Here is a 422006-nt window from a genome sequence, read left to right as displayed (position 1 = left end):
ACTCAGCCTGAGATTTTCACTATTGGCACTCTAGCTGTCTCCCCAGTACTTCTCTCCACTTCATCTTTCTCAGGTCATCAGTATTCCAAGGTGTCCCATTAAGACAAAGCTGGAAGAGGGTGCTTAGGAGCCACACTTAGTACTAACCATGTACAAAAGATTGCTGTAAGAATGTCCTGCTAGGCCATTGAAAGAGTGGTCCAAGGGCTGGGCAGTCCTTCTCAGGATCATCTGAATGAAATAAATGGCACAAGGAATGCCCTTAAACAGTAGTCTTTTACTGCCATCCAAAGGTTAAGGCCAAAACTTTTAAACTCGAGTGCTTACAGTTGAGGCACCCAGATAAGTAGCCTGATTTTTAGAGGTTCTTAAAATTGTGAAGCAGATCCGGCAGTCTAGCTGGACTGCATGCAACACAAGTCAGGAGGGAGAGGGGTTTGCCAAGCTGGCATAAAGCTCAGTCTTTGCACTCTTCTACACCTGGAGATAATGTGTGCAGAGCTAATCCACTGGCATAAGAGCAGCCCAAGGGACTGAAACTGCAGCTGAGGATTTGTATAGCATAGTGACATGCCCCGTTTACTCTGGTCATGTCCTTATACTAGTAGCAAAGGAGGGAATGGAGCAAGACCCTTTACAGCACTGGATATAATCCTTTCAGGGTCAGACACCAACACTCTGACCAGATTCTGTGTGGTGCCACACACTGCATCTGGCTGTGGGGGTTTTATAAACTTGTAATAAACCCCATAGCCAAAGAAATCAAAACACAGACAAAGCTTATTGCTGTAGGCAGCCCAGATTGGTGATATCATAAATTAAAACTGCTGCATTTCTCACTGCTATTAATATATATGAAACAGATCAATACACACTAAAGCTATTTTGTCCCCCGTCCCCATTAGAGTCTCACTTTAAAAACATATGGGGATTAAAAGAAATAACATGCTTAAAGGGAAAGGTTAGTTAATAAGATTTAGGGAAAATCTTCAATGAATATTTTGTCCTACTACAGATGGTTCTGAAATCACCATATGTTTGCAGACAATTAGGGGCAAATTGTACATTGACAACTTACACCTGCTGGGACTTTACCTCTTAGGGCTTGATCCAACTTCCACTAAAGTTGGTGGGTGTTTTTCCGTGGACATCACTAGCAGTTGGATTGGGCCCCTACACAGTACACAGAAAACAGAACAGCAGAGAATCCATTGACTGTGTTTTGCTGCGTGGACTTGAAACTCTTCTATTCCACCACTTCCCTAACCTGTGTGGTTACTGATTGTAAAATATTGTCCATTAAAAATGTCTGTTACAAGAAATTGGATGTATCATTGTTCTTTTAAAAAATAAAGCATTTTAGGGCCTGATCCAAAACCCAGTAAAGTCAGTTAGCATCTTTCTACTGCCTTTAATGGGCTATGGATCAGGCCTTTAGAGCATGTGGCGATCCCATCTAGATGAGCTTTAATATTGTGTTTGCCTGCTATTGTATTTGAAACAAAGCAATGAGCTGCATAAAGGGGGGCGGGGGGAACAACCCACACAGCCTTTAAGAGTTTGAAGCATTTCTGAGATAACATTTTATTCACGTCGCTGCAGTATTTTTCCATCTACCATAGACTTAAAGCCAGCTGTATTCCACCTCTGTTCCCGCAGAAGATACCAGTGGGTTATTTTTACAGCACAGTTAGGAGTCTTAAAAGTAATGCAAACTTTAGGTTTAGCTTATTAACTGAGTTCCAAATACTCCAAGTTAAAAATAAAAGTTATTGGAAAGCCAGAGCCCACTTAGCCATCAGTCTAACTGCAGCCTGCCACTAGCCAATGAATCCAAGATGCTTAGAAGTGAATTCACACAAACACAAACCTTCTTTGCCAAAGAAATTAGGGGTGTTTTGTTTGTTTTGTTTCAGATTATTTCCATCTGGCTGAAAAAACTACCAGTGAGTGACTGTGAGAGGGAATTCAAACTAGATACAATGTGCCAGCTATGTTAACTGATTGCCAAGAACGGACATGGAGCTACTGAAACCAGGTATGCATGGACTCATTCTTACCCTGCCGCTGGGCCTGGGAGGAGGAAATCAACCTGCCCAGTGCTAGGGAATCTGACAGGTTTCTTGCAGGGAATCCTAGCTACTTTTTCTCTTCTGCTGTGCTTTCTCTACTCCAGTATGTGAGAAAGGCCCAGCCCATCTGGAGCAGCAAATGGTGCAATTCACTGGGGGAGAAAGGGGGGTGGGGAGGATTAGAGTGAAAACAGATCCGGCACTGGATTTTGACTATGGAGATCATCTGACTTGAGTTAACAAACCCAATTCAATTTAAGAGAGTGGGAGAGAAAAGTTTTTTCCCCTCCCCCTTCTTTTTTTAAACTTTCTTCTTGTGTCGGTGCTTGGAAGACAAAAGCTCCTCTCTCCTCCCCCCCTACAGTCCTCCTAAACTTCAGCGTGTGTGTGTGTGTGTCGGTGTCTTACGCTGGGATGATGGATGGCAGAAGTGCAGAAACACGCCAGCAGCAGCAGAGGCTCCCGACACTTTTTTAAACTCTCTCCCCTCCAAACTATCATCAATGAGACTCCTCGGAGGAAGAAGGGAAAAGAGCCAAGCTGAAGCCGGGATTTGTGGTGGTGGCGGCGGCCGCAGCAGCAGCAGCTTTTAAAAAAGGCACCAAAGGGAAGGACGTCTGGAAAGTCCCTCCCACGCCCCCCCAAGTTTATGATGGGGGGCTGAATGAGCAGCCCTGCTCCGGAGCAGCTGCTGGCACGGTGAAAACTTCCTGGGTTCTCTCTTTGGGTAAAGTTGATTTTTGATGATTATCCCTTTCTCTTTGGGGTGCCTGTGTTTTGAGAGGGAGAGTGAGGAGGGGGCTGGGAAGTGGGGAAGAAATTTCCCTAAACTGCGCCGGATCATGCTTCCCTAGCAGAGGGGTAGAGTCCCCTGCTGCCCAGTGTTAGGCGCTGCACTTTGCCAGCAGGTAAGTGGCACGGGATCTCTCCTGCGCTGGTTACCGTGCGGTGGAGGGGAGCTTTAGCTCAGCAACTTTGGGCAGCGGGTTTTTGGGCTGTTGTGCTTGGCTCACTTTCCTGCTTGTTTCCATCTCCGAGCTGGGGCGGACTGAGCACGAGGGTGCGGGATCCCGATCGCACCCGGAGCTGAGCCTGAAACTGAGCAGAGTCGTGGTCGTGTTGCGCGGTGTTAATTACACCCCTGCCTGGCCAGACTGGATCCCCGGGGTCGCCTATTGCTGATTCCGCGCGAGATCCCGGCAGTTCCGTGGTGTTTCCCGACCCCTCATCTCCAGCCCGCCGAGGTGTAGATTGCTGGGGGAGACCTTTGCTGCGGGAGGCTCCTTCCTTCCCCCCACCTCCCTTCCCCAAGCTGCTTAGATGGAGCCTGGGGGGAGGGGGAGTGCAGTCCGCTGCTTCCCTGTCCTCCGTCCGTGGATGGAATTGTTGCATGCATCTTACTGTGGGGTGCCCCCACTTCTCTTTTGGGGGTGCAGTGCTGCTGGGACAGTGCTTTCTACTGGGTGTAGTGGGGACCGGTGCTTGAGTGACAGTCACTTCCCTGCAACTTCTGCCCAGGGCTGCACCCAGGCAGTGCCGAGACCTACTTGTTTTCCGGCAGAAGGTAGCTTTGCTCTCCAAAGTGATCAGTGAGCTTACTACTGTATTTTGAGTTGCCCCCCACCCGTCTCTTTCTCCCTCTCCCCCCTCCCCCCGGGAGAAGCAATCTTTCAACAAGTATATTTGCTGAGGAATTTCAAAAATCCACTGCTGCAATTTGATCCCTGTGTGATGAGGAGCGGCTTGGGGAGAGCTGGGCGCCAATCCTATTAAGGATTTAGAGAGCAGAGAGTTTCCCCCTGGATTCAGTGGCTTTAAAACAATCGAGGGGATCGGCTCATCTAGATGCCTTTTCTGCCTCAAGTAATTGCTGTCATTTCCTAGGAAACCTGATTTTTTTTCCAGCCCAGGAGATTAGGATGATTTTTCAATAAATAAAATAAGATACTGTACAGAGTTTGCCTGCAATAGACGCTGTGACTTTCACTCTCACCATGAGGTGTGTGTGTCCAGCCATGGACAGAGTGCCAGCCCAGTTAAAGGATTTTCCAGTTGTACACATACTACTTGATCACAAACTTGGAAAGTGGGATTATTCAAAAAGTTTTGTGGGCCAAGATTAAGTATCTATCCCACAACTCTTTTACAGAAGTCAAAGCTCTATTTTATCTACTGTGTGTATATATTCATGTATGTATACACGTAACATTGCAAAATTTGAAAATGTACTCGTACAGCCCACACCCGCCCAATCTACTAAACCATCTTTTATCACATTGTTGATGGGGAAAAAATAAAATGTTAGTGAACAATGGAAAAAAAATACTAGCCCTGGGCTTGTGATAAAGTACATTTTTAAAGGCTATTATATGTGTATATTTCTTTGCATATGAGTGAGTGTGCACATGTGTGTATATGAATATGAGTGCGTGTGTGTATATATAACCAGTTATATATAACTGAACACAGTCTTAACTATGGAGTTACTACCACATCTCTGTGTGTGTGTGTGTATGTCTAATCTGTTTAGATTTCTCTACATTTGATACAATTAAGCATACACCCTTCTTTACAACAAACATTGAAACAAACATTTTTACTGGGTTATGATGAAGTTTATAGAGTTTAATGACTATAGACAAAAGGAGCAGTTGTAAAAATTTTTTGCAATTGGGGCTCTTGGGATGTACAAGAATTTGAAAGTAAACGTAAACGTTTCACGAGCATGCTGCATAAAATAGCATTTAAACAAATATTGTATTGGCATGCACTGTGGAGCTAGTGCCAAGAAAGTAAAGTAAATAAACCATGAAATCCAAAATATACAGATGTGGAATAGACTGATTTGTTATAAGACTTACTGATTTGATCTGTTTGTTCTAACTACCTTACATTTTTTTAAAAAGATTTTTTTTAGGTTACTAAAACTAATTTGTATAACTTTGCTAGGGGAAAAGCAGAGAATTCTGCCTACATTTTACATTTACCTGGGAAAGGAAACCCTGATAAATTATCTTTTACACTACTTGATTGCTTGAAATGCATGGTTATTATTGTATATAGCATGTACCTTTGTTGAATTGGTTTGATTCAGTTTTTCTGAGCTGTAGATATGGTAATTTGCATTTGGGCTGGAATTCCAAGAAATTTTGAAACCTGTCAAACTTTAATTTTACTAAAAAATCGCATATTGCATGTACTTAAAAATCTGACACATTTTTAAAACATGAAGTAAACTCAACAGGATTTTTTTTAGTGCAATTAGGTTTTTGAAACTTGTCATACTTTGATCAGATGACCTACCCAGAATACCAGAAAGTGCACAATTTAGTAAAGTTGAACTATTATTCTATGGATCCCTGTCTATCCAACCTTGTCTTGTATGTTTGTAAAAGAGCTAATCTTTAAAGAAAGGTGAGGTAAGATTCACTTGATCTTGAATGTTGTTATTATTTAAGTTTGTGACTTTGAAGTGCCCAGAAATGCAACTGCTATTCTTCAAAAAATCCAACAGATTTTGTGGACTATTTCCAACTTCCTTTCAATGTCTCTTTTTTTCAGTGTGTCAAAGGGGATGTATACAGATGGACAAATATTATTTGTATTTGTATTAGCTCATTAATATGAGAAAAAATAGAGAATCGGCTCCAAATTTTCTCTGATAAACTGGAGTTCAAGTTACTTCATGTATAAATGAAAACAAAACTTGACCCTACCTCTCTAGTACATAACCTAGATTTTCATGTCACCTTAAATTTAAAAACAAAAGGAAAGAAAAAACAAAAATGGGTAGTGTTGTTTCTTTCACTGTGAAATTATATAAATGACCACATTTTTAGATGAGATTTGAAAAGCAATTGAAATGTTTATGGTAAAAAACTGGTAGTGTTTTGCTGTTTTCCTTATTCTGGTTACCTTAAACCTGAACCAGGTCTTTTCCTTACAGTGCCTTGCTAATGTCACCAGACAGAAAGAACTACTTACTGTCTGATGGTTTTGGAGTTATGTCTGGGAGACTATCAGTGATTTAAAGATGATTAATTTTTTTCCTGATCCTGATATTTTACTTGGTGTTTTTAAAGCACCTTTCAAACACTTGATTTATTGTTTTGGTACAAGGTAGCACATCAAAATAACAACACCAGGATGATTCTTAATTCTTAACTTTAAAGTAGAAACCCAGTTGACAGCCTCCTTCTATTTTTGGTGGCCTACTGTAAGCCAGTTGTTTGTACTGCAATCTGAAAGATACACAAATACACCATGCTTTTTGTACTCTGAGAAGTGCTCTGTTCACAAGTTTCCAAGTGCGGATTAGTGAAGATAGTGAATTCAGTAAACAGTCACCAAAATCTATATTCATTTGTGCAGCAAACACCTATCCATTGCTTCTCCACAAAGAGGCCACTTAATAATCTGGTGGAGGAGTCTGAGTCAGTGAGTTTTTAAAAGAGGCTACTTTGGAACATTAGATGTGACTATAGCATCAAACTAATTAGTTGCCACTCCAAACCATAGCTTCCAGGGCTTCACAGAAATTTGATATTTGCACTTCCCACTCACAGTTTAGGCAGCTCACTCAATAGCCTGCATTTCTACAGTTGGAGAAGATTGCAAAGCATTGGTTGAAAACTGCACAGCTGCTTTATATACCTGTGTAAGTATTTTAAAGAATTGTAGCAAACATTGGCCAGTATTCAATATCTTACAGCTACTTCTGCTACATTCCCAATACCACCTAAAAATAGATATTCAGTAATTATGAGGGATAATACAACAAAATAAAACCAGCATGAATGATTTCCAGTACAAGAAAATGTGTTGGGAAGCAAGCAGTTATCACACACATACATAAAAGTGTGTGTGTAATATCAAGTAAGAGAGACATAGCATTAGATCATGTAAACAGCTGATCAGGAACAGTTAACTGAAATCCACTGAGAAATCATATGTCTGATCTTCCATACTAAGCTTGATGTGGGAGGGATAAATTATTTAGGCTGCTATTTGTTTGTGTCCACTAGTTTTGGGTGTGCAGTTTGAGACATCTAGGGCCTGATTTTCAGAAGTTCTACGCAGCAAGAACTTCAGTAAAGTTTATGGTTGCTCATCCCCACTGACAATTGGGCCCTAGATGATCTCAAACTGGACACCCAAAATCAGTGGGCATTTTTGAAAATAGAGGCCTTAGTGTCTTGTTCAAAGCCTGATGGTAATCAGTGGGAGCCTTGTCCTGTTGATAAATTTGTTCACATCTCAAATCTTTTTGAGACTGTCACCTTTAAGAAGATTATAAATATCCAGAAAGAATGAAATTAGAATTTAGGTTCCAGAATTTATTATTATTATATTATTTCTTCTACCTTCTAAGCATTTATTCTCATTCGAAAGGAGTTTAACAGCTTCATCCTGACTCCAGGCTTTTCTTTTTGTATCCGCAGGAGAGAAAAAGTTTAATTTTGTGAAATTGCAAGAGTAAGCTTTAAGCTGTCTTTGACATTTAGGTTTAACTTGAATAGGTTAATGTGTGTGTGTTTTTTTTGTTTTTTTTTTTAAGAAAACAAGTTGGTGGGAAGTGTGTTTTAACTGTGAGTACCCGATTTCAGCCATTAGCATAAGAAAAAAAGTTTTAGTGCATTTACTATTGTATTGAATGAAGAGTTCCAACAGTCAGGGAAAAGAAAGTGAAAGGCTGTAAAGAAATGATGGTCTATTCAGATTATTCAGCAGCCCAAAGCTCTGGTCATCTGCCTCTGAAATCTGTGATCGGGATATCACTTTTATCTTCCTGTGCCTTTCTCTTGCCTTTTTCACACGTTCACTTTTGTCAAGGTTTATTGATCACGTTTTCTTCTCTGCAAATCTGTGGAAAATTTAATGAACCAAAAACAACAGTGAAATAAAAGGAACTTTTTATTCATTAGCGCTAGATTGATTTTTTTTCTTTAGCCTGTACCCCCTTGCCTCCCGTGTGTGATTGTGTAACTGTAGTATTTACAGTAGATACAGTTGAAATGACTGCATTAGTAATTCTGTTCCAGGGAAAAGTTTGTTTAATGTGTGTGACCTAATACTAAGTTTAATTCTTTACACCTCTCTCTCTCTCTGTCTCTTTGTTGTTATTGTTACTTTTCTTGAGTTTCAGATTCTTGACTATATTGCTTATAGAGTTAAATATGATAGTGTGTATTCTGGAAAGTATTTACCTTTGCTAGAATGAAACCTGTTTGCTATCTGGTAATTAAACCAAAATTTAAATGATTGCAGATTACTAGTAGTTATTTACAACCCTGATTGTTTTGGTGCCATGATCTTTGTTCATTACACATCTGCTTTACTACTGTGCTGCCCTAGAGCCCTTTGTGATGCAAATGTTTTTGTTAACTTACAAATAGTTTCAGTATCTAGACCATCTCAGGTGACATAGTTAAAGTTCTTCTTTTCTCCCAGCTGCAATGAAAAAGCTCCAATTAAATGTGGCTTCCAGTATAATTAAGTTTTGCTGACATTTTCCATGCAGCAATTTACCTTTATGGAATCTGTTGAACTATGGCTCTTTTTCGATCCTGTCATTGGGGGTGAGGGGGAAATTTAGCAATGCACTTTTTAACATTCATTTTGTTTCTACAGCTTGTAAGTGTAGGAAAATAAATGAAAATGGAGGTGCACATCTCTTAGAGAGATTTCTTTGCTATCTATTGAGACCGTTACTATTGCTTATTAGTCTGAATGAAATACTAAAGTGCAAAACCTAAAAGGAGGAAAATTATAATGTTCTGCAGAATGATCCAAAACATTTCAGTAATATTGCTGTAAGTTGTCATGCTTTGGACCATTACAGCAGTACTGTGTGTAAGTGGTGGGTTAACAGCTGGTGTAGGGCAAATGTCCCTAGATATACCATAATTGTATTATAAATTTTGAGATATCTGTGGTTGCACGTGTTTCATACACTTCAATGATTGTATTCGTTATAGGAATACACTTCTGTGGTTTATGCTTCCACCTGGTCTATTCAAAGGATTTTCTACCCTGCAGCGTGAATTCCATTGAGTAACACTGGGTTCCTACTTAGAAAAAGTAAAAACACTCCTTTCCTCCATGAAAGGTGAATTTTAAGGCTCCAAGACTGCGCTACATGCAAATAAACAATGTGAACCCAGCAAAGCCTTTGCAAGTAACATGCCTTTACCTTACCGCTGTGCAACTAACTAAAACCTGTAGGAATTCAGAGCTCTGTTCGGTTGGGAGCTGCAGTATGTTACCGATTACTCCAATTCCTTTAATGTTGGCAGGACAATTTCCATTTTAAGAATGCTGTGAATAGCTCAGCTGAACAAATAGTTTTGTGGGGGGGGGGGGTGTTGGGTGGTGGGGAGAGGACGTTCCCAATATGATGCTGTAACATTGTACCTTTGTACTTGATTATCACCATCACAATTTTGAATGCTCATTTACTGAGGGTTAAATACAACTTTATTTTTACCCCCAGCTTATAGAGCAAGGAAGTTAAATTATATTGTGAGTGGGTGACCTGAAAGTTATCTATCAATTCCAGTTTTATTAGATATCTAATGATTTTCAGTAGTTTGATGCAGTTATTACTATTAACTGAAAAACCCTTTAAATAGCCAGTCACTTTTTTTCAACTTCAAGAAAAGAAGTATCTTTAGCTAAAATTAGAGTTTATTCTCCCCCCCCCCATTGATCTGTAGGGTCCTATTAGAGCACCCTTTTATCAGCCCTTCTTAAAAGAAAGATCTGTTGATTACTGTGGTGTTAAAAGAGCATCAGTTCCAAAGACCAAGATAGGTCCTTTTCAGAGCAATCCTTAGCAATGCCTCTTTGTGTGGTGGACAATGCAATAAGTCAGACAGGACTTTTTGAGCCACATCTATAAGGAACTGTAAGGGCCACTGAAGTACACTTGTGTTAAGTTGAATTGATTGAAATTTAATGGCTGTTAGTGGCTATGAATGGTAATGATTTTCTAGTATCTTTATCATGCTTGACATTAATAACTGGAGAGTGTGTATGTGTGAAGCCAGTGTGTTATTCATTTTTAAAGATGCTTTCTCCCACTCCTCTTTCCCATAATTTAGTTGTTTTGATGCTTTAAAAAAATCTCAGGCCTCAAAGAGCATGTACATCTTGCCAACATAATTTTGTGCTCATGATTTTTATTTTTTCCAATTCTGACATAAATCAGACTACAATATAACGAGCGTGATGAATTTGTTTTACATGCCCTCATGAATTAATGTTATGCAAATAGAAGCTTTACAGGTACTGTGATTTACTTAATAATTGCAAGTTCTAATATTTAAGCACATTCATTATGTTTGAGTTTTAAAAAAGTACATATTTTAAAATGTGAAATGTGAGATTTGTGTGCATTTGCTGTGTAAGCACATCTTGAGGGCTAAGAAAGAATCAATCATCGTTTGCTTTGGGCATCTTTTTCCTCTAGATGGTACAGAGATATTTCAAACAGAATAATCAAATATTTGTGTACATGGGGGAGAAGGGTATTGGTGAGGAAATGAGGCTTTAAAGTCTATGAAGTAGTAGAAAACTGCAAAAACCAAGTCAATTCAGCCTTTTTTTTTTTTTAGGTCTGCACAATGGGTTTTACTATGCAAAGTAGTCTTTATTTCATTCCTAAATCTGCACTGAGAATCATTCTGGGGGACTGCAGTCTCTAACCGTACATTCAGACAATCTGAAGAATTGGTGAGAGCTATAGGCATTCTGGGTCAAAGGTGAATGTGAATGTGATCGCAGGGTTTTCAGTCTTTGATATCATTTTTAGAATGCTTCCCAAAGGCTAAGGACAAGGGAGAAGAAGTCTGACACACAAATATATCTTGAATCTCTGAAGATAAGAATAGATTTTGACTTTATTTCTCAAAAAATTGAGGTCACTCTGGACTGATGACAGACTGAAAGGCCTTCAGTCAATTTTTTTCAAATAAACAGACATGAGGAACTTCTGTTTGATACATTGTGTGCGTACAGGTACTGACAGTATGTTTAGATTTTGAAGTTTGTGGTCCAGGTGTCAAGGTTTAGAGTAAATGTCTGGTCTTAGTTGCCCAGGTAGTCTGAATCCCATTGAATTAACAAATTCAAAAGTAAGCTTTTCTGAGCAGTATTCAACCATACTGCGTATTTGTCTGTGGATCCTGAAGCTTTTAGTCATGTGACTAGATCCTGAGCAGGATCTGGCTTTCAGCCATTGTTCCCAGGCAAATCCATAGGAGTATTGACAGGACAGCAGGATTTCACCTGATGTGTAGTAGTCTGAAGGACTGTTTATGCTGTTGTGTGTCTCTTTTTAATATATGGGAAAAATTAACCCTGGTTCTCCACTCAAAATAGGAAGTGTTACATGGGATTTGTAAAGTGCCCTTTGCAGAGGGGTGAATTCCCTCCATGTGCACAGTGGTCAAGCTAATCATCTTGTTTTGGGAACCACAGCTTTGGTATTTCCTAACTAGAGCTGATTGAAGAAATTTTGGCAGAACCATATTATGTTAAAATATGCGGTTCCACTTCCCTCAAAATCAAAATGCTTCATGAATTCAGGTTGAGATTGACAGAATTTGTTTTTGGAAAAAAACTGGTTGAAAAAGTCCCAAGGAGTTTAAAAAATGTAACTGAATTAAATTTTTAGCCATATTGTTCTGAAGTGACTTTTTCATTTTGAAATTAAAAAATGAGAATCAAAATGAAATGTTTTGATAGAAGAAATATGCATTTCTCCCCCCTTTCATGGGAAATTTCAAAATTTTTGTTTTCTGCTCTGGTTTGGAATATAACCAAATCTCAAAATCCTTCATGACACAGAACTTCTGTTCTCCTCACAGCTCTATTCCTGAATATTTCTGTATTCTGAGCATTAACATTGCATAAAGTTGAACACGTGAAGTATTTAGCTAAATCAGGGCCATAATCATAAGCATAGTTTGACTTCTATATTTGGTGGGGGGGGGCAGCTCCCATCAGGCCAATGAGGCTGCGGGGTGGGGAGAGGGGCAAATTCTACATCTGTCTGAGGCTTGCAGTTTGGTGGGGCAATGCCCTCAACCTACATCCATGGCTATAATGAATGTATTAGTCTTTCATTTCCTTGTGTGTGCAAGGTTTTTTAAGAAAAGAAAGTGGAGAGAACCTTTGTACACATCTTGGTTCCACTGTCTCAAGGACTCCCTTAAGGCACCACTTTGTTCCTTAGAATATATTCTGATTGCGTCTTCTAGTCAAAGCAAAATTCTTGACACTTGTACATTTACTCCTAGAGCTGTGACGGTGCCAGTCGAGTATTGGAATATGTGATGACATCATTCTGCTAAATTCAGTGCCGCCAATAGTGGGACCAGAATTCCCACTTTTAGACTAGTGGATATTATGTGGTGGTAGGAGGGGTGGGGGTGAGACTGATTCCTGGAGGATTTGGCAGCTTGTAGAAGGAGGATTCTAATGAAAGGAGGGAACATTAGCAGTCAGGAGGGACTTGGGCAGTAATAATAAAATAGGAGCATGCCACTCAAGATTAGTTACCTGTACCTCTCTCTTTTCAGATGATACATGGAGAAGCACAGAAGGTTGTATGGCTTTTCCAACCGGCATCCCTTTCCTCTGGTCTCTCTCAGACTTATGTGCTTAGGATGTAAATATGTAGAGCATATGAAATCTGCGTTGTATGCATAGTCTGATGATCGCATGCTCCAAAAATCACTTTAAGGGAGGGAGAACTGCCAGGGGACAGGATAAAATGGATCTAGTGGCTAAAGCCAATGTGGGTTCCTCTTTTCCTTGTTCTCATATGTACACCCTTCCAGACTGAATGAACTTGCCAGCATCACACAGGCCTGCCCTCCATCCATTGAAGGCAGGCTTAACTTCAGTTCTGTGTGGTTCACTATGTATGGATCTTTTGAATGAGACCTTAAGAATCACAGTCCTGTGTGAATATGAAACGTCCAAGATGCTTTTTGTGAAAGCAGGAGTTTATCCCGGTTGTCTTAATCATTAGTTCCCCTCTCCTACCTAATGTGGTGTTGTGTGTGATTGGCTGCCACCCTAGAGATGACTGCAGTTTAGTGGCCCTGTAATGAATACAGGGCTCTTTTTTCTCTTGTTATATGTTAGATGCTAAGATGCAGGCTGTGTTTCCTGTTAGCGAAACAGCATACCTTCTGGGTGTACTAAATCACCCATCCCTAAGAACAGTTGTGTAACTTACTGTGTAGGCTGGACTGCTGAACCATTGATGCCGAGGTTCAAACAAAGTGCAGTGCTGCAGGTGCTGTTTTATAGGCTGGTTGCTTTAAAATGTCACACCTTTCTGTCTCTACTATTTCACTAGCTAATATGAGCTAATGGAATTTAGGCATCATATGTTCCTCCCTCTTTCCCTGGAGGTTACATGTTTCTAGGCACCCTTGAGCATGAGTTTTAAGGTCACCAGTGGCATTTTTAGGTTACAAAACTGCAGAGTGCCCTGTCTTTGAGCCAGGTAATGAAATGACTAATTAGTTCTTATATCACTGTGGTTATCTTCTCTTTTTCTCTCACTTGGTTCAGTTCTGAAATAACATGAAGCCTGGTAGGGGAAAATGTTTGAGAATTATTTCATTTGAAACTTGCTCTTGGGTCTCCAGATGAGAAGTGCTTTGCACTTACAGTTCGTTTCACGTGTGGTTCTCAAAGCATCAGTCATAATATGTTCTCAAAGTTAAAAATATCACTAATATCAGTATTTGTATAAAATTGTTATAATAATGGTTCAAAACACTTCAGCATACAATGGTAGTATTATGGTTTAGGTTGGGTTATTAATGGAGGATAAGAGCAAAGGTCTCTTTAGTGTAAATATACACCTCTACCCTGATATAACGTGACCCGATATAACACAAATTCTGATATAATGCAGTAAAGCAGTGCTCCTGGGGGGCGGGGCTGCGTGCTCTGGTGGATCAAAGCAAGTTCGATATAACGCGGTTTCACCTATAACACGGTAAGATTTTTTGGCTCCTGAGGACAGCGTTATATTGAGGTAGAGGTGTATATATCTGTGTAAAGGTAGACTGCAATTAAACTGTCCCTTTAAACCTTCAGAACTATACACACTGGACAATGCAGATCTCTGGGTGTATCAAAGCTACATTAATCTATTTTAGTTTTCACTTTTCTCAGGTGTTGCTGGCATCTGCTTGTGACAGATGCTTTGTGATAAAGCGGTCAGGTTAGCATGCCTTTGGAGATACCAACACTCCATGTTGGTACTTGCAGAGTGCTGTATCCAAGTATTCTTTAATTGTCTTATTAAGTAGGGAATTAAGCTCTGCACTTTGACTGTTTTGGTGCCAGTGGCTCTTATTGCAGGCTTTGGCATGGCACCATTCTTCTTCTTCTACTTTTTTTTTTTAAGATCCAGTGTTGTTTTAATTATGTGGAAATTGAGTTGGAGCATAAAATCTGATGAGAACAATGACTAATTTGGTATACGGTATGTAAACTCAGATTTTATGTCCTTCCCTTCAGAATATTATGTGGGGTTTTCAGTTCTAATGCTTGTGATGATTTAAGAAATAAAAAGCAGAAATCCTTACTGTTGCCAGACCACAGGCTCCTTAGTGCCAGACTTAGAGACGAGCTTCACATGTTGTACATTTTAAAAGAGTACCATGTGTTATTCTTTGGCTAGCTCAGCCCCCACCCCCAGCTATATAATCTCTTCCCCAGCCAATCTAACAGATTAGCTTTAATTAAATAAACGTTTCTCTTACCCTGCTCCGTGCTGTCGTGGGACAGTGGCCGTAATTGCAGTATTCTATACCTATCTCCTGATGTGAAGCCATCTGCCCAGTTAAAGGTCTAAACTCACAGAAGAGATTGGAACCTGCCCTAATGTAATGGTGTCTCTTCTGCTTTAAATCATTGCTTGATATTGTTATTTAGTCCTATGTTGTGCATTAGGATCAAAAGCTCACAAGTGGCTAAACATATGTTTAGAACTTTTTCTCAGGGGATGTAACATGTTTCAGTTTATAACTGGGTTAGTTGCAATCCATGAGTCTAAAATGGAGACTCTTTGTCATTGGAATAGTTTTGTTTCTGGAATTATGTTTTTACTTCTTCTTTTCTACTCTCTCTGAACATTTTTTCCCCACCCAATGCTCAAGAAAGGAATAAGACAGACCACGGTGGCTAGGCTTGGGCACAGTGCAGGGAGAATACTGGCATCTTGAGAAAACACCTAGTTATTGTCCATAAGGCTAACCTGGTTATTGTGAAGCCACAAAAAATAAACAAATTAATCTGGAACAGTTGGGTCTTTCCTGACATGAGAGCTGTTCCAAGGGGGTATAGCTTTAAAAAATTATTTGAAACAACCTCCTTTCCATCTTGTACAACTTGCACGAAGGCACAGCTTCTCACTGTAAACCAGGCTTCATTAGGCATTATAGACCAAAGGTCATATTCTGGCCCCTGCCCTGGCCTCTATATGGTATTCTGGCAGCGAATGGGAACTGCAATAGCCCAAGGGAGAATTCTCTCCCCACAGGAGCTGTGTATGACTGGTCCACTCCCCCTTTATGGCCTATGGTTTAGGGGGTGTGCCAGGCACAGGAGGAGGGTGTGTGTGACAGAGTTCACTCATCAGAGTGGTGCCTCCTGCTGGCCGTCTAGGGGATTAGCTCTCTCAGCCAGCACACCCTCTCCTGGTGGTGCCTCTCCCACTGTCTTCTCCGTCTGCAGCCCTGTCTCAACCCAGGAACTGCAGCGTCCTTTTCATGACTCTGCCTCCCAGCTGTGTCACCATCTGTGTTTTCCCCCTTCCGAGCGGAAAGTATGTGTCCAAATAGTCCATACACTTCCCCAGTGGCAAGTGTGTGTATGGGGGGGAACCCGGACCCAAACACTACTCCATGTCCCGACCCAGGGACCCTGTCAATAGCAGCCTCCTGTTGCCTCTCCTTAACTTCTCCACCAGAGCTGCTTCAATTCTCTGGGCCGCTTCCCCATGGCTCCAACACTTTCTTCTCCCGGCCTCCAGCCAGCATGTTCTACCAGCCAGCCAGGAGATCCCACTTGCTCCCCCGGTCCCTGCCAGCAACTGCTCTGTCCAAGGTGCTGCCTCCCTGCAGTCCGCTAGGAACACAGTCCTCTCTCCTTGGGCGCCTGCAGCAATTAACCCTGCTCTGCCCTGCATCCCCTTTTAGGAAGCCCTCTGGGCCCTGATTGGCTGCTCTGTACAACCTCTCTCCATGCACAGCCTCCCTAGGCGGTTTATAACTCCTTCCTTTACAGTGTGGGATGAACTCCCCATCACAAGGTGGTCATAGTGACCTATCACTGTGGATGTTCTGGATTGCTGAGGAAGCCATTGGTAGCCTTGGGAAGGCTACCATAAGTTAGAGCAGCCTTCATAGACTAACTCATGCTAGAGGGCTGTTCCAGTCCATGGCACAGGCAGAATCCAGGTGGTGTAAAGGTGGCTTAAAGTGCTGTTAGGCTTGTGATGGCCACAAGGGAAGTACTTCATCTTTGTTGGTCAAGATTATTTTCATGTCCCATCAGTGGGCAGGGTACCAGCTATTCTTAATGGAAACTACTGTAGATGTCTCTCAAGAAAAGATTGCTTGTAATTGATATATATACTCAGTCTTCCTTTTTCAGAAAAGCTTGATGAGAAAATTGTGGCGGACAACTGTGAGTGAATATGGACTTCTCAGACTTCCTTGATTTTAGTCAGTGAGGTTTTAGGCTCAGGTGTGTCCCCAGAAAATGTGCTGTTAGTGTTGATTGAGTATCAGTTTCTGCAATGAATGAGAATAATGATTCTTTTAATGCTGTCGTCTGCCTTTGATATCCTAGATCATGGAGTATTGTGAGATGTCTGCTGTCCCTAGCAGAAGTGGTTCTGCCTCTTTTTGAGATGTCCCAGAGGACTTCCCTAAACTGCCGTCTATCCCAAGAACTCTTTTATGGTGAAATGCCACAGAGTACTACTGTTTTCTCACCACTGCTGTACAATGTATGGATCAGGTCCCTAGAAGGGTTATAACGACATGAGTTCAGTATAGTAATGATACCTAGCTCTGAATCGCTAACGTGCCTGGTTCACTGGAATGGATGACCCAAGAGCTGCACATGGTTGGGGCTTGCAGGATGGCAAGCTAGCTTAGACTCAACTGGAAACATCTCGTATTATATTTGTTTGCCCAGTCAAGGGAGCATGGCTGCTGTTTGTAACACAGGTTCATAATTTAGGGGTCTTCTTAGATACTTGGCTACTCAAGTAGGAGCTGTGGCCAAGAACTCTTTTTTCTGTCATTGTCTGTATGGCTGTTTCTTTCTAATGTGCACGTTGCTACAATTATTTATTCATGCCTTTTGGCTAGGCTGCACTTCTGTGTTCTACATGGAACTTCCAGGAGCTGATTCTAGTGCAGAATGTTGGTGACCACTTACTAGCAGTGTATCATACAGAGACATAGACTAGTGGTCTTCAGTCTGTACTGGCTGCCTACAAACTTCCGGGTATAGTTTAAGGTATTGATTTTTAATCCAGAAGTCTCTAAATGATTTGGAAATTAAGTACCGAAGATGCATCCCCCTTCCTGTATGATCCCACCACCTTTGTGCTCAGTGGAGATAGCTGAGCTGGATATCCCTGGTTTATAAATGAGTGGCCTTTGATAGCTTATTTGCCATGAAGATTCTTAGAATTCACTTTCCCCTGCCCTCCTTTGATCTGACAGAGCCAAGGTTTGTTCAGATGGGTCCTCTATGAAGCTCATATTTTCTTTTGGGTGTCTTGAGGGACATAGATGTGTGATGGCTCTGGTTGTTGATGGTGAATGGTGATCATTATGCTGACAAGTATTACTGTGGTATTGTATGGGAAGTTCAATAGGTGTTTTTATTCTTTGGTGTGTTTTTTCCTGTCAAGTACTAAAAAGAAAACAAATGGAAGGGTGAAGGATGTGAATATTTGGTTGATTTGAGATTTAAGTCACCTACCTAGATTAAGTTTACGTACCCAGAGTTACCTTTCAACTTCAGAATGTGTTCTGTGGAAACAATATGTAGCAGGATTTCATACAGGATATTGTAATCATTTATATCACATGAGTATTCCAGACCTCCCTTCTGCCATAGGCCAGACAAGTATTGAATTAGCATTTGGATTTTTTCTGTTAATTTTGTAGATCCATGAGTGAATCAGCATTGATACAGCAGGGCAAAGACCAAGATTTGCGATATGTCATTTTATAGATACAACTGAAATGATATAAATGCTTAGATGGTTTCATTTTTCTCTTTTACTTAAAAATTTGGAATGCTTTTTAAAAATACTTTTAACAAAAAAAAAGGAAACTATTGAAGTTCTGAAGTTGTTTCATGGCTAACTGGAAAATAGTGTTTGTGCTCCTATTGGAAGTCAACGATAATAACTTATATTCTGATGCCATCATCATGATCAAGCCCAGTAAATTACTGCCGTATTCCTTCACTCACTATACTTTAAGAATTCATAAATTTGGAGCTACCTATGTAAACCTCAGCTTCTGTGAATTTACATTCAAAATATGCAATGACTGTATGCAGCTGGCATTCCTATCCTGCTCCTAGCACAGCACGCACGGATGCTGGCAAGGGTCCAAACTTACTTTCCTCCTGGGGATTGTCTTTCTGTAAATTTAAATGACAGAGAACACAAACTATCTGCCAGATCTTGCCCCTTTCTTGTCTGTTTCTTGAGTTTCTCCTGTGGGTCCCATTCTATCCCTCTGCCTACTTCATTTTGCTTCAGAGACACAAGCTGGAGCTAATGGGATCCATTTGGTTTGATCACCAGCATGAGCCAGCAGAACATCTCTGTGCAGCAGCCTAGAACTTGACTGGGTTTGGTAACCATATGTTTACCATAATTTTCAAGGACTTTTACTTTGTTGTCCTCCATTCAAACATTGGACACTGTAATAATTAATAACCTTAACATCCATTTAATCTTCTCCTTAATACAAGACTATACCTTCAATGGCCAATCAGAAATAAGTTTATCTAGATGGTTCCTATTGGACTGGTTTCTACATCACTGTAACCGGCTGTTTTAAATGGTTTTAGATGGAGAATGCATAATGGAAGTTAATATTAGAAATAAATAATGTGTTTCACTTTTTTTTAAATGGGTATTGGGGAAAACAGCTGTTCTCTTTGGAAATCCTGTGGGTGGGAAATTGTAAAAAGTTCACATACTGTTGAGGAGGTGGTGATGATGTGCAGTATGTAGTATCTGAAGATGTACTGAGAGACTAGATGACTTGATGAGAGTAATGAGATAATACACTCTTCATCTGTATGTCACTGGTTTGAGACCAATCTCAGAGATCGAAAACTGTTGTAATTTGATGGCTGATTAGTGGCTTCAGTGTAGTCTCCAGTAGAGTGTGGTGTTCAAACACCATCACAACTAACACTAATCATGAACTGTATTATTGGCAGTGAATCTCGATAGAGATAGCTGAAAGGGAATGGAGACTGAACCGCCTCTCAGCCGTGTCTGGGAAGCTGAATTGGGCAAGCTTGCATGGCTGCCTCCCATGCACCTGCCTCTCTTCTGTGGCAAGACAGAGGACTTTGAAATCACTGAGCAATAATATTCCGCAAGTACTGCATGCACACAGCAAATAATTGTTTAAATTGTGGTTTTACATAATACAATAGGACTTTTTATATGCGTGGAAAGGACAGCAATGGCTTTATAAAGAACTACATGTTGGAGAAATGACATCTGTTTACATTGGGTGCTGTACTTTCTGTGACCATCAAGGGTACTTTAAAGGTGAAGTAGTTGGCTTAATATACAGTAGTAACACTAGGTATTGTGTAGATAGAATCCCGGATTCGATCTCTTCCACGATACGTCAGTGGAATTCTTAGGTGAGAGAGGCAGAATTTAAAAATTCTCAGCAATGGCATCTGCTAGACAATTGGAAGGCCTGGTAAAGGAATTCTGAGGTGAGCTTGCTTTAGTTTTGCAGGACAGAGGCATAGAGACAGAGTGGCCTGTGACCTGGGAGCAGTATAATGGGACAAAATAGATCCTTTATTAAGACATGGTTTTCCTAACACAAGGGGATCTACAGAGATTATGAGCATGGGCCAAACATTTCGAAATCGGATTCAAATTGGGAAAAAAACCACACTTGGATGTTTAGGGAAAAACAATTGGAAATAATGAGGAGAAATCAGGGAAACAGTAAATCTGGAAGGGCTCCATGGCTGAGAATGGTGAGGGCACAAGTTCAGTGCTCTATGACCAATGAAGTCTTGGGCTGCATGTCCCGAGGCATCACCTTGTATATCAATGAGGTAAGAGATCCTCTCTACACAACATTAGTTATCACAGCAGGAATATTACATTCAGTTCTGCCTCACCCCATTACAAGAAAGAGATTGACAAATGGGGAAGAGATCAGAAAAAAAAGTAACAAGGGGCTGAGGGATTGACTTATGAGGGAAGATTGAAAGAGCTGAATATGGACAACTTAGCTAAAAGATGACAAATGGGGTGGTTGGAATATAAATCTAAAAATATCTGAAGGGAGTAAACACCAAGGCTGGGAAGAATTATTTAGAGTGATACAATGGTGTGTAAATAGAAGTAATGGGATGAAATTTAAGAGAGGGCAAATTTCAGCTGAATAATGGGAGAATCTTTGTGACAGCGTGATTTATGAGGCCATGGAATGATCCCTGACTGAGAGTGATGGAAGCTCCATTGCTTGGTCTTTTTAACTTGGGGCCAGATCCTGTTTGCTGTGAAGCTAGTGTTTTTCACAACCTTTCAGTGAAACATTCATTTCACCTTTTATAAGTGTAACACACCGATATACAAACTATATACTGAAATCACTTTATCCATCATTGAATGCATCTATCTCTGAGGTGAAAAGCAGCAACTACTAGCAATACAGCACTTGAGGAGAGGATGTGAATAATACCATGCCCAACTGAGTTGGAATTTAGCCAAGACACCCCTGCTCTTACAAAAAGTTACATTGGATCTGTACTAACCACAGTGATCTGGACCTCTCTTTTTACATCTCATACTTCTGCCCATTGGGGCATTCTATTGTTACCATTTTGGGTTTAGTTCAGTTGTGGTCTTTGCAACAAAGAGACATCAAAGTTCTGCTTCAGCTCTGTGTTCAAACCAAGAAATCTTCCACTTTGCTTCAAAGAACTCAGGACAAACAAGCCCTCATTGATGCATATGGTCTGTAGTCTTTTTTACATCTACCATACTGTACCTTAACTTTTTTTTTAGAAACTCCCATTTCTTCTTCTGCTTTTCACTTCACTTGAAATGCAAACCAAGGTCAAAGGATCACTTTCCTACTGGTGAAACATACTGCATTGTCTGCCATTTAAAAATATTCTTTACACTGTCTCCAGAAGGGTTGATTTCTTCACTCTTTAAACCTAAGAATGACTCTCCTAGAATGTCCTCAGCTTTTCCTTATCCTGAAGGTCTAAATTAGAAAATTAGGCAAAATAGCCATGTAAATCAAGTTATAGCATCTTGACTAAAATGGTAGTTTATCTTCAGTACGGGGCGGATGGCAGAGATTCATGTAATTAGAGAAGCGAGTGCAGTTGTAGCATTTAACATATACTGGTAATTCAGCTGTTTCATTGAAGAGAGGGAGGACAGCAAACTTTAAAGCATTGGCTTGCTCAGAGCACAAATTAGACCAGCACTAAAACTGTTGAATAATTTTGTTTTAAAATATGTTGTGTACATCAGTGTGATATACTGTGTTAATATATCTCAGCCGAAGTTGTGAATTATATGCCTTTTGAATCTAAGGGAAGAACTGACAATGAGTATAATCTTTTCTGGCTTCTGAGGCCATTGTTGAAAGTCACAACTGTGTGTCACTGATGGAAATGATGGAGTCTGAATGGCATCAGAGCTATGGAGCTTTGCCCATAATAAAGAACCATGCAGCTGATTCGCTAATATATATATAATGCTCTTGAAAGAATTTAACTTGGTCCTGCTAGTGAAGGCAGGGGACTGGACTCAATAACCTTTCAAGGTCCCTTTCAGTTCTATGAGATAGGTATATCTCCATATATTATTATTATAACTCTAATGAGTAACAAGACACATTCTAATCATACATGGTTGACAAAGAAGATGAGGCTAATGAAGGTGAGGCTTATGTGGTCAAACTGCTGCGTCTGGTGGTCAAGTTGCTATCAGGCATTACTGGAAGTACGTGCAAATTGTCTCAAATAGGTCTTTGATAAAGCCTAATGGTAAGGAACATGCTGATGTAAGTGTGCACATGCATGGATATGTGTCTGTGTAAAAGGGACTTCCCTCAGATCTTCCTCAGGGTGAATCATAGAATCATAGAATATCAGGGTTGGAAGGGACCTCAGGAGGTCATCTAGATCAACCCCCTGCTCAAAGCAGGACCAATTCACAACTAAATCATACCAGCCAGGGCTTTGTCAAGCCTGACCTTAAAAACCTCTAAGGAAGGAGATTCCACCACCTCCCTAGGTAACCTATTCCAGTACTTCACCACTCTCTGAGTGAAAAAGTTTTTCCTAATATCCAACCTAAACCTCCCCCACTGCAACTTGAGACCATTGCTCCTTGTTCTGTCATCAGCTACCACTGAGAACAGTCTAGATCCAATGCCCCTACTTATACAGCCCAAAATGCCATTAGCCTTCTTGGCAACAAGGGCACACTGTTGACTCATATCCAGCTTCTTGTCCACTGTAAACCCTAGGTCCTTTTCTGCAGAACTGCTTCCTAGCCATTTGGTCCCTAATCTGTAACAGTGAATGGGATTCTTCCGTCCTGCATGCAGGACTCTGCACTTGTCCTTGTTGAATCTCATCAGGTTTCTTTTGGCCCAGTCCTCTAATTTGTCTAGGTCCCTCTGTATCCTATCCCTACCCTCCAGCGTATCTACCACTCCTCCCAGTTTAGTGTCATCTGCAAACTTTCTGAGAGTGCAGTCCGTGCCACCCTCCAGATCATTAATGAAGATATTGAACAAAACCGGCCCCAGGACCGACCCTTGGGGCACTCCACTTGAAACTGGCTGCCAACTAGACATGGAGCCGTTGATCACGACCCGTTGAGCCCGATGATCTAGCCAGCTTTCTATCCACCTTATAGTCCAATCATCCAGCCCATACTACTTTAACTTGCTGGCAAGAATACTGTGGGAGGCCATATCAAAAGCTTTGCCAGCAAGTTAAAGAAATATGGGCTGATTAGAAATGGATCTAGACATGTGTACCACCCAGACGCTCCTTGGTGTTGGCTAGGGCCTGTTCTTATTAATTGTAATGATAAATTTTTTAAATATACATATACATTGAGGCATGTCTCCAAAGGATCTGAAAGAGACAAGCCTGGGCTTTAAAAAAAAAAAAATATAGGAGCAGGTTTTTGGCAGCCCTTATTGCATAAGGTGGATCCTGTCAACAAAAGCACCTTTTATTTAATAGTAAGACTAGAACAGCTCTGGCTAGCTGCAGCTTATTCCTACCATTGTCAGTTTCGTCAGGCGAGATAAGCTGTTATCCACATGATAACATCGTGGTTCCTAATCACTTTCATGTACTGTTTTCACAGGGAAAACAAAGCCATTAATATAAAACGCTATGTTTTTTATGGGTCCTCGTGCTTGGTGAATGTTTAGTGGATTCTTTCAAGTCATCCTGAACAGCCATAGAATATAGAACTCACTGGACCTCAAACAGAATTCATGCATTGTGAATTTGCTTTGCACTTCTCCTAGGAAAAGCAGGGTGAGGGACTGGTGATGAGTTATGGAGATTTTCCCCTTCACATTTTCAGTTCATAGCCAGCCCAGTCGTCAGTAATGACTGAAGGTTGTTACTATTTGATGGTTGTTTGCCTGACTTAGTAATACTTTTGCAGCACTTTTCACCCATACCTCTCAAAACCCTTTTAAAAAGGTGGCTAGGCATTATTATCCCCAATTCACAGATGTCTGAGGCATAGAAAAGTGAAATGGAAGGAAAAGATCATGAAGCCAGTCCAAAGGTAGACCTGAGAATATTGTGCCTGGATATCCTGTCTCCCTGCCCTGTGTTCTAACCAACAGACCACTGTTATAGCACTATGTGAATTGAATCTGACTGGTATCAGAGGGGTAGCCGTGTTAGTCTGGATCTGTAAAAGCAGCAAAGAATCCTGTGGCACCTTATAGTGAATCTGACTGATTTGTAATAGGACAGTGTCCATCTTATATGGGCCAATATTACATTAAGGACTGATTGCCTTTCTTGTTGTCAATCTCAGAGGAGAGGACAGGAAAATGAATGGCCATGAGCCCAAGCTACCCACTTAGCCTTTAGAGCTGGAGCCACGGTGTCAGGATCCAGGACATGGGAAGGACAGTGCCCTATCTGTTCTTTTGAAGCACAGAAGAGTTCCAGAGCTATGGATCCAGTATCTTTCACCAGCATAAAATTCCCTTAGAAATGTAAGGGGAATGAAATAATTAACAGCCAGCTAACCTCCCCAGATTAGTCTTTCCTTGTGCTTTCTCACCAATTCCTGCTCCTTCATTATGACCTCTACCTTTAAAATCCTGGAATTAATGAGGTTGAGAGGTGGAGTGGGGACAAATATTAGAGAAACTGAGCATGAGTCTTAAATTTGGTGTGTGTTAAGCCACTGTCTATTCACTGTGGGTCAATTTTGTAACTTATTCATGTTGAGTAGCATTTATTCACTGGGACTACTCGCATGAGTAAGTGCTGCTTGGCATGAGTAAGCACTGAGGAATCAGGCCCCAAAGAAGAGTTCAGACACCGTAGTGTGTTGTGTCCCCAAACTTTCCTGTTTTGAATAAAATTTTTCTAGCTGAGGTTTTGCATCTATGAAGACTGAAGCCAGTTTAAGAAAACTTCATGATGCAAAAATTAAGTTTTCTCTCAGAAGTTGCAGTTTGCCAAAACAACAGTGCGCATTCCAATGGAGTTGCAATTTGGCAGGATCCAAGGATTTCTTTTCTCCCTTTGAACATCTGAAGAAAATGGAAACCTGGCATCTTAGCTGTACATGGTTTTCTACACATCCCCCTCAACAGCTGGGATAAGCTACTCTGCTTTATCACACATTTCCCTTGTTTTATGAATCACCACCTACTCTCTGGCCAGTTAGCATACAATATTCTTCACTCTCTGGAAGCTCTCGTGTTTGGCTAAGGCTAGGAGAAGATTTTAAAGGGACTTCTCAAGGATAATGTGGATCTCAAATTTAGTTGTGTATATATATAGGTATATGGTTAAAGCCATACATGGGGCTCAGTTATGGCTCTTATGAATTTGTCATGTCACGCTGGGGAGGGAAAGAAGCACACAGTCCAAGTGGAGGTACCTGACATTTGTAGGGGCCAAGACCTTTAGATGTTTTGGGTGATCATGAAAAGGGGTACGCTTCAACAGATGTGTCTAGTGATCCCCCTGAGTGCAGCTGTCCTGGTGTGTGTGGGTAGCAAATGCCTAGAAAGCACACCTCTAGGATCAATATTGCTGTGTTTCTAGCCTCCAACGCTGGAAGCCACATTATACCAGACCGTCTATGGCATCACCTAGACATGAGGTAGAAGGCTCTCTTCTTTTCCATAGAGCCATAGTGAGGCAGATTTCAGCTTATCATTAGCAGTGTGCCCTTTTCCTAAAATGCAGATTGCATGTAAATGTCCCAGCAGAGGAATCCAAGATAGTAGTAGGAGAGCAAATCATCCAATCCTTCTGCCCTTAACTGGAGTTTATAAGAAAGCTGGGGTGATAGGCCATTCCTCAGTGGAACAGGGAAAAGAGTCAAAGCACCAGAGATGCTTGAGCTAGTCCCCAACACCCCCCCCCCCGTCAATTTTAGATATCTCTTCTCGCTATACTATAGGACCTCACTAATTCACGCCAATATCTAGAAGACCTGTTACAAATGACTTAGTTTTGTCAATTAGCAAGTCAGCACACGTACATAATGAAAGGAAAAGTCAGACTACTGCATCACCTAATGTATTTTGTTCCTGTGTTTGACAAGTGTAAGGCAGTCTGTAATTATTAGTTATTTCCTTATATAGTAGTAAATGTTGTGTTGTGTACTTTGGAAAACAGAAGTGTCTTAGTAATAGCAGACATCAGCACTGCACGCTATTAAATCTTTGCTAAAAAGTAGGAAAAAACTACTTTGTGTGTGTGTGTGTGTGTGTGTGTGTGTGTGTGTGTGAGAGAGAGAGAGAGAGAGAGAGAGAGAGAATTATGGGCTGTGTGGATCAGTTAAGTGCAAATTAGCAAGGTTCTACTGTACCATCATATCTCTACTCACTATAGAAAGAGTTCAGAAGTTCACTGCTTGGGTGGAAGGAAAAAAAAGGGTTGCACTGACTTATTTGTGCTGTTATTAAGACTGTCTGGAGCTGAATAACCCCTTGTGAACTTGTATCCTCCATCCCAGCTGCAGCTCTTCAACTCCAACAAAGACCAGTCACTAAATCCAGGAAATGAAGTGACATGTGGGTGAGTTAATGACTCCACACTCACACCCTTTCTGCTGTCCTGAGGGGATGTGACTCCTTGAATATCTTGAAACCCTTGCAGTTCACCTGCAAACAAAATGATATATGTATGTGTCTGTGTAAAAATACATCTATTCCTTTCCCATCCAGAGTAAATTGCTCTCTCCATCAAGTTTTTCTAACACATAGCCTTTTAGAAACCACACTCTCTACAAATTTAGCTATATGGAATTTTTATTCTTTTGATACTTACTCTACTTCCGTGCTTGAAAGGGCCTGCTGTATATTTTCCTGACGCCTGTATTTACAGTCATAAATGATGATTGCACACACGTTAAAGGGAAGAAATACCACTTTTGAATAACATTTCACTTGAAAACATTGACATTTACCTGAACCACCACTAGTATATTTCCTCCTTGTTGATTAGTCTGCTTCAAAGACTGCTGGCTTTTTCCTTACCATCCAAATCCTGTGTTAGGTGCTCCTAATGTCCTAATTCGTTATTTATGCTAAAATGGGTGATGGAGTGGTTTGCAGAGAAAGAAGTGGGATTAACTCTGTTTCATGCTTTTTACCAAATATACCTGTCAAGAATTTATAATATTCTACACCAGCAGTTCTCAAACTTTAGCAACCTGAGGACCACTCTGCTCAGCTCTTGCCTACCCTTCTACGCCCCTTCCCTGAGGCCCCGCCCCTGTCCTGCTCCTTCTTGGAGACCCCGCCTCCACTCACTCCATTTCCTCCTCCCTCCATCGCTCACTCTCCTCCACTCTCACTTACTTTCACCAGGCTGGGGCAGAGGGTTGGGGTGCGGAAGGGGTGCAGGCTCTGGGAGGGAGTTTGGGTGTGGGAGAGGGTGTGGGTTGCGGACTCTGGGAGGTAGTTTGAATACAGGAGAGGATGAAGGGTGTGAGCTCTGGGAGGGAGTTTGGGTGTGGGGTTCAGGCTCAGAGCTGGGGTAGAGGGTTGGGGTGTGGGAGGGTATGAGGGATGCAGGCTCCGGCCAGACAGCGCTTACCTCGGGTGGCTCCCAAAAGCAACCGGCACATCCCTCTGGCAGCAGCGCCTAGGTGAGGGGGGGGGTCAGGGGGTCTCCATGGGCCAGAGCCAATGGGAGCTGTGGAGTTGGTGCTCATGGCAGGAGCAGCACGCGGAGACCCCCTGCCCCACCCCCAGGGTCCACAGGGATGTGCCGGCTGCTTCTGGGAGCCGTGCGGAACTAGGGCAGGTAGGAAGCCTGCCTTAGCCCCGCTGTGCTGCTGGACTTTTAGTTCCTGAAAACTCCCAGTTTGGCTTCAGTAGCCTCTGGGAGATAGAGCCTGATTCTGGGAGATGCTGGGAGGGAGGGGGAGGAGTTGATCAGCGAGGCCCGCGGACCCCCTGGAGTACCTTTGGAGATCCCCAGGGGTCTGCGGCCCCAGTTTGAGAAGCGCTGCTCTACACAGTACTAAAACCTAAATATCAAGAAACTGATTCACCTAACGCCACATATCAAGTCAGTAGTAGGCCAAGGACACCTGCCTTCCAGCTCAGTCCATTAGACCCCACCACTTCTGTATGGAGACTATATCCATTAATTTGAGACAGGACACTAGCTTAAAGTGTATAGCAGGAGTTGGCAACCTCTGGCACGCAGGCCAAGGGATGTGCTGGCCACGGCTTCCTGCCTCTCCCATTGGCCTGGAGGGGTGAACCGTGACCAGTGGGAGATGTGATCAGCTGAATCTGCCAGTGCAGCAGGTAAACAAACTGGCCCGGCCTGCCAGGATGCTTACTCTGGCAAGCTGCGTGCCAGAGGTTGCTGACCCCTGGTGTATAGAAAGCAATTTAGCAATCAACAATTTTGTTTTGTAATCAGATGAACTGTTCACATGAAAAAATATATTCAGGAATTTACTGTGTGTGGGTTGGAGGGAAGAGTAAATTGCAATCTGTGAAATTAAGAAACTTCTTCAGCCTTTAAGTTTAGTGATGGGCAAAACCCAGAAGTAAAGATCAGCCAAAACTACAAAATTCCTATCTGGATTATGGTCAGTGGTTGGGCCTGTTGTACAGATAGAGGTATTTTCAAAATTCAGATTCATGTTCAGATTTTCAATCTTTCCAAAGTTCAGGGTTGTTCAGATCCAGGATTTGGTTTGGACCCATATCTTCCAAGAAGGGATTGGTGACATTATTGGTGGCCACTCACCTGGTTTCAGATCCATGCAGTATTTCCAGTTCTCACAATTTTATCCCAAGTCTCATATTGAGACTTTATGTCCTGGATTCATGTTATCTTATGTGAACTTCAGCAGATACTTAAAAAAGTTAAGTTGCTAGCCCTTGTGGTTGCAGAGTAAAGCTTGAAAAATGGCCCAAGTGACCCTAAAGCCTCCAGTACTAGAAGGCAAATACCCAAAATGTATTATTTTAAAATATCTCATGATTTTAAGCCAATCTTATGATTTTGGGGGGCCTGATTCCTGTTTTTTAAGAATTGGAGTTGGGAGTACTATTCATGTACAAATCTGAAACTCAGCCTGGGTTTGTTGATGCATGTGGAATCCAATGCAGAGTTTCAAGGAAACCATAGCAGTAGTTGTTTTCTGCAAATACATGCAAAATTCAGGGTTTTGCTGAAAGTATATGGATTCTACTAACATTTAATTCATCAGTGGGATCATTTAAATATGGAATTCTCTTCACCACGCCCTGCAAACTGCTACATGTACCACAGTTCTTCAAACTATCCAAATTTCCTCCTTTCCACATAAACTGTCCCTTCCCTGAATTGTTGTCCCAAGTCTTTTCTTATTAAGGGTCAGATTCTACCACCCTTACTCACCCTATTCCATAAGAAATTAGTGGGACTATTCAGAGTAAGGAATTCCTCAGTGTACAGGTGGCAGAGTCTAGCCTTTGGATTGTAAACTCTTCAGGGCTCAGAAATGTGCCTTTCTATGTTTGTGAAGCATCATGTTAATGCTGTGCAAACGCTTGTGTGAGCTTTAGGCCTACTGTGGAGGGTTGTGTCCTCCCTAAAACTCAAGCAGATCTATTGAGTGGGCTGTGAGGGGGATGACCCTTTAAAACACAAGTACCTAAGATGATGACAAAGGGATTGAGGTGAATTATTGACATAGTGAATGCCTTAAATGCTTTTTTATATGAAAGTCCCTCCACAAGGTTTGCACTTAAACTTAAAAATGATACTCACAGGTTGAAGAAATAGGTAAAATAAAGCTGGTATAGAGAGATTATAGCTGATTGTTCTCTTGACAAATGCTTTGCCTGTCTCCTGATCTCTGTGCTGCCTGCTGTCTATCTCAAGCTATTTCCTGATGGTTTACCAGTGGAAGGCACAGGAGTCTTATGCTTACCTCCCTGTGGGCTTGATTCTACTCCCTTTGAAGTCAATGGCAAAACTCTCCTGGACTTCAGTTGGGGAAGTATCGAACCCCAAAGGACTTATTGTGAAACTATTGCAAAGCACCAAAGCAGGTTCCAGCCTTTTAAAGGGCCCATTTAAGAAGACACATTAAGCTGGTGTTCCTGACAAGTGATCCAGAACATTGATGGACACCTCCATCCCTTCTTCAGGAACACTAGGCCCAGAGGTTCAGGATAGCGGAAAAATTAGCTTGAAATGCATTAATCCACCATACTGAGATGCAATGTGAATTCCTGGGGGCCAAGACTGGGGAAGCTCCAACTGATAGCTCTACTTTAAAAAGTAGAGAGAGGTTACTAAGTCCACAGGCTCCCAGGAGTAACCCAGATAAAGTGAGGACAAGAAGAGCATCAATAAGAAGGAACCGCTTTGGTGGCATTGGGGCAATGGGAAAAGCAACCTGACAGCACTGAAAGCTAGATCCGGAGAGGAAGAGGCCTCATTGCTGGCACAAAGTGTCCCTGAAACTGGATGTGATTTATTTTTTTAAATTAAGGGATGCAGAGGGATTAGACTTTTATCTAGATCATTAGAACATCCACAGTGATACTAGGTTTAATAATAATATTTTTTAAAGACAGAGTGACACCCTTATGTTTCAGGGCATAAGTCAGCCAGTAACTGATGGAGGTTAGGAAGACATTTTCCCTAAGAATAGATTATTCCATAATTGTCCACTACAAGACTTCTTGTACCTTCCTCTGAAGTATCAGCTACAGAGGTCTGTGGGCCTGATCCAACTCCCTACTGAAGTCAAAGGAAGCCTACCCTTTGATTTTAATAAGAACTGGATCGGGGCCTGTAAGTGACCGGGTACTAGACTAGGTGAACTGTTGTCCTGATCCAGCCTGGCAATTCCAATGTCAAGTGCTAATCATGGTAAAGCATATTGAAAAGAGGCTAGATTTTTTTTCCAGAGAATAAAAGTCCCAAACTTAAGAAGCTGTTTGTTGGGTGAGGTTGTTTAGATAAGACAAATAACAGAACAAAAAATCTTCATGAGATACAAACTCATGAAGTGGGGAGGGATAGCTCAGTGGTTTGAGCATTGGCCTGCTAAACCCAGGGTTGTGAATTCAATGCTTGAGGGAGCCACTTAGGGATCTGGGGCAAAAATCAGTACTTGGTGCTGCTAGTGAAGGCAGGTGGCTGGACTCAATGACCTTTCAACGTCCCTTCCAATTCTGGGAGATAGGTATAGCTCCAATTATAAATAAAAAAATGTTTTGCACTTGCTTTTTTTGACACACAAAGCGGGTCAAATTGTAGCACTGCAAAATCTGCTAAAGTTCATTTTAATCTCTCTCTTTGTAATGAATTAACAAGATTGTTTAAAAAGAAGGAAAAAAGCCCACTGGGTGAAATCTCCCTCCTATCCTACATCAATTTTTTATAACATTAAAAAATTAATTTAAATTGCCACTTTCCTGAAAATGAGGTGTAAATCTTTGATGATTACATTATTTAATTTCCCAACTGGATATGAAATTAAGAAAACTGTAATTGTTTGACCTCTCCTCTCACATCAGGGAGTCTAGGTATTATTTTTACAAGAATGCAACAATGTAAGAGTAATGGTTTCCCTGCAGGGCTGTATTCCCTTCAATATACAATTTAATGAACTAAAATAAACCTCCTCTTCTCGGTGTTTTTGGATGTTATGATGACCTGCACTGGACTTGAGTTTGGGATTTTCTCCTAGTTAAATTATATGATGGATCTCACAACTACTACTTCCTGGTGGATTTCACTTATTTACACAGAGCCATTGACTGAATGGACCGCTAAGGATTCTGAAGGAGCTTTCCCTCTCACTTAGTTTTCAAGATTTTCATCACTGTATATTGCTATCCTGGAGACTCAGCTGCCAAGTGTCCTGCTTTTTGAGTCCTGATCCTTTTGATCCCGCAAATTTTCCAAATAGAGCTTAAACAACTGGACAAGTAGGACTCTTTCTCGTCCTCTCTTTTTCCTTCAGAATCCTTTGTTACTGAAGATAACTGCACATTTGGAATTCTAAAAAAATAATCTTTTTTAGTAAATCCTCCAACTCACCAATTTGTTGAAATAGGATCAAGTGAGAAATTGACTAGGGCTTTAGGTGCAATGGTAATACAAACAATAAATAATAATAATAACAGATGCATCAAGTAGGAAAGTACTCACTATTATGAGTACAGCTTATCACCCAGTGTCATGCAAACAATAAGAGTTCACGATAAGTGATGTCCCAGGGCTATATGACTGATCAGTTATGTACATGGTCATGCAGAATATTTTAGTGTTTTTTTAAACAGCTAGTTTGACACATCTGTCGAGATAAAGTTCAGGGTAAAGGATGCACCAAGTCCAAGGCTTCATGTTGGGAAAATAAAACATAGTGGAGAATTTAGAGGAGACTTTTTGCCTTGAAGTTGCCACTTCCTAAATGCATTTTTAAAGGGTAAGAATGACGGTATAGCTAGTAAAACTAGTGGTGAAGGATACTGCAATGTAAAGTAGAAAAATGGCTCTAAATTCAACCTCATGAGTTCTGCCTGCTTGAGATCCAATGATTTTTCTGACAAACTTGAGGGTAGCTTTGATCGCTTGCCCTGCCTTTATTGCCCAAAGATAAAATTGCAGACTTATGAATGCTCTTAACAGGCTGCTGAAACTGCATGGTTAGCACAAAATGAAGAGGTTGGTAGGGGAGACAATTTGATACTGTCTTGCCCCTTGATAATTCATGGTGAATTTATTATAGAGATTTTACCACCAAAGTGAAAGGGACGCTATTGTTCTGAATGCTATCCTACCTTTCAATACATCTTCTACCATTCCCTGTTGCTTCTAAAAGGATGACTTTTTCAGTCCACTTACATGGCACAAAGTAAACCTAAAGCTGCTGAAGTTTGCCACTGGGGAATTTATGCTACATAGGGGTGAGCAATCTCTGTTGGCATAAAACTCTGCTACCTTCTGCCTCAACTCTGCTGCTGAAAACTTCCTACCTGGCCATAAGGGCAGGATGGAAGCATAGAGTGAGGCTCTGCTATGCACAGATTCTCCACTGGGGTGAGATCTATGATTGGTGCAAGCTGAAGCTGTTCCTACTATAGATAAGCTTGTGCCAGGGCTGGGCAATTGAGAATCAGGTTGCTGCAATCAGCTCTGGGCTGCAGAGCTCTGGCATAATGGAGAATCAATCCTTTTGTATTTGACTGTCCAGACCTAATGTCCTGCCATGGTCATCATCAGAAACGATTGACTTGTGATTAAATTATGTATTTTGCTGCTTTGAAAACAAACAGAAATGTAGACTGGTTTTTACTCTCTGCTTCTGCGGAAAGAACAGGAGTACTTGTGGCACCTTAGAGACTAACAAATTTATTTCAGCATGAGCTTCCCCAGCGTCCATGTTCCCACAGTTACACACAGCAAACTCACAGAATCCAGGGGTAATGTGATTGCACGTGTAATCTCTAAAAAACACACCTGTAGTCATTACTGAGTGATGCTTCCTGCCCTGTCATCTTCACTCCTAGATGAATGAATTGCCAAGATAAATCAGCTTAGTGCTGAACTGAAGTGGTGGTTCATGTTTAGCTTTGGGTCTTGCACAAGTCGTGCAGAAACCTATTTATATTGGGAAGACTAGGGTACGTTGGAGGTTTCAGCTCTTTTGATATTTGATCCATTCACAGCACGCATGTTCTGCCTCAGCTTTATTTTCCCTTACAGAGGCATAGATCTTGCATGAATCACTATGTCTTTGCAGAGACTCAAATGTGCAAAGGTATTTGTGCTGAAATCTCAACAGGCTGTAATTAATCTGTAGACGAAAGGAAATGTTTTCATGACAGCTAAATGAAGACCAAATAATGCGATGTGATGAAAGATATGCTCAGCAGTCTGATTCAGAAGCAGAAGTTTATGTGCATTTTGCTTTAAGGTGAGCTGGAAAGCATTTTACAGAAAAACTACTTTAAGCATCCAAGTCAGTAACAAACTAACAACATATAGATGAAAAATTGCAAATAAATGCATATTAAAAGATAGATATGGTCAGAAAAGTGAGCATAGCATTTAAAAATGATACTTTCTTATTCACCTTATTTGCTTTGTGAAGATCTTTATGGAACAAAAATACATGAAAATTGTATATAAATTGTATATACATATATGGGCATATGTTTTACATATTGGACTTACAAGAACATAGGTTAGTTCAGGCCCTGAACCTACCATCTGAGCTTCAGGGTTTAGTTTTATTAAATTCAAGTGGGAAACATGTAATAACTTAAAATATATTTGTAGATTAACTTCTGGAGAGGTGGTTTCTTTAAGTAGTCCATTTTATGTAGAAGTTGATCATTGCTATAAGGAGCTAAAACTGTAATAGCAGCAAAGAGTCCTGTGGCACCTTATAGACTAACAGACGTTTTGGAGCATGAATACTCACTTTGTCGGATGCTCCAAAACATCTGTTAGTCTGTAAGGTGCCACAGGACTCTTTGCTGCTTTTACAGATCCAGACTAACACGGCTACCCCTCTGATACTTAAAACTGTAATATATTTCTAACTCACGTTTCAGCTTGTTCATCATCAGCTGCGCCTTCGATGCACGTTCTGTCATGTTGTTTCATTTGGAGCTGACACTAAGTTGTTAGCAAGGAGACCTCTGTATAGCCATAGTGGAAGATCAAGCAGCTCCTTTGTTATGGGTGGCTATGGCCATTGGAGTAGCCACCACCGTTTGTAGGTTCCATTTATGTGCAAACTTGCTAACATTAAACATTTCAACGATTGGCACAAAGCCCTTAGCTAACAGCCCAGTTAGGGGCCTGATCCTGCAAAGTGCTGACCAGCTTCAATACCCATTCACTTCATTAGCCCATTGTGAATCCAGGAGGAGATGAATGCCTTTCAGGATCTAGGCCCTACAACTGCAGCTGGTAATATGGAGAAATTAGATCCATAAAACTTGTGTGTATGTGGTTTTTATTGTTTTTTTTCTTCATGTTTTAACCCTAATTTCTGAAATTTGCATAGCGATCAGAAATCAGCTTTGTCTGTGTTTAACCCTAAAACTACATCCCTTGTATATAACTATTATGAAAATGTCCCCTTTCCATATATTGTAATTCACATATGTAATACCTATTAGTGCCATATTACAGTGAGGTTTTATTATTATTATTCTGTTAGCTCCATGTTTACAACAGATTCATCCTTCCAGCTTGGTATTTTTTATCTAGATTTTTTACTGAAGCTGTGCAGAGCCTGTGTAGCTATGGAAGAGCAAGTTGGATTCCATTCTGCCATGTGCATCATCAACAAAATTATTAGATACTGTACATTCACATCTTAATTACTCTTGATGGTCAGAGTAATCTGAAACAACACAGCTTAATTTTCAGATCCCAGACTGATTTAGAGTGTGGCTCTGGCAATTTTGGAAAGGAGGAAATCTTTTTATTTGTACGTTAAAAAAAATTTCACCTGAAAATCATTCTGAAAATAAATATGGAGTCCAACACTGCCATTTTTCAGAGCCCTTTTCTAGTTTCTGTCCATGCTTTAGAACAAAGTATTTGATTTCTAGTTTCTCCTTTATTTACTTGCCAAGATCTGAGTTCAGGATTTTGTACTTTCCATGCAAGATTCATTTACTCCTGACCCACCTATAGCAATGCATCATTCTGCTTTGTGTGCTTGTGATGTTTACTATTTGTTCCACTAAGTATACAGTAATGAATTTGAATCTTGATATTTGAATGGTGGATAAATAGATATTTGAAAAAAAAATCTAATCAAAGATGTAGGCCAAGTTTTTCAAAAGGCACTAGTTATTTTACATGCCTAAATGATTGGGTATCAGACTTGAGACACCTTAAATGACAGATGATAGATGCTCATCACTTTCTGAAATCAAGCTCCTTTAAGATGTCACAGTATTGTTACCAGTTAGTTACAATTGTTACAGTATTACTGATACTGGCCATAATTATTTATCACATTTCAATCAACTGCAGACTATTAGGGAAAATTTTCAAAGGCAGTGTAGTACCCACTTCCATCTGAAAGTCAGTTGGAGTTGGGTAGTAGAGAGCCAACTTGTGCCTTTGAAAATCTCCCCCCTCCCCCTGCCCATGTAATTTGGGAGTCTAGACAGACTTTAGACTTTAATTGGAAAAATTTTCCAGCTTCTCTTTTAAGGAAGGCCATTCCACGATCCATTCAGTTTTAGGTATTTCCTGGGAGTTGACTGAAACTGGTATACTCGAGAGAAAAAACTACAACTTCAGGACACAATAACATGGTGATCACCCTACTCTCCCAATGCTGCAGTGATTAGATGAAAAGATGCATCTGTGATCTCCTCTGTGGAAAGCAGTTTATTGTATTTCTATTTGCAGTTTGGGTGGTTTAAGCAGTCTGATATTACTCAGCTGTTTTGTGAATGAAACAACTCCCTTTGCAACTGATGAGTTATTTGACTGAATAGCAGCTTCCTTGATTCTGTTCTCTTTCTCTCCCAACCCCCTCCATTTCTAGTGCATTTCTTCTGTTAGGCAGCAATATAAGCTCAGGCTGCTTTTTTATTTCCATTAGTTTTACCCTGCTGCGACTGAATCTGTTTCAATTAATTTTAATTGAGATGCACGCTGCTTAAACGGACACAAGACAGCTACAGCTATTGCTAATTAATTTTCTTCCAAAATGACAACATTTAATAATTATATTCCATGTCACTTACATTATTTATACAAGTTTTAACTCGGGGAATTTTTTTTAAAGGCATGTCAGCTGTGAAAGTGCTCGCTATGTTAATCTCCTGTAAGGCAATTGTGATTAAGTCAAAAAGTGATAGGATATAGTTAGTGCACTTAGTAAATTAGCAGATAGCTCTGTAAGTTTCAAGAAAGGTTGAGACATTTATATGAATAGGGAATAGTATTTCTGGTTATACAATACAAATTCTGAGGTCGTTTTATAATAATGCTTTGCACTTCTATGGCATCTTCCATCCAAGGACCTCAAGGCATTTACCAATATGAATGAATAAGCTGAGCACCTCATGAAATAGAAGAGTAGTGTTACCCCTCATTTCAAGCTTTGTGCTGCATGGCACAAGCTGATCAACAACTGGGGGTCAGAAAGAGACACCCATCCTATTAACATTGCTGGTGTCTGTGACTTTAGCCTGGTGTCACACAATTAGGTCCACAAAAGTAGCTTTACTCTGAACCATCCACTATTGGCCACAGTCACACAGGATGCTGGATGAGTTGAACCACTGAACTATTCCAGGGTGGCAATTCCTATATAGCGTACATATGGTGAAGCTGTTTTTCTGGGTACATGAAGTCAATGTGTGGCATAGTGCCCCAACATTCATCCTTATTCGTTGCAGTTCAGGACTGGAGGTTCCATTCTAAGATTTGTCTCCTATGATAATACATAAATTGTAATGGCTTTCGCTGTGGAGATCTTTGAAACATGAACTGGTTGGATCTGCAGCTGTTTGTTTGAGGGTAGTTAATACGTGGGACAAGGCGCTACTTGGGGTAATTATATGACAAGGTGCTGCTTAGGGTAATTGAAATAATTAATTTATATTGACAGCTGTAAAGGTTTGGAAAGATAGCTTCTACAGGAGAGAAAAAATGAACATTTTAAAAGAACCCATTAGCTATCTAGTACTACCAGGTTTTGGCCAGGAGGTATTTTTTGTTAGGGCTTGATTACTCTGAAGAGGAGCTTGATCTGGCAAAACAAGCATGTGTTAACCACTTTCTGGAGACTTCAGCCAAGTATAATCCTCCAAAGCATTCATGGGACTGGCAGTCTCAAAAATATGATCACAAACCTAAGAGGCAGAAAGGAGCTAATAGTCCCTCATTCTTCAAGGCCAGGTTAGAGTCTATTGTGATAAAAGTTGTAACTTATCACTATGTATCTTGGATACTTTTGTGGCTCCTATGACCTCACAAGCTTTGATGTATTTAGTCTCACACCATATCTTTGAGGTAGGGTAGTGTTATTACCCCCATTTTACAGGCAGCTGTAAGGAGTTGTAGACTAGAACTCACATCTGGGGGAGCTTGGAAAGTTGATATTTCTACAGTGCCACCTGGAGACCATGCAGAGACATACTCATGAAGAACTATGGGAGAGTAAGCTCAGCAGGATGTGCTTCCCAAGAAACCCAGAGTGATGGTACCCTGCAGCCCTCTGATTGGCCAAGTCCCCTATTTAACCCCAGGGATAGTCCCAGGAAGTTGTCTGGCAATCACACAGACTTTGGCCTGCTTGATCTTCAGCCTCTGACCCCACTTTCTGCCTCTCAGTTCTAACCTGGTACTGCCTCTGATCTCTGGTCTTTGACCCCAGCCGACTCTAACCCTGGCTCTTGCTTACGGAACCTGGTTCCTCCAGCTCTTGACCATTGCCTCCCATCTCCTAGTGGGCACACCTCAATCCAGCTGTGAGCGCTAGGCCAGACTGCCTATGTCGTGATCCATTACAGTAGGGAACTGAGGCCCAGACAGTCTAAGTGATTTGTTCAAGGTTATAAAGGAAACCTGTGGCAGAGCAGGGATTTGAACTTAAGTATCCCAAATCTTAGCTTAGTAACTAACCACTGGACCATCCAGATATGGAACCAACTCTAAAAAAGGACAAGAAGAAACATGCCACCAAATGGAACAGTAAAAGTTTGACCGAAAGTTTCCCAACTGTAGTATTCAGAATTCCTCTGGATGTTCTGGCTCTGCATTGTGCCTTCTGTGCTTGTTGTGTGATCTTCCAATAATGGGTGAGCTTACATGTCTGTTTTCACTGCTTAGTTATAATGAAGAGAATTAATGGCTTCCTATCAAGTTATAAATTTATTAATTTAAATCCCCTAAAAACATTTTTTCTCTGATTATAAAAATGGACAAGGAAATTAGATTTTTTTTTTTAAATTGCACTCTGCTGTTCACGTGACTATATCTTTCTTGGATGAGACAACAAGAAAATAGAATAGTTGGTTTCATTTATTTCTGCTTGGTTTCTTGGTTTCAGCTTCTTGTTCATTGTTACAGGGCTGTAGTGTTGGGTTCTACTGGAAAAATGTCCTTTGTTTTTCAGTTTAATGGAAAAATTTTGGTCCTTTCTTTTATTGTTTTCCTTGGGGGGTTGGTCTGAATCTCGGTCTCCTTATATCATGATTTTGCCATTAACTTTTATTGGGGCTTGGTGTCTGTTGACAACACAGGGCATTCATGTTCAAGTCTTTTGGGCCAGCATGGAGACAATGTGCTAAGTCCCTGAGGTGGGACAAGAATGTGTCCTGTAGCTCTTTGGTCTCCTTCCCACCACATTGGCCTCCATAGAATCAGAGGGTCACTGCAGTAACTGTCAAGGGAAGTATCCTGGCTGGAACATTCCCCTGCCCCCATAGATATTTTCACTGAGGTGGACGGCAGGCCTTCTACATATTGTAGGTTTGCATCGTCTCTGGGCTAGGTAGGATCTCCCAATAAAGTATGATACTGGTGTTACTAAGGAAATGGCCATGCACTGAATTGCATCTTTAACTGTCATTGGTTCACTGGAGCAATGGCCTTGCAAAGGTGACATACCTGCTACATGGGAAGGTGGTAAAAGCGCTTTATCCAAGTCACATAGTGTAAAATCTCATGGCTCCATTTACATCAGTGGAGCTATGACACTTTCCATCAGCTGAGGATCTGCCCCTTGGGGTTCATGTGACAGCAACAAAACAGTTAACTGATTGTGTATACAACAGACTCTGAAAGCTCCCTCTGTCACATCGGTAAGAGATGCTCAAGCTCACTAACTCTCCTTAAAAATCCCACTGAGAAGTATTGATGAAACCCTGTGCGTGCCTCCTGGTTCCTTTCCTCTGAAGCAGCAGAGGTGCTGTCTGTTTGCCTGGATGTTTTCATTTTAAAAAGAGCCAGGTTTTGAATTACAGTTGTACCAAAGCAAGAGTCCTAATCCAGAAAATGTCTACTCTGCAGTGCTGCTAATGATTTAGAAATGATCACCAAATGGATTCCAGACAAATTTTACTTTAAAAAGAATGTACTGTCCTTGGCTCTGTTATTCCAGGTTTCCAGCTGGGGTAACTCTTTATGGGTGGGCAGTAAATTCCTGAAAATGTGGGATTGCAATAGAAATATTGACAGACCCTTATCTCCAGAACAACGGATGAGGTGAACTGACTCAGTTGTAATGCATGAAGGTGTCAACTAAATGCTCAAGACCCAAAATGTGGAACAAAGTGCAAGAGAAAAATTGTAGTTGACAGGAAATAGAGGTTTGTGGGCAGAAATTGTGAGGTCATCCATATTTGCTCACTCAGTCCCCCATATCTGTGTTTGTATGTGTCCCCCTGTCATAAACAGATAGCTAAGGGTTAATGTCTCTTTCACCTGAAGCACCTGACCAGAGGACCAATCAGGAAACCGGATTTTTTCAACTCTGGGTGGAGGGAAGTTTGTGTCTGAGTCTTTGTTTTCTGTCTGCCTGCTTTCTCTGAGCTTTGGAGAAGTAGTTTCTGCTTTCTACTCTTCTGTTTCTAAGTGTAAGGACAAAGAGATCAGATAGTAAGTTATATGGTTTCTTTTCTTTGGTATTTGCATGAATATAAGTGCTGGAGTGCTTTGATTTGTATTCTTTTTGAATAAGGCTGTTTATTCAATATTCTTTTAAGCAATCGACCCGTATTTTGTCACCTTAATACAGAGAGACCATTTGTATGTATTTTTTCTTTCTTTTTATATAAAGCTTTCTTTTAAGACCTGTTGGAGTTTTCTTTTCTGGGAAATTTCAGGGAAATTGAGTCTGTACTCACCAGGGAATTGGTGGGAGGAAGAAATCAGGGGGAGATCTGTGTGTGTTGGATTTGCTAGCCTGATTTTGCATTCCCTCTGGGTGAAGAGGAAAGTGCTTTTGTTCCCAGGACTGGGAACGGAGAGGGGGAGTCACTCTGTTTGGCTTCACAGAGCTTGTGTCTGTGTATCTCTCCAGGAGCACCTGGAGGGGGGAAGGGAAAAAGGATTATTTCCCTTTGTTGTGAGACTCAAGGGATTTGGGTCTTGGGGTCCCCAGGGAAGGTTTTTCAGGGGGACCAGAGTGCCCCAAAACACTCTAATTTTTTGGGTGGTGGCAGCAAGTACCAGGTCCAAGCTGGTAACTAAGCTTGGAGGTTTTCATGCTAACCCCCATATTTTGGACGCTAAGGTCCAAATCTGGGACTAAAGTTATGACATGGTGTGCAGTGGTGGGATAGAATCCAGAAGCCAGTAGGAATATTATATTTTTCTTTTCTCTGCTAGGGACTTTTTAGCAGAGAGGGTTTGGTTTTCAAAGAAACCAGAGAGAATTTTTTTTTTCTGCTCTCTCTGGCAGTTTGTGGCTTGCATCTTAAGCAAGAAACCATTAAGGTGCTATTAAGAGTCTTTTGTCACACAATAGCACTCCCATTGAGAGTCATTACCAGCACTATATACATGCAAACAAAGTGGTTTTTCCGGTTTACTTAACATTGAAGATTAGCTAAAGGCACTGTTGCTAGGCAGACTTCAGGAGGCAACAGAGAACCTGCAGTTCTGAAGATAAACACCGGAGGGCACCCCAACCCAAGAAAACAGGAACCATGACTTCTAAGGCAAAAATTGAGGCCGAAGAGCAATTCAAAGAAGCTGAACACAGGCGACAACTGGAAATAAAACAAAAAGAGATGGAGATGAAAGAAAGAGAAGAACAAATCAAACAGGCAGCACACAAAAGAAAACTAGAAGAAGAAGAGTTGGCGCACCGAAGGAAACAAGCAGAAGATGAGTTGGCCCACAGAAGGAAGCAAGAAGAAGAAGAGGCGGCCCACCGCCGAGACATGGAAAAACACCAAAAAGAAATGGAAAAACAACAAAAAGAGAATGAAGAGAAGGAAAAACAGAGAAAACATGAACTGGAGTTGGCAAAAGCTGGGCTGCATGTGCCAGCCAACCCTAACAACCCGGCGCCAATTATTGCTCCACAGCACAGGAAATTTCCCACCTACAAGGCAGGTGATGACACCGAGGCCTTCTTGGAAAATTTTGAAAGAGCCTGTCTTGGGTACAGCATCCCCGAAGACCAGTACATGGTAGAATTGAGGTCACAGCTCAGTGGACCTTTAGCAGAGGTGGCAGCTGAAATGCCTAAGCAGCAAATGAATGACTATAAACTTTTTCAAACCAAGGCCAGATACAGAATGGGGATAACCCCAGATCATGCCCGTCGGCGCTTCAGAACCCAAAAGTGGAAACCAGATGTGCCATTTCCCAAACACGCCTACTACGTTGCAAAAAATTATGAGGCCTGGATATCAGGACACAATGTTAAAACCTTGGAAGAACTGCACCTCCTCATACAAATGGAGCAGTTCTTGGATGGTGTTCCTGAAGACATCACACGGTACATACAAGATGGAAAACCCAAAGATCTCGCTGAGGCTGGGGAGATTGGAGCCAAATGGATGGAAGTGGCAGAAAGCAAGAAAGCTACTGTCAAGGGGAACGATTACCCCAGGGGGCACACAGACCATAAACCCTACAACCGAGGCCAGCCAAAGACCCCACATACCACCCAAGTAAAGCCACAAACACCCTACTCTTCCACCTCACCAGTCTCCAGTAACTCACCTCGGCCCAGTGACCCATCAGATGGAAGATGCTTTAAGTGTAATGAACTGGGACATATCAAGGCCAACTGTCCAAAGAACACCATGCGAGTGCAATTCATTACACCACCATCACACCAAAGATCCCCAGGCCCAGATGCCTCTCAAATACCCTTGGAGCGAAGGGAAAATTTGAGAGTGGGCGGAAAGAAGGTTACTGCGTGGAGAGACACGGGGGCACAAGTGTCAGCTATCCACCAATCCTTCGTTGACCCCAAATTCATCAACCCAAAGGCCAAAGTTACAATTTACCCCTTCATGTCACAAGCTGTAGACTTGCCTACAGCTCAACTGCCTGTCCAGTACAAAGGCTGGTCAGGAATGTGGACTTTTGCAGTCTATGACAATTATCCTATCCCCATGCTACTGGGGGAAGACTTGGCCAACCAGGTGAGGCGGGCCAAGAGAGTGGGAATGGTTACACGTAGCCAAACCAGGCAAGCTTCCAGACCCATTCCTGTTCCTGAGCCGTCCACAGAGGCCCCGTCTGTGTTACCAGAGACCCAGACAGAGGTAGTGGACCCGGATTCCATGCCTACCACTCAAATAGCCACAGCATCTCCAGTCCCAGGCCTGGAACTGGAACAGCAACCAGCACCAGCAAGTGCAACCACATCTTCAAACTCAACGCCAGAGGGCGCCAGCGAGCCAAAACTGGCAGAAGCAAAAGACAGCCATACCCAAAAGGCTCAGCCAGAGCCTGAAATACCCTCAGGTGCACCAGCGGAGAGCGGTTCACCAGCAACGGAAACAAACCCCTCATCTACATCGCTTCCAGGGGGACCAAGCCCAAGTCCACAGTCTGAGGAAGAACTGGTGACCCCAGCCTCAAGGGAACAGTTCCAGACTGAGCAGGAAGCAGATGACAGCCTTCAGAAAGCTTGGGCGGCGGCACGGAGCACCCCACCGCCTCTCAGCTCTTCTAATCGATCCCGGTTTGTTATAGACCATGGACTTTTATACAAGGAAATTCTTTCTGGTGGACACCGGGAAGAATGGCAGCCACAAAAACAGTTGGTGGTTCCAACTAAGTACCGGGGGAAGCTCTTAAGCTTAGCCCATGATCATCCCAGTGGCCATGCTGGGGTGAACAGAACCAGAGACAGGTTGGGGAAGTCCTTCCACTGGGAGGGGATGGGCAAGGATGTTGCCAAGTATGTCCGGTCTTGTGAGGTATGCCAAAGAGTGGGTAAGCCTCAAGACCAGGTCAAGGCCCCTCTCCAGCCACTCCCCATAATTGAGGTCCCATTTCAGCGAGTAGCTGTGGATATTCTGGGTCCTTTCCCAAAAAAGACACCCAGAGGAAAGCAGTACGTACTGACTTTAGTGGACTTTGCTACCCGATGGCCGGAAGCAGTAGCTCTAGGCAACACCAGGGCTAACACTGTGTGCCTGGCCCTAACAGACATCTTTGCCAGGGTAGGTTGGCCCTCCGACATCCTTACAGATTCAGGGTCTAATTTCCTGGCAGGAACCATGGAAAAACTGTGGGAAACTCATGGGGTGAATCACTTGGTTGCCACCCCGTACCACCATCAAACCAATGGCCTGGTGGAAAGGTTCAATGGAACTTTGGGGGCCATGATACGAAAATTTATCAACGAATTCTCCAATAATTGGGACCTACTGTTGCAGCAGTTGCTGTTTGCCTACAGGGCTGTACCACATCCCAGTTTAGGGTTTTCACCATTTGAACTTGTGTATGGTCACGAGGTTAAGGGACCATTACAGTTGGTGAAGCAGCAATGGGAGGGGTTTACGCCTTCTCCAGGAACTAACATTCTGGACTTTGTAAGCAACCTACAAAGCCCCACAACTTTAAAAATTTGGACCAAAATGAAGGACTCTAGATTGGAAACTTTGAATGATGTGAGTTTAATTTCTTTAGAAAAGATAAACTTTATTTAACCTCTGTTTCAACCAAGCACTCAGATGTTACAGCAATGAGGGCCATTTAACTAGCTAGATAGGTGATTCAACATTTCTGGTGTATAATTCAAAGTAAAATTTAAGGAACTGGTTAAAGGGGAGACTACAACGGGTCGTACTGAAGGGTGAACTGTCAGGCTGGAAGGAGGTTACTAGTGGAGTTCCTCAAGGATTGGTTCTGGGACCAATCTTATTTAACCTTTTTATTACTGACCTTGGCACAAAAAGCGGAAATGTGCTAATAAAGTTCGCGGATGACACAAAGCTGGGGGGTATTGCTAACACGGAGAAGGACTGGGATATCATACAGGAAGATCTGGACGACCTTGTAAATTGGAGTAATAGTAATAGGATGAAATTTAATAGTGAAAAGTGCAAGGTCATGCACTTAGGGATTAATAATAAGAACTTTAGATATACATTGGGGACGCATCAGTTGGAAGCAACAGAGGAGGAGAAGGACCTTGGGGTATTGGTTGATCGCAGGATGACTATGAGCCGCCAATGTGATATGGCCGTTAAAAAAGCTAATGCGGTTTTAGGATGCATCAGGCGAGGTATTTCCAGCAAAGATAAGGAGGTGTTAGTACCATTATATAAGGCGCTGGTGAGACCCCACCTGGAATACTGTGTGCAGTTCTGGTCTCCCATGTTTAAGAAGGATGAATTCAAACTGGAACAGGTTCAGAGATGGGCTACTAGGATGATCCGAGGAATGGAAAACCTGTCATATGAAAGGAGACTCAAAGAGCTTGGCTTGTTTAGTCTAGCCAAAAGAAGGCTGAGGGAGGATATGCTTGCTCTTTATAAATATATCAGAGGGATTAATATTAGGGAGGGAGAGGAATTATTTAAGCTTAGTACCAATGTAGATACAAGAACAAATGGGTATAAACTGGACACTAGGAAGTTTAGACTTGAAATTAGACGAAGGTTTCTAACCGTTAGAGGAGTGAAGTTCTGGAACAGCCTTCCAAGGGGAGTAGTGGGGGCAAAAGACATATCCGGCTTTAAGTTTAAGCTTGATAAGTTTATGGAAGGGATGGTATGATGGGAGAGCCTAATTTTGGCAATTGATCTTTTGATTATCGCCAGATAGGTATGCCCAGTGGTTGGTGATGGGATGTTGGATGGGATGGGATCTGAGTTACTGCAGAGAATTCTTTTCTGAGTGCTGGCTGGTGAGTCTTGCCCACATGCTCAGGGTTTAGCTGATCGCCATATTTGGGGTCGGGAGGGAATTTTCCTCCAGGGCAGATTGGCAGAGGCCCTGGAGGTTTTTCGCTTTCCCCTGCAGCATGGGGCATGGGTCACTTGCTGGTGGATTCTCTGCAGCTTGAGGTCTTCAAACCACAATTTAAAGACTTCAATAACTCAGGCATAGGTTAGGGGTTTGTTATAGAAGTGGATGGGTAGGGTTCTGTGGCCTGCTTTGTGCATGGGGTCGGACTAGATGATCACATTGGTCCCTTCTGACCCTAGAATCTATGAATCTATGAATCTAAAACCACGCAATGATACCAAGTCTGTGTATGAAGGAGCTGTTTGATGTTATGATGAATGGATACTTTATTGGACGATGTCTCTCTTGTTCAAGAAAAATACAATGTGATGAGCAAGATGTTCAAATGAATACAATTATTGCTACAAACACTGGGACAGTGGATGCAACCCCTGTCCCCTCCCCGCCATGTTCAAGAATACTGTGGGAGACCATATCAAAAGCTTTGCTAAAGTCAAGATATATCACGCCCACTGCTTTCTCCACACCCACAGAGCCAGTTATCTCATTGTAGAAGGCAATCAGGTTGGTCAAGCATGACTTGCCCTTGGTAAATCCTTGTTGACTCTTCCTGATCACCTTCCTCTTCTTCAAGTCGCTTCAGAATGGTTTCCTTGAGGATCTGCTCCATGATTTTTCCAGGGACTGAGTTTGAGGCTGACTGGTCTGTAGTTCCTCGGATTCTCCTTCTTCCCTGTGTTAAAGATGGGCACTATATTTTCCTTTTTCCAATCATCTGGGACCTCCCCCTGATCGCCACGAGTTTTCAGAGATAATGGCCAATGGCTCTGCAGTCACATCCACCAACTCCCTCAGCGCCCTCGGATTCATTAGATCTGGCCCCGTGGACTTTTGCATGCCCAGCTTTTTTAAATAGACTGTAACCTGTTCTTTAACCACTGAGGGCTGCTCACCTTATCCCATATTATGCTGCTCAGTGCAGCAATCTGGGAGCTGACCTTGTCTGAGAAGACCAAGGCAAAAAAAGCATTGAGTACTTCAGCTTTTTCCACATCATCCGTCACTAGGTTGCCTCACCCATTCAGTAAGGGTCCCACACTTTCCTTGACCTTCTTTTTGTTGCTAACATACCTGTAGAAACCCTTCTTGTTACCCTTCACATCCCTTGCTAGCTGAAACTCCAATTGTGCTTTGGCCTTCCTGATTACACCCCTGCATGCTCGAGCAATATTTTTGTATTCCTCCCTAGTCATCTGTCCAAGTTTCCACTTCTTGTAAGCTTCCTTTTTGTGTTTAAGCTCACTAAAGATTTCTCTGTTAAGCCAAGCATGTTGCCTGCCATATTTGCTATTCTTTCTACACATCAGGCTGGTTTGTTCCTGCACTCCCAATAAGGCATCTTTAAAATACAGCCAGCTATCCTGGACTCCTTTCCACCTCATATTAGCCTCCCAGGGGATCCTGCCTACCAGTTCCCTGAGGAAGTCAAAGTCTGCTTTTCTGACATCCAGGGTCCATATTCTTCTGCTCCCTTTTGTCAGGATCCAGGATCCTGACAAAATCCTGACAGTTGTTGAAGCGGAAGATGGAAAGCAGGGTGAACCAAGGGGATGGGGGAAAGGTCACACCATATTTTGTCAATTTTCTCTTGGAAGAAACAGGTCGAGGGAGAAGGTGAGGCAGGAAGAGGGGGGAGGGCTTGCAGAGTAAATGAAAGGTGGCAAACGGCAGCAGGGAATAAGTTTTAGAAGTATAATTGTTTAGCAAGGAAGATGGTGGAACTGAACGAAGAGAGAACACATTTGTATTGGAAGAAATCAGCCATGTGCTTAACTCCCATTGGCTTCAATGAGACTTTAATAAGTGTTTTCCTGATTAGAGATAATTTCTCAGACTATAAGTTCCTCAGAGCAGGAAAGTTTGTCCTTTCTTTAACTCACCTGCACACCAATGGTTCTGTATAAATAAGAAAACAAACTATAGCTGAACTGTCCAGTAACTGATGCTGTTTATTCTATAATTGATTTGAGGAGGGCTAACACATTTTTTCTTTCCCTTATCCGATAACTGAGAACTGAAATTAAAATAGCTATAGTGTACAATAGTAACTCTTTACTAGTTATTTTTTTTATTGTAGTTGTACCCAAACCCCCAATCAGTATCAAAGCCCCTTTAAGCTAAGCAGTATATTTAAACAAACAAACAAACAAACAAACAAAAACGGACAGAGATTTGATCCTTATCTTGAAGAGTTTACACTTATTTTCTTGCCTTAAATTAGATTGTAGCAAAGAATAGAAGGGAATGGAGGAGGGTAATGCTCATGAAAACAACTGGGTTTCAACAGTCTAAATCCTTTCAAGAGGCTGGATTTTGTTAACTGTACTAGTAAATTGATAAATATCATCATTCTGCTATCCCAGTAGTGTCTACTATCCACCTACCCCAAATAGTAGCGCAGCGTGGCTGCTGTTCATCATAGTGTGATGCAGTAGGGACTGTCTGTGTGGGGAGTGGGAGAGCAGGGGAGGGCTTTAGGGGATGGACGATGCCAGGGCCTGTAACCTGAGCTAGGTAAGGGAGGGGAAAGGTCAACACCTTTGCCCGGGAAGGGGGACAAAGGAAGGGAGTGGCTGGAGGGAAGCAGTTTGAGTTTGGGTTTGGGGCTGTGTGGGCGGAATTCAGGGTATCCTAGCTAGGATCCAAGCACCCTGAAAGCCCAGAAGGACTCGGTGGAGGGGTCCTGACTGTGCCTGCAAGCTCTGCTGTAACCTGTGTTCCTGTTGTCCAATAAACCTTCTGTTTTACTGGCTGGCTAAGAGTCACTGTGGGTCCCAGGAAGAGGGGTGCAGGACCGGACTCCCCCACACTCCGTGACACATAGTCTGTTCCTTAATCCCACAAAGTCCTGGCATGACTGTGGCTTCTGAATAATAATTGGGTTACAGCAAGAGAGAATCCACCACTAACTGAATTTCTGAGTTCCTGGCCCAGTTACCACAAAGTACAGTTCTTCCACTTGAATAAGTTAAAATGTCCAGATGTTACATTCTTAAACAGTATGGTTCGTAAACTACTCCGCCCAGCCATGGCAACTTGTTGTCATTTGGTAAAAGCATAGTGGAGAGTTGTTTTTTGTTTATTTGTTTGTTTTTGTTCCAGTGAGTTTTGTGCACAAGAAGATTGCTGTCTTCTCAGCCCTATTGCATTTCATCTGGAGAACAGATCCAGCATGGCCGCTAAAGGAGAAGCTTTCCCACAATGACATCCCACTGTCCCTCAAGTCTGATATGGAAAGATCACCTCTAAGGGTGAAGTTCTTTTTCCTTGGTCTCTCTATTGAGAGATTAAATCAGTGAAGGTGATTTTTTTGTGGTGCTAGCAACTGCCACTAGACCAAGATACCAAGTCAGTTCTTTCATGAGACCAGGCAGCAATCACATAGTAACCATTCCCTTTTGGTGGACAGTTTTCTGTCTCAGTCATCTAATCACTTGTAGCAAAATAGACATAACTACATGGTAAAGGAATGTGTACTCAACAAAAGCACCATTGGCAGAGCATAAACACATTGCAGTTTATCAGCATTCTGGGAGATGTTTATTACTCAAGTCTTACTAAGCTGTTATCACTAACAAAATAGAGAAGTTGAAAGGTAAATGTTTTGGTTATCAGGAGAGAAAGGAAGAGGTTTTCACTGAGAAACCAGAAAGTTTTCAGTCGCTGAAAATGGAAAACTTCGTAGGTTTTCAGTGAAAACTCAGAATTTTTTTACACAGACACAATTCTTTTGTGAAAATGTCTATTTTGTCTAAAAGCCATTTTCTGATGGGGAAAAAAACCCGTCAGTTAGAATTTTTTTGATGAGGTCTAATGGCAATATATCAATTCCAAGCAAAGTTGCTTATCAGGCAATAAACTGCCTGTATTTTCACAGCATATTAACCCAGGTTCTTAAAGCAATGGCATCTTGACTATCTCTGCATGACAGTTCTTTGCATGTTGGAATTTTGTATGGTCAAAATCTCTCATGATTAGACATGTAGAATAGGCTTTGAAAGTACAAGTATGACTTTGTTTTCCTTTTCCACTGCAAACTGCTCTTCCCCCAGCCCCACTATCCTCTTGACTCTTCCGAAGTAGGAAACAAAGACAACTTCTAAAAGAGAAGAGAAAGTTGCATACCGCGGTATGCATGTCTCAGCATGGGCCACGTGCTTAATCTGTGTCACTCTGGGCTTTCTTGTCTGCTCATATGTTTTGATGATGTATTGTTATAGTTTTAACCTAGCATGTGAATGATAATTTCTGTTCAAGGCTCTAAGTCTATGCTGGTGTCTTGCCGCAGCAATTAGCTGACTCAAAAATGTACATGAAATCGGGAAACAGATCCAAGATCCTTTCTTTAAATAGAATTAGAAAACCAAAATAGCTTACAAATAAATAAGTTACAAAATTAAAGTGAATGTAATACTCATGGAAAATACCAAATTGGCATTTTGTATGCTGAATCCACTGAATGGGGACAGTACAGGTTCTTCTAGTACTACCTCCTGTCCACCAATATACCTCAAGCATGACCTGGAAATGGCCAGTTCTAGGAAGAGAGAAAGTAGTTCACTGCCCATGGCACATTTAGTCTTTGGCTTCTGCTGAGACTGCCAACAGGTAGGCCCATTAAGGCTAATTGTGATGGTGATGTATGTGATGCAGTCAACTCATTTGTTATGGGCCTCAAATTGGTAATGACTTCTGATCACTGCCACCAACCCAATCAGCATTTAAACTGTTGGCCTCATCCCATGTAAATTAAATATTGTATCTTCTGTAAGTATGGTAGAACAATTGAGGTTCATTCCTTGTACAACGTCAATCATTCTTCCTTTTCCTTTTCCTTTTTCTCTGACTGGAACCTTATAGATAGTCAGATTGTTTGCATCGTGTGAGCCCTGCCATGCTCTAAACCGTTACAAATAGATGATAAAGTGTACTAGGGGGTTGCATGATCTGTAGTCTCTGTAGTCTGAGCATATTGCACACATCAGGTGCCCCTTGCATCCCTCCATTTCCGGCTCACGAGCATTCCTTATTTTACCCTGACATCCCCCTTGATTTCAGGGACTCCCTGCATCTTCTTCCATCTCCTCTCCTCCCAGGTGCTCTGTGTGTCCCCCTTCCTCCATACCACTGTGCCCCATTTCCCCATTGCAGGGGTCCTTTCCCCCCAATAGCTGCGTGTCTCATTCCCCACTCTGCCACACGCCAAGGGTTCTGTGTGCCCCCACCCACAATCTTTCCTTCTGCTGGATCACTGCCTCCCCACCAGGATCCCTGCTCTCTCCTTCCTGTCTTCCTTCTTCCCTTATCAGTAGTACTCTAACTTCCCCGTTGTTGTGCAACTGTTTACTGAGATGCTGCAACTGCAGCTATCATTCCAGCCATGTGCATACAGACTGACTTCCTGGTGCTTCTCTACTGCAACCTGTGCTGTTCACTCCAAGTATGCTTGCTGGTAATACAAATAAGTAGTTAATAATAATACACTGAGTATCTTCATCTCTCTTTAAAATCAAAGTGAAATGAGGATTCTCAGCAACAAGCTGAATCTAGTCCTGTTTGAGTATTTTGGTCTGGAATAAAGTAAATATGAAGTTCTGAACAGTGTACAGTGGAGTAGGAATAGAGCAGGTCATCTTCAATGTAAGGGCTGGTCTACACTAGGGGAGGAAATCGATCTAAGATATACAACTTCGGCTACGTGAATAGCGTAGCTGAAGTCGAAGTATCTTAGACCGAGTTACCTACCCTCCTCACGGCGTGAGATCGACATCCGCAGCTCCCCCTGTCGACTCCGCTACCGCCGTTCACGTTGGTGGAGTTCCAGAGTCGACAGGAGCTCGTTCGGGGATCGATATATCGCGTCTAGATGAGACGCGATATATCGATCCCCGAGAAATCGATTGCTACCCGCCAATACGGCCGGTAGTGAAGACGTAGCCTAAGGTTCCTTCCTCCTGTAAGGTACATGCAGTAGAGAGTGAGTGCTCTCATATACATTGAAGTCACAGTGAAGACCTTACAAGATGCACATTTGAGTCATTTCCAAGGGCAGAGTAGCTGAAAATGAATTGGCTTGACTGGGAACCTGTCATCCAAAGGACTTCACAAGTGATTAATCATGACTTCTTATTTATGCTGCTGTTACGTTTGACTGATATTTTATTAACATTTTTAGATCTTTAAGTTTGAGTAGTCCATACATTTACTTCTGGCATGTGGAGAGAAATAACTTTATTAATCTGAGGCTGCTGTTGATAGAAGGGGGGTCAAATTCTGCTCTGTTGTAAAGCTGAATGCTTCGCTGAAATAATTGCTATCACAGCTGTGTAACCCAGAACAGAAGACTGAAAAGGATCACAACAACTACTGTATTGAGCCAATGTTCAAACACTTGGCTCAAACTATATTTCATAACTGATTGCAAGCAAAGGGCTTTTTCTGTGTTACATAGACCACTACTAAAGAACAGACTGAAAATATCCCTCTGTTCATACAAATGAAGATCGTACAAGGTGAAACAGGTTTTAATTTTTAAGCTAATTAATTTAATTGTGTATTTCATCATTTTAATCTTGTATAAGAGAATTAGATTTTAAATGAAAGAGAGAATAGAGGTCTATAAATATCTTGAGATCTGTGAAAAAGAAGCAGAGCTGTACCTGAAGGCCTATTTAGGAAGCCTTTTTCCCGATGTTGTGTTGGCAGGTTGGTTCTTGATCTCTCAAATGCCATTCATTGGCCCTACTGTGTTCTTTATGGAACAGACGCATCTCTGAGCTTTATTGTTGTCTGCTGCCTTATCACAGTAAGCCTGAAAATCATAGAAAATTAAGTAGACTTGATAATTAGTTTTCACTGAAAATTTTAGATTCTCTGCATTAGATTCTAGATTCTCTGTATTCTTGTTTTTTTAATGAAAAACCCAGAAATGTTCAAACTTAACCAAAACTTTCCTAATAAAATAAAATAAAGTGGAATCTGATGAGCATCTGTTTATCTGCAGTCTAGCTGGGAGTTAGCTTCAGGCTGGTGGCTAAAAGAAGATTGGTGTTTTGGAAGAGCACTTGTGGCCATTCCTCATTCACTTAACAGGAAAGATTGTTTTATTAGGAAAGTTTTATGGCTTCTGTTTTTGCTCAGAGGCAAATGTGGCTTTGTTGTTTTTAATTCTGTTGGGATTTCTCCCTCTTAATATACAATGCAGCTGTTAAAATAGTTGGGGTTGTCTAGGGCAAATCCCATAGCACTTTCCTTTCGGCTCTCACTTACCTGCCTTTTTAATGCCACTGCAGAATCATATTACAGGGGATATGAACAGTGCTTGGTATTAGTGTCAAAATCAATTACCTAACCCTCTGCCTGTAGAGAAGGCTGCGAACCTAAAAAACAAACAAAGTAATCCATTTTGGATTTCTAATTTTGAGTAATGATTGAGGGTGCAGGTTGGTGTTTGAATAAATGCACAGGGTTTTTCTCTGTATAACTCCTATATGCATGCTCTTTATCTGTAAAAAGTAGGATCCCTGTGAAACCTTTTTTCCTGCCAAATGGCTTGCAGTTAGGATTAATCTGTCCCTGAATTCATGAATTCTGTGTGGCACAGAGCAGTGGAAAAAAGTTTAGCAATGAGCAGAGAGCAAAAGATATATTGCTTAAAAAATATGAATGTAGGTCTCATGAATAGGGTGGGACTGACAGCCCTGGAAAATAGCCTTTATATCTCCTTATACTCAAAAGTATACTACTTTCTGTATCCTCTTCCTTCTGGGGATCTCAAAGCACTTTGCAAACATGACAAAATTAATTCTCAAAGAACTTCAGTGAGGTAGATAAGTATGGTGTCTCCATTTCGCAGATGTGGAAACTGAGGAATAGAGAGGTGAAGTCACAGGAAATCTGGCAGAGCCAAGAAGAGAACCTAGCTATTTGGAGTCTGAGATCTGTGCCTTAACCACAAGGCCATGCTGCCTCCAGAATTCATATTGGATGGTGGTGGGAGTGGAAGCTTTCTTCACACTGCCTGACCACTCAACCCCATCTAAAGGTCAGAGAGTAATTCAGTTGATCTGCCTATTTATTCCCTGGTTATTCTGCTGAGACTGTCAGCAAGGGTGCCAGTTACTGCTTATGTGATGGGGACACCTATTTGGTAGGAAAAATCTGAAACCTACCTACTCACTCACATTGGCTCCTGAATGACTATCAGATGTTCATTACCACCCTGGAGAATTAGTGATCAGGAGGTAAAAGGCCCCATATCCTATTTCCAATTCTCTCAGCCACCCAGTACCCTTAACAAAGCAAAAATAATTATAGACTTATTTCCACTAAATCCCTTAAATCCCATAAGATTAGAATCATTGCATTCTATTTTTTTCTAATCTCGTAGTTGAGAAGGATTTACCTGTTCTAATGCAACCATTTATTATAATCACTTGGTGATTTTTTTTATTCATATTTAACATAAAAACAGAGATTCAAATACCCAGAGCAATAACTGAGGGCCATATTTTCAAAAGCAACCAGTGATTTTGGAGGCCTCCATTTTTGCGGTGCCCAAATTTAGATACCTTTTAAAGAGGCCTGATTTGCAGAGGGTAGGCGCTTAGAGTCAGATTTGTAAGACAGTTAGGTCTCTAACTCCCATTGATTTAAATGGGAGTTAGATGCTTAAATACCTTTACAATTCCGGCCCTTAGCACTTTCTGAAAAGCAGGCTGCTTCACAATGTCTCAGGCTGGGCACCCCACTCCTGAGGCACCCCAAATTACTAGTCACTGTTGAAAATGTAGCCTGAAATGTCTAAATTTTCAAGACACACTGAAGCAGAGAAGCCTAAGAGCAGTAATATTCTTGATTATTAACTTTACTGCATTTCCAGGACACAGAAATATTCTTGTTAGGGAATAATTACCTTATTGATGCCGACTGAGATTACAGAAGCACCAAAGGCATTTATGAGCACAAGTCTCATTGAAAGCCAACAGGACTTGTGCTTCTATAACCCTTAGCTGTTTTTGAAAATTGGCCCTTCTAAACATAATTTTCAATTCCAAGTGCCTAAAATTAGGCCTCTAAATCTTTAGGCACCTAGATGAAAGTTGCCCAAGTCTCTCACATCTTCTGTTGATTTGAGTTGTGGGTACAATACTTTGGAAAAGCAGGCCACTTATTTAGATGCCTAAAATATGGATCTAGATTATTTATTTGAGGCACCCAAGTTGGAAAATGTTGGCCATAATCTTCACATCTACTGTGGAAATGAGTTTCTTTGCAAGAAGAATATTTTTTTTTTTACTAATAATAGTGTTGTGTCACATCCGAAACACAGAGCAGCTTTGCAGCTCTGTGGACACAGTATGCCGTGAGGGGTGAGGAAGAGTCAGGTTTCAAACAGAAGTGGAAAACCTTGAAGGAGGGGCTAAGAAGAAACAGGTGGCAGACTAATAATTTAGCCTCTGATGTTTATTTGCTTAGTGAACAGAAGCCCAGAATGTCAGACATAGGTCAAACACTGCTTCGATTGAGTGTATTTATTTCATACATCATCTGTAACTCAAAGTAATTTCTAGATTAAATTGTTGTAAATCTTGGCCCCAATGAACCTATTCCATGTTTGCCATTGAGCCCTGTGTGTGCGTGGACAGGATTTAAGGGGCCTCGTTAGTGCTGCATAGGTATGTGCACAGTTCAGATGGGATCGGTCAAGCTTATAATTGTATATCACATCATTTCAAATGTTGGCTTCCATTTTTGCATCTGCAATTTGAGTCTGCAAATCTGCAACTTAGCTGTTCTACTGAATTTAACTGCATGTGCATTTTTTTTTGCCAGCAAAACAGTGTCACTCTTACAGAAAAACTCCCAGAAAACACTTTTGAGATAAAACAGTAAGCATCCGCAAAGTTACACCCTGGTACTGCAAACACATTGGCACAGGCTGACATGGACCCTTTAAGAGGGAAGAGGCCAGTGCACCTGTGGTAGTCAGCTGATTCCCCCCACCACTCCAATATGGGCTTAACAGAGGGCACCTGTGACCTAGAGAGCACAGACTGGAGGTGTGAGGAAAAGGGCAGGTGAAAGCTGCCTGAGGGAGACAGTCTGCTGTGAGGCCCTCTCTGGAAGAGGGAGGAATTGGCTAGGACTAGGAGGCCAGAGGTGGGCCTAGGTAGCTAAAAGCCAGTGTTGGGATGCTGAAAAGGGCTGAGTTGTTAGTCTGTGTTTGGGTAGAAGAGTCATGAAGACTAGTCACTCTCAGGTGGCTGGTCTGGAGAGTGGGACTCTGGAATGAGGACAGAGAGGAACAGAGAACCAAGTGCTGGTGGACTCAGGTATGTGACTTGAAAATGATGTTCCTGGAAAGGGGAATGGAAAATCATGGAACTCTTCTAAGTTTTACTGTGGGAATTGGGAGAATAGTTTGTATCATGAGGGTTCTGAAGAGTGTTTCACATGAACATGATAAATTACGCCCAGATGTAGGACTGTATCAGTGAGCGAGGCTGGACTGAGGGGAAACAGGCAGGCACATATGTTGTGCTGTGGCCAGCTGCAAGAGGATTCCACCAGTGCAGTTGCCCTGTAACACACATGCTTAATTGTAAATGTGAGACTAATCTTCTTGACTTCAATGGGGCTACTCAAGTGCTTAAACTCAAGCATGTGCACAAGTATTTGCAGAACTGGGAACTTAAACAGCAAGAGGAAAATGAAAGTAATGTAGAGGGAAGGGAGAAAAGTGCTTTTTTCCCTTGGCGCTTTAAAATAAATGAAGAGTGGAGGAGGCAGAGAAATACAGGACAGCTCTTCCAGAAGGCAGGAACTGCAGAGGAGAAGGCTCTTGCACCAGCACGGGGGACAGAGAGGAGGCTACTGCTAGAGAGTTTGGGAAAATGGTAGAGGGAGAAGAGGACCATGTGTAAAGCTGAAGAGATTGTTTTATTTTTAAAGATAACTACTATGGGTGAGATTCTGCACTGTGGCTCTAATAGAGGCAGCACAGGACTTGCGGCTTTTTTCTATGCTTTACGTAACCTGTCCTCTGAAGCCTTGCTGATTGTTTAGAAACTGATACCAAGGAGTCAGTTCTCTAGATCACTCAAGAGTTTGTTTATTTTTGCTTTCTGCTGATTAAGCAATAAAGATTGCAAAGTCTTGTTGTCTTAGTATTTTGCACTGAACACCACTGACTTTAAAAAATACCATTGCTGTATGCAGTGTTGTTGTAGCCATGTTGGTCCCAGAATATTAGAGAAACGAAGTGGGTGAGGTAATATCTTTTATTGGACCAACTTCTGTTGGTGATAGAGATGAGCTCTCAAGTTTACACAGAGCTGAAGAGCTTGTCTCTCTCACCAACAGAAGTTGGCCCAGTAAAAGTTATTAGCCCATCCCCCTTGTCTCTTTAAAAACATCAGTCAGACTAAATCAGTTTGTTTGGTTTCTCATAATATTACCAATATCAGGGGGAAAATGGTTTATTTATGCTGCTGACTGGGACCTGGTCTACACCTCAAACTTAGATCAACTTAGCCTTGTTGCTCAGGGCTGTGAAAAGTTCCATGTCCTAATCCCACTATCGATACAGCTAGGTTGATGAAAGAATTCTTACCTAGCTACTGGGAGTTGGTTTTATTGCCGCAAGAGAAAAACCCCTTCTGTTGTTATAGTATGTGTCTATACCGCATTGGCATCCCTGAAGCAGCAATTGCAGTGTGGATACCCTGGGTCTTTGCAAAGCCCTTTATTTAGGTCCTGATTCAGAAAGTATTCCAGCCCTTTTCAATGGTTAAGTATGAGGATAACCTTCAACATTTGCTTATGTCCCAATCAGTGACTTCAGTGGGACTTAAGTGAGTATTATCATTAACCATGTTCTTAAGTGCCCTTTCTGAATGAGGGATGCTTCACCGAATGGGGGCCTTAGGCTATGTCTACACTACACACCTTATGGTGGCACAGCAGAACCTCTGCAGCTGTGCTGCTGTAAGGTCTCCTGTGTAGTTGTTGTATGCCAATGGGAGAGAGCTCTCCCACTGGCATAATTAAACCACCCCTAACAAGTGGCAGTAGCTATATTGGCATCTCCCGACGACATAGTGCCGTCCACACCGGTGCTTTTGTTTGTAAAACTTATGTTGGTCAGGGGTGTGTGTTTTCACACCCTGACTGACAAAAATGCTAGTGTAGACAAAGCCTCAGAAAGCAACTCAGTGAAAAAAGTACTGGCAATAAGCCCAACGGAGTCCATGACCGAAGCTCCAAGGTGCTACAATAATACAAATAATAATCATTATAATACAGTAAACTAATCCAAAAGGAGAGAATTTTTTTCTTTAATATTTTTAAAGGTATAAAAACACTAAAATCAAAATTCAATCCTCAAGGTAGCAAGGGGGAAAAAAGAGCTTACATCTGGGTTACAGCTGAGCAAAGGGTAAAATGTATCAGACAAAACAAATGAGAGTTCCTGGAATCTTTATACGGAGAAAAGTTTGCAAGGCATGTGGACTCTTTCTTTAATGAAAGCTGTTCGGGACTCTGTAAATCTTTACGCGCAATGTAAAGTGAAGAAAATTTGAAGTGATGCTGTTACAGTGAAGCTGACTCCAACCCAAAAGTTCTCTCACTCTTTCCCAGAAATTTTTTGGCTATTACAGTTAATTCCTGTAACTGAAGCAGCCCGTGTGTTCCAGCACATTTTTGAGGCTAGATAGTTTACACAAACTACAATTAAAAATGGAAGAGGGATCTTGCTGTGATTTCTCTCAAGACCTGAGTGAAGGGCCAGTAATACGTAGGCACCAAACGGTTTCAGTATCTCCCACCTCCACCTTTCCCAAAGTAGGAACTATATAGACTTGTCTCAAATAAAGCTAGGGAGCCTTCAGCTATATTAATGTGGATGGGGACCAGAAATGAAAGTGTACTGGGGCCTCTAGGGGAAACCCACTTTATGATTGTATTGGATTAGCCTTTCTTTCTCACACAGAACCAGTGTTTTGGAAGGATGGGAGTGGGTGTCTTACAGATATGAATAAAGATACACTTGTGCTTGATACCCAGCACTTTAAACTGCGGCTTAAGTTGCATAATTCAGCACTCCTTGCTCAGGAAAAATTTTTGATTCTCAGATATGACTTTGGGCATGAAATAAGAACCCGAACTGAGCAGAGAAGAATCAATGGAAGTTTTGCCTGAGTGTTGCACAGGGTCTTGAGTACCTATTGTTTTTTATCATTCGAGTGGGTTGAAAAATAGTTTGGGGGCTGGGAGTAATTGAGCACAAAGGTTCACCTCTTTGGATTGACTGTATAATAACCCACAAAATAAAACCCAGTCAAAACTTTTAATTAAAAAAATGGGCCTGATCCTTTGAGGTCCTGTGCCTCTTCAACTCCCATGACATCAATGGGAACTGAGAGCACTCAGCACTTTGCAGAGCCAAGCCCTTTCTGGTTATAATTACAGCAGCCAGGCTGCCAGGGAAAAAAATTTAGATCTTTGTTGTTTTTTTTTTTAATTTGCTTTTGGATTGGGATGATGTATTGGGCTCTCCCTCCTGGGGCTCATTTGGCTTCTTTTGTTCAAGAAGTGACAGAAATGTGTTTTTGGTTTGTGTTCCTTAGGGTTCCTGAGCTGGAATATGCGCATCTAAGATGGAAACTTCCGCTTCAACTGCTGCTGGGAAAAAAGAAGGGAAAGGTGCAGTTCTGGAGGGGAATGGCTTTCCTGAGACGGGGAAGAAACCTGCTTCCTTAGCAGCAGCACAAGGAGGTACTTTATGTTTTCCACACTTTCAAAGCAGCAGGCGTGTTTTTCATTAGACTGTTAGAATTTAATAAGAACGGTGGCATTTGTTCTCATGTGAACGTGCTGAATTCATTGGGGTTCCTGGCCTTGGAAGGTCTCACAGGAACTGTAAGCTGACAACTTGCAGGCTCTGTGTCCTGGTGTAGCATTCAACGGGTTATTGTACCATGATAACCCAGCATGATACATGTCCAAATCAGACTTGGTAGTCAGAAGATAGGAGGACTCCATTCTTGTTAAACTAAATCTGAATTAAACATAATCATTAGAAAATTCAGACAAACAGTCACTGATCCCACTGATGCCTGGTTTCATGTGATATATTCAGCATTTTTTCTAATGCTTAGCCACGTCACTTACTAGGTTTGGTAGAGCTGAGTACATTTTGTGTTATCATTGTAGTAGAAGATCTATATTTCTTACATCTGCTTTGATTTTTTTTTCTAATGAGCTAAAAAGACTACTACCTCATTTCTGGTTGTCACTGCCGATACTCCATTCTAAATTCTGTGCAGGAGGACATACAAGTAAAGAAACTGCTTCTAGTTTCTCAATATTTCTGTTAAATCAGGAATAATCCAGAATTTGATTTCCTTTCCTCCACTTAGTGAAAATGCTAAATGTTTGATCCTGTTGCCATTGAAGTTAAAGGCAAAATTCTCATGGAGTCCAGTGGAAGCAGGATCAGACCTTCAAATGTTGATCATGGAAGCATCGAATTAAGATTGATATGGAATATAAATACCTTGCTCCCTTTTCTGCCCTACTCCCCAGCACAGGGAAGAAAGTGTTAATCAACTCCTTCCCAGATCAAAGGGGCTGAGGAGAAGCCCTGCCACATGGGAAGGCTGCCACTGTCAGTCAGCTGTCAGTTGTTAAAGATGGAGGTAAAAGGAATGAGACCTCTTTGAGTGGGGTCTTCAGCTCAAGGAGAATCTCACTTGTAGCCTGGAGACAAGCTGCCTCCAGGTCCCAATAGGCCTGCAAAGGGCAGCACTTGGACTTATAGAAGCGAATAACCTTTTGGTGTGGTGACAATTTTAAGAGGGCTCTGTTAACTCTAACAAGACTGGGGCTTGGGGTTTTGGTGGGCATTACCATCTAAACATCTCCATGGGATGTGGCAAAATTATCCCCCTGGAAATTATGTCAATATTGTGGTAGGGCCTCATGGTGTCCAGTTCTGTGTTTTCACAGTCAATATTTGGACCCCAAATTAAATGTGGGAACCAACACTAGGAGTGAGCTTCAGAGTTAAGCTCTGTTAAGGAAATTATATAGTGCCTATTAGAAATAAAATCCTTTAAAACAAACCCTGTTGTACTGTATCTCCTTTTTGTCAAGTCAGTTGAACTGCATCTATCTCTGAACGACCTCGTGTATCCCAGCTCTGAACTTCAGTATGGGAAGCTAGCTTTGAGTTTGCTGATGTTTTTTGGTAGTTGGTGCAGAAGAGGAAGGCTAGGGATGGTACATAGGTTGGGTGGACATCCCACTGTTCTTTTTGAGGACAGGGTCAGAAAGGCCTTTCTCAGTAGGGCACAGAGAGACAAATTTAGAAGGGACTCTCCCATTTGGAATGTGACAAGTGGCATCCCCAGCTGTATAAACTTTTTAGGCTTCTTTTTTTCTCTTAAAAATATACCTTATTGCTAGCCAGATTCTACCTCAAAATGATTCCTTCTCCTCCCCTTCCTTAAATACATAGTATTTTCTCTTCTCAAGATGGCAGTAAAATTATTCTATGGGTTTCTCTGATTCCTCAGTCTTGTTTTCAATTCGCAGAACCATGACCCCAGTCCTTTCTAGCACATGTTGTGTGTATCTGTGTTTTGCTCATACATTCTTTCCAAAACTCTGGCTAGGTCTAAGAAACATACTTCCCAAGTACACACAAAGGAAACAGCTCTTGGAACATAAGACATTGGAGCTGTTCACCTATTATATAAATCTTGTCAATAAAGGAAGTGTCTGTTAAAAACCCCAGAAAATCTTTTACCAAGGTACTACTCTGGAGATGAGCCTGAGCTGTGAAATTAGGTTCTGGAGTGAAATCCAAATTTTTGAGTGAGTTTGGATCTAGTTTTCTTGTTAACTTTAACTTTTTACATTTGCAGAATGGAAAATTTGAAGAATTGATTAAATTAGGGACAGAAATTACATGACTCTTGGAAATCTGCCATCAAGAAGTAACTTCTGACCTCTGTTAAACTAGCATAAGGTCATGATTTAGGATTCAAGCATCTGCTTATGACCATCCCTGTTCAGAACAGCAGCTAAACACATTCGTAACTTTGGCACACTCTAAAGTCCCATTCATGTGAATAAGGCTCAGGCATGTGCTAAAGTTCAAAACATCCTTGGATGCTATTCTGAATAGGGATGCTGTCCCAAATTGGGGCCTAAATCTGGAGTAACACCAGATTTACACAGGTGTACTGAGACTAGAATCTGGCCCCAAAACTTGGTGTTCTTGACCCTTTTGGTCTCATATCGGAGACTTGATTCTTTTTATGCATATGACACGTTTCATATTAGTACTGTGCTATCTACTCTGGAATGAATGATTTACAAGCTCAACATTTTTCATCTTATTAAAATGAAGTGGAAAAGGAAGAAGAAGATTGTTTGAAGATGTCAGGAGAAGTGTGATGAAAGCATTGTGTAATGAGATGTAAAGAGCAAAATCTATATCATACTGTGAGGAGAAAAGCTACTAAATTATCTAACATGGCTAGCAGTGAAGTGTACTCCAGATCTGATACTAGCCAATGAAATTTGTAAGAATATGACTGTTTTCTTTTTTGAAGACCTTTCTTTGAAATCTGATTAGAATGAAATTGGGGCTTCTAAAATGGAACAGCTCCCCAAAAGACTGGGGAAGTGTGTGTGTATATATGTGTGTGTGTGTAATATATATTCTTCTTTGAGTGCTTGCTCATATCCATTCCAGTTGGGTGTGCGCGCGCCACGTGCACGTTTGTCGGAAGATTTTTACCCTAGCAATACTCGGTGAGTCAGCTGGGTGCCCCCTGGAGTGGTGCCGCCATGGCACCGGATATATACCCCTGCCGACCCAACCGCCTCTCAGTTCCTTCTTACCACCCGTGTCGGTCGTTGGAACAGTGGAGCGTAGCTTAGCTGATCTCCACCTCCCTAGCTACTTGTAATTTTCTCATTGTTATTGTGTATATAGTTCAAATTTCTATACTTGCAGTTAGTTTATTATTTTCTTTAACATAGTTAGTGTATATAGTTAAGAGGGGTTCGGGGATTAGCCCCTTCCCCTCACCTGGTGCCGAGGCCCATGCCCGGTTCACCAGTTTTCAAACCGTGCTTGGCCTGTCACAAGCCGATGCCTACAGGAGATCCTCACGACTCCTGCCTTAAGTGCCTCGGGGAATCCCATATCGCAGATAAGTGCTGCATTTGCAAGGCCTTCAAGCCGCGGACCAAAAAGAAGCGCGACTTTCATCTCAGACAGCTCCTGATGGAGGCAGCTCTTACTCCTCCACCGTCGGCACCAAGCACCGGACAGTCTGCACGGGGGAGAAGTGCATCTTCAGCACCGAAGTGCACCAGTACCACTAAGGCCCCTTGGCACCAACCGTCGCCGGCCCAGATGTCTGCTCAGCACCGCTCCCTCTCCCCGCGGGTAAAAAAATACCATAAGACTCCTTCGGCTTCCGTGTCCACGCCGCAGTTGGAGCACCCGCCTAAGTGGGACCACCCGGCACCGACAACTGCTGCGGCGCCGACAACTTCAGCACCATCGATTCCGATCCCGCAAGAGCCGTCGAATCCGGTGCCTGACAGCTCCCCGGCACGCGCCGTGGTTGAGCTTACTATTCTTCTTCGAGTGATTGCGCATATCCATTCCAGGTAGGTGTGCGCGCCGCGCGTGCACGTTCGTCGGAAACTTTTTACCCTAGCAACTCCAGTGGGCCGGCAGGTCGCCCCCTGGAGTGGCGCCGCCATGGCGCCTGATATATACCCCTGCCGACCCACCCGCTCCTCAGTTCCTTCTTACCGCCGTGTCGGTCGTTGGAACTGTGGAGCGCGGCTTAGCTGTCCTCCACGTCCCTAGCTCTCCTTGTTGTACTGTTTATAGTTGTAGTTAGTAGTTAAGTGTATTTAGTTAAGTAGTAATATAGTAAATAGTTGTAAATAATACTTGTAAATATTTGTTAGCCGGTTTGGGCCGTAGCCCTTCCAGGCACCCGGCACCGGGCCTATGCCTGGTTCGCCGGGCTTCAAGCAATGCGCGGCCTGTAAGAAGCCGATGCCGACCAGCGATCCCCACGACGCGTGCCTAAAGTGCCTGGGGGAATCGCACATCTTGGACAAGTGCCGCATTTGTAAGGCTTTTAAGCCTAGGACAAAGAAGGAGAGAGACCAGAGGCTGAGGACTCTCCTTATGGAAGCGGCACTCGACCCGGCAGCTTCACAGACCATCACCTCTACACCGGCACCGGACCGCGCCGGCACCGGAAAGACTCCCCGGCACTGACCTTCCCCGGCACCGGGTCCTGAAGTAAGGCCCTCGAAGTCTGTGACTCCATCCAGGCAGACTCGAGTGGAGTGCCCGGCACCTGCCTCAGCCGCGGCGCTACCGACAGGGATCCCGTCGACTCCGGGCCCGGAGGGTCCGTCGAGTCCGGTCCCGCCAAGCTCCCCCATAAGATCTGGGGTTGAGCTATTGGTCCCATCGACGCCAGAGACCTTCGCCTCGGCACGGGACCTAATTGCCCTGACTGAGCCAACTCAGCCTCCACCCCTGGTACCTCCGGTGCGGGTTGTGTCCAGAGGCAAACCGACGATGAGAGTGCCGTCTCGGGACTCACGCTCGCTGTCGAGGTCCCATCATCGTGGTCGCTCCAGATCCCGCCGCCGCTTGCAGTCCTGGCACCGCTCCCCTCGGCGGTACCGGTCGCACTAGCGGCACCAGTCGGCCTCCAGGCAGTCCCGGTCTGGTTCCAGTCACCGATACCGGCACTGGGACTGTAGGAGCCGTTCCCGCCATCGATCAGCTCCCCGGTCGACCTCCCGGCACCAAGCTGGTGGCAGGTCCCGGTCCCGGTCGACCTCCCGGCACCGCATCGGTGGCAGGTCCCGATCCTGATCCCGGCACCGAGTCAGCGGCCGGTACCGGTCCCGATCCCGGCACCAAGTCCAAGACAGACCCCGGTCCCGATCCCGGCACCGGTATGACTCCTGGTACCGGTCCCCGGCACCGAGAACATCTTTGGCGCCAGGACGCGGAGATTCTTACCAGCCGCGGTCGGCCCCTCCATGGCCTTCCAGACAGCTGTCTGTGTCGTTGCAGGCGGACAGTGTTTATGTGCTGGGCACAGACAGGCACGCGGCCCTTTTTCAAGACCCTCCGCAACAGGACCAGGGGCCACAGCAGTGGGGGTTCTGGACACCCTGGGCGTATCACCAAGCCCAGGACCCCCAACAGCTTCCTCCTAGGCCTGCGACGACGGAGCACAGGGCGCCGGAGGCGTCTCTGTCTCGCCCCACCCCCTCCCCGGACGGGGAGGACGGGTCAAAACAACAAGACCCTGAGCTCCCTCCGGAGTCAGAGGCGAGGGCTCAGACAGAACCCCCCCTGGACACTCTCTTGCCAGGGGTCTCCTCATCGTCTTCTCCCGAGGAGGCTGTGGCAGGCACCTCTTCCAATAGCCCTCCTCCACTAGATCTCAGGGCACATCAGGACCTCCTCAGGCACGTAGCGCAGAACTTAAGCCTGCAAGCTGAGGAGGTCTCTGAGATCGAGGATCCCGTCGTCAGCATCCTCTCCTCTGATGCTCCCACCAGGGTCGCCCTGCCCTTTATTCGGACGATCCAGGCCAACGCCAATACGATCTGGCAATCGCCGGCCTCCATCCCCCCTACTGCACGGGGCGTCGAGCGGAAGTACATGACCCCCTCCAAGGGCTATGAGTACCTCCATGTTCACCCGACACCGTGCTTCCTCGTGGTGCAGTCGGTGAACGAGAGGGAGCGTCATGGACAAGAAGCCCCAGCTCCCAAATCCAAGGAGGCCAGGCGTATGGACCTCCTCGGCCGTAAGGTCTATTCAGCGGGGGCCCTTCAGCTCAGGGTTTCCAACCAGCAAGCCCTTCTTAGCCGCTACGCCTTTAACTCTTGGGTGGCAGCGGATAAGTTTAAAGAGCTGTTGCCACAGGAGGCGCGTCAAGAATTTGCGGCAATTCTTGACGAGGGCAAGAAGGTCGCAAGAACCTCGTTGCAGGCCTCTTTGGACGCTGCGGACTCGGCGGCTCGTACCCTCGCCTCGGGGGTGACGATGCGCCGCATCTCCTGGCTTCAGGTTTCTGGCCTTCCACCGGAGCTCCAATACACCATCCAGGACCTCCCGTTCGAAGGCCAGGGCCTGTTCTCGGAGAAGACAGACCCCAGACTGAAAAGTCTGAAGGACAATCGGGTCATTATGCGCTCCCTTGGGATGCACACACCCGGGACACAACGCAGACCCTTCCGGCCGCAACAACAGCAGCAGCGCCGGCCGTACCCCCAGTTCCGCCAGCGGCAGGACTTCAATAGGCGCCGCGGCAGAAATGGCAGGCGCAGACAGTCGGGGAATCAAGGAGGGCAGAACCAAAGCTCCTCTAAAGCCCCACCTGGACCCAAACCTTCGTTTTGAAGGTGCGCCTGAGGGCGTAGTACCAGTTTCCCCCACGGATCCTTCCCCCCCGTTTTCCAACCGCCTTTCGTTTTTCCTCCAGGCATGGACCCAAATAACATCCGACCGCTGGGTCTTACGCATGGTGCAGATGGGATACCGTCTGCAGTTTATGTCTTTTCCTCCCTCCCGCCCCCCACCCTCGTCCCTCTTCAGGGACCCCTCTCACGAGCAATTCCTCTGCCAGGAGGTGCAGACGCTCCTCGACAAAGGAGCCATAGAGGCGGTTCCGGAGAACGAGAAGGGCAAGGGGTTTTATTCCCGCTGCTTTCTGATCCCCAAGGCCAAGGGAGGCCTCAGACCCATCCTCGACCTGCGGGAACTCAACAAATATCTGGTGAAGTTGAAGTTCCGCATGGTATCCCTGGGGACCATTTTCCCATCTCTGGATCCTGGAGACTGGTATGCCGCCCTCGACATGCAGGATGCTTATTTTCATATCCTCATATGGCCACATCACAGACGTTTCCTTCGGTTCGTGGTCGACCGCCATCACTACCAATTCGCGGTCCTCCCGTTTGGCCTCTCTACGGCCCCGAGGGTATTCACCAAATGCATGGCTGTCGTTGTGGCACATCTTCGACGCAGTCGCATTCACGTGTTCCCTTACCTCGACGATTGGCTGATTCGGGGCACGTCAGAGCTGCAGGTCCGCAGCCACGTCCGCAGGATCACTGGCCTGTTTACTACCTTGGGCCTCATGATCAACGTGGACAAGTCCACTCTGCTGCCCTCGCAGAGGGTAGAGTTCATTGGGGCCGTCCTAGACTCCACCTTGGCCAGGGCCCTTCTACCGTTGCCCAGATTCCAGTCGCTGTCGACCATCGTTCTGCACTTGCTGGCGGCCCCCCTGACCTCTATAAGGACATGCCTAACCCTGTTAGGCCACATGGCGGCCTGCACGTTTGTGACAGGGTATGCACGGCTCCGCATGAGGCCCCTCCAATCTTGGCTCATCGCACAATACCGGCCGGCCAGACAGTCGCTAGACACGCTTGTCACAATCCCCCAGGGGGTGTTGGATTCCCTCGGCTGGTGGCTAGACCAGTCCGTCGTGTGTGCGGGGCTCCCATTTCACCCACCCCAGCCCTCGGTGTCCCTAACAACGAATGCCTCAGATCTCGGCTGGGGGGCCCACCTGGGAACCCTGAGGACACAGGGCCTGTGGTCCCCGCAGGAGGTGGATCTACACATCAACATGCGGGAGTTGAGAGCGGTCCGCCTTGCTTGTCAAACGTTCTGTCACCAGCTTCGAGGTCGTTGTGTCGCGGTATTCACTGACAACACGACGACCATGTACTATATCAACAAGCAGGGCGGCACCAGATCCTCTCCCCTGTGTCATGAGGCGATGCAACTCTGGGACTTTTGTATAGCCCACTCCATTCACCTCACGGCTTCCTTCCTCCCCGGAGTACGGAGCACGCTGGCGGACCGCCTGAGCAGATCCTTCCTCTCGCACGAGTGATCCCTCAGCCCGGACGTCGCCCTCTCGATCTTCCAGAGGTGGGGTTGTCCCCGTGTGGACCTCTTCGCGTCCAGGGGGAACAGGAAATGCCAGGCGTTCTGCTCCTTTCAGGGCCGGGAACCCGGGTCTATAGCGGACGCCTTCCTTATTCCGTGGACGACCCACTTGTTCTACGCGTTCCCCCCCGTTCCCACTGGTCCACAAGGTCCTTCTGAAGGTGCGCAGGGACAGGGCCCGCGTGATTATGGTAGCCCCAGCGTGGCTCAGGCAACATTGGTACCCCATGTTGCTGGACCTGGCCATAGCCAACCCAGTTCCCCTGCCCCTTCACCCGGACCTGATCACCCAGGACCACGGTACTCTCTGTTACCCGGACCTCCAGTCGCTGCACCTAGCAGCGTGGCTCCTGCGTGGCTGACCAGATCCGAGTTACGCTGCTCTACCCCGGTACGTGAGGTACTCTTGGGCAGGAGGAAGCCTTCCACCAGAGCTACGTACTTGGCCAAGTGGAAGCGTTTCTGCTGTTGGTGCACGGAGAGGGGTTTCCTCCCTTTGGAAGTTTCGGTCGCCAATAATTTGGACTATATTTGGTCCCTCAAGCAACAGGGCCTGGCGATGTCGTCCCTTCGGGTTCACCTGGCGGCTATTTCCACCTTTCACCCGGGTGGGGATGGCCGCTCCGTTTTCTCTCACCCGATGGTGACTAGATTCCTTAAGGGGCTGGAACGTCTATACCCCAACGTCCGACCCCCTGCCCCTACCTGGGATCTTAACCTGGTTCTGACTCGGCTCATGGGGCCCCCCTTTGAGCCGTTAGCGACTTGCTCCCTGCTCTGTCTTTCTTGGAAGACTGCCTTTCTAGTAGCCGTTACCTCAGCTAGACGGGTGTTGGAACTCCGGGCTCTCACGGTAGATCCCCCGTATACGGTCTTCCGTAAAGATAAGGTGCAGCTGAGACCGCACCCTGCTTTTCTCCCCAAGGTGGTCTCAGCCTTCCATGTCAACCAGGAGATCTTCCTCCCAGTTTTTTTTCCCGAAGCCTCATTCCTCACGCGGGGAGCAACAACTCCACTCGCTTGATGTCCGTCGGGCTCTCGCGTTTTATGTGGAGAGGACCAAACTGTTCTGCAAATCCCCCCAGCTTTTCGTGGCAGTAGCGGACCGCATTAAGGGGCTTCCCATTTCCTCGCAGAGGTTATCCTCATGGGTAACGTCCTGTATCAGGACCTGCTATGACTTGGCTCATGTTCCTACGGGCCGTGTGACTGCGCACTCTACCAGGGCGCAGGCGTCGTCGCTGGCTTTCCTCGCCTGTGTGCCCATCCAGGAGATCTGTCGGGCAGCGACCTGGTCATCGATCCACACCTTTGCTTCCCACTACGCCCTGGTCCAGCAGTCCAGAGAGGACGCAGCCTTCGGATCTGCAGTGCTCCATGCCGCGACTTCTCACTCCGACCCCACTGCCTAGGTATGGCTTGGGATTCACCTAACTGGAATGGATATGAGCAATCACTCGAAGAAGAAAAGACGGTTATTCACCTTTGTAACTGTTGTTCTTCGAGATGTGTTGCTCATATCCATTCCACACTCGCCCTCCTTCCCCACTGTCGGAGTAGCCGGCAAGAAGGAACTGAGGAGCGGGTGGGCCGGCAGGGGTATATATCAGGCGCCATGGCGGCGCCATTCTAGGGGGCGGCCTGCCGGCCCACTGGAGTTGCTAGGGTAAAAAGTTTCCGACGAACGTGCACGCGCGGTGCGCACACCTAACTGGAATGGATATGAGCAACACATCTTGAAGAACAACAGTTACAAAGGTGAGTAACCATCTTTTCCCTCCACGCCTGAGACATTCTCTACAGCAAGGGAACTGATTGCACTGACAGAGTCTGCGCTGCCTCAACCCCCGGCACCGCCGGTGCGGGTTATATAGTCCATAGGCAAGCCTGCCCTACTGAGACCATCCTCCGTCGGCACCGCTGAGAGGCACCGATCATGATCGTGGTCCTGCCGGCGTTCTCAATCCCATTGCTGATCCTGGTCCCGATGCCGCTCGCAGTCCCAGTACCGTTCTCCATCTCGGTACCAGTTGCACTCGCGGCACCGTTCAAGACCCCATTTGCCGGCCCGGTACTCTCGGTACCGATCAAGCTCCCGGCACCGCTCCCAGCACCGCACCTCTCGCAGCTGTTCCCGGCTTCGAGCTTCGAGGTCCCAGTCAACGTCCCAGCACCGTTCCGGTCGCAGGTCCCAGTCTAGTTCCCAGTACCGGTATAGCGCCCGGTACCGCTCTCCGCTGGAGCGTACAGACAGACTACCCAGGGATGGAAACCATTCTCAGGGGTTTTCAGTTCCTCCTTGGCCATCTCGCCATGCATCTATGTCATCCCACACAGACAGTGCTTCCTATGCACACGACCGTGACTTAGATGTCCCCAGCAGTGTCTTCCAAGAGACCCAGGCTCAAGACCAAGGACCTCATCAGTGGTCCTTCTGGACACCTTGGGGATATCACCAAGCCCAAGATGGACCTCCAGTGCCATCACGCTCCGAACCATCGGAGCACTGGGTGCTGGAGGCTACTGTTAGCCGCCCCCCTCCTGCGGCTACGGTGGATGCTCCCATTTGGACACCAGACCCTCAGGTCCCACCGAAGCCGGACGTCACCCAAGTCCACGAGACAACGGAGGACCCGATTGTCCCTGGCCTTTCCTCTTCTCCAGTGAAGCGGTGGCAGGGACATCCTCCTCAGGCCCTCCGCCAATTGACCTAAGGTCACATCAAGACCTCCTGAGAGGGGTGGCCCTGAATATGAACCTTCAGATGGAGGAGGTTCCAGAGATAGAGGACCTGGTGGTAGATATTTTGTTGGCTGACACTCCCACAAGGGTGGCATTACCATTTATTCGGATGATCCAAGCGAAGGCTGATACCATCTGGCAGTCTCCAGCATCTATTCTGCCCACGACTAGGGGAGTTGAGAGGAAGTACATGGTGCCCTCTAAGGGGTACAAGTACCTGTACGTACACCCTGCTCCCTCGTCGTCCAATCAGTTAACAAAAGGGAGCGCCATGGCCAGCAAGCCCCTGCCCCAAAAGCAAAGGAGGCTAGGCGCATGGATTTATTGGGACGTAAAATCTACTCTGCGGGGGGCCTCCAACTCAGGATGGCAAACCAACAAGCCCTGCTTAGCCGCTATAACTATAACACCTGGGCGGCGGTTGAGAAATTCACAGAGCTAGTCCCTCAAGACTCGCTTCAAGAGTTTGCGACCCTTTTGGAGGAAGGAAAGAAGGTGGCAAGAACTTCTCTCCAGGCCTCGTTAGATTTAGGATTCAAGCATCTGCTTATGACCATCCCTGTTTAGAACAGCAGCTAAACACATTCATAACTTTGGCACGCTCTAAAGTCCCATTCATGTGAATAAGGCTCCGCGACCAGAACTCTGGCTTCAGGAATTACCATGAGGCGAATATCATGGCTTCAGGTGTCAGGCCTTCCACCTGAATTGCAGCATACGATACAGGACTTGCCCTTCGAAGGTCAGGGCCTATTTTCGGAAAAGACTGACCCTAGGCTGCAGAGTCTGAAGGACAATAGGGTGATCATGCGCTCGCTTGGGATGCACACGCCACAGACTCAGCACAGACCCTTCTGGCCCCAGCCTCAGCGCCCTTACCCCCCGCCTAGACAGCAGCAGGTCTTCAGCAGGAGGCGTGGCCAAGGCAATCGTAAACAGCAGTCCGGACCTCAAGGGGGTAAGAATCACGGCCCCGCCAAACCACTCGCGGGACCTAAACCAAACTTTTGAAGGCGCGCCCGAGAGCGACGTACCAGTTGTTCAACAGGATCCTTTCCCTCCCTTTTGCAACCACCTCTCCTCTTTCCTCCCTGCATGGACCCAACTAACTTCTGATCGTTGGGTCTTACGCATGGTAGAATTTGGATACCAGCTTCAGTTTATTTTGCCTCCCCCCTCCTACCCCCCATCCTCGTCCCTCTTCAGGGACCTCTCTCACGAGCAAATCCTCTTGCAGGAGGTACGGTCCCTCCTTGCTATGGGAGCTATAGAGGAGGTAGTGGAGGACTTGAGGGGCAAAGGGTTCTACTCCTGCTATTTCCTAATCCCCAAGGTGAAGGGAGGTCTCAGACCAATTCTAGACCTGCGGGGATTCAACAAGTTCTTGATAAAGTTGAAGTTCCGCATGGTATCCCTGGAGACCATCATCCCATCCTTGGATCCCGGAGACTGGTATGCCGCCCTCGATATGAAGGACGCATATTTTCACATTGCCATTTATCCTCCGCACAGACGGTACCTCAGGTTTGTGGTCAACCGTCAACATTTCCAATTTACAGTCCTTCCGTTTGGCCTCTCCACAGCCCCAAGAGTGTTCACAAAGTGTATGGCCGTAGTCGCCACCTCCCTCCGTCGTCGACGCATACACGTCTTCCCGTATCTCGATGATTGGCTCATTCGCAGGGCCTCCGAGACCCAAGTAACGCGGCACTTGGGCATCGTCAAGGATGTATTCATCCAACTAGGCCTGATGATCAGGGCTGATGCAACCATTTAGGCGGACTACGCGGTTGCCTAGGGCACCGAAATTTGAGGGCGACAAAAAGCGCCCTCCAATTTTTTTTTAAATGGTTGAGCAGCCGCTGCTGCTGGGACAGAGAGGGAGTCAAACTTGGATCTCCTCAGTATACCACCCAGGGAGACACAATATAGACAGGATCCTCACGGTTCCCCCGAGACTCCTAGGCTCTCTCGACTGGTGGTTGACGCCCTCCCTGGTGTGTGCAGGGGTGCTGTTCCATCCTCCCCAGCCTTCTACGGCCCTGACGATGGATGCGTCATCTCTCGGTTAGGGTGCTCACCTTGGACATCTTCGCACTCAAGGCCTTTGGTCATCTCAGGAGCTGGCCTTGCACATCAATGTCTGAGAGTTGAGAGCAGTCCACCTTGCATGCCAGACCTTTCAACAGCATCTGCAAGGCCGTTGTGTCTCAGTGTTCACAAACAACACAACGGCCATGTATTACATAAACAAACAGGGGGGGACACGGTCCTCCCCCCTTTGTCAGGAAGCCATTCAACTCTGGGACTTTTTTATAGCCCACTCGAAGGACACTACCAGGTCTATTCTCCCAGGGGTTTGGAACACTCTGGAGGATCGACTCAGCAGATCCTTCCGCTCTCACGAGTGGTCGATCTGTCTGGACATTATTCATTCTGTTTTCCAGAAGTGGGGATTTCCCCGCATAGACCTCTTTGCTTCCCGCGAGAACAGGAAATGCCAGATGTTCTGCTCCTTCCAAGGTCTCTCCCCGGGCTCGATCTCGGACGCTTTCCTGATACCGTGGACGAGCCAATTGCTTTACGCCTTTCCACTGTTCCCGCTGGTTCACAGGGTCCTGTTAAAGCTCCACAGGGATGGAGCTCGCTTGATCATGATCACCCCAGCATGGCCCAGGCTGCACTGGTACACCATGTTGCTCGACCTGTCGATAGCCAGCCCAATTACCCTGCCTCTTCACCCGGACCTCATAACGCAGGACCACGATAGACTTCACCATCCAGACCTGCAGTCCCTTCACCTCACGGCATGGCTCCTGCGTGGTTGAGCCAGTTAGAGTTACGCTGCTCTGCCTCAGTACAATAAATACTCCTGGATAGCAGGAAACCTTCCACTCGGTCTACGTATCTGGCCAAGTGGAAGCATTTTTCCTGTTGGTGCGAAACGCAAAATGTTACTCCCACCGAGGTCTCGATCCCCACCATCCTGGACTACCTCTGGTCTCTCAAATAGCAGGGCCTAGCAGTATCATCATTGAGGGTGCACTTGGTGGCCATTTCTACCTTCCACCCAGGGGAGAGTGGCCGCTCCGTGTTTTTACACCCTATGGTTTCCAGGTTCCTCAAGGGCTTGGAGCACCTATACCCCCAAGCACGCGGTCCTGCCCCTACCTGGGACCTCAACCTGGTCTTAACCAGACTTATGTCTCCACCATTCGAGCCATTAGCAACTTGCTCGCTGCTATACCTGTCCTGGAAGACAGTTTTCCTCGTAGCCATTACATTGGCCAGCCGAGTCTCCCAGCTTCGCACCGTATACTGTGTTTCACAAGGACAAGGTGCAGTTGCGACCACACCCAGCGTTCCTCTCTAAAGTGGTATCAGCCTTCCATATCAATCAGGACATCGTCCTTCCGGTCTTCTTTCTGAAGCCGCGCCCATCACGATGGGAGCAACAATTGCACTCCCTAGATGTCCGTAGGGCACTCGCATTTTATATCAAACGGACGAAGCCCTTTCGTAAATCGCCCCAACTCTTCGTCACAGTGGCAGACCGAATGAAGGGCCTACCTGTCTCCTCCCAGAGGATCTCCTCTTGGGTGACAGCGTGCATCCACACTTGTTATGACTTGGCTAGTGTTCCCTTGAGCCATCTCACCGCACATTCTACCAGGGCTCAGGCTTCATCTGCTGCCTTCCTGGCTCATGTACCAATCCAGGAAATATGTCACGCAGCTACCTGGTCCTCGGTCCACACCTTTGCTTCGCATTATGCTCTGGTTCAACAGTCAAGAGATGATGCAGCCTTTTGCTCAGCAGTTTTGCATTCTGCCACATCTCACTCCGACCCCACCACCTAGGTAAGGCTTGGGAATCACCTAACTGGAATGGATATGAGCAAGCACTCGAAGAAGAAAGGAAGGTTACTCACCTTTGTAACTGTTGTTCTTCTAGATGTGTTGCTCATATCCATTTCAAACCTGCCCTCCTTCCCCACTGGCGGAGTAGCTGGCAAGAAGGAACTGAGGAGCGGACGGGTCGGCAGGGGTATATATCCGGCGCCATGGCGGCGCCACTCCAGGGGGCGCCTAGCTGACCCACCGAGTGTTGCTAGGGTAAAAAATCTTCCAACGAGTGTGCAGGCGGCGTGCGCACACCTAACTGGAATGGATATGAGCAACACATCTCGAAGAACAACAGTTACAAAGGTGAGTAACCATTTTATGTATGTGAAATGAATCAGGATGCTTCAGATATGTTGCAAAAGTAGCTAAGTATAAGGTATGGATTAGCAGTTCATAACTGAAAGGATACACATTGACTTCCTGTGTCTACATAATAATATTAGCACTTGCACAGCAATTTTCATCCTCAAAGCTCTTAATAGACATTAACTCATTATTCAGAGGAATGTAAGGTTGGTGTTTTTTATACTCCCATTTTACAAAAGAGGGAAAATGGAGGCAAGTAGGTTAAATAAGTTGCATAAGGCCATGCCGGCAGGAAGTAGGGGGTGTAGGAGGGTGCATGTGTCAGTGTTAAAGCCAGGCTTAAAATTTGGGAGTTTTTGGCTTCCAAACCTGTGTTGAGGCCACTATATGTCTCATGTCTACATGTCTCAACCAGCATAAACTTGTGATGGTATTGATTACATTATTATTATTGCTATTTTATTTGATGGCTCCTAGGTGCTGAATGGGTTATATTCTTCATATTAGCATGCCCTAAAGTAGCCACAAGGCACTGCTAGCATTGCAACTCAGAACTGTCTTCTCCAGAACCACACAAGCATATTCTATGATACACTTCCTGTTCTTTTGGATTCTACTGAATCACTGTTGTATAGATCAAAGGCTACTGAGCTACGTTTCTCCTATCGTAGCTTTTTAACTTATAGAATCTGCATAGAATCACAAGGGTTTACTTTTAATTAAACCCAATAAAGTGAAGCAATAAACCAAATATATTAACAAACTGATTTAAGAACCCTCATTGCTTTACTGTATTTTTGCAACTTGTCCAGTCTCCATTTCTACTTCTTCTGAATATTTGTCCCAAATGTTGTCTGTGGCCTTAAACAGATTAAGTTATGGCTGTAGAAAGAAAGATTGGCATTGTTGATGCTGTCAGAGTAGAAGAGTTCTTTCATATTAACAATCTGCATCTCATATTTTAGTCTTCTAAAGCTGACACTTTAGAGATTTTCTTTGCCTTTTTTTATAGTAATTCATTGATCAGCTGCTCAGAAATTGACCTTGCAGAAATGACATCAGGGAAGACTCTCCTAATGTTCAGCTTTTTCCATAAATCATTCTGGCAAGGGAGTTAACACCTCTTTGCAATTTCAGTAAGTGTGTGTTTGGTGGGGAGCCCTGGTTATTAATGGTGATATTTACGAGTTATATGCAGCCAGTTTTGCAAAAGTGGTCTGATTTTTTTTTCAGTGCCTGAAATGTGGGGAGCACAACTTAAAACACCCACATTTAGAGAACTCTTCTGCAAAATGTAGTCCATATTGCATTTCGGGGCAAAGGGCAAACTTTGCATGTGGCTTATGGAGTTCCGCTCATGTATCCAAGAGCAGATTTGTCTCTTCGCCTGCAAGGGCACAGGGACTTTTACTATGTGTATGGCCAGTACCTAGCACGGTGGGGCCTATGGAGGCTGTTATAATATAAATAATGTCATTTAAAAAAATGTTGAGATATTGGGGGGAGGGTTTCGCTGCTGACCCTAAACCAAAAATTAAATAAAAGTTCTAGAAAGTGCTAACTGCCTGTTGTTAACGAGTCCCAGGATATAACTTTCCCTCTCTGCCCCTACCCCCCCACCCCCGACACAAACACCAAGTTCCTAAATTGATGGTGTTTATGTCTGAAACACTTTTCTGATGTCTGGCTCTGTCAAGACTAATTTTAACATTTCTAAAGCTGGGTAAAAATACAGCCTCATTACTTTGATGTCAGAGCAAAGTTTACTATTAGTATATTCTGGGGTTTATCATTTTAGTCATGTTTAACACGGCTGCAGCAGGCATGCACTATTAAATCTGGCTTACTTTACATTCCTGTCTGGGATTATTTATTTGGAACAATTTCCTCTCTATCAAAAGACATGGCTAATGCTGAGTTTTAATGCGTTATTTACACACAAAATAACCTATTTACAACTCGGTATCTGCCGGAGGGAGAATGAATGGGGCAGTGCTCTCTCCATTCTGTTCTATCTGAGTTTAACAATCTGGATTGCTAATAGAACCATTTATCATAGGGTGGTAATTTATTTTATGTTAGCTGCACAGGTCTGACTGCCTCTGATCTATGGGAATTCTTTGCATACGAAGTCCAACAAGTCATTTGGTGTAAACATGGGAAAATCAAACTGGAGAACCAGTAGGTAACAGCATGCACTTTTCCCAGTAGGTAACACTTCTTTTAATACTAGAGCCTCAACTGATGAAATTCAGCCCCTCACCCTCGTATATACTAGAAGGGTAGAATGGTGGGCTGCTCTGCTAAGGATCAGTCTGGGACCAAATTTGGTCACTTAATTTGTGGATTGGCAGGATTGCGGACCACTGGAGAAGTAGCACTTTCAGTAGGCAGATGAGAGAGGCAAGAAGCCCTGCCCAGTACTCTGCAGAAATCTTTTCTAAGAAACACAAGAGTGGCATTGGCAAGGAGTCCATGTGCAGCTCATCTTACTCAGTATTGGAGTATGGGAAGTCTCCATTCTGTCCTCCACATGTACATAGAAGTCCCAGAAGACCTCAGTGAAATAAAAAATGGTGTGTGTGTTCCTGAGAATGTAAGAAATTAGAAACAAATGCCCCATTAGGTCATCCACTCTATCCACCCTGCCAGGGTAGGGATCTCCTCTAAAGACTATTCTTCATTCCTTTGTCCAATTTTTCCAGGAAGAGGAATATGAGGCACTGACATGTTCTTGCTCATGCTGCTGTCTATTGATGTGTTGTGAAATGTCTTTAAAACTTTGCAAATGATGCAATTAATCTAACCTCCTGGTTCTGCCGTTCAGGGCAGAAAGTGGCAGCTACTGAAACTGGAGGAATGGAAGAGTCTAGGTACCACAGTAATACCAATAACAGGTGGAAAGATCCATGGTTTTACTTGCCTCCTAAAATGCCAGTTCTGTAAAGTCCTTTAAATAAAAAGGTCTTGTTGTCACCTAATGGCTTAGAGTGGACTCCAGTACCACCATGGCCCCTGTACCCTATTGCTGCTGACATCAGCTGCCAGCCTCCTTGTTTCATGAGTGCCCCCATAGACTTCCTCTTGGGATCGCCAAGGGTTTCAGATACTTGAACGAGGCAGTCTTTGTTCCTAAAATATCATGCTTGTAATTATCTATCTGCTGATTTCACTCCATGTTGCTCACCTGAAGCCCACTGTTTGCGAGGGACTAGAAGCATCCATGGTTAAGATACGTGAGGTCAAACCTCCCACTATCCGATATTATTTTTGCCAGCTATCGTTTGATCAGCAGTTTGTGAACAGTGTGCTGGCAAGCAGTTACGAACCATGCCTACAACTCGTGAAGCTGTTCCCCAGGTGCAAAGTGCTTTAGCTGATACACAAACAAGTCAAGGAGACGAGGAGTGTCTTACAGCCACATTGCCCACAATGCGGCTGTGCATGCTAAGCAGGAATCCTTGTGACCTTGCTAAGCGTCTCTTCTCTTATCATGTCCATTGTTCGTAGCATTTCAGGGTTTAACTAGTAGGCCAAGCAGCACTGGTGGCTTCAACAGCCAGCATTAAAGTTAGATGCATTTCCCTATGGCATGTGTCTGAAAAGAATGTCCTCAAACGCCTTTCATTTTGAAACAGTGTGAGATCTCTCCATGCAGCTAGGCTGTGATGCAGCCTGTCTGGTAGACTGGCTTACTTGTTTCCATTGTGTGAGACACTACAGGTGGGAGGGGCAGGTAGCAGGCAGATGACCTGCCTCAGATGATGGAATACCGTGGCTTTCAGGAAGTCAGCATCAGGCCTGCCAACTCTTTTGTGGAATGGAGGTAATGCTGTCAGTGGAGGAAAAACTTACTGTGGGATACAGAATGGTATCCCTGCAAACCAGGGGATGGCAGTTGCTCAAAGTGAGGAGACTGTATATTTACAGTAGTACAAAAACACAGTTCTACAAAATCAGAATTTTTCTCTTTATTACGAGCATGATCTTGCACTAATGGAGGTTTTCAGGTGCCTTCACTGTGCCAGTCATGTCTAGCTCACTTGCCCAATACTCTGCTTCTCGGACAACTCCCAATCAAAATCTCTAAGCCACCACATTATCCTCCTTCAAGCCCCTCCTCCAAAGTCAATTTTTCTGTAATGCAGTGAGAAATGGCAGCCCAAGGGTAACTGCCGCACAGGTAGCAAGGTTGTGACCACTGCTCCCAATTGATCAAGAATTGACACAAGGTATTTTTCTGACCCATTTTTCCTTGCTACTCACCCTCACTTGTTTGTTTGCTTCCATCTGCCGGTTATGTTTTGTCTTTTAGACTGTAAGCTCTTTGGGGCAAGGACTGTCTTTACAGTAAGTTTGTATAGCACCAAGCACTATGAAACCTTGATTTGGCCACTGCCGTAATATAAATGTTTAAGAATATCCCTTTACTTTTCAGATTTAACTGTAGGATGAAACATAAAACTAAATTTCTGACCAATTCTGTTAAAGATGCCAAGGCACATCGGGATAGAGTCTTAATCCTTAATCCTTTCAGTATCTCAGGCCAATTTAAAACACTTTGATGGGTTTAACTGTAAGTCATTCTTCACATACATGTTTGATATTGTTGCACAGTGGTGCTGGTGCTGTTAATAACAAAGTGCTACCTAAGAGGTGTTTGCATTTGGGTGCTGTGCATATTGTTTCATGGCTTCCAAAGGCTGGCTCCAGCAGGCAACACTACAATCTTATTGTTAGGGCAGTCGGTTAGTCGCAGTTAACTCATGCAATTAACTAAAGAAAAATTAATTGCGATTTAAAAAATTAATAGCAATTAATCACAGTTTTAATTGCACTGTTAAACAATAGAATACCAATTGAAATTTAACTATTTTTCGATTTTCTACATTTTCAAATATATTGATTTCAATTACAACGCAGAATACGAAGTGTACGGTGCTCACTTTATATTATTTTTATTACAAATATTTGGACTGTAAAAATGATAAAATAATAGTATTTTTTCAATTCCCCCACATAATGCAATCTCTTTATTGTGAAAGTTCAACTTACAAATGTAGATTTTTTTTTGTTACATAACTGCACTCAAAAACAAAACAGTGTAAAACTTTAGAGCCCACAAGTCCACTCAGTCCTACTTGTTATTCAGCCAATCGTTAAGAGAAGCAAGTTTGTTAACTTTTACGGGAGATAATGCTGCCCTCTTCTTATTTACAATGTCACCTGAAAGTGAGAACAGGCTTTCCCATGGCACTTTTGTAGCCAGCATTGCAGGGTATTTACTTGCCAGATATGCTAAACATTCGTATGCCTCTCATGCTTCGGCTACCATTCCAGAGGACTTGCTTCCATGGTGATGATGTTCGTTTAAAAAAAAATGCGTTAATTAAATTTTGACTGAACTTCTTGGGGGAGAATAGTATGTTTCCTGCTCTGTTTTAAACACATTCTGCCATGTATTTCATATTATAGCAGTCTTGGATCATGACCCAGCACATGTTGTTCATTTTAAGAACAGTTTCACTCCAGATTTGACAAAATGCATAGAAGGTACCAATGTGAGATTTCTAAAAATAGCTACAGCCCTCGACCCAAGGTTTAAGAATCTGAAGCGCTGTCCAAAATCAGAGAGGGAAGAGGTGTGGAACGTGCTTTCAGCTGTCTTAAAAGAGCAACATTCAGATGTGGAAACTATAGAACCCGAACCACCAGAAAAGAAAATCAGCCTTCTGCTGGTAGCATCTGAATCAGATGATGAAAGTAAACATGCATCGGTCTGGTCTGCTTTGGATTGTTATCAAGCAGAACCTGTCATCAGCATGGATGTATATCTTCTGGAATGATGGCTGAAGATGAAGGTACATATGAAACTTCACAGCATCTGACATGTAAATATCTTGCAACACTGGCTACAAAAGTGCAATGAAAACTCCTGTTCTAACTTTCAGATGACATTGTAAACAAGAAACTGGCAGCATTATCTTCTGCAAATGTAAACAAACTTGTTTGTCTGAGTGACTGGCTGAACAAGAAGTAGGACTGGGTGGATTTGTAGGCTCTAAAGTTTTACGTTGTTTTATTGTTGAATCCAGTTTTTTTTTGTACATAAATCTACATTTGTAAGTTCAACTTTCATGATAAAGTGATTGCACTACAGTACTTACATGAGGTGAATTGAAAAATACTATTTTTGTTTTTTACAGCACAAGTATTTGTAATAAAAAATAAATATAAAGTGAGCACTGTACATTTTGTATTCTATGTTGTAATTGAAATCAATATATTTGAAAATGTAGAAAATATTTAAATAAATGGTATTCTATTATTGTTTAACAGTGCAATTAATCATGATTAATTTTTTTAATCACTTGACAGCCTACTTATTTTTCATAGACCCAATTCAGACCTATACTCTGTTCCTTTCAGCAAATTCTGCTGTCTTGGTATGAGCTGTGTCAGTAATGGCAAACTTCTCCAATTCTAGGTCATTTGTACGCTCATATGAGAACACAGCAGTGGGTAATGTAATGTGGCTGCCCCAGTGCTTTCTTAAAGTGACTTTTTTACACTCTAATCATATCCCTATAGTTGTTAATATCTTGTAGTTGACCCCACCCTCTGTTTGAGTGTTCCAGGATTCTTACAAACATTAATGAATTAAGCCTCACAGTATCACTGTGAGTTAAATAAGTATTGTCACCCTCACTGTATAGATGAAGAAACTGAGGCCTGGAGAGATAAAATCACTGTTGGCAAACTTGGGACTAGAACCTGTCAGCTGGGAAGGAGAGTAGGGAGTCTGAAGGAAGACAGGAATAGGCAGGACTGGCTGCTACTAATACTGTACCCTTCCCCAGAAGCAAATGAGGGAAGCTGGCTACTGATTGTAGATAGTAAGTAAATAACATTCTAGGCTGAGGCCTGATGAAGGGATATAATAAAGTACAGTGGTGGTCAGGAGCAGCTCCAGGCACCAGCGCACCAAATGCATGCCTGGGGCTGCAAGCCACAGGGGGTGGCCTGCCCGTTGCTGTGAGGGTGGCAGTCAGGGTGCCTTCGGCTGCATGCCTGTGGGAAGTCCGCCGGTCCCGCGGTTTTGGCAGCAATTCAGCGGCGGGTACGCCGAAGGCGCGGGACTGGCGGACCTCCCGCAGGTATGCCGCTGAATCCGCGTTACCAGCGGACCTGCTGCAGGCATGCTGCCGAAAGCTGCTGTGCTTGGGGCAGCAAAATACATAGAGCCGCCCCTGGTGGGGGTTAAGATGGTCAGTTACTGAGGTTGGAAAAGACTCTCAGGGGACCACCCTGTGCCACAAACCCTTCTCCAGTGAGGTTCACCGTTGCTTACCATAAAGATGGAACATCTCTCTTTTTAGCATTTAAAAATATTTCATGCCAAATGGTGCAAACAAAGCCCCTTGATGTGCTGAAGAACTCATTTAGCCTTCCTTATAATGAGAGAGGTATAGTAGGAGTATGAGACTGGGAACCAGGAGCTTCTGAGTTCAGATCCCACCTCTAAACTGACTTGTCATCCACCTGGACTCATCAGTCTCACTCTTAATTTCTCCACTGATAAAATGGGCATCATGATGCCTATCTCACAGCTGCTGGGAGGAGTATTTAATATTTTGAAAGTACATTATGGATGAAAAGCACTACATGAATGCTTCCTTTTGTTTTCATGATGCATCACAGGATAGAGAACAACCCTCTACCCACCCCAAAGAAATGCTACAATGTACTTAACTCTGTGCAACTGCCACATGCTCTTTGCTGCATCATAAGGCATGGCACTACTGGGGATTCCTTTCCACCTGTGGGGTTTATATGGCCTCACAACCATTAGTGTGTTTATCCCTGTAACCCATTTGTGAGGTAGGGACAGACTATTATTCCCATTTTTACTGCTGGCAAACTGAGGAACACCATTAGATCCTCAAAGGATCACCATTAGATCCTCAAAGGATATTCAGGTGTCTAATTCCCATTGAAATCAACTGATGGGAGTTAGGTGCCTGAACGCCTTTGATGATTTGGGCCTAAGTGTTTTGCCCAAGATCACACACCGAGTGGCAGAGCAAGGAATGGAGCCTTGGAATCCTAAGATCTGGTTCCTAGATCGCCATCATTCTCCTTTTGTACTGTGATGAAGTAAGGCCTGGCTGTCCTCAAAGAGGTTAAAGTCCATGTTTGATAGCTGATGCAGCCTTCCATGTTTTAAACCTGGCATGAAGTTACTGGGAATAGTAGAACAGCAGCATGACTTTCAACAAACTGCATTAGCTAAAACATTGCACTCCTTGTGAAATCCATTGTTCTAGTAGCTTTTTTCTTTTTATTGCCATAAGGTGAATGTTGTAATGCTCTTTGTCATAGCCAACCAAAACAATATGAAAGCACCACTTGCTGGGTTTGAACAGAAATCTGAACTCCCACCCCAGATATTAAAGTCAAAATACCAAATTATATGCTATGGTATAAATATAGAATCAGTGGAATTACTGTCATGAAATTACTCCAGATTTACTCCAGTATGAGCTCAATATTTTAGCAATCATTTTAAAAAGCCAAGCAATTTAAAGCCACCACTAAATAGAAGGTGAAAAACTAGTAAATTCTAAAGGCTACAAAAGACTCCTAAAATACCCCAAGTGCAGGAAGGCTGTTAATGCAAAAGTAAATAATTACATTAATGCAAGCAAGTGGAGAGGCTAGTTGTGTAAATCACTTTAAAGAGAACAAGCCTTGGATAAAATCCGTTCTTTTATCACACAGATTAAGTCTTCCTTTTGACACTGAATAATTGATAGGGTTTGGTAGAGCATTCCACAGCTGCCTTTGCAGAGCGGTGGGACTGCTCCTGGGGTCAGGCAAGTGGCAGAGAAAAATGTTCTTAAAAACGCCGTGCATCCAATCCAGCACCAAGAAATGGGACTTGTATTCCTGGCACTCCTTAAAGAATGGCTGCAGTGCCTTGAAAAGACAGCCATGCACCTCGGAGGGAAGGAAGACTTTGTCATTGCCTCCTTGTTAAGTTGCAGACCCGGAAATGAGACAGATTGTGCTTTCACAATTGTGGGTGACGGTGAGTGCATTAAGAAAATGGATGGCTTGTGTGAATAGAACAAAGATGGTATATTTCTCCCCATTGCTTGACACTTATCTGATATTTTATTTTAAGACCCCAAGTGGTGTGGTTTAGTGGGTTCTGTGAGCTCTTTTCCTACCTCTGTTTGCCTGTCTTAGGTACTTATCTGGCCCCTATTACAATAGTATCTGAGCCCCTCCGAATCTCCAATGTACTTATCCTTGCACTTCAACACCCGTGCGAGGTAGGGAGGGACATTGTCTCTATTTTACTGGCAGGGAACTGAAGTGCAGAAAGACTAGAGGTGAGATTTTTTTTCAGTGGCAGTTGGAAGCCAAGCTCCTATTGAAAATCAGTGGGAGTTAGGTACCTAACTGCCACTTGTGCCTTTGAAATCTCCCCCTCTGTGAGTTGCCTGAGGTCACACAGGAAGTCTGTGGTGGAGCCGGGAACTGAACCTAGCTCTCCTGAGTACCCTAGCCACTAGACTCCCTACTCCTCAGTCGCTGATGTGCTGTGTAGACTTGGTCAAATCACAACGGTCATTATACGGGTCTCTAAAATGCGGAAAATGTTTCCCCACCTCATAGCAGTGTTGAATATAAACTCTTTACATACCTGCAGCACTCTGAAAATATATAGTGCTATAGAAATGCTAAATATCATCCTTTGTCAGTGTTAGAGCATTATAATGTTCTACAGTAATCAAAATCAATAGCACTTTAATCTATTTTGACTGTAAGCTCTTCTAGGCAGGGACAGTTTTAGCATTTCTTTTTATAGCACCTGGCTAAATGGGGCCCAGCCCCACTTGAGGATCTGTAGGTGCTATTATATTTATATTACGGTAAATTCCATAGCATTGTAGATATGCTTTGCAAACAGTAACTAGGGTGACCAGATGTCCCGATTTTATAGGGACAGTCCCGATTTTTGGGACTTTTTCTTATATAGGCTCCTATTACCCCACCCCGTCCCGATTTTTCACATTTGCTGTCTGGTCACCCTAATAGTAACTGATCATCTTGGCACCCCTGTGAGGCATAAGTAGATATCCTCATTTAACAGCTGAGATTACTGAGTCAGAGAGGTTAAGTGGCCTGACGAAGGCCCCATGTTGAGTTAGTGGCAAAGTGAGGTTTCCCTGCTCCATCCTTTGCTAAATCCGTTAGCGAATACTCCTCCCTCTCCGTAATGGCGCCAGTAAATTAACATCTATTATGATGTTGTGTCAGCATTTTGAACAAATCTACAGATGTACCTGCTCTGAAGAGCTTCTAGTCTAGTCATAGATGTGCATGAGAGTAACCAATGGGGTGGGTGTTGGCATGGCTGGCTCCAGGCACCAGCATTCCAAACTGGTGCTTGGGGCGGCAGTCTGCAAGGGGCGGCAGTCCCTGTTGTTTTGCCCCCAAGCAGTGCGCCGAATTGCCACTGTGGACGGCGGGGACAGTCCATGTGCCCTTAGGGTGGCAGGCACATTTCCATGGTGGTGGCAATTCGGCAGCAACTTCTATGTTTAGCTGTCTGCGGCAACTTCAGCTAAACATAGAAGCTGCTGCCAAATTGCTGCCGCCAGAGAAACGCGTCTGCCGCCCTAAGGGCACACGGACTGCCCCCGCCGTCCACGGCGGCAATTCAGCATGCTGCTTGAGGTGGCGAAAACTGTAAAGCTGGCCCTGGGTGTTGGGGAGAGGAAAGTTGTTTCTGATTTCTGTTCTGACATATCATGGAACTTTTAAGTGTGGCTTTTGCAACAAGAAATTCCCCTAAATTTCTTTTTTTCTGAAAAATGTTTTGGTTTTTTAAAAATTTTTTAAAGATACACTTTGATGTACAGGAAATGAAGATCATGTTCTATAAACACAGTAAAAGTTCTTTGTTGAAAGTACAGTAATTCTTGTCCCATTCCCATGATGGCCAAATTAAAAATGTAACAGGGCAGAACTCAGACTGTCCAATGGCTAGGGCCCTGGGCTGGAAGTCAGGACACTCTTCCTGAGACTTAGCAGCTGTGTGACCTTGAACAAATCACACAGGGTAAGATCCTGTCAATTTTGAGTAGATTCTAAATTTGGCTGAGTGAGTTCTCCATCCTTAACTATGACTACTAAGGCTAAGCCTCAAAGCAAGATTGTTGGTTAACATCTTAGAGTAGAGGAAAAAAGCATGCAGGCTCTAAATTTAAATTAGAAAGCTCACCTAGGTTTGGGATTACACCTCTACCCCGATATAACGCTGTCCTCGGGAGCCAAAAAATCTTACCGCGTTATAGGTGAAACCGCATTATATTGAACTTGCTTTGATCCGCTGGAGCATGCAGCCACGCCTCCAGAGAGCACTGCTTTACCGCTTTATATCTGAATTTGTGTTATATCGGGTTGCGTTATATCAGAGTAGAGGTGTATATAAAAATCATAAGCTTGGGAATTGTTTCAAGGACTCCTGGGTTAACTTTCAAGCAAATCTGATAATGGGTTTGGGTGGAAATCAGGCAAACTTGGTGGATGAGATTGAGCTTTAGTTTGAGCTCTGAACCCAAAAGTAAAATTAAAAAATTACAGGGTTTAAACCCACGTGAACTCAAACCAAAAAGGTTTGCCACAAACCACCCTGAACTGAATCTCTGCATTTCCCACAGGTCTAGTCAAAATGTGTGTTTTTTCCTTTTTCTTTTCTTTTGCCTTCTTTTCTATTCTTTTAGTTTTTTCCTCCTCCAAGAATCAGGAAACTAATGGATTATACTCCATTGATTATACTATCAGCTCTGGGGAAATACAAACAGAGCTTCTCCAAATAAGATATTTATACTTCCTGCCTCTAACACCCAAACTTAAATAAAATAAAATAATAAAAACTAGGAGTTGAGTGTTGGGGTCCATGACACTTCTTCCAGAAAGCCTTGCTCTCGTCTCCCATATGGATTTGCTCCTAACTCTGAAAAGGGTCCAAGAATCGCAGCTCACAGCAGATGCATTTCTAAGTAAACAGTTAAAGTCAATGTTTTGATAATGTTCATTGCACCAATATAAAAGTTCAAATGTCTACGTTTTCCCGAAGACCGTCCAAGAGAGGCTATATAAGCCCATAGCCCTTACCCTCTATGTGCTACTCCAAGGATTAGTCCAGCAAATATTTCATTTAAAGTTTCAACCAGACTATGGATACTTCTGCAGCTAATTAATTGTTGCCAGAGTAGAGTGTCTTAAAGACCTAAGACCATTCTGACTGAATTTGAAGCGTCAAGTTCTGTTTAGATTTTATTCAACTGAGACACTTTGAGAGTGGGAGTGCTTGCTGCTCTGTTACTTCATTCAGGGTTCACCAGTTGTCCTGGCTTTGTTGCTGCTTCTTGTTGTTTTATGAAATAGGGCAACAGTAGCTAGTGAAATTGAGCAATTGAATAATTTTCTGTGTTCTTGCTGGTTTGGATTTCAGTGCTGTATATTCAGTGAACAGTTTATGCCTGGCACTGAAGGGCAGGCACTATTAATCTTTCCTTCATTTCACATGCAAGCAGGAACACATCAAGGTGCCTTGTTCTTAGACTTAAAATTGGCACAGAAGTAAATTTCTTCAGTGTCAGACTGTAATTAGAGTTGATGATGCAATTTCTGAAGCGTTAGCAGCAGCAGCAGGCGAGTGTAACAATATAGAAACAAATAAATGTATAAAGTCATCACCTTTAAGTGTCTGGTTTTAATGAGAGAAATTACTATGTATTCCAGGAAGATTCACCTGCTTTTGAGAAACTGGTTTTGTGAAGGCAGCAAACTGTCCTTGATTAGTCTTATTTTTTTTATCTCTGTTAAGGCCCTGGACTTGAGGGATCTGGTTTCAGTTCCTTTTTCTGACCCAAACTTCCTCTGTGATTTTGGGCAGGTCATTTGATTTCTCTTTTTCAGTTCCTAGTTTGTATAATGAGCATAGAATTTCCTTACCTCAGAGGGATGTATTAAGAGGGTCACTTCATTCATATTTTTGACTTGTCAACATGCCATGGTTAAGGACCTTATAAAACAGATTAGTGTGGTTCAGGCTAATAATGTATAATTCTTATGACACTGGCATTTTTAACATCTGAAGCAAAGTGAATACTTAGGAGGATGTATAGACATGCGTTGTATTCAGGGTGTTTACAGTGCTCCATAAAGTGTAGATTTCTTAGCAGATGATGTCCAGGAAACTCAGCTGGAGAATGTGGGATGTCGTGTTAATAGTTGTGAGAACCTTTCATCTTGAAATCTGAAAAGAACCAAATTTGACTAGTTTAGTGGCTTCATTACATACCTAATATTTGGGCCTGGTTCATCAAATGGTTTACTGAGGTTCTGGACAAATCTGGATGAAGATATAGTTTTGGGTGAAAACCACACAAAGCTCCAGGACTTCAACCCCAAACGAGGCAAAACTTTGTGGTTTCATCTAAGTTCCTAGTTTAGGCACCAAAACTGCTGCCGTAACGTGAGCATGGACTATGGCTACTGCTTTGAGAGAGGGGTGAAAATCGGGGGGCTAAGGCTGGGGATGAAAGTTTGAGCCGGAGCTTTATTCCATCCTTTCTTCCCTTTTAGCCCACTGCATGCCACAACCCAACACTATAATCAACTGGATGGGAGTGAAAGCCACTGTTGTCTCATCTTGTTGAATCTATAGGGCAAGAGAGACATTTTTCTTCAAAGGATAACTGAGGAACTTCCACTGTTTATTACCAAGTTACCCTTAAAAACATCCTTATTGTAAGGTCCTATATTCAAAAGAGAGCTGGGGCAGTGCCTTTTAAAATAGATTTGAACTGGCTGAATGAGTAAAATGTATTTGCATCTCTGTACCTTAGCTTAGTTTATGCAAATCTGCATGTTTCATTTCATTTTAGTACCAGCTAAAGCAGTGTCTCAGCATCTGAGTTAAGAGCCAAGACCAGCAATTGGCCATAGAGCCACTGACATGTGAAACCAGCCAGATTTATATCTGGTCACTAAAAATATATATAGCAAAATGAAAATCCCAGACATTGAGTTCATGTGCGTGGCTCATTGTAAAGAAAAGTAACAGCTGTTATAAGATCACTTAAACTGTTACCTTTGGGACATAAAAGGGATCTTTGAAGACAGTATGTCTTAATTCAGAGATGTTTACTCATAAAAATAAATTGGGATGGGGCGTGGAGAAACACATTTCCTATCAATGTGTTTTTTGACTTTTATGGCAAGTTGTAGCAGGTCTTTGACCTGGGTAGCACTTGAGCTAGGATAGAAATGAGCTTTGCTTGAGTATCAGAAATTTGCCAGAAGGGCCTAGCCTCAATGCAAGTAGACACAGTGCCTCTTGTAAAGATGCTTTTCACTATTTTCTGCCTCACTGTGACCCAAGTAAATTATTTGGGTTTTGGTTTTTTTTTTCGTCTGCAAAGTCTTCCAGTGGTCATGCCCCAGATGCAGGTTTTGTAAAACTTTTGAGTATAGAAATGTTCTCCTAAAGGTGTTTTTTGACAGCTGGTGGATCAGATTGAAACATTCTCCCTGAAACAATGGTGCTCCAAACTGGAGGGTCACCCAGAAATGTTTCACTTGGTCTCCCAGCGGGACACTCACTGCAGCTCTCCACACTTGTAGCAGGTCTTGAGGCTGTCCCTGCGTGAGTCCTGTGGGCAGAGCAGAGGGGACAAGGGCTATTGGAAGCAGGATGAGGCCAGGTAGGCCCCCTAGGGGAGCCCTTGGGCAGGAGCTGGCCGCAGGGCAGTGAGGAGGAGCACTGAGCAGTGAGGTTTGACCCTGCTGCCCCCCACTCCTGAGCAGCACTGCAACCCTGTGCTCCAGGTCACTGCCACTTATTCAGTCATGGCCCTGCCACCCCCCGTCATGACCAAGGGCCCATGGGGTGAAACCTGTGAGTGCAGTGGGGCAGCCAGTGCTGTTCCTCCTAGCTGCTGCCATGGGTCCGGCTCCTGCACAAGTATCTGAACCAGATCAGCTGGACATGAGGTTCCCCCTCCCCCAACGAATTGGGCCTAGGCATGTACTTAGGTTGCCCATGCCTTAATGATACACATCATGTGTAACATGCATACGCCTTCATGCACCACCGATCCAAATGCTAGGATATCATGATAATGCATGAGAACCAGAAAGTGAATTTGGCATTATTCCGATTGGTCTAGTTGAATGAAGTTGGAGAAGGGGCATCAACAAATATCCTCAAACAGTGAAAATGCATAAAAGTCTTGGGCTAAATGTTTAAAGGTTTCAAAAGTGCAAGCGGAGCATTTCAAATCCATGCAGTGTGAAAGTGGTAACTGCTTACATAAGTGCATTTTTATTCATGCATGTTCAGGATTCCCACATACAGCTGATCTGCTTGCAAATTTTGTGGTGAACATTCTGGAGGCCGCTTTGGAAAACTTCTTCCAGGCAATATTAATAATCTGAGGTAAGGGGAATTTTATAAACTGTGGTACCAGAAGTGTGAATGGCACTGTATAAGCATGCAGCAGAGGAAGATATGGTCCTTGCTCCAAAGGCAGGCAAATTACCACCAGACTACGGTTAAGACACACAAAGCCCCAGCAGAACCTCCAATCTCAAAGCAGCACAGAGAGGTTTCTAGAGGTTTAAAATCCTTTACTTTACAATAGCTTTGGCAGATTATAGTCAAAAAATGTTTGTTAAACAATGTCTCTTTTAAGGAGGCTTTACATGAAGATAATGATGGCATGGCACTGAGGTGGGAGTGGGTTCTATGTTTAAAGTTCCATGGAAGGAGGGTAGAGTGCCAGAAGGATATAGAAGGGCTAGAGACCTGGGAGCAAGGCTGAGAGCATAGACTTTAATAGAAGTAGCATTTTTCAAGGCCTTAAAGGTAAGGCTAAGAATCCTGAACCTGATGTGAAAAGTGAGAGGAAGCTAGTGAAGGAATTTATTTGAATAGAGTGATGTAGTCATAGAAGCATGAGAGGAACTGCAGAAGGGAGGAGTAGATGAGATGCAGGGAGGCTAGAGACGACAGTTGTAGTAGTAAAAACTGGATTACCAAAGTGAGGAGGAGGGGCATTGTGGTAGGGATAAAGAGGCAAGAACAGATTGTAGAGATGGTTCCTGCAAGTCCCTAGCTCTGCCTCATTATTTTTCTCCTGTGTAAGGTAAACCACTTGTTTGCCAGTAACAGGGTAAGGCCCTTACACCCTGTCACAGTCAATCCAAAACACAATATTTATCTAGGCAATATTCCTTTAAGCAAATGTCAGGACTGTCCAGTGCTGTTTGCAGTGTTGTTGTAGCTGTGTTTGTCCCAGGATTTGAGAGACACAAGGTATGTGAGGTAATATCTTTTACTGGTCCAACTTCTGTGGATGGAAGGTACAAGCTTCACAGAGTTCTTCAGGTCTGGGGAAGATAACCAGAATGTCTAAGTTAAATATAAGATGGGACAGATTATTAAGCATAAGGAGTTAACATGTGCCATAGGAAACCACTTAAAATTAAGTGTGCATTTGATGCACTGGAGGAGGGACGCCATATGTTTAACCACTCCACACTGGAATCCATACAGGATATCATCAAACAGTTACAACCCATGTTTGATGGGGGCCACATCCTGAAAGAAATATTTCCCAAAGCCTTCTTCTGGCCTTCAAAGAACATTCCCGCCCCCTTGCCTCCCCCTTCCCCTGCAACTTTGCCATGCTCATCATTAGAATCAAGCTCTCCATAATACAGGACACATCAAGTCAAAATGGCGCCAGACCCTGCCAGAACAACAGATGCAAAACCTGCAGACATATCTCCACTGATAGAATGATCAATACCGCTCATAACACATCTTTCAAAATCCATGGATCCTACACATGCCTATCACAACATGTGGTGTACCTCCTCCAGTGCATCAAGTGCCCCAATAACAACTCTATGAGTGAAACAAAACAATCACTACTCGCTTGATTGAACTTTCACAGAAAAATGATAAAAGACAATACCACCCTACAACCCGTGGGTGACCACTTTTCAGAGTGATCATACAGTAACTGACTTCAGTCCTCATCCTCGGAAGAAACTTGCACAATACTTTCCAAAGGCGTGCCTGGGAAATTAAATGTATTACTCTGCTAGACACCAAAAACCATGGGCTCAGCAGCAGAGACAGTGGTTTTATGGCTCATTACAACAATTTGTAATAAAACCTATGGCCTGCTAAACCTTAATTGCCCACTTCATTTTAAGTGATCTCCTGTAGCATGTGTTAACTCCTTATGCTTAACAGTCTGTCCCAACTTGTGTTCAGCTTAGGCACTTTGGTTGCTTCCCTAGACCTGGAGGAGAACTCTGTGAAGCTCGAAAGTTTGTACCTTCCACCAGCAGAAGTTGGTCCAATAAGAGATGTCACCTTACTTTCCTTGTGTCTCTAGGAATGTCCAGGATAAGTTAAGTGGCCTGACATTTATAACACAGGTCACTCACCTGCCTCTATTTCTAGTTGGTTCAGAATGTCTTGGAGTTAGACACTTACCTGTGGAAAAGGCCACATTAAGCAGAAAACAGGCAAGGTTTGCCTTGATACTTACAGTAAATTATGTAAGTAATTATAGATTTGGTGCCTTGGGTCAGCTCAGATCTATATCACCCTGCCCCTCAATGCACTTGATGGAAGAATGGCTTTTGTTTACATTCACCCAGCCAAACATGAAAATGTACCACGTTCTCTTGGGAAGCAGGCTAATCTATGCTGTATGTTACATAAACAGCTTTCTGTTTTAAAAGTACAATATTCAAAGGCTGCAGTGAGTGTGGTGATGGCATACTTAGTCTTTTGTAGTTTGATTGTACTTCATGTTGCTCAACAGTGACCCCTGTGGCTGACTGAGGAGCAGCACTGATGAGACTGATGGCTGGAAAGTTGATGGCTTTTGAGGAGCCCTCCTCAGAACTGGAGGGATCTGGAGCATCTCCTAGCTGGAGGAGGGTTAGGAGGAAGGAAAGGGAGAAGTGTCGGACAATGTTGACTTTTCTTGCTGTTTGTGTATGAGTAGGATTTTTTCCACCATCATTGCTGTTTGTCTGCTGTCTTTGTGAACTTGGCTGCTGCATTAAGGTTAATTACGTTGTTAGCTAAGGTCAGTGGAAATACTGATTCCTGCCTCTGTCATCTGGGGAAGGTACGGGGGAAGGAAGTATTACCAGGACTTCAAAAGCTGTAGATGAGAGATCCATTTCTGTGAGACATTATTATAATCGATTAACATATTTATTGAGGATTAACAACACAGCCCGTACTAATCCATTTGGGTGCAAACACCTGCACTTGGCAACTGAAGCCAGCATCTTCAGCTTCAGTTTGATGACCAAAATGGCTTGAGTGGACATGGGATTTACTTGGTTCAGCAGCTCAGCCAGCTGGAGTGCATCAGTTCCAGGAGATAACGTCAGTGCTGTGATGCGTGTAGAGCAATGAGAAGAGTTTGTGGTACAGGAACAGGGCTGCTGGGGGGGGGGGCAAGAGCCCCCATGAGAGTTTTTCAGGGCCCCTGGAGCAGGGTCCTTCACTCGCTCAGGGGTACCCCAGAGCTTCTTCCGCTCTGGGTCTTCGGCGGCAATTTGGTGGTGGAGGGGTCCTTCCGCTCCGGAATTACCACTGAAGCGGGGGCCCACCACCACCAAAACCCAAGGCACTCTGTATCCTCTGGGCGGCCCTGTGCAGGAATGCTTTAAAAGGGTACTAAATTGTGCATATTCTCTTTCGGTAGGCCATGGCATGACAGGGTGTGTGCAGCGCTTCAGCTTTACCGCTCCTATAGCAGCAGTGGAGAGCCCTTGAGCTCACACAGCTTGTTTTCAGATTTAGTCCAGAGAAAAGACTTCTCTAAAATGCACACCCTCTTACCCCAAAACACCACACCAAACAAAACAACACATCCCCAAGCCCTCCAAGCCTTTGTATAAATAAGGACAGTAAACCTGTCTGAGATCGTGATCAAATTACATGGTCTAAATCTATATAAAAGAATTCGAGCAGGTTCAAGCCAATAATAATGACCTCATTGTTTAAAGACAGCAAGCAATATATAAAGAACGAGAGAGGGATGTGATAGGAGAGGGAAGGGGCGCTCTGGCTGTCAGGAACGGCTTTGGGCTTTCAACATTGATGGGTATAGAAACAATTTGCTGAGGTGGTTAAAGTACATGGTATCAAAATCTGTTTGTGACCATAAGGATTTTAAAAGAGGATGTCATTTGCTTACTCGGTAACTTCTGTGTGGCCTACAAGTGGTTTAAGATGCCTGGCCAAAACCAGATGATCTCGCCTTAAGGAAATTTGAAAAGTATGTACATGTTCCAAAAAGACCAAGATTGAAATGAAATTCTTCCTTCCTGCCATGTTATCTTGCATAATAGTTACTCCAACTACTCTGGCAGTTGTTGGGATGCATTGTTGAAGAGGAAGTAAAGGACACTGTGAGCACTTTATGGTATAAATAGAGCCCAGATGTTATGATTTGAGTTTAAATGAGATGTAGACAGAATAGATTGTTTTTAATGGAAGGACTGAATACCATGTCATATTTTCAGAATTCAGCTGAACACTGAAAATATGTCCAAATTAGGACATGATACTTAGTGTAAGTAAAATAACATAACAAGTGAACTTTCATAATGAGGGGAACTTGCAGATAAAGTTGAAATTTATGATAATGTAGGAGATTTTTGACTTAAGGTTTTGGCTTCTTTTCTGTGCAGCCCAGCCAGGCTGACAAGTTTATAAATCTCTGTGGTATTTGGCTAGCATCAAGAGATCTATGTTGTCCTATTCAAATAATGGTAGCTGCTTTTGCGTCCCATTGTTATTAATTAAGGGTTGGATTAGGGAAATCATTGGGGGCGGACAAGTCTGATCCTTTCAAACCTGGCAGCTAACAGACAGGAAGTGAATTGAAAGGCTGCACTTGCACAGCCTGCTGTGAGTCTCAAAGCCTGAGGGAATCCTGCGACCCAGCAGGGTTTGCACAGGAGCCATCCAGATGCACAGTGCAGTGTGAAAGGGTAACCAGCTGGGAGAGAAGGGGGAAAGGGATAAAAATCTGTTGGTATGAAGGAAGGAATGAGAATCCCAAATCATTAGCAGATTGAGGCACCATCCAGCAGAGACCACTGTGGGCTAAAATGCCGGGAACAAAACCGGAGAATTTAATAGCCTCTTCCTTTTACACAGCGCATTCATCCTGGAATCACTTTACAAACTTAATGATATGCAAATTGCATACACACACCTTCATCAACCACCAATATGCAGTCACCTCTAGCATGAAATGTGATGCAACTGAAGACAGAGTAGGAAACTTAAGTAGAGAGAATTTACTTATCCACCTTAGAATTTGGATAAAACAGAAGAGTTAAAACACCTACCTTAGATGTGATCATTTAAGATCTCATGGTACCTTTGCCAATCAATGTTTTGTTTTTTTATAGAACTGCCTAATGCCCAGTGTGGAGAACTGTGCATTGGCTTGGACAGAATTCCTGTGTCAGCTATTTTAAATGCGACTTGGTAGTCTCTTATCTAAGCATTGTGTTAAATACCTACTGTAACCTGAGCTGAGTTGGCTTACTTTTGGAGATCTGATGGGGGTTACAGAACCAGGTCTGATGGGTCCAGGTGTGACATTGTCCACCTCTTAAAATGGGTCTCCTCCTTCATCCCAAAAGAAGGACGTGTATTTTAAAAAAGGTCCACTGAGTTTACTTTAGAAATCCTATGAGGCATATAAGGTGATAGGATTTCAAAGTTGCAGAGTCAAGAAGATTGCCAGAAATAGCATTTATGATCCCACTGTATTCCTGAAAAAGCTCTGTATATTTCAGACTCGATTGTTTTTGATGTAGTTTTGCCTGTGTGGTCTTTGGTTTGCCATCTAAGCCCCAGACTTAATGAATTCTGCAGGGATGTGCCATGGTAGCTAAAGATCATTTACCTGAATTGCTTTTTAATTTCTGGACTAGGAAGCCACTTGTGCAGCGGTGTAATTACATTATAATTTACAGCAATCCGAACTCTATAAATTTAGTCATATTGGGGGTAGAGACGGAGGGTGAAAAATCCTCTGTCATTAAATTATCTCACTTTCTATAGCTGATGTTCCAAGAACTCCACAGTAAAGCTAGGTGAAAGGGATGATAGAGAGACATTCCTTGGTAAATCCTGTACAGTAAATCAGCAAGTTTGGCCCAGAAATTTCTGCAGTAAAGTAATACTCAGGCATGCTTGTGCAAGAGAATACAGCAGCTAATGCCCAATTCTGGATTTATGTTCGCTGGACTGGACATTAATGAACACTGAATCTTAAGATGTACAAATACCTTCATGGGGAGAAAATACAGGTTATTAAAGGGTCCTCTAATCTAGTCGAGAAAGGCAAACTGGAACCAATGACTAGAAATGAAAGCTAAACAAACTGAGATTAGAAATAAAGTTCAAAAGTTTAACAGTGGGGATGGTTAATCATTGGAACAAGCTCTGAGACAAGTGGTGGATTCTCCATCTCTTGATATCATCAAGTCAAAATTGGATGTCTCTCTGCAAGATATGCGTTACCCAAACAGAAGTTATCCATAGAGGAGTAACTGGGTGAAAGTCTCTGGTTTATATTATACAAGAGGTCAGATTAGATGATTTAATGGTTCCTTCTGTCCTTAAAATCTATTCATCTGTGAACCTACTTATCCATAAAACAGGCATGACACGGGCAATGGCATTACACACTTTCCAACCAAAATCCCTGAAGCCTGTTTAAAGGATTGGACTAACCCCTCTCCATAGAGACAGTTGTTGTACTTTTTGTTGCTCTGCCCCTTCTACCAAGACGGCTAATCAGATGGCCAGCTGTGGTGATGTATTGTGCTGAGGACACCTGTCCCTCTGGTAACTGGAGTGAGAAACACAGGTATCTGTTTTATTTTTAGTGATCCTGCCACATGACAGCACAAATTGAGAATATAAAGGCAAAATTATCTGATTTATTCAAAATTATTCATCCAACTCTTCTGAAAACCAGGTCAATTTTGCATGCTGTCCTCCTGCTACCAGTAGGCATGTTCTGTTATAATGTAACACGCAAATGCTGTTTGAATTGCTGGAAACAGATGCAGAGTTAGCATAGAGGAAGTACACCCAGGGCTTCTGGAGGTCAGCCACTCCCATCTGTGACCCAGTGTTTAATGGGACTCCAAAATCTAACCTGTGCGAGGTTCCAGAAGCTTTAAGGGAGGAAGGATGGTCTGTGGTTAAGGCACTGGTCCCATAATCTTCATACCAGCCACTGGGGCTTCGCTGGATTATGAATTTGGGATTTCTGGTACTGTAAATAAAAATCATCTTGCCAGGTCACCAGGCCATCTGTGCTCTAGGTGAGCCCTAGATAGTAGTGGCTAAGATAGGACCTGCATGATTTGGTAGAATTGACTTAGGACTGTCTACCTTGTGTTTATGGCTTCATGTTCCACTACTGGGCTTTGACACAGTATATGGAGTGCTGAATTGCAGTGAAACTAAGGCGGTTAGAGGTAAATCACGTTACTTTTGTTGAGCTGCGGAGTGCAGCCAGGGCCAACTCTGCAATCTAGGCAGAGCAAGCAGTTGTCTAAGGCAACAAAATGTTTAGTGACCGTGGCATGGGAGGGCTGTGCATTTTTTAGCATGCCTTGGGCAGCCGAAAGCTTAGAGCCAGTACTGCTGCAGTAGATTCAGTATCATTTAAAGGGTCTGTTCCTTATGCAGGTTTTAGTTCTTCTATGTGGGGGGAAATAGGATATGGGCACAGTTAGCCTAAACAGATGTATGTGATTTAAGGGAAATGCCAGTTACATAATCAGTTCAAAGAGGTACAGTTAGACACCTGTAAATCAGAGACAAGTACAAAAGCACACTTCCTGACTTTATTACATTTTTCCTTTGTCTGTTCTTAGGTAGGGCCCACTGTATTCATCTCACAGGATGAAAGTGTGCTTAAGTGTACATTGGCTTTTCTGGATTTCCCCACCTTGCAACTGATGAGATTTTATTTTTCCATTGAACCGCAGAAAAGCTTTTGGAGCTGCACCCGAAAAAGGATATTGTTTGAAAGGAAATCACTTTGTCTCTTGTATTTGAGAAGGATTATGATCCAGCATGAGCTCATTATGGGTTAGGTCGGGATATTTCTGGAAGTGGCAATTAAATACTTTTTTCCATCTCATGTGTCGTAGCATGTGTAGGTTTTCTAAAAGGGAGGGTGCTACCCAAACCAAACCACCTTATAATAGTTCTGTAAGGAAGTGGCTTTTTGTCTTCCAGCCCAATAAATCAAATTAAGTTAAAGTCAAATTAATAACTTTAGCACCTGTTAAAACAATGCCCCTTGAATGTATGAGACTGTTAAAATATAGAAAAATACCCCAATGTCAAAATGAAAATAAGCCACTCAATCCTGCCAACATATCTATATGCTTAGTTTTAAGCATGAGTAATCCCATCAATTTCAGTGCAACTACTCAGTTATTGAATATTAAACGTGTAAGGGTATATCTACACTACCCGCCAGATCGGCGGGCAGCGATCGATCCAGCAGGGATCAATTTATCGTGTCTAGACTAGACACAATAAATTGATCCCCGAGCACTCTCCCATCGACTCCTGTACTCCCAGCGCCGCGAGAGGCACAAGCAGAGTCGGCAGGGGAGCGGCAGTAGTCGACTCACTGCGGTGAAGACACCACAGTAAGTCGATCTAAGTACATTGACTTCAGCTACATTATTCACATAGCTGAAGTTACATAACTTAGCTCGATTCTCCCCCTCCCCCCAGTGTAGACCAGGGCTAAGTGTTTATAGAATCAAGAACCACGTTTTTAGGGCTGTATTGTGTGCTGTAATTTCCTATCTAATTTTTTTCTGGTCATATTAAAACTGTTTCCTCTTTAAAGACCAGATGCTCAGCTGGTGTACACCACATAGCTCCATTGATTTTGATGGAGCTGTGCTGCTTTACACCAACTGAAGAAGAGTCTAATCCATTTTTTTCTGAAGTCCATGGGAATACTCTGGTTAATTTCAGTGGCAGTTGGATCTGGCCATTGAGAAAATGCCTCAGTCTTTAGAAGTTTACCGGTTGCGTTGCTTTCAGCAATCTTGCAAATGTTAGCACCAAAATAGCAACATGCGAGAGCAAAGGTGCCTATATTGAAGAGAGCTATCAGATGGACTGCATTTATTATTACAGATCTTTTTGATGTGTTCTTGCATCATCCCATGAATACTGTAAACCTATCTTTTGTTGAAATTAGTTGGATTTGTTTAGATTGACATTTCGCACTGCTGTAGCTCACTTCAGCCATTTAGCATAAAATTAAATTTGCACTGGATTGCCTGATTTGAGGGGAGCATGAGATATACTAGAAAGATTATTGTCCCATTTTACACTGTGTATTTATATGATATATTGAAAATATCAAATATCACATTAGGTATATGGTGGTGATATGCACATGGCAGTTTGCAAAGACTTGTGATTATTTGTATTTATCATGCTCCTTTCATTGCCTCACCTGTACTCACCCCACTAACCCATCTCCACCAGGATTTAGTGTAACATTTCAAATCTCTCAGTACCTTCAAATAACTGCCATTTAAAAAGAACAAGAAAATCCAGATAAATGTTACCTTTTTTTTCTGTGAATGTGGAATTTCCTCTCAAATTACACTGTTCCAATATTGGTATAGCAATAGTCACTCCTGGATCTAGTTTAAGGTTCAGTGTTTCATGACGTATGCTGGATAGAAATGGGACCTTTATATCACAGATGAGAAGGGGAGACTCGCAGCTTTCTAGGAGTACATACAGAAACTGTGTATTGTCCTGAGAGTTCGCAGAAATGAGATCTTACATTTGTGGTGTTGCTGTGTATGAGAAAAGATAGTTTAAGTAATTTGTAGAGGTTTTCTAACTTTTCCTTTCTTCGCTTTCTATGATTGGACTGATGGTAAGTAAGGCTCCTGGTTTCAGGAAAGAGGATTATGAAAAACAGTGCAGATAAAAAGTTTCTGCAAAGTGAGTGACACACAGAGAACCGTGGTGATCTGATGTGTATGAAGATTTTATCAGTACTCGTTTGAAATAACCTGCATAGCCATTCGGGCTTGCCAGACTCAGTCACTAATATTTGTATATCCCACAACATCCTCTGTTCTCTGCACAGATGACGAAAACCCTGTTGCCTTTTGCTTCTGTTTCTCTCATTAGGATTATTTCTTTGCAAAGGGGTCAAAATCAAAGCTTCCACCTCATTATAAAGTCCATTAAAATGAGCTGAACCTGCCTATGGAATGGGGAACAGGAAGGCATTTGGCTGGGTATATCCCCGCAGGGAGCTAGTGAAAGTTTGAGAGCAATGGATAAAATATTGAACTGCACTAGAGCTTGCCAAAACAAACACTTGGACCATTCCAGAACATGTCCATTTATGTGAACTCTTCCCATGATAGTCTTGGAGTCCTGCAGGTCCCTGTGGGTGGTTGTGGGCAATGATTTGGGGAGAGATTTTTGGTGCTGTTTCTCCCATGTCTCTTCCCTTGCAAGGGGCCCACTGGAAAAAAACCCTCTAATTTGAATGAGCACCTCATTAACATTAGCTCACAAAAGTCTATTATGCTGTACCAAGGGAAAGCCATTGAGCTCTCTACTTTCTCGGACAAGACTGCCGCAGAGATGAGGAGGGGTAAAAACACAGTTATTGATATGCTGCTCCATAAGAAGACTGAAATGTACAGAACCATCTTGATTGTCAATAAACCTTGGAAGGGAGTTGGGACACCTGCAGCTGCATGAAAATTGGGGGTGGGGTCCAGCCAACAGAGAGAATGGAAGAGATTTGTGCCTGATCGAAAATTGGCCTGGCTAATGAGTAGAGAGGGAGAAAGTCATAGGCAAATTTCTGCAGAGAAGTTCTTATGCTCATAGTATAGCTTCTCTCTTTGCTCTCCTTTGGCCAGCAGGCCTTGGGAAAGACAGTATGTCAACAGGTGAAGAGGAAAGCTGGCTGGTGTATGCAATAAACTGCAGAAGACATATCAGACCACTGGATAACTGCAAGTTTAGGTTAATGAGGGTTTAGATCATCCAGGCCCTATTGTATTTGCAAAATTTATTTAGGTTAAAATACATCTCATTGGAGTGATTTATTTAGGACAGGATATATGGAGAGGAGGAGCAAATAAACTGTGGGGTAGTTTGGGGTTTAAAAATCTTTGTCATGATTTTGTTCTGAGGCACTGTTATTTCTGAACCTCACCCCAAAGTCTGGGGAAATGATTCTGATTTTAGCCCAATTAGTATTTATGTCAAAAATGTCAGTCCTAAAAGAAGATGATAAAGTGAAGGGGAAATGTAATAAAAATGAATGGAACAAAGAGTGTTCACTGATTAAAAATGAGGGTTCTAGTCCCATGGGGCCAGGCAGGAATCACTGCATGTCACTTGCCTTTGAAATAAAGGCCTCCAGCCTGCTTAATGTCCAGGTGGGGAATTCCGGTGGCTCACTCTAATCCAGGCAAATCTGAAATCCAACCCTGTTGGGAGGAAACAAAGTGGGAAACAGATTCATCTTGATATCTGCTTTGTGCCTTGGGAAACGATTAAAACCAACTGTTAAACAGCTCCCAATAGAGTTCACAAACCTGTCAGACTCTGCATGACACATTCCTCTCAATTCAGTCTTCACCCCTGGAATAACAGATGGAACTGATCTAGGTAAGCCACAAAGATGTTCCCCCCTCTCCCCAATTGTTGTTAAAATATTATTTTTGTATTTGCAGACCAGTTTGTAATCTGATCATTCTGACTGTGAAAACAGGATATTTCCCCTCTTATCCATCTTTTCTTAAAGAAATAAAAATATGAAAGTTCATGTAATGCTCCTGAAAGTTAGCCGCATTCACATCCTTGGAGACTAATGTCCTGTAACAATAGATCAGATACAGCATTGCAAGCTTCCTGCACTCTCCTGTCAATGTGTCTTAAACCTGATTTGTAGGGATCACTGTCCTAAGTGGGAGGATAATTCAGAATCCATGGCCTGTCGAGTGCTTGGTCTAGAGGACTAATTATATAATAACTTTTAGCAGGGAATATCAGTGATTTACAAAGTGAGGTTGGGAAATCTTATTATTCTCATTTTATAGCAACTTCCAGAGAGGTTGCAATTTACTGAAGTTTTCTTCTTGGCTCTGCTGTTATGAACCCAGGATTCCTGACTCCTAGTCTATTTTTTCCACCGTTGGCTATGCTCCCTCAAGGAAGTCTATTTTCATGAGATTTCTAGCCTGATTTTAAAAAGAAAAGTTAGAATGCCACTTTGACCTTTTGGATGCCTCTCCAAATGAAACCTCAGAATATTTTGAGGTTTCTCTGCTTATATATTTTGTTTAAAAATTGTTAAAGGAATGGGGAAAGAGAATAGCTAAACATTCATTTAATCCTTGTTGTGCTATCTTTATTACTCATATTAATTGCTTATTCTTGTAACTGTTGCATATGGGTGGTAAAACCAGTTGCCCGTTTGAGTGCCAGTTAATTTTATGGGTTAAATTACCAGGAGATTTGTGAAGTTTGAATTATCATTGGGCCTCTGACCACGATACCATAAGGGTAGATTTTCAAAATCACCTAACAGCGTTCTTCTCCCCTATACCTGTTATTCTGAACCACAAATTTATTATTTCAGGTTTTTTAAATAAAAAAGATCCAATAACACAATTTTAACACTTTGCATGATAATTTTTGCCCATTTAGCATTCTATGGCAGGTTAAGTCACTGGATTTGTTTAACTCCATTCTACTCCATCCTATTACTTAAAGGACGATAGTTTTCTTAAACCGGCAATATGAATTAATTCTTCCAAAAAATGCCACCCTGGCTAAACAGCAGAGTAAAAAGGCTTTTAGGGCCAAAAAAATGTTCTTTAAAAATTGGAAGTCAAATGCTAATGAGGAAGAGAGAAAGGAGCATAAACTCTGGCAAGTCAAGTGTAAAAGTATAATAAGGCAGGCCATGAACAAATTTGAAGAGCAACTAGCTAAAGACACACACACACACACACAAAAAGTGAAAACCATTTCAGTATATCAGAAGCAGGAAGCCTGCTAAACACTCAAAGCCACTGGACAATTGAGATGCTAAGGAGCACTCAAGGAGAACAAGGTCATTGTGGAGAAGCTAAATGAATTCTTTGCATTAGTCTTCACTGCAGGGGATGTGTGGGAGATTCCCACATCCACACCATTTTTTAGGTGACAAATCTGAGGAACTGTCCCTGATTGAGTTGTCAATAGAGGAGGTTTTGGAACAAATTATTAATGTAAACAGTAATAAGTCATCAGGATGAGATGGTGTTCACCCAAGAATTCTGAAGGAACTCAAATAGGAAACTGCAGAATTCCTAACAGTGTTTTGTAACCTGTTGCTTAAATCAGCCTCTGTACCAGATGACTGGAGGGTAACTAACTTAATGCCAATTTTTAAAAAAGGTTTCAGAGGCAGTCCTGGCAATTACAGGCTGGTAAGCCTAACTTCAGTACCAGGCAAGTTGGTTGACACTACAGTAAAGAACAGTATTATCAAACACCTAGGTAAACACAATATGTTGGGGAAGAGTCAACACGGCTTTTGTAAAGAGAAATAACACCGTACCAATCTACTTGAATTCTTTGAAAGTGTCAGCAGGCATATGGACAATGGTGGTCTAGTATATCTGGACTTTCAGAAAGCCTTTGGCAAGGTCCCACTCCAAAAGCTCTTAAGTATGGTAAGCAGTCTTAGGATAAGAGTGAAGGTCCCTTCATGGATCGGTAACTGGTTAAAAGATAGGAGACAAAGGGTGGGATTAAATATTTAGTTTTCACAGTGTAGAGGAGTAAATAGCAGGTTCCCCAAATATCTGTAATGGGATCTGTGCTGTTCAACTTAACTCCATAAATGATCTGGAAAGGGAAGTGAACAGTAAGGTGTCAAAATTTGCAGATGATATGAAATTACTCAAGATCGTTGAAGTCCAAAGCTGACTGCAAAGAGTTACAAAAGGATCTCACAAAACTGGGTACCTGTGAGACAAGATGGCAGATGAAACTCAATGTTAACTGCAAAGCAATGCACGTTGGAAAAAATAATCCCAACTATACATACAAAATAATGCCACTCAATAAAGAGATCTTGGAGTCGTCATGGATAGTTGTCTCAAAAAGCTAACAGAAGATAGGAGCCATTAGGAAAGGGATAGATAATAAAACAGAAAATATAATGCCACTATATAAATCCCTGGTGCACCCATACCTTGAATATTTCAGACAGTTCTGGTCACCCATCTTAAAAAAGATATAATATGATTGGAAAAGGTAAAGACAAGGGCAACAAAAATAATTAGGAGAATGAAACAGCTTCCCCCTGGGGAGAGATTAAAAATATAGGGACTATTCATTTTATAAATATGATAGAGACCTATAAAATCGTGAATGGTGTGGAGAAAATAAATAAGAAAGTGTTATCTAGTCCTTCACATAATGGAAGAACTAGGGTTCACCTGATGAAAGTAATAGGCAGCAGGTTTAAAAGAAGCAAAAGGAAATACTGCTTCATACAAGGCACAGTAAGCCTGTGCAACTCATTGGCATGAGATGTTGTGAAAGCCAGAAGTATAACTGGGTTCAAAAAAGAATTAGGCAAGTTCATGGAGTGTAGTTCCATCAATGGCTTTTAGCCAGGATGGTTAGGGCCACAACCCTATGCTTCTGGTGTCCCTAAATCTCCAGCTGACAGCAGATGGGACTTGATGACGGGATGGATCACTCAAAATTTTCCTGTTATGTTCATTCTCCCAGAAGCATCTGGCACTAGCCACTGTCAGAAGACAGGATCCTGGACTAGATGGACCATTGGTCTTACCCAGTGTGACCAGTCTTATGTTCTCCTTTAATTGCAAGCTAGATAGTCACAATTTTTTCCATAACTTAAGTGTAGCTTTTCTGACTTTGTCTTAATGCAAGAATGGGTGAGGGGAAAATACTCGGTTTTACTGGAATCTGTCACTGAGAGATTCAATTGATCTTCTATATTTACAGGTCTCTATATGCTTTTTGTTTGTGTGTGCATGTACTAGGAATGACAACCAATTTCTACTGCGTTCAGTAGTCATAGCTGCAGATGATGTTCCTTTCCATCGATGGGTCTCACCTAGCCAAAAGAGACATTTTGGCATTGGCTGCACTGTTTCTTGCTAAGACCAGAAGTCACTGCTGAGCTTTGAGAAATTTGTATGTCTGCTTCAGACTGAGAAAGTTGATTATAAAGCTTCCTTAGTTTTGCCCATACTAACTGGTGTAACAAAAGCAACCCCAACTTTTGCATTCTCACGGTGTTCAGTAGAAGTGCTGAGAGTGGGGTTTTATTCATGTTATTGCAAAAAGACACTTCAGCATCCCAAATTTAAACCTGTGCCTTTCTGATTCCAAAGGCTGTCCCAAGGAGGTGGCTCCTGCCCAGTTCCCAGAGGGCCGCAGTACATAAAAATCATCCCTGCAATTGGCACCTATTGTGGCACTAACTATAGTGACACTCTCAGTAGAGAAGCCAAGGACCAAATGGGTCATCGAGGTGAAACTTCCCTCTCTCCCATCTGTTTTAGGATAGGGGTATGTTTTTGAGGCAGCTTTGTGTTGCAACAACACATGCTGTACTTCTGTCAATATAACATTGGGGTTTGGTCTCCAAGGCTATCAATTCAGCATCTTTCCTCATAACTGAATTCACATTAGGGTGTGTTTTTAATTGGCAAAAGTAACATTTTCCAGCAGGCTGTTTTTTTCCTCTTTGGGGGATCATCTGATTTTCCTCCTCCCTTTTCCTCTCTGTGCCTTCATCTTTTTCACTCAGGCCTGTAATGCAAGGCCTTCGTGCCGTAGATCAGGCTCAAAGAGGATGTCTGTGGTGACTGCGGGTCTCTCTCTATTTGCAACCTAAGGTCCCTTCCCACAATTTATCCTATCTGCAGAACTCAAAACACCTTCTGTTGTAGAATCTCACTATTGTATTTACAAAGAACTCATTCCCAGCTTCCCCCAGTAGCTAAACTCCAAGACCCCCATTCCACAAAGCTCTTTAGTATGTGCTTATGTCTCATTGAATTAGGTGAAGATTTCTAAGTGTCAGAGACGTGAAGTTCTGGAACAGCCTTCCAAAAGGAGCAGTGGGGGCAAAAACCCTAACTGGCTTCAAGACTGAGTTTGATAAATTTATGGAGGGGATGGTATGATGGGACTGCCTACAATGGCATTTGGCACATCTGCAACTGCCAGTAGCAAAAATCCCCAGTGGCGGGAGACGGGACACTAGATGGCGAGGGCTCTGAGTTACTACAGAGAATTCTTTCCCAGGTGTCTGGCTGGTGGCTCTTGCCCATGTGCTCAGGGTCTAACTGGTAGTCATATTTGGGGTCGGGAAGGAATTTTCTCCTGGGTCAGTTTGGCTGAGACCCTGGGAAATTTTCACCTTCCTCTCAGCATGGGGCATGGGTCACTTGCGGGTTTAAACTAGTGTAAGTGGTGAATTTGCCATGGCTTGAAGTCTTTAATTCATGATTTGAGGACTTCAGTAACTCAACCAGAGGTTAGGGGTCTATTACAGGAGTGGGTGGGTGACGTTCTGTGGTCTGCAATGTGCATTAGGTCAGACAAGATGATCACAATGATCTCATCTGTCCTGACTCTATGAGACTGGAAAGCTAAGCATGTGCATAACCATTTTTTCTGAATCAGGGCCTATATACAGAAATTAGATTATGTTGGACTTATCTACACTGACAGACTGAGAAAAAATAATCCAAATTCAGTTTTAAAGTACATTAGTTAAGTAGCATTAAATGCCTGTGTGGATACTGTTGTTGAGAATTAAAATGGTTTAATATGTTTTAGCTTAATTCACTTTGGAGTGAATTAAAGTAAACAAAATTAAGGCTACTTTAATTCTGAATGAGGATGTTCACACAGGAGGTTTAATGTGGTTTAATTAATCCACTACAAATTTATACCTTTTAGTTAATTTGGTTCATTTTCCTGGATGTCCCTCTATATACAAGACCATAGTGTTGTTTATACATCATGGCTGATTCTGCTCTGTGCATCTCACAGGTTCTATAAGCTTTGCTTGCAGTTTTAAAAAAATCTTTGAGTGGTAGTGGCTCTTTCTCATTGCTTGTGAGGGAGAGTTTTAAACATAGATTATCAGGGTTGGAAGGGACCTTAGGAGGTCATCTAGTCCAGCCTCTGCTCAAAGCAGGACCAATCCCCAACTGCATCCCCAGGTGGCCCCCTCAAGGATTGAACTCACCATCCTGGGATTAGCAGGCCAATGCTCAAACCCTTTTACAAGTGGGTTTGGTAGCCTAATGTACTGTTACTTCCGTATTAAAAGCCCAGTAACCCCATTTGTGCCAGTGTGTTGAGGTGGAAATGGTTTCGGACAAATATTTTAAAAGTAGAGGGCATGATTGCATGTCTGCAAATAGATAGTTTCATGTATTTAAGTAGCAATAAAAATTCCCAGTTTATGCGTGCAACCACAGTGATTGCATGTGCACAAGCAGGCGTTCAGTTATATCTGCATTCTTATTCATGAGCCACAGGCCTTAAGAAAGATGACAGTACCATAGCTGAGCATGTCCTGTAACAACTCTCTTCATGTTGTAAGGCACAGCCGTGTGCCATATTACGCACATGCTGAAGTCATTTTGTTATAGGCATTTGATTTCCATGGGAGATTGTGTGGTAACCAATGCATTTAAAGGTTCCATAGAAATTGTCTTGCATCCACATGGTTTATGTACATGACTCTTCCTATGCTGAGTCTGCCAAGATGGTTGACATTTAGATACATATAGTTAGTACTTTTACAAGGAAAATTCCAGTTGGTTTTCCACCGAGAATTTGTACTGGAAGATTTGCATTATAACTGCAGACATGTGTGACTTGCCAGTTATTCTGTTCATTTATGTATCTTGATGAATAGCAAATTTGTTTTGATAACAGTTACTCTTCTGTTCATTGATTATAAGAGAATGATTGGAAGTGAATGGCTGTGAAGGAGCTTTTACAGTTGCCAACATGAGATCTTTGTATTTTATTTTGTTCGTTTTGAACTGTAATTGTCTCTGAAGCTTCTCCTCCATTAGAACTCCTCTCACTTTGAGAGGATTACTTCCTGCAGCTTTTCCCAACTTTTTAGGAACATTGGACTTGTTATTCTGGTCCAGCTCCTCCAGTAGCCAGTACCAACTGTTTCAGAGAAAGGTGCAAGGAATCCTGCAACATGCAGTTATGGGGCAATCTACATGCATGGAAAACTTCTTCCTAACTCATGATCAGTCAGAGGTTGATCTATGCTCCAAAAGATTAGTGGTTTAATCTTCAAGTTTATTGTATATTGTTTGTTACTGTCTGGTGATTCTCATTATCCATAAAAAATGCACAATTATTTTGTGAATCCTGCTAAGCTCTTGGCCTCAATGAATCCTGTGGCAGTGGGGTCCACTGAGAAAAAGAATCTTCTTTCAAAACAGCAAAGAGAGAGATGTTAAGAGGTGCATTACAGCTGATGATCTCAATCCATAGTTAAGGTTGAAACCAGTGTTCCATTATAGGAACAATTCTCCCTTTTTGTAAGTTAAAAAAATAAAATGGCCTGCTTTTAACATTTCAAGTTGACTGTTATAAGCACGATGTTGTTCCTCTGAAAATATCAGTGGAATGTAGGGAAAATCAGCTCCCTGTTTTCTCTTGCTGTTTACACAACAACATAAATATAAAGAAAGCACACCAGCTATGGTACAGCACAGTCAAAAGAGCATTCTGGGTATCAGTATGCAAAGGAGCATACCATGTGTCCTCCCTTCCATACTTCAGGATTCTTGTATCCAGTTCTTTCACGCCTGGAAGCTTTTGAACCGGAGATGGTTTTAACCCAGGCGAGGTGTGGAACGCTGCATACACATTTCTGCCTCTTATGACTCATCGGGAAAGTAGCAGCTTTGGTCTGGCAGAGGTTGAGCAGGGTGTATGTCGCAGCCCAAACATAATAAAGATCTGGAGGCCATAAGTGGGGAAAACCATCCACAGTCCTAACTTAGCAAGGCACTTAGAAAGAGCTCTTTGCCCCTGGCCACCAGGCCTCCCAAATCTGTTTGTTCCCAGAGTTCAGACATCAGCATTCCTCTGAGAAATGAGCACACCCAGTACATTTTTTAAAATGATCAAATTATTAGCTGTGCCAAGTAGTAAAGTAACTAAAACATAGCATATATCATAGGGAGGGGAGCTTTGAGCAATGGAAAACACCATTTGCTACCACCAACCAACTGTATCTGCAGTCTGAAGCACGGTGACTCTTCCTTTGCTCACTTTTGGCTTCCTCGAGCTGTTGTTTAGTAAGAAATATTTAATTTGAGGAGCTTAAAACTCTAATGCTCTTTCTTTAATTGAGAGAAAGCTTCTTTCACGGTTTTTGTCATTCTTTAGTTTACATAGAAGGCTGCCACTCACCTTGCCTTTCATGGAACAGTCTTGCTATTTTGTGGACCTGTCCCATAATCATCCTGAAAGTTAGCCTAGGAAGAGAAGCCCCTCAGATATTCCATGCATTGTAGTGCGTATGTGACATTGTGTTGGTTTATAGCCATGTGGCATCATGAGGCAACATCAGCTTGCCTTTGCAGCCTCCAGAGTCAAATGGTGTGATAAGGTAACTCAGAGCCATGATACAATTAGTTTGTTCCATGTGGTAAATATATAAAAAGGAGCAAGCCCTAATAATTATGGCCTGCTCTTCTGCCAAGAGTCTGAAATCTCTGTGGATCAATGATTAGCTGAGTAGCATGTGTTCCCTGTGGAGGCAGTATGTGTGTGAATCAGTTTATGCCCCACATATGGTGTTCTTTGGGAAACAAGGAATTTGCCCATTGAATTAATGTTTAAAATGAAATAGTGCTTCTATGGAGTTTGGCACCTTGGGATCTAAGCACTTTACAAGTATTAGCAAAGCCATACAACACCCCGCAAGTTAGGTTAGTATCATCCCCATTACAACAAGTGGGGAAACTGAAGGTCAGAAAGCTTAAGATCACATAGGAAAAGAACCCAGGAGTTCTGAATCACAGTCCCGTCAATAGAATTGGGGCACAGCAGGGAATAGCTTTAAATCAGGCCACTATGACTTTCATCATGATCGCTTGTTTCCCCGAGTTGGCCAACGAACGCTATTGCCCATATGGTAACATTGCAGCAGAGAGTCTTCTTCAGAGGTGGTCCTTATTATAGCTTGGAAAAAAATGCTAAGGATTAAGCCACACAAAGATATCCTCATCACTAAGTCTTTAGATCTTCCGGGGGAAGAAGGGGTGGGAATGAGAGAGAGAAACAGTGGATGTGTTTTGCTGGCTGCCAGCGTTTATAATGATGATTATGATGAATAGCTGAAGGAATGCTGCTAGGATTGTAAACCACTGATCTCTTGTTGCTCATCAGCAGAATTTCAGTGCTCTGATGTTTTTAGTGCTGGGGTGTGTTCCACTCTGATCCAAGTAGTTTAATATAGTTGCAGCCAAGACCCAGCATGGTGGCTTACAACTGCACAGCCTTCTAAGCCCACCTCCCTCCCCCTTTATTTTCTGGGTGGACTGAAAGCTGAGCGCTGGGAGGGAGAGAAGCAGCAGATGTCACCATGCAATGTACATTGTCTATCTTTTATTTATTGTCGATATTTCTAGGGGGCCGGTCTCTGAGCTCTGCTTACAAGTTTGCAACAGTGGTGGATGCCACGTGCCAGTCAGAAGCAGGAAGAAAGAGAAAGAGGGAGCATGAATAATGTAGTGCAGCATATTTATCAGCATTGTCGAGCTGAACCTCAGCTCACACTTAATGGGCAAAAGAAGGGGATTTCGATTTCCCTCTTATAATGTTAAGATTCAGATACTTTCTTTCACAAAATAAGTGAGTCCAAGAGGCACAAACGAAAGAAGTCTTCTGCACAATAATGTAGCTCTTCTTTAGTCCCATGTTATGAGTGTGAGAGTGAAAAAAAAATAGGGCTGGCAAGTGATTAAAAAATTTAAACATAATTAAAAAAATTGCACCAAGGTGAGATTTCTAAAAATAACTACAGCACTTGACCCAAAGTTTAAGAACCTGACGTGCCTTCCAAAATCTGAATGGGATGACGTGTATAGCATGCTTGTAGAAGTCCTAAAAGAGCATCACTTAGATGCGGAAACTGCAGAACTCAAACCACCAAAACAGAAAATCTGCCGTCTGCCAGTGGCATCTGATCCATATGATGAAAATGAACATGTGTTGGTCAACTCTGCTTTCGTTATCGAGCAGAACCTGTCATCACATGGACACGTCCTCTGGAATGGTGGTTGAAGCATGAATGGACATATGAGTCTTTAGCACATCTGGCACATAAATACCTTGCGATGCCAGCTACAACTGTGCCATGGAAATGCCTGTTCTCACTTTCAAGTGACATTGTAAACAAGAAGTGGGCAGCATTATCTCCTGCAAATGTAAATAAACTTGTTTGAGTGATTGACTGAAGTAGGACTGAGTGGACTTGTAGGCCCTAAAGTTTTACATTGTTTTATTTTTGAATGCAGGTTTTTTTGTAAATAATTCTACATTTGTAAGTTCAACTTTCATGATTACCAGACTGCGCTACAGTACTTGTATTAGGTGAATTGAAAAATCCTATTTCTTTTGTGTATCATTTTTACAGTGCAAATATTTGTAAAAAAAAATAAATATGAAGTGAACACTGTACACTTCGTATTCTGTGTTGTAATTGAAATGAATATATTTGAAAATGTAGAAAACATCCAAAAATATTTCAATAAATGGTATTCTATTATTGTTTAACAGTGCAATTAATTTTTTTGAGTTAACTGAAATTGATCGACAGCCCTAAAAAAAAACAACAAAAACCTGAAGAAGAGTAGCCAGGACCAAACACATTGGGAACTTTCTTTCTACATACATCTTCCCAGTGTAATAAGATTAGATTGTGTAAAGGGCACAGTGCCTAGATGCTTCAGAGCATCTTAAACCTTTGTACAATTTTTGACACCTTTTTGATGTAGAACATGGTTTGTAATTATCATGGTAAAAATACTATGCATTAGAAGTCACTTAGAATATGTCTACACAGCAGCTTGGAGCAGCGTCGCTGGGAGTAGCATAGGAAGCAACTTGGGCTAGTCACCAGCATCCATACTTGGTGGTTAGCCTGAGTTGTCACCCAGGCTACACCCCCCCCCTCACACACACACTACCTGGCTATTTTTAGGGCTTCTCTCTGCTTACCAGGGGATTGACATGCGGAGATCAATCCACCAGGGATTGGTTAGCTAAATCGGCCGCCGATCACTCTCTCGTTGACTCTGGTACTCCACCGGAATGAGAAGCATAAGATAAGTTGACAGAAGAGTTTCTCCCATTGAACCAGCGTGGTATAGACACCACAGTAAGTCGACCTAAGGTACGTTGACCCCAGCTATGTTATTCACGTAGCTGGAGTTGTGTAACTTAGGTCGACTTAACCCCGTAGTGTAGATCTGCCCTTAGTGTTCTAGCCCGTGCAGAGCTGGTGCAAGTCTGTCTACCTGTGCTGAGAAGTATGCTTCCAGCTGCAATGTAGGCATACCCTTAGTCAGGACAGCCTGATGGACAGTGTCTGCCCTGATAAAGGTCTGAGCACCAGTCCTGATGTGCCCAGACAGGGAACAGCACTGAGTCATGTAGAAGGCCTCTACATTGCTGCTCCACAACTGAGGGGCTACAATGACTTTTCCAAGTTCCACAGAAACTTTGAAGTTGCTCCTGTCCCTGCAAAGTTTAAGGGTTCTCAGGTGGTCCTCGTGGGGTCAATAACCTCTGTAATGGAACTCAGCAATATTTAGGTTGAGTTTACAGTCTGGGAATAATTCCTGATCTCTAGTTCATCATAGATTTCCAGGTACCATCCGTGGCCTAAATAACCTTTTCTCTATCCATGATTGCTCATTTCTCTCTGATGCTGCCTTTTTGATCTCTAGACTGGGCTATTGACATGTGCTGTATAGGGTGCTACTCTTAAACCATTTGGATGCTGAAGCTGCTGCACAATAAGAGTGCCTGCTTACTTAATGGTGTGCCAAAGAGATCTTATTACATCAACTCTTTGCATGCTGTGCTGGTCTACTGTTCAGTTCCAGATACAATACAAGGTCCTGATACAGAGGAGAGAGAGAGTTTTGTGGTGAAAGCACTGGACTAGGACTCCCTAGAAATATGGCTCCTGATGTGACTTTGTTATGAACTTACTGCGTGGTCTTGGTTAAGTCAGTTAGGTTGAAAATTTTAAAAGCACTCAGCATTGGCCAAACTCTTCTGCCATTGAAATCAACAGTAAAAGTCCCATAGAAGTCAGTGGGATTAGAGTTAGATCAGCACTGAGTGCTTTAACAAATCTTACCCTTGATGTTCTTGTTACTTCATCGGTAAAAGGAGGATAAGGTTTCCCTTCCGCACAGGGGTCTCGAGCCTAAATTCATTCATGCTTATTATGGTGATGAGTGACTTGGTTCAATAGCAACTTATCTGTAAGCTTTTTATGTTTGTTGCTATAAATCTATACAACCTATATGGTCACTTTCCCCATATACAATTGGTTTGTTTCTGCTAACTGTCCTTAGACTTAGATCTAGTGGCTGGAGGCACATGTTCAGTCATAGGCCCTTGGATCAGGAATTCACTTTCATCCACTGGTCCAGTTGAGCTTGCTGATCATCAAGGCACGGTATAGGCCTCATCTACTTACTCCTCTGTATCATTTTACACATCTATATGACTTGGGCCTGCAACTGGTAATTGTGGGAAGTGTGATGACCTTTATTCTAGCATGAATGTTTAGCTGGGTTTTTGTCCCCAGTTTATGTCCGTTCTTTAAATGCATGTGCATGTGCTTAGAGATCATTTGGGAACACTTTTTTTAAGTGTCCAATTAAATCTGAATTGTTATTCAGGATGCATTTTAAGTGCACAGTCTCTCGGTATTGAAGACATTTCCGTGCTTTGTGTGAAAGCTCAAAATTCTTAGATTGGTTAAACAGAGGAGTCTGGGGATTGTAAAGGGCAGTTTAAAAGGTGGACTCAGCATTTTTTACATGCTCAAAAACTTGGTCTTCCCAGTCAAAAAGAAAACCCAGAGGAGATGATATTTCTTTCAGAGTTTTGTATTTAAATGTAAAGGCTTTTTTTCTCAAAATGAATAAAGTAAATATTTTCCAAAAGGCAAACATAACCTCAGTGTAAAATATGCAAGGGGGAGGGAGAAAGATATACTTGACTCTAGCACAATACACTGTTCTTTTTCTCAGTTGTCTGGTTCTGGTGCTGGAATGTTAAATCTGCAGTCTTCGGGTATGTCTACATTGCACTGTAAACCTGGGTTTGCGGGGCCCATATTTGTGGACTCGGTGTATCCAAGCCTGCACTTGAGCATCTGCACTGATTTGTAAACCTGGGTTTACAGTTGCAGGACTCAGGTTTCACAGTCTTGCTAATGTGTCTGGACTGCACTACTCAGACCTCCTGATTCAGATCTGTGGCTTAAGCTGCATCCACATTGCAAAATGACAGGGCTTGGATCCGAGTTAAATGAGACTTGGGTTCACCTCCTAGCTAGGTCTATCATGGGCCCAGGTCCTGACAGCTTACTGACCTGAGTCATAACATTTTTTGTGTGGATAGTAGGGTGGTCTGGGCTTAAACTTGAGTCTGAGTCCAGGCTAACAATGCAGCATAGACCTACCCTCAGCTGGCAGATAGACAACTTTTGTTTGTAAAACTGGCATCATTATCCCATTGTAGGGGTGGGCTGGCCCAAGAGGCGTGGGATGCTGAAAGTCCTGAGTTCCCTGGTGAGTCATCTGTATTTATGTCTTGTTCTCAAGTACCAACATTGTAAGATTCAGTCTCTTATAAATGATGAGACAACTGGTGTGATTTGACCACAGCTGTTTATGCTAATCATAATATCTCACTGTTACCTTTTGCCCCCATCTCTCTGTGTTGTCTCCACTATTGTCTCTTGTCACATAACGTGGTTGTAAGCTTTTTGAAGCAGAAGCCATCTCTTCATTATTTGTGAATGTGTACAGTGGCTCGCACAATGGGGCACTGAGAGTTAACTGAGGCTTTTGGGCCATAACTATAATACCAGTGACTACTATTGGAGGGCACTGAATATTAACACCAGTCATTAAAAGAAGTGAGACTTGAATTTATGATCTCCTAGTTCCCAGCCGAGTGCACATTCCCCTTGTGGAAGGGTGGGGGTGGGGGGGAGAGAAGCAGCAACAGCAGGAAAAGAATTAATTTGGTCTGTGTCCTGAATGGAGTAGTCCTGTGGGGCAAGCTGAAGCAAGATCCTGGGATGGTGCATTCATACAACCAATAGAACATCTGGGGGGTTGGCAGCAAGCCATGAACAAACTGTACTGAGCAAACCACAGATGGGAAATGGGGATTTTTCAGTAGATCATAAGTTGCCCGAATCTGAATGGGTTTTCATGAGGCCAGCAAATGGCACCCCATTGACCCCAGTTCTGTCCTCCTGCCAAAATGTCAAGTTCCTTCTGCAAAACATGGAAGCACTAAGCTCTTTTTAAAGAAAACTGTTGGGAGAATGTTTATAATGGAAAAGGTTAAGCAGTTTATATTCCTGGGTCACTACCACTCTTGTAATAAAGCCATGTGTGAGTCACATGTATAGTAACCATACCATAGATTTTCTCCCCCCACCCTCGCTTACCTTGTGTCTCCCATCTCTCCCCTCCATCCTCTGCTTATCTGTCAGTGATTTTTCTGACCTCATCCTCTGTATAATCTGTTCATTTCTGGTGCAAGAGCCATCTTCAGTGCATATTTCACCATCTGAATCAGCCTTGCTTCTTACCTCTCAACCTTATCAGCGCTCCAGCTCATTCCAAATCTCAGCTGAATGCATTTTCTTTCTCCTCTTGTCTATAACTCTCTCTCCCTTTACTATTATTGATCTAATTGTGTAAAGCGTTTTGGGCTACAGTTTGCATGAAGGATGCTATGCAAAATAAAGTTTGTGTTGTATATATGAAAATGTGATCTGTAATTTGTATTTCCTTTGCCATATAACTCAAGATTATTAAAATAAATAAGAGATGCTGCCTGGTGCTGTGATTAAATATCCCGTAGACGCTGCAATTTGTTTTCATAGGTTCCTTTTGTCAATCCCTCTTTATTACTTCTCCATCTCACTTGGTAACTCAGAATGCTTGACTAGTCACATTGTGAGTATCGTAGCTATGGGTCAGGTTTGTGAAGATAAACAAGGGATTAGCCAGACTGACTCAAATGTCTATGACTCAGAGTGACCAGCAAACTCTCTTAGGAGAGTTCAGTGTATAAAAGATTTGTTTTGAACTTCTGTTGTTGTTTTTTTAATATTCAGAAACTTTGCAATTCTGAATCATATTAGCTCTCAGGGCTCCTTGGGATTTGAAACAACGAATAACTCATTGCTATAACACAGCATAACTCCTTTGTATCCTGTGACATTATTATAACTTGGTGACCCTGTTGGTAGCCCCACCAAGGCCTGCAATCTAAGCTCTTTGTTAATGTAGATTAAAAAGTCATTAAAAATAAAGTTGTATGACTGTAATGAAAAGGTAATTTCCTCCTCCTGCAAGTTAAGCTCTATTAAATCACAGTTACTTTGTCTTGTCCATCCAGTAGTCTCATTATATGCTTGAACACAGAGGAAATGGAGAGAGAGAGCTGGGGAGGTTTATCTGCAGGCCGTCCCAGCATAGAAGATTTCAATAAGATGATGGTTTCTCATTTTTTATTAATGAGCTAGAGCGTAATTCATTAGGGATCTCTGAGATGCACTCGTGGGGGATCTGCATTTGCCAATGAAGGGACTTCTTTCCACCATTCTTGTTTAAATCTAAACAAATTAGCTTGATGGTATTGTTCTTCAATGCCAAATGGGATAGCTGGGTTTGACTGGTCGCACCAGTCTCTCACTGTCTATGCCAGTGCAGCCTGTGAGCACTGCAAATGGGAGGAAGGAATACTTCTTATCGCTCAACAATTAGATCTCTGTTTGATGATTTGAGGACTCCTAAGGGAGTCCTGTCTCATCCTGCTTGGCTGGAAGGATGGTGGTAGAGGAACAAGGGCATGGGTGTGTGTGAGTATATTGTGGGAGAGTATATTGACACTGATGCAGATAACCTTCCTCAACCCCAGGAAGAGAGAATGCACATATTTCTGCTGTGGACGAAGCTCTTACTTATACACTGGCAGCTAGAATACTGTGTATGTGGCTGTGCAATCAGAAGGATCCATCCTTTTTGTTGACTGTGTCTGTTGGGTCTCTGAGATGGTGTAGGGCAGGTGAGCTTACCATTTTAATGAAAAGCCAAACCAAAGCATGAAGTGGACTCTGATGATATACAGTTCCCGCAGTGGGGACATGGGGAGCTCTTGCTTTTCCTGCCACAGTAACCACCCTCTTGTACTTGGCAGGGATACACACAGATAAAATGGCTGTAGCTTACCTTGTGCTGCTCTCCCTCAAAAGTAGCTCAGTGGCTTTCAGGAGTCTCGGTGCTCAGCATAAGACAAACATCCTTGCCCTGCACATGCCTTCTGCTTCCCTCATTCAGCATTTCCTTCCTCTTACCACAAATTTGGTCCTCAGTCCCTCAATGAAAACTCGTAAAGGGTGGAAGGAAATATTTTGTTTAAACCACCACAGTTGAGTTAAATACAGCACTAGAAAGTTAGGCATGGCTGAATCAGCTCTTATAAGGTAAGGACTGACCTGAACTTATGTTCCCAAACTCAACCCCTTTCTTAAGGTTCAGAAAAACTTCACTCACATGTATCTCATTATTGCCACCTCTGTGTTTCTACTCATGGCTGGAACCCAAAGAAGTGAAATAACGTAAGTGAGGCTCTTCTAGTGACATTTTTCAGCAATTTTTGTAGGCCAAAGAAGTTCAACTAAGTATCCAAACTTCTAGATACTTCTGTGCAACTCATCCAATCCTTTTCAGGTTTACCAATTGCTATCAGAAGCAGAACAAATGTCATCTCTGGTGTATTTAGCAACCCAATTGCTATGCCTTTGTTTTGTATGTATTGCACCTCCAAATGTCCAAGGATTTGGTTGTTTGCAGAGATAGGCAGCCATTTTGTGTTAATCTCAAAACAAAGCGTCAGAGAGTCCTGTGCTGTCTCCTGGAGTCCTTCCTCTTGTTCGGCCCTGTTAATTTAATTCAGAATGACCTTTGTTTGAGATTCTCATTGTTCTTTGCGTATGGAAAAGCATAACTTCTGCATATTTGGCAATGGTGCCTTGTGGAAATATACGGTATTTGCCTATGTGCCGCATGCTGATGCATTGACTATAGTGATGATGGTTTCTTTCTGTATGCGCACTCCTTGATTCCAACTTATTTGTCCTCTGTGTCATTTAATGCTTAAACAAGAACAGAGGATTAACCGGATTGGCCCTTTGTGGCTTTTGGCTTTTTGGGATAGTGCTCTGCTTGAGACATAGAATAAATATGAGACTATAAGGAACCACCAAAGTGAGAACAACTGAGAAAATGTTCTGGAGTTTCTTAGTGAGCAGTTAGTTAGTGATGGTATTATTTAAATCTCTGTTTTAAATAAAAGAAGAAGGTTCAACCACTGCATTTATGCTCTGCTGAGAGCATCATTTTAAATTCTGACCAAGGTCACAGTCTTATGATCGGCAGAGGCTAGAACATGGGCTATTTTCCATAGCCAAGTCTATAATTGTACAATGTTGTCTGTATGGTTTAAAGATAAAGGTCGCTGTAGAATCAGATACGCATTTTTAATGCTGTGCTGAAAATAAAAATGTTCTTCTCTTGCTATGAGTGAGCTTCCTTTTCAAACATTCTGCAGGCCTAAAAGTCTCTCTGAATGCAGGGATGTGTGAAGTAGAAACTTAAATGAAAATGGTAGGTGCTGTTTGGTATTCGCTTCATAAAGAAAAAAGATCAAAATGTCCTTGCAACAAAAGCAAGGGCTTGAAAGGGTTAACGCAACAAACAGACCTAAAGGAATATTTTCCCCTTGTAAAATATGCAGCCAGCGTGACAGCAGTATTCCCAGAGTCAAGTTATCCTTTACATTAGTGAATGTTGTTCCTAAAGCTTTAGCTGGGGTCATAAATGATTCATCATAACCACACCTTTGTACACGGTCGTCCACTTGATGTTCAGTCCATACTAATACATCAAGAAGCCTTGGGGATGAGCTATACAGCTCCAGTTCAGTAGTTTTCTCCCGGTAACTATGTGACAGGGTGAAAGGCATTTGAGTAACAAATGGTAAGTTGAAGGAAAAGGTTTCTCTACTACCTCTTAAAGTGTAAATTAGCAATGTATGTTTGTACTTTCTGTGCAACCCAAGTTTGATACAAGCTCTTGACAGTCTGAATCATAAGAAAATGCTAAGGAATTGACAACTGGGTTTGTTCTTTTTGGAAAGGGAGAAAATAGAAGGTGAACTTAAAAAGTTTTGCACTTCTGTTCTAACAACACTTCGCAAACTTTCACTAATGAGGCCTCCTAATACCCTGATGAGGAATGTGAGCAAGAGAGACCCATTTTACAGACTGGCAAACTAAAGCTTCGGGACGTGATGTGCTTCAGTGTCATGCTGAGAGTCAGTACAGAGCTAGTGTTAGAATCCAGCAGTCTTCACTCCCCATTCCTTTGCTCTTACCACTAGACCATGCACAAGGGTGTTGCGAGAGATGATCCACTTAGAAGCCTTTCCCAGCTCAAATGATTCTGTGATCAAGCCAAATTGTTTTGGGAAGGAGGATGGTCCAGTGGTTAGAGCACTAGTTTGGTTCAATTCCTGGGTTCAATTGTGCCTCAAAGATCTTGTGTCACCTTGGAAAAGTTACTTAGTTTCTCTGTGTCTCAGTTTCCATCTGTAAAATGTAGCTAACAACACTTCCTGACCCTTACATGGACATGTAATGAGGATAGATTAAAGATTGTGAGGCACTTGGGTATCATGGTGATGGGAGGACCAGGTAAGTATCATAGATAGATAGAGAGATATAGAGAGATTTATTCTGGTGACAGAATCTAAAGCTAAGGAGAAGAATCTTAAAAACTGGGTAAACCAGGGCATCTTAAATATTTCACTCCTCGGCAACAGGGGAATGAAATGTAGTTCAGTGTCCTGCAACGGCAGTCTATTGACTATCTACCACAGATCAATCTGAGTCAGTGAAACACTCAATGTGCTTTGAAAAAGGCCAGAATTGATGGGAAGCAGGGAAGTGGGCTTAAAGGTCTAGGAAAACAGGCCATGTTAGGCTATATAGTCTCTCTTGGTTTTCAGATGTCTAGAGGTTCTTTATTTTTTACTGACTTGAGCTGAGAACTCTCAAATAGTGAGGAACTGGAGATGAAGTAGAATCACATAAATCTAGAAATAAAAAGTGCATTCTAGGCCATCTTGACCATTTCCATTCAGTCTAGGATTGTTCACTACAGGATGTCGTCTTTAAGTCTTCTTTTAAATGATGAGCTTTTCATCACTCCACTTAGGAGAGTCTTCCACAATCTCAATGTTAGAAATATTATCTCCACCTGATATTTAGCCTGACTCTTCCTATCCATAGTTTCAGAGTCATGCAACCTTGAGGTAACTCCTGTAATGCTGGGAAGCTGAGGACCTGGATTTTAGCACCACAACTCTATATCTCTCCATCTGTTCAGGAATAGTAAACATACTATTGGTTTTACAAGGACAGGTATGGAATGGTCTCCATTGTAGTTGAGTAGAAAGTGCTGCACATAATTGACATAGCTCAGTCTTGAGTGTTTGCTGATTTAAAACAAAAATTATTTCCAACAGGAGAGGTTTTTTCATGCCAGACCAATCACAAACTTTTGAAGCATGAAATGAATTTTACTGGCCCTTGCCAATAAGATTCTTCGCTTGATATTGGTTTTTATGAAGTGGCCATAATCTTTGCAGGTAATGCATGAAAGCTACACTCTGAAGTCTCACCTCACATTCTTCTTCTTGATTTATGGTGTATCGGTGAAAATAGTAAACTGATAGCGATTGCAAAATAGTGATAAATCGTTGCAGGGTGATGGATCTTAAACAGTAGAAAACATTCTTGAGGGGAGAAACTTGGAGCCAGTAAGAGAGCAGTTGGGAGTTCCAGAGGTATTTGAAATAGATACTGAGGAATCCACTAAAACAGAGTAAGAAGGTACTTAGTTTCTATCGAGATTGGACTATTCGGTGCCTCTGAATGAAACAAACCAAGAGGTTTATGATGAATTACGTTTCCACCTCCATAGCAGCAAATCTAATTAGAAGCTGCTAGTGGAAATCAGTCCAAGCCAAACCCCGTTTGGATCTGGATCTGACCTTTTCACCTTATACCTATTTGTAGTAGATTGTATTGTTAGGGTCTGATCCTGCAAACACCAGTGCTTGTGCTTAACTTTAAGCATGCGGGTAGCTGCCTTTAGGGAAAGTGAGGTTGCCTTTATTATGGTTTCTCAACCAGTCGGGTGTCTTTTCAAACTATCTGTATGTCTTGTGTTGGGCTCATTCGGTGATGATATACTGCAGCTCAGATGTGATTTGGGATATTGAATTGCTGGTTGATAGATGGGCAAAAAGAGGAAGAAAATGATCCCAACCTGGAGAGTTTGAAGAAGACCATGATGCTAGTACCAAAGTATTAAAATCCCTGGAAACCAAAATATTGTGTGAACTTTATCGCAATGTGGCCTATCCCAAATGATTTTCCTAGAAAGGTTCCCAGAAACTCTCCCTTTTCTCTTATCTCATAATGGAAACTTTCTTTGGATTTGGTGCTAATCAGACCAACAAGGCAGCTCTGATTGGTGCTAGCTAGCAAAAGGCCTCTTTTGTTCTTGTTAGAGTATCTAACCTCTAAATCTATTTAATACTCTTTCCCTGGTTGTCCATCATTATGACACATGATTTTCCAAAGGATTTACTATTAGTTAGCAGCACAGGGCTCTCTCCCTGGGGTAGCAGCTACTTGCAGTGAAGAAAATGCATGTTCAATGTAGCAATTTGTCTTTTTTTATTTATTTATTATAAGAGTAAATGAGTTATTGTGTGGGACTTCAATATTATTGCAAATTAGGTGCTACAAACCAAGCCGCACACATTTATTATGTTTCCAGGCATATACAGCATGCATAGCAGTTCAAAAATCAGCAGTCATACTATATCTCGGCCCTTTTCTGAGCAGCTACTACTTGTAGGTATTTTCTTAGTGTGACTGTTCCATAACTCTTACTTCAAACGAAAGGAGAAAAAAAAGTTCTGTCACCAAAGTGATTGTTAAAAAGAGGCTTTGATTAGCATCAGGGTGTGCATTATAAAATCATTGAAGAGTTAGCTTTCCAAAATCGTCTGGGATCCATTGCATAATGAATATACCGTGAACAACGGTTGTTGTATATTCATAATATAATAGTGATTTATCAGCTGTTTCCTTTCCCTCACACCATTTTTCTGCTAATGATAGTAACCTTTGAACTTGTCTTAATTATTAATTGTTGCTTTATTCAGAAAAGTATAGAGACCCAAATCCCACCTTTAGCCCTGATTCAGCATGGTACGTAAGCACACCCCTAACTTTAAATCAGAGGGATTACCTCCATGCTTAAAGTTAAGCACATGCTTAATAACCTTGTTGAATCAGGGTCTTTGATATCAGGGCAGAGTGAGGGGCTTTAGAACCTGCCGGTATAGTGGTCAATTTTCTGACTCTGAGGTCAAATTCTTTCCAGAAGAGCACTTCTTGTATGACTTCACCCCAAGATGCTCCACAAATGGATGACTGTGCAAGATTTTCCCTTTTGGGGGGGGTGTGAAATATTACAAGAGCAGCTTGCCAAATTTTGCTGCTTCTGATTCAGAATCAAGCCCTACTCTCTGATGGAGCCTCTATCCGAAACCATGAATCACAGCCTAATATGGATGCAAATGCTGCTTCCTCTGGTACCCCTATGGAAAGGTAAATCTGAGGGGAATTTTCTGTGTAAAACAGCAAAGAAAGATCCGCTCTTTAGGCCATACTGTCTCCTTGGCTCTGTCAGCTTTTACAAAAGACAAATGCATAAAAAGCCACAGCTCTCCTGCATCTCTCCTTTCTCCCCCTCTCTTTTTTTAAAGAAAGCCTATGTGTCATGTTTCATGTAACACTGCATACATTCATCATAGATGACCTGTATCATTTGTACTTCTTGTTGTTTATAGTCTCTTGACATGCATTGTTTTCTCTGGGTTGAAATATAGCACATTAACGAGGTATCTATCTGTTCAGTTGTGTGCAGTCAGCTCATGAAAGATGCCTTGGTAGCACTTGAACTAGTTTGTCAACAGCTAGCATTTTGGCAGAGGCAAGAAAAAAACAAATTCTTAGTTATCGGTGGACTATGAAAATCTGCAGCAGGAAACTTTTGTGAGCATTGCTTTTATATTGTAGGGGGCAGCTATCAGAGCTACGATATGCGTAAGCCAAGCTGCAGTGAAGCAATAACCTCTGTCACTTTTCAGTTCACACATAACCATTTTTGATTTCATTGTCAGTGTTTGTGCCCACTCCTCTCCCCACTCCCTTAACTACAGAGCCCAGTTCATAGCCCTTTGCTGGGAGTGGAATTGAAGTCCACATGGCTAACAGACTGAAAAGGGTAAAACAGCTCTGCAAAATAATGTTGTTTATGTCATATACGTCTACTGACACAAGAGGATACATATGGTAGCACCACATAAAGCGGCTGATATTGAAGTGGCAAGATTGATATATTCAGTAAGAGGAACTTCAGAGAGAGGAGCGGAAAAAAATGAAGGTGCGGGTGGTGACAGCAATTGGAGCCACTAGCATGTGCATTGCTTCACCTAGACCAGATAAAAATAACAAATGTTCTTTAGACCAGAAGGGGGGTGGGGGGGCGAGAGAATGTGTATGAATACAGCTGTAAGAGTCTTCACTCTGCAGTACTGGCAGAGATCTATGCAAATAGTCTGTACTGATTTACTTATGATACATCTGAAACACAGAGTTAGTTATTCATTTGTAAGACACCTTTCTTCAGAACCAGGGATCAGTGTTTGACTAGCAATGGCCACTTGTATATTTTGCTTATAATAAAATGTTACATTTGGTCACTTGAAGTCGCAGTGATATCTGCTGTAATATAGACTCTCTGTTTACCAGGAGTGACAATTATCACCTTCCGGGTCTGCAAAACTGTTGTATAACTTACTTTGCCTTATGGGAGATGATGTTATGGGTGGTCAAAGCAGGACAACTAGGCATCAGAAGTAGAGCTGGGTGAATTTTTTCAAATGTTTTTTTCCAGGAAAAAATGCAGATTCTGCAACACTGAAACATTTTACAAATGTGTATAGATTTCACTGTATTTGACGAAAGTTTAAAAAAAATAGAGAGCTAAAGATTTCATTTTGACATTTTAATAATAATCCTTTTAATTTTTCAGTTCAAAAAATCTTTTTTTCAAAATTTCCTTGACTCTTATTTTTAAAAAATCAAAAACATTTTAGAAAGGCAAAAATCAAAATGAAATATTCCATTTGGCCTCCATATGAAATTTTTGCAACTTTTCAATTTGCTGAAAATTTTGAAAAATTTCTGGTTTTGATCAGACCTAAAACAACTTTTTCCTCCTGATTTTTTGGAATTGCTAGTGAATTAAAATATTGGTTGTTTGCCCAGTTCTAATTAGGATTCTATACCTGGCTTTGCCCCAGACATAGTGTTTGATCTTATACATTTTTGATTGCCATAAAATACTCATTAGTGTTACTGCAGTAAGGACCTGATCCAATGCCCACTGACTTCAATGGAAGGATTCCCACTGACTTCAATGGTCATTGATGCCCCTGTTTGCAACGTTCCTTGTACCAGGTATATGGTGTACAGAGAATACTTAGATCATGTTGTCTAGTTATCTAAGGCAAAACTAGAAAGATTTTAAGGACAAGTTTGGTTAAAAGAAATTTAACCTCTATTTCCTCATTTGTAAAACTTGGCAATAGCACATGTTTACAGAACCCTATGGGGGAACTGTGAGGTTTAAACAATTGTAAAGGACTAGGATGGAAGGTGTAAAATAAATGCAATGTATTATTATTATTACTATGTAACCATAATTAACATAGTTTGTGGGCAAACACATTTGGAATAATAATTTTACTTGCCTGTGAGAGCTTTTCTGAGTAATGGTGGTGAGATTACTGGTACAAGTCTGGAGTCACCTACTGCAATGACTAAACATAAAATATGCATGTTGAAATTCATCTGAATTTGAATAGCAGAGGTGAGGCTAAGTCTCACAAGGGACAGATTGTGATACTCGGTGGGAGTATTTGTATTGACTTATTCCACAAAGTGGTGCCATTGACTTCAGTGTATCATTCAGTGGGAGTTAAAGGTTTCACAATCTGGACCAACTTTTTTTTTTCTTCTTCAGTTTGGAGCTAAACATTCCCAAAGTTGGCATATGAAGTTTTGGTTTGGGCCAAAATGTAGTGGAGAGATTTAACCTCATCATATACAGAAAACTGAAATGGGTGTCAGAGGAGGGGAAGAGAGAGAAAGTTTACTTTGTGAACTCTTTTATCAGGAAGTATGCTACATAAAAATTACTCTGGATAATTTTAAGGCAGCAGAAACTAACAACAAAACCCAACAAAGCACGTTCAAAGACTGAGTCCTAGGGTGAGGTAATGCCTATATTTTTGTACGTCAATCTTCAGTAATTATGGTCTAAAGTTCATTTTATGTTACTGGCTTTTTAGAAGCCAATGCTGCCTGTTAATCTTTGTTTATATTTGCCTGTTGTAATCAAAAGGTTCTGATCTTCAAATTACCTCACTCATACACATAACTTTTAGCCAATAGATCGAGCCAGTCGTTTGTCTGAACATACAGCTGAATCTGTTAGGTGACATTGCAGGGCTTTCTGATTAAAAAAATTGTGTCTGTATGTTCTTAGACGAAAAAGCTGCTGTTAGTGATTTTGTTCCATTTGATGGTTGCTTTATCAGAACTCCGGCAATATAATATGTAGGAGCAGATTCCATCACAAACTCTTCCAGATGTATCTGAATGCTAGATTGTCTTCAAAGGTTTAGTAGTCCATAGATACAGTATTATCTATTTAAGTCATGCTTTTTTAATGCACAAAATAGGAATAAAGGCATCTTGTATGTTCACAAATTTGGCCAATCTAATCTCTTGTTTCAGCTGCTTTTCATTAACAACTTAATGCTTAGCTGTGAAGTAGCTTTTGCGCTGTGGTCTTAAATTTAACTATTGACTGAAATTTAATACTTATAATAAGCTGCAAGGAATGTTACCCTATCATCAGTTTGCTACTATATTCACTTAGTTTTTTTAACAAAGAGAACGATCATTTATTTTGAAATGCTTCATGATTCCACAGAAGCTGCTCAAAATAAACATAGGGGTTTTTTTAACAACAAAGTAATTTCAATTATCATCTTATAGAAATTTGATTCTGTTTATGTGCTCTGCCTATGCATGGGCAGGCAACAGGACATTTATCTGATGGTACCTCTTCAGTTTCAAACTGAATAAACTTTAATATGTGATCAGGTTTCTGCAGAAATATGCAGGATATGTGTGTTAAAGGTACAAACTTAGCTGGAATATTGTTATAAACAGCAGTTTGCATAAGTAGAGTTAAAAGGTTTTTTATAGAGATTAGTAGTATGGCACCAAACTCAGAAGTCCTTACTCAAATATAATTCCTAATGCTCAGTCGTTGTTCATACATTTGTAAAGGCAGAGGGAGTTTTGCATCGTAAAGATTTCAGGATTTGGCCCATCCTGTTTCTTGCTCTGTGATTCTGTTTTCTAGAGATGCTATGAATTAGGAATATGGGGCCTCAAAGCCCATCAAAATTGATGGAAAGACTCCCATTGACTTAACTGAACTATGGATCAGACCCATAGTGGCTGAAGCCTCTTAACCAAACAAGATGAGATTCCCTAACTCTTTCCTCCATGCCCATTGCTGAAGAATATGGGTATGTCTTCACTGAAGAGTTTACCAACACTCTTACTTGATATTGCCAATTACTTCCTCCTATCCACATGCACAAATCTCGTACCTTAGTTTGGTGGTGCTTTCAGTCTGGGCTTTCTGGATTATCCGGTGCTGTAGGCTGGCTAAAACCCATGTGAAGCATTGAGTCAGCCTGATAACCACGCACTTTGCAGTGAGGACCACAGGCTAAATCAGTCAAGTGTTGATAGTCCACCAGTGCCTTCCTGCAATGTCCCTGTGTGTTCAGTAGAGCAGACAAGATCTCCCAAAATTCACTAGGAAAGAATCACAGATCAGATCAGCTTACTATAGCACAAAGAACCATGGGTTATGTCCCCAGAAGTCCTAGCAACACACACGGGAGTGCAACACCAGTGAGGACACAGTAGCCTGGGTATGTCTTTGCAGTGTGGCTGTTCACATTCAGGCTAGGCTGAACCAGTTGCTCACTCAGATGCTGATCACAAGTTAACTCTGAAGTAAGGACATATCTAAGGTCTCATAGTGTAAGTCTACATGGCAAAAAAACAAAACAAAACAAAAAAACCCATGGCAGCAAGTCTCAGAGCCTGGCTTTACAGACTTGGGCTTGCGCTCCAGCGCTGAAAACAGCCAGATAAATAGTAGGGCTGGAGCTTGGACTCTGAAACCTACCCTGTTCCCTGGGTGTCAGAGCCCAAGACCGAATCTCTACACTGCTGTTTAGCACCATGGCACAAGCCCAAGTCTGTGGAGCTAGGCTCTGAGGCTCACTGCTGCAGGAATTTTTTTTTTTGCAGTGTAGGCAAAACCTTAATTACTTTACACTGAGAAGTAAGGGGTGTGGCTAATTTCAGAGCCTTTTTGGACCTTTTAAAGGGCCCCTTCTACCTTACTCAAATCAGCCCTCTGCCTTAACTCTCATTCCAGAAGCATCTTTCATCAAGCTCAGTCTCCCACACAAACAAGAGCCTATCATTCTAATCCCTCTTCTGAAGCCCTAATTAAAACAAAACAAAAACAGAAGGAAAAAAAACACTCTTGTTTCATTTTCTTTCTATGGTTCATTTCTTTGTTTCCTTGTTTCAAGTTCCGTTTCTAACACTGGTTTTTCAGATGTATAGGAAAATTTTACGGTGGTTCTTCTCATATTTCTCTGCAGACATTAATTCTGGGCGGTGACCTAAAACAAAATGAGAGAGAGAGAGAGAGAGAGAGAGCGTCTCCTTAGTTACAGGACAGCTAGTTTGTCTGCATTGAAAAAGAAAGCGACTGACTCTTAAAGAATGCACTGTAATTTGTCTTGTGCGTCTAATCTGTGTAACTCTGAATGGAATCAGGAGTTAGTTCTTATTTTTGCAAACACTTTAAAATGCGGGAAGAAGTTGAACTTAATGTGAAGCTTTGTCAAACCATTTAAATCTCCCTAAGGTGTAAAGTCTCAAAGTCCAGAATGTTGAACAGATTAGACTGAATTTCATATGGGCTTAAGGGAGTTAGGTGTCAAAGTCTCATCAAAGGACCCTGTTCCCATCAGTCCTGCACTCCCCCATCTCCATGACAAGAGCCATCATGGAAGAGTAATGGGATGTGTGGCGAGGGGGGAGGGGGTATGGCCCAAACTGAGCTCCAGCCTTGCCTTCTGAGGGATGCATGCATATGCACATACAAACACACACCTCTACCTACCTGCTTCAGTACTAGGATCTCTTGTGCAAGCTGAAGGCATCACTATTAAAGTCTATGAACCTAGTATGCCAGTTGATCTGAGAATAAAAAATCCTGTATTTAATAAGTACCTATATCATTAGAGATCCAGCTTCTAGTTGCCCTAATGGGTTTGGCCCACCTTGATTAAAAGGCAACATGAAGAATGAGGGGTTAATTTTAATGAGCACCTCAAATCTGCCCTCAACACCAGTCTGTGTACCAGGTGTTTCAAGGTGGGCACCCATAATTGGTGGATGCTCTTGAAATGCCAGCTTGAAGGTTTTGAGTACCAGTACACTCTCTGTTCAACCTATTCTCAAGAGGGCACCAATTTGGAGTGTGGCTTGCCTCAAAGTTGTGCGTCAGTGTGCCAGATAACTTTGCCAATGCACTCCTAGTAATAGAGTATGGTGTGCCACAGCCTATTTTATGTATTGCACACACCCAATCATCAATGGCTTCCTGCTTGGGAACTGTGGTATTGAGGCACGTTAACAACAGCAAATAAGGCATGTAGACACGTTTACACCCATCAAGTCAAGGCCAGGAAAAAATGTTGGGCCAATCTCATAGTGAAAATAGTAGCTTGCCAGTAAGAGATTTTCAGCTCAAGTGCTAGAGTGGCTTCTGAAGAAACCCAGACCAGTAGGCTTATGTTGGCAACCACATCACAGGGAATCTAGCTGACACAGTGACTGGAATCTGGTCCAAAAGAAGGTCAGTTGCTGCTGTTTTCTCCCTGTACCTGTTCTGTTATATATTTGAAGGCTGATGTCCTTTATGGTTATATGTTTATCTCCAGCTTAATGCTTCCAGATGCTATTGACAAGTTAAAATGTTAGTATCAATATCACTATTTATCGTGGAGAGATGAACCTGACCCATTACACTGAAAGTAATTTGAAATCTATATTTGGAATTTTTTATATTGGACAAAACCATCTTGTTATGTCTTAATTCACAGTGTCTTAATGACCCCGTCATTTTGGAATCTTCTGTACCAAAAGGAGCAGAAGCCAAATTTTTTACACTTGCCTTGGAGCTGGCAATACTGCAGCAGTAACAATGTGAGACAAGAGGGCCTGCTTCTGAATTTAAACCAGTTTACCAGTAGTGACGTTCTACTCCCAGTTTATAGCACTGTGCATACAAAATACGGCCAACAATATCTAGCTTGTCCTCAGACGTAGGAATCAGTGGAATGCATGAAAGTGAAGGCTAAGATTGGTGGAAACAGCATAAAGTATTCCCACCATACAGACCAGGAGTGCTTGGGGGCACTCTCATAGTGCTATACAAGTGCACTCTAGCTTCCAGGCCATGTGGCTCTGACAGCATGTGTTCTCCAGAACCTCAGCGTGTGCAGAGGAGACTTGTGAAACAGTAGCCACCTTTATTCTCTCCTTCCTACCCCCCACTCAAGGAAAAAAACATTATTAGGGCCTGATTAGCACAGAACCCATATGCTGCTGTGCCTGTCCTTAACATCCAGGACTGTGTGGCTGCACATATTGAAGTTTGCTCTATAACAAGGTAAGTAATTTCACAAGATAAGTGCCAAGAGGTGTCGCTTTGTTCAGTGCTGTAGGCTGAAAAGTCATAGATTCATAGACTCTAGGACTGGAAGGGACCTCGAGAGGTCATCGAGTCCAGTCCCCTGCCCTCACAGGAGGACCAAATACTGTCTAGACCATTCCTGATAGACATTTATCTAACCTACTCTTAAATGTCTCCAGAGATGGAGATTCTACAACCTCCCTAGGCAATTTATTCCAGTGTTTAACTACCCTGACAGTTAGGAACTTTTTCCTAATGTCCAACCTAAATCTCCCTTGCTGCAGTTTAAGCCCATTGCTTCTTGTTCTATCATTAGAGGCTAAGGTGAACAAGTTTTCTCCCTCCTCCTAATGACACCCTTTTAGATACCTGAAAACTGCTATCATGTCCCTTCTCAGTCTTCTCTTTTCCAGACTAAATAAACCCAATTCTTTCAGCCTTCCTTCATAGGTCATGTTCTCAAGACCTTTAAGCATTCTTGTTGCTCTTCTCTGGACCCTCTCCAATTTCTCCACATCTTTCTTGAAATGCAGTGCCCAAAACTGGACACAATACTCCAGTTGAGGCCTAACCAGCGCAGAGTAGAGCAGAAGAATGACTTCTCGTGTCTTGTTTACAACACACCTGTTAATGCATCCCAGAATCACGTTTGCTTTTTTTGCAACAGTATCACACGGTTGACTCATATTTAGCTTGTGGTCCACTATGACCGCTAGATCTCTTTCTGCCATGCTCCTTCCTAGACAGTCTCTTCCCATTCTGTATGTGTGAAAGTGATTGTTCCTTCCTAAGTGGAGCACTTTGCATTTGTCTTTATTGAACATCCAGTTTACCTCAGACCATTTCTCCAATTTGTCCAGATCATTTTGAATTTTGACCCTGTCCTCCAAAGCAGTTGCAGTCCCTCCCAGTTTGGTATCATCTGCAAACTTAGTAAGCATACTGTCTATGCCAACATCTAAGTTGTTGATGAAGATATTGAACAGATCCAATCCCAAAACAGACCCCTGTGGAACCCCACTTGTTATACCTTTCCAGCAGGATTGGGAGCCATTAATAACTACTCTCTGAGTATGGTTATCCAGCCAGTTATACACCCACCTTATAGTAGCCCCATCTAAATTGTATTTGCCTAGTTTATCGATAAGGATATGCAAGACCGTATCAAATGCCTTACTAAAGTCTAAGTATACCACATCCACCGCTTCTCCCTTATCCACAAGACTCGTTATCCTATCACAGAAAGCTATCAGATTGGTTTGATATGATTTGTTCTTTACAAATCCATGCTGGCTATTCCCTATCACCTTACCACCTTCCAAGTGTTTACAGATGATTTCTTTAATTACTCGCTCCATTATCTTCCTTGGCACAGAAGTTAAACTAACTGGTCTGTAGTTTCCTGGGTTGTTTTTATTTCCCTTTTTATAGATGGGCACTATATTTGCCCTTTTCCAGTCTTCTGGAATCTCTCCCGTCTCCCATGACTTTCCAAAGATAGTAGCTAGAGGCTCAGATACCTCCTCTATTAACTCCTTGAGTATTCTAGGATGCATTTCATCAGGCCCTGGTGACTTGCAGGCATCTAACTTTTCTAAGTGATTTTTAACTTGCTCTTTTTTAATTTTGTCTTCTAAACCTACCCCCTTCCCATAAGCATTCACTATGTTAGACATTCCTTCAGACTTCTCAGTGAAGACCGAAACAAAGAAGTCATTAAGCATCTCTGCCATTTCCAAGTTTCCTGTTACTGTTTCTCCTTCCTCACTGAGCAGTGGGCCTACCCTGTCCTTGGTCTTCCTCTTGCTTCTAATGTATCGATAAAAAGTCTTCTTGTTTCCCTTTATTCCCATAGCTAGTTTGAGCTCATTTTGTGCCTTTGCCTTTCTAATCTTGCCCCTGCATTCCTGTGTTATTTGCCTGTATTCATCCTTTGTAATCTGACCTAGTTTCCATTTTTTATATGACTCCTTTTTATTTTGTAGGTCATGCAAGATCTCATGGTTAAGCCAAGGTGGTCTTTTGCCACATTTTCTATCTTTGCTACCCATCAGAATAGCTTGCTTTTGGGCCCTTAATAGTGTCCCTTTGAAAAACGGCCAACTCTCTTCAGTTGTTTTTCCCCTCAGTCTTGATTCCCATGGGACCTTACCTATCAGCTCTCTGAGCTTACCAAAATCCGCCTTCCTGAAATCCATTGTCTCTATTTTGCTGTACTCCCTTCTACCCTTCCTTAGAATTGCAAACTCTATGATTTCATGATCACTTTCACCCAAGCTTCCTTCTACTTTCAAATTCTCAATGAGTTCCTCCATCCATAGTTACCTCTGACTAAGTTGCTGAAATGCTCAAGAAGAACTCCAAGACAGGGCCGGTGCAACCACTAGGCGAACTAGGTGGCCGCCTAGGGCGCCAAGTGGTTGTGGGCACCAAAAACCACGCTCAGGGAAGGCAGTGGAGTGGAGGTGAGCTGGAGCAGGGGGGCGCAGGGAGGCCTGCCCGCAGCAAGTAATGGGTGGGAGGCGGGGGCGTGCAGGGGAACTGTTCCCCACCCCAACTCACCTCCATTCTGCCTTCTCCCCTTAGCACACCGCCCCCGCTCTAATTCTCCTCCCCTCCGAGACTTGCAGTGCCAAACAGCTGATTGGTGCCACAGGCGGGGGAGGTGGGAGAAGTGGAGTGGCGCCAGCATGCTCAGGGGAGAAGGTGGAGCGGAGGTGAGCTGGGGTAGGGAGCTGCTGCGGGGCGGAGGGGTGCAGGGCTGGGATTTGCTGCAGGGGGGCTCCCCGGGTCTTCCCCCCACCCCACTCCGCCCCAGCCCCACTCTCACTCCCCTGAAGACTGCAGACATGCCTGACCCTGCACTCACTGCATGGTAAATGGAGTGACCCGGCCCCAACGTGGTCCACTCCCCTGGCTCTCAGGCTGGGGGGAGGGGGAAACCACTCCCCAGCACTCGCTGGCAGTGTGGCTGGGAGCCAGGGCAGTGGAGCAGGCTGGGTCTGGGTCACTGCACTTCCTGCAGGAAGTGGGCTGTCCCCCACGGAGGCCTGTGTCCGGCCCAACCTCCCCCCCCAAATGGAGGCCTGGGGGGCTGCATAGGGCACCAAAATAGCTAGGGATGTCCCTGGATCCCTGGGCCAGAAGGGGGGCGCAAGGTGGAAGTTTCACCTATGGCTCGAAATATCCTTGCACTGGTCCTGCTCCGAGACGGCTGGTGGCATTGTTACCAGTGCAGGACCCTGCTGAATCCCATGAGTACTTATGTGCTTGCTTGCTTAGTTTTTTATTTATTACTGGAAGAATTGTGTTACAGCCCTGGCCCATTCTTATATACTATATATCATCTGTAAAATATTTGGAAATGGGAAATAAAAACCATTCATTTGCACGTGCATTCATAATAGTGTTTAGCTGTTACCAATATAGACTTTGACACGTAGTAAAGTAGATCTGATTCCATCCAGCAGAGAGCAGAGCTATACATTCATACTAAGCAGCTCAGACTCTGTGTATCTGGCTTTCTACATAGAATTCCCTTGGAACTGAGATAAATTGTATGTGGCAGGGATTTTTTTGACCAACAGGCTAAAAGAGTCATTTGCAATAGTCCTTATTTAAAGAAACCAAACTTGAATGCATACATCATCAGTGATGGTCCTGTTTTTAAAGATATGAAAATTCACTGGTTTTGAAAGTGGTTTTGTTCATTCAGGTGAAAAGCAATGAGCAGCAATTTCATTGGAGTATAGATGGATTAACCATTTCAAAATAACCCAGGCAACTAAAATATTATTTTATTTATTTGTAATAGGGATTTATTTGAAATAGTTATTTATTTGCATCTAGGCACCCTCATCATAGACCACGACCCCATTGTGCCAAGTTTTGTACAAATCAAGAGGAAAAAAACCTCGTGCCCACGTGATCCATTAAAAGGGATGGAGTAACCTGATATGGCCCCATCTCTTAAGAGGTGCTTCATTTTAATGGGAGTGTTCGTAAAGCAACCTGTCACATCAAGTTTTGCATTTATTTAGATTTTTAACCTCTAATCTCTAGCTGGGCACATCATATGGTCTGAGGATCCCTTCCAGTATTTAAAATACAATGAAGAAATAAACATACAAGTTTAAGTGAGGAAAATAACATCTGAGAAGAGACCAAATATTTTTGGCAGCAGAAACCCCTTGTGCAGATCTGCAGGGAAACCTCTCTTATTGCTTTTAATCACTGTATCTAAATTACATAGCTAGAAACAGACATTTAGGGGCATTTACCCAATGGTACTTTGCAGAATGATCCCCACCAAATTAGATCCATTCAAGCCTAATGCGAAGAGGGCGGTGATGGCCAAGTTTATTTTCTTTTAAACCATGCTCCTTAACTTCACTTTGCTGGGTGCTGGTTTTCAAAAGGGACTTACAATAAATGTGGGCTATATATATATCTTGACTTTAATTCGTTTGCATAGTTCAGCCAGCCTACTGTTTGAGGTTAGCCTTGAGTAAACTTGTACCATTTACTTTGGAGCATTTCAAAGGGAACAAAAACACAAATCATGATGAGGCTAATAAGAAGTTTGGATGTTTAGTTTAAATGTGTACACAGTAATCATTGTCGAGGAAGTCCTTCTCTTTGGGAGTACATTATTATTAAGCAGCATTGCTGTTTGCCTGGTTTTGTCTGGTCCACAATTTGCATTCACTTGATGGATTGCCAGGGTCGAAGGTGCACTACTTGGGAAACACTGAAGTGCCGTCTCAGCAAACTCTGAAGAGGAAGGGAACACTAATACAAGCGTTTGCCCAAACTCCTTGAGTCTTCTTAGGCTTCCTTAGGCTGTGCTAGATCAATATGACAGTTTGCTAAGAAGCTTTGGACATGCATTTACAAACTCTCTCTATTGGCTTACTTGGTGTGTTATTCAGAAGGTAGCTGCTAGCGAAATTCTTCCAGAAGATTTATACATATTTTTTCTTCTGCTAAATGATTCACTTACAAGCATTAAAGCCTTGAAGAGCTGCTCAGTCTTGTTTCCTAACCCCATTACTCTGGCCCTCAACTAACCTGTAGATGAACAAGATTTTTTTTTTTGTAATCTCTTCCATGGTCATGTGTCTTCAGTCCTACTGTCCAGTGAAGTAATCCAAAGGTGATGGTAAAATTATTTTCACACTATGCACAGAGGTAAGTTCTTGTGCTGCCTGTTTCAGAGTGATACAGGGATTGTTTTTTTGCAGTTGTTGTGATTCACTTGATGCTTGTACACCTTTAATAATTTTCAATCTTATGGATTCATGTCATGCCTCATCCTCTGTAGAAAATCATTGCTAAATGTCAGGCAATGGACAGATTTATAAAGCTGATTCTCTTGTGAGCTATAGTTCCTGTAAAATAGGAATAACTTTAATACTATTAAAGTTTCTGGTAAGTGAAAGCTCCTCACCAGCTTTTTCAAGTAGAGAAGTCAAGTCTCTTCCATGCTATCTCTGTTAGGATGTTGTTCTGTTTTCTCATTCATCTCAGCACACTGCACGACTGATTCATTTAGCCTCCTGACGGAGATGGGAGAGGGAATCTGCTGTTCCAACAGTTCTCCTTGCTGATACAGTGGCTGGAAACATGGTGTTGGAGGGTCACGAAGAGCTTAGGTGCCAGGGAAAATGTCTTTGTTTACTGAACACTGGTGGTGTACCTGGTATAAATAAGGACAGTCCTACCCTGAGGAGCTTAAATGGATTCTTTCTTGAACAGGAAACAGTTTGGCCCAGTGACTGGGGTACTGGATAGAGACTTGCAAGGCCTGAGCTTCTATTTCCAGCTCTTGACTGACCTGCTGGGTGACCTTTAGCAAGTCATATCATGTTTCTGTACCTCAGTTTCTCTGTCTGGATAATGATACATATATCCTTTGTAAAGTGCTTTGAGGTAGAATGAATGTTTTGATGTACAGATGAACAATGCTATGTAAGGGTTAGGTACTGTTATTCATTTTCCTCTCTTGGTTTTCACACCTCAACTGCTAGAACAGGGCCTCATCCTCCCTGATTGAACTGACCTCATTATCTCTAGCTTGCTTGCTAGCATATATATACCTGCCCCTGGATATTTCCACCACATGCATCTGAAGAAGTGGGTATTCACCCACGAAAGCTCATGCTCCAAAACGTCTGTTAGTCTATAAGGTGCCACAGGATTCTTTGCTGCTTTTACAGATCCAGACTAACACGGCTACCCCTCTGATACTTATTCATTTGAGAATGCTTCAATTCAGCCACTACGCCCAATACCCCAGTCTTCCCCATATCTTTGAATCTTTGGTTAGAGAGCCCATCTTTATGGGTTGGGTTGTTCCCCCTCCAAACACCCAAACAGATATATGATTCTCTGGACAAGTGATATAAAAAATGTTCTAGGGCATCTTAAACTGTTTCACATTTTATTAGCCCTGCCAAGTTCTAAGCACACTTTGTCTGAATTCAGAGTTGGTGGTTGTGGAATATTACCTTGGCTATAGTGAGTGGATAAAAAATGTTTTATACCCCTTAGGAAAAGGAAAAAAACAAACCTAGTTCCTTCCCTCTGAATGGTGAAAGGAATGAAAAAGTTGGATTAAATCATGTCTGTCTGCCTGTGGTTGAACTAGCAATGAGGCATTTTCAATCAGAGGTCAGGGCTGTGGTCAAATTTCTGCTTCAGTTTTTACTTGCCATAATTTTCCTTGAGACCAGATTGTCTGTAAAACTCCAAAAGGACTTAGACACTCTCTACATCTGACCTTTAAGGGCAAGATTTTTCAGACAGTCCCATTTCATTTGAACCTGCTGCCAGAGCATGCAGGAAGGAAGCGACATATGTTACTCATATAACCCTGTGTGTATTTAGTGTCTGATTGGTGTTTAGTTCTGAAATTCCCCAGTATCAGTCTGCAAAGCTCAAGCTACACCCAGGTGCTTTGCCATTTGGATTTGGGGAAAAGATTTTTTCATACATGAAGCAGACTTTCAGCAGTGGAAAGGGTCAATAATGTTCCCACAGGGAGCTTGGGGAGTGAAGATGTGTTTTCATAATACACTAGAACTCAACCTGTGTATTAGGGTTCAGAACCAAATGAGTGCTTTTCAAAGCTAGAATTTACTCAACTGGATTGATTTCAGTGTCTCTGCTTCTAAAGCTATTAAGGGTCAAATCCTCAGCTGGTGTAAACAGACATAATTTCCAGGGGTGTTATTTGCTATAGGACAAGGGGCGGGCAGTTGCCTCCTGCCACCTCCTTGGTTTGTCCCCCCTGCCCGACTTTTCATAGGTCTCTGTGGTCCATTATGTCTTTCACTTTTTGCCTCCTCTCCCTCAGACTTTTCAAGGTGTAATATAATCACATATAATGTTGTGTATGCTGACACAACTCCCACCCACCTACCTGCACAGCATTTTTCTGAAATGGTACCCCCGACTGCACCACTGACTTTAACAGAGCTATGCTGACGTACCCCAGCTGAGGGTCTGACTTTCAGCATGCAGCCATTGCTGATGGGACAGTCCTACACAACATACTGCAGTAGAGGCCCAAAGTGATATTTAACTCCGTACCATACACTACTTGATTCATAGGCTGCAGCATATAGAGCCATCCAAAAGCTGGATTGCAACAGGCAGCAGAGCTGTGTAAGCGATTTGAAAGCCCTTGCATTACTTACTAGCCTTTAGAGCTGACACTTGATATAAAAATGCCAATCTTGACTTCTTGAAATAACATTAATTAAAAGTAAGTTTTTAATCATTGGGGGAAGAGAAACCAGGAATTACAGTCCCCTGGCTACAGACTTTTGGTGCAAATCCTAGTTTTGACTTTTTGCCTGGGATCGACAAGCCGCAAGAACAGAAACACATTTTAAAAGTTTCTTTCAAAGCAAATGAATGTTAATCATGAGGTTTTGTGATACTGCTTGTTTGGAGGAAATGAAAAGGCAGAGAGAGTCTCTGTACATGGATGTCATTCTGCCTGGTACAATTTTTCTGCTCTTAAAAAATTCCAGTTGAGCATTTGTATCCACTTTTTTTGGAAGCATTCAACTGCCATGAGGATGGCCTCCCTGTTCACATCTCATGGAGGCAGTGCCTGGGATATTCTCTGTAGAGAGTCCTTGACTGCAGAACTCTGGTAGAAGAGGTGAGAATGAGCTTAAGACTGAGTAGCTTTGGACTAATGCCATTGGATCTCCTTGAAAACTGACATACTGAAATAAAGGCAGAATTATGCTTGGGAAGTGGGCTGTTGTTTCTCTCCTCATTGCAAAATCCCAGTTGCTTTCCATTTTGAAATAACCCGCGAGTCGGCATGTCCGCTACAGTACAAAGATCTTGAATTGTTAGCAGATGACAGTACTAAGTAGACTTTCCTTTCAGATACCTGTTACCGCAGCTAGTACAGGATTTCCAAATAATCCGTTGATCCAAGAATGTGTGCGCGCCTTATGGCAATTAACATTCTTTCTGAACACTTTGAATTAAGCGTCTCTATATGTGTCTTGAAGGAAGCCTCTCAGAGCTTGTCCTTTATGGGGGAGGTTATAAGAGATTTCTTATGGCTGAGTTCACCTATAGAAAACAGAATTGTAAGTCTATGTAGATCAAGAAAGAAACTGAATTAGCCAGACCCAGACAAGAATAAGTTAACGGTACTCACTAAGGAGTCTTGAGTGGAATTAGAAAAGAAAAAACTGGCCCCGCTGACAAAAACAAAAGCCAAAAATGTTGAAGAAACCCCCCTAGTCTGATCAGTCCAGTCCAGAGGACTGGGTTGTGGGGAGGGAGCAATGCAGCATTCGCTTGATAGTTTGTCTTTTACTTTCTTGTCTTTATTTGACTCTCTTTTTAGGGGAATGTTTAGCAAAGCTGTTTATTTTGCATAAACCCAAGTAATAACCTGGCCCCGGGTGATAGGAACTGAACAAGGATGACAGCAGTTTGATTTAACGATTAGCCACCTGACCCGATAGCCCCTTTGGAGTCTTAACAGAAGAATAAATTCCCATTCCTTTAAGCATGGGCTGCATGTTAATCACTGTAAGAAAAGCAAAGGGTGACTGCAATAGAGCCATTGTTCACGAGGGTTAAGTCTTGAAAAGGAACTGCCCATCCTGGCCTGCTTTGTGCTGGCTTCATGCTGGCTTTTGGACACTCAAGTTTCTTTACTGCTTCTGTATACCCCAGTGAAATACTAGTTTCCAGTAGGAAGATTTACTTTGAGGTCATTTGTAGAGGGGTTTGCATCCTCTTTAATTATTATTATATAGATTTCAATATACATTTCAGGGGTTACAGTTTAAATCCATTACTTCACTTCCAGTGCAGGATTTTTTTTTATTTTTTTTTAGATTTATTGATGCAGTCCTATGAGGATCCCTGCATTTTCCAAATGTTCACTAAAATAGCTTAGCAAAGTGGAAGGGAATTGTATAGGGGACAACCAATTATGGGACAATCTTGCTGTGTTTTGTTTCACCTGCTACTCCTCCAAAGTGCTGTTATTGTGCTGGGCTATAATATTACAACTGTTGTTTCTTAGCGGCCTAATATTCATGTACTGTTCAGTCTTCTAGCTTGCTAGCACAGGGTGAGACTTGGTAAAAGGGAATTTAAAAATGATTGCAAGGTCAGTGGTTTAAGGACTAATTAGAGTCATTAAAGTTTATTTAGGGGAAAGGTTCAGGTTCCAAGCAGTGATTAGCATTCTCGAAATCACAAATTCACATTGGTTTTAGGGCTCAAGTGAAATGAGTTTTGAGGTCTCTGCTGCCAATAGGTGAAAGAACTGTGAGGTTCACACCTATCTGAGCCAACCCCGTTTTTATTCTACACATTCTGATCAGATCAGAGCCTTATGCTGGAAATATTGCTACAGACTCCCCAGCTCAGCTGAACTGGCAAAGTCAAGAGGTAGCTTTGCTCAGCGTCACACTTGCTTTAATAGATTCTGGTTGACAATTTGATTCAACATTATGAAGAGGCCTATGCCTGCCCTCATTCTCTGCCTACAGGCAAAATTGCAGGCATATTCAGTATTTAGATAACTCTATGGTTGGCAGGCGCAATCAGGCAGTTAGATGTCTACATTGTTACTTGCACCCACAGTTGATTTCAGGAGGCAATATTGCAAGCAGAATATTGTTGTTGTTATTTTTATTATTTGTTTGTTTGTTTGTGGTACCATAGTGCCTCGGAGCCCTAGTCATGGACCTGAATCACATTGTGCTAGGCGCTGTACAAACAGAGAACAAAGAGGCCGTTCTTAAAAAAAAAGAATCTTTGTACACATCGTCTCCAAATTTTTAGCACTTTTCATCACACTTGGCCCTTCTTCAGAATGCAGCGTTTTAGAAGTTGAGATTGAGGTGCTTTGGCAGACGTCATGAGTGTGGGGAAGTCTATATAGCCCTTGCCTACCTGGTGTAGATGTTTTGGTAGCCCCTATTACATAGTATCTGAGCATCTTACAATCTTTAATATTCTTATTCTCAACAACATCCTGGTGAGGTAGGAAGGTCTTTCTGCATTACAGATGGGAAACAGGTACATAAAGAGAAAAGTGATTTGTCTAAGGTCACACAGGAAGTGTGTTGCAGAGCAAGAAGTTGAATCAGGGTTTCCTGAGCCCTCAGTTAGCATTCTAATCACTGGGACCATCCATCTCAGTCTCATGAACACTAGCTATTATAACTATTATGATTCCAAAGAGTTATTAAAACTAACCACATTCATTTACTTGAAGATTAAAATATGTATTAGACATATTTTGTTGGGTCCACAACTTTAGTGCAGGAAAAATAAAACATATGAATACCAGTCGCATGGTGATGAAAGCCAGATAAGTATCTCGACAGAAAAAATAGGTAAAATAACAATAAGGATGTAAAGACGGAGTCAGAAAGCTATAAATATTTAAGTAAAAAGTAGGGACTGTCTCTCCTCACTAGGGATGCTTGGCATGTATAGTGTGTGCTGCTGTTTGAACATTCAGCATTTTTTTTAAAAAAGTCATTAATTGGGTGCCAGAAAATATTATTTCCAAAGTAAATTTAAAACTTTAAAAAGAAACAGACATAGTGAGCCAAACACAGCCCTTGGATATGCATGTGCAGTCTGCACTGATATTTGTGGCCAGATTTCTGCTCTTGAATGTATGTTTGCTTGAATGGCAGCTTCACTCAGAAGACCAGAATTTGAGCCAAGTGAATGTAAGTCTTCACCCATTTGTATGTAGTTAAAAAAATATATAAAAAATCAGGCATGCTAAAATGCTACTTTTTCCTCTTTTTTCTCTCAGAGCAGCATGCACTTTGTGTGCTTTCAAAGTGACACCTCCATGGGAAAACACTGCTGCCTTTTTACTCTGCAGCTCCTCAAGTGTCTCCACCAGACAGTCAAGCCTCTTACTCCCTGCCAGGCAGTCTGATTTTCCCAAAGATCCATGAGATGTCTAAAGAGACCGGCTGCATTGTGAGTGCGTCTGTGCAGCTGGTATTCATTTGTGTTTTACAAGAAAGCCTCTTAGTGGCCAATAGCTTTTGCAGATCTCCGTAATGTAGGAGCTACATCAGGAAGAGAGGTCACATTTTTGGCTCTACTAGTTCACTTCCGTAGTACTACTTAAAACCAGCCCCAACTTTTCTTTCCTATTAGAACCACGCTAGCTACTGCAGTCAGGCAGATTTTCATACTGACATGGACTGTGTGCAATCAAACGCTTCCAGTTAAATAATCTGGTTGAACTGTTCTTACAGTCAAATTCTGTCCTCGCATATAACTCCTAGTGACTGTTGAGGGTAGCTGTGCCCATGTTGGAGAGCAGAATTCTACTCCTAGGCTTTAGAGTCCTCGTGAAGACAGCAGTGTAAAGAGTACTGGTAGTTATAATGCTGGCTGTACAATCACTCCCATGTTGTTGTGCTAGTTGCAGGGAGCCCCTTACACCCGCACTTAGGTGACAGCTGCCATCTTGACCAAAGCACCAAGGATTGAACCAGAAACCTCCAGAGCTAAAAGTTGGAATCTCTACAGCTTGAGCTAAAGAGTCAGCCTGTCAAGCTGAGAACTGTAACAGATCTATATCCTCCGCAGATTGGGCTATCTAAAGCACCCTGACCAGTGGGTTACGCTTTGAAGAGTGACAAGTCACGACCTGCAACCACCCTGAGAAGAGGACATTTTATAGGCTAGTAAAAAGTTTAAGACTGAGGGATATGTACCCCTCATCCCCTTTCTCCTACCAGTGGTAGTATTTCTGAGAAGAAGGGCTTAATGGGGTGGCCTGCTGCATTTCTTTGAGGAAGCAAAAAATGATCAAGTCAGTTCCCTTGAGCTACCTCATGCAGACATATATTTGTATATTGACCAGTGTGTGGCTTTGGTTCTATCTTGTTTAAAGTCTCCTTTTCTCCACCAGTGCTGTGTCTTTTCCCCCCTCAGGCTGTTACTGAGGTGGATCAGATGAACAGGGTGAGTTTAGTGTGTAATTTTGTTTCTCTATTGGCATAAGTTTATTTTTTTAACTGTGGTTTTAAGTCATTGTTTCATTAATTTCCACACCCCCATCTCCCCTAACCAGCTGCATTTTTTATATTAAAAAACAAAAAGTAAAGTATTTTAACTTGTACTCTGCATTGTTGTTAACATCACTGAAGTCAAGTATAATGCCTGGAACTTGTGAAGTACCCAGTAGCCCACAGTGCTTCTGTGCATGGAATTAATGCCTGCTGAGCATCTGTTTTTCTTTATACAGTATTTTGGGTGAGTTATTTCAGAGTAGCAGCCGTGTTAGTCTGTGTCCGCAAAAAGAACAGGAGTACTTGTGGCACTTTAGAGACTAACAAATTGATTTGAGCATAAGCTTTCATGGGCTACAGTCCTCTTAATCGGATGCGTGCAGTGGAAATTCTACTGTATTTTCCTTGCATGCATCCGATGAAGTGGACTGTAGCCCACAAAAGTTTATGCTCAAATCAATTTGTTAGTCTCTAAGGTGCCACAAGTACTCCTGTTCTTTCTGGGTGAGTTATGGCACTCCTGAAAATAAAGGACTAATAACACTGGCTGGAGCCAGGAACACTATTGACAGGCACTCTGCGTGCCTTCCACTTATAGGTTAGCCAATTCACCTCAGTCCTGACCCCTTAGCTCTTCTCTCCTCACAACAGCAGCAGATTCCTGTTCTGAGCAGAGTCTGAAGTCCTACGGAATTGTCTGGAATATATAGACAGCTGTCCAGTGGGAACCCTACAATGGGACCATCAAATTCCTCATTCATTTGTGGCTTGACCAGGATTTGAACATAGGTTTCCATGGGTAAATGACCAGTGCATTAAACAATTATACCACTCTCTCCTGGCGTCTAATTACCCTGAAAAAGCATTCCATATTAATGGATAGTGCAGAATAATTTATTCTCCTCTTCTAAAACTTGATCCCAAATGCAGTGAAGTCAGTGGAGAGACTTCCATTGACTTGAATGGACTTGGACCAGGTCTCTAATGTGCTGTTGGTTACTTTGCCAATTGTCATTACTTATAAGACATTTTGTGAATACCTATTTTCATTCCCAATCAGATCAATCCTAAATAATTTCCCCAACAAGAAAGTGACATCTTTTCAGAATGCTTTATCTATATACCCGTATATTATGTTGATTACCATGAAAAAATAAAGAATGCTGGATTTCACCTACTTTATCTTCAATAATATCATATGGTATCAGTCTGCTTAGTGCTTAACTCTATCCTAATGTGATATCATTTCAGGAGTCTGGCAAAATATTTTATTTGCTTCCTCTGTTAGAGCATGTATGAAGGCTGAAATTATAAGTGAAAAACTCTGCTGCCATGCAATAATTCCAAGGGGTTGTGTTTGTGTTAAGAGTGTTGTATGTGAAAGCATTTCTTTTTGTAAAAAAACCAAAATTAAAAGTTTCTTCATTGAACATGTTCAACATTCTGGGCCTGATTCTCAGCTGGTGTAAATTGGCAGAGCTCCACTGAACATCTGAAGATCTGGTTCTTTATTTATATTAGCTTGTATAACTTCCTTTCCACCAAACACATTTAAAAAAAAAAGTATAATGTTTTTGCCCAGTCTACTTGACAATGTTCCTTTTAACTGAACATTTCCACCAGGAAATCAAAAAAATTCCTACGTTCTCTCACTGCTGTTTGACTTGGCCCTCAAACATCTAAGCAGTCATCAAGAGGGGAGATGATAGGTCCTGGATGAACGTTTTAGCTGCAGGGTCAGAATGTAAATAGAAATATTGTAGAGAAAAAGGCAGCCTAGGTGTTTGAGGTGAAGGAGAGGGAGGAGTCAAAGATGATTCCAAGGTTATGGATCTGATTGACAGAAAGAATGGCGGTGCTGTCAACAGTAACAGAGAATGGGGTCACCAAGGAGAATTTGGGAGGGAAAATAAAGACTTCAGTTATGGCCATGTAAAATGTAAATTGATGGTGAAGTATCCAAGAGATGTCAGAATGAGGAGAGGCCAAGGTGCAGGGTGGACTCAAAGAGGAAAGGTCAGGAATAAGAAGTTAGATTTGTGAGGGATCATTGTAAAGATGGTAGCTTCAGTCATCTGAGATAACACAGAGAAAGGACGTAGAGGTAGAAGAAGCTGGGGATGGAGCCCAATGGGGGATCCTTATGGGAAATGGAGGAGGAGAGGACCTACCAAAATAGATGCTGAGTGAATTAGAGCAGTAGGAGGTGAGTTTGAAAAGGATTGCATTGAGCACATGAAATTGGTTACTCTCCAGAGTAAGAACTACTTGTCTGAGTAAGGGAAGCAAGACTCTGTCCTCTTTACAAACTATTCAGTGGAAAAAGTTCTTGTGGCTGCAAATGGATGTGATCACAAACTCAGGATCTTCTTTCAGATCCAGAACAACAACAGCAACCAAAAAAAAGAGGGAACCCCATTAGAAACCAAGAGAAATTTCCTGCCCCTTCGTTATGTGCCATGCAGGGACACCCAATGTAACTGCAGTAGCAGATCCTCTCCTTGATCCATGTGAGGAGGTTCCACACAGGCTAAACAAACAGTTGTTGTTTGTTTAAGAATTACAATTTAAAGATCTTTGCCAAGTGTCCAGAGAGCAGATGACTGCACTTTCCGTGAGTTTAGCTGATGTGCTGGGGGGACATATTGCGCCAAAAGCCATGCTCCAGTACTGCATGCGGACCCCAAGAAAAATAGCACATTTTGTCACCAAAACACCTATGGCTAAATTCATCTTTAAACAGCAATGGTTTGTTGGAACAGGCTTTCCAAAAGGGGAAGCAAGTTCGTCATGGTTCAGTGGATTATTTGAAATGCATGAAATTTGCATGGAATTTCCTTAATCTGCCTTTACAGGAAAATTCCTTTCCTATTTCCTGAGGGGAAGGATGGATGCCTGTATTGTTAAAGGGAACATTCTTAACTGGGGGATATCATTTATTATAAAAGATCATGGGTCAAAGGTATCTTAACCCAGATCAAGGGCAAGGTCTGTGGGGAGTGCCTGGAGCCAATAGTGATAACTCACAATAGAGAGCCAATTATGTAGCAGACGGTTGACACCGAATCCAAGCAACTACTGCAGCTGGCAAATATACCTAGTTGGGTCATGCACTTTGTGAAAGCCAAGTTATTATAGGTTCACTTAGTTCATATATCTGACCAGTGGTGGCAGGCTAATGGTGTTTCTAGAGGAGCCACCAATTGTTTAATTCCTTTTTGTAGTATACCCTTGAAATCCTTACAGAGATTACAGAATGGTGGAGGGTTGAAGTAGCTGTCTAAGCTCCTACAATGACGCATTTATCAGCTGTCAGAATGGAGTTTGCATACCCGTTACTTCATGCCTTACAGGGTTGTATAATTGATTAAGACTGTTGGATTGTTGTATTAGTGCAAATTACTATTATGCAATACAGATTTTTTCCTGACTCTGAGAACAATTAGTAGCCAGTGTATCCTAGCTGATGATAAAAAAAAACCCACAAAGTGCTTTATATATTCAGAGTACTATTAATTAGAACCTTCTCTCCAAGTATCTCAGAGCATTTTGCAAGCATCGATGAATTCAGTGTTATAAATTCTTGTGAGGCTGGGAAATATTGCCATCCCTAGTTTGCCAATGGGTAATCTGAGATACAGAGTGGTTAAATGACTTATTGGGAGAACGGTGATCAGACTTCAGGAGTTCCTAGTTCCCAATCCCATGTTCAGTCCACCAGACCATGCGGCCACATTGGCAGAAAATAAAGTACCCATTCAGATTAACATTTTGAAGAGTTTACTTGGATTTCGTTTCCTGAATTGAGTAAAACATCTCATCTTAGTTAAGTAGCATCAGTATCTGATGATGGTGTAGCCCAGTGTAATGCCATGTCAGTGTGCTGCCCTGTTGTCATTTGTGAATATTTTGGTCTGTGGGACAGATATTATAGATGGCAACCATATCTTCCATTCAGAATGTTTAAAGTGTACTTATTCCTTTCTTGAAAGCCAGTACTAAAGTATTGATGTATGTTTCATTCCTGTTTTGCTGTTATCGTTGCAAGACTGCAAGTCATGTTAGTTTGCTAAGATCACAATCCGCTGTTTTTTAAAATTGTCCTGGTACAGTAGGAACTCAGCCTTCACAGGGGAGTAAGTAATGAGGGAATTTTGTAAAGTGTTTGATATCTATGGGCTAGTTTTAGTACCAGGCTGTGCTAGGAGGTTTTATAAGCTCTTTCTATGTCATTAAGGCTTATTGCTGCCAAAGACAGAATTGGAAAAGGCTTTTTGCAAGGCTGAACTGTGAGCAGTGAAACTTGCGTTCTGATACAGGACTAGTGCACTTAGCTAATAAAAATATCCTCAAGTGTCAAAACGGTTTCAGTAAATGTGGCTGGAGGTATTAACAGTCGCTTGTGTTAGTCTTTCACTCCCTTCTAGGCTCAGGATGATGGAAGGCTATAAAAATGGTTTTTTGTTCCCCTTAGGAAGGAAGATAGTCTCAGGACTTTTAGTTTTGATGCTTTAGAAACTGCCGTGATCTTCAAAGCACTTCATCACAATTGTTTAATACTCTGTTTGCAGTTGTGCAGACCAGATGCATTCCTAGACACAACCCTTCAATGTCTGTTTAGACTTAAATTGAAGAGGCGCCATTTATAATGGGCATTGCTAAGTAACATTGGTAGGGGGACAGCCTTGTGGTTTAAGTCACATGAGTCAGGTGCAAGGAGACCTAGCTTCTACTCTTGCCTTTGCCTCTGCCTTCCTGTGTGAACTCAGCCAGATCACTTAAGCTTTCTGTGCCATAGATTCTATAAAATGAGAATAATGATTACACTTCCCTACTTTACATGTGGGCCTTGGGAGGCTTCACTCATTATTGGTTGTAAAGCACTTAGATGTAGAGTTGGATAAAAATTTTTGATGAAAGTTTAATTGGCAATACCGAAACATTTCACAGATTTGTCTATTTTGCTGAATTGTTTTGTTAAAAAAACAAAACAAAAAAACCAACTAATTTTAAAAATATCCAAAAAACGCAAAATGTTTAATTTTGACATTTTTGAGGTGAAATGTTTCAATTTTTCAATTCTAAGTGACTTTGTTTCAAACTTTTATTTATTTTTTTTTTAATTTGAAAACATGAAAAACGCGCAATCAAAATGAAACATTTTGTTTAACCCAAAACAAAATTTTTCTGACTTCTCAGTTTTTGAAAAAATTCATTTTTTGTTCAATCCCAAATGATTTTTTCCCCAGTTTTTTTGGAATTCCAGCGAACCAAAGAGTCTTTTCTTCACCCAGCTGTACATTTGAGATTCTATATTATAGATGTAGAAACTTATTATTTTCCTGAAAAAGAGCTACTATTTTAAAACCTAGGCTACATTCTGCCACCTTCACTCATCTTCACTCAGCGAGTAATCCTGTTAAATTCAATTGAATTATTTGTAAAGTACTACTTGGCATAAATAAGGGTGATAGAATTCGACTCATAGCTAATATTTTCAGGTTTGTTTAGGTAAAGCTACTGATTAAGAAATAGGAAAGCCCACTACATCCTAGATGATGAATTTTGGTTTTGACAGTAAAACATTGCTTGGCAACTTAGCAATTAATATTCTTTATTTACTTAGGCATTAGCAGATCACCTCTATACAATCACACACAATCATCTGACTCAGAGGAAATTGCATAAACTGAGCTACCTGTATTTCCCATTTGTGTGTCAGCCACACACTGTTTGTCATGAATGGTGGATAGCAGGAAGCCTGTTATTAAGGGTTGCTGTGAACTACAGATCTCTTCTCTCCACACTGAGGTTGGTAACTGTGTTAAAACAGTTTAATGATAATAATTAGCACATATTGTGTGCTGGCAAAGCTGTGCTTGGAAACATGTTCTGAATATGCTTGTAGTTAGCATAGATATGCTCCTAGTAGAGCCCAGGTAAAAAAGAACTTTGCAGAGAAGACGAAGACTGGAATGGTATGTAGCAACTAGGTAGAACCCACCAATCCAGCAAACTATTGTGCCCACAGACTCATCCCCTGGGAAACTGATAAGTAAGCAGCTGTCACTGGCAAGTGTGTGAGTAACTAAACAAAAGGCAGAACAATGTAATGGACATTTCTCGTTGAACACACTTGTGGTTTCACAAATAATCTAGGAGGAGGTAATATGTTTTATTGGACCAACTTCTGCTGGTGAGAGAGATAAGAAAGACAAGGAGGAGGTGTCAGATACTGGGTTATCTTGCATGTCTGACCCCCTTCACCTTTCTCATGTTTACCTAGCCTAGCTTACCCTCCCATTCACTTGTCAGGACAGTATTTCATCTTCTATGATATTGACCTGTTCTTGGAGAGCAAAGCCAGAGCCGTTGGGATCCCCAGAGTGATCATAGATTGAAAATATTTTCATTTTGGTCAACAATGGCTTTGGCGAATAAGACAATACAAGTGCAAAAAATCTAACTCTCTATATTTTTAAAGACCTTAGTAGCTGTGAGCACATTGCGTTTCATGACCAACGATTTTGCTTCTGTGAGACAATCTCTTTTTTGTCTTACTGTTTTGTGATCTAGATCCTTTTTCTTTTAAATGTGAGCAGGCGTATGTGACTATAAATCAAGCACATTCTGGTATCCTAAAATAAGGGTCTGGAATGACTCCAGGGATTGGTAATAGGCGATCACTGATTCACATATGTTCTAGTTCAGTAGTCAGAGAAAGTTTCCACCATCTGATGAGTGTTCAGTAGTCCATGTGAAGGGAGTGGATGGTCTCAGTCCAGTTGTTAGTCAGCAGGTGTCCACATCCTAAAAATCACTATCACAGTGGGTACTGATTTCCACCTTTGGCAGACTGAACAGGAAAGATTATGACTGAATGGGTCATGGAAATTGAACCTATCATCCTACTTTAGAAAGGAGACCTTTCCAGCTGAGAGATGAATCAGGCGGTGTGAGGAACCTGAGTACCCTGTGTAGATTAAGGGGCTCCATCTCCCAGGACTCTCAGATTGCCTCCATCCACCAGCACTAAAAAATCCCTTATAAATATAAAGAGGTTGTGTGGGGAAAATATATTATCAAGTGGCTCTAAATGGTAGCATTATTGGTTCAGAAGATTAGCTCCTATGTAGGCAATATTTGAGTTATAAAATGTGACAGCTTGAAGCGGTGTAAAGAAAATTCCAGCTTCTCAAAATCACTCTGTAAACAGAATTCAGCACACAACATTTTGTTTAGTTGATCACATCCAGGTGACAGGAAAGGAAGCTCATTTGCAAGCGCCAACATGCCTACCATGTGAAGGTGAGTTAAGTGCCTGGGTTATAACATCACAAGAAGAGCACATAACCTCAGAATTATAACAGGAGTGAGTCACTTGAAGTCGGGAACTTTTCAGCAATTTTTGATGGGAAAAACTGATCTAAAGTCAGCTGCTTGTAAAACCGATGGTTTTTAAATCCTTTACTATATTTCTCCTTTGTGATGTTGTACTTAATAATCACAATAAAGTTGCTATTACTGTAACAACTTTCAGCTGAGGGTCTTAATGTGCTTCAACCCACACTACCCTTGTCAGGTATATCTTCATTTTATAGCTAGAGACGATGAGGCTCAGAAGTTAAGTGACTGAAATACTCATGTTGCAAAGCAAATAGGTGGCAGAATGAGAAGTAGAACTCAGGAATTATCTGCTCTAACTACTAGGCAAACTTCTCATAAAATGCATATATAAAAAATACGTGTGCTGGTCTGTTTTCTATGCATGATTTGAAACTAGAAGAGTATTATAAATAAAATGTAAGGTCCACCATCTTCACTTTTTAAGGATTCATGTAAAATTACCAGGATCTGAAATATCCCAATTTTGGTTTTGTGAAACAAAAATCACAACTTATTTTAACCAATCCTCACTGAAATGAAATGTGTCTGCCCATTTTTAAGGCAAATCAAAGGATCCCCACATCCAGTCTCTCTCTGCTTGTCTGACTGGTTCTCCTCCCATTCCCAGTTTATGCTGGTGACACTACAATGAAGTTAGTGGAAGTTAATATTTTTAAATTGGTGTGGGGTGGGGGGAGGAACCAGACCCAACACCATCTCTGCAGTGGAATGGCTCTCCAAGTGCACTTGTAAAGGTGCTAACATTGCTTTCAACAAATAGTTGAATAGTGAATGAATAAATAAAATCCTTGACAGTCTCTAAAGCATCTGACGAAGTGGGTATTCATCCACGAAAGCTCATGCTCCAATACATCTGTTAGTCTATAAGGTGCCATGGGGCTCTTTGTCACTTTCTAAAACACTGTGTACCATAGGAGGCTTCTGCTATAGAAAATCCTAATCTGGTTTCTATCAATTTGCCTCAGGCAGATACAGATTTGAGAGACTTTTTTTAAGGCAATTGCTTATTTATTCTCCACACTGAAAATAAGCAGCAACTAAAGGATATGCTGCCAAATCTGACAATTACATGATTGAACAAAGTCTTCCATAGTTAAACAGTTTTCTTGAGAACTAATCTCAGGCCCCAGAACATTAAAAAAATCATAGCCCCGAATTAATAAAACCCAACATACTATGTGAAATGCTCAGAGGCTATGGGCCTAATCCAAAGCCCATTTAAGTCAATGGAAAAACTCATTCACTACAATGGTCTGACTCAGGCCCTATGTTTTTCAGCCATCTGTTTATGTGTATTCTTAAGATCTGACATTTTCAAATAACCAAAAAAAAAAAAAAAGGTCATATCTGACTTTCTAAGGCCTTGTCTATGCAAGAAAGTAGTAGTTTAACTTAAAGGTAGGCTTTTAGTGATTTAGTTAAATGAATGCAAGACCCTGTGTAGACCCTTTTATTTGGGTTTGAAACAGGCTTCTTTGGATTTACCTTAAATCTGTTCCTAATTGACTGAACCTAACCCAAGTAAGCTACTCCTGACCCGAAATAGGAATGTCCACACAGTGCTTTGCACTGATTTAATTTAAATTATTTTTTAAAAAGCTTTTGGGGGCGGGGTCTGTCTTTTTATTCTGTTTGTTCGGTGCCTAGTACAATGGAGTCCTGGTCCATGATTCCTAGCCACTACAGTAATATAAATACTAATAATAAATCTCTGCAACTTTCTCATGTAAACAAGGCCTGAGTAACTTTGTCTGCTTTCAGATGCTGTATTACATATATATTTAATTAATATCTACAGTGATATATAAACTATATAAATAATGACTTTTAAAAAAGTCTCGCAAATCAGCATCTGCTTGAGGCAAATTGATAGAAACCAGATTAGGAGCTGAATGCAGGGCCGGCACTACCATTTAGGCAGCCTAGGCAATCGCCTAGGGCACCAGAATAATTGGTGGGCGGCATTTTGCCGGAGGGGGCGGCAGGCAGCTCCGGTGGAGCTGCCGCAGTGATGCCTGCGGAGGGTCCGTTAGTCTGCGGCTCCGGTGGAGCTGCCGCAGTGGTGCCTGCGGACGGTCGGCTCCTCGCGGGGCTCCGGTGGACCGCCCGCAGGGACGACTGCCGCAGCTCCACCGGAGCCGCGGAACACCGGACCCTCCGCAGGCACCACTGCGGCAGCCCCACCGGAGCCGCGGGAGCAGCGCGCGGGGTGGCAAAATTGCTGTCCGCCTAGGGCGCTCAAACCCCTAGCGCCAGTCCTGGCTGGATGGATAGATAGATAGATACATAGAGCATTTGTACCCTTATTGGTTCTTTCATGCTGTTTTCCCCAGTGGCAATAATGTTTTATTACAGGAAAACGATGAAGGAAAAAGTAGGTTAAGCAGATCTAGACATGTTATGGCTTAGTCTGAATTTGTGGCCCAATCCAAAGCCCAGCGAAGTCAGTGAGAGCCTTTCTATTGACTTCAATGGAGTTTGGATCAGGCCCTCCTTTAATACGTTGGGAGTGGTGTGTGTGTCTTGTCATTTTCCTAATTCTTTCCCATTACACATCCTTGTGTGCAAAACTCACCACATTCTCCTAACCATATGTATTTGGATTAAGGGGTAATATGAGCATGTGCTAGGTCAATCTAGAGACAAATGGCAATAAATGGACTCTATTTTATTACAGGAAACAGTTGCATTGAATCAGAAAAAGGGTAGCACGTCTGACCTTTTGTACTGTGGGGATGGTCTGAGGGAGCACTTTGTAATGGTGACAGCAGGGATGGGAATCAGGACTCCTGGTTCTATTGTCATCCCTGCTTGGACTCTGTGTGACCTTAGTCAAATCACTTAACCTTTCTGAGCCCTCTGAAAAGAGTGATTAACAATAATTACAGTGGATATAACTTAAAAAAACAGCAAACTTTAACTTCACTAACATATTTGCAGTATTCTCTAGACTTAGAATGGAAAATGCTAGTTCACTGTAAATGAAAATGAAATAGCCATTACAGCTTGACTTATTTATACATTTATTATTATACGAAGGGGTCCTCTATATGTGATGTGAGGCTTAACTAATGTTTGTAAGCCACTTTGAAATCCTAGGGAAAAATGTGCCACACAAGTGGAGAGTAATATTGCTATTTATTATAGGTGTCCAATATACACCGCCTCCTCCTTGTAATTTTGTCTGTGACCATGTTTCAATGTAAGTTTGAACTTTCAAACTTCATTCTGACTAGCTTATCTTTTTAAATCTTTTTTTTAAAATGGGGAGGGAATCCCAGACGATCTATCCCATGATTTCTCCATCCCCCAGTCATTCATCAGCAAAGCCTTAAAGATAATAAACTTTTTGTTTAAGGCAATTACTTAATCTCGACAAACTCCTGTGTTAAGCAGAGCTATTAACTGAGCAGGCCATAAATCAGTGTGTAGCCAGGTGGGTGATTATTCTGAACTGCAATCACTCTTCAGGACCTTCCAAAGACCTCTTACAGTCTTAAGCACCCTAATTACACAAGCAGCATGCTGACAACAAGCACTTTGCATGAGCTGCAAAGAAAATGTGCTGCAAACTGTACTGGGCCCATTTTTAACACCAGTCAGAAAATTTTCATACCAAGGCAGGATGATGCATGGGGGTTATTAGCAGGCACCAGAAACACAGCTGGGTAAAACAGATAACTTCCCTCCCCTCCTCTGCTCAGACCATACCGACTGTCTTGGGTGTATTTAAAGACTGCCACATGCAGTATCCTCTCAGTCTTTATGGACTTAACAGTTCTTTCTGGTCCTGACCTCACAAAGTACTGGGAGCTCACTTAACTCGCATCTGAAGGCAATTCAGATGCTCAGCACTTCAGAGCAAGAACACACATCAGGGTGGATGAGCTGGTCTCAGTAATGAGTGGGATTTTTGCATTCTCCTATTTATGGATTTATGCTAGGCTTTAGGAAGCAGCATGAAAATGTGAAATCAAATGCACGACTACAAAATAGGGACTAACTGGCTAGGTGGTAGCACTGTTGAAAAAGGATCTGGGGTTACAAATTGAATATGAGTCTACAATGTGATTCAGCTGTGGAAAAAACTTATATTCGGGGGTGTTAACATGAGTGCCATCTGTAAGACATGGGAGGTAGTTGTCCTGCTCTGCTCGGCACTAGTGAGGCCTCAGCTGGAGTATGTGTCCAGTTCTGGGGACTGCACTTTAGGAAAGGTGTGGACAAACTTGAGAGAGTCCAGAGGAGAGCAACAAAAATGATGATAGGTTTAGAAACTCTGAGCTATGAGGAAAGGCTAAAAAAAATGGGCATGTTTAGTCTTGAGAAAAGAAAATTAAGGTGGGGACCTGATAACTGTCTTCAAATATGTTAAGGGCTGTTAAAGAGGATTGTGATCAATTGTTCTCCATGTCCACTGAAGGCAGGACAAGAAGTAATCAGTTTAATCTGCAGCAAAGCAGATTTACATTAGATATTACGAAAAATTTTCTAACTGTAACAGTAGTTAAGATCTGGAATAGGCTTCTAAGGGAGGTTGTGGAATCCCATCATTGGAGGTTTTGAAAAAACAGATTAGACAAATGCCTGTCAGGGATGATCTAGGACTGGTTTACTTGGTACTTGCACAGTGCAGGGGACTGGATTTGATGACTTCTCAAGGTCCTTTCCAGCCCTACATTTTTATGATTCTATAAGCCTTGCTAAGCCCTCCATAAGCAGGTAATTGATTTTAATGTGGCGACACTAGAGAAGTGTGATACAGTGTCATGGCTCGTTACAGAAGGAGTGCTAAACAGAAAGGAAAGATGGTCCAGTGGTGCTGGCTTGGGCACTAGTCACATACTCAGGAGATCTAGGGTCAATTCCCAGCCCTACCATAGGACCTCCCCACCCATGTGACTGTGAAGAAGTCCCTTAATCTCTCTGTGCCTTGGTTCCTCATCTGTGCAATGGGGATAATAGCACTTCCTTACCTCGCAGGGTGTGGGGGGTTGAGGATAAATATAGTAAAGATTATGAGGCACCCAGATGCTGTGGGAATGTGGGCCATATAAGTACCTAAAATAAATATCTCGAGATAGATGAGGCCGGGCATTTAGCTGTCAGCTTTGTTCACACAGTGCTTTTCACAAATGGCTTCAAGCAATGTATCTCCCACTGTGAAATGCACTTCAATGTGAAATCCACAAGGGAAGATGCTGATGTAAGAATTTGTCATGGAGGAGCACAGGCCTATTGATGTTGAAAGCAAATCTCCTTGGCCTGGTTTTTCAGAGGTGCGACACTTCACTTCAGGTGGAACAGTGAGTGCTCAGTCAGGGCTTCTACAATCAGGCCTCTACTGACGTCCATGGAATTAGAATCTGGCCTTCAGAAAAACATAGGAAAGATTCTCTTTATAAGTGAAATAAACTAATATGTATTTTCCCCCTTAAACATTGTTTTCTTGATGGTTTTTGTGATTTTCCTCCTTCTACCATTAACTATAAAACACTGAAAAACCACTTCCATGTAGGCACAAGTTTAACAGCCATCTGGTCCCCTCTGCTTCTTACATTCCAGGACTTTTGCTAGCTGGTTGAAACATTTTTCTCCCTGTTTTCTCACTGCAGCTGTTGGGAGAAAAAGCCCCAAGATCCATCTGGCCCTTCAGTCTTATCGGCCTGTGTGCTTTCTGGACAAAGCTGCAGTGGCCTCTCTTTAATACAACAGCTACATTATGTAACAATGGCTTACTAAAAAAGCACACTTCCTTTATTTGATCATGTCCCCTCTCTCTTTTTAGATTCACTGTTGCAGCTGAGCCACGTGGTCTCAGATCTGAGTGAGTCTTGAGGGCTTTTCTTTTTTTATTCACTCCCCCTCCCATCCCTTTGCCTTCTGGAGGAGTTGGCACAGACTTGTGTTATTAGGACATAAGCCAGCTTATTCTAGTGGAATTTCCTGTCTGATTTTCATTTCCCCCTCATTTTCCCCCCCTCAAAGTGAGACAGAAAAGCTTTTTAATTACACTGCTGTGGGTGAGCCTTTCAGGATATTATTATTCTTATTAAGTACTTCCTGTTGGGATGAGGCACATGAGCAGAAAGTAAAAAGGATCTCTTTGCAGCCAGAGCTTGTGGCCTTATTGTATCTTCATAACTGTCATATTGACAGGGGCCTTTAAATATATTTTGCCATGACAGCCTGGCAATTAAGTGATTTTTCAAGACTCTTAGAACTTGCACCTCAAGATCTGCAAAATTAATGAAGTGTGTTAGGCTGTTTGGTTTGGTTTTCTGTAATTCAGTATTTACAGTTCCCTCAGCGCCAGTGGGGAATTCCTGTTGCATAAACTAGAAGCGACGGTGTGTTCAAGGATCAGGAACAAACAGGTTTCTGTTTGATGGGCAGGTGTGACACAGCAGAGAGCAGTGATGTTGGGCACTAGTTGCTGGAGAGACAGCCTGGTCTAGGCACTTGACTGGATTATACTTCCAGCTCTGCCCCGACCTGTTGAGTGATCCTTGACGTGCCACTTCCTCACCTGTCTGTTTCTCCTCCATCCCTTTTATTGTTGTGTTACTATTGCACCTTGGAGCCCCAGACATGGACCAGGACCGTGGAACAATGCTAGGCACTCTACACACACACGACAAAACGATGGTCCTTGCCCCAGTCTTTTTCTTTCTCTACTTAGATTGTAAACTTTTCAGGGCAGAGACCATTTCTCACTATGTGTTTAAGGTACTATTGGGGACACTATCATAATACAAAGAATACATACATAAATCATCACCTTTTGCTAGCTGACTTTGGGACAAAAGTTTGCCATGGTCATCAAGTTGGCTGCTTCCTGGCTCTTCTCCTTGGAGGGAAAGCACTACAGATGCAGCAGGTGTGCCACAAAGACTTTTATACAAATATACATCTAGGGACATGTATAAGGCATCAGGGTTCTAGTTTTCTTGTCATGCACCTGCACCATGCAGCAGGTGTGCCACAAAGACTGTTAGAGTGTAACAGTAGAGCTGATAGGACAGGACCAGAATAACCACAAGGCAAAGCTGAGAAATAGTGACTCATCTGAAATGAATATTCCAGCGGGTCTAACTGAGTGCAGGGATCATTAACTGACTTCCACATGATGATATAGCAAGAAGGGAGACCTCCTCGGGTGCTCGTCTTCCAACATTGTACAGATCCCTCAGACATTTCTAGTTAGTGAAACTCGATTAAAAATCAGAGGCGCTTTTGCATAGCAGCAGCAGTAAAAAGATGCATTTCTTCCGCAGAGTGACTGGCTTGCTCATGAAAGCTAGAGGCTGAGGGCAATAGCTTATGCTAAACATGTGATGAACAGATGTTTTCCCACACACAGGTGTGATACTACACTCCACCCTGACATTCACTGACTAGTCCAGTCTTCTCTTGAGTCAGCTGGGCCAGAATTATGCCTCCGCTTCATGAGGTACCCAAATGGGGGGTTGGGTAGAGCACACTCGGCTTGTGATCCCTGCCCTTCCACAGGTGGATGACCACAGCACTAACTCTCTGTGTAACCCACGCACTTTGTCTTGCAGCCCAAGTGATTAGGCTATTGTGTGTATACTGGAGCTGGCTATAAAGCAGTTAGGAGAATGGTTACTGCCAATGAAGTTGCTAGAGAGACTTTCCCAATTTTGCTGTAGAAAGTTATCAGAATGCAGGTTCCGGTGAATCTCAGGCAACCCTCTATAGGACCGTCTCACTGATTCACTTGGAACTGTGTGGCAGAACCAGGTTGTGTGTACATTTACTCTTTCATGTTATGCATCCTCCCCGAATGAACAAAAATAATGAGTCCCTTTAAGGTTACCATACAGCCGTAGCCTGGGGAGTCGACTTTGCATTTATCCAGAGCCTTCCACACGTAGATCTCATAGCGCTTAGTGGACCTGACTAAATTAATCCTCCTAAAATTCCTGTGGAATAGGAAAGTATTATTATTAGTGTTGGCTGACAGTTTCCCATTTTAGGACATTGTGGTTTTGACCAAGTAAAATCTTTTTGCACAAAGTGTCTGCTTTCCAAGGAAAATTTTGATTTTTCATCAAGAAACCAAATGATCAAAAACCCAAATATTTCAGCTAAAAATTAAAATATTTCAGTTGAGAGATCATTCCATGGGGCTTCATCAGAGTTGTAGGTTTCTTCATGTGCCCATTTTTTTCTGTTGGTTGGGCTACCCGGCTAAACTACAACTCCACTGTTTGAGTCTGCCAGCAGCATTGATAAATGAAGCTGGCTGCTGGAGCTTGGCCAATAAAACCATGCTGAACCTGTGGCCATGTGTACGCCTGGATGTCCTCCTCACAAGTGAGTATAAATGCCTGTTGCATTGAGACTGGTGCTGTCCGGCTTACTGAAGCTGTTTCCTTCATGATGGCATCGTAGTGTGTTCTCTCTTCCTGGAATGGCTTAATGCACACTACATATGTCTGGCAGTGCTCTGCAGCCTGGTGAATGGCATGTGCTCCTTGTGCCCCTTCCTACCGAGTGTTCTGTGGAATAAATTCATGTTCAGCTCTTGTTGTGCACGTGTATCAGAATGATTGTAAATACACAGAGAAGCAAGTACCAGCAGCCTGAATGTACAGGACTGCAGCATTCTAGTTCCACATACCTTCAGGGATTTGTCTGGGTAAATCAGATAAAAGCAGCCCTCAAACTCCCCAGAGATCCTTTCCTTTGTTCTTCCACCTGATCTGAAACAATAGAACTGTTTCTGTGATGGAATAAACCTGTTTAACCAATCCTCTCAGTCCTGGCTCAGTTTACTACTGCACATAACCAGCCATGTGCTGCTATTGTTCCAAGGAAACTTTACTCCAATATTCTTTAAAGGTGAAGCATCTCATTTTCCACCAAAGATCTGAATCTGACGAAATACTTTATTTTTTGCCTAGAAAGACCTCTGGCAAGGCACCAAATACTGTTCTTATTATGTGGTGGAATGTGCAATATACAATGGGGTATTTTACAATGAGGATGCCCTAGTAATACCATGAGCAATGATGGTTTATAAAATACTATGCATAATAAGCACTACACCAAGAGTAGCATCCAAAGTCTGCATACTGCATAAGCAGAAGCAGAGAGAAGGGGGACTTAATTGTGGATTCAGTAACTCAGCATAAGGTGTCATTACTGTTTTCTGAAAGAAGAAAGGCAAAGAAGCCTGTAAACTTTAAATTGCACTATGATCAAACTGAGGTTTGGATTTTCTTGTCTGGGATTAAGGGAATATTCTCTATTTAGAGGAGGAGGGCTAGGAGTCGTGTTCTTGATTCCATTTCCAGCTCTACCATGTGTATCACTGTGTGATATAGATCCAGATATTTCACCTCTCCGTACCTCAGTTTCCCCCTATGTAAAAGGAGGACAATGAGGATGCTAATCATCATTTTGTAGGGGTGTTGTGGGGACTAGTTTGTTAAATGCTTTTGAAATTCTCTGGTGCAGTGAGCTAAAGAAGTGCAAAATATTTGTCATTATTACTGGTGGTTTACTTTTCAGGTGTCCCATGCCAATCAGAGCATTAGTACCTCCCACTTTACACCTGAAAAGGTTGTTCATATCACTGCCATTCCATTTGTCTGAGGAAACTGGTCTGGATTCCCTTTCAGTAGCCTCTATTGTAATTTCTTAATTGGTTGGAGAGATCATTTCCCTACACCCTTCCTGCTTTCTGCCCACCAGATAAAATGGTGTTTGGAACCAGGATTATACCATCTTTGTAATAACTGGTGTATGTGTGAGAGAGAAAATGAAACTGACCACTGCCCTCTACTTGATGGAAACAGATCTGCTCATATATGTCACATGCACTAGATGACTAAAAGCTAAGGGAGATTCTCCCCTAGAGCAACCAGTAACTTTTAGGAGTGGGACCCACTACGTTGTACCCCTGTTGTTGCTGTGAAGTTTTGAGTGGCCCCAAAGTACAGCAGAGTGAAGTGCTAGTTAGCCCAGTAATTATTAATAATTTTAATCCTGAAGTTCCTCCTTACTTCGAGTCACCTCGTTGAACAGCTAATGAAAATTAGCGAACAATAATTAAATAATACAATATGAAAACCAAACAAAATACTAAGAAGGCAAACAAAAGAAAAACATGCCTGATGCAGCCCTGCTGACGGTCCTGCATGTGGGAGTCATTATGAATATTGACATCATACTGAATATTTAATTAACACATTACTTCTTAAAGTGCTGTTGGAATGTTAACCAAACCTCAGAGGTAGGTAGGTATTATGTCCATTTTACAGATGGGGGAAACTCTCACACACAGAGGTGTTTAAATAACATAATGTAATTCAGCGAATCAGTGGGGGAGCTAGAAATAGAAATTACGGCTCCTGTTTAACATATAGATCATGCTGGCTCATTACAGAAAGGGATATTGTTGCCACTGATTCATCAAAACCCTTGCCTAAAAAGTGGTGCGGTAAAATTTGGGGAGGGAAGACTATTATTCTGCAAGACACGTGCTCATCTCTGGGTTAAAAATGTGCAGACCAGTGTAATTAGCAACCACATAATTATTCCCTTTAAAGTAAGTACACACTTTCTGTGCATGGCATGTTTTGTAAACTGCTCTAAAGATGCTATATTAAGGTTAAGCTCTCAAATGGGAGTTGATGGACTGTTAAGTGACAGCTACTGGTGTGTTTTGTTTCTGCTATTTTTTCTCTCTTCATCCTATATTGATTTGGCTGGTAGCCCGGGGAATGGTTTTCCCTGCAAGGCAGTTAATATTCTGTGTGGTAATACATGACTTCATCTAAGGAGAATCCCATAGCCGTACCAATGTGATCTGCTCTGTCATGTTTCTGTGACCCAATTTTCCCTGTTCTTTGTCTCAGACCTTCTCTGACCCCAACCCTATTATCTCCTTCAATAATTCACTCGGACCATTATTAATGGTGCATTAACTTTGGCTGTGCTTTCAGCAAAGATGTTTTTCTTGTGTTCATTCATTTGCTCAACTCACTTAAACAACGAGATCATTATTCTAGGGACGTCACATAAACACCAAAACATCTCCCTTCAGATACCTACAACCCTTGGGTGCTTTGTAGTGGGGGCGGTATTCCAACCACAATATTTAAACTCCAAGGAAACAAATATCAAAGCAAGTCAAGTAGCCACACACACACATACACAAACACTAAGGGCCAGATTCTGCCACCCTTTAGACACACTGAGTAATAGCTGTCTGTCTCTTTTAGGCACTTCTGTAATAATGGGGATCACATTATCTGACAATCTTTAATGTAATTTATTCTGCAATTAGTCCCATTGATTTCAATGGGACTTTTCACAGAATAAGATACTACTTGGCATGAGTAGTATCTTTAATCCCAAGGGATTAATGTAAAAACTTTATCATTATTTGTCTTTTAAAACCCAAAATGAAATTTACCGTCACTTCAAACTCAGTAATCCTCGACCAGAATCCATTTCTTTCAAATGCTTTGTGTAGATGAGGACTGAATTTAAATGGGATTTTTTTTAATGTAAAAGCAAAGTGAATCTTTTCTCCCATTTAAATGTAGTTTTGCTCCTCTGTTTCCCTTGAGAAGACAATTGACTAAAGGACTCTTAATGTTAATTGTATCACTAATCTTGCTTTGAAAAGAGGCTGAGATTTGTACAGACCAGAGGAAAAGGATCTAGTGGACAGTAAGAAGCACTTTTGCTTTAGAGGTGGGATTGGTTAGAAAGTACATCTGCTGATGCCTCAGAGTTTTATAGACCCCAACAAATGGCTGATAGGGTTGTTTGAAGTCAGCTTTGACTCTTATTTTCTTTTCAAAATCAGCATACCTGAACAAAGAGAGATGGTGCTGCAAACTTCAGCTACAGGCTTAGTGGCAGCCCCACTGCCAAAATGGATTGCCTCCAGAAATACAAAGGTAGCAGCACAGGCACAGTGTAATCATAAACACATGTTCATTTGCTGCTCAGGATTGTTTTGTGGCAGCTGCTTTGAGTTTTTCTGAGTTAGCTGCTTGCACATTCTTTCCTTTGTCAGAGGCAGTTGTGACCCTATGAGGACTGGGCTCTGAGCTCTGTCGGAAGGACAGAACAAGTCGTGCTGGTGGGGGAGTGGCGCTATTTGTGAAAGAAAGCTTAGAATCAAATGAAGTAAAAATTTTAAATGAGCTAAATTGTACTGTAGAATCATGCTTGAAAAATAAGAACATAGCAGTAGGGCTATATTACAGACCACCTGACCAGGATGGTGTTAGTGACTCTGAAATGCTCAGAGATTAAAGAGGCTATTAAAATAAAAAACTCAATAATAATGGGGAATTTCAACTATCCCCATATTGCCTGGGTACATTTCACCTCAGGACGGGATGCAGAGATAAAGTTTCTTGACATCTTAAATGACTGCTTCTTCGAGTACTAGGCCTGGAACGCACAAGAGGAGAAGCAATTCTTGATTTAGTCCTAAGTGGAGCACAGGATCAGTCCAAGAGGTGAATATAGCTGGACCACTTGGTAATAGTGACCATAATATAATTAAATTTAACATCTCTGTGGCAGGGAAAACTCCACAGCGGTCCAACACTGTAGTATTTAATTTCAGCAAGGGGATGTACACAAAAAGGAGGAGGTTAGTGAAACGGTACCTAAAGTAAAATTCCTGCAAGCTGCATGGAAACTTTTTAAAGACACCATAACAGAGGCTCAACCTAAATGTATACCCCAATTTAAAAAACATAGTAAGAGAACCAAAAAAGAGCCACCATTGTTAAACAACAAATTAAAAGAAGCAGTGAGAGGCAAAAAGGCATCCTTTAAAAAGTGGAAGATAAATCCTAATGAGGAAAATAGAAAAGAGCATAAACTCTGGAAAATGAAATGTAAAAATATAATCAGAAAGACCAAAAAAGAATTTGAAGTACAGCTAGCCAAAAACTACAAAAGTAATAGCAATTTTTTTTAAATACATCAGAAGCAGAAGGCCTGCTAAACAACCAGTGGGGCCACTGGACGATTGAGATGCTAAAGGAGCTCTCAAAGACGATAAAGCCAGTGTGGAGAAACTAAATAAATTCTTTGCATCGATCTTCACCTTTGAGGATGTGAGGGAGATTCCCAAACCTGAGCCATTCTTTTTGGGTAACAGATCTGAGGAACTGTCCCAAATTGAGGTGTCATTAGAGGTGGTTTTGGAACAAATTGGTAAACTAAACAGTAATAAATCCCCAGGACCTGATGGTATTCACCCAAGAGTTCTGAAGGAACTCAAATGTGAAATTGCAGGACTACTTACTGTCATCTGTAACCTATCATTTAAATCAGTTTTTGTACCAAATGACAGGACTAGGGTGACACCAATTTTTAAAAAAGGGCTCCAAAGGTGACCCGGGGAACTACAGGCCAGTAAGCCTAACTTCAGTGCCTGGCAAATTGGTTGAAACTATCGTAAAGAGCAAAATTGTCAGACACATAGATGAACATAATTTGTTGGGAAATGTCAACGTGGTTTTTGTAAAGGGAAATCATGCCTCACCAATCTACTAGAATTCTTTGAGGGGGGTCAACAAGCATATGGACAAAGGAGATTCAGTGGATAATGTATATTTAGATTTTCAGAAAGCCTTTGACAAGATCCCTCATCAAAGGCTCTTAAGCAAAATAAGCTGTCATGGGATAAGAGGGAAGGTTCTCTCATGGATTGGTAACTGCTTAAAAGATAGGAAACAAAGGGTAGGAATAAATGGTCAGTTTTTAGAATGGAGAGAGGTTAAGAGTGGTGTCCCCCAGGGACCTGTACTGGGCCCAGTCCTATTTAACATATTCATAAACGATCTGGAAAAAAAGAGTAAACAGTGAGGTGGCAAAATTTGCAGATGATACAAAACTACTCAAGACAGTTAAGTCCCAGGCAGACTGCGAAGAGCTACAAAAGGATTTTTCAAACCTGGGTGACTGGGCAACAAAATGGCAGATGAAATGTAATGTTGATAAATGCAAAGTAATGCACACTGGAAAACATAATCCTAACTATACGTTGTCATAGACAGATAGCTAAGGGTTAATGTCTCTTTCACCTGAAATTTCCCAGTAAAAAAAACTCCAACAGGTCTTAAAAGAAAGCTTTATATAAAAAAGAAAGAAAAATACATACAAATGGTCTCTCTGTATTAAGGTGACAAAATACAGGGTTAATTGCTTAAAAGAAATATGAATAAACAGCCTTATTCAAAAAGAATACAAATCAAAGCACTCCAGCACTTATATTCATGCAAATACCAAAGAAAAGAAACCATATAACTTACTATCTGATCTCTTTGTCCTTACACTTAGAAACAGAAGATTAGAAAGCAGAAACTACTTCTCCAAAGCTCAGAGAAAGCAGGCAGACAGAAAACAAAGACTCAGACACAAACTTCCCTCCACCCAAAGTTGAAAAAATCCGGTTTCCTGATTGGTCCTCTGGTCAGGTGCTTCAGGTGAAAGAGACATTAACCCTTAGCTATCTGTCTATGACATACTCAAGACAGTTAAGTCCCAGGCAGACTGCGAAGAGCTACAAAAGGATTTTTCAAACCTGGGTGACTGGGCAACAAAATGGCAGATGAAATGTAATGTTGATAAATGCAAAGTAATGCACACTGGAAAACATAATCCTAACTATACGTATACAATGATGAGGTCTAAATTAGCTGTTCCCACTCAAGAAAGAGATCTTGGAGTCATTGTGGACAGTTCTCTGAAAACATCCACTCAATGTGCAGGAGCAGTCAAAAAAGTGAACAGAATGTTGGAAATCATCAAGAAAGGGATAGATAATAAGACAGAAAATATCGTATTGCCTCTATATAAATCCATGATACGCCCACATCTTGAATACTGTGTGCAGATGTGTTTGCCCCATCTCAAAAAAGATGTATTGGAATTGGAAAAGATTCAGAAAAGGGCAACAAAAATGATTAGGGGTATGGAATGGCTGCCATATGAGGAGAAATTAATAAGACTGGGACTTTTCAGCTTGGACAAGAGACACCTAAGATGGGATATGGTAGAGATCTATAAAATTATGAGTGGTATAGAGACAGTAAATAAGGAAGTGTTATTTACTATTTCTCATAATACAAGAATAAGGGGCCACCAAGTGAAATTAATAGGTAGCAGGTTTAAAACAAACACACAAAAGTATTTTTTCACACAGCGCACTGTCAACCTCTGGAACTCCTTGCCAGAGGGAGTTGTGAAGGCCAATACTATCACAGGGTTCAAAAGGGAGCTAGACAGATTCATGGAAGATGGCTATTAGCCAGGATGGGCAGGAATGGTGTCCCTTGCCTCTGTTTGCCAGAAGTTGGGATTGGCTGACGGGATGGATCACTTGATGATAACCTGTCTGTTCATTCCCTTTGGGGCACCTGCCATTGGCCACTGTCAGAGGACAGGATACTGGGCTTGCTGAACCTTTGGTCTGACCCAGTATGGCTGTTCTTATGTTCTAACGTCTGTAGATGTTTCTGTCTTTAACCCTCATCAATGCAACATAGTTCTCAGGATTTGAACCCCTTGGGAGCTCCTGTTGCTGTGGGTGAAGGCAGTAGTGGCTAATGTGGAACCCATGCCCTAGATCGCCCACACCCCAATTTAGGGCCTATGCCTGTGAGGTGCTGTGGTCTTCCCTGCCGGCCTTGGTAGCTGCAGTTGCTTATCTTTCAGGGAGTCAGATTGTGCCATTGATTTGTAAGTGAACCCCTCTTGCCCTGCTTTGGTCCTCAACTTTCACTCAGCTGCATCTCAGATAACAATGGCATTTTTCCAGGGATCTGTGGTTTATACTGGATGTAAGTTTTATAACTAGTGTGCTGGTTTATTTGTCACAGCAATGAATTAACAGCCTGGACGTCTCGGTTCTAGTCAGGCGTCTGCCACTAATTTTACTGTGTTACCTTGGGCAAATCACTTAACTTTGCTGTGCCTCTGTTCCTCATCAGTAAAAAAAAAGTATGACAGTATTTGCTTACTTCCCAGAGGTGCTATGCGGCTTAATTCATTAATATTTGCAAAATGCTCTGAGATCCCTTAATAGTAGGTACTTATTGTGTCTAGGTCCGTTACTTAGTTTACCCCTTTTTCTATAAGCCAGCCACTTAAAATGTTACAGTCCCACCGTTTACGTGGTTTCTGAATGTTAACAGGTGACATATGGTGTTAGATTCCCTAAAATAAATTCAGATTTGGAAAAAAGTTCATTTAATAAAACACGAACAATGTTAAAAGAGATTCTTTTTCTTTATCTTGACAACTGCCTCTTTGTTCTACACAGGCTTTTTCCCTTTGATTATAAGAAGTATGATACATTTGCAGAACTGCCACAGCTCACACCTTGAGCTACTTATTCTAGGTGGGAAGTTTGTTTGATGGAGCATCCTCATGGAAGACCACATTATTCTCCTCCACCTTCTGGCCTGAGCGGAATGCATGGGACACCAAAAAACTTTAGTGGGATCCCCACATGCAGACCAGAAGGCATGCACGAAGCTCTAAAAGCTTTTAGTTGTGTGTTATATCACTGTGTTCTCTAGGATCCAAGACTCAGTTGCCATTTTCAGATCAGCGTATTACAAACCGGTTGAGTTTTTCCCCCTTGTTTGTGTTTCTGTTCCTGGAGAGCACTGTCCATTGGTCGATAGTTTTTGTCTTGACCCCTTCAAAACAAATATTTCAAAATTAAATGTCAACGTGAACTGCAAAGCAGAAAAAAAAAACAAAAAAAACCTGAGTCATTTTGGATCTCATCAGCAAAAGAACGTGTGCAGGGTTAAAAAATTGAAACATTAGAACAGTGAGCCAGATCCTCAGCTGGTGTAAACTGGCATCCCTCCATTGATTTCACTGAATCTGTGCTAATTTGGAAAATACGTGAGAAGAACCTATCTTTCAAGTCCTGAGTCTGGGATTCTGATTTTAACCCTAAGAGAGTTGACAACATTATGACAATTGGTCTGGGAATGCTGGAAAACGCTGTTTTACGGGTTTGTTAATTCATCAGCTATTGTGCAAAAAACAGAATCCCAAACATAAGCTTTAGAAGGTTATTTGAAGAACTTCATAGCACTACTGGGGCTAGACTTCTGATCCTCCTGCTCCATACTTCCAGGTTTGTACCAGCTGAGCTGAAGGAAGACTAGCAGAATGGGATCCATGCCACACAGCTATACAATTCTGATTCCATCCAATAGAGGGCAATGGTGACATACATACTGGTTAGCTTATTAACATATTAATATATATTATATATCTGTGGTACAGATCATTGCTAATGTGAGATCTCAAAGAATTATATTCCATTTAAAGGTTCATGTCACCTTTTTCTAGCTATTCTTTTCTGAAGGAAAAATGAGATGGTGTTGGGGGTAATTTAGAAAACTCTTTTTTGCTCATTATGCAAAAAATTTATTCTGCATAAATTTCCCTTGAAGCACATTCTTGTCCTTGGAGATAATCAGTGTCTGCCTCTGTCTCAAAAACTATCTGCCTCTGATACTTGCTCCCTTCCTGGGATTTTCAGCTCAGGGACATCCCCTTTAAACTTGCATCATTTCTTCATCCTTTATTTGATGCTGGAAGGTTGGATGGTCTTTGACTGGGAAGGAGGCAGTGGGCAGCCCATGTCTTGTTAATAACAACTGACCAGATCAGCTCAGGCAAGTGAGGACAGGTAACAAAGACTTTTCCCTAATCAAACCAGGCAACACAGCAGATACATTCCTTTATGAGCAGCAATTGAGTAGGGGTGGCTTTCACTCTGTGCATTGCTAACGTACCCATCTGTTTAGTATCTACATGCTATAAACATACCTAAGAGCAACATCATTTTTGTGTAAGACTCATATGCTCATTGTCCCTCCCTCCTTTTATACCACTTTGATTTTTTTTCCCATTGCCTCAGGTACAGATCTCCCTCTTGCCTCTAGTTCTGAATAGCAAGTGCCAGAGGTTTATCCCTGCTTCAGAGCCATATAGTACTTTAAAGATCCCCCTTTTTTCGCCTTCTGGAATGCACCATATCGTACCAGACAAGCAAGAATTATCAGCCATTTTCCCATGGCAGAGACTTCCCCAGACTCCCCCTGTTAAGGGCTTTGTCCCACCACTGCAGATCACTCAGTTCTGACACCTATCAGTAGGGTTCTAAGTTAAATATACAAAGTCTGCTAGTTATTCATAAATGTTCTGCTATATTGAAGGCTGCAATGATGAGCAGATCCGTCTAAAACAAGGGATTGCCTTGATAAGATAAAAGCTAGCAAATTCATTGTGCCAGTCATCATATTGCACCTCCAGTGGCTGTTTAGAAATGCATCACCATGAGCTCACTTGAAGTAATTGAGTATAATTGTCTTTTTAAATCATGTGTGTGAAAACATTCATCTTTGTAAATGGCATGCGCTGCTGCTACTTCTGTTGCCAGCTCACTGCTCCCTTCAAAAGGGATGGAAATGAGAGGTGGAAGTGGGGAGCGGGCCTGACATTTATGAATTAGTAGTTGATTGCCTATAAAACCATTCATTATTTCAGACCAAGCATCCAGAAGTGAATTAAAGGGAAAGCACTAGCTATTGTAGCTTTTAGGTCTGATGGCCACTCCAGAAAATGTGTGTGGGCAGGAAAAAAAAAAAAAAAAAGAACAGATGTGAAGAACTGGAAAGGAAAATCACCGAAAACAACTGCCCCGCTACCCTTTTTGTCCTCTGGTGAAACCAAACAAGGAAGGTGATGGCGCTAGTAAAGAACTTGAAAGTGAAACTGACTAGTATCTCCAGTGTCTAAATTGATTGAGATGGTTTAAAAAAAAATAAAGCAAAGGTATAAATGCTAAAAAATGATACATGTTTAAATTCCTCTCAACATGAATAAACTGTGGCCTAATTAGAAACAAGGGCAAGGCATTTTTTTTCAGACATTAGTTTTATGTTGACTGTGCCCAAGAAAAAGAGGCAAAGCCTTCCCGAAATCATGAGTGGCAGGGAAGGAATGCTCTTGCAGATAAATTATCTATGCTGCCCTGAGTTCTTCCTCCTTTAGTCAATGGCAGTCATAAGGCAATACATGTAAACCCAGATATTCAACAGAACTCAGCATCCAGCAGCAATTATTGTTCTTATGGGAACTGAGCTCTGTAGCCAATCCTCCCTCTGCAGCCCATGGCAATGCAAATATTTAACCTGTGCGGCATAGGACTGGCTGTGCCGGGCAGCTTCCAAGCTTGACAAAGAAGAGGTTCTGGTGGAACAGTAGTTTCCTGGGAGATCAGGACAGTCTCTGAATGATCAACCCAAGCCCCTGACAGTTGACTGCAGTGGCCATGCTGTGGAAAGGAGAATAGCTGATGTGTAACAAGCCATTAGCTGCATTTTGGATGTGGCTTTTCAGCATTAGCAGGATCGTTCTGCATTTCTGACTTAGAGAAACATTAGATCGTGATGAATCTAAAAAATGATTATTTCTCTCAAGTGACTTTATTTAAAAGACTTAAATTACACTGTTCAAGAGGGTGGGTGAATCTTTCGCCTGCAAAAGAAAATCCTCAAGGATACACATTTATTCTACTTACTTTCTTGGGGGTTTAACAGTTACCCTACTGTGTCCTCACATTAGACAGGCTGCAAAAATGCTCCCACTGTATTGGGCACTGCACGGTGCCAGATCTCCACTCTACCACTGAAAGTAAGTCTGCTGTGGAATCCTGAATACTTTCCACCTCGAGTACCTTAGCTTAACTCCTTTCAGTGTAGTTGGCAGGAAGGTTGTTTTTATGTAGTCTCTCGCCTCTCCTGGCAGCACAGCTGACGTAGTATCCAGATATGCATGTTGTGCTGAGCTCAAGGATTCTAGATTGAAATACAGAGAAGATCATCAGATCCCCTTCCTGATTTGCCAGGGCATAAATATATAGGGATTTTTAATGCAGATTTTCTGTAGCTGAACCTAAAGGACCAGATCCTTAGCTGGTGTAAATCGACAGAGCTCTATTGAAGTCAAAGCTATATTGTTATCGCAGCTGGGACTCTTAAGTCATCCTTACAAAAGAGTGTGGAGTCAATGGAACTGGACAGATTTACACCAGCTGAGAATTTGGGCCAAGTCAGGAAGAATTGTAGGTTTGTTTTGGGATGCTGCTTTCCTGCACAAAACAGAAATGCTGCAGGTGGTGGAAGCAAGTTACAATGGCGTATTTAGTTAAAATGGTGTTTAGAACAATAACCTAATATTTTAAAAGCTCCAGATACACAGAAAATGTGATGAAAAGTGCTATGTCAAAACTGTAGAGTGAGGGTGAGGAAGACTTGTGAAACCTTTAGTTAATCTTTAATCAAGACATTTTGTCTGATTGTAAAAGACACATGCAGTCTGGCCTTTTATTTTTACATTTGATCCCAGCTACAAATGTGGAATGCACCATCATTATAGACCAGATAATATATCCTAGCAAAGGACTACTGTGTGGTACATTTATTGAGACCCTGCTGATTGTATTTCTCTTGACTTCCATAATTTTAGAACAAAGGGACATGGCATAAGTCTGAATAGTCCAGGGTGGTGTGGAGAAATAACTTGATGAATTTTCCGTTTGTCCTACACCTCTCTGAAATATTCGTGCTGTAAACTTGGGGTCAATAATACCTATTAAAGTCTGTGGATTTAATAAGTCAGTGTAAGTGTTCTGTGCCTTCCGAGGCCACTTTATCTTTCCATCAAAGATGAAACATGCTTCTCAAATGAATAAAAAATAGGTCCGCAAATGATGACAAGTGAGAGCAATTTAGGCTCCTTTCACAGAACCTGAGCCATAGACATTTTAGCTGCCTCTGACTGTATACACAGATTGCACTTGTGCAGCTCTTGCTGTTATGCTTTAGGTAAATAGTTCCAACCCAATCCCCACTCTGGATCTACAGACATTCGGGAAAGGTGCTGCTGCCATTCCTGGTGTTGTGGATGGTGCAGATCTGGATTCTGCCAACCTCTGTTGAGTCTCATTTGTGTTAGAAGGCTAGTTTTCCTTGGTGCTTGCTATAATCTCCCTGAGTTCAAAGAGCGCTTAGCTGCTTGTCTTTGTCAAAAACCCTGTTGGAGACCTTTTATGTTGAAGATGTAGAATTTCTCCAAATGACTTTGATTATTTATTCATTCCACTTCTCTGGTGCATGATAGCGCTGATATCATGAAGACCTCATGTCTTTGCATTGCTCATGCTCTGAAATTAATGGAGATTTAGTTCCTTTGAAATTGTTTTAAAAGAGAAGGAAAAGTTTTTGAAGTCTTTTTTTTTCCCCTCAACAGTTCCGCAGCACGTTTTTCCAGCGTTCCATGCTCCCTTGCCAATTGACATGCGTCACCAGGAAGGAAGGTACCATTATGAACCTCACTCCATCCATGCTATTCATGGGTAAGTCTTGCGTCTCTGCTCCCATGTGTTACTAAAACACTTCACTCTAATCTCTTCTGGGTTTGTTTTTGTATTGATGCTAGGATTTGAGTGTGATGTGCAGAACAATGGTTCAACCACAGGGCTGTATAGCAGGGAACTCATCTTCTATTTCCAGAATTGCTGTGTGGCTTTAATCAAGTCAGTTAACCACCTTGTCCACTTTCCCCAGCTCCTGATTGTATTTAGCCAGCTGTCTGGGGTGTGTGAGGTTTAATTAGAGTGTGTGCAGTGCTTTAAGATCCTGGGATGGAAAGCAAAATAATTTCATCATTATTCAGCTGAGGTCGTAGGAACAGGAATGGCCCAATACATTTTTGGGGCGTTTTTCACTCTGTAATATACCTGAGACTTTTCTGACTACACTTGGGCTAAAACCCCTACTTTGGCTCCTCAATCTCTGTGGCCTTATGGTACAACTCCCTCCCTACCTTCACTTTAAAAGTGAACTGAAAGTCTATTTGCCTGCCATATTGAGTCATGAGGCGATTGGCATCACCAGCTATACAAGTATTGCCAAAGGGGCAGCCTCTCAGGTAGCTGTGAGAGGCAGATAAGAGCCAGAGATATGGCTAACTGTGTTTCAGGTTTGATCTCCTGCATCAGTTGCTAAGGCCTGAGTTTTGTGTTTCTCTTCTGAAAATTGACAGCCTAGCTAGGGCATAAAGCAGGATAGGGAGGCGTGTTCCTTACATCACATCAGGTGTTGCAGAGAAAAAGTGGCTCAGTGGTTAGGGGAAGACACTGGAGCCTTTTTAAAAAATTGGCACCACATTTGCTATCCTCCAGTCATCTAGCACAGAGGCTGGTTTAAGCAATAGGTTACATACTACAGTTATAGTTCTGCAGTTTTATGTTTGAGTTCTTTCAGAACACTTGGGTGAATATCATCTGGTCCTGGTGATTTATTACTGTTTAATTTATCAATTTGTTCCAAAACCTCCTCCATTGACACCTCAGTCTGGGACAGGTCCATAGATTTGTCACCTAAGAAGAATGGCTCAGGTTTGGGAATCTCCCTCTCATCCACTGCAGTAAAGACCGAATGCAAATAATTCATTTAGCTTCTCTGCAACAGCCTTGTCTTCCTTGTGTGCTTCCTTGAGTTTCCATGACCCCACTGATTGTGTGGCAGGCTTCCTTCTTCTGATGTACTGAAAAAAATGTTGCTGTTAGCTTTTGTGTCTTTTGCTAGATGTTTTTCATATTCTTTTTTTACCTGCCTAATTATACTTTTACATTTGACTTGCCAGAGTTTGTCCGTTTCTGTTTTCCTCACTAGGATTCGGCTTCCTATTTTTTAAAGATGTCTTTTTGTCTCTAACCATCTCTTTAACTCTGTTTAGGCATGGTGGAATTTTTTCATCCTCTTAGTGTTTTATTTCTTATGTTTGGGGTATACATATAGTTTGAGCCTCTATTCTGATGTTTTTTAAAAGTTTTCATGCAGCTTGCAGGCATTTCACTCTTGTGACTGTTCCTTTTAATTTCCCTTTAACTAGCCTCTATGTTGTGTAGTTCCCCTTTGAGAAGTGGTGGATTTCTTTGGCATTTTCCTCTTACATTATGGTTGTTATTACCAAGCAGTTCAGCTATATTCACCTCTTAGACCAGATCTTGTGCACCACTTGGGACTAAGTCAACAATTGCCTCTCCCCTTGTGGGATCTAGGATTAGCTGCTCCAAGAAGCAGTCATTAATGGTGTCTAAAAATTTAATCTCTGCATCCTCTCCTGAGGTTATGTGTACCCAGTCAATACAAGATAGTTGAAATCCCCCTGTTATTATTGGGTTTTCTGTTCTGGTAGTCTCTCTCTAATCTCCCTGAGTATTTCACATTCACTGTCACCATCCTGGTCAGGTGGTCAGTAGTATATTCCTACTGTTATACTCTTATTACTCAAGCACGGGCAAATAGGCATGTGTTTTGACCTAGATTATATTTGTATATCTGGGTGTCTAATACTAGGGTTGCTACTGACTCCAAGTATTAGTCTCCCTTTTCCACAGGCTTCCCCTTTCTCCAACAGACCACAAGACCACATCTCTTCACCTGGAGCTTCTTGTGAGGGACTGATGTGGCTTCACCTACCAGTCTCCTCTGTCATCATTTTTAGGGTGTGTCCAGTTTCTCCATTTCTCATTCAGGATTATCACTGGGCATCCAGTTATTTTGCTCCCCTTTCCCCCGCTTTTTTAGGGAACAGTTGCTATGTTCATGCCTTCTTAAATCCAGACAAGTTTCTTCATTGCGGTGACCATGCCTGAAAAGCAGCTCAGAACTTGCCAGCTTGTTCTTAGAAGTTGACTACTAATGTGAATAAGAGCTTGACAATATTCTGTTAGTCAGATAATCTCCAGCTGGGTGAGGAGCCCCAAAATGTCTGGTGGTCAGCAAGTTAGATGTTCAGTTTACCCATCCCAGTATGCAAATATACTAGTAATGGCCACATTCCCCAAGAGGAGAACCAGCAGTCACCTGTTAGTATTTAGCGTAAAGAACTATGTGAACAGAACCAGATACTCAATAGCTAAAGCCCTTTTTCATTTAGGATGTTTCAGCTCTTCAACATCCTAACAGTACCCAGCACAGAATAACTTCTTGCATAATATTTAGTGTATTAGAAACATAAAGAGCTTGTCCATAAGTCTCAGAAGAGGAAATTCACTCTCACTTTGAAAATTCCAGCCGCATTCATACCTCTTTTGGAGCTTGCTTTAAAGGGCTACCTCTGGCTGGTGAAGCACCGAAGGTGACCAGCACACCACCTCTATGGAAGGTTCTTTGTGCATAGGTTCACTGGCGAGTACCACATTTTTTAGGAGATAATCCAGACTGGAAAATAAAATGGGGCTCTATTTTATTTGCATGCTTATATACTGCCCCCTGCTAATGGATAGACTCTGAACTGCTCACTCATCTGTGCTAGGCCCTATTGTGCTAACAACTACGAGAGATTTTCCTTTCGCTCGAGTGATAAAGGCCTGTGTTGTGGGGGCAAGAGAATGCGAGTTCTATTCAGGTTGTTACTGTGAAGTTCTAAGTGGCCATGGTGTGCTGCACAGTGTTACTGATGAAATTCCTGCTTGTTTTTCGATTTATTCTGCTTTTTTTCATCTCTTTCTCTCTTACCTGCATGCATCTCAGCCTCAGCTCCTTGTTACCGCTACTCTTAAGTCTCCTTTCTACTGCTTTCCTATCTTTTGCCCTTTTCTTTCCCTTCTCTTACACATCCTCTTCTATGACTCTTCTCCTCTGTCTTCTGCAGAGAATGTTGCATATCACTTATTCTCTTCAGTACGTGACAATAAAAGAAATGTCTGAAGCCAGGACCGTCTAAGGTATTGTGGAGTGGGCTGTTACCCACACCATCCTGAACAACTGCACAGTTGTTATACATGGGTTTGCTTGACTCTGCTGGCATAGTTTAGACTGTAGATATCTATAGTTAGCCTGGTGCTAGGGAAAGACAATATAATTGTTTTTTTTTAAGTAGCATATACATTTTCCCTCTAGAAAAATATCATAAATTCTAGGAAGAAAAATTGAGTTTCTGGGCTTTGGCTTTATGATTAATGTGATCGGAGCTTGACAGAGGTTCCCCAATTCATCAAGACCATATTCTAGCTGTCTACTTTCTTGCCTGTACCAAATGTATCTAATTACATGAACATTGCACAGCAAATTAGATGTAGTCTCATTTGTTGTCAGCCATGGAGTCTTATTATTTGCCTTCTGGTTTGTGTCAAAGGTTTGTTTCCCGATTGCTCAAAGTGACATTGCTATACATTCCTCTTTATCATTGTTTGCATATAAGCTAATGAGAACACCAGTTATTTTATCATAGCTGTCGGGTAGTAATCAGCAGGGTTGTGTCTAGCGGGATGGGACATACAGAACAGTCATATATGCAGGGCTCTTTGTTTGAGACGTAAAATAAAAAGTTGAAGTATAGAAAGACTGAGGAGTAATAAAGGAGCTGTGCATTCACTCTGGATGCCCATTATTCAGGTGCCCAGAAGACTTCCCAGATTTACTTTTGTTGTTGGTATGTCGGCATTTCAGTCATTTCCACTGTAAGAAACATGACAGATACTTTTGAGGGTTTTTTTGGCTTCTTCCTATTTAGTGAACTTCAGTTACATGGACCTGGTTGCATAACAAGACAAGCTCAAGTACCACCTGAGAAAATACTTTGTGTGATCCAAGTTATACCTTTCAGGCCAAAGTAATAGTTAGTTGGTCTTCAGAATATTCAACTTTTCTGTTTCCCCTCCCCTTATTTTTGCTTTGTTACATGATATACCAGCTGTGTCATCTGTGGAAACAGTCACTGTAGGCAGATGGTGCCAGCTGCAACCATGTGGTTTTTGGTACAGTCACGGCAGATGCTTGGATAATCCAGAAAAATCTCACTTTTCGTCACTTTCTGCTCCGAGATTGGCAAATGTCTGACATCCTTAACTAAGTTTCTTCATTCTGTTGTTGTACTGAGATCTCTGCGGCTGCAATGGGAGAACTCATTTTTGCCTTGTTTCACACCAATAAGAACATTGTGGTATCGAGATATCGACTTGGATTCTAATGTCATTGGGTTTATGCTTATATGAAGAAAGGAGAGAGAGGCAAGGGAAAACTTCTATGAAAAGCAGAGGCAATAGGGATGATCAAGTGGAGAAGAAGGTGAAAATAGAGCACAGAGTGAAAAACAAATGGGGAGTGTAAAAAGAGGAGCAGAGCGTGGAAAGAAATTATGCTATTGAAAATAAATGTATTATATATAGTGTATTACATCTAAAACCAACATCAGAATAATATTTAAGGTTGCAAAGTCAAGTACTCAAAAGTTAGGAAATGCCAGATTAGGGTTGCTTGTGCAATCTTAATTCTACTCCCTTGTGCATATTCACTGTGATACTCTCTTTAATTATACAGTCATACTGTTTTTTCCACAACATTTCTATCTCATTCAACACACAAAATGGACTGTGTCCTGGGGATGAATTACGATGATATATGTTCCTTACAGTATTTATTTATTGATTGGAATTTCTCTCTTCACTTTTCATCACAGCTTCCTGTAAGAAGACCACAGACCCAATATTGGTTGAATCAAACTTTCAGACTCCAGTATTCCACTGAGACAAATGACTTCACTTGATGCATTCGAACAGCAGATTGTAAAAAAAAGGGGTTATTGTGTATTTTAGCAAGATTCTTCATATGATTTTATAAAAGTTTACTTCACTAGGGGCCGATTGTGCAATCCTGAATCTTTGTAGTAATCCCATTTGAATGAATGGGACTACTCGTGTCAAGTCTGAAGGATCATGTCCTTAAACAGATAGTAAAATTCCTTCCAGAGAAGCAGCTGATGGTTAGTAGCCCCTTTCTCTCCCCAAGTCTAGGCTTTCTTAGCTACTTTGTTTTTTCAAACAAAAAAACCAAAAAACTCTAACTCAGCTAGAAAGCCTCTGCCAATGCAAGAGCCCTCAGGGCTAACCCTTGTAAGCAGCATGCTTAGGCTTGACTCAGCAAGAGGCTTTTTAATAGTATCTCATAAACAGAGGTTAGATCCCTGTCAGCCACTCTATAGTGTAACAAGCAAGAGAAGCATTGTTTTTGTGTTGGCGTTCTAGTGACTTTTCAGGATGTGGTTCTGACATGATTTATTTATTTTTTTAGGAATTGTTGTTTAGTCACCCAAATTCTGTTGTCCCTTTAAAAAAAAACATAGACTCCCAAGACTAAACTCACTACTGGCGTAAATGTGTGCAATACCATTGGTTTCAGTGATCTGCACCAGACTTGAATTTCCCCCAAAAGATCTTGAGATGGAAAGACTTTTCTAGTCCATCTTCCTGCCAATGCAAAAGTGTTCCCAATTGTCCCTTTCTTAGTGCTTTGTCTGGCTTAATTTTAAATGTCTCATTAGACGGGGCTTCCATAAGTTTCCTGGGAGCTGAGGTTTTCCCGGGTGTTCAACTTACATTTTTCCTACATCTGACCCCAGTTCTCCTAGTTTTACTCTATTCTGTTTCGTTTTCACTATGGTAAACAGTTCTTCTGCCTCCTGGATACTTACATTTTTCTAAAATCAGGTGCAAAATTTCCTAGAAATATCGATATATTTATGGGCAGAGTTGGCAATGTTGCCCACAATTAAGCTTCTTGTTATAAGATCCTGTTTTAAATTGCTTCTAACTTTGCTGAACATTAACCATTAGGGCTGAAATTTTCCATGGTGGGTGTCTGCCTCAGGCTGTTTTGTTTTTTTTTAAGTTTCAGCTACAATGGTTTAGCCACCTGCAAGAACAAGGTCTGGGGAAAATATGTTTTGCCTTGTTACAAAAAATGGTTACAACCATTTCTTGAGAGGTTCTAGTGTTCCATGCTTTGGAGCAGGGACATGAAATTTGGCAGGTGGCTTGGGCCAGGTAGCGTGGAAGAGGGAGCTGCCTGTCTTGAGTGGAGATGGGACAAGAGCTAGCTGAACAGAGGCTGGAGGATGGGGAGTAGATTGTGACAAGGTACTTATAGGGTGACCGGGAGCTGGGGTCGGGAAGACTGAGATCTAGATGACTGAGATGAAGACCCTGGGTAGGGGGAAGGCTGAAACTTGCACAGGGAGCCCAGAGCAGGAAACTGGGACTCTCTGGGCACGCAGATGGACAGGGATGAGGAGTGGGGTGGGGAAACTGGGCTGAGGAGTTAGGAGTGTTGGGGTGCGGGGTAGCACACAATCCACTAAACCCAGAGGCGTTTCTGCCTTGTAAGAGATGGCAGTCCTAATCCCGGCAGGCAGATAAAAAAGGAGAGACTCCTTCGTTAAGGACGTGTCTTTTAGAAATAAGCACACCAGTCAATTTACCTCATAACGTACATGCCAATAAAATGTGTTCATTTTCATATTTACTTTGCTACAGGAGTAGCAAAGCTTTGGCATGTTCTGATTGATGGTACTGTGCTGCTTTGGAGATAGAGAGCGCTCCCTCCGGAGTCAAAGCAAACAGCTGCCCGCAGACACATTTTTGTGTATTTTGCAATTTCATTACTTTGACCAAATGGATACATTGCTCATTTGGAAAGCAGTTTTGACTGATTATATGGAGTTTACTCTATGCCCTTCTTTCTCCCAACCCCCCTCTCACAGATATACATACATGCACTTCTTTTCCTAGACTGGATAACTAAAGAGATCAATAATGGATTATAGAGCCTGTTTCACTCTAGGATGCTGGTTCAAACCTGCCCCAAATCTGTAATTACTAAAAGTTATTACCTTCTGATGGTTCTTTGGTGGCTCCTATGAAGTGATTTGGGGAATATTAATACAGCTCTCAGTGTGAAACAAACATAGGTAGCACTACTTGGTTGCCTTGTCCAATTTCAAGAGGCCAAAGATTAAATGGCCAGGATACTAAATTGTGTCTGTCTTGCTTTGTGCAGTTGGAGAATTGACTTCATCTCTCTGTGCCACCATTTCTCGTTCTCTAAAAGGGGGGTAGGACCTTTCTAATGCTCTTTGAGAGCGAGGATGAAATGTGAGAGATGCTTAGTAAGTGCTGAGTGCTGCTGTAAGACCCTTTCATCTCTAGAAGTGGTCTGTGAGAGCTGGGTTATGGCACATTGCTACCTTCTGTCCGGTGGATCCACAGTAAATGAGCACCCACAATTCCCATCAGCTTCCGTAGCAACATTGTGTGCTCAGAACTTGTGAACAAGAGCTTGGAAACCAGAGCTGGCCTCTCTGGCACCTTTCACCAGCGCTAAAGTTATATGAAATGAAAAAATAAATAAAAAGGAGCAAGAGACGGTGGCAGCTCACGTGATAGCTAGAGAGTTTGTGTAGCTTTTCTGATGGTATAACCAATTCCAGCATGAAAGCAAATCAGCCCCTCTCTTCTGAGGACTATTCACAATGGTGTCATAGTAGTGATTACATAGAAATGGAGTTATACAATGTATTTCCTTAATTTGAGGAGATAATTTCTTTTGACTCTGTGTGTGCTGAGCATCTCATCTCAGTGGAGACTTTCAAAGTAGTCTAGGAGATTTAGACACATTGCACAACAATTTTAATGGAAGATGTCTCTTTCAGTCCCTCAGAGTGCTTTGAACATCTCAGCCATAAACTTTAAATCCAAACAGATTTGAAAGTATGTTGTGTCAGAGTCACTAAACAATAAAGTAAGGTGCAGGCCTTGTAGACTGAATTAATAAACGTACTGGGCCAGATCTGTAGCTGTTGTAAATTGGCTTAGCTCCAGTGAAGTTAGTGGATTTCAACTGGCTTCAAGGGAGCTGTGCCAGTTAACACCAGCTGAGGGTCTGGCTTGTTAAATTGCACGAATTTTTTCTGAAACGTGAACTGCAACTCTTACATATCCAATAGTGATTGGATCAAGTCATACTGATTAGGCTATTCTGCATTGAAAACAGGAGTCTGATCTCAGAGGGCTTTTATTTATATCTCTGGCGTGTGTTCACTGATGACATCACTCCATAACCCACTGCTGCTTTTGAGTAAGTGTCATTCTCGTAGCTTCACGTCAAGAGTTTTAAGTAATAATCCCTTTGCTTACCTCACTTTAATATAGGTTGAAAGTGACTTCATGTTCCACCCTTATCCAGTGCCAAACTTGCTTTAGAAAAAAAAATTGAACTCCATTCCCTCACTGCTTTCCTAGGGGTAAATATTCACAGGATCAGTTCAGACAATAAAATAAAGGATGAGCAACTGTCAAAATGTCCCATCTGTGGACAATGTTATAGGATATTTTCAGCGGTATGGTCCATTCTCTAAACTTTTTAGGATTCCCTCAATAGTCCATTCTCTGCCACTGTTCACATGCTGACCTCATGCTGTCATGGGAGGTGAATAGTTATTACCTCTTGCCATTCACTTCATAACATTTTCACTGTCTTTTCCAGTCTAAATGGGAAGGGATCCCCTGTGCTTCCATTTTTCTTAACTTTAAATCCTCCCTGTAAGACCATATTTCACAACCAACCTAGCTCTTGTAGACTCATGGAAACAAGCTGTTATGATGACCTATTGCAGCACCTGGTGCATCCCAGTGCCGATGCGTCATTGTTCCCTATAAAATGTTCTCCAGTGCTGTGTCCAATCCAGTTTGAAATATCCCAAAGGATGAAGTTCTACCACTTCCCGTACCAGACTTACACAATCGAATGGAGCTCTCCATTAGTTTGTTTTGATAAGTCACCCTACATCTTCTCTTCTCTAATTTCACCCCCTTACTATTAGCAACTCCCTAATGCACCAGCCTAATAAAATTTTGCGCTTCAGACAATTGTAGAATGTTATCATATTCCTCCTGCTCTTAGTAACCAATTAGACCCACTGTAACCTATAACACTTCCTCATAAATCAATTATTTTAACCCCTTCATTTTCATTGGGCTTCTCTGAAATCCTTCTAGCTTGTAGAGAAGACTGGAGAAGACCCATCAGTGGCACTGGTTAGCGATACAGAGAATAAGGTCCTCCCTTTTCCCAGGGCTGGGCATTCTGCCTCCACAGCACTCTTCACCACTGGCCCAGGCAAGCAAACAGTGGGCAGTATTGAGAGACAAAAATGAAGGGCAGGAATGTTGTCTTACGACACAGGAATGAAAATGCAGGATCTTTGATGTCCGTGCAGAGCACAGGTATTTAAAATCTCATCCAAAAGGCCCCCACTCCCACAAAAAAAAAGTGCATAAAAGTCCATTTACCCAGGAAAGATGAAGGATTGAGTCAACTCTACTGGGATTAGAACATGTGGTTTGAGGGATTCTAGGTATTTCAGACCTGATGCTAAGACCACCCAGATGGCTGGGGCAAAAAAAAAAAGCCCCTATTTGACAGAGCTGTGGATCTGGATACCCTGCCTGGAGCTAACTCTACACACGCACTTGCAAAACTCAAAGGGCAGAGCAGGGTGCTATTGTTCTGAAAAGTTGCAAATCTGCAGAAAGCTTCAGGTGGCACACGTTCTTTCAAACATTCTGGATCCCTTAATTTGACTCTGAGTCACAGATGTATGCTTTTCTTCTGTGTGCTCTTTGAAAAACTGTACTTTTATATAATGAGAAGTGCTGGAACAATTTGTAGAGTGGGGGTGCTGAGAGCCGTTGAATCAAATTGTAAATCCTGTATCTGATGGAAACCACTTCAAGCCAGGGGGAGTGGCAGCATCTCCAGCACCCCTAATTCCAGCATCTATATAATTTTATGCTCTGTAGACTTTTTTACAACTTTTCTTTTCTGTTTCTCAGTTGAAATAAGCAAATAACAGAGCTAAACTTTGATATTCAGAAATTAGAGAATGAAAATACTGGACCCTCGCTAGAAGGCGGGATTGGGGATCCATGTGTGGTACCACGTTAACGCGGGGACTGCGTTAAAAGTAATTTAATTTGGGATCCATGGCCGCGACCGCGTTATATGTGAATTCGTGCTATATAGACGCATGTTCTAGTGAGGGTCTGGTGTAATCTGTTGTTTAGGGGTAAAATTTTAAAAGTATCTAAATGATTTAGGAGCCCAAATCCCATTTTCAAAAGTGATATAGGCATTTTCAAAGGTATTAGGTACCTAAAGATACAGATAGGCATTTGGTGGGATTTTTGAAAAGTGCCTAAACAGACTTTCAATGAAATTTAGGCTCCTAAATGCCTAAGCCACTTTGAAAATGGGACTTAGGCTCCTAAATCAGGGGCTTCTGAAAATTTTACCCCAGGTCCTGTTAATAGCACAGGGCCACAGTAATAACATCATGAAGATGAGTTATTCTGTTTTGTCTTGAGTGTTCTTAAGAATCTTCTCCCTGATGGTCCTGGAGGTACTTTAGGTATTCGCAATTTGCAAACCAGATGAAGGACTTGTTAGCTGCTGATTTAATGTCTCATCTGAAAACCTCTAATAAGATCCCACAGAGTAACCACATATCCAAAATTACTGCTGCTAAACGAAGAGCTACAGGACTGTGGTTCATACATAAATAAAATGCGAAAGTTGCAAGTTAATTTCTACTTTAGGGCAATAGTTTAATCCAAATAATGCGTCCTGATTCTCAGAACACCATGATTCAGTACAACTTCATTTTATATATCACCTTTCGTCCCAAAATGCTCTACAGTATTGAACACTTTGAGAGAAGACTCTGTGATATAAATGACAGAAAGCATTCATGTAAAGATACTGGGCAGTAAAAGAATGGAAGTGTTCCATCATCAAACCAATAAATGAAAGGGAGCTTAATTTAAGAGATGTAGGCAAGGGGAAAAAAGAGAAGTCTGAAGAAGAAACTTGAAAAGAGACGGACAGGTGATAAGGCAGAGTGGTGTATAAAGGTTTTCTAGGCAACAAAGCTTAAATCTATCCCTATTCAGGAAAGAACTTAAGCACATGCTTAATTTGAAGTATGTGCTTAAATCCCATTGACATCAACGGGACTTAATCATAGGCTCAAATGCTCTCCTGAATTGAGGCCTTAAAAAAACCCACTACATAGATTTCATTAAATCCCACTTATAGAATTCAGCTGTTAAAACACTAATATTGCATTAATTTGACAGGACAATCTAGACTTTCCAATTGACTTTAGACTTGTTAGGGTGTTGGGTTTTTTGCTGATGTTCCAGGCTTCGGGAATGGCTCTCTTGATTCAAATATAAACTAACAGAGATGGTGTCATAATGACATTCAGCCCAGTCCTGCCGTGCTCAATGGGGGGAAATTCCCAATGAAGTAAATGGGATTCTTGTCCTGAATATTGACTGTGATCATATATGCAGTTAAGAGAGAGAGGAGATTCTCTTGGATCGATTTAGCAATGTAAATAACCTGTTTGAAATAACCAAAGGTTTCTGCATCCCGAGTTAATGGTAGTTGTGTTTATTTAGAACTACTGCCTACCTAATACCTACCAGTGGCATCTCTTCCCTCTTTGTACCCTTGCTGTAGTGAGCAATTCTACTGTAATACCATCTGCCAGATTCTGAGGTCATAAATATAGTACCAGTTCCATGGCTAGGATAGAATAAACTTACTCAGTTCTGATACAAGGCCCACTAAACATAATGAAAGTCTTTCCTTCTGTTGACTTCAATAGTCTTTGGAGCCAGTGTGGTCACACCGCTCATCTACAGAATAGATAGTTGGATAATGGTATTGAACTAGTTTTCAATTATAGTAGAAACAGTGCATCCCTAATATAGATACTTCTACCATCCCTATTACCTATAGTATCTGAGCACCTCTTTTATGTATTTATCCTCATAACATCCTTGTGAAGTAAGGAAGTACTATCATCCCACTTTATAGAAGGGGAACTGAGGCACAGAGAGACTAAATGACTTGCCCAAGGTCACACAGGAAGCCTGTGTTGGAGCAAGGAATTGAACCTTGGACTCCCAGGTCTTTGGCTAACGTCCTAACCACAGGTCTAGCCTTCCTCTCTAAGCTGTATTAATCACTAATCATCTGCACCCTGGCTCCCATAAAGTGTGTGAATTACCATGTGCTAGAGTCTAGGTCAGTGTGAATAATGTCATATTCTCCGTGGGCTGGTACAAAAGAACACTGAATGCATTTCCTAGGGAAAAAGGTCATAGCTCTTACCATATCCCCTCTTCCTAGCTGCTTCCTCAGCCTCCTGCTGAACTATTTCTGTCTATAAGGCAAAGTGGCCGGAGGTGAGAGAAATAACGTGGTGTGCGGATGGGAGGAAAAGAGTCTGCAAAGTTCAGTACAAAGTGTTTAAACATTTAAATAGAAGTTTACTTGCTTCCAAGTTACCCCAATAGCAGTCTCAAAACAAAGAAATCAAAACTTATATTTATATAGCACCTCTCAGGTAAAACAGATCCCAATGCACTTCAGACACTTCAAAAAGAGAGGTCTCATGTCACCCATCACTAAAATCCAGCCATCTCCGGAGTAGAGTACAGTTGCTATTTAACCTCACACAGCAAAATTCTGCTGCAGAATAGATGAGGAAGTGAAGAGTGCCTTACCCAGTGCAAAGGTGGAAATTAGATGGTCAGAATGTAAGAACCTAAAATGGAATTTGGCCAGGGTAGTGTTTTAACAACCCTACTCTTTCACAAGTGACCCAAGGGATCTTTAATGAGCACAAGTACTCAGTACCCCTGTTTTATATCTGATTGGAAAGGTAGCAAAGTTCTCCTTGATAGTATGTTCTAGGGTATTGAGTGCTGAGTCAGTGGGAAAAGTACTACATACTAATTCACCAACGCTACTTCCTGCAACACCCAGGGGTTTTCCTTGGAGGTCTCCTGTTCACGTACTAAGCTTTGACCCCACTTGGCTTGTGAGATCTAACACTGGTATCGCTCCAGACTTCCTATCTTCAATGTCTGGCTTGATTCCACTCAGCATTGAGATGGATACGCTCACAAGAATAAGAGATTCTTCAGCCTGCTTCTTCTGAAAACAGATGACTTGATCCTCACCTAATGCAGGTAGAAGATATCTGAGCTTTTTCTACTTCCCCTCCAGTGCCTGATCTGCTGATGAACCTCTATGTCCCAGTAATCCTGTTTTCTCCTGAGCAAGACTGCACTTGTGTTGAATTACGTGGTGAACTACATAAAGGGCTTATCTGCACACACAAGTTGCACTGATTCGACTAAAGGTTTGATATTACACCAGTTTAATTAAACCAGTGGAACTTTGTGTGGGGACTCTCTGACATCTATTTAAACCTGGTTTATTCCTTGCACTGAGGCACAGAGACTAGCCCAAAGTGACATAGTGAGTACATGACCTGGTATACAAACTCAAGAGTACAGATTTCTGATTGGTTGCTCTAAATAACAGACCACACTCCCTTCCAGAAATCTTGTACTGGATTCAGTAGTTTTCTATCTTTCAGTAGTTTTCAGTCTACTTTGCCAGACTGGCTTTGACTCAGATTCTGGTTATATGATTGGTTTCACTGCTTTGCCTTTCATAAACTCAACCCCAACTCGACCAAGTTTGTGTTTATCAGTTGCTTTTCTCCCAGACAATGCAATGTTGTGGTTCACGCATTTACCAGCCAAATTTTGCAAACTATAAACTTCCACTTCAGGAAGGTATCTATCTTTAAGGGGTGTGTAAAGTCTTTCTTACTTAACAATGTAGGGTCTCAATTTAATTTCCTTCATCTATTATCACCTTCTTTGGGTGAAAATTACACTGAAAAATACTCTCCTTACCTGAAATGCATCAAGGTCTTTGCACTCTCTGATTGCATTAGAGTTCAGCTGTGTGCCTGACTGAGCCTACAGAGACCACCAGCAAAACTCCTCTTGATATACTGGGCCTATAGATTAAAATGAAATGGGAGACCTCTTAATTTGTTTTTAAAGCTGTAGTTAAAAGAAAAGGAAGATGGAAATGCAGATCTGTCTCTACTGAAGTTTCACAAGGGCTTCCTAAAAATGTGCTAATAAAAAATCTGTGCCTACACTAGGATACTCTGTATTTGTTGTTCATTCTTGGCCAGTTATCCCATCATTCTGCTTAGCTTGAATGAGATCATTCGAGCAGGACTTCTGTAAATAAAGTTTGTCTCCCACTAATAAATCCTTTCGACTCTTCTCCTTTTGCTTAGCTTCTCCTCCAAATGCCATCATTGGTCAAGCTTAGTACAGTACCTGTACCTTCTCATGCTTTTTGATATTGGCTAAAAGCAATTTTACAGCAGGCTTGTATAGTTGTGTTGGTCCTTACATCATTCATGAGTATCAAATGTATTGTACAAACTAAGCCAGACTGATTATTTTGCCCTCATATTGTACACTACATTAATGTTTAGGCTGAAATGTGATTCATATAAAGGGATATTGTTAATATAGAAGTTCTGTTCTAAGTTCAATTTCCTGTGCTACTAATAACACTTTAGATTATTTAAACCATGAAAAAGTTAAAAATCCACTTCATTTTGTACAATTTTTGCTATTTGTTTACGTTGGACACTTCACACAACTTTGACAAAGGGTAAAATTTTCACAAACACTTCTTTTCGAGTGACTTAGGCATGTAGAAGCTCAAGTTTCACTGAAAGTCAATGGAACTTGGGAGCTTAAGGGCCTGACTTTCACAGTTTTTTAGGGGCCTAAAGATGCAGAAAGGCGCCTAGTTGGATTTTCAAGAGCGCTTAAGCATGTTAGGGGCCTACCCATTCATTTCAATGGGACTTTTTAAATTGGCCCTAAGGTCCAGATTTTTAAAGGTAAGTTGGTGTTGCTGGGCTCAGCATGCAGCACCTAACTGATTTAGGAGCCTGCATCTCATTTTCAAAAGAAATTGACATGGATTTTTGCTCCTAAGTGCCTAAATCCCTTTTGAAAATGCAATGTGGGCTCCTCAGTCTGTTAGGCATTGCACTGCTGAGTGCAGCAATGACTAAATACCTTTTAAAATCTCAGCCTAAGTGCCTAGGTCACTTTTGGAAATGGTGCATAGGTGCTTAAATTACTTATGCGTTTTTTAAATTTTTATCCAAAAACTAGAATTGCCAGTTTCACAGTTTCTGTTTGTGGATTGTCTGTCTGTTTATCTCTAGGCAACTATATCATGGTAATCACTGAAGTATCTGGTAGCTAATATCCATTGTATCTCATCAGTTCTGCTTTTTGATTCTTGGACACTAACACAATGCTGCTGTGTGTTGCCTTTCCAAAACCACACAGTGATGTTTAAATTAAACTGTTTGCACTGAATTAAGTCAATTACAAATGTCTTCATTAAAATTCAAGTGTGTTTAATATCCTGACTCCCTAATTTTAAATTGGTGGCTTACCTACTTGACTCTGTCTGTCTGTCTCTCTCTCTCTCTCTTTCTCTCAAAAAGTCATTTTTTACCTTATGTTAATAAAATTAATATATCTTCAACTTTCCCCCAAACTGTGATAGATTTCCATCTGCATAGAGAAGATCCCACATGGGTGACTGGCTAGGTCTGGTAATTGGAAATAGTATATGAGTTTTAAATCTCTGTTCAGAGTGTCAGCAGCCACCCAAAATCATTACCTTTGGGATGATGATAATTGGCTTTTATTAAATAAGTTAAGGGCTGGCTCCAGCTCCTCATGGACAAGCACTAACATTACAAAACTCCACCAGTTTGCAGAGAGACCAGGGGCTGAACGGCCCTGGAGACTGAAGTACCCTTAGTCCTCCCTTAGAATAATTACCTCCAGTTATAAATAAATATATGGAGATATACCTATCTGATAGAACTGACAGGGACCCTGAAAGGTCATTGAGTCCAGCCTCCACCCTTCACTAGCAGGGCCAAGTACTGATTTTGCACCATATCCCTAAGTGGCCCCCTCAAGGATTGAACTGACAACCCTGGGTTTAGCAGGCTAATGCTCAAACCACTGAGCCCAAGTTGGGAAAATGGTAGCTTTAAAAGACTGAGTGAGAGTTGGACAAATTGAATTTGCCATCCCTTATCTGCTGTGCTTAGTAATCTGTTTTCCAAAGACTGAGTGGACTGAAGAATGGATTTGGGACACTTGGTACTCGGATGGGGAAGCAGTATAAACAAATCCGAATATTGCCATTACTAAAAGAAGGGAGGACATGGTGCTGATGTGCCTAAGATCACTTTGGAAGGCAAGGAGGTAACGTTTGATCAGCTTCTAGAGTGAATGGTGCTACTCAGTAGACAAGCTACTCCGTGGTCATTGTAGAGGCTGATAGACTGTCTTTGCCATCCAAAAACAAATCATTCTGCAACTAAGAAAATTCTCTCTTTTTTTTTTTTGCATTTGCAAAAACTGGATAAGCATTTTAAAAAAATCTAAGTAGCATTCAATTGAATTAACCACTGTTGACTGTATTGCAGTGTCTTAACAAAGTCCATCTGTATGGTCTCCCTTTGTAGACACAATTTTATAAGTTAATTTCCCTACCAAAACATCAGTGTTTACTTAGTAAGAAATCTGCTCTTTGTCAGCTTAAAACAGTGATTTCTTTATTACCATTCTGTGCAGGGAATGACAGCACAGAGTTGGCACTGGAGCAAGTCTGGTTGAGTCTACAGCGTTGTAATGGAAACAGGGTGAACCCGGGGTCAAGTATAATGGCATTTGTATACAGAAATGTGTCTGCATAAGAAATAGCTGCATGAGATAAGAGAATGGGAGATGAGGCTTGCAGATCTCCCTTTTGACATTGGTGAACTGTTGGTGTGATGGAGGTTTTTATTAATATGTGTATAGTACTGCTGATATTAAAACAGTAGGTTATTTATACATGAACTGCAGCAGTACAAATAAAATATCCAAATACAGCCTGATCTAGTCAACTTCTGACTTCAGTGGGCATTGGATTTTCACTGTAAATTGTGAGTGCTGTGCCTCTGTGGAATATCAGATCCATATTTCTTACTTAAGACATGCATGATGTTTTCTTTTCATTGGGAGGATGGAACAGATATGATCACTGTGTATATGAACATGCAGAATAATACTTATTGGTCAGGAAGGAAGATTTTCAGTGTGGTACACAGGTAATTAGATGCAAAGCACTCTGTGCACCGAGGTTATGGGTGAAACCCTGGCACCACTGAAGTCAGTGGAAGTTTTGCTATTGATTTCAATAAAACCAGGATTTCACCCTATGTCTTAGAGTTTTGTCTCTCAGATGTAGTTGATTCCATTTTACCCACTGTCACTCTCTATACTGTGTTCTAGAGCTGCTCAAAAATGCCAACTGTTTGCATTAACTATTTAATTTTAGGGGGAAAAAAGTATTTTTATTTGTTTTGGGTGTTTTTTTTTTCAATTTCCCATGAATTTTTTCAATGACAGGTCAAAACCTAAAGCTGAACATGTATTTTTCTGTATTTTCCACCCCTTCTTTTCTAGTGGCAAAATAGAAAAGGGAAGAATGGAGTGGAGGTGGAGAGAAATAAATAGGAGTGGAAAATGAAAAGTGAAACATTTTTGTTTTTCTGGTTTTTCAGCCAAAAAAACCCCCAAAAATATTTCCATAGAAACAAAAATTTGTGTTTAGAATAAACTATCATTTTCCATCAAAAGATGTTTTCACTGGGGAAAGCTTTTGCCCAGCTCTCACTATTCACTATATGATTGTTAATGGTGCAGTGTATTTGTAGTGAAGGAGGGGAATGGTTAGATCAACGAACATGCTGAATAGATTCTTACATTGCGTCTTACCTAGCCCTTCAAGGGTCATTAACATTTCCGTTTAGAGGAAAAGAAATATTGATGTGTTTGGTAGTCTCTCCAGCCTTTGCCTGCGCATTACAGCACTTCAAAGTGTTTATATAGGGATGGGAATTGTCATGGCGTGGATGCAAAGAGGGTCTTTGGTCCAACTAAACCTGCCAGTGAAACAATTTAGGGGAACTAGGTATTAAGAATCAATATCTGTATTATACCCTTTGGAGATTACTATATGTTCTGTAGCTGTTTAAAGTGTGTCAAGTAGTGGTACAGTATAATTAATTTCTGCAGAAAACTGTGAGGCTTCAATCAGAACCTCTTGCTAGCTTAGATAGTTACATCTCTCACTGCTGCACATTTTGTGTGTGTGTAAGTAATAAGTAGTTGTATGTCTAACACACTGGCAAAGTGCATTTTGTGTCCATTTCTCTTAATACACAAAGGTTAGATGCTTGCTCCCTGCAGATGAGCGTAGTCCTTTAGTTCTAATGATGACTTTAGAGCTGAAAGTCCCAGGTTCAATCACAGCTGGTGAGCCACACATGGATCATTGCATAAATATGAATAATTTGTATTATTATCATCTATATTGCAGTAGCATCTAGAGACACCAGTCACAAATTGTGGCCCCACTGTGCTACAAAACTTTACACACATGTAACAAAAAGACCTTGGCTCAATGAGCTTACAATCTATAACATATAAATCTATAATATTTAAAACCACATACTATCAAAGTGTGTGTGTTTATGTACATATATATTTGCCTATAACATAAACAGATATTTATATCTGTATGCAGATATACTGTGTATCTTTGTGTGTGCAAATACAGAAAGATTTTATATTATTTCCATTTTGGTTCCTTTTCTCCCCCCTCATTAATCATGATTCAGTGATTTCCTCGTGTTGTTTGCAACTGTATAATACTGCTTAGAAGAGGCATCACAGCTTCTTATGAGCCCAAGTCCAAGGGTTTTGCCCTAGCCCTCTAGAGACAAATAAGACTTAATCACTCTTCTCATGGCAAGATGAGATCCAAGCTTTCCCTCCTCTGGTGTCTGTTAGTTTAGGGATTTAGGGATTCAGATTATGGGAAATGGGCCAGCTCAATAGCAGAAGGAGCATTAGCAGTCACTGTCCTGGAACAAGCATCCACTTTTCATTCATCCCTCAATTTATAGCATATTCCAACCAGTGATTTTGCTGTGGCCTCTTGTGTAACATTTTCTTCCCCAAGTAGTGTCCCTACAGGTGCTCCACTGCAGATGTACATGCACTCCTGTGGCTTTGATTGGAGATTGTCTGTTCAGCCCATGTATGCACCCTTCACATCCTTGTGCCCTAAACAAAAGATATAAAGGGCTGCATGGGGAAAGCGCCCTCAATTCCTTCTCAACCTCCTTTGGCCTGAGACAGAGTGTAGATCTCTTCAACCTAGTTGTTCTGTAGTTCTTCAGTAGTGCAGTTAGTGTTAGTAGTTGGGAATGTTTTTTCCTCCCACTGTATTTTTTATTATTATTTATTTTTCCTCCGTGAAAGGGCTTATTCTGGACTTGGTCTGAGGTATGCCGGGATCCCTGGGTTTTAAGAGAGGGCTCTTTTGCCAGTAAGTGATGGGCATCCTCAGTGCCCCTGTTGTTTATGAGACACCCATAGCCCAGTAAGTGCAAGATTTGTTCATTTTTCAAGGCCAGCTCTTGAAAGAACAGAGATGTCAAATCTAGACTTTTAATGATGGAGCAAGCATTACGACTGGCTTCTGACACAGTACTGAGGACACCCTGTATACAGAGTTTCCATTACCATGAATGCTCCATCTGCCTCAAGTCCATGGTCACTGAGCGTCTCTAGAGATTCAAGCACAAAAGAATCATCTTCAGTGTGTGGGTATTGGTCACCAAAGGCTTCAAGAGAGACAGCTTTTGCGACAGTACCCACAACTCAGAAAGCTGTACCATAGACTCATAGGATTGGAAGGGACCTCGAGAGGTCATCTAGTCCAGTCCCCTGCACTCATGACAGAACTAAGTATTATCTAGACCGTTCCTGACAGATGTTTGTCTAACCTGCTCTTAAAAATCTCCAGTGATGGAGATTCCACAACCTCCCTAGGCAATTTGTTCCAGTGCTTAACCACCCTGCCTGTTAGGAAGTTTTTCCTAATGTCCAACCTAAACCTTCCTTGCTGCAATTTAAGCCCATTGCTTCTTGTCCTATCCTCAGAGGTTAAGAACAACAATTTTCCTCTCCTCCTTGTAACAACCTTTTATGTACTTGAAAACTGTTATCGTGTCCCCCCTCAGTCTTCTCTTTTCCAGACAAAACAAATCCAATTTTTTTCAATCTTCCCTCATTGGTCATGTTTTCTAGTCCTTTAATCATTTTTGTTGCTCTTCTGTGGACTTTTTCCAATTTGTCCACATCCTTTCTAAAATGTGGCACCCAGAACTGGAAACAATACTCCAGTTGAGGCCTCATCAGCACAGAGTAGTATAGAAGAATTACTTCTTGTGTCTTGCTTACAACATTCCTGCTAATACCATCTGAGCCTCTGACCGATAAAAATAGTAAGCACACTAGTTCTCCCATGAAATCTCAATCACAGTCCCACAAGAAGGCTCTGGAGACCTCAGGTCCCAAAGGGAGTTCCTGTGAGGCTTCAAGTGCTCTGGTACCGTGAAGGCTTCTAAAGCATCTTCTAAGAGTCATATGTCTAAACCAGATTTGGTACCAAGGACCTCTTCAGCTTTGGACAGCCAGACCCAGGTTTGTAGAGGTTCTACCTCAGAGGTCTTCATCATCAGACTCTGTTATCCCTTCAGTACCTATACCATCATCAGGTTCTGCATCGGTACTGACAGACTTTGACTCCTGACTCTATCAAGAAAGGGATAGATAATAAGACACAAAATATCATATTGCCTCTATATAAATCCATGTTGCGCCCATACCTTGAATATTGCGTGCAGATGTGGTTGTCTCATCTCAAAAAAGATATATTGGAATTAGAAAAGGTTCAGAAAAGGGCAACAAAAATGATTAGGGCTATAGAATGACTTCTGTATGAGGAGATATTAATAAGACTGGGACTTTTCAGCTTGGAAAAGAGGCGCCTAAGGGGGGATATGATAGAGGTCTATACAATCATAAGTGGTATAGAGAAAGTAAATAAGGAAGTGTTATTTACTCCTCATAATACAAGAAGAAGGGGCCACCAAATGAAATTAATAGGTAGCAGGTTTAAAACAAATACAAGAAAGTGTTTTTTTCACACAACGCACTGTCAGCCTCTGGAACTCCTTGCCAGAGAGTGTTGTGAAGGCCAATACTATAACAGGGTTCAAAAGTGAGCTAGATGAGAAATGGTGTCTCTAGCCTCTGTTTGCCAGAAGCTGGGATTAGGTGACAGGGGATGGATCACTTGATGATAACCTATCTGTTCGTTCCTTTTGGGGCACCCACCATTGGCCACTGTCAGAGGACAGGATACTGGGCTTGATGGACCTTTGGTCTGACTCAGTGTGGCCGTCCTTATGTTCTTATGGTCTTTCTCATACTAGGTGTTTGAATTCTCTACCATCAATACGAAAGGTGACTGCCACCGAAAATCAGCGAACTCCCACCTATATACCACCAGTACTGCAGCAGTAGAGACCTCCTTGTAGATCTAATGTACCTGCATTTCAGGGAGGTATTTAATACAGTTGCACATGGGAAATTGTTGTTATTATTATTATTATTATTATTATTATTATTATTATTATTAAATTGGAGAAGATGGGGATTAATATGAGAATTGAAAGGTGGAAATGCAAGGTCATGCATTTAGGGACTAACAACAAGAATATTTGCTATAAGCTGGCCCTTATTAATTGGAAGCCAGAGAGGAAGAGAGAGACCTGGATGTATTTGTTAATCACAGGATGACTATAAGCTGTCATTGTGATGCAGCCGTTAAAAGGGGCTAATGCAGTCCTAGGATGCACGAGGCGAGATATTTCCAGTAGAGATAGGGGACTATTAGTACCAGTATACAAGGCACTGGTGACAGCATCTGGATGGCTTTGCTGCTTATCATTAGCAAGGCATTGTGAGAAACAGCCCAGGCTGGAGAGTTAAGGAGGCACAGCAGTCCCACAGTCCCAGGCTGCACCGTGAAGATCCTGTTACAGACCGCATCTGGAACACTGTGTGCAATTCTGGTCTCCCATGTTTAAGAAAGATGAATTCCAACTGGAACAGGTGCAGAGAAGGGCTACTAGGATGATCTGAGGAATGGAAAACCTACCTTATGAGAGGAGACTCAGAGCTTGGTTTGTTTAGCCTAACCAAAAGAAGACTCGAGGAACACCTGATTGCTCTCTATAAATACATCAGAGGCAAAAATAGAAGGGAGGGGAGGAGTTATTTAAGTTAAGGATCAATGTGTGGACACGGGAACAAATGGATATAAACTAGTCATCAACAAGTTTAGGCTTGAAATTAGGTGAAGGTTTTTAACCATTAGCAGAGTGAAGTTCTGAAACAGCCTTCCAAGGGTATCAGTGGGGGCAAAACCTTAACTGGCTTCAGGACTGAGCTTGATGGGTTTATGGAGGGGATGGTATGATGGGACTGCCTACAATGGCGTGTAACCCATCAGCAACTGCAAGTAGCAAAAATCCCCAAGGGCTGAAGATGGGACACTAGATGGAAAGCGCTCTGAGTTACTGTGTTCTTTCCTAGATGTCTGCCTGGTGGGTCTTACTCACGTGTTCAGGGTCTAACTGATTGCCATATTTGGGGTAAGGAAGGAATTTTCTCCTGGGTCAGATTGGCAGAGACCCTGGAGCTTTTGCCTTCCTTTGCAGCATGAGGTGTAGGTCACTTGCAGGGTTAAACTAGTGTAAATGATGAATTCTTTGTAACTTGAAGTCCTTATGATTTGAAGACTTCAGTAACTTAGCCAGAGGTTAGGGGTCTATTACAGGAGTAAGAGCATGGGGTTTGGTGGCCTGCAGTGTTCAAGAGGTTATACTAGATGACTTCATGACATTAAAGTCTATGAATCTCCACTGAGCCAGAATCTCTGTTACTTACTGATGATGGTCATCTTGCAATAACAGATCTGCTGGGTCACCATTTATACCTCAGTCACTGAGGCCATCTTACTCACCAACTTCAACGAAACAGGGCGAATAATTATCACCTCCCCTGGAATATTTTGAGGAGGACTCCTTTGACTCTCAAATTTCAGTACACAGTTCTCCTGTTCATTCTAGGAGGGATAATTCATCCATACATACCAACACTGGGAGGGAAAAGTCCTCAACTTCCACCATCTTGGTATGACTCTCAGTAGGTGCCTCCCCCTATGCCGTATGATCCTCCATGGTGGACTTTTTGGGATCCTTGAGCTATCTACCAATAACAATTTAGGTCAGCATCTACCCACTCCAGAAGGGAGTATAGACAGGGCATTCTTTTCAACCTTCCCTCCCACTTCCCAAGAAGAGGAGACTTCAGGACCGGGAGGCAAGGGCTGGCAAAGAGGTGACACCTGTTACTAATATTTCATCATCATCACCTGATGAGGCCATCATGCCTCTATCATCTTCTCTGGCAGATGACTTCAAGATGTTTCAGGAGCTGATGTATTGTTAATACACTTCAAATTCTGTTAGAGAAGGTCCTGGAGTCCCACCCTAAACTTGACATTTAACACAGCTCAGTCTCTGTGCAGCTAGACATCTCTCTCAATGAAGCTTTGCTGGAGCCTACTAAAATCCCCTGCCAGACTCCAACTACCACACTACCTACTTGCAGACATGAGGATAGAAAGTGCTATATCCCACCCAGGGATTCTAATTTTTTTTCTAACCCTATATTGGACTCTTTGGTAGTGGGTACCATCAGTGAATGTGGTAGACACCACAATTCTAAGTCTACCCTTATTCCAAAGACCACAAGAGACTTCACTTCTTTGGTCAAAAGTCCTACTCCTTAGCTGCACTATAGTTTCAAATTGCAAACCACTAGGTGCTTATGGTGAAATACAATTATTTAAACTACAAGTTTCATTATTTTATTGAACACCTTCCAGAGGAGCATCAGGAGCAATTCCAGGCTATCATACAGGAAGGTTATCTTTTGGCAAAAACATCATTACAGGCATCCTTAGATACTGCCAGTAGTGCAGCACAATCCATATCCACTGTCATAATATGATGAGCATCGCCTACGGATGTCAAGTTTCCCTAGGGAGGTACAGAGTACTGTTGAAGACCTTTATTTTGATGGCCACAAACAATTTGCTCAGCCTACCAATGACTCACTTCACACTCTGAAAGACTTGAGGGCCAGGCTCAAATTCCTTGGGATTTATACCTGTGAACAAAAGAAGTCTTAGTAGGTCTCAGACCGCACAAGATTTTGTCCAGCCCATTTTTCTAACTTCTGTAGGCCACCCAAGCGACCGACCAACAGACTAGCTATTCAAAGAAGAAGCCAGTTGTCCACATCTTCCAAGCACCATTTCTGATGGCCTGATTGAGAGTCTGGACCATCCTATTGACAGGAATTTACTGCTACACCATCCTATCCTCCATTTCCCAGTACTGCCTTTGTATACTGCCTTTCCCAATTTCAAGCTGAATCACATTGGACAAATGGGTGTTGGAAGTCATAACATCTGGTTACAGCTTTCATTTCAATTCCATCCCTCCCTATCAGCCCCATTCCCCATCCCTTTTTAGGGACCCATCTCACAATCAATGGCTGGCACAAGACCGCTTTCTTCTATGTTTCGGGGCCATAGAGCCAGTTCCTGTACAACACAGGGAAAAGAGATTCTACTCACAGTACTTTATGGTTCTCAAAAAGAACAGAGGTTGGAGGTCAACACTAGGCCTCAGATGTCTGAACAAATATATGAAACAGTAAACATTGAGCCTTACAGCCACATTTCCCTTCTAGATTCCAGAGACTGGTTTGTGACTCTCAACCTACAAGCTACATACTTTCATATGGCAATCCACCCTTTTCACAGGCGGTTTCTTCAGTTCTTATTCAACTGCAATACCAGGTGCTCCCTTTCAGCCTTTCCTCAGCCCCAAGGGTATTCTCAAAGATTATAGTGGTCATAGCCATGCATCTTAGTTGTCCAGGCATAATAGTCTTCCCTTATCTGGATGATTGGTTGATCAGAGGCAGATCTTATCAGGAAGTATTATTGGTGGTGATATAGGTGACATGGTCCATGTTCCACCACCTAGCCCTCCAATTCAATCTCGAAGTCCATTTTGATACCATTTCAATGTCTAAATTTTATAGGAGCTTTTCTGGATGTCGTGGCAGTCAGGGCTTATCTCTGTTCCAACAGATTTCTCACCCTAAATAATCTCATCTCAAAAATCCAGTGCAATCTCCTCATGCAAGTAAGAAAATAGTCTTCAACTGCTGGGATACATGACATCTTGCATTTTTGTAATTCAATACATCAGGTTACATCTTCAGTGTCTCCAGGGATGGCTTTACATGGTCCAGCTTGTCTGTTCCCCAGTGGGTTCTGCAGTCACTCCACTGGCAGAAGGAACCTGCCAATACCTGTGCAGGAGTCCCATTTATCCAGAATCCACATACTGTCATGATAACATCAGTCACGTCACTTTTGAGATAGGAAGCACAGCTGGGACCTCATACAATTCAGGGCAAATGATCACTGCAAAAACAGTTCCTCCACATCAACCTTCTAGAGCTGAGAGCGGTCAGAAATACTTGCCTTTACTTTCTTCCTCTAATCAGAGCCATGTCAATCAAGGTAAGGACAGTTTGGCTAGCATGTATTGTATCAATTGTCAAGGAGGTACACGTTCTCTCTCTCTCTGCAACAAAACGAAACTCTGGAGTTGGTGCATAGCCAACTAGATAGTCATCTCAGTTTCTTACTTCCCGGTGTTAAGGAGATAACTTCTCCTTAAATTACAAATGGGAGCTGGACCCCGAGGTCCTCAATAGAATATTCTTACTGTGGGGATTCCTAGGGAGTTGATCCTTTTGCTACGCCAGCCAATCTGAATGGCAGCAAATTGCGTGCCAAGGGAGGTCTAGATCCCCAATCTCTAGCAGATGCCTTTATCATTTCCTGGATAGGAGGCCTTCTATAGGTGTATCCATGAATCCCATTGCTTCTAAAAGTTCTCAGCAAGATCAAGGAAAACCAAGACAGAGTCATTTTGATTGCTCCAACTCTGCCAAAACAGATTTGGTATCTTTACCTCATCTGACTCGCCTCTCACCCACCATGGCAGCTTCTGATCAGCTCCCCTCTGTTGTCTCAGGATGGTGGTCAGGCACTTCACCCTAAACTGGAGGTTCTGTGGCTCCAAGCATGGCTCCTCAGTGGTTCTCAGGGTTAGAGACTTCCTGTTCATCAGAAGTGCAACAGGAATTATTAAATAGTAGAAAGGAATCTATAAGACATACTTACTTACCTTCAGAAGTGGAAACATAATCTTGGTGTAATCGTCATCAGCTGTCACCAGCTTGTCCTTCTTTGTCCACAATCTTGGATTACCTGTTGGAATTGAAAAGATCAGGACTTTCTGAGAATTCCATTAAGGTTCACTTAGCAGCCATTACAATTTCCAGTAGAGGATTTTTCAGTCTTCATCCATCCTACCACAGTGAGATTGTTAAGAGGTCTAGTGAATTGCTTCCTGCCAATCAGGCATCCTACTCCAATCTAGGATTTGAGCCTTAATTGCCTTGTGAAACACACCTTTGAGTCACGAGCTACATTCTCCTTGTTACATTCATCTATGAAGACAGCCTTCTTGGTGGTCATCACCTCTTCCCAAAGGGTCAGAAAGCTGGGGCCTCTAATCACAGATCCTCCATTCACAGTGTTTTCTAGAGAAATGGTGTCACATTGACCCCATCCAAAATGTTTACCTATGGTCTCTTCTGAATTTCATATTAGTCAGACTATTCACCTTCCAGTGCTTTCCCCAGCACCTTCCCCAGCACCTTCCAGTGCTTTCATTAAACTAGACAGGAGACTGCTTTTCATGTCCTAGGTGTCAGGTGAGTGTTGGCCTTTTACCTGGATAGAACCAGACCCTTTAGAAAATCTCCTAGGCTTTTTATGTTGATTGCAAAGTGATCACATGACTTGACAATCTCCACACAGAGACTCTGAAGGTGGATCTCTGGGTGTATGAGTTGGCTGATGTTCTCACTCCCCTTAGAGTGACAGCTCATTCTACAAGATTGCAGTCTGTCTGTAGCCTTTGTCAAGACGTACCTGTTGCTGAAATCATTAGAGCCAGAATCTGGGCATCTCTGCATACTTTCTCCAACCATTATGCTTTCGTTCTCACTGCTAGACCAGACGCTACAGTATAATGCAGTTTTCTCTTCAATGCTGAACTCTGCCCCAAAGCTCCCTCCTTTGTAGGTGCATACTGCTCAGGAGTGACCCAAAGTGGACCACCCATAGGGACACTACTCAAAGGAGGAGAGGTTACTCATCCCATGTGGTAACGAGTTCTTTGATGTGTGTCACTGTGGGCACTTTGTTCCCTACTCTCCTTCCCTTCTGCTTCTGAAAATTCTTTGTGGGGCTTTGTGGTGGAGAAGGAACTGAGGGCAGTTCACCCACACAGCCCTCTATATCCTTAGTGAGGGGCATGAGGGTGTGAAGGGCACACATATAGGCTAACCAGTCACTGCTACCACAAATCTCTGATCAAAGGTGCAGAGGTGCATGCACACCTGAAGAGGACACTGACTGGGACACACATCTGGAAGTACTCCAGTTACAGTTGAGTAACCTCTCCTTGCCCTTTCCCTGACACGTTGCTTATAAAGAAAAGTCAAAGCCCTGGGCTTCTTGGACGCACAAGATACCAGGGATGCAGGAGCTTAACTATTTTGTTAACATAAAATTACAGATGTCAGATATAAACTCTTTCAGTTAACATTGCCTGGAGTAATGCTGCTGTCAGCTGATTGTATTACAGTCATGATGAAGAGGAATGGTTCTCTTCTGGTTTCTGGGATATAAATTGGTGCTGTGCCAAGATGAATTTAATATTTAATGAACGAATAAGAATTTTCTTCAGTCTTCCTGTCTCTTCCAGCTCCCCCCACACCATGACTCACAATTTCCACAAACAGGTTAATGAAAGCTCTTTTTGGTTCCTAGATGCTCAGGTACTATGGCAATGGGTGCCATATGAGTACTTGATCATTAAATGTTAAGTCTCATCCCTTCATGTTAATATCCACACCTCTTCAAGATCCAGGAAGAAAAAGCCATCCCAAAATAGTATGTCAAGAAGACACTGTGCTGAAACATTACTGATCAAGAATGGAATTTTTCCCCATGACCAATCTGTTTTCCCAAATGCCATGTTCTCTCTTATAGTCATTAGTAAAAGTATCCCCCTAAATGTGCTAGGGAAAGCTGCCTTCAACTGATCAGACACAGTATGTCATACTCGACATTTCTTTCTAACTTTACCTCCCCCCACCACCAACATCAGAGCTGTCTCAAAATCCTGTCATGTCTTCCTCTGCAACATCTCCAAAATTTATTTTTTCAGTCTGTACCATCAAAATCTTGTCCATTCCATTCCTTAGTCATCTCCTTCCTCATCACCTGCTTTGTTTCCTTGGTTCTCCTGATATTCCCCTGCAAGCCATCCAAAATGCTGCTGGGAAAACCACCATCATTCTCCAGTGCTGTGACCATGTCACTCTCTTTGAACCCCTTGGTTTTCTGCTTGTCTCTGTTGGAATGTAGTTCAGACTTCTGGTCACTCTTAAGCATCTGCATAATGATACTGTCCTTTCTTGTGTTTCCCCCACTCTCCCTCATAAGCGTCTTGCTGAATTGCTCTTATTGGTTCTTTTCCCACTTCTATCTTTATCTTCTTTCATGCCTTTTCTGTCTTTCCATCTCAGCCACGTTCCTTCAAGCCCCTTGTTAGAACTTGCTTCTTCCAGGAACCCTTTCATCATTAGTTTCCCAAGAAACCAACTCTGATACCATGATGTTAAAAATCTTTCTACCATTCCTTAATTCATTCATGTTTTTGATGTTTTTCAATCTTCTCTGTTTATGAGACCTGATGCTGGTCGTTCTTCAGCCCTTGTTACCAAGGGAAAACTTGTGTGAAAAGGTGGGACATGCAGAATATAAATTAGAAGATCATCTAAGTAACATAATTAGGTAAAAAGGATCTATAGAGCTGAAACAGAATGTTTACTCCCTTTGATATGTTTTCATAGCATATGACTGCACAGTGGGCTGTGAGGCTGATTAAGTATAAAACAAAACTAAAAAAATCACCATTATTAAGCTTGAATCAAAGATCTCTCTTTAACATACTAATTTGATTTGGGTTTTAAAGTCCCATATCAACTCTAATTCTTGTCTTTGATGTCTTGCTTATTTGTGTTTTGCGTAACGGAGAGTGACCTTGCTTGTTAAGAGCCTAAATTTTTCTTTGTTTGGCGATAAATAAAATGTGAAATTTTATTAATTGTTTTTATTTTTATCATCTCCACTGAGGGCAAGTTACTGCACAACAGAAAATAAGGCCTAGTCTACACTGTGTGTGTGGGGGGGGATCGATATAAGATATGCAATTTCAACTATGAGAATAGCGTAGCTGAAGTCGACGTATCTTAGATCGAATTAAAATTACTTACTTCGCGTCCTCGCATTCCTCGCGGCACTGGATCGACGGCTGCGGCTCCCCCATCAACTTTGCTTTTGCCTCTCGCACTGCTGGAGTTCAGCAGTCAACGGGAGAGTGATCAGGGATCGATTTATCGCATCTACACTACATGCGATAAATCGATCCCCTGTAGATCGATAGCTACCCACTGATCTGGTGTGTAGTGTAGACGTACCCTAAGTGATTGTGCTCCAAAGAGTTTACAGTCCAAAGGCCCCAATCCTGCACAGAATTACACAGGTCCTTAACTTTACATATTATGAATGATGACATTGACTTCAGTGGGATGAGTCACAGTGTGGAAATTTAAGCACATGCATATTACTGTGTAGGATCAGGGTCTAAACTGGCAAGACAGACATGAGAGCAAAGAAGTATTACTATGTCCATTTTATAAATAGGAAACTGAAACACAGAGACACTAAGGACCTGCTTCTGCTCCTGTTGACATCACTGGCTAAATGTCCAGTGACTCCAGCAGTGCATTATTACGCCTTAAGGGGCAGATTTTTTAAGATAATTAGGTGCCTAAAGATGCAGATAGGGACCTAGTGTGATTTTTTTAAAAGTGCCTGAGAGTCTGACTCCCACTGAAACTGATGGGAGCTAGGCACCTATCTGCAACTTTAGGCACCTAAATGCCTTGGAAAATCTGTCCCTGAGTGACTTGCCCAGGGTCATGCAGGGTGTATCTGAGAACTGAACTCAGATCTCCAGAGTCCTCTTCTAAAGCCGTAACCACAAATCTTGTCTAAGAATTTTTAGATTTTGAGGTCTATAAATGTTAAGGCCAAAAAGAACCACTCTGATCATCTAGTCTGACATCTGTAACTCAGACTATAAAATTCCAGCCAGTAATTTCTACAGTGCTAGGAATTATTTTCCCCTAATACTTAAGACCAATAGCTTGTGGTTGTAATAGATCATATCTTTTAGGAAGAGATCCAATTTTGATTTAAAGACAAGTGGTGAATTTACCACTTCCCATGGTAAGCTGTTCCAATGGGAAATCACCCTCACTGTTAAAAATTCTCTCTGTGTGTGTGCATGTTTTCAATGCACAAACACAAAATTTGAGGGGAGTGAAGAAAAACCCAAACGGTGAAAATCTGTGTGTGAAATTCTGCAGCAAAGCTTTCACCATTTTCACCCAGTTCTGTTGATAACCTCTGTAACTGTCTTTTGAAAGTGGTAAAATTAGTTGCCAATTCCATAGTAATACCTTGCTGCTTATATAATGGTCTTCATCTGTAGATCTCAAAGCACTTTACAAAAGAGGCATCATTATCCCCATTTTACAGATGGGAAAATAGAGGCATAGCGAGATTAAAATGACTTGCCCAAAGTCACATAGCAGGTCAGTGGTAGAGTTGGGAATTAGAACCCATGTCTTCTGAGCTCTAGTCCAGTGGCTTATCTACTGGGCCTCCCTAACAGTCTCTGAGTTGCTAGCCTACAATTTTGCTAGGTGTTGTAAAGCTGAGAACCATATATTCAAGCATTAGGTCATTCTACAGGATAATTTCCAGCTAGTTACATGTGAAATTTGAAGGATTACCAGTCCACCCAATTGACAGGCTCATCCAACGGGAGTTGTTCAAGGCCACAAGACAGCTAATATCCCTCACTCATTCCCTGCAGATATTGAGTTGCACATCAGCTGCTTTTTAAGTTTAAAAATGAAAAAATATTCTCCATAAATGTTCAAATCACACATGAATTTGATGTGAATTGTGTATGTTCCTGATTTGACCTCTCAAACATACCTTATTTTGAGGGATGTCACTCATTGCTGTCCCCAAGTTACTTCATAAATGTGGTGTCTGCTCACTTTGGCTGTTGAAAATGGTTTCACCTTAGAAATAAACAATTATGAAATGCAGGTTCTATCAAGAGTTACTTTCACTGTAGGAATGAGTTTCACAGCAGTTTGTTTCCTGCAGAGTAATTTGTTGGCATTCCTCATTAAGGGTCTCTGTCAAAGACTGTGTTTCACATATGAGCATTTGCAAGTTAAGAGATACGGTATAGAGCACCATCATTGTCTATTGATTTTGTATGGAGTTGTGGGTGTCAGCACTTCTGAAAATCAGGCCAAAGGTGACTGTTTATTTTAGGAAACAAGTTGGTTTTTTTTAACTTTTAACAAAAATGCAATACTTACCATGTACAGTTTCTGTTTCATAACGGCTTGTCTATACCCATTTCTCAGTAGAAAATGTCAACTTTTATAACCCAACAAAACAATCATTTGCAAGTGTCCTTATTCCATTAAGCAACCGGGAACTATTCACCACTTTGTCTTCCACAGAATGAATGCATTTGGAAGCAAAGAATTAATTTAAACTAGTCATGGGACTTTAGCATTGGTTATTTGTCCTCCTGTCAGTGACTTTTATTTAACCTGCTCAGGTTATTTCACAGAAATGCAAGTTCTTTAACTATCACATTATTAATTCAATGTCACTCCAGATTACCTCTTATTAGCATGCATCTGGGATGGTGGGCCAGGCAGGGGAATAGTGTTTGTGAGGAGAGAAACCAACATTCTCCACCACATCTAATCTTGCGGGGGAATTGTTATTACATGCTCACAATGAGAAAGAAATTATGAGGGTTTCCTAGATTTTAAGCCAGGGATGGGAAAGAAGGTCCCAAGTTTTCTTTAGATGAATGCCTCCCTCATTTCCATACTCTTAGACCCTGTTGGAGCACAGAAAATGTTTTAGATCAGCTCTCAATCCAGCCTTAACTCATGGGCAGTGGTGGCAGAGAGGCACTTGCAGAGAGGTTCAGCTTCCAGGAACACCCGAGCTGATTTCATGCAAGACGGACAGGGTGGGCATTGGGAAATGGCTCTACTCCTAGTTCATGGCATAAACAACTCCAGTGGAAGCTGGGCTGCTGCCCAAGCATCCTCTCTGCCAATTTATTTTAAAAAAATTAAAATGAAAGTCGCACTATTTTTTTGCTGCACTTATTTACAAATTAAAATGCCTGAGAACCACTAGTACCGTCTCCAAATTCTGGTGGCCTCAGATACCCTCATCCCAATGGGAATTCACTTCCAAGAAGTAATGCTATTACAGTGCTGATCAGTGGGGCTGCTGTTCCAGCACAAGAGACATAAAGAACACCTTTAACAGCATTGTGTCTAGCAGTAATGCCTAGGGGCATAGCAGTTCACATGCACCGTTGTGAGTAGTGGTGAGAGGAACATCTACTTGCCAACCTCTAAGAGACCTAAATAGGGATGCGTGTCCACTTCACTGAAATACACCGGACTGGGGGAACTTTTTGAAGGAAAGCTTTAAAATATTTTGATGACATAAGACTGGCCATACTGGTCAGACCAATGGTCCATTTAGCCCACAATCCTGTCTTTCAACAGTGGCTAGTGTCAGATGCTTCAGAAGGAATGAAGAGAACCGAGCCATTATCGAATGACATCCAGTCCCAGCAGTCGGAGGTTTAGGGACACCCAGAGGAAAGGGTAGTGTCCCTTACTGTGTTGGCTAATAGCCATTGATGGTCCTATCCTCCATGAACTTACCTAATTCTTTTTTGAACCGGTATACTTTTGGCCTTCACAACATCCCCTGGCAACGATTTCCACAGATTCACTATTTGTTGGGGGAAGAAGTACTTCCTTATGTTTGTTTTGAAACCTGCTGCCCATTTATTTCATTGGGTGAACCCTGGTTCTTGTGTTATGTGAAGGGGTTTCCTTATTCACCCTCTCTACAACATTCATGATTTTATAGACCTCTATCATATCTTCCCTTAGTCATCTCTTTACTAAGATGAACGGTCCCAGTCCTTTTAATCTCTCCTTATATGCAAGTTGTTCCATACCCTTAATATTTTCAGTTGCCCTGTTCTTTACTTTTTCCAAATGAGATGGGGCTATCAGAACTTCATGCAGTGTTTTAAGGTATGGGTGGATTATATTTTTTGTCTTATTATGTATCTCTTTTCTAATAGTTCCTATCATTCAGTTAACTTTTTTCACTGCCACTGAACATTGAGCAGATGGTTTCAGAGACTTTTCCACAATGTCTCCAAAATCTCTTTCTTGAGAGGTGACAGCTCATTTAGAATGCATAATTTTGTATGTATAGTTGGGATTATGTTTTCCAATGTGCATTACTTTGCATTTATCAACATTGAATTTCTTCTGCCTTTTTGTTGCTCAATCACCCTGTTTTATGAGACCTCTTTGTAACTTTTTGCAGTCTTCTTTGGACTTAACTATCTTGAGTAATTTTGCATCATCTGCAAACTTTGCCATCTCACTGTTTACCCCTTTTCCAGAGCATTTATGAATATGTCAAACAGCACAGGTCCCAGTACAGATACTGGATCACTCTTGACCACATACTTGTTGTCACCCTCAAAACATTCTAATAGATTAGTGAGGCATGATTTCCCTTTACAAAAGTCACGTTGACTTGTTCCCAGCACATTGAGTTCATCTCTAAGTCAGATCATTCTGCTTTTTACTACAGTTTCAACCAATGTGCCTGGTACTGAAGTTAGGTTTACCAACCTGTAATTGCCATGATGGCCTTTGGATCCTTTTTTAAAAATCAGCATTACATTAGTTCTTCACCAGTCATGTGGTTCAGAGGCTGATTTAAGGGATAGGTTACATACCACAGTTATAGTTCTTCAATTTCATATTTGATTTCCTTCATAACTCGAGTGAATACCTTCTGGTCCTGGTGACTTATTACTGTTTAATTTATCCATTTGTTCCAAAACCACCTGTACTGACATTTCAATCTGTGACAGGCCTGACCATGCTGAATTGAGATGTTTGGCACATATGGGTTAGGACTGTAAACTACTGAGCCACTGAAAATCCTCCACTCCGTTTTGAAGAGAGTGTTGTCTACTGGCTAGAGAATGGGACTAGGGAGACAGGACACCTCAGTTCTATTATTGGGTCTTTTATTTGCTGTGTTACTTTTGGCAAATTTACCATATTCTCCATTTACCTAGCTGTAAAATGGGAGTTGTACTCCTCACATGCCTCACAAAGGGGTTTGTGCATCCAAGGGTATGGCTACACTGCAGCTTGGAGCAAGTCTCCCGGGCCAGGTAGATAGATTCATGCTAACTTCGCTGGAGCTAACATGCTAAAAATAGCAGTGTAAAAGTTGTTCCTCCAGTGGAGTCTGGGGCTAGCCACCTGAGCTCAAATTCAGGGTGGGTTTCAGAGCCTGAGCTGCAACATCCACATTGCTATTTTTAGCACACTAGCTTAGTTGGAGCTAGCATGAATCTGTCTACCTGGGCTGGGAGGCTCATTACCAGCTGCAGTGAAGACATCCCCTTGGGGGCCAGAACCTCAACTGGTGTAAATCAGTGTAGCTCCACTTAAGTAAAAGGAGAGAAGATGCCAGGTGAGGGTCAGGCCCAAGACTTCTTCTTCGGTACTAAGCAGTTGAAGACCTTCAGATGAAAGGTGCTATAGCAAAGTATTATGTTATTGTTCAGGGGGAGTAGATTTTTCCAAACCTCTTAGGCTCTTTCTATCTGACACTGCTACACAATGAACAAAAACAACAAGGTGTCCTTGTGGCGCCTTAGAGACTAACAAATTTATTTGGGCATAAGCTTTCATGGGCTAGAACCCACTTCATCAGATGCATGGAGTGGAAAATACAGGAGCAGGTATAAATACATGAAAGGATGGGGGTTGCCTTACCAAGTGTGTGGTCAGTCTAATGAGATAAATCAATTAACAGCAGGATACCAAGGGAGGAAAAATAACTTTTGAAGAGGTAATGAGAGTGGCCCATTACAGACAGTTGAGAAGAAGGTGTCAGTAACCGTAGGGAGAAATTAGTATTGGGAAAATTAAGTTTAGGTTTTGTAATGACCCAACCACTCCCAATCTTTATCCAGGCCTAATCTGATGATATCTAGTTTGCAAATTAATTCCAGTTCTTCAGCTTCATGTTGGAGTCTGTTTTTGAAGTTTTGTTGTCATTGAAGAATTGCCACTTTTAGGTCTGTTATTGAGTGACAGGGAGATTGAAGTGCTTTCCTACTGGTTTTTGAATGTTATGATTCCTGATGTCAGATTTGTGTCCATTTATTCTTTTGGTGTAGAGACTGTCAAAGGTTCTTACGGATAGATGGATTTTTCCCCCCCATTTTGGTTGAACGGCCTGACGGAGACTTGATAAAAGCTTTGTGTCCTGCTGAGAGGCCCGTCAGTTGACCATAGGGCCAAAGAAGAGACCCAGTATTGCCATTTAGCATGAGGCCACTGTCCAAATATGGCTCTTACTGACTGTGTGTTTAATGCATTCCTCTGCTTTTGGGTTGTCTGCATATTTCAGATGAATTGACACTGATTTCAACAGACTTATTTACCCTGATTTTGTTTTGCTGCACTGAGGTGGCACAGGTGGTAAGAAGATTAAGCAGCTTTCTTTTCCTTTGATGCAAGTACAATTGGGGAGTTACTGGACCCCTAGGAAACCACCAAAAATTCCTAGTTTCCCACTGATTCTATGTGTCAAGTGTCAACTGTTAATAGATCTTCTTGCTGCTGGTGCTATTCCTACAGTCCTGTCACACGCCAACTGCTGAGCTGCTTCGCCTCCCTGCATCTGTGGAGGAATGTGCATCAGATCCTGAAACAGCAGGGTGGCTTTCAGCGCTGACAAGTAGGTGAGAACAATGCACTGGTGGAGAGAACTATTGACAGCTGTGGAAATAATCTAAGGCTGCAAATAATGTTCTGAGAGGCACTTTTCCTGATGCCATCAATGTTTAAAGAGATCTCCCCCCTTTATCCCTAATCCTGGTCACAGATATTCCTAAGGGATTCTAAAATCGCTGCCCATGAATGCAAGAAATGTTTGCTGTGTCATACCTGCAGATGTCTAACGGTTCCCTTCCATAGACAGCAGATTGTCAGAACAAGGGGAAAATATCTATAACCCCAACACTGCCCTGTGCATTTTTCAAGGTGGTTCCCTCCTAGCTGTCAACAATAATTTGTTGATAACTGATCTGAAGAGAAGTGGGAGTTAGTGGCCTGCGAGCTCGAAAGTTCTCTGACATCAGCTCTGCTGCCAACTCAGTGTCTTGTGTTGGACAAATCAACGGACATTCCCCACCTCAGTTCTCATGTCTGTTTAAAATTTTAAAAAGTGGGGGAGGGGATAACAAATAACCTCTGCTTCCCAGGGGCATTGGGAGGATAAATTGATGAACGCTTATGTGCCTCTTAGAAGATGTAAATCGCTACATAACTGACTGCTAATGATATACGTTGGGATTTTGAAAGGAGCTTCAGGGAAACATTCCCATTTCCAAAGCCTATTTGCAAAGTGCAGCCCCAGCTGTGATGGAAATATACATAGAGTGAAATCTTGGCCCTGTTAAGATGAGTGGCAGTTTTGCGGGTGGCTTCAGTGGATCCTGGATTCTCCCTCAATATGCATGGTCAGGTGTTTTCTTCATGCCGTCCTAGGGTCCAGCAGCAAGAACAATAAAAAATTTTACAACTGTGTTCTAACATCATAGGTCTGTGGGAAAGAGCATTAAGGAAATGTGTGAAGCACTCACAGCTTCTACCTACAACCATCCCTTTTCTCCCTGTTAGGTGATCCAGTCTGGGGGGTTGCATTTGTGGATGTGATGTGTGGGGTGGATGCTGCATGTAATTTTGTTAAGGATGGTGCAGAACTTTCCTGAACATGGAATGAAGTATGAGGAGGAGAGCCAAACAGTTGGGATCATATTGTTTAGAGATGGAAAGTGGAGAGCTGTTTGTTTCAATCTATGCCCATGCCAAAGCTGGATATAGTCCCTGGAGAGAGGACATGGCCTGACCTTGTCGGTCAGATATGAGGTCAAATTTTGACATAGATGGTCACAAGCATCAGTGTCCCTTCAACCTTTAGAACACAGATGGGGAGGCAGCCAGTCTGCAGGTGTGGAAAGGACTAATAACAGGGTAGAAGGACTTTCAGGGATGGGGATACTGGAGCAGGAGAAAAGCACCGAAGGTGACCAGGTTTGGCCCTGTAGTTAAGGAACCATGCTGGAAACCAGGTGACTTGGATCCTGTTCACATCTCTGCCCAGACTCCCTCTCTGACCCTGGGCAGGTTATTTAATCTCCCCGTGCCTAAGTTCACCAGATATAAAAGGGAGCTAATAATACTCCCCCCACACACCTTTTGTCAATCTTGTCTATTTAAATGTAAGCTCTCTGAGGCTGGGACTATCTCTTTATTATGTCTTTTTACAGCACCTAGCACAGTGGGGCACTCTTCTAAACTGAGGCCTTCAGGAGCTTACTAGAATTCAGATAATTAGCAATAATGGAGGGGGAGCAAATGGCTACTGGTGAAATGGGAAAGCAAGTTGTGAAGAGAAGACAGTGACCTGAGGAATGGAGGACCTTATCCCTAATACTCTTAAGGATTAATATTAGTTGGTAGTTGATGATAGTCATGCTACTCTGAGACTTGTCATGGTAAGAGATCAGTATTCCTGAGCTGCTTATTGTAATTATTTGTGTTTCAGTAATACTTAGAGATCCTAACAGAGATTGTAACCTGATTGTGCTAGGTACACTATACACATACATAGTAAGATAAAGTCCCAGTCCCAAAGAACTTAGTCTCAATAGATGAGACAGATAGAGAGCGGGAGTATTGCTATTCTACTTTTAGGCTACGTCTACACTATACACTGCTTTTGGTGGCATGCAGGGTATGTGTAGCTACACACTGCAGTGAAAAGCAAGCTGTGTCCACACTAGTGTGTAGCTACAAGACTGCCGGAGCCTTTCCCTGCTGATGGAGTCTTTACCTGCACCAGGGAAGGGCTGTAGCATTGGGGAGCTGGAGGAGCCTTTTTCGATTGTCTCCCCTCTGCTAGAGTCCTATCTTGTAGAGGGGAAAGTCTCTAGCAGCAAGGGGTTGACTGAGCCTTTTCCCACTGCAGAGTCTTTCTCCACTGCTGGAGTCTTTTCTTGTGATGGGGGAAGGCTCCAGCAGCTAGGAGACAATGGGTCACAACACAGCTAAAAACGGAAGTGTAGAGGAAAAAGCATGGCTTGAGCAAAGAGAGCTGAGTACATGCCCACTCCCTTCAAGCATGTCTGTCTATACTCTACTCACCTAAGCCATGCCTCACTGTCTACACTGCTATTTAAACCCATGCTAGGGGGGCTATTCAAGTACACATGCTACACGCCGCTGAAAGAATCATGCAGTGTAGATCGGAGCCTTACAGATGAGGCGCAGAAAAGCTAAGTAACTTGCCCAAGGTTACAGAGGAAGTCTGTAGAAGAACTGAAAATTGAACCCAGTTCAGTTAGACCTCTGAGTCTATTTCTTTAACCACCAGGCTAACCTTGTGCTCTATTGCTGTTTGCATTTCCATTTGCATGCATTTTGATTGACATCTTGGTCATTTTCTTCCAACTTTACCTTTGTGGCCAGGCTGGAGTTTTCCTCTTCCGAGGAACTCAAAATCTTCTGCACATGGAGAAAAGGAATAGCGAGCCCTGCATATTATTAAATGCATTTTTGATGTCGGCCTCACAGTTTGATCACAGTAGCCTCAGAAGGCTCATAAACCCAGTAATACATAGTTTCAAGCCTGCATCAAAGAAGTTCACAACCCCGTTGGGAGAAGCGCTGAGTATTGATGAAAGAGGGAACTTATTGTATATGTAAGAAAACTCTTTTCATGGCTTATATATTAAGCCAGGCTCCATGGGTTGGGATAGATTGGGGCTGCTTTTAATTTACGTTCCCCGTTGCTTATATTAAGTCTTCATCAGAAGAAAAATTAGTCAGATGTTTTCTTAATGACATCACTTTTGTTAAAAACCTGTTTCATTTTTTCCAGATGAGGCGGTGGAGATTGTTAGAAATTATGTGAAACTAAATCTGGAACAGAGACTTTGATTCACTTTTCTTCCCCACCCACTGAAATAAATTGGTAGATTTCATACACAGTTGACTTATTAGCAGCAACCTCGACTGCTACACAAATCTTAGCTCAAGCTTGGCTGAGCCTTGCAGGCATGCTGCTATGGTAGATGATGTCATGGCTGAAATACAGAGGATGTTAACCAGCCACAGCACACTGTGCTATATACATAGGCTGCACAGTTTGGAACAAGGCAGTTCTGGAAAGTGACTAAGTCACCTACATAATTTTGGTAACAAAATGACATAGTAACAGGTTATGAGGTTGAAATCACTATGTGAGCATAAGTTCATCTTTCAGTACTATAAAATATAATGGGATTGATTCTGCTTTCAGTTATTGCACTGTGGATCAGGAATGATTCCAATAAAATGTGTGTGTGTGTGTGTGTGTGTGTGTGTGTGTGTGTGTGTGTGTGTGTGTGTGTGTGTGTGTGTGTGTGTGTGTGTGTGTGTGTGTTTTGGATACTGATGTACCCTTGTAATGACAGATTTTTGCTGCCTTGTATTTTACACTGGTGAGAGGCAGACGTTATCACTACAGGAGAGTATTTAGAACAATATATATATTAAAAGACATTTTAATGTATTACACATCAGCAAAGAGTGTTCAACCACTTGTAAGATTTACTAATTTATCAGAAAGACAATGACAAACACCCTCATAAATTGCTGAATAAGGCTGTAAAGCTTGTGTTACTATTCTGTGTGGCTTTGTGGATATCCGAGTATTATAAATAAATAAAAAGGCACTTGAACTGTAGACAGTATAGGGTGAAATCTGTATCTTGAGATTCAGGTGGCATGTCTAAGCCACTCAGAGAGCTTCTCTCTTGTGGCTACATACACATGTAGAGAGACCGATATTTGCGTGCACACACAATCGTGGGAATACTTAAATATTCTTATGTAGCATCCTGCATAAAACATGCTACCACTGCCAGTGCTTAGACCAATGCCAGTGAGTTCAGCTTTTGTTCCAGCCACTCTCTTATCTCCTGTCATTCGCCCTCTTACATTCTTTACGCTGATAATTCTGCATTGCCACACTACTCCTTTGTACTCTTTACCCACCAGCAGCTTCCCTCATGCTGCCAAGTCTCTGATCCCATACCTCATAAAATCGTGCTTCACAATCATCCTCAAAACTCATCATCGGACACGTCCATCCCCACCTTTCCACACCAACCCTCATTAGATCTAAATCTAATTTAAAGGTGATCTAACCTGATATAGACCCCTCTCTTTCCTCTTTGTCTGTTGTGACTTCGCCCTGTTTCTTGTATCTGGCTAAAACTGTAAACTACTCAGAACAGGGACTACATTCGTTTTCTCTGCATCCAGTGCTACTCATACCTGTGGCACCATAAATAACACATGTCATCAGTTCCCTCTCCTGGTGCTATAGGCTATTTTTAGCGGAACTCCCTTTGCAGGTTTATGAAGGGGCTGAACACTAGGGCTGAGTCTATGCCCACGTAATACAGATTCTGTGTTTCTCCCCGAGTGATAGGAAGGATGAAGGCTGTATGGTAGATTGCGCATGCATTACTGTCACTGGGTTATTTAATAAGGATTGGAAGATATGATGGACTAAACACCTGAGACCTCACTACACTACATCTTTCACCTTTGCTACTGCTGGTAGAGCTGCTCCAGGGTTGAAATACAGGTCTGATTTTTTTTTTTTTTTAGTGTAGACATGTCCAGATACCTAAACCTGCAGCATTTAGTGAGTCCTTTCTCAGGTCAAATTCTCACTTTAATGGAGACTTTGCCTAAGCAGGGACAGAGGGATTTAGCACTAAGGAGGCTAGAACCAGAACACGCATGACGAAATCTGACCTGAACATTTGCCCTCAAAAACTTAAAACAAACCTTCCAGTACGGTTTGAAAAAGTTTTGATTGACTTCTGCAGGTGAGGTTATTTAGTCAGACTGCAGCTAAGGGACTTGCCCCAGGTCACTAAATTCAGTGGCAGGGTGTGGAATAGAATGCAGGAATTCTGGTTTCCCCTTCCTTGCTTTAATCACTTGGCTATCCTCCCTCCCAAACTTCCTTCACTTCTAGACATTGCAAAGGCAGCAACTGCTAACCCCTGGGAGGTGCAGTTTCCTATCTGAGGCAGTCTCCCAGCAAGATGGGCAGATGAAAGAACTGTCAAAGAGCAAATAGGGATTCAAGGCCTGCTCACAACAGACCAAGAAATGCGGCTCATCCTGTGGCTCACCTTCATGACCATAAATGTGGCGAGTGTCTATAGCTTTTACACCCCTTTCTTGTCTAGCTCCTCTTCCCACAACTTAGATTCACTACTTCTATTGGTTTTAGCAGTTTGTTCCACGCTTTGAGCACAGAAATTCTGCCTGACTTGCTGGCAAGCATATACCTCTCCTGAGCTCCAGCTGACAAAAGGCTCTGTCTCTTTCTCTCTAGTTTTGACAAGTCCATGGTCTCACTATGAGCAGATTGAGAAGAGAACAAAGGAGGTTCCTTTCCTCTCCCCCTTCCTGCAGGGAAGTGGTGACGGACACTTTATCTTTTCTCTCTAAATAAAGTTCATAGCAGAACTTGTAAAGAATAATTCTGCCACCTTGCACTTGCATAGCACCTGTTCTCCAAAGATCTCAGTGCATGTGGCAAAAATTCTTTAAACAGCCTTCACAATATCAATGTGGGGTCAGTACTTGTAGCAAACTGGTGGCCAACTAGGGCATCACGTATGTCACTGTGCTGCATGCTGTGGCCACAGTGAATTTCACAATAATTTTATCTCTGAGCCTTTTGCTCCAAGACCAGCTGAGACAGAGGAGATTCTTCAACCACTATTCGCATCATCAGACATAGACATAGAATAGAGCAATTCTGATTCTCTCCAACAGATGGCAGTGGTACATATATGCACAGTATATATCTATTTTATAGAAGGGCAAACTGAGGCAAACAAATTGAAATGACTTGTCTAGGTTCACACAGTGAGTCAGAGCTGGGAATAGAACCCAGAAGTCCTGTTCTCCAACCATGTGCTCTGGCTTAAAGAAAAAATGCATGAAGAAGTGCTAATGAAATTGAAGCCCAATTCACAGTATGTTTTTCTGTTTCCTTCACAGGCCTCCTACCCTCAGTGGCAGCCCCGTTATCTCCGACATCTCCCTTATTCGACTTTCTCCTCACCCAGCAGGACCTGGTGAATCGCCTTTCAATCCCCCTCACCCGTACATAAACCCCCATATGGAACATTATCTCCGCACCATGCACAGCAGTCCCACTCTCTCCATGATCTCTGCCGCCAGAGGCCTCAGCCCTGCTGATGGTAAGCGCATTGCTGTCCTGACACGGAGTGTGAGGGTTTAAAACTGTAGTTGCACCACAGGCTATCAAGTGGCTGACATGATATGAGTTGTGCAGTTCTTAGATCAACTGTTGTTGAAATATGCCTTCTCCCAGCCATTGACATGGGCTGGCACCCACACTGGCAGTCTCCACAGAGAGGGCAGAAAATGAATGCACATGGCAAAGCTTATGCCTAGAAGTGGTCTTGGGGGGTCAACCTGGTGCTGGAGGAGTTTGCTCTGCTGCTACTTGTGCTGTAGCTATTTTGGAGCTCTAACACTTTTCACCAGCACTCCATTCACTATACCCCAAAGATCTACAGCTGCAAAGGATCTACAGCTGCTCTCTGAAGTGAGGAGCTGTTGTTTTTTCCCTCCTCTGTAACGACACATTTGTTTTGCATCATTGCATTGACAAACCAGAGCGTGAGAAGAGCTGTTACTGTTGGATTCTCTTATAAATATTTTGCTTAAAATTATGTACCCTTTTAATCCAGTCTTTGCTCTTCTGAGCTTCGCTGGCAGTGGGTCCCCACAGGGACCCCGGCAGCCCTGTGTCAGGACCGCAGCTGTGCAAAGTGTTTGTTGTGTCTTTGCTCTTTACACAACACTAAGAATATGAGGAAACATCTTGGACACAGTTGGATTCCAAATAACCACGTTTACTAACTATATACAAACACACAAGGCCTCGCTATGGATATACGATGCTGCTCAGTTGGGTTCTTGTGGTGTCTGCAATAGAAGACAGCAGGCGGGGCTCACTAGGGGACCAAAAAAACTACTTAAAGGGCTACTACCCCGTTCCTATACGCTACAGTGTTTCCACATGGTGCTAGCCTTTCTCATGTGATGGGTGCCCTAGTGTAGGAGGGAGAGGCCACCTGACCCTTCCTTCCTCATTATTTCTGTTCCCTCCTCTCCCTCAACGAGTAATCCCCACAGAATAGTCCTGGCCCAAGTAAAGGGGATGTGAAAACCTGTGCATGGTGCATAGAGTCTAGATCAGGGGTCGGCAACCTTTTGGAAGTGGTGTGCCGAGTCTTTATTTATTCACTCTAATTTAAGGTTCTGCATGCCAGTAATACATTTTAATGTTTTTAGAAGGTCTCTTTCTATAAGTGAATAATATATAATTAAATTATTGTTGTATGTAAAGTAAATAAGGTTTGTAAAATGTTTAAGAAGCTTCATTTAAATTAAAATGCAGAGCCCCCTGGACCGGTGATCAGGACCCGGGCAGTGTGAGTGCCACTGAAAATCAGCTTTCGTGGTGCCTTCGGCACATTCCATAGGTTACCTACCCCCTTGATGCAGCACTGGGTGTAAATAACCCAGACACTTCCAAGCATCAGACTGTATTCAGTACAGTTCCTACCTTCCCCATCTAGGGTAACCAAGTGTTAAAGGGAAAATATTGAGACCGCCGCAGGGGGCGTGCGGGGCGGGGGGCTTTTTTTTTTTTTTACACTCACCCGTCCGGGAGTTCAGCAATTCGGCGGAGAGCCCTTGAGTCACAGACAGCTTCGGCGGTATTTTGGTGGGGGGTAATAAACCTTGCCGCCAAAGACAGAAGCATCTGCCGCCAAAATACCACCAAAGACCATCCGTGACTGAAGGACTCTCAGCCGAATTGACGCCGAAGACAAGGGAACAAAATATCGGGACAAATGGCATCCCGACCGTACTCTGGTCGGGACGCGGGACAAACTCCTCAAAATCGGGACAGTCCTGATTTTATCGGGACGTCCAGTCATCCTATCCCCATCTCAGTGAGCTGAGGCATCACACAGTCTTACGGAGTGATTGATAATGTTAAACGCTGTGTATTTGAGGTAGGAGAGGGGAGGAAATGAAAAATGGGAGGCGCTTCAGTAAAGAACTTCAGAAAACATTGAAATACAGACGTACCCTTTTGAAAGCATAGATAGATATGGAGCCCAATTCTCTACTTATGTAACGCTGGAGCTGCATCAATGTATGGCAGTAGAGAATTTGGCCACTATATCTATATCTTCTTCAGTACAGTGTAGGGTCTCATTTGGTTGCATAGGAGTATCTCCATAAGAAATCAATATAAAAAGTGTGTATGTGAAGTCAAAATTGGACCTTGTACGTATCTACATAGAGAGGAAGGATGGTCCAGTGTTTAGGGTGCTAGGCTGGGACTCAGGACTTCTGGGCTCAGTTTCCTGCTCCGCTGCAGACTTTCTGTGACCTTGGGGAAGTCACTTAGTCTTTCAGTGCTTGAGTTCCCCATATGTAAAATGAGAAGAATAGCACTTTCCTACCTCACTCACATCAGTGCGGTGAGGCTCTATCTATCAAAAGACTGTGAAGTGTTCAGATGCTGCGGTAACTGAGGGCCACTTAAATAGCTTGGATACATACAGGCACATGCATACCTTAAAATGTGGCTCTTCTGTTCCTGTTAATTAGGTTTTGCTCACCCAAGCAAGTGTTAAGATTCCAAACCTCCACTCTCAGCATAGAGCAGAGAGGTTTTAATGCTCATGTATTTTTTTTCCCACCGCCTTGCAAAGTGAGTTTCATTATTTGGCATTTTAAAAGGGGCATTGTGTTGTGGTTTTTTTAGACCATGGTAAATAAGTTAATGGAGAGCTGGTGGGAGGCAGGTTTGAAAAATTACAGCGGGAAGAAAGTGAGTGTAATTGGCTTTGGCAGCCAAAATGGTTTTACACTGCCAGACACTAAACCTAGCTCTCCGCATTAGATCTCGGCTTTAATTTCCTTGCGCTGTGGCTGTTAACTGTACTCTACTTGTCTTTTTCTTTGCTAATAGGCACCAAAGTTGATGCTGACAGCGTTTTTGCTGTGGGCTGGTCAGGCCTTCTAGACCCCTCCCTGCAGTGAATTCTGTTTTCATGTGGAAGGATTATTAGAAGGGGGAATGAGAGATTGTTTATAAATTTGCGGAAATGGAAGAATGCAGAGGCCCCTTTTGTCCACAGAAACACGCCCAAACATACGTCATCAAAGCACCAAACTGAGTTGTAACAAGAGGGCTTGGGGGTTCTGATGCAGACTGTAATATCAGCTCTGGAGTTTTACTTACTGAGAAAACATTTTCCCCATGTTTGTCTCCTTACTCTCTGCCTCTGCAGTGGCTCACGAGCATCTAAAAGAGAGAGGCCTCTTTGGTTTGCCCCCTCCCCCTCCAGGAGCCAACCCTGCCGACTACTATCACCAGATGACACTCATGGCCAGCCATCCGAATCCTTACGGGGACCTGCTGATGCAGAGTGGGGGAGCAGCTAGCACGGCGCATCTTCATGATTACCTCAGCCCTGTAGATGGTGAGTAGGGAATGTGCCTACCCCTCGCTTAGGGGCAGCTCACAGAGGGTTCCTCTGGGGGAATTTAACTCGAGCTTAGAGAATTGTTCTCCACGTGGATGAAAGCAGATCTTATTGTGTGTGGTTTCTCTGTGTTGTTAAAGAACATCAAGGCTGCACTATAATTACTGATTTAAAAAGCTGAGTTTAAAAAGTTTGTCCATATATAAAAAAACAATCATGACCATTTGGAGTGGCACCTTGGCTGCTAAATACGTGGGAGTCAGCATGGTATATAGTGGACTGGCCTGGTCTCTAGTCCCTGCTCTGCCAGTGACCTGCAGCGTGATCTCAGACAAGCCACTTCACCTCTTTGTGCCTCTGTTTCCTTTCCCACCTTGTCTGTCTTTTTTGTTTAGACTGTAAACTTTTGCGGGCAAAGGCTGCCTTTCATTATGTGTTACACAGCGCCGAGTGCAAAGGGACTTTAATCTAGGTTGGAGCCTTTAGGGTCTATGGTAATGTAAAGTCCGAGACAAAAACTAATGTTAAAATGGAATTAAGGTTGAAAGTACATGGTAAAAATCATTACAGGGGTGTTGTAACTGTCCGAAAATCAGACATTCTAAACCCAGAAAATTCAGAGTTAAAGTTACACTGAAAAGAAATAAAATCATGTTAAGGTATGAAAATGTAGCGTGAGCACCTACGGCTCTGCCCTATAGCGAATCTGTCCATGTTATAACCTCATAATTATGGTTCATGCTGTAGTTTCAGATTAGAATACATTGATTTTTAAAAACGAAAGATTTTTTTCCCCTCATGGTGTCTCACTCCATGAAAGACAATGGGGGCTGCACAGGCAGCACTGAGGGCATGATGTGGCCTGTGGAATGTTTGTTAGAAGTGCTGATGCACAAGGAAAGGACCCAGCATGACTCTCTGATCCCATGCTTCTGATTGGCTCATGGATTAGTTCAGGCATTGAAACTGTCTCGATCCGTTACTGCTTTAGAGATTCTACTTTTGACCTTTCAGACTTAAAGACTTTGAGGTTTCATCGCTTTATAATTGACTTCTCTTTGCACTGAGGCTGTAGTGATAAAAGCTAATCTAATTTCTAAATAAAAACTTTGCAGCTGTTTTCTGCCATCAACGATTAGATTCACCAAGGACCAGGATTCTAAGGGTATGTCCACATTGCAATCATCAGGTGTGATTGCAGCTTGTGTAGACATACTCAAGCTAGCTTTAATCTGACCATCTTGGGGACCAATAGCAGTGAAGCTGCAGCATCACAGGCATCAGATGGGCCAGCCATCCAAGTATTTACCCATAGTTCTGGGTGGGCTCGTACAGCCTATGCTGAAGCCCATGCTGTCACGGCTTCACTTTTCAGTAGCCATGTTTAATCTACTTACTCAAGTAGATTAAAGCTAGCTCAGGTATTAGTAGCTGAGCTGAAATCACACCCCATGATTACAGTGTAGCTATACCCTATATGTAAAATCCTGATCTTTTCTCTCTGGTACTGTTCTGCTCTTCCCCACAACCACAGTCCTCAGACCCAAAACTTAGACAGGGTGTTTTGTTAAAAAGCAAAACAAGTGGTCACTAATAATTTCCTCATGGTCTTACCTGTTAAGGGTTGACATCTGTGGGTGCAAGGGGGCACCTCTGAGGCCTGGTTTATCCTGGGGGGGGAGGGGATCGACCTAAGATATGCAACTTCAGCTACGAGAATAGCATAGCTGAAGTCAACGTATCTTAGGTCGACTTACCTCTCGTCCTCACGGCACAGGGTCAACTGCCGCCGCTTCCCCATAACTCCGCTTCTGCCTCTCGCTGCAGTGGAGTACAGGACTTGAAAGCAGAGAAATTGGGGATCGATTTATCGTGTCTAAACTAGACACGATAAATCAGTCCCCGGTAGATCAGTCACTACCCACTGATCTGGCAGGTAGTGTAGACATACCCTCAGTTTTCCTCTGCAGATCTTCTTAGGCTTCAAGGTCTGCATTTATTCCTTGGCCCTCCCTTCCTCATCATTAGAGCATTTCTTGAATTGTGTTTTGTTTCAGTGACTTGCAGCAGCTCACTAAAGTGCTGGATAAACAGCTGGCTAGATAAACAAATATGGAGTTTGTAATACTAACACATATTACTGACTCTCAATGCACCATGGTCCTCGTCCTGTAGGATACTTAGTGTCCGTCTTTTATCTGAAAGTCATCTGGGATTTTCTGTTCTTCAGAAGGGTCTCTTTCTACCAGGCTTCTCCTAGGTAGCTCTGGAATAAATCATTTAACAAGGTCCCTAATTAAATGCAGTCACGTGCATGTCAGTATCGCACAGGAGGGTTGAGTTTTGCCAAGCTCTAAAGACTGTGATTAGCATTATTTTGATCCGTTAGAAAAGCTTTCTTGATCAGTGACTGGAGAGCCCATCTGTAAACTTTTGGATTCCATTAATGGAAACAAAGCTATTAAGCAACAGTGGAAATAAATGATGACTTGAAGTGAAATTCCACAAGGCCGTTTTAAAGAAGAACATGTTAAAAGCAGCAGGCCCACCAAAAATCTGTGGTCCACATGTGGAGTTTTATCCATTAGTCTGGGATTTATTCTCTGATCACGTTCAGACAGTCTGAATTATCTTTCCTCACTCCCTCTTAGCAAAGCCACTAGCAGTATCGGGTCCGGTTGTAAACTACAGCCCTCATTCAACAAAGTACTTCGGAACTTTCCTGAAGTCAGTGGGACTTAAAAACATGCTTAAAATTAAGCCTTTGCTAAACAGGGATGGACTTAACCACATGCTTAATGCTTTACTACATTGGGACCTACGCTCTATAAAAAGGGTTTGGCAATGGCTGTATTACATAGTTCACGTTCTGCTGGCTGTAGCCTGTCTGATAACAGAGGCTTGGTTTCAGAGTTACACATGATGAGGGAAATGCAAGTCACTAAAACCTGGAGTGAAGTGGCTGGTTCTAAACCCATGGTTTGAAAAGCTGAACCCACCACTCTGTTTTTTGTTTAACAGATTATTCCAATCATGTATTTTAAATAAGTGACCATATAAGTATCTAGGCGGATAGTTTAGTAATAAAACAGGATGTTCTTTTGATGCAGGAATATCAATAGCACACATTAAATGCAGACAGGTCACTGGAATAAAATGTTACATTCACAGAGCACCTTTCCTTCCAAAAGATCCCCAGATTGCCTTAAAAACTTTACAAGAATCACTTCACCCTCCCCTGAAGTGCAGCCAACTCTAGGGTGGAGCATAGCAGCTGTTAAACACCACATAGTACAATAGGCCACAATAACACAAAGCTGGTGTGTTAAACTGGAAGAAAAAAAAAAGTTTGGAAATGTACATTTGAAGCAGAAAAGCTCTCCTGCCCTGGATACAGCAACACACCGATCAGGTACTCTGCTGGTGAGGGGAAATCTGAACATTTGCAGGCTCATTTGGAAGTGAGACAGCTGCCTGCGGTAGTTCTTTCATGCACTCTTGTCTGCAGCTTTCTAGTTACTTGAGTTAAATCTTGGGGGTGATTTCTAGATAACTAAGGGCTTTACACTGGCATTTTTCGTCGCCCCAATGTCGCTGCACTGAGGCGCAGCAAGAGTATAGTCATCCTGCACTTGTGTGAACCTGTACTTTCACTGCTGCAGTTTCCCCCAGTTTCAAACCTTTGGTCACCCAGAAGGCCAGTGGCAGAGCTGAGAATAGAACCCAGGTCTGCTGAATAAAGAATGTAATAGTCATGGCTGGATGCAGAGTTTTTCTTTAATGTCATTGCTTTTAATTGCACCTTACTTAAAAATGCGATTTGCCTGTGAGACTCTAAGAAGAGTCGACAACCTTTTTCTCCTGCCCAGAAAAAAATGTGCAAAACAGAGAGAGCCCAATGGCATCCCATATGTGCTTTATCTGGAATCCTCCTGAATTGTGGTTTCTAATGAATCCAATTTATATATGCAGGTTAGGCCTGCTAAACAGTTACCTTGTGCACTGGAAATAGAAGAATGTGGCCTTTCAACAAGGATCATAGAGAAGCATTAGAATTCCTTGAACTGTTACGCCTTATGGGGCCCCAGGGAATGAAAAAGTAAGGATCCCAGGATAGCACCTGGTACCTGAACCAATGTCCAGCATCTGCTGCAGTCAAAGGAAGATGTGTGATGCTGTAACAGAAGGAAAGAAGGGAATAAGGAACCAGTTATCCTGAGACTGTTTGTGGCTAGCTGCTGCTTATTGATAAGGGGATTGTCTTATGTCAAGCACAAACCCCTTTTTATGATAATGTTACTGCCCCTGGATTTAATTTGATAACCTGGGAGGGGGGGATACTTCTGTGCCTGTGAATAGAATTTTTTTATTTAATTTTTTTTTGCGACCAGCCCATTAGAGTGCTGGCTCAATAAGACTATATTATTTTAGGTTTTGGATGAAGAAACACAGAAGAAGCACCAGTTGCGGCTGTGATTTGGAAGGAAGGGAATGTAAAATGTCTGTATATCATGTACATTACGTGGCTGCCTCTGGATAAATTGATTCTTCAACTTCTTTGTCTACCACTTAGATTGCAGCACAAAGTTATCTTTAAAGATGCATTCTGAAGTTCTGGTAGTCAATCACCATGCTTGGAGAGTTCATTTCTAGGGTCAGTTCAGGAAGACAGTTAGATATTCCCAGGCACATTAATATATTAAGGAGTTCACAACTGATCACTATGTGTTTATGTTAAGCTGGGATCTGTTGTTCCCATTTCCAACGCTGCAAAGAGGACTTAAATCCTTCTTTATGAAAATTCCTTCCTGTCCTATCCGTATAATGTCCCCAAACAGTGTGTGTGTGTGTGTAAAATTGTCAGAGTTACGAGATTGAACCTTAAACTGAGACTGAACCTAAAACTTGTCTCTGACATTTCTTTATTGGGACAGTCTACATTTGGGAATACATTTCAGAGTTGTGGATAAAGGAGGAAACTGACATATGTGATAAATTGCAGCACCACATAATAAACTGCCAAAGAAATATTTCCTTCTTTACTTACAAATCTTGAATTTCCTTCCAGAGTTAGATTGGCCCAATGCCCAGGATGGGACAGTATTTAATCCGGTACCAGTGAGAACTTTAAGATCCAGTCTTAGAATGCTGCTAATCTAGAAATGGGATATGTATTCAATTTGGAAAGTGGAGAGTCACTGCTTTCAAGTGGGATACAAAGCACTTGGTTTTAGCCCTTGAAGATCCTGAGACATCTGAGTCTCATGTCATTTTAAAGGCAGTTTGTACATACCAAAAAGCTATTTCAGGTAATTTTTAGTCTTAAATATGTGAATTATATTTATTCTTCTAATCTCTAGAGTTGGGCTCATAATAACTGGGCCTTCTGGCTATATGTGTAGGGGGATATGAAAAGTATACCCAACGAGTTTATGTTAAAACACTCTAAAACATTCTTAAAATAGATTTTTGTACAACATGTGATACAGCCTGGGGGCTGTCTACCAAGGAAAATAGAAAAGAGCATAAACTCTGGAAAGTAACATGTAGAAGTACAGTTAAGAAATAAGAATCTGAAGAACAGCTAGCAAAAGACATAAAAAGTAACAGCAAAAATATCTTAAGACCTTCAGAAGCAGGAAGCCTGCCACACTATCAGTGGAGTCACTGGGTGATTGAGGTGCTAATGGAGCACTCAAGGAAGACAAAGCCATTGCCAAGAATTTTTGCATTTGGTCTTCCCTGCAAAGGATGTGAGGGAGATTCTTACATCTGAACTATTCTTTCTATGGCCACGTCCAGACTAGGGGAGGAAAATCGATCTTAGATACGCAACTTCAGCTACGTGAATAACGTAGCTGAAGTCGAATTTCTAAGATCGAGTTACTCACCCGTCCAGACGGCGCGGGATCGATATCCGCGGCTCTCCGTGTCGATTCCGGAACTCCGTTCGGGTTGATGGAGTTCCGGAATCGATGTAAGCGCGCTCGGGGATCGATACATCGCGTCCAGACTAGACACGATATATCGATCCCCGAGCAATCGATTTTAACCCGCCGATACAGCGGGTTAGTCTGGACGTGGGCTATGTGACAAATCTGAGGAACTGCCTCAGATTGAAGTGTCAGTAGAAGTAGTTTTGGAACAAACTGAAAAGTTAAACATTAATATGTTTCCAGGACCAGGTAGAATTCACCTGAGTGCTGAAGGAACTCAAATAGGATATTGCAGAACTATTAACTGTGGTATGTAAACTATCACTTAAATCAGCCTCTGTACCAGATGACTGGAGGATAGCTAATGTGATGCTGATTTTTAAAAAAGTTTCCAGAGGCCATTCTGGCAATTACAGGCCAGTGAGCCTAACTTCAGTACCGAAAAAATTGGTTGAAAATATAGCAAAGAATAGAATTATCAGACTCATTGATGAACATGATATGTTGGGGAAGTGTCAACATGGCTTTTGTAAAGTGAAATCATGCCTCACCAATCTATTAGAATTCTTTGAGGTATCAAGAAACATGAACAAGGATGATCCAGTGGATATAGTGTACTCAGACTTTCAAAAAGCCTTTGACAAGGTCCCTCACCAAAGGCTTTTAAGCAAAGTAAGTAATCCTGAAAGAAGAAGGAAGGTCCTCCCATGGATCAGTAATTAGTTAAAAGATAGGAAACAAAGGGTAGGAATAAACAGTCTTCACAGTGAAGAGAAATAAATAATGGCATCCCCCAGGGTCTATACTGGGACCAAGGCTATTCAACATATTCATAAATAATCTGGAAAAGGGAGTAAACAGGGAATTTGAAAAGTTTGCAGGTGATACAAAATTACGATAGTTAAGTCCAAGGTAAACTGAGAAGAGTTACAAAGGGATCTTGAAAACTGGGTAACTGGGCAAGAAAATGGTAGATGAAATTCAATGTTGATAAATGCAAAATAATGCACATTGGAAAACATAATCCCAACTATACATACAAAATAATGGGGTCTAAATTAGCTATTACCACTGAAGAAAAAGATTTTGGAGTCATTGTGGATAAGTCTCTGAAAACATCCACTCAATGTACAGTGGCAGTCAAAAAAGTTAACAGAATGTTAGGAACTATTAGAAAAGGGATAAATAATAAGATAGAAAATATCATAATCCCAGTATATAAAACCATGGGACACCCATACCTTGAACACTGCATGCAGGTCTGGTTGCCCCATCTCAAAAAAGATATATTAGAATTGGGGAAAAAATACAGAGAAGGACAACAAAAATTGTTAGGGATATTGAACAGCTTCCCTATAAGGAGAGATTAAAAAGACTGGAACTGTTCAGTTTAGAAAAGAGCTAAGGGAAGATATGATAGAGGTCTATACAAGCATTAATGATGTGGAGAAAGTGAATAAGGAAATGTTATTTACACCTTCACTTAACACAAGAACCAGGGGTCACCCTGTTAAATTAATAGGCAGCAGGTTTACAACAAAGAAAAAGAAGTACTTCACACAACGCACAGTGAACCCGTGGAACTCATTGCAAGAGGATGCTGTGAAGGCCAAAAGTATAACCCACGCTCTGGGTGTCCCTAAACCTTTCACTGTCTGATGCTGGAACTGGACAACAGGGGATGGATCATTTGATAATTGCCTGTTCTGTTGATTGCCTCTGAAGCATCTGGCACTGGCCACTGTTAGAAGACAGGATACTAGGCTAAATGGACCATTGGTCTGACCCAGTGTGGCCATTCTCATGTTCTTAGGGAGTGAAGTAAAGTTTGTATTGATCTTATGTGGGATGCCCGCCACAATTCCCACATCAAGGGTCCATAGTTAAGGGTGCAACTTCTAGTTTAAACCCCACGCCCATTCCATTCTAAACCTGCATTTTGAATCTTCTGAATTTGGGGGTGAAGGATGGGGGGAATTCTTTTGGCTTAACATTTTCTGTTCTTCACTATCAGAAATATATATATATATTCCAAGTTGAAGCATTCTAGAGTTCCAAGATAGGTGTAATAAAATCTTTCTAACCTTAACAAAAACTGAGTTCATCATTCTCATGCACTTCGGGCCTGATCTTGTGAGGTGTTCAGCACCTTTAATTCTAAGCACTAATCAGGATCAGGCCATGAGATTGGTTTTTCTGTTTTTTTATTTTTTCTTCAAAAAAATTAGTGCATTGTGAGTTTTGGGAAGGGAAATTAAATGAAAAATAAAGGCGAAAATTTTCCAGCCTCTGTGCCTAACGATAGTCTGCTAAATCCATATTTAGTCCCTGATCCAAAATCCATCAAGGTCAGTGGAAAGACTCCCATTGACTTTAATGGGTTTTAGCTGGAGCTGAAATAGAAGTGGTAGAAGACACTCTAGTTCAGCTGCCACTGACACAGGAGGGACAGGGGTTTTTCTTAAAGGAACACGACCACCCCTGCTAGGAATACTATGTACTTAGTTGAGTGAGAGTGTTACTTACTGACTAGAGCAGGCAAGTGGGTGTCACATCTCTTGGGATAGTCTCGCTTTGCCATTGACTGGCAGTCTAGCCTTCAGAATGTCACTTTTTAGTACAGCTGAGCAGGGAATGTGAGAATTTTTGAGTTTGAAAGGGACCTTTCAACAATTTCAGAATAGGGAAACTGCCTGTAACAGGGTGGCTTGCCCCTTAAGGGCTAGAGGACTGTGGTCAGCCAACACTAGTTACTGAGTAGACAGACCTGAGCAAGGATCATCTGGCCCCTATGAAGAGTAGCAGAAAGATGCCAGGCTGCAAGCCCTGCAGAAAGAAAGAGTTCTCAGGGAGACAGAGGCTTCTGGGAACAAATAGACTCCTACAGAGAAACCTGGCAAGTGGGAGTGAGAATGCTGGGAGAGCAGAAAGACAGAGCCTTAGGGAGGAGAGGCTGTGTGCAGTGGGAGAGACTTTATTTTTGGAGTTTATTTTAAGAGTCATTGTGGTTAGACACAAGCCTAGGTGTTTGAAAAATGGGTCTAATATTTACCTGCCTCACAGGGTATCATGAGGCTTTATTAGTATCTGGAAAGTTCCATGACATTTGCCTTAGAAAGGTGTCCTGGGGACATGTTGGACCTTTAGCCTAGGGAAGTCAAGGCTCATGCTTTACATCTAGAAGTCCCAAGTTCCACTCCCACAGACAAACCTGACCACGGTGTCTCTTCATTGTTATTTGTCTTGCTGTTTATCATCTAATAATAGTGTGTGGCACCGTAAGGGATTAGGTCAGGCCAATAGTATTATTCTATTCTATACTATATAGATTTTTATACCATGCTCATCCCCGTAGTGCCTGAGTGATTTCCCATAGTGCAATGTGAATACATATCTGTCATGTGTTTTTTGTACTCGAATCCGCTCCCCAGAAGGAGAAGCGTGTGGAGTGAAGTGCCTTGTTTTGGTAGTATGTGTGTGTTGTTTTGTTGTCGTTTTTGTAGTTAAACAGGCCTGTTGATATGTGTTTCTGTAAGCAAAGGCAAGGTCAAAGAAATGTGCCTTGCACTTGGAGCGGAAAGTGGTGCAGGTTAGGGTTATTAACAGTGTCCATGATGCTAATAATTACCTGCTTTGGATAATTATCATAGATATATTTTTCTCCTCCGGGTGTTACTGCTCATTTTCTATGTAGTAAAACAAACTTTCTATTCCCTAGCCACCTTCCTTCTTGGCTACTTTGTGTTGCTATCCACACTGGAAGAGGAATCATTCGTGTGTAACATGATTTGAGGTCAAAGCTATGTCTGAAAACCCCTAGTATCAGAGAGACCCTAGTGTAAAACATACACCCAGCCTCACAGATCCTCGATCAGACCACTTTACACATCCCACAGTGCCTGGAAGATCTAAATTAGAGCAGACACTAATAAAATGCATATTACTTGATTTGTGCTGGAAACGTCCCAGCCCAGCTTGCAGAATCTGACAGCTTCCAGCGGAGTTTTACACGGGGAAAAAAAAAAAAGAATATACCTGCGTGCAGTGGAGGGTGCACTGAATGGCTGCACCAATAAAACCAGAGCTTCTGTTGGACATCAGGACTTCTTCCCTCTACAGATTAATGGGGAGCGATGGCTGAACTGGCTCTGTGGACATAAATCACTGGAAGGAGCAGCGAGAAATGAGTACAAGGCTTTTCTTTCTATTTAGTAATTTATCAAGGGAAGTGGCACATTAATAAACAGATCTCCCTTGAGGTGTGGGAGTAACAGAGATAAATATGACTGTCAGATGTGGCCTGCTTCCTTCTGTTACAGGAATAGAAGACGGGGGGAATACAAATGCAGAAAACAATATCTGTATCTGGATAGATAGAATTTGTAGTAGAGTAGCACCTAGAGGCCCCAACTCAGAGTAGAGCCCGATTGTGCTAGGTGCTATACAAACATATAATACAAGACAATCCTTACCCCAAAATACTTACAGTTTAAACAAACAAGGTAAACGATATGAGAGGAAACAGAGGCATTGAATGACTTGCTGGAGGTTACACAGCAGCTCATTGGCAGAGCTGGGAGTAGGAGTCTCAGGCCAATTCCCCAGCCATTTGACTATGCTGCCCCCAGTTTCTACATGAGTGGAACTAACTGTGGATCTAAACAACCCCAAACTTTAGGAATGTTCCAGTCTGGATCCAGATCAGAACCACGAGGCTGGGGCCTAGCTCAAACCCAGAATGTTAACATAAGCTATTTTAAATTTTATTCTGTGTTAGAGCTAGGCCCCAGCCTTGTGGTTCTGATCTGAATCCAGATTGGAACATTCCTGAAGTCTAGGGTTGTTTGGATGCAGGATGTCTGTTCAGGCCCTAGTTTTAAGGGCCATCTGCAATGTTTGAGGTCCATATCCAAATGTGACAATTTTTGCTTCTGACTTTTTGGTTCTAGACAATCTCTGCTTGTGTAGTTCATTTTTTACCTTCTCATCAGATCAGGAATAGCAGCACCATGGTAGACTTTACTGTTCAAATGGATTAACACAAATCCTGCAGTGTTTTTATTGCTATTAACAGACTTGCCTTTTTCAGGAAATGTTTGCATCCATAATGTATTTGCATCCTTAAATCTGCCTGTCCATCTCCAACTTGCCACTTAGACGGCACTAAGTCTGACAAGAATAAGCCTCAGTGTGGCCAACCCCAATCGTTCAAAACTCAGGAGTCAGGCTTCCCCAAAGTCTTGTCGCTCATGAGATTTGTTTGAAATAACATTTTGAGTTCTTTATATTTGACTTCTCGCTTTTGAGACTTTAGGTTGCATTTGGGTCACTTTAAGCTTTTCTTTACAACCATGCGGGCTAGACACTTACTTTTGTAAGAACGAAAAGGAAAGCCAGGATTCTCACCTAATCACGTATCTCCAGGAGCAGAAGTTCTAAGAAAACCTCCAAAGATTGTGAAACTTGCAGTAATATCACAGAAGCTGGCAACACTGGGTTGCATTAATGTTAGTCACAATAAAGTGGCAGTTCCACCTTGTGATTGGGGAGATGCCATGAAATGGAACTGCAGAAAGGAGTGGTCAGAATCAATCCAAATGCTTCCTATGCAGCTGAGAGCTTGTAGTAAGGGTGGTCTAATGGCTTGAACTCTGGCTTGAGCTTTAAGAGACCTGGGTTCTATTCCTACCTCTACTGTAGACTGACTGTGTGACCTTAGGAAAGTCACTTAATCTATCTGTGCTTCAGTTTCCCATCTGCCAAATGAGGATTGCGATAGAGCTTCCCTGTCACAGAGGGTTGTTCTGAGCCTGGAACTCATTTATCTTGAGGTGTGATGTATATGAGTGCACCAATATAAAACAATTGGGGGCAGTAAGTGAAGTGAAATCCTACTACACCTCGCAGCTGTAAAGATCTAAGACACACCAAGGAAGCTGCAAGACACATTGCTGCTCTGTCCCTCACTTTTGTTATATCCCATTTCACCACCGCTCACCTATATGTTGTCTGCAAGGCTGAGATCTTGTCCTCGTATTTGTCTGTAAAGTGCCTAATGTACATTTGGCATTACATAAATAGTAACTGGTCCGCATTGATGCTCTAGCCCCAAGGAGAGGCAGATATGGAAAAACAAGAGCCCTTGCCATCTGCCTATCTATCTTAGACACTATAACTGTGGTAATGGGGGCCATATAAGTTCCTGAGTGCCTCACAGTCTTTAATGTATTTATCCTCATAAGGCCTCTGCAAGGTAGGGGCTCAGCAGAGACAGCTGCTGGAAAAGAAAGAATTGGTAACGCTGCACTCTCACCTACTGAGGAAAGGTGCTTGAAATGCAGATGCTGAATGCTGATTGGGTTTGTCACATGGGCTATTAGCAGGCTAGCAGGAGCCTAGCAGGTCGTCATTTTGGATTACACGGCAGTAGCATCTTCTAAATATAAAAGCCTAGAAAAATAGGTGACCTACCACAGTATATATGCTGCTCCCACCACTTTCGATGTGACCAACAGTTCCAGATGTAGATAGGCCTCAGTCAAACATTTGGATCTGATCCTCTAATATTTTGCAAAGCTCAGCCCCAAATTCTGCCCTGACTGCAACCTGTGCAACCCCATTGATTTACGGTGTAAATTTGCCCATCGAAGTCATATGTTCCAATCACTAATGCACCTAAGTGCTGGGAGAGTCCAAATTAATCCAGTGTAAGCTCTCCACTTATTTCAGACTCCTGCAACCAAAACCAGGTAAGGTGGAAATGACTTCATGCCTGATTGACTGACAGGGTCCAGGTCCTGGCAGGTCCCCTCTGAGGGTAAGAGCCTGCACTTTGTGCTTGAGCTGTCAAATAGGTTTTCTTAAAATTCTTAATTTACTTTCTAGGCTCCTGGAGTCTCACCTCTTTCATTAAGTGGATGCTCTGCATTGTCCAATGCTCATTTCATTTCCTTTCCTCCTCTAGACTAATGCACATACACAATTTCTAAGATTCTCCTTCCGCTCTGATGTGGTGCTATTCCAGTCCACTTCTCTTACCACTAAGTCACTGAAAATCACCGTGTTCAGAGTAATCTTCCGAGACTTTGTTCTTTTTAATTTTAAGTTAATTGAGTGCTGGTGCAAGGTGTTGATTGACAGTCCCAGAGACTGAAGCTCTTTTTTGTCATCCAAGGACTGAAAAGCAAGGCCAGCAGCTTCTCTACATTCACCCCTAAGCTTGGAGAGGATCTAGGGATCAGTGCAGTGCAATCTCCATCCCCATGCTGTATTTCTATCACTCTTGGTTCTTACACCTTGCCCATCACCCAGGTATCTTGAAGTGTATTCACATGAACACAAGAAGCTCTCTACGTCTCTCCCCCTTTTCTCATTCAGTAGAGCCCCTCTTCTGAGAATGCCAACAAGGGTGCCAACCGTTGCCCAGTTTGATGGTGTTTTTTGGTGAGATGCCTCTCTGCTAAGAATCAGGCCTCCAGCCCATTTAACATAGGTCCCCAAACCATCATCAAATGGGAACATTTTTTAACTGATGCTCACCTCATCTGGATCTGAACTAGTGTTTAGAGCTGGTCAGAAATTTCAAAATGTTGTTGAAAAATGAAGGAGTGAAATCATGATAGTCCGGTACCCCATATTCAAGCCAGCTCTACTCGGGATGAGATGCACAAGGCATCATGTCCCATTATCATCCCTATGAGCCAAGCAGTCCCTTCTAATGTAAAATTTGAGGCGTATAATTTTGGAGGTGCCAATAATAAGTAGTTCCATAGTTATCACTTTGTGCAGCAGGGACCTTAAAGCAGGGATTGAAAACCATTCAGTTTGGAAAGAAGAGTGCCACGTCTCCCTGCAACCTTAGAGCATCCATCTGTGAGTAAAGAATGAAGGAATAAATACATCTGTTAATTATTTTTAGGTAAAAGTAATTAAAAATGGGCCCTTTGGAATCTCGTGTTTATCCAGGCTCCTCTAGTGAATAAACACCTTGTTACTCACCCTGCAGACTTTTCATTTAGTGCAAACTCTCAATTTCATCTGCTTTTTAGGAAATCAAAATGAGTAAAAGTGTTACTGTTATTGATATGTTATTTCTTTGTATTGTGAATTGTATAGCACCTCGGAACCCTGTTATGGACCAGGTCCCCACTGGGCTAGGTGCTATACAAACACACAACACAAAGACTGTCCCTGCCCCAAATTAGACAGCAGATCCTACAGTCATTGCTAATGCAACAAGGGCCTCACCCAAAGTCCATGCAAGTCAATGGAAAGACTCGCATTGATTTAAATGGACTTTAAGTCAGACCCCAGAAGCCCCTTACACAGAGCATGTGCATGATTGGGCCCTATTTTTTTAAGAAAGTGATTGCCAGACACTTCTCTTCCTTGCACTGGAGAAGCCACTGAAGTTATGTCAGTGCAGAAGTGGTGCAAATGAGAAAGTGATAATCCACACTCCGGGCTTATTGGCCCTGATTCAGCAAACTACCCCATCAACCTCAATGGGATTATTCACATGCTTAAAGTTAATCACATGCTTGTATTCCTTGTTGAATCTTGGCCTCAAGAAGAGCCTGTGTGGTGGAATCAGACCTCCTGAGAGCTAGAAAATCAGGCAAAACCAAAGGCTGCATCTGAGTTCAGCAACCTCAGTCAAGAATCCCTGTTATAATTATTCACCTGAGTCCTTCTTCTTCTCTTCCACAAGAATCACGGTCATGGCAACAAAAAGAATTTTTCTGTAGTATGTGTGTGTGTGTGTGTGTGTGTGTGTGTGTACACACACAACCCTTCCATGTGTTCCCAGGTCAAATCCCATTCCCAATGCTAAAATAAATGTTACATGGCAAGGTCCTGTGCTGCTAACTGCTTTCATTTATTCTTCCTATAAAAACTAAAACAAGTAACGCCTGCTTTTGTCTAACTAGGCACACTTTTTTTTCTTTCCTACAGTGTCAAGATTTTCAAGCCCAAGGGTTACTCCAAGATTAAGCAGAAAGCGAGCCCTCTCCATATCCCCACTGTCTGATGCCAGCATTGATCTTCAGACAATGATCAGGACCTCCCCTAACTCCCTGGTGGCTTATATTAATAACTCCAGAAGTAGTTCTGCTGCTAGTGGCTCCTATGGCCATTTATCTGCAGGGGCAATAAGGTAAAGCAGTTCAAGCAGCTCCATTTAGACTTTTGTTTCTTTGATATTGTGCCTATATAATTATTCCATTGTCAGAATTAAAGCTGCAGAAAAGGAACCTTTTAAGGTTTGGCCATCTAGTATTGCATGGAATCTTGTTCCAAAAATGTATATTGGGTCTGTGTTGTATATTAAAATGAAACCTCTCTTTGATTTCATGCATGTGCATATAATCTACATTTAGCCTGTTTCTTCTGCAATGGTGCATATGATAGTACTGTAGAGTATATATATTTTTCTGGGAGGGAATATTAGTTGCCAGATTTTTATTGATAATAATATGTTCATATCTCTTTGCAAGCAGAAGAAGAGCTAAATTCATCTGTTAAAATGTTTGCTATGAATGGTTTGACTGGCCTAATTAGGAAATCTCACATCTTAGTACCTCAAAGTATCCCCAAATGTATTGGCCACAATTTTAAAAAAATAATTCCTGTGTGGATTTAGGAGCCTAACTTTAAACACTGATTTTTAAAAATCTAGGCTCTTGAGTAAAATTCTGTTCCATCCTTAATTAGAAAACACTTACCTTAAAGGAACCAGTGTTGTCAGCTCCTTGAGTGGTTGCTTAAGGCAGGTTTCACACTGTAGTAGTATTATTTTTATCACTGAGAAGTTAGGTCTGTTTTTTTTCCCTATTGATAATGTCATTCTAGACACCTAAAAAGAAATGCAAGAGTTCATAGAAGCTATGCACTCCTAAAAAATGATTGATCTTATTGTTAGTAAAAAGTTAGATATTTAATTGAAAACTTGCTTTGTCAGGTAACATTTTTTGAAGTACTTATAATTCTAGCTTTAGGAAACCTCCAGATTTTAACTACTCATCACACTTATCATCCCACTGTTCCCATGAGTTCTCCCCGTCTATTGTATCCACTTCAAGTCTCTTGTCTTATACTTACACTGTAAACTGTTTGAGCCAGAAACTATCTTTTCATTATATCTGTGTACGTTGCTTAGCACAGTGGGGTCCCGATCCTTGACTAGTGGCCTCTAGGCATTACCACAATAATAATAATAATAAATTTAGAACCATTTAATATATATTTTACAAGGCATATGTTAAATCTTAAGAATTTTTAGTGTGTGTCATACATAGAAAACAGTTTAACGGCTAATAAATTGTGTACAGATTGACTTTTTTTATTTTTAACCACTTAAAATTTCATCAGTGGCAGCCGTGACGCAATTTAATGCATCTCACCACAGAGGGATGGTCATATGTTATAAAGTGAGTTTTCTGATGGTTCTGTTATATAGAATAGTTGCTCTACAGTAACCTGTCATCAGCTCTTATTATGTCATTAACCATTAACATTTATTTAGCCACAAGGGCTTTTTAACAGGGTAGTGACTTTGGCCTTTCCTTTTTGGTCATGTTGTCATTAACTGGTTTAGAATAGATGCAGCCGTAATTGCCTAGTCAAGTTTATTATTTAAAATAAAAACATGAACATACTGCTAATTAAGGCCTAGTCCTGCAAGCACTTGTGCCTGTGGGTAATTTTCCTTGTGAGTAAAGTTATATGTATATAAATGTTCATTGAATCAGCCCCTAAAGTGCTAGATTGACAGCAGCAGAATTAGAAGTTGGCAGTTCTGAGGGTAGTTTTTATGGCGTGTCTACTACATTCTGGTCTGAAACCACACTGGCAACCAAATAACCATTAGATGGGAATGATTTCTGGCTATGAGTGATCTAAACTGGGGTTGAACTAGTGACCTGCAGGAGAAGGGTTACATATTTTAGTAGTCCCATAAGCCATCATCCAGCTCATTTGAATGCAGAGTAAATTTCATATTTTTTAAATATGTGAAATTGATTGTTAAATGTTCCCTCTTCAATTTGTGCCTGAGAGCCAGGTGACTTCACTTCTGTATTAAGAGTAGCATAGCCACAAGCTTGGGAAGTTGCAAAAGAGGTCTACCTGGAAAAACCTTGCACAGCTGCAAAGCAAGATGTGTGGGTTTTCCCCCCATTGTAATCCACACTTTTCAAACACCTTACAAAAAGAAATCTCTAGCAGTATTGTGTGTGAATAGAAGGGGTCCATAAATATGCCAAAGTACAGATGAGACCAATAATATCTGTGTCAAAAATATTCCATAGTGTGTATCATGGAAGATTAAAGAAAATCTAGTTTCCCTATTTTATCCTCTTTCCCATAATTAGCAGGAAGTTCTACCCTTACTCCAATCACTAGCCACGGTTTTAATTCATTTTTTAAAATAACTTCTCCTTGTAATTTTCCCTCCTGTATTTGTATATTTATTGCAGTCCAGCATTCAGCTTCCCCCATCCCATCAACCCAGTGACTTACCAGCAGATCCTGAGTCAGCAGAGAGGCTTGAGCTCAGCATTTGGACATACACCACCTTTGATCCAGCCATCCCCCACGTTCCCTCCACGACAACACATGGCTGTTATCTCTGTAAACCCAGCTCCCGCTCAGATCACTAATAACAACAGCTGCATCTCTGACTCTAATCAGGTAGGAGCCAGCTCAGGTAATGTGATGTGTTTAATACAGCCAAGCAGTGAAATTTAGCTGCTATTGAAAAAGCTTATCCATTAGAGCTGATGAAATAAGGCCTAATTTTCAGAGGTTCTGAGCATCTGCAGCTCTCGCTGACTTTAGTTAGAGTTGTGGGTGGTCAGCACATCTGAATATCTGAGCAAAAATTAAATGCATTCAGAATGTTTCTTGGTTTAAGTTATCAAGCCATTCCTAAATTCTGCTCATGTATCCAGTGTTCATCGGTGCAAGCGGTAGGTGTCCCATCCAGGGTATCAAGCAGTCTCATCAATCTATAAATGTGGTCTTGGGGGGAGCAAAGACTCATGGATGGGTTACAGCAAGTAGACCACTTGGGGGAAACTTACCCCCAAAACTCCCATTGATTTCAGTAGGGACAGGATTTCACCCATAATGCGCATGATGACTCTGTTATTCATGTGATTGGTCGTGTTATATTTCAGGGGTCTCAAACATGTGGCCCACAGAGTTATTTCCTGCGACCCGCCATAGGTGCTGACTCCATGGGCAGCCAAGCTCCCCAAACCCTCCCTCTCCCCCCACCCCGAGTGTGCTGCATTCCCACTCCTCCGCCTACAGCCCAGCGCTTCCTGCCGCCAAACAGCTGTTTGGCGGCACTTAGGACTTTCCAGGAGGGAGCAGGAGGAGTGGGGACACGGCGCGCTCAGGGGAGAAGGCGGAGAAGAAGCAGGGCCGGGGCAGGGATTTGGGCAAGGGGTTGGAATAGGGGCGGAGTTGGGGCAAGGACTTTGGAGAAAGTGTTGGAATGGGGGTGAGGAAGGGGTGGGAGGCGGAGTGGGGGCGGGGCCGGGGGCAGAGGAGAGGGCTTTAACTGAAGTAATTCTAAAAGTAAATACGTGTTTTGTTTTTTGAGTGAGGTGCATTACTGAGTATTTATTAAAACCCCTCTTCACATTACAGTTTTTTAAAAGTTTATACATTGACTTTTAATAGCATACTATATTACTCTTCTTTTTTTTTTTCTTCCATTTTTGACTATACTTTTGTATCGTTGTATGAAAAGGTTTCAGTGATGCGGCCCTCTGGCCAATGTACTAGTCGTCATGTGGCCCTCATGGTGATTGGAGTTTGAGATCCCTGTTATATTTTCTCCTCCCTGACTGGATGATGAAACTTTTCAACAGAAGAGTGACAAATAGCAAACAGCAAACATCAGATGTAACTACAAAGCATTTTTGTGACTGTGAAGCAGCCATATGCATATTTACAAATAACATATTATGACCCTCTAGGGCCTTTATTCAGCAAAGCACTTAGCCATATGTATAAGTCTGTCCCTATTACCGAAACACTTAAGTTCTTAGGTTCCATTAAAGTTACAGGGACATAAGCACATGCTTAAGCACTTTGCTATATTGGAGTCTAAGAGCAGTGAATCAAATTCAAGTAGTTTTTTCACCAATCTGCTTTTCCTTTATTTGACCTGCTCCTCTGCTAATGTTGTAAATCATGCAGATGTTTTTAAAACCACCATATACTTTCCCTCACTTTGTTTGCTAAGAGACAGAAAGCAAAGCATCTTAGGACTTGTGGTCATGTCAGATCCCAGTTTACCTTTTGTGCTAAAGAAGGGGCTGGTTTTCATTTTAGAAATCCAGTCTAGAGGAATTTTTACCACCACCACCCCTCACACACACTTTTCAAATGACATTGGGAAGACATCTGTGAAATGGGCTCTTGGTCTGGGTGTAAATTGTATTGATTTTATTGTCCGTTTTATAAACTTGTGGGGCCCATTTTCATAATCAGCCATACGCAATGTATGCACAGGCACCAAACATATGTATACCTTGAGTACACACACCAGCTGAATATTAGTGAGTACACATGGCATATTTTTAATAATTTTTGCTTCTTACTCTCAGTACTTGGAAGTTTAAACTACCATTTTGTCACTACGAAAAGACTTATTTCACTCCATTACCTAACCATTTCAGTTTGTTCTTATATTTTATTTTTCTGGAGTAGACTGTCTAGATTGGTTGTTCTAGAGTATGTCATAGGTGCTGGACTGCGTACTCTGGTTTGTTATTGAAGGGTTATTTGACTGGTTTTGTTTTCTTCTGCTTTATTTCATTCCTAACAAGTTGAGTTCCAAAATAATGTAGGTGGTGGAAGTGGAGTCTCCATTTACATAAATACTGTACAGATCTTGAGTAATTAACAGCAATGTCATTACAGTTTTAATATTCTAATTTCATTGCCTGCTGTTTGTGCGTGTGTCACGTGCTTTTTCTCTTGTAGCCACGCTTATTTTTTTCTGGCGCAGCCAAGTGTGTACACCCTCTCATGTACACACACAGTATAGAGAAAACACCACATGAAAGCAGAATATAGAAACTAATTGCTTTCTTACCATGTTATTTCATCGTTTCGAGAAATAACCCATGGCTTGTTCTTGGGGTGGCGGGGTGGCAGTGTGGGTGTTAATCAGCAATTGGCTAAATTTGACAGGGTCTAGAGAGTTCTGAAACTGAAGCAGTGGCTGAGAGGGGAATGGCATCAGTAAATAGGCACAAGTGCTTTTTTCAGGCCTTCCCTCTTTCCTTTATTTTCTCTCTCTCTCTCTCTGTGCACACTCCAAATGGGTAAATATCACCCAGTGTAGACAGCTAGTACTAGATCTGTGTCCTGGGCAGGTGGCCCTAATAACCAGCCCAGTTCTTTTTCCGTACCAGTTTGCCATAAACCGGTCATGATGTTATGAGGCTGTATTTTTTCTTCAAACCCTAATGCCACATCACCCCCAATTTTTCTTTCCTAGAACAAGCAGAGCAGTGAGTCAGCCGTGAGCAGCACAGTCAACCCAGTAATTCACAAGCGCAGCAAAGTCAAGACTGAAGTTGAGGGTATGCCACCAGCTTCCCCAGCCACACAGGTAACCCTCTTGGCACATACTGTCTTGTCAGCCTGATGCAGCGAGCTGATGGGTCTGCATTGTCTTTGGGAACAATATTCACTTCATGTTTCTCTGCAATTTGTAATGAGGCATCAAAACTTTGCAAGGCAGCTGAGCTGATCTCAAATAAAGAGACCCAACAAGGTACAGGAGCAGGGTTTCTGTGATTGATTGAGGGAAGCATTATAAGGGTTTGTGGGAGCTGGATTCCTGGTGCAATTGCCCAGAAAGAAAGAGAGAAGGATGGACTATTTCAGCCCTGGTAACTTATAAAAATTATGCTTGACCTTTCTACAGTGCAAAGCTACCAATACTGATGTCTCAAAGCAAACATAGATTATGAGGAAGTCTTGCATGTAGGTATAAAGCTCTCAGAAAGGGCTTCTTCTCTCCTGAGTACGGAATTGCTCATAGCATCATCACTGACACAACATTTGACACTGAGAAGGGCCCACAGACCTTTGTTTTCTTTTCAGAGCTCTGCTATTGCAAACTGTTTAATGGCTGACAATATCCATCTGACTGTCCTTTATCACACCTATAAACTATCAGGGGTGCTCTGGGCACTTCATTTTCATGAAATATTAGGCTGTGTTATTGTCAAGCGAACAGAAGAGTTGATGACAAATTCCTCTTTCTGCACTGGTTCAGAAGCAGGTTTCAGCATGATGCATGGGGACAGCAACTTGTGCAGTCATCTGGGGGCTGGTAAAATTGATGAAGATAGCATATCAGGGAAAGATAAACATGCTGGAGTCAGCATGATTAGGGCAAAGAGGCATCTCTCTTGAGCTTTGAGTTTAGGAGTGCAACAACACACAACAGCACAAAGCACACGACCTAAAAAACCAAACTGGCCGCCACCAAGGCTAATGAGGCTGCATATTTATTTCTTATAGTAAACGAAAAAGAGATCTGAAAGAAATTTCCTGCCTTTCCAAGCATATGTATCGGATAAGCCCTGGGAGAGACTACTGCACACTTACTGGCACCATCCTTTAATTGCATACAGATTGTGAGAGGTGCATGTCCAATACCAGTGATCACATTTACAGAATCATGGGGAATACCAGTGCCATTGTGTACATGTATTTTTCTTATTATCTGACTCACAGTGTCTTGTGAATGAAGTAAGTACCCAAAAAAGAGAGAGATTATGTAGAGTGATACAAGGAGATCTAGTTTGCAGTAATTGGATGAAATTAACAAAAGAAAAATGTAGGCTGGGTATTTGGAAGCAGTTCCTAATGAGGAGATCTGTGGCTCAGGCTCCCAAGAGAAGTGTACTCTCCATGGCTTGAAGCATTTAAAAACTGATTGAACAAAGTATTGGAAATACCATGTAAGGGGCAATCTTGCCTTGGCAGAAGGAATAGACTTAGATGACTCCGTAGAAAAGGGACCTGTTTTTCAACAGGTCTGAGCACTCACAACTAGAGCTCATCGAAGACTGGAATTTCCATCCTGAAGGAAATGCTGATATTTTGACATTTGTTGTTAACCCAATCCAAATCAAAACTTGAAAATTTTTTGCTGGAATGAAAAGTTCATAGATTCCAAGGCCAGAAGGGACCACTGTGATCATCTAGTCTGATCTGCTGTATAACCCAGACCATAGAGCTTCCCCCAAATAATTCCTAGAGCAGATCTATTAGAAAAACATCCCATCTTGGTTTAAAAATTCAGTGATGCCACCACAACCCATGGTTGTTCCAGTTGTTAATTACTTTCATCGTTAAAAATGTATGTCTTATTTCCAGTCGGAATTTGTCTATCTTCGACTTCTAGCCATTGGATCATGTTTTACCTTTCTCCACTAGGCTGAAGAGCCCTCTGTTAACTATTTGTTCCCCATCTAGATACACACAGACTATAATCAAGTCACCTCTTAATCTTCTCTTTGTTAAGATAAATAGATTGAGCTCAAGTCTATCACTATATGTTGATTTGGAAATGTTGCATTTTGTTTCAATTCAACATTTGCCAGCATCTACCTGAGCTGCTCTGGTGCCTCATTGGAGTTGTGGTTTGGGTGCCTCATGCCCTAACAACCCCACCATGGGCCAGGCTCCCCAGCTGGATATCTCCCATCATGCATGGCCCTCCCATCATGCATTCCCATAATGTCCTAAGTGGTTCAACCACAGGGAAAGCAGCAGTGCAGTGTGGGAGATATAGTCCAGTCCAGGAGCCCAGCTCATAGATGAGAATGGGGGCACGAGATGCCCTGACAATTCAGTCAGTCACAGATTTATGTCTGACTGACCCAAAATGAAATGTTTAGATTCAGTTGGACAAACTGAAATATTTTGATTTGAGTCGACCCAACCTGAACCGAAATATTTCATTTCCATTTTGCTGATAGAAAATCAAAAAATTTCAGCAAAAACTGCATTTGTCAGAAACTGCATTTCCGACAAGGACTTGGGGGGGAGGGGGACACACATTTAGACAGAAAGTTTCTGACCAGCTCTACCCACAACTGTACCTGAAGTTAGTGGGAGCTACAGATATTCAGCACCTCTCAAAGTCCTAAGACTTTTCTATCTCTGATTTTGTATAGGCCTCTGATATATGTTTTAAAGATTCTACCTGCCCCTCAGAAATTGTTCTGTAACTTGCAGCAATTTTCTGTTATCAGAGCAGCCTTTTCCAAAGACCAATCAAGGGCTAATTAGAACAAATCTCTCCATGCATGAGTTGTAAAAAATGTACATAAAAGTCACACCTGGCATGTGATATCATGACGGCTGCTTTAATAATAATACTTGAGCTTTTGTGTAGCACTTCTCACTTTCCAAGCTCTGTACAAGCATTAACTAATTAATTATCGCAACACTCCAGTGGGTCTTGAGAAAAGGTTTGAAAGAGGAGAGGGTGGTGGCCTGATGGTCCCTTCAGGCAAGGGGAGAAACTGCTATAGCAACTTGGGAACAGTGGATAAAGAAGGGTTCAAAGATGGGCTTGTTGGTGGAGCACAGGGGATGGAGGCAATGTGATACTGGTTGAGAAGTGGCAGAGTCGTGAGGAGCTTTAACAATGAGGACATTAAGCTTGATGTTAATATAACAGTTTAAGGTTGCAAGATATCATCCCTTTTCAAATGAGTATGCATTGGTCTCCAGTAAAAGCATGCTTTTTCCTTAGTATTGTTCAGTGAATAGGGCACTAGAGTGGGAATCAGAAGACCTGAATTCAGTTCCCAACTCTGCCACTGAGCTGCTACGTGATCTGTATCAAGTCACTTCACCTCTCTGCTCCCCTCCCACCTTTAGGGCTTGCCTACATGGGGAAATTTACAAGTATAATTTTATCAATGTAGTTGTAGCATTATAACTCCACACATGACTACTCATTCTGGAATAACCGTAGTAGTATAATTATGCTGGTAAAATTCCCCATGTAGACTAGTCCTTAGTCTGTCTTGTCTACTTAGATAGTAAACTCTCCAAGGCAAGGATAGTCTCTATATTTGTACAGCACCTAACACAGTGGGCCCTGATCTGAGTTGGTGCCCCTACTTGCTACTGTAATTCTAATAATTATAACAATCTTCCAGGCCTTGTTCCATCATATTGGATTGATCTTCTTTCAGGCTGGGATTTCCAAAGTAGTGTGAGGGAGTTAGGCACCCAGCTCTCACTGAAATTCAGTGGGATATGGGCACCTAACTCCCTTAGGTCCAGTTGAAAATTCCAGCTTCCATGAATATTCCAGGCTGTTCTTTAAGATCTAAATGGGACAACTATTCAATTTGCCCTCCATTTAATCTTGCAACAGTGGGAGCTAGAGCTATCTGTAATTACCAGCCTCATCTGAGTAATACCCTTCTTTTAACCATTAGGAATGTCCCGTTTATCGTCTTAGCATATGCACAACCTGCCTCAAGTGGCACATGACCAGGACTTTGGTCTGCTGGTTCGATCGTTAGCTTCCCTGGCCCAGGTCAAGTACTGATGGGGAGCATGACATGAACGCCGATCTATGCCCCCACCCCAGTTCATGTCTGCATATGGCAGCAGTCTGTGGAAGACATCTCTTTGTTGCCACGTTTGCTGGTTTGAATGCTGCTTTAGCTGGGTTTTAGCACTGCTGTTGAGTTAAACTACTTATTAGAATCTGTATCCAGCAAACACTTATTATAATGCCCCAAACCCAAAAAGCCAGCAGTTGCCCTTACTAAGAGGCTTCACTATACACAAAATATTAGAACTAAAATAGTAAAAATAGATTGTTTATTTCCAAATCTCAGTACTAAACAATTGTACGTATGTAAGGCCTGGCAGTAAAAGGCACACTGCCCCTTATGGTGATCTCCTTCCTCATGTAAATCTATCGATGTGGGATCATAGCAATCTAATCCATTATTGAGTAAAATCCATTCCTGTGCAGAGGCCAATGCCCTGCTTGAAATGCCTTTTAAATTTTACCCTGTTATGAAACTCTGGTACCAAAGAACCCACTATATTATAAGGCTGTTAATTTCCAATGTATCCTAATGGGAAGCTTGCACCTGTAGCTTGGTGGGTTTGAGACTGACACTTAACTCGCTCTGGTTGAATGCTCTAAGAATTATTTGGGGAACATTCTGTAGCCTGGGTTATACAGGAGGTCAGACTAGATGATCATGATGGTCCATTCTGGCCTTGGATTCTGTGAATTTATGAAATGCCAAAGGATGAGGATTTTTGTGGCAAGTTTCTGTTGCACTGTTTGTCCTGGTGAACGTGGTTTGCTGATGTTAAGCGCTGCAAAGATAAGACCAGGTGAAAGCATGGCCTGCCTGTCTGCCTGTCTTAGCATATATACACACATGTCCCATGCCCATACAGCCTGCTTCACTGAAGTCAATGGTACTGTAATTTCCTGTAGCACAGTGGTTCACAAACTGTGGGTCAAGACCACAAAGTGGGTCACAACCCCATTTTAATAGGTTTGCCAGGGCTGGCTTAGACTTGTTGGGGCCAAAGTCCAAGACCCACTGTGCAGGGCCGAGGCTAAAGCCCAAGGGCTTCAGCCCTAGGCGTTGGGGCTCGGGCTTTGGCCTCAGCCTCCCCACCCGGGGTGGCAGAAGTCGGGCAGGCTGAAGCTTCAGCCCCCCTCCTGGGGTCATGTAGCCCTTTCTGTTGTTGGAAGAGGGATGTGGTGCAATTTAGTTGAGAGCCTCGGCATAGCATTATGTTCCCTGGTAAATAGTTGCTTCTGATTGTCACGTTCCAATGAAAACAGACTGTGTACCACCACTCTGTGTTGTGCTGGAAATGACTGTGATACACATGGCTGCTACAAGGCCTGCGCGCTAAATCATCATTACATCTTAATTATAATAATTTGCATTTACATAGTGATGTAGATGTTCAAATCACTTTGCAAACTTTAACTATTCAATCCATGTAATACTGCAGAAAGATAGGAAAATATTATTTCCCTCATTTTCAGATGAGTAAACTGAGGCACAGAGCAGTTTTAAGCAACTTGACAAGAAGTCGAGATTAGAACTTGGAAGGTTTCTAACTGGTGGCTTAGTTGGTTACATCATGCTAGTGGACTAAACATGGAGCAGGAGCCAGAGGTTCCTGAGCTCTACTCTAACACTGACTGAATGTATGGTCTTGGTCAAGTTACTTAAACTCTCTGCCTCAGTTTCCCCTTTGATAAAATTGGTATGTGAACATTTGCCTACCTCACAGGAGTGTTTTGAGGATTAATTAGTTCATGCCTGTAAAGTGCTCTAAGGATGTAAACCATTGTATAAATGCTAAGTAGTAGTAGTATTACCTATCATTGTAGAGGAAGGACAGATGTGTGTGGATAAAAGAAGATTCAGCCAAACTTTTTGAATGTTTAAAAAGATTCAGTGGCTCTTTTCCCCTTCCATTGTCTTATTCCAGCCAGATAGAGCCAGGTAACAAAAGAAACAAACTATTCACAAGGAGAAAGGTTGGTCCAGTGCTTAGGGTGCTTACCTGGGACTCAGAAGCCTTGAGTTCAATTCCTTGCTCTTCCTTGAGACTTATTGTGGTGAATCTCTTAGTCTCTCTCTGCCTCAGTATACTCACTGTAAAATGTGGATAATTATATTACCCTAGAGTAATTGTGGGTGTATAAATATGATGGACTCTGGAGTCTTTCCTCATGCTACATCTGATCTAGCTGGTGGGAATCCAGAGATGTGGGTGTCAGACCCCCAAACATTTTAAGATTGGCCTGTCACTAGTGGTGATTTCCTCAAGCAGATCCATAACTGCAAGACCCTTTTTAACTCAGTATTTCATGATCATCAAGAATGTTACATTGTTATAATGAGTTGTCCTTTCCTTTATGATCAATTAATACATGCCTTGTAATCTATGCGGAACTAAGGAATTCAGATGAAACAAGCTCACTTTATATAATACACTGTGTGTTACAGGAGCATCTGACAGACCTGAAAGAAGATCTGGATAAGGATGAATGTAAACAGGAGCCTGACGTTATTTATGAGACAAATTGTCACTGGGAAAGGTGCATAAAGGAATATGACACTCAGGAGCAGCTCGTCCATGTGAGTAATGTTGGAAAGAAACCCCGGCAATAAATTTGGATTTCTGTGCATTTGTTGTCACTTTTCATCACAAGATGCTGTACAGCAGGAGCTCACTCGGGGAACCACTAACGGTGCAAATTAGAGATACAGTGTGCAAACGCTGCAGGATCAGCTCACAATTCCTTGAAGAGTTTAGTTTAGATTATTTGATAGTCTTATGTTTCAGCTCCTGAGGGTGTAATTCTGGTTCCCCTTGCAAAGCCCAATAAAAGGGCTGTGTGTAGGGGATCTTATATGGCCATTGGGGGGATGAATCTCCTCATCTATAATGGGCAGTTGGACACAATGCACCTGCATAGCCCAACCACTGAACCCTGTGAGTAAGTCTGTGCTGCATCTGGGAAGTGTGATTGCCAGTGCCTGTAGACAAACTGGGCTAGCTCTGTTTGAGCTACATGCTAAAAATAGCAGTGTGGGTGTTGCTGTATGGACAGCGTCAGCTCAGATGAGCCACTAAGTCCAAGCCCACCCAGCCCCCTGTGTTCAGGCTTGGGTGGCTAGCCTCAGCCATCGCCACTGCCACAATATCCACTCTGCTGCTCAGGGGCTCATCCCATGTTACACTGGGACTCTAAACTTCCCGATCATCCCCAGTGCAATGGGAAATAAAACACTGCCGTGTGTTGGCCCTTATGCTGCCATGCAAGGAGCCATAGGCACCAACTCTGTGGGTGCTCCAGGACTCAAGCACCCACAGAAAAAAATAGGGGGTGCTCAGCACCCACCAACCACTGTGGTTCTGACCCCCGGGCTGGCTGCCAATCAGCTGTTTGGCACCCTTGGAGCTGACCACCAATCAGCAAGTGGCTGGCAGGAGCACTCAGAGGAGGGAGGGCAAAGAGGAGGGACGAGTGAGTGGGGGGGGCCTCAGGGAAGGGGGCCAAGAGGAGCTAGTTGCGGGTGGGTGGGGAGCCTCAGGGGAAGTGGCCAGAGCGGGAGCAGGGTCTCAGGGCAGAGCAGGGAGTGAAACACCCAAACCGAAAGTCAGCTTCTGTTCAAGGAGTCACCGGATTTGTGGCCTAAAATGTAGAGTGTCTCATTTAAAAACAAAAACCAAACCCACGGATGATGGTGGCATTACCAATCCCAGAGCCATTCTTTGAAGGTCCGCAAAGTGAGTCAGTTGTCTGATCTAAAAATATTACTAATTTCTGCATTACGGGAAACCTATTTTGTATTTTGATTCACACCCCTCAGTTTTTCTCTGACGCTGAGGGTTGACAAATCCCCAAAACAAGAAGTGACTATCAGCAAAATCAAGCAAGTTTTGCAATTAACCCTTCCACTGAAGCTTTAGCCACAATCTCCATTTCAATCTGTAACTTGAACCTGGCTCATTCTAAAGCCAGCTCAGGTTTACTGAAAATTCACCAGCCTCATCATCACTAGCCTGAGTTCTGAGTATGTAACAAAATCCTACGCTGAGCAAATTTCATTCAAAAGCCTCGTTCAGCTCTGCTTTTCCTGTTCGATCAGCCTTTTTCTGGACTAGCTTTCAATCTTCCAAGGGCCGGCTACATGCAACTAGCTTTTACAATGTGATTCAGTGACTCGGGGTGAAGAAGACCCAGCACAAGAATAGAGGGGGAAAGATGTTCGAAATTATAAAGGATTTGTCTCTTGAGAAGAGTGATTTTTCACAACCTCTCTCATTACTATTATTTATTAATTTATTGTTTCTTAGTTTATCCTGTTTATACAGGGAGAGTGCTCGGAGGCCACCACTCAGTGATGCGAGCCAGATTGCACTAGGCACTCTTACACACACATCATGAAAATACAATCCGAGCCCCAGAGAGCTTACGGTTTAAGCTAAGGAGAGCAGATGCCAAATCATAAATCAAAGACAAAATCCAGCTGGCTTTAACAGGGGCTGGAACACGCACTTGAGGTCAGGCATTCAATGTAGTTAGTACTGAATATGTTTGGGTTGGAAATAATTTTGGGTGTAGAATGAGTCAGATGCATTTAAGAAGTGGGCACAGAAGATAGCTGTGCACAGGTAAGTCCCATTACTGTCGTAATGCATCTCACAATCCTGCATCCCATCATTGCTCAGTAATCCATAATGGCTGCATGGATGTGTGTGTCCACATTGTCAAGCAGTATTTTTTTCTCCTAGTGGTAGGAAAAGCCCTGTAGCTTATCCCAGAGCAAGACAGATCCCTGCAGTTCAGCATGATTTATTTCTAAATAAACCAAAAATAAAAATATTGGAAAAAATATACAATAATTTCCTAATTTCAGAAGGTTTTAGAAACTGACACTACTTTGATGTAATTATTGCCAGCAGTTCAAGGAGCTGTGGATTTATGTTGCCCAAAATACACACACAAATGAAATTCACATGTAGATGTATTGAGCCAACTTCCCAAAGGATGGCTTCCCACTGTGCATGGAAATACATGTTTGCATGCACAGATGGAAGTACCTGGGCCCGTAAGGGCTAGTTAGCAACATGCTTGTGTGAGCAGCATCTGTGTGGGGTGGTGCCAGAGTAACAGGTGTACACACGATTTTGCGGGCAACTCCATTGCTCCCTGCTTTGAATGTTTCACTCATCAGCAGAGAGAAGCTGAAACTAACACTTCAAAGCTACGTTGGGCAGGAAGGGCAAGCTGACTAAAATCCCTTAATCCTGCCCTCCATAGTTTTAATTCCAGGTCAGATTTTCAGACCACCTGGGGCCTAGTGGCCTGTCTTTCAGATCTGGTCTGCAGATGGCCAGTGCCTCCGGAGATCTCACCGGAAGAACTGATCTCACAGTACTTCTGCCACCTGGGCTGAAGTTCTAGGAAAATGATTTGCAAGAGTTTAGGGCCACAAAATCAGAATCTTAGACCTGATTAATCTTAAATTTCAGCTTCAAACTCTAGAGGAAACCTAAGCCAATTCTGAATGCTGCAGCCCCCTGTGATTTTGGCTCATCCTCACCCCACTGTACAATATGCCCTTGAGCATATCTGTCCATTGTCATGTCTACCACGCCAATCTCCATGGTGTCTCAGTGCCACAGACACTGAGATTTTGGAAAAATGGTGTTTAAGGCCCTTCTACATCTTCAGAGGGCTAGTCACCCTCTATTCTGTATTATCCCATGTACAGCATGCTAATTTTTCAATGTGAGCAAGCTGCAGTGTTTTAGCCTATTGTACTTTTAGTCCATAGTTTAACGTGCTCTGTGATTATTCTCAAGGTTGCTAAATTCTCATTCTGCCCAGGCAGCCATATCTTGCTGTGACTGAGCGGGCAAGTCACTCTGTTTTAATGAGCATTTGTTTCCCCATGCTGCTACATCTCACCGACCATCAAATCCACTGATCTCAGTGGCAAGCAAAGGCAGGATCTGCATGCCTGACTTTGGGGTGGCTGAAAAACGCTGAATCTAAAAAACAAAAATCCAAGTGTTTTATTTTAGGACTTCCTGTTGATGTATTTTATTGAAGTCATAGGAGTGGGGGAGAGGGGAGGGGCCATGGTTTTGGCAGCTAGATTCCGTTCAGAGAGAAATAAGTCTCTCAGTCTATACGTGTAACAATGCAGCTGCAGAACTGTTCTCTGATTTGTTTTATTGTCTTCAGAGACTGATCTTCCCTATCCTTGTAAAATATGAATCTAGACTTGCACCAGGTAAGAGCAAGGCTCCACTTTGCTGCCGAGTTTTCAGCAAACTCGGTGAAGGCTTTTATGGAACTGAGTAATTGGCAGTAATTGGGGCTACGGAGTTCTCCTTAGCACATATTTTACAGATGTTGTCATATCCTGCCAGCAGTTAAGCTTTTGACAGCAGGTGGATGTTTTAGAGCCGGCATCCGTTCTGGCACTGAATCGTATTTTTTTTTTGCCCTTTACCAGCACTATAAAAAGGGGTCACAGCTGCATAATTTGGAGAGGGATTTGGAGCTGGAATGTTGGTTTGGACCATTCCAGAGACAAGAACCAACTGCTTCCAAAAACCAGAGGGTGCTCAGGTCCAATACTAAGCAGTGCTTTTATGTTTTGCTCTTTCATAGACTTTAATTAGATTTGGGATTTCTTTTTACATTTCTCTTGTTTGCTGTTAGTCTGAGATTCAGGATGTAGGGGGGTCAGGTTTCAGTGGAGCTACACTGGCTTACACCAACTGAAGAAACCGTGGTCTCTGTGCATGACTTTGCCCTGATGGTAGTAAAATCCCTTTTAAAAAGCATGAAATTCCTACCATTGAGCACAGGGTGAGGAAGGAGCAATTGACTGGAAATGGACAAATCTGTAAACATGCAGCATTTCTTAAAGGGTAACATAATGTCATGGTTTTGTATATATCACAGCATGTATATTAAAGAATATAATTTGCTAAACTACCTGCAGTTCAGTGAAATGGAACAAAGCCATCATGGGTTTTTTTTCCATTTTAGTAAATGTCTTGTGTTCGACTCTATAGGACATGTGATGTCAGCTCACGTGCTTTGCCATCTGATATGTCTCATCAGTTCTAATTTAGTTGAATTATAGGCAGGTGAGCTTTTAGTGTAAGATCAGGTACATGGCAAGCCAGCCAGCAGCAATCACAGGTGTGCTAGTTGCTGTTTCCATTGTGGCTATGAGGCATCTGACTGGCCTATGCTGGCAACAAATGTAAATCAAAGTGCAAGAATTTATTCCGGCCTTGTGCCACATGGGTAAAATGGCATACGGCACCATAGCTCTCCCTCCTCCATCAAGTCACCAATGAACAGCATGTCAGGATTATTACCTAGCTCTCAGCAAACTGTTCCTGTGTCTTCCTCTGTGTTTGTACAGCACCTAGCACAGCGAGGCCTTCTGGTTGAGTTCTTTGCTTATTACAGTAACATTAATAATAATAATAAAAAGGGCTCATCTTCCACACTAATTGATTCATCACAGGCCTAGTGGGGTGCTTGTTGCCTGGGAACCATGGCTCCCATGCTGAAATCTGCTATAAGTTGCATGCTGGTTATCTTCTAAGGAGGAGTAAAGCATTCCTAGCAATTCATATCCCTTTCTTCCAAGTCTGTTCTGAACTGTCCTACTCTAGACTGGCCAGTGACTCTGCTGTTAGAAACATAGAAATGTCAGACTTGAAGGTACCTCAACAGGTCATCTAGTCCAGGCCCCGCCCTCAAGGCATTACAAACTAAGTATATGATGCTGCCACCCATCCTTACTGCACAGCTGCCCTGACATTTTTCATATCTAAGTTAAGTAGAAATAGGAATGTATTCAACAGGGATTGCTTAGGAATCCTTTCTCTTTTGTTGGAATAACGTCTGATTAGAGAAAAGAACGAGGAGTACTTGTCGCACCTTAGACTAACAAATTCATTTGGGCATAAGCTTTTGTGGGCTAAAACCCACTTCATCAGATGCATGCAGTGGAGAATACAGTAGGAAGATAGATATATACAGAAAACATAAAAAAATGGGGGTTTCCATACCAACTCTAACGAGACTAATCAATTAAGGTGGGCTGTTATCAGCAGGAGAAAAAAACTTTTGTAGTAATAATCAGGATGGCCCATTTCAAACAGTTGACAAGAAGGTGAGAGTAACAGTAGGGGAAAAATTAGCATGAGGAAATAGTTTTTAGTTTGTGTAATGACCCATCCACTCCCAGTCTTTATTCAAGCCTAATGTAATGGTGTCCAGTTTGCAAATTAATTCCAGTTCTGCAGTTTCTCATTGGAGTCTGTTTTTGAAGTTTTTTCGTTGAAGAATTGCAAAGATTGGGAGGTTGAAGTGTTCTCCGACTGGTTTTTTAATGTTATAATTCTTGACATCTGAATTGTGTCCATTTATTCTTTTGCATAGAGACTGTTCGGTTTGGCCAGTGTACATAGCAGAGGGGCATTGCTGGCACATGATGGCATATATCACATTGGTAGATGTGCAGGTGAACGAGCCCTTGATGGTGTGGCTGATGTGATTAGGTCCTATGATGGTGTCCCTTGAATAGATATGTGGACAGAGTTGGCAATGGGCTTTGTTGCAAGGATAGGTTCCTGGGTTAGTGTCTTTGTTGTGTGGGTGCTGGTGAGTTTTTGCTTCAGGTTGGGGGGCTGTCTATAAGTGAGGACTGGCCTGTCTCCCAAGATCTGTGAGAGTGAGGGATCATCCTTCAGGATAGGTTGTGGATCCTTGAGGATGCGTTGGAGAGGTTTTAGTTGGGGGCTGAAGATGACAGCTAGTGGCATTCTGTTACTTTCGTTATTGGGCCTGTCCTGTAGTAGGTGACTTCTGGGTACTCTTCTGGCTCTGTCAATCTGTTTCTTCAGTTCAGCAGGTGGGTATTGTAGTTTTAAGAACACTTGATAGAGATCTTGTAGGTGTTTGTCTCTGTCTGATGGATTGGAGAAAATGCAGTTGTATCTTAGAGCTTGGCTGTAGATAATGGATCGTGTGATGTGGTCTGGATGAAAGCTGAAGGCATGTAGGTAAGTATAGCAGTCAGTAGGTTTCCAGCATAAGGTGGTGTTTATGTGACCATCACTTATTAGCACTGTAGTATCCAGGAAGTGGATCTCTTGAGTGGACTGGTCTAGGCTGAGGTTGATGGTGGGATGGAAATTTAGAGGAATGTTTTGCTTCCTCTGTCAATGGGTCACATTCAGGGCCCCCCACTGAGAAGCATTCTGGGTGGGAGCTCAGGGATGGAGCATGGTCCACATGTTGTATATTTATACTCCCACTGCTCCCCCACTCTCGGTGTGTAATTTGTTCTGCAACTGGACAGAATAGGGGGTACACATTGCTTTTGCAGAGCATAGGTCAAATCCCCAGTTAACACAAGCTGAGGGCCTGGTCCACTGCATCAGTAGCACTTTGAACAAGTAAAAAGCTAGGAATGTGCTTGAGGAAGTAGTAGTATCGTTGTTTATTTGTTTTATCTTGGTGCCTAAGAGCCCTAGTCATAGATGGCCTTTATGCTAGGTGCTGTACAAACACCAAACAAAAAGATGGCCCCTTCCCCAAAGAGTTTACAATCTAAGTATAAGACAAGAGACAAGAGATGGACTCAGACAGGAGTACAAGGAAACAATGAGACATTGGTCAGTATGTCTCTGCAAGCCAGCAGCCATCACACACCAGCATTACCATCCTACCCTTGTGTCTAATGGATCATATTCTGTGCCCTGTCATCCAACCCCCAATACGGACACAGCACAAGAGCCCCATATGGCTCCATAGCATTATTTATGCCACCGTAACATCAGACCACAACTGCTGTTGAGAGGAACTGTTGTTTTTTCGGTGCACTTCAGATTGACACATGCGGTGATGGCTTTAGCTGTTCTAATCATGATCTGGTTTTCTTTCTCTTATGCTAGCACATCAATAACGATCACATCCATGGGGAGAAGAAGGAGTTTGTCTGCCGCTGGCAAGACTGCACTCGGGAGCAGAAGCCATTCAAGGCTCAGTACATGTTGGTGGTGCACATGCGAAGACACACTGGAGAAAAGCCACACAAGTGCACGGTGAGCCAATGGGGCACAGCTCTGTGCAGATCAATGGAATGGTATGGGGGACTCGTGTCCACATGAATGTATATCTGGACACAGACTAGAGAGTCACACCAAAGCTCTATGAATGAACCCTCCCCCCCACATTCTGGGCAAGTTCAGATCCAATTTTTCAGCACTAATGGGTTTCAAGTACTTGCAGGCTGTCCCCTTGGGATGTGAAAGTTGATGGAGAGGAAGGTTCATGCAGTGGTTATTGTGCTAACCCTTAGCATCTCTGGGCCCCAGTTCCCTATCTGTCAAATAAGGATAATTCTTTCCTATCTCACAGGGTGTGGTATTGCATATTCAGCTTTCCACCTAGGAATCTATTTCCCCTCACTGAAGATTAAGTAATCTGGTGATTTACACCCATAAATTAAGACTAGGTGGGGCCAGTTCCTTGATAGAGTGAATCGACGTAGCTCCCTTGAAGTCAAGGCAGCTACTCAAGCTGATACCCTATAAGGTTCTAGCCCCCAGAATGTTTAGGTGGACAAGTTCTGAAGACCAGATGAGTGACGTAGTGTGCAGCAGCCCAATTAGTGGGATTTAAAATAACCTCTTTTTGCATTCCAGAACTGCTGTAATTAAGACCTATAACAGGGAGTAGACTTGGTGCTGCACCAAGTCCCTGAACACTGTGCTGTACAAGACTCTCTCCTGGCCCTGGCACATCCCCTCCCTAACTTTGCCCCATCCAATGTGTCCCTTCTGCTGGGGGAAATCCTTCGCGTCCCCTGTAGAGCAGCTCCTTGGCTTTGTGTTGTCCTAGCAGTGCAAAGCAGACAAAGCTAAGGATTGAGTTCAACCCTTTTCCCTTCCACACTCTCCATCACTATTGCAGCTCCACTATCCTCACAACTCAGGCTGACACGCAGAGTTAACTTTGGCCCCACCTTCCCTTTCCTTTATGGCTATCTCATCTGAACTGTTGTAGCCTCCTCCTGTCGGCCTCCCTAACTTTCCCTCTTTGATCTATCCAGCATTCAGCAGCCACCATGACCCAGCATCCTATTCCCCATTCTCACCTTTGTGCTTTTGCTTTCATGCTGCTCCCTGCTCCTGGGATGTCTCTCCTCACATTCCTTCAGATCCCTCCTCCTTTTGCCTTCTTCCCACTATTCTCTTCCACTCCTGGACCATCACCACGCCAAGTCTCTACTTAAAAATATCAGATCGTATATGACTTGTTTCCTGTATGACTCCTTTGTCAATCCGACCCTCTGTTTGTCCCATTCAGGGTGTAAGCTCTCCAGGGCACAAGGCCATCTTTTTGTGTTGATCTGGTAAAGCACCGAGCACAGTTACACTGTGTTATAAAACTTTCATAAGAGCACCAGGAAGTATTCAGTGTGTTGTTTGTTGCAATGGATTCAACATGAGTGGAAGAGTCAGCTCTGCCCTTGAAGTGGGCAGCAGCTAAAAGTATGGGGGATCAGCTCCCCAATCCAGGCCAAAAGCAGAGGGGAGCTCCTCCTTCTCCCTCACAGCTCCCTATCATGTTCAGCAGATGCAGCCAAAGCTCCCCTTCTCATTTCAGTCTGTTTCAACTCCAGGTTGTTGTGCTAAATTGGAACTACTGCAAGGCAATTTGAGTGTCTCAGGAGCTGAGTCAATCACCTCCTACATGCTGGAGAATGTCAATCAGGCTATGTGTTTTACTCAAATTATTGCTGGGTCATTACTCTGCACCCCAAACTCACTTCTTGTATGGGACATATCCTGAGTTTCTATGGTGCTGAGGCCAGTACCCTTCTCTGCAGAAGCTTTCCTTGTCCAAGCCAGTTCAGCTGTGATTTCTCAACGTTCAATTTATTTTAAACAAAAAGAGAGACATGGGAACGTGATGTAAATAAGACTTGAGGTGAGCCCAGGCTGTGGAGTTTGGATCTGATCTAGCTCAAAGGTCAGGGATGGCAAAGTCCATTTTTATATAAGACATCCAGATTCCATATTCGCAGATCAGCGCTTAGCTGTGCAACCTCTGGTTTGAGCACCCAAGGATTTGGCTGTCCTGTTCAGATGCCATTATTTGAAAGTTGGACCACAATGGGAACACTCTTAATTAGCTGCATTACTGTGACAATAGGCAGTTTTGTTAGAACACCTCAGTGAGTTACGGTATGCTCAGTTACCAGTGATTTACAGTAAGATAAGTGATATTTTTCAACACCTGTAAATGACATATGGTACCACAAGCTGTAAGCACAAGGTGAGAGAACAAAATAATTATATTCTGTTAACTCGTGGTTACGACATGCTGAATGAAACAAATCTACTAGCAGAAGCTTACCACAGGGTAGGCACTCAGAGACTATGGTAATGGGCACAATGTGAGACCCTAATTAGAACAGAATTACCTGTGCAAATGTGGTCCTTCCTTTTAGCTAAACAGTTATACATCTTAACCTTGACAATCGCATCCATCATTAAATTGGACTATAGTACAGGAATGGTTGCAAGCACTATGGCGGACAACGGTATCTGGAGCCATTACAAAGTTCTGTTCTATAAGAGATTAACACCAAGATTCACGGCTCTTCACACTCATTTTGATCACTGTTCTAGGCTGGCGAGAGAGGCAAAAAGGTTCCAACAAAAGTTCCTGTTTCTCCTGCATGGTACTGAATTATTCAGTGAATTAACTTTTGGTTTTCCAGAACAAAGGCCTCTTTTGATTGCCAAGACTTTCATAAATGGCAGCCTGAAGTGATCCTCCTAATTCCAGAGTTAGGTGAACTGAATAAAATGAGCCCCCTGTGGGCCCCAGAAATTGAAATGGGAGCTGTGGACAGATCACATATTAAGGCACTTGAGTAAGGATTGTGGTATGGGGGTTTTCCAAAGCACTCAGCATTGGCCTAAGTGCTACCACTGAAGCCAATGATAAAATGCCCATTTGACTTCAATGAGAGCAGAGATAGGCCCAAGTCAGTCACTTCTGAAAATGCCACCCTAAGACCCTAGCTTTAGGCACATTTTTTAAAATCCTGTCCAGTGGTTTTAAGTGTGCTGTTACTTCAGAGTCACTACTACTTGGAAATATTACTGGGCAGCATCTCATCTTCCCTCAGCCATTTTGGATGCTAGGCTGAATCCTTCCATAGTACAAACAAGGAGAGTCAGTGAGATGTTGCTTTCTTTCCAGGCCCCTGGCCTCGGTGCCATCCAAGAATCCATTAAGATTGAGGATCTTGGTTTTTAAGGTGGTAATGTCAGGCAGGCTGACCTCAGAGTCCTCAGGAAAGTGGAACCAAACTGTAATTAGGGAAACTTCAAAGCTTGCTATTTTAACTCTTTTCCTTTAAAAAACTGGCTTGTCTCACAAGCTTTGGAGCTAGTGAAATGGAGACACCTTTGTCAAGATTTTCAAAAGCAGCTAGTGATTTGCGGGGGGGGGAGGGGGCTCCATTTTTGGATGCATGACCTGAAACATCTTAAAGGGGAGCCTAATATTCCGAGAACAGGTGCTCAGCCCAGCCTTAAAATCAGATTCTTGTCAGGCATCTATCACAAGTTGAGCACCCAGAATTTGAGGAGCCCTAAATCACAAGCCTCTTTTGACCGTTTTGCTCTGCCCAGTAAGGAAAAACTCTCTCAACAAAGTGGATGTTAGTTTGTATAACACAGGCTCCCTAAAAGGGAAAAGAAATGGAAAGCAGATGAGGAGGCAAAAACCACCACTGTTGTTGACGAATCGCTCCCGTTGTGTTTTTATTTTAGTTTGAGGGTTGCACCAAAGCCTATTCCCGACTGGAGAACTTAAAGACACACCTGAGATCTCACACTGGAGAAAAGCCTTACGTCTGTGAACATGAGGGCTGCAATAAAGCCTTTTCCAACGCTTCAGACAGAGCAAAGCACCAGAACAGGACGCATTCCAATGAGGTAAACCCATCCTCACCACAAGTGCTGTGGATTTTTAACAAAATTTTTGCTGACGATATACACTTTACATGCTGGACTCGTATAAAAAGGAATTTACCATAATGAAAGACTTTTATTTTTTTTACTTGGATTTATTTTGCTACGGAGCCAGACCGCATTAGCTTTATATTTATGAAAGCCATGTTAGAAACTATAAACAGATGCTGAAGTATGCAAATTTTCTGATTGGCTTTCGAAATTAAAGCTGGTGCTTTCCAAATTCATAATTTTTAATAGTCCAAACAGGGTCCTACATGTTTGTACCTTACTTTTTAACATGGTTGCAGCATAGATTCATAGTGGTGTGATTTCATAGTGGGTCCTGATGCTTTGGAAATAGTCGCACCTGCATCTTTTGATGTACAATGATCAAGTGTGATGCAATGCTTTGTTAACCTTGGCTAATTAAGACCTACTATTAGAAGTTGGGGAATGCAAGAAATTGCCTTTATTGTAACGCATTTGATGGTCTGCTGCAAACGGCTAAGGCTGAGGATTAACAATTATATTGCTACTAATTAGCAGACAACGGGAAGGGGGGAAAAAACAGTGTTCTAGAGTTCTAGTAATGTTTGCAACCATGAAGGAACAAGTCTGTAGCCTAATTTGTAACAGTTAAATATGAATCACTGGAGAATAGAACAAAGTGATTTCAATGGATGACAGAATTTTAAAGCAATACTATATTACCCAGTGATGAGCAAACTTCAAAAGGTTTCACGGATTTGGTTCAGATGGGAATAAGCACTCCAAAGTTTTGGATGCTTCTCTGAGCTATTTTAACTAGAGAAGGACTCAGATGAACAACCGAGATCCAAACATCTTTCCAGGTATTCAGATCTGAATCCAAATATCTAGGCTGACCTCTCTCAGTAATAAGCTGATGGGTAAGTTAGAGCTGCTCCCTTGCAAATCTGATTTGTACCAGGGCTGGGCAGCTCGGGACTTATAGATTCATAGACTTGAAGGCCAGAAGGGACCATTAGATCATCTAGTCTGCCCTCCTGTGTATCACAGGCCATTCAGTTGCACCCACTACCGCTATATTGAGCCCAGTAACTTGTGGTTGGCTAAAGCATATCCTCCAGAAAGACATCCAGTTTTCATTTGAATACAGCAAGAGATGGAGAATCCCCCAGTTCCCTTGGTAGTTTGTTCCAATAGTTAGTCACCCTCACTGTTAAAAATTTGTGATCCATTTGAATTTGTCTGGCTTCAGCTTCCAGCCATTGGTCCGTGTTATGCATTTCTCCCCTACATTAAAGGGCCCATTAGTTTCTGATATTTACATCCCGTGAAGGTATAGAGATGCTGTAATCAAGTCACTTCTCACTCTTCTTTTTGATAAACTAAACAGATTGAACTTTTTAAGTCTCTCACTGTAAGGCATTTTCTCCAGCCCTTGAATAATTTTTGTGGTTCTTTTTCACCCATCTCCAATTTTTCAACATCCTTTTAGAAACATGGACATAAAAACTGGACACAGTATCCCAGCCTTGGTCTCCCCAGTGCCGGGGACAGAAGTGAAATCAACTCCCAACTCCTACTCACTACTCCCCTATTTATACATCTAAGAATTGCTTTAGCCCTTTTTGCCACACCATTGCACTGGGAGCTCGTGCTTTGTTGCTCATCTGCTTTGACCCCTAGATCTTTCTCAGAGTCATGGCTTTCCAGGAGGCAGTCCCCCATTTCTGTAGGTGTAGCCTGAATTCCTTGGTCCTGGGTGTATAACTTTGCATCTAACTGCATGAAAATGCATTTTGTTTGAATGGATCCACCTTACCAAGCAATCCAGAGAGCTGCAATAGGTCTTTGATAGCCCTCGCACCACTTGTATGCAGTGTATTTGGAGCTATGTCAGTCCCAGGATATTAGGACACAAGGTGGATGAGGTAATATCTTTACTGGGCCAACTTCTGTTGGTGACAGAGACAAGCTTTTGAACGTACACAGAGCTCTGTGTGACTCGAAAGCTTGTCTCTCTCACCAACAGAAGTTGGTCCAATAAAAACATTCCCTCACCCACCTTGTCCCTCTCCTAAGAACATAAGAACAGCCATACTGGGTCAGACCAAAGGTCCATCTAGCCCCATATCTTGCGTACTCAGGCTAGACCACAATTTCACATTCAGAAAAGATGGAATTATCCACCAATATTCACAAGAAATTAGGTCCAGATTCCCCAAGTTTGTCCCCATCAGTTTGTAACAAAGCTGTTAGGAATATGGTTCAGTCTTTTACTGCTTTCATGGCATCAGGTTTCCAGGCTGCCGGTATATCACTACTTTGGCCACCATTCATTTGAAATGAGGAAATGTGCCCGTGTGTTGTCAATGAACCCATTAGGACATCGCAGCTGATGGCCTGTTGTGGATTTTCCAGGGAAGAGCTGTCTAGTGTCGTTCCAGAAAATTGTTCTTTAACTCCATCACCCCGCTGTGGTGCAAACTTGCTGGCTCACTGAAAAGTTCAAGGTGACGCAAGTCCGCAGCTATTCGGCAACATCTACAGTACAGCTGGGAGTAGGCTGACCAGATAAAAAGTGTCAAAAATCAGGACAGAAAGTGGGGGGTAATAGGTTCCTATGTGAGAAAAAGACCTAAAAATCAGGACTGTTCCTACAAAATCAGGTCATCTGGTCACCCTAGCTGGGAGGTATGATTCCCAGCTCAGGTAGACATACACGCACTAGTCTGATTGAGCTAACGTGCTAAAAATAGCAATGAAGCTGCGGCAACACAGGCAGCTTACACAGGCTAACCCCACCTGCCCAGGACCCTGGGTACACACTCAAGCAGCTGCTACCAAGCTAGATCAAAACTTTCTCAGGCGTGTCTACACATGCTCCAATCATATCTCCCTATTGCAGTGTAGCCATACCCAAAGAGACATGTTTTCCCAACTCAAGCTGAAATGCAGTTGAACTCTAAAAATCCAGTGCCCAAGTTTCTGAGAAGGCTTGTAATGATTCCACCAGCCAAAGAGATGTAACTTTTCAAGTATTTGAGAAGGATTTGGAAGGAGATATTAGAATTGTTTGCCAGGCTTGAACCGGCAAAAGCAGAGCATTCCAAACACCAGATACCTCTGTTTGAACAACGCTTAAGATATTTTGTAGGCATCCCAAGCATCCCAAATTTCAATATTCAATATCAAACAGAGCTATTATCTACTCCCTGACATTAGGGCTAAAGGACCTTTGTAAGTCATCACCTCCTATTCCCTTTTCCCTAATGCAGATTATAATAATAGTAATAATACTTCTATATTGCCCCATCCAAGAATCTAAGTGAGCATTACAAACATTAAATCATTAAATCACCACAGCTCTCTGTGAGGTAGATACTTATCTCTCCATTTTACAGATGGAGAACTGAAGCAGAGAGAGTTAAACTGTTGCAAGAATAGATCTTTAGTTCTGTTCATGTGATTGTGCTGGTTTAGTTTTGTTTGTTGGTTGGTTTGGCTTGATTCTACCCAAAACTAACTAACTAACTAAATAATTCTCCCCCCAGAAATTTTGCGTGTGCTCTTCGGACAAATTGGAAAATAGATACCTAACTAATAGAAATGGCCCTTTTTGGTTAACCTTAGAAAACCATTTATGTATTGTTCCTTTAGATGGATCCGTTCCAATGTCACAATGGAAAAGTACTTAGAGCAATTGTGAGGTTGAAGTGGTGCTTGTGATCAGTTCAACCCTTCAAAAGCAGCAGTAGCTTTCACAGCTTTGGTGCTCATGCACATTGGAATTGGAAAGTGGATAAATCAAAGCTTTTTTTTAAAAAAAAAAAAAAAAAAAAAGAAAGGATAGCTACTTGCTAACTTCTATTTCCAAATGTCTGGCCTCAGACTTTGCTGCAGTGATCAATGATTCATGATTCCAGGAATACAATGCCATTGTCTTAAAAAGTATTGCGTGCCTGTGGTTTGTTTTGCACGACAACAGATTTCAGAGTGATGGGTGCTGGAGATACATGAAAGACTAGATAGACAGAATCCAGTCTGGCTTAGTTTCTCTGGATTTCCATAGATCAGGAAGTCTCAAACATTTTCCCAGAGTAGACACCATCTTAATGGAGAGATGTCTTGTAGACAATCCCCTGCAATTCCAATGACTCAGACCACCTCCCCTCTCATCCACAATCATGAAACGTTCCTGTGGCAACAAATGCTTAGGTGGAAAAGTAATATTAGGAAAGTATTTTGTGACTTTTTAGCTGTCTTTGAATTTAGCAGCCCAAAACAAGAAGTAAAGCCAGTACCAAGCGACGAGTCAGGTTTCTGTGGCTCACCACCAAGTGTTCCATGACCACCAGCGGAACATGGATCACAGTTTAGAAATCTGCCACAGATGCTTTGCAAGATCCTAAGAGGCAGATTCTCCACTTTTTTTGCTGACAGCATCATGGTCATTGTGTTCTGTAAGGACATGACTTATCTTTGTCCACAAAGCATGTCCACAATATTTCAGTCTGCTTTAAAAATAACCTCAAATTTGTCATCTCGACAGAAACCCTATGTCTGTAAAATCCCGGGCTGCACAAAGAGGTACACGGACCCCAGTTCCCTCAGGAAACACGTCAAGACTGTGCATGGGCCCGATGCCCATGTCACAAAGAAGCAGCGCAACGACGTTCACCCACGGCCGCCTCCCCTCAAGGAAAATGGCGACAACGAAGCAAGTGCCAAGCCGAGTAGCAAGGTGTCAGAAGAGAGCACCGAGGCTAACAGCACCACCAGAGGCCTGGAGGACTGCTTACAAGTCAAAACAATAAAGACCGAGAATTCTGTGGTAAGGGAAGCTGTTGTTTAAAAGATAAGAGCGTGGTTTGTAATTTCACGGAGACACAGGTGAAAAATGTAAAGTTGCAGCCTTTTTCCTCCTCATGCATTTGCCATGCACCCAGAAATTTGCAGGACGATCCCAGTTTTCAAGGCCCACAACCCTGAAGTTAAGATTGCAGAACAGTTACAAGTCCCCAGTGTATTCTGTGTCTTGTTACACAGCAAGACAGAGCCCAAGGTGTGATATTTGTAACATGGCTGATACGTCATGATAGGATGATGAATGAACGCATCAGCCCATGCGGCATTAATGCCATGCCATGAAGGTGAAAATGCGACAGTAACATGTCATCATAATACAATTTCTTTTGTCCCCCCGAGACACTTTAAATCAGGCAGTAGTCTTATTTCCTTTCCAAGCCAATCGCACATCATTTCATTAAATCTGTGTGTTTCTGTGTATTACACAGTAGTTAGAGGAAGTCAAGAGTCTTGCTGCACAATAACTCTTTCACATTTCAACATTTCTCCTTCGCTTAGCAGCCAAAAAAAAACTTGTTTTTTGTAAAACAAGAGGCCATAAATGGCTGAACTAAAGTCACTTCACCTGCTAGAGTTCATTCAGTCTCTGGGTTTCTCACTGGAGTTGTGAGAACTTCACAAGCCTTTGAGACTCAAAAGATGCAGTTTCTTGATTTTAAGCCAGGCTGAAATGTTTCCATTTCTACCAGTCAACATGGCTTTGCACTATAAAAAGGGCTAGATGCCATGCTCTTGGCTGATACTGTGACGATACATGAGTTTAGTCCAGGAAGGAATTTACTGTTTTCACAGTCCATTTTATTGGCTAAATGGACAATTTCACCTTCACATGCTCCTGTGTTCATTGAAAAACTCAGTGTAAGATTAACTAACACACACAGTGTTTTTCTAGGAAGATATTTCTCCCCTGCTTTCCCTAACAGTGATTTTTCTAACAGACTGTAGGTCAAGTTCTTTCCATAGTTACAACCTGTACAACTCCATTGGTGTTAGGCACAGTGGGCAATCCTTCCTTTCTGCTACACCCATGGAACCCCTTTTACTTCACTTGGGCTGCATGGTGTAATGAGGGCACTACCCAGCTCACGGTGCCTATTGACAACATATGTATTTGTCTGTATTTACTGCTTGTTTCAATTCAAATATCTGAAGCCCTGGGATGGAGCTAGTGACTGGTTGATTGAAATCACTTGTAATGGTGTCTGGGGGTCCCTCTTTCTGACCCAAAATTTGATCTAATCCAAAATCCACCAAGGTCTGTGAAAATTCACTAGGAGTTGGATCCAGGTGCATTAAGAGATGTTCAATTAAATGTGCTGACTTCTGAATTGGGGTGGGGTGGGTCTCAGGAAAAAGAATGCTGCTAATTTACCCTGAATTGCGCACTCCCTTCTATGCTCTTTCACTAATCTTCTCCCTTTCGTTAATGTTCTCTTTATTCTAACAACCTGTTCTTTGTTCCCACTTACCATTCCTTACTGTACCTTCCTAAGGACAGTCAGTTCTAAGGTGAGCAAAGAAATTCTTTGTATTGAAAACACTGTATAAAAATGTGATATATTCTGTACTGTGCATCTACAGCTAACCAAGACAAGTTAGTGTGTAAATGCAAAGGGAGTGAGGAGGTGTAAGTGGGCTGCCAGTAAGGGGCAATTGGGGGAGGGTCCAGCACCTTTTTGTCAGTGTCCCAAGAATTCCCCTTAGTTAATTCCTCTCAGCATTACACCCCAGCATTGCACTCCTGGAATGCAACCTCTGTCCTTCCAATGAAAGGAAACTGGGCCCTCTAAAGCCAGGCAGCCCTGCTAGTTAGGGCTGGTTTTGATCAAAATAAGGCACTCCCTCTCCTGACACACCCACCTGGTCCTGGAGCTAAATATGTTGCCTCTGCAGCATTCCCAGGTTGTGACAATCTCTGGAGCAAGAGTTCAGGACCAGGAATTGAGAACCCTGGCATCTTACCTAACAATGAAGTGTGCTGTGAGCAAGGAAGTTCAGACCATTCAATGTTTGTTGAAAATAAGTTGCTCAGTGTGAAATGTCATTTCTAATGCAAGTAAAACAAACCTTTATGGCACTTATCTACCTCATCTGTAAGTGGGAGCTTGCAAACAGCAAACCATGTTTTTATCCATCTAGAAAGATTGTCGGCTAAACTAATTACATGTTAAGGTATTTAAAAGACAGAAATATGTTGTGCCTGAAACACTTAGGACTTGATCCTATGTTAGATAAACTGGTGCTCATTGCAGCTGTACTTTGCACAATCTGCTAATGCACTAGCTTATCTTAATGAATCATCAACCCTTTATCTACTGCAGCAGCAATGTTTGGTTTGTCTCTATGGGAAAAATGAAACACAACAAAGATTTTTAACCCATAGGGGTTTTATGCAAATGCTTGTGAATTTAAAAAAAAAAAAAATCCATCCAAATTTGTTAAAGTACTGCTGTTTATAAATAAACCTAGTGCCCACAGCATGAAACTATAATGCCAGTTGGCATTAATTAGCATACTGGTCTTATCACTAGCAAAGACTGGATATGGAAACTAACCTATCCACCCCCACCTAGAAAGAGCTCCGTGGCTGCAGAACAGAGCTGAGACATGGCAGTGGGCAGCATGTGTGTATGGGGAAGGAGGTGACCACATGTTCCCTGTATCAAATGTGTTGATAAATAGGAGACTTTAGTCTCCAGGTCCGTGTGCGTGTGTGTTCCAAAGCTGTGTTTTCAACTACAGAACTCAAACCTTCTATTATTTCTCCTTTTCAAGATGTGTCAGTCCAGTCCTGGTGGCCAGTCATCATGCAGCAGTGAACCATCACCACTTGGTAGCACCAACAACAATGACAGTGGAGTAGAAATGAACATGCACAGTGGGGGAAGCCTGGGAGACCTGACCACACTGGATGACAATGTTCCTGTTGTGGACTCGACAGTCTCATCGGGCAATTCAACAGTCAGCCTTCAGCTAAGGAAACACATGACGACGATGCAGCGACTTGAACAGCTCAAGAAGGAGAAACTCAAGACGGTTAAGGATTCCTGCTCATGGGTGAGCCCAGCTCCACAAGTCAGAAACACCAAGCTGCCTCCCATACCAGGAAATGGTAAGCCGTGGTCCTGTGTTCTTCCCGCTATTAGACTCCCTCAGGCCATGTCCCATGTCTCACAGTGAAGGGTCTGCCCCAGAGCAGAATCATTTCCCAGCCTATCAGCATCACTCCTCACAGAATAAAGATGAGCTGTCTCATAAAAGGATAACTCAGGTGTGAACTCAGCTGTATCATTTTGGGTGGGATTCTCAGGGTTGCCCAAGGCTAGTTTGCACCTGCTCCCGCTTTACCCCAGTGGTGGAAATTGCAGCAGCCCTGTGCTAGCAGTAACAATCCCTTGTGAGCTGTTTTGCCATCTGAGGACTGCTAGAGCAGACCAGCAATCCAGTCATGCCCCCCTCCCTGGCCATGACTTTGGCCTGCCTCTATATCAGGTGGGGAGCTCAGTGATGGTGGCGCAGAGCCACCTATGCTAGTTTTACTTCTATGCCAGCTGGAGATTCCTGACTAGGACAAATTTATGATCACTTTGTGCCTCTCCAGCTTATCAAAGAAAAATGGGGTAGATGATCTGTCCTTAGAGTTTACTGTATAGGAGCTTCTTGAATTGCTCTGGGAAAGATCTCAGAAGGGCACATGAATTTCTAGTACTGAGCAATGAGACCTCTGCCTCTGAATTTTTGAAACCAGTTTGAGTGACTGATCATATGACGAGGCTTGGAAAACACATTATGCCTGTAGTGTCTTTCATGCTGCCTTATAAAAAGAAGCCCATAGGAATGCTCTCCTCATCGGTTGCAGTGGTAATGAAGCAAACACTGGAAAAGACTCTGTAGCAGCGACTCAATTAATTTCCTGAGTACATCTCTCTGTCCTCTTTCCCTGCCCTGTACTGTACCTTTTCTCATAGGAGCAGAGCTGCAGACAATGGGCTAACTCCATTACCAGTTAGTCACGTTTACATCACTCTTCTTAAGCAAACATTTGCTGTTGAGTAACACACGCAGATCTGTATTTAGACCCCAAGCACAACATGTAATATAGCTATTTACCCCAAAATAGCCTTCTCAGCTAACAAAACCTTTTTCCTTCCCCCCAACACTCCTCCAGGCTCTATCCTAGAAAATATTGGTGGTTCCTCTGCTACACTGCCTAATCCTAGAATAACGGAGCTGTCTGTAAATGAGATTACAATGCTGAATCAGCTCAATGAACGCCGTGACAGTACGACAAGCACCATCAGCTCAGCGTACACTGTCAGTCGCAGATCATCAGGGATTTCCCCTTACTTCTCTAGTCGCCGTTCCAGCGAAGCTTCGCAGTTTGGGAATCGTCCCAACAACACGAGCTCTGCTGACTCCTATGACCCAATTTCTACAGATGCGTCACGCAGATCAAGCGAAGCCAGCCAGTGTAGCGGCATACCAGGCCTTCTCAACCTCACGCCAGCTCAGCACTACAGGCTGAAAGCCAAGTATGCTGCTGCCACGGGGGGCCCTCCTCCCACACCTCTACCTAACTTGGAAAGAATGAGTCTGAAGAACAAGATCTCTCTTCTCGATGGGCCAGATCCTGCTTTGCCTTCATTTCGCCTCCCTCCTGGGCCAAGACGCTGTAGCGATGGCAGCACTTATGGGTACGCAGCAGCCCCAGCTTTTCCCCATGATGTGTCAGGTAACAACACAAGACGCGCGAGTGATCCTGTGAGGAGACCCGCCGCAGATCCACTGTCCCTCCCTAGAGTCCATCGCTTCAATAGCACCAACAGCATGAATCCCCTCCACCCACCACATCCTGCAGACAGAAGGAATTGCAGCCTTTCAAATTACACACACTCCGATGGGAGCCTTCCCAGGCACGTCTATTCACCTCGACCTCTGAGCATTAGTGAAAATATTACCATGGAAGCAATGGCAGGTGAGACGGAGGGCCCCATTGGAGAAGATGACATTATGCTGCCAGATGATGTAGTGCAATATATCAAATCTCAGAACAATGGGACAGCTGTAGAAAACACTTCCATGGGGTACAGTAATGAAATGCTAAACTTCCCAGGCAATGGGAAACTGCAACATCAGAACGTGTCTAGCCAGCACAGGATGGCTGGAACTGATACAAGCATGAACCATTTGGGTCCGGGGGTGGCAGAGTGCCACATGAGCTTTGGTGCGCCCTCGAACATGAGCAAGAACAACATGCCCGTCCAGTGGAATGAGGTTAGCTCAGGTACCGTTGATGTTATGTCTAACCAATCGAAGCAACCGTTTTCTCAAGGAAACTTAGCTGTTGTCCAGCAGAAGCAGAACTTTGGTCAGTATCAGAACTTTAACCAGCAGCAAATGCAGATGAGTCAAAGCGGCATGAATGTAACACAGCAGAATTTTATGCAAAGAAATGTGAGCATGGATGGGCAAAGGCTAAACTGTATGCAGCTGAGGCAGCAGCAGATAAATCCAGGCCCTAATATGAACTCCGATTTGAGCCTGCATCAAGGGTATAACCAGGCTCATCAAATGCTGAGCCCAAATGCAATCAGTGGAGATCCAAACCAGCTTTCCCCTTCTTGTAGCAACATGGCAGTGAAGTCTGGAACCCATGTTCATCCTCAGCAAATGGACGTTGCAACAGATCCCTCTTTAATGGTCAACAGTAATAGACTGACTCAGGTCATGCAGGAACTAAGTCAGCAGAACTATTCATCTCAGACAAATCCCATGAATTTCTCCATGACTCAGGAGGTGTTTTATCAGCCCCCTTCTTTAATGACCTCAAATCAACCAAACTTTGAACCGCAACAGAGCATAATGGGTTCAGCTGGCCAGACCTACACTCCTGGAATGGTACAGCCTCATCCTCCACCTGACCCTAGTCCAGTAAACAGGCATAGAGGGATACGCAACATGCAGCAACTTGGTTACATGAGAACTCCTCACCCTACTAATGCCATGAGCCCTGGCCAGGAAACAGCAGAGGCCACTCCTAAAAGAACCAACAATACGGTGTCAATGCAGGCCCAGCAATGTGCAAACAGCACAAGGGAAAACAATTTGATGTACTATTATGGTCAAATCCACATGTATGAACAAAATGGAAACTTTGATAACCATGTGGACTGTAGAGTGGGACAGCAGCAGTGTACCTTGAATATCAAGCCAGCTGCCATGCCGTCGCCCGGAGCTAACCAGGTGTCAAGCACAGTGGACTCACAGGGTCTGGAGCCTGCTCAGATAGATTTTGATGCCATCATGGATGATGGAGACCATTCAAGCCTGATGTCAGGAACCCTCAGCCCTAGCATTCTGCAGAATCTCTCCCAGAACTCCTCTCGCCTTACAACTCCACGGAACTCTCTGACACTGCCGTCCATACCAGCTGGAATAAGCAACATGGCGATAGGCGACATGAGCTCCATGCTAACCACCCTGGCAGAAGAGAGTAAATTTCTTAACATGATGTCCTAATGATAAAGCCCCACGGTTTATCCGAGGGACTTTACACAAAGCAGTTTTATGAATGTGCTTTTTAAAAATAATCAGTTTCTATAGAGTAGCATTTTTGACAAGTATTAAATACATTAAAGGGATTCAAAGTAAACATAAGTCTGTACAGAGACATTGTAAACTATCTAAAAGCAGTTTAGCACCAAGAGTGCAACCTCTAGTATTATTTTTTTGCTTGGTTTTTCAGGGGTCTAAACAACGCCACCACCAAATGAGAATATTGCATAAGAATGGTTAAAAATGAATTTTTTTCCTCCATTTTTGCCACCTCCCTTTGTTTTCTTTTAGTTATGTCTGCAAAAAGACCATTTCTCAACACATGCCAGAAACAAATGGAGGGATGTCTTTTTGATCTGAATAAAAGCCATACTGCGTATTCTGCTCCAGTGAGATAAGCATTTAGTTACACCTCCCAAAAAGTCCACTCCCGGCAATATCATTATAAACTGTTCTTTGTACCTTGCAACTTCGTAGAAAAGCATCAGTTCCAAACAGCTTCTCAGAAAAGTGCCTTACTATGCTTTAGCGTTAAGTAGTCAAGGCGTCTCTTCCATTAAAAGCAAATATAGTGTATATAAAATCAAAAGAAATGTACATTTATGAAGCATAGCACTGTTTTGGAAAAACATCAGAAAGATACATTGTTGGGACACATGAAAGATGAATGCCCGCGTTTGTCAGATGTGTTTACAATATGGGTAGAATGTAGCAGAGGCCTGAAAATACCATTCATCCGAAAGCATCTCTAATGGCAGGAAAGCCCCAATCCTGCAAAGGTTTATGCATGTGCTTAACTTTATGCCCTGTCAGTAGTGACTTCAGTAGAATAGTGACTTTCATCTGGGGCCTTAAACAACTTGTGTAAATCAGGGGGTTATACGGGAATTAATTCAGGGAAGCCTATGGTCTGTGTTGTACATGATGTTGGACTAGATGATCACAGTGGTCCCTTCTGGTCTTAAACACTGTGAATCTATGAAAATTGCTAATGGGGCTTCACAACAGCTGAGCTCTAATTTGTCCTCACTGAGGTGATGGGGGGGGCACATAATTACTTAGCTAGCTTAGGACTTGTCTGCACAAACAGTTAGGTCATGACAAGGTGAGGTGTGACTCTACCCCACACTAGCCTGCCTCAGACTAACTATCCACATGGATCTTGCTGATGCACATTAACAGTTCTATGCACTTTGGTCTGGTCCTCTTTGAAACGGGACTAGATCCAAGCGCCCCGACGAATGGTTAATGCATATCAGCAGGGCCTACCTCACAAGCTAGTGCCGGGTTGATTCATATCCCAACTTGCCACAAACTAAATGTTCGTGTAGACGAGCCCTTACTCAAATGTCTGGGATTTGTAGTAGGGTATCGAAGCTGTGGGTGAAAGCCTCTCTGAAAATTACCCATAGGAGGAATCTAACCACAAGCAAATCCTCCACAAAATATAAACTGGTTAAGAGTTTTTGCAATTTTAGGGCCCGATCCTGAAGTCAGTGGAAAGACTCCTCAATGCATTATTTATTACTGTTGGCAGACAAAAAGGTAAACACCTGAAAACAGACCTCACTGAAATTTACCACATCTCAAAAAGACAATTCTTTTCTTCCTAGTATTATAGTGTTAAGTATGTCAAGAGGAAGGGTACACACATGAAATTCCCTCCTGATTCCAAACATCCTGTGTGCTGAACTTTAAAAAACTAAACCAGATGTGCATGATGTCTCATCAGCAGGGCTCCATCCTTTCCCGCTCAATGGATGTCCAACGCTTTACTGAATGTGGCTCAGTTCCCCTGCAAACTGCAGCTCCCATTGGGTGCTTTTTAAAGGTGCTAAGGCTGGCTTTCTACAATAATTGCTGTCCTTTTGCACTCACCAGTGCCGCACAGGCTGCACTGATGGTAACACTTGTGGCAGTTGCACGAATGCCAGTCGTCATTCCTGACCAACCGTTTGTGACGCCAAATACCCCAGAAGGCCACACATAAATCAAATATATATTTACCAAAGGACCAGAGTGCAAAAGCCTTCCTTGTGTTGGGCAGCACCCTACTCCATGTATCGTCCTGTTAACTCCAGTGGGACTGCAAAGAGAGTAAGGGGTGAGTAAACATAGCAGTAACTGGCCTACCCTAATTCTTAGATAAAAAGCTTGGGTAAACAAAGCATGATGGGCTTGATCCTGCCTTCCTCACATATCCTAAAAAACCCCTGACGTCACTGGGACTCCTGACTGTGCTAGGAAAGCATGATCAGGCAGAGCAGCTGTTTGCACTTGTGCCTAACCTAGAAAGATGAATTTAAAATGACTGGGGTTTTGAGTTCATGGTACAGACTCACCTGCAGTTACCTCACCCTTGCATTTGAGGAAAGAAGTCAGGGCCCAGTTTAGGACTCTGAGCCATACTGGATGCATGGAGTTACACTTTGGGCCTCCCAAGTGCTGCAACTCATCAGGCCCTTGCGTCTCCATTGACTGTTGAGCTGATTTATTCAGTGGATGCATATGACAGTGCATGTTAGTGAGCCCCACTTCAGGCAGCACACGTAACAAGAAAAGATCAACCCCCAAAGCAAAACCATATCTCCAGTTTGTCAAGATTCCTATCATTTTTCAGAGGTGGTGTTCCTTCATTTACTGAAATAGTATTGTTTTAACCATTCCAGCTCTGTATATAGTATGTATAGAAGACATCATTACTAAAAGCACTGTAGGTGAATTGTTCTGTCAAATTTATATCTTATGGACATTTTTAGCTGTTTTCTACATCATAAAAATGGAGGTAACGTGCTGAACCTGTATATAAGCCTTTTGTACATTAAAAAGTAATTTTTTTCATAACTTATTTTGTTTCATGGTTACTGTATTGTGGTAGCACTCAGAGGCCCATGCAGTTCAGGGCCTGCTTGTGCTGGGTGTTGTACAAAGATAACAAAAAGATGGTTCCTAACTTGAGGAGCTTACAATCCAAGTACAGGCTGAGAGACTACAGCAACAAATTGATGGAGTGTGCCAGGTAACAGAGATGCATGTGGGCAGTGTGATGAGCAGCAGTCACAGCACACCAGCTGCCTAACCATTATTGAGAGCCAAGGTGGGTGAGAAAATATCTTTTATGGAACCACCTTCTGTTGGTGAGAGAGACGAGAAGAGCTCTGTGTAAACTCGAAAGCTTGTCTCTCTCACCAACAGAAGTTGCTCTAGTAAAGTATATTACCTCCTCCAACTTGTCTCTCTATTAGCCTGGGACCGACACGTTACAACAACACTGCATATAACCATTGCTGTTTTTTGTAGGCATCATGGCAAAGGTGAGTTTTAAGGAGAACAAGGTCATGGCTTTTGGGGGTTTTACAGGAAGCTCCTTCCACACAGAAGGGGACAACATGGCCGAAAACACCAAGGTGCTTGGCTGGAAATTTGACAAATGGGCAGTTAAGGCTGGCATTGCTGGCAGAGCAGAGACAAGGGTTGATGGCTCAAGAGTTGTTTTGTGTTTGGTGCAGTGAAGGGGAAGCCAGTCTGTTTGTTTCCTATTTGACAGTAGCCGGTGACGTGCCAAGCAGTAGATCTACTGGTCGAGTTAAATATTTAAGCCTGGTGTGCCTCCCATTGAAGTGAACAGAGAGATTCCCACTGACTTCAAGGAGAGTTGTATCAACCACTTGAGAGATTGCTTTTTGCCTTGGCTCTGTCATTGGCCAACAAAATATCTGAATTGTGACTGAGCTAATGTGAAGGGGTTCTGGTGCAAACGTAGCAATGTATCACTCTTTATGAGAATTGTTTAGAAACTGTCAGCTTAAGTTGCAATGAAGACTTTAAAATTTATAACACCCGCAATAAGTCAAACCAATCAGATCTGCCATACATTTTGGCACAACTGAAACTTAAAGGAGACCCAAACAGAATCCTGCTCCTTCTCTCTTTGGAATCAATGGCAAAACTCCCATTCATTTCAACAGCAGCAGGGTCTGACCCTAAGCAAGCATGAATACTGCAATATCCTTTCAGTCCAAAGCGGAGGTGGAGGAAGAAACTACACAGCAGTAAAGACTCCCTCTCTGTGCAGTTCCTGTGCCAAGTCATTGTGTTATTCTCAATACTAAGAGATGAAAATGTCCGTGGACTAGGGTCTGCTCCAAAGTCTAGAGAAGTCTTTACATTTACCCTTGGCCCGTAGTAAACATTATGGGTGAAACACAAACAAAAAACGACAATGTCAAGCCTTTTGATGTTTTGTTGTGAACATTTTGCAGGATTTGAACCAATCACCTTAAGGCAATAAGGTTGACTAGCCCATTATTATCCTGTTAGCCTCAAAATCCATCAGGTAGAGATCACAATATTCTGAATTACAAAAATCGCTAAGGAATGGCTTTTGTTATTGGAGATAAATTGTTCTGACTTATTTTTTCCTCCTCTGAATTAGGGCCTCATCCATTGTCCGCTGAAGTCGATCAGAGTTTTTTCTATTGACTTCAGTGGCTTTTGAGTCAGGGTCTAAGTTCTTACTTATTTACACCTAGAAAGGGAGTCAAGATTCTAATATGTGATCCTAATCCAGATGTAAAGTTGCCTCTAATTCAGGGGTGTTCAGATGCAGAGTTTGATGGGAAACCATCTCTGTTTGTATTATAAACTCTACATTTCTCTCCATTGGGGCTAGCACTTCCCAGGGCTCCCTGTGATGAATTGTAACCACTTGCACTTTCTTTGTTGCTTGCACATCCTGGAATGTACAGCACAGCGGGTGTTTGTGTTTCTTAAAAGGCTCCTTGTGCAGAACTGTAAACACAGAAATGGTGATAATCCTTTGGAACAATGAAAGTCCATTAATTAACCATGGCCTTGGGCGCAGCTGGAATCAGGAGCTTGAGAGTCAATATTAAAATAAATGTGAACGCTTCATTTCATATTTAAGTATTCCTCTTTTTAATCAGTTTCCTTCCAAACTAAAATAAAGTATCTCTTTGGGCCAAATTCTAGAACACTTAACTGAGTGAGACTTTACTTCATATTGAAATCAATGGGACCGTGTGAGGAGTAAGGCCTTCATTAGCCTTTAAAATTGAGCTAATATATAATGTTTTCCTTGGGGGTGGGGAAGAGACCACAAAAGCTACTGTTGCTGGATTTTGTTGCACTCCTACTGGGTACAGAGTCATTCCACTGGCCTCTTTATTGCAATGGTCTTGGTAGAGATGACATAGAAGCTCTTGTTCTTTATGAGCAGTTGGATCTACTGGGAAGAGCATATGTGTTGTAAAGAAATGGTGTGTTTTACATTACTGGAAGGACAATTTATGACCAACCAAGGCCTCTTGCAGACAGCTATTTAACTTGTAAGTAAAATGACCTAACACTTAAGAAATTTAGAAGCTACAAAACATCCCTATACTACAGCCACTGCATTTATTCCCACCCACCCCTCATGATTTATGTTTCATGTAAAATTATAAATAGATACTTTAAATACATTCACTATAAAAAAAACCCCAAAGTAAAGCTTTTACACATGCTGAACGATTTGTGGCTATGGTAGCCTCCTGCAGTTGCACCGGTATCTATGGACCCATAGGCTAGATTTTCACCTGTGTATGCAGAGGCTCAGCTGACTGACTGACTCCTATTAATGATTAAGATAGTTGCTGAGCTACATTGCCTCATGATGGGCTATAAATGTACCCTATTATTGCTGGTTTATGGAAACACTTTGCTTATTACCCCAAGGGCTGATCGGTGGTTTGTTCCTTTCAGAGGACGCTATCTTGCACTCTGCAGGCTCAGTCTGGTCTTTACGTTGTTGAACACCTTCCTGCACTACTACTAGTGTTGTTATTTGTATGGTCATGATCGTGAATGAGAACCCCATTGTGCTAGGTGCTGTACAATGCAGAACAAAAAGACAGACCCTGTCCCAAAGAGTTTACAATCTAAGTAGCAGAATATATATCTTATATGCCTGTTATCGCCTTCATCAAGAAGGATCCCAAAGCACTTTCCAGGTATAGAAATCCTCTCACCCTCTACTTGGAAACCAGTGTGGCAGCAACCATTCCCCTGCCTCCATCCCATTCTAGGGGAATGAAGAATAACTTTCCACGGTGAGACCACAGAAGGGACTGTAGGTAGGCAGAATTGAATTATTCAAGTCAGAATTCGGCCAGAGCATCAAGCTTAATGCTGCCCTTTGGTGACATTGGCAAATAAATGCAAACATTCCTGGTAAAGGCTTTGTTTCATGTGATTTGGTGCCCTCCCCCAAAGAAAATAAAGAAATGAGTCACTGCTTGTGAAATTTCAGGGGGGGTTGAGAAATCATTTCCCATGAAGCGGGCAAAAATGTGAAAAGTAACTTGTGAATTTTGAGAAACCTATGAGAGCAGGATAAACCAAAAGCCACCCGGGTCTACTGGCTTATGCATAGGGTTAGGAACCATGGCTCCTAAATGCTCATTCCACTTCGCACATACACAGCACCTTGAAAACACTGTTTAGAAGGTGGCTTTGGAGCAGGTCTAAAGTCTACACATTCTGATTTTTAAAATGTTTTTGTGAATAAAAGTGCCAGTTTTGATTGGTTATGTTTCATGGGGTCACATGGTTGGTTACTCAGATGACTACCCACTATTCAGGCAAATACCCATAAATCCCAAACATTTTGAGCGTTTTAATACAAAAGTCATACTGCCTCTTTGGAAGGTTTCTGTCATCAAATCAGGGAGCAGAAGCAATAACGTGTGATATTGATGGCCAATCAGAGAGAAAAATAACAAATAATCAAAGTGAACAGTTCTTGAATTGTTTGGCAAGACTATTGGATGAATGAGTAAGAACAATAAATACAACATTGGATTGACTCACAAATGATTTGGGGCAGGGCACCAGAGGCAGAGATGGTGTCCCTAGCCTCTGTTTGCCAGAAGCTGGGTATGGGTGACAGGGGATGGATCACTTGATGATTACCTGTTCTGTTCATTCCCTCTGGGGCACCTGGCATTGTCCACTGTTGGAAGACAGGATACTGGGCTAGATGGACCTTTGGTCTGACCCAGTATAGCCGTTCTTGTGTTCTTATGGTCTTGTGACTTGCTAACAGAAAACAGACTAACTTTACAGCTAATATTACTCTCTGTAGCAATAGTTTGATGATCCTCAGTATCATTTCTACTCAGTTGTGTGATGCTCAGAGAAACTATCTGGTCTGCTGAGTTATGCAGCTAATTGGAACCAGGAACCAGGTGTCTTGATAGACCCATCACATGCCTAAAACGCTCAGTCAAAATTCCTCCAATGCAAATAATTTAATCTTTGTATCACACCTCCATAATGATTTCTAACAAGAGAGAACTCCATTCCCATAAAGAATTGAACATCACCACAGACATATGTAGGGAGAGCGGTAATTATCATCATGAGATCTTAATAACTGGCAAGGGTCTTGGTGTTCCATTTGATCCAAAAGACTGCCCCTCTAAAAGCCCGGCACCTCACCCTGTTTCAGTCCTAAGGATATGTTACTTCAAAGGGTCAGCAATGATGCTGCACTAGTGTAGTGGTTAGCTAGGTTGCTGGAAAAATTCTTTTGACCAATCAGCTGTAGATACAGTGCGGGTTACGTCAACCTAATAACATTGCATAGCTTGCAAAATTTTTCATAGCCCTGAACAATGTAGCTAAATCCATCTAATTTTTAGGGATAATCCAGGCTTACTTTATTTAGGAGTGGGCCACCTAATAATGATGAAAACCACATGCCAGAGATCCATGGATTTCCTTGAGGCCTGGGGTCACCCATCCAAACGTTGAGAAAACCTCAGCCTGCTTTACAGCTGGTCAAGAAACAATTTTTTTGTTTGCATGGGGTGGGGGATGAGTTTTCAGTGAAGGCCTGAAAAATTTTGATGAAAAGGGAAATTTTGGAGTAAACATTTCCAGTTAGTGGGGGGAAAGTTCCATCTATAAAATGTTTCAGAGGAAAAGTTTCAAAGGCCCTACGCTGCTTCCACATTGAGAGATCTGATGAGACCAGAGTCAAGGCTGCTGTGGAAATAGAATTCCTTACAGCAGGGGTGGGCAAACTTTTTGGGCCGAGGGCCACCTCTGGGTGAGGAAATTGCATGCAGGTCCGGGGCAGGGGGTTGGGGTGCGGGAGGGCGTGCGGGGTGTGGGAGGGGGGGTGCGATGTGCAGTAAGGGGCTCAGGGCAAGGGATTGGGGCAGAGGAGGGGTGCAGGGTGTATATGGGGGCTAAGGGCAGGTGGTTGGGGTGCAGGATGTATGAGGGGCTCAGGGCAGGGAGTTAGGGTGAAGGAGGGGTGCGAGGTGCAGGCAGTTGGGGGGATTCAGTGCAGGAGGGGTTTGAGCTCTGGGGTGAGGGGAGAGCAGCTCCAGGAAGCGCTGCAGCCCCTGGGGGAGAGGGGGCGGGGGGCTCTGCGTGTGCTGCCCTTGCCGTGCCTCCAGGTACCTCCCCCGTGGTACCCCGTTTCCAGCCAATGGGAGCTGCGGAGGATGGTGCCTGGAGGCAAGAGCAACGAATGGAGCCCTCTGTCCCATCCCACCCCCATCTGAGAGCAGCGCGGAGCCCGTGGCGGACAAGCCCACAGGCCATAGTTTGCCCACCCCCACCTTACGGCAACAGAGTCAAACTTCTGGCCAGCAGACCATTTTTGAAAGTGTGGACCTTATTAAAGTACCTAAATAGGAGCTAAAATTCCCTTGAAAATCTGGCCCCATGCAAACAAAAACAAATCTGTCTAAAGACACCAGTACTAAAGCATTTCCATGTTAGCTAGTGCCCAGGAAGAGCCTCGGGCTTAACAGTGACCTCCCAGGAGGCCTCAAAGAAGCAGAACTAGCTACCTGGAAATGAACTTACTGAATCAGTAAGTTTTTGCAGCAACAATGCAAAAGGTCGAGAAAACACGGCCTATGAGGAAAGAGTGAAAAACATTGGGTTTGTTTAGTCTGGAAAAGAGAAGACCGAGAGGAGAGTTTTCAAGTACATAAAAGGTCGTTACAAGGAGGAGGGTGAAACATTGTTCCTGTTAACCTCTGAGGAGAGGACAAGAAGCAGTGGGCTTAAATTTCAGCAAGGGAGGGTTAGGTTGGACATTAGGAAAAACTTCCTAAATGTCAAGGTAGCTAAAGACTGGAACAAATTTCCTAGGGAGGTTGTGGAGGTTTTTAAGACCAGGGTAGACAAACACTTGTTAGGAATGGGCTAGTTATTACATAGTCCTGCCATGAGTGCAGGAACTGGACTAGCTGAGCTCTCGAGGTCCCTTCCAGTCCTACCCTTCCAGTCCTACACTTCTATGATTTGATTCTCTGTCGTTTGGCACTTGCCTAAGTGTTCATGTGAAACAGTTGCTGCAGCTTTAGGTGAGGGATCATGGGCTTCTAATGCAGGCCCTGGCTGCCCAGACAGTGCTCAAGTGCCTGACTGGGGGAGACGTCCAGCCCCACCGGGTGGCTGGGGGACACTACTTAAGCCGGAAAGAGGCATATGACATTGTCTGAGCGACTAGATACAGCTGTGGCTGGCTGCTCCTATAACCCCTGCCTACTTGCCTGACTCTGGGTTCTTGCCTTGCAGCCTGCTCTTCCCCTCCAGGCCCCCATCTGCTCCCAGTTCATGCTTTTCTGCCTTGCTCCAGGGCCCTGCTTCTACACCCTACCCCTGATGCTGATTCTGGATCTCCCCACCACGTCCCTAATTTGAATCTTGACTGACTCCAGCTCTGACCTCTGGCTTGACACCTGACTCCGTCCCCAGCTCCATTTCTGGGTGCCTGTCTCTAACCATTAGGCCTGACTTCCCATGCCCTGGGCCCTACACTTTATAACAACTTAACAAGGTTGCTACCAGCCTCTTCCCTGTGGGGAGGGGCGGGGGCGCGGTGGGCCTAAGCCCCCCCCATCACCATTAGGACCCACCCCTCTCCATGGCCCTGCCCCCGGCTCCTCCTCGCCCTCTGAGCCCGTCATAGGCTGGAAACTGGAGGCGGGCAGCGCGCAGAACCGGCTGCTCACGGGTGGTAAGAGCTGCCCAGGTTGGAGGACCCTGCTCCGGAGCCAGCAAAGCCTTCATGGCACTCAGGGAGCAAAGACCGTGACAGGGGCAGGGCCCAAGAGCCCAGGCTGGAGCGGGTCACTCCAGGCCACTGTGGGGAGCCTAAGACCCTCCACCTCCCCTAGCAGCATGCCATGGTGGGCAGCGACGCGGGCCAGGGGCTGCTCTCAGGCACTCCTGCCCCCTACCTGGGCTTACTTCTCCATTGCTGCTCCACCCTACGTTCAGAGCTGGGTGGCTGGAGAACAGCAGCTGCTACGCGGTAGCTATGGAGTGCTGGGGGTGACTAAGGCAAATTTTGGGGTAGCTACTGGCTATAGCACCCATAAGCCTTCCCTGCACCCCAAAGCCACCTCTGCAACTTAATCAGAACAAGAAGACAAGTTTCAAAAGGTCACATGATGACACCTGCTCTCCTGTCAAATCTCCCCAGTCAGAGTCAGCTATTAAGAGCTAAGTAGTGAAGAACATTTTAGTTATACATGCTGTCAGCCACAAAAATAAGATCAAAAGTATGTGCAAAAGAGATTACTGTCACCCTAAGTGAAATCATGTGCGCCTCATTATTTTGTACTTCGTTTTAGGGGTGGTGATTTGAAAGGTGTTCCTGATTTTAGGGAAGGGCTAGTCTTGTGTCTTTAATTATTTTTAATTGGGCTGAGTTGTGCTGAGTTACAATTTATACTTAGGTTTTATATCTAGTGTGTTGTGTGCTGTGACCTAAGCCTAAAACCGCATAGCATAAATTTGACTCTGTTGGTAGATAAAACAGAGCAGCTCTGACAAAAGGCGAACACATTAAAATAAATCCAATGACATCTCAAAGGAAAGGCAGAAAGCCACATTGCTTGGATCATTTAGTACTAAACTGAGCCAAGCACATGCAAAACACACAGTGCGTAGTGCACGCTGGTGATACTGGACTAGATGAACTAAAAGGTCTGTTCCAGCACTAATTGCTGCACTGGAGGTTAACAGCTCAGCTAACACTGGGTGACAAAGCCTCCAGCAATGGGCTTCGCCCGAGCATAGGTTATAGCACACGGCATTTTCTAAATTGAGATGGTTCTAACACGGGACTATTGTTTTACAAGATAAAAGTGCCATGAAAAATTGATGTTTTTTTTCCCCTCGTTTGAAATGTCAAATGTTGACAACTTTCAACCAGTTCTAGAATGGGTCAAAAAAATAAGAATTTCCATTAAAAAAAAATCTGAATTTGAAAAATGTTGACTGACTTGAATTGTGAACTTTTGTAGTTCATATGTGCGTCACTGCCCTCTGCTGGATGGACTCAGAACTGCTCAACTGTGTGCCACACAAAGCTGGCTGCCAAACGCTATATATGATTCTCCCTTAGTACAAGTGATAGGAATGTGGGCTTTTGGAGCAGGAGGAGCTGCGTTATAACTCCTGTTATCACGTAAATAGCCATAGCATGCAACCTGGTGACAAACTTGGCATCCTAGGGCTCCACACTGTAGTAGTTGAAGAGCTAGAAATAGCTGCTGGAATAGAAAACGTACAGCCAAGTGCCAGTGGGAAGGTTTCCAAGCGCGCCATGTGAGCTAGACAGCAATAATGAGCAAGAAGTGAGAAACAGTTCAGAAATCTATTTCATTTCAACATGCCAAGATGCTTAATCAAATGTATGTGAACTTTTCCATAACTTTCCCTCACAACCTAAGCAATTGGCTTATGCCGCAATCCCAGTCTTACTGTCTCCAGTGAAATCCCTTTCCCTGCCCACCCACCTTCCCAGGCACATGGTCTCAAAGTAATTCCTCTTCCTCCTTCCAGTGCTGCCCCTCTAACACCCAACGAGCCCTCCCCTCGCCTCCTTGCAGCTATCCTGCCATGTCTATTTCATGGGCTTAGCAGGCTTAGCTTCTTGGCTTCACATTTTGTGCAGCTTGTTTTTCCTGGAGCAGAAGAACACCCAAGTGTCTCAGACCTCCTGAAGGAGCCCAGGAATGCACAATGAACAGCACAGGCAGCCTAGCAGAGATGGCCAGACTTTGAGACTCCAGGATGATTTTTTTGAAATAGGCACAACCATGCTATTTTGTGCTGTAAGTAATTCTATCAAATCGCTCAGACTAAGCAGAGATAGGCTGGCTAATTACTTGGATGAGTACACCTGGACACCTCAGGGCCGGGTTCAGGTGACTCAATATCCCTTGACCCTCTTCATAAGAATAGTGTGAAAAGCCTAGAGTGGTGGCTAAATGCTAATGTGGTACATTCTGCCGACCTAAAATTTCTCCTGTAGTTTCAACTGGAAAAGGCAGTCACTTCTGCTCCTGAAATGTCATGCTGTGGTGGTGTTATGTATGGTTAAAAAGGGGGCCACCCTAGCAGTGGCTGCATTTAAGTTGTGGCTGTTTGTGTATCAGTTTGAATGATGCAGGATGAGTTTTGGCCTGGTTCATACACTCTTTTCTGGACCTATTTGTCCAGCACTTACAATGTAACCTCCCCTCACCCAATATCAGAATCATTAGGCTACCAGAAAAGCTTGACCGCTTTGCCTCAGTGAGCTTTTGCAGCTGTTGAGTGCTGATATTCTTAATTTTAGTAGTGAAAAATGACAGATTGAAAATGGATAGAATGCACAGCTCACTCGGTCTTCCACAGTTTAAGGGCTTGTCTATGCATGATAAATTCCAAGTGTGGACACTTTTACTCAGGAATACGAGTGTCTTGGTTTTAAGGTTTGCCTAAAAAAAAAATGTAGTCAAATGTTCCTCGAGAACTGGGTGTTTCCTTTAGCCTTACTTTGCCTGGATAAAATAAGCACAAATAGCCAGACGTCAGCTGCAAAATTATCCCAGCAGCTTGATGCCCTGGTTAAAATCTGCTAGCTGACTTCAAGGAGGTGATTGGAGCTAATCCTGCCAAGTTCTTTGGGGGATTTCTGAAGGAGATGTTGGAGCATAGAGACCTAATTGTGATGCAAGGGGGAGTTAGCGTTGCACTGGATAAGGCCTAATCATGGTAAATAGTAAAACTGCACATTGCTGGCAGCGCTCCTATAGAAATGTAGCAGGAAGAAGCAGCTTGCTGATCTAACATTGCTAGTTGACAAGTCCACTCCGGGTTAATCTAAACAATGCCTTTGTGTTCTGATGCTTCAGGAACGTCTCACCCGTAGAATATAGGTTCGATTTTTTTTAAAAAGTCCACATCCTTGGCCTAACCCTGTTCCCAATGAAGTGAATAAAACTTCCCCTGACTTCAGTGGGAATGGAGTTAGGGCAATGCAGAGTGCTTTAGAAAATCCTGCCACTAGGGTAGAGATGGCTACTCACTGCTGGCTGAAGAATGGAAGGCTATTATAATCAAATGAAAACTAATGATCTGGTCCATTTTGAAGGTGCTCTGTGTGTGGTTTTAAGGCTGTCAACGAAAGGTAGCAGCATCTGGTTACCTGTTTGCCTTGCTCAGTTCCCTAAATTGAATTAAGGGTCATAGAGCAGCCTACAGCTTCAATGAAGGAAAAGGTTTTTGAGCCAGCCCTTTCTTTCCTGTGAGTGGCCTGGCTCGTGGGTCAGCATAGTATATCCCAGTGCCTTCAGGTAACTGGCCTGATCCCAACCCTATTGCAGTCACTGAAAAGACACCTATTGACATCAATGGGCTTTGGCTCAGGAGCTAATGCCTCAGATCAATAGATAAATTAAATGAAAAAGTCACCATTTTTCAACCATGTGATCTGAGATACCACAGTTCTTCTCCTAGGGGCAGAATGAACTAATGTCGTGCTGGCTGTGTGTATGTTGGAAATATTGACTCTTAATTGGCAAATCAGTGTATGGAGTGGAAACACTGCCACTGCATGAGCTGGAGCAGATGCTAGGACAGGAAAGTACCAAGTAGATCTGGACTTGGGATCTCAGGAAAAAGAGAGAATGCAGCGCGTGGGTACAAAACCCACTTAGGTGGGACATCTCAAAGACTACAAGGAAGTTGAAGTATCAATCATTCCTTATAGCACAGTGGTAAGTAAAGCAAAGTCTCCAACAGACTTGGAGTCTTCATAGGATCCTCAAGGTCACATACGGCTCAGGATCAGGCTGTCTGGCAGCCCCCTTGATTGGGCCTTTCGTTGGCAATACATAGAACGAGACTGTGGCTCTAACACTGATGATTTAACCAAGAGGAGAATATCACAGTTAACATTTTATTTGAACGAAGGCTCAACGCGGCCTCCAGCTGCAGAGGTTATTTATTAACCTCTTATTTACAAATTAAGCCCTGATTTGAAAATTAAGGCATTGTAATTTAATATTAACCCATATGTCAGAAAGTAATGAGACAAACTACAGGGAAAATTGCCTTCCATATTGCAAAAGACCCATTTTATTTATAATGATCAGGATTACAAGTCATGCCAACACTGATGGATCATACTTTAAAAATCTTGATAGCTCATTCATTTCTATAATTATATTTATTACAAATTAAATAAGTCTTGCACACCCTTGATATACAAAGAGACAAAATTAATTTGTGACTCAGTATTAATCTGCCATCAAAGGAAACGAACTCACTCTTTGGCAGCGTATTGAATGTAATATACTGTACCAGGCACTCTGTGATGCTTGGGATAGGAGATCAGTGACGCTGCAAACCCACTCTGCCAAAAGGACAGGCCGGTTCTCATCAGGGGGGTTAAAAGCAAGTGTTTATTTTAAAAAGTAAATACATTTTCTTGTTAATTTTCCCAGATTCAATAATAGTGCAGTTGCCATGACTACACCAGACCTCAATACAAGAACTACTGGGCTAGATCCTCAGCTGATAACCAATGGAGTGCCATTGACTTCATACTTGACTTCAATGGAGCTACACTGGCCCATCTCTTGGCAACCCAAACTACACAGAACCCAACAGATGTGGCTTGCACACCTGATTAACCAAGCAGCAAATTCTAATAGGACGCTTATAAGCACCTTTCTAGAGATTGTTGTGTATAGCTCCCTGGAGAGAAACCGAAGAGGCAAAGCATTATACTGCCCTCCTTCCCTGAAAAAAATGTGTTATGGTTTACTGTAGCCACATCTTGCCTTATACAGTCACAGCAACTATGTTTTTTTTTTTTTTCAATTTTAGATCCACCTGTAGAATCATAGATTATCAGGCACCTCAGGAGATCATCTAGTCCAACCTGCTGCTCAAAGCAGGACCAATCCCCAAATGACCCCCTCAAGGATTGAACTCACAACCCTGGATTTAACAAACCAATGCTCAAACCACTGAGCTATCCCTCTCCCTGTAAGTTATACAGGTGATGATCTTTCCCTTTAGCCAAAGACAGATGCATAGGTGGCTGTTCTGATGTTCTTGGCTGGGATTCTAGTCCCTAATGTCCAGCGTACTGGCTCTCTAGTTAGACTAAATTGATGCACATCTGTTATGGGTTTTGTGCCCATGGACACAGCAGTATGCCAGATTCAAGAAGGTTTAGGAGGCCAACTAAGTGTAGGTTTAGAAGGCAAGCTTAAGCAGTGCATGTCAAAACACCAGTGATGAGCTGCCAAAATCTTAACAACCAGTTCCCTATAAAAAGTTCTGATTTAAGGGGCAGGGGGAGACATACCCATGGAGCCAGGGGCCCCTGCAGGGCCTGGGGCAAATTGCCCCACTTGCCCCCTCTGGCAGCCCTAGAGCCTGCAGCCCCCTCACCTTGCCAGCAGCTCAAAGCAGCAGGACAACTCAGGAGCTCAGCTGAACTGCCCAGCTATTGGCCATGCTGCAGCTTTGCTGTGGGTGGCACTGGTCAATGTATAAGGATCTCACTCCCTGCTATAGAAGAGGTAACTGGGAGCCAGCAGCCATTTGCTCTCACATCAAACAAACGATATGAAGTGACATTTGAAATGCATACAGTTACACTGGATGAGGGTCTAGTGCTTTATTTGCTCTTTCCTCATTGTTTTACTGGCTCTGAAATAAAACATCTAACCCCCCCCAAATACCTGTTTGTCTCTTTGTGCATGGGGAAAAGACACAGCAACATTCGTTTTCTTGTGTCATTAGATTGCCTTACCTTCTCTTTGCCCCTTTTTCACAGCTTCTCCCAAGGGGAATCCAAACCCAGCAACATTGGAGTCACAGTTTCAACTCCTTAATGTGGGAGCAAGTTCAAAATTAGGGAATACATGCTCAACTGCCTTGCCATACTGTATTGCTTTTCCTATGTCAACTAGCAGCTAAAAGCAACTGACACAGTGGACTATGTAGAATTGTTGTTTAGAGTTACATACCCATAACTAAGTAACTTTGTAATGAATGAAAGGCCATTCATTTGCCTTAAAGTCTACCTTCATCTCCATAAAGAAGGAAATATGACCCCCTACTGAGACAGACTGTGCATGAACTTAGCATGTTCTTTGTGTTGCTACAAGAAACACTGACATTGAGTGAGTCGTACAGTTGTACTTTTCACCTTCACCTTGTTTTGTTTTTAGTACTGATGATTCCACCCCCAAAGCATCTCTCTCTCTCTCTGACCATGGTGAACTGGGCTGGCTGATCTATCTGAAATAGTGGGCTAAGAAGAAAATGTTTTGTGCTGGAAATTTTATATTAACTATATTAATTTCTGAAATGCAAAAGAAAAATTTAAGCTGTTTCAGTAATAACAAAATATAATGGTACTGGGTTCCAAAGAATTGCAAGAGAAACTGACTAACCTGAAGCAAAATTAGAATGCTTTGCACACACTTACAGGACAGTACTTTTCCATTCACCTTTTTTGCAATGTTCTCTTCAAAAAGAAGTTAAAGCCGTACATTACTATTTAAACAGCCTAATGCGCCCCAGGCAATAATGACCTACAAATATTCATGATTTTGTTTTTAACATTAAAATAGCATCTGTTTCAAAACATCTGCAATCTGTTTTCAATGCTTCAATAACATTTAAATTAACTGTAACTAATACAATAAACCACTATTAGGGATAATGATAATGAAAGATGCTTGTTAGGAGACATGAACAACATGGAATGGAGTGAGAAAAACAATGGTCAGCTTCAAAAGTTTCTTGGAACTTAAATTCACCACTATCTGAAAACTTTCCTGTGCACAGGATCGTTGTTTAATCATCTCAGCTGCTGTGTCTACTTAGCTTGGGTCCTTTTCAAGTGTCTGCATTAACATGATAATATACTGCACAGGTGCTGTAAACCCTTTGAATTATTTGTGGAAGGCTGGCATTGCCCAGTAAATGCAGCCTCTCAAAGTATTTTAAAGCCAAAGAAATCATTTGTAGTTCTAGCACTGCCCTTGAATCAGATGCAATTAATGTAACACCTCGTATTCATAGTGTAACAAAGCTGTGGTCAGATAGGCGTTGCTGTAGTGCACACGATAGTCACTCGAAATGTCACTGCACCAGTAAGAGCAGAACTGTTTCCCCAAATATTCTAGATCTTTGACACAGGAGCTAAAGGTGGATCCCCATTATCTATAAACATTATAGCGTCTATGACCATAGTTAAGCAGTTCCCATTCTGCTCAGTAGAGGGCAAGAGAGAGTGTGTGTGCATACACGCACTCACACATTTCATTACAGTATCATAGTCTGACCTCTGTGCGCCTAAACAGTTAACTAGGAAGGGATATTGTTTCCTTGCAATGACTTTTCTTCCTGTAGCCAGAAGAGATTACATCATCCACATCTGTGTCTGATTGAGAGTCAAAGGTCAAGGTCAGGCACATGATCGTCTCTTCTAGGAAGTTTCTGTAATTTCTCCTGACTGCTCACTTAAGGCTGACATTTGGCACTGGGTTGTATGAGAACCACATGCAGTTAGGATCCCTCTGAGTGGATATGGGTTGTACTGTCTCTCTCTCCGGTTGGAAAGTTCGCTGCTGTGGAAAATCTCTCCCAGTCTCATTGTTTAAGGGCGATCAATCATAAAGCGCCTAGTTTCAAAGCTGTATTTAAAAGTGGAGCAAAAAATAAAAATAAAAACAGAGGCATTTTCATTCCCATTACCAAATAGAAGGGCCAGGGAAGCAAAGAGCAGGAGTCACAGGACCTGAGTTAGCTCTTATCTGATGACTTAGTTCAAAAGAAATGTTCCATGTTGAAATACATTCATCAGTCAAACTGATTCAGGACTTGCTTGGTTTCTGGGCAGCCTCAACCCTGTAAGAACAACTAGCACTGAAAGATGGTAGCACCCTGCATGCCTAAGGAGCCCAAAGCACATCATGAGCTTGACCTACCAGCAACTTAACACTGGCGCTGAATGTAATCTGCTCTGTCAACATAAAGGGGCCCTTAAACTGGTGACAATGGCCCCCTGAGAATACCCTCCATCCACTAGGCCTCTCTGACCAGCGTAGAGCTGGCATAAGCAAGCTAAGCTGGCTCTGCTCCCAGCTCCTGGCGTCAGGGGTTCATGGGGTCATGGCTGAAGTCCCCTGCACTTCAAATATTCTCTGCTTCCTGGGGTCTGTAAGGGGTCATGGGAAGCAAAACATAAATTAGAACAGTTTAAAGCTTAATTGAGACTAACCTTGATTACCGCTCTGCAGAGTATTGAACGCTCCGGCGCTAGGTGCTTTATTAAAGAAATGAATCATATGCTGCATTCAATAACTTCCCCTAGCCAGGCCAATGTGGCTGAAGAGGCTCTAAAAGGAAATCTCCCCGGATTTAACAGAAGCTGAAATATGTGTGTTGTAATCTGTAGCCAAGGCTTTTAGCACTTCAGAAGGTGCCAGTTTGTAGTAAAGTCAATATTGCCTCAATTGCTGCATTACTGATGCCTTCCTTTCCTGTAGCCCTTTATGCTATTAGCCAGCGATCACTTACTTTAAAGGGCAAGAGCCAATATTTTGAGCCTTATGCGCAAATGCTGTTAAAAAAAAACTTATCTAAAAATGAGTTCCGTCCACCTGGAACAAAGAGTTCTATTGTACACTTTACTTTTAAGTGTCAGTGAAAACGAGGCAGTTGGATTTCAACATCCCCTGCATTGCCAGAAACCCAAAACCAAGCCAGGGTTAGCACAAGAACCAGAAAGTGACATTGATGACATTCATTCTAAGCAGGCTGGTTTCACTTTCCAAACTGTGTGCAGTTCCAGAAGCAAAGCAACGGCATAAATGATTCAAAGAGAATCAAATACCTGCTAACAGGTGTGTTAGCAACAAGAAGGCAGCCAGGGAAAGTGTGGGACCCTTAATGAATGGGGAAGGCAACCTAGTGACAGATGATGTGGCAAAAGCTGAGGTACTCAGTGCTTTTTTTGCCTCAGTCTTCCCAGAAGACTGCTGCACTGGGCAGCACAATATGGGGAGGAGGTGAGCAGCCTTCAGAGGTGAAAGAACAGGTTAAGGACTATTTAGTAAAGTTGGACATGCACAAGTCGATGGGGCTGGATCTAATGCATCCCAGGGTGCTGAGGGAGTTGGCTGATGCGATTGCAGAGCCATTGGCCATTATCTTTGAAAACTCGTGGTGATCAGGGGAGGTCGTGGACAACTGGAAAAAGGCAAATATAGTGCCCATCTTTAAAAAAGGGAAGAAGGAGAATCTGGGGCCCTACAGATTGGTCAACCTCACCTCAGTCCCTGGAAAAATCATAGAGCTGGTCCTCAAGGAATCCATTTTGAAGCACTTGGAGGAGAGGAAGGTGATCAGGAACAGTCAACATGGATTCACCCAGGGCAAGTTATGCCTGACCAACCTGATTGCCTTCTATGATGCACTATCTGGCTCTGTGGACATGGGGAAAGTGGTGGATGTGATGTAGCTTGACTTTAGCAAAGCTTTTGATATGGTCTCCCACAGTATTCTTGCCAGCAAGTTAAAAAAATATGGATTGGATGAATGGACTATAAGGTGGACAGAAAGCTGGCTAGATCGCCGGGCTCAACAGGTAGTGCTCCATGGCTCGATGTTTAGTTGGCAGCCAGTATCAAGCCCCAGGGTTCGGTCCTGTGCCAGGTTTGTTCAACATCTTCATTAACGATCTGGATGATGGGCTGGATTGCCCTCTTAACAAATTTGCAGATGATACTAAGCTGGAGGGAGAAGTAGATACACTAGAGGGTAGGGATAGGGTCCAGCGTGACCTAGACCAGCGTTTTACAAAGTTTGGGTTGCAGCATGTAAGGCTCTGGGTCGTTCTGGTCAGCACTGCCAACCAGGATGTTAAAAGTCTCATAAGCAGTGCTGCCTAGCTAGTGCCTATCTGTTCTGACACGGTGCTGGGCCCCGGAAACGACCAGCAGTGGGTCCAGCTTCTAGGCAGGTGGGGCAAAGGGTTACACGTGCACCGGCTCTGAAATCCCATTGGCAGGAAACCTGTTAATGGGAACTGGAGTAGGGGGGATGCCTGTGGGCAAGAGAGGCATGGAACCGCTTGCACATCTCCGCCTAGGGGCCAGACCTGCTGCTGGCCATTCCAGGAACAAACAAAAAGCCTGCCTCTGCACCCCAGCTGCGCCACTGACCAGCAGCCACCAGAGGTAAGTTCACGCTCCAACCCCCTGCCCCAGCCCTGAGCACCCCGCAAAATCTGGAACCCCTTTCTGCTCCCCAAACCTCTCATCCTTGGCTCCAGCCCCAAGACTGCACCCCCAGCCCAGAGCCCTGACCCCCTCCTGCACCCCAACCCCTTGCCCCAGCCCTGAGCACTCCCCAAACCCAGAGTTCCTTATTCCGAGCCCCACCCTGCAGCCCTCACTCCTGCACCACAACCCTCTGCCCCAGTCCTGAGCCCCTCCCACACCTCAAACCCCTCATCTCCAGCACCATTGGGTCACAGGCATCAACAATTTTCTTCAACTGGGTCCCAGAAAAAAAGTCTGAAAACCACTGACCTAGACAAATTGGAGGATTGGCCCAAAAGAAATCTGATGAGGTTCAACAAGGACAAGTGTAGAGTCCTGAGCTTAAGATGGAAGAATCCCATGCTCCACTACAGGCTGGGGACCTACTGGCTAAGCGGCAGTTCTGCAGAAAAGGATCTGGGGATTACAGCGGATGAGAAGTTGGATATGAGTCAACAGTATGCTCTTGTTGCCAAGATGGCTAACGGCATACTGGGCTGCATTAGCAGGAGCGTAGTCAGCAGATCAAAGGGAGTGATCATTCCCCTCTATTCAGCACTGGTGAGGCCACATCTGGAGTATTGCGTCCAGTTTTGGGCCCCCTCCCCACAATAGAAATGATGTGGACAAATTGGAGAGAGACAAGGATAGAGCAACGGAAATTATTAGGAGGCTGGGGAACATGACTTACGAGAAGAGGCTGAGGGAACTGGGCTTATTTACACTGCAAAAGAGAAGCATGAGTGGGGATTTGATAGCAGCCTTCAGCTACCTGAAGAGGATTCCAAAGAGGATGGCGCTAGGTTGTTCTCAGTGGTGGCAGATGACAGAACAAGGAGCAGTGGTCTCAAATTGCAGTGGGGGAGGTCTAGGTTGGATATTAGGAAAAACTATTTCACTAGGAGGGTGGTGAAGCAATGGAATGGGTTACCTAGGGAGGTGGTGGAATCTCCATCCTTAGAGGTTTTCTAAGGCCCAGCTTGACAAAGCCCTGGCTGGGATGACTTACTTGGGGTTGGTCCTGCTTTGAGCAGGGGGTTGGAGTACATGACCTTCTGAGGTCTCTTCCAACCCTAATCGTCTATGATTCTATGAAATGCTTAAAATACTTTAGTGACGGAGGCAAAGAAGTTTGGGTATTTTAATATATGGGTTTTGTTGTTTTTTTTAAATCTATCAATGTTCTTTTAGGGTCTGATTCAGCAAAGTACTTGTGATGCAGTAGGGACTGTCTGTGTGGGGAGTGGGAGAGCAGGGGAGGACTTTAGGAGATGGACGATGCCAGAGCCTGTAACCTGAGCTAGGTAAGGGAGGGGAAAGGTCAACACCTTTGCCCGGGAAGGGGACAAAGGAAGGGAGTGGCAGGAGGGAAGCAGTTTGAGTTTGGGCTTGGGGCTGTGTGGGCGGAATTCAGGGTATCCTAGCTAGGATCCAAGCACCCTGAAAGCCCAGAAGGACTCGGTGGAGGGGTCCTGACTGTGCCTGCAAGCTCTGCTGTAACCTGTGTTCCTGTTGTCCAATAAACCTTCTGTTTTACTGGCTGGCTAAGAGTCACTGTGGGTCCCAGGAAGAGGGGTGCAGGACTGGACTCCCCCACACTCCGTGACAACTGGTGGCAGCGGCGGGAGATACTGCACCCCGTGGACGGCGCTTCCTGCAGTAAGTGACTGGGGAGCAGTAAAACGAAGGGGTGGTTAACCCCTGGGAGTGTGTGCCCAGTGAGAAGGACTTTGCAGTAACAGGGTCCCCCGGGGGATTGCAGCGAGCGGTCCCAGGGGCGGAGGAGTCTGCAGCTCGACCCTGGTAGAGAGGTGGTGACCTCAAGAAGGGCTGGTGCACTAGGGGTCCCCCTGGAAACCGTGGGGAGCGGCGAGCACCCCGGCCTGTGAGTGGTCAGCAGGAAGATGTATGCCAAGCGGCGCAAGTGTGACCTGGTGGAGCTGTGCAAGCAGAGGGGGCTGCACCCAGGGAGGCTCAGCAAGGACCAGCTGATTGCACAGCTGGAGCAGGGAGACCGCATGAATGAACGGAGCCCTGTCTCTGAGGGAAGCAGCCGAGCAGATGCAGCGCAGGCACCAGTGTCTGTCCCCGCTGGGAGTGGTCAGCCGGCGGACGAGGGCTCCCCGAGACCCCCCCTTCCTAGGCGTAGAGGAAGGGCGGGGAGGAGCCCAGTGTATACCGAGGGCACCGTTACACCCCCGGCCAGCAGGGGATCTGCCCGGCGAAGCCCACCCCCCAGCAGGGGATCCTCCCGGCAACGCTCGGCATCCGTGGAGCGGATGCGGCTGGAATATGAAAGGGAGCTGAGACGGGAGGAGCTCGAGTTAAAGAGGCGAGAGCTGGAGGAGAAGGCGAAACAGCGTGAACATGAGGAGAACCAGCGTAAACATGAGGAGAACCAGCGTAAACATGAGGAGAACCAGCGTAAACATGAGGAGAACCAGCGCCAGCGTGAGTGGGAGGAGAAGGAGAAACAGCGTAAACATGAGCTGGACCTGGCCCGGCTGAGGAGCAGTGAGGCTCCAGCTGCTGTGAGTGAGGGGGGACCCAAGCCTACAAAGAGCTTTGATAAGCACTTGCTGCCCCGGCGTAAGGAGGGGGAGGACATAGATACCTTCCTGACGGCCTTTGAGAATGCCTGCGAGCTGCACAGGGTTGACCCTGCAGACAGGATCGCAGTTCTCACCCCCTTACTGGACTCCACAGCCGTGGAGGTGTACAGCCGACTGAAAGGGGCGGAGGCAGGGGACTACGAACTGTTCAAACAGGCCCTGCTCCGCGAGTTTGGGCTGACTCCTGAGATGTACCGGAAAAAGTTCCGGAGCCAGCGTAAAACCCGTGAGGTCACATACCTACAACTGGTCAACCGGGCGCAGGGGTATGCCCGCAAATGGACAGCTGGGGCCCAAACTAAAGAGGACCTGCTTGACCTATTCATACTGGAGCACCTGTACGAGCAGTGCCCGTCCGACCTGAGGCTGTGGTTGATGGACCAGAAGCCGGAGAACCCGCAGCATGCAGGCCAGCTGGCCGACCAATTTGTGGACAGTCGGGCAGGGGATGGCAGGGAGGAGTCTCGAAGGAGCAGGCCTGCCTCAACGCAGAGAGAGAGTCAACATGGGACCTCCCAAAGGGGGCCTATGGAGAACCCCCCCAAAAGGGGAACATCCAGCGGCAGGTCCCTCCGACCCACTCATGGGGACCCACGAGATATGGGCTGCTATCGCTGTGGCCAACGAGGTCACATACGGGCCCAGTGCCCCAAGCTCAGGGACAGACCAAGCAGACCCAACCCGCAGAGGGTGGACTGGGTAAAAACCCAATCGGAGGAGGGGCTACATTCCCAGGAAAGGGGGGTTGGCAACATACCACCTATGGATGCTCCCGGTTCCGGGTTTTTGGTTTACCGGGTGGGCGCGGGGCTGCCCCTCCGGAAAGAGTGCATTGTTTCCCTGGAAGTGGATGGGAGGAAGGTCACTGGGTACTGGGACACGGGCGCAGAGGTGACGCTGGCCCGGCCCGAGGTGGTGGCCTCAGATCGGATGGTGCCCGACACCTACCTGACCCTGATGGGCGTGGGCGGGACCCCATTCAAGGTACCCGTGGCAAGGGTACACCTGAAATGGGGGGCCAAGGAGGGCCCCAAAGATGTGGGGGTACACCAATATTTGCCCACTGACGTGTTAATGGGAGGGGACCTTGAGGACTGGCCTAGTAACACCCAGAGTGCCCTGGTCGTGACTCGTAGTCAGAGTCGGCAAATGGCACTGCACCCCGAAAACGGGGAAGGTACTCGACCTGAGGTGCAGGACCCTAACTCAGGGAGCGGGGAACGCCCAGGGGCACGGTGCAGAGAGGCTGCGGCCTCAGACCCAGCCAGCAAGAGAGAGCCGGTCCCCATTCCTGTCCCAGCTGCTGAGTTCCAGGCCGAGTTGCAGAAAGATCCCTCCTTGCGGAAGCACAGGGACCGGGCTGACCTTAGTGCGGTACAGACCATGAGGAGAGGTTGCAAGGAGAGGTTCCTGTGGGAGAAGGGGTTCCTGTACCGAGAATGGGCTCCCCCAGGGGAAGTAGAGTCATGGGGGATCAGGAGGCAGCTGGTGGTTCCCCAGAAGTTCCGTCACAAGCTGTTGTACCTGGCCCATGACATCCCTCTCGCAGGGCACCAGGGAATCCGGCGCACCAGGCAGAGGCTGCTACAGAACTTTTACTGGCCTGGGGTCTTTACCCATGTCCGACAGTACTGCCAATCCTGTGACCCCTGCCAGAGGGTGGGGAAGGCCCGGGACAAGGGGAAAGCGGCTTTGAGGCCTTTACCCATCATAGAAGAACCTTTCCAGAAGGTGGCCATGGACATAGTGGGACCTCTCAGCAAGATGACCCGGTCAGGGAAGAAATACATCCTGGTGGTGGTGGATTTTGCCACTCGCTACCCCGAGGCGGTGGCCTTGTCCTCTATCGAAGCAGACACAGTGGCAGATGCGCTGCTGACAATTTTCAGCCGGGTGGGGTTCCCCAAGGAGGTCTTAACGGACCAGGGGTCCAACTTCATGTCGGCCCTGCTCCGGTCCTTATGGCAGAAATGTGGGGTCCAGCACAACTGGGCCTCAGCGTATCACCCCCAGTCCAACGGGCTAGTAGAAAGGTTCAACGGGACGCTGAAGATGATGCTAAAAACATTTATGAACCAGCATCCGCAAGATTGGGACAAGTACTTACCTCACCTGCTGTTTGCATACAGGGAGGTACCCCAGGAATCTACCGGGTTTTCACCTTTCGAACTGTTGTATGGAAGGCGGGTGAGGGGGCCCCTAGACCTGATGAGGGACGAATGGGAGGGGAAGGCCTCTCCCGAGGGAGAGTCAGTGGTGGAGTATGTCCTGACCTTCCGGGAAAGACTGGCCGAGCTCATGGGCCTGGCCAGGGAGAATCTGGCCCGAGCCCAGAGGAGGCAGAAGGTCTGGTATGACCGCACAGCACGAGCCCGTGCCTTCGCCACCGGGGATCAGGTGATGGTTCTTATCCCCGTGAGGAGAAACAAACTCCAGGCCGCCTGGGAAGGGCCCTTCAAGGTTATCAAGCAACTGAATGAGGTAAACTATGTGGTGGAGCTGTCAAACCGGGCACATCACCGTCGGGTGTACCATGTGAACATGATGAAACCATACTATGACAGGGGGAATGTGGTGTTGGCCGTGTGTGGACATTGGGAGGGGCAGGGAGATGACCCCTTAGTGGATCTATTCCCTGGGACAAAAGCTGGTTCCCCCCTGGAGGCGATTCCCCTCTCTGAGCAACTGACCCCGGGCCAGCACGCTGAGATCAGAGGGGTGCTGCATCTGTACCGACAGCTGTTTTCCAACCAGCCTGGACGCACTAATTTGACTGTCCACCGGGTGGAGACGGGGTCACACCCCCCTATAAGATGCTCCCCTTTTCGGGTCACTGGTAAAACTGCCCAGGATCTTGAAAGAGAGGTCAGGGACATGCTGGCTTTGGGGGTGATCCAGCCGTCTTCCAGCCCTTGGGCCTCGCCAGTAGTGCTGGTTCCCAAGAAGGATGGGTCAATCCGGTTCTGTGTGGACTATCGAAAGCTCAATGCCATCACCGTATCTGATGCCTACCCTATGCCCAGGCCTGACGAGCTCCTAGACAAGCTGGGAGGTGCACGGTACCTCACCACTATGGATCTTACCAAAGGCTACTGGCAAGTGCCGCTGGACGCAGATGCCAGGCTGAAATCGGCCTTTATCACCCCTCTGGGGCTCTATGAGTTTTTGACCCTGCCCTTCGGCCTCAAGGGAGCGCCGGCCACCTTCCAGCGCCTGGTGGATCAGCTACTGAGGGGGATGGAGAGTTTTGCCGTGGCGTATATTGACGACATCTGCGTCTTCAGCCAGACCTGGGAGGACCACGTGTCCCAGGTTAAACAAGTCCTGGACCGACTCCGGAAGGCTGGGTTAACAGTAAAGGCTGAGAAGTGCAAGGTGGGGATGGCTGAAGTATCTTACCTGGGCCATCGGGTGGGGAGCGGCTGCCTGAAGCCGGAACCAGCCAAGGTGGAGGTGATCAGAGACTGGCCTGCTCCCCAAACCAAAAAGCAGGTCCAGGCCTTTATTGGGATGGCGGGGTACTATCGAAGGTTCGTGCCCCACTTCAGTGCCATAGCCGGCCCCATCACTGAACTGTGCAAAAAGGGGAAGCCAGACAAGGTGATCTGGACTGAGCAGTGCCAGGAGGCTTTCCGGGCGCTGAAGGAGGCTCTGGTTAGCGACCCAGTTCTGGCAAACCCAGATTTTGACAAGCCCTTTATGGTGTTCACCGATGCCTCAGACACGGGACTGGGGGCGGTGTTAATGCAGGAGGATGAAAAGGGGGAGAGACACCCTATCGTGTACCTGAGTAAGAAGCTGCTACCCCGGGAACAAAGCTACGCGGCCATCGAGAAGGAATGCCTGGCCATGGTGTGGGCCCTTAAGAAGCTAGAGCCATATCTCTTTGGGCGACACTTCACCGTGTACACCGACCACTCTCCCCTGACGTGGCTGCACCAGATGAAAGGAGCCAACGCCAAGCTCCTGAGGTGGAGCCTGCTCCTGCAGGACTATGACATGGACGTGGTCCATGTGAAGGGAAGTGCCAACCTGACAGCGGATGCGTTGTCCCGGAGAGGGGACCCTGAACTTCCCCAGGTCACTGGGCAGAGTGACCCCGCTCAGTTCAGTCTCGAAGGGGGGAGAGATGTGATGCAGTAGGGACTGTCTGTGTGGGGAGTGGGAGAGCAGGGGAGGACTTTAGGAGATGGACGATGCCAGAGCCTGTAACCTGAGCTAGGTAAGGGAGGGGAAAGGTCAACACCTTTGCCCGGGAAGGGGACAAAGGAAGGGAGTGGCAGGAGGGAAGCAGTTTGAGTTTGGGCTTGGGGCTGTGTGGGCGGAATTCAGGGTATCCTAGCTAGGATCCAAGCACCCTGAAAGCCCAGAAGGACTCGGTGGAGGGGTCCTGACTGTGCCTGCAAGCTCTGCTGTAACCTGTGTTCCTGTTGTCCAATAAACCTTCTGTTTTACTGGCTGGCTAAGAGTCACTGTGGGTCCCAGGAAGAGGGGTGCAGGACTGGACTCCCCCACACTCCGTGACAGTACTTAACCAGAGGCCTAACTTTAAAGACACGAGTAGTCACCAGTTAGCAGGGTTGCCAACCCCAAACGATCAAAAATCATGAGATTGGCTTAGAAATCATGAGTTTTTAAAAATAATATTTTTTCTCCTCCCTATGTGTCTCCAGGTTTTTGAGCCTTTAGGGTTCTCATTTCGAAACTTTTCCCTACAACGACGGCTAGAATTTATTTTTAAATGGAAGCATAATCATATGTCCCCAAGGGATGGGGCTTTCATAAAACATCACTTGTAATTAAATCACAAGAGTTGGCAACAAAAATGATTGTATTTTAGTACCTTGCTGAATTTTCTCAACTAGCTCAAAAGCCAGAATTTAACTAGTCACTGCACTTAATATTGTGCTACTGAGGGAATAAAAACCCAAAGCTGTTTTGCTTTAGCAATCCAAATGCTTTATTCTGCAGCATTTCACTTTCTCTCAAAGAAAGGAAGAGAAGCAGTGAGTAGAGATGTGGATTTTAGTTAGAATGAGCTGTCTCTGCACATGGTCAGAGGGTGGGGCAACTCAGCTAGAAGGCGCCAGAAACATGCCGAAGTAAGGTGTAGCAGTTACAGGACATGTTTCTGAAGTTGTATAGGAAGTTTTCATTTTGGGAAAGTTAGTATCTGGGTTACACTCTTGATCGAAGGAGGTCCTGCAAGCATGGCGGCAGGTAGAATAGGCCAAGGAAGGCTTTGCCTTCCCCTGCGCTGCCGCAACCCTGCCGCCGGACAACTGGGCTACGGTGTTCCCTCCCCCTTGCCCAAGACCCCCACCACCTCCTCCACTCCACCCCCACCCCTGAAGGTCCCTGCTGCTTGCCACATCCCTCCTCCTCAGGACAAGAGAGTGAGGAGCAATGCGAAGAGTCAGCGGCCGGCGGACTGAGGAGGCTCGGCTGGACGCCACTGGGGCCGGCAGCTCGGGGGAGGGCAGGGCCTTCAGGGGCATGAGGTGCTCAGGGAGACTGCCCCGGCCTGGTGCTGGGGGAGGGTAGCGGGGCCGACAGCAGCAGTTCAGCCCAATGTGGCTAGGGCAGGCGGCTTGGGGCTCCTCTGGTTGGGAGGAAGCCCTCAGGGCTTTTCCTTTGATAGAGGGAGGGGCTTGGGGCCCCAGTGTGCAGGGGCCAGGGCCTTGGGTGACAGGGGTGGGGCCGACAGGCTAGCCTCCCCAAAGCGGGGGTTCACCCTCTGCCTATGCCTACAAGAATGGAGCTTAATACTGGAGCTGCTGTCTCACTGATTGCTGCATCTACCTATCACCTGATGTTGTCACAATTTCCCCTGAAAGAAACCTCTACAATTTTGAAGACTTATACCTAGGGTGACCAGATAGCAAGTGTGAAAAATCGGGATGGAGGTGGGGGGGTAATAGGATCCTATATAAGAAAAAGACCCAAAAATCGGGACTGTCCCTATAAAATCAGGACATCTGGTCACCCTACTTATATCACAAAAAAAGTGAGCCCCAAAAGGGATACTTTATTGAGTGTCTACAGGAACACACCACATGCTCCTACCCAAGAGTCACCTGCCACGCTTTTCTTGAGGTGCTCTTTATGTACCTGTTGGAATCTGCTCACACGTAGCCAAATCCCAAGCTATGCAAATTGAGCGATGATGACGTAACACTCATCATCATTCTTTTCAAATCAGAGACTTAGTGAGGACTTGCAGCTACGGTTCTGGAATGAAATGGATGCCTGGAGAACTTGTAAAATGCATAGGAACTGTTTCATTTGTGATAAAACTATTCAATGGTATTTTGTGGAATGACATATGAACTAGTTGCAGCCTCGACTAATACTAGAGTCCACAGATGTTCCAGTAGGACTTTATCTTCTTCCAGTCAAACCTCTTCCATTACAACTCCTAATTTTTGACAACTTGGTGGAAGAAATTTTGATATCAGATCCAGTTGATCTGAAACCAGTTCTATTTGATTCTTTATCACTGATGGTTCCTGTTCAGGATATTGCCGCACCACTATCACCTTTTTATCCCAAGAGAGTGCAAAAACTAGTTGTGCCCCTGAACTTAGAAACTGTTTAGCTAGTTAGTTGCTATTCCAGGGCAGAATAATTTCTTGCAATTTAAGAGTCTGCAGTAATCCACCCCCAATTTTTAGTTAGGTTATATAATGTTTCATGTTAGCCATATAAACAATAATGTATATGTGTTTGGAAATGTTTTTAAAATAGGGTGGAGGAATGTAATGTCCTGTCCTTTTAAATGTTCTGGGGGCTCCATGCTCTTCTTCTACGCCATGTGCACCCCCCTGCAAAGCCTCACTTTCCTGTTAGTTTCAGTTTTGTAGCCAAAACAAGGCAAACACAGGACACAGCTATGTATCCATCAGCTCCCTCTGCATCTGTGTGTCTGTCTCCTTCTCTGCTGGCTTCAGAAATATAACAGGGAGAAGATTAGAGTGAAAGCCTTATAAAGGCCAGGGAAATGGAATTTTATACGCTGATTCCAACACCTGTACCTCTTTGGATGCAGGCTGCAGTTTCCTGTTTCACCAACAACTAAGGACCAGTCAAACTAATCTGATAGCATTCTTTGATAGGATAACGAGCCTTGTGGATAAGGGAGAAGCGGTGGATGTGATATACCTAGACTTTAGTAAGGCATTTGATACAGTCTCTCATGATATTCTTATAGATAAGCTAGGAAAGTACAATTTAGATGGGGCTACTATAAGGTGGGTGCATAACTGGCTGGATAACCGTACTCAGAGAGTAGTTGTTAATGGCTCCCAATCCTGCTGGAAAGGTATAACAAGTGGGGTTCCACAGGGTTCTGTTTTGGGACCGGTTCTGTTCAATATCTTCATCAACGATTTAGATGTTGGCATAGAAAGTACGCTTATTAAGTTTGCGGACGATACCAAACTGGGAGGGATTGCAACTGCTTTGGAGGACAGGGTCAAAATTCAAAATGATCTGGACAAGTTGGAGAAATGGTCTGAGGTAAACAGGATGAAGTTCAATAAAGATAAATGCAAAGTGCTCCACTTAGGAAGGAACAATCAGTTTCACACATACAGAATGGGAAGAGACTGTCTAGGAAGGAGAATGGCAGAAAGAGATCTAGGGGTCATAGTAGACCACAAGCTTAATATGAGTCAACAGTGTGATACTGTTGCAAAAAAAGCAAACATGATTCTGGGATGCATTAACAGGTGTGTTGTAAACAAGACACGAGAAGTCATTCTTCCGCTTTACTCTGCGCTGGTTAGGCCTCAACTGGAGTATTGTGTCCAGTTCTGGGCACCGCATTTCAAGAAAGATGTGGAGAAATTGGAGAGGGTCCAGAGAAGAGCAACAAGAATGATTAAAGGTCTTGAGAACATGACCTATGAAGGAAGGCTGAAGGAATTGGGTTTGTTTAGTTTGGAAAAGAGAAGACTGAGAGGGGACATGATAGCAGTTTTCAGGTATCTAAAAGGGTGTCATCAGGAGGAGGGAGAAAACTTGTTCACCTTAGCCTCCAATGATAGAACAAGAAACAATGGGCTTAAACTGCAGCAAGGGAGATTTAGGTTGGACATTAGGAAAAAGTTCCTAACTGTCAGGGTAGTTAAACACTGGAATAGATTGCCTAGGGAAGTTGTGGAATCTCCATCTCTGGAGATATTTAAGAGTAGGTTAGATAAATGTCTCTCTGGGATGGTCTAGACAGTATTTGGTCCTGCCATGAGGGCAGGGGACTGGACTCGATGATCTCTCGAGGTCCCTTCCAGTCCTAGAGTCTATGAGTCTATGAGCTATTACCCCAAGGGCTGGCTGCTAGCTGTTGAGCTCCTCAGAGTCTCTGTTTGCTGACAGAGTTCGGAAGTGTTCGGAAAAGAACTGAGATGCTGCCATTCTCAAGCTGGGAAGAGTCCAGGTGACACAGATGACATATAATGGTCACGCCATAAAAACTGAGCAAGTACCTCTGAAAGGAGATCAGAGGGTGATGTGTTTATGTGTGTGAGTGCGTTATGCTGAAACTATATACTGAAATATATGTAAGCAACAAAGTGGGAAAGTCTGTATAAGAAACATCAGTAGATTTACTGCCTAATAGGCTTTTTAAACAATATATTCATAGTATTCCAAATATGATTTACAATGTTTTATACTATTTCTAATGAGGTTTTTTTGTGTGCATTAAGTGTTTGCTTGATTAAGAAATTGTATCATACTCTCTTTTTGAAGGAAACTAATAACACCTGCTTATCATGACTTATCATCTGAGTCCTCGCTCCTACTTCCTTTACCCTAAGGCCGGCCTGACCTCAAGGGCTCGCCTTCCACACTCCTGCGTGACAGAGTCCTTGTAACCCCAACAAGGCTGGGCCCAGGATTCCTGGGGGGGCTCGACCCCCAACCTTGTCATGGTTACTTAGGGCAGGGGCTAGGGTGCCCCACTCCGGGGTGCTCTCTCTGCACTGGATGCTTCCCTGACCCACTGATCACTACATACAGTTAAAAGCAAATAAAATGTATTAAACAGCAATCAATTTTAAAAAATAAGGAAAAAATGGGAAAGGTTAAAGGAAAACCCATCACCCCGCTCTGTGGCATGGAGACATCACAGTCAACATCTCTGAATGTCAGGCCAGTTTTGTCTGTTCCTTAGAATGGAATAGAATAGATAGTGGGGTAGATTAAGGAGGTATGGGTTACAATCACATTCATCCCACTAGATTAATAGTAGTGTTTATTCCTCACCCCCTTGTCCCATTCTAAAAATCCCAGTGAATGTACAACATAGCAGTCTAGGAAACGTTTCCCCACGTTTTGAGCCAACTGAAATGTTTCAAATGTGAAAAGTGAAAAAACGAGGAGAAATTTTCAAACTAATATTCACCTTTTAGCCCTCTGTTCTGACCAACTCTGGAGCTGGAACTCCTCACTGCAATGAACCCCCCTGTAATTCTGGCCCATAACTTGTCTTTGTTTTATTGTCGGATTTTGGAGCCAAATTCTGAATTTTAGCTGAGTTTTGCCGTATGAAGGACTAACACCACCACTCTTGAAAGCACGTAAGTACATTATTGTTGTTTAACTGCCCAGAGCCCACCTTCTATTTACAACAGTCCATCATTTTATGGCCTTTTTTTCACCGTACCTGCAGTAACTGAACAGCTTCCCTTAGTTTGTGCATTAGCACCAATTTCCCTTGTTTTACAAACTGAATTTTTCTTATTTTTCAATCATGAACAAGATTAGAATCCCCTTTACCATCATACGTCTATAACACAGACCTGTACTTACAAGGGTCATGACAAATAACAATAGGAGTTTGTGCACTGACTATGTAATAATGTCTGAATATAATAATAATGCGAAATGTGAATATATGAAATGCATGGGAGTCGTGGACACTGACTCAAAATATTTCAAAATCCCTTTCATATTGAACACAGATGCTGGAGCTTACAGTTTGGGGGCAGTATTGACACAAGAACACAAAGGAGTTGAGAATGTCATGTTTTATTACAGTAAAAATTTAAGTTCTCCTGAGAAAAATCATTGCCCTACCTGAAAGGAATTCACAGCACTGGTTCAATCTATACAGAACATTTTCATCACTATTTGGCTGGGAGGTAGTTTGTGAACAGGACAGATCATGCATCCTGCCAATGGCTCTTTAGATTCAGGAATCCAGAGTGGCAACTTGGCAGGTGGTTGGAAAAACTGCAGTGCTGTGATTTCATTATTACATACAGACCTGGGCACAAGCATGACACAGCTGATGCCTTGTCTATATGGCTTTGTTGTGGGCCTAATTGCAAACATTGTCCTAAGTCAAAGAGCAAGGAATTGAGTGCTCAAGGAGCTGGGTAAGCTCAGGAAGAGACAGTTGTCTCTTCTCTTCCCATAATTTATAAAAGTATAAATATTGCTGGTTCATCCACTAGAACAGTGGAGGTCGGATTGCAGGACTTCCCAAGGAGAGGACCCTAATTTCAAAAGAGCATGTGATTGGAAAATCAGCTGGCAAATGCAACCACTCTAGAATGTTGTAATCCCTGACAATTCTACAGTGTAAGCTTTCTTGTCACAGTGGAAGCTTGGAGTTTAAAGATGAAATATTGTAGAGGAGATGGGAGACATCTGTGTGTGATGGGTACCAGTACCAGCTGGGTGTAGCTCATAATCTCAGAATCTCTTTTTTTGAGTATATGTCATGACTTGAAAATTACAAGATGTTCTGAAGTTGTAAAAATATTAGCCCAAGCAAGAAAAGCTTTCTGTTGGGTAAAGTGCAGGCAAGATGTAGCAAAGAGGTGCTGGAATGTGATATTTGCAGTGCAAAGAAATGCACCCTCCAAGACTGGGAGAGCCCCTATACAGCAATACTTCATGGGGCAATGGAGTGCATCGCTGTTGACGTGCTTGAGTCTTTGCCTGAGTCAGGCTGGCAATCAATATTTGCTAGGAGCTACGGCCTATTTGACAAACTGGCCCAAAGCTAATCCAGCAAGAACTTCAGAGGTTGTGGCAGTAGCAGCAGTCCTAGTGAAGGAATTTGTCACTACCTTTAGTGTCCCAAGTGAGTTATGCACAGATCAAGGGAGAAATTTTGAATCCAACTTGTTTCAACAAGTTTGTGAGATTCTAGGGCCACACAACTTGCATGGCCCTAGCATATCCATAATCTGATGGATGGCGGAAAGGTGTTATAGGACTCTAAGGATTCAACTGGTAACCTTTGTAGAACAGCACCAAAGGGACTCGGATCAGCTTTTCCCATTCCTCTGGATGGCTTATAGAACAGCTGTCAATGAGAGCACAAAGTATACCCCAGCTCGCTTCATATTTAGGCATTAACCAAGGACCCCAGAAAACATCTTGTGTGGCATCTTTGAAGAGAAACAAAGGCATTAGGACCATTTGGACTATGTAGAAACCGCACAATTCAAAATTGAAACATCTCACACTTTTGCTAGAGAAAATATGATGATACGCGCTAATAAGATGAAAATTCTGTATTCCAGAATCATAAAATCATAGAAATGTTGGGATAAAAGAGACCTCAAGAAATTATCTAGTCCAGTCCCCTGCGCTGAGGCAGGACCACGTATACCTGACAATCCTCGACAAGTGTTTCTATAACCTGGTCTTAAACCTTCAATGATGGGGATTCCAAAACCTCCCTTGGAATCCCTTGCTGCAGATTAAGCTGATTACTTTTTGTCCTGCCTTCAGTGGACATGGAGAAAAATTGACCATCATCCTCTTTATAACAGCCCTTAATATATTTGAAGACTGTAATCAGGTCCCCCCCTCGGTCTTCTTTTCTCCAGTCTAAACATGGGCACATTTTTAACATTTCTTCACAGGTTTTCTAAGCCATTTGCCATTTTTGTTTTTCTCCTCTGGACCCTCCAATTTGTCCACATCCTCCTTAAAGTGTGCCACCCAGGACTGAACATAGTAGTGCAGCTCAGGCCTCACCAGTGAGTAGAGTGGGACATGTCTGACATACAACACTAATGTTAATACATATTATCCTTTTTTCACAACTGCATCGTATTGTTGGCTCAGACTCAATTTCTGATCCACTATAAATCCCAGCTCCTTTTTTGCAGTAATAGTGTAGGAAGTGTAGTCTTGTAAGTATAGGTCTGTGTTGCCAGTTATTCCCTTTTATTTTTCTGCATTTGATTTTTCCTTCCTAAGTGTCATACTTTGCACGTGTCTTTATGGACTCTTATCTCGTTGATTTCAGCCCACTTCTCCAATTTGTCAAGGTCATTTTGAATTCAAATCCTGTCCTTCAAAGTGCTTGAAACCCCAGCACTTAGTGTCATCTGCATATTTATAAGCATAGTCCCTACTTCATTAGCCAAGTCATTAATGAAAATATTGAACTGGATCGGACCCCGGACTGACCCCGGCAGCACCTCAATAGGTACGTCCTCCCAGTTTCAGTTAACCATTGATTACCACTCTTTGAGTGCAGTTTTTCAACCAGTTGTGCACCCAGTTTATAGGCATTACAGGTAGATCACATTTTCTAGTTTGTTTATGAGACCGTCATGTAAGACTATGTCAAAAGCCTTACTAAACTCAAAATATATCACATCTACATCAAAGCCTCCCCTATTCCACTAAACCAGCAATGCTGTCTAAAAGGAAATTAGGTTGGTTTGTAATGATTTATTCTTAACAAATCCATGTTGACTATTACTTATTACCCTATTATCCTCTAGGTGCTTACAAATGTATTGTTTAACAATTTGTTCCAGTATTTTTCCAGGTATTGAAGGTAAGCTGACTGGTCTATAATTCCATGGGAATAGTGAGTCATTCCCTGAATTTGATTGAGTCATCCTGAATTTAAGGATCATCTGAGGAAACTTTTATAGAGGCGATCTGGTCTGGTTCCACAATTCTACGAGGAAGAAGGGTGGGGGACCTAAGCAGGAAGGACCTTGGGAAGGACTGTCTTGACCTAAATAAATGAAGTGGTGTAAAGAATACAGCTGAGGCCCAGGACTCAACCTGATATTATCCATAGGACCATCTGAGAAGGTATTAGGAGATAGGATTTCAGCATAACTGACCTCTGAAACTGACAACGTAGTTGTGGAAGTTGAGGCAGGAAAAATTGTCACAGAGGTGAATTACCCATTAGAATAAAATGGGAAGGCTCTAGCTCAGCCAGCAAACAACAAACACTTTTCAAGGATCCCAGATCCTGGGCTCCAGACCAGGCCCAAAATCTACACTGCAATTTTTCAGCCCTGCAGCCCAAGCCCTGCAAGCCAGAGTCAGCTGACACAGGCAAGTCAGACATGTTTAATTGCAGTGTAGACATACTCATAGGGACAATAAGTGAAGCTAAAATGGGGAGGGGATTATAGCTTGGGTTAAATCTCATTGAAGATATTAGGTTTAACCAATGCCCTTCATTTCATATCACTGTAAGAAACCGTTGAGCCTCTTTATAGCAGCCTTCACCCAAAACAAAGAAATATGCAAGTCCACCCAGAAATTAGAACTATGTGGGTTGAGGGCTTCATTGTGTATTGTTTTGGGGAAGGATGTGTGTGTATGAGAGCGTGGGAGACTGGACAAGGAGAGATGCCTACAGAAACAGACACTGGCTATGTCTCCACTGGCTATTGAACAACAAACTTTTGTCTTTCAGAGGTGTTGAAATCCCCCTGCTCCCAAAAGACAAAAGTTTTGGTGACAACAAGCACCAGTGTGAACAGAACATTGTCGGCAGGAGCGCTCTCCTGACAACAATGCAAATGCCTCTTGGGAAGTGAAAGTTTTTTTGTCAGCAGGAGAGCTGACAAACAGCGGCTACGCTGTGTGACTTTTAGTGACATGGCTGTAGCGACATGGCTATGTCGTTAAAAGCTGTGCAGTGTAGACATAGCCTCAGCAAGAAGCTCCAGACACAGAAAGGACAAGCATGGTGTGTGGCCATGGGAAAAGTAAAGAAGAGAGCTTTTGTGTCAGGCTAAAAGAGGCTTGGAGGGATGTGAGCAAAGAAGTTATTTCTTGTTGTTTTGTTCCTCGCGAGTTCAGGGAAACAGGACTTTGTACTTGCTTTGTAAATCAACAGGATTGCCAACCTGATGCCATCATCAGTTTCTCCTCCTATCTGGAACAACCTGCAAGGTCCCAAATTATCTGAGACCTGTTTAGCTCAAAAGGGGGAGGAGTAACAATAATTTTCCCTAATCTCATTCTGGGAAACGGCTGAACAATTTTAGTTGAAAACTTCCAAATAAAATTCACCCAAAGGCAGACACACAGCATAGAAAATTTTAGTCTAAAAAGTTTTGGCAAAATTGTAGGCAACTGAAAACAGGGTTTTATTTTGGGAAGTTTCAGGCAACCTTAACTAGAGGTGACGCTACCAGCTATATTTACAATACACACAACATTAATAATAAAGGGACTGGGCATTAAGAAATCTGGGGTATAAAACACCTTCCGTGGCAGCAATACTGTCACTGTTTCTCATCCTAATAAAACAAAAAAAATACATTTGCAATAAATTGCTTTTTTTGGGGGTTGTTGTTTCACACTTTGATTATCTGTCATGATAAGACATTACTTAAAGCAGCGGTGACACTGTCTAATCATTCTTGTGAAATATAGACTTCTCTCGCCACTTCAGACAGAGTCATCATTAATACACATTTATGCAAAGCAGAGCCAGAGCTGTCACGGGCTAATCTTTACAAGTATGATAAATGATGTTTATTTTCAGTGATGGAATGAAACACCCTGGCTGACAATAATTGTAATAAAAAGGACAGATCAGCTTCTATAAAGTGATTGAATTACCAGTCTATTGCATTAATGCTTGTTCTTAGCGCTGTCTTAAAGCTACTTTAGGTTTCCAGTGACTGTGCATTAGGAAATATCCACCTTCAAATAGACACCCTGCCCTTGACCTGTGGGAATGCAGCGGTGCAGGGGGAGGGGGTCGTCTCTGGATGCAGCTTTTGGCTGCTGCTACTTATGTTCATTTATAGTAAAGCGATTCCCCCTCTCAGAGAGACAGTAAAACTTCCCCTTCCTCAGGAGGCGTATAGGAAAGTTACACAGTTAAACTGAGGAGGAGCCAGGTGGCTCATTCATGTGACTCTTATGCCCCACATTACTGGTACTGAAGAAAATCAATGAGAGAAACTTACTGATCATGGCTGCAATGCAGGTAAAAGTCACGCATGTGTTAGAGGCCAGCACAAAATCAATGCAGCACTTCAATCTCATTTAAGCTCTCAAAATAAAAGATGAATTTTCCTCTACAGGAGCAAACTCTGAAAGTAATATGCTAGCATGCTCTGGGGCTCGATTCTCCAGACGCCTGAGAGACGAGAGCAGCCATCTTCAGTTGTTCCATAGTCTTGGTTGGAGATCTGAGGGGACGTGAGCACTAATTTCTGGCTCTTGTGCAACTGCAGTGAGCAGCCTAGGCTGGAAATTTCACAATGCAAGTGGAATTTTTTTTTTTTAATGAGGCATTGCTCATAGGTCATTGCTTTCAGTGGTGAAATTATTTGATGTGCTTGTTCCAAAGAGCTAGCTGTAGACCTAGAGAATGAAGTCTGAGAGTCACAGGTTCAAGACTCAGCCTGTTGATTCAACTCTTCAGTCAGCTGAGGCAGATTAAGTGAGACCCCATGTTGTTTATTATGTAGAGAAGACCTTAAAAAAAGTGAGGTACTGTTTGCTTTGTTGGGTTGCTAAACAGTGTAGTAGAGCTTTGCGCTGCTATCCTTGGCCAAAATTCCCCTTAACTGTTGTGCTGCTTAGATACCTCAAAAGTGGCTGCATCACAGTCATGCTGTAAGTTTCATTAGTAATAAGTGATGCTGTAGGAAAGAGCTCAATATTATGTATTCTGAATGGCCAGTATTACACACTGAGGCACTAGAGCCTGAGACAGCAACTTGGATTCCTGAACCATATGGTGTCACACCAGACAAGGTCCCTCCTGAAAACTGATGCTCTTACTCCAGTTCCACTTATTGTACTACACTGTGTGTCTACAGATGGTAAAGCTGTGTGAGAGTCAAGCTGCTGTCATCAATATTATTGACACATATTATATGCAATTTCAAGTAGGCACCATTTATTGTGCTGCAGTAGTAGCGGTTTGCTTTTGGATAAAAGGAAATTTTATCATCCAACTGAAACTTTGGCAGAGTGTTAATAATATGCTGGATGCCTGTGGAGGATTGATTTTTATGTCTTAGTTTTAATTGATATGCAAGAGTTCAACAGGGGAATAGTAATAATAAATTGTCAGTGGTTGTTTTGGCTCATTTGGTGGCCATAATCCATATGTAGAGTCAGTGTGACATTAACTGAGTATCAGATAATTGATTAGACGTGGGATTGAGAGGCAGAGGACCTGGTTTCCAATGCTGGCTCATGGTGGGTATGTCTCCGCTGCAACTGGGAGCTGTGATTGCAGCATACGTAGCCATACCTGAGCTAACTTTGATCTAGCTAGATGAAAGCTCGTGCAAGTAACAATAGCAGTGTAGCCATGGCAGCATGGAGGGCAGCATGAGCTAGTTGTTCAAGTATATAACCAGAATCCTTGGTGGGATTGTATTTGTGGGGGAGAGATAGCTCAGTGGTTTGAGCATTGGCTTGCTAAACCCAGGATTGTGAGCTCAATACTTGAGGGGGCCATTTGGGGATTGGTTCTTCTTTGAGCAGGGGTTTGGACTAGATGATCTCTTGAGGTCCCTTCCAACCCTAATAATCTATGATTAGAGGCTAACCCATCCTGCTGCTGTTACTGTAGCTAGATCAAAGCAAGCTCTGGTCCAGCTCCACAAGCTGCAATCACATCTCCTGACCTTGGCCATACCTTTTATGTATAAAATCCAAATTCTGGTGCATGCAGTATTGGGTAATCTAACTACAAGCGTATTGCGTGTGGGTATGGACTGCATGTGAAAGTATTTTCAAGATAGGAGGTCCCATGACATTTATAACTGCATTTCTATGCAGAGTATGTTGTATTTTCTTTCGGTTCGGTTTGCACATATGGGCATCTGAGAACTGAATCATTTTCCTCTAGGAAAGATACTTATTCAGGCTGCAAAATCAAACTGACTGTTTTACTTCAGCACCTGGCTCTGTCAAGTTCTGGCTAGTAATTGGAGAGTTCTAAGCATCCCATTTGAAATAGCTTCACACTCTAGAACTATAGGCTCAGCTTCTGGCAGGGGTCCATTTGAAGGAGGCAAATACATTGAGTTCCATATACTGAGAAACCTTGAAACCCATAGATGGGCTGGAACTGCTGAGCATAGGCACTGTTTGGTCCCTGACCTGGACTTCATAGGTGAGCCATGCCTATAATGAAAGCAGTGTGACAGTTCTCCAGGTACCCAGAACTGTGAGTCACCTTGTTACCCCCTGCCTCCAGCAAGAGGTAGTCTTGCTTGTGCTTAACAGGGTGTCCCTTTCACCACCCCCCTGTGAGCGATCCAAGCTATCTCTTCTGGGCTCTGCCTGCCCTTGCTTTGCCTTGCAAGTTAACAATAGGTGCACCCTCAGTCCCTGAGTCCCTTTCAAGTTTTCCCCTCTAGTCCACCCCTTTATCCACTGAACATTCACAGTAACACCAGGTCTGCTGTCTCCACGGGAATAGTGTACACCCCAACTTGTATGATTCCACTCCAGGTCAGATCCTTGTATAATACCACAGCACTAAGAGATATTTTTAGTGAAAACAATATAAATTTTATTGTCAGAGACTGAAGAGTCAAGAGATAGTGAGAAAGGATAATGGAAACAAGAGGGCTGCCTATAAAACAAAATCATAACACTATTTCTAGAGACTAAACTTAACTTGATAGGCCAACTTTCTATCTAAAGAACTATATCTCACCCAAATGTCCTTTGCAGCATTTCAGCCAAAGCTATTTCATGACTGTAATCGCACTGGCCAGTTACTTCCTAGCTGCGTGATAAAGAGGTGTCTTGTTTGCCTTCTCCTTAGAACCTCCAAAGTTCATTGTCTGTCCCTAGAGTCAGGATGACCCTTCATGGTTTATTCTTCCATGAGCTGCCTCCTTGTTGATTTCACATGCTTCTGTTGACTTCATGCATAAATTGGGCTTCCGCTGTGTTAGCTTACAATGCTTAATTTACATGCCGAGCAAGAGAAAGGTGACTAAATGTCTTTTGTCTGGCAGAAAAACCTCTTTGCCAATTCTGCCTTGATACAGACTTTAAGAACAATTTTTCAGTGTACATACATAACTCCTTACATAGTAACCGTACATACATTTCACTATGAATGTAATGACCAGTGGAACCCTGGCTTTCGTTTAAGACCTCAGATGATGATCTTTGATGAACCAGAATGTACATACAAGGATCGGGCTATTCTTGTAACCCCCTTTTCAGTTTGTATTGAGGGGCTCATAGGGACATGCTCGAGTCCTAGCATCCTCTAAAATTATAGAGAAAGAAATTTGGATCCACTCAGAAGTTCTGTCTGATCTGCATGGATCCCATGGCACTGTTTGTGTGAGCAGGATTTGGCTGATGTATTTGGCCTATGTCTCCTCTTCTCTCCTGCATGGTTCTGCCATGGGCCTATGAGAGGTTGCACTTCTCCCCTCCCAGGAGGTTATGCAATTCTGACATGCTTTGGGATGAAAGCTGCTAAATTATTAGGACCTGATCCTGCAAAGAAATGAGCATATGCATAACTCTATGCATGGGAGCATTCACATATACTTAAACGAGGCAGCTCATGTGCATAAATTTATGTACATGTGTAAATCTTTACAGGATTGGAGCCTTAGTTATTAGCAGAGGTTAAAATAAGGGAGGCTGGTGAGAACATTCTCGCCCCCAAAAGCAGAGGGAGAGCTCCCCTCTATTCCCTGTCTTGGGTAAGCCATGCTCCTCTGCAGTTCCCCCTCCCCCATTCTTGTCTGATGTGTTGAGACCACCCCCTGCTGTTTCATAAGGATACAAATTGCAACAAAGTTTCATCATATTGCTCCCCCCCCTTTGGGGCAGTGTATGCAAGCACGTGAAATGATGATCATGCTGTGCTGTATAGACACAATGGACAGAGTTAAGAGCAGTGTGAGAGATGTTACTGAAAATAAACTGCTCAGTTCTGTTGATTTTTGTGGCAGTTTTAATGCAATTGCAAATGTGTTTTAATGTAAATTAAGCCTTGATCAAATGTGCAGAAAGATAGAGCAGGAGGAGTAAGAAATACACATGTATTTATATTTATGTGTATGGTTGGTATACGTAGAACTGATCAGGAACTGGAATGGACATTCTGCAGAAAATTCAAACCTTTTTAAAAAAATAGTTTTGAAACAGAACAAAAACCCACCATTTCATTATTATGAAATTATCAAATAACACAAATGATGCCTTTTTATTTTGGTTACAAATGGTTCAGTCAATATATTTCATTTTTATTTTGACTTGTCAAAATTATATTTTTGTATTTTTATATTATAATTTACAGTATAAGATAAAAGTAAATTTCAAAACGAAAAAATCATTTTCAAACCAAAATTAGAAACGTTCTGTTCCAGTAAAGTAAGCACTTTATTGGCATGCTTTGTTTCAGGTTTTTCTAAACAAAATTTTACTGAAATCAACACCTTCCAGTAGAACATGTCAATTTCAACAAATTGTCATTTTCTGATAGAAAAATGTTTTGTTGAAGAATTTTACACCAGTTCTACTTATCGCTATGCGTAACAGGCTTGGGAAAGGCAATACGCTTATGTCAGGTATGATATTTCTTGCCCCTTCTTGAACCTCATCTTTCCTTTCTACTGTGGTATAATCTCTGTCTCTCTGAAGGTAACACGGTGTCAGATTGCAAACAGAATTTGATGGTTACCACGCCATTGTCATCACCAGACTCCTCTACAGCTGTGACTGTGGGCTACTTATCAGTGCCACAGAAAACACTTGGACCAACTCCACCTCTGGTGTCTACAGCGAGTAATGGGAATTAAATGGCGAGAGCTCATGGACTGCTGCAATCAAGTAGAGACATGCAAGGGATAAAGCTAAAAGCAGCACACATTTATCTACAACTGTCTTCACCTGTGACACCTGTGGACAGGGCTGCAGGCCTGAAATTGGTCTTTGGTCTCATCTCAGGAACCACAATAAGTGACTGTAGATAGATAGATAAATAGATAGATAGATAGATAAAGCCCCTGATAGAAGAGGAGTGACACAAACTCTCTAAAATTTCTTTCTGTTTCTCTGAATACCTATAACCCTTGAAACAATTGTGACTATTGTCAATAGCAAAATTTTTGTGATGATTTTGCTATAAATGCTCATAAAGAAACAAACAACAAAAATACAAAAAGGTAAATGTCTTACAGCTTGTGTACATCACCAAATACAGCACATTACGCAGGATAGACAATAAAATTATATGATTAGGCCACTTTACAACTTGCCAAAGCTGCAAGACCAGACTATACAAAACTCTGACAATATTACACACACCAGCTCTGAGTTTTTCAGTCTGGCTCCCATTCCTTCTATTTGTAAATGCCTCCCCCTTCCCTGAGTGCCCAGTGGTGCCACTCTCATATGTCTGGATGTGTCTTGCCAGGCTACTTGCCTAAAATGGACATGGCCTAAGTCGCTTCAAACATCTAATGAACATGCCCAGTGCCTGTCACGCCCAATTTCTGGATGATTCTGGCTCATGCTGTGGAGACACCCTGCCGCGGTCTGGCAAGTCTACAGCACACAGAGTACCTCAAAACAAAACCAACAGGCTATGTAATCTGCCCACTGTTCCTTCGCTTATTTACACCACTCAATGCTACAGTGCAAGCATGTGGATTAAAATGGCTCTCTGCAGATGTGTACACACACACACGATATGAGATATTGAAATACTGCATTTCTTAATGATTGTCTTTTCTTCACGTCGCGCTTTTAAGCATGTTACTAACCAACAATAAATGTGTTAAATCTATTTACCTACTGATGGCCAGCAGTCCAGAAAGCATCCTATGCCCTCCTGCTTGCTATCCACGCTGTAGGTATTTCAGTGTAATAAGGAATAGATGGGGTTAAATGCAAAATGCAATGTGGCTGTTTCTATCCTTAGGACAGTCCTGAAGTCTGTTCATCAGTCAGCAGAGCTGTCAGTGCAATGATATGATGTGGCAGTGTCATAACACAAAGTCTATGGAGGTTTGGAAGCTGGGAACAAAGGAGCAGGGCTTAGCAGCAGGGACTTTGATAACAGTCAGATATGACATTTTTGACAACAAAGACACATGACTGGTCAATGTCTTAAGGGTTAGATAGTATGGTGATGCTGCTACACAGAATCCTCATGTAGAGAGATTAATGATCTCCATACAGGAAATATAAGGCAAATGAAGGTATTTATTGTTTGGCGTTTTGTTAGAATTGTACTGGTTTATAAACAACACTCTCCTTGAGTAACATGAATTCATTTCATTGGTTCTTATTTGCACCAAATTTCTCAGTTCCTGTTGTTATTGTAACGTATTGCCTTCTAGAAGCTTGCAGCCAAATTGCAACGGCCTGACTCACATGATAAGACCAATGGGAGACAATTTGGCACAAAGGTAATGAGAAAATGGCCTGCTTGTTAGAACTGTATAGGATGTATTCTGCCAGGCAGCCGGTATGTTCCCATTACCTTGGGAGCAGCTGAGCTAGGCTATGGAACTCTACCCCAAATATTTCCAAAAGAAGAGTTAAGTCTACTGTAAAATAATGGGAATGACTTGACAGAAAAAGCAAATACTGATAAGGTCTTTTCCTTAAAGCATAATGTTGCTAACAAGAAATCAACACAAGTCAAAAAGAATGAACAGAAATACAAGTTCCCCAGCTTTCGAATGAGTCCAATCTCATAATGTCAAATTTGGAACCCAATCTTCCCAATAGTACCCACCTCCCATCTCTATCTACCAAGCAGCCAAATTATTGCCCTTCCCCTCTGCCAATGGAGGATGAGGGAGCTGAGTTGCTGGTAATCTCTTTTCCACTGAGGGTTAGCTAGACTCCCACTTCCCCCCTTTGCAGGCCCCTTTTCTGTACATATTGCTAAGATGCACCAGAAATGAGCAGAATTAGCCCTGTTACCAGCTAGGGACATTTTCCTAAACAGTGGTCAAAGAGGATGTGGAATAACCTCTTCATCATCCAGGGCAGATTATGCTGTGCTCACCAAACTGCCTGAAGACCGAGTCAGATCAGATCTCAAGTCACACACGGCAAAGAAAACTGCAGGATCCTATTGACGGACAAAGTAAGTGAGATCCAGGTATTATAACAGCAGGGGACAAAATTGCCAGCCCCAAGCATTGCAGAATAATGAAACCAGCTCCCAAAATTGAGAAGATTGGCTTTAAAATCATGAAGTTTTATTTTAATACCGCATTTTTAGATTCTCAGTTTGAACCTTTTAGGGTGCATTGGGGTCACATTTTTGAGTTTTTCTCTACAACAACAAGGGCTAGAAACTTACTTTTTCAAAAAATGAAAGCTGAGATTCTCCTGTAACCACATGACTCTAGGAGCTGGGACTTCATGGTAAACATAAAATATCATGAGTCTTGTGATAAAATTGTAAGAATTATAGACTCATAGACTTTAATGTCAGAAGGGCTCATCATGATCATCTAGTCTGATCTCCTGCACATTGCAGGCCACAGAACCTCACCCATCCACTCCTGTCATAGATCCATAACCTCTGTCTGAGTTACTGAAGTTCTAAAATCATAATTTAAAGACTGAAAATTAGAGAAAATCCACCCAGTTGCACTAGTTTATAGCTACAAGGGACCCATGCACCATTCTGCAAAGGGAGGCGAATCCCCCCCACCCCCCAGGGCCTCTGCCAATCTGACTGGGGGGGGAATTCTTTCCCAACCCCAAATATGGTGATCAGTTTGATTCGGAACAGGTAAGCAAGACCCACCACCCAGAGAACATTTATTCCAAATTTCATGGACTCATTCCCCCCTAATTCCAATTTGTGCCTTACATTTATGCAACAGTCACAAAAGAAACAGCGTCCTCAAAAGATCATAAAGAAAAAAGCAACAGCTGGCAAACAAAGTCCCATAGAGAGGTAACCTGTATCACTCCAGTCCCTTTGACTTACCTTCCTGTCCCAGGCCTTTGTGCACCAAGGCACAATATTGCCAAGTGTGCACAGAAGTACCTAGAGGGATTTGCGAGACTCTTTGATGCTTCCCTCAAAACTGGCTCTTTTTGCTTGTTTGTTACGGCTCTCATTAAAGTTGTATTAGCGCTGAAGGTGCAGTGGGCTCTACTGGTTATTTGTAGACGTGTTATACTTTGCCTCACAGCTACAATCCCAGTAGAAGAGCAAAGCATAGAAGGCTTTGATGGGAGCCCTAATGAGTCCACTTCCAGATGTTCCTTACTGAGCCCATAGCTACGTGACACCATTGACCTCCGTGCAGTTACCTGTGGTTTACACCCGTGTAAGAGCGAAATATGGATTTTTGCCTCCATAGTTCCCATTTTCCACAGGAGATAAAACAGGCCTCCCCTGCTTTCATGGAAGACAGATTATATTTATTATGCTCCTTCAGTGCTGCGCTAGAGAGATGTGAGGGCCAGCTTCTTATCTCAGTTTTGTGGATTTTGGTGGAGTTTTGATTGGTGTAACTGAGAGCAGAGTCCGGCCTGCTGGTCTCTGTGGGCTGCATCGTAAGGTGACCGGGCTGCCCCAGGAGAAGGGCAGGAAAAATGACTCTGAGCCTCACAGTCTGGGCCCTGCATTTCACTTGTGCAGGAAGGAAGTGAGCTATACTCGCCCTTTTGCTTGTGCAGGTCTTCCCTTGGGATCTGGTGCAGAGCTGGAGCTGTGGAGTCAAGGCTCTGCCCACGCCTCACCTGCATGGGAGGGTGAGTTGTATCCTAGCAATGCCTGCTGCCCTCCCTCCTTCCACGCAGGGCCAATGATGTGGGTAGCCTGCACAGAGTAAAGTGAGGGAGAGGGATGCAACATGGTCTCTTACAGCCAAGGCATCCACTTATATCTGTCCACTATCTTTTCATCAAAGTATTATTTGTCCCTATTTCAAGTTAATTACAGGTCTGTCATGGTCATTGGGTACATTCCAAGACATCAAGGTGGGTCTAGGTGAGTTGCCCGGCCCAAGATGTGGTGGCCTCATTCCAGGATCACTCCCTTCCTGGAGCTGAGGCATGGGGGCTGTAGCGAGGCAGCCTGGCTCCCCGCCGTGCCTGAGAGGGCCAAGCCAGAACAGATGCTGAAGTGGGCGGAGCCACCGCTGCCTGTTCCCGCCCCCCGGATGTCAAGAGGTGGGACAGGAAGTATAAAGGCCCGGCCCCAGCCGCTGGCCGCCGGAGAGGACAGACATTGGTGCCCAACTCCTGCTGGGCCGAGCCTGCCCCATGCCTGCTATCCTGAGGAGGACCGGCCAAGCCTGCCCCGCGCTCGCTGCCCCGAGGAGGACCAGCCGAGCCTGCCCCGTGCCCGCTACCCCGAGGAGGACCGGCCGAGCCTGCCCCGCGCTAGCTACCCTGAGGAGGACCAGCCGAGCCTGCCCCGCGCTCGCTACCCTGAGGAGCACCGGCCGAGCCTGCCCCGCGCTCGCTACCCCGAGGAGGACCGGCCGAGCCTGCCCCGTGCCCGCTACCCCGAGGAGGACCGGCCGAGCCTGCCCCGTGCCCGCTACCCTGAGGAGCACCGGGTGAGCCTGCCCCGCGCTCGCTACCCTGAGGAGGACCGGCCGAGTCTGCCCCGCGCTCGCTGCCCCGAGAAGGACCGGCCGAGCCTGCCCCGCGCTCGCTACCCTGAGGAGCACCGGGCGAGCCTGCCCCGCGCTCGCTGCCCCGAGGAGGACAGGCCGAGCCTGCCCTGCGCTCGCTGCCCCGAGGAGGACAGGCCAAGCCTGCCCCGTGCTCGCTGCCCCAAGGAGGACCGGGCGAGCCTGCCCCGCGCTCGCTACCCTGAGGAGGACTGGCCGGGGCTGCCCCGTGCTCGCTGCCCTGAGGAGGACCGGCCGAGCTCGCTACCCCGAGGAGGACCGGCCGAGCCTGCCCCGGGCTCGCTGCCCCGAGGAGGACCGGGCGTGCCTGCCCCGCGCTCGCTGCCCCGAGGAGGACAGGGCGAGCCTGCCCCGCGCTCGCTACCCCGAGGAGGACCGGCCGAGCCTGCCCCGCGCTCGCTGCCCCAAGAAGTACCGGCCGAGCCTGCCCCGCGCTCGCTACCCTGAGGAGCACCGGGCGAGCCTGCCCCGTGCTCGCTACCCCGAGGAGGACCGGCCGGGGCTGCCCCGTGCTTGCTGCTCCGAGGAGGACCGGACGGGGCTGCCCCGTGCTCGCTGCCCCGAGGAGGACCGGCCGGGCCTGCCCCGTGCTCGCTACCCCGAGGAGGACCGGCCGGGGCTGCCCCGTGCTTGCTGCTCCGAGGAGGACCGGACGGGGCTGCCCCGTGCTCGCTGCCCCGAGGAGGACCGGCCGGGGCTGCCCCGTGCTCGCTGCCCTGAGGAGAACTGGTAGGGCCTGCCCCTCGCCCGGTATCCTGAGGAGCCGCCTGAACTTCCCCGCGCCTGGTATCCCGAGGACCAGCCCCGCTTACCAGTGCTCAGTATCCTGAGGAGCCCATGGTGTGAGACGTTGCGGAAGACGTGGAGGACACACAGGTACCAACGGGGGGGGGATTGGAAGTGGCCCGGGGTAGCCAACTCTAGTCTGGCTCCAGGAGACCCCGAACCAATATCAGTGTGTTGTGGTCAGGATCCTCACTGACAAGCAGCAGACTGACTGCCGCTGTTAGGGCCCCGGGCTGGGACGCAGTGGAGTGGGAGGGCCTGCGTCCCCCCTGCCACCCGTCCAGGGGTGGCAGACTCCCCCTTTCGCTGGCCTGAGAAGGGCCTGAGCCCTGAACTGCTTGTTGCCCCGCCCTGCCCAAGGGCCTGGGCTAATAGACTGTTTGCTTGCTCAGTCCCTCCCTAAAGGACTGAGCCCTGAACTGCTTGTTGTCCCGCCCTGCTCAGGGCCTGGGCTTATATCCTGTTTGTTTGCTCAGCCCCAGCCTGAGGGCCTGAGCTCCTGACTGTTTCCTGCTTCACCAGGCTAAGGCGACAGCTCACCCAACTCGTGGAGCGAGGCGGACTGGCTCCCCACCGCACCTGAGACTGCCGAGTCCCCACATCGGACTCTTACAGGGGCTGGCAATGCACAGAGGGGATATCTCTCCTAAGCATCCTGCTCTGCCTGCAGCCACATACTGCACCTTCTGAGAGCCACAAATGCCTCTGCCTCACCCCAGGGTACCAGGTCCCTCTGGTACGTGAAGGAGCAACCATGCAGTGGAATGAGCAGCAGCAAGATCTAGGGGAGACGACAGGAACAGCACTCAGAGAATAAGCATGGGAGGAGGGCAGCAGCAACTGGGGATAGCGGAGCCTCTGTGGGAAGGTAGAGAAGTGAGTGGACGCTGACGAGCAACAAGTAGGCCGAAGTAGCAGAAACAAGGGAGCAGGAAAGCCAGCAGGGGAGAAAGGGCGAAGCAATGAGGTGCCAGGAGTGGGGTGTGTCTATTTCTTGCTCCTGTGCCAGAAGGCTTGCACCTGTCCCGCTAAACAAAGTAGAGAGGCGCTTGAGGTGGATGGTCCCCTGCACATGCCTCTTGGCCTAGCCTTTATTTTACAAGCTGCACACCCTTTGCACTTGCCAGTGGTAGAAACGATCGCGCCTGGCCCAGCCCAATCAGAGCAGGGGGCTCATAAGCACCACTCTGTTTTCTTGCCCCACTTTGATGGCAAATGGATTTCTCCAGGATGAAAACACACTTAAAGAGACGGGAAAAATGTGTAGTATTTGCACAGAAAACGCCTGGCTTGTTTTTTTTGGGTGCCAAAGCAGACAGCCAGCTTCCCCGAGCTACGCTGGGCGAGTCAGGGGAGCAAGGGCAGGGTCGTTTACTTTCCTATTTGCTTGCTAGTCATGCTAAACTTTCCTTGTGTTTTGCAGGCAATGAGGAGGAGGAAGCAGGGAGGGGGGAGGGGGCACATTTTTTCCTTCAAATTGTGCTGTTCTAGTTTAAACCAAACTCCTAGGTTCAAAGGAAGGTGCAAGCACTCTCTGCTTGAACTGAGGTAATTCCTTCCCCTCCCCCCACGCACACACACACACACACACACACACACACACACATACACACAGTGAGGCTAAATACTTTAAAAATTGTGATGTGCTCAGATGGGGGCTGTGGGGGTACCTAAAATAGCTAGTTACATGGAAACTAATGATACATCTTTTGTATCTGGTCCCTTAAATCCAGAAGAAACAGACCCCAAATACTAGAGATCAAATTCATCCCTGGTGTAACCCCAGGGAGAAAGGATTGTGCTGTCAGCCCAATGCACCCCCATCACACCCTTTTCTCTTGGGACAATAAATAGCATTCCTTTCTTTTTGAGTTACCTCCCTGCTTTGCACATGGAGCTGCCCCTGCTGGGAATGGTGGTGTCTGTTGTATTACTGCACTGTGAAACAAATCAAAAGAAATAATTTTAGGCAATGGCTGAGTCCAGACAAAGGTTCCAGTGTGAGAGGTTACAGTCTGATTCCCCTACATTTCCTTTGGGCCCATACTTTAACCGGAGACATCACTTCCAGTTCTAAGCTGTGCTGTTGTACAGGTAGTAATACCACCTGGAAGGTTCATCTATTCAAGCACATGGAGCCCTCCCTGGAGTGACACTTCAGTGGGCTGAGCAGGATCCGAACCTAAAGAACTTGGGGCAGAGCCTTAGTTGGTGTAAATCAGCATAGCTCTGTTTTAAATCAACGGTGTGATACCACTTTTACACCAGCTGAGGTTCTGGTGCCTTGGAGGTTACATTATACGTCCATGCAGTTCCGAACTCCAGCTGTTGGGGGAGGGAAGGATTGGGTCATTTGACAATGTCATAATGCAGCCAATTAACCAGTGTGGCCCCACAATGATTACAAATCCCTCAATCAGCAGGTTAACCATTAAAAATGTTTCTTTAATAAGGTCAGGGCTACACCTAAAACTTAGGTCAACCTAGCTACATCACTCAGGGGGTGTGATTTAAGCTGGACTAAGTCCGGTATAGACACTGGTAGGTCGATGCAAGAATTCTTCTGTTGACCTAGCTATTGTCTCCTGAGAGGGTAAATTTACTACAGTGACTGAAAAACTCCTTCCATCACTGTAGCAGGTGTCTACACTACATATATGATCCTATAGCACCAGTAGTGTTGACATAGCCTGAGTCTCAGCTAAATCATAGTTTAGGATAGACACAAGGCCATTTATTGGTCATTTGTGCTTGCCATTTCCTGCAGATTTTTTTTCAAATATCTATTGTTAATCACAAATGATTTGCACCAAACACAGCAGTTTTTACCAACACTACTTCCCAGCGGTACCTGGATCCCTGTAGTGTACTGGCTAGTCTATAGATGTACCAATGCTTCCCTGGTAAGTGCCCTAGAGGAAAGGAATGCTCTACTTACACTGTGGGGTATGTGGTGAGCTCAAAAGTAGCTGAGCGTAGTAGACAGCCATATCCACAAGCGGTGGTTTGCTTGCAGTTGGCCTTAGTGACTGACTCAGCTCTCACTAGTCATGCCAAGTAGCTGGGTGTGCACCACGCCACTACACCCCTGGGCTGGCATGGTAAATCTAGTGATGGCAGTTAGCAACAATAACCACTAGTGAAGGGTACGTCTGGCTCTCCTATCACAAAGCTGGCAAAACAACTTTCAAAGTACAACATTGGCAAAAACAGCGATAGAGCAAGCCAGGGGCTCTCAAAGAGCAGTGTTGCAGATGGATTACAATACACTGGTCAACCACAAAGCCAAGAAGTCATGGCCAAATGCTTAGCAAATGCTGGATTATAAAAAACAAATGACAAATGGAAAAAGAGAAAAAACGTATGCCGGGTTGGTCGTTGCCCAGACAAAGAAGGGCTGTGTTCACCACCCAGAAACCAAGATGGGCAAAAAAGGATGTGATTGGAACAAACACAAACATAACAATGCAGAGAACTGGGAATTACATCGGGAACTGGAAAGATAAGACTCTTTTTGGTACATGAACATAAGAACATTGTACCAGGCTGGAGAACGTATAGTAATGATGCACAAGTTAAGATAGTGGGAAATCATCGGTCTACACAAAACAAGGTGGGAAGGCAAAGGAGAATTCTACTGTGATGAACAAAGGATACTGACATTGGGAAGAGAAGATGGTGGGCACCAGATCAGAGTTGCATTGACGTTAAAGTTGAAGGCAAGTCAGGCGCTTATGACATTTAATCCAGTATCTCCTTGTACATTGAAGGCAAGATTCAGAATAAAGTCCAGTGCAGTTACAATAGTAAAAGCTACAAAATTTCTGCCTAAGCCAACAACTGGGTAATAACAAAGAAAGCCGCAGATGAAGTGTACATAGATGTCACCTGATGGTCAAAGGAAGAACATGATTGGCTTTGTACTTATGAATCACAGATGGAAATCCAGTGTGTTGTTGTGGATATCATTTGCAGTTGATATTGGATCAGATCATAAGTTAGTGCTGGCATCAATAAGGTTGAGGCTGAAAGCAATCAAAAAAGTGCCATGAACTAAGATCTATGATGTGGACAAATTTGAAAGAGTCAGATATCAGGAAAGAATACAAAGGAAATGTTACATCTCTGGTGAAAGAAGAAATGAATGTTGAAGGGACATGGAACAGTGCAAAACATGGGATTACAAGCAGCTGAACAAGTGTTGGGATACAAAGAACCCAAGATGGATAACGGATCAAGTGCTACAGTTGAATGCCAAGTGTCAGAAGCTGCAAGAAATTAAAAAGGAGGCCGTAAGCCTAAGAGCTGAGTACTGCAGGTTGACCAGAGAGATAAAACTGAAAGTGAAGAGAGATGGAAACAACTGGATAAGTGAACAACATGAAAGAAGCAGAAGAATATGTGAAGAGAAATGCAGCACAGGTCGTACTGCAAGATAAGAAAGTGGGACATATGAGTGGAAGATATTGGTGATGAAAGGCAAGTGTGGACAAATAATTGAGGGTAAACAAGCAAAGGATAAGTGATAGAAATTATATCTGAAGAGCTGTAGAACATGCAGAACACCGTAGATGAAATGGTCCTGGAGAAGCTTCCCAACACAAACAAGGGAGAGCAGATGCAGGAGTTCGAAGAAGTAAAGCCATCTAAATAGAATGTTTGAAGAAGAAAAAGGCACTAGGAAGAGATAACATAACCCCAGAGTGCTGCAAGCAGGTGAGGAAATGCATAAGCTATTCAACAAGATTTACAAGAGCAAGTGCCGAGCGGTTGGGAAAAGGTGATAACAGTACCAGTCTATAAAAAAGGAGAAAAAAGTGAGTGCAAGAACTATGGAGGAATCAGCTTATTGAGTGTGTTGGGAGAAGCATTCACCAAGAGGAAAGGGGAATTAAGAGGTATGTGGAAGTAGCACTTGCAGAGAAACAGGAAGGCTGATCTACAGTAAATCAGTCATTTGTGATAAGACAGATCTTGGAGAAATACGCAGAAAATAAACAAACTTGTTACAACAACTTTATGGACTTCCTTCAGGTTTTGATAGCATTTGGCAGAAAGGGTTGTGGCAAGTTATGATACCGTATGGCGTCCCCAAAAGACTTGATCAAGTTGATAGAAAACATCAACGATGCAGAGAGACTATACAGGAAGCTGAGGGAATCATTCAGGATGGCTGCAGCAATGAGACAAGGACACATGCTCTCTCTAGACTTGTTCAACTTGGTCCAGAAAGCAGTCATGGTGAGAGGTGAAATGGGAGGAGTCACGTTATGGGGTAGGACAGTGCATAATCTGAGATTCACAGATGATATTGCCCTCACAACATTGACCAAGGAGGATTTATAGAGAATAATGATGAGGTAGACCGGGAAAGCAGAAAATTCAGATTCAAGATCAGCACAGAGAAGGCAAAAAATATGGCATTTGGAAGACAGGAGAAAGAGGTGAAGATTAAACTCAGAAACAAAGAACTAGAATAAACGGAAAAAGTTCTGTACTTTGAAGGACTGGTATTGAAAAATGGGAATTGTGAAAATGCCATAAAAAGAGGAATCAGACTAGCTGCTCTTGCACTTGGAAAACTGCAAGATCTGGAAGGCTAAAGACAGTTCGATTAAAAACAAATATCAGTGTGTCATGCTGAGACTGCTGTATGGGTTGAAATGCTGGAGTATGAGGACAGGCAATGAACAAATGATTTTGACTGCAGAAATTAGCTGGCGGAGGGGAACACTGAGAGTTTCAAGACTGCAGGAAATAAAAAATGGAGAGAAGAAAATGGCTAGGGCAAGAAATAACGCTGTTACAGAAGATTCAAGGACAAGTGCGATGGTTTGAACATGCATCAACAATGGAACTGGAAAGGATACCATACAAGGTGATGCATACCAGAGCGCAAGGAAGTAGAAATAGAAGAAATCTGAAGATGTGTTGGACAGACATGGAGAATGACACGGAACAAAAAAGTTTAAAGATGAACAAAGCTGTGAGGCTGGTACAAGATAGAAATTGATGGAAAGACTTCATTCAGCCCCATCATCACTGATGAGCTGATCGATGGGAATCAAAGAAAAAGAGCCCTACTAATCCTAACCTCTTAAAGGAGATCCTCTGCTAAATGGAATGAAATGGTAAATGTATACATTTTAAAAAATCTTTTCTACGACTGTAAGGTTTTGTTGCAATTATGAATTCTATCCCCAATGCTATATGTGTTCATTTAAGATGTCTGTACACATGCAGGCATGGATTTGTTAGATCCCTTCATGCCCCCAGGCCTTGCTCAGTTTATTGGATCTGATGAAATCACAGTTCATGTGGTAATGCTATAGGTTGAGTGCAATAGCACAATTAAGGTGCCAATGTAAATAAACAAAACAAACAAACAATCCTTCAAAAATGTATTCATTGCTTGTTTGGAGATTGGGCAAAATTCTTCCCTAATTTTCACCTAGTGCAATTCCATTGATTTATGTCAGGGTTGAAGTTGGCCCTCTATCTACAAAGCATTTCCAGGAATACAAGACTACCAGGACAAAGCTGAGATAACAGAAGTTCCATCTCACTAACTATTGTGTTTTGCATGGAAGGTCCAGCAATTAATGCACTAGCCTAGGACTTAGGAGACCAAGGTTCAATTCTGTGCTCTTCTACAGACTTCCTGGATAAGTCACTTAGCCTCTCTCTGCCTCAGTTCCCCATCTGTAAAATGGGGATAATAACACTGCCAGGGAGTGTTGTGTGGATAAATGTGTTAAAAAAATTGTGAGGTGCAGTTTAGCTGTTGATGGGAATGTCTGCTGGGAAAGCAGGATCTTGCACTGTGATCTGAAGATTTCAAAATTTCCAGAACTAGCAAACTCCACAGCCGAGGGCTCTCTGCTGAGCACACCCTGACCTGCATGTTAAATACTGGACTCCATCAGCCAGAGTGGCCCTGTTCTTACAGTGGTCCAAGAAACATTTGCATTCTGTTGGAGCCCCCCTTACAAGAGAAGGATTCAAATGTCTACAGCATTGGTTCCCAAACTAGGGATGCCACTTGTTCAGGGAAAGCCCCTAACAGGCCAGGCTGGTTTGTTTACCTGCTGCATCCGCAGGTTCGGGCCAATCGCAGCTCCCAATGGTCGTGGTTCGCCTCTCCAGGCCAATGGGGGTTGCGGGAAGTGGTGGCCAGTACATCCCTCGGCCCACGCCGCTTCCAGCAGCTCCCATTGGCCAAGAATGGCGAACTGCGGCCACTGGGAGCAGCGATCGGCCAAATCTGCGGATGCAGCAGGTAAACAAACCGGCCCGGCCTGCTAGGAAATTTCCCTGAACAAGTGGCTCCCCTGGTTTTGGAACCACTAATCTAGAGCAATCAGTTGAAAAGCCATAGGAACAGTGGTGACGCATTTAGTGCTACTGTAAAGCAGTGGTCACCACTGAAATCAGTGGATTTACAAAGAAGCGGATGTTGGCTCAGCAGTTACAGTGTTTCTCTAGGGTATGCGCACTCACACACACATATATATATTTCATTTTTCAGGCACAGAGAAATTAAATCCCTAGTCTACAATCTGCCCACAAAGTCCTTGAACTTGCAAGAAACATTAGCAGATGTTCGTTAGTGCGTAAGTATCTGGAGAATTGGAGGCACTTGTCGGTGCTGTATGAATAAATGGTGGAGTCTTTTGGGGAATAGCACTTCTGGTTCAGGGCCAGCTGCATACATTCACCGAAAGGAGAAGAAAGGTTAGGGCCAGCAGGTTTGGGTTTGTGATTATTATTGCTATTATTTTAATTAGAAATGTGAGCTGCCAAACAACATATGGATATTTACTCCCCTACCTGAACATAACGAATGGCAATTGTTGTGTGTGTGAAATTAATGACTGTGAGTTTAAAGGTAAGTGCAAAGCTTTGACAAAGACCTGGCAATGTAAAACATTTCATATCTTGCTGCAGCCACCCTTTTCTGGCAGGCACACACATACACACGCTTTCTCTTTTGTACCATTGTTTTGAATTCCTTTTCTATGGTGATGACACCTCAATTCTGAGATGATAAACCCTTCAGGGAAGGGATGGGTCCCCATCTCACTTTGGACAGCACCTAGCACGTTCTGAACGCAGTGCTACTGAACACAAATGATGCATAAAAATAGGGGCCTTCATACTGGGATACATTTCACTTTACTAGCTTAGGCGTGGTCCAAAGCCTGTTTCAGTCAATGGAAAGACTCCCATTGAGTTGAATGGCTTCTGGATCAGGCCGCTGCTGTGGATCTTCCCTGGGCATTTGTAGTGGCCGAACACAAGCCTGACCATACTTGTTCGGTGTGGAATCCAGTGCTGTGTGTGCCTGGATGGGTTATCAGTGCTCAGATTTGAACAGCTGTGGTGTCAGGGAGGATTAGCCCTTAGAATCGCAATGTTCCCACCCTTCAGGTTCTAAAGTGAGGGGTGGAAGCCCAGTTAAATCTTCCATCTCCTCTCCCTGCCTGCCTCCTCTCCTTTCTGCTCCATCGCCTCTCCGGCTGGCCCTGAACCAGAAGTGTATCCTGCCTCCCTTGCTCTCCCCCAGAACCCTTATCTGCCCCTTCCTCTGTGGGTAGCGAGTCGCTTGCTTCTCAGCCACACTGTGTACAGCTGCTGCTTGGCACTGTGCTGGTTCTGTCCCACTCGGTGATGCTTCAAGACAGGGATAGGCCTGACCCAAGTGGGAAATAAGGCAAGTTAATGTCTGGGAGAAGGGCAAGGCCAGGGCCTAAGTAGGACACAAGTAGTTCATCGGCTCCATGCAGGCCCTCTGCAGAGGAGTACAGGTGAATTGGCATCACTTTTAGGGCAGGGATCATGGCTACAAAGGGAACTAAGTTACTGGGCTGCAAACCCCATGGCCCATTCTATGCTGGGGGAGAGGGGGTGTTTCACATGGTAGTTACACTGATGCACACCTCCTAGCACAGATGCGCAGTACCAATGTCCTTTCCACTACTGAAACCTACCCTGTTTCCAAGATCCTTTCTACTCCCATCCAGCCGCATCTACACTAGGTGTTTGCAATAGTGCAGTTCCATCGGTTTAATTACATCGCTGCCAAAAACCCCAAACACCGAATGTACACAGGCCTCTACCCTTTAAATGAGATGTACAATAAGTGACAATTAGCCTGTCTAGCAGTTTATTTCCCATAACAGACAGTGCTATACAATCACAGATTACAGCAATCTACAATTTTGCAGCAGCCTGTACTCCTCGCTGCACAGAACTTTCCCAAAGTCATTGTGAGATGGAAGAGTTCCTTTGGTTTAAAGGTAAATGCAAAGCTCCCAGTTCTGCATATCCATCTGGAGCAGTCTCACATGGCATCTTTCAGTCCTGCTAATGGCACTCTGGTTTCATAATGGTTCTGAATAATCTGAATTTGACTGGAGTGAGTCCTAATGGACAGGCAACTTTCCAGCTCACCATGTGCTCCAGGATCCTCTAAACTCAAGTCATGCAGATGATCTGGCAAATTTAATACAAGAATACAAGGCTTGATTTTTTTCAGCTAATTTTCAAACAGTATCTAAAACAGTATCACAACCTACTAATCTATTAAACTGATTTCTAGGTATTTTAGTAACTTGCAGCTCTGCAGCACAGGCTGCAGGGAGACTGAGCTTTGACTCCAGCCAGCAATTCTGGAGGAAAACAAAATTAAATGCATAATAAAACTTTGCAATCCATTCTTACATTCCCCAAAGGTCTGAGCTACATTAGATGCAGTTACAATAAAATGTAATTTAATCGGTTGTGCAAATAAAATCAGGAAAATCAGTTTAGTTTCTTTGTTCTTATTATCACAGATGCCTAGTGTGTGCATGAGTGTGATCAAGACCCTGACTAGTGACTATTGTCACAGTTTACAAGTAACTTGTACTCCCCCTCCAGGGTCCCTCAAGGATACCCACTAAAAGATTTCTTGCTCCCAGGGTCACCTCTCTTGGGCAGAGACCCGTGTCTCACTCCTTCCTAACAGTGGGGTTTTAAGGGAGAACAGCTCCCTGGATTCCACTCTGACAAGCCAGATTGCCTAAATAGGCCAGTCCTTGCACTTCTCTTTCTCTCTGAAGGCTGTAACCAGTGTGGTTGCCATCAGTTACAAGTTACCAAACAGCTCCTTCACAGCAAGCACATTTAATCTTATGGTAAAAGCATTACAAAGAAAACATATTAAGACAATAAAAGAACCTGCATGCCTGCTAAAAAGCTTACCATAGGTCACCTCCCACTCCAACCTAGGGCTCTGGTAGCTGTCAGCCCTTCCAAATTCATAACTGGCCTTATGAGTTCATCCATCTTAGATCCAGAACCAGTATAGAAACTGGGCAGCTCAGCCATTTCTTTACATAGCTGGGGCCTTTGATCTTGGCTTTCTGTAACAGGTAACCAGCAGACAATCACTCTCTCCTCAGAGCAGAGCTTCAAAAGGCTGGGGAGTTGCGTAACCAGAGTCGGGTGATTTGCACTAACTTCTCGCTACAGATTTCCCAGGAAACCCACTTAAAACTTATTGTCCCAAAAGTCCACATTTGCCTGGCACATTTTCAATACATTTAAACTCCCAGGTCTCACATCTGTCAAACCCCCACAGAGAGGTTATGTAAAATACTGGCCCACAATAATACATATACTTAATACAATAGGGCAATTTCCAGTAATATTCTTGAAAGACCTTATCTGTCACCACTAGAACAACCTTCAAGCTACTCCCAGATAAAGGCTAGTTTGCAAACTAACCATCCACCAAGTAAGAACCAGCATGTAGCTGTGCTGCCTCAGAAGCAGAGCGGAGCCTGAAACATGACTGAAAGTCACTGCATGCCCCCAGCCCACCTCCTGCCCAGCTGGGCAGGAAGGAGACCCACTTCCCAGCAGTCACTGTTTTCTCCCCACACCTGCTCCACACTGACATGTGGAATAAAGGCAGCAAGCACAAGAGTTTAAAGAGTGCACTCCAAGGGTCACAACTGGGCCTTCACTCCAGTGGTGGGGCCTTGTGCCTCTATGGCTTGATCCTCCCAGGTGCTCTTCACCCTCCACTTCCATTGAAGGTCAGGGGAATTGAAGGTGCCCACTGCTTTTCAGAACTGAACGCTTGGTCGTGAAGTTGTTCAGTCCCTGCCAACAGTGGGGCCTCTATGCGCATGCATTCGTCTGGTTACTCAGCAGGTTTTCATGACCCTTTTAGGAGACTCTGCAACAGTCGCGGTTCTGTTTCAGTCCAAATACAGCAAACTAATCTCTTACCCTGCATGTGGTTGGGACACAGAGAGACTGTTGGTTTTTCAAAGGCAAAAGGAACTGATTTTTTTCCCCACAGTACTAAACTAAAATGCACATTTTCCAGTGTTATATCTGATTTATAGCAAGATACCATAGAGGTGCACCCACGGTCATGGAGGATAGGTCCACCTATGGCTACTACCCAAGATGGTCAGGGACACAACCCCATGCGCTGGGTGTCTGTAAATCTCTGACGGCCAGAAGCTGGAACTGGATGACAAGGGATGGATCACTTGATTATTGCCTGTTTTGTTCATTCCCTCTGAAGCATCTGACTCTGACCACTGGGAGAGGACAGGATACTGGGCTAGATGGACCATTCATCTGACTCAATATGGCCATTCTTTGGTCACCACCCTTAAAGGCAATGCAATTGTCCTGCATTTGAGAAATATGAAGCTAATGTATGGATTTTCTTTTAAGGAAAGATGGAGAAATCACTTGAGCCGCAAAACACAAACATTTAACCACTTATCTGCCTTCAAATGACTTCAAGTAGCATTGCTTACTTAACAGAAGGATAACAATCCAGGGCCAAGTCTTGCAGCCATTGAACTGCAATGACCATTGTAATTGCAAAGCCATTGGCCATTATCTCTGAAAACATGTGGCAATTGGGGAAGGCCCTGGACGATTGAAAAAAGGCAAATATAGTGCCCATCTTTAAAAAAGGGAAGAAGGAGAATCCGGGGAACTACAGACTGGTCAGCCTCACCTCAGTCCCTGGAAAAATCATAGAGCTAGTCCTCAAGGAATCCATTTTGAAGCACTTGGAGGAGAGGAAGGTGATCAGGAACAGTCAAGATGGATTCACCAAGGGCAAGGAATGCCTGACCAATCTAATTCCTTCTATGATGAGATAACTGGCTCTGTGGATATGGGGAATTCTTGTCAGGAAGTTAAAAAAGTATGGATTGGATGAATGAACTATAAGATAGATAGAAAGCTGGTTAGATCATCGGGCTCAACAAGTAGTGATCCATGGCTTGATGTCTAGTTGGCAGCCAGTATCAAGCGAAGTGCCCCAAAGGTTGGTCCTCAATCCGGTTTTGTTCAACATCTTCATTAATGATCTGGAGGATGGGATGGATTGCACCTTCAGCAAGTTCGCAGATTACACTGAGTTGGGGGGAGAGGTAGATACGCTGGAGGGTAGGGATAGGGTCCAGAGTGACCTCCTAATTGGAAGATTGGGCCAAAAGAAATCTGATGAGGTTCAACATGGACAAGTGCAGAGTCTGGCACTTAGGACGGAAGAATCCCATGCACTGCTACAGGCTGGGGACCTACTGATTAAGCGGCATTCTCTAGAAAAGAACCTGGGGATTACAGTGGACAAAAAGCTGATATGAGTCAACAGTGTGCCCTTGTTGCCAAGAAGGCTAACAGCATATTGGGCTGCATTAGTAGGAGCACTGCCACAGAGCGAGGGAAGTGATTATTTCCCTCTATTCAGCACTGGTGAGGCCACATCTGGAGTACTGTGTCCAGTTTTGGGCCCCCACTATAGAAAGGATGTGGACAAATTGGAGAAAGACCAGCAGAGTGCAAAGAAAAAGATTAGGGGGCTGGGACACCTGACTTATGAGGACAGGCTGAGGAAACTGGGCTTATTTACTCTGCAGAAGAGAAGAGTGAGGGGGGATTTGATAGCAGTCTTCAACTACCTGAATGGGGGTGCCAAAGAGAATGGAGCTTGGCTGTTCTCAGTGGTGGGAGATGACGGAACAAGAAGCAACTGTCTCAAGTTGCAATAGGGGAAGGTCTAGGTTGGATATTAGGAAAAACTTTTTCACTAGGAGGATGGTGAAGCACTGGAATGGGTTACCTAGGGAGCTGGTGGAATCTCCATCCTTAGAGTTTTTTAAGGCCCAGCTTGACAAAGCCCTGGGTGGGATGATTTAGCTGGGGTTGGTCCTGCCTTGAGCGGGGGGTTGGAGTAGATACTTCCTGAGGTCTCTTCCAACCCTAATCCTCTATGATTCTGTGAACTGGTTAACCATTTGCCAAAGCTCTCACTGAACTCAGCATAAGCAGAACTGGGCCCTTAAATTTCAGGGCTTTTTATTTTAAAAAAGCAATAATTAGAACTGATTCACAACTAGTTTGCAGAGAATTTCCACTCTTTTTCTGCCCTACCCACACCTCCCCCATGCAACACTGCAGAATGGCTCTGTCTCTGCTACAGGCATGAAATAAACAGGTTAGCTGTGCTAGAGAAGGGAGCTGGTCTCCTGACAGCTACATGCCACACAGAAGCACACAGTTTCCTGGAGAGAAACCAGATAACAGTTACATATGGATTTCACTCATTCTCACCCAACTTTTCATTTCTTGATTGCAGCTGGGATCGCCCCAAGAGAGGCTGTTCTCGGGGTATTGCAGTCTGGGAGTGAAAGCATCAGGAATCTCATGAGACAGCCTTTCCTTCCAAGACTTCTAGCCCCATGTTGTTGGAGGTCTAATGCTTAGCCAAATTCGGAGCCTTTGGGGATTCACCCACCACCAGTAATCATGCAGGGCCCACAAACAACTTTGCATGGCAACTCATAGGGAAGTTCCTTGTATTCAGAAATGGCTTTGCTGCATCAGACTCCAAAAGGGAGAGCTCACTGCATTGGTAACCGCCTGGAAAGCCAAGTCAGCACACTGGCTGCATGTAAAACTGTCACTACACTTATGCTGCACACACATGTCCCATCAGCACTGCTGTTGCTTTGGTTTTTAACAGGACAAATGGAGAAAATGCCACAGAGTCACTTCACAATGATTTTTCCATTTCCAGCATTTGCTGTAAGTAAGTCTGATGAGCCCTGGATTTGAATCCTTTGATTAAATCCCTACGCCAGCAGTAAAAATGAAAGTGCAAGTGCCGCGTAAATACAGACCTTGCAGATGTTGGGAAGGGGCAAATCCCCACTATGCTGCACCTTGTGCACTTATTTATGTCAGTGCAAAGCAGGGCCACCCAGAGGATTCCAGGGGCCTGGGGTCTTCGGCGGCGGGGGGCCCCAATGCGGGTCTTTGGGGCACTTCCGCGGCAGGTCTCAGAACGGAAGGGCCCCCCCACTGCCGAATTGCTGTGGAAGTGGGACCCGCCGCCGAAGTGGAGCCGGGTCTTCGGCGGTAGTTCGGTGATGGGGGGACCCCCACCACAGGTCTTCGGGGCACTTCCGCGACGGGTCTGAGAACAGAAGGGGCCCCCCCACCGGCAAATTACCGCCGAAGACCCAGCTGCTTTTCGGTGGCGGGTCCCACTTTGGTGGCAATTTGGCAGCGGGGAGGGTCCTTCCGCTCGGAGCGGAAGAAGCTCTGGGGCCCGGGCCCCCTGCAGCGAGTGAAGGACCCCCACTGCAGGGGCCCTGAAAAACTCTCATGGGGGCCCCTGCGGGGCCCGGGACCCAGGGCAAATTGCCCCTCTTGACCCCTCCTCTGGACGGTCCTGGTACAAAGAGCCTCTAAATAAGACTAGTAGCATTTTTTACTTACTTTGTGGTAGTGTAAGGGTCTATTTGCAAAAAAACCCACGTCCATTTGCATTTAATTACATTACCGTCCTTATCGGGCTATGGCATTATCTTGCCTAGGACTGAGGTCAGACTGACAGGTCTATAATTACCTTGGTTCATCCCGTTGGCCCTGTTTGGCACAAGTTTAGCTTTCTTCCAGTCTTCTGGAACTTTCCCAGTGTCCCAAAAGGTATTGAAAATCAATATTAATGGTCCAGCAAACTCCTCAGCCAGTTCTTTTAAAACACTTGGCTTCAATTTAGCTAATTTTAAAATGTTTGACTTTAGTACCTATGGTTTAACAGCTTCCAAGTATTATTATCATCATCATATATCATCTGTTTTCCCCCAAATTCAGAACAGCAATATTTATTGACTTCTTCTGCCTTTTCTGCATTATTATCGATAATTATACCGTTTACAACTAGCAATGGACTAATGCCATTATCAGGATTCTTTTTGTTCCTGATATATTTTAAAAATTTCATGTTATCCTTAACTCTGCTGGCCACAGATTTCTCCTTGTGTCCCTTTGCTTCCCTTATCAAGCTGAGTGGCCTGGTGAGAGTCGAGAAGCAGAAAGGACCCCAGAGCACACCTTCACGTAGGAAGCCAATGTGCCCTGTAGCTGGTATGGGGCATATGAGCAAAATGGGAGTGGCCCCTCAACAGTGAGTGTCAGCTCATCAGGGTGACAGGGTTCCATTTTCAAGTCTGCATTCCCATAAACAAATGATGAAAATGATAAAAAATGCAAATTGGTCTGTGGAGAGAGGGCAACGCGAGGAAAGAGGAGTTAACTTATGTGAGAATTATAAATGCAATCAAGGATGTTAAACAGGCGATTTGGATGAAATGCCATTATGCAGTTCTGGGCTCACCACTTTGGAAACAACTTATGGAGATGCAAGGCCCTCTCACAATCAGTGTAAGGGTGGGGTTTTCTTCCTTTTATAATTTAATAGACACTGTCCGTTTCATACCGTATTTCTGAAGACCAATCAGTAAAGGATCATAAAATACTTGCAACTGACAAAACAAAATGAGCATCTTTAATGGCAGCGCTGGGAGCTGGTGCCCACCACTAGAGTGACAGCTCAGCACTCTTATCTCTTACACGTTTCATCCTTTGACCTCATCAACAGCTTTGCTCCCACCCTGCTCACTGCAATGAGACTGGAGGATTATTTCACTCTGCATTTTCCTGATTCACTTAAATGATTTGAAGTAGCATGTGTAGTTTATTTGGTTCTGCTGACATCTCTGCAAAAACAAATGCTAAGGCAGGAAGGGCTGTATATGATTTTTTCCTTTCTCAATTGCGTAAAGTATTATTAAGGGGGGAAATGATCTTCAAACAAGCTCCTACATGCCACCTAGTGGAAGGAAAGAATTTCTAATCCTCTCCTAGATCTGCATTAAACTTTATCACCCCCACCCCCCCCCCCCCCCGCTGCTTGTGTTACTCTTGAAAAAAGTAGTACATTCGCTGTTCATGGAAATCAACACTGAGCTTTATCTACAGGGTATTTCATTGCATTACTCCACATTGACTTAATTCTCCCATTCCCTCCATAGCCCTCAAACTGTATCCCTGTTCAAGGTGTCTGTTCCTGACCTCCACCCCTACCCGATAAAGTCTCTTAAGAGGAATTACATATGCTTTCTGAAGATGGTGGTAAAAAGGGAAAAAAATGCACCCTCTGTTTTGAGGTGTGGTGATTTGCTTCTAAATGGTTCCTTTTTTGTGTTTTTTGCTTGTTTGTTTGTTTGTTTGTTTGCTTCCTGTCCTGGCTTTGGGTTTGATAAATGGCAGAGCAGAGCAGAGGTTAATCTGAATTCCATAATTCTTGCTATTCAGCAGCGAAAATGCCAAGTCCGCCACTGTGCATCTGGATAAAATCCCCCAGTGCCTTCCTGCCTCCTACAGGCCTGGCCTGGAAAACACATGTGAGCCCCAGAGTTCTGCAGCATGGCTTGTAGCTTCAAGATGGAGCCTGCAGAGAGTAACACTCCCTCTTCACCTGCGTAGCAGCCACTTGTGGTTGTTAACGTTCTCATGGCATGGTTCCGAGGAGTAGTGTTATGGCCAAATTCCAACTCACGTAATTATATTCTGCTTACTTAAATTCCCCCTGCAGATATAGCCTTCTTAATTTCCTGTCCTAAACTGTAAGGTAGTGTTGCTGTGTGTTGTTAAACAGCTGCCATGCGCTACCCCAGAGGGGGTTGTATTTCAGTGATGAGTGGAAGTAAATTATACTCTGTGTAGTTTATACAGTGCACAAAAGGGGCGGGGGGGGTTAAATTAGAATATTAATTTATTTCTCTGCTCCATATTATGCAGCTTGGGTACAGCCTTCAGTTTCCAGGTAAGCTTCCAGCATCTCTCGCATCTGGCCAAAGTCTGGGCAACACTGAGCAACACAAAGCGACCTTCACCGTTAGAAAGCAAGGTCTTTTTCAGACTGTTAGCCCAGCAAATGCTTCAGCTCAGCACCCAAAGGGTTAATGACCCAACTGCAAGGTGTTCTCTTTGCAAACTTGGTAGGTCTGTAAAGCGACTGTTGCCAGTTTTATGGGGGTGGGGGGTTGGGGGAGGGCAGGGGGAGCTGGGAATAGAATTTTCTTTATGGCTTTGACAGGAACTCCCCTCATGGTATAATTATGGATGTGAAAAGCCTGTATGTAATGAAGACCAGATGCTGTGTTAAAACACACACATATACACAAATATTAGGCCCTTCTGAGGCCCGGGGAGGGAGTCAGGAAGGGCTCGTGGAACCAATCCTCCCACGAACAATCGTGTCATATTTTCCAGAGCAGCTACAATGAAGGCAACATGAGTGCAAAGTACCTGAGGAGTCTCTCACACACAGGGGGCAGATTCAAAGCATGCTGGGAGGATGTAGCTGCTCAGCCTCCGTTGCCCTTGACAGGAGTTATGTGGTAACCATCTGGATTAAATACAAATGTATATTGACTGGAAGGAAGGACCTGCACAAGAGAACAATAGTGGCCTTCAACAGTTTGAGAGCTGAGCTGGTTGGGGGAATCTTTGCTACTGACGCCTCTCGTTTCAAATCCTCCCCTCATGTCCTCCAGGAAGCTCGCCCCCTATTTGTCTCTTCCTCCTACACCCTCAAACCTACCTCAGGGTGCCCTTGGCCTGTGGTGAAAGGTGTGTGCAGTTGTCTCTGGAAACTGTCAACACTGCTCCTTGTTTTGTCCACAGATCTCACTTGGGATCAACATGCTCAGGTGGTGCTGCTGCTGCAGTTCCCCAGCCAGCCTAGGCTAAGCAGACCTTGACAGCTTTGGTTAGGGCTAGCCAGATGTATTTTAAGGCCTCCATCAAGCTCCCCCCTCACTCCTTCAGCTACCAGGCCCTCTCCACTTTGCACTCTACGGTCAGGCCTGCTTCCCAGTCATGTGTTAGTCCTTCCTCCAGGACTGCTCTAGGTCCCTCTTTCTTGTCTCGTTGGGCATTTCCTTCCTCAGCAGGTCCAATTCCTTTCTTCTCTTATATGCCCAGCTCCTCTTCCCCACATGCTCTGTGTCTCCCCCTTGTACAGGGTCACCATTCTAGGGATTCATCCTCATTCTCTTATGCCCCAATACGCTCCCTGTCATGGAGACCTTGCCATCATCAGCTTGGTCAGGCCCTTCATAATTATGCTCCTCATGCATCCTCTGATGGCTTATGTCACCACTCAATCCAGTCTCTGTAGTTAGTTGGACAGGGACTGAACTATCAACCCACTTCTACTTAGATGAATAGGTGGACAATATTTCATAAAAATCTTAAACCTCCAGAGGCTTCAGTTTGTTTATGAAATTTTCTGTCCAAAATCATTCTACCCATTTGAATACCACTACTATTATTAATATCATGTTTGTTTTAAGGTAGCATCTAGAGGTGCCAACCAAGATTGGGGCCCCATTGTGCTAGATACTCTCCAAACACATGCGGAGAGAAAGTACCTGCTCAAATTACGTAAAACCTGAATAAACAAAGGGTAGGAGGAGAAACAGGCACAGAAGAGTGACAAGATTTGCCCAAGGTCGCACAGCAAAGCCAGGAAATAGAGGCCAGATCCCCTGACCGAAAGGCTAGTATTCTCATCTGCTAGATCACGCTGCCTCTCTGAATGGCTTGTGTTTTGAATTAGCTATGCTGCATGCCATTTTAAGGGATGTGAAGCACAGACCACTGTTTGCATGCACCCTTCACTGTTCTATGGCCTCAGACACTTTCAGACAATCTGCCCGTTTTTTAACAAGTGATAGATCAGGTCCTGATTTTGCTTCGATGGAGAAGGATGTCATGCACCAAGGCAAGTAGCCTGGACCGTGGCTTTTCTTCTCCAGTCCTGTATACTGTTCCTTGGGCTTGATTTCCCCTGCCCCTGCCCCTTGTGCAGATGGCTGGGAATTGGAAACAAAAGAAGCCCTGTACGGAGCAGTGACAGGCTGCAGCCAGAGCACTGTGGGCAGTTTTGTTACCTCATTTCTGTGAATAGCTTCTGTTCATAATAAAGGGTTTATCTTGGCAGTGGTCTGCTTGTCAGTCAGGTGTTACAGCAGACACCTGGGTGAAGTGGGAGGGAAATGCATTCTACACTGACTGTGGACAGGGGAATGGAAACCTCAGCCTATAGACCCCAGTTCATTCCTCCATCTACCATCCCTTGGAGCAAGTGGGGGTTGATTTATCACCTGGCACAAACTGGAGCAGCCTTGAAGGCTATCCTAACCTATGCCCTGGCTTCAGTGGCCCTACAGGGCATTATACCAGTGCAGAATAGCCACTATGTAGCAATTCCCACTGATACCTCTTCCCTTCTCTGGGTTGCCCTAACATGCTCTCAGCACACCCTGTGTGCCAAGGTGACACCTTCAAGGGAGGCTTCCAGTTGTGGGGGCTATTTTCTGGGGGTCCTTATGCTGCTTTGCAGCTCCTTTACTCCAGCTTTGCCTGGGTAATGAGGGGGATTGCAGCGTAAGTCTTTCTGACCAACACTACCTTTCCTATGGCAGGGCCTGTGACAGTCTAAGAACCAGCATCCTCTTCTCCCTTCATTGAGGGAATGGAGAGCCACAGTTCAGGTTACAGCCACGTGTCACAGGCCCATTTGGTTGCTCCAACTGTTTTGCCAGCATGTGGAGCTGCTGTTACTGTTTAGTAATGGTGCTGAGTGCTGGAGAGTTCAAAAGGCCACCCTTCATCCAGCAATGCAGCTCAGAGGGCTGTCAGCTGCAGCTCTGATTTGTGCGCCGCTAGGTGAACATAGGAATACTAGACCTTATCTGCTTAACACAAGCTTTCTTTGCTGTCCCGTCCTGCAGAGCAAAGACAGGGAGGTGAAGACGTGCTATTTCCGATGGAAAAACATTTGCAATTTATTCATTTGTTTTCAGGGGGAAAGCCACACCAAACACTGCACCAACACGACACCAGTCACTCCAATTCATTTCACGGAACTGGTGTTCTCCAGGAGAAGAGAAGAGCTTCAGCAGTGTAAATGCAAACTCCCGAAAATAAACTCTCTATGAAGGTCTTTGGTCCCACCTTTGGCATTTCATTGTCTTTTGCTTGGATCCACATTCGACAGCCAGAAATTGCATTCTGCCTCCTTAAATTTGCCCGGTAGTTTCAAATTGGGTATGGTATGCTTTTTTCAGACACTTCCAGTCCTAAACTGCTGTGGAATGTTGCAGTGAGCTGCTAAAATATTATCTCCTCTCCAAGCCCACCCCAAAGGTGGCTGCATTTCAGTGGTGAGCAAAAGAATGCTCTCCAGGGGGAATAGCTCAGTGGTTTGCACATTGGCCTGCTTAAACCCAGGGCTGTGAGATCAGTCTTTGAGGGGAGCCATTTAGGGAACTGGGGCAAAAATCTGTCTGGGGATTGGTCCTGCTTTGAGCAGGGGGTTGCACTAGATGACCTCCCAAGGTCTCTTCCAATCCTGATATTCTATGATTCTATAATGATGAGATAGTATAGCTTATAACACACTTTAGGGCCCATTTGAAGGAATGGTGCTGTCAAAATGTTAGAACATTGTAAGCTCTTTCTGCCTCTAGCTATGCAGGTTTCTATATTCCATTCATCCTCTGTGTTTGCCTTTCTGCTCAAGTGATGTAACAAGAGGTGTCACCACTGTCTTTTATTATACAGCAAATGCAAATTATCTATCTGATTAAATGTATCGCTAACAATTTTGATCCAGCATGTTAAGTGTGGCTATAACTTTGCAGCCTGAGCTACCTGATGCACCCTCTCTCTGGTGGAAGACACACTGAGCATATGCTGCAAGCATCACTAGGCTCTGCCGTTGTGAGCTGATGAGAAACAGAGCCATCACTGGATGGACAGATCACCATAACAGATGGAATGCAGGGAATTTTCCAGGGCTCCTGCAAACTTTTACAGGCCTGTTTTATGGGAAGCTAACTGTCATGTGGAGCTGAAAAACAGGTGCAGTGGAAGTGGCATTCCTCCACTGGGTATGGTGTATGGAAGAGTGACCTCTTCCCTTCCCCGTGTCTACTGCTATCTATGATTCCCATCATGCACAGAGTGTGTCATTTCCCATGAGTTCCTGCCATCTGCCATGATTTATAGAAAATGGGCAGTGATTAATAGCCCAGTCAATGCCAAGTGAAGCCATTTTCTTTCATTTACCTGCTCCCTGACCTCCCTCTGCAGTTGCAGACAGGAGCTGAAAAAGTGTATTAATCATGTACTTAAAACATATTTAAAAGGGGAGATTGGCTTGGAGCACAGTCTTTCTAATGGACTCATTTTCTGCAGAGGATGTATACTAATTGCCAGATAAAACAAACGGGCTCTTTGTAATGTAAACCAGTCATTGGAGGTACTTCTTGTTTGGTCCTTAAATATTTAAGATCCCAGTGCTCCCTGGGACTGTGTAATCTATTTTGAACCAAAAGTAAAAGAGCAAGAGGCTGTCAAATAGAGAGGGGAGTGGGAAATAATCTGGTGGGTTTTTAAAGGAGGAAACACACAGCACCAACTGAGATGCCTGGATACCACATAACGTACCAGCCTGGACTAGAGCATATTCATACATAACCTGGCATCTTAATGGATAAACCCCCTCGCCCCTGGTTCAAGAACAGCCTATCGCTGGAGGCAGATACAGTGTGATGGTGTGACCTTTCACGTGCATAGGATGGGTGGGTAAGAGCCAGGGCCATCTTCTATTGACTGTCAGTTCTTTCTGAGTGTTTCAATTAAGTTGCCTTCTGATAGGGGGTCTGGCAATGGGGCTATAAAAGCCTCAATACTCCTCCTTTAGCTCCAGTGGCAGAGGCCCCATGATTTTGAAGCAAAAGGTCTTGAGTTCTATTATCATGACTGTAGCTCCTAGAGATTGGAGCCCTGTTGTGCTAGGCACTGTACATATCCATAGTAAGAGAGAGAGGCTCTGCTTTGAAGAGCTTTAGAGTCTCTGTTGACAAGGTGCAGGAGGGGCACAGAGGCAATGACTTTCCCAAGACAAACAGGTCAGTAGTACAGCTCCTGCATCCCAATCCAGCGGACCACACTCTCTCCCCCTCGGTATGTAGTTGCCCATCATGATGTGCATATGCCAGCAGTCTCAGCTCATTAACATTCTCTGCGTGTCACCAAATCCTTCTGTACTGTACATTTTAACACAGCACCTGATTGACTCATAGATTTAATTTCTTTCCTGATATATGTATATTGACTTCCTAAAGCACAGAAGAGTTTGGCCCATCCTTCTCTGTGATGACCCCAGGGTCAACCCAGATCAGACACTAAGTACCTCCAGTGCCATTAGTCTTTCAACTACAGTCATTGGAGGGGGAGATTTTAAGCTATGACCATCTACAGACTATCTGGCCTGTGAATGAATAGAGGGGTTTGGATATAATTCTTTGCTTGCCAGTCATGTCTTTTTCAAGAAGACTAACATTCACCTAACAAACTGAAGACAAGTTTCTCAGAGGCTCCCTCATCCTAAGCCGGCAGGAGATGCCTCCTGGGGATGTAACAGCCACGTCTGGGGAAGCTATGGAGGCTCTGTCTGGTTAGTTCACTGTTTGGGGCAATCTTCACTGTTGTCTCCATTGCTGGATTTGGGATATTGATGAATTCCCCTTCAACAAAGTGAAGTAAGTTTTGTTCTTGCTGATGTACTGTTCTTCAGCTCATAACAGCCAGACTACATGTAGCCAAAACGCAGTAGGTGCTGGTTGGCTGGCGGGACAAGTTATTGGCCTTACAGGTGACTACGGCTGCTTATCTTACACTAAATTAAAGAACCTTTCCTCACAGCTGCAGATTCCCTGGGGCAGGGGCCATCTTTTTGTTCTGTGTTTGTACAGTGACTAGCACAGTGGGGTCTTGGCCTCTGTCTGCCGCAATACTAAAAGATAATAAATGCTAATAATTGATTGGCCTTTTCTTGTAGCCGTGGAGTGTAGTCTCCCTAATATGAGCATTTTTAAAAGAGAAAAAGTGTATCTTCACGGACAGATTTCAAACACCTGGGATCTTTGGACCAGAGGAGGTTGTTTACACGTAATTTAAAGAGAGCCAACTACAATGTCTAGATCTGGAGTCTGAGCCCTTAACATCTGATGTGTTCAGGTCTGGGTTTTGTTTCAGGCCCATCTCGAATTGTTACATATTGACTAGGGCTTGGACTTTGATGGTGATGGACTTTCATAAATGGTTACAATTTGCAGAGAAACTGCAATCTCTGGGCTGCTAGAAAAGGACCTTGTGAAAGTATCAGAGAGGGGCTATTTTACACTATGTCAGGGATCAGAGCAATCTGTCTGTCAGCCAAAACGAAGGTGTTGTGGTGGCAGATGATTAAGTTTCTATAAATCTGAAGGTTAAAAAGTGAGTTAATTTTTTCAGATGGAAAATCCTTGAAAATGCCATAGAGATGATTCATGTCAGCTTTAACTCTAGAGAACAAGGTACCTTTGGAACATGAGAAATACCCAGGCAGAGGTAAGTTTGAGAATTATTGCTGTATCAGTGTGGGAGCTCAGGATTTTTTGAAGGCTGTTGTACAAAACAGAGGATGAAAATGCTCCAGCTACAGAACATGGCACTTCTACAGATCGGTCTACACTGAGAAATTAGGCTCAGGGTTCCAATTCAACCATTCTCAAAGTTGGAGTGGGCTCAGATTCACTGCTCTTGATTTGATTCCAAGTTGACTTAGAACAAAAACTCTACTAAAATGGCCAAGCTGCACATCAGCCTCACTAAAATTATGCAGAGTCAAACACAGCATGTGACTTTGGCTCCAAATTATTCTCTGGAGGGGTTTGTAAACCTCTCAATGGGCAATGCTGAGCAAAGGCAGATTACAGGTTTGTGGGGCCCTGAGCCAGAGCACGTGGAATCCCCTCCACCCCCGTTCCACCTGCAGTCCCCCCTGCCACCCTCAGCACTCCTGCTGGGGGGGGGTACAGGGGCTTCCCCTGCTCCCCGTCAAGGGTGCTGGGCAGGCAGGGAGAGTGGAGCAAGCCCCCACGCCCCAACCCCACTCCCCATCAGGAGCACCAGGCAGGCAGAGCTGGGGGGAGTTGGGGCATGGAGTGCCAATTTTTCCAAGGCTCCCGCAATTGGCCGGGGCCTGTGGGCACAGTGGCCCAGTGGCTAATCCACCACTCTGTCTGAGGTTTGGCTTTTGTAACACACCCCATCACCTTTTGGGTTGCAATCCAGACCAATGAGAGGTGGTGTCATCACTTCTCCTGTAACCCTAAGTGCCTTAAAATGCTCTGCTGCTGTAGTTCCCTCTCTGGACATTCCTAGCCAGCATATAAGCATGCACTGAGTGTCTGTGTATTATGCATTCGTGGTTCAGCAACTGACTCCAGCAGCCTGCTTGCTACCCCACAGCCACGCTCTGGTCTCTACCATCCTTGGTCACTACTAGCCAAGTGACACCAACGCACCCCCAGTCCTGAATTTCCCCCAACCCATCAGCCCAGAAGTGTCCAGCCCTCTCCTGGAACACTCAGAGAAGTAAACAAGGTTATTTTGTTCGTTTAAAGAGACAAAAGCACATTGTAGCTTATTAACTTGCCTGGGGTCAATGCACTCTTCTCCCCTTCAAGTGCAGCACTGAGATGGTAAAAATAAAACAAGTTTATTAACAGAGAACATCGGTTACGTGATACCACGTAGAAGGGATAAAGTTAGAAAGGGTTATGGACAAACAAAAGTAAAAATACACTTTCTAATGGCTGAAACCTAACTTAACCAGCTACAATCTTGATTCAAGGTAGTTTCCTTGCCAGTCTTCCATTCCCAGAGACTTCAGCCCCCTTGGTTAAAGGATCCTTCTTTCTCAGATTCCAAGAGCTGTGGCTCCTTGTGTCTGCCCAGTGATGGATGACAAGATGGCTTCTTCTCTCTCCTTATATCATCTCCCCAAACTCACTGGTTTGTCCCCAGACTCATAAGAACATAAGAACGGCCGTACCGGGTCAGACCAAAGGTCCATCTAGCCCAGTATCTGTCTACTGACAGTGGCCAATGCCAGGTCCCCCAGAGGGAGTGAACTAACAAGTGATCTCTCTCCTGCCATCCATCTCCATCCTCTGACAAACAGAGGGTAAGGACACCGCTAATAGCCATTTATGGATTTCACCACCATGAATTTATCCAGTTCTCTTTGAAATGCTGTTATAGTCCCAGCCTTCACAACCTCCTCAGGCAAGGAGTTCCACAAGTTGACTGTGTGCTTCGTGAAGAAGAACTTCCTTTTATTTGTTTTAAACCTGCTGCCCATTAATTTCATTTGGTGACCCCTAGTTCTTGTATTATGGGAATAAGTAAATAACTTTTCCTTATCCACTTTCTCCACATCACTCATGATTTTATATACCTCTATCATATCCCCCCTTAGTCTCCTCTTTTCCAAGCAGAAGAGTCCTAGCCTCTTTAATCTTTCCTCATATGGGACCCTCTCCAAACCCCTATTCATTTTAGTTGCCCTTTTCTGAACATTTTCTAGTGCTAGAATATCTTTTTTGAGGTGAGGAGATCACATCTGTACACAGTATTCAAGATGTGGGCATGCCATGGATTTATATAAGGGCAATAATATATTCTCAGTCTTATTCTCTATCCTCTTTTTAATGATTCCTAACATCCTGTTTGCTTTTTAGACCGCCTCTGCACACTGCGTGGACATCTTCAGAGAACTATCCACAATGACGCCAAGATCTTTTTCCTGACTTGTTTTGGCTAAATTAGTTCCCATCATATTGTATGTATAGTTGGGGTTATTTTTTCCCAATGTGCATTACTTTACATTTATCCACATTAAATTTCATTTGGCATTTTGTTGCCCAATCACTTAGTTTTGTGAAATCTTTTTGAAGTTCTTAACAGTCTGCTTTGATCTTAACTATCTTGAGCAGTTTAGTATCATCTGCAAACTTTGCCACCTCACTGTTTACCCCTTTCTCCAGATCATTTATGAATAAGTTGAACAGGACTGGTCCTAGGACTGACCCTTGGGGAACACCACTAGTTACCCCTCTCCATTCTGAGAATTTACCATTACTCAGGATGACCTCATGCTGTTCTTCCCATCCTGTGATTTGCCATCCCCCTGCTGATTTGCACAAAAATGGGGGTTCCCTTGTTTTTGGTCACACCTTGCTTCAGTTCATTGGAGATAGGTAGGTAGCTGACATCCCTCCTGTCTGGGAGAAAACCTGTTTCTCCCTGTGTTTGGTTACAGACTTTAAGGCACAATATCAGTGAGTATGCATAATGACCCATAGAGTGTTAATACATACACTTCACAGTGATTCAATTACCAGTGTGTCATTAGCTTTCATAAAAGATCTTACTTGATACTCTTTTATAGTACAGTAACATTGTATACACTCAAGTGATTCAAGTACTTACCATTTGAGGTTCAGACACCCGGAAGAGGCTTGCTCTCCGACTTGCTAGGTTGATGGCTTTGTTCACCTTTTATGTAAATATGCCTTTATTGTCTCCGCCTGCCAAGTAAACACTCAAGATGACTAGTTTTCTAATGGATATCTTACATGACTCCTTTCTGATACAGATACAGTGTGTTAGGTGTAGTGCAGTGTTTCTCAAACTGGGGCCGCCACTTGTGTAGGGAAAGCTGCTGGCGGCCGGGCCAGTTTGTTTACCTGCCTCGTCTGCAGGTCTGGCTGATCGCAGCTTCCACTGGCCACAGTTCGCCGCTCCAGGCCAATGGGAGCTGCTGGAAGTGGCGCAGGCCGAGGGACGTATTGGCCACCGCTTCCAGCAGCTCCCATTGGCCTGGAGCAGTGAACCGTGGCCAGTGGGAGCCGCGATCAGCCGGACCTGCGGACTGGGCAAATAAACAATCCGGCCTGGCCTGCCAGGGGCTTTCCTTACACAAGTGATGGCCCCACTTTGAGAAACACAGGTGTAGTGAGTATGTCAGGCCTGACAAGAACTGGCGCCACAGAATAGTGAACCACACATGAGCTTCTGTGTCTCAATCCCAAAATCAGGTGATTTTTCTTGGAGTGTTGAGGTGACTAGTGTGCATAGAAAGTGATATTTCCCATACCTGCTTCTCTCCTCAATCTCTTGTTCAACTGACTTCACATTCATAGGTTAATTGTGCTCTCAGTTGTACTTCTGCACGAAGGATGGACTTGTGCTTAACACACTGGAACGGGTCTCAGGAGACCCAAGGTCAGTTCTCAGCTCAGTCACAGACTTCCTGATACGACCTTGGGCAAGTCGCTTCATCTTTCTGTGTCTCAGCTTCTTTGCTATAAAACAGGTCTCTTTGAATTATAAACTCTTTGAAGTCTCTTGCTCTGTGTTATGCAGCACAGTGGGGCCCTGATCTTGGTTGGGGCCTCTGTATACTTCCATAACACCAATAATAATGATATTCCTAGCTAACAACAGTAATCTGTGAATCTTCTCTGTGATAAGTGGAGTAGTATGGGGAAATGAGGGCAAAATTTGGCCCAATACTATAACACCAGAAGTCAGATGGATGTAGGGTGACCAGATGTCCCGATATTATAGGGACAGTCCTGATTTTGGGGTCTTTTTCTTATATAGGTTTCTATTACCCCCACTCCTGTCCTGATTTTTCACAGTTGCTGTCTGGTCACCCTAGATGGATGTTTGAGATTTCTTTTCTTTGTACTAATTCCCCAGGTGGCATCATAAGCATGATGCTGTGCAAAACCCATGTGTGTTCTCCTGAAAAATGCCTTTATGACTTGTGCCTCTAAGCCGAGGTTGATAGCAATAAAATTACAATCCCCTCTCATGCCAAACAATATAACTACGTTATTTTTCCCCACACACCCCTCCAGAGACCACAGCTTTGTTGACAACTTAATTAACTGCATTTGTAATGAATTTTTGGCCACATGCAATAGCCTAATTATTAAAGCAAATCTTAATTTCTTTCCAGGAACATCAAAGTGTTGAGAACTGTAAATAGTTAGACCAGTCACAGATAAAATTCTTTGCACTAATTCTAACATAATTAAAATTAGTTGGGGCTAAGGTAATTATGCAAGGCATGTCTATGCCATAACAATGTAATTGGAGCCTGCGTCCAAGATGGAGTCCTTTAGTAAATCAGTAAAGTTCTGAAATGTGTGTGAAATCTCTTGAATGCATTGTTAAACAATTCAGACCAGCGTCACTCATAAGCCATGGTAACCTTTTTAAAACTGCCAATTGCCTTAAATAAATAAAGAGTTGCAGATAGATCTCATTATTTGCAATAAAGCTATTTCCGATAGTATGTAAAGGGAAGTATAAGAGGAACCTACGGATGGTAAAGTAACTTTTATGGACCAGATTCACAAAGCAGACTGAGGCATTGCCAAGCTGAGCATTGCATTGACTAATGTTTAGACTCCCTACTGTCTAGAGGTGCTCACTGCCCTGAGTTAGGCTCTCAGGCTCCCTATACAATACATAGGGAGGCTTAGGCACCTAAGAAAGGGATTCACAAAAGCCAGCATGATGAGCGGGTAGCTGCCTAAGCTAGCTAATAGGAAATGCTGAGGAGAGAATTCTGTCCTAAATCCTGCCCTTCTCAGGGATTTAGGCACTTAATTCTGTGCTGGAGGGAGCTACCTATCTACTTTTGGGGTCCACAGACAGGAACCTTCTCCTGGAGTCAGAGGCCTAAGCCATTTCTTGCAAGAAAGCTGACAGCACATTCCTTAGTTCACACAAAATGGCTACGGGTGGGCTGTGAAAGAAGAGATCCTTAGGAGACACCAGATTGTCAGGTGAGGCTGAGTTCTGCTCAGCAAATCATACATGGAGGGGGAAGCATGACATAGGTGGCTTTCCACCTCTCCATATCTGATGGTAGTCAGGGGCTGCTTTGGTCCCCCATGCAAGTTACAGCAGCCTCAGGACTGCTCTGACTTATCCCAGCTAGAACAGCCTTCTATTCTGACAGGCCAAGATTGCTGGAGTTCAGCATGCTCTGGCCACACCCATTCCAGTCCCTGGTGCACCTACTGCAGTGAGGGGAAAGGGAGTCACGGGAAGATGCTATAGCTGTTACATCACCTTTACATCAATAAGAGATCCCCTTATGCAAGGGGAATCCCAATTGTCTCTTTAAGCTTTCCATTCCCTTTGCACCATTTGGATGGCATGAATGGGACAGATCAGGTGCTGGAACCTAGCCTAACTTGCACAACCATTAATAGCAATTCACGATAGCTCTACAACGTGAACAACACACTGTAATCTCTGTGCCTCTCTTGCATGGTGACATATACAGTTTTTCTTTCTTTGTTATTTGCCTTCAATTGGAAATAAAAGCCCTCCAGACCGAAAGTCCATGTTTTGCTATTTGCAGCTAAGAAGCGGAATAGGAGCTGGTGAGTTTATTTGAGGAAAATGTGTTTTCTGCTTTATGCTGAACCTAATCAAAAGTGCATCTTTTTATTAAATAGATAGCCCTGGGCCTCATTCTGTGCTCCGTTACAGCTGTTTTCTGCCAGGGTAACTCCATCAAAGTCAGTAAAGTCACACTAGTGTAACAGAGCCGAGAACCAAAGGTCACGTGCTTCAGAAATCTGAAAATCCAGTGCATTTTGAAACAGAGCTGAAGTCCACCAGAGTTAATGGGCGTCGGATCAGACCCTTATAAATTAAAAATAAATTACATCTGAGTAATTACGATAGCTGATGTGCAGCTTATTTCCAAGAGAGTTTGTTTTCTCTGATGACGGCTAGTTCTGTTTACAGTAAATCAAGTCAATATGGCCATCTGTCTTGTTACAATAAAACAGAATAAATAATAATGCCTTAATTCAGAATGTTCACCCTGTAATGAGTGTAACAACATCAACAGCCTTTGGGGTAAGTGCTTAATAGATTGCTGTGTGCAGTCAGGATGCTGAGTATGTTGGAGCATAGGAGATGAAGTGTGGAATGAAAAATGAATAAAAAGGTGTTTTTTTTTCTCCCACACAGGTACAGCCCCCATTCGTGCCTTGTGTCTGTTTTGTTAATGCAGCAGGTGACCTAGTTTCACAAGTAGAGCATCCCAAAGATGTGCTGCATGAACAGAAAACACTGATCTGCTGGCCTGTGCTCAACACACCTGCACTCTGCAGCCCTGGCTCTCCTGGCAAGGCTGGCATGCAAGGGTCCATGCTGACCCAGAAAGCCAGGAAAACTGTCTTTTAATTTATGATCTTAGAATGACAGAAGCCTGAGATGAAAAAGCTAGAGTGGATCATCCAGCCCACCTCCCTGCCATGGCAGCATTTATCTCTACAATACATTTCCTGATGCTCTGGATAGGCTAGCTTTAAAATTCCCGAGGGACGCCGCATCCACCATTTCCTTTGATAAACAATCTCACAGCATTATTATGCATCCTAGTGGCCAAGATCAGCCCCTCCCATGTAAGGGGATTAGAGGGAGGCAAATGGAAAAACGCTTCTCACTCTCATCCAGCAGAAAGCCCTGCAGGGGGTGAGGTGGCAGCAGTACTGACTGCCTCCCCACCACTCAGGAAGAACCCTTTCTTGGGGTGGTGTAATTTATACCTCCCTGCTCTAGGTTGGATAAATCTAGCCTTGTGTCTTCACACAAAATTAACCTGCACCATTTGTGTCATCTACACTAGTGGGTCTGATTTTCCACTTGCTTACACTAGGGCATCAACCAGGAGCGGTTCTGGTAAAGTTGATAGTGTTACCTTGCTGTAAAAACACAGGGGAGAAGAGATTCATACCCATTATGTCATCCCTTCCACACATGTCAGGACATATGTTCCTTTTTCCAGCTACTAAAATTCAGCTCCTTTCTGTGGCCTTTGGAGACATTTGCCAACAGGAAAGCTGCATTCAAACAGATTTCTGCCTAGGTTTGACTTCATTAATCACCTCATTTCTTGACACAAAGCACTCAGGACTTGCCAGAGGTGTGAGGCCAGCAAACCTGGGCTTTGCTGAAAGGCTCCATAGGACATTTCAAAAGCATTTTCACAGATACACAACTTATTTGAAACAGGCATGCTTTCACCTAAATTTGCAGAGTTTAAGCACTTAACAGATACCTTCAAAAATCAATCACACTCGCTGCCTAAATTACAAGGATGGGACCATTGGGATACAGTGGTTATGATGGACACTGAGTGTGCTTTTGATCACATTATCTGATGCCAGAGATTGGCCTGATTGATGAAGATTAGCTCAGAATTAGAATCTGACTCTAGAATTCCCCTAATTTCAGAGGTTTCTGGACCCAGGGTTCATTGTGAGGCCTCCTATAGTTTACACTAAAGCTGTGTAAAATGTTCTCAAAGACACCTGAAACCATGGAAACCTCCCTGCTTTCTGGTTATATTTCAGGCTCCCAACTTGTGCCTGGTTCGCCGAAAGGCTCACTGAGGCTGCTGAACGTGGGCTGACGTCACATCAGAATTGTGCCAAATTCATAGTGAAATGTGTGGATTGCGAACACACATGGAGTGACAAGCTCTTGTTTGCATCTTTCAGCTTTCTGTACTGAAGATGATCCTAAACCAGAACCCTGGATCCAAGTACCCTCTAGCTCTGGCAGAGTTTGGATCCAACTCAGAACCAAATTTTGCAGCTTAGACCCATCTCTGTTCTATACAGCATATCCTGGTCCTTGTGTTCCTGTATAACACATCCCTGCCATTGTGTTCCTATTCCTCTGTCTTACACAGTAGTTGCCTTTTGATCTACAAGTACAAAGCAGTTTTAATAAAGACTATGGGCCATATTCTAGCTTTGGAGCTGATCACACAAAGCTCCCAATACAGTCAGTGGAAGCAGGATAAATTTCTATATGAGGATTATTTTTTCCTGAAGAGAGCACTGATGTAATGAGTTAAATGACAGAAGCAAATCTAACCGTAATAGGATTTGGTTATACATTGCCCATTGAATATGCCAGTAATGGTTCCGAAGCTTTCATGGATTTGATTAAAAATATTTGTACTGAACAAAGAGAACATAATGTATGTGGCTACGTAACTGTTACGATTTTTGTTTTCTGTTTACTGGATCTTTAAATTTCTGCAAGTTTGCTTGGACAACTATACCTCTACCCTGATATAACACAAATTTGGATATAACGCGGTAAAGCAGTGCTTCGGGGCGTGGGGGGTGCGCACTCCGGTGGATCAAAGCAAGTTCAATAAAACACAGTTTCACCTATAACACGGTAAGATTTTTTGGCTCCCAAGGACAGCATTATATTGGGGTAGAGGTGTACCATTCTGGGAGGCAGTTGACAGATTGTGTCACAAACAAGAGACATGCAGACATGGTGATTTCTCTCTCAGTCTCTAATGGAGACTATGTTCGTTCTTTCTTGTTTTGTTGTTTCTTTTAATTTAAAATAAACATCATTCTGCCGGAAAGTATAGTGTTCCACATTATTTCTAAAATCAACAGGGAGGCAGTGTTATCTGGTGATTATATTCCTAACATCTAGTCAGAACTCTGCTACTGGCTTCCTATGTGACCTTGGGCAAGTCCCTTACCCTGTGAGACTTAGTTTCCCCTTCTATAAAATGGGATTCACTTTTGTGAAGCACTTTCAAATGCTCAGCTGACAAGAGCTGAGCTAACAAGAGCTGTATAACTGCCAAGTATTTTTCCTAGTTTAGCTCCTTGTAAGCATATACAGTATATTCTCCACCTAGAGATTTGTATAATCCATTTTTAAATAATTTAAGAAACAGGGCTTCCAATAGCCTCAGGACAGCTCTAACTTATCCCTAAACAAAATCTCTAAATTCCAAAATCCCTTTTGAAAATGAGATTTAGGCTCTTAATTCAATTAGGTGTTGCATCATTCAGCTCAGCAATACCTAAATACTTTAAAAATCTGGGCATAAGTGACTTGTGCCAGAGCTGGGAATTAAGCCCCAAGACCAGCCTTCCTCCCTTCAATTAACCTAAACATTTCCTCTTCTGAGTGGTGCTCACATGCATCAGAGAGATCCTGGACCTTTAAATTAGCTTTTGCTAGCTCTAATGCCTGGGCAGGAACACGTCTCTCAGATTTAACAAAGACATGGAAGGATAGATGAGAAGTGAAGTGGGCAAGAAACATTCTGGGGTTATCAGGTTTGCCATTGGAGACCATTCATCACTATAAAAGGTTTATAACCTGATGGAACTGTCATACAGGAAAGAATATTTTGTTTACTTCCATGTCAAAAAGAATCATAGAAATATATGATGTCATCATGATGTCATCAAGTCCAGCCCCCTGCACTGACCAACTAAACCTAGACCATCCTTGACAGCTGTTTGTCCAACCCAGTCTTAAAAACCTCCAATGATGGGATTCCCTGACCTCCCCTGGAAACCTATTCCAGATAACCTGGGTCTAGACCCAGATCATCCAAATAGGGTTGCTATCCTTCTGGTTTTTACCCAGACAGTCTGGTTTTTGGCTTCAGTGTTCGGGTGCCATTTAGGGTTGCCAGGTGCCTGTTTTTGAGAGACCTGGCAACCCTAAATGGCACCCAAACCAAAAGTTTGATTATCGCAGGGCAGCGGAAGGCGCTGGGTCATGAACCCTGGCCAGCCCCTACTCAGCCAGGGCCACCTCCTACCTGCAGACAGGCTCCTCGAGATGATCCAGCAAGTGACAGAGGAAGGGTGGGGGAAGAGGAGTGAGTGAGGGGGGCCAGGCCTTAGTGGGAAGAGGCAGAGCAGGGGCAGGACCTTATGGGGAAGAGACAGAGCAGGGATGGGCCTACGGTTGCCAACTTTCTAATCGCAATAAACCCAACACCCTTGCCCTGCCCTTTCTCCAAGGCCCTGCCCCGACCCACACCCACTCAGTCCATTCCCCTCATGCTTGCTCTCCCCCACCCTTGTCACTTGCACTGGGCTGGGACGGGCGTGGGAGGGGGTATGGGCTCTGGGCTGGTGGTGCGGGCTCCTGGGTGGGGCTAGAAATGAGGGATTCAGGGTGTGCAAGGGGGCTCCAGGCTGGGGCAAGGGTTGGGGTGTGGGATGAGGTGAGGGCTCTGGCTAGGGGTGCGGGCTCTAGGGTGGGGCCAGGGCTGAGGGGTTTGGGATGTAGGAGGGGCTCCAGGCTGGGGGAGGGGGTTTGGGTGCAGTGGGTGTGAGGGCTCCGGCTGGGGGTGGGATTGAGGGGTTTGGAGTGTGTGTGTGTGTGCCGGGGCTCTGGGCTGGGGCAGGGAGTTGGGGTGAGGGAGGGGTGAGGGCTCCGAGCGGTGCCTACCTTGGGCTGCTCCTGAGAAGTGGTCAGCATGTCTCTCCAGCTCCTAGGCTCAGGGGCAGCCAGGTTTCTCTGCCCCCTGCCCCCACCTGCATGCACCTCTCCCACAGTTCCCACTGACCACAGTTCCCACACCGGCCACTTCCAGGAGCCATGCGGAGCCAGGTAGGGAGCCTGCCTGCGCTGCCAACCGGACTTTTAACGGCCAGGTCAGCAGTGCTGACTGGAGCCACCAGGGTCCCTTTTTTCAGTTGAAAACCAGACACCTGGCAACCCTCAGGGCCTCAGGGGTCCAGTTATCGGCAATTAGAAAGGTGGCAACCCTACTTACAAAGTGTTTAGGTTCCTATCTACCTCTTTAGGTGCCTAAGTGCACCATTTGGGCACCACTGCCATAGTCAAAACTGCCACTCAGCTGCCACCTAACTCACAGGCCTCTAAATACCCTCGCACCTGTCAGCATTCACAAAGCCATCTAAGCTGACCCACAGTTAACAAACAGCTTGGACCATCAACTCAGGCTGAAGCCCCAGCCATGCAGGATTCTCAAACTAGGCAGGGCAATGCCTATCTTGCCAGTGGGCCCTGATCCTGTCAGCCTTTTCTGAGTATGCCTAAGCCCCGATCTCTGTCAGACCCCACAGCAGGAGGGCTGGGTGCAGGCCACTGGTAGGTGGCAAGGGGACAGCACGGCAGCTCAAAGCAGAGGGACAGCTCAGGGCATGAGAGAGGTATCCGCTGGGAGCAGGAGACAGATGTTTTCAGCTGCTAGGGCATAGGCTACCTAAGCAGTGACCTGGCCTAAGCCTACCTCCAGGAGAAGGGTTGCAGCTGAGGATCCCATGAAGAGGGAGCACATGGCTGTGGTGTTTAGATGTTGCTTGTAATTACTAGAACTGGGAGCACTGGCTGTTGGGGTCTGAAAGGACAGGAAACAGGAGGAGGGGGGAGGAGTTGAGGAGGCAGAGTGAGAGTTACAGAGTGTGCAGCAGCAGCTTTGTAAAGAGGTTTCCACTTTAAAAATAAATTCTAGTTGAAGTTTATTAGTACCTTGCCTGGCTGATACAACACTAGCTCTGGCCCATCACCCAGAGCACATGTACAGCCTGTTAGATGCCTACTCTACCCTGCCCCTCTCCTCAGCATTTCATTCCTGGCTGACTTCGGCAGCGCCTTGTTCAGATTGCTGGCTTCTAAAGATCCCCTTCTTAGGCACCTAACTCTCTCCAGGCATTATGGGGAGCCTAAGTACCCAGCCAAGGGCTGAGGTTTCCATGAGCCAGCAGGCCGCTTTGGGGTTAAGTGTGGCAACGCTGACCAGAACACCACTTCAGTACCTGTGAGGGTCTGAGCCTTAGTTAGTTCTCTCACTTACACCAGTATCAATCCGTACTGACACCACTGGGGTCAATGGTGCTACAGCAGGGTAAAGTAGGTGTGAATAAGAGTAGAGTCAGACATCATGGTCTTTCAACGGAGGTGAGCTTACTTCCAGGTCTTCAGAAATGATGCTTACACAGCGGTAGGGATTAACCCAAAGTTAATCGGGTACAAGTCACTAGGGGGTATTTACAAGATGACCAGAGCAGTAGTGAAACAGTGGGACTATAAGAATGCAGCCACAAAATGAGTCAGGGGAACGTCTCGATAAAATCAGTTTGCAAGGCAAAGTGCCAAGAACAAGGGAATTGCAAGTACTGCAGGCATCTTCCTCCCAACACCCTTCTTGTCCAGTATTAGCCGTGCAGTACATGAAACAAGTGGCAAATGGCACACATTGTGATTTTAATGCTGGATTGCATGGGAGATAACTCCCACATGCCTGGAATTGCTAAACTGTTTGATGATTTTTTTACTCTCCAAACTACTGCAGGATTAGGACTGGTGCTTAGCCTTTGGCACAGTTGACAGGTGCTTTAGGACTAGAAAAGATTTTAGGCCTCTAAATCCTCAAGTTGGCAGAGGCTGGAACCCTTACACAGACCGCTATATTGCCTGTACTGCTCTACAGCAACCTCTGGTGACTGCTTGTAAGCAGACGAGGGCTGCATGCAGCATGAGAAGCAGGCAATTGTAACAGGAGAGGCTCTTCTGATACACAACAAGGCAGCTGATAATAAACGGGGGAGAGAAAAGTCACTCCAAAAGCTCAGAAACTTTTGGTGGAAAAGAAAGAAAAAGAAAATTGTCAGCCATTGCAGGCTGAACGACTGGATACCATGTCTCACCCTTTAGAATCTGACCCAGGCTGGCTCATCGATCCATGTGAAAGGAGTTTGTGGTCTCTGGCCTGTGGACAAATTTCCCCATCTACCCAAAGTACTACTATTGCCCTCATTATCCTAGCATCAGGGCACCTCCCAATCCTCCCAACTTTACAGGTGAGAAAGTGAGGCACAGAAAGGCCAGTTTTTTAGGCTATGGATGCAGACAGGCACCTAGTCAGATTTTCAAACCCCCCCCTGGATTTCGTAACTTTTTCAGTCATTCTCTGTTTTCCAGCTGGTTAAAGTTGGAAAATAGTCTGTGTGTGTGTGTGTTGGGGGGGCGGGACATTTAGTAACAAAATATTGTAAAATGGTTGCGGCGGGGGGGGGGAGCTGCTGTCCCACTCCACGATTGCTGCGTAGACACCCTAAGTCACTTAGGCGCTTATGACAATTTTACCCGTAGTGTCTCCACTGAAGTATTGCTGTTGTATTTCCAAGACTAGAAGGATTCAGCAGAGAGTGCTGATGGTGCGCTTACTCTGCTTTGCTTGGGCTACCTGGCTGTCACTTATTTTCCTCATATTCTAGGCTGATCTCTTTGTTCTGGTGCAATGAGAATGAAATGGAAATTCATTAAGACGAATCAAGTTTATAGACCTTGTGAATAAGTAAATGAATTATCTTTACTTACACCTCTCAAAGGGTGATGACAATCCCCTTTGGCTAGTGAATGAGTCAGATCTGCCTGGGTAGGAATAAGCAAAGCCAGATCACAAGGAATAGCGTTCTTATTGCTTGTTTTGAAATGCCCAGAGCAATCAGCAGGTGGTGCTGCAAGACAAGGAATGTGAACTTAAGTTGTCTTCAACACATGATCATTCTTTGGATAGTCCAGAAATACTCATTGCTGAGGAAAAGCTAAAATCCCCTCTGCTAAATATTATTCACTTTAAAAAAATTGCAAATTAGGTGAAAATGTTTGTTCCAGAGAGAGGGAGGGAAAGAAAGACGCATGTGAGGGTGGTATCTACTATATAGGAGAGGAAGGATGATCTAATGGCTGGGGCATCACTCTGGAACCAGTGTTCAATCCCTGCTTTGCCACATACAGTCACAGCATTTAAGGCCAGAATGAGCCACCAAATTATCTAGTCTGCTCTCCTGTATATCACAGGCCACAAAGCACCTGCATGCTAAATGCAACCATCAGACTTCCTGAGTGACCTTGGGCCAAGTGACTTAGGCCCAGCTCCTCAAATGCATTGAGGCATCCAATGCCCATTGATTTCTTAAAAAAACATGGTTTGAACACTAATGTGAACGCAAGTGCTGGACACAGCAACATCCTCCATAACAGACCCTTACACTCTGCCATAATATTTCCACTGGTCTCTGCTGTCATCAGTGCAATGAAAAGTAAGTTGCAGACCCCAAGATTTTAGAGAGTTTCTCTGCCATTTTTGAAATGCTCTACAATAGTTTTTGGACCAGGGATTAGAGCAGTAGCCTAGAACTCGGGGAACATGGGTTCAAAGAGCCTGTTCTGAACATGGCGAACAATAGATCACCCTCCTCTTTATAAAAGCCATTGAGATATTTGGGGTCTAAGGTGTGTGTACCCCCCCCCCCCCAGTCTTCTTTTCTCAAAGCTAAACATGCTCATTTTTTCTTAACCTTTCCTCTGAGGTAAGGTTTTGTAAACCTTCTGTTATTTTTGTAGCTCTCCTCTGGATTCTCTCTGATTAATCCACATCTTCAAGTGTGGCACCCAAAACTGTACACAGTACTCCAGATGAAGCCCCGCCAGTGTCAAGTACAACAGAACAGTTACTTTCTGTCTTCGATACAACGCTTCTGTTAATACATCCCAGAATAGTAGCTTTTTTCACAAGTGCACACATAGATCTCACCATCTTCTATGTATTAATCCAGACAACAGCCCTGAGAGGTAAGGCAGTGCTGTTATCCCCACGGTACAATGGGCAACTGAGGCAGAGGATGCCAAGCGACTTGCCCAATGTCACACAGGAAGTCTGTGGCAGAGTAGGGAGTTGAACAGAGGGTCCCAAATCCTACACTAGTGCCCTAACCACTGGATAATCCTTCTGCTTCTAGACAATACCTCAGAAAGCTTTCTCTCCCAATGTCCCCATATTGCCCACCCTGGCATATTCAAAATCGTCATTCGCATCTCTGCAAAAAAAGTCATGAGATTGGCTTTGATATACATGAGATTTAAAAAATATATCTGGGGATCGTTTCATTTGACTTCTGGTTTTTTAAACCTTTTGGGTACATTTTGGGTCACATCTTCAAGCTCTTCTCTGCAATAACGAGGGCTAGAAGCTTTTTTTTTTTTTAACTGGAAACTGAGATTCTTACCCAGTCATTGGACTCTGGGAGCTGGGGCTTTAAGAAAAACACCAATAATTATAACAGTTGGCAATTCTGTCCCAGGGGCATTGTGACTGCCCCAGTCCTCTCTGGGGTCTGTGCATCCAGCAGCTGTACTCCCACCCACTCTAAATGGCGTCTCACAATGTGGCCTTAAAAGTATTACTTTCTTTCATCATGGTATCCCAGTCAGTTTTCTCATATTCGCAAAATAAACTTCATAGAAATTAAGTTTTTCAGGACCACAAGTAGAACTGATCAGAAAACAGAGTGTCCTCTCTACAGAAAATTCTAACACTTCCACATTTGTTTTCATTCAGACTCAGAGCAAAAGGTCAAAATTTCAATTCAAAAACATCAAATCATTTCATTTTGATAATGTTGAAATGTTTCATTTCAATAATGTCAAAACGTAATATTAAACTCTTAATTACTATATTTAAATCAATATTTTAATATAAATCCAACACAAAATCAAAATGAAAGATGGAACTAAACATTTTCACCTGTTATTTTTGATGCTATCAAAATGAAAAACATTTCAACGAACATTGTTCCATTCAAAGTTTGACAACCTCTCATCGTAAGCGGTTATTGCCTTTATATTAGAAACTTACCTTTCTTTCTTTGTTACTATTAATATTATTTAAAGGGTGCCATAACTGTATATGCTATTTGATAAAATATCGCTTGCTACTCTGGTGTACCAGCGCAAAGCCTGAAGAACTCCAATGACGTCACTTCATGGATGGGGAAACTGAGGTACAGAGAGAACAGGAGTACTTGTGGCACCTTAGAGACTAACAAATTTATTTCAGCATGAGCTTTCGTGAGCTACAGCGCACTTCTTTGGATGCATAGACTGGAACACACAAACAGGAGATATTTGTACATACAGAGAACATGAAAAGGTAGAAGTATGTATACCAACAAGAAGAGTCTAATCAACTGAGATGAGCTATAATCAGTGTTTATAAATATCTCCTGTCTGTGTGTTCCATTCTATGCATTCGAAGAAGTGAGCTGTAGCCAATGAAAGCTCATGCTGAAATAAATTTGTTAGTCTCTAAGGTGCCACAAGTACTCCTGTTCTTTTTGCGGATACAGACTAACACGGCTGCTACTCTGAAACCTGAGGTACAGAGAGTCATTGATGGTCTGGAATAGACCACAAGTCCTGTCTCAGTCCCCGGCTCTAACCACTCGCCAAGTTTCCTTCTAGTTTAGTAAGGTCCAGAATGTTGTTGATACTGTAGAAGAGGGGAGCCAAAATCATCTCAACGCATTGCAGACTGAGGATGCAATCAGTTTCAAAGGTCACCCCTCATTATTCCAGCTCACATGTGTCAAATCAGACAACAGTATTGTGTATTTTGAGGGTGCGTCAGGGTGTTCCCTGGCAATGTTTGTATCCAGGGATGTTTATCCAAGCCTACGGGTGATGGTTTTTGAAAATTAAAACAGCTATGCTTTAAATCCTCCAAAACAGTAGAGCAAGCTTTAAATGCTCAAAGCATTAGAGCAGGATTTACACATCAAGGGATCGTTTTGTGAATCAAAGCATAAAATTAGTTAGCACAAGTGCAGTACATGTAGGAAAAGGTACTGGGAACGCTGTTTTTATGGGCCTTAACTGCCAACATAAAACTAATGTACTGGCTGGATTTAAAACACTACAGCCCAGCTCCTCACATGGGGTAACAGCACAGCTCCATTGAAACAAATGGTGCTACATCCCTCAACACCAGCTGAGGATCTAGCCCTGTATATTTAAAATTCAAATTTGTGTGGAGAGAACATTCCATTCCTGCTCATGTCTCCAGCACTAAGCTTTCTAAATCCACTGTTTACAAAATTTGGAAGAGGTTTGTTTTGGGGTGGGTAATAAATGTTATGTAACTGAAACTCCTTTAGTTACAGTGCAAACACTTCTGGGCAAGGAAAGCATTGCTCTTAGGTGTAGGTACAGGAGCGGCCTGCTGTCGGGCTCACAGCACCAGAAATGGGAGAACGCTGCAGTCTCTTAGCACCTCAAGCGGTGTAGCTGCATGCCCCTTCATTACTTGGTGTTTAGGATTTTGGGAGGCCCATTTATGCTGCTCAGAAGTGACCTGACTTTGGCAAGGGTTGTTCTAGTCAGTGGGTAAGATTAGCTGGCTTGTGGGAGTCAAGTCAAGGTCACAGTGAGCTATTGGAGGAGAACTTCATGCCAAGATCTCTTCTTCCTCCTCACCAGCATGTTCATCTGCCTGCCTGATGCAGGGCGGGACCTGCAGGACATGCGATGACATTTTGAGAGTTTCTCTACTGGCAGCACTTCTCAGTGGGATGTTCAAAAGCACTTGGCACTGGCCTAACTTTGTTCCCATTGAAATCAAAAGAAGTTCAGCCACTAACGACAATGGGAACGACATCAGACCAACCCTGAGTGCCCTGAAAATCCCATTCTTCATCTTTGCAAAAGTACTTTGGAAACCTTAATCTTCCAACTCCTCCTCACTCCCGGGCAGCCCATGTGAAATTGGTCAGCCTATAGGGGGGCTGTTGTGATTTCAGATGGGTCTGTGAAGGGATTTTTGGTCACCTTACCCCGCTCCCATGTAACAGATTCCTGTCTGCTACACTCACGCCCCACTGCCAGGACAGCAGATCAGAACTCTTTGGGAGGCACTAGTATCACCACTGTCTTGAGGGTTGCCAACTTTCTAATGGCACAAAACAGAACAACTCTGCCCCGCTCCCTTCCCTGAGGCCCCGCCTCTTCTCCAAGGCCCCTCACTCACTCACTCCATCCCCCTCCCTCCATCACTGGCTCTCCCCTACCCTCTCTCACTTTCACTGGTCTGAGCCAGGAAGTTGGGGTGTGTTTGAGGGTGAGGACTCCAGCTGGGGGTGCAGGCTCTGTGGTGGGGTCAGGGATGAGGGGTTTGGGGTACATGAGGGGGTTCTGGGCTGGGCCCAAGGGGTTTGGAGTGTGGGAGGGGGTGTGGGCTCTGGATGGGGGTTGGGGGTCTAGGGTGGGAGTGGGGATGGGGGGTTTGGGATGAAGAAAGGGGCTCTGGGCTGGGGAAGGGGGTTCAGGGCATTTCAGGAAGCAGCCACCAGGTCCCTGCAGCCCCTAGATGCATGGGCAGACAGGGAGGCTCTGTGTTCTGTTCTCGTGCACCCAGGTGCCGCCCCTGCAGCTCCCATTGGCCGGGAACACAACCAATGGGAGCTGCGTTGGCGGCACCTGCGGGGACGAGAGCAGCGCGTGGAGCCTCCCTGGCCACCCGTAAGCCTAGGAGCCACAAAGACCTGGCAGCTGCTTCCAGGAGCCACATGGAGCTAGAGCAGGCAGGGAGCCTGCCTTAGCCCTGGGTCCCTGCTGCACTGTCGACCGGACTCTTAATAGACCGGTTGGAGCTGCCGGGATCCCTTTTCGACCATAGGTCCCAGTTGAAAACTGGACACCTATTAACTCTGTCTTACTTCACTCCACAGCTGCACAGTGGCCTAACATCCTCCCCATGGCAGTGGGTCCACCATGGCAATAGGGTGGATCTGTGAGTCCCTGTGGTTAGCCCTGGGTGCTTGTAGAGATGCTGCAGGATGTAGGCCAACCACCAGAAGCCTGGGTTGTGAAATTTCCCCCATATTGTGGCCTGATTGTCCACTAAGAGAGTTTTATACTTTCCTTGGAAGCAGTTGGTACTAGCCCCAGTCAGAGCCGAATAGTGACCTAAGTGTATGATTCCTCTGATCCAGTAAGACAATTCCCATGTTCTAATGGGTTCTCTTTAGCTTGTGCAGTATTAGCAGACTAGATTAAATTCTGCTGTCAGAATCTTTACTATCGGTGACAATGCAAAAGCCAGAAAGAACCCAGATTGGCTTTCCGATCCCAGATTGAGTTGGCAGAGATGAATTCTTGGCAAGATAAACATGGAAGCCTTCAAGATGTCAGTCTTTCAGAGGATAGCAATGGAAGAAAAAAAAAGAACTTTACTCCAGCAGGCAGCTGACCCACCAGGAAATGTCTGTACCTATTGTGGGCGGATCTGTGGCTCCAGGATTGGACTCCTGGGTCATCTCAAGGCCCATATGTGATTCTGTGGTTGAGATTATCCTCAGATGATGATGATGAGCAATGCTGAGTATTGTTATACAATTCACTAAATGCCCAGCATAAAGATAAGGAAAGTTGTAGAGAGAATAGTTCAATGTATTGTTTGGTCATATACTGATACAATAGGAAATATGTTTAAGCTAACTTTGTATGTTTTATTGCATTATTGTCTGGAAACTCACTTCATTTCTATAGTGATCAGGTTAAAAGAGTTCCTTAATGGGAACTTACCGAATACACTACAAAATGTGAGAATGAAAGCTAGTCACTTATGCAAATAGATTATAAATCAAGGCAAAACAATGAAACTAGGTCAGGTTCACAAAGAGATGTTTATCTACAGTAATAAATAAGGAAACAGAAAACAAGAACAATATGACAGATTTATTATTCCTCTAAAACCTGACTCACTAAAAGAAATTACAGTCTCACAAGGGGCAAAATAGCACTGGAATACTGGTTTTAAAAGAAGAATCTGAGTCCCCATCTCATACAGCTATGTTTCTCTCCCTTATGTCAACTGTGTCTTACTGCTTTCTTCTGCAGCCATAACATCTTGGGTTGTGATGCTGTCAGATCTCATAAGCTAAGCAGAGCTGGGCCTGGTCAGTACATAGATGGGATACTGAAACAGTGGGTGGTTGACAAGATGCCATTGAAACACATGTATTCTCTTCTACTGTGACTGGAGCATAAATCTCATTGCTGATAAACTCCTAGGATGAAGAAGCTGCTAGCTGTAGGGCTGGCAGCTCTCTCCTAGGGAACTCTGTTATGTCCTTTACCTAAGGAAATCCCAGATGCTACCACACGCAGCTTTGGGGACTAAGCACGTGGCACTCTCCTCAGAGCATTGCTGCTACATCAATGGCCTAGTGTGATGCCAGTAGACAGGGCTGGCACAACCCATAGGGCGCTGACATTTGGGAGCGGAGGCCGAACATCCAACCGCCGCAGTTATCACAGTATTTTGGGGGCGGTACCTTCCACCACCTCTGTCGGGGTGCCATTTTGGGGGCAGGACCTTCCGCCACCTAGGGCACCAAAAAGGTTACCATCATGGAGGTGAGGCTAAAAACAAAGACCACAAGTGGCCCAGGTTCTTAGTAACAACTTTCTATTGACCCTAAGTTTCTGCCTGCTCTTTGCTTTGGAAAAGTTAAGTTATTCTTCACGTCTCCCTTAAAAATAAAACCCTGCTGTGGCATTTTGCTAGCACAGCAAGAATAACTGCCACATTTCACCCCAGCAATTTCTGCTTTTCAGCAGTAGGAGACTTATCCCTACATAAATGCAGTCAAAAAACGAGAGAGAATCTTTCTGCATGAAAGGCACTACATATATTGTTTTTATTAATGGTGTTTAAACTTTGTCCAGAACTGCATAACCCATATCACTGCACTTTTTAACCTAATGCAGCACTCTACTAAATCTTCTTAGCCTGAAATATTGCAGAGGCTGAGATCTATGATAATCAGAGCATAAGAAATAACCACAAATGAGCCAGAATTGGAATTTTGAAGCCAAACACCTTCCAGCTACATTGTGGGAAGATGGCTCAAATTCAAATCCCGCTATAAATACCATTTTTTGCAATTTACAGTCTCTTAATTGCTATGGGTGAGATTCTCTGCTGATCCTCTTAAAGGTGTGGCACAGAAACTGTAGCCCAGGAGTGGAGGATAAAATAGCTTTAAAATTACTTTTAAGCCACCTTTGTGCCCTTCTGATCCCATGCTGCTATGGATGCTGGAGAGGGTAAGAGGGCTGAGGCCACAGCTGAGGGTGGGAGTGGGGCCAGGATCAGAGCCCTGGGCAGGGGACAGCAGCTGGGACCCCATGTGTGGGGCCAAGAGCAGAGCCCTCGCTATGGTGCTGGGCACAGGGCCAGGGGTGGGCCCCTGAAGCAGAGGCCTGGAAGAAAGGGTGGGGCCAGCAGCCAGGAGCCGAGCCCTAGGTGAGATGAGAGGTTGGGGAGCAGAGTGCAGGCAGAGGGCCAGGAGCAGGGCATAGGCGTGGGAAACACCCGCAGGTTTTATGCACGGATCCAGCGGATGGGGGGTGGGAGGTGGAGCCAATGGCCCCGCATAAAACCTGGGGCTGCTTCAGCACCCTCCACACCTATACTTTCTGCACCTATGGGGTTTAGGACAGGGTGATTTCTCCAATGCATGCATGGAGGGACGATTCCTTCAGTGCATATGAGGGGCTTTTAGAGCCAGCGTCTGGCACTTTAACCCTTTTCCCCAGCATAATAAGAGGCCAGAGTGGCTCTCACCCTAGATATCTAAAAGGCAAGCCTAGGGTTCTGTTTGCTCCATCATTGCAAAACACACCAATTTTTGTATACGTCAGAATCAGGATGATTTCTCATACCACTGACAAGATATTTGAAATGTACCCTTTATTATTAATTATTATTTTAAAAAATGAACTTGAGAGTAGCAGCATAACAATAATTATAAAAAACTCTTTTGGAGACTGTCTCTCCTCCTCGTAATATTCTGACGCATTTAGTTTATCCAAACTTCCTCTTGTATTTTAATGAGTTCTGCAACTTTCACATGGTTTATGGCAGTCAGTAGTAATGGTGGGGGAACTTCCAAAGGTTTGGAGTTACAGGAATTCAGGTGGACTTTCAAAAGCTTGAATGCTCCTCTGAGCTTAGCCAGTCTGCAAAATTGGTTATTATATTTATATATAGGACAATGACATTCAAAATGTGCTAGGGACTGTACAGACATATGGAAAGACAGTTCTCTATCCTGGAAAACTTCTAATCTAAGGCCCTGATCCTGCAAGAACACGCCATGTGTTCAGACCCCTGTCCCCACCCAAGCAGATCTTGACTTTAAAAGGTTCTTCTTTCAGAAAGGAAGTGGGAGACAGGGATAGACTTACGAGCAAACTTGATAGCGTTAGGCTCACATCTTGTTAGTACCATGAATCTTTTATTTATATAGAGAATAGGCTTTCTTGTGAGATTGATGGCAATCCATAACCAGCAACTGGTTGTACAGAGGTGCAGAAAGTTACCAATGATGGAGAGGAGCTTAAGTTAACTAAACTTTTTTGAAGCCTAAAAAATTAACCCTCTAGAGCTTTAGAAAGACATCGAGCTTCTCTGAAATCTCAAGCCTCTGTAGGTCCCGCATCTCAAATGAATACTTTACATCGCCCCACTGATTCTTCGCTACACATCCCAGATTCAGAACCTGCTTTTCACACCATGTGTATCAGGCCCTAGTTCACAAAGCACTTAAGGGTGAAGTCTATGCCTATTCAGCAAAGCTCAAGCATGTGCATAATTCCTATTGAAGTCAATGAGTCTTCAGCACTTGCTTAAAGATATGTATATAAAAAATGACCAGAGGCTATTTAATTTGTGAAATTGTGACACTGCTCAAAAAATAAGCGAGCAGGGTATAATATTGGGTTTGGCACATTTGTTATTTCTCAACTGGAAAAAAATCTCTTTTAAAAAAAATTCTTACCCACTAAAAATCACATAATCAATAACTCAGACTCTTTACTGACATCCAGAAAGAATTGCTTGATGAAATTTCCAGACTGAAAGCAAATCCTTTTTTATCTCTACCTTTCCAGGAAAACATCAGACCCACTGCTTGTGTGTGATGTCTTTTATCCAAAGTTCTTGATAAAATAGCATTTAACTAATTGCTTTTAGGTCATTTTTATTTTATTTTTTAAATAAGTTTTAGCTCCAGGTCATGGATCATTAATAGTCAGCCTTTAAGACTAAAAAGGAAAGGCCACTAAATATTTTACTATTTATAAGTAATCTGTTCCTGGAGACTAATGAAGTACTAATAAAACCTCGAATTAATATGTAACTTAAATGACAGCTTCTTTACAAATACATACATTACTAGAAAAAAGGATAGTTAACCTTTTTGAGTTAGTTTACTTGTTCTCAGCATAATTCTAGTCTGTGAATCCATTAAATGTAAAAAAAAGTACCAAAACCACAACATTAATGTCATGTCAAGATAAAATCAGAGTCATGAAATGTAAAGGTTAAGTTTGTTATCTAACCAGGATGCATACAATGTATGTACATTTAATTCCATATTTTCACATCCACTTAAGGAAAGGACACATAGGAGCGCCTATCCTGTGCTTTATGCGGTCCTTGATAGTTCCATAGTCAGAAGACAGACAGTACCTATAATCCCTCTTCAGCCATTAGCCAACAGAGTGGATAAAAAAATTTGATAATTTGTAATGAATTTCTTTCCCATACACTTTTTTTATATATTGGGAAAATTTAAATTAAGAGGCCCCAGCCCAGCTCTGATCTACCCCATTATGATATCTTAGGGGTGTTATACTCAGACAGCGGGTCAGGACATACAAATGGCTCTTTGCAGCACATGATATTAAAACACTATGATTTAAATTATTAACCAGTCTAAGTTATTAACCAATCAGGATGCTTTTACTATGTTATTAACCAATTGTAGTGGATAAAATCATAATGCTTTGCCAGAATAACCCAAAATATATAAATAGTAAAGGAAAGAATGAATTCACACTACAGTGGCTCTTTTGCATAATGTTGATCACTAATTTGGCTCCTGAATCACTGAGGTCTGAGATCACTCTCTAGGGTAAATATTTAATGACATCAAACAGAAATACATTTAACAATGGAAAAAGGAACAGAAAATTAGATAAATAGATAGATAGATAGAGCTAACTTTCTTGTAAGACCTATGGCCACATTTTTCAAAACTATCAATATTTAGGGACCTAAATAATTTTCCTGATTTTCAGAAGTGCAGAAGAAGTTCTGACTCGCATTGCGGGTCCATAGGCACTAGGGTAAGCACCTATCTTTACAAAAAAAATACCATGGGATCTTTTGCATTTGTGCAAAGTGAGCCAGGGCCTCAGTTCTTATGGTCTCATCTGAAAGACCTATACATAGTAAACAGCATGGTATTTATTTCGCCTACTTCAGAAGAATGAATAGGAAACTTGATCTGGGTGAAATTTGAACCCTTTTGCTCTAGGGAATGAAGTTATGGCAAACCTGAAGCTTATACTACACAAGCCATCGCTTCTGCTGTTAAATTTAATCACCATTGAAAGAGTAAAGTTTTGGTTTGTGAAAATTATGGATGACTGAATCACTCTGGGTAAAATATGAACTGATCCCAGTCTTTTAACTCTGAAGCCAAGCTGAATGGAAATGAAGCAAGTTATAAGGCTTCAAAAATAATCACTTTTTGTTTTATCATCTATTTTAACCAGAGCAAAAGCAATTAAATATAACAACAGGCTGTTTTCTCTGCATTTTTGTCCCTGGCAAAACCAAGAAAGATTTGGAAGTCTCTTGACAGTCTGACCTTGCAAAGTTTAAAGCCAGTTTACTGGAGCAAATGGGCTTTCTGCTATCTTCTGTGAATGCCCACACTAGCTAGAATCATGTTCAATTCTATGCCACTGCCAATAGATGGCACTACTGATTTCCATATTTGTTCTTGTTTCTATTTGGAAACCAAAGTCCCAGAAACACTGTTACATATAAAGGTGGGCATAAGCCACAATCTTTGACACTAGGTCCAAAATCTGATGATGTTTGAATCAGGGTTTTGACTCAGTATTTGGTTACATAACCAAAATACTGTATTGGTCACAATGACTTCCATTGTCATACAAGAAGACACTCAAAGCTACTAATTGTGGATGTCACACTCACATACATTTCATTATATATACCACCTAAAAAGGTGGGTCATCTTTGTATCTGTGCAGTCTAGGAGTTCAGATACTATGGTGTTGGACAGCAGTAGAAAACTAACAAATAGGTCTTCTAAGAATGTTTCTGGGGTCCAAGAACTGAACAAGCGGTAACAGAAAAATTCCCCTATAGACTTGAAATTCCTTTTGAGTATCTTAAACCAAAAACCACAAAAGACCACTAGGCCAACAATCATTTTAATAGACCCATTGCCATGCTGACAAAATATGAAGGAAAAATTAGATGCAATTTTGTTCTCAGAGTTTTTATAAGAGAAATATTGGCTAGAATTCACCACATGTAGGTCAAGAGAGCTGCATTACTGGGTTGAATGAGTCCCTCAGCACACAGAAAGGCTTTGGTAGTATTCTATTAGTACCTTAAATTGCAGCTCCAATCATTTTTCTTCATGGGGGGAAACTGATGTGATACCTTGCTCTGAAACATATTGAAGCCAGTCAGGGAACAGAAGACCTGAATCTAGAACAGAGCTTAATGGACTTCCAGTTGAAGAATAATTTTCAGTGTGAGAATTTCAACTGAAGGTTGATCACTGCCCCAGTTGCTGGTCCTGTCCCTGTGGTTTCCTTAAACTTCAGTCAAAGTGAGTTAGAGGAGAATTCTACTACCACTGTTGTCACCTTCTGTGTCTACTTCCAATGTCACTGGGAACTGTCCAGCAAAACATTTCCTGAAGAACATCATGCCCTGAAGATACTGTTGAACAACAGTAGCACTGTCCATCCGGAGCCAATGCTTTCTTGGTACATATGCACTATCAAAAGGTTGCCTACACCACAGAAGACATCAAGGTGGTGAGGGATATCTCAGTGGTTTGAGCGTTGGCCTACTAAACCCAGCGTTGTAAGTTCAACCCTTGAGGGGGCCACTTAGGGATCTGGGGCAAAATCAGTACTTGGTCCTGCTAGTGAAGGCAAGGGGCTAGACTCAATGATCTTTCAGAGTCCCTTCCAGCTCTGTGAGATAGGTATATCTCCGTATATAAGGTGTGTTCCCAAACTTTGACCTTTCCCCTAATAGAGACATGGATGAACACCTTTTACATCAATTCAGCTGGTTGAGGTCTAATTAATGTTGACCTCTTTTCTAATATTGATGTGACCTAGCATTTGCAATATAGGACTGAGTCAAGGAAAGCAGAGAAAAGGTCCTTATTGACACATAGTTTTAGGTAACACATGCCAGACAAATTTCATCCTCTCCTGTAGGGTAGGAAACTATTTTAACCACTCTCTCTTCAGACTTCATCTAGAAATAGCACTTCCAAAATATTCTGCTGATTACCATGCTGAGCGATGCATCAGTAATATGATTAGCCAGGGGACTATTGTTCAATTCTCTTCCCTCACAAATGCACAAGTCTGTGCACAATAGAAAAAATCTCCCAATGTCTTCAAAGGGAGCAGGATTAAACCCTTTATGACAGAATTGTTTGGAAGACCACAACCAGTGTTCTGGGTTTATTAGTCAATCACAGGATGACTATGAGCCATCAGTATAACATGGTTATTAAAAATGCAAATGCAACTCTAGAATGTATCAGGTGAGGTATTTCCGATAGAGATAGGGAAGTATTAATGCCAGTGTAGAAGACACTGGTAAAACTTCTGCTGGATTATTGGTCCCCTATGTTCAAGAAAGATTAATTCAAATTGAACAGCTGCAAGGAAGAGTTGCAAGGACGAGCAGAGGACTGCAGAATATATATTTTATGAGAGGAGACTAAAATAGCTTGGCTTATTTAAGCCTAGCAAAGTGAAGGCAGAGAGGGGGTTATGATTTATCTCTATAAATACAACTGTGGTGGGAGAGGGGTTTAAACATGAGGGAGGCAGAAGAGCTACTCCAACCAAATGTTGGCACAATAACCAATGGGTATGAACTGGTCATGAATAAATTTAGGCTGAAAATTAGCAGGTTTCTACACATCAGTGGAGCAAGGTTTTAGAACAGCCTCACAATAGGAGTAGTGATGGCAAATAACCTAACCATGACTCCTCTGCTTCCCTCAGGGAACCAACCAAACAAGCAAAGCTTACCACCAATGCCTACAAAGAAAGGCAGAGAAGCCAGGTGTCCACTCAAGGATCAGTTGGACCCAAAGCCCACTCCATAAGATTCATCTTGATGGCCAAATTCTGCTCTCAGGTATATGACTGCAACCCCATTGATTTGAATTGGTTCAGTTAGATAATCCTTTATTGCAGTAGTTCTCAACCAGGGGTCCGGGGCCCCCTAGAAGGCCTCAAGCAAGTTTCAGGAGGCCTCCAAGCAGGGCCAGCATTAGACTCGCTGGGGCCCAGAGCAGAACGCCAAAGCCCCACCGCATGGGGCTGTAGCCAGTCCCTGATTCCACTCAGCCGGGGCTGAAGCTGAAGCCTGAGCAATGTAGCTTCAAGGGAGCCCCTGTGGCATGGGGGCCCCAGGCAATTGCCCTGCTTGCTACTCCCTAATGCTGGCCCTTGCTTTCATATGCAGAAAGCCTGTTATTGTGGCATAAGTGGGCCATGGAGTTTTTAACAGGATGTTGGGGGGTGGGAGGGGCTTAGAAAGAAAAAGGTTGAGAACCTCTGCTTTATTGGAAACAAGATGCACATTTTGTTGCCAAAGAATAAAGACGACAACCATCAGGTCTTCAGAGACATAGTATGCCAAGCCTCTACCTAGTAGGGGACCCATGCTTCATTTTGGGTTTCTTCCTCTGCAGCCTCTGTGTTATTGTCAGTCCCTGAGTTTGTGACAGGTTGCTGCACCGCATACTATCCTTGCCATCTCTTCCATTTTTCCTCACTCCCCTTTTTAATTAGGAATCTTATTTCTCATATCTAGAGGAAATACCTCTCTCCTGATGCCCTATCCTCCAGCCAGTGGAGCAGAGAAATCCCCATCACACTGACTGTTTGCACTGTGCTTCGTGACTCTCAGGCATTCACAGACATAAGAGGAAATAATTTGGCCCAATATGTTTAATCATTTCAACATACCTTTGCAAAGATCCATGTGGAGTATTGCCATACAAATACAAACAGTCTAGAATCAGACACAGCAGAGATGTGGAATCTCCATCTCTGGAGATATTTAAGAGTAGGTTAGATAAATGTCTATTAGGGATGGTCTAGACAGTATTTGGTCCTGCCATGAGGGCAGGGGACTGGACTCGATGACCTCTCGAGGTCCCTTCCAGTCCTAGAGTCTATGAGTCTATAACTGACATTTCAGATCTCTGTAACTCAGTTACCTTACAAAAACTAACAAAAATCTGAAACAAGATAACCTGGACCATATGAAGATTTCTAGCTCATTAAAATCACTAAGTGCTGCAACAACCTTAATTCAGCACTGCAGAGAATGAGCAAAAATTTCCCCTTCCCAAACAAGTGCAGCAAGGAACATTATGAAACTTAGTTTAAGCTGGAAATAAAAATTCAGACTGTGATTTTTGAACATCTGCAAAGCTTAGGGTTGTTTGGATGTGAGGGGCTCGTTTGGCTCATATCTTTCTCTGCTCCGCAAGACACATTGTGATTGCAGCTTGGAAATATAAGGTTCAGATCAGGTGTCCAGGGAAACTTAATTTCTCCCCCCCTCCCACCACACACACACACACAGCATTTCAGTTTTGCTATCAACTGTATGAGGACAAACTGGTTCTTCACCCAGATGCAAATTTGGTGGGGGAAGGGAGTGAAGCACACACTCTTCAAAGACTGATTTATTCTAAATGGAAAAGAGGCACATGCAAATACAGGAAAGTGCAGGCCTAGAAAATATGTACCCAGAAGAAAAGAGATAGCTTGAGGTCTTAAGAAACAAAATGTCTTTAATCGTGAGAACGTAAGCCATAATGCATACCCAGCCAAAAATAATGCTATTACAGCACAATGTGCTCTAGAAAAGAGACTAGGAATTTGTTCCAAGAGGAAGAGCCTGCAAATTAATACAAAATTAAATGAGATTCTACGAAAGTAGCGTTAGCTCTGGGGTACGGGCAGTTTTCTTCTTCTTACCAAAATGTCCTGTTGTTTCAATCAGACACTGTATTATCTTCCTGTTCTAAAACCTTTATATACTGCGGCTGTGCAGTTTCACAGCTGCAACCTTGGTGTACATTATACAGCAAGAATTGAGAGTGAGGGAGACTCGCACCCTGCTAGCTAGTGTAGGTGTAACTGCTGGACACAGCAAAATCCTCCACATCAAACCCTCACATCCCGCCTTAACTTTCCCACTTCTCTCTGCTGTTACCAGTGCAGCACAAAAATAAAACCAGACTCCGTGATTTGAGAGATTTCGCTGCAACGTTTGCTATACTTCACAATATTTTTGATCCAGTGGTTGCAGCACTAGCCCTAGGGTTTGGGAGACATAGGTTCAAAGTCCCTGGTCTGCCACTGACTTCATGCGGGACCTTGGGTAAGTTTCTTAAGATACACCTACATCGCAGCTGGCAGCAAGATTCCCAGTCAGGGTAGACAGACTCACATTACTGGACTCAAGCATGTACTCTAAAAGTAGCAGTGTGGATACTGCAACACCAGTGGCTAACCCAAGCCTCCGCAGGTGGTAGCCACTCAAGCACGGACCCAGCTGGCTAGCCCAAACCACCGCCAGGGCTGCCACGTCCACATTGATATTTTTTAAACACACTAGCTCGAGGCTTGTTATCATGAGTCCATATGCTGGATGGCTGACTCCCAGCGGCAGTGTAGATGTACCTTTGGCCCAGGTCCTCAAAAGGCCTTTAGGCAGCTAATTCCCTTTAGTGATCTGGGCCTTAGATTCTGTGTCTCAGCAACATGGGGATAATAGCACTTCACTATCTCAGGGGTGTTGTGAGAACTACATTAAAGCTTGTGAGGCATCAGATACTAAGGTAATAGGGCTCTTGCAAGTATCTTAGACAGAATACTCCACAAATGGCAAACTTTCAATTAAAATAAATAGTAAAGGTTTTTTTCCACCTCTTGCAAAGATATAGGCATCCCTGTGTCAGATGCATTGCTACCAACCCAGCCTTGCAGACAATTCTCGCTAACCAAACAGCATAAGCAGAGACAGGAAATGACCTGCTGTCCTGCAGTTTCCTCAAGCTTAAATGGATGACGTTGCAATGCCCAGAGGGTGATGAATTTGGATTAATACTATGTTGCTTTACTACCTGAAACTCGTCCCTCCCGAAAGGTGCTCAGATGTGAGAGAGGCAGGATTTAAGGGGCTAAGCAGGTTTGATAGACAGTTGTAATCAAAAAGCAAAAGCCAAAAGAACTTTATGTTCTGGTACCAAATGTTTACACAACATTTTCTGAGAACAGAACCATTGCACCTGTCCAAACAAAACAGGAGGAACAAACTCTCTCTGCCAATAATGAAACTATATCTTCATATGTCAACATGCAGTCCCCACCTGGGAGAATCTGATACAGTAAATTGCAACTGATTTACAAGAAAATCATTGATTTACCTCCATTAAAAGGTCAGATTTTAGATTCTCCCCATTTAATTTTTTCACTGTACATAAGAAAAAAGCAGTACAAGGAAGAGTGAATGGTTCCAACAGACAATGGGATAACTGAAAGTCCGGTTCATCCCTTAGCCACTGGAAGTTATCACCACCCGGTGGACTCTGTGTGTCTGTTTTCCCTATTTCCTCTTTTGTCTGTCTTGTCTATTTAGATTGTAAGTTCTTCAGGGCAGGGACCATCTCTTACTATGTGTTTGTACAGCATTTAGCATCATGAGCCTCTGTCTAGGATCAGGCCTCCTAGACAGGATCTCAGTACAAATATATTAACAATAATTTGTAATATTTGTATTGCGGTAGCAACTGGGTCCCATTATGCTAGGCACTGTAGCAACAGAGAATAAAAAGACGGCTCCTGTCCCAGTGCCCTGACAATCTAAGTAAAGCTGTCCAATGGGAAAAGAGCTTGCGGGGGAAGAGATGGTATAAATCCAATTCCTAGAGGGCAGATGCTGAAGTTCTTTAACTTAAGCTCTTGTTATTGATAGACCAGTCAAGAACCAAACACAAAGTGAAGACCAGCACCTCTCTTCCTACAACATGACGTCTCCCTGAGATTTGATCCATTGTTGTAAGTGCTTCTATGCTCTATTTTAATTGAGGAAAATTCAGAGATAGCCCCAGGCTGCAGTTGTACTGAGCTACAAAGCCATTTAGTTATACTTTAACTCCCACCTGAAAAGGGGTCAAGAGGTGAAGCGTGCAAGGTGGGGAGAAGTCCTCCTGCAGGAATGTCATTATTTGGTGTACGACATAAATCAGCATCTTCGGCTAACTGAAAGCTTAGATCCATCACATGCAGTAGCCTTTGCAAGTTGGCGAGGGTGAAAGTTCTCCCTGGAAACAAAACAGCGACAACTAACTTAACTGAGACCGGAGAGCCTTTTCCAGTGTTTATCAGAAGTTTTCATAAGAAGTGAGAAGTTAGCTGCTGGAAGTTTTCCTAAGATAGATGTGAAGCATGAGTGCCCAAAGTTTGCCCAGACAAGAGCTAAACAGACGACTTAGATTCCATTCCTGCAAGAGGCTGAGTGTCCTCAGCTCCCATAGACTTCAATGGCAGTTGTGGATGCTCACCATCTTGCGGATTCCAGCTCTTGAGAAGTCCAAACGACACACCTGGTTGGGATAAAGTATAACAGGTTGCAACCACCTTCTCCCTAATTTTTACAGATGCCAGCATGCCTTGTTCTGTCTTCCTCTGAGCAGAAGCCATCTGGACAGATGGCGCATGACATAGAGGGGCATGGGGTCTTTGTGATTTATGTCCCCTTATTAAAGATTATGGAGGACACAAGCTAGGTTATAAAATGTAATGGGCTACACAGCTAGAGAAAGGTGCACCTAAGGTGCCATAAGGAACAGGGAGGAAGTGGATTTGGTGGCGTCTGTAGAGAAAGGCATTGGCTACCATCTTCCTGAATTACTTTAAACCCTGGAGATTGTCAAGCCATTTTCCAAAGCCAAGAAGGTGACTCTAGAATTCCTGGAGCTGTGAGATTCCAGGCCTCATTTTCTATCTAATCTTAAGTACCTATCCCCTTGGTATCTAAGCACAATCACGAACCTGTAGAGGCCCTTCTAAGTAAACGTTTCTACAGATTAGCGATGGTATGTGCTTATTTTTTCCACTTGCCCTTTGTATTTCCTAAGGCTGTTTATGATTTCCTCTTGGGAAAGACCTGTGGGGGTATTGGAAAATATTTCCTTCTTGAAATGGGTAACCATTTCAGGAAGTAGCATGTTGATCTGTCTTCCCAGGTGGTGACACTTCTACCCTTTCCTTCACTCAGCTCAGCTAGACAAGTTAGACCATCTCTATTCTGATCTAATTGCACCACCCTTTTCCTAGACACTACACTTACACTTCAGCATGATCTCTGGCATGAAAAAAATGCATTTCTTAGGACACCATTCTGCTCCCTGATCCACCTTCTCTTTCATAGTCTGCACACCGATCTTCAGATATCAGGAAGCACTGGCTCATGCTCATCCATCATCATAGATATCTCAACAGACATACTCATTTTCTATGTGGGTCAGGGCATATCAGCATTGATCCATGTTATACCAGAATTAATCTATATTTTTTCTATCTGGATCAATAATAAAATGAGGGTTGGTCCTTCTTACTGGGACTAATGGGACTTGATAGGGATAGATTTTTCTTAGGAGATTTATATTTGTAAGGTTTACAAGCTACTTTTGCATCTTTGCTTCCCACGTTAAAATCATTTTGAAATCAATAGTCTGCATTCCTGCTTGCCTAGACCTCTGGGGCACATCATCAGCAGGTATAAATCAGATTAGCTATGCCCATTTACACCAGCTGAGAATCTGGCACACACGTCCCATAGCTCTTTCAATACTCAAGATTTCATTCTTCTTTCATCTAATCTCCAATATTTATGCAAATCTCCTGTGACTATTTTATCCTACTCATGCATTTCAGGCTCCCTAGCGGAGATGAGAATGTGAGTTAAATGTAAGCAGATTTCAGCCCCCAGTCCGTCCCTTGCTTCTACTTTATTTCAAAGTGTTGTTTGCATTATTGTTTTAAAATCAAACGATAGGACATACACCTGACAATAACAATGTACAGGCAAGGAACAGATGAGGGGCCAAATTCTGTTCTCAGACTAAATCCAAAATAACGTCATTGACTAGAAGTCAGTAGAGTGAGCTGAAGCCAATGGAGTTACACAGGTGTAAATCTAAAACAACAGGGCAAAATTCTTAAATTTCATCAGGACATCTCACAGTGGAAGCTGGCATACGCCTATTGCCTTCAAGATGACAATGGGGGGGGCTATGCTCAGGGCCGGTGCAACCATTTAGGTGACCTAAGCTGTCGCCTAGGGCACTGGCATTTTGGGGGCGCCATTTTCTTTGGCAGCGACTGCAGCGGCCGGATCTTCAGCCGCCCTGTTTGCCTCAGGCATTTAGGCGGAGGGAGCTGGGCAGGGGGACGCAGGGAGGGCCACCTGCAGCAAATAATGGGGGGCGGCATGCAGAGGAACTCCCCGCCCTAGCTCACCCCTGCCCTGCCTCCTCCCCTAGCATGCTGTGGCCACTTCACTTCTCCCATCTCCCAGGCTTGCGGCGCCTAAGCTGATTGGCAAGCCTGGGAGGAGGGAGAAGTGAAGCAGCGATGGCAGGCTCGGGGTGGAAGCGGAGCAGGGGTAAGCTGGGGGGCAGGTTCCCTCAGGGTGGAGGGTGGGGGTTGAGGAGCTGCCGAGCTGCCGCGGGGTGGGGGGTGCAAGATGGAAGTTTCAGCTAGGGCGCGAAACATCCTTGCACCGGCCCTTGCTATGCTGCTTGTATAATATAGCCAGATCACCACATGATGATCATATTACATAAGGAAATTCAATCATTCCTCTTCCGAGGATACCAAGTAAAGAATTTCTAAGTCTTCAAGGCTAAATTTTCAAAAATGGAGATTTGACTCAAGAGGCCTAATTCATTGCTGTGCCCAAACTCCACTGGGAGATTTGACTTAAGAGGCCTAATTCATTGCTGTGCCCAAACTCCACTAAGCACAAGGTCTTGGGGGCTTTATGCCCAGTTCTGGAGCAGATATGAGGCTGTTTTTAGCCTCCCAGAGCAACTCAGGGCAGCCAGCTACTAAGGGCCCTTTCTCCCCAGTCACACCATCTGCCCCAGAATGACTTTTCTCCTGATTTGCACTGACTGCTTACATCACTTGAGGGACATAACTTACATATTTCATCAGACTTACATGACTGCTGCTTGACCATGTCACATGCTCAGACGGCTGCAGCTGAAGCAGCTATATATAGAGTGTAGCATGAATCTTCTGCTTCCTCATAATACAGAAAGCTTGGAATCCTCTGCTACATGATTAGAGGCTATTTCCTTCACATCAGTCAAACAAGCAAAGATATTAAAAGCAGGGTCTTTGGCTCCAGAAATCTACTTTGTATCTGTATTCAAACATACCTGTGTCTCGCTGGTTAAACACTTTTTCAAAGCTGCCACATGCACAGCTGAAATCATCTGCAGAAGAAGCTATGTCTAAGTTCAAATCAGTGAAGGATGAATGAGCTCACTGGAAGAACCTATGCAGTTTGATATGAGACACTAATCTCCACTGGATCCAGAAAAATGATGGAGGGCAATGTTTCCATCCATTTTTAAAGTCCACAGGACCCCACTGTCAGTAACAGGAAGCCTCTACTGAAAACCTCTCTGTCTTGTCTCTCGTGATTCATCAGCACAGCTTGGATCAGAAACACAATATCTGTCTGTTGCAACATCTGGAAGTCATTTTGACACATCAAGGTAAATTAGATCTGGAGAGCAGCAGGTCATGTAAAGAATCAAAGAATGACCATGATTGGCTGATCTTCTGCCAGAGACTTCATCCTCATAAGAGGAGATATACAGTCTGTTGTTACTAACCCTGTTGCAAGAAAGAGGATTTTGCCCCAAAACTCTGGTTTGCCTTCATCATTTTAAGGAGGAGCACCTCAAAGTTCATATCAATAAACATACACGTTCATCCTTCAGTGAATTAGGAAAGAGCTGTTGGATTGGTATCATTGTCTATTATGAACAACTTAAGAGGTAGTAACAAAAAACTTTATCTTGCTAGCATATTAGTGTTGAGGAAGGATCTATTATCCAGATAGAATGCTGCTGGCCTATGAATCTATGGGCTAGCCTACACCCAATTTTTGTACAGCTGTAAGTGTATCAGGTTAGAAGCAGATATAAAGTTGTGCATCCTTCTAGTGTGGATGAGATTATATTGGTTTAAAGGCGCTTATATTGGTATAACCTAATTCTGGACATTTGTTAATTAAAGGAACTTTCTTCCCCAGCCCACCCATGGTAAATATGTATGAGCCTATCAGACATGAGGTGACAAATGTAGGGCAAGTTGGCTTTCCTCATATACAATGTGGGCCACTGATTCAAAATAAAGACCAGGAAGCCCTGATTTAAGACCTTGGTGCTTTAAACAACTCTATGCAAGGATGTCAGTGAAACACCCAAGGGCAAATTCTTCCCCAAATTACAGGGATGAAAATCTGGGAAAACTCCACAGAGTTCTCAGATTTTTCATCTGTGTAACTCAAAGCAGAATTTAGTCCTCAAATTATGTGTCAAAGCATCAGACCTTCTCTATGGAACCCTAAACTCTTATATAACTTTGAAGTACAAAATTACCTTTGCCACCACAGGGCATCAGTTGACCTTCCAGTCACACCATGCACTTTCCATACCTGTTTTTGCAGTTTTTAGGACAATATTTGAACTATGAGCAGGAGGCAATTGTTTTCATTTTTCACCAAAAGACTTTCCACTTGCAGCAAAACTGAAAACAGCACCACAGTGCACAGCAGCTAAACTCTTGGGAATACATCCCTCTTTCAGTAAGGGCCCCAACAGCTAGCATCAGCCCAACCATAAGCGGACTTGACTTCATTAAATTCTGTAGGTGTTGCCCCATATTGATGCCATGTCTGCATTTGTCAATCAAAGAGGCTCTCTCAGGCAGCAAGGACAGTACAAGCCAGAAAATAAATAAGGGTAAATGGAGTATCTGACAAAAGGGCAGATTTGCAACATAAATTTGCAACTACAGCCAAAATACATCTGAAAGATTTGAGGGTCGGGTCTGAAGCCCATTGAAGTTAATGAGAACACCTCCTATTGACTTCATTGGGCTTTGGATCAAGCTGTAAGGAAGATAAAATGGGGAAATCTCAAAACTTCTGAAAATAGTTTCCAACAACTTTTGGGAATCGGAAGAAGTTGCTGACAGAAAACATCAAATGTGAAAGTAGATAAAATGATTATTCCTGAGTAAATTAATTACCCCTTGGAGCATTAAAGTAAAAAGGAATTTTCAAAATATAATTTGCATTTCACCATTTATGTTATTTACTTTTAGTAGGAAGTTTGGATAATTATATTACAATGCAATTATATTGCATTTTCTGTGTATTGTTGCTTTCACTATCTGATTGTCATGCTCTTGTTCTAATGCTGTTGTAACTGCGGGCTAAGCCTATAGGAGAATGTTGAAATTAAGAGAAAAGTTAACTGATCTTTCCTAAACAATGATCATAAAAACAAAAAATCTTACACACTTTTTACATGTTGCGTAAAAATCTTTTTCTTCTAACAAAACCTGAATTTAGGTGTTCAATTACTTGGCAGTGTCTCCTTTAAGAGGGACAAAGAATAATCATCTTAATTTTGCCTAACCTACAATATTATGGAAGCTTAAAGGGAGCTGATAATTTCATAAGTATTCACATGTTGTAACAACTTGGACAGACACCGTTATGTTAAAAATAGACCCTGCCTTTAGACTCACTGGATTGATTTATAAACATTAAGATCATGGACCAAATTCTAGCCCCCTTTTCCACCTGCAATCCCTTATGGAAATCAGTGGTGTTGCAAAAATGTAACTGAGAGCAGCATTTGGGCTTTTCTAGCCAGCACATGCAGCAGTTCATGCATCCAGTGAATTCACCTGTTGGTGCAAAAAATAGTTCCCCACACACACAGACCCCTTGGAAAAGTGTTCAATTCAACTGTGTCAGCTTCTGTATTAGTTCTGCTGAAACATGATCACTCTCTGCTAATTCCTACAGGACTACTGTATAAGGAATCTCATCTGTCTAGGGGACAATGGCAAACAGGTGTGCTAATCTAGAAATGTGGGCATTGGAATTTTATTCTGGTGATCTGACCATTCTTGCCATGAGATTGAAGTATGGATGAAAACAACCGCAATAGGAACTGAATAACCCACCAAGCAACCACCAAGTGAAGTGCGGAAATGATTGACACATGGGAAAGCAGCTATGCTTATTTATTTCACTGGTAAAGCAGCGTGGGGTCCTGCATTTGATCAGGACAATTCCATTCCAATATGGAGCCAATGATCTCTTAATGATTCTGTGTATCCTAGCAGAGCGGGGAATTGTTTTATGGACTGACTTTGCCAGAGAGGTGAGATAAGCACTTGCTGCATCTCACTTATGATCTCAAAAACTATCCAACACATGGTGGCAGCTCATGCGGCATGAATTCCAGAGGAACCCTTCTATGACAGCTTCCTGTTTTTAATCAGATACTGGATACAGTCCTAGTTCATGTGCTTAACTTTAAGCACATGCATATGTCCCATGGGACTTACACATGTGCTTACTGAACTGGGGCTGATGTGATCATTTCCAACAAGATATTCAAAGCTGCTGATCAATGAGCTATCATTGCTTGGTTTATCGTAAAACCTTTCAGTAAGGAAAAGGTGTCTGCTCCTGACAGCACTCAGAATGTGGAATGGTTGGTCCTGACTGGACATTAAGAGTTGTAGTGCTTTGTTTCAATCAGCAACCATGCAGGTATTTCATTTGCTGTTACCCTTGAATTTTATCATCAAGCAGCTAGTTCAGACAGCACAGAGTCAGTTGGTTCCAGTCTAACCCTTACGGGGGAGGAGAAAGCTGATTATCTGCACTGCTAAATAAGGCCAATCTCTCTATCAGCATCAGCTCTCCTCCCTTGCTCGACTGGTTGGGGGGTGGGGGGAGCAGAGTGCTAAAAAAGCCCAGCCTCTCTCCACCTTACTTCTGCCCCACATGAGACTCAAAGATTACAAATGAACTCGAGCCAATGAGATGGAAACTGAGAACAAACACGCAGAAGCACCCAGAGATTTACTGCTCAGATAGGATCATTTTCCATTGAATCTGGCTAAGAATTCCTGGCAATACAACTGGAAGGCAGATCTCCATCTCGTTTGAAAGGAATGGGGATTTTCACCCTCTCCAAGTGGATAGCTGAGGGTCAGTGTGAGCATAGGCAACAATTTCTGCGGGTTTGAGTTAGATATGAATCTCGTATTTAGCAATATGTTTGTTGCTAACTGTTGGCTTTGGGCCTGATCCAAAGCCCATGAAAATTCATGAAAAGACTCCTTGACTGCAAGGGCCTGATCCAAAACCCACAGAAGCAGCAGGTATTGTAATCACTACGGGAGATCTTTTAATTTTATGATGCAGTTTGGAAAGAGCTTTGGAAGCATTTGAGATGAAAGGGCCGTCCACTGAATTTAAACTAGTATGAAATGACCTGACATTTGGTATTATTTATAAACAAACATCTCTATGGATTTCAGGTTTGGAGGAGTAAACAAATTTTGGAGATCTCACAATGTGGATAGTTAGAATTTACATAATCCGAGCACCTCTCTAATATAAATGTCCTATATTATTAATAATAAATAGATATTAGAATAGTCTTTTAGGGCTAGATGCACAAAGGTATTTAGGTTCCTAACGTCCATTGCTTTCAGCAGATCTGGGCCCTAGTCCCCGATTATGCAAAACTGAACAGTTTGTGAGCATTTCAGCGTATCAGTGAGACTATTCCAATGCAGAAAATTGTTTTAAAAGCTGGGGCTTTATTTTTAAAATACTTTGTTGCTACTATGACTGCCCCAGGCAGACACAGTAATAGATAGCGCTAACAGAGAATAAAGATAGCATGGATGCCATTTGACTCAACTGCCCTTAATCTCAGCACTACAAGAGATGCCAATTCATAAAGTTCTGTTGTATTCCATCACTATATCAAAATAGATCAAATGCAATAAACTCCAAGAGATCAATCAATGCTGGGCATATACAGGATCAGATTTTCAAGAGGTCAAAGAGCTGAATAAGGGCCAGGTTTTTCAATGCTCTGCACCCTGCAGCTCTCAGCGTGATACTTATGAACAGATTTTCCAGAGGAAAAAAAAAGCCACCTAGCATGCCGAGCTGTTTGGGAAATCTGTTCCCCTGTCATTGGGGCTGAACCCTCCTGAAATCCTGGCATAAGGTAGTTGACCAGCCCAAAGTAGTGGAGGAATTCCAGAGATACTAATGACCCAACCCTGCAATATGCATTGTACAGGAAAACCTCTGCACCCACGCAGAGCCTACACTGAAGCAAAAAGAGCTCCATTTGATTGGAGATCTGCCCTGGCAGAGCTCACTGAAAGATAAGGATCCAAATATTTTAGTATAAGCTTATTAGAAGAAACTAACTGCAATATCAGCTTTCTGCCAAGCAATAGCAGAGGTTGGGGCCTTGTATGTCAGTTTCCTATTGTAGGAGAAATTAGTGACATGGAATCTGGAATAACTTAGTGCGACTTTTTATTTACCTTTATGCACCAGTCCTGGAATGGAGGTGGTCACAAATAGCATGCAGGCAATCCCCTCCTTCAGGAATCTCAGCCAAACCCCAAAGCACATTTCCATGGAGTGACACTCCCTCAAGAATGAACTAGTTAGAGAGATTAAGGCAGAGAGCAAAGTCCTTTGCTGCTTACCACAGTTCTCCTAAAGAATCCACATCAGGGAAAAAACCCCACACATTTTCTTCCAAGACTAAAAACTTGCTCATGTGTTCAGAAAAAGTTTTAAGACTAACAGTGCCACGTGGTGATTCACTGCCATAATACAAATAAGAGAAAACACTGCTGCACCCAAACAGTAATCTTCTAGGTGGGATTTTCAAAAGCATGCTAATAGAGACAATTGGAATTTGGTAAAAATCCCATGGACGCTGAATTGGGCCAACACTGAAAACCGCAGAAAATCTCATCACTAATGTGTCTAACCTGATTAAACACCTATTTAGAAGGGCTCTCGACCATTAGGGGTCATATCTGAACTGTATGGAAAGATTTATGCGATAATCTAAGGAGGTAGGTCTATTTTTAGCAGGACAATAGCACTGTCATAATGTTAGTTCTTTTATCAGTTCATGTATATGAAAGCAGGGGGGCAGAGTGTCCTGTATTTCTGGGTAAGATTGGCATAGTGTATGGAAGGAAAGGGCATTCCTGTATCATGTTCCTTCTAAGAAAACAGAAAATTAATAATTGCTTCTGGGGCTTCTTGGCTGATTTTCAGAGATGCTGGGCACCCCGACTGTTCTTCAATTGTATAGATTCAGCTGCTTACTTTTAGGCACCCAGTTTTGAAAACTTTATCTATATAGTTAAGATGAGATTTTCAAAGTCACCTAGATCTCGGCCTTTTATGTCAAGATGCTATGTGAATCATGTCTCCAAATATAGGTCACTGAAAATCTCATTCCAAAGAAAAACTCGTGACACCGACTCTCAGAGCCTGGGTGAACTGATTGCTAACTATGGGTACGTCTACATTGCAAAGAAAACTCTGTGGTACTGTCTCAGACCCTGGTCAATTGGCTTGGGCTGCAGGGCTAAAAATAGCAGTGTAGGTGTTTGGGCTCAGGCTGGAGCCCAGGCTCTGAAACCCAGTGAGAGGGGAGGGTCTGAGAGCCTGGATTCCAGCCCGAGTGGGAACATCTACACTGCAATTTTTAGCCCCACGGCCCACACCAATTGACCAGGGTCTGAGACGGTACCGCAGGGTTTTCTTTGCAGTGTAGACATACCCATATAGTTAGCAATGAACATTTAAAACTGAATGTTTTATTGTATCCCTCTTCCCTTCCATCCACTGTATGTCACCTGTGAGGTGTTTGTACAGCCACGAATACAATGGGGCTCTGATTGGAGCTTCGGGACGCTTCCAGAATATAAGTATTAAATATTATGATCTACTTGTATTACTGTGGCACCTGCAGGTCCCAGACAAGTCTGAGATCTCACTGGCCTAGGAACTGTAGAAATACAGAGTAACAGAGACAGTCCCTGACCCAACGACCTTACAATCTAAATAGACAAGCCAGACAAATGGTGAGCTGGAAAACAGGCCTGGAGATAAATGACTTATGCTGGATCCTGGGACTAGAACCTAGGCCTTGTGATTCCCAGGTCAAGTAGGCCTCAGTACCTCAGAATAATCATTTCCTGAGCAGTTCATGTAAAGGGACTCCCTTCACCGAGTAGAACTAGCTTCGGGCATTATAAATCAGGGCCTAAGACGGAGCAGATGAAAGACGAAGCAGTGAAAAATCTCAGCACAGGACCTTATGCTTGTGAGCTCTGCCTTTGACCCCCTTCAGTTTATCAGCACTCAGATCTGGCATGTTAATCCACTCTGCTGGCTTTTAATTATATGGCCCTAGTCAAACACTGCTGCATATCAAAGAACGCTGAACCTTTTGCTGCACACATTATTTGGTAGAGGGGGAAAAAGCTCACTTTGGGGGAGCCCCTCTCTGACACGATGATTCTGATTTATGTGGAATTCTACATCAAAGAGTTTGTGACCCTGCCACATTCTCCATCAGCTGCTCTTTGCCATGTGGGCTGGAATGCAAAAGAACAAGTCCAGGTATTCCAGCATCAGACTCCCAGGAGGCACTGGGGCAATTGCCATTCTGTCAACCCAGAAATGACACACGGAATCACAGGACTGGGCTGGCACGTGGTAACAGAGGAGCCAGCTGAATTACAGCACCATCCAGGTGACTGGAGGAAGAGGGGAATCCTTTGGAATACACAACAGGAAGTCCGGCCACCTCGAAAGGAGAGAAAGGCATTTTCTGTGTAAGCCTCACCTATTGACTGACGTGTCAGAGTAGCAGGTATAAAGCAAATGCATCTTTCTAGCATGCCTACCTCTGACCTGACTCACTTCCAAGATATCCACTTGCCTCTGCTGCCACATGCGCTCCCCTGAATCACGGCGCTGGCTGTACTCTCAGTAAAGCACAAAGTACCAGCCCCTCAGCTGGTGTAAATCACCCTAGCGCCAGTGATATCACAGCTACACTGGCTGACTATAGGTGACGATAGAGCCCAATACAGTATGTTTTCAGGATGTAGGCTCATGCTTCCCTCAGCAACAACCTGCTCAAGCCATAGTTACTTCCAACCATCAAAACCATATTTGGGAGGTGGGGAAGGAGATTCCCAGTTGGGGCATTGTCTGAAGGTTGGGATTTATAGATGGTTCAGCAAAGTGCAACCATGTGACTCCTGGGCATAGTGCTGTGTGGAAGCTGAGCAGTGCGCTCTGGCTCTGTTTGGGGACAGCTATAGTAAACAGAGCTAGCACATCAGACTGTTCTGCACAGTCAGGAAAATGTGACCAAGGTTCAATCAGTTACTGTGCCCTTCCTACATGCCTCTTGTACATATCAAGCAGAGACAGTGACTTCTTGACCTCTTTCACACACGCAGCAATGGGAACATTTCATTGCACTAAACTGCTTCTCAGAGTTTCAAAATCCAGAGCACAGTAAAGCAAACAAGAACGTGTGGCAGGCAATTTCCTGCAAAGCTGGCAATTCTGAATCACCAAATCACCTGGGTTCTATTCCTGGCTGTGTCACTGATTTACTGTGTGACCTAGGGGAAGTCACAATCTGAGCCTTAGTTACCCATCTGTAAAATGGGAAACTCATAGTACCTCATAAAGCTCAATTAATCAATGCTTTAAGACCTTTAGACCTTCAAAGTATTATTACTATTTATAACTCCTTTACATTTATTCCCTAAATCTTCACATGCAGTTTCACAGTACTGCATGTGCAATTTTGCAAGCCAAAGTTAAATGTAAATTGGCACCCACAGCTACACCCGTCTCCTTTTTCTGCTTAGCAACAGCTGTCGTAGTGCTGCTGTCGCTTGTCTCATAGCTAAATGGTCAGCAGCCTTCACTTCTTGGATGGCATGTGCCATCTCTTAAGCCGGCTCTACATTACCGAGTTAGATCAATGTAAGCCGCCATGCATTGACCTAGATGTGTACGTGTCTACACTTATATTTGTCCCTTGCCGAAGTAAGCACCCCGAATAGTGATGCAGTACCACCAATTCCCCAGTTGGCGTTGAGCCATGCTCTGCGTACTGAGGTTGACACAGTGTGAATGCAGACACTGCATTACCTATGTCAGCCTTAGCACAGTCCTCCAGCAGATGCCTGACACTGACTGCTCTGTTCACAATTGTAAACTCCACTGCCCAGGGGTCACTGCGACTGGTTACAGACCAGAAAGCATAACTTCTAGTTCTAGACAAATTCGTTGAAATTATAGACTCATAGATTCATAGACTCTAGGACTGGAAGGGACCTCAAGAGGTCATCGAGTCCAGTCCCCTGCCCTCATGGCAGGACCAAATACTGTCTAGACCATCCCTAATAGACATTTATCTAACCTACTCTTAAATATCTCCAGAGATGGAGATTCCACAACTTCCCTAGGCAATCTATTCCAGTGTTTAACTACCCTGACAGTTAGGAACTTTTTCTTATAATAAAGAACAGAATTATCAGACACATAGATGAACACAATTTGTTGGAGAAGAGTCAACATGACTTTTGTAAAGGGAAATCATGCCTCACCAGTCTCTTAGAATTCTTTGAGGGGGACAGCAAACATGGACAAGGGTGACCCAGTGGATATAGTGTACTTGGACTTTCAGGAAGTTTTCAGCAAGGTCCCTTATCAAAGGCTCTTAAAGTAAGGAGTCATGGGATATGAGGGAAGCTCCTCTCATGGATTAATAACTAGTTGAAAGACAGGAAACAAAGGGTAGGAATAAACAGTCAATTTTCACAATGGAGAGAGGTAAAGAGTGGAGTCCTAAGGATCTGTCCTGAGACCAGTCCTGTTCAACCTAAGCATAAATGATCTGGAAAAGGGGTAAACAGTGAGTTTGCAGATATGACATAAAATTACTCAAGATAATTGAGTCCAAAGCAGACTGCAAATTGTTACGAAGGAATCTCACAAAAACTGAGTGGCTGGGCAACAAAATGGCAGATGAAATTGAGTGTTGATAAATGCAGGCTCTCATTGAACATGTCATTCCAAGTTGTCTTTTCTCCTCCCTATCTGGCTCAGGCGCTCTGCGGCTGTGGAGGGAGGTCACCCCTCAAGGCTGCAATGGCAGCAGCTACAGATAAAACACACAGAGGTATTGTAGGTATAGTCCCAACAGAAAGTGAAAGTTAAGTTTCAGAACTCCCTTCCCTTGTTCCCTAACACTTTAAGAAGACATGCTTATTGACACTACAGCTTTGGAGCACTTGTGCACAGCACCACTCTCTAGTCCCAGTCATTGTGAGTCTGGCCTACTGAGGCAATGGGGGATGGGGATGGGGAATGAGGAGAGAATTGTATTGCTTCATGCAACCAAAATGAGTGCAGTAATGCCTTACTTAATGTTGTAGTTATGTTCCTGAAAAATGCTACTTTAAGTGAAATGATGTTAAGCGAATCCAGTTTCTCCATAAGAATTAATGTAAATGGGGGAGGGGTAGATTCCAGGGAATTTTTTTTGCCAGACAAAAGGCTATATATAGTGTCACACACACACACAGTATAAGTTATAAACAAACAATTTAATACTGTAACCAGCAATGATTGTGAAGCTTGGTTGAGGTGGTGAAGACCAAGGGTGGGATATTTTCCTGAGAATCCCTTACTGCTAAATGATGAACTAGCACTCGGCTGAGCCCTCAAGAGTTAACACGTTGTTAATGTAGCCTCACACTCTACAAGGCAACTTGCATGATGGGAGGGAGACAGCATGGCAGAGAGAGACACAGAGGACATGGCTACACTGGAGAGTTGCAGCGCTGGTGATGGGGTTACAGCGCTGCAACTCACTCTGTGTCCACACTTGCAAAGCACGGCCAGCGCTGCAACTGGCCCAACCAGAACCCCTCAATCGAGTCCTTCTGGGCGGTCAGGGTCTTTGGATCCCAGCTTGGGATACCCTGGCAATTGATAGCCTGCTGGGCGGCTGCCACATAAGGGACTTAGGGGAGCTGATAGTGGGGCTGTTAGTCCATTCTGGTTCCAAGCCCCCACCAGCTAGCTCCAATGGGCTGCTCTTTCTGCAGGCAGTGGACAAAGCAGGCGGCTGCCAAACAACATTATAAGGGAGTATGATGCAGTAGGGACTGTCTGTGTGGGGGATGGGAGAGCCGGGGATGTCTTTAGGTGAGGGACAAGATTTAAGCCTGTAACCTGAGCCAGGTAGGGGGGATGGGGTCAGCACCTTTGCCCAGGAAGCTGGACAAAGGAAGGGGCTGGCTGGAGGAAGTGCAGTTCAGTTTCAGTTTTGGGCTGGGTGGTTGGAATTCAGGGAATCCCAAGCTGAGATCCAAAGACCTTGAGCTCCCAGAAGGACTCCATTGAGGGGTCCTGGTTGGGCCTCCAAGCTCTGCTGTAACCTACATTCCTGTTGTCCAATAAACCTTCTGTTTTACTGGCTGGCTGAGAGTCACTGTGAATCCCAGGAAGAAGGGTGCAGGACCGGACTCCCCCACACTCCATAACAACTGGTGGCAGCGGCGGGAGATACTGCACCCCGTGGACGGCGCTTCCTGCAGTAAGTGAGTGGGGAGCAGTAAAACGAAGGGACGACTTCAGGGGTGATTAACCCCTGGGAGTGTGTGCCCAGTGAGAAGGACTTTGCAGTGACAAGGTCCCCCGGGGGATTGCAGCGAGCGGTCCCAGAGGTGGAGGAGTCTGCAGCTCGACTCTGGCAGAGAGGTGGTGACCTCAAGAAGGGCTGGTGCACTAGGGGTCTCCCTGGAAACTGTGGGAAGCAGTGAGCACCCCAACCTGTGAGCGGCCAGCAGAAAGATGTATGCCAAGCGGCTTAAGTGCAACCTGGTGGAGCTGTGCAAGCAGAGGGGGCTGCACAGAGGGAGGCTTAAACCAGACCAGTGATGGTTCTCATCCCCGTGAGGAAAAACAAATTCCAGGCTGCATGGGAAGGGTCCTTCAAGTTTGTCAAGCAACTAAATGAGGTAAACTATGTGGTGGAGCTGTCTAACCGGGAGCACTACCGCCGGTTGTACCATGTGAATATGATGAAGCCATAGTATGACAGGGGGAATGTGGTGTTGGCCGTGTGTGTGGACATTGGGAGGAGCAGCGAGATGACCCCTTAGTGGACAAAACCTGGTTCCTCCCTGGAGGCAATTCCCCTCTCTGATCAGCTGACCCTGGCCCAGCACGCTGAGATCAGAGGGGTGCTGCATCTATACCGACAGCTGTTTTCTAACCAGCCTGGATGCACTAATTTGACTGTCTACCGGGTGGAGACCGGGTCACATCCCCCTATAAGATGCTCCCCTTTTCGAGTTACCAGGAAAACTGCCTAGGACCTAGAAAGAGAGGTCAGGGACATGCTGGCTTTGGGGGTGATCCAGCCATCCTCCAGCCCTTGGGCCTCACCAGTGGTTCTGGTCCCCAAAAAGGATGGGTCAATCCGGTTCTGTGTGGACTATCGAAAGCTCAGTGCCATCACCGTATCTGATGCCTACCCCCTGCCCAGGCCTGATGAGCTCCTAGACAAGCTGGGAGGCACTCGGTACCTCACCACCATGGATCTTACAAAGGGCTACTGGCAAGTGCCGCTGGATGCAGATGCCAGGCTGAAATTGGCCTTTATCACCCCGCTGGGGCTCTACGAGTTTCTGACCCTGCCCTTTGGCCTCAAGGGAGCACCGGCCACCTTCCAGCGCCTAGTGGATCAGCTACTGAGGGGAGATGGAGAGTTTTGCCATGGCATATATTCACGACATCTGTGTCTTTAGCCGGACCTGGGAGGACCACATGTCCCAGGTTAAACAAGTGCTGGACCGACTCCGGGAAGCTGGGTTAACCGTAAAGGCTGAGAAGTGCAAGATGGGGATGGCTGAAGTATCTTATCTGGGCCATCGGGTGGGGAGCGGCTGCCTAAAGCCGGAACCAGCCAAGGTGGAGGTGATCAGAGACTGGCCCGCTCCCCAAACCAAAAAGCAGGTCCAGGCCTTTATTGGGATGGCGGGGTACTATCGAAGGTTTGTGCCCCACTTTAGCGCCATAGCCGCCCCCCTCACTGAGCTGTGCAAGAAGGGGAAGCCAGACAAGGTGGTCTGGACCAAGCAGTGCCAGGATGCTCTCCGGGCACTGAAGGAGGCTCTGGTTAGTGGCTCAGTTCTGGCAAACCCAGATTTTGACAAGCCCTTTATGGTGTTCATCGACGCCTCAGACACGGGACTTGGGGCAGTGTTAATGCAGGAGGATGAAAAGGGGGAGACACACCCCATCGTGTACCTGAGCAAGAAGTTGCTACCCCGGGAGCAGAACTACACGGCCATCAAGAAGGAATGCCTGGCCATGGTGTGGGCCCTTAAGAAACTAGACCCATATCTCTTTGGGCGACACTTCACCGTGTACACCAACCACTCTCCCCTGACCTAGCTGCACCAGATGAAGGGAGCCAACGCCAAGCTCCTGAGGTGGAGCCTGCTCCCGCAGGACTATGACGTGGACGTGGTCCATGTGGAGGGAAGTGCCAACCTGATAGCGGACGCGTTGTCCCAAAGAGGGGGCCCTGAACTTCCCCAGGTCACTGGGCAGAGTGACCCCGCTCAGTTCAGTCTTGAAGGGGGGAAGAGATGTGATGCAGTAGGGACTGTCTGTTGGGGAATGGGAGAGCCGGGGATGTCTTTAGGTGAGGGACAGGATTTAAGCCTGTAACCTGAGCCAGGTAGGGGGGACGGGGTCAGCACCTTTGCCCAGGAAGCTGGACAAAGGAAGGGGCCGGCTGGAGGAAGTGCAGTTCAGTTTCAGTTTTGAGCTGAGTGGTTGGAATTCAGGGTATCCCAAGCTGGGATCCAAAGACTCTGACCCCCCAGAAGGACTCGATTGAGGGGTTCTGGTTGGGCCTCCAAGCTCTGCTGTAACCTGCATTCCTGTTGTCCAATAATCCTGTTTTACTGGCTGGCTTTAAGTGAGGAGTTACTGTATAGGACAATGGCACTGAATACTGATGCTACTTTCCACAGGCATTGGTGATTTTACCTGATCTCTCACTCTCGGGAGTCAAAAAGGGCACAGAGAGACCAGCTGCTACTGGCATCTCAAAGCTGCCCAGGCCTGTATGCTGCTAGCTTGTTAACTTCGACAGGCATCACTGCAGTTATCTTGGAGGGGCATGAACATAAGAACATATTGGGTCAGACCAATTGTCCATCCACCCAATGTCTTATCTTCCAGCAGCGGCCAGTGCTAGATGCTTCAAAGGGAATGAACAGCACAGTGGCCTTCATTGAGTGATCTATCCCTTGTTATCCAGTCCCAGCTTCTAGCACAGGTTTAGGGACCCCCTGAGCATGAGGTTGCATCCCTGACCATCTTGGCTAATAGCCATTTGTTGCCTGATCCTTTTAAGGGTTAATAATATTTGTATTAATTGTCAATTGCCCAGAAGATCATACTGTTCTTGTCCCAGCTTGAGGCTATACAGAATTAAAACCAATGAGTTCAATATCTGGTCAGGCCCTTTGGAGCATATGGCAAAGACAATCACACTGAGGGCACAATAAAGCCTTAGTGATCTTTATTAGAATAAGGAATAAAGTCACAAAAGCCTACAACCCACCACCACTCAACCTTCCTCGTGACATCAGAGGTTGCATCCCTACCTCTACCATTCCACATCAGCAGACAGTAAGGACAACCACAGCTTCCCACACAGCAAACACGACTCTCCCAGGTCAGTGTATGTCCAGCTAAAATCTACATGAATGTTCTTTCCTTCTGTTAAGTTCTGATCCTTTAATTTATCTCAGATGTTTTTATTGTATTTGTTTAACTACATATATAGTTTCTACGCACTGGTTTTGGTGTGCAATGAAGTCTATTGTGGGGAACATAATGTATTTTTATTATTTCTCAAAATATGCTGCAAAATGCCTAGCACTACTGAAATTGCCCACTTATTGGGCATGGCAACAGAACTCATGGGATCAGTGAAACACAGTGTAATTATAAATGTATAGCAAACACCCCAAAATTAATAGGTGCATTAACAGACAGTGTTATTATCAAATATGTGCACCAAGTACCACACAATGCTTACCAGCCCTCAAAACTTAAGGGCCAAATAGAGCACAGTCCATATTACTATGACTAATCATTAAAGTACTCTTTCCAGGTCTCCCTCAGCTGCCTAGGTTCACTCTGAGCTCTTCTGATAGTCTTTTTAACGGGCTGTTCAAACTCAGACAGCCACTCCACCTCTACTCTCCACCCCAGCGGCAACTTTTCTCCCTTTGCCTCACAGATGTTATGCAGGACACAACAGGCAGCTACAACCGTTTGGATCTTTGTGAGAAAAATATCCTATCTTGGAGTACATACCACCATCAGTCCTTCAGTCTACCAAAAGCACATTCAATTGTCTTTCCGCACCTGCTGAGCCGGTTGTTAAATCGTTCCTAGGTGTTGTCCAGGTGGCTGGTGTACCGAGTGCTTCAGGAGCCAGGGGAGCAAAGGATTGGCTGGGCACTATTGGAATTTCAACATTGCCAATGGTAATCTGCTGCTCAGAAAAGAATTTCCCTACTTGCAGCTTTTTTTCCTAGCTCATAAAGATCTGAACATCATGTGCCTCCCTCAACCAGCCAACACTGATGTCAGCGAAGCATCCCTGGTGATCCACCATTACTTGTATAACCACAGGAAAGTATCCCTCTCTGTTCATGTGCTCTGTGGCAAGGTGGATGGTGCCAAAATGGGGATGTTTGTGCCATATATCCCTCTACCACAGTTCAGGAACCCACTACTGCAAATCCATCCACTATTTCCTGCTCATTGCTGAGTCACAGTCCTGCACAATAGATGATTAATGGCCATGCACACTTGCATGATAATGAACCCACCTGTGGATTTTCCAACTCCAAAAAATAGATTTCCCACTGACCAGTAGCAATCTGGCACTGCAAGTTTTCACACTGATCTCTGCTTGCTTCTCCACCATCAGTGCAGCTTTTATTCTGGTGTCAATGCACTGGAGGGCTGGGGTGAGCTCGGCACACACATCCAGGAATGCATCTGAAAGTTCTGCAGCCAGTGCTGGACATCCCAACCTGCATTATAGTGTGTTCCCACCAGTCAGAACTAGGGCTTCACCGTCTGTAGTTACTCCAGGAACACCATCAACCCTGAATTGGTTTTCACTCTGGCCTACAGCAATCTATCCTTCACGATGTTGTCATGTTCCCCCAACACCACTGCTGGGGTTCTTCTTGTGGCTCTGAAAACATCAGGGGATTATGTGTTTGCAACGCTCAGAGAGTGCAGAGCTGTGTGGGCTCCATGCTCCTGTCAGAGATGGTGGACAGCGACAAATCCCATGTGGGTTTATGGGATTTGCTTTTTAAAGAAAGCACAAAATTTTTGTGCCTAGAGATAGCATTATGGGATGGACAACATATGCATTAACCCCTCACTTCCAGTCACCCCAACACGACTCATTTCTGCCACACCATGCATTGCCCAGATTTCCCATAAGACTGTGCTCTGGATGATGACAAGTATATGCTGCACCAGTGCAAGGAGCCACATATGCATATACAAGTGATATACTAACTGCGGTGGCTTTATGCCAACATAACTTGCGTTGACCAAAGATTTTTAGTGTAGACATGGCCTGAGATTTCAGATCCCTGGGAAAGATTCAGATATTTATAACAACTTTGGATATTCCTGATAGCCATATCACTGTCCAGCCCCTGTTAGAGTCTGACTAAATTGTTGGCTTTAACAGCATCCTGGAGCAATGAGTTCCACCGCCTAATCAGGCATTGTGTGAAACAGTATTTCTTTTTATCAGTTTTGAATTTGCCACCTTTTGAGTGCATAAATAAGGGCCAGTGTTTTCCAGAGTGGCCACTGATTTTGAATGTCCAGCTTGAGAAACTATGGGCCTGCTTATCGCTTAGCACCTACAATACCAGTTGAAGCCAATGGGAGCCGCAGCCCTATGGTGTCTCATGTTTGAGCACCCAAAAAAATTCAGCCACCCAAAATTAATGGGCATTTTTTTAAAAATGTGTTTCGGTAAATCAAGTCTAAAAAGTCTTTAGGCAAATGCCATCTATCTTGTACAAACATTTTCATTGGAAGCTATAGACACTGAATATGTAGATCCTTTTTCCCCACACAGAGACCCACATATCTAGATCAGTTTCTTTCACCAAATCCCATTACCATCTTTTCACCTAGATTGTTTTCTGATCAACATCTTTTTCAATTCAAACTGTGTACACAGGATACTCCCCATTATCCAAGTAGCAGGGGGGACCTGGATTGTATTCAGATAATCAGGAGTTCAGATAAGCAAGAGGACAGGTGCCATCGGGCAGCAGAAGCTCCAGAAGCTCCTCCTCCTTGCAGTCCTGCATGGGGTTGTCTGCACTTCCTCATTCACTCACTCCAGGAGGGCTGGTGACAATGCAAGTGTAAGATGCAGGGAGGTGACTGAGGTCCTATGGGGCAGAGCAGAGACTCCCGGCCAGGATGACACTTTGCCCTGCTTGGACCTCAGCCTTCCCTGTACCTTGCACCTGCAGGGATGGGCTGTCACTACAGTCCTGTTCCAGCACAAGGAGCCTGGTGCAGATGCGCTATCATGGCCCACTCACTTGCTCCCATGTCAACAGGGCTGCACAGGGCTCCCTGCACGGTCATAGGAGCCATTCAGTAGCAGAGTGTCCTTCCCTGTGATCAGGGACTCATCCTCCTCCCGGGAGGAGTCTCTGTTCTATTATCTGAACTACACATTATCTAAACCCCTTCCTTGCCTCCAGCATGAGATACGTACTGCAAAGGGCACGTATTTCATGCTGGGGGACATGAAAGGAATTCAGATAATGCGGCAGTTCAGGTAATAGGGTTTTGGATACATTAAAGTATAGTATACAGTACCTTAGAAATTAAAACTTTTGTTAATTAAGCCAGCTTGCTCCTCAGGTGAGCTCCTCAAATGTGGTTAAAGGTCTAGAGAGAACCCTGTTATATTCAGATTTCACAACAAAATGTTTTACTTGTAAATATCTTTATATTATTTACATTATTACATGTCTCTTGGTAGGATTTCAAACCAGGGCCCAGGAACAGCTGTCCCTATTCAGTAATCTCAGCTCTTACCCACAAAGAGTCGCTTTGCTCTATCCTAGGGATAAAATTCCTGATATTAATGAAAGTAACTAAGGGAGAGGGCCTTGGTGACATCAATTTCAAATATTTGTCCAAACGCTGCTAAAGTGGGCTGGATGAATGGGAGATTTTTTTATTTTAGGTGACCTACGTGTCTTTCTAACCCCAAAATTACTATAAACAGCTATATTTGGGGGCCAGTCTTGTTTGAGTTTCACCCTTAGTATTTGCTGCCCCAAGTGATTGATTGATTGGGGATCCCTCAATTTGAGGATGATCTCTACCACGGATTTACAGATGGGGCCTGAGATGATGCAGGAATCTGATCCTGGAACTGCAAATCCGCCCACAATAGGTACAGACATTTCTAGCTCTACATACACTGACCTGGGAGAGTCACGTTTGCTGTATGGGAAGCTGATCATGGAGAAGACTTAGGACCTTAATAAATGTTGGTGGGCAGCCAAATCTGGCCAGCACCTTCCCCTGGGCTTCGTGACTGATAGAGTCAAAGGCCTTTGTCACATTGATGAAAGCCATGTACAGGTCCCGATATTGCTCCCGAGACTTTTCCTGGATTTGGCAAACAACAAAGATCATGTCTGTTGTCCAGCGGGATGGTCTAAAACCGCACTGAGTTTCCAACAATATTTCCTCAGCAAGGGGAAGTAATCGGTTTAAGAGGATATAGGCAAGAATTTTCCCTGCTGTAGATAGCAAGGCAATGCCTTGCTAGTTTCCACATTCCAACTTATCTCCTTTCTTTAAGATTGTTATAATGTTAGTGTTTCTCAAGTCTTCTGGAATCTTCTCATTGTACCAGATATGAAGAAAAGGTTTGTGGCACTTCCCTACCAGTTCTTCACTTCCAAACTTGGTCACTTCAGCTGGTATGTAATCTGGCCTTGCTGACTTCTTGTTCTTAGTTTGCATAATGGCTTGTGTTACTACTTTGAGGGTGGAGGGGGGTCAACAAGAGATTCTCTTTCATGTCGTTGAGCTATAGATTCAATAGTGGCATCAGAGACAGCTGACTCACGGTTCAGGAGTAACTCAAAATGCCCCTTCCATCTGGCTTTGTTGGCTTCACTGTCCTTAAAATACACTGACCCACCTTGGGCTCAGAGTGGTCTGGGTCCATGGGAGCATGGGCCATAAATGGCCCTTATTGCCTGAAAGAAACTGCTCATGTCATGGTTATCAGCATAAAGCTCAATCTCCTTGGCTTTTTCTTGCCATCACTTTTTAATGTCACAGAATTTCCTTTGGGCATTAGCCTTGAGTTGCCTGTATGACTTGTTCTTCTGCTGATGTTATGTCATTTTGCCACATACGGTGAGCTTTTCTTTTCTGGTCAAGCAGGCCCTGAATCTCAGCATCATTCTCAAACCAATCTTGTTGATAGCAGGTGACATAGCCAATGGACTCAGCACATGCCAAGAGAATGGCGGTCTTTAATCCCTTCCAGAAATTTTAATCAGCAGCAGCAGCTGTAGGCATAGTGGCAAAGTTCTCTTGGGAGACACTTCTGAAGTTGCTTCTGAGTCACTATATGTTCAAGGGACTTGATGCTGAATTTCTTTCATACTGATTTTGCCTGCTTGCGATGCCTTGAGGTGATCTGGAAATTCATGATTGGTGGACAGATCATTGCCTTGTTAGATCAGTCATCAGTTCCGTGCATGGCCCTCATGATGCGGAAATCCTTCCGATCTCAAGCTCTTCCAATAACATAGTCAAGAAGGTGCAAATGCCTGGAATCAGGGTGTCTCTGGGTGGTCTAATACATCTCATTTTGTCTAAAGAGGATGTTCATGATGCCCAGGCCATGTTGTATGCATTTGCTCAGAAGGAGGATGCCATTGGTGTTAGCCTTTCCTACTCCTTTTCTGATAGTGCCATTCCAGAGATCTGACTCCCGCCTGACTCTAGCATTAAAATCTCCAAGGAGAATGATCTTGTCCTCCTTGGGAGTGTTGATCAAGACTGTCAAGATCTGTATAGAATTGTTATTTGATATCCTCGATAGAATCAAGCATTGGGGCATACACACTGATGACAGCAGCAGACTAGTTGTTGCTGAGCTCAAGACGAAGAGTCAATGAATGTCTTATGATTCCTACAGGAAGTTCTATAAGCTGACTGACACTAATTGCAAAACCAACACCATGAATGCACCTGTCCTCTGCAGATTTTCCTTTCCAGAAAAAGGTATAGCCTCCACCTTCTTCTCTCAGTTGACCTTCATCTGGGCACCTTGTCTCACTCAGGGCAGCGACATCGATATTATATCCTGCAAGTTCCCTGGCGACAATAGCAATTCTTCCTTCTGGCCATACATTATCATTGTTATCCACCAGGGTGCAAACATTCCATGTAGCAAAAGTCACTGTCTTTTTATAGCCTCGACTGCAGGCAGAGTGATACCACTGAATGTGGTAATCCAGCCAGGAGTGTATGAGACCCCTGTGTGGGGTGAGCAGAGGGGATCCTAAAGAGGCCTGCTCAGTCACGATAATAGCTGCTGTATTGCATCCCTGTCTCAGTCCAGGTGTCTGACGACCATCTAACTACTGCTGCCTACGTGCAGATTCATGGCTAGAGACTGCCAGATTCACTAATCCTGTTCCCATCACCACTAGTCCATTGCCACAGGGCTTTGAAGGTTGGAAAGATGTTATTTCCCGTGGTAGAAGCCTGTTCTTAATTCCTTTTAACATGGGGAAGCTGGTGTGCCTACAGCAACCACATGATCATGACAAGATGGAGGTCTGGGGCCCAGTGGCAGGCAAAGTCTGAGATGACTGAAGATGTCCACTTGCTGCAGCCTTCATCTGCTTTCACAGCCGTTGAGGACCCTCTTCCACCTGATCCACCATTGAGGACTTGGGAGATGGGACCGTGCCTTGTCCGGGACCTCCCCTCAGACCTGTTCGCCTTGGGAGTCCCTACCAGGAACATGAAGCTTCCGATAACATAGCTCTGAGGATCATTGGAACACACAAGCCCCTTCACCACAACAAGGTGATGGTCCTCAAAGAGGGCTGCACCAAATATGGGTTAGATGGGTGATTTCCCTAAGGGGCCTACATTCAAATCGCTCAGCTCTGGCTTTAAACTCTTAGCCAGGCCCATGTGGGAAGAAAGAGTCAGAGTCAATTTCTGACTTGCTGGAGTTCTGGGTGCCTATATAAAGCGAGACTGGTACCAACGAAGCAAGCTTAATTTGGATTGCTATTGAGCTTGTAAATGCTAACAGAGTGACGTGCTCAGCTGCCACACTTCCTGATACCCTATTGCCAACCTTGAAGGGTAACTAATCCCTCTCTGGCACCTCTCCCCCGAAAGTGAGCAAATCCTAAGAGGGTGGCATTGTTTTGCCTTTGCTCTAGTATTTGCAACTGCATTGAGAACAGATGTCATGCACAGAACACAGAAATCTACCTTCTCACATTTCAGGTAGATGTTGGCATTTGACAGTGGCAGCTTGAAATACCAGGAAGCTCTAGGACTTCAATATCCTTTTATTAATTTGCCAGGCAGAATTAGCTATGTAATCACTTTCTATTTGAATGGCAATGATAAGCAATATAGTGACAAGCAGGATGAGGAGTGGAGGAGGGAGGCTAGACCTTTAACACCATCCAATTTGAATTCTCAGTGAAAGTTTAAGGGTGGTTATTAGTTATTATGTCTCTATAGGACTAGAGATTGGCCCACAACAAACCTCATGACAGGTTCAGATCCAATTTCACAGCTGGAGTCCAAAGTCCACAGCTTGGATCTACAGTCAGTGGATATAAAAGTCTGAATCCAAAGGGTCTCCGATATGGGAACCGAGATTTCAAGTCCTGGTGTGGGAGAATTTGAGACCAAGGGTTTTTGACTCAGGCAGATCCAGGATCCAATGGTAGAATTCAGGTTTAGGGGGGTTGGTTCCAGGCCAGCTATATCTTCAGACTAGCTCCAGGGGATGGAGACAACTAAGAACAGATTCTCCTGCTCCCTTCTGAGCAAACCCTGCTCTACTTGGTAGACTGAAGCATGGTGCAGGCAAAGGGGAAGGAGTACAGAGCAATCAGTGATGGCAGTGAGTACCTTGGTTAGGAAGGCAGCTGAGACTGTTTGCTTCCCATGGGAAAGGTGCCAAGTGGACAGTTCTAGAGCCTGAATCCTCCATCATTGTCCAAACAGCAGTAGTAGCACAGACTTCCCTTCCCACCAACTCCTGTGGTGTTTAGTGATCACTCTGTGCTCAAAGGTGCTTGCAAGAGCTCTGCTTCAGTTGGTGTCTTAGTTAACTGGTCAGCATTGCTTACTATGAGCTTCTTCATAGCATAACAATGCCAGCGAGCTCCTGCCAGAGCTCCTTAAAGTACAGTTCCTCCCATGTCAGCCCTGATCCAGAAGCACCACCTCCGCCAGAGAAAAGATCCATTCTATCCTTGACCTTTCTCCTGTGGCTGCCAGTAAGGGGTTCCAATGGTGATTTTCACTTTAACTTGTACTGGTGTCTCTTCCTCCTCATGTCCTGCCTCATTTGGTTTATCCTCTATTCACAATCCATCCATCCATCTTTAATTGATTAAACAGTAATAAGTCACCAGGACCAGATGACATTCACCCAGGAATTCTAAAGGAACTCAAATATGAATTTTCAGAACTATTAACTGTGGTATGTAACCTATCATTTAAATCAGCTTCTGTACTGGATGAGTGGCAGATTGTCTTTTTTTTAAAAAGGCTCCAGAGGTGATCCTGGCAATTACAGGCCAGTAAGCCTGACTTCAGTACTGGGCAGACTGGTTGAAACTAAAGTGAAGAACAGAATTATGAGACACAGATAAACACAGTATGTTGGGGAAGTGTCAATTTGCTTTGCATAGAGAAATCACACCTCGCCAGTCTATTAGAGCTCTTTGTGGGTGATCAACAAATATAGACAAGGGTGATTCAGTGGATATTGTGTATTTGGACTTTCAGAAAACATTTGTGAAGGATCTTGTCAAAGTAGGCAGGGTCATGGGATAAGAGGGAAGGTCCTCTCATGGAGCAGTAACAGGTTATTCCTATCCTTTGTGTCCTATCTTTTAAACAGTCAGTTTCACCATAGAAAGAGGTAAATAGCAGGGTCCCCTAAGGATCTGTACTAGGACGGGACCTGTACTGTTCAACATATTCATAAATTATCAGGAAAAGGGGAGTAAACCAGTGAAGCGGCAAAGTTTGCAGATACAAAATTATTCGGGATAATTAAGTCCCAAGCTGTCTGAAGAGTTACAAAAGGGTCTCATAAAACTGGGTGACTGGGCAACAAAATGGCAGATGAAATTCAGTGTTGATTCATGCAAAGTAAGGCACACTGGAAAACAATCCCAACTATACATACAAAATTAGCTGTTACCACTCAAAGATCTTTGAGTCATCCTGAATTGTCCTCTGAAAAAACATGTGCTCAATGTGTAGCAGGCATCAAAAAAGCCAACAGAATGTTAGGAGCCATTAAGAAAGGGATAGATAAAGACAGAAAATACCATAATGCCACTATACAAGTCCATGGTACGCTCACCCCTTGAACACTGCATACATTTCTGGTCACCCCATCTCAAAAAATATATTAGAATTGGAAAAAAATACAGAGAAGGCAACAAAAACAAATAAGTGCATGGAACAGCTTCCATGTGAGGAGAAATGAAAAAGACTGGAACTATTGAGCTTGCAAAACGGACGACTGAGGGGAGATATGATAGAGATCTATAAAATCGTGACTGGTGTGAAGAAAGTGAATAAGGAAGTGTTATTTACCCCTTCACACAACACACAAACTAGGGGCCATCAAATGAAATTAATAGGTAGCAGGTTTAAAGCCAATAGAAGTACTACTGCATGCTCAAACTTGTTGCCAGGGGATGTTGTGAAGGCCAAGACTATAACAGGATTCAAAATAGAATTAGATAAATTCAAGGAGGATAGGTCCATCAACAGCTATTAGCCTAGAAGGCCAGGGATGCAATGGCATGCTCCAGGTATCCTTAAATCTCTAACTGTTAGAAGATGGAGTGGACGACAGGGGATGGATCACTTGATAAATTGTCCTGTTCTGTTCACTCTCTCTGAAGCATCTGGCACTGGCCACTGCTGGATCACAGGATACTGGGCTAGACGGACCATTGTTCTGACCCGGTATGACCATTTTTATATTCCTACCACAATTTTTGCTATTAGCTTCAGTTTTCTGAAAGCGTCACCCTCTTGACTCTGCTTACTCTGCAAGTGGACTTTGTTTATTGTGATTTATAAAAATATTGATACCAAATAAAGCACCTAACTTGAGCTCTAGGCCCTTTTGCCAAAAGTTGAAAATGCAGTCAGAACCAGAGTTCAACTAGAATGGAAGCCGGTGCAGCATCAGTTATGGGAAGCATCTTGTAGTTAGTATGTCAGAAGCGCTTTTGGATCTGCACAGTCTACCTGCATGGTATAGGTAGACTTTAATGTGCTCGATAACTGCATTGCATTTGAAAATGAATAAGTAAGTGAAACCAGCTGTTATTTCAGAGCTTGGCAGCCAAAGATAACCAACTACCACATAAGCCCAAGGTCAAACTTCACCTCCTCATCAAGCTTCCTTCTTCAGATTCTCAAATCTGTCTTCTTCCCCTTTATGCCACCATTCTGTAGCCCTATTGTGCGTTTACACCATCGCTACTAGCCTTTGCCCTGGTCTGCTTTGTCTGATTCCTGTAGATAATTCTCTCATAGCCCTGTTCCCTTTGCACAGAGCCGCACTCTTAAATACATTCTATAGAAAATGAATACACTGGAAAAAATGTGAGAGAGGAAGAAATACTAAAGGCTTGTCCCCAGGTGTCCAAACCATGGGCCATGTAGTGTGAAAAGCCATGCACATCCCAGCACTTTAGTGCACACTGCTATTCACACGCCCGTAGTCTGAACCCCAGATCAGTGTAAACAAGCCCTAAGTCTATAGATGCTATAAGGAAGCTATGACCAAACACGTCTTTCTTTCCACACTCTTTTCCAGTGAAGCAAGCCTGAAAGTTTGTATGCATATGCAAATATTCCTCAAATGACTCTTCTTTGCTGTCATGCCTACAAAAAGTTTGACAACAGTTAAGTACGGGGTGTACTGATACTACCGCCTGTCATGCCAACCACTGTCATCTCATTGTTTCCTTGTACTCTGTCTATATCCATTGGTCTCTCTTGTCTACTTAGATCAGGGGTAGGCAACCTATGGCATTTGTACCGAAGGTGGCACACGAGCTGATTTTCAGTGGCACTCACACTGCCCAGGTTCTGGCCACTGGTCTGGGGGGGGCTCTGCATTTTAATTTAATTTTGAATGAAGCTTCTTAAACATTTTACAAACCTTACTTACTTTACATACAACAATAGTTTAGTTATCTATTATAGACATAAGAAGAGACCTTCTAATAATGTTAAAATGTATTACTGGCACTCAAAACCTTAAATGAGAGTGAATAAATGGAGACTCGGCACAGCACTTCTAAAAGGTTGCCAACCCCAGACTTAGATTATAGATCCTTGGGCCAATGGCTGTCTTTCTGTTTGGTTTGTACTGCAGTAGTGCTTTGGGGTCTCAGTCATGGGCCAGGCACTGTACAAATAATAATAAATGCCTTTAGGGAATAATAATGCCTAGCTCATCATTAGGTCTTGAAGCTCTTTACAAAGGTCAGTATCTTTATTCTCATAGGGAAACAGACACTGAGAAGGGAAGAGACTTGCCCAAGATCAGCGAGCAGACCCAGGACTCAAACACAGATCTCTTGTGGCCTAGGCCACAAGGATCTGTCTATGTATCCAGAACCCTCTTCTGTCTTTCAGTTTGCAGCCAATCAAAATAGCATCCCAAACAAGCTCGAATGGGGCAATGTGTTTAAGAAAACACTGAAGGCATCTGTTCAGCACTGACAGAGAGTGAATCAGATTATATCCCAGTATCAGATCAGATGTGACCCACCCACTGCCGATGGCGTAAAGGCACTCTGCCTGGCCCACAGCCTGCTACTTGGACAACAAGCAGTGGGGCTTGGGAGGACAGCTAGGCCCATGAGAAGGTCTCTCACTACTGGAGTAATCCTTATCATGAAAGTGCTGTAGGACCAATGGGATTCGATGAACTAGGACCATCCCCATGATCTAATTCACACACAATTCAAGGACACTTTTTCTTTCTATTTTCTAAACAGGTTCTTACATTGCACCCATCACCGTGTGAGCACCACTTAAGACAGGCATTACCTCTGACACCAGGCACTGTGCCTGGCATCCTCTGATCTTTGAAGTCTATCTGTATTGTGCAGCCATCATCCCACTGGGACACAACCAGCTTATTTGCACTGCCTCAGCCAAATCCATGCTTCTTTCCCCCCCACAGTGACATTCTACACTATACCAAAGCCATGCAGACCTCTTTGTGATGGACATAACATCTGATCAAGGGCCATTTTCCTCTTGCTTCTGTTGTGACATAACTTTTGCCTGTTTAAGAATTTACCATGGAAAAATAGGTCAAGTTATTGTCAATAAAGAATGTTATAAACAAGTGCAAGAGAACCAGACAGACTAAATTAGTCCAAACAGAAAGCTACTTTGATATAAGTCAAGGGTTATGTTGAGATCATGATGGGTTAACATGAAAATGTGGGTCTGGAAATTAATGAACCAAAACTGGTGTGTTGGATATTAGGCCTAATTGGTGGACAAAATACTGAGAGGACAGGCTATTCCGCCCATCACCCCCTTTTGGGTCCTTAAAGAAAAAGGCTGAGAAGAACAGACGAAGGCTACCATCATGGCAGCCACACCCACCATTTTCTGGGAACCTAAGCCTGCGCAATGCCCTGACCAGATTGGGAAAGAGATGAATCCTGATGACATTAGTGTTGCCAACACTCGTCATTTCATCATGAGTCTCATGATGATAATTATTCTCCATAAAGCCCCACCTCCTGGAGTCAAGTGGATGTGTGATGATTTCAGTCTTCATTCTGAAAGAAAAAGTAAGTTTCTAGCCCTCGTGGCTGTGGAGAAAGCCTCAGAATGTGACCACAGGCTCGAAAAGCCGAAGACAGATAAAAAACACCAAATTGATGATGTAAAAAATAATCTCATGATTTTTGGTGAGCCTGACTCATGATTTTTGACTATTTGGGGTTGGCAATACTGCATTGCCACCCCTACCAGCTCCAGATGAATCCCAAACACCAGCTGGGATGAAATAGGATTGGTCTTTAACAGCTACAGGAGCAGCAACAACACACAGCTCCAGCTCCTCTCAGCTAGCTTCTTCTCTTGTACCCAAAAGGACAATTATTGCCATCTTGGACACCATCTAAGGCTGTCAGACAAGGTAGGGGTTTCCTTCTAAAACTCTCTCCAGCTAAATAAAAAGGGAACAAAAAATGTTATTAAAATGAAATCCTTCCTTAATACTTTATATTTCAAATGCTTTAACTGTTTTCCCTTTTTTCTGTATCTTTAATAAAAGGATTTTAAAATGGTGTTTGTGCCATGGTACTAAGCAGCTGTGGTTTCTGTACAGCAAACCTGGGACCTTATTTGATACTGTAATGTTGGACAGTGGCTAGGTTATATGTTCCATCTCAATTAATACAAACACTTCTTTGCCACTGTATATCTTATTAGTTCCTCCACTAAAGTGCCCACACTTCTAGTATTGAGTGAACCTCAAAAAAGGGTCAGAGATTCAGTTCCGATAAATAACCACAAGCTGGGATGCTTAGCCACGCTCTTTGAGCCTCTTCAGTCTGCAAAGTTGGGTAACTCTTATGGTATTTGCTCATTTGCATTTCCAGTCACAAGCAGAAACAGACTTACAAATGTGAAAACAAGAATCAGAGAGGCATGCAGTGAATGTCTCGATCCTCTGAAAAGTTTGGTGCAGGTTCAGCTTGAGTTTGGCATGAAAGAGGTTCGTACCTCAACCAAGCCAGTTGGCCAATCTGAATATAGACACAACGATCAATAACTCATAGTGATTGCTGTAGCGAATATCAAAGTAATGTTTCTATTTAACAGAAATGGGCCAGATTTCCACCAAAGTCAAAAGACTTTTGGTTCTGTGTCCAGCCCTGCTCTACTTTCCAAATCATTCCTTCTCTTTCTTTCAGACTGCTCACAACTTTCAAGAGATTCCTCTGGGAGAGAAGTTTTCTAGGTTTAGATTCTATCCCCAACATTTTAACGTTAGTTAAATTGAGGAGAATATTTTGAGTGGTGAAGACATGGAAAACACACACACACACACACACACACACACACACACACACACACACCCCTACACCTTTTCCCATATATTCTAAAACGGGATATTTTGCTTTGCATAATCCCACCACAACCAAGAAAAAAAAATATTTGCTGAGACGAGAAAAATATCCCCAAAAGGATAAAAATATTTCCAGGCTCACCATTACCAGGGGCTAGATCCTCTCCTAGTGTACATCAGCACAGCTCCATTGAAGTCAGTCAATGGTGCTACACTGATTTACACCAGCTGAGCATCTCATCCCTTAAAGGTAAACGTACAAGCCGTCTGTTAAGATTTTTGGAAGGACTTATTGAAAATGGAACTTAGGCCTGGACTACACTAGCGGAGGAGGTTCAAACTAAGATAAACAACTTTAGCTATGTGAATAGGGTAGCTGAAGTTGAAGTATCTTTGTTTGACATACCTGGCTGTCCTCATGGCGGCGAGTCGACTGCCATGGCTCCCCCGTTGACTCTGCTTACTCCTCTTGCCGAGGTGGAGTACAGGCGTTGATTAGCAGATCAATTTATTGCGTCCACATGAAACACAATGAATTGAACCCCGATACATCAAATACTACCTGCCAGTCTGGCGGGTAGCACAGACATACCCTAAATGGATAAGGGGGCTACTCTTTCAACCTTTTCTAGTCCTTTCTCCAGGTGTCTGCCAATGGACAAGAGAGGGGAAAACTTTAGGTATTAGCGAGGCGGTGACAGTAATCAAGGTGGAAGAGAGCTTTGGCAGATCCTAGAAATGTTATGAAGAAAGAAGAGGCAAGATTCAGGCACAACCTGGATGTATGGGGCAAGAGACGGAGCAAACAGCGATAACCACCAGCTTATGGGACGGAGTCACAGGGAGGATGGTACGTAAGATGAATGAAAGCATTAGTCCTGTGGTATTTTATATTCCTAACAAGAAACTGTTCCTGCTTTTCTTGCAAAGAAGAGAATTAAAGCATGTGTCTATGTGTCATCACTAACCCATTTAGTATCTGGCCAGACCAATGCCCCTGAGCAATAAATGAGTAAACCTAGAATGCTTATTAGCTAGCATCTAACCTCTAGGGAAAAGTTACTCCTTCTGCGGAATCCCCTGTGGGGATCTATGACATAGTCAGATCTGCCGAAAATGTATAAATCAAAGGTCCCAGTCCTGCAGCTGGATCAGTGCAGGGACACTATGGAGTAGGGCTCCAATGTTGTAGTGGGCTCTGGCCATCACTGCCAAAACTGTTCAAAGACTTATTTCCCAACAAACTCAGGAGAGCACCTCAAATCTCATCAGACTTTCACAATTTTAAATAAATGGTGGGTTCCTTTTATTTGCCTCTGGATTTTTTTAGTCTTTCCCTGCACAATCATGAGGCCTAGACATTTATTTTATGTGAGGAGAGGGGTAAATGAAAGTGGAGCTTCTCATCTAAATAATCACATGACTCCAGGAGGTGGGGCTTTAAGAAAAGACACGAAAATATCGTGAGACTTGCAATACAGTCACAAGAGTTGGCAACATGACTATCCCTCTAATCCAAATAGCCTTTCTGCAGCTTGTAACACATATGGCAATTTCTGGCAGTATCCTTGAAAAGCCTTATTGAATTAAGTTTAATGATCAATGCATTAATCCAAAGTTTATGTATTATTGGGGGCCAGGATTGTATGTAACCCCTCCGGGGGGAAGATGTGATGTGATGTGAAGCCTGGATGACCAAAGGACTGATCACTGTGCCAGACAAGAATGGACTTGAGACAAAAAGCATTAAGCGGTTTTCCTGGTGAACATCTAGGGGGAAGTGAATGCAAATCCGCCACCTCTGGTTATACAAAAACACAGTCTTTTGAAGCTATACTCCAAGAAGTGAGTCATTGTCTGCTGATCACCTGCTACAGGAGGCCAAGACAGGGCCACCCAGAGGATTCAGGGGGCCTGGGGTCTTCGGCGGCGGCAGGCCTCCGCCACCAAATTGCTGCCGAACACCCGACACTCCGGCAGCAGGTCCCGGAGCAGAAGGATCCCCCACTGACGAATTGCTGACGACAACCAAGAGTGGAAGAAGCTCCGGGGGCCCAGGCCCCACAAGAGTTTTCTGGGACCCCCAGAGCGAGTGAAGGACCCCACTCCAGGGGCCCCAAAAAACTCTCATGGGGGCCCCTGCAGGGCCTGGGGCAAATTGCCCCTCTTGCTGCCTCCCCACCCCACCCCACCCCGGGTGGCCCTGGGCCAAGATCAAAGGCCTAAGCTATATAAAAGGAAAGACATTGTTCATCTGGTTCTGATTCTGAAGCAGTCATGAACTTGTAACCACAGGGAAAAACCTCCATTGTGAGGTTCTGAAAGACTGACACTCCCCAGAGGTTGAAGCTGGGGTGACCTCTAGTAAGCTTTTTAGTAGGCATGTTTTTTCTCTGGAATGGTTTTCACCTTAAGAATAAACGTGCTTGAGTATAAAGAGCTGTGCAATAACTTCTAACTGTGGGCTGTTCATAACCTGTGGAGAAAGAGCTGGAGAAAAAGCAGTCTGGGTTGCTGGGGATATCACAGCGGAGGCAGGGAGCTATGCAACCTGGAAAAACTTCTGTTGGGAGGGAGAGAGATGTGAGTCTTAGCCCAAGGAGGTGACTGCTGGGAGCCAGAAACCCTTACATGGGTGGACCACAGAGGAGGGAATACAGGTGCAATTGCCCTGAACTGCAATAGCTACAATCAGTTATGCCTCACCCTGCATCACAGAAAAGCTGGGATGTGCAACTATTGCAACTGCTAGTACCCTGCTTTACAAGCCACTCTTCCAGTTCAAGCCAATGGTGGGGAAAATGGCACAGACCAAAGAAAGGAAAGGAGAAGAATATGAATGCACACAGCACAACCCTTCAAAATATTTAGAGCTTAGAGAAGGGAAGTATGATCTTGGGGTTAAGACACTGGACTAAGGGGATTTTGCTTTGACCGCTAGCTCTGCCAGACTTCTGAGCAACTTTGGGCAAGTCACTTCAGCACTCTGTTCCTCAGTTCCCCATCTATAGAAAGGGGATGGGGAGACTTCCTCTTTCCTCACCTCATCTGTCTTGATTACAAGCTCTAAAGAGCAGTGATCATTCCTCTCCATGTGTATGTACAGCCCCTAGCACAATGGTCCCTAATACAAATAGATATAAGCACCCAGCTCTATTTCAATTTATTCAGTATTACACTGTAATCTTTTGTTCACCTTTTCACCAAGAATCAGAATAAAAACAGACAAAAAAAAGCCAGCAGCCATTCTACTGAATGTACCAGGTACAGTATTGACCCTTGCAATTTCCATATCTCCCACAGGACATTACCAGGCCTCAAGGCTGAATTCCTGTTAAAACAATACTCACCTTTTCCTTGCTGCAAGGCACATGCAGTTTTAGAGAGCTAGGAGTGTACAGCCCTTTACTTCAATCAATCTGAACAGGCTGATAAGAACCACTGCAGGTGATGCAGAAACCCAGCAAGGAACAGACTGAGAAAGAAAACAGGGTGTCACATGGCAATCATAATTGTGCCTGTTTAGCACACAGCATCAGAGGATCTCAAAGCACTTTACAGATTTCAGATAACCCATTAAGCTCTGAAGTATCTCCATTGTAAAGAGGGATACCTTGAAGCAGAGAAAGGTTTTGATTATTTCCTGAAGATCATACAACAGTCAGTGGCAGAGTTATGCCTCTTAGTCCCCAGCTCTTACATATAGGCAACACTCCCTTGCCTAACTGCACACCATTATATAGTGTTTCATGGATTAGTTAGCCACTGTGTGTGCAAAGTCCTGAAAACCTTACACTACACAGACTGGGAGGTGCTGTGGAAGGCTGGCATAGTTCCAGTTGCAAGGATTCACTAGAAGATAGCAGGAGGGAGCTGAGAAGAGATCACCACCTATCATATGTGGCTCAGTGGTCTCCTGCCCTGAAATTGTGTTTGCTTTGGGTGGTGAACATCAAGGTTCATTCCAACATTGACAGCTTTGGAGAAGAGATCGCCATCCGACAGGATCATGTCACCATGGGAATTGCAGCCTTGAGATCAGAGGGTTTATCTAAAGACATACAAGCTTACCACTAACTATACCAGTACAGTTAAAGTAGTACAACCTGGCCTAGTGTGGACGCAATTAAACTGGTATAAGTATGTATACCAGTATAGCTTATTCCTCTATGGGAAATAGAAGAAGCTAAACTTTTGAGACACCTTTATGCCACTATAACTGCATCCACACTAGAGGTCATGCTGATGTAGTTATATTAGTTTAAGAAGCACATTCCTCACCAACAAGGTTACACAAACATTATGTGAGGCCCAAGAAAGCACATCCTGAGTTATGGCTGTGAAGAGAATGGCAGCCAAGAGAGTTTTGTTACTTCTAGTTATTAACACCTATTAAGATCGTGATTCAATATAAACAAGAATAGCTTACACCAGGTCTTCACACTTTTTCACAGCTTCCTACACAACTGCATAAAGAGTGCTTCAGATAATCCTCCGTCTCACCCACCCCAGCTCCCCTCCACTATACAAGTGCAGAAAGAGGCTATGTAGCATCTCGAGCATGAAGAGATCATTCAGTGCATCTTTAATCCATCCCTAGTGTGATGGAGCAACTCCAGCATTGTGTGATGAGCCAGCTCTTATTGAGGATGCCTACACAGTGAGTAGCAGCCCATGGCAGTGAGACTCAGAGCCTGACCCGACCCAGGTGACCCCACTAAAGCAGCTGTGTACATGTTGTGCCACAGGCTAGGAAACCTACGACTCTCATCCCAGGCAGCAGGAGCCATGGAAAGACCTTGGTTATTTCCCAGAGTCTCAAGCCATGTCTACACTTAAGAGTTGGTTCGACATAACTGCGGCACTCAGGGGTGTGAATTTTTCACCTTGAGCACAGGAGCTCTGCCAACCTAACTCCTGATGTAGGCATGACTAGGCTGGTGAAAGAAGGCTTCCATCAATCTAGGTACCACTGCTCAGGGAGGTGGATCACCTACAGCAATGGGAAAAGCCCCTGTGTCGCTAGAGGAAGCATCTACACTACAGTGCTATAGCAGCATAGCTATGGTGCCCATAATGTAGACAAGGCCCCAGGTCATTGTACAAAAGTTAGGTCTGGTCTACACTACATGGTTAGGTCAACTGAAGGCAGCTTATATCGACCTAGTTGTGCATGTGTCTACTATCAACTTGGTCTCCCACCAGTGTAAGCACTCTGTTACGCTGACATAGTAACACCACATTCCTAAGCAGCATAGAGCCATGGTCCGTGCACTTACTTCAACTCAGTGCCAAATGTAGACACTGAGTTACCTATGTTGTCCCTAACTGTCCTCCAGCAGCTAGCCCACAATGCGCCACACTGACCACTCTGGTCACCTTTCTGAACTCCACTGCCCAGCGGGTCACAGAGACTGGAACCCCCTGCTTTCTTTTAAAGGCCCACTCGTTTTTAAAATTTCTTTTCCTGATTGCCCAGCTTGGTGAGCACACCTAGCAGCTCTCCATTGTTGAATACAACTGCTCAGCTGACCACGCAAGCTACACGTTCCAGATGCACTCCTGCCTGGAGTAGGCAGGAGATATTGGATCTCCTGGGCATGTGGGGAAATAAGGCACAGCTCCAAATCAGCCATAGAGATGTTGACATTTCTGAGCAGATTGCTCAGGGATGCAGGAGAAGGGCTAAAATAGGGACCAGCAACCCCATGTGAAAGTTAAGGAGCTGCAGCAGGCATACCAGAAGGCCAGGGAGGCCAACAATCAGACCTGCCTTTTTTACAAAAGGCTGCATCCACCCTCCCCGCCACACCGTAGATATCTCCACGGAGCCCAGGGTGAGGAGGAGGCGATGAGAAGGAACAAGAGTACGGAGGACAGAAGATCAGAGGATGCAGGTGTGCAGCTAGCCAGGACCTGTTTTTCACTCCACTGCAGTCCAGCCCGAGCAAGCCCGATGCAGGGGAAGGAAGTGTGTCGATATACTTTCACCTACAGGAATGGCACCCCCAATGTAGCAGGACACAACTTTTGGCTTTTCATTACATTACTTATTCTAGAAGAGGTTGAAATAGAACCAAGAGAGGTAGAGTTGCTATCATTCGTTATCGTCATATCGTTGCTTTTCATTCCCCTCTAGAGATAGGTGTGGGAGGGGGCATGCGGAGCAGTTTGTTGATGTACCCAGAAATGTCTCTTAAAACCTCCCGAGAGATCTTGATGAAACTTTCGTGGAGGTACACTGCAATCCTCTGCCGAAGGTTCCCAGGGAGGGCTGCCTTATTTCTCGTGCCACCCAGCGATAACTTCAGCAGGCACCATTGCAGTACACACGCTACCAGCCCACAACCCCACAGTGGCAGCAGCTGAAGATAAAACACACAGAGGTGCCACTGTCCGCGCATTCACTACAGGTAGCAAAACTTAAGATGCTCAACTTGCTCCCCTAAAGTTTTAAGCACTGTATTCTCCTTTCTGCTTGGGATTCCTTGTGCACAATGCCCGTCACTGCACCATACAGGGTGAGCGTGGCTTGCTGAGGATAGGGGAAGTGAGGGGAGAATTGCTTGGTTGCAGGATGCTTCGGGATGCCAGCAGCAGCAGCTGTGCTCTGCCTGTGTCACCTTCAGGAGTGAGATATCAGCTAAAATCACCAACTGCCTGTGGAAAACGATGCCAGTGTTCAGTGCCATTGCCCTACACGACTGCAATCCTGCAACCACCCCATCACTCCACCCCCCGGGGGATATTAAAGAGAATCTCAGCTTCACATATACTGACCTGTGAAAGTCATGGCTGTTGTCGGTGCAGCTGAAATGGACACAAAATGTTCTATGCCCTTCATAAATTAGGAGAACAGAACTTATGAAGTGCTTATTGGGTTTCTTTAAAGTCGCACAGGGGCCTTTTTGCACTGATTTTGTTACAGACAAGGATTATATTATTTGGAACATAATTCATCTTTGTTAGCTCACAACATACGCTGCCAAGGGCTCGGCCATTCTGAAAGCAGCCAATTACTTGTTACTGCACAATGTCAAATCACAGGATCATTCAGAAACATAATAGGGGCACTGACAATGTTATATTCCAACAAATGGCCACAAGATTCCTACCCGGGCACAAAAGAGCAGGGCCAGGCAGAGCATGCTACAGCACACACTACTCCAGCTCACTGTTAAAATGGTCTTTCAAAGCCTCTCTGAACCATATAGATCTGTGCTGGCCTCTTCTAACAGCCCATCTATCTGGCTGTTCAAATTCAGCAGACAGCTGCTCCACCTCTGCTCCCTACCCCAGCAGACACTTTTCCCTTTTTGCTTCAGATGTTATTTGGGACACAGCAGGCAGCTATGACCATTGGGACATTTTTCTCACTGAGGTCCAATCTTGCAAGTAAGCTATGCCAGCAACCCTTCAAATGACCAAAAGCACATTCTGCTGTCATTCTGAACCTGCTGAGGAGGTAGCTGAATCATTCAATGGCTGGTGTGTGGCTTCATGTATCAGCAGAGCAAGGGGTAGGCTTGGGTCTCCCAGGATCGCTATTGGCATTTCAACATTGCCAATAGTAACCCGCTGCTGAGGAAAGAATGTCCCTGCTTGTAACCTTTGGAACAGCTGTGTTCTTAAAGATGAGAGCATCATGCACCTTCCCCAACCAGCCAACACTGATGTCAGAGAAGTATCCCCTGTGATCCACCAATGCTTGCATAACATAGGAAAGCAGCCTTTTCTGTTGATGTATTCAGTGGCAAGATCATCTGGTGCCAAAGAAGGTCTACTGCTCCGCTGCAGTTCGAGAACCCCACTGCTGCAAATCCACCCACTATGTCCTGCACATTCCCTAGAGTCACGGTCCTGTGTACCAGGAGGAAATTCATGGCCCTGTATATGTGCATCACAACAGCCCCCATGGTGGATTTTCCCATCTCCAAATTGCTACCGGTCAGTTGGGAATCAATCTGGCATTGCAAGTTTCCACTGTGCAAACACCACTTGCTTCTCCACCATCAGTGCAGCTCTCATTTTGGTGTCACTGTGCTAGAGGGATAGGGCAAGCTCAGCAAACAGATCCAGGAATGTGGCCTTATGCACCTGAAAGTTCTGCAGCCACTGCTCATCATCCTATTCCTGCGTTACGATGCAATCCCACCGGTCAGTGCATGTTTCTCAGGACCAGAAGTGGCATTCCATCACAGAATCATAGGACTGGAAGGGACCTCTAGAGGTCATCTAACGCAGTCCCCTGCACTCAGGGCAGGACTAAGTATTATCTAGACCATCCCTGACAGGTGTTTGTCCAACCTGCTCTTAAAAATTCCCAATGATGGAGATTCCACCACTTCCTTAGGCAATTTATTCCAGTGCTTAACCATTCTGACAGACAGTTAGGAAGTTTTTCCTAATGTCCAACCCTTGCTACAATTTAAGTCAATTTCTTCTTGTCCTATCATCAGAGGTTAAAAAGAACCATATTTCTCCCTCTTCCTTGAAGCAACCTTTTATGGACTTGAAAACTTATGTTCCCCCTCAGTCTTCTCTTCTCCAGACTAAACAAACTCAGTTTTTTCAATGTTCCCTCACGTTTTCTATACCTTTAATCATCTGCATCTGCTCTGGGAATGCCAGCAACCTTGAATTGGTTCTCACCATGGCCCACAACAATCTGATCTCCAAGGAATCATCATGTTCCCCACTGATTCGATCCTTCTTGGGTCTCCCAGTGCTTGCAATGCTCATGACAATAGTGGAGAACTGTATAGGCTCCAAGCTTCCATCAGAGAAGGTGGACAGTGAGGAAGGCCAGGTAAGGTTTGAGATAAAGGCATGAAAATTATGGGACATGGATAACATTATGGGATGGAGACAGTTGCAAACAGATTAACCCCAGGCTCCCAGTTACCCCCATGCAATTCATTGAGCCCATCGTGCATTGCCAAAACTTCCCAAAAAACAGTGTGCTGAGTGATGGCAAGTTACACAATAAGATACCTGCCCGTGGTGGACCGTACTCTGCATCGATACAACCACTCCTAGTGAGCACATGCACCCCGGACACAAGGAGCCAAATATTCACACACAAGCGATGCAGTTGTATGCCAATGTAACTTGCGTCAACAGAAGTTTGTACTGTTGATACAGCCTTAGTCTCTAGGCTGCAGGGGACCTTGAAAATGTGGCCCAGCTACAGCTGATGTGGCTGCCCAAATCTGCAGAAAGCCTGAAACAATAGCTCTGAAGTGTGAACTGTCCCTTTATATCAATGGGTGCTAATTCAGATGCCAAGGCAGGGCTGTTTCCCACAGAACCATTGTAAGCTATTTGATCCGAAACTTGGATGAGAATAACATTTCCTCATTAGCGTCATTCTGATACTTGTTAAGAGCCAAGCAGGGGCTGAATTGCGTTTCCCAGAAGAGAATTCAAATGAAAAGCATCTGAAACAGCTATGGATAGGCCAGGAGTGGCAGAAGCACCCTAAAAGTGTGGAGGCCACAGGAGCCTGCACCCTGGCTCCACTCCTATACCGCCCCTTCCCCTGAGGCCCCACCCCCTTGATCCTCTGCCCCTCCCCCTGTCACTGGCTCTTTTGGCCAGAAAAAAGTGAGAGGGCCATGGCCCCTCTGGTCCCCCCCTGTTCAGACTCAAGTGCTGAACAGTGAATTTTGATTCTATCACATCCAACACCGCTGAAGTTTTCATGCCAAGATGTTCTGAACAACGTTGGTTGGTCATGGCTTTTAGATGATGGACCTGGGACTGTTTTTAAAACTAGTGAACAAGGGAATAAAAAAAGCACCTTACTGGATTCTATTAACTATTCTTCCTCTTTGTGGCTCTTCAGGTGGTTTCAGTTCATGTGGTCATGAAACACTGGATTTCTGCCTTGAGTTTCTGGTTCCAATGAGCCCTAACCTCAAAGTTCAGTTAAAGACTACAAGTTTTCCTGTCTGTCACATGACATTTTATACCCAGTGAATTGGGTAAAATCTCCAGGAATCAAGGAGCATTACAGAGAGCAAAACCTTTGTTCTTTTCAGCTAAAATAACGTGTTTAGATGAAGGAAAAGGGACAAGAACAAATGAAAGCAAGGGCAACATCTCTCATTAGGAGACTTAGAAAGCCTGTTAATTTAAATGCCAGGATTCCCTCCTGCCATTTCTTGCTTACGTTTAACCCAGACAAGAGAGAGCACCACCCTCCAAAACTCCTTTGTAGTCTCAAAGACTTAATTAAAAATCAGTGGCATGACAGGGGTGTAACTGAGGACAGAACTAGGCCACATTTTTGTGCATGCAACATAAGACCTGTCACATCTTGTTTGTTCAGTGTCATTTGGGTACATCGTAAATTGCTTTCACCTTCTGCTATGTACATAACAGCAGAGGACACAGGATCAGGAAACTTGGATTCTCTCTGTGAACTCTGCTGTACCTTTAGTACCTAGGGAAGGCAACTTGGTCTAGTGGACAGGACATGGCCGTGGGGACTTGGGAGACCTGGAGTCTACTCCCAGCTCAACCACTGATCTGCTGTTTTGTCCTGGTCATTTCCCCACCTTTCCTTTGGCTGTCTTGTCTAGTCAGAATATAAATTATCCACTGCAAGGAATGTTTGTACAGCACCCAGCCGAGACCCCTAAGATCATGCAAATCTTCTTTATGAAAATCAGAACTACTATACATAGCTTGTCTGCTCATTCAATCAAAAGGCGCAAGCTAGGTGAGGCAATATCTTTTATTGGACCAACTTCTGTTGGTGATAGAGACAAGCTTTCGAGCTCCTGAAGAAGAGCTCTGTGTAGCTCGAGAGCTTGTCTCTATCACCAGTAGATGTTGGTCCAGTAAAAGATTATCTCGCCCACTTGGTCTCTCTAATATCCTGGGACCAGCACAGCTACAACACTGCATACACTCGGTCAGAACACAGATATCAATTTTAACTGCAGAGTTTAGCTTTCCAAACCAGAAGTGCTACCTTTGCACAGACCTTACTCCAACGTTAAGCAAGGCGGCTTGTCTCTATTAAAAAGCTAGTGCTTGCCCAAGGTTTAGAAATCTGAAAGCGTTTCTCCTCTAGCTTGCCCTAGGTGTGAAGTAGGTTTTGGTTTCAGATATCCAGCAAGTCTCCTGTTTTATTTTTGGAGGGGAGGGGTGTTTGTTTTTTCGGGTTTTTTTTTAAACAGACAAAACGTCCCAGGTAATGATTAAGCTGGCACAGGTGTACAACATCCGTTTCAATGGCTGTTTTGATGACGGAGGTAAACTGGTAGGCAGGAATGGTGAAAAGACAGACAATCAAAAGGGGAAGAGACATTAGCCACTTGATATCCTAGAGACAGCAACAAAACCTTGCCCAAAACAACCAACCAAACAAAAACCCCTGATTTTTCATGGCAAAAGCCCCACCCAGAAATAGAATAGCCCCAAGTTTAACCCATCACTGGCTTCTGGAGCTCTGCAGAGGTTTCCTACGACGAGCAAGATAACTGCTCTTAGTCTTCTGCAGCATGGGTGTGTGGCTGCTAAATATCATGGACTGTCCAATACAGTTTCGCTGCATTTTTGTTTTAAGTGAATTCATCCATTTGTAGCCAGGGGTGAGTCAGGAGTAAACGTAAATCACCTGCCTCAGCAGACTTATATAAAAAGGTTTAAAGGAACATTGTATTCTCATAAAAAAGGCTGGGCCTCCAAGTAGGCTGGCATTCGCTATATGAAAAGCTATCAGCCATGACATGTTATATTTTTATGGTATTCAGCTTGGGTGACAATATACTGTGACCTTTAAAAAAAAAAGAAACAGGAGCATTAAATATCTAGTGCAAATAAATTTTCAAGCTCCTCCAGAGGCAGTTCTTATAGAGCATGCTCTATTCTTAGAAGTGTGATGTTCTTTAAAGTTGAGTTCCTGGAAACATGAGCTTAATGAAGCGCTTGCAAGATCCAAGAGCTCATTAGAAGTGTGCATACCTTCCTCCCCAATGAAGCACCTTCCAAACGACACACAAGTTTCTTGCTGCATACCTACATGGTAGTTCATTACTATTTGTTGGGACAAGATACCGGAGTTAAAATTTGTTTGGATACTACCAAGTCAGTGACCTCCTAGAACTTCACAGTTGTTACCTCACCACATCCACTCAGCACTTCAGTGACCAGAAGATCAGACCCAAGATCCTTCTGCTCCAAATAGACTAGCAAATCACCTTTACCTGCAAGGATACGATATATGACACATAAAACAGTTAATTCTGCCCAGGAGAGGACAGTGGTGCCCTTACACTCTTCCCAACTCATTGCTGTAGTCAGCAGGTTCCTCTTCAATATGGTGTCTGTGGCTGAATACCTGGCATGGCAAAATCTCTCCAGTGTAAAGAGAGATACCTACATACCATGTGCTGCAATAGACTTTTGGAAACAAAGTGATTCATCTGCTGAACTCATTTATAGCTCAATAACCAGAATGTTCTGCTATTCAGAAATGAACTGAAATTCAGAACTGATATCAGTCCCAGGCTTTTTAAAACAAGTGTTATACCTAAATAGTGTGATGCCGGAAAGCATTACGTGCTGTATTATAATAAACTGTCATCAGGCAGCTATACAGAGTATAAACAACTCCTTTCTCCTCTCCGAGACTCCAGCAAAATCTTCACAAGCCAGGCAAGCAGAGAATAAACTGGATCTCCCAAAATGACAGGAGGAATCAGACCACCATTAATAACCATAGTGGTCTCTGGAGCAAGAGCTCCATTTTTAATTGCATAAAACAGGGATGAGTTAATAAAGATCCTGGCATCATGGACCTTCCCATTTCACACCACATTGGTAAACCTACCACAATAAACTAGAGCATCACCATACCCTTTTCTGAGGCCTGGGGAGGGGGAGGGAAATAGGCACATGGGTCCCATCAATGGGCCCTTTATTATTCCAGAGCCGCAACCATGCAAATCCATCAATAACCTCTTGTGCATTCCTCAGCTTTATGACCCACGGCATCACTACTATAACAGTAGCTTCAACAGCTGATCTACCAGCACCAAACTGGTTAGCTCCTGGCTGGTAGAAATCAGGAGTGGTGACTGATGAGCTTCCAGATGGCAATGGTCATGGGTTTTTTCTGTGCTGAAAGGGAGAAGGTTACTCATGTAGTTCTGGCACTGGAGCTCTTGGATGAGCTCTCCACAGATGGAGAAAGTTCTGGGCAACCTAGTTCTGCCATACTATCCCTTACCACCAGTGAGCACTGGTAAGCTGAGCCCAGATGTGGTACTCCACTGAGAGAAGCAGTTCCAGGGAAGCATCATGCAGAAGTAACTGCTTAATTTTATCCTTCTCCAACCCTATCTGCACAGCATCATGGTGGCTGCCTCCCACTTCATTTAAAGTCAGCCAAAGCAGCCTGTTCAAATTGATGACCATCAGGGTCACAGCACTCAACAATCTTCCCTCCATGCTGCCTAACAGAAATTTGAAAATGGGGCTGGACCACTGAACACAAATGAATTATGTGATATCATGAACAGTATCATGAGAACTTTTTAGTTTGACCCCAAGTTTCAGAATTCTAGTCAGCATCCCACAATGAACCACGAGAAAAATCCCAGAGTGCATAGAGTCCAACAGTGGAATATTGCACCATGGGATATCTGCCCCAAATGCTGTGCAGTTGTTTCAAAGAAGTGAAGAGTTGTGTGGATGCAATGATTATGGGAAGTAACTTAAGCCAGCATAAACAAACTGGTGTTGACACAGCCTTGTGGTATAGTTTTACCAGGAAAAGTCATACTGAAAAAGCTTTCTGACATAGACAATGCCCCAGTCCTTCTCCTTTAGTATGGAACATGGTATTACACCCTATGACAGGGTGACCTGGAACTATTTTAGGTATGTCTGAAGGCATGGTCTTCAAGTCATTTTTCACACTGTAGTGTACAGATTTACTGAAGAAGCAAACTAAAAGTTCATGGTGCCTAATCTTCTGCTGGTATGACCAAATTTCAATGGAGCTGTGCCAGTGAACACCAGCTGAGGATCTGGCCCACAATTCTGTATACATTGACTATTTGCATGAGTATACACTGAGGGGTAGTCAAAGTCAGTAGCTCTCCCTCAAGATATGGCAAATACAGATGTCCACTGAAACAGTTCACAAGATTGTGTTGCATACATTCCATTGTCTAAAGTGATCAAATACAGTTTAGCTTGATGTAATAATTTAAGTTATAAAAAATTACATTGTGCAGCTAGGGGATGTTAACTGCAGAGGAGGCAATCAGGTTGCATCATTTGCATGTAACATGCATCTGACAAAGTGGGTATTCACCCACAAAAGCTCATGCTCCAATACGTCTGTTAGTCTATAAGGTGCCACAGGATTCTTTGCTGCTTTTGCATATAACAAGCCATCTGATTCATCCCAGGAAAACCTGAAAATACTTATAACAAGGATTACTTTCCAGCATGTTACAGTCATTTATCACTCTAACAGATATTTAGGGAGTATTCCGATTCTAAATCATATATAGTTGTTCTTTGGAAGAAATCCAGATGGTCAGAAAGTGGCTGCCATATTTTCAGTAAGCTTCTTTTCCCATACACTAAACATTTCTGTGCAATAAATGAAAGTTTTGCGCCCCTTCCCCCCATATTTTTACCAGCAAAGTGTCAGATGTAGGAATAATTTGGTGCAATGCCACTTGGCACACCACCTATGTTCTGTATTTCTGTTGCAGCTTTACCCACAGGCACCCATAGGCTTAGTATTTTAGATATATTTGGGCACTGATTCAGGAAAAAAAAAAATCCTGCTTCATCATACTTCTTCAACCCCATCTTCTTTGACAAGCACATAGTAGCATGTACATTAAAACCACCAAAACAAGAACACCCCACCTCAGACATTTCTTTCCCTGGGGAGAGGATGAGAGAGAACAAAGCACATATGACAGATGTTAGGCACATCACTTAATGCATTTCTGGAAGGCACAGCATTCAGTTAAGGATGAGACAAGAATACAATAGAAAGCACTTAATACTTAAGTCCCAATAAGTGCTTGAGTAACTTTTCTGACAAGGGCTGGATCTAAGCTTAAATGCTTTCCTGAATTTGGACACTGCAGTGCTACAGGAAAGATGAATTCATTGTCGCTACTGATAGGGCAGAGCTGAGAGAACTGAAATCTCTTCCCCAGTCATGAGATGGGGCATCTACAGAAATTCACTGAGTGAATTTCCACCAAACTCAGATTCTAGCAGAAGCTGCCTCCATAGCAGAGGAATAGGCTGGTCTCATCTACAAAATGAAGCTTGCCAAAATAAATGTGTCCATTTTAATTTGCAATTCATTGGAGCACACAGCACGGCACAGTCCACGAAGGTAAGCCAAGGGAGCAAAAGACTGGAGAGCAAAGGAATGAGAAACACAAGGCTCAGTCCTACTGAAATTAATCACTCTCATGTAGGTCCTGTGGGGCTGGCTGGGCTCAGCTTCCCGCTCTGGGCATTTTGCCCTAGTCCACAGGGTGACTGCACTGCTCACGTTTGGCTCAGCCGGCCTCTGGGAGACCAGCAAGGCCAAATTTGAGTGAGTGATGCTGTGATCCCATGCGCCAGTTACGATGCCCCTCCCTCCAATAAAGGAAACTGGGACCAGACCTGAGCAGTGCTGCAATCCTATAAATGGCCAAGCCTGAAGTAAAGAACCAAGCTCAGCTAGCCCTGCAGGACTGAGAGCTACAGGATCCACTGCTATGGTGCACATGGTGTACTTATTGCATTGATGTATATATTATATGTCATGGCTAAGAAATATCTAGGAAGCCAGATGTGTTTTGCACTAAGACTATTTACTGGGTCAAGCCAGGGCATTGAGATTTACAAGTGGGTCTCAAACCCAATACTTTAGGTCCTGTCTATCAAAGCAATGACTACGCAAGCTTAACTTTAAGCCTGCCAATAATTCCACTAAAGTCAATAAAACTAAATCTGTACTAAAGCACGAGATTAAATCCTTGATCCAGCAAAGCATTTAATGAGCACTCTGGGTCAGATCTTACGCGTGTCTCAACTGGAGTATGGATGTAAATCACTTTGTACCATATATGGTACAGAGTCTAATCTGTGTATTGTAATCTGGTTGAGTGCTTTCTTGGTGCCTGAACACCCATAAAAAGATGGCTTTAGCAGCATAATACAACTGAACTTCTTGTACTAGTAAAATGCTTGGAACTGTCAAGACTAAATATAAGCTCCAGTAACCATAACAGTAGCAGAACACAAATCCCCAAAACAAACTTTTTACAAGTCAAGGAGTAAATAAAATTGGAATGACTGTTAGCTGCGTCGTCAAAAGCATACGTAAATTCCTGACGTGTCTCATAAAAGTTGTTTCACACAATTTTTTTGCACGATATTTTGCGTTTGTGTTTTCTATTATCACCTAGAAGTACATAAACCATTTTTATGCGAGGACATTTGTGAATGCTATGAACTCTAGTAGGCAGCAGACTACCTTAAATTCAGTGTTATGCATTTTTTCTTTTAATCTTTTGGTATATGAATTGAAACAAAATAATTCACAGTACATAGCCAAATAATACGCTAATATCAAACTGACAAAGTGCTATCAAACAAATGATCAATCTTGTTGTATTAAGCTGGGGGGGCGGGTCAAAAGCACCTACTAGAATTTTGGAGCACAAGCTGTTCTGACTTCCAATGGAAGTTATGTTCCTAAAGCCCTTAAGGGATGTTAAGAGTAACAAGAAGGGTTTCTTTAGGTATGTTAGCAACAAGAAGAAAGTCAAGGAAAGTGTGGGCCCCTTACTGAATGAGGGAAGCAACCTAGTGACAGAGGATGTAGAAAAAACTAAATGTACTCAATGCTTTTTTTGCCTCTGTCTTCACAAACAAGGTCAGCTCCCAGACTGCTGCACAGGGCAACACAGTATGGGGAGAAGGTGACCAGCCCTCTGTGGAGAAAAAAGTGGTTCTGGACTATTTAGAAAAACTGGACAAGCACAAGTCCATGGGGCCAGATGCACTGCACCCGAAGGTGCTAAAGGAGTTGGCGGACGTGATTGCAGAGCCATTGGCCATTATCTTTGAAAACTCATGGCGATCGGAGGAGGTCCCGGATGACTGAAAAAGGCTAATGTAGTGCCCATCTTTAAAAAGGGGAAGGAGGAGAATCCAGGGAACTACAGGCCAGTCAGCCTCACCTCAGTCCCTGGAAAAATCATGGAGCAGGTCCTCAAGGAATAAATTCTGAAGCACTTAGAGGAAAGGAAAGTGATCAGGAACAGTCAGCATGGATTTACCAAGGGCAAGTCATGCCTAACTAACCTAATTGCCTTCTATGAGGAGATAACTGGGTCTGTGGATGAGGGGAAAGCAGTGGATGTGTTATTCCTTGACTTTAGCAAAGCTTTTGAT

General features: G+C 43.5%; 1 protein-coding gene across 1 annotated transcript; it reads left to right on the top strand.

The window, feature by feature from the left end:
- Window positions 1-2529: 2529 nt before the first annotated feature.
- GLI2 (GLI family zinc finger 2) lies at window positions 2530-271541 on the top strand. The gene is made up of 14 exons (XM_050916982.1): window positions 2530-2799; window positions 59708-59855; window positions 172022-172127; window positions 215199-215401; window positions 218546-218737; window positions 233632-233833; window positions 236154-236367; window positions 239198-239311; window positions 245745-245876; window positions 253246-253395; window positions 257146-257310; window positions 261866-262147; window positions 264958-265294; window positions 266351-271541. The coding sequence occupies exons 2-14, from the start codon at window positions 59738-59740 to the stop codon at window positions 268699-268701; spliced, it is 4566 nt and encodes a 1521-aa protein (XP_050772939.1). The 5' UTR covers window positions 2530-2799; window positions 59708-59737; the 3' UTR covers window positions 268702-271541.
- The last annotated feature ends 150465 nt before the right edge of the window (window positions 271542-422006 follow it).

The sequence above is a fragment of the Gopherus flavomarginatus genome, chromosome 10, assembly GCF_025201925.1.
Source record: "Gopherus flavomarginatus isolate rGopFla2 chromosome 10, rGopFla2.mat.asm, whole genome shotgun sequence".
NCBI lineage: Eukaryota > Metazoa > Chordata > Testudines > Testudinidae > Gopherus > Gopherus flavomarginatus.
The sequence above is the reverse complement of the archived record's forward strand: the minus strand, read 5'-3'. Positions and strand labels throughout refer to the sequence as shown.

Coding starts and splice junctions, on each gene's coding strand:
- GLI2 (XM_050916982.1), top strand. CDS start 59,738: ATGGAAACTTCCGCTTCAACTGCTGCTGGGAAAAAAGAAGGGAAAGGT. Junction 215,402..218,545: donor AGGCCTCAGCCCTGCTGATG/GTAAGCGCATTG, acceptor CTGCCTCTGCAG/TGGCTCACGAGCATCTAAAA. Junction 218,738..233,631: donor TTACCTCAGCCCTGTAGATG/GTGAGTAGGGAA, acceptor TCTTTCCTACAG/TGTCAAGATTTTCAAGCCCA.